The following is a 576,716-nucleotide window of genomic DNA, read 5'->3' on the forward strand; positions in this document are numbered from 1 at the left end:
TTCATTATATGTGGAAAAGTGGAGGTGATCTTGGCAGCTATGAGCAAGCAAATGGAAGAAAATCTGAAGATGTATTAACCCAGTTAATATAAAGCTTAAATAATCTATCTATATTTGATAAACACAAACTTTTGCATACTGTTTTTACTCTTACATGCTTTTAAACAAATGATATAAGGCACTGTACACATCAGTAAGTAAAAAGAGAGAAAACAGATTAAACCATTCTGGGATCATTATGCAAATGCTGCTATTTTAGAAAATACTGACTGAATTCCTAAGATTTACATAGTACATTTTATGTGTGTATATACTATAAAACACTGAGGCATACACCTATCTCACATGTCTGGTCATGGCAGCATGACAAGTGCAGGAGGCTGGAGCCTTCAATGACCTCACTCCACACCTCCTCTCCGACCATAGTCTGTCCTCAGGGTCTGTCTGTCTTGAAATCACAGGGTGCGGTTGCAGCACATGTAGACCTACGTGAGCTGGCTTTAATCTAGCTAGCTCGAGTACCCAAGCAGTGACACTATGGCAGTGCATGCTTCAACACAGGCTAGCCCGGCAAGTAATTACCCAGGGTTTGTGGTGGGCTTCTCCAGTCTGTACTGAAGCGCATGCTGCTGCTGCTGCTTTACTACTACCAGGACTCGAGCTAGCTCCATCTAAGCTAGCTTGGGTGTGTCTACTTAAGCTGCAATCAGACCCTGTGATTGCAATATAGAGATACCCTCAGTCTGCTTCTCTAGCACTATCTGTGTACTGTTATTCTAAAAGGTGTTTATGGCTGCACAGACCTTGTGCTAGCCACCCTTCATTCAAGTTAAATGGAAGAAATAATTGAGCACCTTGATGGAGTGAGACGGCTAAAACAGAAGAAACCACCATCCAAAGTACTAGATCTCATGGGAAGGGAGAATAAGAGGGATTTCCCTGGGACTGATTGCAAATGCTGGGGCATTGATCTGGAGTCCTATGCAGAAAGTCAGAGTAGCATTTGTGAGCATGGCCCTGAGAAAGAGCTCCTTGGGGCACAGGACACGGTTGCCAACTTTCACATGGCAAATAAGCACCCCGACTTTGACAATAAGCCAAAAATCAAGCTAATCCCATTTCAAAACAAGCCAATCCCTAAGAACCCCAACACTCTATGTGACTAGATCCCTCCGAAGTGCAGTCTGGGACTGTGGTGGGCCCGCTGTGCACCCCGACACACTCTCCCTCTTCCCCTGGCTTGCCCCTTGACCCTGCTCGCCAGGAGCCAATAAAAAAAAAAAAGCGGCAGCAACAAGCTGCAAGAAGCTACAAGCCAAAAACTATCCAACAAGCAACTCACAAGCCAATTAAGCCAAAAACAAGGCCAATTTCTGCATTTTTCCCCGCGGGTTTGGCATGTCTGGCACAGGACTGTCTGCGAAGCCTGCCTTGGAAATCATGAGCAAGGAAACTGCCTGCTGTTTGTTCATTCAGTGTTCAGGGAAACAGGGCTTTGTGTACATTCTTTTGAAGTAAACAGGATCGCATTGAGGAAACAGCTGATTCACATAATCAATTTCTCTTCCTAATGGGAACAGCCCAGTAAGGCTCTGAATATTGGCCAACTGCTCGGCTGTCTTCTCCTTAGTATTGGTGAGAGAGTCTTTGCCGTGGGTCCTGTCATTTGGAGTGAACTACCTCTTATCCTCACTGCTTTCACCTCTTTTCAAATCCCCGCTGAAGAAAGAATCTTTTTGGTCAGTTTAACTTTATTTCTTTGGGGAAAAGGATTTTGTTTTGCTCAACCATCTCATTGCATGTGACCCCAGAAAGCTGTTTTCTCGTGCATTATGTCAGAAAGATGATGTACAAAATGAAGTTGTATGGACAAAATGGATAACAGTTACTATAGTGTTCACACTAGAAGAACATCTTTACCCATCTTCGCTGAACCCCCTTAGGTGTTTTAGTTTACTTGGCATCTGCTTTTGCTATCATTTTGGTTGCCACAGTAACTCATAGCAAGAGCGCCATAAAATTTCACCGCTGATAGCATTGTGAAGTCTCAGCTATGGCTCAGTACAACAATTTTCCGCAATGGAAAATCGTTGCAATTAGACCATATATATCTGTCTCATACTGTCAATGCCTAGGTCAGAGATGCTTCTTGCTGAGAAGCTGTGACTGCTACAATTTGCCCAGTGATCTTAAAAAAAACCATGTAGTCTGTAAGGATGCACACGTCGTGCTGCAGCGGTCACAAAATGAAAGTTGTCTGGTGGCTTTTAATGGCTGATGTGTTTCAGTGGTTGCACATCCACTTAGTTACATAAAGAAACTAGGGAGGTAAATTTTAAACAGTTAACAGGTAAGCATTAGTCTTATCGGTTAACCCACCCTAACTGTTAACCTTCAACCCCAGGCCAGCAAATCCCAGCCCCAGCCGCGCCAACTGGCTGACCCCTGCTGTGCTGGGTGGAGCAGCCCCAGCTGCCCACCAGCTGGAGCAGCCCCGGGCCGGCCGGCCAACTCTAGCCGCATCGGCTGGCTGACCCCAGCCCTGGGCTGGCTAGAGCAACGCCAGCTGGAGCGGCCCCAGCCCCTCTCCCTTTAATCGGTTAACCGATTAAACGGTTAACTTTTTAAACAATATTTACATCCCTAAAAGAAACACACTGAGGTCCCATCTTAAAGAAGGGTTTTATAAGTTCAACACTTGAGGTTTGAGCCTAAAAGACATGGTGAGACCCATTGACTTCAAATGGGAGTTACAGTACTCAGCCATCCTAAAGATCAGATTAAATTGAACACAGGCAAAATATACCTGAATACCAGGCATATTGCATTTCATAACCTACACACCTCTTCAAGAGAGAAACATTTGTGCTATAAATAAGTAAAATACACCAATCATCCTACTAAGGAACATTTTCTTTGGCCTTCCATGCACTTGCTCCATAATATTTGAGTCCAAAACAAGACAATTATGCAAGGCTTTCAAGCTGTGCCAACTGGAATGAGGGATTTTTAATTTTTTTTTAAAGGTTAAATTTTAAGTGCCTCATTCAAACACAGAGCAAAATCCTTCATCAGAGGAAAGAGTTAATTTTAAGGAAGTTTAACAAACTGAGGGAGCTTCCAACACAGAGAAGTGAGGCTTCGAAGGTCTGTGTGTTGTCTTCCAAGTGAAGAAAAATATGCTTTTTCCCCATTGGCACAAATTCATGACTGCCAGACTCACACAGCCTCTGCATTTGGTTCATAGATCTGTTTAATGATCTGGTAGGTGGGTTGCCTGAAGGCACCAAGGATGATGCTTGGGCTCACAAAGAATTGTTGAAATGTACTTTGCATAGCTTGCCTTGTCTAATTTTCTCTGGCCTGTACTGCCAAGGTACTTGCAAAAATAAAGCCTGGTATTTCTTCCTTCTTCCTCGCCCTCTCCCTCCCCAATTTCTTAGCCACTTGTTTTGCATAAGTCTGTGATGATTAATTTTTTTGGAATCTGAAGACTCCTGAGCATAAAATAGTATCTGTAGTCCTCAGAATATTGGATTTGTCCACATTGTTTTCTTTCACTGCCCTTTAAATAACAGCAATAATCAACCCCATGTCCTGGATGTTAAGTATCCATATTGTTTAGACAAGATATAGTCAAATAAAATACTGTAGAGTTTATACCTGTGACAGTCTGTATCACTATGTTTACCCCTTTTACAAGACTAAGATAAATTTTGTTCAAAATATACCTTGTGAGGTATCATTTGAAAACTCATAATTTGCTGATCATTACTGTCCTGGTAAACTATTGTGGCAACATTGTATGTAAAGTTATAAGATTCTACGGTATGATACTACTCAGACAGGTTCCAAACCAGTTTCTCAGAGACAAAAGGCAAAGTGAAGCCTCAGCAGGTGTCAACAAAATCAAATGGACTATCACCAGGTTAAGTAGCCATTCTTTGACAGGAAAAAGGGTTTGAGCGAGAAATTTACATCTTGTCAAACAAACAGCTGGAGGTTCCCATCCCCACTGACTTTGTCTCCTGAACCCCAGCTGGGGATGATTTTCAGAAGGAAAAGACAACTTTAAGAAAGGGGAACAGATGCCTCAAAATACCCCTTTTCTCTCTGCTCACAGCATCAACAACACCTGAAAGACAAGGAAAGTAACACTGAACTAGGGGAGGCATCTTGGCTGGATGGAAACCAGCCAGTAAGATTGCTGAAGCATGTGGTGAGAGAGACATTTGCTTTGAATTCATTTAGCTTGTTAAGTTATATATTAGTTGTGTTTTATCTTTTATTTTCTTGTAACTAATTCTGACTTTTATGCCTCACTACTTGTAATCACTTAAAATCTATCTTTCTGTAGTTAATACATTTGTTTTATTTAAACCAGTGTGTTTGGATTCAGAGTAACAGCCATGTTAGTCTGTATTCGCAAAAAGAAAAGGAGTACTTGTGGCACCTGAAGTGTTTGGGAAACTCCATTTGAGATAACAGGATTTGTGCATATCATTTTCTATTAATAAAATGCTAGTCTGTATATGAGCTTGTGTTGTCCAGGAGAGGGCTGGGCGGTACAAGATGCACATTTCTGGGGGAAAGTCTGGGACTGGGAATTTGCTGGTGTTGCTCTGCAGTGTAATTCAAGAGTGGTTTGACAGAGCTCTCATACAGTATAGCTGGGAGTAATTTACATGCTGGAGGCAGTGTGAGAGCAGATCGGGAGTGGTTGTTCTCACAGCAAAGCAGTGTGAAAGGCACCCCAGGCTGGAAAACTGAGGGGACATAGCTGTTCAACTGTGCAATTTGTACCCTGGGGTAATGTCACAATGCCTTTTAATACAAGGATTTTTAAGCCCTCTTAATTTTCTTTCCTAACTGGCATGGGAGTTCAAATGAGAAGGCTCTTTTGTGGAATAACATTTGACTGAGAAGTTTATGTCATCATCTTGTATCAGTGAATTAGCAATGCAATTTTTAATTAAGATACTCATCTCCATTAGGTGAAGAAAAGTGACTCTCCACTGCCTATGTCGTTTGGGTTGCTAAGGGCACCTACTCGTGTTCTCCTAGTATTATACGTAAAGGATAAACTTGGTTCTGTGCATTTAAATACTGTCTTAACATTACATGTTGTGTCTAACTAAAATAGACCATTCCTAGATTGGGTTTCTGAAAATCTATCCGTTCTTAAAGGATTCTGGATGATAGGTCCATCAATGGCTATTAGCCAGGATGAGCAGGGATGGTGTCCCTCGCCACTGTTTGCCAGAAGCTGGGAATGGGCGACAGGGGATGGATCACTTGATTACCTGTTCTGTTCAATCCCTCTCGGGTACCTGGCATTGTCCACTCTTGGAAGACAGGATACTGGGCTAGATGGACGTTTGGTCTGACCTAGTATGGCTGTTCTTATGTTCTGCTGCAATAGTTACTCACTGAGGCACTCCAACAAGCCATATGCTCCTTCCCTGCACACTCGTGATTTCTTTTGCATTTCTGTTTACTGATTAGAAAAATAAGTAACTACTGGGTAAATCTTACCTTCCCCTTTTTGTTGCTGCAAGAATGAGTAGTGCAACATGACAGAGATGTACGTTCAACTTACAGGGCTGTAAGTTGTTTCAAAGAAGTGGCTGCTCTGGTGTTGGCCAATGTTGGCATTTCAATAGCCTTTAACAGTGTGCTTGGGCTTGGACAGCTTGGTTAACTAGTTTGGGATGTGTTCTTATTACTAGATGGCAGAAGCAGAGTGGTTATTTAAGTGAAATGTCTGGATTTGCCAGTTAAGGGTGTTGTGGGCTGCGTAACTCTTATCAGCCCACTGGCTGGGGATGGATTCAGAGCATTGTGACAGCAGATTCTGACATGACGTTTCTTGTTTAATCTTTTTTCCAGTGTGAAATGTGTCCCAAATCCAGTCTCCATGAGCATGCCCCTTCCTGTGCATGTGGATTATAGCACCATAGTAGCATGTCCTAAAAGGAGCAGGAAATGTGACCCCTTATGAGGTGGCTCAACAACGCACATTCTGTTTGCTAGTCAGAGCTATTTCACATTAGGCCATATAATCTCCATGTTGTGAAATACACTTCATGAAAAATGTTTGAAACTTTTCTGATGAAATATAATGGATGGCAAAAAAATTCCTGTTTTACCTCTCCTATCTATAGTATTTCCAAGGCACTGGGCTCAATTCTGGCCTCAAGCGATTAGACTGAGAGCAACAGAACCTTATTTTACCTACCTGTGACATCCTCTTGCCACAGAAATAAAAAAACAAAGGGGTGTTGTGTAGTAATACCTGCCATTCTGTGGTTTTTGCTGGTGTATGTATGTATATGAAAGTGATAATCAATTTCAGAGGTAGCTGCACTTTGTTTCTCCCACTTCAGCTCAGTTGTACACTGCTGGTAAAGTGTTTAGAGATCCCAGGATGAAATAAATGAAGACCAAGCACAGCAGCGTTGCTGCTCTATATTGGCGCAAACCCTGCTACAGAAGCACTGACTTGACACATGTTCATTCCTAGTGTGCCAGGTACCAACATTGTGCTTGGCAGTCTACCAAGGAGTAAAACGGATACGTGAAATGATGGAAAATGTAGGACAATGAACTGGACTGGTAGAAATTTAGTGAAGCAGGCTAATCAGCTTCCTGCCTGCCTACTGCAAAACCACACCAGGAACATTATTTTTAACTTAAGAGTGACTTTTCAAAAGCGCTTAGCATTTGCTTTGGTAAATGCCAATGGTAAAACTCCTGATTTAAATTAAAATAGATGAATGACAAGTGCTTTTGAAAATCCCATCTTAAAGGTTTTGCAAGTACCCATACAATTGCTGCACATCCTGGCATCATATTTGTCCAGTACAAATGAATCTCTCTCTCTCTCTCTCTCTGTAGGTATTTACTAATAATGTTCTTGATTATTTAAAAGACCCTGGCTTGTTAACAATACATAGGGGCAGATCCTGAGCTGATAGAAGCAGAAGACGTGGCTCATGATTTTGAAAATGTTCCTTTAATGAAGTCCCTGGACCGTTTTATATCACTCCACATTTTCTCATGTTGGCCTAATCCAGGCCAAAGGGCCAGGCAAGGACAAGACAGGTCTTGCATTTCACTGCACTTCATACAAGGGAGACTAAGGCTCTCAAGGAAACACATACAGCAAAATCATCCCCTCAACCTGACAACTTAAGAGATGTGAGAAAACTACAGGAATGAAAGAAGGAAGTGTGTATCCCACAAAGTAAAGGTCTCCAAATTTTTTGCTGCATTCTACATTATGCAAAATACTAAACTTTCATTTAAAAAAATTAATATCTTTTTCCACTGGAAGAATAAACTGCCATTCTGTAAAACGATAGGCTACTACCTTGTTAACACAGTTTTGCAGAAAACTAACAGCAGTAGCAAAGAGGAGAATCTTATGCTCCCTCATTCACCAAAGCCACGCAAAACTAATATCCACCAAGGTTGTGAAATGAGCCACTTGATGTGAGATTCAATTGGACATGAATGACAGAGGAAATTCAAAAGAATCGTTCCAAGATGTGTGTTGCCTGGAAACTGTGTCCAGTGTACAAATCACATTATTGATCCCAGGATGATAATGCCACAAAGTAAACGAGTAGAGAGATGCAGGGACACAACTACTAAATTAGTTTCCTTTAATCAAAGGCTTGATCTTGTTTTAGATGAAGGTTTATAGAAGACTGCTGCTTTTAAGGGAAGAGCAGTTATAATCTTTGGTGTAAATAGAGTTGCCTTATTATATTTGTTTTCAGATTACAATTTTTATACCTTGTAATCAGCTGGAAATGTTTATAACACCAGACGGTTTAATTTTAATGTATTTTATATTTGTTGTTTGTTTATATAGCAGAAGATCTGTGTGGGGAAATAGGTAAGACGGAAGCTATGCCTCTATAGCTTCACCCCCAATCCTTCCACCATCCCCACAGCAGCTCCTTTGTGGAGAGGTTCTCATGTGTTCATTATGATAAGTATTTACCAGGACCCCATTGTGCTAGGTGCTTTTCAAACACAGGACAAAGAGATGGTCCCTGCTCCAAAGCTCTGTGGTATGGTTTGGAGCATATGGGGCTGAGCAAAATTGCTCTTTGCAGCATCATTTTCTCCTCTAACACCAGAGGACTTTTGCAGGTAAGTTAATGGAGAGGGTGCATTATAGGAAAACTGTGAGTGGAAACTTGCAGTGTTTCCTGTCCCCTAGGGAGAAGAAGGCCACATAGGGGTATGGTGCCTTAAATACTCATCTATTTTGTTTTTTTATTCTAGATGCTGGAATTCTACTACATTTAACTCAATGTTTCTTTAAACTGACAGATCCAGATCCAAATGACTGATGAATCATAGCACTGAGAGAAATGTTCCGTGTGTATTTAATAGTCTATAGGAAATAAGTAAGTACTTTGTGACATCGTCACTGATTATTGCTGTATTCAACGTGTACACCTGTGTATATCGTTATTCACCTTACACATTCCAGTTAAATTCTGCTTAAATGCTATTAGCAGCATTTATTTGAACCATCCTATTCTCCTCTGAGCTGTTAATGGTATATTATGGCAATAGAGACTACAGCGGACAGTTAGAGAGTCTCTTTATTAGCAAACATTGCACAATTTGGTTCTTTTAAGAGCGTGAATCCTGAAAGGTGTTGAGACCTCTCAGCTCCCCAGGACTTTAATCAGAATTCGGGGTGCTCCTTACCTCACAAGATTGAGCCCCAAGAGCCCCAAAGCCCACTGAAGTAAACGGAAAGACTCTTATTGACATCAGTGGCTTAGGATCAAGTCCTAAATGAGCAATAATGCTTTTGGCAGATTTGCCTCGCTTCTCCAAAAATGAACATCTCCTCTCATTTGCATTCTATACTCTCCGAAGACAGAGGTGCATCTTTTCAGCACCTTATCAGCCAAAAACTTGGAATGCTGTAGGTCTCATTTTGTTTTGTGCTGTTCAAAATGGTCTGCGCTCGCAAGTCACTGCGTTGTCTTTGCCACTGTGATGCCTCTTCTCTCTGCTTTGTGTAATCCACCAAGTTTGGCAACTTTTGGGGGCATATATCTTAAGGAGGTACCTGTTGCAGGGCCGAATGATGGATGAAGCCGGGTGGAGTGGTAAGAAGCGATTTATTCGGTTACAGCATCCAGACTGCTCATTCCCCTCAGTCTCACGACCAACGAAGTGAACCCCGAGTTATGGTTACAGCATCTTTTACCCTTACCCTTCTCTTGGTACCCACCCTAGCCCTTACTCTCCGAATCATCCTTTTGTTTCCTAATATGGTGAGGATTACTCCTTCCCAGATCCGACCTGTTTGCTTCCTAATATGGAGAGGTTACCTTTCCCTGGACCCTACCTATTCGATTCCTTATATGGTGCATTTTGAAGCCCTATTTTACTGGCAGATTGGGTAATTGAATAGCCTAGTTTACGGTAAGGCCCCAAATTAGGGAACTTTGTGGTTTAATTTATGAGAGAACACTACTCCTGAGGCAATACTTGTATTGCCCTCTTTCCTGTTAGACGGGGCCCCCCATGCAGCTGAGAGTCGTCTTGCTTCCAAGCTGGAGTTTCTGTGGAGAATTATGAAGGCAGGCTCTTATGCCTGGATCCCGTAGGCCAGATCCAGTGCTGAGACCCCCTTTATTCCCACACCCACAGTACCTTCTAGCCACTCCTTAAAAACTTAACAAATCAGCAAGGACTATGTCTAGCCAATGTGACATTGAGCATGTCTTGTCCTTTTGTGCTACAAAGTTGTAGTTGGCATTCTGTCAGCTGACTCTGCTCTTCATACTGGTGTTTGATTATAAACTTATTGTTGTGCCAGATAAGGCTAATTGCTCCAGCCATTCCTCTTGATTATCCTTTCAAAACAGGCAGTGGCACAGCATGCAACAGCAGGGTGACTACAAACTGATGTAGCTGTGAAAGCAACCACTTACTGCTGCTGTAATTATTAACGTTGCGGCAAAAAGCCAATGCTTCTCCTCTTCCAGGAGAGGAGGAGAGCCAAAAAAATGACAGGGGTGGGAATGTGAGGATGAGAGGAGGGAGTGCTGGCTCCAGAGCATGCTACGGTGTTCTCCGTGACCCCGTCAGACCCAAATGCTAAGGAGACTGGACTTTACAGATGGACAGGGAAAGGCAGATGGAAAGAGGTGAGGCTGGGAGGATGGCTGCACTCACCTTCCCTACTATGCAGAATACCCAAGTGAGTGAACGTTGAAGTGGCCTGTATCAATGTATGGCAGGGGTGGGCAAACTTTTTGGCCCAAGGGCCACACCTGGGGGGGGAAGTTGAATGCAGGGCTAGAGCTGGGGCTGGGAGTTGGGGTGTGGGAGGGAGTGTGGGAGAGGGTGCGGTGTGCAGGAAGGAGCTCAGGGCCAGGGGTTGGGGTGCAGCAGGGGATTGGGGTGCGGCAGGGGGTTAGGGAGCTCAGGGCAGGGGGTTGGGGTTCAGGGTACAGGAGGGGATTGGGGTGCTGGCTCCGGCCCGGCCTGGCTTACCTTGAGCGGCCCCAGGGTGGCAGAGGCACACAGTGGGGCTAAAGCAATCCAGTGGTAGTACTGCCCTGCAGAGTGGCTGGTTTCTTGAGGCACTGAGGGGTGGGCAGGTAAAGTTTTCTATACAGTAGGTCATCTTATGACACTACATATCACTACGGGCAGCGCGTGGCTTACACCCAGATCACTATAAATACACTTAACACTAAAACTTTGATGATTCAGAAGGCAGTGCAAGATCCTGCTCAGACTTCTGCAGATGCAACTCAAACACCAATAGAAATGGGTTCTTCTAGGAATTCACAAGGCACTTGCAGTAACTTTGAAAAAGGAACAATCACCATGAGTAAAAATGGAAACCAGACCCTAGAATTCCTAAGCATATAATAGTGTGACTCAGGCACAACTTTGTTCTCATGTTTTCTAAGAAATAAATGAAAAAGATTAGGCATGTCACAGTGGGTACACGATGATGGTTTAATAAACTCTTCTTCATTCCTATCCCCATTTACTCGCATCTTTTGTTTGATTAAAATAGTCTTTCAAATGCTTATCGTATAGTTATGTATCTTGGAGGAAATAAAGCAGGGCCTACCGAGCAAATCTTTAACCTGTGAAATAGGCACTGTGATCAGTGGTACTCTTGTCATTGACTTCAATGAGTTTTGGCTTAGGCCCTTAATCTGCACATCTGGACTAAGGGCACTGGCACAGCCTACATAGACAGATGTTCTAGAATTTGAATCAGTTCAATTCAATGAGATATTGGTATGACAAGCTACGAAAATGTTGCCAAATGTAAAACCAAGATAGACCCCCGTCAAGTATCTGCAGAGGTATGTATCTTCCCCCAAGATTGGGTTATACACCCGTGTTCGGGTTTTGATTCCCTGTGTCAATTAGTCAGCAGTGTCTATTCCTGATCCGGCGTCATGAGCAATAAAAACAGAAGCTCTGATTTTTGCTCCCATATTGCCTCTATGTCAGTGTAACTCCACTTACTTCACCTGAACCACTCTGGGTTTACACTGGAGCAAACTGAGGTCAAAATCAGAGCCACGATATTTGGGTGTTTCTGTTTCCAACCTTGTTTTTAGTGAACGTAGCATTGGTACTAGCAGGGAGATGAGGGTAAATGAGTCATGTTCTATGACACATTTCCCTACCCTGTACTTGTCTCTTTGACCCTTTTACCATTTCCTAGGTGCCACGTGGCAACTACAGTACTTGATACTGAGAATGTAGGCAGACAGACCCCATGTGAGAAAGGACAAAAGAAGCTAATAGCATGAGTATAAAGCCGGGGAAAGGTCAAAACTTACCTGGACTGCTTCAAAGGACTTCATAGTGAGGCACAGGCTGGCCATTGCTTGCAGAAATAGAGAGAGACAGGAGAGGTTACAGCTAAACAATAGCCACCTGGAATTTAGAAATGGGCCTGAAGCAAATTCTCAGCAGCTCCAACTACCCCCAAACTTAGGGTGGAGAGTGTGTATGTACGTTATCTATTCTAATCTTTTCATCTAATACAAAAAAAAGAAAAGGAGTACTTGTGGCACCTTAGAGACTAACAAATTTATTTGAGCATAAGCTTTCGTGAGCTACAGCTCACTTCATCAGATGCATTCAGTGGATGAAGTGAGCTGTAGCTCACGAAAGCTTATGCTCAAATAAATTTGTTAGTCTCTAAGGTGCCACAAGTCCTCCTTTTCTTTTTGTGGATACAGACTAACAGGGCTGCTACTCTGAAACTCATCTAATACAGGGGTTCTCAAACTGTGGGTCAGGAACCATAAGGCTGATGTTAGACTTGCTGGGGACAAGGGCCAAAGCCCAAGCCCCCCTGCCCAGGGCTAAGATTACATGCCCCCCGCCTAGAGTAGAAGCCCTTGGGCTTCAGCTTTGCCCCTCCCACCCGCACCCGCCTGGGGCAACGGAGCTTGGGTGCTCTTGGTCTTTGGTCCCCCCCTCCTGGGGTCGTTTAGTAATTTTTGTTGTCAGAAGGGGGTCACGGTGCAATGAAGTTTGAGAACTGCTGATCTAATATATCTATGACTTGTATAAAAAAAATTAATAGTTTTTTAACTATTTAACTATTTAACCTTTTCCCCTGATCTGCCTACCCTTCCATCTGTCCTTAGCCTTTGAGCTCCTTGGGGAAGAACCATCCTTTCTTGAATATCTAGAAGGCTCCTACCACATCACGGGTACTAGCACACTGATTTGTTTATTATGGTTATGGTATCTAAGCCGTGATATAGGTCTGAATTTTGGGACTGACCTTAAGTTTTATATATATATATGATGGTGCTGAACCAAATCTATAGATGCAAACATTGGAGTGCTCAGAATCTGGTTTGGCATTTTACAGCTTAGCCCCATCTCCACTAAGCTCCCAGGGAAGGGATCATGTGTTCCTATGTGGTGTATTTGTACAGCACAATTATTAGTTATTTGTATTTCAGTAGTGCCTAGGGCCCTGGATCTGGGCCCTGGTGTGCTAAATCCTGCACAAACATGTGATCAGAGAAGGGCCCCTGCTCTGAAAAGCGTTCAGTCTAAATAAATAAGACAGATACAGTATTACCAGATGTTCAAAAATCGTGAGTCAGGACCTCAAATGTCATGAAATTACTTTAAAAACCATGAGATTTTATAACACATTGGGGTGCTCTTTTTTTTTTTTTATTGAACCTTTAGGATACACATGAGCAATGTTTTCAGGCTTTTTTCCATAAGCATGAGGGCTAGAAACTTACTTTTAAAAAAAAATGAAAACTGATATTATCATGTAATCCCCTGACTCCAAGATCTGGGGCTTTAAGGAAAAGACCGAGTATCAGGAGAGCTGGAAACACTGCAGCAGGGATGGGAAACAGAAGTGAAGCGGCTTGCCCATAGTCAGTCGGTGGTAGAGCTGGGAATCTAACCCAGGTCTCCTGAGATATAGCCTAGCGTCTAATCTACTAGACCATTGGTTTTCAACCTTTTTTTCATTTGTGGACCCCTAAAAAATTTTGAATGGAAGTGCGGACCCCTTTGTAAACCTTAGACATAGTCTGCAGACCACAGGTTGAAAACCATTATTCTATGCTAATGACAACCTTTTGTGCACCCCTTAGACATAGTCTGCGGTCCCCCAGGTTGAAAACCACAGCCCTAGAGTTTGGGTGCTGGGGGGGTTTGGGTGATGTCACAAAACAAATAAATAATCAATGAATGGTTATGATAATATATGATGGAGTGCACACTCTGTGTACTTTACCATCCCGTAAGAGCACATTTTCATTTCACTGCACACTGCAGATCCCTGTTCCACGTTTTACTCTGTGCTTACAAAAACCAGGTTCAGTAAATGGTCCCTTTTCTTATTTGCACAATGGAGTTGTCCCCCACTCCCATAGGGCCAGGGCAGGAAGGGGTTAATGAGATGGCTAGCAGACTCCACCCCAGCAACATCAGCCATAAAAGTCAAGTTGAGAGGATAGAACCTTCAGCTGGAGGAAATAAGCAGGAGAACAGGAAATTAAAGGGAGGAAGCAGAGTTTGGAGAGGGGTTAACTTTCTGGTGCTAAGATTTGTCTTCCATGCTCAGACAGACCAGAGAGCCACAGTCCGATGAAGTGAGCTGTAGCTCAAGAAAGCTTATGCTCAAATAAATTTGTTAGTCTCTAAGGTGCCACAAGTCCTCCTTTTCTTTTTGCGAATACAGACTAACACAGCTGCTACTCTGAAGTCTGCCTCAGTGAGGCAGTCTGGGCACAAGCTACATATGGGCTTTTTCTTCAACTACAGACTTAGACTTACAGACTTTTCTTCAACTACAGACTAGAGTCTTCAACTACAGACTCTACACCAACATTCCACACAAAGATGGACTACAAGCCGTCAGGAACACTATCCCCGATAATGTCACAGCTAACCTGGTGGCTGAACTTTGTGACTTTGTCCTTACCCATAACTATTTCACATTTGGGGACAATGTATACCTTCAGATCAGCGGCACTGCTATGGGAACCCGCAGGGCCCCACAGTATGCCAACATTTTTATGGCTGATTTAGAACAACGCTTCCTCAGCTCTCGTCCCCTAAAGCCCCTACTCTACTTGCGCTATATTGATGACATCTTCATCATCTGGACCCATAGAAAAGAAGCCCTTGAGGAATTCCACCATGATTTCAACAATTTCCATCCCACCACCAACCTCAGCCTGGTCCAGTCCACACAAGAGATCCACTTCCTGGACACTACAGTGCTAATAAACAATGGTCACATAAATACCACCCTATACCGGAAACCTACTGACCGCTATTCCTACCTGCATGCCTCCAGCTTTCACCCTGACCACACCACACGATCCATCGTCTACAGCCAAGCTCTGCGATACAACCGCATTTGCTCCAACCCCTCAGACAGAGACAAACACCTACAAGATCTCTGTCAAGCTTTCTTACAACTACAATACCCACCTGCAGAAGTAAAGAAACAGATTGATAGAGCCAGAAGAGTTCCCAGAAGTTACCTACTACAGGACAGGCCTAACAAAGAAAATAACAGAACGCCACTAGCGGTCACCTTCAGCCCCCAACTAAAACCCCTCCAACGCATTATTAAGAATCTACAACCTATCCTGAAGGATGACCCAACACTCTCACAAGTCTTGGGAGACAGGCCAGTCCTTGCCTACAGACAGCCCCGCAACCTGAAGCAAATACTCACCAACAATCACATACCACACAACAGAACCACTAACCCAGGAACTTATCCTTGCAACAAAGCCCGTTGCCAATTGTGCCCACATATCTATTCAGGGGACACCATCACAGGGCCTAATAACATCAGCCACACTATCAGAGGCTCGTTCACCTGCACATCCACCAATGTGATATATGCCATCATGTGCCAGCAATGCCCCTCTGCCATGTACATTGGTCAAACTGGACAGTCTCTACGTAAAAGAATAAATGGACACAAATCAGATGTCAAGAATTATAACATTCATAAACCAGTCGGAGAACACTTCAATCTCTCTGGTCACGCAATCACAGACATGAAGGTCGCTATCTTAAAACAAAAAAACTTCAAATCCAGACTCCAGCGAGAAACTGCTGAATTGGAATTCATTTGCAAATTGGATACTATTAATTTAGGCTTAAATAGAGACTGGGAGTGGCTAAGTCATTATGCAAGGTAACCTATTTCCCCTTGTTTTTTCCTACCCCCCCCCCCCCGATGTTCTGGTTTAACTTGGATTTAAACTTGGAGAGTGGTCAGTTTGGATGAGCTATTACCAGCAGGAGAGTGAGTTTGTGTGTGTATGGGGGTGGGGGGTGTGTGTGAGAAAACCTGGATTTGTGCTGGAAATGGCCCACCTTGATTATCATGCACATTGTAGGGAGAGTGGTCACTTTGGATGAGCTATTACCAGCAGGATAGTGAGTTTGTGTGTGTGGTTTTTGGGAGGGGGGTGAGGGGGTGAGAGAACCTGGATTTGTGCAGAAAATGGCCCAACTTGATTATCATGCACATTGTGTAAAGAGTTGTCACTTTGGATGGGCTATCACCAGCAGGAGAGTGAATTTGTGTGGTGGGGTGGAGGGTGAGAAAACCTGGATTTGTGCTGGAAATGGCCCAACCTGATGATCACTTTAGATAAGCTATTACCAGCAGGACAGTGGGGTGGGAGGAGGTATTGTTTCATATTCTCTGTGTGTATATAAAGTCTGCTGCAGTTTCCACGGTACGCATCCGATGAAGTGAGCTGTAGCTCACGAAAGCTCATGCTCAAATAAATTGGTTAGTCTCTAAGGTGCCACAAGTACTCCTTTTCTTTTTGCAAATACAGACTAACACGGCTGTTACTCTGAAACCTACAGACTTAATGACCATGCTGGGAGTAGGGGGGTTGTCCTGGTCTCCCTGGGGAAAGTGAGGCTCTAGAGATTAAGTGAGTTTGCCGCCATCTCCCCTCCCCAGACCTAATTCTATCCTGTACCCAATTTGAGCAATGGTATCCTGCTGACTGTCTTGTTTACCTCTTAAGTAAGAAGGGAGTTGTTTTTCCAGCACCACCCAGCTGTATCCCCCTTGATACCTCTGATGTGGCCAAATGATGTTTTAACATGGTAACTGTACATCCATGAGAAATGGAAGATTAAATCAGTGCACTGTGGTGAGATTAACTAGCAGAGCTTCCCTTCCCAGAGACCAGCTTAAATCATAGTTTAGATCAGGGGTCTCAAACGTCATTGCACCGTGACCCCTTTTGGATAATAAAAATTACTATAAAAAGAAAAGGAGTACTTGTGGCACCTTAGAGACTAACAAATTTATTTGAGCGTAAGCTTTCATGAGCTACAGCTCACTTCATCGGATGCATGCTCAAATAAATTTGTTAGTCTCTAAGGTGCCACAAGTACTCCTTTTCTTTTTGCGAATACAGACTAACACGGCTGCTACTCTGAAACCAAAAATTATTATGTGACCCCAGGAGGGGGGACTGAAGTCTGAGCCAGCCTGAGCCCCCGGTGGGAGCATGGGGGAGACGCAAAGCCGAAGTTCAAAGGCTTCAGCCCCAGGCAGGGGGCCTGTAACCTGAGTCCCTATGCCCAGGGATGAAGCCCTCAGGCTTTGGCCTCAGGCATCAGCAAGTCTAAGCTAGCCCTGGCGACCCCATTAAAATGGGGTCATGACCAACTTTGGGGTCCCAACCCACAGTTTGAGAACTGCTGGTTTAGATTAAAAAAAACCCCACATTATACTCTTGGAGATCCCTCTTAGCCCTAAGGGAGGTTTGGTGGAAATCTGCACAACGGGCAGGCCCCCCAGTAAACTCTGAGCTGCAGCAGTGGAATTACAAAGGATTGACTTTACTGGCTGAGCAGTGTGAGCAAATTTACACAGCAGCTGGCACTGTTAGTTCTTCATGCTGAAGTGCATAAAAACTAGCCATGATTATAGAGGAGGAAAATCTGTGTCCAGGACCTTTCTGGTGAATGTTATATATCACACTATCACTGCCTTGGTGCGATTCAAAACTATAATTATGCAGTTGCAGTAACATTGTAAATAGAATCTAGTATTGCATATACGAATAAGGAGAACTTTAAATATTCTCCTCCTCCTCTCCTGCCAGTTCCCTCCCAATCACTCACTCATACACACCCCCAAACTCCGAAACTAAGTTAGGGTTAAATTTCCACATAGTTTTGTTAAGTTTGCAGTTGCACAACAGCATCATCTCTTCCCTGTACCTCTTGAATATTAACCTTTTTAAATCTCCAAATTTACATGTAAACCAGGAAGTGCCAACTTAGCTTACACACGTGCTTCCCTTAAAAGAAAGTTAATTTAACAAATATCCCCCTTGTCCTGAACCTGAGAACCAGGACATGCAGAGTGAAGGTGATACTTTCCACACAATATATTTGGATAACCTTAACTCTGCCCTTTTAGGGATGACAGTAACAGACTTGGTAAGTCTGTATCTAATAATACATGGAAAATTGCCTGCTGAAGTGTATCAGTGGGTTTGTTCCTCCAGTATGTTGAGCCGCAGCAGTAAGTGACTGTTTCCGCCACCTGGCAGTTATACTTTGTGTGATATTTTTCTTCAGTGTGACGTAGCTAATTATATAGAAATGGTGACTAAGGATTGAAAGCACTGTCCCATTTCTCATTTAGTATTAGACAGCCATAGGACTCATTCCCAGCTTCTTACAATCCCCCTCCTGTTCTTAATTGGATAATTTCCTTATGGAAGCTCCAGGAAAGGCAACTTTAGTGCCTTGTTTAAACATAGAAGCTATACTGCTTAATGTGAACAGTTCATCTAGTATGTGTGTGCTTATACAGGTATAGCTTATTCCCATACAGGAAGGAGATTGATATCCAATATAAGAATGCTTCTTTTGGTTTAACTGTTCGTGGTTTTTTAAAAATATCACACTACTGGCATAGTTATACTGGTACAAAACTTGTGTGTATACCAAGCCCATGAACTCCCAAGCTCTGTTAGTCTTTCATTGTACAGAACACAAGTAATAAAGTCAGCTCAGTGCATCCATTTAGGTCTCTACGGGAACAGTAATAAGTATCTAGTGGGCCTTATGGAGGGACTTTTTGGATTATGTGAAATCAGAGTCCTGTCTGTTTGTGCTGGACACTGATATAATGGTAGTGTCTATTATGGAAGCATAAAGTATTGATACTCAAGTTTCTCATGGCATCCCAAAGAGGACAGAGTTATGGTTGTCCGGAAGTAGTGGAGATGTTACCTTAACATTACATTTTCTGGCTTTGTCAAGTTTCTGGAGTTAAAGTGTAACATTCTTCTACGGGATATTGTACATCAGTTTCGGGCCCCTGGTCTGATGAAGTAGATCAGTGGTTTTCAACCTGTGGTCTGAGGGGTCCTCAGACTATGTCTAAGGGGTCTGCGACAGGTTGTCATTACCATAGAACAGTGATTCTTCTTCAAGTGATGGATTCCAAACATGGCTACACATGTGTGCCATGCTCTGGAGTCAGAGCGATTCGTAGCAGGGTCGGTTGATGTGCATGAGTGTCGTTCATCATCCTCATGTCTGCAGCTGAGGCTATAAGAGGCCATGCAGGATAACGTTGCTCCAGTTCCCTCTTACTGTCACATGGCCTGAGTCAGAACCCCTGTTCCCCCACACTCTTAGCCTAGCTAAGAGAGTGCTTTGTCCATTCTTCTTCCTTGTAAATCGTTCTCAATAGTGCTTTTCTTGTTTTTTGTAGTGTAGTTAGTTGGGTTCGCTCTCTACCAGAGTTCATCTCCTGTTGGAGAGGTCTCCCATCCCAGGGATTATGCCCCATCAAGTTGGCTTCAAAAACTGTGCATTGTGCCCGCACTTCTTCTCAGTGAGTGGTGAGCACCAGTGGTTTCTGTACAGCCTTAGCGAAGCTCACGTGGTCACTAGCTGCACCATCTGCCATTCGTTCCTGTCCCAGGTATGGGAAGCTGGGGAACTTCATCTCCGCAAGTTCCTCATGGAAGAGGCTATGCGCCCACTTGCGCAATTGGATCCATAACTGGCGTAACTACCAGAGAGGAGTGGAGCAGCCCTCCATCTACCTCCCGGGCACTGGGTCTGTCGGTACCGCCAAGGTGCAACAAGCCCCACTGTAGCGAGGCGGTCTGGTTCCCCGCTGCCCCAGAGAGGGATGAGCCCCTCCTGACACCAAAATGGGCGGAGCCAGCAAGTCCTGCGCCCGCCCCCCAGAGGTGAAGGCACAGGACTTAGGAAGTATAAAAGCCCAACCCCAGAGCTTACTTGAGGGCAGCCGCCAGAAAGGCCAGATGCCTCTGGCCTAGCTCCCGGTTGGGAGACCCTGGCGATATACGGCAGACCCGAGGACTGGCCTGACCTGCCAACGTCTGATGCCGACCAGAGCGCAGAGGAGCTGCCCAGCCTGCCCCTCGCCAGTTACTCAGAGGACCTCATGGTGCTTGACCCCCCAGAGGAGCTGCCTGGCTTGCCCCTCACCAGTTACCCAGAGAACCCCATAGTGCTGGATCCCCCGGAGGACACCATCCAGACCCAGGTACCTCCCGAGGGGGAGTTCAGAAGTAGACCGGGGGCAGCCGACCTGAGTCTGGCTGCAGCACTGCCAGAGCCTATGTCAGTGTATTGCAGCCAGGATCCCCACTGACTCGGCAGCAGGCCTTCTGCTGCTGCTAGGGCCCCGGGCTGGGACGCAGTGGAGTGGGCGGGCCTGCATCCCTCCTGCCACCCCAGCTTGTGGTTGACAGTCTCCCCATCGCCCAGGCCCTTCGGAGCCAAGAGCCTGGGTTTGTTGTTTACCTGCCTTGCTCAGCCACCTAAGGGCCTGAGCCATTGACTCTCTGCTGTCCTGCCGTGACCCAGGGCCTGGGCCTGCTAATGGCATGAACTGCTGCTCAGCTCCCGCCTGAGGACCTGAGCCCTTGCCTCACTATTGCCTGTCAGCCATGGGCCGGGCACAAATGACTGTCTGTGTTTGCCTCTATTGCTCCCGCTGCGAGAGACTCCTGCAGACAGGCTAATTCCCCGTCAGCGACTGGAAGGAAGTAGCGAGGTGGTGTGGTTCCCCACTGTCCTGGAGAAGGATGAGCCCCGGCCAAACCTCTCTACACATGACGGAGAACATGGGCAGCAGTCCCCCGATCCCTGTGAGAAGGGGTCTGAGGAGGAACATGCCCAGGATGACCATGGACAAGCTTTATTAAGTTCTTGGCCCAGAGCAAGCAGCAGGCAGCCCCGCTCCAACAGCAGCAGCAGCTAGTCCAGCAGTTAGGGGCACAGCAGCAACAGCTGATTTTGGAGCTGGGATGCCAGAACCGGACCACTAGCAACAATGTCTGCAGCAGTTGGCGACTCTGCTACCCCGTCCTGCGGAACACCAGCTGGGAGACACTGCTGGGCCATCCAGCGTAGCCCCACCAATCCAGTTGACCAAGATGGGCCCCAACAATGACCCCGAGGCCTTCCTCGTGACCTTTGAAAGGGTGTCATTAGTTGCAGGGTGGGTCTGAAACCAATGGGCCACCCTCCTGGCCCCGTTTCTGATTGGGACTGCCCAAACCGTGTACTGAGGGCTATCTACAGAGGAAGCACGGGACTACACCCGGGTAAAGGCAGCAATCCTAGATGCCTTGGATGATAGCCCGGAAACCTTCCAGCAGCAGTTCTGGAGTCTGACCTATCCTATGGGCACCTGACCTATCCCACGAGCACCCCAGTTGGTGGCCCAGGAGCTGAGGGAGGCATGCAAGCGGTGGCTACAGCCTGAGAGTTCCCCCAGATGAGCTCATTGAGCAAGTTATCCTGGAACAATTTGTCCACATCCTCCTGCCGCAAGGAAGGGCCTGGGTCCTCTGCCATCGGTCTGCAACTCTAGCCACCGCCGTCACTCTGATGGAGGATTTCCTTGCGGCTGAGACCCCGGTGGGACTGGCTATTCGAGCTCACCCACCAGGGCCCAAACGCCCTAACCTAGAGAAGAAGGGGAGAGCCCAGACCGAACTGCGAAACTCTTCGCGGAGCCAGGAGCCCCGGTGTAGATGTCCTGAGGTGCCGGTTCGACAAGCCCCAGCGCCCCTGAACCAGAGGTCAGGGGGACCAATTGAAGCCCCGCAAGGGGCCCAGTGGGAGTGTCCGCCTGGCCTGGGCACCCAGAGCTCAGACCTGTTTCTCCTATGGGAAATATGGACACCTGCAACGTGACTGCACCGAAATGGACTGCAGCTTCAGTCACGTTTGCGTGGGAGAAACCTGTGCCCCATGGCTGCAGGCCACCAAGATTATGGTGCCAGTAGTTGTCAGGGATTGCCCGACCCTGGCCCTGATTAGCATCTGGCCACAGCCTCAATCAATCTGCTAAAACTTAGGCCTCCCAGCTGATCCGCACCTGGGGACGATCCGGCTGCAGTACAGCCCTACCCCAGTGCCCGAGTCCAGCTAACCATGGATGGGGTCATGTGGCTGATGGTGGTTGGCCTGGCTCCTCGACTAGCCTACCCAGTGATCCTGGGACATGATTGGACAGACTTCCCAGGGGTCCTTCGTTCGAATGCTGAGGAAGGCCCTGAGGTCACCCTAGCGCTGGAAGGGGACTGCCCCAAGATCCGCTCAGAGGAGGGGAGGAACCAGACTCCAACGGACAGGGAGGAGAGCCTGAGGACCCCCCGCTGGGGCCTGCCGTTGAATCCATGCTTAGCACCCACTTTTGCCAGGACCAAAGGGAGGACCCCACCCTCAGTCGAGCGTATGAGCAGCTAGCAGCCGTTGATGGGACCCTGATCTATCCGTGCCAGGCAAAGCTATGGCCCCATTTTGAGTTGCGCCATGACCATCTCTTTCGGGTGGAACAAGACCCCCACACCGGACAGCTCCGGACCCAACTGCTCGTGCCTCGATGTCACCAGTGAGCTGTAATGAAACTTGCCCACGACATCCTGGCTGCAGGGCACTTGGGCCATGAAAAGACCCTCACCCGAATTCTGACACAGTTCTTCTGGGCCAGTGTGCACCAGGAGGTGAAGAACTATTGTAGTTCCTGTCCAGAATGTCAGCTAGCTGCTCCCCCATGGATGCCCAAGGCCCCACTGATTTTCATGCCTGTTGTAGAAACGCCGTTCGAGTGAGCGGCCATGGACTTGGTGGGCCCCCTTCCAAAAAGCATTGCTGGATTTCAGTATGTGCTGGTCATTGACTATGCCACCCATTTCCCCAAAGCAGTACCGCTACAGAGCCTCACCGCCCGAACCATCGCTGATGAACTCATTAAGCTCTTCACCCGCGTGGGCCTGCCCCAGGAAATCCTTACTGACCAAGGCACCAACTTCACCTCCCAGCTGCAGTGTAAGCTGCAACCTCCCAGCTGCAGTGTAAGCTGCAACTTCACCTCCCAGCTGCAGTGTAAGCAGACCCAGTGCCTCCTGCAGGTGTTCCTGCGAACCTTCACAGTCCAACCGGACAACATGACCCTAGTTCATCATACCATTCAGACGGAGCCCGGAGCGGTGATCCGGAAGCTGACCAGGCCCTTGCCGCACCTCATGCAGCAAGTCGTTGAGGAGGAAGTACAGGCTATGCTCGACCTGGGAGTCATTGAACCATCGCAGAGCGAATGGCGCAGCCCGCTAGTGCTGGTACCCAAACCTGATGGAACACGGCACTTTTGTATTGACTTCTGATACATCAATACCATTTCAAAATTCGCTGCATATCCGATGCCCCGTGTAGATGAACTACTGGGCTGTTTAGGGGAGGCCTACTTCCTCACCACACTCAGTCTGAGCAAAGGGATCCCCCTCGACCCTGCCTCCAGGGAAAAGACCGCATTTGCCACCCCAAAGGGTCTGTATCAATTTACTCAGATGCCCTTCAGCCTCCATGGGACACCAGCAACGTTTCAACGGCTGATGGACTGCATCCTCCAACCCCACCAAGATTACACTGCTGCATACCTGGATGATGTGGTTGTCTATAGCTGCCATTGGGAAGACCACCTAGAGCGGGTAGCCGGGTTGATGGCCAATCCAAAAAATGCTGCATTGGATGGCAAGAGACCACATATCTCGGGTACACCAAAGGGAGAGGACAAGTGAAGCCCCTTGTGGGAAAGGTTCAGGCCCTGGCAGCCTGCCCACTACCCATCACGAAGCATCAAGTGCACCAGTTCCTGGGACTCGTTGGCTACTATTGGCACATTATTCCCTGATTCACGTTGATCGCAGCCCCCTTGACTGGACTTTTGACCAAAGACAGCCCCCAGCATGTGGTTTGGACCCTGGAGCGCGAAGGCGCCTTTCAGCCTGCTCCACCTCACGGCTTGGTGTTTGGATGGAGCTTCCATGTAGACAGGGTGTGTTCCACCCCAACATGCAATGTCCTCACGCACAGCAGGAGGTCATTCGCCAGGGCTTGCTGTCAGGCGAAATGGAAACAATTCACTGCCTGGCCTCACTGCCACCATTACTCACTGGACTCCATATCCATTCCTATCCTACTAGACTACCTTCTGCAACTCAGAATGTCGGGCCTTGCCCACAACTCCATCTGGGTCCACCTGACGGTGCTCATGCATTCCTCCCCTGATGGACAGTATCTCTGTTGTCACACTCCTGACTACCATTTGCTTCCTCAAAGTTCTGCTCAACACCTTTCCTTTAGTGCTCATACCTACCCCTTCTTGGGACCTTTATATTGCTCTCTCTGCCCCCACCAGACCATTCTTTGAACCCCTCGCCATGCGTGCTCTCTCCCATTTTTCAGTGAACACGATCTTCTTGGTGGCCATCACATCGGCATGATGAATTAGCAAACTGGTGGCCATGATGGCTGACCCCTCCACTCCATCTTCCACAAGGACAAGGTCTCCTTACACCTGCACCCCAAATTCATTCCTAAGGTGGTGTCTGCATTCCACCTCATCCAGTGCATCCGCCTCCCAGTCTTCTATCCCAAACCCCAGACCTCCCACAGGGACAGAACACTGCACTCTCTCCACATCTAACATGCACTGGCTTTCTACCTCCAACGCACCCATGCCTTCTGGGTTTCGCCCAAACTCTTCATTGCCATTGCCTAATGTTGCAAGGGACAAGCCCTTTCCTCGCAGCACATCTCCAAATGGATATCCCATTTCATTCACAAATGCTACACTCTCTCTAATGTCATTCCACCTCCTAGAGTCACTGCTAACTCCACGCGGGTGCAGATGGAGGACATTTGCCGGGCAGCCATGCGGAGCTCTGTCCAATCTTTCCCTTCTCAGTACACCATTGCCCCAGCAGCAGCTGCAGATGCAGCCATAGGCAGTGCCGTACTACAGACTGACTTCTTGCAAGTCTTTGCACTCCACACTGATCACTGCTTCCTACTCACCCACATTTTGAATGCATATAGGGACCATCACTTGAAGAAGAGAAGGAGGTTACTTACCTGTAACTGGAGTTCTTTGAGATGTGTGATTCCCTATTTGGATTCCAATACCTCCCTCCATCCCCTTTGCTATAGACTACACTGCTTAGCGGTAAAGAGGGATACTGGAGCGGTGTCACCCTGCATGGCCTCTTATAGCCTCGCCTGGAGACACGAGGAGAACACACATGCATGTCAATGGACACTGCTATGAATCATTCCGGCGCATGGCATGCATGCCCAAGTTTGGAATCTAAATAGGGACCACAGATCTTAAAGAACCTCCAGTTACAGGTAAGTAACCTTCTCTTTTCAGCCTGTGGTCCATGGATCTCGGGGAGTGGGGGTCCGCAAACTATGTCTCCAATTTCCAAAGGGGTCCGCACCTCCATTTGAAATTTTTTAGGGGTGGGCAACTGAAAAAAGGTTGAAAACCACTGAACTAGTCATTCAGCCCACATTTTCACTTTGAACAACCAACCCACAGCCTTAATCCTGCCCCTAAATATGACCTTGCCCACACATGCAGACTTCAGTACAAACGTCTTCCTAAAACCGCCAAATGTGAACAATCACTACTACAGAGCATCCATTCACACAACTCTCCTTCAACATGGCAGAGAAACCTATTGTCGACTACTTGCAATCTGATCTCCCCCAACTTCACTTACATGTGTAAGCAGAGTCAGGATGAGCTCTACCCTGACATCTGGTGGCAAGTTGTGGCGGGTTTTGGAAATGAACTTTAGGGGCTGATCTCATTTGCATAGGCACACCCACCCCACCTAGATGGTCACTTTGGCTGCTGTAGGAGCCCCAGTTTCTCTGTTATTGGAGCAGGAAGAATAAACTGTTATCCTGATTATGTGAATCAAGGACAGTGGAACTGTACTTGGCATTTTGTTATGATGGAGGGACTCGCCATCAACTAAGAAGCACTCGCTAGGCCAGGGTCATGGGTTCCAAAACCCAGTGAATTGAGAGAGGTTGGGGACAGGTATAATTTAGATAATTTTTTCATTTCAAGGTCTAAGAGACACAGACAAGGTTTTCATCTCGAGGCTAAAAGACCAAAAACATGAAGACACTTGATCACAGCCCTTGATAGGCCAACTTACACTTGATGGTGTGGGCCCCTGGTGAGGGCCCTAAATGCCAATTGCACCTTCTCCTCCCTCCACTGTGGAATATCAGAGCTAGTTTTGATTCCATTAGGAGTCTAGTTACAGGCTGCTGAGCTGAATTCACTTTGGGTCAATGGTGCACCAGCACTGAGGCTTCCCTACTACAAGCTGAAATCACTAAAGAGCTAAAATCACTGAGTGCTGTGTTAAAGGGGCGGGGGGCTGAAGATATATTGCAGAGAGGCTCATGGGATGGCTGGTGGACCAGTTTGTGGGATGGCTGGCGGAACAGAGCAGTTCGCGGAACAGCTGGTAGAGCAGAGCAGAGCAGCTGGCAGAGTAGTTTGCAGGACGGCTGCAGCAGTTCACGGATAGCTGGTGGAGCGGAGCAATTCGTGGGGACAGCTGGTGGAGCAGAGCGGAGCCCCATGGAGGGGTGGGGCAGTTGGCTTTGGACAATGTAAGGTGCCCCTTAACTCCCCCCCCCCCGATTTCCACAGAGGCTGGGAGATAAAACTCTGCAGATAAACTTTCAAACTTTGGGGCTGCACTGACCAGGGACAGATACTTTTGGGACTTTGGGTGACTTTTGGGTTGCTGGACTCAAGAACCAAAGGGAAAGGACATGGCCCAATTTGCTTGGGATGGATTTTTGCTCATGGGTTGTGTTATGAATCCTGTTGGTAGTATTTCTGCAACATAAAGCCACGTTGTTTCTCTCTGTTATTAAAAGGCTTTTGCTACACTCCGCCTCTGTGCTTGCAAGAGGGGAAGTATTGCCTCTTAGAGGCACCCAGCGGGGGTGGTATATATTTGTCCCAGGTCACTGGGTGGGGGCTTGAGCCGGTTTTGCATTGTGGTGTTGGAATGGAACCCCTTGATACTGAACCTGGCCCTTGTTGCTGTCAACTCTGATGGGCAGAAGGGTTACACACACAATACCAAACCACCCTCAGAGCTATGTCCAATGTAACTCATGAAAGCCATGCCAGCTCCCTAGTACAGTAAGTGCACACACTGGATCAGTTAAGGCTGAAGGGAGCTAGGTAGGAGAATTGATGAGTGGAGCGTCCCTAGGGATGTTGAATGGTTTGCTGCCTAGATCTTTGCTCTTTAGTGTCTGTGGGGGTGGGCTCTGTAGTCAAGGAAGCAACTCTAATATAAAGCCAAGTCCTCATAGTGTGCATATGTTTGTTCTTACCAGGGATGGTGCAACAAACGGAAATGCTTTATTGTATATTTGCATAGTATTCTGAGCAATTTGCAGGGAAGGGTGAGATCGTTCCTGGAGCTCAGCATTAACGGTACAGGTTTCAGAGCGGTACCTGTGTTAGTCTGTATCAGCAAAAAAGAAGAGTCGTCCTTGTGGCACCTTAGAGACTAACACATTTATTTGGGCACAGGTACTCCTCCTTCCATTAACTGAACCCTGGCCTTCGTCGCACGCTGCTGACCATGGGCTTCAGCAGTTTCCCCGAATCGATTGCCAAGGGCCCAGCCCCTGCAGCTGAAATGAGCAGCAGGATCCAGAGCCAGCCTGGACGGACAAGGCCCCTGGCTTGGGGCGCACTAGGGCTTCGGCTTCTGAGGCATGAGGCGCCCCCCGCAGAGCTACACCCCCCCCACGGGCGGGGAGCCCGGTGACAGCGGGACCCGACCCGGCCACTCCCTTCCCCCAGCGCCTGGGGCGGGGCAGGGAACCTGTTGGGCAGCCGCTGCTTCCGTCTCCTTTACCCCGCGGGCCGTGATCCTCTTATAGGCGGCCGGGCTGCGTGACGCACGGCCCCGGGCGCCCAATGGGAGCGGCGCGGGCCCCGCGACGGGAGCCCGACGCGCTATAAAGAGGGGGACAGCGCCGGGAAGTGCGAGCCGAGAGCCCTGGACGCGGAGCTCGCAGGTCGTCCCGGCCCCGCGCGGAGCGCACGGGCCCCTCTCCCCGGGCCGGGCGCACGGAGATCCGGCACTCCTGGGCGCAGACGCTCCCCTGTCCCGGGGCACCCCTTCCCCGCCGGGGCGCACGGACTCCCCCAGCGCCGGGCACTGCCTGGGCCCCCTCCCCCGAGGGTAGCGTGATTCTCTCCTTCCCAGCCCGACCCGCCCCCCAAGTCCCGGGCGCACGGACCGAGTCCTTGGGCCGATGGAGAAGGGGAAGCTGGGGGCGCTGCTGGAGCAGCCGCCGCGGACGGTGAGCTGCAATGGGTACGCGCTGCCGGAGGAGAAGCCGCCGCCGGAGAAGCCCCGCTACGCGCAGGGCACCAGCGCGCAGTGCCTGGACAGCTGGAAGGAGGAGAGGACCCGCAGCGAGGAGGACAATGAGATGAACCTGCCCAATCTGGCCGCCGCCTACACCACCATCCTGCGCTCGCTGGGCGAGGACCCCGAGCGGCAGGGGCTGCTCAGGACCCCTTGGAGGGCAGCCACTGCCATGCAGTTCTTCACCAAGGGCTACCAGGAGACCATCTCAGGTATGGGGTGCATAGGGGACCCCCCATCCCATCTCAGGAATAGGAGGCGTGTACGGTGCAGGGGTGCCCCTGTCATCACTGTGGGAGAAGGGCACAGGTAGCCCCCAAACCAGGACATCTGTCATTTGTGAGGACCCTATGGGTGTAAGATGTCTCCACTATCAGGAGGCCTGCTGAGATATTGAAGTTTGAGGGTGCAGGGCTCTACTCCAGCAACAGGAGAGCAGCAGGAGGGCTAGAGATGAAGTGGATGATACAGGGCTATTCCTAGAGGCTAGGGCAAAATAGTGCCCCTGAAAAAAGCAGAAAGAGTAAAACTTCTGTGTTAAATCCAGAAAACTTTCCTTATTGTAAACATTACACACCGCCTAAAGCAATCCAGCTACCAGAGTAACGCATTCAGGACTCCTGACCCTGTGTAGAGATGAGGAAATACAGGAAAGTTGCCCTCAGTGTGTCATCCATGATGGAATCAAATAGGATGGTTCCGCCTCCTCCCCGCCACCCAACTCCAAGGTTTACTTTTGATTAAAGTTGGGTGAAATATCAGCTCCTTGCAGTAGTGGAGCAGACCTGTGCTCAATAAATCACTGAGGGAAAATTCTTGAAACACATCACTGCAGTAGCCTTCAAACAAAAACTCTACTTCCTGCTGACTCAAACAGCTGCCAGCTTAACTAGACAGAGTGGGGAAACTCCTAGGGGAAAAAAGTGTGTCATTGATCCTCTGATTTCCTGCATGTTCCTGCTTTTAAAATGCTTTTAAAAATGTCTACTTCCTCTTATCAGGTGTGCCTCAATTGGAGGGGGGGGGGGGGAAATGTCATAAGGATCTCCTGATGCCAGGAGACTTCAGGGTAGGTAGAGAAGGCAGTGCCTACCCTGATTTGACTGGAGTATATTGACCAGAGTTGCAAGCATGCACTGAACACATGTGACAGTGTTGTCTACTTACTCCCAGATATTGCCAGTTTCCACTGCATCATGCAGTGTGGGGTTTTTTCTTTTTGAAAGCTTGTGCACTTTTTTAACCCCGTTGGCCTAGTTGTCTGAGACTTGTGTAGATTTTGAGGCTTGCTCATCAGATTTGAGGTGATAAGCAAGCCAGAGTAAGCAAATTTAATATAAGCCTCCATGATCTTGTTTTCCTTAAACAGTTTATAAACTGAAATCTCTGATGTAATTTAACTGTTGTCTCATGACTGCTCCACTATAATATTGTCAGTTTAGTGCTACTTTATATTGACTTATCCAGGGTGTAGGTGAGAAACAGTGTAGCCCACGAAAGCTTATGCTCTAATAAATTTGTTAGTCTCTAAGGTGCCACAAGTACTCCTGTTCTTTTTGCAGATACAGACTAACAAGGCTGCGACTCTGAAACCTGCTTTCTCAATGTTTCTCCTTTTCTTAGTCCCTAACCTTGCAAACTACTTGCAGCTAAATTTTCCAGGTGTCAACTTTAAACTCGAATAGTGCTGACTGGGCAAAGCAAGAAGGATATTGAGCCCTTGCCCTGCCGTCTAAACTCTCTGGTTAGAGACAAATTTTACAATGCCTGTCCAGTGTCTAGCACAGGGGTCCCCAACGCGGTGCCTGCGGGCACAATGATGCTTGCCGGGGCAGTTGTATGCGCCCGCAGGACACCGCCTGCCGAAATGCCACCGCGGAGCACGGCCACTGGAGAACCGCCCGCCAAAATGCCACCAAGAAGCTTTGCTGTTTTTTGGCGGCATTTCGGTGGTGACGCTTCCCCACAGAAAGGTTGGGGACCACTGGTCTAGCACAATAGGGTCTTAACCTGAATGGGGACTCTAAATGCTACTTTAACACAAATCATAGTACCAGGGTTTGAAAATCTCACTGCTGCTCACCAGTCTCAAGTGAGTACATGGTAGATTAGCAATTTCTATAGGATTCAAGCATCAACTTTTTAAAAAGCCTTGTGATTGCAAAAGACCAAATATAAGCCAATGCAGTTGTCTTCTATGATCTACAGCTCCACTGTCTACTTTTGTTCATAGCATTGTCAAGCAGCAGTATTGTGAAACTAACAAGATCATGGTCAGTTTCATGGCTGCTATCCAAACCCTTATGGTGTCAGTGACACAGTCAGGAGCTGTGCCAATGGCATGCTGTTGCTGAATGGAAAAGCTGAGCCACAGCAGAGGCAGCAGGCACTGGTATTCTTCGCAAGGGAGGAGAAACCAAAAAAAGAGACTGGAGGAGAAAGAGGAAGGTTTGCGCCAATGTTCTTCTCTGGTACCAACTCCATTGCTGCTTTGATGGGGAGAAGGGACAAAAGCCATCTCCTCCCTTCCTGTAGCTAGAGGCACATGAATCTTACAGTAATTGCACCCAGATAATTATGTGAAAATGGAGGCACCCCAAAGGTTCAGTAACAGCACCCTCCCCTTGCCGACAGCCATGTGTGGCATATGGGACTGCACATCTCATTAGGCTATTGCCGTTGGACTTCACTAGTAGAACATTTCACCCTTGCCTTTCACTAGTGCATTTAGTCCTTCTGCTTGTAGGTATCTGCTACACTTTTCAAACCTGGCTTTACACACACAGACTTGCACATTGTTCCCCCACTCCTCCTTGATGAGGAGGTCAAAGAGTTAGCTGAGCAAATATATAGATTGTAACTATATGTGTGTAACTTTCCTGGCAGTCTTGGTTTATTTCTTATTCTGTAAGAACACTGCTTAGGCAGAAAATCTTGAGATTTTATAAATGGAAAGTGTGAAAGTCCCACATCAATAATTAAAAAAGGAGGGGGAAAAAAAAGAGTATAACTCTGTTGCAAATGAAAACTTATCTGCATGCTGGTGCTGAATGCTGGGTCCCCGAGAGAGGTGTATAGATGTGGGTACTCACCTGGCTGTAACTCAAAGGCAGCTCAAAAAGAGCTAGTTTATTACAAGCAGCAAGGTGTGGAAAGATAAACCTGGAGGTGTCTGCAGTCCACTTCAGAGCTCCCAGTCAACTCCTAATTTTCCTCTTATCACCCTGCTTGCTGCCTGGTAGATGGTTCTCATTTGTCTGACTACAGGGCATCAGCCTGGGACCACCATGTAAAGTCAACTGAGATGTCCCATGATAGCCAGCTGTCTCTTCTCTGTGCCAGTGTCTAAACCCCACTCCTTGGGCAACATCCCTGGGAACTGACCTAATTTCTAGCTCATTCAGTAGCACTTCATCCCTGCTATGCCATCTGCTCCCTGGTGGATTCTGAATGGGCTGTCCCCAGCCCCCATCTCACTAGGGAGCACCGCATTAGGCAGTTAGGTCACAACACTCCTCTCCCCAGTGTGGTGTCAGAGAGGGACCGGGGGAAGCTGCGTTGCAGCAAGGCATGTCAACTATTTAGTTGCTTGCCACTGACAATTTTTAAAAAACCAAAATACGACTTATTCTGATGTGGAAACTTTCTCATGTGTGACCCAACCATCTCCCTTTGGAGATCAGTCATAGAGCGGGTGGCACAGAGCTTTGGAGGATGGCAGGAAAAAAAAAACTTCATGGAAGACCCAGTTGGGACAATTTTCTGGCAGCCTCTCACATAAGGAGTGTCCTCCATGCTCTGAAGATGTGTTCATGGACAGGAGGGCAGAACTAGGTCAAAATATCTTGCAGAAGCTTCTGCACAATAACCAGACTTAGTGATGTGGCTTTATTTTTGGACTATTTTTCAAAGGCGAAATGAGGCTGCAGTGCGAATATGGTGCTCATTTTCCCCCTCCCCCCATCATAAGCGGAAGCATCATCATTTTCCAGTCGCTCCACTCCTCTTCCCCTCCCCCATCCTCTCCCCCCCAAAGAACAACCCCTCTCATTCTCCAGTTGAAAGCAGACAGTCCTTCTCTCCCCCTGCCCCCCATTGGCTAGGTTGGAGAGGAAACTGTTGTGGCTGGGGGGTGAAACCTGTGGTTACCTGGCAAAATGTGCAGGTGCTGAGAAGACTAGACTTAGGAGCTGACGCTGCTTTAACCTCCATAATGTAAATCCTTAAATGCAGTTATAAGAAGACAGGTGCTATATTTAAAAAAAAACACAAAACTATTTATATCTAAACACTTCAGGGCAGGGACTGTTTCTTACTATTTTTGTACAGCTCCTAGCACAATGGAGCTTTGATCTTGTTGGGGCATCTAGTCCCAGCTGTAAGACACAGAGTGCGGATACCATCTTGTCACACTTCTGTGGCTGCAGAGAGCCAAATCCGAGGAAGGAATTCAAATAGCTACAAATAGTCCAAGTGTATGCAATATGACAACAGGGTTTTAAAATCCTAGATCTGAGTATCTGTATTTCTAGTTATACAATGGGATGTGTGATAGCTTATTTCTAAAGAAATTAGTCTTTAGTTTGCTGTAAAGATCCCAGAGAAAATTCTGATGTTCAATAAACTCAGATATCAAACTTAGTGAAGACCATATAGAGACTGTAAGGTCAGGAGACGTACGTAGTATAAAACATGTGCCAATGTATAAAATGTTCAGCTTAACTCTGTCTAGAAATGAAAATGGGGCGTCATGTTGTTTTGTCTCTTTGATTCTGAATGCTATATATTAATCTTGAATTCTGAATTGGCTGAAAGAGGTGGGCAAAATCCAGAGTTTTCTGGCTAGCTATTGGCTATACCTCTGAATCTCCTTACCTACCCTGCAGCCACCTCCATCTCGCCTGGTGAAATCAGAAAGGAGAAAGCAGGAGAGCTGTGAATGCAAGGTCATACGACTTTGTGTATGACTGGCGTTTTCCAAAGCTCATGTTTTAATGTATTTGGATTGTACAGTGTCATCTACCATTAGTATTTTCAAAGATTGGCCCACAAAGAAGAAAAAAGTACTGTGGTTTTGCCCTATTCTGTTTCTTTAGGGTGTGTAAGAAAGACCTGAAAGGCTTTAAGTATTTTTCTGCCTGGAAACTTATTCACCTTCTTGAAAGAGCAGAAACATTTAATCTTCTTGTCTTTGTTGTCAGACTTTTGTGATTCAAGACTCGATTGGGAGATTTTTAACCTTAACTGAAAAGCTTTTTTTAGCAAAGAGCTTTCTTTCAATTTTTTTGGTTTTAGCAACTATTAAAAATAATTAAAAAAAAAAAAATTTGGAACCACCTGGATAAAACTGTCATGCTGTCTGGAGTGGTTCATGACCTTGAGTGTAAACCTCAGGGCAAACTGTCAAGACGCAGGGCAGAGACCCCAAACTTACTGTGTGTTCTAGAATTAGATTTCACCGACCCAGTAACAAATGTGAACTCCTGTCAGTCTCACCGTGGAGTCACAGACAGTCCCTTTGGGCACTCCAGTCTATCTTGCCAACAAGGCAAGCTGGACTTAGTGATAGTTGGTTGCCATACACCAATGGTAATCAATTCCTTTTTTTGTCAAGGTCCAAATTTCTTGGTCAAGTCCAGACTCCAGAGAAAATAATACAAAAATAATAACAATGATGATAATAAGTAAATAAAAAGATTTCATGGTCCATTCAAAAGCATCTGGTGGTCCTGATTTGGCCTGCAGTCTGCCTATTGACTACCCTGTCATACACCAAAGATCGCAAAAGATTCAGGGTGCTTCCAGTCCCAAGAGAACAGTCACATACTCCAGTTCAATTTGTACCTCATACCTCACACCAAAGACGAAGCTTGTATCCAATCCTATAGTAAACTGACTGAAGATTTATTAACTAGGAAAAAGAAATGAGTTATTGACAGGTTAAAGCAGGTAAGCATATATCCACAAATGAGTTACTGTCTATGGTTTTAAAAAGTGACAGAGCTGTAGTAACCTGTCCGCACGAAATGTCTTTTAGGGCTAACCCAGGCTGAGCCTGGGGATCTCTGCTGCTGTTTCCTAGCTCCAGCCCTATGAGATTTCAAATAGCAAAGACAGAGAAAATTTTCCTGTGTCCTTGTGTTATCCCCTTCTTCCAGCATTCAAGCCAACAGGACGGGGTTTCTTGCAGGTACCACCTTCATGGATGTCAGAGGGCCATTAACCGAGCCTTTGTACTGTGATGTTCCACAATGGCCCATTTAGTTTTGATAGCCCTCAATGGGTGGTGGACCATTCCTCCTGAGTGGGGCCAGGTCTACGCTACAGACTTATATCGGTATAACTACGTTACTGGGGGGCGGGGGTGAAAAATCCACATCCCTGAGTGACATAGTTATACCAACCTAACCCGCTGCGTAGACAGAGCTTTGTCAATGGGAGAACTTCTCCTGTCAACATAGCCACTGCCTCTCGGGGAGGTGGATTAACCACGCTGACGAGAGACGCTCTCCTGTTGGCATAGGAGCATCTTCTCAAAAGCGCTACAGCGACGCAGCTGCATCGGTGCAGCATTTTAAGTGCAGACCTGCCCTACGTTCACAGATGCAGAGCAAGCATTTTTACAGTTATCAAGCTTCCATGTCACCTTATAGCTGGGATACAGACATTACAAGTAACGTTTATGCATGTAACAATTTTACAAGCATTCCATGCAGTCTAAACGCTAAACACGTTCTTATAACTCTAATACCTACTGTGGACAATGCTACCATACAGGTGAGCTGGTCTGGTTTTGGCTGATGCCGACAGCCTTGGCAAGAGCTGGCCCCTGGTCTGTCAGCGTCACAATTACCTCCCCTCAAGTAACCAAGTTTCACTTCCTTGATATCAGTGATACGTTAAACCTAACTATTTTTTTCATAGTCTGCCTGTGCTGGGGAGACAAGACATGGATTTGTGACAATGTAGGGAGGAGAAAAAAGTGTGTAAACACAGTTTGCCAAATACAAGCCTCTGTAAATCGTAAAAGAGAAAAATAGGGTAGAGGTCAACTTGTTTGCCTCGTTATAGGTTACCTTTGAGACTACCACTGTATGCTTCCATGGCTACTTTGGTGGTAATGACTCCAGTGGTTTGTCCTGGCCTACTTCACTTATGCTTGTATTTAGTATTGATGTTCTGCAGTTATATATTATTGTACTTTAGTTAGCACAACAAGAAGAACAATTATAACAAGCATCTAATATTGATTCTAGTTTATGCATTGGCCCTTGCTTTGGAGTAAATGATTCTATACAGCTGATCTGTATTAGCTTGTTCTAGAATTATAGAAATGAGCTCCTATCTTATCTCTGACTTCTTCCCAATGATATGAAATCAATGAAAAGCAAATATAAAAATATCAGCACTCTGATCTGAAGTAAAATGGCCATCTGTAGAAAAACATTTTTTAAACTTCCTGTAGCAGTCAAAGTCAGATAGAAACTGGATTTTTAAAATCCTGTCTTAAATTTAATTCATTAAATAACATTTCTCACAAGACCTAATCAGAGGGAGGGTCTGTTTGTCTACTAAATGGTTCTTGGAGTAAACTTAATCTAGAAAATTGTACATTTAATTAGATTTTCCATAAATAAAAGTAAAGGTGGGTAGTCTGTCAGTAGCTGGTTGTCTTTAATTCAGTGTTTGTAGATCTGCTTCAGACTAGCTGTCAAAAGTTCCCTTTTGTGTTGTGGGAGAAAAGGGGGACTCCTTTTATTACTTAAACTTTCTAGGAGGCTGATGTCTGTAAGGCTGTTAAACTATCAAACATTAACAAGTATATAACAGTGCAAACTTAAGAAAAAGCACACAATAAATGAACAAGAATAATTGGAAATATCCTGTGGCAAGCTAACATTAAATTCTAACTAGAATTCTAAGTCTTCAGATTTGCTGAAATAACTTTTTCTAATTTAAACGGAAGGATGAGTATTCTGAAATGGTGAACTTCAACAAAGCTGATTTAAAAAGATGAGGTGTAACTAGTTGGTTCTTGCCCAGCAATCCCACAGCAAAAACCAAGCATTGGCATGAATAAATACCAGGCATTTGCAGAAGGAAAATAACTTGTTTACATTTGAATACTGAAGCACTTTAAATAAAACAACATGTTCATTAAGGGCTGCAACTACTGTAAAATGGTGCTAGTCACGCACAGCAAAAGCCTTGCACACCTTTTGTTGAACAGAACAGCTCTAAAATATGGTGGTGCATTCAGTTTGTCTTTCTGCTAAAGACAATGTGTTAACTTACTCTGTGCTGCCTCAAAGGTATTAATTGAAGAATCTTTATTTGAATTTTAAAAAAACAACCTCATGAGGTACAGTTGCACATATTTTTAGATGCAATTGTTCAGTAGCCCTACTTTCCTCGACGTTTGTTTTTGTTCAGATTGTTACACCTGTGACTTTTGTTTTCATTTAACCCTAATTACTCAGTGACCCTGTACTATAGATCTCTCATTTTAAGGCAAAACCAATAACCTCTGACATTATGCCCAGTACCAATAGACTAACTTCTGTCAAATTGTGTACGGCTTGGATTTCTTGGGCTTTCGGATGGAGAGTACTGAATAAATACCACCTTACTGCTATTTTCCTTATCTTTTGTCTGTGGATTTGGTATTTTAACTGGTGACAGTGGTGGGGATAAATTCATAAGTTCCTGAAGCTCAGTTGGTTTGCTGAGGAGTGTCCTTGCTAAACATCACAATGTAAAAATAGAGAATCTGAAGCTTAAACAAACAGACTGTTTGATCAGCCAAACCACCCTTTTCTAAAAGATGGTCGGTTACTCCATTCTGTTTCTGTTATTGGAGACAAAAGGTGTATCGCTAGATCTTAGTCCACAAACAATCTGTTCAGAATTAAACATCATTTGTAATGTACTGGCTAGATGGATCAAATAACACAACTTTTCAAAGGCTGGTTTTTACACAGACCTACACTGTTGTTTTCAAGAACAGTAAATTTCCAGCGGTGCATGTGGTTTGTTATGAAAGCCAGTAATATCAATTAACTTTTCTTGCTGGGACGCTTTCTTTGTTGAGCATGGTTACATAATAGGATCAACTTTCCTCCCCCCTGGACTATTGCACTAAGTCTCCAGGCTTTTTAACCACTTTTTTCTCACTATTAATGCCCTCAAATTACACTTGTTTGGCAAAACTTCTTTGGGTTTTAGATATTAACTTAATTTTTTTAACCTCTTTATCTGTTTGAGGATCCTCCTTATTAAAGACTTGTTTGCTCTTATGCTGCCTTTCTAGTCCATTGTTTCAAACTTCTCTACCTTCCATCTCTAGTTCGCTGTTTAATGGTTCCCATGATATTATGGTAACGTTATGAAAACCTTTATTGAAATCTTGATACATTTTAATGAGGCTCTACATAATCCTGCTTTCCCTCATATTAATAAATGTATCAGTAAAAAACCAATTTAAGAATTTTGAAATCTTAGTTACATCTGAGAATCTGTAATAACTGTGATCTTTCATATGAATAGACTCCAATCTCATGGTGTATGCAGAATACATTGATAGGAAACCAAATGAATCTGTTCCAATGACACGCAGTAATGTTATTTAACTGATTTTGACTTTTCTCTTCTCTTTTTTTGCCTTTTTAATATATCAAATTATTCTTCAAGCTTTGCTTTTGCTAACTGAGGGGTTAGCCTTTGTTTCTGAAACAATTAATTCCATCTGGGGTTGAGCACACAATTCTAGTCCTTATGAGAGATGGAGATGACAGACAAACTTTTATAAGAACCTGTAGGTAAGATTTCTTCCTTTAGTTTCAACTCGGCAGGAATATATGTGAGGGGAACTACGTGGATTTGATGCCTATTTAATCCTTGTATTGCTTCCTTTTTAGTTCTGTTGTCTATTTAAGCAGCAGTGTTTTCAGCCCATGCTTCCTTTAATTTGGAGCCTCTTTCTTTATTAAAGGTTTCTTGAAACTCTGCATCCTCCAGAATCCCTTCCTTCTGAAAACTTAAGCCAGTAAAATGCCACGACACAATAAACTCTCCGTATATGGCTGAGAATTATTACTGTTCACTCTGATTCAGTAAAAAATATATCAGAATTCTGACACGGTGTATCTTTCTCTTTTTTATATTAAAGGCCACCATAATTTTCATGCCTTGCCCATCAATAATATTTTCCTTAACTGCAATCATTTCCTAACACTAATACCTGGATAGAATGAAGATTTCAACCTTGGATTTATTTTTTGCTTTCCAATAGCAATTTAGGGTTTTAGAAGCATTCTGAAATTACATTAGTTTCAAATCAATACGGCTGGTGTTTCCACCCATGCCCAGTGCAGCTGTAGCGTGTGGCCATATCTTGTGCATTCTTTTGGGTTTTTTTTTTTTTTTTTTAAGTCTATCATTCCTCATCATTGAACACAATCAAATCTTACCCCCCACAGTTCTGCCAAGGTGCCTTAATCTTGACCTGTACAGACCACACCTCTTTGGATGAAGGTAGTTCACATGCGCTCCTTGGCCTCTGAGATTGCTTGAACAGTGTCAGTTGGATGTGGACACCCTCCTCAGTCCAGTTCCTATGACTGAAGGTGAAGCCTCAGCTGTCTTTGAACCAGTCACCCACAGGAGAGATTGATTGTCCTGTTCTATCCTACTTGCCCTGGAACATGTTAGACTGACTAGATTAAAGATGCTTGTCTGAATCTGAGGACACCTGTTACAGACTACTGGACTTTTCTGTGTGTGGTTCTTGCCTTCTCAGTCTGTTTTAGAACAAACCTACTTCTCTTTTCGCTTAACTGTTAACATGTTACTCACTTGGCACTGATCCCTTGTGAAAGGAAACAACTATACAGTCTTGAACAGAGTAAAAATTATACCTCTGTTGCAGAGCGGCAAGTTGAATGTGCTGCAGCCAGAGGCTAACTGTTGCTTAACATTTATTGGTAATCTGCCCATTCAAAATGCAATTCTTCGAATATCCTAAAAGCTCCATGGCTTAGCAAATAATTCCCCCCCCATACTAAAAACGCTCGTTAAAATGAAAGGATCTCTTTGAAACTTGAATATCAGCTGCTTTTAAAGTGGCTTAAATCAGAGTGAAAGCAGCCTATGAACTTTTCATGTTTCCACTATTGCGATGCATTGTCAAAGGAAGCAAATGTAAGTGTCAAAAGTGTTTGTGAAACTGACAGGATGTATCAAGATGCTGTTCTGTATAGTGCTGTCATCTTTCATTCTCTTGACCTATCCAGCTGGCTGGCAGGAGATGTAGAGTCTGCCCCTTGGTTGCCAGAGGTGATTTTTGCTTTCCTGTGTCACATGAAAGCCATGCAAATAGTTTCTATAGCAACAGGTCCTCTCTTTCCTCTGACGCAAAATCCCGAAAAGGTCTCTTGTTCCTTGTTTTCATCTGATTCTCATTTTGCTTTCATCTGCTGCTATACTGTAGATAAAGGTTTTATTTCAATTCTGCTGAGAGCTGCTTCTTAATGGATGCCAGCTGTTAGTTTTACGACACATCAAAGTCTCCACAGCAGTATCTTAATTCTGGGTCAGAGGAGAAATTGTTGCTGGGATACTTAAAAGATTACCTCTAACTTTACTTCTCTCGTTTACTTAGCCGCCCGCTTCCCCCGCCCCCCAGGAAGGCATCTGTGTTTGATCTGAACTGTAGCTGCCATATTAATACAATATGTTTGGAAAGGGCTTGTGCGTTCAACTCAATTAGCTTTTCTCTGAGTTATCCTTAGGAGCATGCAGTTTCCCTTTCATTTGTGGATCTCTCTGCCTTGTAGGACATGCTGTTTTGAAGTAGCATGCAAACATACCCATTTTGCAGCTGAGCCCAAATGTGCAAAAATGTAGAGGACAAGTAGCGTTCTTTAGATCTTCACAGACCATGAGGAATACCTCTCTTCTCCCATCTGCTGCTAGAAAAGATGCATAATACAGGGGGCATGTACTAATGGTGGGGGGTGAGTAGCTAAAGTGATGTTGCAGGAGTGGCGAACTCCAGTTGAGGCGGAGAAGAGCTTTCCTTTCAATTACAAAGAAATGCATGCTGCAGAGAACAAGGAGCTGTAATCTGTGTGCCTGTTGGACACAGTGCACTAGAGAAACTGTTATACAACAACAGTAGCGCTTGTGTGAAATTAACCCCATGTTCTGGGCCATTGAGGGCTCTAGTATGCCGAATGCTTCAAATGCAACTCATGTACTTATGTGAAATGTGTGTGGCTTTTTGTTCACTAGTAAACATGGAGAATAAATGTAGTTTAGTAGTTGGGGCTAATTTGTCTAGCCCTACTTTTTTTTTTTTTTTTTTTTTGATTTAGAGGGCTAATCTATCTTCCCTTCCCCTCCCTTTTCCTTTCCCCCACCCCCATTAGAACAGTCAGGATAAAACTACAATAGCTCTTCTAGTAGTACAGAAAGATGCAACTGACTAAAACAGCTATGATGGTCTTCCAAGAACAAGTCGGAACAATGGGTGAGTCTTTACTGCATAAGCTAAAAGCCCCATGGCTCTTCGCCAGGGCTGTAGAGCAGACTCATTAATCTCTAAGTGATCTCGGTGCCACTAGAGGGGACAGAACACCACACCCAGAAGATGTGTGGGTTACACGTGCATCTGTCCTGTCTCTTTAGAGTGTAGGTACATTGAGACAGGGACTGTCTGTACAGTGCCTGCTGCCAGTTGGTGCTGCTGTAAATCAAGTAACTACTCAAAAGGCTTGGCTGGTTTTGGCAGTGGGGTCAAGTCACTTTATGTAGCCCAATTCAGTCATCCTTGACTGAGCAATTCACCTGGGCAGAGTCACTGTAGCTTGGTGCGGGAGTGAGGCATGCAACACTGCTTCTTGCCAGAAGTCAGTTTTACAAATCTGGATTGTTCTCAGTAGAAGTCAACCTTCAGAGGAAAGCCAGACTTTTTACTGTTCATTGAAGAAGAAGTTATTTTCAAAGGATGAGTAGGAAGGACTCATCTCAGCAGGGTAGGGCTGCCTCGGAGAGACTCTCTCTTTCAGTTAGGTGCCTTTTGGATGTGCACTACCCCACATCTCATTCGCGCTGCCTGTTCTGCTTGTGGCACTTGCTCGGCAATGCTGATGGGCTTGCTGGAAAGGCTAAATTGATACATCCCTTTTGGAATTCACATGGGCTACAAAGGGGTGACCTGCAGTGATCAAAGTAGTAGAAATTGCCCTGGGTGAGTTGTTCTGGGCCTCCGTCTTGCTACTAATATTCAACAATTTTTTTTTTTAGGTGCAGGATCAGCAATAAGACAAGATCCACATGAGTGAAAAGCAAAGGGGCAAAGTCTTGTGGAGCACCCCCAACTCTGCTTTTGTCTGGATATTGTCTACTTTGGAGTGTAAACTCTTACAGTATGTCTACACTGCAGTTAAAAACTCACTGCTAGCCTGTGCCAACTGACTCTGGCTCACAGGTCTCAGGCTAAGGGGCTGTGTAAGTGCCTTGCGCTAGCTCTGCGACCCTCCTGCTATGCAGGGTCCTAGAGCCTGGGCTGCAGCCAGAGCTGGACTTCTGCACCACAATTAACCAGCCTCTTAGCCCGAGCCCCAAGAGCCTGAGTCAGCTAGCACGGGCCAGCCACAATATCTACTGGTAATGTAGATGTACCATTTGAGGCCTGGAACTGTTGGCTTCCAACTGCACACTTCAGGGCACTGAATACATACAGGCTGCATGGCACTAGCCTTTAGTCCCTGAAAGCTTTTGAGGGAGGAAGGTCTCATGGCCAAGACACTGGACTGGGTTCAAGAGACCTGTGTTCCATTCCTGTCTCTGCAACACCCGCTCTGTGTGACCATGGGCAAGTCACTTAACCTTCTCTCTTTTTCCCCCTGTAAAATCAGGATAACACTAGTCTCCTTCACAGTGTAACTTAGCCTTACAATCTCCCTGGTAAATGCATTGAGCTGCTTCGATGGAAGCCTGTAAAGGTCCATTCTGTAAATGTCAATTTCTTCTGACCATGGGGACTTTTTATCTAGCCTATCATCTTAGGGCTGTGCGTGGGGCCTGACACCAGATGCATTCAGAGCAAGAACGTACCGAATTCTCAACCATTCCAAGCCTTTCGCTTGACTGTGCAACAGCTTTGTTTGTAAACCTGTCTCTAACATCACTGCCCACTTATTGTGAACAGCAGCTGCCAGGTTCTTCACTAATAGCCATCGGGCAGGGTGTCGTAATGCTTGGTGCAATCACAGACCTGCTCTGGGATCTTTTTGCTGAGCCCTCTCTGTTACTCTCAGCAACACTCTTAGGAGGGAAGCGTGAGTTCCACTGAAGGCAGCGTTGGCTCTAGTGACGCAAGTCACCTATCACGTTTAGGTTTTATATACCACGTCCCGTGCAGTGATGAGCTCTGTAAATTTTGCTGTTTGTTGAAAGTTGTGTCCTTCATAGAACCTCCGGACCCATGATGCTCTAGAGACCTTGTTGCCATTCCATCGTCTCCTCCCCGTTAACCTGCTTTGACACTGGATATTGTCCACTTGGAGCTTACAGTACTCCAGCACCTTTCCCTTTAGCCCTCTGATGCTTGGTATACCCCGAGCAAGGGCAGGAGTAAGAGTGCATGGCGCTTTACCTGTCAGCAAAACCACACCGGCTCTCCCATGAGGTGCTTAGTGTAAATTAGACACATGCAACAAAGGACAGACAGAGGTGGGGGGTGGATTCATTCTGTGTTTTGCTTTGGTGCAGCAGGAGGCCTCATGGGGTGGAGGCGCTTCTTCCCAGTAGCCTTGCACAGCATCTGAAGGCAGACGATGGGTATACAGGAGGGGAGGTCAGATGCTTGACTTGCTAGCGGAGGGAGGCTGTCAGAAACAGGGAGCAAAGCAAGGAAGGCATGAAGGCTTTGGTAGGCGAAGACAAAGGTGGGGATGGAGCCATTTGAGGGCCATTGACATGAATAGGAGCCATGCTGCTCAATCCCCTAGTTGGCTCGAGCACAGGACTCATCAAAGCATAAACAGAGCCTAGGGCATTTAGAAGGAGAGCCGCCAAGGGCTGCAGTGGAGCTGTGTAGCACCTTGAAGGGGTGGACAAGGAATATGATCTTGGTGCAGAAAGAAATGGGGAAAGTAAACGGGTCGATGGGCCCCTCCTCTTCCACACGCCTCCTCCCCCCTCCCCATCTCCATAGGTGTGGAGAGCTTCCCTCACTCCTCGTGGATGCTGTATCCTATCTTCTGTCCTATCACTCACTCTGTTCCCTAGACTAGCCAGGTATTCATGTTGTGGTATCTGCAGTGGGACCAAACCTGTTCAGTTGACCTCTAGAGAGAGCACTGCTGGGATTAGGGTCACTGGGTGTTTGTTGAGTAGGCCAGTCTCGGGAATGTGCCAGATAGCATACTTCTCCAGCTGGCAAGTAGAGTGGGCCTGCCGGTACTTCACGGAGCAGTGTCCTAAATTACATTTCCTGGCACATGCTGCATGGACACTTCTCTGAGCACAGGAGTGCACACCTGAGCAATGTCACCCCGACCGCCCCTGCTGCTGGGATCTGAGCACTGTCCCCTCTCAGCTTTGCTGTCTTTCCATCACCTGCTCCTGCTGCTGTCACCTCTAGTGGGGAAACCCCTATCCTTAGGAAGTGTGCCCCCCCCCCCCCACTCCCTACCATCCTTCCTCCCTCTCCGCTGCCAGAGTGACTATGGGAAGGGGACATGGCTTAGAAAGATTGTAGAGAAACAGACGTGCCACTGTAAAAATGGTCCCCAGCTTTTTCTGTGCCCCCCCAACCCTCCCCCGCCGCTCCGTTTATACCCTGCCCTGGATATGTGACTTTCCAAAGTTCCAGCTCACTGCTTTCCAGGTCACTAGCCATTCTTGGTAATGAACACAGAGAAACAGCAGAATATCGCAAATGCTGGTTTCCAGGGTTACCTGTGTACCGCTGATAGCATGCAGGAAATTAAAACAATCTGTGATGGCAATATGTTATTGGCAACAGATGGCAGCTGTTGGGATATGAGTGTCCAAGGAAGGCATAAAAGCAAATGCAGCAGGCGCAATTGTTGAATTTGTACATTAACCACTGAGTCACTTGAATACGAAAGCAAAGCTTTTAATGAAGTACAACGGTCACTGGACACCTTTTGTTCTTCTATTAGACTTGCTCTTTTTATGGTATGGTCTAGAAGTTACATGGGGCCCTACTAAATGCTTAGTGTTAACCTGCATGGAGGCCCACAAATGGTGTGCATGTTAGCAATTAGATGAGTTATTGCCATTGAACTGGCCATATATCCCATTTAATTGTTAGCTTAGCCCTCTTCTTATTTAGAAGCTGGAGGTTGCTGCTGGAGTGTCTGGCAAAGTTCTCCCTGGCATGAGCAGAACAAATTACTGCCTCTGAAATTCACTTCACTGAACTCCGCTTCGCTCCTGATTGAAAGGCGCTGTCTACTCTTACCTCGGGGCCTTTTCTTAGCATCCCTTTAACGTCTCCAAACAATCTGGCTTTTCAGAACACTCCTAGAAACAGCAGCGCCCTGCATGACCCTATGTAGCAGGGCATGCTCCTGGGAACAACTTGGGGAGTTGGCATGAGATTACTTAAACCAGAAGTAGACTGAGACTCAGGGCACCACTCTCCACTGCAAACAGCAAAGTCACCAGGCATAGCATTCAAACGGTGCCCATTTGGAACTAGAAGAGCCAAGTATTTGTCTTCCCGCCACCTGCTTGGATTTCCCCATTAAAAAAAAAAAGGTAACACCCCTTATCTTTGGGGATGGGATGCGCAGCTAAGTTGGGGTATCCATCTGTAAGCCTGTTGGCTCTGCCCCATGCAATACATCTTCTGGGAGAGCATAAGAAGCCAGATAGGCAAGACTGTCAGTTTCTCATAGAACTATAAACCCAGTACTGATCTTGCTAAGGCACTGAGAACGAGCTCGGGACATTCTAAGCAGCTGCTGCCTTTATAGAGGCCTAACTCTGTTGCAGGGCACATGATGAAACTTGGGAAGGAGGAAGTATCTTGTCAGACTGTGAAAACTGACCTAGAAGATGCCTTGGTGTGTTTAATTGCCTTTCTCCTCACCTTGCCCTTTTGGTGATGCTTTTCAAACATATGGAGACCCTTTGCCTCTCCTCTGAACCCTAGACCAGTTTGACCTCACAAAGTGGTGCATGCAGGAGCCTATACAACATGAGAGGATCCTTAGAACTGTGCCTTCTTCAGTATTGATTGCAATAGACATACAATATGTCAACACACCCATCGGAGGTATGACTGCAACGTATGTAGACATACCCAAGCTAGCTTTGATCTAGCTCAAATAACAATAGCAGTGAAGCCATGGCAGCGCAGGCTTGGATACCTACCTAGCGTCCGGAGTGGGCTTGTACAGCCTGCATTGCCACAGCTTCCATGCTGTTATTGGAGTTCGCTAGATCAAAGCTAGCTTGTGACGTCTACACATGCTACAGTCACACCTCCAGTTGCCATGTACACATACCCTAGTCTTTACATTCTAGGTTTCTTTTCTCATTCCCACCAACCAGTGGATGTGTTTTGTCCTCTGAACAAATTAGTTTATCATTAATGACTCTTATTAAAGACAAATTGTGTCTGTGAAGTCTGGCACTGCACTGTTGCAGTTATAGGACAAGTGACCCTGTACCAATCAAACTGGATCCTTAGTCTATGCTTAATGGATGCAATTCAGGGCCTACATTCCATAGTCTTAAGAATTGCCAAGAGCTTGTTTGGCTAAGGTGTTCCTGGTGAAAGGGGTCAGAAAACCTAGAATTCCCCATATTTTGCATGTTGTGAATAATTTATATATAATCTCCTGCAAACATTTAATTCCAGATGTCCTGAATGATGCCATATTTGATGAAGATCATGATGAGATGGTAATTGTAAAGGACATAGACATGTTCTCATTGTGTGAACATCACCTGGTTCCATTCGTTGGAAAGGTAACTACCTCACAAAACAGATACTGCAGTGTAAACTATAATTTAAATCTCTCATTCATGTGTGTTTCTAGTTACTGTCTTTTTTTTTAAGCTGTAACTATATGCAGCCACTTACTATCTAGAATCATAGCAATCTTCAAAATACAAATTCTGAAGATCACCTTTATGCAAGTTTTATATGATTTAAGACCCTAGCATATAGTGCTCAACCTTTATCAGTCTAATAGTTTCCGACGTTTTATATCGAAGCTCTTCATGAAGCAGCAGCAAGCCTTCAGGGCAGACATCTTGATATTAAACCAATGCACCTCAGACATCGGCTTTGATGCGTAACAGATTACAGTAACGATTTGAAAAGCCAGCTGGTGCATTTTCGTCAGTTACCGCTGCAGACTCTGCAAACCTTGGATTAGTGTGCTCTTTTAAATGAATAGTCGGGCCTAGATTTCCAAGAGTGACTAGTGATTTTAGATGCCCAAACTGTGACAGCCTAACGGGGCCTCAATTCCAGACAGTGCTGAGCACCCACCCTTTGAAAATCAGGACTCTTTTAAAAGGTCTCAAGTTGGACACTTCAAAACTGAGGCCTTCTGTCTAAAGATCTTGGTCTCTGTGCTGCTACATTTGATGCCCATGTCAGCTCCAGAAGTACCGGAGGATGGAGCATCTGCACTGCAGTGTCTCCCCATGAAGCACACTTGAGCTGTAGAGATGCAGGTGTTCCCATAGCCTGTAAAATTCTATCCATGCCATTTGTGTTCCCAAATATATTTTCTTGGAAAATAAAATACCTGCAGAGAAGCCCAGTTATGTATGTCTCCTAGAGGGTGCCATCTCATTCTTGTCTCCTCCCCCCACTCTGCTATATTGCTGGTATTTAATTCTGGAAAGTAAGAGTCTCCTTTCTGTTCTGGCTTTCTATTTGCCTATACTTTGGTTACTGTGTAGGATGTATGTGCTTCTTTCTCATTATTCTCGGGCATTCTGTAAATTATTTGTACATCTAGAAGTTTAGCCTGTGTGGGTTGGAGAAATCCCAAACACCGAACCAGTCCTTTTGCTATGTTCTCTCCCCTTGGGGTGTCTGGACCTTGATTGTCACAGAAGATTAGCTAAATGACTTGGTGTGCTTCTAAGGATTGTTAGACTAGCCATTCTCCTGTTGGGTACATCAAACATGCTGCAAATGCTCTTCAACAAATGATGTATTTGTAGCTCTGTCTGAAAATTCACAGTTAAGCTGTTCTCTCCAGGCAACAAAAGTCATTGCTTGTTTTCAATTAACTACTGCAAAACCATGTCTCTTACTTTGATCTGAAATGTTTCGTGTCTTTCAGGTATCAGTTGGTTGATTACCCAACAGAAAAGTGATAGGACTGATCAAATTAGCCAGGTAATTAGGTGGTATTATGATACCTATAGCCACAGGTACAGCAAAATAGGATTCTGAAAGACCAGACTTCCAGGCAAAATTATACAAAATTTTGACCCTACACTGACCCTTTCCGACTGCTCTATCTTGGCAAATGCATCCTTTGCTACAGATGACCCATTGGTGTGCCATTGTAATCTGCTCTAACTATAAATCCACTTTAATACGTTAGCTTCTTTCACAACTCTGAACACATGTTTTCTCAGCACAAATCTGAAAAATTTGTCACTGCTTTTAGGACAGTCTTTAATAATGAGAACTCTACTGTTTCAATATTGTCTATTTACCTATTAAACATGAATGCTCAGACAATAAATGCATATTTGAACAGGATGGAGGATGGCTTTAATTTCATTGGTCTTCTGCAGTATCAGTGTCCCAAGAGTTGTCCCTTAATTCTTTTTTTCAAGTGCATTTCAGTTTGCACACTAAGCGCTTCTTCCCATATGAGCTTTCCAGCTAAAGGAAAAAGGATAGTTTTTTCTTCAAAAGATATATATATTTTTTTAATTCATTGAAAGAAGGCTGCATTTATTTTAGCTTAACTTTTCTGTGCTGAGTAATGCTAAAACAATCTCTCTGTTGCACCTGACTTAAATTCTGCATGTTAGTGTGTAAGCCATCCTGATACTTGGTGTATAAGTTGTGATTTCTTCCAAAGTACTTACCTACTTTAAAAAAAGATACTGAACTCACCAGCACTCTCAGTCTCTGCTTGCTCTTTAATCTTTCAGACTTGCATGGTCGCATGTCCTCACCCTATGCTAAAGATTCTGGATTTGAAACAGGAGTGGGTCTAAAAGTTTGAGATGAGGCAAATGAATATTTCAGAAAGTATGCGTGAGTGTTAAAGCTGTCTTGAAGAGTATTTTGATCCAGTTAATGGTTTGTTCCCCTTTCTCTAGGTACATATAGGTTATCTTCCTAACAAACAAGTCCTTGGTCTCAGCAAGCTTGCTAGGTAAGTGCTAATTTAATGAAAGCGATGCTAATTTGTAAAAAGGATTCCAGACTGTGTTAAGTGTGCTGATCTGTAATCTGGTCCCCTTCTAAAGTACAGCAGACGGTAGCAATATCTCGTGTTCTGGATTTGGGTTTACAGCAGTCCTTCTCGTTAAGACTACTGGAAAACAAAAGCTAAATTGCAACTCCTTATTACTTTAAACCACACCTTGAGAGTGTGCAGATTGGGGACAGATTCATAATTTTGCTGAAGACTATTCAAAAACACTGGTGTATAGGATATACGAAGAACCTCAGAGTTACGAACGGACCAGTGAACCACACACCTCACTTAGAACCGTTAAGTACACAATCAGGCAGTAGCAGAGACCAAAAAAAAAAACCCCAAAAACCCCCAACCAAAAAGGGGCAAGTACAGTACTGTGTTAACCATAAACTACTTTAAAAAAAAAAAAGGGAAAAAAGGAGGAAAGCAGCATTTTTCTTCTGCATAGTAAAATTTCCAAGCTGTATTACGTCAGTGTTCATTGGCTGTAAACCTTTGAAAGAACAACCATAATGTTTTGTTCAGAGTTACGAACAACCTCCATTCTCAATATGTTAATACCTCTTGAGGTTCTACTGTGCAAAAGTGATGGCAAGTGATTATTTTAGGGAGCACCAGTCTTTGGAAGGCAGGCAAATAAGCCCACTAAAGTTGATTATCTGTTTGCTTGGACACTGCATTATACGGTCAAACTCCAGAACTTGTGAATGGTAAACAAACGTGATTTAAAACTAACTCTTTCTGGATTATGTTCATGATTTGAATCTAAGACTTTCATATCTACATCAGTTGACTCTTCAATTAAATCTGACATTTTTGTTTCACTATAACCTGCAGTGAACAAGCCTAGAGATGGATTTTATGGATGAATTTCAGATTAGGGACCAAAGTAATTATGATGCATTTCAGAAACCTATTTGTTGTCGCATAAAAAGCTTTCCCCCAGCATGTGGCCTTATGTCAAGTGCTGTGCTGAATCAGTTGTAGCAAAAGTGGCATTTATGGAGTGATAATGTAGCAAATATGCCCTTTAGTGGAGACAATAATAGAAGGTTCTCTTCTGAAAAAAAACTCTGAAGAAGTTGGCTGTTGTTTGGAAAGACTATGTAGGAGTTCATTTATTCTCCTTCTGATACATGTGTAAATCCTCTGTAGCTCCCAATAGCAATAATGAGAGTTAAACTTGTAAATCAGCAGGCATGCTGGGTTTTCTTAGCAGGGAGGGAGTGGGTCAAATATGCCACTAAAGCACTTTAAATGCAGCTGATCCCATTTTGCACTTTGTTTGCGTAAGAATGAATCTGATTCAGAGCTGGAGAGAGACCCTTATACCATGAACAAGCAATCTTTGTTAAAATAACCTCAGATTGCAGGGTGCTCATCAGTCCACACGTTCTATCTCACATGGTCTGGCAGCTAGAAAAGCTGAACTTTGCCCTAAGTAACCGGCTCAGGCAGACTGTTCAAAAGACTCTGGAAATTGTGTTGTATTTCATTGGCACAAAACTCTGCGTGTCTGTATGTAGCATGCATTGTAGAAATGCAGGATGAGAATTTGTTGAGCTATTTTCAGCATCTCCACCCTGTATCTTTCTGTTTACCTGGACAAAAGCTTGTGGCATACAATTTTGTTTTTCTTTCATTGCCACTTAGTACTAGAAACCTTTCTGATGAGTGGCATTTCATGATTCATCTCTTCTGTTGATCAGCACTCTTGTGGCTGGAACTTCAAGAATAACTTGTTTGTTGTTGTTTTTGATTAGGGTTTCTGAAGGTGACTGTTCTTACTAAAAGTATTCTCTAACATTTTACAGACCTTTATTTATCGAAGGGCTTTAATTTTTGACATTTTCAAACTGCTCAGGATCACAACTGAAATATAAATCAATTGGATTGAGTTTACATTTGTCTGCAATTGTCTCTGAATTGCAGTGGTACAAAGGAAAAGGGGGACTTGTGGCACCTTAGAGACTAACAATTTATTTGAGCATAAGCTACAGCTCATGAAAGCTTATGCTGAAATAAATTTGTTAGTCTCTAAGGTGCCATAAGTACTCCTTTTCTTTTTGCAAATACAGACTAACACAGCTGCTACTCTGAAACCAGTGGTACAAAGGAACTATCAATTTAAGAATCACTTGTCTTGCATGGCTCTTAATAGAGATGGCAATACAGTGCTAAAAGTGTATAATTTTCTTCCCATCTCTCTTAGCAATTGGTATAGAATCACACTGTGGGGTTTGTAATATTGACCTGTTGTATGATTTCAGGCTCTGATCCTGTCCTTAGGAAGTCAGTGTGAAATCCCCATCATTTTCAATGGCAAAAGATCAGGCTCTTAGATTGCAAAATATTATTCAGAGTCCTAATTTGTTTTCAAAACCTGTGGTAAAAAACAGACTGGATGACCAAACAGTATATCCCTTCCTTGCCCTATTTAATGCAACCTAGGGCTCAAATGAAGATTTGTGAGGCTGCTGGTGCTGTGGGTCTAATCTATACTAATAGGATTAGTCTAATGAGTTTGTATAGTCAAGGATGACCTGTGTTCAGTAAACAAACACCTTTCTCTGGATTTTAAAAACATGGCTTGCAAATAATCCTGTTACAAATATAAATGTACTTTCAGATCCTCTTCTAGTCGAAGGCTAAGAATATTTGTCAATATCAATTTTTTTTACATTTGTTTTTCAATATTTCCTATCGGTGTTGGTGCTACTTTCTGTAAACTGACTGGTAACACACCCCTTGCTCTTCAGTAAAGGGGCTTATTTTGTGAAAACCCTTCCTCTGAAAATGATGCTCTCTTGCTTTTTCACAAGTGTCTAATTAATGGCCTAGGCAGGGCAATGTGTGTCTGGTTTCTGTCTAGACTGACAAGACCAATATAAAAGCCTTGTACAGAAGCTTCTTGACATAGCCAATGGGCTATCTTATTAAGCATTCAGGATTTGCATACATAACTACTCCTTCACCATGTTGAAGTTTTGTCTCTCTAAATGTATAGATTACAGTATTCTATTGATGCACCACCCCACTGCCTGCATGATAACACTGTACCAGAAGTGGGTTAAATCTGCAGTCCAATTGAAAAGCAGTATTAAGATCCCTGTATTTATTTTTTTAATTAAATAGTGGTGGTTATCAGCATGGCCCTTGGAGCATATCTCTTGGGTTAAAAGTACCAAAACCAATCCCAATATCAAACACCTGTTGCCTTGAAGTTCAGATGGGCCCAGTCTATAGCCTTGAAGGTACAAAAAGAAAAGGAGTACTTGTGGCACCTTAGAGACTAACCAATTTATTTGAGCGTAAGCTTTCGTGAGCTACAGCTCACTCATGAAAGCTTTTGCTCAAATAAATTGGTTAGTCTCTAAGGTGCCACAAGTACTCCTTTTCTTTTTGTGAATGCAGACTAACACGGCTGTTACTCTGAAACTTTAAGGTACAGTGTGTTGTAGCTTCCAGGAACAGCCTTGGGGAGCCTTCGTTTGATGCCTGACTCCATTGCAAAATCCCCAAATAAAGCTATTGTAAAGGATGCTACAGAACTAATGGGTCACAGACCAGGCCCTTCAAAAGCAACAGCCAAACGAAAAGCCACGGGGAGCTGGAAGAGACCACAGTTTGTTACACCAGGAAGGATGATACATCTGCTGCTGTATCCTGTTGCAGGCTGGGAGAGTGATCAGCTGCTGTAAACAACCTTGTCATTTAAGAAATGCAGGCCAGATGCTAAGCTGCCATGAGGATTTGCTTTCCCAGCAGACACTGGGGCAGATCATTAGCATGGCTTTTTACACGCTTAAATGTTCACTGTGTGACCACTGTTAAATCCTCACGTAGGAGGTGCAATTGTAACCTTTGGATGGGCTAGAGTTCACTTCATTTCTGGTCTCCAGTGCCTTTAAAAAAAACTCCAACTCCCATAGAAAGTAGCTGGAGACCCAGAGTTCAGTCTGTAAGGATTTTCAGCAAGGATTGCACAGGGTCAACCAGACCACATTCAAGTCCCAAAAGGAACTAAAGAAATTAATTTAATTAAATAACTTTATAAAATCTTATGATAAAGAAACAAATAATATAATTTTTACAGCATGACATGGCTATTTTATAACCCACAGACTTTACCTTCACAGTTATACATAAACATAAATAAAGAAAACAAATTAAAATTTGAACAGGTCAGGCCCCACAGAAATACAGGGAGAAGAAACTGAGAGTTCCCAAAAGCTTAGGTTTTGTTCACCTAAGTCTGAGTCTTTGATCACCAAATCTATACAGTCTTCTGAGTCTAAAACAACATCTTCCCTCCACTTGCTTGTAGTCAGAATTAGGGTGACCAGACAGCAAATGTGAAAAATCGGGACAGGAAGTGGGGGGTAATAGGAGCCTATATAAGAAAAAGACCCAAAAATCGGGACTGTCCCTATAAAATCGGGACATCTGGTCACCCTAGTTGGAATCCACGCAGACTCTTCCTCTGCCGAAATCACTGCTAGCCAGTCCGCTAACTCATTAACCAACCACTCAGTTAAGTGTATAGATTTAAAGAAAACCCTGTTACAAGAAAGTACAAAACCGAGACCAGCAAAATAGAAATGACTCTTTCCCCATGGCTACACTTAAAGCAAAGTTGGTGACTCAGACGAGTGGAGACAATTTAACTAGAACAGTTTGGCTAAAATCAAAACATTCAAAGCATACACTTAAAATAGAAGTTATTTTTCCCTTCCAATTTCCCCTGGCTATCATTAGCATTACCAGGCTTCCCTGTCAGAGGGTTCACAATATACTAACCTGCTGCAAAATGTTTCAGAGTTCAGGACAACAGCCTGCTTCCTGCTCCTGGGCTCAGCTTCTCCCAACTCACACAGGGCACATGGCCTTTTGCAAAGCAGCTAAGCCGACCACTTGCCCACAGGGAGTCTGACCCTGGCAACAGGGAACACATTGGAGCAGACCCAAAACTGCCACACCCAATTCCAGAAGCTTCTAGATGTGGAGTGCTTAATCTGCCTAGCAACAATGACCCACACACAACTCATGGCAACCTCCGCCCAATGGGTCTCTTAAAGAGAGATCTCCCTATTAGGCACATGGCTTACACAATAACCAAGATTTTGTTTCTTTCTAGGATTGTGGAGATATACAGTAGAAGACTACAGGGTAAATAGACTCTTTTATTCTTACAGAGAACACTACCACATACGTCATCACTTTCGGGGGGGAAGCAGGCCAGGGTATGTCCCATAGGCAGATCACTACAGCAGGGCTGTATCTGGGCAGATTTTCAATGGGAGTCATGATCCAGGCATTTCAAGTCCTGTCCTGTGTTTTCTAACTTGCCGTTATCCTGAAAAGCAGAGTCTCCCCATGAAAACTGACTCCGGCTATGAGACCAACTCAAGGGAAAGGTGCTGGTTAAAGTAGAGCTGCCGGGACCAAGTGAGGTCACTGGCAGTTTGGGGGCTGTCCTGCTGTCCAGAGGGGTGGCTCCAGGAGGTGGAATTCAAGAGCCGTTGTGGTACTGAAGATACTGTATGTTGAATCCTAAAAGAAATACCCAAGCCAGGATGAAACATGGGCAAAGGACAATAGCCATCCTCAGAGATGAGCCACATTCCCAGGCACTTCTAAGAACCACACAGCTACTAAAGAAACTGAGGTTGCTCACAAGGGCTGTATTTTCAGCCTTCGTAATTCTCATTAGATGTTTCTATCTTTCCTGTTCCCCTTCTTGTCTCATGATGGTCTTTTTATCCCAATTGCCCCACTATGTTTTGGTCCTAAAACCACTACAGGAGGAGGAGGAGAACTGCTCTTGGCTGTGGATGCAGGTCGGGTTGGGTTCAGCCTGAGCTCTCCTGACTCACTGTTCTGTGACTAGACTTGACCTATTCTTGGTGGCAAAGTTCTCAAGATGGTTTTATAGGCAGCAGGGGCCAGCATGGCAGCACCAGGTGAATATAGGACACAAGAACTCTAGACTGCAGGAGATTGTGGCACGTCACTATTCTGCAAAGCTTTAACTTGCACGCTTAAAAAATTCCTTAACACACAAAAGGAAAACCACAGATATCTTGCCCTATGTCAAAGAAATGAACATGTGAAAACCACTGTGCAAGAAAACCAAACTTAATGGAGTGTGCAGATTTTGCATAAGTCATGGCGCTACATACAGACTCCTGCATGCACGTATGAAAGTAAAAAATAAGGCTTCCCATACCCAACTATGTGAGAGAAGCCTGCACTAACATTCCCCCAAGCTACATATCCAGGAAGTACAGAGTTTGAGGGCAGTTCCTCTTGGAAACAGGAATATGCTGTTGAATAGTGTCACTTTTCCTCTCCATGAGATACAGCCACACACGGCTATTGTTTCTGTGTCTGCCTCTGAACTCCCTGTTGTCTCTACAGTTCAGGAGCGCCTTACAAAACAAATTGCAGTCGCCATCACAGAAGCCTTGCAGCCTACTGGAGTTGGAGTGGTTATTGAAGCGACGTAAGTGACCATATACACTGCTGTTCTCTGTAGTAACATAATGGTGCTGGGTATTGCCCCGGCAAGGAGGATACACGGCAACCTGCCAAAATGTATTCCTCGTGCGTTGCCTCTCTCACTCCTACAGCTAGCATATCATGCCCCACGCGTACAATGGAGCCATATAACAGTTTGGCCAATGTGCTATAATGCAGGAGTACCTCCCGGCCAGTCAGCATGCCATGGTAGTGGATTGGAGCCTTTGAACTGGGGGGGGGGTCCTTGTTACCTTACCTCATGGTGGCAGCTGATCGCTTAGCCAGCAATTCAAAATAGATCCTTAAACATGGATCCATTGTGATGACTAATTTTCTGTCATCATTACATGCTGAAGACTTCCAGTAGCAGATCTTGGCTCCAATCTAGAAACAAACATTTTGGTGTGATCGGCCTAGCATGAACACACAGCACTTTAGGTGAGGTTTTCAGAAGGCTCCTAAGAATTAGGAACGCCAGTGCCACTGACAGGGATCAGGAGCTCCTTTGAAAATTCCAGCCTTGGGCCTTTTCCCAGACTCTGCCTTAAGTGGATTATCTGAAATGCTTGCAATTTAAACCTAGCACTGGGAAATGATTGTCCCCTGCTTCTCATAGCAATGCTCAAGCCTGCCTGATTTCCCCTCTTCCCCTTTTCTTTCTTCTAGACACATGTGCATGGTAATGCGTGGGGTGCAGAAGATGAACAGTAAAACGGTCACGAGCACAATGTTGGGTGTATTCCGGGAGGATGCAAAGACTCGGGAAGAGTTCTTAACCCTCATCCGAAGCTGAAGCAGTGCCACTCGCCGAATGCTCTCTGCAGGTCGCACTGTCCGTGCCGCTGTCTGTTCTTAACTCTTTGTGCAGCTCGTTTTTAACTAAGTCGTGCGTTCTAATATGTGCAGTGAAAGAATTTTGACGGTAAGTCAAAAATGTAACCGTGAGGTAGGCCCTATGGATATCTATGCTGTCTCTTGTGTCACAGGATAACCCAGCTACCGATAGTTTTTAAATATACTTGCTCAATCTAGACTACAATTTATTGCCATTGAGAAAAACAGCAGATAGGGGGAAGTGAAAAGAGGTTCTTTATCAATACTAGAACTTTGTTCGGCAGGTTATGTACAACACAGCATAGGAAATATTGAAAGGCTACAGATCTTTGCAAGGTAATCTACGTGCCACGTATACTGCCTCATATCCCTAAGAGGGAGCTCTTGAATGATCTCTACTGACATGTCAGGATTCATACTGTACCATTAATTGCAAATCTTCTGATATGTCGGTTTCAGTCTTTGAACATGCATGTCCTACCTTTTTATGTGACAATCTGGTGACAGTTGTATTTTGTTAGTATTCACCTTCTCTCCTTTGTGGCTTTAGTCTGTTACAAAGGCATATTTTTATCTTGCTAGTCTCAACATGCAGGGAATTAATTTCAACAATTCAGGGGGGGCAGTCTTATCTCTGTCTGCAAGGGTTTGTGCACCTTCCCCTCTGTGCCTCAAAATGAGAATATTATGCCATTGTAACTGTAGCAGTCACTTTATATAAATTACTGTTTGAGTTTTCAAAGAGCTAACGAATCCAAACAGAGTTTTAACCGTTTTATATCATTTTGAGTTTGCTTTCCTGGATTTTCCAGGTCTTAACTGGGCTAGATGACTAAATTACAAACGCACACAATATTTGAGTAAAAATTTCCCTTAGGAAAACTACACATGGGGAAATTAATCCAGAATAAAATAGGTTGTGAATTTAAAAGTGAATTAACTGTTCCTGATTAACTCCACGTGTGGACGCTCTTATTCCACAATAAGAGTGCCTTTTTCCAAATTATTTTAATCCACTTCCATGATGCTCTTATTGTGGAATTAATCAGGACTAGACAAGCTCTTCCAATATTTCAAACTTGTAATCTTTTCCAACTCAGTGGATCAAAGCCTGGGAACTGAAGTGACTGCTGAACTCTGCATACCAGACACGTCTCTTCTGATGGAACATAATTCCATGTCAGTATAGCCCTGTAAATACATTAGTATGAACTGTTCAGTTGTTGTTGTTCCTCTTTCATGAGGGCAACTGAGCAAAGAACTTCCCAGGAGAGCAAAATGAGTTAAACATATTTTCTGAAACCTCGGCATGTGAAGCAGGCAGTTAATGGGACTTGATTTAATGTATCAAATTATTAGGAAAATGTAATGAGTGTGTTGTAACTCTTAATTGGGACAATACGGTGCACAAATCAAAAACACTCACTTGCTTCTAAAACCAACGGCAAGACCCACAAAATGCCATGCAGACTTTCAAAGAGCGAGAGTCCAAATTCATATAGCACGCTGTCTCTGTTGGTGTGAATGTAAAATCTCTACTACAGGCTAAACTAAAAGGTGAGCTTTGAGCTTGAGTCAGCAAATTATTGCTCATTTATGCACAGGTCGTTAATGCCCCTTTTCATCCTGTGCCGAAAGGAAACTAAAAGTATTTTATCATCAGGCCTGTAGCTCTGCAACAGGGTGAATGTGATAATCAAACACTGCCCTTCCCTAACTGTCACACTTCGATTGCCAGCAGTCCCCCAAAATGTGTGGATAAAGTTAGTGTCTTTACTCAATCACACTAAGACATTCGAAGTATTAATAAAAAAACTGTACAATATTCTGAAAACACTAACCTCACTACTCTAGTGTGGGGCACTCTAGAAGTGCCTTTCTATTACAGCAGGCAAACTATTCTGAATCAATCAGTGTTGCACAGAATAAATCCAGAGTTACTCATCGAATTCCCTCCCTCCCCCCAATAATATTGCCTCAGATCTACAGCAGTAGTTCTGGGAGCAGCATTGGGTCCTTGAGTTCAATATATTTTTTAAATATGCTAATTAAGAAGCCTTAAATCACTCTAGTCTGGAATGCAGAGTCAGATTTGTTCTCTCTCCTAGTGCAGCAGCTCTAGAAAAAACTTGAGCACCAAAGTGTTTTACACAGAGATACATTTTCCTGTGATCACATGCTTGCTTTGAAACTGTCAAGTCTCTAAAGCACAGTCTTAGGCCAGGTCTACGCTACAAAGTTGTTGATACAGCCATGTTGGTCAGAGGAGTGAAAAAATCACACCCCCTCGCTGATGTAACTATGCTGGCAAAACCGCCAGTGTAGACACAGCTATACTGACAAATGCAGGATGGTCTTCAAATTATTGGGATGCCACAACAGAGTGGTTCTCTCGGTGGTGTTGATGTCCTTGGGGGAGGGATAGCTCAGTGGTTTGAGCGTTGGCCTGCTAAATCCAGCGTTGTCACTTCAATCCTTGAGGGGGCCATTTAGGGATCTGGGGCAAAAATAAGGGACAGTACTTGGTCCTGCTGTGAAGGCAGGGGACTAGGCTTGATGAGGTCCCTTCTAGTTCTATGAGATAGGTATATCTCCATATATATATATTTTTTAAATGTCCTTTAGGGAGGGGTATTGCTAAATGACCAGGAAAACTCTCTGTCCGTATATACTGTGTCTACACTAAGGGGATATATCAGTATAGCTGTAGTGGGAGAGCCTATGTAGGGTAGACTAGCCCTTACTCTTCTAGAGGTAACGGAAGGGGTTGTGTTTTTTAACCACTTATCTCTATTAAGGATAAAGTCCACGTTACACCACCACGCTTCATTATTTACGTCATCATGATCTGTAGTCCTTGAAACATACCTCTATGTACATGTGGCCTTGGATTTTGTTCAGATGTTTGTAGGATTTGGTGCATTTTGGGACACTTTGTGACTCCAGTGAGTTTTAACTACATCCAGTGTATATATGTACACTACACAGTCTGCTATTGTACCCCATAAAAGGCTATTGAGTTTAAAACATTACAGCATTATCCTTTGGAATGTATTAGCGTGGCTTGCAACTGTATGAGATTACACCATCCAGCCTGTACACAGAGCAGCAGCATAAATATAAACCAGGGACAGAGGGGTGGAGTGTGCAAAACTTTTTAGGAGGGGGAGAGAAGCTGCAGCTGCTGTTTCCATCCAGCTTAGGTTTTGCTTTCTTTTCCCATCACTTCCTCTCTTGGGCCTACCTCTGCAGCCTGTTCAGGCCTAGTACCTGCCGTGCTGTGCTGCTAGAGACCACATCTCTGGCCTCCTACCCCCTCACGACACAGGTCGCAATTCCTTTAGAGTCCTACTTCCCCACGTCTCTGAGGCAATGGCTGAAAGCCACACCATGGTCTCTCCCCTGCTGAGTGTTCTGCCTTTTCCCTTCCTCACAATCCAGAAGTCTGAGCCTCGGTTTGTCTTAACTTTCATCACTTTAATTCAAACAGCCTGACAAAACCAAAATAGCGCCTGCCACACCAGCTAGCCGTGGGAACTACTTTTCCTGAGGCGGCAGAGGATACAGAGCGAGAAAGGAGCCCTAGCACTCCTTTAGTGTGTCAATAATGGAACAAAGGCTCTGTGTGCTTCAATGTAGCAGAAGCACCAACTGATCTTGGATTTGCAGCTTCCCCTTTTTAGCTGAGTTGGGACAAATCCCACAGCAAGACTGAAATTTTGACCTTTAGGCCACATGTTAAGTCCCAGAACACTGCCCTGGACCGCCCCTGCTGCCTCTCCCAGGTTGGCTTCTGCTCTTCTGGCATAATTTCTAGCACAAAAGCAGGGGTGGCCTCAAGAGAACTGCAGCAAAGTAGGCCAGAGGCTGGTACTGCCTCCACATCAGGTTTCCTTCTCCCAGCAGAGAACCGGTTCTACTGGAAGGCCAGTGCTGGGACAGCCAGAGCTTAGGGGCCTGAATGTGGATAGCAGCTAGGGTGACCAGACAGCAAGTGTGAAAAATCGGGACAGGGGGTGGGGGGTTATAGGAGCCCATATAAGAAAAAGACCCAAAAATCAGGCCTGTCCCTATAAAATCAGGACATCTGGTCACCCTAATAGCAACAGGGAGGCTATCATGGTATATTAGACCCAGACCTTCCCAGGATCGAAGGTGGACACTGGTGCATCCCCAGAGTACAAGACATCCCTGCTCCCACCTGCATGGGGCCTGCTCCCATCGGCCGGCCCCTGCCTCTGTCACTCCACACTGAGTCGCCTTCCCCGTTGCATCCTGCTGCATCAAAGCCACGTCTGGTGCTAAGTCCCTCCTGGACAGGGCCAGTGCTCCACAAAACCAGTCCAGTCTGGCTTAAGCCAGACAAAAGGCCTCCCTACCATGGTCAGTGAGCATCAGAGCCAAGCCCAACCCATAGACTCGGGTGGCAGTAAGAGGAGAGGAGGATGCAGCTAATAGCTCAGGGCTGACTGGGAGCATATAGGAACGTGCTTCCTTTGTTTGTTGCCCGACTCTAGGCTGGGTATGACGAGAAGGAAATCAGACAGGGGTGTGGTTACAAGAAAGCAGTCCAGCTTCCTGGGCCTGGTTCTCCTTTACTTACACTGAGCTCCCTTTGCAGTGTTTCACATTTACACTTGCTTTAAGGCTGCTTGCTACTGCCAGAGTGGTGCAAAGGAGCCTTAGTGTAAATAAGAATCTCTTTAGTGTCCGAATGTGCTGCAGAAGGTGAGATGTGGTGGGGGGAGGGAAAGAAATTGGGGGTGGGACCCGTGGGGAGGGATAAAGGGTGAGAAAATGAGAGGCAAATACTAAAAGCATGAAGGGAAGAAAGAACAGGAAGGAAAAATACCCGCCCAGTAGTTAATAAACCTTTACTTCACCTCTGTGCCTACATTTTTATTGCACTTCCTGGTCATATAGCAGCTAGGTGCAGGGGAAGAGAGCTAGTCCTGCCCTGGGGGGTCAGGGAGATAAAACTTCAGTCTGAGTGCACCTATGGGGAACATCCCAGTGTGTCTCATTTTCTGATTTGAGCTGTGCTGTGGAGCCTGCGGGGGGAAGCAGGGGGAGGAAATGTACTGACCAGTCCAGCCCACTGTTCTTTTTAAATGGTCTGGTCCATCTGGAAATGATTGTCACGCCAACCTTCCAAAGCGTTTTCCAAACATTGCTCTTGTTCGCAATGAAGCTCTATTTAATACACAACCATATTAAATACATGCGTGGAGTCAGAAGAGCTTTGCTGTCAAACCATTTTTTAAAAGGCAAATGGTTTTTAATGTCAAAACAGAAAATTCCATGGGAAATGTCCATTTTCAACAACTTGACAAGGAGTCATGTGAGACCCTGCTGTGCTTTCATTGGAAAACAAGGTTTCAGCTCTCATGGGTGGAGTACAGCTTGAAACGCCGCATCCTGCAGGCTCAAAAGCCAGAAGGCAAATGAAAAAGAGCCTAGAACTTTTTTTAAATCTCAGGATTTTTAAGCCAATTTCGTGATTTGAGGGGGGGGGTGTAACTCATGTTTTGAATGGTTAGGGTTGGCAATATTATGATATTTCCTCCCTCCATATCATGAGGACACTGAGGGAAGAACCAGTCCTGTTTAATAAACTCATCATCTGGTGCTGAACTTGCTGCATCTATCTCCGGTACTCTCTCTTCAAATTCTTAAGCTTTTTCCACATGGTTTTTTCGGCTGACTGTTCCCGCTGACTTTCATCTGCAAGACACTTATTTCTAAGCTGTTCAGAGCCACCTGTCCCAACAGCTCAACACTGACTTTAGTATACTGCTCACTGGTTCTCGTATCACTTCCGCTGACATATTCTTTCTAGCCCCTGTTTTTGTTAATGACACCCATGCCAGCTGCTGCCCCTTCATGTTCTCCCCACTTTTTTATTTTTTATTTTTATTTTGTGGAGTTTTCAGTTGCAATTTCTGCAGTTGTCCACTGCCTTAGTGAGTGTTTGAAAGCACCATTGAACCAGGATTAATCATACCACACACAAGCTGCTCTCTAGCACAGGATTTTAGTTCTTATACTCACATTGTACTTTCAGGCAATGTAGAGGTCTTAACTAACCAAGAGCAGGGGCCCACTGGGCTAGGTCTTGCACAGACACATAGTGTAGGACAGTCCTTTGCCCTGAAGTGCTTACAGTCTAAAAAGACATGACTGAAGTGGTCTCAAAGCTTCCATGTACTAGTCCAGTTTGTGCACAGGAATGTATCTGTGAAAAGACGTAAGTGCACAGACCTGACGGTGTAAAAAAGTATGAACATGAGTGTGCAGGCCCCTTCTTTCAGCGTAGCTCATCGCATGGTGTGGAAGATTGTTTGGAAGTGAGGAATTCACTGAGCTGTGTACCCACAGACAAATCCTACACAGCTGAAATTAACTATGTCAGGCCCAGAATTAAATGTACCATTTTCTTTATGCTTGCCAGGCAACCATAGTTCTTTGCATTTCCTGCTCCTAACTAAATGCTTCATGTGGTCTTTCTTGGCTTTCCATAGTGTATACAGCCCTGGGAGAACAAGCAAGCATGTGTGCACACAGCAGATAAATAATGAATGCATTCTAACACACAGGATAGTTTCACACTTAACCACATCCTGCGCCGATAGAAATCAACGGGACGGTTGTCATCAACTTTCAGTTTGGGGCCTTGCATGCCAAGATGATAGGGGCTTTAGAAATACTTAAATTAGATGCAAAAAGAAAAGGAGGACTTGTGACACCTTAGAGACGAACAAATTTATCTGAGCATAAGCTTTCGTGAGCTACAGCTCACTTCATCGGATGCATTCAGTGGAAATTCAGTTTTTTTCCACTGAATGCATCCGATGAAGTGAGCTGTAGCTCACGAAAGCTTATGCTCAAATAAATTTGTTAGTCGCTAAGGTGCCACAAGTCCTCCTTTTCTTTTTGCGGATACAGACTAACACAGCTGCTACTGTGAAACCTAAATTAGATGGAAACCCTGATAAATAAGCAGATGTCAACTTCATATATTATTAAAACTTGAGTGAAAAATATCTTGACCATATCTTTTGAAGGATATTTACACTAGGAAATGCTTGCATGGACTCAGTTTGCTTTCTGTACCTCTAAACTTGGTCACTTCCTGCAGAATCTTGCCTAGGAGTCTGGCATTTCTTAAATGGGGCAGGTGGCTCTTTCACAATGGTCTATTGGGGTCTGAGCCTGTCCTTCGTCTCCATAGATCATCCCAGGGGTATACTGAACAGGGCCTTAAAAGGAGGGGAGCTCTGGCATTTTATGGGTGGAGAACAATTCTTTCCTTTCATGTGCTTTTTACACCGCGAATGGTGGGTAGGGATTCTTTCTGTCAAAGTTTTACTATCAGTGTTTTGAGTTTTTGTATGCACAGTTCAAGACGAAGGCCCATGGTTCTGAGGACTCTCAAACTCCTGTAGGGGTTGTGAAATCATCACAGTTTTAGCTGGTCCTTGTTTTGTAATTAGCTGTCACTGTTCATTAACCAGCTCAGATTCTCCTGAACCAAATGCATTTTATCAAATGATCAGCATTGGGAAAGACTCTAATCAGCTGCACCCTTTGAGCCTTGACTAAGCCATTCTGCTATCCTCCTGGAGTTAACCTTTACAAAAGGGTTGGCTTCCACTCCTTTTTAAAGGTACAGTCATGGTTTTGTAGTCAAATCATTCACAACTGTAAATCGCTCTATAATATGTTTTAGGTTGGAATATTTAAAGGAGCATCAAGATTACGATCCTGGTCAGTATTACAAAAAGTTGTAGCCGGACTACTAAAAACCTTAGCATATTATTAACTCTGAAACCTAATGACAACACTCTTTCATTGCTTATCATTTTAGACAGGCAATAGGAATAGTGGTCGGAGTGAAATTCCAGAGCTTGGGAACTGGAAATTACTGTGTAACAAGTTAGAGGCAAGCAGTGTGCTAATGTTAAGTATATTTGTTTCCCCCTATCCTGTACCTTAGGTTCTTCTTCAAGTGCTGTCCCTGTGGGTGCTCCACTCTAGGTGTCGGTGCGTCCCGGCACCGTTGACAGGAGATTTTTGGTAGCCGTGCCTGGTCGGGATGCAGGCACTCAGTTGGTATCTCCCTTCTCGTTGGAATCTTCCTGACCGCCTGCGTCCCGCACCCCCCTCAGTTCCTTCTCCACCGTCCCCGGCTGAAGACGGGACTCGGCAGTGCTGCTTCTCTTCCCTGGTCTCTGTAGGAAAAAAAAAGTAACAAAGAATATAGAAATAGTTATTAGTTACATCCCAGTTGTTTCCCTTCCTTTAGTGTAGTTACACAGTTAGTTACTTAGTTAAAAAAAAAAAAAACACCAAAAAACCCTTTTCGCTTCAGGCTTGTCTCCCACTGAGACACTCTCCCCTGCCATTTCTAATTCACAATGCCAGGGGCTTCAGGATTCAAAAAGTGTGTTTCCTGTCAGGACTCCATGCCACGGTCGGGTGGGTGCTCTCATTGCGTGAAGTGCCTCGGGGAAACCCACATCCTCAGTGCCTCCGCTGTACGAGCCTCAAGGCAAGGGCCTGGCGCGACAGGGACCTGCGGCTTAGAATGCTTCCGATGGAAAAATCCCTGCAGCCGCTTTCGGAGACGGGGAGGGTTAAACCCGCTCCTACGCGCTCCCCGGCCAGATCCGAGCCAGTGGGGAGCGCTGCTTCCCCCTCTCTGGAGCAGAGGCAAGAAGCACAGCAGTCTCACAGAAGAGACTCCGACAAGAGCGAAGGGTCTCCCACGAGATCCTTACCCTCTGTGCCGACCACGCCACAGGCAGGCATCTCAGCTCTTTCTAAAGCCTCAGCCACGGCTCCCGCAGAGGCAGGAACCCGACCTCCCCTACCAGGAAGGTTTCCGCAGCACCAAGCGCCTCAGTGGTAAAAATAGCCGCGGTGCTGACTGTGCGCTCTGCCCCGGTGCTGGGAAGAACGTCGGCACCAAGCCTGCCTCCCGCCCTGGCACCAGCAACGGACCCCCTGCAGGGGACCTCCAACAGACCCGTGGCACCGCTCACCCTTTCGCTTTCACTTGCTAATGCGCGAGAGCACAGTCCAGGCTCAGCACAGCCCAGGGAGCAGGAGCAACAGTTCCTCACTCAGTGTGACCTGAGCCTAACTCTCTGCTCCTGGATACACAGGGCTCATTCTTCAAAAAGCCGCTCTCACCACCTGAAGTGGCTACCTTCACTGACAGCAAACCCAATACACAGCAGCAGACGGAGTTCTCCCCACCTGCCTCTCCTCCTCCACCAGACCCTCTTCCACCTCAGGCTACTGTCCACAGCCAACAGCCTCAGTTTTCCTACTTCGCCCCCCCCCCCCCGTGGACGGCACCTGGGGTCTCCTACCCTATGCCTTGGCCTCAGTGGTACCCTTGGCCACATCCTCCTACCACTCCTCCTCAGACCTCTTCCACGAAACCACTACCTGCTTCTGTGCCTCGATCTCCAGCTCCATCCACTCCTAGAGTACCTGAACCCCCTCCTGAGAACATGAGCTACGAATCATATCCTGACTCACCAAACCCTAATTCTCCATCTGCTCCAGACGGAGCCCTCTCCCCACCCCCGCCTCTACAGAATGTGGATGACTGTAAACAATTTCAAGAGCTTTTCAAGAGGGTGGCACTCAATCAAGACATCCCCCTAGAAGAGGTTCAGGAGACACAGCACAAACTCCTCAGAATCCTTCAACTCTCTGCGCCCTCAAAGATTGCGCTCCCTATAAATGAAGCACTCCTGGAACCAGCTGACACTCTCGGGCAAACTCCACGTTCTTTATTACCAACCTGCAGAAAGGCCGAACGTAAATATTATGTTCCTGCTAAAGACGCTGACTTCCTATTTTCTCACCCACAACTGAACTCTCTCATCATGGATGCAGTCGCACAAAGGATGAAACAGCCACAATATTGGCCCATCCCACAAGACAAGGACCTTAAACGCCTTGACAACTTGGGTCGCAAGGTTTACATGTCCTCTACTCTACAATTCAGGTTTGCAAACTACTCTGCACTCCTCGCCAGCTACGACTTTGATAACTACAATAAACTTTTTGAATTTGCCTCCTACATTCCAGAGGCTAGGAGAGTGGACTTTAAATCAATTCTGAGCGAGGGCCAATTGATTTCCAGAACGGCCCTACAAGCCTCTTTAGACACGGCAGACACAGCAGCCCGTACTCTCCAACTGCTGTGGTTATCCACAGATCTTCATGGCTTTCTGCATCTGGCATCCCTAAAGATCCGCCGACCAAAGTGGAGGACCTCCCCTTTGATAAAGACAAACAGTTTTCCAAAAAAACCAATGAACTACTTCACACCATGAAAAATTCTAGAGCGACACTGCGCACCCTGGGCATTCACCCATCTCTTCCCAGGAGACAACGAGACCAACCCTACCAAAGACCGATTGCACAACAGTATTATCGGCCTCAACCCAAACCATATGACATAAATAGGAATCGCGCTAGACCCCCTAAGCGCAGACGAAATCAAGCTCAAGCAACCGCCTCCCACCCATACGGGGATAAACAACAATTTTGAAACGTTGGTCGAGGGTCTGCACGACCACCCCTTGATTCCACAGCCTACTTGCCCATTTGGCCACCGCCTCCAGACTTTCCAACATGCGTGGCAGCGTATTACACAGGACTGCTCGGTCCTCAAAATATTTCAGTCCGGTTACTCTATCCCATTCATATCCTATCCTCCTACCCTTCCCCATCCCTCTTCAGGGACCCCTCTCACGAGCACCTACTTCGCATAGAAGTGGCTCACCTCCTCCAGCTAGGCGCAGCGGAACCTTTGCCAACGGAACATCGAGGGAAAGGGTTCTACTCCCGTTACTTCCTGACCCAGAAAAAGACTGGGGGATGGAGGCCTATACTAGATCTACACAGAGGTGAAAGTAAGCCGGTATGCCCCGGTATGGCGTACCGGTAAGAGCCGGTGCGCCGTACCAGGACTGGCTATCCCAGAGAGCAATTTAAAGCCCTGGGGTAGCGGCGGCAGGGCTCCAGAGGGGATTTAAAGAGCCCCAGAACTCCAGCCACCGCTAACCCCCGGGGCCCTTTAAATCCCTGCCTGAGCCCTGCTGCCTGAGCCCTGGGGTAGGGGTGGGGGGGCCCCAGTGCTCCAGCCCCCACTACCCCCCCGGGGCCCTTTAAATCCCTGCCTGAGCCCTGCTGCCTGAGCCCTGGGGTAGGGGTGGGGGGGCTCTGGCGGGGATTTAAAGGGCCCTGGAGCTCCAGCCACTGCTACTATTCGACATTGGTGAGGCCTCATCTGGAGTACTGTGTCCAGTTTTGGGCCCCACACTTCAAGAAGGATGTGGATAAATTGGAGAGAGTCCAGCGAAGGGCAACAAAAATGATTAGGGGACTGGAACACATGAGTTATGAGGAGAGGCTGAGGGAGCTGGGATTGTTTAGCCTGCAGAAGAGAAGAATGAGGGGGGATTTGATAGCTGCTTTCAACTACCTGAAAGGGGGTTCCAAAGAGGATGGCTCTAGACTGTTCTCAATGGTAGCAGATGACAGAACGAGGAGTAATGGTCTCAAGTTGCAGTGGGGGAGGTTTAGATTGGATATTAGGAAAAACTTTTTCACTAAGAGGGTGGTGAAACACTGGAATGCGTTACCTAGGGAGGTGGTAGAATCTCCTTCCTTAGAGGTTTTTAAGGTCAGGCTTGACAAAGTCCTGGCTGGGATGATTTAACTGGGAATTGGTCCTGCTTTGAGCAGGGGGTTGGACTAGATGACCTTCTGGGGTCCCTTCCAACCCTGATATTCTATGATTCTATGATTCTACTGCCCCGGGCCTTTAAATCCCCACCTGAGCCCTGCTGCCGAAGCCCTGGGGTAGCGGCGGTGGGGCTCTGGAGAGGATTTAAAGGGCCAGGGCGGTAACGGCGGCTGGAGCCCTGGGGCCCTTTAAATCCCTGATGGAGCCCGGCTGCCACTACCCCAGGGCTCGGGCAGCAGGCCTCATGCGGGGTTTTAAAGGGCTCGGGGCTCCAGCAGCTGCTACCACAACAGAGCCCCAGGCCCTTTAAAGCTCTGCCAGAGCCCAGAGCCCCGGGGTAGCGGTGACAGGCAGGAGCCCCCAGGGCTCCTCAGTGATTTAAAGGGCCCGGGGCTCCACTGCGGTAGCGGCAGCTGGAGCCCTGGGCCCTTTAAATCGCCCCTGAGCCCCGGGGATCCCAGTCGTCTCTGCAGCTGGTAGCTCGGGGGTGATTTAAAGGGCCCCAGGCTCCAGCCGCCACTACCTCAGCTGGAGCCCTAGCCCTTTAAATCAAGATTTAAAGGGCCCGGGGATTTAAGGCCCTGCCTCTTCCGATTGAGGCCACGTCCACTGCTCAGGACTCCGGCGGTACTGGTAAGTCGTCTAACTTACTTTCACCCCTGGATCTACACTGACTGAACAAATTCGTGAGGATACAAACATTCAAGATGGTCACACTGGGCACAATAATTCCTGCACTGGATCAAGGGGACTGGTTCACAGCCCTCAACCTACAGGACACTTATTTTCATATATCAATTCATCCAGCTCACAGACACTTCCTACAATTCACCATTGGTCACAATCATTTTCAATACAGAGTTTTTCCTTTTGGCCTCTCCACAGCACCGAGAGTCTTTTCCAAAACTCTAGTCGGCTCACCTCCACAGTGGCTCACCTCCACAGACATGGGATCACACTTTTCCCCTGCCTGGACAATTGCCTCATCAAGGGCAACTCCTATGGCGAGACACTTCAAGCTACCCATTTCGCCATCTCCCTCTTTCACAGCCTAGGCCTCCAAATAAATATCCAAAAATCCACCCTGACACCTACACAACAGATCGAGTTCATCGGAGCTCATCTCAACTCAATACAGAGCAGAGCCTCGCTCCCATATCACAGATTCCTCGCTATCATGCAGTTCATACGCACACTCTCTATTCATCCCAGGACACAGGCAAGAATCTGTCTACAGCTCCTTGGTCACATGGCAGCCACCACCATTGTGGTCCAGTACGCCAGGCTACACATGAGATGTCTTCAGGGCTGGCTCAATTCCAATTTCAAACCCAACAGACACACCTTAGGGACGCTGCTCACTCCTCCTCCCAATGTTCTAGCTTGCTTACAGTGGTGGGCAAGACCAGAAAACCTCTGCACCGGGGTTTCCTTCCAGCAATGATCCCCAACGCTCATGCTCACCACAAACTCTTCCCTAATTAGTTGGGAAGCACATCTTGGGGGACACAGGGCACAATACTGATGGTCCGCATCAGAGACGCACCTACACATAAATCTCTTAGAGTTCAAAGCAGTGAGGCAAGCATGCCTTCACTTTCTTCCCCTCATAAAGAACAAATCTATTCGAGTCTTAACAGACAACATAGCATGTATGTACTACATCAACAGACAAGGGGAAGCCCGATCACATTCCCTTTGCATGGAAGCCATCCAAGTATGGAATTGGTGCATACATCATCAAATACAAATCATTGCTTCCTACTTACCAGGCTGCCACAACACGACTGCTGACGCACTCAGCAGGTACTTCTCGACAGAACACGAATGGGAACTGCATCCTGCAGTACTTCAACAGCTCTTCTCCCTCTGGGGCACCCTGTCAATAGACCTCTTTGCCACACCCCAGAATCGGAAATGTCATCTGTTTTGCTCCAGAGAGGGACTCGGGACTGCATCCCTAGGAGACGTGTTCCTCATCCCATGGAACAACTCTCTCCTCTACGCCTTCCCACCAATCCCTCTGCTACACAGGGTTCTTCGGAAGTTCGTAGACAACGAGGCCCAGGTCATCCTTATTGCCCCGGCTTGGGCGAGACAGACGTGGTATCCTTACCTGCTCCGCATGTCCTCCCGTCATCCACGGGCTCTCCCCAACAGGCCAGATCTCCTTTCCCAGGACAATGGACGGGTTCTTCACCCCCAGCTCCAAAAGCTCCACCCAACAGCCTGGTTCCTTCGTGGTTCCAAACCCATGAACTGGCCTGTTCCGAGCAAGTCCAATTCGTCCTCCTTCCCAGTAGAAAAGACTCCACTCGTAAAACTTACCTGCAGAAGTGGAAGCGTTTCGTCCTCTGGTGCTCACGTAATCACTTAATGCCCAATACGGTGACCATCCCTAACATTCTAGACTACCTCCTGAAACTAAAACAGGACGGACTTTCGCTCAGCTCCATCAAAGTACACCTGGTGGCGCTTACCACCTTCCATGACCTGTTAGAAAGTTATTCACTCTTTACCCACCCCACCATAAAACGATTTCTCACGGGCCTGAAAAATCTCTACCCTGAAATTTACCCAATGGCAGCTACATGGAATCTTAACCTTGTTCTTCACGCTCTCATGAAACCTCCATTTGAGCCCTTGGCTACCTCCTCTCATCTCCATATGTCCATGAAGGTAGCTCTTAGTTGCAATAACATCAGCAAGGAGAGTAGGTGAAATAAGCGCCCTGATGGCCCATCATCCCTACACAATTTTCTCCAAAGACAAAGTCACTCTGAGACCACATCCTAAATTTCTCCCAAAGGTGGTATCCACCTTCCACCTTAACTAATCTATATACTTACCTACTTTCTATCCCAAACCTCACAAGACCCCACACAAGGCAACCCTGCATATTCTCGATGTCAGGCAAGCAATCGCTTTTTACTTAGACAGGACTAAGCCATTTGGTAAATCTCCACGACTCTTTGTCTCCATCAGTGAAAGATTGAAAGGTGCGGCTATCTCTAAACAACGTCTGTCCACGTGGATCTCTGACTGCATTAGATCCTCTTACCATATTCAAAATATTCAACCGCCCGAAGGCTTTAGAACTCATTCCACTCGAGCTATGTCGACATCCTTTGCCTTCCGACATAACGTACCCATTTCTGACATCTGTAGAGCGGCTACATGGTCATCTGAACACACGTTTGCCAAGCACTATGCTATCACGCAAGGTACCATGGCAGACACCATAGTAGGCCATACAGTACTCTCTACAGTACTCACTGCCGCATCTAAGTCCCACCGACCATAGTGGGAACACATTCACCTAAGGTGGAGCACCCACAGGGACAGCACTGGAAGAAGAAGAGTTACTCACCTTGCAGTAACTGAAGTTCTTTGAGATGTGTGTCCCTGTGGGTGCTCCACTCCCCTCTACTTTGGAGTACTAGCATAATCGCTCCACGGTAAAGAAGGAACTGGGCGGGGTGCGGGACGCAGGCACTCAGAAAGATTCCAACAAAACGGGAGATACCAACTGAGCGCCTGCGTCCCGACCAGGCATTGCTACTGAAAATCTCCGCTCAACGGCGCCAGGATGCACTGACACCTAGAGTGTCACACAGGGACACACATCTCAAAGAACTTCAGTTACTGCAAGGTGAGTAACTTCCCCTTACCGCTCTGCTGGGGTACAGACCAAAGCTTAGTGCTTTCAGGACTTTTGTTATATTTATTTATGTATTATCAGAGACAAATCTCTGACCTTTGCCATGTCCCCTCCCCTCGGGGCGGGGGGGCAATACATCCTGCTGTTCCCCACCCTTCTCAGGAGAGGGGAGGGAAGCGCCCCATGAACGGGTCTCCTCCCCTGGCCTTCTAGGGAGCGGAAGATAAGGGTCCTGTCTGAGTGGGTCCTTTAGCACAGCCAGAGGGCTCAGCAGGGAGCAGTCTGAGCCAAACCGCGGCTCCCTGGATGTTGGGCCCCCCCTTCAATGAGCTGTGGTGGAGTCTGACTGGTGCCTTTTCCTGCCAAAGCAGCCAGCCTGCAACTCCTTCCCTGCGGGGAAGGGGAGCAGCCCAGGAGGAGGTGGGGCTTCCAGGAAAGGCTGATGGGGCCGCCCAGCCGGCTCCTTTGCACTGCGACTTCCAGGCTGCCTGACTGGGCTGAGCACTCCCCCAGCAGGCCCGGAGATCCACCAGTCTGTGGGGCCCTCTGCTGTGCCCAGCAGGAATCTGCGGCTAGGCAGGGATCAAGAGAAGGGTTTCTTTCATGTGCATTTAATTTTGTTTCCCTGGATGTGTAACTGCTAGTCTGAACAGTGTTAGGGGCCATCTCTGTGCGGCCCACCCCGCCAGGCCGGGGGCAGCCGTCCGGGCCTTTCGGACAGGCTGGCATCTTTTTGGGTTAACAGAACTGAACAGATTTAGCACGGTGGCAGCGGTATTTAGTGTTCAGCCGCAGAGCGAGGCAGAAGATGGGTCCCCCCCACCCATAAAATTTTTATTTTTTTTTTTGGTTGAAAAAAACTGAAAAACCACCAAAACTGCCCCCAAAATGAAATATATTCAGCTGGAACTGCCAAAACAGAGACATTTTTTCGGTTTTTTAGGGTTTTCAATTTGCCAACAAACCATCACATGGCTGGGAGAAAAGCAGACCCTGCAAAGAAGTTTGTTTAAGTCAAAAATCCAAACTTCCATAAAAAAAAAAAAAATCGATCGAAAATTTTTGGCCAGCCCCACCCAGCAGGTCATCACTTGGCAGCTTCCAGGGACAGACCGAGTCAAGGGTCAAATACCCAAGTAGCACCAGCTGACTGTATTTTTACTTCCCAGCCAGCCAGTTAAAGTGGCTGAGAAATTTTCTCCCTGGTTTCTATCAGACTTCATTCCTAAAGGATCATTGAGAGCCATTTCCATTCGCCGGTCCCTTCACAAGAGACTTCTAATGAGTTAACAAGGGAGAACAAAACAGCCTGTTTGCTACAGCTGAGATCTGCGATCTGTCTAAGTAAGAAATTGGCTTTCTTGGCAAGGCGTTGAAAGGAACACAGTGCCATTAGTACCAGTGTATAGTCAATGTGTTGATTATAAGAGCTGGCGTTTCCAGCAGTGTTAGTTGAACAGCATCAAAAGCATTTGGCCCCCCACGTATTATTGACTGACTGACGTGGTGGGAAAGAGGAGAGTGGAAAACGTGGAACCAGGACCCAAGATGCAGCAGGTAGCGAAGACGTTCAAGCTCCAGGAGGCTATCTGAGCAATATTTGTTATCAGGAGCCTGGCGCAGATGGTTCCCAGGGATATGGATACCTCTTTTCCAATGCTTTCAATGTTCCAGCCGTACCTGCCTGATCTGTAACATCTGTATTGTAGATAGTGTAGCTAGAGATATCAGGGAGAAAGCTAGAGCAAGCTAGGAACACTGAGTGTGCGCGAGAGATTTTAATAAAGATGCGACATGCTCCAGGACGGCGGCTAGTGCTGCTCTGTGCCTGGTGCTTTGAGAGTGATTCAGGAAGGGGCAGCCCCAGAGGTAAGGCACAGACAAACTCAGGAGGGGCTGGAGTGTGCCAGGCAGAGAGCGAGATCTTAGCGGAAAATTAGAGAGAAGCAAAATGTGGGTGCCCCCCTCTCTCTGGCATGCTCTGTTCGGGAGCAGCGCTGATCTCTCTAAGAAGGGAGATGGAAGTTGTAGTCACCGCCAGCAGGCAGATCTGAGGCAGATTCACTGAACACGGGAGGCCAAGACTCAGTGGGTAGCAAGGTGCACTCGGCTGCAGGAAGGCCAGGAACAACCTCACATCGTAGGGCTACCAGTTCTGCAGCGATGATGCAGTTTTCCTGCTCAGGGGTGTATGCCTGCCACATTCCCACCAAGCAGGAGGGATGGACACATAGCCCTGTCTTGTTTCCAAGGGGAAGGTGAGAATCCCCTCCCCCTAGCTGGGCGTGACCCTGTGTCTCAAGCCCAGTTTTACAGAGGCACTGGGTGGTCCCTAAGCCAGGGTCCTGGTTGGGTGGGGCCTGCGGCCGGAGTGAGGGAGCTCCCTTGCTCAGAAGCTAAGCAGGGTTCTTTAGCCCTGCACTGGCAGAAAGGCTGGCTCATGAACTGCCTGGTTTGCATCACTGGTTGTGCCAATCTGTGGCTAGTAAATGCTTTACAAAACATTCAGTATTTACTATGGGCCAGGAGCGCCCAGCAGAGCCCAGCCAGAGACCCTCTTTGCACTGCAGCACAAGCTCATTCAGCCCACAAAAAGGTCTTTTTGCCTCTGACTCCACAACTGCTCAGCTGCCTGCTGGCATCTCTGTGACCAGACAGCACCTGGTCCCAAGAACTGTCCACTGGAGCGACCAGGTTGCAAAACAGCAACAGGATGTGCAAACACTTTTGGGCTGCTCCTAACAAAAGGCCAGTTGTAGCTCTGTAGACAAGGCCCTGGGGAATCCCTCAGTGAACCAGATCCCCGAGGGACTCAGCCTGTGAAACTGCAGAATGGAGACCAGTGATTGCTAGGCACACGGGCCATGCCTCCTGGAGGGGCCAGAATCAGCATAAATCCTGTACAACATACCCAGGCACGGGTGCACTGCTGGACAGATGGGAGCACTCCCTGCCACCCCCCCCCCCACCCCAGTCACTAATCCTTGTGCACCGGTGAGGGGCTATTCACGCTGGCTTTGTAAGGGAGAGGGCTCCTTTGCAGGAACGCATTTGCTTAGAGAGCCAGCAATTGACTGCAGCGCATCTCAGCTAAGTGTGAAACCCGGTCAGGGCATCAGGCCTGCAGAGTGTGTGTTTGTGTGAGACAGAGAGATCTGCATAGTCCCATCTGCATGCAGCCCCACTCCCACATGTTCAAGGCTGCCCCACTCGGGACTAACAAGGGGTTGCAGAAGAGCCCTTTAGAATTAAGCCGCTAGAAAAGCAATGGGTCAAGTTCACCCCTGTTGTAAACTCCTTCGCTCTTAGGGGCATTACCCTGGGATGAATTTGACCCCATGGTTTAGTGTAAATATGGGCACCTCGCACAATGCAAAGCAGCCCTCAGAAAAGGGGCCGGAGCCACTGCACACTTTAACTAACGGGCTCGGGGGTCAAGTATGGAGTAATCGGGGAGAGCAGATTAATAACTGACTTATGCAGTGTGAGTGATTCCTCCAGCCACTTTGCGAAGGCGCCCAGTTAAATTTACAGCATGGGCCTTTAGTTAAATGGCAAACCACCTCATTGCCAGGAGCCCCGTGGCGTGCCTGACTGACCCACCCGCCGCCAGCAAAGCGCTCCTTGGAGATTTTCAACCCTGCTCTGCGCCAGCTCCCCATGGGGACGGCCGTCCCCCCCACCCCCTTTCATTTTCCATTCGTGCAGCAAACACTTGCTCTGCAAGCCAAATGGCAGCTGCACGTCCATGGGCAGGCGAATTGTTTATGGAAGGAAAAGCCCTTGCTCATGGCTCTGAGAGGGTGAAAACTAACACGTCCTTCGCTGCTGGCTAAGGTGGGGACTGCCGCTGTGCTGCTTACTCTGGCAGACGGCCTATGGAGTTTAATGAGGGTGTGATCACACATTTCCCCCCCCCCCACCCCGATACACGTACCAGGACGAAGCTTACCTCCCTGCTGCTGCATCTGCGGTGTAGGGGCTAGGAACCACAGAACTGCAGTAGCACCATTCAGACTGGGAGGAAAGTGGGGTTCTGCAGCCCCAGCACCTTGCAGAGCTGTTAGCTATTCAGGGGGGGGGCCCATCCACCATCCCTGGGCCATCAGGGTAGGAGGGTGGGGGACGTGGCCAGGGCTTATGATGGTTACACTGGCCATTTCCACCTCCCTGCAGGTGTGTCCAAGAGCCTGCTAAAATTTTGCCCATCCCACCTTAGCTCCCCTCAGGCTGCCCCCTGGCCAGCCCATGAGCCCCCGACACCCTCTTCCTCCACTGCGACCTGGCACATGGGGTTGCAGCACCACTCAGATTTTGCCGGGCCAAACAGTTGTCCTGGGTGCCTCCCTCCCCCCAGCCAAGGCGGCTCTGCGGCCGCTGCCCTGGGCCCAGGCTGTTGGACACCCAGGGGAGGCTGACACCACGTCCCAGCTCAGAGCCACGTCACACCATCGCCGTGCTGGGGGTGCGGCCCAAAGGGCATCACTAGCTCGGAGAGTCTAACTCGCTTGTGTTTCCAGGCTGCCAAGCCTGTGGCCAGGAATGGGCGGTTGGCAGCCTTGCCCCAGAAAGAACAGCGCTATGCACAGGAGCTGCTCTTTATGCAGCACGGCTCCCCTGGGGCACCCTCCTGTCAGGCAGCTGTGTCCCCCCCACATCCTGGGGGGGGGGTTCGCTTCCCCCGCCCCCCTGAGGATCAGTCTTTGCTGCTGCAGCTTGGCCTTGCCCCACTGACAACTGGAGAACAGACCCAGCTCATTGCCGAGCTGGGCGCCTACTTCTGCCAAACACGCCCTGGGTGTTACAGGGCACGTCCCAGCTCCTCTCTGAGCCTCTGCTCCATCACCTGTAAAAGGAGGATACTGCTGCATGGAGGTGTGGTGAGGGTTAATTCATTGGGGGGGGGAGGATCATGCCCCCCCCCCCCCCAGCTGTGTGGAGCAAATCCTTGGTGCACAATCTCCCCCCCCACCCATGGATGGGGAACGCAGTTACCAGCCCCTGGACCCTGTAGCAATCCCTCCACTGGTCCCAGGAGCTGTGAGGGGCAGGATTGAGGGGGGGCTACATGTTGTTCATCCTCCCGCCTCCCCCCCAGCCAGTGGAGGTTACAGCCTCTGGGCTGCAGTGTCTTTTCTGGGGAGGGGGAGCTGTGGCTAGCAGGAGTCGGCAGCAGCTGTCCCCATTAGGGTGGTCCTGCTGAGGCACGGAGCGGTTGGTGGTGCTAGGGGTACACGGCGTCATCTCTGGCGTCCCCCTGGGAGCTGCTGGGTTTGGGGCTATCCCCTGCAGCCTTTTCTGCAGGAGGCAGAGCCCCCGGCCCCATGGAACGGACAGGGAGGAATGAGGTGATCAGTTCTTCATGGCAGCGTCTCCTCCTGGGCTCCTTCCCATGAGTTTGCCAGCAGAATGGGGATCTCCTGCTTGTAATAATCAACCACCTGGAGCTCACTGCATGGAAGGCACAGAAGAAAAATACAAGGTATTACTCGAATAAATCACTTCCACGCTCCCTCTGAGTCACTTCTCTGGACTCTCTCCCAAGCCCGCAGCCCTTTGTGGGTAGGTGACGATCAGCCTCATCCTCCTTCTGATGGTCAAACTGAGACAATGAGAGATTAGCCCATGAGCTCCCAAGCTCTACTGACGTTTCTCAACACTTGTTCCGTGGCTAGCGGCGTTGCCAACTCTCACCCTTGAACTATCATCAGGCTCATGCTGTGATGTTCTACTGAGCGCCCCAGCTCCTGGAGCAAAAGGGGTATGAAATAATCTCCATAGCGTGTGTGTGTGTGTGTACACATGTGCTAAAGCACGTTTCACACCCTTGGGGTTGCAGAGAAGAGCTTGAAAATGTGAAGAATGCAAGCTGCCGGTGCTAGTCAGGCAAGCAAGAAGCAGCATCCTCCTTGTTTATAAAAACCCTGCATGATTTTAAAGGCAAGTTGACAGTTTTTGGAGGCCTGGCTCCTGATTTTTGAACCCTTGGGGCTGGTAATACTGAGACTGGGCCTCCAGGGGAGTAAATCCAGTGCTTCTGGGGAGTGCTACATGCACACAAAAAAGAGGCTTGTCTAGGAGAAGTTAATCTGCCTCTTCTTGTAATTTATGCAGTTTATCTGTTCGATGGATCACAGCCCGTAGGCCTCTGCAAACCCGCTGCCCTCTAACACCATGACAAAGGCATCACCTTACACCTTGGATCTGGACCTCTGCTTCTGCAGCCCTTACTTATGGGAACAGTCCCCCTGACTTTAGCAGGAGTCTAAACCAAATTTACACTGGAGCAATTCTTAGATTCCGAAGTCAGAAGGGACCACTGTGATCATCTAGTCAGACCTCCTCTACAGCCCAGGCTAGAGAACTTCCCAAAATAATCCCTAGAGCAAAGCTTTTAGAAAAACCTCCAAGCTTGATTTAACAATTGCCTGTGATGGAGAATCCAGCATGATCTTTGGCTAATTCGTCCCAATGGTTAATTATTCTCACCATTAAAAATGTACCCTTGATTTCCAGATTAGATTCAGCATTTTCAAAATATACATAGAAGAGAAGCTCTCTGTTTATCTTCAAAGCTGAGTGTCAGGCCAAGCTTTGCAATTATTTTAACTGCTTGGAAGTTGGAAAAAATACAGAAAAACCAACAGCTAGAGATCTTTCTTGTGGAGGGTGGGGATGCAGAAGACAGGGTTTATAGAAGGGCAGGATGGCCTAGTGGACTCAGATTAACAGACCAGAGGTTCCTGAGTTCTAATCCTGGCTCTGCTATTCACTTCTTTTGTCTCCTTGGAAAAGTGGATACTGATTTGTGCCTCAGTTTCCCCATTTGCATATGGGATTTCTGCTAACTTTCTGCACCTACCTCACAAGGGATAGTTAGTTAAACATTGGTGCAATGTTTTGGCATTCATAAGCCCTAAAGCCCAGATTCTCAAAGGTATTTAGGCACCTAAATAATGAAATCAATGAGAGCTAGGTACCTCAATACCTTCATCTGGGCCTCAATTGCAACCACAGGATTTTTACATAAATATAATAAAACTTTTCTACAAAACTAAATAGCTGTTTTTCTTCATTCCTTTGAGCCACAATGCTGGCCTTAAAAAAAAAAAAAAAAAAAAAAAAGGAAAACTGGATGTCACCCCCCCAATCCAAACAAAGAAACCAATAAAAAGACTACACACCCCAGTGTTACAAAACCTTGTATTAATCATCTCCCTTCACTTTCAATATAATGTTGATATGAAATATAGCCATGATTCCTAGTTACATGGGAGGAAATGAGTAATAAATACATTGTAGCAAGTTTAAATCACAAGGGTGTTTCACTGGTAACAACATTTGAAAACTGTACACTTGCAAAGAACAGCATCTTCAAACATTAGTATTTCTTTATATCGGGAAGCTTTTACATGTAACAAACATGCTATTTCCATATATGACAAATTTAAAAAATATGCATTTGCTTGGCAACATTAACTAGGCAAAAATATTTCTTTGTGCACTAACTTTATACAGAAAAAACAGGTCTAAATGCATGCATGTACAATACGGAGCTGCCAGAAGATGGCATGCAACAAAAGAAAGTTCAAAGCTTTTTAAAGTAAGCTTACATTATGCATAAATACATAAGGGTTATATATTAATAAGGGAGGAAGTATTCTGTTTAACATTATTAACATTCCTGTTTTCTTCCTATTCCTCCCAGAGGAATACACATTCACCTTTAGGTAAAGATAAAGGAATACAAAAAATAAAACTCACTTTGCAAACTCTGATGACTTGTATAAAATCAACTTTAGTGTTATCATAACTGTGTGCAAATTATACTTCTGCAGGATCTACTTTTCATCAGGCACATTCAGAAAGCCTAAAATGGGTCATGTTTCTGCACCCCAAGAGAGAGAAAGTTGACAATAGAAATATTTTTAAGTGCTGACTAAAATCTGAGCTCTGGTTCTCAGTCCTATGTTCTTACATGTGTGGAACAGGGTCTGCATGATACTCGTTCTGCACCGTGTGCATGTCACAGATCTAGCTGAACAAAGCAACAGTTCTGTGAAGGCTTGTTGGTGACAGGGGAAAAAATCCCGCACTTCCACCATCTGAGAAAAACAGGCTGATCCCCAGCTCAGGTACCTGCATTACTACTTAGACAAAGATCTTGTCCATGAAAGGGTTAGCTCATGGCACCTCAAAGGAAAAGCAGGGTTTCCTCAGTGTCATGAATACTTACTTGTCCCTTACCAGGAAGGTGGGAGGAAAGGGGCAGCTTAGCCCTAATTTGGGACAATTAAAAGGCTGTGTCCACTGCAAAAATGAGCCGTGTTTGACAACAGGGTGACACTCTCAACAGGCAAATGCTTGTGTCTGGCTGCAGAGGTCAAAGTGAGCCCCGTTGAGCACTCGTGCAACACATCTTATTCCAGCTCCTATTCAGCGAAGCATGTGCTTAACTTTAAACCAATGCGTAAGTCCGTGGAACTTAAGCACTTAACAGATGTGCTTTCCGAGGAGGGGTGCCCTGTGGTGAAACTGCCAGGGGCCTGGCACACTTCGCTACCAGCGCCGGACTCTGCTGATCCTGTCCAGCTCAGCAGGGCAATCTGATGGGTGGGGCAGCCAAGCTTGACCCGGGGGCAAAGGAGGTTCATTTCTGCAGTGTGAACACAGCCAAGGACACTTGGATATAGGGAATTGGTTAGCTACTCATTGCAGACAGCATCACCAAGCAGACAAAAGCTATTTTGTTTTTCTTGTCGGCCGTCATTCAGAAGTGAAACCCGAAGCAGCGAAAACCCATCAGCAGCGTTTCATTCCTTGTATGTCTCAGCCCCTTGTGTGTGTCTGCCCCCTACTGTTAATAACTGTAAGAAACCGCTACGGATAAAAGCACCAATAAAACCTCATACATGATAATAGTGTAGCAAACTACTGTCACTGGCAGAGATGCTTGCAGAGATACCACGAACACACTGCTTTAGTTAGAAAACAGAAAAAAAAACATTTATATGTAGTGAAATATTTGTTACTCTGAGATTTGAAATAATTTGATACGTGCTTATTATAAAACAGTTGCATTTGGGGTAAATACAAAAACGAAAGGCACTGCCGCTTTATTACTAAATATTTGACTTCACAGCCTTATGCATGCAACTGGTTTTTATAAATAAATTTATTTTACTTTAGAATTTGATTTTTAAATTGAGCTCTACACCTGCACTCAACACAGGCCTCAAAACGGAGCTGGGAGGGAATTCCAAAATTTAACCAAAGCTACTTTTTAATTAAAACAAAAAACAGCCAAACACAACAAAGTCTATCATTAACCTATACACTCCCAATGGAAAATAAGCTTTTTTTAAAAAAAGAAAAGAAAAATTGAATTATGTGGTTGTTAATAACAGACATTATCATGGTTACCAGCCATAGCAAGTTAATAAGTAATATATCCAAAATAATATATCTAATAATCAGATAACCTCTGTTTCTATATTCAGCAAAGGAATAAATAGAATTTCAGATTTGTAAATACTTTGTCTTCCTTTCAAAAGATTCATGCTAAGGTGATTGTGTTCACAATTCATTTTCTGAAGCTGCACATTGTATATAGCTAAGAATGCTCAAGATGCAACTCAGATTTGAATACCTTCTCATTTCCTATCCAAGTTGTGTAATCCTGCAGTTCATTATCCTCTTCATTAACTTTGTTTTAAGCTCCTTCTAACACATTCCAAAGTCTCCTCGTATTGTCTTCCCTCATTACTCCACCGAATCATGCTCAGTTACATTGTATCATGCATTCTGGTAAACAGGAAACCAAGAAATATCAACTTTATGTCAATCAGCATGAAAAATCACATTTTGGCACTTTTTGTTTTTATAAAGTTAAGTAAAAATGCTGCATCTAAATTGGATTTACAAACCTTATTGTACATGTAAGAACACCTCTTTGAAGCTGCGGTTTAGCCCTTAGTCCCCCCTTTTAAAATAGTCACGTTGAATGTTTGGCACTGAAAATATTTGCTTCTTTGAGCAATTCCATAACTACTTTCAGATAATGTCAACCACCCAAACGACAGACCTGATTTCTAAAGTCTTGTACAGAGTCCCATAGCCACGGTATGCATCAATGTTACTTTTCTTTATATAAAAAAAGAAAAACTGTACGCACCAAATAATTTCTTACTTACACCAGGGTGAATCTGGAGTAACACCACTAAAGCTAATGGAGCTGCACGGGGGTAAAACTGGTGTAAGAAAAAAAAGAAAGGACCAGGCCCTCTGTGTGTCAAGCAAGCAACGGGAATTCAATAACCATGTGTTACTGAAATGTTAGGTGAAGATTCTGCTCTCATTTGGGTGTAAAACTGGACTTAACCCACTATATTCAATGGAACAACTATGGATGTAGGCTGGTATGAATGAGACTTGATTCTGGCTCAGATCTCAGTTTAAACACTTGCTGGTTCAAAGGTATATCAGATTCACGTATGAAATGAACCAGGGCCCCCTTAACTCAGTTATAAAAAGCAATGTGTTATAGCTACAGTTCTGGGATGACAGCAGCACAGATAGATGTGCATCCAAACGACTGGCTCTTAAATCTTTAATCCACCCCCATGTTGACCTTCCTTCCCTTACACGTAATGTCCAGTTTAGCCTGTGCTATTACTCTACAGCCACATGCATGTTCATTATCTGTCAGGACCAAGAAAAAGGCAGCAGTGTTTGTGAGCCAGTATAAACACTGAACAGAGAGTACTCACTATTCAGACTGAGAGCTGCAGTCCAGCACTGCTTCCATTTTGCTGCTCTCCCGCATGGTCCCTTAGCACAGGAAGCTCATGCTTTCCCCTTTAATCCTTCTCTACCTCCTCACATCCTCTTGTTACCTCCCAGGGCAAGAAAAGGCCCAGCCCCCCCACCCCCTGTAATTTAGCTGGCAAACTGTAGCTAGTTCTGAAAATGATCCTGTCAGTCTGGGATGTAGTGGCAGGTCTGTAAACGCCACGATGCAGCATCTTTTAGGTATTCACATACACAAGACAAGAAACAAGAAACTGATCCCACTTGCTCTCCACGCCCAATCACGTATAGTCCTGCCTACTGCACAACATCCCTCGTTCCCTTCTCTGATGCCCTCCATCCCAGCTGAGAAGATGAAAACCCAAGGCCTGCCCCTAGACCGCATAGCTCGGTTGCTATGTAAAATGCAAACCTGCTGCTATTAACAGAAGTAAAACAAAAAAATCCTTTACAACAGGAATATGAGACAAAAGCCTATCTGACATTTTTACACATTTATGTACCCTTTATATCTGCCCTTACGTAAACAATACACAAATTGAAATTTAGTTGTTTTAAATTTGGTTGAAAGGACATTTGGTTGTTGTTGGTTTTTATTTTTCTTTTTGACTGCACTGCCGCTCCAGTAGATGTTTGAGCTCCAGTGAAATACAAGAGTTGTAAACTCTGAACAATAAGTTACCCCCTTGCTTTTTGGTCACACGTGTGATATTTGTTAATTTCCTCCTTCAGAAACAGGGTTTGCCTCTGGTACTCTCCGTCCTCCCCAGCTGGAGATTAACACCTCATTTACCAGCACTTTTCCTTTCCCCCACACTTTTCCTCTAGAGAGGGTGTAATAAATGACAAAACAAAGTCCAATTCTAATGATATGTTCACAAAGACAATCTACACATTCACAAAATTAAAATATGAGAGAGAGAGAGAGAGAGAGAGAGAGAGAGAGAGAATGCAAAATCTCTTTGAGAATCCTGTGCAAGTCTGGAGACTGTTGCCACTGGACCCGCAGCAGTCATTCTCACGGCCAGCGCTGTCACCGTTACACATTCATCTTCTATATCGTAGAGGTTCGGTCAACGCCATCTGAAAGATTTAAGTCATAATCAGAAGTAGCCACATGTCACTTTAAATTGCATTGCCTCAACACTACCATCATGGGCATGTTACACATACCCAATTTAAATAAACACAGCAGATTGGCCTGAATCCAGTGGGGAGATCCGAATGTGGGTGAAATTCAGATCTGGATCCAAACTTGGTGGCTCAGGTCCACCTACCTACCTTCCATATCTGTGTGCCAGTCAGCAGGCACTGCCATGCCCTCACTAGTTGTGAGTATCATTTCTATGCTGGCATGCAGGAGGGGCTCAAATGTATCTTTACAATCTGCTCTGAGTAAGGGTCGTGTGCAGTTCTGCTGCTCCACGGGCAGCCAAGGGAATGCAGCATGGCTCAGAGTCACCATGCATGCCCTGGTTCCTCCTGTGCTCCAGGAAGGAAGTAATCTGCTTCCGGTCTATTGCCCCTTTCTTGTCCCTGTTTGCCCACTTCCCCACCCCCATCCTGTGTGGGTCAGGGAACAGTGGCCATGCAGACCTGTGCAGTGACCTACAATGCAGAGGGCCCATGCAAATACTTTATAGCCCCTGGCTCCATCTACCAGAATACAGCAAAAGAGACGGTCTTGCCCTAAATTAATAGGCAAGAGTAGGAGGTGCACATCTCTGTTATCCTCTCAGATTTTGCCCTGTGCACTCTGAACAGGCCAAACTCCCCTTTATGTCAGCGTGAGTGGGACTGCAGGATCGGACCCTGTTCCAGGAAGCGTTTGGAAATGCAGTCCTGCCCCGAGGAATGGCAGCTGCTGGGTGGATTTCTTCCCATGGCCTGGGGTTTATTTTGCTTTTAAAATGAAACAAAATAGGACAAGCAAGTGAAAGGAACAATTAGAAACAGAGGCCAGTAATGTCACAGAGGAAGCTTTCATGCCGTGCCCGAGGCACTGAGTGCTCTCAACTCCATCTCATTTCAATGGAAGCCAAGGGTGCTCCCCGAACAAGTCACAGGGGCCAGGACTGAGGCGTCTGGTGCTAAATTCCCCTCAGATCATTTCTGGCCTCCTCTATTTCTATAGATTCCTGACAGCCTCCTGGTAATGTACTGTTCCCAATTCTTTTCACACGGGGCCCTGTCCCATGACAGCCCAGGAGTCAGGATATCTGGGGACACAGTGGTTGGGGATGAGGGGTTGGAGCAGAAAACTCCTCAGACAGGTGTGATGTCTCAGCAAGGCCTTAATGAGCCAACTGACCAGTCAGAAAGCGCTGAGAGGTGTGCGTGGGCTTATCATGCCTGCTCCCGCCAATGAAATCCACAGTGCCTATGACGCTCCATGCACAGCTCTCTACAAGGGGATGAAGTACGGAGAGAGAGAACAACAGTGAAAAGCCTGGGTGAGGATTAACGCTGCAGAAGGGTTTTAAACCAGACACAAGTTATGACAAATGCATTCGGGGTGCAAGCTTTTTACACAGATTCACTGTCTTTGAACACGTATTCGTTGATGCGGCTCCCCTGTGCTCAGTTGTTGCTTGTGAACGCATTAGGGTGGCTTTTAGAAACACAACAGCAGGCTTCGGGCTCCGGAGAGTCTTTCTCGGAGATAAAAATATTGCATTTCCAACCCTACCTGGAATTATGGATGTAGGCCAAAGATGGGCATGATCTGAAACATCAGATCTACCTGCCACCGCACCCCCCAAACTTGGGGGCAGTGTGGATCCAAAGCCAGTGGCTGGCTCATCTCTAGGATGGGCTGAACCAAAACCTGGATCCAAACACCTGCCAGGCTCTGGGAAGTTCAGATGCAGATTACAGCACTGTTCCTGGCCCCTTCCTAGAGTAGGCACAGTAAGAGATGGATAGTCCAGCTCGGAGGTGCCCCTGTTCTGGGAGAAAGGCGTGAGCGGTACGCTGTGGGGTGGTTCCTGCCGCAGCACTTTACCCAGTGCTGCCCAGAGTGTCAGAGATGATGCCCAGGGATGCAAGGCGACCGAGAACGATGGCACTGGGAGAGCTCCCCGGGAGACCCCGTTGAACACGGAGAAGGGAATCAGGTGCTGCGAATGGCAGAGGTGATCATCCCAGAAAAGCGGCAGCTCCCCTCTTCCCACCTCGCCCCGTCTTCCCACATAATGCAGCCCATTTAGTGCGTGAGCGAGACTGAGGAAATACCTAGGAGGGCTGCCGTAATGATCCGACTTCTAAGAGACACAGCAGCAGCGGGTGTCAAGACACTGGTTGTTTTGTTACAAAGCTAGAGCTATGCAGAAGGGCAGCAGCCCTTCATACCACAGCCCACCACATTACGGACTCTGGCAATTGCCAAGTGAGCTATTCCTCACGCAGGGCCCGGCACACGGTGCTCCCTGTTCCCCTGCTCAGCTCACCATGGAAATCGCTTCACACACACGCTTCAGTTCCTCCCGCTGGAACGTTAAGGCTAAAAACAAGCAGGTTTGTTAAGCTCTGATTTGTTTGTTGATCGAAAGCTATTTCTAGCACTGTTCGTGTAGAGAGGTCTGGGCCAAGGCAATGCGGGTCCAAGCCCCAACTGGCCTGGCCCCTCCCAGTCTGAGCATCTGCCTCTCTCCCCACAACATGCTGCCAGGCAGGGGCTGCCAACAGGATGTTCTCTCCCCTCAAGACTCTGGGATTGGATCCCTGCTCCCCCCTGCCATCGGCCACAGATTTCTAGGCATGCTGCACAAACTCTTTGTTTGACAGGGTTGGGGGAGTGGTTTGAAGGATTACTTTGCTGCAGTGATCGATTGGCTGACTTGGTTCATTCTGATGGTTTTTTTGTAGCTGGGTGGCTGTGGTTTGGGAGAGTCACGGCCAGTTCATTGCTAAGGGCACCTGGAGTGTTGCGCGGGGACGTTTCAGCTTGTTATCTAAATCGAAATAAAACAACTCACAAACCCTGTGTGTGCTGTGATGCAGTCAGATCTTCCTCTGGTTTCCACCAGGCCCTGGCCCAGCTGAGACGTCCATCTTTCTTCTAAGCCATTGGTTCTGGTATCTGCTCCACCCATCCACCTCCACCCCATTTGTCTGTTTGGTCCATCGACTGTGTCCTGTCTGTCATTTACACTGTGAGCTCGGTGGGACAGTGCCTCTTGTCTTTGCTATTTATGGTGTCTAGCACAACAGGGCCCTGATCCCTGAATGGGGTTCGTAGGCGTTACCGTGATACACAGTAACAACAGTAATGGTCAGGGTTTTCTCAGTGGAGATCATGGGCCTTGCTTTCTCCAGAGCTCAGCCTGAGCCAGAATCCTTAAGGGCCTGTGGAAGATGCATCTATTTAGGGTTAAATTGCCACAGTCGACCACATCAGACAGCTAATGCAGCTCTCCTGGCAATCAGCTCCTGGCAGCCGATCCCTGAGGAGAATTCTCCCTTCTACTGGAAAACTGACAGCTATTAGTCTGTAGGGCACCCAGACACGACGGTGATGGGCATTTTTAGAAAGGCACAGGCTAAAAGAACCATAACTGTATTCAGATTTACACTGGATTTAGCGGCACTAGGATGGAAAGGCCTTTTGGGAAGCCCAAGTTTCACTTACCTGCTTCTCCCCGCCATGTTGGCAGGCTCTTGCAGTGATACAGAAACAGCGTGCTCAGGCCAGATGCCCAAATCCATACACAGGGCCGGCTCCTCAGCTGTGTAAATCAGCCTGCATCTATTGACTTCCATGCCAGTTTACACCAGCTGAGGGTCTGGCCCTTAGAGTCTAATCCTGCTGTCATTTTAGTCCATATACCAAAGCTCCCACCACATATCCTTAACAATAGTCTCCTGAATTTCAGGGGCGCTCAGCACTGACAGTTCCCATTAGCTTCAAGAGGGAGCTGCCGGCACTCAGAATTGTTGAAAGGTTCTCTCATCTTGGTGCCTACAAAGGTCACCGTTTTGGCCGGGGCAGTGTAACCCTCCTTTGCTCCTCACCTGCTTGTTAGCAGTGAGCATGTTCCAGAGCGTGGCTTGGCTGCTGGCTATTTTCCTTTCATTCTATTCGCTCCTTTTTCAGCCTGGGGTGTTGCCCAGGTGCCCTGATGGCAGAAGTGCGCCTACCTGCTGCTCAGCAACTTAATGGGTAGCACTGATTAATTCCCACCACCGTCTTGTCCTGTCTCCTTCAGTCAAGAGGATGGTGGCTGTGACAGGCGGCCTCGAGGAGATGAGGAAAGAATTAAAATGGGGATCCTCCTGGCTGTGCCAGAGGCACTGTGGCCGACAGCAGAATGGAGGGAAGGGAAAAGGGGGCACTCACCCCCCAGGGCATGTTCAGTCATACTCAGGCACAAGGACTCCAGCCTGTTGTTGATGTCAGGTTCTGTCACTGGTACCTGGAACTCTGCAAAGGAAATGGAACAGACTGTTACTCGGGAGACCCACAATGGCAGAAGCAAAGTCACAACAAATCTAAAGGGTAAATACAATAGTTGGGCAGGTAGGAATCCGTTCTGCACTGACATTCGCCCTGTGCAAACGTGATGACTGGAGCATTACTTTGCTTGTGTCCCTCTGACAACTCCCTCTAAAGACTGCAATTGAGCTTTCATTCCCAAGTAGATATTGGATGTTTTTAAGCTCATTTATATGTGCAAACATATTGACTGTCTTACATACACACACACACACTCACGTAAAACTGTTTAATATCCGTTTTTTATTTGCAAACACCATCCCAGCCGCTAACGAATATCACTGATGGAGAGTCACACATTTGCAGTGATGTAGTACAGAATCATGAAACCCAAACCTTAGATTTCTCTACAGGCTTATATTTAGATTGTGAGTTCTTCAGGACAGGGACTGTCTCTTTGTTATGTGTTCATACAGGCGCCAAGCCCAATGACCTCTACGTGCTACCATAATAATGAATGATGATTAGAGGCTTGGTTTCAGACTGGCCATTGCAGGGCAAGGCGATGAAAGCTGTAGGTTAGGCAGCAAGAGTTTAGAAGGAAATAACCCCAGCACACTTAGGGGGAAAACCCTCAAATCCTTTCATAATCCAATAACTTTGTTTTACTCATATGAACTGAAACAACAAGGCTAACTTCATCCTTTGCTTGAAGGTTTAGGCCTAGGCAGAAAGGTAGAAGCCTAAATACTTTTGAGGCTCTGAGTCTAACTTCCATTAATTCCTCAAATACCTGTGAGGATCTGGGCCTTGGCCTACATACCATGGGCCTATAAACTGTTTTATTGGACTGCTAAACCAGGACGGAGATTTCAACCCTACTAACTTTCTAGCAAGGACTGTTTTTTTAAAATGGGCACACTTTTCTATTGCAGCACTTTCCATATTAGAAACTAAGGATCCGAACCTCTGTTAGTGTAAACCAGGAGGAGTTCAATGGAGCTCCACCAGAGACGAACCGATGTAAGTGAAAGGTTTAAATGTTTCAACAAGGTTTGTATTAGAGAGATGCTCACGTGGTTTGAAAATACCACAAAGAAAGGGCTTTGCAAGGCCAATGAAGAAAGACAGTAAAATGTCTCTGTTATGAAGGTACCGCTCCACAGTGACTGTAAAGGTCGTTAGAGTCGCTAAAGGAATTGTGAAATCCCATAGCTGGGCATTACTGAAGGAGCCCCAGCGTCCTCAAAGCTGTTGGTCTGCCAATAGCTGAACAGAATGGTACATGTGCATTGTAAGGCCTCAGAGCTGCATAAATCTAAACTGCCTCATCAGATCATCTGGAAACACAGCGCTCAGGAGTAAAAAGGCAGCACTGAGGCACAGCTGACTGAGGATGTGGTCTATCTGATCCTCTTATCCCAAGGTCCCTAGAGTTTTGTGGACTGGGTCAGCAGTGACAGTGCAGCTCTCAAAGGAAACTCTCTCCAGGCAACTGCTGAGCTGATTTCCCCGGGGGGGAATGCATGGCATGGGGTTTGCACAAACATAACTATTGCTATCAGATGAGGATGGATGGTCTTGAGGTCAAGGCCCTGGAGCAGGACGTAGGAGAGCTGGGTTCATTTCCACAGATTCCCTGCGTGACGCTGAGGAAATCACACAGCTCCACATCCACAAAGGTCGTTAGGCTCCTAACTTCTGCTGAAATCAATGGGAATTGGAAGCCTACATACCTCTGGGGATCTGAGTCCCAGCTTCTCTGTGCTCCATCTGCACAATGAAGACAAGAGCACTTCCTTTGTCTACCTTGTCTAGTTAGACTGTAAATGCTTTGCGGCAGGGACTCTCTCTTAGCACGCACTTCAACAGCCCCTAACACAATGGGGCCCTGATTTTGACTGCAACATTCACACACTACAATGCAAATAGTACAATCCCAGTTATCCAAATAGCCTAGGCGAGAAGGATTTTATCTGGACAGTGGAGAGGAGCCATTCAGCAGCGGGGTGGCCTCCCCTGCAGCTGTGGGCTTCTCCTCCTCCTTGCAGTCCTGGCTGGGGGTCTCTGCACTGCTGCAGGGCCAGTGACACCCAGACCCTGCAGGTGCAGGGTGTTGGGCAAAGCAGAGACCCCCCCAGCCAGGACTGTGCTCTGTCCTGCCAACACTGCAGCCATCCCTGCACCTTGCGCCTGCAGGGAGCGGATATCACTGGCCCTATGCAACTCCATTGTCATGGCCCCGCTCCCTCGCTCCTGTAACAGTGGGGCTGCAGAGGGCTCCCTGCACTGTCGTAGGAGCCGTACAGCAGCGGGCTGGCCTCCCTGAAGCCGGGGGCTTGTCCCCCTCCTTGAAGTCCTGGCTGGGGCACTCTGCTCTATTATCTGAACCTCTCCATTCTCCAAATCCCTTCCTGGTCCCCCAGCATGAGACACAAGGGGGGCAAGGAAGGGGTTGGGATAGCGTGGAGGTTTGGATAATGGGGTGTGATGGAGGCTGCGCAGGAGGCAGCCAATTGGAGAGGGGCTGCGGAGAGCAGCCAACCAGGGCCGGGCTGGCCCATATAAGAAAGGCTGCAGAGCAGAGTAGCGTCAGTCACTTCCTGGAGCTTGAGGAGGGAGAACTGGGTGCCTTGCAGGTGGAGGGCAGCAAGCACCCTAGACAGACCAGTGCTGCAGGCTGAGGCCCTGAGGCCAGGGCAAAGAGGGTGCTGGTGCTGGGGGGAAGTGGCCCAGGGAGATCTACAGAGGAGTCGGAGGGGATGCAGTAGGTGGCGGCCATCTTCAGGGTCCCTGGGCCAGGACTCAGGGTAGTGGGTGGGCCCGGGTCTCCCCCTGCCCCCACTGAGGAAGTGGCTGGACTGAGGGACTGCGATACTATCCCCCGGAAGGTGGGAGCACAGAATGCAGCATAGCTGGAGGGCTGTGTCATGCACAGGACGTCGCGGTCCTGGGAGTGACATGGGCCCCTGGAGCAGAAGTGACAGCGGCAGACCACCACCAGAAGAGGGCGCGCTGGCGTACAGAGCTAATCCCCAGGATCGCCAGCAGGAGGCGCCGCAGTGGTGGACTGAACCCCATCACACGGGGTTTCGGATAAAGAGGAGTATACTGTAATTGATAATGTTATGATTATGCTCTAGAACAAAAGTATTTTACGCCTAAAACAAATGTGAGGCATAATATTGGCTATTCCCTGTTTAGACATAGTTTGTGTCAGGTTGATTACATTTGCTATAGTGTCTGTAGAGACGGGGACTTGATTTTTTTTTATCAACTTGTAAGTTTCATGTAGGGCAAAATCAGAAACTCCTCTGTGCCAGGGACACGAGGGCTGTAAAACTTGTCTGTACAAATGACAGAAGTGAAACTAAAAATAAGCTCCATTGCTGGGGTCATTTGAAACCAGGCTGGACAAAGCCCTGGAGAACAGACTGTGTAGGTGCCTTATGCGGGATCTTTTTCCCTTCCTCTGACGCATCCTGGGTTACCGTGGAGATCTGGGCTGGTCCCCAAGGGATGACCGAGGTGTGACCTAAGAGGTCTTCTCCAACTTTAACTTCCCTGATTCATATGGAGATAAATATAACCAGCAGGAGAGAAGCCCACAGCACAGCTTAAAATAAATGTGATTTTACCCCAGACACCTAAAGAAACATCCCTTGACTTCAATGGATTGAGGATATCTGGCATTTTACGGGAGCAATATCAAGATTATTATTTTTTTCACCCGCTCCACTCCAAGCAGGTGGAAGGAAAGAGCTTGTTTATCTGAAACCATCATCTGTGGCTTAAAAACTTGGCATGCTGCAGTTGCGAACCCAGTAAGGTTGTGAGCTACCTGGGAAGGCTTGTGTTTTAGGGTTCCAAATCAGCCGTCAGATGACTGGAAATTAAGGGCAGGTGGTGACCCCAACAGCTCTGAAGATGAATTAGTGGAATAGCCCACTAATTTATACGACCTGCTTCCCCTCTTTCTTCCAGATCACCTTTTAATCCGGGCTTAATGCACACAAGATGAAGACGCTGGCAGTATTTCCTTAAATCCCTCCTGGACAGTCATCTATGTGCATTCCTAGTTCAGGTGATATTTTAATCCCCGGTAGAAACAAATTTTGGTGCTAGTTTTAAATAGCACATAAATTTAGAGCCAACATTCTGCCCTCAGATGTTTGTGCCCGGCTTGCAGGAGCTGGGGGAGTGTGCTAGGCAAGACATTGGCACCACATTCTAAGAGCTAAGTATTATTATTATTAAATGTAGCATTTGTAGGGATGGTTTTGGCTCGTTCTTATGGCTTTATTCTGAATTTAAACAATCCCTTTGGATTCCTCTCCTTTGTCCTGTCACCCAGGTGAGGTCCCCTCTGCTGGATTCTCTGCAGGAGGGGGCTAGGGCAGCAGAAAAGCTCCCTGAAACTCCACTCTTTGAGTTCTCTGCAAATAGTCCTCCTCAAGGGAGAGAGGTGTGACACCCTGTGGAGTTTGCAGGGATCCCACAGATCCATGGGTAAGGGAACTGAGGCTGAATGCTACAAAGCCAGCAGAGTTAGATCCGCCATGTTTTTACCCCAGGCAGTATTCTGCTTGAACAAACAGACCAGCTTTGTTCTGACTGAACAGATATTCACACTAAATGCATCTCAAGTTTACATTAATGAGATGTAAGAAATAAGGCTGACTAGATGTTACTGTATGTCTAATATTCAGAGCAGGGACAGAGTCAGGACTCCTGGGTTGCAATTCTAACTTCACGACCAACTTGCTGTAAGACTTTAGGCAACTCAGTTAATCTCTCTGTTCAGTTTACCTCACAAGTATAATACTTTCCTACTTCACAGGATTGTTGTGGGGATTAATTCATTAGTGTTTACAATGTGTTTTGAGCTCCTCCAAAGAAAAGTGTTGTATAAATGCAAACTATTCATGATACTACTAAATAAACACATCATTTTCTTGGCTACTCTACACATATTTTTTCAACAATGCCACTTTCCAGTCCTCTTGAGTCCTCATCACCTGAAGGCTAACATGCAAGAACCACCTATTTCTTATTCTGTAATATTTACCGCACTTTGCCATTACACTGGGCTCTGGATGATACATAGAGGCAGACGCAGTCCCTGCAACAAGAGGCTTGCAATCTAGGACAGACAGTCAAAACAACGCGGACTCTTAATACACAAGAAGGCGAGATGGAGGCCCAGGCTGAAACAAGGGTATAAGTTTCCGGTGTGGTAAACATCTTTTGAATGAGATTTGTTTCTATGGTGAATGATCGCTGGAACAATGCAGATTATTAATACTACTGGACATTAGCAGAAAGGCTGCATTAAAGGGATAGGAGAGCAACATACATAGTTAAGATATACTAGACAAAAATGCACTAAAATCTCCGAGCTTTTTCCTCTGGATTCAGATGGACACTCAGCAAACCAAAAAGAATGACACGATGTTCTTACACATGGAAGGGTATTTAAAGCGTGCAAGGAAACAATTAAAATCCCCAAATGTGTTGAAATTCTGCCTCAGAATGTCTCTCTCAAAAGAATTTCCCTAAAACGCATGAAGTCATTTCTCTTCTGCACTGGATTTTCCAGTCCATGTAAAAGCAAAAAGGTGATCCAGGAGTTACAACATTCCCCATGTAACACAAAGCCGCACCGAAGGAAGCTATGCTGAGTACTAGAACAGTCAGTCTGTTATATATAGGGTCAAAATCCCTCCAGTGATGTCTCTAGTTTAATCAATCCAGTAATCTGACTAGTGTCAAAAAATATCTTGGTCAGATTGCAACAGACTCTGAGCTTGCAGCGTCTGGCTTGCTGCCAGCCCACCACTGTTCATCTTGCAATGCACAGTTTAAAAAAAGAAAGCTTTCGGTAAGCACCCAAGAATGTATTGTGAGAGTTGAGGCTAAGCACTTGCAGGCAGGGTTCACTAGTGCAGCTATTTTAATATACTGTACTCCCAGATGACAAGGGGATGAATAAGCAAAAGACAAATGACTTCTTCCTACCTGGTTGCTGAAACATCAGCATGGTCTGTGGGGATGTGTGGACAGGCAGGGAACGCGTCCTCTGCACTGAGCTATGGGTCCGGCTTGGCATGCTGTTACTACCCCCGGGGTTTGCGAACCAGAGATTCTGTGGAAAACAAACACAGCAACAATACTGTAAAACGAATACCAGTGCCACGCGAATGTAGGACACAGTCTGTGTGTGTTAAAAACCTCAGCACGCTCTGTATGCTAATGCTTTCCTGATCTCCCCAGCCTTACATCTTCTAGTCGCTGGCTCACCCTCTCCCTGCGAAGGGCTTTTTCTGTGAGTGACACTTACCCACCGAGTGATGGATTTGTAAAAAACCCTTGGCTCATTTCTCTTCCTCCATCCCTCTCTGAAGCCTGATTTGTCCCTCTCCCCCTGCTCTCCTTGTCCCTTTCAGTACCCTGCTCCACTAAAAAGAGCAAAAACAGGAAATGCCTGCAGACGGTTCTCACTGGGTTCGTGTGTAAAAAAGAAGTATCCAGACACATTAGTCAGATGAGGAAAATCAGAAAAGTCATTGCACGCTAACCTTAGCAAAGAGCTGATGAACTTGTTTTCTCTAGTAGCAGTTTTCTATTCAGTCATTGGGGAGTAAATAGCTACATTTGGACCAATCCCTTGTCATGTATATGGGCCTGATCCTGCCAAGTCCTGTGAGCCCCCCACACCTGACTAAATGGCAATCAGGGATGCTCCCTGCCATGCAGCTGGTGCTCAGCATCTTGTCAGATCAGACCTAAAGCATTTCTCATCAGGCACAAAAAATATGGACCCTCCCTTGCAGCTTTGCAGCTAATAACCATCCTGCAGCACTGGTGGCCTGATGTGCAACAACACAGACAGACTGACACACACCTGTCTTCCTTGTTTCAAGATTGTTGGATTGGTAGCTGTGCTGCGTTGTGCAGCCCCTAGGAGTCCACTGGGGCCCAGCAGACCCAGCCGGGTGGGGGGGAGATTCCGGGAGGGAATCTGGAACTGGCGTGGGTTCCGTCTACCCATTCCTGCACCTACAGATCCAGCTGTTGGTAAGGAGTTCGACTGGCCAAAGCCTCGACTGGAAAGAGGAAAAAATAACAGATCTGAAAATTCAGAATCTTAACCTTTCAAAATGCAAGCAGGAGCAGACTTCTAAATACTTTAAGAGTATATTCAAATGGCATGTGGTTTGTACTGATTAAAGATGGGTTTGGAAAATCAGCACAGCCTAACAAGCTTTAGCCTTGACCCGTCTCCCACTAAAATCAATGGAAAAACTCACCCTCACTTCAGTGTAGTAGGGCAGGGCTCCTTAATGCCAAATTAGCCGAAGTGTCTTACCGAGGATCACCACAAGAGGGAACATAATTGCTTTCCCTGGATTTAGAGGACAGCTGAACATGTAAGCCCTGAGGCTAGCATTAAACTTTGGTTTAGCCCCCTGAGGCCCTATCCTGCTTACCATACTCCTGTGAGTGAGTCAAAGCAGTCAGTGGGAGAGAGGCAGGAGGGATTTGCTTTCGATGATGGCTGGTGAGATGTAAATGACCTTTTAAGTGCTAAACAGGGAGAAATCCAGTCATTTAGCCTGGAGAAGTATATGGATTCTGGCAGTGCCCTGGGGGTTTTGGTATATTCTCCAGAATCTCAGCTTGCACTGGAAATAAAAAGCTGATATACCGGCACTCGGCAATTCACGGCTTGCAAGCCCCATGCAGCCTTCTCAAGATGCCTGTGATGCTCTGCATTTCCCACAGTGATAAGGAAGGGTCCTAAACTGATTCTTGGTTCCTCTCTGAGCTATATTTGCGTCCCAGTTTTCTCTTTCCTCGTGGCTCTTTACCTACTGAGGACCTGATGCTGTGAGTTGCTGAGCGCCTTTGCCTCCCATGAAATGAGAGTTGACAGTGTGGAGTGTGGTATATGGAAAATAAGCCATCACTTTAACTTTTAAGGGGTTTCCTGGTCTGGTTTGCAGGCTAGGGGGCTCTAAAGGGAAGCACCAAGCATTCAGATCTGTCAGTCAGTTTGCAAGAAGGCAGCCGAGCAAGTGAGGTGAATTCATAGAATCATAGAATATCAGGGTTGGAAGGGACCCCTGGAGGTCATCTAGTCCAACCCCCTGCTCGAAGCAGGACCAATTCCCAGTTAAATCATCCCAGCCAGGGCTTTGTTATTGTTCCTCTGTGTTAAGGAGCAGCCTGCTTTCTCTCTCTCTGTTTTTGGTTCTTGTGTGTTACCACTCCAAATTCTAAGAAATAAAGTAGTGTTACGTTGCAAGCATCCAGCACAAGTATTTTATGTTTTTACTCTAACTTCTCTGTGTGCATGGTGTGAACATAAAACTCAGCATCTCAAGATTTGGGTCCTCAGGGCCAGATCCAAGCCTCTTTGAAGTCACTTGCATTCCTGCTGGTTTCTGGTGTGTACGTGTTTTTCCTTTCTTTTGGGTTAATTAAGGCTTTAATTTATCTGATTTCTATATTTAGTTGTGTTTGGAGTTTGAGGTTTATGTTTTTGGTTTATTTGGCTGGTTTAAAATGCGCTCATTTTAAATGAAAACTTTAAAAAAAAGAGAGAGAGAGAGAGAAAAGAAATGATGAACAAAGACAACTTCTGCACAGAATGAGACACAGGCATTGCACCCGATATCAAATCTTCCTGTTTGTGCTTATGTGAGTGACAATTGTTAGAAAAGGGCTTGTCAGTCTCAAAGGCTCCATCAACACTAAGATGTCAAACTGCATCAACACCTCCCTAGCAAGAGCCAGGTTTAAACACAGTTCTTTAGGATAGCGCTAACAGTTTGAAAACCCAGAGTAAACGGGGCCAGAAAGTTTACAGATCTTTTAGCCCATTTGGTTGTGAAAAGCACTTTCTCTGTAAACCAGTACGATGCGGTCCTGCTTGGGTTGGCATCCTGACACTAATGGAGATGGGGAGCAAGCGGATAACAAATGTTACCTGCTTAGAACTGGATTCTGATCTCAGTTACAGCAGTTTGAACCAGAGTAACTTCCCTGAAGTCAGTAGAACATAGTCTGGTCCTTAGACTACGTGTAACTACATAGAGTCAAGATGGGATGTTTTTCTAAAAGATCAGCTCTAGTTCAAACAGGAATTATTTTGGGGCAGTTCTCTGGCCTCTGTTATGCAGGAGGTCAGACTAGATGATCACAGTGGTCCCTTCTGGCCTTAGAGTCCATGAATAAAAGCTCCCATGCAAGCTGGGTTCATGATTCTGACTCTCAGGGCCTGCTTCTCATCTCCCTGCTTCTGATGACGTACCAGTGTTAGTTACTTCACTGATTTTAGTAGAGTTATTCTTGATTTGCACCAGCGGACGGGAGTGAACAATCAGGCCCTTAAATCTCATTAACTCACCTCCCCAACATGTATGGCGGGAGCAACAGCCCAATAAACTACATTCTTTGATTTAGGGGTAACGGGACATGATGATGAAAACGAGGGGCAGTCTGAACTATAGATGAACAAGGAGTAGAATTTGTTTTCATTTGCCATGTGAAAAACAAGTGTTTGCAGATCCAGTTTCTCCCAGTTTGATGGCTCTAGTATGGAGGCATTTTGCAGTAGTGAAGTTGAGGGAATTTTGGTTAATGTGTGTCTTTTAAACACACATCTCTAGTGGTAGACCATTCTTGGTTCGTAATTAGGACATTTAACCCATTTCTATGTAACACTGGGCAGGTCTATACTACAGCGGGGATCCACGCTCTGAGATTGATCCACCAGCGGTCGATTTAGCGGGTCTAGCAAAGACCCGCCAAATCAACTGCAGATTGCTCTCCAGTCAACCACTGTACTCTACCCCCAACGAGAAGAGTAAGGTAAGTCGACAGGAGATTTTCTCCTGTCGACTTCCCTCAGTGTAGACCCGTGGTAACTCAGCCTAAGGTACGTCAACTCCAGCTACGTTATTCACATAGCTGGAGTTGCGTAGCATAGGTCGACTTACTGTGGTAGTGTAGACATAGCCACCGTTAGTTACTGGGATGCCAAATTGAAACAACACACAAAGCAACAGCACCAAAAAAATAAAAGAACCAGTTGATCCCACAGAACAAATAGATCACGCAGATTTCACTGCGGTGTAAAGTCTTCCTAGTGTTCTTGCCCAACTGTTTAAAATGATTACACAAAGAGATGGGTAGGATTGCTGTGATACTTATTATTTACCTGCTGACGTTTGAAACATGACAAATGAGAGTAGCTATTTGGAGATTAACAACTCTTATCACTTGTGCAGTTCCTGTATCGCCCTGCCCCTTCTCCAACACTTGACGTTTCAACTCACCTTCCTCTTAGCCCTAATCTCTCCTGCTTGTGCATGCTATAGTGAACAAGACTTCCAAAATAATACGATTATGGAATCCAAACCAGTATAAATCTACCCATCATGACACACAACAAAGTTTCTTTAAACCTCATGCAGGAAGCGATTTTGCCATTATACCTACGGAACTATGTGAAAGGCAGAGCTGCACCATTGTATTCTTAGCCTACAGCTTCACCCAGACTGGAAGAGCAAAGAAAGTACAAGAAAATGACACACCTGATCTAGATCAGCAAGGGTGAATTTCACGCCTTGCAGGGTGCAGAGAAGCCAGTCTCAGTTGATGCCCTACTTATGCCCTATTCTGAGCATTAAGGCATGACGTTAAGTGGCACACCTGCTGTATGCTGGTGTCGGCACAGGGGTGAATTTCACCCTAATGGAGTATCTTCTGATAAGTGCTTCTCTAGCCAAGGCCCTGGTCTTTGGTGTAGTGCTTCTCCAGTCACAGTGGAGAAGCAAGTCTCAGTGTTTAAGCTGTGATGATTCCAGTCATTTGTAGCCCATTACAGGGCCCTCTTGAGGTTTTTCTGATTAACTAATCTGAACAAGCCCAAGAGCCTCGCTGCACCCTTGCTGATTGCTTTTTCTGGTGTCTATCCAACAGTGATTTAATTTGCAGATGACACCAAAACTGGAGGGGCAGCAAACACAGGAGAGAAAACTAACCTGCAGAGAGGGACAGTGCTGTTATTACTTTTTAATAAGGCTGTCGATTAATCGCAGTTAACTCATGCGATTAACCAATAAAGAATTAGTTGCGATCAAAAAAATTAATCGCGATTAATCGCAGTTTTAATCGCACTGTTAAACAATCGAATATCAATTGAAATGTATTAAATATTTTGGATGTTTTTCTATATTTTCAAATATTTGATTTCAATTTACAACACAGAATACAAACTGTACACTGCTCACTTCAGATTATTTTTTATTACAAATATTTGCACTGTAAAATGATAAGCAAAAGAAATAGTATTTTTCTTAGTATTTAGTATTTTTTATAGTATTTAGTATTTTTCAGTACTCATACAAGTACTGTAGTGCAATCTCTTTATTGTGAAAGAGCAACTTACAAATGTAGATATTTTTTGTTACATAACTGCACTCAAAAACAAAACGATGTAAAACTTTAGAGCCTACAAGTCCACTCAGTCCTACTTCTTGTTCAGCCAATTGCTAAGACATTTGTTTACATTTGCAGGAGATAATGCTGCCTTCTTCTTATTTACAATGTCACTTGAAAGTGAGAACAGGCGTTCGCCTGGCACTTTTGTAGCTGGCATTGCAAGGTATTTATGTGCCAGATATACTAAACATTCGTATGCCCCTTATGGTTTGGCCACCACTCCAGAAGACAAGCTTCCATGCCATTGATGCTCGTTAAAGAAATTAATTAAATTTTTGACTAAATTCCTTGGGGGAGAATTGTATGTCTCCTGCTCTGTTTACCTGCATTCTGCTATATATTTTGTGTTATTGCCGTCTTGGATGACAACCCAGTACATGTTGTTCAAGTTAAGAACACTTTCACTGCAGATTTGACAAAATGCAAAGAAGCGTATCAATGTGAGCTTTCTAAAGATAGCTACAGCACTCGATCCAAGGTTTAAGAATCAGAAGTGCCTTCCAAAATCTGAGAGAGACGAGGTGTGGAGCATGTTTTCATAAGTCTTAAAAAAGCACCAGTCAGATGTGGAAACTGAACCATCAAAAAAAGAAAGTCAACCTTCTGCTGGTGGCATCTGACTCAGATGATGAAAATGAACATGTGTCAGTCTGCTCTGTTTTGGACTGCTATCGAGCAGAATCAGTATGGACGCATGTCCTCTGGAATGGTGGGCAAAGCATGAAGGGACATATGAATCTTTACTGGATCTGGCACATAAGTATCTTGTGACGCCAGCTACAACAGTGCCAGGTGAACACCTGTTCTCACTTTCAGATGACACTGTAAACAAGAAGTGGGCAGGATTATCTCCTGCAAATGTAAAAAAATTTGTTTGTCTGAGTGATTGGCTGAACAAATAGGACTGAGTGGACTTGTAGGCTCTAAAATTTTACATTATTTTATTTAGGGTGACCAGACAGCAAGTGTGAAAAATCGGGACAGGGGTGAGGCGTAATAGGAGCCCATATAAGAAAAAGACCCAAAAATTGGGACTGTTCTTATAAAATCGGGACATCCGGTCACCCTGATTTTATTTTTGAGTGCAGTTATTTTTTTGTACGTAATTCTACATTTGTAAGTTCAACTTCCATGATAAAGAAATTGAATGACAGTAGTTGTATTAGGTGAATTGAAAAATACTACTTATTTTCTTTTTTCTTTTTTACAGTGATAAAAATAAATATAAAGTGAGCACTTTGTATTCTATGTTGTAACTAAAATCAATATATTTGAAAATGTAGAAAATATCAAAAAATATTTAAATAAATGGTATTCTAATATTGTTTAACAGAGTGAGTAATCGCACAATTGTGATTCATTTTTTTAATCACTTGACAGCCCTACTTTTTAATCTTTTCAAGTGCTCTAATTACCATGGGGAAAGTGTAGGTTGGGAGATGGGCCGGTCAATCAGAATCCCCAATTTAAGGAGGGCGCCACATAGAGGAAGAACTGCGTTGTTGGTAAGCCACCAAAGTGGGACTCAGGAAATCTGGGTTCAAATCCCAGCACCACCACAGGCAGCTTTTGTCACCTGAGGCAAGTCACTGAATCTTTCTATGACTTAAATCACCATCTGTAAAATGGGGACAATGGTACTTTTTACCCACCGTTTGGTTTTGTCTATTTATACTGTAAACTCTTTGAGGCAGGGACTGTCTCTCAGTTTAACATCTAGTACAATGGAGCCCTGATCTAAGCTGGAACCTCAAGGTGCCAGTATAATGCAAATCAGAGCTAATAACAGGAACCACTGCTCTACAGTGACATTTGAGAGGTGGCTGGGATATACAGCATTAAAACAGAACAAGGTGAAATATTCCAGCCCTGCCGGCACTCGAGGTAACTGGCCTCATGAATCAGACCCAGCCGACGGTTCCAGTTAGCACAGTGTGAACGTTAATATAATTATCCCCTTTGGCGTAGTCTTGGCCAAGATACCAACCCACAAAGTACAATCATTGCATCAGAGAGATGAAATCCCAACGTACTTTCTTTGCTGCCGATATCCTGATATGTCTAGAAGGGATTTCCGAGGGAAAGACCTGAAGAGCTTTTGCACCTGCTGTTTCCATGACAACAATCTTTTCTTCTGTGTCTCTGTAAATGCCTGCCCCCCAAAAAAAAGGAATTAAAAAAAAAAGGTAAACATCTTATGGATGATGCAGTTGGGTATAAAAGTAAAGAAAACAACAGGCAGTTAACATGCACCCAAAGTAGAGAGCTGAGCGATCCAAGCTTCAGGATGCAAACACACAGAAGCCCTGACGTGCAGGTTTAACTCCTGGCAGAGCTGGCTCAGCCCATTACACTTTTGAGAAAGACAAACTGAGCACCAAGCCGTTTTCTATGCGTAGCTCTTTCTGATGAAATCTTAAGAGCAAAGCTCCTGCTGTGCCTGGGTGTTAAAGATCCCATGACACTTCCTGTAGGAGAAAGGGTTTCCCTGGAGTCCTGGACCCTAATTTCTGCTCTCCCCATCACTGTGAGGCATGCTTTACCATCGCCTGGCTGCCCACCACGCCTACAGTTCAGTGGTACTGTGTATGTGTGAAGTGCTGTGGGTCCACCAGGATGACAGATACATAAAGGTCGGAGACAATTATTATTACTGCTACATCATTACGAATGCAGAAATGTACAACACTTCGGTGATGCTACAAAAAACATCCTACTGATACAACAAGCAAAATCAATTCTTTTTACTTCTTTTAGTAACTTTTAACCAAAATTCACGTTTATTTAAAAAACAGAGTAATTAGCAACATACTGCATGTTGCCTATGAAAAGAAATTCAGTTATACTGGGGCTTAGGGACAGAAAATGGTCATAATTATTTCCATGAGGGTTCCGTCTGACCTTCAAGTCTATGACTCAGATCATAGTATGTACATAAAATTCCCTGAGTGCTCAGTTTATTAATGCTAAATGAATGCTCCTGATTGTTTAATAGCTACGCTCTAGTAAGCAACTCGTATTTTCATCCCCCAGTGCACACCCTAAAATTTTCAAGACATCTCTAAAAATAAACAAACTTCTGAGTTCTTTAAAAAAAACCTTTTAAAGTAAGTATAGTGTTCATGAAAGGCGCTGGCTTGACAGCCCTGGGAACTGGTGGCTTCCGGCTCAGCTATTCAACAGGTACAGTGCTAGCATTTTGCAATGCAACAGTCCACACACTGCCCTGCCAGCGTGTCTTGGTTGGACCTGGAGGGACTTTCATAGAATCATAGAATATAAGGGTTGGAAGGGACCCCAGAAGGTCATCTAGTCCAACCCCCTGCTCGAAGCAGGACCAATTCCCAGTTAAATCATCCCAGCCAGGGCTTTGTCAAGCCTGACCTTAAAAACCTCTAAGGAAGGAGATTCTACCACCTCCCTAGGTAACGCATTCCAGTGTTTCACCACCCTCTTAGTGAAAAAGTTTTTCCTAATATCCAATCTAAACCTCCCCCACTGCAGCTTGAGACCATTACTCCTCGTTCTGTCATCTGATACCATTGAGAACAGTCTAGAGCCATCCTCTTTGGAACCCCCTTTCAGGTAGTTGAAAGCAGCTATCAAATCCCCCCTCATTCTTCTCTTCTGCAGGCTAAACAATCCCAGCTCCCTCAGCCTCTCCTCATAACTCATGTGTTCCAGACCCCTAATCATTTTTGTTGCCCTTCGCTGGACTCTCTCCAATTTCGCTGGACTTTCTCCCATGATAACAAGAGAGCAAAATCCTCAATCTCCTTACTGATGGGAGCTGCCAGCCAGAACCAATTGCAGTGATTTCTGTGAGGTGGACACTTGTTTCCCCAGGAAATGGATTAAGACCTTCCATTTATTTTCTATTCTATTCGAGGTTTTTATACCACAGTCTATTACACTGAGACCAAAGAGCCTTGAGATTGTAATGGCATTTGGTTGCTATTGTCCTAGGTTAGAGTTAACCTGAGCTTGGCACTGGAAGTCCCCTTACTCCACTACCGATCTCCTGAGCCATCTGGACTCCCTGTGCTCCTAACACATTATTATGTGAATGGTTTCCTGTTCATGCCCCACGATAGCAGAGGCCTACAGACAATTATTAACTATAATACATATATTTATGGGCAGTTTAACCAATATCACATGAGCCATCTTAATATTATCCTTTTGACTGTCACATTTAACGCTCAATCTACTTACCTTGCATCCCAGTAATATTAACATATTTATGTATAACGCAAATGAAAACCACTGTAGACATGTTACTGTGGAGCAACTCACTTTAGCTCTGGTTGGAGACCAATGAAAAACTATTGGTTTTAGGAATACAGGACTCAATCAGTGTTTTCTCTCCAGCATCTCAGATTCTGACCTCTCTTCAATTCTATCTAGAGAGAACTGGACTAGGCCACAAGATACCTGGTTTCCATTCCTGGCTCTGCCACTGACCTTGCTGGGGACCTCTGCCAAGTCAGTTTGGGGATAAAGATACCTCCTTTGTAAAGGTGCTTTGAAATCTATGGCTGAAAAGCATTAGCTACACAAGAGCTAAGTGGTGTTGTTACTACCTGTCACACACCCATCACCATGGGATCTGAGCAAGACGCCTATCCAAGATTCAGCTGCAAAAATCACCTCCCCCTCTCGCAGCTCAGACTATGCCCCTCCCTTCCCAATCCCTTCCCTGGCTTCCTCTCACATTGCACATCAAGCTCAAGCATCCGATCCTCACCTTCCAGGCTCCCTTTTTATATCTTTGCTCTCATGACTTCCTGCTCTCTCAGCAGTACTCCACGCTGCCTTGCTGAAGTACTGGGCACAATTTCCAACCCTGGTCCCACCCCATACCTCAGAGACCAGGATGTATTATGGAACCAATGTTCTCATCCCTCCAACCTGGGGAGGAGCCGAATGTCACAAGCCATTCCACAGCTCCCACTCTAGCTGTTACAGGGATGGCTCTGGAGCGCCCGGTCACTTGCCCGGGCTACCGAGATGGTGACTTGCCACACGGAACCTCAGAAAAAATGGTTACTAACCTTTCTGTAACTGTTGTTCTTCGAGATGTGTCACACACGTCCATTCCAATGTAGGTGTGTGCACGCCCCGAGTGCAGCTGCCGGAATTTTTTCCCTTAGTGGTATCCGTTGGCTTGGCTCCAGCGCTCTCTGGTGTATGCTCTCATAGCGCCGGCATAAAGAGCCCTGCCGACCCTGCTCCCCTTCAGTTTCTTCTTGCCGACCACCTCTGACAGAGGATGTGCAATGCCTCTCGAACAACAACAGCTACAGAAAGGTTAGTAACCGTTTCTTCTTCGAGTGCTCGCACACGTCCATTCCAATGTAAGTGACCCACAAGCAACTGCCCCGGAGGTGGGTTTGGAGATCAAGAGCAGGCTGATTGCAATGCTGCCCGGCCGAAGCCAGCATGGTCTCTAGCCTGCTGTGTAACGACATAGTGTGTCGTGAACCGACAACCAGGTTGCCCCCTGCCCATGTCCTGAATTGGAACTTGCGCTAAAAAAGCAGCGGCGGAGGCCTGAGACCCTGTAAAGTGAGCTGTTAAGTGAGCAGCGGCGAGATGTTCGCGAGGTCGTAACATGCCCTGATGCACGAAGTGATGCACATTGAGATTCTCCGCACAGAAATGGGGAGAAACTTTCATTCTTTCCGCTATCAACACCTGAGTGGATCTGTGGAATGCTTTGGTCCTTTGGATGTAGAAGGCCAGCGCCCGGCATACACGAAGTGATCCAACTGGAAAGCCACTGAATGGAAATCGGCTGGCCCCTCGTGTGCTCAGCTGAGGCGACGAACAGTTGTGCGGACTTCCTGAACGGCTTGGTCCGCTCGGAGTAGAAAGCCAGAGCCCACCACACATGGAGCAGGTGGAGACAGCGCTCCTCACTGGACATGTGAGGCTTGGGGCAGAGGACCAGCAGAAAAAAGTCCTGACCCATATGGTAGGAGGAGACCACCTTTGGCAGGAACGCGGGGTGTGGGCAGAGCTGGACCGTGTCCTTATGAAAGACCATGTACAGTGGCTCGGAGGTCAGGACCCTAAGCTCCAAGACTCACCTGGCTGATGTGATTGCAACCAGGAAGGCCACCTTCCACGAGAGGCGAGACCAGGAGCACATGGCTAGTGGTTCAAACGGGGGCCCTGTGAGACGAGCCAACACCAGGTTTAGGTCCCACTGCGGGACCGGGGGTCTAGAATACGGAAAAAGACGGTCCAAACCTGCTGCTTCTTATGAGCGGCCTCATACTTTGGGACGGCAGTCTGGGCGGGAGTCTGCTGAGGCCTGAACTTAGGTTTTGCCAGAGCCGGGACATAGAGGCCCCGAGTCTAGAAGGTCGTGCGGGATTCCTTCATGCCATGCAGCCTTGTATCTGTTTTCGCCGCAAACAGAGCTTTCCCGTCAAACGGGAGATCCTGCATGGAAGACTGCACCTTGCTGGACAGCCCAGAGAGCAGGAGCCATGACGCCTATTTCATGGACACCGCGGAGGCCATGGATCATGTGGCCATGTCTGCAGCATCTGAGGCTTCCTGCAGGGACACCCTAGCGGCCGCTGCCCCTTCCTCCACTAGCGCCTGGAACTCCTTCCTATCACGATCCTGGAGGGAGTCCTCAAACTTGGGCAGGGAGCCCCACAGATTGAATTCGTACGGGCCCAGGAGAGCCTGATGGTTTGCCACTCGTAACTGGAAGCTCGAAGACAAATAAATTTTCCTTCTGAAAGAATCCAGTCTCCGAGAATCTTTGTTCTTTGGGGTCAGGGCTGGCTGACCCTGCCGTTCCCTGTGGTTGACTGGCTCAACCACCAGGGAGTTGGGCGCCAGGTGGGTATACAAGTACTTGCATTCTGCCTTCTTAGAGATGGGGGCCAACGAGGCCGGTGTTTCCCACAGGGCTTTGAAATCTTAGCCACCCCTTCATGGAGGGGCAAGGCCACCTTACCCAGTGCCAACGGGGACAGCACGTTAAACAGGGAGTCTGAGGACTCCTCCATCTCCTCTGCCCGGAGGTGGAGGCTTGCTGCCACCCTCTTTAAGAGTTCTTGATGGGCCCTGAAGTCCTCCTGCGGGGTGGAGGGGGCAGGGCTGCAATCGCCTCCTCTGGGTGGGGCGAGGAGGCCGGTGAAGTGCTCTGGGTATCGGCCGGCACCGGAGGGTCCACTACCTGGTCAGACTCCGGGCACGGTGCTAAGGACATACGTCCCACCGACTCCTTTCTTGGAGAGGGAGGCCGACGGTGCTTCCGAAGCTTTGGCCACCGAGTGAGCTCCCACCAGGGGCTGCGCCGGAGGCCACGGTGCCCACTGGTACCATTGGGCCGGCCACAACGCTAGGTGCCGGCTGTTTGGCTTGGCTGGCCTGGCCCATCGAAGGACGGCTACGAATGGAGACAAGGCTGGTGTAAGATCTGCTGCTGTCTCTGGACCAGCAGGAGTGGCGGTGCCGGGATCTACATCAGCCACGGGACCACGATCTTGACGTGGAGGACTGGTACCGACGGTAAGAGCTACTCCGGGAACGGCCTCGACAGGCGGACCCGCGACAGCGAGATGCCAGTGATCGACGCCCGGGGCTGCAATGTCTTGGCGGAGATTTGGAGTGGGAGTCCGAGCAGGAATGGCGTCGACAACCGTGCCACGACCGACTGCGGTACCCTTTCCGAGATGAGGACCGTTAGCGATGCCTGCTGCGGTCCCGTCGACATTTGCTCCTTGAGGACGAGCGTTGCCGAGAGTCCCGGCCGGCTGGAACCCAGCCAGACAGTCTGGTCGGCGTCGAGGGCGAACCACATGGACTCTTCCCTGAACGGTCACTGGGAGGTGAATGGCGTCGGGAATGTTCCCTCAACTGAGACTGGTACCGGGCCGGAGGCGACTGGGGAGATCCCAATGGTGGCTTGCCTCTGGAGCATGGGGCCAACATTGGCGGCGCTCCGGGCACCAGCATGGACATAACATCCTGGGCTGCCTGGAGGGCTTCAAGTGTGGACGGCATCCGGAGAAGTCTGTTCTGATGGGGCCAGGCTACTCCTCTCAACGTGAGTCAGAGGCCTGGGGCCTGGTGGCAATTGAGGACTGCCCGACATGGGCCTAGCCTCTGTCCCAGACTCTGTCCCAGACTTCCCTCGATGCCGCTGCAAAGAGGGAGTCTTTCTGGCCCCCTTGGCGTGCCCCATGGATGGGGACCGGTGCCGACTGGTTGATGGCACCGGAGGGTCACCACGTACCAGCGCTGAGGTGCCGGGTACTGGTTCGGAGCGGCGTGCCAGGGTCAGGGTCAGTGCCGACTCCATCAGGATGGTCCGGAGCCGAATGTCCCTTTCTCTTTTGGTCCGAGGCGAGGCTTAAACAACTTGCAAATCTTGCACCTTTCGCTGACATGGGTTTCTCCCAAACAGCGCAAACAGTCTGCTTGGGGGTCACTTCTTGGCACAGAATGCCTACAAGAGCCGCACGACCTAAACCCCGGGGCATGCCCCCGCCCGGGCTCACTGACTAACTAAACTAACGACAGGTACTAACACTGAACGAACAAACAGTTCTGGGGACGAGCTACGGCAAAGCTGGAGCAGAGCAGTTATGATGCACCTTCACTGGCGGCAAGAAGGAACTGAGGGTGGGGGGAGCGTGCATCTCCCCTTATACCGCACCAGGCAGGCGCCACTCCGGGGGTTGCAGGGGGTGCTCCCCCCCATTGGGTACTGCTAGGGGAAAAACTTCTGGCACCGGTGCACGTGGCGAGCACGCACACCTATTGTGGAATACACATGAGAAATCACTCGAAGAAGAACCACTAAGAGAACGATCGCCGAAGCGATGAGGCGTTCCAGCCGCTGTAACGGGCGGTAAGAAGGAAATGAAGGAGAGCAGGCTCGACAGGGCCTTTTATACCAGAGCTATGAGTGTGCAGTACCAGAGGGCATTGGAGTTGACCTAACAGATACCGCTAGGGGAAAATATTCCAGCGGCTGTGCTTGGAGCATGCACCTACATTGGAATAGACATGTGCAAGCACTCGAAGAAGAAGGTATGTGTCTGAAGTATGGGGGGGAAGGGAACTGTCCCTTTCCTCTCAAGGTCTCCAGCTGGAATCAAGCTTTGTGACTGAAAACTGTCCCCCATCTGATGGCTGTGAAGTAGCAAACGTGCCATGAGTTTGGTGCTCTCTCCCTAGCTCCCAGGGGACCAGTGTCCACCAAAAAACCCACCGCTGTGACAGCTGGCAGTCATCGGCACCTCGTGGGCAGTCTCAACCCCCCAAGAGCTGAATGGAGATGGAGAATGAACTATCCTCTCCCCCATAAAAGGTGGTCTTTCCAGGGGAAGGTTTAGCCACACTGGCTGGGTGGTGTGGGGAATTGTGCACAGCACTGCCTCTGCTGGGTGTGGTCAGAGGGTAAAGAGAGGTCTGTGGTTTCTCTGCCACTCAATCCTGCACCTTTCACAAACTCTACATTTACATTTTATGTATAATATGCAAGGAAAAATCTGGGGCTTCATAGAGCATGGAGAATCTATTCCCTCCTTCCCCTGCTTTGCCAGGGAGGAAATGTTGTTCCACTTAAGGCATTTCTTGAGAATACCAACAAGCACTTCCCTTATACCATTGCAGCCAGAGCAGTGCATCTGGTTACACCACCCAGAAAATGAGTTTGGAGTTGCACCCTGTACAGTTGTCCTATACAGCTGGGATGTGCCAAGCCAGAATCACATTTCATTAACATGGGTTAATGTCAGAAATATAAAGAAGACAGGGGGAGAGACTAGGCTAGGATGGATGCAGTTCGTAATGCTGCATTGACTTCAAGACTCATCATGGAGCAATCAAGGGGAAAAAAATCTTGCTATGTCTGGAAATACATGAAGAATTAGAGTGAAAGGAGCTTTTCATGGGATCTCTGTGAACTTGGACTCAGGTGGAAGAGTTCTTTGTACACACATATTAGAAGCTTTGGTTATATTTAAACTATGTGCCTGGCTCAGACAGAACCATTGCTGAGGTGGGAAAGCAAACTAACCACTCACTTCATAGTAAAATGAAATTTCCTAGCGTAGCTGCTGTATATTTCAAGTGGCAAACTGTACGTTGACAATGTATGCTGACAGTTCACTACCATTCACTGAAAAACTCTTGGCAAACTTGTTACTATTGTGGACAGAAGCATTCTGGGAGGACAGTGTTTGTTTTTTTAAACCCTGAATGTCAATGACTTCCCTTCAGGGCTGGAAATCTCTGTCTTTGTCCCAGATTCAGGAAAACCCTTCAGAGATTCCAGGCCACAACAGACCATTGTGATCATCTTGTCTGACCTCTAGTATATCACAGGTCACAGAACTTCTTCAGAATAATTCCTTTTGAACTAGAGAATATCTTTTTAGAAAAACCAATCTTAATCTAAAATTTACCAGTGATGGAGACTCCACCATGGCCCTTGATAAATTGTTCCAATGGTTAATTACCCTAGCACATACTTAGTGCTTTCCTGAATCAGAGCTTTTGTGAGGATGGGAAATGCCCAAGAACCAGATGAGAGCTCTATTAGTTAGGCAATAGCATCTCACATGGAGGATTCAGAACTCTGTAATTTAACCCTTTTTTCCACTTAGCACACTGTATATACCTGTGTTTACAGCAGTCAACGTACTTTTGCCAAAATGCCGCCACTCCTTTTCCTGTAGGATAGTACAGATTTCTGAGTGATTCTAGACTCCACTTTTATACACAAGTGACCATGTAAAGACAGTGTAAACTGTAGATCTTTTGACACTGGAAAATATTCAGAGATCCATCCAGATTTCAGATGCATGGCCGTGTAATGCCATGCATCTTGTAAGATCAGGTGCAGCACATGTGTACACAAGTTACTCCTGGGGGAATTGCACACTACTGCACGCATGAAGAATTAATGTCCCTCGCAGATTTTTTTTCTCCACAGAATATAAATTCTGCTGGAGAGGCATTACAGTTACATCTTTCGCCCACCAGAGGCTGCTATGGCCCCAGAAGAGAGGGCAGTCAGCCAGAGAGGCTGCTGTCCTCACAGTGGGGTCAGGTGAGGAGGCACGGGACAGACAGAGTGGTGCTGCTGGGGGGTTCACAGATTGGGGTTCAGAAGAGCTAGTGGGGGACAGACTTGGATGCAGGATCAGTGGGGTGACAGCACTGAGCCAGAGGCTGAATGGGAGGTGGGCTGAAGGGTCACATGGGGACAGAGGGTAGGGGGTGCAGGGCCACAAGTAGATGGGGGAGGAGGGCTGCAAGGACACACGGGGATAAGAGCAGATGTGCTTGACTGAATGGGAGAGGTTAGGGGTCAGCCAGGGTCTGAATGGGGGAGGCTCCCCAACTCCCTAAAAATCCCTCTCCCTCCCCAAACCTGTCCCATACTTCACCCACCCACACCCAATAACCCTCCAGGTTCACTCCAGGCTCCTTCCCTCTCCCTCAGATCCTCTGTTACCCCTGAATCCCCCAAAGCCTTTTCACTGCTTCTGAGGTGCGCAGGAAACACAGTTCTGTACTGTAGTTTAGATGAATTACTCAGCGTTCTGTATTCATATGCCTAGTAAGGAATCTATTTGTCAAAAAAACATTTCCTGAATCTTTTTTTTCCCCAGTCTGTATTGTTACAGACATATTTGGTGACAGGTATTTGAAATAAATTACCAAAATAACTGAAACTGGTGTGATTATATTGTGTTATTTTGACATACAAAATATGCAGAATTTTAAAATATTGTGTGCAGAATTTTTAATTTTTTGGCACTGAATTTCCCCAGGAGTAACAAGTGCAACAGGAACTTGGTACGCATAGGGGATAAATATACACAGCAGGGTGGCTTGTGCCTGAGATCTATGGCATATGGAGCTCAAAATATGTTTCAGTCACTCTGAAGGACACGTGGTAATGTACCTTTTAGAGAAAGCTACAGTTCAAAATAAAAATCCATGCACAAGCAGCTCTCATGAAGAGGCACACAGAATGGTAGGTGCCAAATCACAAAATGTTTGCTACAAAACAGAAACTGGAAATGCTGAATGATAGTTTAGTCTCTCTGCTTGAAACCCCATGCACATTCATCCTGGGTTTTTCTGTCATCCAGCTGTTGATCATAATGTCACAAGCATGATGAATTTGTCAATTCCAGTTCTTTGATGTTGTACAGGGACATAGTGACCTACACTTCTGTGCACCACATTGCATTTACAGTCTGCCACAGTCAGAATTACTATTAATACTCCCAAAAATATTTGTGTTAGAAACCAAAACGTTTACATAAACAGAAACTTTGGAAACAGTTTCTAAGCAATGAGAAGAACAGTTTTATAAGATCTGACACAACTCACCTCATGAATTAGACATTTGTCTATGAGCTGTAAATAGGAACTTATATTCTCCTCATCAGGTCTGGAAACTAAAAGTTGTGTACATACTGCAAACAAACAAACAAAAAAAGGATAGCTAGCAAAACACATGGTGACCAGGAAACGGGACTGACATCAATGTGTTGTTTTTAAGAATGGTCTTAGACTTCCATTGCAATTGTCTGAAATGAGTTATCAATGGAGCACTTGTGTAGAAAGACTCCCTTTTACAATTCCAGCCATGCCAGTCTATATTTAGGGCCAGATTTTGCTCTCAGTTACATTGCTGTAAATCCAGAGTAACTCCATTAGAGTTATACATGTGCAAATCAGCAGTAACAGAGTAGAATCTGGTTCCCCCATCTTATCCTATTCTCACATGTGAAAGACACTGTCACACAAAGAGTGTGCTGTTAAAATCTATTGCTTCCAGGGTCAAAATCTGGTCTCACTGAAGTCAATGGCAAAATTCCCACTGATTTGACTGACAGCAAGCTTTTGAAATAATGCCACAAAAGTGTGTGCAAATTAACTTACAGAATAAGACAGTGTCTGCATTGGGGGAATTTACCCAAACACTCCCACCCATTCTCACCCTGACTCAACTGAACTGGAGTTAAAGTCCGGAAGAGCTGCAGAATTCTACAGCCAGAACTGCCATCTTAGTTAAACCCGCTGGAAAGCAAACATCATCAAAACAACTGGTCACAGGAGCCTTCTCTACATTATGGCTTCCATCAATTTTAACCCTCATGGTGACCAGTAAATATCCCCAGTTTTCAGAGAAGGCCTGGGAGTGTGCCTGCTAACAATGCCATTTCCCCAACTTCGACTGATAAATCTCCATACCACTCAACTTCACGCATGACGGAGGTGCTGGTCATGACACCAGAGTTAGCAGTGAGGTCTGATATGGGCTTAAAATGCGGCACAAAAAAACATTTTTCTCAAAGTAAGTGGCCAATCAGTGTGAAATTACACACCGGGCTCAATGTTCTGCCCTTTGAAGTTTCTAGGTAATTTGTATTTCATGTCTATTCATACATTTTAAACAGAAAGTGCTGGAACTGGACCGGGGCTGACATTTCTCCATGGAAGTCTGACCGTTTTTTTTTTTTTTTTGAATAGCCTCCCTCCCCCCCGTTACCAAACCGCTCCATTCTCCACACAGCAAGCTGCTGCACGGAACAGTCCCCGCTCGCAGTGTTGGGAGTGGGCAGTCTGAATTACCCAGGAGGGTTAAAGCTCTGAGTAAGTTATGCAGGTCCTCCCAAATGTGTGTGAAGGGCACCCCGTCATGTGCTCTGTATCCACCACTTTTATTACAGAAAAGCTAGTTTAGGAACGATTTAGAGAGGTTTGCATGATTCAAAAATGAGGCTGAATGGACTCCCCCATTCCTCGTAGATATTCTTTTAAATCATTCCTCAGTTCAAGAAACTTGTTTTGTTTTGTACTGACCACAGCAGGACAAATTCCTTGCTGGTATAAATGGGCAAAATGCTATTGAAGTCAATGAAGCCATTTACACCAGCATCGAAGGGTTTTGCTGGGTATGACTGTTTCCCCTGTATTTCACAGTGCAGCGACAGCGGTGAGGCAGGGACACGCAGAGACCATGGGCAGCACCCTTACAGGAGTGCAGACTGCTTGGGCAATCTGCTCTAAGGCCCCAGTTCAGCAAAGCACTTAAGCATGTACAGTCAGGGCCCAAGCCACCAAAGAAAGTGTTTTAAAAAGCCCAACCCTCCCCCAACTTTCACATTACACAAATGCCAGTCCCAGGCACGCTCTCTCTATCCGTGTCACATGATCACGGATCGAAAGGAAGCAACTGCTCTGTACGTGCACTCCCTCGTACTGCAAGTCAGGGCTATAAAAAACTCCACTGGAGGACATGGGACCAGTGAGCAGCAGGGGACCGGCGCTGGCAATGAAAGCAAGTAGCCAGACCGAAGGTAACCCCAGAGCAGCCACTCGATTCCAGGATCATGCACCACAAAGGGGAAGATCTTTCCACAGGCTTTAAAAAATAATGGTGCATAGTCAAACACTAAAGGCTCATTCTGATTCAAGCTTCCAACATGCCTATTTGTATAGGGCTCAGCTGTACTTGCTAGGGCCTGCCTAGTTATGTCTACACTGCACAGTGAGCCTGGGTCTATGGGATCTGCGCTTGTGGACTCAGTGGTTCCAAGCTCATGCTTGAACATCCACGCTGTCTTGTAAACCAGGATTTGCACTTGCTGGACCTGGTCTCAGAGCCTTGGTAACATGTCTATACTGCACCACTCTGACTCATGTCTGCAGCTTGACCTGCATCCGCATTGCAAAATGTGAGTTGCAGTGGGACTTGGACTCTGACCCACCCCACTCGCAGGGTCCTGAGGGCTTGCTGACCCGAGTCAGACTGATCTGTGCGGCCAGAAAGGGGACTTGGGCTCGGGCTCAAACCGGAGTCAGAGCCCAGGCTTAGTGTGCAGTGTAGATGTACCCTCTAACATTGGAAGCGGTGCAGAAGACCAAGGAGGCTTTGTGACTCAGACAGGCATGATGCCTTCTGGAGCTCCTCAGCACACAGGAGAAGGAAGAAGGGCCTCCCTGCTACAATGGGGGGCAGTGAGCTCACCTGCCTCTATAGCCAGACAGCTCTACTGGCTGGAGGAGAGAGTAAGGCTACGTCCCCATCTCCTCCTAACCTTCCCTTTTCGCCAGCGCTAGCCATAAACAGCGCTTGAGCACATGTGAATGATGGCAGCATGGTACAATGGGACTCCGGAGAGCTGGGTGCAGTCCTGTCTCTGCTGTGTCACCTTGAGTACATCATTTCACCTCTGTCCATCTTCCCTAATTAGACTGCACGCCCTTTGGGTCAGGGACTGTTTCTTACTAAGTGTTGATACAGCACCTAGCACAATGGGGCCCTGAGAATATTATGATGAACAGGACACAAGGAGGGTGGATGGGGACCAGAGCGGCTATGAAATAAACGCTGTTCTTAACCATTTACTCCTAATAGAAGGAATAAAGACAATTGGAGCAGCTGACCTTTCCCCATGACTCTCGTGAACTGCCCAGGGAGATCCCCTTCGGGCAAAGGTGCCCCTCCAGACTCGCCCTCGCAGCCAGGCAAGTGGTGCTGCTGTATGCACCCAGAGGCAGAGTCCTTGCAGTCAGACCCTTGGCTGTCCGAGCCGATCAGAGAAGGCAGGTGGTGGGAATCCAGGTCCCGGCTCTGCTCGTCTGTGTTTGAATTCTGGGAGCAGTAGGCTTTGATTGGGGTGAGGATCATTTGGTGTAGCTCCTGCAGTGGGATGCGCAGGTTGCCACCTTCCAGGATGTCCTGCAGATTCCAGACAACAAAAATGGTTAGCAGCTGGTATGTCTGCAATCTCAATATGCCACTAGCTGCACTGAGCTCAGCCATGCTGCCTCAGCAAAGCTGACAACACTAGGACATTGCTTCCAGAAAAACAACCCCCGCAGAAGCCTCTTCTGTTGTTCCTACTCCAGGACTTACTTGTACTGTGTGATCCACGTTCAGTAAGTTGGTCCATTTAATTAACTGAGTCTTTCACAGAACCGTTTTAACAGAAACAGGCAAGAACTAGAACTTCAAGTCTGAAGCCCCCTGCAAACCCCCTTCCCCATTTTCAGGTGTGTGGGTTCAGATTTGAACTCCTGAATCTGAACCCACCCCATGAATCAGGTGGGATCCAAAATCAGTGCGAGTATGGCGTCCAGATCCAGTGCAGATGCAGCCCAAGAGGGATGAAATCCCATGAGAGCAGCTGATCTGGCGAGATTCCCACCCTTCAAGAAAGCAGAGACCTTGCAATTTCCACGGGAATCACATGAGAACAGCACATGAGATTTCAGTGCTGTCTACCGTCACAAAATTCAGTCTCTAACCTAAGCCTATCCTGGCTCTGGCTCTCAGTACTGCCTTCTTGGCCCATGTCTGGCCCAGCTATCCACCCACATACCTAAAACCTTTGTCCAGGCTCTTACCAACTTGTGTCTCAAATGCTGCAACATGATTCTCTCTGGACTTGACAAACGCAATCTTGCCGTGCTCATCTCCATTCAAAATGCTGCTAAGATCATTTTCCTACCCAGCTGTTTTGACCATGTCGCCCCTCCACTGGCTCCCCCTTCTCTATCACATCAAACATAAACTACTTGTCCTCACTTGCAAGGCCATGCATGGCCTAACCCTAGCTGATCTTGTCTCTCATTCACTGTTGAAAGGCTGATTCCTGCATTCCCATGATGCCAGCCTCCATCACCCACTTGTTACATTTTCAAGCAAGCGCCCTCCTGTTTTCTCCCATGCTGCCCCACCCCCTGGCAGGAGCTCCCTGTAAACATCCACAAAGTCACGTCTTCATTCTCCTTCAAACCCCTGCTTGCTTGACAGTGGTTAGGCTGCTGGTGCCCTGTGATCACTTCTTGTGATGCTGACCCATATTGTCTCCTTGTCCTCCCCGTCTGTTTCTATCACTAGGTGTCTCTCATCTTACATGTAGACTGTAAGCTCCGTGGGGCAGGGACTGCCTTTCTGTGTTTGTACAGCACCTAGCACAATGGGGTCCTGGTCCATGACTAGGGCTCCTGGGAGTCATGGTAAGAATACTACCACCACCACATATGGTTTCTCAGCTTTGAAGTGGCCGGGGCAGTTTATTACTGTAGTCTGGAACCCGCCTATAGAATCACAGGGCTTTGAAGACACAGCTGGTCTTTGGGTCATTTCTGTGAATGAGGAGTGATTGGAGAGGGAGATATTTCACTGGAATCCTCCATGGGTGTAATCCTGGCCATGCTAAAGTGAATGGGAATTTTGCCAGTGGGGCTAGAATTTCACCCCATATTTCAAACGTGATCTTAAAACCCTCCAAACGTTTGTATTCCTTCCAGTGGTTCAGAATGAAAAATGTTGGCTTCTTAATCCCGGCAGACTGCATATTTGTGTGCGTCACAGCCGTTCTCCTTCCGCAGTTCGGGTTTAATCCTCCCTCCCTCCCGCCGGGAAATGCCAGTGAGGAAGGCGGGAAGGACTGCATCTTGTTCTTAATATGGGCCAGACTCGTCTCCCGTTTCTCAGGCTACTGGGTCTCACTCAAACTACTCTTGAGGCATCACTTCCGACACAAAACCAGAGCAGACAAGCTCCTGGGGAAAGCGCGATGGATGAACATATGAAAGATACATTAAGAGAAAGCACATGCGGTGTCACAAGCCAGCCTGACCTGTGGGGTGATTGTTTATTTTCCCCATCACTCTTCACCACCTGCACTCCCGGCTCCATCGCTCTGAATTACATGGAGTCGGTGTGCAGCTAGGCGGGGACCCATTGTGTTAACCGGGTGCAGCTCCTTTACGGGAAGAAAGAAAGGTTCGCAGGAGGGGCTTGCCCAGAAGATCAAGTCACACACATGCTCCTGGTTAGTTAAAATAAAGGAAGGAAAACTAGAAAAACAGAGACACATGCTCCTAAGTAATACAGCCCACAGCCAGCTTTTACTCATGGGCCCCACTCAAACCATCCACAGAACCACAGCCCCAGAGTCCAGGCAAATCCCACTATATCGCTAGCAGTCAAGAGCAAACACTACTATTTATCCCATCTTATTGGATAGACTGTGTAGATCATTGTGTCAGCCAAACTTGGGTTACGTTCCTGTAGTAACAACAGTCAATCAATACTGTATTTCAAACTTCATGAAGAGGAGGGGGAAGAAAGGCTGTGAAATTGCCTAGAAAACACATCCGAAAAGCAAACTCAATCCAGTCGTCTGTCTCTTGGATGTAATGATTGTTATTAATGTACAGAGGGAAATACAGCTTTACTAACTCCTACAGTTCCATAAATAAAATCCCATAGTTTAAACATGCAAAATAAAGTGGTGAGCTAACCAAAACACCAATAAATCGCAATGCGCAGCATAATTATTGAACAGCTCCCAGTCAGAAGCTGTGCATAGAATGATTGATGCAATATAACACAACAGAGGAACAACAAACAGCGAGGTGTTGGACTGAGTTGATACTGGTAGGTGTGCTATTGCTGGTTCTTTTCTGATGGCTCCACCAGTTTCAGCAGAATTTAAACTTTCATCACAAAGAACAAAAAGACGTTTGACCTCTCTGGCTGCCTCGAGAACCTGCTGAATGTGAACGGATGCAATGCTGCTTTCCAGAGTCGTCAGCCAGCCAGCCTAGAAAGCGCACTGGGATAGGCAAGTCGTGCTCCTCCCCTGCAGTGAGGGACTGCAGACAGCCCGGAACCACACCAGTTCTGCTGAGAAAGAGGGGGAGGGCAGGGCTGTGGGATCCCACCCGGGCGGGTTTGTATCCCGTGCATGCCAAAGCGCTGCTCACGGGGGCTCTCTCCTCTACGGTGTGTGCGAGGGAACAGAGCAGCAGCGGGACCTGCAGGCGACCATGTGGTTTCACCTCCACGTGTCCCACAGGGTCAGGGGCGCAAGTACCGGTGACACTGGGGACGTGGAGTGGCACTCCCTGTCTCACACAGGGTGCGTCTACCCAGGAGCGGGAAGGGGGTGTCCCAGCTTGGGCAGACATACACACGCGAGCTCTGCTCGACGCAGCACACTACAAATGACAGTGTAGCTGTGGCTCAGGCTAGCTGTCCGAGTGTATAACTTGGGGGCTGGTACTTGGGTCGCTTGCCTGAGCCACCGCCTTGGCCACACGACTGTTTTCAAGCAGCCCTAGGACGGGTACGTCCACCCAAGTTAGGAACCATCTTCCCCGCTGCTGTGTGGACGTACCCACCGAGAGTGGGCAGGCAGGCTCAAGGAACGGGCGGAGCACTGGCTACTACTCCAACTGGCCAGGCAGTGCCAGGGCACGCACGCTGTGCTAGGTACAGGACTGGTGCAGGTTACAACCTCCCGGAGCTGGGGGAGAACCAGGAGGCAGCTTACGCCTCGGTACAAAAGCCAGTGGGGCAGCCTGCTGATAAAATGCAGTGGTTGGTACAGCAGTGCGTTTGTGATACAATTACCCGAATGTGGCAAACCCAACGAAGAAAACGCTCAATGAAAAAGATGCACTCTGGGGGAAATACCCAGCAATAACCAAAAAGGACTTTATCTGAGAATTAATTCCTGGCTATTATTTTAATTGAAAAAGAAGCAGAAATAACTTACCCTTTCTAAAGACTTGAGAAGATTCTGCCTCTCTTTCAGCTTTTGGATACTGATGACTATTTTGTGCCTTGCACCTTTGGTAACATTCTGTGAAGATACAGTACAATGTGACATTCACATCTCCACCAGCCAGCAGGATGCACAAAAATCCTTTCTTTCGTAAGTGAAAAGGGCTGCTGTTAATTCAAGAAACCTCTGAATTCAGGGATAATCAGAGAGGCACAGGGTCTAAGGAAACAGGTTAGAAACCCATTGAAGCTATAGATTTCTCACTGGCTTGTGAACCCTCCTTTGGAGTGGCAATATTTATAAGTGCTCACAAGGGACGAAAGGTCTTCTCAGAGACTTAAGAAAGATGTTTTTAAATCCAATGTCAGGTCTGGGAGCAGAACTACAGCTCTCGGTGCCAGAACACAGTTTTCTGTGATTCAAATCAAACAAACACTTGGCCGAAACTGAAAAAATTGCCCTCTGCCACCTGCTGCCTTTGATCACAGTTTGTTTGCAGTTGTTCACAGTTCTCTAGGGAGCTGACTCCGCGAGCCTTACTCTGGCAGAGTAGAATGTACTGTACACTGACACGAAGAGAAGGCCCACTGATTCCAATGGGACCACTTGTGTCATTAAATGTAGAGATCTCACTACAGTTTTAAACTATTTTGCACAAGGCGTGGCAACGCTGAGAAAAGCAATCCTCAAAACAAAAAAAAACAACCCTCAGAGTTAGGAACCGAAATAGCAGCACCCAGCCTGATTCACTACCGTGGTAGTCCAGTTTATGCTGGGGTAACTCAACAGTGTTATCCCAGCTCCACATTGGTGTATCTCCACTTGTACCCTGACATAAAACTGGAGTAAGAGTGTGGTGAATCAGGCCCCCTGGCTCTAAGAGAGGTGTGAGAAGCTTAGGCCTGGTCTACACTTCAAAATTAGTCTACACTTAAAAAAATTTCATGGCCCAAGCACTATAGTTGGGCAGCCCTAAGTCCAGTGTAGACATACCTAGGATAGCGGAAGAATTCCTCCATTGACCTAGTTACCGCCTCTCGGAGGGGTGGATTAACTCCATTGACATGCCCTTAGAAAGCTGCGGGGCCCCTTTCATTTTAAGGAAAGCTTGGCTCGGACATTGCCAGTTTCCTTCCTCCAGTGCAAGTCAGTGTTTAGGCCATGTCTACACTAGCACTTATGTCGGCAAAACTTGTCACTCAGGAGTGTGAAAAAAATCCACACCCCCTGAGCAACATAAATTTTGCAGGCATAAGCACTTGTGTGCAGAACGCTGCGTCCGCAGGAGACGCTCTCTGCTGACATAGCTACCACAGCTCATTGAGCTGGTTTTATTCTGTCGATGGGAGAACTCTCTCCCATCAGCATAACGCGGCTAAACAAGCGCTCTTACAGCGGCACAGCTTGTAAGTGTAGACACGGCCTTAGTGAAGGCTCTGGAAAGTTTAGAAGGGGCTGAAGAAATTGGAAGTTAAAAAAAAGACCCTGTCAAAAAATCAGCTGAGCACCTATATAGGCCTTGAACCCAAAAAGACTAGAGTATCCTTCTCCGGCAATGAAAGTGTTACCAGATCATTCATTCCATCAAACTTTTGGAATCATAGCTCAGAGGAAAAACGAATCTATTTGCAACACGGCAGCAGCATTTGATTTATAAAGATGCTAATCAGATCTATTTATCCCAGGGATAACATGGAAAGCAATCTATTAAGGAGACTTTAAAAGGAACAAATAAGTCAGTCACCAAATTCCCGTTGATTTTCAATGGGTGTTGGATGTCTGAATGCCATTTGTGCCTCTGAAAGGGTCCTCCTTAAAGTTCAGTGGTGAAAGCCAGTGCACATCTCCCATTGACTTTGATGGGATGAGGATTTCACCCCATGACTTCACTGACAAGCTTTTGGCCAAGTCATTTTTGGATACAAGGTGTTGTTTGCCCCTCCCCCCCTCCCCCAGTTTTTGGCATTTTTTTGCAATGTTCACAAATGATGCAAAGTTTTCAGGGAAACCTATCAACAAACTGAACAAACAGAGCGTTTTTAATCGTGACAACACTAGAAAAAATATGTGACTAACTGTTTTATAGCTAATTTGAGACATACTTGTGCCTCGAGCTGGCATTCAGTAAGTGCCATCATTTCTTCATATGTCATCTGGGAGAAAAGAGCTGCATACTTGTGCAGACGTAGACTCTTCAGCCAGGCAGGAACATCTGCAGCACAAAGGCAAGTCGACAAAACGCCCTGTTATTTGATGACACTATTTAACAACATAACATAAAATCAACAACAACATGAGGAGTTTATTAGGCAACGGATTCCTTTTGTTTTCCACAGTACTCTTGTACTGATAGCTCCAAAACTTTTATTGCACTTTGATGTTAGCAACGAAGGCTGGAACGTGCCTAAGGATATACGTCCCAAGTTCCCACTGATTTCAATGGTGTTTCAGATGCATATTCATTGGCAGGATCAGTCCCTTGATGTGGGGCATTTCCTATTAGATCTGATTGCCCTTTATGAGCCACGGTGAAGTAGTTTACTGTCTTTTGAAGATTCTTCTTAATTCCCTGTTCACATTATTGTTTTTAAATACTAGTGTTTCATCTTACACAGAAATGTATTCACAGCACTGAGACAAGACAGAGGAGATGGCGTGGCCTTTTGATCAAGAGTCAGGTCTTACAGAGTTGCAAACCTGGCAAATAAATAATTAGACTCAGCGCCGGCCTTAGGGAGAATGGTGCCCTGGACGAACTTGTATTTTGGCTCCTGCCTTAATGCTTCCCTCAACGCCCCAGTGCCCGCCAGGCCTGGGCAGCCAACTTGATCCCCTCCATGCCCCCATCACAGCTTGACCCTGGCTGAAGAGCTGCGTGGAGATGGAGAGCACTGATAGCATGATACCCCAACCCCATAATGGCCCCATAGACACACTGAATGGGGAAGGGGCTCCCGCAGTGCAGCACATCCCACTGCAGAGCTTTGTGGGGCCACAGTCCCCTTCCCTACACCCTGGAGGCTGGGGAGCCCAGACTCTGATGGCGCTGGCGGGAGCAGAGAGCCAGCCCCGCGGGAAAGCAAAGGGCGGTACCCCGGGGGAACTGAGCTCCATGGCCGCATGCGCCCATCCGCTGGGCGCTGCTCTGCACCGCTGCTGCCCGCAACTCTCACGCCCCCTTTATCTTACTGCTGCTGCCACCTTGGGCCTCTTCTGGGCTCACTGTGTAAAGATGCAGCGGGTCTGCCCCCAGCCCACGCTTCCCTCCTCTTCCTCTGCTCCTTCCCTCGCCTGCATGGCACAGGGTGGCCCTTCTCCGCTCTTCTTCCTCACCCCCCAACTCCAGTTTCTTTGCTTCTCTCTCCTGCTCGAGGAATCGCTAGCTCCTGAACAAAATCCTTTTCCTTGACTTGCCTGTCCAAAAGGTCTGTATCCCAGGGTCCCATTGGGCCCACTGCACAGCCCTGCCCCCAGACTCTCCATGCCCCAGCCCTGTCCCCCAGACTCACCAGTCCCCAGTCCTGCTTCGCCACAGCACCCTCTTGGGTGGTCACCCACCCGTCAGGCCGGCCCTTAGAGTCAGGAGGTCGATTGGAGCTTGATCCGATACTCCCTGAACTCAATGGAGAGGCTTCCATTAACTTCAGCGGACCAGACCCCTTTGGTCACTGGGGATGGGCATTATCTACATATTTAAATAGCTGTCCAAGCCCTAAATGAGACCTAATAACTCATAAAACTCCACTGTTGCGCAATGAGAGATCAGTGCCTGGATGGAAACCCTACTTAATGTGAGTGCAGGGTGCCTCTCCATGGGGCTTGTGCGGTGCAGTTACATCAGAGTAGCTACCATAGTGCAAATGCCCCCCAGGAAAGGGAAGACCTTTGTTTCCATATTTTCTGGACTCTGAGAAATTAGTGAGTGGGTTTTAATGAAAATGAGCAAAACACTATTTTCACCACCACTCATGCTCACACACACACACACACACTGATTGATGAAAAGGGGGAAAAATTCAAAATTCAGAAGTGTAGCTTAGTATAAAATCCAAACTCCATCATATTACCTGAAACTTGCTTTCTTCCCAGTTCTATTCTGCTGTACAATATCCTACAGCCCTGGTTCAGCAAAGCACTTAAGCACATGCTGTTGTCAGGTATACACCTAAGTACTTTGCTAAGCAGGGATGAATTTAAGCACGTGCTTATGGCTACGCATACTCTTAAATGCGTTGCTTAATTGGGGCCTAATATCAGAACCTGAATCTACCTGAATTTTTGTTTTAGCATCACGTTTCCATTTAGACTATGGACATTTCCAACACACACCCTCTTTACAGAATTTCTGACAACATAAAAAGTTGTGGTGATTTCTTATTTTGCTGTATTTTTTTTCCAGTCACGTAGAAATGGCATGGTTATTATGGGTGACTGACTAGCTCCCAGATCAAGCAATTAATGCATATAGAAATGGTAGGTAAAAAGCCACTGGGTGAGGAGGCTACTTAGACCTTTGGGGCTTGTTTGCAGTCTATTCCTGTCAAGGGTCAGGGTGAGCTCATCTTCCAAGATTCCCCACCCCTGACACATATCCAAATGGCTCCATGTCACTATGACCTTCCTTTCAGAAGGGAAGGCTGGACAAATCTCCCTCTGCAGAGGTGTTCAGTATATTCCTGAATTGAGACACTAAGCGCTCCCCCTACAAAGAACCCAGCACACGCTCAGCTCACTGCAGCCTGGAAGCCGGATGGACGTCTGCTTTGATCCTTCGCTTACTGAAACCAATGGCAAAACTCCCATTGGGCTGAACTGGAGCAGAGAGGGCATTCTGATTGCTGCAGTGTCACTAGACCGTCAAGTCTTCTATGCTGGTCGGGGCAAGCCCTCTCCTTGCTGGAACTACTCGGGGTGGGTTCGGCTGCTGGGGCAGGATGGTGGTAGCCTGCTCCGGATGGGAGAACTCTCTGTGCTGCAGAGACCCATTCTATGGGCGTGCCTTCTGTGATGCCACATACAGAGAGCTTGGTGATGGGCTGGGAGAGGATTAGGGTCAGGACTGGTGGGTCTGCAACCGAGTGGGGACATCAGCCTGTTTCCCCCTTGGCAAAGGAAAGGGGGTGAGACTCCCACTGCCCTGAGGCTTCAGTAACAGTTGTGCAGTGACTGCAGCATGTTGGGAAGCACTCCTCCTTACCCTGGTTGCTTGGGCTATTCGCTAGAGTGCACTAGGCCCTTCAGGAAATATTTCTCAGGGGGTTGTAAATTACAAAGGCATGTTGCAGCTGCAGACAGTTCAACTTTAACCAGTTCCATCAGCGTCAGAAGGGCATGTTCCCACAATCTCAGACTCTGAGTCGTGATTCCCAGGGCTGAAAGTTACCTAGTGCCAGCTGTCACTCGGTTGGAAAGCCTTGAAGTATGTTTCCTACCAAAATGGTTCTGAGACGCTCAGTTAACCTAACAGTCCAGAAAGAGTCAGTGGGGTGAAGTGTCAAATGCAGTTACCTAAATGAGGCCCACACCCTGGATAACTTTGTGCATAAAGACATGACAAAGCCCATACAAATACGGTATTTAGGTGCACAATGGACAGAAGAGCAACCTAAGCTCCTTCACTGGACAGTTTAGCCCAATATGTCTAACCCGCCCCCTGCCACCATTGAAACAACCATCTCACAGCACCTTCCTCAGCAAGTCATACCAGTGCAATTATTTCTCCAGGTCTGGGTACGTGGAGACGTTTACCCTGTGTTCTGCGCGTTAGTACGTCTTAGTGAGAGCGTCCCAGCATCTTCCTGCTCGACCTTGGCTCTTGCACACAGAGGAGCTGTTTGCCGAACGTCTCACCCCAAACTCAATTCGAAAGTAAACAGAGGAAATGCCAAGTAGCCCAGTCAGCAGTATTTAGCTCAAGTTCCTTGGCCTCAGTCACCATCCCAGGTCATTTAAATTAAATGACTTAAATGTTAGATTTTGAGAGGGAAGGAAGAAAATGATAATTGCAAAGCAAACATGGGAGCCAGGTACACACCAAGCCTGGAAGGTCTAAAGTAAGCACTATTCCCAAAACCCCTGACATGCAACTGTTTTACAAACGCTCCAGTTAGACCCCTTACACTAACGGCAAGCTGAAGAGTACAGCAACAGCAAGCCTCTGGTTTCTAGTGTAAATGGATGTAACCCAACCCAGCATGAGCACCTGTTTTAGATGGAGGAGTCACATCTGTCCCCATGTCCCCAGTGGGCATCTGTCCTCAGCATATGCATACGCTGCCAGTAAAGCACGTTGGAACGAGTCAGGACGAGGGTGCCAGCTCGATGTACACGATTATTCTCCATAAAAGATGGCACTGAACCTCAGGTCCGAACCACCCTCATGGTCGGCAGAACTTCAGCTCACCCAGCTGGGGCCCACCTCTGCCTGTGATGGGGCCCTTCTCACTGGTGATGCTTCCACAGGAAGTCCGATGTGTAGCCTTGAGGAAACTGGAGCAGGAAGGGCCAGACGGTGCTCACAGCACTGAGCCCATCGTAAGGGGCTGCAGTGCAGAGCCGCACGACCCCAAGGGGAGCACCAGAGGTCTTCAGCGCCCCTGTGCGCATAGAGTGTGTGCAAACCGTGACATCCCTGTCGCAGACTCAGCATACGCCCCCACCCTGCACCTGGCCAGCCAGCTCCAATGGGGGGCACATAGTGGTGGCGGTATGATTATACCTTAGGTGGTATGATTACGCCTTCCACTCTGCTTTCTTGAACTAGGCAGGGGAATCCTTAAGCTCCCCTCAGTGCAGAGTCCGTAATTCTACGAGCTGGGCTGGGGGCAGAGGAAAGCTCCTTACTCCCCCCCCTGATTGTGCACTGGCAAAAGGGCTAGATAGACTCTAGCCCCATGAAAGGAAAATAGGGTGCAAAGGGGGGGAAATTACAAGGTGTTGAGCTCTTTTAGACCATTTAATGGCAGTACCTGGAAAATCACCATGCAGGATACAGTTATTACTCCCTAATGACCTGCCGCACGGCCGAGTGCTGAGCTATTCTGCACACATGCAGGGTTACTCTTGACTCACCCGTTACTAATAGTTCATTACTCAGTCACCGTGTGATAGTTCTGAAACACTGCGCCCAGCGTTAACAGAGTGTTTTTTCATGCCAGGTGTTTCTAATCAGTTATTCAGAAAACTTGTCAGCTACATTTCGAACAGAAGTCTGGAGCTAACGGGGCAAATTCTGCTCTCAGGCCTTGTCTTCACTCTGTGGGTGTACTATACTGGCAATATGCTATATAGCTATACCGGTATAATCATACCGGAAAACCCTTCTAATGTAGGTGCACTTACACTGGCAAAAAAGTGCTTCTGACAGCAGAGTTTATTCTGGTTTGGTGAGCGTACCCAAGTCTAGTCGTAAGTTCTCTTATGCCAGGAGAGCTGCATCTACACTAGGGGTTTGGCCACCACAGTTATGCCACCAAAATAATCACACCCCTAACAGACCTAGCGAACCACGCTGTGAACAGCTCACAACTATTCTCAAACCCTTGCCAGCCTCTCCCTTCAACCACCCCCCAAATCCAACCCCAAGCAGAGTTTAGAGCCTGTAAAGGGAGAAGTGCCAGAGACTCCATAAAATCCACGAGAGGCTTCACTTTTGCTATTGATTTTATGTAGAAGGTACTCAAATGGGCATCAGTATAAAACCCTAAAATAGACAGATAGGGTATGTCTACATTGCCATTAAACACCCATGCCATTAATCATGGGCTATGAGGCTGTTTAATTGTAGTGTAGATGCTCAGGAGGGTCCCAGAGCCTGTACTCCAGTCTGAGCCCGAATATCTACACCACTATCGTTCAGCCCTGCAGCTTGAGACCCGTGAGCCCAAGTCAGCCACGGGTGTTTAATTGCAGTGTAGACAAACCCATAAATATGCTGGCAGAGATTGTAAGGGTAGACCTACCCTCAGATACATCAGTATAAACTCCACTGACCGCTACAGCAAAGGTGAGATAATGCTACGATATAAACTAAAGTAATTCAGGAGAGACCCTGGATTTGCACCAATATATCTAAAAGCAAAGTTTGGCCCACAGCATGTAGTTACGGAAGAGGCCACGCCTTCCTTTAGCTGCAAGACAATGTCTTCTGCAAAGGTAAGGGAACTGGGTGGAAGATATTAAATTATGGGGCTAAATCAGTGACTCTCACCTGCACTTCTGCGGCAGCTGAATCAACGGTTTGCAGCTGCATCTTAGAACTCTGTCTTGTCACAATTTCAAAGCCACTCACTATGCATCATTTTTATCATACTTGAATACGAAATGGACATCTCTGCAATGTGCTGGGATCCACTCCTGACACTGTATGCACACAAGCAACCCTTACTCACATGGACAGTTCCACCGGCTTCACTGCTACTTATGTGAACAAAGCTCGCTCATGTGAGTTTGGGTTCCAGGATTGGGCTGGTAATGGAATGCCAGACATAGAAAATTCACAAGTTGCATTTCTGAATGAATAATGCATCTCGTTGTATGTTGCTGATGCTAATCCACTTAATCTTTCTCATTCTTAGGGTGTAGACTTCATGCTGCCAGCCCAGCTACACATTGTAGCAGTGCATAATCTGATAGTTTAGATGAGAGGACAATGGGCTATGGAGAACACTGGTTTGCATCAGCTGAGGATCCAGCCCAATATTTAGTTCCACCAAAAATATGGTCAAAATGCTAGCATTGTAACTCAGAATTTTGACTTCTCTTTTTGATGTCCATTTCAGAACATGTCTAGAGTGCACAGGAGAACTGGCAATCATACCCTCCTGCACTGAGACGACCTGCACACAAAACTCAGAGACTACGGAACTTGGGAGATAATGCAAAATATCCAGTTCCTTGTGACAACCACTGTAGCCACTGCCTGGCACTAACATGATGAAAGATAAGGAGGACTTGTGGCACCTTAGGGACTAACAAACTGATTTGAGCATAAGCTTTCATGAGCTACAGCTCACTTCTACTCTGAAATCTGTCATGATGAAAGATGGAACCCCCAACATCAGGACAGGTAGATCTGGAAGTCCAGAAAGTTACAAAACTTTTGAACAGCAGCTCTCAAACCATTGCAGTATTTTTGGCAGCTCCCACTGTATGGTTGGTGAGATTCTGGATAAAATATCGAGACACAGAGCTTCCGGTCCTGCTTGCCTGTCCTCCATCTTATTCTTTTTATTGGTATATGTTTCGCTGCAGCCTGATGATGTGCTCTAGTGTCACATAACAGCTCAAGAGCATAGCAGAACCAGAAGCCTATGTTTAAAACACCATCTCCCTGCTGTTGTAGATGAGGAAGCTGGGAGGCAACACGCTGAAGAAAGGAAAGAGCTAACGGGTACATTTACTCTGTTGAGCAATCGCCATGAAACAAAGGAATCTGAACATCCTGGCTGAATGCAAGAACAACTTTGCTCATAGACCGTTCTAGGAGAGGACCTTGGAAGAACTAGGCAAAGAAGCAAGGAGTTGAAAGTGCACATATTTATTCTTGGTCAGTGCGGAATCCAGTGGTTGTACTTGCTGACAAACAGTCTCGTAAATAATGTTTGCTCTGAAAAAAGGAGAGGGGAAATGAGTTTCCTTTCCCTAAGCCTGTTTCTCTTTGGAGCAGGGAATTTCTTTATTTTTGTGTACCAGACAATGCTGTGCACATTGTTGGTGTAAAACAATGATGATGATGATGATGGGTGGAGAAAGATTAAGCAATTTCTGCCCCTTTGTCTTTATACTACATACATATATAAATAACTAAAATAGGAAAAGAACAAGTTAAGAATTATTTAGACAAGTTAGATGTCTTCAAGTTGGCAGGGGCTGACACAATACATCCTAGAATACTTAAGGAACTGGCAGAAGAGATCTCTGAGCTATCAGTGATTATCTTTGAGAGGAGGATGGGAGAGATCCCAGAGGCCAGGAAAAGGGCAAATATAGTACCTATCTATAAAAGGGTGAATAAGAACAACCCAGGGAATTGTAGACCAGTAACTTAACTTTGGTACCTGGAAATATTATGGAGCAAATAATCAAACAATTGATTTGTAAACACCCAAAGATAATAAGGTGAGAAGGAAAAGTCAACATGGATTTATCAAGAACAAATCATGTCAAACCAATCTAATATCCCTTTTTAACAGGGTAACAAGCCTTGTGGATAGGACGGAAGCAGTAGATGTGAGCTATCTTGACTTAAGTAAGACTCTTGATACTGTCTCACATGACTGTCTCATAAACAAACTAGGGAAATATAGCCTACACAAACCTACTATAAAGTGGTTGCACAACTGGTTGGAAAACCATACTCAGAGAGTTATCAATGGTTCACACTCAAGTTGGAAGGGTATAACGAGTGGGGTCCCACCAGGCTCTGTCATGGGTCTGGTTCTATTCAATATCTTCATAAATTATTTGGATAATGGCATAGAGAGCACACTTATAAAGTTTGCAAATGATACCAAGCTGTAAGAGGTTGCAAGCGCTTTGGAGGACAGGTTTAGAATTCAAAATGATCTCGACAAACTGAAGGAAATGGTCTGAAATAAACAGGATGAAATTCAATACAGACAAATGAAAAGTACTACACCACTGTGTTTTCCTCAAGTGTCCTTGGCTAATGGCAGCACAGCTCCTAGAGGAATTAGTGAAGGGACACTCCTCTGCTGATTCTGATTAGCTGCTCTGCACTGATCTCTCTAGGCTCTTTAGTACATGCTGTATTTGATTATTACTTAGTGTTTATATTACAAGAACTGGTAGTCCTAACTGAGATTAGGATCCCATTTTGCTGGACGCTGTGTGCATTGCACCGGGCTTGTCTACATGGGGAAATTTACTGACATAGCCATATGGGTAATTCTTATTCCAGAATATGAGTGTCCACATGGGGAGTTGCACTGGTGTAATTATACCAGTAAATCTCCCTGTGCAAAGAAGCCCTAACACACAGTCCCTGCCTCAAAAAGCTTATAACGTAAATAGACAAGACAGATAAAGGGTGGGGGGGAAACAGAGGCAGGAAGTGACTTGCCCCTGTTCACAGCACAGGGAATGGAACTCACTAATCCAAAGCAACACTAGTGTGTGGAGGCCAGTGACAGAGAAAGGTGCATGTCAGAACTAATGTGAAACTGAAATGGGGCCAGTAGGTGATATCTTTGCTGAGTCCATGAGACATTTCCAAGCATCTGGTTTGCAGCATTCGGTCAACCTCAGTACAGTATTGCCATTCTCAAACACAGTATCATTTTAAAATACATTCTAAATAATAATAATAATAAAAAAAAAACCCTTGACATTTGAGGCCCAGATCCCGCAGTTAGGCCCACCCTGAAGATCTGATTGCTGGGTATGGGCCTTAATGGGTTACTTAGAATTCTGCATCCTTTCTCAAAGGATAGTTAGTTTTATTGCTAAAAAGCAGTTAAAAATGCAGGCGTAGTGGAAAATTCAACCAAACCGCACAGAAGAAATTCAATTCAAATAAATATTCTCTCTCAACTACAACTTTTCCAAATACCTGGTGGTATTCTTGTTCCACCAAACTCCACAATGGTAAATCACACATGGCATGCTAAGCTTATACTATGCTACTTTAGACAATAATAAAAAACAAAACAATACAACCCTCCACCCTGCCCAAGAGGATCAATTCTGAACTTAAGGCTGCACATTATAGAGATACAACCTAGCTTTTCAAATAGCTGATGACGTGAAGTGAATTGTGGTCAGATGGCATATTGACACATCAGAGCATCTTGTAATACACCATGAAGGCGGCACAGATCGAAGAACATACTTTGTGTAGAGAAATGCCCACTTGCTCCACTAACCCTATGGTACTGGGTAGCACTCATTTGCTTAGCCTGAAACTAATGCTGAAATGAAAATAATCTTTTGCAAGGCAATGTTTATTTCTTCACTCAAATTAAGCTTTGTGCAAAGATACTGGTATTAAAACATTAATATTCACTAGTACAAAGAGCACATAAATGTATCTTAAATATACACTGGCTGAATTCTCAATGAAAATGAAGAAAAGCTGTCATCTTACAGAAAGTTAGGGGAATATCTTTTCCTTCTATCTATCCCTGTCTTGCCATCTTTTCTTTTCAAATTGTGAACCATATATAATTGGAGCAGAGCCTGTTTCTGGGGGGCGGGGGCAGCAGGGTGTCTCATTTTCACTCACCTTTCATACCACTCCCTTCTTCCTGGAATGTGTTACGAGCAGAAGGCTGATCTTCTAAATGTTCACTCCCACCACTTCCCGAAGAGGCTACACTGCTCTGTGGAGACAGGGGGGCGTGATCGGAGGGGATGCACTGGGGTCCTCTAGCTCGTAAATCCTCATGAGACATCCATCCATGTCCTAGAGGCTGGTTTGGCACATTCATGGGTGGGGTAAGGGACACAGATCGTTTCAAAGGGCTGTGGTGTGTCTGGCCTGAGAGAACTGAAAAAAAATAAAATTAAACAGGTTATTCCCCCCCTCACGTTCTGGGATGCAGCAGAATCCCCAGTGAAGCTAATTAGTTAATCATGGTGTGTACTGCTTGCTTCCAGAACAATTTCATGACTGGCTGCTAGTACCTGAATCATAGCCTGATCTTTCTTTTACCTTCTCAGAAAAAGGAAAGACACAACACCTCAAGCAGGATGGGATCACACGATCCAGATCTAATCGCTTAGGAAAAAATGTTGCACGGATTTGATTTCTAATTTTTAAAAAATTGTTAAGTTTTTCACTCTAAAATTATTTTTCCTGGCATCAAGGGCATAGTTACATGCAGGACAGAAAACACAGGTAGTATGAGGCTACATATATTCTGTTGCTACCATTTGTCTTCATTTCTGCACAGACTATTATCTGTCTTGCATAAAAGATGCAGTGGTAAAGTTTTAGATGGAGCAGGAATTTTCAGACAGCTACACTTAGGACCACAGAACTTGCCACAATGGATCAGACCCATACTCCCCCTAGTCCTGCATCCTCTCTGGTGGCCTGCACCAGATGTTTCTGAAAAAGGTGAAATAAAATCCCCATAATGCAATTATGCAACACCTTGGCCATGGGGGAAGTTTCTTCTTACTTCCCTTAGGCAAGTGGTCAGCTTATGCACCAAAGCATCAGCATTTACATCCCTTATAGTTGTTATCCTATCTAATGTAACTGGATGGCTCATCTTCCATATAAACGTCTACTCCTTTTTGAATCCTACTAATCTCTTGGACTCAAAGAGTATGTCTACACTGCAAAGAACGGTACCAAATCTTTGAGCCCAGGTCAATTCACCTGGATTAGTGGGGTTTTAGCTGCAGGGCTAAAAACAGCAGTGTAGACATTTCAACTTGGGTTGGAGCCCAGGCTCTGAGGCCTTCCCCCTTGCCGAGTTTCAGAGCTTGGGCTCCAGCCCAAGCCTGAATATCTACAATGCTATTCTTAGCCTGTCAGCCGGAGACAAATAACCCAGGTTCTAGAGTAGCAGCCGTGTTAGTCTGTATCCGCAAAAAGAAAAGGAGGACTTGTGGCACCTCAGAGACTAACAAATTTATTTGAGCATAAGCTTTTGTGAGCTACATCAGAATGCATCCGATGAAGTGAGCTGTAGCTCACGAAAGCTTATGCTCAAATAAATTTGTTAGTCTCTGAGGTGCCACAAGTCCTCCTTTTCTTTTAACCCAGGTTCTGACACTCTGTGCTGTGGGTCTTTCTTTGCAGTGTAGTCATACCCAATCAATCTATGATTAATAATGAGAGCATCACAACAGAGAGGAGCCTAGCAGGTGGGTTATGAAGTGCACGTCTTTCAACCTTCCAGAAAAAACAGACAACAGAAATTATGCTATAAATATGCCTATGTGACAAACAGATTAATCAGATTCCCAAGAATCTCTCTCTTAGAACCGTTTGAGGTTTTTCTCTCTGGCTATATATGTATTTACATTTTCCCTGACTGATATATTAACATAACCCTGTTCAATTTTTTTTGGCAACTAACATTTACAATACTAGGGAAAAGAAGAACAATGCAAACTCCTGTGATTTGGGATTATTTTTGGAGAGTTTTAGCAACATCTGAGAGATTTCAAAGCTGGGTGTGTATTTACCTGGCTTTGAGTTTAAATAGCAATGCAGATGCTCTTGCTTGAGAAGTTAAAAAAAGAAGTTTTAGGACTTCTGAGACTTTTCTGGAAGAGTGTTTAATTCTGAATATAATTTAAATGCAATTATTGTTATCGAAGGATCTGAGTTTCAGGCTACTACTCAAATACATTTCAACATTTTTTCAGTGTCCTTTCAAGGTACCATCTAATTAATTTTTAGGCGCCTGTCAATGAGCCTCTCTCGTCAGTTCATTTTGGTTGTAAATAGGGGCAATTTGAAGTGTGTGGGGGAGAGGAGGGAAACTGAGGACTTATCTCTGTTTTCTATGGGTGAAATGTATTTGAAAAGATTGCTCTGTTTTGCTTCAGAAAATTCAAATTCAATTATTTGTAGAGTCATTAATTTGACACAGACTGACTGAACTACAGATGCATTTAGGGTATTTGTTTTAATCTAGATAAGTAAGGTTTAAACGTCCATTTAAACACGTTTTATTATAGTGCATTGAATGGAAGTGGTCAGTTTTTGGGGGGGCTGTTTGCTCCAAGTCAAAATACTTCTGGATCCACTTGTTTGCAGGTTCTAGTAAACTGCTCTAACTGGTGATATTGAGTTTTAATAGTGGTCTCTCGGTGGCACATCTGTTAAAACAAACAGAACATCAGAAAATTCCAGCTGTGCTGGGGAAGTCTGTTTGATGGGCCTACTGACAGACTGGCCAGGGGAAATATAGTTAACTTTCTTAATATTTAAGTGTTGGCAATTAGTCTTCTGTGTTCAGAACCTCAGGCACAAGTTCCTAAATCGGTCTGGATGTAAACTCAAGACAGGATGCGTTATGTTGTGATGGCTACCAGAAATGACTCTGATTTATATATTTCCAGAGAAAGGCTTAATTTCTGCAGAAAAGAGCAAATTCTGCCAGAAGAAGCTCATTACACAACACAGGCAGATTCCTTCACACCCCTGATTTCCAACTGCTTTAACTGTAAGTTTCATCATCAGGCTCAGAAGAGGAGATATGCAGTAAAAATACCCCAGGTTTCAATTTCAGCTATTTCTCTGGTGAAAGCATGTCACCAAGACATTCTTGACTGACCAGAAGCACAGAGACAAGACGAACAAATAGTGTAAAAAGGGGGAAAAGTGAGTGAGAAACTCAGTAACTTTATTTATTTCACGGCTGGTATTATTTATTCGACACTCATTTAAAAGTGGCCTGCTACTGTGCATAATCTAATAGATGACAACACGAGCACGTAGACTCCTCCAGCTTCTAAAGAATTCCTTGGTCTTCAGGTTCTTGCTGTAAGAGAATCTGGTGCCTCTTGAGAACGTAGCAGAACATTGTGCAGGTAGACTAATTGGTTCTCTCTCAATTAAACAATTTGAAGAAAGTGACTCCCTCCAAACTTTTCATGACACAATAAAAGATGCGTCAATGGGTACTTGGTATTACTTTAAGAGCAATGCTAAATATTAAATGGTTACTTACTGTTACCGTGGTTCTTTGAGGAATGCTGCAGATGTGTATTCCATTTAAGTATGTACGTGCCCAGCACGCTGGAGCTGGAGATTTTGTCTAGACGTACCCACAGAGGGGTGGTGCTTGCACCTTGTGGCTGCAGCCCCCCTCCCCTGACTATATATGGCAGCGCTGCTCTGACCCCCTCCTTAGCTCATTTGAACTGAACACCTATAAGAGGGGACTCTGATGCAGAGGAGACAGAGGGTGGGTCATGGAATACATGTCTGCATTACATCTCAAAGAATCACAGTTAAAATAAGTAACCATTCCTTCTTCTTCGAGGACATGCAGATGTGTATTCCACTTAGGTCACCTCCAAGCAGCGGTGCTCGGAGTCTATTGAAATAAGGATCACAGGAGCGCCCTTCTGAAGTTTGCATCCACTCTGGAAGATGCAGTAATGGCATAATGGCCTGTAACTGTATGATGGAGGACCATGTGGCAGCCTTGCAAATATCCAATATGGAAATGTCACTGAAGACCACTAGTGAAGTTGCTTGAGCTCTTGTCGAAGGAGCTCGCATTCACTGAGGAGACATAGCCGAAGCTATTTCATACGCAGTCTTTCATTATGCAGCTTTCAAGCTATTTCATATGCAGTCATAGGATGTTATCCATCTAGAAATGGCCTGTGAAGAGACGACTGGGCCCTTCATGTGGTTTGCATATGACATGAACAGGCGAGGTGAAGCATGAAATGGTTCCGTCCTATCCAGATAAGAAGCTACACATCACCTGACATCCCAGGTACGTAGAGGCTGCTCCTCTGGAGATGAATACAGCTTAGGAAACAACACAGGTAAATATACTGCATGGTGCAAATGAAACTGAGAAACCACTTAAATCAAAAATTTAGGGTGTGGTTACAAAGTCACCTGGTCTTCAGAGAACTGTGTGTAAGGAGATCTTGCCATCAGAGCCTGCAACTCTTACACCCTTGTTGCAGATAATAATTGCTACCAGGAACTCAGTTTTCTGACATCAAACTGGCAGTAGACCAGATGCTAGGGGCTCGAATGGGGGACCCATTAGAACCATCAGAGCAGTGTTTAGGACTGGTTCTCATAGCACAAGATATAGATGTAGATGGAGAAGCCCTTTCAGAAATCTCATCACCATGACATTGGGGAAGACTGATTTTTCCCTGGACATGTGGGTGAAATGCAGATACTGCTGCCAGATGTACTCTCAATGAACTAAGCACAAGCCCCAACTTCTGACGGTGTAGCAGGTACCCCAAGATATCCTGGACTGAAGTCTGCATTGGTTGGATCATGTGGGCCAAAGACCACACTGAAAACCTCTTCCACTTTGCTAAGTAGGCCATCCTGGTAGGGACTTCCTAAAGGTGAGGACTTGTTGGACAGCCACTGAGCACAGCTCTTCTTCGTTCAACCATGCACCATGAGATGCAGGGAGCAGAGATCGGGATGGAGAGGAAGCAACATGGGAGGCTGAATCGACAGCGTGAGAAAGTCGAAGAACCAGCACTGGCTTGGCCATGCCCGTGCAAGGAGACTGAGCTTGGCCTCATCTGCCCTGAGCTCGAGGGTTACCTAAGAAATTATCGGGATGGGGGAAAGGCGTATAGGATAGTCGACTACAAACTGCAGTGGAAAGCATCGGAGGGGGAGCTTGGACTGAAGCCCCTGCCCAGAGAGTAGAACAGGTGACATTTCCTGTTCTCCCTTATAGCAAACAGGTTGATTGTAGGAATACCCCATGATGCAAAGATGACCTGCAGGACACCACCTATCTTCAGGGACCACTTGTGATGGTCCACGAGATGATTCTGTACCCCAGGCAAGTGGACAGCTGTTGGAGTAATGTTCTCCTCAATGCAAAACTGCCACAGATTCATTGCTTCTAGGCAGAGTGCCCTGGAGTATGCTCCTCTTTTTTTATTCACACAGTACATCATGGTGGTATTGTCAGTAAGTATGTGAACCACTGAGTGTCTGATATGGTCATGGAAGGCACGACATGCCTTGTGGATAGCCTGAAGTTCCAGCACATTGATGTGGAGTGAGGCCTCCTGCTCAGACCACAGTCTCTGTACCTTCAGCGACCCCAGGTATGCCCCCAACCCAGCAGGGAGGCGTTGCTAAGAAGTGACTTGGCTGGCGATGGCTGGACAAAGAAAATGCCTTGGCAAACATTCTGTGGATAGGTCCACCACTGCAAGGAGTCTAGGACTGGTGGAGGAAGACAAACAAGTCAGTCCAGAGAATGAAGAGTAGGACAGTAGATTGTTCTGAGCCACATTTGAAGGGGGCGAGGGCACAACCTTGCAAACTGGACCACCTGCATGCAAGTGGACATCTGCTCCAGCAGTCTCAGACACATTTGAATGGTCATGGAAGGCTGAAATTGCAGACTGAGGCAAAGATTTCAAATTGTCTGAAAACTGTCAGTCGGCAAGAATACTCTTGATGTCATGGAATATAATAGCATCCCAGTTAACTCCATTTTTTGAGTGGGAGCCAAAGATGATTTTCTGGTATTTAGAATGAGACCCAAACACAGTCAAGCACATGCAGAGTGGGACTGATGTGAGCAAGAACTTCCTCTCTGGATCTGCCCCTCGGTGACCAGTCGTTGAGGTACAGGAAGATGTGGATTCCCTTTTTTCTGAGATATGCCGTAATCACGATAACATATTTGGTGAAAACTCAGGGATGGAAGAGAGGCTGAACGGGAGGATGTTGTATTGAAAGTGGTGTTCTCCCGTATACAGTCAGTACCGGCATCTCCCTCGTCCTTACCAGACTCGAAGGATGCCAGGAGGTCAGAACTGGAGTCAACAGTACAAGGAAGGGTCAGAAGTACCCACACTGTCCTGCACGCTGGCACCAGCTCTGTGCCAGTCCGTGCTTTTCCTGGGGGAGGCAGAACAGTCGGCCCAAGACCTGGCGAGATCTTGATCAGTCTTATGTGACCTCTTCCTGGGCGCAGTCAACGGGGAAAGGCTCCTCCGTTTCTTCAGAGAGGCACCTGCTCCAGAACGTGAAGAGGCAGTGCTCTCGGGGCCCGAGGGTCATCGTCCACCAGATGAGGGACTCAGTACCAGATCAGGCCACATGGCCTGTCCGAGCAGGTGGTGCGTAAGGCGAAGGTCCCAAGCTACCCAAGTTCTTTTCTTGAACAATCTACAGATCATGCAATGGCCCTGGAGGTGAGCTGTGCTGAGACAGAGCAAGTACCACGGGTGGGGATTGCTCCTCCACAGTAAGGACAATGTTTAACCCCCAGTGAGTGCATCACCGCGGGAACAGACTACTAACTAACACTAACTACTAGTTTATATACAATAAGAAGCGAGACTAAGTCTATTTGCAAGGTTGTGAGGCTAAAACTCACACAGAGCTCTGACTCCAACCACAGGCAGTAAGAAGGAACTGAGGGGGGTCGAGGCAGTGCCGCCTCATAAAGCTAGGGGAGGAGTCACAGCCCCGAGGTGTGAGTGCCACCCCCTATACGTACTGCTAGACAAAATCTCCAGCTGTGGCGCCCTGGGCGTGTACCTATCTAAGTGGAATACACGTCTGCATCTACCTCAAAGAAGAATTAAACATTCCTAAGCGTTGTGGGTTTCTTGCTGGGAAGCTAGATACATTTAAGAATCTCTGGTTGGACAAGACGGGTCAGTGAGCCCTGATAAAAGTGCAGGGAAGATGAATGAGGCATCCTTGCCTTTGCAATCATACTCTGAAAGTTAGTGACACACTTCAACTCTGCACTTGTCCTTGTTGAACCTCATCAGATTTCTTTTGGCCCAATCCTCCAATTTGTCTAGGTCACTCTGGACCCTATCCCTCCAGCATATCTACCTCTTCCCACAGCTTAGTGTCATCCACGAACTTCTTGAGGGTGCAATCCATTTCACCATCCAGATCATTAATGAAGATGTTGAACAAAACCGGCCCCAGGACCGACCCCTGGTGCACTCCGCTTGGTACCAGCTGCCAACTAGACATCGAGCCATTGATCACTATATGTTGAGCCCAACGATCTAGCCAGCTTTCTATCCACCTTATAGTCCATTCATCCAGCCCATACTTCTTTAACTTGCTGACAAGAATACCGTGGGAAACCATATCAAAAGCTTTGCTAAAGTCAAGTTATATCACATCCATTGCTTTCCCCATATCCACAGAGCCAGTTATCTCATCAGAGAAGGCAATCAGGTTGGTCAGGCATGACTTGCCCTTCGTGAATCCATGTTGACTGTTCCTAATCACCATCCTCTCCTCCAAGTGCTTCAAAATGGATTCCTTGAGGACCTGCTCCATGATTTTTCCAGGGACTGAGGTGAGGCTGACCGGTCTGTAGTTCCCTGGATTCTCCTTCTTCCCTTTTTAAAAGATGGGCACTATATTTGCCATTTTCCAATCGTCCAGAACCTCCCCCAATCACCACATGTTTTCAAAGATAACGGCCAATGGCTCTGCAATCACATCAGCCAACTCTCTCAGCATCCTTGGATGTATTAGATCTGGACCCATGGACTTGTACATGTCTAGCTTTTTAAAATAATCCTTAACCTGTTCTCTTCACCACTGAGGGCTGCTCATCTTCTCCCTATACTGTGCTGCGCAGTGCAGCAGTCTGGGAGCTGACCTTGTCTGTGAAGACCGAGGCAAAAAAGCATTGAGTACTTCAGCTTTTTCCACATCATCGGTCACTAGGTTGCCGCCCCCATTCAGTAAGGGTCCAACACTTTCCCTGACCTTCTTCATGTGATACTCATGTATCCTGCAGCAGTACATCCTATCACTCTGAATGCTAGCCAAGATGGTGGACTAGGTTATTGCTCCTCCTGAATCATTCTGGGGAGACCTTCCTCAGATACTCTTTATTTGGAGCACTGGGGTTTAATGGGGCAGGGCCCAGAGCACGCAGATCGTTGTCTGTGGGGAGGTAAGCCATTCGTTTGTCAGTCCTAATTTAGATCATTAATTCGTTTCTCTGTTGCTGCTCTGATCCTGCAATCCACACTCATGCCAAGATCTCATTGCCTTCAGGGGGAGCTTAGCTGTGTGTTGCAGACACACCTAGCCCTTATGAGGGTGTAGTGTAGCTTCCCTCGACAGCATGGTGAAGGGATTGGTCCATAAGTCAGTGTTCCCTCTGCTGTGCTTTGTTCCCCAAGGGGTGCTGGCAGGCAGCCATGAGGAAAGCACATGCACTGCAAATGGGTCTGTCCCCCGCACTTGGAAGAAGCAAGAAAGGTCAGTTCATCCCCTCAAACACACCCTGAGGCACCTGAGTGAAGGCCAGCCACGCTCTGGGAGTTAATTATTAATTGTGAGGGCCTAGATAGGCTCATTAAATGGTTTGTGTCCCAGGGAAAGTTGCACTAAATGATCTGGAGCCAATTTTCCCCAATGGTGTCTGGAATTGCCAGAGACTGCAGTCTATCTCTCAGTTTTCAAACCAATTTAGACTTAAAATTAATAGAAAAAAACCTCATGACAATGCCCTGGCCTACTCCAGACACTGCTGGGATGCAGAACTCTTCCTAGCAGAGCCAGGATTTTGAACGTACTGTAGCAAAGAGAGGCTAATAACTTCTTCTCCAGATGACTGAGGCTATGGTTTACAACAGAGAAGACATTTTCATCTGGTCTGCAAAAACAGCTACTGGAGAAAGACTTGAAATTTGCAATCCTTTATTCAGGAACCCTGGTGTGTGGTCTGTGGTAGCCAGTCAAGGCCAGCTCCTCAGCCGGCGTCAATCTGCATAGCTCCTTTGGCACATTAGATAACACTAACTGCATTACAGTTAAAAGACTGACGTGCAGGAAGATCCTGAAACTTATTTAGGGCAATTCTGAGGTGGGATGGTTTATCTCTTTGATCGCTTTCTCTGTGAAACAGACTCTGTTCGCTCCCAAACTGACTGTGGCTCTTTATCCCATACTGTTGATCCATGTAGGATGTGAGCCATGCAGACTGGGGTTTGTTTATTCTCTCTCCCTTTTTGAAGTGGGGTTGCCTTTTTATACACAAGGGCTAATTTCAGGAGCATTTTTCACTAATGACCATGAGGAACAGCAAACGATGTTTATGCTGCGGCTTCTTGGGAGGGCAGACCAAATGTTCAGAAGGCAAAAAGCAGCCCCTCCCGTAATTCGAGCATGGGGCTTGGGTTCCATAATCAGCTCTGCCATCGATGCAATGTGCAGCCTGGGACAAGTGGCTTAACTTTTCTCTGCCTCCGTTCGCCCATCTCAAAATGTGGAGAAGAGTATTTTAAAGTGCGGTGAGACTCTCTGCACAGCACAATGGTGGAGATATTAGTGACTCCATCACTAAGATTTACCTCTAAAACCGAACTAGAAATTCCTCGATGTCATGCTGCAGTGGCTGAATTTGACACAAATGGCCTGATTTATGGTCCTCCCAGGCCCCATTGTGTCACTCCAGCCCTGGCCCCTGGGGGAAATCCCATGGTGCAAGGTGGTTTGCTGGGTGGTGCGGAGTTGTTGGAATGGCTCTTTGCTTCCCCCATCCTCAGAACTTCCAGGGCAAGGGGCCTGCCAGGGATATTGCTGGGGTAGGGAAACCTGGCCAGAACACCCTGGGGAGTGACTATTTTCAATTGCTGGATAAAGGGTGACCAGATGTCCCGATTTTAGAGGGACAGTCCCGATATTTGGGACTTATTCTTATATAGGCTCCTATTACCCCACACCCCCGTCCCTATGGGTCACCCTAGCTGGATGGCTCCTAAGGGCCACTGCAGCCATGCATAATTTAGAGTGGTCCTGCAGTGGCTCTAAACTATGTGGATACAATGTGGAAAACAGTTCTCTAATTGATGGAGTAAGAAAACATGGTCCAAAGCACATCTCTAACCCTACTGGCACTTGGGTGGGGTTTTTTGTTTTTAATTTAAGAAGCAGTGTGCCCTCTGGGGGCATGTGTGTAAACCATGTTTCCTTAGGATATGTCACCAATGATGTTGCCCTGTCACCTACTGTATTTTTTTACTCTGCAACTCTGTGGTTATAAGCTAAAGCCCAAGAAAATAGACACATAACACAGCAGTTTGATCCCAACTAGTTTCCCATTTGAAATCACTGTGTTCTCAGCCCGTCCTGGCTCCTTGCACCTCTATGCACTGTTCAGTTCGTGGATCAGACTGGGACAATACTGAACAGCTTCTTTTGTTCATTTGCAAGGAAACAGCAAGTTCAGAACAGAACAGGCCCTTTCCCCCCGACTGCTATTCAAATCATTAGGAAGAGTCTGTTCCAGGAAAAGCACCCTGTTAAGGAAAACAAATTGCTTGCCTCTTTCACAGTTTCTCCTGCTTTCTCTAGTGAAGAACCCAGAAACAAAAGCCAGTATGAATCATACAGGCTGTCCTGCTATTGGTCCCTTTTCCTGCAGTAGTTCACTCACATAGCCAGTGACATACAGACGAATGCAAAAGCTCAGGCTTGTATGAAGCAGATCTTGATGAAACTACTGTGTTGAAAAATGTATCCCCTAACCCTTGAGGCCTTCTCTTTACACTCCATGTTCCGGCTTTTGTTGTTGTGATTGTAACTTCAGTTTTGAAGCATCAAAGAAGCAAACTATAAGGTGCACTATAAGGTGGGTAGAAAGCTGGCTAGATTGTTGGGCTCAACGGGTAGTTATCAATGGCTCCATGTCTAGCTGGCAGCCGGTATCAAGTGGAGTGCCCTAAGGGTCGGTCCTGGGGCCGGTTTTGTTCAATATCTTCATAAATGATCTGGAGGATGGTGTGGATTGCACTCTCAGCAAATTTGCGGATGATACTAAACTGGGAGGAGTGGTAGATACGCTGGAGGGGAGGGATAGGATACAGAAGGACCTAGACAAATTGGAGGATTGGGCCAAAAGAAATCTGATGAGGTTCAATAAGGATAAGTGCAGGGTCCTGCACTTAGGACGGAAGAACCCAATGCACAGCTACAGACTAGGGACCGAATGGCTAGGCAGCAGTTCTGCGGAAAAGGACCTAGGGGTGACAGTGGACGAGAAGCTGGATATGAGTCAGCAGTGTGCCCTTGTTGCCAAGAAGGCCAATGGCATTTTGGGATGTATAAGTAGGGGCATAGCGAGCAGATCGAGGGACGTGATCGTTCCCCTCTATTCGACATTGGTGAGGCCTCATCTGGAGTACTGTGTCCAGTTTTGGGCCCCACACTTCAGGAAGGATGTGGATAAATTGGAGAGAGTCCAGCGAAGGGCAACAAAAATGATTAGGGGTCTGGAACACATGAGTTATGAGGAGAGGCTGAGGGAGCTGGGATTGTTTAGCCTGCAGAAGAGAAGAATGAGGGGGGATTTGATAGCTGCTTTCAACTACCTGAAAGGGGGTTCCAAAGAGGATGGCTCTAGACTATTCTCAATGGTAGCAGATGACAGAACGAGGAGTAATGGTCTCAAGTTGCAGTGGGGGAGGTTTAGATTGGATATTAGGAAAAACTTTTTCACTAAGAGGGTGGTGAAACACTGGAATGCGTTACCTAGGGAGGTGGCAGAATCTCCTTCCTTAGAGGTTTTTAAGGTCAGGCTTGACAAAGCCCTGGCTGGGATGATTTAACTGGGAATTGGACCTGCTTCGAGCAGGGGGTTGGACTAGATGACCTTCTGGGGTCCCTTCCAACCCTTATATTCTATGAAACTCTGGTCTCTGAACTGTATACCAACAGCTGAGGGGAATAAAATCACAACCCAAAACCCGTTATCGTTCTGCAGCTCAGCTTTTTCAAGCAAACTAAAACCTGACTCTTTTAAATGATGGCACGGTTGCCCATAAAAGATAAAGATTAGATACAGTAGCAATAATGCATTCGTTACAAGTACTGCTGATCTTTTAAAGTAGCTCCTGTAGGGCCTAATCCAGCGTCCACTGAAGTCAGTAGGAATCTTTCGAAATACGATAAGCAGTGATCTCTTACCTGGTAGTTTGGTTTCAGTTGCAACTCACTGCACAGCTAGTATTATTATTATTATTTGCTCATTCATAGGACGGCAGCATGCACATGCCCCAGTAAGGACTGGGACCCTTTTGAGCTAAGCATGGGACAAACACAGATGCTGACACTACACTGTCATTGCCCTGACACATGGAGCAAATACACAACCACGGCTAAGTCTTCGTGTCCTGGTTGCTTCCAAAGGCATGGACACAGCTATCCCACAGCTGCAGTAAACAAAAAGTAGCGATCTCTGGAGAGGGACCCTGCAAATTCTACTGAACAGCAGAGGCCTTGTAATATTCTATTCTACAGATTCTTATACCCACACTTATCACTATAATATATCTGAAAGCCTTCCAGTTGCGGATTAATGTGACTAATATCTGTCAGTTTTAAATTCAGGTGATCATTTAAAATGTGGGATAAAAGAAAACCGAAAGTCTCAGGATGAACTCCTGGCTGTACTGAAGTCAATAACAAAACTCCCATTGACTTCAGTGGGGCCAGGATTTCACCCACCGCCTTCTCGGTTGGTATTCAGTGACAAGGTTATGGACATTATGGGAGTTTTGCAAGAAAGCTCTACCCCTGTCCATGCTGTATCTGTTCTGTGGATGAAAAGAATCTTAGTTCCCAGGGCTGTTCATGAATAGCAACATTTCATTGTTAACCCAAGTCTCAATAATTGCTCCACAATTTGCTGATTTTGCTGTTGGTTCCTAGGGAGGGTTCCTACCAGCTTGCTGACCAAGCTCTCCTAAATAAACTCTCTGGTGACTCAGCAAATTTCCTCTCCTCTTCTCTTTCCCCTTAACAGGTGGAGACCTCAAGGGACAGTAAATTCTGTTTCACTCCCCAGAATAGAATCAGAAACACAAAGAGTTGAAAACTCCTGTAAACTTCCATATAGAAGTGCTACCAAACTACCTGTTCTCACTTGAACTTCTTCATATTATCTTCCCTTCACACATGATCTTCCCTCACAGCTGTCACTTAGAAATACTGGTACGCAACTTGGGGTTTCTCTCTGAGAAAGCTGCACCGATATAACTTAAAGTGTGAATTTAAACTGATACCTAAACTGGTGCAAAGAGCACCTTTGTGGATGCTCTTATTTCAGTATGAGGGGCTTATTTTGGTTTAGCTGAAGCTGATTAGGAACAGGTTTAACTAAATAGGAATAAGCCACTCATATCCTGAAATAAGAGTGTCCACCAGCCTTTTACATCAGTTTAACTATACTGGTTTATAATTATAATAATATTAGATAATACTAATAATAATGATCCCTGGCTCTTACATAGCACTTTTCATCAGTAAATCTCAAAAGACTTCACAATCCTTTATATTCAAGTTATACCACAATTTTCTCACCAAGTCCTTAGTTCCCTGTTCACCAGGGGCCATATTTCCAAAGGTATCTAGGTGCCTAAAGATGCAGATAGGTGCCCAGTGGGATTTTCAAACGCTCCAAGGCAGGTCAGGCACCTAACTCCTACTGAAATCAATAGGAATTAGGCACCTAACCTGCTTAGATGCTTTTGAAAATTCCACTGGGCACCTATCTGCATCTTTAGACACCTAAATACCTGTGGAAATTTGGTCCCATGTGCTCTGTGCTGACTTGTTCCACACTCGAGCTTCCCAGCCCCCAAGGTTCTGCTGAGGATGCTACACAGCAGGCTGGAGGACTCAAATCACAAAAGAAAGCTGAGGGAGGTCTAGTTTCTTCTTCTTCCTCCCAGGGGGAAACTTCTAAATCAAACTGCCTTTTCCTGCAACACTGCATCAACATTTAAAAAGCTCTAACCAGCGATGAAGAGACTCTGGGACAAATCTGTGGCTTGTTTACATCAGTGTAGTTTCACTGAAAGTCAATGGAGCTGTGTCCATTTATATCTGCTGAAAATCTCGCCTCTAGGTTATTAAAGATACTTGGCAGGTTACTGGTGATGAGGTATTAAGTACCAGTCCCCGCCACAGTGGCAAGCGAAGGCAAAGGTGCTGATATTTATTTGTGGATTTATTAGCTGCATCATGCATCAATCACTTGCTGGGGACTGCTCAACAAAAACTCCATCTTTGAGAAAATGTTTTCCTTCAGAAGAAGAGGTAGATTTGATAGCATTAGCTTCTATACCGGAATACACTTTAGATGGATAGCCCTGCACCGTGCCTCCGCCTCCCCCTGGCAAGCTACACGATCATCCTGGAAAGCACGCAGTAGGGTGGATTTCAGAAATCTGCCTGTACACAGCATTGGGCAACCTTTGGTCCATTCCCATAGTGCCTGAGAACCATAAACAGTCATTAACATTCACATAGAAACTGCTAAAGTGGACGTACTACTTGGAAAATGCATGTTTTTGACAGTAATGAACCACTGAAAAAAAAATGATGTATGTATAAGTCACATCATATACAACTGTCTAGGAAATACCACACAGGAAGTTACATGAATGTAAAAGAATTACTTACTGCCTTTGTCATTTGTCATTAAATCATTCTGTCCTCCTCCCATCCGGTCTACTTGTTAGTTTTTCTTCTTCTATTATTTTTCTTTTCTTTTCACCCTCTCTCATGCTCTCACTCTGTCCTGTTCTCTTGTATACACTAGATCAATGGTTCTCAAACTGTGGGTCCGGCCCCCAAAGCGGACCACAATCCCGTTTTGACGGGGTCGCCAGGGCTGATGTCAAACTTGGTGGGGCCAGGGGCTGAAGCCAATGCCCGAGGGTGGCAGGACCTGGGCTCAGGCTTTGGCCCCCCCCTGCCTGGGACAGCGGGGCTTGGGCGGGCTCAGGCTTTGGTCCCCTCTCCTCAGGTTGTGTCATAATTTTTGTTGTCATAAGGGGGTTGCAGTGCAGTGAAGTTTGAGAACTGCTGCACTAGATGTACTGCCCCAACTGTGTGTGCTCTGTCCCCAGAAGGGTTGTGATCTGTCCTTCCTGACCTGCTCAGGCTTGTTAGATTCCCTTGCATGCATCTCTTGCTTCAAAGGGGGCTCTGAACAGACCATCACATTATGTAAGTTAGTGGTGGGAAAGACCTGAGCCCTTTCCCTGGCAAATGCAGGATACAGTCCCCCCACTAGAGGATGTGAAAGATACTTAACTGATACTACACATCACACGTTACCCAGAAAGCTAGTCTGACTCCATCACAAACAGCACTGGTTGCTAATGCTTCTTGATAATCCCCAACTCAATATTTAACAAGGATATTTCGTACTTCCACTGGTAACGCCAGCCCTGCTGTCCAACCTACCACAACACACGTATCAGTCCTACTCAGTAGAACCCCAGCCAAACTCGCTAACCATCCTGCTACCTTCTCCAAAAGATGAGAGTTTACAGGTGTAAAAAGTCTGCCCCAATCTCTATCAGTATTGCAGATTTCCTCCCGCTAGACGCTGACGCAAACATATATCTGCTATGTAACAAAACAAATTCTCAAACTATATTGATCGGCCAATTGGAAAGTCAGAAGTCACAAGAGAACACTGAACATCAACCAGCGTCTAATAGAATTACATAACAAATGAGAGCAACACACTTAATGCAAATAGTTCAACTTCAGGACTGCCAATAACGAGCCATTAATTGCCGTGCATTTTATCCATTTGCGTTTGGATAGCTCTGCTTTGAATCTGAGACAGACACAAAGTCTTAATATAGCTGGAAAGGAAACATCCTTGCTGCAGTCTCCCCACTGCACTTTCATAGGAAGCAGTCATGAAGCAGATGTTGCTTACACAAAGTATGGAAACATCAAATCACTGGACCTATTATCCAACCCTCCTTTAGCAATTTAAAGGATGTGATATCAGTAAGCATAACAGCAAACATTTCCCCCCCAAAAAAAATCTGAAAAGGGGAAGGAAGCTATAATTATGGGAGCTGTTCAAAGTCTTAGTAAATGAAGCAAAATAACTATTTTGTACACTGCTTCTTTAAACCATAAGTCAGAGGTTAGTTCAGTGTGTGTTACTGAATCAATGTAATGCAGCCATTCCAAATGTTACTGACAGGCAACATTTGACGGCCAAGATCCAGTTCGACCAAAATCCAGACCTGATCCAATTCAGATAAAATAAGAGCCAGTCCGCTCCATTTTTTCCCCGATGTTCAGAAAAGCAGTTTGTATATAATATTATCTATAGCAATTTCTATATAGTTTTTAGAGCTAAATAGTCAAATAGGAACATTTTTTGTGAAAATTTTCATGGAAAAAATTGACCCTTTTGGTCAAAACATTTTGAAATTAGAATTTTTTTCAACCATCTCTAGTATCTGTACATTTTTCATGCCTTTTGCTTGCCTCGCAGTTCAGCAAAACACGACATGGGGCGGGGGAGGAGGGGTAGTTCCTGTGGACTTCCGACCAGACAAACTAGGAAGTGCTGGAAATGTCACAGGAAAGCCAGTTCTCATGACACTGCCAGCAGGTTGCTGTTGGAGGGAATGCTAGGGGGATGAGAAAGGTAGCTCTCTGAGGACCAGATTATGCCCAGCTGCTGCACAGGTGTGCAGAGAGCGGGTGTGTGTTCACAAGCCCTAGCACCCCATATGCACCAGCCAGGGATAATCATAGTCTCTGTACTCTGAAATCAAAGAGGCTACTCCCTCTTAATGCCCTGAGCATGTCAGCCATTCCGTGGGTGTCTCACAAGCTAAACTGGTCAATCTGAGCCAGGCCATGAAAGGCAAAACCAGAATCAGACCTACCTCCTACTACAGTAGGAGGGGGAGACAAAGATGTTTTATTTATTTGTAGGTTTATTGGTCTCATCCATCCAGCATTCTCTGGGTACGTCTAAAGAGCTTAAAATAAAACATAACATGCTGACCAATGTCTGTTCTAAGCAGCCTCCCAGGATAAACGGAGCATATTCCTCACCCACACCAAAGCCTAGAAAGGAACAGATGAGCTTTGTAGCAAGCCTTCTGGCTCCACTGAACCAACAAGGGAAGTGAACGTCCACAGCCGAGGGCCCTCCATTGAGAATGCCCAGCCACCATTCCCCAGATATTCAAATCTGAGGCTATGTCTACACTATAGCCTATGTCAGAAAAACGTATGTTGCTCAGAGATGTGACTTTTCCACCCCCCCGAATGACATAAGTTATGCTGACATAAGTGCTTGTGTGTACAGCGCTATGTCAGCAGGAGAGCTTCTCCCGCCAACATAGCTTATGCTGCTCGTGGAGGTGGTATTTTTATACCAACGGGAGAACTCTCTCCCATTAGCATAGAGCATCTTCACCACACGTGCTGCCACAGGGCTGCACATATAGACGTGGCCTAAGGCTTAGCAAAACCAGGCCAACAAAACCAACCCATCTGATCTCAACGGTCATGTAACAAAGAGGGAATGAGGCAGTACTTAGATAGCCAGGACTCAAACAACATCAGGCTTTACAGATCAACATTGCCATTTTATATTGCCCAGCAAGCAAACTGGAAGCCAAGGAGGGATATCTTTAATATGCTCCTTGTGGCTAGCTGCACTAATTAAGTAGACCCTGAACTCTGCACTAAATTTAGCTTCTGAGTAGAAGTCAAGGGTAGCTCATGCAGAATACATTGCAATAATCCAATCTACAGCTCAAAGGTTTAAGACTGGTGGGGAGAACATCAGCAATAATTGCAATTTCCTAACCTAGTGCAGATGGATAAAGGCACTTTTGGAGCAAAGGGGGACCTAGAAATTCCCCCAGGATGCAGAGAAAAGCCAGGAAGACATCTCCCTTCATTTGCATTGGCAACAGTCTTTTCTGGAGTGAGTCCCACTGCAGCTTACTGTCACCCATGCCACAATTTCTGCTAGTTCCTGGAGCGGCTGGGAAAGTGCACCAGAGTTCTGAGAAATCCATCATCTCGGTGCATCTCAACTATTCCCTCCTCCTTTCCCAGTAGCCTCAGGTATGCACTGAGGAGCGACAGAAGAGAAACCTATGGAACCTTGTAAACAGCAGGCTGTTGGGGCAGGTGTGAGCATGGGGATGTCTATGCTTTTTGGGGACTGCAGAAAAGTCGTCAAAACCTCCTGGTCAAAGGTACCGAAGGCTGCTGAGCGGGGGAGGGATAGCTCAATGGTTTGAGCATTGGCCTGCTAAACCAAGGGTTGTGAGTTCAATCCTTGAGGGGGCCACTTGGGATCTGGGGCAAAAATTGGGGATTGGTCCTGCTTTGAGCAGGGGGTTGGACTAGATGACCTCCTGAGGTCTCTTCCAACCCTGATATTCTATGATTCTATGACCTATAAAGAATTATCGTGGATGGCTGATGTCTTTCCATTGCTAGCAGGTCATCCATCAACAAAACTAACCATATCTGTACCATACCCAGATCAAAAGCCAGCTTGACAGGACTCAGAAGCAACACAGTTACCCCACTATTCCCTTCTTAGTAACCTTCCCCTGAAAAAGGGAAGTTAAAAACTGGGCTATTGAGTGGCAAAGCTAAGAGACAGTTTCTTAAGCATGAGCTTAACAACCTCTCATTTGAGGGAAAATGGCACTTTGTCCCACTTTGACAGGGTCAATGTGCAATGGGCTGACCCATTGTTGTTATTATTAATTCTTATTGTTATTTCTGTATTGTGAAGCCCACTGGGCTACGCTGTACAAACATAAGTCAAAGAGACAGGACTTGCCCTGAAGAGCTGACAGCCTAAGGTGCTATGAAATTATGTGGGAGTTGGGCACTTACCATGTTCAGGCACTTCTGAAAATACCACTAGGCCTCTCTGCATCTTCAGGAGCCTAAATATCTTAGTACTTCTGACTTAGTGAAACTGATAATAAATGCCTACCTAGCACTTTGTCTATCCTGTGCTTCTCCAGTCTATTCTCCCCATGCCAGTTGGGAAAGTGACTGAAATAATAACAATCCCTCTCTTCTGAAGTAATCTGTCCAAACCCCTGGCAATTACCTTGCCACTTCTTCTGCCACCTGTCACCGGTCATCAAAGGGTTGCAGTCACCAAAGCTGGAGGTTCGAGTTGTAGATCCCCAGAGGCAATAGTACTAGAACCAGTCTGTTACAGCCAAACAGAAACGTAAACCACTGCAGCATCCCTCTAGGGAATGTTTTGTTTACTCCATAATCCCTTCTTTCCTCCTAGCAAACACATACCCCACTCTCACTTGACCTCTTGCCCTGCCCAGAATGATATTTTCATACAACTCAACCCATGGAACCCCAGTTTACCCTAACTTTTAAAGAAAACGGTGGAAGTCACTGGCTAAGCAGTTGGAACCTGAGTTTGCTGAAGTGCTAAACCAGCTTTTGACAGCAGTAGCTTTCGCTGGAGGTGCAGATAGAGTATTTTCTTTACTACAGTTTATTCAACTAGATCAGTTCAGTGACTAGTTCATTCAAAGTTATGAAACCAACTGGCAGTTTAAAAACCTGGAAAGCTTGTTTTCCTCTTCCAACCTGTGAATGAAAACTAGGTGTGAGGGGATGAGATCTACTAGCCCTAAAATCTTGAAGGACGCAGTGACTAGAAACAATCAGTTCAATTCACTAATTACAGATAATGCTGCCTTTGTTTAATAAATCACTTAGTTTTAAAAGCAAAGCATGTTTTGATAACTTTTTTCTTATGTATCCAGCACATTTAAAATAGTTTTATCAAATAATTTTTTAAACATGCTGGTTATGTGCATTTTAATTGAATTTAAAATTTCCATTCAAATAGAACTTGACACAAATCACAAGCAGAAAATTAATCATAATCTAGTAAAAAGTTAAAATACATAATTGATTAAATAAATGTATATAGGACATAGTGTATGTTCCTGGATTAGCAAAAAGAAGCATGAAATTTAGTGTTAAGGCTATGTTTAGTTGCAATTCAACACATTTTAATGGTTAACAACCAATCAGACCAACTTTTCTTTAGGAAAATAACTTAAAAAGTACAACAAATGCAAAACATGATTAGAATTGATGATTTAAATGGAGGTTTCTGGCTTGCTGGTTTTAATCGGTGATTTAAATCACTTTGTTTTAAGTCAATCCACCCTAAACAGAACTGATCTGAGGGCTGGGGCAGAGGGGATGCAGTGGACTCCCCTGAGCCCCTCTGGTGATGCCAATATAAACTTGGATGTATTATTGTTTATATTATGAATGTTGCTCATTTAATATTATAGGATGTGTGGTGTGCCAAGTTAACGCTGTAGGAGTGGCTTACAACCCACTGGGATTTACTGAGTTCAGTGTTTGATTTCTCAGCCTTGTTGCATGGAAGAATCTTTTTTTGCATTTATCCTCATATTTATGGCCTCCTTAATAAACCAAGGGGACTTCTTCCACGGCCAGGTACTACTCATTGTGGGTGAGGCTTGCAGACCCTAAGTTTAACTAGAGCATTTGGGAGTAAATTATTATTCTCATTACAGTAACATCTAGGGGCTAGGGGGCGTACATATATAAAGTATATGATGAAATAACTGGCTCTGTGGATGAGGCCTCATCTGGAGTACTGCGTCCAGTTTTGGTCCCCACAGTACAAGAAGGATGAGGAAAAATTGGAAAGAGTTCAGTGGAGAGCAACAAAAATGATTACAGGGCTAGAGCACATGACTTATGAGGAGAGGCTGAGGTAACTGGGGTTATTTAATCTGCAGAAGAGAAGAGTGAGGGGGGGATTTGATAGCAGCCTTCAACTACCTGAAGTGGGGGTTCCAAAGAGGATGGATCTAGACAGTTCTAGTGGTACCAGATGACAGAGCAAGGAGTAATGGTCTCAAGTTGCAGTGTGGGAGGTTTAGGTTGGATTTTAGGAAAAACATTTTCACTAGGAGGGTGGTGAAGCACTGGACTGGGTTACCTAGGGAGGTGGTGGAATCTCCTTCCTTAGAGGGTTTTAAGGTCAGGCTTGACAAAGCCCTGGCTGGGATGATTTAGTTGGGGATTGGTCCTGCTTTGAGCAGGGGGTTGGACTAGATGACCTCCTGAGGTCCCTTCCAACCCTGATATTCTATGCTTCTATGAAAGTGAGACAGTCCCTCCGAGCTTACAACCCACTGGGATTTTAACACTGACCTCAGTGGGAGCAAAGTGAGGCCAGCAATAAGCACTTGTGAAAAACCCACCCTAAAAAGACAAAGAAGGCGATATTATTCCTATGTTATATATTGGGAGTAGGGCACTGAGTGACAGGAAGTGTCTGGCAGAGATGGGAACAGAACTCCTATCTCTTCAGTGTCAGTCTAGGGTGTTAATCATCCTTTCTCGTGAAGGCAAAGGGTGTAGAGTAATTTTGCTTCTTAACAGTGAATATGGAGTTAAACTGTACTGTATTTCCAGTTGACAAATGAAAACTCATATGCAGCAAGCTCATTTTCAGGTGGAACCAATTACACAGGCAAAAAAAGTGAGTGCCTGAATGTAATAAACTATGGGTCTGGAACTTTCATTTCTTACCTCTCTGTCATACATCTTGAGAGGGGAGCCAAAGATTTGTACTGGTTTTATTAAATTGAGTTTTTAAAAGACTTTGCTCATTCCAGTGCCAGCTGCACAGCAGAATATTTAACGATGCATTAATAACTTTAAAAGGAATTGTGTTTGTGTACGTACAAAAACAGAGAGGGCAAATTACAGACAGTTTGTCTCTGTGAAGGCTGGCACAGTAAGAATCCCATTGAGAAAAGGCAGTTCTTCACAACTGCCCCTTTGCTTTATGCAAAAAGGATCTTTAGTTTTCATTGTTTCACGTTGGGATTTTTTTTAAAACTCCATTTACACTGCAAATGCAGCCGTGATTTTGTAACCAGGTCATTTTGTAATTATCCTCTGACTCAGCTGCAACAACCATGGCTGGGTCTATACTGTCATTTTTTTCCATAGTGCAACCATGTGTCAAATGAGTTTGCAACCCACATCAATCATCCTGCCGGCGTATGAACCTGTGCATTCTGGGAAAAACCGGGCATCTACCCCATAATGCCTCAGTGTGGGTTAGGGAGGACATGCACACAGAATGTCATCAGCCACACATGGGGCAATGTGCTCTGGGGTATTTTATCACACAGAGAGCTAGGAGGAAGGAGAATTAATCAAACCAGTTACAGAGACATTGTAAGGGGAAAGGGTACGCTCCTGTCTACACTGCAAAATAACAGCATTGTGATCTGGGTACAGGAAGTCAACCATGTACTAGCCCTGTAGGAATGACACATGGCAAGGTGCCATGTTTACTAACCAAGAATTAACATGTTGTGTGAAGACAGAAAGCATGCTTAGAGTCAAACATATCATTAATTGGTTAACTTGCAAGCTCAGGTAAGAACTGAAGTATAAGACAAGGCCTAAATGTCTTCCATGGTCTGGCATTCGACATGCAGTAACTGAAATTTTAAAAACAACAGACTCTTTATAGTCTTGTAAGGAAACTGGGGCACTGTGAGAAAACACAGAGCCAGATTCTGCTCTCAGCTACGCTGGGGTCAATCTGGAGTAACTCCATTGAAGTTAATGAGCCAGATTCTGCTCCTATTTACACCAGCATGAGATCACAATCAGACCTGGTGGGTGTGCACTGGTGTAGCTGAGAAGAGTCCAGCTCATGCTCTTCATTCTTGGACTGCTGAGCAGAATAATCAGACATCATCACTGTCCTATTGTGTTAGGACACAAAATTGATGACGTCAATGATCCTGAGAACACAGCAGTGCCTTGAAAAACTGTACCTTTAAGAGCCCCATATGGACTGCCCTTCCTTATCCTTTGCTCTCTCTTCCTCTGAGTCTTCAATCTCTCTCTTGAGCATCACTCTTCCCTAAAATTGCTATTCAATCCCCAGGCCAGATCTTAAAGTTCTTCATTAAATTTTATTCAGTCTTTACCCAGAAGACCCTCTCACCAAAGTCAATGGGAATTTTTCCTGATTAAATATGGACTTCATAATTTTTCAGTTGCTTTTTAAAAGGGGTGGGTTTTCTGCTCGGAATCCTGTCGCACTCTGAGGACAGTAGGGAATCTGAACAGTCTGGGAGCCTGAAACAACAGTGACTAGAGCAAATCTATAAAGAGCTCCCAACGTTCTATCCGCAGTCAAGGGCCCTTTGTTTCTTCCTTCCCTGGGGCCTACTGGAAGTTTTGTCTAATGTCCACTTGTATTCTCCAGCCATAGAAACAGATACATCTATTAATGGGACACTGTAAATTAAGTACAGAGGAAAAACTATGTCACTTACTTACTACCCTTCCCACAAACAGTAGGGATTGACCACTGTCAGATGGTTGTGACCGACCGGCTGTTAACATTGGGTTGGACTCTCATATCATTTACATTAGTGCAAACCTAGAGTAACTCCATTAAATAGAGTTAATCTAGATTTACACTTGTTGGAATGGAGAACAGAATTTGGCCCATAGTTATTGTACCTATAAATAATATATGTAATACCCTTTGCTGGCCATTTTCTCAACTCTGTGATCATATAAGACAGCAACAGAAGTGCAAACTAGCAATAGAGGAAGATGTTCAAAGCCATTGATACGCCTGCTGAGCCACTCGACAGGGCAGAATCTGATCTCAGGGGTGTCACTCTGGGTCCAGATTGAATCATGGGGAAGTAAACAATATTGGAACATCTCACAAAGGGGATTCTTTAATGGACATCAATTTATCGTATTTAAAACCTGAAACATAATAGTGTATAATAACAATATGCCCAGGCACCAGACAAAGTGTCCCTAGAGCAAGATCACCACTCCTCTGAGAAAGACTTTGACCAGATTTGACGTCAGAAACAAGCAGTACCTTTGCAGAGACAGCATGCTGAAATCTGTGCCCTGGAACACACTCTTTAGACCACCGGCTGGACAGAAGCTATTATGGATAAAACAGGAACTTTTTTTAAAAACTAAACAAACACTAAGTATTTGAGGGATTTGCTTTGGAATAGAAGATTAATGGGCATATTGATTGTATCGAGGGGCTGGGACAAAGGCTGACTAGCCGTGTTTATTTTTTAGCATCTGTTTGTGGACTTACTGTGCTTCATGTCCAAGCAAATATTGTGTTAAGGAAGGTTATGGACGAGAGTATGAAGTACAACTGGGTTGTCTCCAGCTGTGCCTGCAGATTGTCAGAACATGTTGCCATCAAAAAACGTCAGCAGGCTTTGCCACCTCATATCGGCTTGAATGTCAGCACCTTATAACGCTGTGATTCTCATGAGTGATCCAATGCAATGTGCTAGGGGAAAGTGACTGGCTGCCGCTGCCCCTCCAGTGGTTCTCTCCACAGAATTCGATGTGCTTCCCTCAATGGAACATGTAGTTATATAAATACATTGGAAACAAACACAGGGCCACAGCTAGAGCTCAGTGTTCACAGGATATTAGTGAACCACTGCAGCCATTACTGCAAATGTTTATCAAAGTTACAGCGTAACATTAAAGATTGGGGCTGGGCTGAGGGAACATTTAGATACATTGCAAACCCACTCGGCTTCATAAACGTGTACACTTGCCCCTGGCATTAAACTTGGTGGAAAGGTTCCATGAATACAGGCTCTATAAATCTTTCAGTGGAATCAGAGCCGTTTGATGGCAGGCATGAGGGCTCTGGCGATGCAAAAAGAGGTCATTGTAATGTGCCAGGAAGTCGCTCGCCTGGGAGAGGGGTGTTTGTGCAGGGAAGTTATGTGAGGGAGCGTTGATGTAAAGGAGAGGTAAAGTACAGCAAGCCACAGCAGTGGTGAGGTGAACTAGGAAGAGGGAGCAAAGACAAATGGAATAGGAAGGGGTAGCGAGGAGAGAGAGACAAGTACGGGGGATTCCCAACAAAATCCCAGGACAAAGAACAATTCTGAGGAATCCAACCATGTCAGATCCATCCAGCAAAACGGGCTGCTACTCTTGGATGCTTCTGCTGAATCACCTGGGGTGGCCTGCTGAGTTAGATGCTTTTTTGCATTCTCTGTGACTTCAAAAAAGTCTCAGCATTTCAGAAAATGGAGTAATTATTTATAATTCTCTCCTTGTTTATTTCTATGCATTGTGGCAACACTTAAAGGTCCCGATCAGGATCTGAGCTAGGCTCTGTGCAAACATAACAGAAGGGATGAGTCTTTGCATCAAAGCGTTTAATGGTTTCTTTTGAAAAGAGGGCCAAGTACTTTAGAAAAGACAGTCACCTTTTCTGTAACTGGTGTTCTTCGAGATGCGTTGCTCATGTCCATTTCACTGTGGTGTGCTTGCTCCCCACATGCACTGGTGCCAGAAGTTTTCCCCTCAGCAGTATCCAAAGGGGACTGACTCTGGCGCCCCCCTGAATATGCCCCTGAAATCACTGCCAGGTCGTAATAGGTTCTTATGCACGAAGTGATCCAATTGGAAATCCTCTGCGAGGACCCTTCATCCTATCTGCTGTAGTGATGAAGAGTTGAGTCGATTTACAGAAAGGGTTGGTAAGTTCTAAGTAAAAAGCCAAGGCCCTCCAGAAGTCCAGGGCGTGAAGATGCCTCTTCTCACTGGTCTTGTGCAGTCTGGGACAGAACACTGGGAGGAAGATGTCCTGGTTCATATGGAAGGTGAAGACCACCTTTGGCAGGAAGGCTGGGTGGGGCCACAACTGAGCCTTATCTTTGTAGAAGACAGCATACGGCGGTTCTGAGATCAAGGCTTTAATTTCTGAGACCTGTCTCACAATGTCACTGCCACCAGGAACGTGACCTTCCATGACAGAAGGGAAAGGGAGCAGGACCCCAGTGGTTCAGAGGGCAGGCCAGTGAGCCTAGAGAGGAGCAAGTAGTCCAGGACAGCCTGTATGGAGGAACGCGAGGGAGAGATGCTCCATTCGGATGCCCAGAGGGAAAACCTCATCCACTTGGCCAGATAAGTCAGTCTAGTTGAGTACTTTCTACTTTCCAGGAAGGCCTGTTGGACTCCTTGCATCCGCTTCTCTGGGTTCAGCCCTGCAGCATCCATGCCGAGAAATGGAGGGACCCGAGGTTGGGGTGTAAGAGCCAACTGTGGTCCTGCAACAGCAGGTCTGGTCGGTTGGGCAGGGGTCAGGGAGGGGCCACTGACAGGCTCATGAGTGTGCTGACCCAATGCTGACGAGCCCACGCCAGGGCAATCATGATAACCTGCACCTGGTCTTTCTTGATCTATGCCAGGGCCCTGCTGATGAGAGGAATCGGAGGGAACTCACACTTCAGGCTCCATGACCACGACAGGAGGAAGTCATCGGGGAGGAAATCCTTGCTCAGACCCTGTCGAGAACAAAACCAGTGGCATTTCCTGCTCTGTCTGGTAGGGAACAGGTCCACTTGGGGAGTTCCCCACCTTTAGAAGATCATGCAGGCTACCTCTGGATGGAGTGACCACTCATGGTGAGAGGAGAAGTCCCTGCTGAGCTGGTCTGCCAGCATATTCCTGACGCTGAGAAGGTGACAAGCTTCCAGGTGGATTTCATGGCTGATGCAGAAGTCCCACAGCCTTGACAGAGAGCCGACGAGCGGGCTCCCCCTTGCCTATTGATGTAGAACATTGAGGCTGTGTTGTCCGTCAGGACTCATACCACCTTGCCCGACAGGTGGGGAAAGAAGACTCCACACGCCAACCGGACCGCTCGGAGCTCTTTGACATTCATGTGTAACTGTGCCTCCTCCAGGGGACCACATCCCCTGTATCTGGAGGTTTGCTGAGATGTGCCCCCAAGCTGAGGTCCAAGACGTCTGACACCAGATCAATGGAGTGAGGAGGGTTGTCGAATGGAACCCCTTCTAGGACTGTCCTGCGGTCGGTCCACTATCTCAGCAAGGTTTGTATTTCCTGGGGAATGGTAACGAACTTCCCCAGGAGGTCTCGGGACTGGAAATAGATAGTCACCAGCCATTGTTGCAGGGGCCGCATCTGGAGTCTGGCATGGTGGATCACGTAAATGCACGCTGCCATGTGGCCTAGCAGGCGCAGGCAGACCCTGGCTGCAGTCAGAGAGAACGCAGAGACTTCTGCGATGAGGTTTGCCATCGTGTGGAACCTTTTCAGCGGCAGGAACGCTCTGGCGCAGGTAGAGTCAAGGACCACTCCGAAAAACTCTATCCTCTGCACTGGGACGAACGTCGACTTTTTGTCATTCACCAGTAGGCCCAGAGAGCGGCACGTGGCTTGAAGCACCACAACATCCCTTCAGACTTGAGACTTGGAGCCCCCCTTAACAAGCCAGTCATCGAGGTATGGGTAGATCTGGATACCCTGGCGCCTGAGGTAAGCCGCCGCCACCAACATGCACTTGGTAAACACCCTCGGTGCTGTCACCAGGCTGAACGGGAGGACTGTAAACTGGCAGTGGTGGGGCCCCACCATAAACCGGAGGAAGCGTCTGTGTCCTCCAAAGATTGCTATGTGGAAGTATGCGTCCTTCAAGTCAAGGGCGGCATAGTAGGCTCCTGGATCCAGGAAGGGGATAACAGAAGCCAGAGAGACCACGCGGGACTTTAGCTTTTGAAGGTACTTATTGAAGTCTGGCTGGTCCAGGAAGGGCCACAGACTACCCATGGCCTTTGGGATTAAAAAGTACCAGGAATAGAACCCCTTTTTCCTGTACTTGAGAGGAACTTCCTCCACCACACCCAGCTGTAGTAACCCATTTACCTCCTCTGTGAGGAGACTCTCGTGAAAGGGGTCCCTGAAGAGGGATGGGGAAGGCAGGTGGGAGAGGGGATAGAAAGGAACTGGAGGGTATAACCTGCTCCACTGTACTGAGAACCCAGAGGTCCGAAGTTATAGTGGCCCACAACAGGAGGAAAGGGAAAAGGCAGTCGGAGAACACTAGGAAAGAGGGATCTGGAGAATAGTCTGGTAGGTTGGCCTCGGTCGCACCCTCAAAACGTCCGTTTGGCCCCCTGCTTATTACGGCTCAAGCCCGACTGGGCCGAGGGTGGAGGCGGATGGCTCGGGCAGCGCTTGTAACCTTTGGCTCGTTTATGGGGCTGGTCCTGCCGAGGCTGGCTCCACGGCCCTGTGTCTGCTGCCTTTGGCGGTCTCTGGTGTCCAATTGGTCCTGTGATTGGCACCAGGCCCTTGGAGATGGTCGGGGCCAGCCCCAGAGTTCTTGCAGGTGGCGTGTGCCTCAGAGGGTCTGCGCCAATCTACGGGCGAGGTACACCTTGAGTTCCTCGATCGGTGCCCCAGGTGTGGGGACCGAAGAGGGCTCCACTGAGTCTACCCTCTAGTCCTGAAGCAATGGCTTCAGGCGGGCAATTGCTGGTGGGACATCCCTCTTGATGGAGATCAGTACCACTGAGGTGGGGACACACGCATAGGTGCCAGCACGGGTTTTCCCCAAGACTGGGGTACCGCGGGAGCCGGTGAGGGCGGAACCAGGATCATCAGGATGTCTTGAGCCACTTGAAGAGCTTCTGGCGTCAATGGCACCTGAAGCTGCCTAGGGCCTGCACCGCTATCCAAGCTTGTAGGCAAAGCATGGGATGGGCTGCACTGCTTGACTTAAGATGAGGACTGACTTCCCAAAGGGGGTGTTGAACTTCCCGGCACGGGTCGTGGCTCACCCCCAGCCCTCTCCTGTCCCTTACGGGGGGTAGGAGATCTTCCCCTCCCAGTCTTTAGTGGCTTCTTCCCTGGAGCTGTGGAGGGGGAGGGGTGCCAGCTCGTGGATGGCGCTGGCGGAGCATCAGTGCGGAGTCGTACTGCTGCTCCGGACCTGGAGTGAGTGCCGACTCCATCAGGAGCGCTTTCAGATGGATAATGCGCTCCTTCTTGATCCTAGGTTTAAAGGACTTGCAGATATGGCACTTGTCACTTATGGGACTAATGAAAAGTTGAGAACTACTACTATGGGTAACTAAGAAACTGCTAACTATATACAACTACATTACAGATTTTCAAAGTTCACAAGAACAGAAAACGAAACACTGCTAGTCGAAGCAGCAGATGTTCCAGCACCGTCACTGGCAGCAAGAAGGAACTGAGAGTGGGGGGAGCCGGTGGCGCTCCTTATACTGTGCCATACGGGTGCCACTCCACAGGGTGCCAGAGCCTGTCCCCTACGGATACTGCTGAGGGAAAAGTTTCCAGCACTGGTGCATGTGGCGAGTGCCCAGACCTAGTACGGAATGGACATGAGCAAGCATTCGAAGAACTTAAAATTTCTTGCTGGGTATCTCCACCTGCAATGACTCACCTGCTGCAGCCAGAATGTCGTAGCCATCTTCTCAGAAGCTATTTCCCTCCAACCTGGTTTCGCCTTATTCATGTCTGTTTTCCCTTAGGTAAATGTCCTGATCATCACTCTGGTCTCAGGTCTCTTCTTCCTTAGGAGAGTTTGATGCAGCTGCCTTTCAAACCCAATTATCAGTGCCCCTAGTCTTTCTGTTCCTCTTCAGCTACTCAGAAAGGGCATCTAGAGCAAGCTCTTCTCCCTCGTCTCCCGAGACTAAACTCTGTGTTGTACCCGCCCCATTTTCAGCCCATAACATAAGGGACCAAAGCACTGTGTGAACATACCTCTTGTAATTTCAGCATTGCCACACAAAACGTTCAAGAATCACAAATCGCCCCCCCCCCCAAAATCACAAGATTTTTAAAAATAATAATAAATTTAGGGATCTTTTTATTTGCCTTCTTGTTCTGAGCCTTTACAGCACACATCTGCCAGCTGGACTTGTCACAGTCTGCAAGCTTTCCAGCACAACCAGGAAGGCTAGGAATTTGCTTTTATTTAACGAAAGCTGAGATTCTCCCATGATCACCAGATTCCGGGAGCTGGGGCTTTAAGAAGAATGCCAAATATTGCAAGATTCACGATCAAATAGCGAGCGCTGGCAATGCTGCAACTTACAGATCAGTCTCATCTAGCATCATTCCAAACCTGCAGACACTGGGCCAGACTGTGCATGCACCACCTGGGCAGGGGTCTTATCCTTCATGGAGCTTGCCCATGCAGGGAAGCATGCCCACTGTGCCACACCTAAGGAGGGTGCAGAAGGCACTCCCTGCAGGTCAGTCAGGGGGAGGGATGACCCTATCGTCTCCCTCCCGCTTTGGGGTGGCTTGCACCCTGGTGGGAGCTAGGAGGGTGAGGTTTCTGGGATCAGAAAACTGCAGCGACTGAAGCTGTGCCTAGCTCCTGGGATGTGCCTACTGGAGAAAGGCTCCCCCCCTACACCATTTTGGGCACCTCCGCAGGGGGCAGGCACAATATGCCCCACTCTTTTGCTAAAGAGAGAATAAAATGCACATCTGCCTGTCAACATGGACACTTCCTATCCACGCACTGCAGACACTCACCCTCTCCCTTAAAACTCCCATGCATTTAAAAACCTACAGGGTCATCTTCATCACCAGAGACTGGTCAGGTGCCTTGGTGTAACGCCCTGGATACCGCGGGTGTGTGACCAGTGCTTGCTAGTTCAGTGCAGAGGTGTAATGAACGTATATTTTGTAGTGGCTGGTTAAATCCTTCATGCAATATAGGCCCCAGTGCAAAAGACAGTACCTGAGAGAAGGACTGCAGTAACATTCAGGACCATTAGGAAGCGTGTGTGGCAAAAGTGAAACAGGCTGTGGTCATTATTAACTTAGGAAGCACTGGCCATGCAACTGGATCCTTCGCACAGCTATTTTCACAATCAGCCTCTCATGCACCCTCCCACCAGGGCCTAGTGAAAACGATCCCCTCGAGTGACTCGTCTGTGAAACAACCTAATAGAATTTTCTGCACAGCAGGTGCTTGCAGCAAGAGCCATTTAATTTCTGCACTAGCTGAAGATGAGGCAAATGGGGCAAGTCAGACAGGAATCTCAACATACATCATGCCTGGAGCACTTGGGGTCTGACCCGTCAGCAAAGAATCTGTGCAGCAGGACAGAGCAATGTTCCTGCCACATGGCATTCTATGCACCAGCCAAATATACATAGGAGCACTTACACACCATGGGGATGGGGACTTTAACAATGCATGTCATAACGGTAATTCATAACCATCATTGGGGATTTGAAATTCCACCTTAAAGAGGGCCCTAGTTACAAGAGCTAAGGAGAGAAACAATAGCCTTTCTTTCACCCAGTTACTGATCCATGAGATGATCTTCCCTCTTATCCCATGACTGCTTAGTTTGCTTAAGGACCATTGGTGAGGGACCTTGTCAAAGGCTTTCTGAAAGTCCAATTACACTATATCCAATGGATCACCCTTTCCCACATGCTCGTTGGCCCCCTCAAATAAGTCTAATAGATTGGTGAGGCATGATTTCCTTTTACAAAAGCCACATTGACTCTTCCCCAACGTATTTTGTTTATCTACGTGTCTGATAATTCTGTACTTTAATATTGGTTTCAACCAATCTGCCTGGTTCTGAAGTTAGTGGGATCGCCTTTGGAGCAGTTTTTAAAAAATAGGTGTTATATTAGCCACCCTCCAGTCATCTGGTTCAGAGGCTGATTTAAGCGACAGGTTACATATCACAGTTAGTAGTTCTGTCATTTCATATCTGAGTTTGTTCAGAACTCTCGGGTGATACCCTCTGGTCCTGGTGACTTATTACTGTTTAATTGATCCGTTAGTTCCAACACTTCCTCTATTGACACCTCAATCTGGGACAGTTCCTCAGATTTGTCACCTAAAAAGGATGGCTTGGGTGCAAGGATCTCCCGCATAGCCTCTGCAGCGAAGACCAATGAAAATTATTAATTTAGCTTCTCCAAAACAGCCTCATCTTCCTTCAGCACCTTGATCATTCAAAGGCCCCAGTCTGGCAGGTTTCCTGCTTTTGATGTACTTTAAAAAAAAAGTGCTATTCGCTATTGTGTCTTTTGTTAGTTGCTCTGCAAATTCTTTCTTGGCCTGCCTTGTTATACTTTTACACTTAACTTGCCAGAATTTATTCTCATTTCTCCTCACTAGGATTTGATTTCCAATTTTGAAAGGATGCCTTTTTGCCTCTAACCGCCTCTTTAACTCTGCTGTTTAGCCACGGTGGCATTTTTTTGGTCCTCTTACTGTTTTTTTTTTAATTGGGGTATACATTTAGTTTGAGCCTCTTTTATGGTGTTTTTAAATTTTCTCCATGCAGTTTGCAGGCATTTCACCCTTGAGACTGTTCCTTTTAATTTCTCTTTAACTAGCTTCTTCATTTGTATATAGTTCCCATTTCTGAAGTTAAATGCTACTGTGGTGGATTTCTTTGACAATTTTCCCCCCTACAAGGATGATAAATTTAATTACACCGTGGTTGCTATTACCAACCTATTCAGCTATATGCACCTCTTGGATCAGATCCTGTGTTCCACTTAGAAATATATCAAGAATTGCCTCTCCCCTTGTGGATTTCCAGGACAAGTTGCTCCAAGAAGCATTTACTTAACGTGTCTAGAAATTTTTTCTCTGTGTCCCTTCCTGATGTGACACACAGACAGACAATATGAAGATAAGTTGAAATCCCGCAATATTATTGAGTTTTCTGCCTTTGTAGCCTCCTTAATCTCCCATAGCATTTCACAATCACCATCATCATCCTGGTCAGGTGCTCGGTGGCCTATACCTACTGCTATACTCTTATTGTTCAAGCATGGATTTTCTATCCACAGAGACCACGAAGTCTTTAATAACCATTCCAATGCTCTCAGAACTTTTCATTGTGAATTTCCACAGGTTGACAGACAAGTTAAGTTTCTTTACTGCAAGCAGCTTTCCCTCCAGAAAGCGATCTCTACATTCTGTACAATTAGTGTGTTCAGAATCATCAAAAGGAATGACCAGGAGCACTTTCTAAATCTGCTCCCCAGCGAAGGCCTGGAGATCTGTGTGTGAGATATTTGTGCAACTAGAGGGTGAGAGAGGGTGGACTTGTCCAAGGGCATGTGTAGACGGATGGGCTAAAGGGGTCTGCCATGAGGGGACAAGGATGAGGGAGGGGGAAGATGAGTTGAAACTTCCTGTTATGGGGAAGGATGTCAGCTTCTCCATTGACGTACAAGCACTTGTGCTCAGGCAGCAATAGAAAACAGGGTCCTGAATATGAAGAACAGCACCCAGTTGGACCCTGGGATCATTCTGAGGCATGGGAGGTGGAGATGTCTGTCAGTGCTAGAAAGCAAGAGCACCGTAAGCGGGAGATTGTGACGGCTGAAGTCAGGCAGGGGAGCAAGGAAAAGGTATAGCAGAGGCAGGGAGGGGAGGGCAAGTGTCTGATTTGCTGATCCCATTAAAACTGAGATAGTTTTTTTCATAACCAGGTTTCTATCTGGACTGTCTTTGTAAAACCCTGGTACCCACTATATGAAGACACAACAATTCCTCGTAATGTATCTTAAGGAAGGTCTCTGGGTATAGATTGCCCTTCATCAGGGTAAAAGGCATGCCAGCCCTCGTCACATCTTTCAACACAAAGACCAAGCGTCAGTCAATAGAACAGGCCCCAATCGTACTGTGAAGATGCTACATTTTTTCTCCACCCAAGATATAAGCAGGCACAAAAGCTTGGGGGAAGGGGGGGCGAGAGCCATAATGAGTCTTTACACAAAAGCTACATAAATCTTTGTTTAAAAATGCCAGTCACAATGCCCCGGCTTATCTGCATTATCCAGTTCTGGGGCCCAGACCTGCAGTACCGCAGCCTGTGTAGGTCCCACTGAAGTCTGTCAGAGCTTTGCATGGGGAAAGACTCCAGAATTTTGCATCATTAGAAATAAAGAACACTGAAATAAAGAACACTGAAGACTGCACGGCTAAGATCCACTGTTACCAGTAAGAGTCACGTCTCTGCCTAATAGAGATAAAAGCTAATGTTTTATAAAGTGCTCATCTGAATTAGGAGCCATGTACCATTTTCAAAAATGACTTAGGTACTTGGGAGTCTTGTTCCATTACTTCCAATGAGACTTAGGCGTCTAAGTGCCTCAATCACTTTTGAAAATGGAACTTAGGCTTCTAAATCACTTAGGCACTTCTGAAAATGTTACCCAAAATTGGGGTTAATAGCATGAAAGGAAAGTGGCGGCCTTCAACGACGGATGTTTTTGCTCTTATAACCTCTTAGCTGTTCAATCTTTGTTCCAAGCAGCTTCATGTTTAAAATCCTACACTATGCAAAACAGCAAAATGACTATTCTGGGCAATCAAGCATAAAGAAGGGTTTTCCCAGGGCCAAGCTAAAACTGGCCCCTCCTCTAATACGATAAGTGCTGCAAGGAAACAGTTGTAGGGCGGATATGCCACAGAAACCAGCCAGAAACGGCTCTCGGCAGTGGTTTACGTATATAGTACTTACTTGTGCTTGCATTAGTTCCGATAGTATTGATCGTAGTGGGAACAGAAGAGGACGAGTAGAGGGGCAAATGGCCATTCTCACACCCCAGGTTTTTGTCCTGCCAGCTGGATGCACTGACACATATCCCAGAATCTCGAGAGTTCTGCCACCCATTCAGCTTGTCGTCGGAGTTCTGTCTTTGGTGATAGTAATGTGTCTGTCCGTAATCCACAGAATCGGACCGACCTCTGTTTTGGTTGCCAAAACTACCCGATGTGCGATCCTCTAAGTGATTGAGCCACATGGCCAGAGCGCTCCTGTCTTCCAGAGAAGTGGCAGGATGGATCAAAGCATAGGACAAAAGCTGCCTGCTCTCTTCTATGTGTTGGTTGTGTTCAATCGAATGAGCCAGGATTTTAGGCAACAGTTTCATGTATTCCACTTTTGCTTCAATGTTTCCCGGTTTCAGTAAAGGCAGATGGGTTAACAACAGGGAGATCACTTTATCCTTGGATTCCTGTTGCCATTGGTTAATGATTCCTGTTGGAGGGGTAAAAAAAAAAAAAAAAAAAAAAAAAAGAGTTGTGAAATCAGCAAATAAATAAATAGATTCCTACAAGGTACATATAACATTACAAAGAGATTCCTGTGTGTGATGCCCTGAGCTATGTGGAATTCTCTTTTATGGCACATATTTAAGTAACTGTGATTTTGGGTGCCCAATTTGAAACTCCTTAAAGAGGTCTGATTTTGAGGGGGGCTCAGCACTTTTTGAAAATTAGGCTCCTTTTAAGATATCTCAAGATGGACACCCAAAATTACCAGTCATTTCTGAAAATCTTAATATAAAAACATAACGTAATATAAGAATGTCCACAGAAGGTCAGACCAACGGTCTATCTAGTCCTGTATCCTGTCTTCTGACAGAGGTCAGTGCCAGATGCTTCAGAGAGAATGAACAAAACAGGGCAATTATCAAATTATCCGTCCCCCGTCATCCAGTTCCAGCTTCCAGCAGTCGGAGATTTAGGGACACCTAGAACATGGGGTTGCATCCCTGACCATCTTGGCTAGTAGCCACTGATGGACCTATCCTCCATGAACTTATCGAATTCTTTTTTGAACCCAGTTCAAAACCCAGTTTTGGCCTTCACAATATCCCCTGGCAACAAGTTCCACAGGTTGACTGTGCGTTGTGTGAAGAAGTACTTCCTTATGTTTGTTTTAAACCTGCTGCCTATTAATGTCATTGGTGACCCCTGGGTCTTGTGTTACATCAAGGGGTAAATATCGCTTCACTTTCTCCACACCAGTCACGATTTTATAGACCTCTATCATATCCCCCCTTCGTCTCTTTTCTAAGATGAACAGTCCTAGTCGTTTTAATCTCTGCTCATGTGGAGACTTTGGCTAGCAGCCCAAATTCTGCCCTCTGTTACTCTACTGACTTTAATGAGGTTGCACTGATGTAACCAATGGCAGAATTTGGCCCAACATTTGTTAACATTATATGTTATACAGAAAAGAGTTTCATGTACTAACGCACTTCAAAGACACCTTCAAAGACACAGATTAAAAATTACATTCAGTACAAGGGAAAATGAATACTATTAATGCATGAAGTCATAGAGTCCTAGAGTTTAAGGCCAGAATGGATCACCAGATCATCTGGTCTGACCTTCTGTATACCACAGGCCACCAAAACCACCCAGCACCTACACACTAGTAGCAAAATTTGTCTCCTCTGAAAGTTATTTATAATTGCAACTGAAAACCATGGAATGATTTCACTACAGAAGCACAATTTTTAAACACCAGCTGATTACTTCTTTGTGAAAGCAGTGGACAGTTTTGATACAGAGAGAACCTACAACATATAAAACAATGACTACTACACATGCCCAATACCTAGCCTGTGTAAACTGTCAGTGGACCTCCGCCGATCTATGTCAGCTGAAGATTTGGCCCTGTGTTTGTAAGAATGTTCACACAGCGTCGAACAAATTCTTCAGAAAAGACAGGTGTTGGTACTTTCAGTAATTTAAATATTTTTGATTGGCATAATACAATTATCGACCTGAAGAAGAGCTCTGTGTAGTTTGAAAGATTCTCTCCTTCACCAACAGAAGTTGGTCCAATAAAAGATATTACCTCACCCACCCTGTCTCTCAAATTCAGAAAGAGTCATTCCAAAACATACTATTAAAGGCTCGGATTCTGCTACAGAATCTATGCAAAACTGAGCCAAAATTTGTGCTCTAAACTTGTATTTCCTTGTATGAATGTTGACAGTTTCTCAGAACATAATACACACTCTTACCAGTTTCAGATTCCTGTTTAAAAGCAAACAACTGTTTTAGCACAAAACCACTAGATGGCTTTCTGGAAACATTGATCATTCCAATTCAAACTTTGTGCAGAGATATTTCCTCCCCTCACCCCAGTGTAACTCTACACTTTTTATTTCTTCGAAATCACTTCCAAATTGTCTGATTTCTCTTTGTATATCAAACTGACAAACGTGTGAACTGGATTTAGTGACAAAGCTATACTAACTCGACCAAAAAGGAAAAATGTTTAATTGGGTAACAGAACCGTGATTTGAGTACACTGCATGTGTGTATAGGCCAGAAAGGCCAGCAATTTCACTTTTGCACATCATTCCGATTGTCCCAATGGGGCTCCCATCACTCAGAGGTAGTGACTATAAGCATACAAGATAGTACCAGTACAAAAATCTGAGGATGAGGGGTGGGGAAAGGTCCATGGGGCAGGGTTGTTGATGGAGAGGGAGAAGAACAATTTCCTTTGCTTTTCCCTGTGGGAAATGATGGGAAATCTATGATGACCCACTCCTTTTCCATAATCTCTAACTGATGTGGCTTAGGAACAAACTACCCCCGAGAGCTATTTATTCCAGAATTGACGATACAGGGTTTCTTGCACCTTCCTCTGACGCAAATGGCGCTGACTATTTTCAGGGACAGGATCCTGGACTAGGCAGGCCCCTGGTCTGATGCAGTGTGGCAATTTTTATGTCCTTATTGTCATGCAATACTTTATATCCTCAAGCTGAGAGAGAGTGAATGTCACACGTAGAGCCTGGCGTGGATACAAAAATGTGTATCCGCATCCGACCCATGAGCTGCAGAAATGGTCTGCGGATTTGCGGGGCCCTCCCCAGCCAGACCAGCGTGCAGCCCAGCTGGCGAGCTCGGGCAGCCATGGGGAGCTGCCGTGGACCCTTCACCTGCCCACGGTGCAGGGTGAGGCTGAGAGCAGCCCCTGGCTGTGTTCCTGCCCCCCAGGCAGAGAGACTAGCTGTCTATCTGGTGGGGCATTCCCAGTGGCCCACCAACTAGATACTTCCAATCGCAATAGATCATTGGCATGCTGTCTGACTGTTGCCACTCTGGTTGCTTTCCACCTACTACCCTCTTCCCAACTCAAGTCCAACTGCCGGCCTAGCTGCGCTGCCTGCCTGTCAGCTGCCCACCTCCACGCTGAATTCTGAGTATGCTCACACGAGATATCCTGGATTATGTTCCACACTCCTCTGTGGTAGTGTGCTCATAATGCAGCGGAAAGGCAGCTGCATCTAGGGCCAGGGCTAAGGTGGGCAGGGGCACCGGAGGTAAGCGACAACAGAAGGAAGGAAGCTGGAAGGCGTGTGTGGAGGAGGAGAATCCTGAGCACCTCATCTCAATTACATGTGTCTTCCTTCCGGCTCTCCCCCATTTGACATGTGCCTCCAACCTATCTGCTCCCACAACACATGCACCAACTTACAGAGCATACATCTTCCACACTCTCTCCCTAAAACACTCAGCCCCCCGCTGCACTCCACCCTCTCTCTAGAGACTGTCTGAAGCAGGACAGTGTGGTTTTCTGACCCAGGAAACAGTGCACCATGCATGCTCAAATAAACTGGGATTTCAAAGAAACGACAAAATGCCCGGCACCACTGACCAATAAAACGTACACACTGATAAGCATAAAGAAAACAAATAAGACCTTGACCAGACACAGCCCAGGGACTAGGGAAAGTACCTAGAATGTTGTCAGAAAGCCTCCCTGGTCCCATAGCACATGTACAATTCAGTGGGGAGCAGTGTAGGCCAAAGGAAACACAGTGGCACCTGCGCCCTGAGAGCCTCTCTGAGGTATGGAGAAAGGACTGATGCTGGAAAGCTCAGGCAGGAGTGGGACTGGTCTCCAAGAGATCCAGAGGTTCAATGCAACGTTCCAAAATGACTAGATGTGGCTCTGAACCTCTCTAGTCTGCAAAACAGGATTAAAAAAAAAAAAAAAAAAAAAAAAGGCTCCCTGCTCTGCAAAGGCCCAGTGAACTGCAAAATCCTTTCTGCTTCTTGGCCAGAACTAGGAAGTGCCAAATTTAGCTGAAATGGCAAACAATTAGCTCTGAAAAGGATTTGGTTCCCTCTGCGTTCAGGGCAAGAGTCAGGCCTGTTCTGTTGCCCATTACTAGCAGGGCACTGGGAACGTGATAGGCACTGGGAAGGAGGGAAGACTAGATGGGCAGGGCAGTGACTGACCAGGGAGACAGGAGAAGCTCACCAGCATGTTCATCTCCCAAGCAATGCTCCTGGTGACAAGCTCCCAGTTCCACCCAGTCCCAGCAGCAACACCAACTGGTACCAACTCCCCACAACCAGACTCACTCTCACCTCCCACAGGAGCCCCCAATTCGACTCCCTACCAGTTATCAATCATTCCCAAGTACCCATGTCCTGATCCTTCCTTCCCCTCAGCTCCTAAACCCCTCTTCCCAGTCTGTCCAAACTCCCTCCCAGAGTTCCCCATCTCCAGCCTGATAAAACAATGTTAAGAAAAGTACCTCCATTTCCTGTTTCAGAGATCTAGTCACTCTACCCAAGCAGTGTCTTACAGTCGTTTGTCTCCAAACAGACACTATTCATATTACAGTATCTCTCTTTCCCTCATTATAGGGGGTATTGGTAGCCACTTGGCTATCTAACTTCCATTACAAGATTCTTACAAGATTCTTGCTACCTATTTCGCTTTAATGGCTCAGGAACATCAGTAACCAAACATGAACGTTCTAAAGAGCCGGGCTCAGCCCACAGCCAGGGCTGCAGCACACGTTGTTCTGGGTATGCCTGGGAGCTCTCAAGAGCAGATGCAGCCGGGAAGGCAGAGTATGTATGTAAAAAGCTGCCACTTTAGTTTGCAAAGTCAAGCGCTCAGACGTTAGGAAATGCCACATTTATGGCTGCCTGTGCAACCTTAATTCAATCGCCGTGTATATATGCGTTATGATACATGTTAATTACATGTTCACATAGTATGATTTCCACATGACCCCTGCCATGTTCAGTGCCCAGGATGGATGTACAAGGAGGCAGAATTAAGGTTACTTGGGCAGCCATTTTGTAACTTTTGAGTGCTTTTGCATCTTTAGGTAACTTTGCAACCTAAATACAATTCTTTTAACATATTTTTGTATGTAATATACCTGTATAGTAGGAGAACAACAAGGGTAGGAGAGTTGAACTGCTAAATTTTCACTGCTCAATTCCAGTACCTACCCTGCCACCATCTTCTCTCCCCAGTGGCTAGCCATCAAATACAACAGTGTCCCTCTTCCAAGATTTTATGAAAAGCAATATCATCCATGTCTGGAGACTATGAGAACATAAACCTTTGCTGACCATAAGGAATCAATTCCAAAAGGTCATCCCAAAGTGGACTGCCATGTAGTCACTCCAGCCACGTGCCAGATATGTGGATTTTCTAATGCCCCCAATGAAAAAGACCAATCACAGCAGGGCTCTATACTTTTCAAAAGGTAAATGCCCACCTGGATGCATGAAAAATATCAATATACACATGGACACGCAACTGTTTGCACAGTTACTGCAAATGTGCATGAAAATCAGGCCAATGTACGTGCAAGTTTGGCGCTACGTAGTGATTTGTGCTTGCAGTCCAGCAATTTGAAGATGGAGATGCAGCAACTGTGAGTGCATGGGGGCACAAGCATTCTTTTTTTCTTTTGCCTGGGAGTCTCAGGCTTCCATTTTTAAAATATCAGCCCCGTACGGAAGAAGGGAAAGAGTAGTTGATAAGCATGCACACGAAGAGATTCATCTCATTAGATGAGTCACCTGAAAGGGACCATTTCAAAACATGAGACCACCGTGAAGTGTTTTTAAAGAACCACTCAACACAAATCCTGTCATTTTCAAAACAGAATGGAAAGTTTTGCAGCAGAAAGGAGGCTATCCTCAAACTGCCATGTATGGTTTATCAGATTTCACAAAGAGGGCACACAAATATGTCATCTGGGGCATCGACAGAGAGGTAAAAACTAATGATTTGCAATTTATAAACTAGATGACATCTTATAATAAGTAACAAGGACTATAATTAAAGACGACGATGATTTTAAAAACTGCTCAAGGACTCTCGGAGTGGCAGAGAGCATGTTTAAATACAAAGTCTGGTATTATTACTGCACAATGGCAAGTCAGCGCATTTAAGGGCTCCAATCATTAGTAAATTACACTTAAATTGCTGTTTTAATTATACTCTTGCTTTCAGTTTAACAACATTTAGTATAAAAGAAGGCTCACAAGTGCATTCAGATTCATAGATTCATAGATATTTAGGCCAGAAGGAACCATTATGATCATCTAGTCTGACCTCCTGCACAATGCAGGCCACAGAATTTCACCCACCACTCCTAAAAAAGACCTCACACCTATATCTGTGCTATTGAAGTCCTCAAATTGTAGTTTGAAGACCTCAAGGAGCAGAGAATCCGCCAGCAAGTGACCCGTGCCCCATGCTACAGAGGAAGGCGAAAAACCTCCAGGGCCTTCCAATCTGCCCTGGAGGAAAATTCCTTCCCGACCCCAAATATGGCGATCAGCTGAACCCTGAGCATATGGGCAAGATTCATCAGCCAGATACTACAGAAAATTCTTTCCCGGGTAACTTGGATCTTACCCCATCTAAAAATAAAGATAATTTGTTCAGGGAAGAAATGGCTAAGAATTAGATGCGCACATCCCAAAGTTATTGGCTAAATGGAATAATGGAACAATATTGCAAAATGGCAACAATATTCCAAGTGGGATGCAATCTAAGAGAAAAATTAGAAATTATGTAATTTTTTTCATTGAATTTTTAATAAACTCTAAAAAATATCCATCTTGGTAAGTAGTCCAAAACCCCTCAGGAGTGATTCCAGAACAGCCACAGCTGGTCTTTCCCTCTATTTGCATAACCCCTTCAGGCTGTGATCACTTCGTATCTTGTAAGCTAAGCAGTGCCAAGCCTGACTAGTAGCTAGATGGAAGTCCTATAAGGAAAGCGCAAGTGTACCAAAGGGAGTGGAACTGGTGATATAGCAGTTAGCACGACTAAGCCTGATCTACACTGGGATACTAGCCAATGGTGTAGCTGCAATGGTGCAAACTACTAGTATAGACACTATTTATGCTGGTGCAGTTTACCCTAATTTCAGTCTGGTGCAGCACTGGTGTAAATTGTATCTACACTAAGGGTTTGCACTGGTGGTGAAAGTCCCAGTGTGGACATAGCTTTACTCAGTAGGGCCTGATCCTGGGAGGTTCTGAGTGTTTTCTACAAGGAGCTGGGTGCTCCCAGATCCCACAATTTTCAGTTCCTTGCAGGATTGGTATGGCTTTAGGAAGGACTGTGCTATTGTACACACCACCTTTCAGCTGAGGCATAACAAATAATGTCCAGACCACTTGTGGTCATAAAGATCCTATGGCATCGCACAAGGAGTTTGATTAACCTCCATGGGCCAAATCCTCAACTTGTGTAAGCTGTCATAGTGACATTGAAATCAATGAAACTATAACAATTTACACCAAAGAGGATCCTGGCCCAGCCTGTCTAAATTTCTATTACAGTAGGTAACTAGCCACCTTCTCCCGACCTAATTCGCGCTGCACTATCAGTTAGATACAGCATTCTTCGCTGCTTGTCCTAAATTCCTGTGTACTATTGCTGTGCACCGTTAAACAGTTGCCATATTCCACCCCAGGAGTGGCTGAATTTTGATGATGTGTGAAGAGATCCTTATATAGCATTTGTTAGGAAAAAACTGGCATCCAGATAAAACTATTTAAATTATTAGTTATTATTAATTGTTACCACCTGCACCTTGAACTTTTAAAATGTTATACTTAGTATGGGTGAAATGGTGCCTTATCTTTTCTTCCTGAGTTAACTTGCTATCAGAAGAGCAATGTTAACAAAATGGGAATAAAACGAATCAGCTAAATCTTTTAGAATCACTCAGTATATCCATCCAGAACATCCCTTCTTTCTGATGTTGAAATCTATCAATCCTCCAGCTCCATAGAACAAGAACTTCAATTAGTGCCTTTTCCATATGGTAACTGATGCCATTTAAAACAATATTGAGAGATAGCAGAATTAGATGCACTTAATGAAACTGACTTCTAAATGTCTCTGCCAGGAACACTGGGGACTGCTCCTGCTCCATCGAAATCCACGCAAAATTGCCACTGAGGGCAAAGCGAGTAACATCCGGACCCAGTGCGCCGACGGCATTTCTAAAGAAGTCTATTTATGGGGCCAGACAATGCAGCAGTGATGCAGAAGGTGGTGTGAATCAGACCCCACGACACTCCTTAGGGCTGCTCATCCTTGCACTGGAGCTGAGCTGAGCACAGGGTCTGGGGACCTGGATCCTTCACCCCTGAAGTTTTGCCATTAATTTCAATAGATACAAGTTGAAGCATTGGAGAGAGGGTGGCTTTGTGCCACCTTTTGGACTACTGTTTTCCTGGGGGCCAAGTCAATCCCCACCACAGGTTAGCACACCGACTCAGGGGCTGCTCTAATCTGTGCCAAAAACAGCCAGGGGCCATTCCTATCCCAGACCAATGACATGTCCAGTCCCAGCACATGTCAGAGGATCTGCCAGAGGCCAGGGACATCTGTTAGAGGCCTGTTTCCCTGCAGCCCCTCCCCTGCAGATCTCTCACCTGCCCGCAGGCACATGGAAATATTTGGGCCTATATGGGAAGAGTAGGCCAAGATCCCCTACCAGAACAAGTCTCAAGCCTCACTAAAAGCTAGTAGAGGCCAGCAGAACTCAGTAAAGAGTATCAAAGAGCAGAACTGTTCACGGAATGTTAAAAAAGGTAAATAGGGCTCTATTCTGTACCTCCCAAAGCTCCCATATCTAGATTTATGAACCCATCAAGAAATTCACATTGGCCCCAGCTGGCCATTTATGTGACTGTCTTTCTGTATCTCATTACAGGAGTGACTTCATTCTTTTTCTAACTGGTCTGTTTTTGGACATGTTAAGCATTTAAAGAGTAGGTGCCATCTTTGAAAAATAAGTGAGAATTGAGCTATCAATACCACAATGAGAGGCAATATAGATAAATAATACTGCACAAACTGAAACATGAAAACACACCCACACAGGCTTGGAATCTGCATTCTGCAACAGCAATTTCAGCAACCTCACACTGTAGGCCAGTGACTCTTAAAACTGCATCCAAGGGCCACCAGTGATCCATGGAAAACTTGCCAGTGATCCACTGAAAGCTATCTGGTCACACGGTGCTGGCCCTCCTCATTTCCAGCTGCTACATCACATTAAAGGAAGCTAAAAATACATTAAATACTTTCCTAATGTTCCTTTTCCACAGAAGCAATTGCTACAGTAGCTGCAGAGAAGTTATGTGACTGCTAATGGGAGGAGAGGTGAATACGCTATGGAGAATAGCAGGGCAAGTGGTCTAGTGGTAGGAAGATGGACCATTAGATGTAGTCCATGCTAAGAAGGAGTTTGAGAGCTCCCTACTTTAGGCTACACCAGGGGTAGGCAAACTGTTTGGCCTGAGGGCCACATCAGCGTTGTGAAACTCTATGGAGGCCGGGTAGGGAAGGCTGTGCCTCCCCAAATGGACTGCCCCCCTCAGAACTCCTGACCCATCCAAACCCCTGCCTGCTCCTTGACCCCTGACCGCCCCCTCCCAAGACCCCCCCGACCATAACCACCCCCTCCCCCGGGACCTCACCCCCTATCCAGCCTCCCCACTGCCTGTTCCCTGACTGCCCCAACCCCTATCCACACCCCCGACAGGCCCCCCGGGACTCCCACGCCTATCCAACCACCGCCTGCCTCCTGTCCCCTGACTGTCCCCCGGAACCCCCTGCTTCTTATCCAAACCTTCCCCCCCACGCCCTCTTACCATGCCGCTCAGAGCAGCAGGAGCTCGCAGCCCCACTGCCTGGCCAGAGCCAGCCACACCACCCACGCTGCTTGGCTGAGGCTGCGGGGAAGGGGGAACAGTGGGAGAGGGGCCCAGGACTAGCCTCCCCAGCCAGGAGCTCAGGGGCCATAGTTTGCCCACCTCTGGTCTACACAGATAAGAAAACAAAGACAAGAGTCGAAAGCAAACAAAGACAAAGCGCTAGAAAATCTATAGTAGGGAACACTCCTGAACTGACAGGCGCACAGATTAGATCATTTACTAAAGTAGGTCATTTCTGGCTTTAACGTCCATGATGGTTCTATGATTAAGAAGTTTCATATGTGTTAACCACCAGAATAAGCCCTGATGTCCCTCTGATTGTTAAACATATTGGCCCTAATTCGTTCATTGAAATCAATGGAGTTATGATAGGGATTAATTTAGCTTGTAGGCATTGTCAAAAAGATACCACATGGACATCAGCAAAACCATTAACAATTTCATAGTTGCCTGATGTAGTAGTTATACGTGTACGAAACATATGTGGTATGCATTCACTGAATGTCCATGTAAACATAGACATACAAAGAGAACAGGATTCAACAACAAATGAGTACAGGGTCATAAACAGGTATGTTCCCTAGGTCGCATCAGCCTCCACATATACTATGTATTATATGGAACATATATAGGGTGTCTCATGGTGATTTGTTTGTGAAAATGGAGTTATGGGAGATAGGAGATAGGAGCAGTGTCTGAGGCTAGCATCACATAAGCAAGCTTGTTGGAGCAGCTCTTTCAATGCATCCCACTTTTACCCTACAACAACCCTACTATTCCACTCCTGAAACTGTGTGTCATGCTGGGCGGTGTTTTCATGGTGTGTACAAATGTCCACTGGGGACTAGAATAAGAGCAGCAAATTCATTTTTGCTTTTGAAGCCAGGTTTCGGGAGATGAAAAACTTGGTTCTGTGCTGCTGGGAACTCATCTTTCCACTCAGTTCTCTAGGGCAATGACAGTTCAGGCCCAGGCCTGTATCCCTGATGCATGGGGGGTATTTCTTACTCCCGTGAGGAGACTTACTGATTTTGTGTGAGGAAAGCCTGGAGGAGCAGCCCTTTAACTTACTGTGTTCAGCTTGAACAAAAGTTCTTGGGATATTTCAGCCAGACAACAGCAAGTCTGGGGATGATAAAGACAAAGGGTAAGTCGCCGAGGTCAGACGGAGAAAAAAGCCATGAGGACTCTTCATGAAATTATGTCCCAAACAGCCTAATAAACAAATACTTAACCAGCCCAGTGAATGCACAGATGCAGGCCTCTGCTGGTGCTGAATTAGCCAATGGAGGGAGCTCATTGCTCTTCATCAAGAAAAAAAGTATTATGAAGAAAAAAACTAACTATTTTGGTTACATATCGTATTAAAGGGAAGAACCTTCACAATGTGTCCCACACTTCACATAGACATCTGCAACCACAAAGTAATCTGGTTCTACTGAACTATAATGCATGCAGAAGAACAAGGATTTTCCTACTTTTGGCTATATTTCCCCCCATAATTAGCAAACTTAGCAGTGCTCATGTTATTGTAAGGTGGTCTGTGTAAGACCAGAAGGAATAGATTTCCAGTGCTTGTTAATGGCAAGCTACAATCAGCTTCCCCACTGAGTGTGCTTCTGGAGAGAGAGTACCAGTAACAGGGTTTTTTCTTTTCTAAATTGAATACAGACGCTATAATTTTCACTCCAAAAGCAGAAATCAGGAGGGGGGGGGGGAAGATAAATATTTCTTGGAAAAAAAGACTTTAATATCAAACCAAAATATACGGAGACTTTGAATTTTCTTGCCATGCATCTGGTAGGAAGTTTTATTTCTAGGCCAGAGCTGTTGCACACTTTTGCTTCAGATACCATGAAAACGGGAGAGTTACTTAGAAATATTACTCTAAGCTTGGCACTAGAATGCTTGGATGTGACGTTTGTCAGTGGAGAGCACCTCAGGGCATCTGGCTTACTTAGAAGAGGGAAAAGACATGCTGGTAAAATTTTCTAACGCACCCAAGTCACAACCTTTGAAACAGGAGTAGGTCAAAGTGGACTGGGGAACAATTGGTACATGGCACCAAAGTGCAAACAGACACTTAAGGAGTGGTATGTTAGTGCGATGCAGATTTACACTTTAGCTTGCTGCAGACTAAGTGTCCATGTAGCAAACCCTCAGTTGCTTTTCAACATTTTGCCTGTTCTCTCTCCACTGGCTCCGAGCACATCACGGGAGAGATAATCCTCTGCACTCATTTCACAAGCTGTGGCCCAGCAGACAGGGTCCCAATGAGCAGCGGATGTGACAGTCAAAGTGTTGCTAATATCTGGAGAGGAGAGAGGACACAAACCTGAGCAACAGATGGAGAGACTGAGAATCCTGCCCAACTGATTAGCGCACTTACCACTGCGAGCTGCAGCAAGGTGCACGGCCGAGCCAGGGGCTCTGAAGAACATCGCCGTTGCCAAGAGGCTAGAGGGATTGGCTGGAAAAAGCTCACTGTCAGAAATGAATGTTCTAAACTCGACAGGCCAGGCATCGCGGGGTTGATCCAAAGGTCACAACTCGCCTCTCTCAAACTCATACGCTACCATCTGGATGCAGAGTGGGTCAGACACAGGCAAAAAGAAACCTGGCAAACCTGGGACAGCAGCAATTGTGAGCTTGAGAGCGAGATGGGCTGGGGGTCCCTCTGAAGGTTCCTAGGTACTCCCAAAGCACAGGTACAAAACAGCATAGAAGGTAAATTAGACAGAAACATGCTTGGACTCCAGGACCATTCTGAGGGACAGATGACTAGGAAAAGCTCCCCACAGGATTTAAGACAGCTTGATATCAGGCACTGACAAACAACGAGAAGACCCACTTTCTAAGCGAAAGCAGAATTAAGCCAACCTTGCTAGTCTCGCAACCAACATCGTCTTTTTGAGGGCAGAAACATTTCCAGCCAGTGACAAACAAGCAGCCTCACTCACAGGCCCTTGCCATCCTCAAGAGAGTTGGTCTCCAACAGCAGCAAGAGACCTACAGCAACCTGTTGGGCATAGGAGCCAGCATGGGTGTCTTTGCCTTGCTGGACTGGCAGCCTAAGGAATAAACCCACAAAGGCCAGTTGATATTTCCTCAACACTTCCTTGGGCAGGTGACCTCCTGTGCACCAGGGCCATCCTGTTTCTGGCCTCAATTAGGTGAGGAGAACTCCTTTCAAACTATAAGATGCTTAGCTTGATCCTTCTCACTCAAGGCAAATGGAAGCTCAAGAACGACAAGTGTGGTTCAGCTGCATTCTGGGCAGCGGCTGTGGAATCACTCAGGATGGATACGTTCTTCTGCTTCAGGTCATCTGCTCAGGAAAGAGGCCTTGGAACACAGAAAACAAGAGCACCAGTGCCTCAAGTGTCCTTCCCTGGAGAGGGGGAAGGAAGGACGTCACAGCACATGCAGAGAGGAATCTAGAAATGGCACCAAACTTTACTTTGGGTGGGCTGCTGCCCTCCGACCATTAGAGGAGTACAAGTCATTTATCAGTTTCCAATGAATATAGTGAGGAAGTGGAATCATCAAACATGGGATGTCAGGCCCGGTGGACTGGCTGCCATTGGCCCAATAGACGACAGACATCCATTCTGGCTCCTGTGTCAAACAGCTTTCGTTGGCTGGTGTGCAAAGTGCCACAAAGTTATCTTAGATTGAACAGCATTCAGCTTCAAACCACACACGACTCTGCCAAGCCCAGAAGGCACGGCAATAGACCGGGTCAAAGAGGATTAAAGGCATAACTGAACAGCCATTTTTACAGAAAGCTTCCGTAAGTCTCCACGACCTCTTGGAGACTGCGCACCTAAGCAATGCTCCAGACATTGTTTGCTTTGCCGCTTTAAGAGGCACCAGAAGAACCAGATGTCTATGAATTCCCTCTCCACTTTTCCTCACATCAGAACTCTACTTTCCTATATGCCCTTGCACTAATTTAACTTCAGATTTTTAGAGGAACTTCGTAGGATATAAAAGAGCCTGAACTGTAATTTTAAAAAATCTGGAGTTTCTAGATCCCTCGTTTATAGCTAATCCACAAGAATGATAAAAACCTTCATAGTTTTCAGTGAAATATGATGCACATAAACACATCGCACACAGGAAATCTTCCTTTGGCATTTTTATATTTCATGCAAACTTCTTAGTAAAAGCTCCAGTGAAATGCAGACACGTTTAATCAAAGGCTAAAAAAATTATCTGAATGTCAGTAGTGCATTGCCTAACATGGATAAAGGATTTAGAAGGGGAAAAAATAATACTAAAAATAAGATATGAAGGGTATGTGAGGTATTGATATACAGCACATGGTTTAAACTGTTAATCATTGAACAGATTCCAGTACAAAAATAAAGAGACTGAAGTTGCACATAATACAGGAGCTGGTCTATTTATAAACCCTTCTGTGTAAAGGGCAGGCAAATGTTGGAGACTGTGGGGGATGACCAATATATAGATGTAAAATTAATAAACTTTTTAGTGTTGTAAACAAAATAAAAGTGAGTTGTAAAAGAGACTCTGTACTACAGTCATGTGATCAGCATTTACAGCTCCTGCATGTGACTGTCCTCTCAATTTAGCTAGTAACTGACTTCATTTGACCTGTAATAACACCACTCCCAAATTAGAGTCCTCAATTTGACTTGGCCTCAGTCCCTCCCTCAAAGCAAAATACAGCATCCGTTTTTGTTGTTGGTTTTTGTTTTTTGCACATTCATAATACTCTCCTTGTCAGTTGCCAATTCAAAGCCCTGCTGGAGTCAGATTTAGCTTTTCCTATACCTTTTTTTCCTCTGGGTAGTGAAAGAGCACAGTGGAAAACCACCAAGAGATGAAAACACAAACAAAATCGGACAAAAATTCCAAGTAAGTGACATTCAGCTGGAAAAACTCAGTGACTCACATACAAATAAAATCTGCCTAAATTCACTGAGTATGACGCAAACCATTGGCTACAACATACACAAGGGCAGAATGAAATCATTCACAATTAAATTCATCTTGGAAGACTGGAAAAGCAACGACATCTACCAGACTCCCCCAGTTAACAGGAAACACAAAAGAGGGAAGATAATTGTAGTGAGAACATCCCCAGCCCTCCCATGGCTTTCTCCCACCCATTCCTCATGCTATCACTCATCATTCTTAATAATCTGCATGATTCGCTCTGTCACATACCAATCTCTCAAGCTGTTCTAAAGGACAGGGACCCAGGGGGAACATTGGGCTGCCAGATCTAAATGGGCTTTCCTAGCAAAATATTTCACTAAAAAAACCCCCCAAAACCCCCTATGTATATGTAAAAAGGGAGGGGGTTAAGGGGAGACAGTTCAGCTTAACCTCAAACCCACAGCGCAAAATCCTGGCCCCATTCAAGTCAACGGCAAAACTCTATTTGCCGTCAGGGGAGCCACTGACTTTAGATTGTGGATTCTTTTGTAATACTACCGAGCAATCCCATAATACTTCAAAGTCTCAAACATTGGACCAAATCCTACTCATCATGGACTTCAGTGGGACCATGTAAATGAGCAAGGCAAGCTGGATTTCACCTAGTAATTGAATCCATAGCTATTCCACAGAAGTGTTTTCAATAGAAGCTGTGTAAAATTCTTCTTCTTCTACAGACGGACCAAGGGCCAAATCCTGCTCATCTTGCACGTCGTTAGTCCCACTGGCTTCAGTGCAACTGCTCATGAGAGTAAGAAGCAGAATTTGAGGCACAGAAAAATTGAATGAATTAGCCATGGCTGCAAAGCAAGTCAGTTCAGCAAGGGTATATTTATACTACACATATAAAATGATGGCGTCTAATTTAGCTGTTACCACTCGAGAAAGAGATCTTAGGGTCGTTGTGGATAGTTCTCTGAAAACATCCACTCAATGTGCAATGGCAGTCAAAAAAAGAGAACAGAATGTTGGGAATCATTAAGAAAGGGATAGATAATGAGACAGAAACTATCATATTGCGTCTTTATAAATCCACGGTACGCCCACATCTTGAATACTGCATGCAGATGTGGTCGCCACGTCTCAAAGAAGATATATTGGAATTGGAAAAGGTACAGAAAAGGGCAACAAAAATGATTAGGGATATGGAATGGCTTCCATATGAGGAGAGATTAATAAGATTGGGACTTTTCAGCTTGGAACAGAGACGAAGGGGAGATATGATAGAGATCTATAAAGTCATGACTGGTGTAGAGAAAGTAAATAAGGAAGTGTTATTTACTCCTTCTCATAACACAAGAACTAGGGGGTCACCAAATGAAATTAAGAGGCAGCAGGCTTAAAACAAACAAAAGGAAGTATTTCTTCACACAATGCACACTGTGGAACTCTTTGCCAGAGGATGTTGTGAAGGCCAAGACTATAATAGGGTTCAAAAAAGAACTAGATAAATTCATGGAGGATAGGTCCATCAATGGCTATTAACCAGGATGGGGGGATGGTGTCCCTAGCCTCTGTTTGCCAGAAGCTGGGAATGGGCGACAGGGGATGGATCACTTGATGATTACCTGTTCTGTTCATTCCCTCTGGGGCACCTGGCATTGGCCACTGTCAGAAGACAGGATACTGGGCTAGATGGACCTTTTGGTCTGACCCAGTATGGTTGTTCTTATGTACTACATGTGAAGGTATGGTTGTAGAATGGGTAGATTTACCCGTGTTAGCTTTAACATAGCTATCTTGAGTTAACATTAGAAGTGTAGATGGGCTTCAGCACAGGGCTAGCTGCCAGAGTACAAGCCTGCCACGCCAGGGCCCCTGGATATGAATTCTGGTTTGCTAGCCCACACTGAATCCTGTGCCATCACATCTATACTATTGTTACCCACGCTAACCAGATTAAAACCAGCCTGGGTATGGCTATCCATGCTACACTCGCACCTTCACTCGCAGTGTAGACCTACCCTAGGTGTGTGGCAGACCTGGAAGTAGAACCAAGAGGTTCCAATATCCGCTACTAGGCCATGCTGCCTTTAGAAAACCAATCTAGATAGCCTTGTATGGAACAGACCAGGGCGGTCCTCACCATTTTTCATAGTGTGATTCCAGGTCTGTTTACCAATCTGCAAGGCAGTTCTCCTCAGATGTATCACCCAATTTTTTCAATAGTACTTGGGAATGATGCAAATTAGATGTTGACATTTAGGGGCATTCCTGGTTTCTAAGAAAGCCAGGTTGCAGCAACATGGCAAACCCACTTCAGCAGGGAATCCAGAGACAGGAAATGAGAACAGTCTGAGCCTTCCAGGGAATCTTGAGTGACCTGCTTTAGAGGTTATGACTTAGGAGATAGAAACTGCTGAAAAAGACAATCTCATCCAAGGTTCAGTTTCCACACAGACCTTTAGTGGATGAAATGACATTCAGAATACATCAGTGAGTGCTCATCCGGGCATGGGGGAATGATAGTTCCCAAGGCATGCACAATTGTCTGCAGTCAGCAACACACTGAGAAGGGTCTTACATTACATAACTTAGACTGGGATTTTAAAGCAGCTGCCAAACTCAGGTGCCCAACTGCAGCTGGAATTCAGTGAGAGTTGGGTGCTCAAATCCTGTAGGTCTTTGAAAATCCTTGGTGTCTTCAACCACTGAAGCTAATCCAACCACATCAGATTTACCCTATCCAGGTAGCCAACTAATCTGAATCAAGTTTGAATAATACCACATTAGCAATTACCTCACCCCATTCCTCCTTGAATTACTATTATACAACAATATACATCAGGCAATAGGAGTCAAAATCAAACAGACCTTAGAATTTAGAACTTCTGCACTTCGAAGGATGCATGGAGTTTTGAGCCTCTGGAAGTCCTCTCCTATTGTGCCGGTTGCTACATTTAATGGCTCCATGTTGGTACAGTATATATGCAAATATGGCTGCATTATCAGTCTCTAGTTTCTGGGTGTGAATCAGCACCCAAACCACCCTGTTTCAGCTTCAATTAATTACTCTAAATATTTGTGACGATCTCTGATTTCTCAACATTCAAGGATATGAAAACCATCATTAAAACCACAGTTTCTTTCCTTCATGATTCAGCTTAAATTTTCTACCCCACTGCCGGCAAACTGCTCCCAGCAGATCCCTTACCAGTTTTCTAGTGTCTCTTCCTTGATCAGGAAGCAGAATACTCTGTGTGTTAAGAGTATTCCCTCAGGCTACCAAATCTGGGGCAGAAAGTGAGGCAGAGGTAGGTAAATAAACAGAGAACAATCCAGGTAACTAATTATCTTGGGAAGGCCGTGGCCCAGGAGTAGCTTTATTTGGGTTTTATATCAGCCATATATGGGCAGTTACTAGATCCTTTGTTAAAAGTAACACTCCCCATTTAAACTTCCAGTGGGTGGATTCACTCCACAGGGTCTACTCCACAGTTATTACTGATTGTAGTTATGGTAGTGTCAAGAGGCACCCAACCAAGATCAGGGCCCCATTGTGCTTGGTGCTGTACAAACCCATAGTAAGAGACGGGCCCTGCCCCGAAGAGCTTGCTGTCTATATGGACAAGAGCTGGGAAGGGAAACAGAGGAAGAGAGAGATGAAGTGACGTGTCCATGGTCACACATCACGTCAGTGGCAGAGCTGGGGAAAGGAGTCTGGTTGTCTCAGTCCCAGCCCAGTTCCCTGCCCACTGGACTGCACCACCACTGAGAGGAAGCGAACACAGGCTCTGGTGCAGGGTTCCCGGCAGTAGAAAATCCACCTGGAGGTGGGCCATGGTAGCACAGCATTCTCTTCCCTTCTACCAAAGAACCCCACAGGAAGCTGATGTAGCCCAGAAAGGGATGGGATTGGGCTGGTCGCTTCAGTGCTCCTCCCCCGTGCCTGCCTTCCCCTGGGATGGATCCCCCAGGCGCGTGGCACTCCCCACTGGTTCAGGCAGGTGCTATATGCACCTTCCTGGGTCCGCAGGCCTGACTCTGGCCCCAGGTGCCCAAATGGTTCTTCTTAGATGTGTGCAAGTAAAGCCCCGCAAGCCTCAGCTTAGTGCCACTGGCAGGTGGGAGGCGAGGTTAGCCCTGGTGTAGGTCTTTGTTTAATCCACTACAGCATCCAGTAAAACCAGACTAACTGGGCCTCCTCACAGAGAAGCAATGTGGCGCTCACTCTCCGACCAGGTGCTAATTCCTTTCACCCTACCTGGCCCTCACCTCATGTAATCTTAGGTCTGTGTATCTGTATTTCCCATTTTTTACTTCTACCATCCCCCGTCACCTCCACCTTATTAAAGGAACCCCAGCCGTAGCTCTTGTCCTGTCCTCCAATCATGGATCATTTCCTGGCTCTCTAGCCCTTCACAGCGCTTTGCAAACATTCATTAGCTTCTCCCCGTAGCACCACTGCACAGCAGGTATTGTTAAAGGCCTAATAACTTGTTCAAAGTCCCATAGGAGGTCAGAGACAAGACTGGAACTCAGGACTTCCAGGCACTAATGTCATTCTCTGTCCATTAGATTGCACTGCAGCTCTCAAGACAGGGGTCCATCTGTGATGGGCATAGCACAGAAGATTCAGTTAAGTATTCACCCCCTTTTGCTGAAATTTCAAGTAGTGTCTGGACTGGGCGGAAAAAAATACTGCAAAAAAATAGCCCTTCCTATGCTTGTTTTACTTCTTGCCCAAACCAGGGAGGGCAAAAATTAAAGAGCTCTCCAAACTTTTTTAAACACTGGAAAAGGTTGTGGTTCAATCTGAGGTTTGGCCTGGTTCTTAATTCAACTGAACCCATTTGTCTATCCCTGCAAACCACAGGGTCATGGAGTCTATTGCTACACAACATTGCCACAGTGCTATAATCTATTTACTCTGTGTGCGTCTTTCTCTAGCGCACACGCACCCCTGACGTATACTGAACATAGAAGAACTTTGACATGCAGAAACAGACCTCTACAACCTGATTCTGCACATACTAAACAGCACAAGTTACCACTACAGCACAGATATTTCACTGCCAGGCTATATGGCACCTGCACACCTCAGTGAAAATGTCCCTGCCAATTAGCAAGCATTTCTGTAGACTAGTGACTGAGGTGTAAACTCAAACCTCAGACCATCGGCCTGCCGTGACAATTCTGCTTTCTGGGGCAGCATTGCCAACTCTCATGATTTTATTGCGAATCTTGCAATATTTTGTGTTTTTCTTAAAGTCCCAGTTCCCAGAGTCAGGTGATTACAGGAGACTCTGAGCTTTTAATTTTTTTTTTTTTAAAAGGAAGTTTCAACCCTCATGGTTGAAAAGAAAAGCTTGAAAACGTGCAGCTGAAAGCTCAAAACCCAGAAGGCAAATAAAATGAACCAAAATGTATTCTTTAGAAATCTAATAATTTTTAAGATTTTGGGAGAGGCTGATTCCTGATTTTTGAATGTTTGGGGTTGAAGATAGAGTTCTAGTAAGGATGGATTAGCAGTGATAAGGTGAGTCTATAGTGTCACATCCACTCACGTAGGTGATCAGTTTGCTTTTTCTACCGAGGTTCACACAGTCCCTTCCAAGTACCATTAGCCCAATATTCTCATTTGGCGAATGAAATGGAAGACTTTCACACAACTACCTCAGCCTGTCGCAGGGAAGTGTCAGAAATAAAATATCAAAGCTGCTTACAAAATGTGCCAGGGTCTTTTCTGCAGTGTACTGTGTATGAAAGATTTAAGAACAGAGGGACAGCCTCAAAACAGAAAGTGACATTATTACTGGGCATCTCACAGCATCAATACAAGATCAGATTGGTACAAAGAACTCCCAGGATCGGGAATTTGGGCTAAATCATACATGTCCTATTTATAAGTGGCCCACTAACTTTAATGGAATTATTTAGGTGTGTAAGGTGAGCAAGATTTGATCTAATGATAGTAGAATTCAGTTTCTTTCTTTCTTTGTTTCTTTTCTTATACATAGGGCCACTTGCCAGTAGGTTGGGAGCAAACTGTAATTTAAAGAAAAGTTTCATAAGCCTAACATGAATAGAAATATTTAAATATTCTACCCCTTGGGGAATTCTGCACCAAAAAATTAAAAATTCTGCACCAAAAAATTAAAATTCTGCTCATAATATTTTAAAATTCTGCATATTTTATTTGTCAAAATAACACTATATAATCGTGCCAGTTTCAATTATTTTGGTAATTTATTTCAAAATAACTGTCAGCAACTATGTCTGTAACAAAACAGACAACAACATAAATTCAACAGGGACACTGTCATATTAAAATAATATATTAAAAAAGTAAATTATCTATAACATGGATCACTTGATAATGATCTGTTCTGTTCATTCCCTCTGGGGCACCTGCACTGGCCACTGTTGGAAGACAGGATACTGGGGCTAGATGGACCTTTGGTTTGACCAGTATGACCATTACTATGTAACATCGTCAGACCTCAGTCCTTCAACCAGTGTCCCTTTAAATGATTAGTAAGTACTTCTTCATTAAAACTAAAAAATGGATCTAAAACTTAAAATTACACATTACAATTGCATCTTTTCCCATCTCTGCTTCCTATTAAAATGGCAGAGATGGTTCAGCATTGTGTTGGAAGATAGGAAAAAGATATTTTTCATTACGGTACTACAAAATATCTCTAGATGTGGATACATTGTTAAAAGGCTTTTCATTGTCAACAATATTAGCACTGTAGACCAAGTTTTTCAAACACTGGGAAATGAAATTAGATTCCTAAATTCACATTTAGGCACATGAACAAACGGACTGATTTTTAAGAGTGCCAAACACCCTGCAATTTGTAGGAAAATCAATGGGAGATGGAGAGAAATACCTCACGGTACGAGTTTAGCAACTCACAAGATCGGGCCCCAAACTGGCTATTTTTAAAAGTGTTCTTCTCATAGAAAAGGGTTTCTAATATAATTCAATTACCATCTTAGAACAGTTCAAAGAGCACCAACAGTCTATTGCCGTGAATACACACCTAAGCAACTTGATACACCCCGAGTATCACACTGAAATCAATGGCACTGCTCCAGTGAGTAAAGTTACACAGAGATGCAAGCATTTGCAGCATAAAGCCCTTGGTAAGAAACCACGGCTCCCATATAAGAGATGAGAGGAGTCATGCTGCCTTTTTTTTTTAAATGCACATTCTGCCACTGTAGCTATTAAAATCCCGGCAAAGCCACTGCAATGCCTCACTGAGGGCCTTGTCTCCACTACAGAGTTTTGTCGACAAAAGTCAGCTTTCGTTGACAAAACAGTGGAGGCATAACACAGTACAATAACATAACACAGCTTCCGCTAACAAAACTCTCCTCCTTTGCAGACAAAATAAAACCACCTCAACAAGAGGCGGAGAGCTTTTTGCAGCAAAGTTACATCGACAAAGAGGCAGTGTAGATGCTACGCTTGGTTACGTTGCTGTAAATGGCCTCCAGGAAGTGTCCCACAATGCCCATCCTGATCGCTCTGGTCTGCAATTCGAACTCTGCTGCCCTGCACCCAAGTACACAGGAATCCGCTCCCTCTCCGTTTAAAGGCCCAGGAATTTTTGAAATTCGACTTCCTGTTTGCTCGGCATGGAGAGCTCGCATCACATCTTCCCAGCTGACCATGGCAGCTCCACACAGCAAATGCTCTCCTGCTTGGAGCACACCTGAGTTGTTAGATCTGCTGGCTCTGTGGGGAGAGGAGGCTGTACATTCCCAGCTCTGCTCCAGCCATAGGAACTTTGATACCTACAAGCAGATTTCTTGTGGCATGTTGGATAAGAGCTATGAACGGGACACGCATCAGTGCTGTACAAAGATAAAGGAGCTGAGGTAGGCATACCAGAAGGCAAGGGAGGCAAACTGTTGCTCTGGAGCTGCGCTGAAGACCTTCCACTCCACTGCCAAGAGCCCCTTCGGAGAGCTGGAAACAGCGAACTCAACCCCACGGATGAAGTGGTGGACGAGGAAGTGGAGTTGGAGGACGAGATGGGAAAGGTGACAGGGTTGTCCAGTACCATGGTGAACCAGGACCTCTTCTTGACACAGGGGGGTCTGAGCTAGCACTCCATCTCTGATGCGCATGATGCAGGACAGCAAAGCTCTGGTAAGTGATCTTTTTGAGTTGATGCTGCTCAGTTATGAGGTAGAGCTGTCCTCTGCTTTGTTACATGCTGGATGTGGGTTAAGGAATAGAAATGTATAAGACTAGCTGTGTTTGCGTCTGCTTCACATTCCCCTGTGCAGCTACGCAGTGGGGTGGAACAGTGTGTTAATACACAAAGATTTCACAGGAATCTTCCAGAGAGATCTCAATGAAACTTTCCTGGAGATACTTGCCAATCCTCTGCTGAAGATTCCTTGGCAGAGCTGCTTTGCTACTTCCCCCGTTGTAGGAAACTTTCCCATTCCAATCGGCAATCACTTGTGCAGGGACCAAAGCAGCACACAGGTGAGCAGCCTAGGAACCTGGTCTGAAGCTGCATGCATGCAGGAGATGCACCCGTACATCCTTGCTTACCCAAGATATCGGCTTTAATGAGCACTGCCTGTGAAAAATGGTGGCAGAATTTACAACTTGGTCCCTAATTTCTTGCAGCAATCTCCTTAGAAAACTGCCAAGACCTTTTTCCCCATCTTGAGAGCCGTCCCCCCTCCCCCGCGGGGCCAAACTCACCACAGTTAGGGCGCTCGCCAAGCTGTGTGCTTGCCAAGGGACAGTGAGACAAAGATGTATTTTACTATAATGATTCGCTGCTGTGAGTGCACTAACAATCATGCTTCTGCTTATTGTTTCTTGTGATTCTCCAGATGTGGCCTTCATGGGAACCTCCTACACACTGGCAGAGTCTCTCTGCCAGGTAAGGATGCGAGCAAGAAGGAGCAAGGAGGAAATGTTTTGAGAGGTGCTCCAATCCTTTGATGCTGCAAAACTAGAACACAGGGTGTGGAGAGAGACTGTTAATGAAAATTATAAAATAGACAGACAGTAGAGGAAGGAGAGCCAGGAGCAAATTTTAGTGGGCCAGGAGCAGATAACAAAAGTGATGGAGGAGCAAATGGAGATGCTGAAGTCCCTAATCACGCTCCAAGCAGAATACATCAGTGCTCACCCCCACTACAGCTGATACAGAACTACTTCTATGCCCTCCCCAAATTCCTCCAACACATTCCTTGCATCTTGCTGGCCCGTTGCAGTACCCTGTTCACTCCACCCCAGCTTCCAAAATGATAGCTGGAGTTACACATAGCTATGGGAGCCTACATCAGGAGACTGCCCTTCACTGTACTCTCCCTTTCCACCAAGTTTCTTCTGAGTGTTGTTACTTGGTATTTAATAAAAACATTCTCTCTGAAAGATAATCAATCTTCATGCGTCTCCCACACACGGTGATTGCTGCTGGAATTAACACACAGTGGCAATGGGAACATTTGCAGACTACAAATCATGGTCAGGAAGCAATCATCAAAATTTTCATGCAAGGAGGAAAGTTAACAAAGCATGGCAGAGTGCTTTATAGGAAGATGCATTACTGGTGCTCATTGTCAAAATGGTGCCTCAAAGCCTCCTTGATTCAAACAGCCCCCTATTGTGCCCCTCCATTAGCCCTTATACCTGGCTGTTCAAAATCAGCTGCCGGGCGATCTGCCTCCATACTCCACTTTTCACCCTGCCTCACAAACATTATATAGCACAACAGGCTGCTATGACCATGAGAATATTTTCCTCATTTAGGTCTAACCTGTCATAAAGGCAGTGCCAGCAAGCTTTTAATCTGCCAAACACACATTCAACAGTCATTCTACACCTGCTTGGCCTATTGTTGAAGTGTTCCTTGCTGCTGTCCAGGTTTCCCATGTAAGCCTTCATGAGCCACAGGAGTAAGGGGTACGCTGAATCTCCCTGGATCACTATGGGCATTTCAACATCTCCCACTGGAATCTTCTGGTCTGGAAAGAAAGTCCCTGCTTGGAGTTTTCTGTACAGGCCAGCGTTCCTGAAGATGCCTGCATCGTGCACCTTCCCTGACCACCCTGCATGGATGTCACTGAAACGCCCACGGTGATCCACAAGTGTCTGCAATCCCAAATAGAAGTACCCCTTCTATTGATGTACTCTGTCGCAAGATGGTCCAGGGCCAAAATTGGGATATACATGCCGTCTATCACCCTGCTGCAGTTAGGGAATCCCATTGCCGCAAGGCCACCCATTATTTCATGCACATTTCCAAGAGTCACAGTCCTTCGTAGCAAGATGTGATTAATGCCCCTGCATGCTTGCATTAATGCAACCCCAATGGTGGACTTCCTGACTCCAAATGGATTCGCGACTGACCAGTAGCAGTCTGGAGTTGCCAGCTTCCACACAGTGGTCGCCACACACATCTCCACCAACAGGGCAGCTCTCATTTTGGTGCCCTTGTGCAGCAGGGCGGAGATGAGCGCCGCACACAGTTCCAGAAAGATGGCTTTCCTCATCCAAAAGTTCTGCAGCCACTGCTCAGCCTCCCAGACCTGCACAGTGACGCGATCCCACCATTCAGTGCTTGTTTCCCAAGCCCAAAAGCAACGGTCCACTGTGTGCAATTGCTCCATGAATGCCAGAAGTAATCTGGTGTTATTTCTTTCCATGGCACACAGTGGGTCAGGCAACCCCTATGCCTGTTCAGATGGGGAGCGCATGATGTACTGCCTGACCATCTGCGATGTCTTCATAACAGTGACCACAACAATACAGAGAGGTGCAGGACCCATCCTTTCAGGCAGAGATGGTGGGTGCACAGTAAACAGGGGCCACTGAAAAACAGTGTAAAACCTAATCGGAAGCCCATGGAACGATGGGGCAGAAAAAACTGCATTGTGGGACGTTGACTCCGCACCCATGACGTGCTTTGATCCACTCCTCCTTCCCACAACTCTTAGCTGCAGAAGGTGGCGCGTTGCACAGTGGGATAACTACCCACAGTGCACTGCTCTCACTGTTGACGCTAGAGCACTAACCGTGGACACGCTCCGCCGACAGAAGGAGCGTTGTGTGAACATGCAAAAGCAATGTAATTATAGCGGTTTTTGATCGTTGGTGGAACTTGCACCTTAAAACTCTATAGTGTAGACAAGGTTCTTGAGTAAAGTTCACGTTGCATGTCACCGCTGCTCTTATAGGCTACTCAGAAGGGACCAGACTAGCAAGGTGTTCTCTACCCCCCGAGGGCTGTGGTTAAAATAACATCATGACAGAGGACTGCCTCCAAATTCCTAGAGCCTGCCAACTGGAACCCAGGAACTAAAGCTGGCTCTGCAACATGAAACTACAGACAGCTACTAGGTCTGTTCATCATCACTTAAAAAACTCTATAATAGTAACGGAACAAATGCTAAAGACAAAATGTCCTTTAACTGATCTGATCTAAGATTCAACAGGATTTCCTCTCTGGATACGAAGCCAAACACTTTGCTGTAGCTGTAAAGCATGATTAAATCAATATTGTGGTACTCCAGCACGCATAACTCAGAGAAATGGACAATCCACCACACAAGACTTTACATTTTCTACCCCAGATGCAAAAAATCCAGCCTATACAACTTTCTTTTTACATCATTGTTTATTGACATATCCACTCTGCCAGTGCCATGTATGAATACATTTCCCATAACAAAACACTCTACAAAGCCAGTAATGAGTCATCATAATGTGCAACGTGGAGAGAGTACTAATTTCCCCATTTTTATCCTACTTGAAAATGACAACTTCCAGGGGGGAAAATAGCTGCGTCAGCTATTAAAGGGAACATGCTTTATTAAAATATGACATCTATGTGTGGTGGGAAAGGAGGACTTAATAGATGCATTTGTAAAAGAAACGTTTTAATTTTTTTTCCTTAGGACAGCAAAAACATCGATTGCTCTAAAACTGCATTGAAGCATGCAAAGAGCAGGCTAAAACCAGCTAACAGTTTGTAGCAGAGCAACTTGTTAAAGCAACTTAACTTGTTTTAACTCTTCCACCTGTCGCGTCTTGCTACTTTTGGGCCCCTGATCCTAAAGTGCAGCAGATGCCGGCGTTCACACAGAGACAGCTGCAGGATTGGCCGCAGACTGTAAGCTCTCTGAGGCAGTGACTGTCTTTTTAGGGGTATGTCTACACTGCAGCTGGGACCATGTGTCCCAGCCCGAACAGACAGACTCGAGCTAGCACACTAAAAATAGCAGTCTGGTCATTGCGGCCTGGACAATGGCTTGGGTTAGTCACCCGAGCTTGGACCAGAGGGTCGCGTGGGCTTGGACTCGGGTGGGTAACCACTGCTGCTACTGCAATATCTACACGGCAATTTTTAGCATGCTACTTTGAGTGGCGTTAGCGTGAATCTGCATATCCAGGCTGGAGGGCTCACTCCCAGCTGCAGTGTCGACATACCTGACTTCTACAGTGCTTGGCAAATTGGGAATTTGATCCTTGATTGTTGCTGCTAGGTGTTACTGTAGTGATAATTCTAAAGGCAAATATGTGAGGTTAAAACTCATCTTTCACTGCTCATCCTATTGCCTTTCAGCAATGCATGCAAATTAGAGCATGACAGGCCGGGTCAGTTTCACTTCTGTTTACAGTCGGTTTCACTGCTTGGGTTGCAAATCAAAGAGGAATGTGATTCCTTCAGAACTAAAAAGTTTGTAATTGACTTTTTAAAAATGTTATGTTTCATAACTATTTACTGATGCTGAGCTGTGATTCAGGTTTTGGGGCTAAACGGACCTGGCAGTGTCCTCTTAACAGCAATAACAACTGTTTCATTAGGAACATTTCCTAATGATTATATAATTTGGAACATTCAATTACATGAGGTCAGTGGGGAGACCTGATTAAAAAACACAAAGGAAGATACTACCCCAATGTAATTATATGTTCCTGATGTTTTGCTGTTTGTTTTTGCACTGAAAGTTCATTTCCTCTTGTACTCATGCCATCATCAAAACTTTGCAAGAATAAAACACGCACCATCCAGGTGTAAATCCAGAATTAAGACAGAACACAAACACACAACATACACAAACTTGATTTAAACCCGCCTGGCCTGATTTTGCCCTCATTCACACTGGTGTAAATCAGGAGTAACTCCACCAAAAGTAGATGGAGTAATACTGGTGTGAACCCTGTGTGGGAAGAGTCAGGCCCATCACATCTAACAGAATTAATCCAGCTAATAAAACGTTTGATTTTTGGGGTAGAGGGGAAAGAAGGAATCAAAACAGAGCTGATCTAGTCTGATCTAGTCTAGTCTCAAAAGCCTCATTAATGGAGCTGAAGAAAATTTTTCATTCAAAATGTTTTTACAATTAAAATGGCTTCTTCATAAAAAAATGAAGATTTCCATGGGAAATGTCTGCTTATGACTACATTTGCCATCTAAAACCCCGCAAAACATGTTGTTTTTTACTAGCAAAACCCAAGCATTTTCATAAATATGTTGGTGGGTGGTACCTGAAAGCTGAAAAGACTTGGCCAGTTGGGTGATAATTTTCAATCAGATCCATTTTTTTCCTCCCAACTGACAGAAACTTTCCAGTTTTCAGGCACTGAAAAGATGTTGAAAATTGCGTGGATTTGCATGTTCCATTTTTGGATGAAATCCCCCCCACAACTGTAGAAAATTTTCAACAAAAAATGAGTACTTTTCATTTTCATTGAATTTTTTGGTGGGGAAAACATACTTCCCTGAAGACCTCTAGTCATCGGTTTCCCATAGGCAATGGACACTGTCGGAAGACAGGATACTGGGCTAGATGGACCATTGGTCTGACTCAGTATGGCCACTCTTATGTTTTTATGTACCATCTATCTCCTCAGCCCTGGACCAGCCTCTCCCGCCATCCTCAGAAAAGGATGTGATGATTTTTTTGTATTACATGCTCTCCAAAGGAAGGACTGTACTCACTGCCCCGGGGCCTTTGCACTAAACACAATCAAGAGTATTTCTCCTTTCGGTTCTAGTCATCCTGGGCACACTAGCAGAGATAAGCCTCCAATAAACTGGCGCTTGATCCTGCAATCCTTACTCATATCAGTATTCCCATTAAGAGGTTTACTCACATGAGTAAGGCTTCCAAGGATTGGGCCCCATTTTGTGCTACTTTTATAACCAGCACTTCATATGAGAGCACACTGAAAGAGCAGAAAATTTGACATGAAAAGCAACTAAGAGCAAGTGCCCTCACATCCAACTTTCTCCTCCTCCTTGCTCCTCCAGAGACATCATAATCCTGTGTTTACAACTGCCCAGTCTCGGCCTGGTGGTGTACACAATGCCACAAACAGAGTATAATAGGTTTAACTGAAAGGATCAAGTAGAATGGGGAAAGTACGCTAGAAAGGAGAAAAGAATAAAGCCATAAAAATACATATACATACGTATAACAGACACCTATATGTAAACAAACACACACACACAGTGTCGTGACAGAAAATCAGTAAGTGGTCAGGAAAAACTATGAAAAACAAACAATGAGGTGGCTTTTTTTCTAAACCTGACATGCTGGAAATGTTTGTCCACAGTGTGAATCCCCCTTGGTAATATACTGCGGGTCAGTTCCTGGGCTGGTGTCAAATGGTGAAGTTGCATTAACTTCAATGGAGCCATGCCAATTTACAGCAACAGAGGATTCAGACCTGGAAGACAGCAGGATGCTGAATGACTCTAGTCTCTGACCCAGTATTATGAAGTTTGGGGGTGAGGGGGCTGTTTTTTTGAAAGGTGGAAATAGTATTTTGGAGAAAGAAAGAAAGAAAGAAAGAAAGAAAGAAAGAAAGAAAGAAAGGGTTGTCAACCAATCCCTGACTTGATAAAATAACCAATCTAGAGCCAAACTTAGGTTTCAAACCTTGCAACTGCCACATTTTACATGCACAGAAGAAAGTTATTTAAGGGTGAAACCTGATCTGCTTTCAGCCCAGCCAGCGGGAAGATCTGGAAGAAGAGTCTCGGATGCAGCTGCCAAAGACCTACGTAAACCACAAGTCAGCGCTACCTGTGCCAGCCCGGCTGCTCTCCTCCCCGACAGCCTCATCTTCCTCCACTTGGCAGCAGCACACAGTGCCCGTCTGAACACCTTGATGCAACAATGCACCCTGCATTGCGAGGTGAGGTATTAACTTGATGTTAACCTGAATTCTACTTCTGTTTAAAGGCTTGACTCTCCACCCTCTTAGGGTATGTCTACTCTGAAATTACACCTGCAGCTGGCCCATGTCAGCCAGCGTGGGTTCATGGGGCTCGGGCTGTTCAACTGCAGTGTAGACATTTGGGCTTAGGCTGGCATACAGGAGCTGGGACCCTCCCCCTTGTGGGGTCCCAGAGCCTAGACTCTAGCCCAAGCCTGAACATCTACACTACAATTAGACAGCCCCGCAAACCCAGGTCAGCTGACATGGGCCAGCCACAGGTGTTTGATTGTAGTGTAGGCATACTTACATAAATGCTCGCTCTATGGGACTAGCTCTGTTAGTGCCTGAACCAAAGCCGAGAAAGTCCATAACAAGACTCGCATTGATTTTGGCAGGCTTTGGCTCAGGCCCTTAATCAGTAAAGGCCTACAGGATTGGGCCCCAGAGCATAAGCAAGGCTGCTGCTAAGTACACTGAAAACTAGCCCAGCTCCAGGCATAAAGGACCGCATCTGAATTGCTTTGCTGACACCTCCACAAACAAGGACAGACTACTGCGTACAAGACGGCCTCTATTTTCTCCATGCATCCCAAAGGGACTTCCAATCGCTTGTATTATTTTCTAATTGTACCAGCACCTGTCACAAAGAGGGCCTCTTCTGTGTTTTGGTTAGGAGCTGTAACAGTTCATGGCATGTTAAAAACATTAGACTTGTGGACTTGGGCACAGTCTGCCCCGGGATGCACATGCACACAGCTCCCACTGAAGTCCCTCTGAGCTATGCACACCTGCATCCAAACAGAGGCTTTCTAATTGTACGTACATGAAGGATATACAAATAACTATTCTGTTTTCAGTGCTCTAATAAAAACCAACAAAAGTACAGATTTAAGACAAAGGGCTTTTTTTATGTAACAAAAAAAATCCAGTCTTCAAATACACATGCCTACCCACCTTCCAAAGAACATAAGAACGACCACACTGCGTCAGACCAAAGATCCATCTAGCCCAGTATCCTGTTGTCTGATAGTGGCCAATGCCAGGTGCCTCAGAGAGAATGAACAGAACAGGGAATCATCAAGCGATCCATCCCCTGTCACCCATTCCCAACTTCTGGCAAACAGAGGCGAGGGACACCATCCCTGCCCATCCTGGCTAATAGCCATTGATGGACCTTACTCACTCAGGGCCTGAAAATTCTTCCCATTCAAATAATTCGCACAAGGAAACAGATTTCCCCCTCTGATCTTCCCCCCGCCCTGGTGTTATATAGAAACTTAAAGGACACACACAAGGTTGCAGAAACTGTACCCTTTAGTGTTCCAGTTTCACCAGAGCAGCCCGGGTTCCAAGCAGACACTGGGCTCTTAGGCAGTTGCACTAGTGTATTTCTCAGCTCTCCTATCAAACATCAGGACTTGTCACCACAGCAGCAACTCAGGCCAATTTCTGAGACAGACATACTCACAGTCTGTGGTAATATCTGCCTCTCTTCAGTAACAGCAGAATCCACAGCACCTGCACATTCCAAAGAGCACGTCCCTGGCTATAGAAGACCACGTGCCAGAGGATACGAATTGTAAGTGTGGCAAGTGGATGTGGGAGGTTTGGGTTTTGAAATAGGGAAAAAAAATGTTAAAATGCATTATTTTTTTCATGAGCATCATCAGCATGGAAGCATGCTGTCTGGAATGGTGGCCGAAGAATGAAGGGGCATACGAATGTTTAGCACATCTGGCATATAAATACCTTACAATGCCAGCTATAAAAGTCCCATGCAAACGCCTGTTCTCAGTTTCTGGTGACATTGTAAATAAGAAGTGGGCAACATTATCTCCAGTAAATGTAAACAAACTTGTTTGTCTGAGCGTTTGGCTGAACAAGAAGTAGGACTGAGTGGACTTGTAGTCGCTAAAGTTTTGCATTGTTTTGTTTTTGAGTGCAGTTATGTAACAAAAAAAAATCTCCATTTGTAAGTTGCATTTTCTCCATAAAGAGATTGCACTACGGTACTCGTATGAGGTGAATTGAAAAATACTGTTTCTTTTGTTTATCACATTTACAGTGCAAATATTTGAAATAAAAATAATAACATAAATTGAACAGTGTACACTCTGTATTCTGTGTTGTAACTGAAATCTATATATTTGAAAATGTAGAAAAACATCTAAAAATATTTAATACATTTCAATTGGTATTCTATTGTTTAACAGTGTGATTAAACCCGCAATTAATCACAATTAATTTTTTGAGTTAATCGCGTGAGCTAACTGCGATTAATCGACAGCCCTAATTGGAACGTTTGGTACACACTTATGGAGGATGATCAGGCTGCCTGAGGATACAGTTGCTTCTAATTCATGTAATGCCCAAGTTAAGCTACCTCTCATTATGTAAATACACCTATTATGTAAATATAATTTATGGGCTAGCATTGTTTAAAGAGATTAATGAAGCATCAATACTTCTAAAGATAGAACTCCTTTCCAAAACACTTCTTATGCAAATATTGCTTGTTCAAACTTTATGCATTACTCAACCATATAGCATTTCAGTGCTCTCAATGACTTTCCATTAACACCACCTTCCATGAACTGTGGGCCCCTGCCAACGCTGCCTGGGGCAGGGAGCAGGGCAGAGAGGCAGTCCCTTCTGCCTCTGGAAACTTGATGGCTTCTTTCCTCTAGGATTCCCAGGATCTACAGAGTTGTGAATTCCACACTCTCCTGACCCCCACCATCCAGAAAAACCATCTTATCTTGTGGGAAAATGATCAGGAAGCCTGCTGAATTGGGTAGCCCCAGTGCCACCTCCCTGAAGGATTTTCTGTAGGAGGGGATGATCCAGCCCTTTTCTGAGCATGGAGAGCAAGACTGAGGCCTCATAAAGGTCTCACTGTTACCTTGTGCTGCCTCTGTCTGGTTGTTGTGTCCACCTGTTGTCTCTCCTCTTAGACGCAGACCGTAAGTGAACGTCTTTTTTTCTGTGTTTGTATAGCAGCTAGCACAACGGGGCCCTGATACGTGCTGCCATCATACAAACAAACAAACAAACAAACAAACAAACAAACAAACAAAAATGAAATAAAATAAAATAAAATAATAATAATAAAGCAAAGCTAATTTGGTCCCCTTTATTGACAGCATGCCAACCTGTGTAGCAAACAGAACGCAACCTAGAGGTCTTGTTCAACCCTTATCTGCTTCAGGCTCAGGCTAGAAAGCTGCAGCTTCTACTTCTGGATGTGGAACTTCCTACAGCTACCCAGGCCTTTGTCACCTTGAGAGTGGGTTAGGAGCAATGCACTGAGGCAGTTTTGGTGCAGAATGCAGTGGCCTGTGTGGTCAGCCATCCTTAACATAGGTACTTTGAGCTCTGCACCGGCGTCCAGGTCCTCTATGGGCACAGTTCAAGGTGAGCAACAAAGCCCTAAATGGCTGGAGCCCTGCCTCCGACTCTCTTCCTGGGGTCCAGTAGCAGCAGAGATCAGCAGAGGTGTTCAGGCAACCAATCCCTTAGATCAGTGGCTCTCAATCAGGGGTCCGGGCCTTCTGGGGGGCCGTGAGTAGGTTCCAGGGGGGCCGCCATGCAGGGCTGGCATGAGACTTGCTGGGGCCCAGGGCAGAAAGCCAAAGCCCCGCCGCACGGAGCTGAAGCCCAGGGCCCCAAGTCCTGCCACCTGGGGCTGAAGACAAAGCCTGAGCCATGTAGCTTCACGGGGCCCCAGGCCATTGCCTGGTTTGCTACCCCTTAACGCCGGCCCTGGCTTTTACATGCAAAAAAAGTTTGTTGTGGCTCCTGTGAGCCGTGGGGGTTTCATAGCATGTCAGAGGGTGGCGAGGGGGGAGGCTCAGAAAGAAAAAGGCCGAGAACCCTGGCCTCAGTTTACATGGGTCACCGAGTTTTGTCAGTGGCAGCCCCTGACGCGGCAACATGCGTCCCGCCTTGGTCTGATAGAGCCCAAGTCTCCTGAGCCTCAGGGCATTCTGCAGGGCCAACCTTCCTCCTCAAGCTGTTGAGGAAGAGGTGGATTTGGAGGGCATGTGTGGTTTGAAGGAGCATGTCCTGATGAGATGTGTTTGTTATTTCTTACTGGCTGATTTCATAAGATCTGAGGCTGTTGTTCTGGCACGGGCACCGATGGCACGTTTAAAAAAAAAAAAAAAAAAAAGCAATGCAGTGCAACTGTCTGCAGTTAGAGAGATCAAACGTTTCAGTTACCGATTCCTTCTCTACCTAAGTGTCCGTAGGAGAAAAGACACACTCAAGAGCCACCCCTGAAGCCAACACATTACAGCTGTCCCTCTGCAGCCATTAAATCGACAGCACCAGGCACGGCAGCCTCCCAGTAAATATTGCTTTTCCGTAGGGACTGGGATGTGGGAAGACTGGGAGGGTGCGGACTGGTCCCGTCTCGCAGAAAATTATTTGGAGGGATGCTCAGACAATCCACACTGCAGCGGATCCAGTGCAGTAGAGAAAGGCCTTCCAAAACAGTGTATGATTTAGTCCTGCCTTGAGCGCAGGAGACTGGACGAGATGACCTACTGAAGTCCCTTCCAGTCCTACACTTCTATGATTCCATGACAGCTGTACGCAGACGAGCTGTCTTCAGAGAAGGAACTGGTGCTGTTGTTCTCTTGGGCACTGGAGACCTAACTTAACGAAGTTGATGTGCTGTTCTGTCTAGCAGGATGGGCAGAGCAAATTTGTTCCCACTCTTCACTCAAGAGAAATCTGCCAGTGGACTCAGTGTCTGTCTTAGACAATCATGCTCTTTCATGTCCCCTCAGAGCTGAACAAAAGCTGCCATGCCAGACAAACAGGCATTAGGAGGGAGAGAATAACAGTTCTATGTCTACATGAACTCACACCTAACATCCACTACAAGAACTTGCTACTGATACCAGTTTATGCCTTCAGCAACCCGAGTGAAATCGGTCTGACATCAACAAAATCTAGCCCAAGGGAAAAGAAGAAGAGAATAATCAAAAATCTCACTTTTGTTACTGAATTTCTTTAAAAGTTTCAGAGTGGTAGCCATCTTAGTCTGTATCAGCAAAAACAATGAGGAGTCCTTGTGGCACCTTAGCAACTAACAAATTTATTTGGGCATAAGCTTTTGTGGGCTAGAACCCACTTCATCAGATGCATGGAGTGAAAATACAGGAGCAGGTATAAATACATGAAAGGATGGGGGATGCTTTACCAAGTGTGAGGTCACTCTAACGAGATAAATCAATTAACAGCAGAATACCAAGGGAGGAAAAATAACTTTTGAAGTGGTAAGAGAGTGTCCCATTACAGACAGTTGACAAGAAGGTGTGAGTAACAGTAGGAAGAAATTAGTATTGGGGAAAGTAAGTTTAGGTTTTGTAATGACCCACTTCAAAAGTTATTTTTCCTCCCTTGATATCCTGCTGTTAATTGATTTCTCTCATTAGACTGACCTCTCACTTGGTAAAGCAACCCCCATCCTTTCATGTATTTATACCTGCTCCTGTATTTTCACTCCATGCATCTGATGAAGTGGTTCTAGCCCACGAAAGCTTATGCCCACATAAATTTGTTAGTCTCTAAGGTGCCACAAGGACTCCTCGTTATTTTTTTTAATACACAGCACCTTTACATTACCGGTACCCTATGAACGCACCCTAGTCGGCTACCAGTAAGTAGAATACTGGCATTTTCCAGACTGCCGGCAAAATGGGACGAAGAATGAGAACTTTTTCATTGACCCTGTCTCTAGATAGAATGCACGATGGTGTGGTTTAATAGTTTTATCAGCATGAATTTGGGATGAACACATTCCTCACAAGCAGTACAGCAAATTATGCAGGTCCACAAGTGCAGATGAGTACAGAAAACCAATACAGGATTTGTGGTCCTATATCACTTAGGTGGTTTTGAAAATCCCGCCTTGAATATTTGTTCCACACCATCCCATCATCATCATTATTAATTATTATTATTATTATTATTTATTTGGTGAGAGCGGTTTCAGTGGAGTGCCAGGAGTGGAAGCTGGAATAGAGAGGGTTTAGGATGGAATTAGAGGAGAGGAATTCCAGGCACAGACTGTAGAGTAGGTGTTAAATGAGTTTAGAGGTGAAAAGGGAAAGGGGATATGGGGTGATGGTTGGAGAGACAAGTGGGGTCAAGGTGGGGGGGATTTAAGATGGAAGATTCTAAAGCATGCTTGTATTGTGAGGGAACGGAGCCAGATGAGAGTGAAGGTTTAAGGAGAAGAGTAAGGGAGGAGATGAGAATGAGCTCCAGGGAAATCAGATGTGATGGGATATACCAAAGACATTACAGAAAATCTTATTTTAAAAAAATCTGGGGATTATATTTACAGCCTTCCTCTATAAATGGGCTGGTGCTTAGTTACTGCTAACCTAGCACCGCAGGACTCATAAGTGATGAAAATCAGAGGTGGTTGAGAAATTTTTTTTTTTGCTCGCACCTAAAATGTCAGCATTGTAACTATTGGGTTTCTATGTTAGCCTCCAATGGATGAATGGGGAAGTTCACATCTCTCAGAGGACTGTCTCTGATTCTGAAAACAGACAAAAGTCACTGCATCCATTACACATACCTTACACATCTTCCAGGCTCCCAGCAATCATAACTGCTAGAGACTTATTTTTTCTTTTTAAATGAAAGCTTAGATTCTGGAGAACAAAATGGCAGTTTGAAAGAGGTGCCAGGACACTGTACTGTCTGACTCTGAGCCCTGACATTAGTGTTTACGATGGTGAAGGATTAACAGTGCTTTGGCTTCAACCAACCATAGTATGACCAAACAACGTGGTAAATGCTTTCCAGTTTTATATTGCAACCCTCCTGCTGTTCCAGTCCTGGAACTGTCATTGAGAAAACATCATTAATTGTCGTCCTGAAGAGAGGAGAAAGAACATGAGGTACAGACAAATATGAGGTAAAAATTATATAGACAGAGTCAATTCAAGATTTCATCTCAGTGGGATTAGTCAATTCATCTCTGCCAGATTTGAACCCCCGTTCTCTAGAGATGAAAGGGATAGCACATCCCTCTTATATGTCCATGCTTTGGAAAGATCTTAGCTTACAGAAACGTCCATAATTCGGAATCAAAATTTCCCCCTCTTCCTCTTTAGAACAGTTTACAGAAATGCAATCATTTAAATTGATTAAATTAAATTGATGCAAAGGGGCTTCATGTTTTTATAATTTGATTGCAATGAAAGCATCACAGTAATGCATTAAACGGCTTACGCATGACAAAGAAGAACAAGAAAAATAGATTCTTCCCAGAGTGTCTTCTGGTGCTAGAAGCAGGTCATGTTTTTCCACAAGTCTGTGGGTATGTCTACACTACAAAATTATGTCGACCTAAATTACGTTGACATACAGCCACCACGGTAATTAAATCACTTCTGCATGTCCAACTACGCTCCTGGTGTCGACGGTGCACATCTGCACCAGGCGCACTTGCACAAATTGAACTGTCAGTGTGGGGGATTGTGGGATGGCTTCTGAAAGGTAGTAACAGTCAATACAAGCAATGCAATGTCTACACTGATATTGCATTGACCCAAGCGCTACACCTCTCGCAAAGGTGGAGTTATTAAGTTGGTGTCATGAGCGAGTTACATTGGTGGGAGCTGCATTTTAGTGTAGATGCTTACAGAGTTAGGTCAACGTAAACTGCCTTACACTGACCTAACTCTGTAGTGTAGACCAGGCCATACTGATCCCAATCCTGAGATGGGAACAACCAGTTTGAGCCCTAATGACCACAGAAAGTCATGGAATCATAGAATATCAAGGTTGGAAGGGACCTCAGGAGGTCATCTAGTCCAACCCCCTGCTCAAAGCAGGGCCAATCCCCAACTAAGTCATCCCAGCCAGGGCTTTGTCAAGCCTGACCTTAAAAATATCTAAGGAAGGAGATTCCACCACTTCCCTAGGTAACCTATTCCAGCGCTTCACTACCCTCCTAGTGAAAAAGTTTTTCCTAATATACAACCTAAACCTTCCCCACTGCAACTTGAGACCATTACTCCGTGTTCTGTCATCTGCTACCACTGAGAACAGCCTAGATCCAGCCTCTTTGGAACCCCCTTTCAGGTAGTTGAAAGCAGCTATCAAATCTCCCCTCATTCTTCTCTTCCGCAGACTAAATAATCCCAGTTCCCTCAGCCTCACCTCATAAATCATGTGCTCCAGCCACCTAATAATTTTTGTTCCCATTATCTTCAACGGTATTATCTTCAGCAGTACTCCACGCAGGTGTAATATGCATGCTGGTGGATACCTTCACAGGATCAGGGTCACACGATTCCAAGCTTCAAAATATTTTTGTGTTGTTGTGCTGGTCTTGTCCCACAATAGTCTTAATCAAGCCTTGAAAGTTGAGAATGAATTTGGTGACTCTTACAGGGCCCTTTGTAAAGGCGTCAAATACAAAGAGCATAACTTTCCTTTCAATGTTACATTCAAAAGTGTGGGCAGGTGTTAAAGCCCCTCCCAACATAACTTGCAGAGTGGATACATCTTGGCCCCATCTCTGCTGATTTTCATTCCTGCTGTGTGTCCTACCCACAATCTCATGATTATGGATAGCATTTTCCGAGATGCTTTGATACCAATTAGAGGGATCTGTTACCTTTTTTTGCGTTATGCATATATGTTATTCTTTGTCATCTTCATAAGATAAAAATACCAATCCAGCTAATAGTAATTGTTAACCGACTTCCAAAGATGCATGTGCCAAACTTGCTTTTCCCGAGGATCCTGTAATGCAGCAGTTGATCCGCTCCAAGTGCAACAGGAACATGTAAGTTTTCCTATATATTTCTGAAAAAACTGATCTGACGTGGATCTCCATTCTAAAAACAGAATTCGTATGCAGGTAGAGCCTCTCAAATGCATTGGAATTTAGGGCTACACCCTCAACTGCTTTAAACTGGTATAGCTCTATAGACTCCAGTAGAGCAATGATGATATATGTCATCTGAGGATCTAGCCTAAGATGGCTTAAATCAGGAGTCTCAAACACGCGGCCTGCGAGTTATTTCCTGCGGCCCGCCATAGGCCCTGACTCCACCGGCAGCCAAGCTCCCCTCACCCCCCACTTTCCCGCAGCGCCCCCACCTCCGCTCCTCCACCTACCTCTCAGTGCTTCCTGCCGCCAAACAGCTGTTTGACGGCGCTTAGGACTTTCCAGGAGGGAGGAGCGGGGATGCGGCGTGCTCAGGGGAGGAGGTGGAGAAGAGGCAGGGCCGGGGTGGGGATTTGGGAAAGGGGTTGGAATAGATGCAGGGAGGGGGCGGAGTTGGGGTGGGGACTTTGGGGAAGGGGTTGGAATGGGGGCGGGGCAGCGGTGGGGCCTCATGGAAGGGGTGGAGTGGGGGCGGGGCAGAGGGGACGGCTTTTGGATCTTTGTATGAAAAGGTTTCAGTGATGTGGCCCTCGGGCCAACGTACTAGTCCTCATGTGGTCTTCACAGTGATTTGAGCTTGAGATCCCTGGCTTAAATCATATGCATGTTCGGACCCTTAGAATCAGTGAGGTTCCGCATCTACTCCATTGCTCAGAATACACACTTGTAACCCCAAACAGAATATTTACAAGTTCTTTTGTTTAGAATTAGAGCTACAATTATTTAAAAAAACAAACACCATTTTGTCTAAACTTCCTGAGACATGTAGGTTTAATTAAAATGCATACATACGGTGACAAAGGAAAGCCTATTGATCAAGTACAGGAGGTGATAAGGTGACATCATAAGGGCTGGAAAAATAGGTTTACAAAGCACTGGCTTTAATGTGACCAGATACAATGACTAGCCAAAGAAATTCTGCATTTGACAGGCAATCCAAGTTTTACTTGGCTGACAGACTAGAATGGCTTTCTGTTTTTAACTGCAACATAAGTCACTCTGGAGAAACAGATTTTGCCTGCATCGTATTTTAAATGAGTCAATAAAAATGTACTTGAGAGGAGTTAGTATTAAAAGGTTTCTCCATTTCCTATTTTTGAGTAAATCTTATACTCCCATCCATCTGTCTGGAGTTGTGCAAAGACTGTCTTGAGCAGCTCTTTGGAATACGAGTGATCCCATATTGATTAAAGTTTGATTACCACCATTCAGTGTGCAGCTACATTCTGTTTTATAGCTATACCACTGGCATATTCTTTGTATTATGTTGACTATTTCTTTGAGATCTTCTTGGGGGGAGGGATAGCTCAGTGGTTTGAGCATTGGCCTGCTAAACCCAGGGTTGTGAGTTCAATCCTTGAGGGGGCCATTTAGGGATCTGGGCCAAAAATTGGGGATTGGTCCTGCTTTGAGCAGGGGGTTGGACTAGATGACCTCCTGAGGTCCCTTCCAACCCTGATATTCTATGATTCTATGTCTGTACAGGTAATATGGCAGCCTGCAGATTAAAATCTGCATGGGGCTTGCATTCAGTTAGCTTTCATTTGTTTAACAGGAAAAAATAGCTCTTGCACAATTAAGCTTCATTCCATGAAACTACGTTTCCTGTCCACAAGGGTTAAAGGAACACCAGGAAAATTATATTTCTGTCTGAAAATTTTGTAGCTGCCATAGCTACAATTAACACCTAAGATCGCCATCACTGAAAGATGTTGGTGAAAAAGTTGTTTACTTTGTACACCTAATTAATTTCACCGTTTCCCATTGTATTGTCAATCAATAAACCAGTTTCTCCACAGAGGAAAATAACTTCATAAAGGGGAGCAGAAAAAGCTCTTACAGAAAAAACTGAAGGGCTTTGTTTGTTTTACAATGCACTATTTCAAGTGTGCATTATCAGAAACTGAATTATTTTAAATAAGTCAATTAAAAACATTCAAGTTGACTCTATCCCGTTAAGATTTTGTTTTGTTTTTTAAATAAAGCCCACATGTAAAGAAAAGATCCATCAGAATGGCAATCTGAAGGAAAGACCACTTCCATTTGACTGGAAGGGGAAAAAGGCAGCACAGCACACTAGATATAGCAAACACATGACTGCAGTTCTAAAAATATGCTCTTGGTATCAGTACATGGCTAAGAATAGACCCAGGAGGGGCTGGGTCCTTTGTAACTCTGCTTCTCTGTTTTATCTTTACAGGCCTACCAGGGCCTGTAACTTCAGGAAACTAGTCTTGGAAGACAAATCTAAACAATTTAGCTCCAACTCCACATGCAGGTGAAAGGAAAGGTTCATCACCTATGACTGGGCAAATCCAAGCAAAGGGTGATCTGGCAATGTCAACAGCATCAGATGCACCTACTGCTTCACAGACCAGTAACATTTCACCTGTAATTAGGGGACTACAGGTAACCTGGGACAGAGACCTTGTGCAGTTAGGTCATCTGCCCCTCTTGTGCTCACACTGGTACCTTTCTGTGTCACTGCGGCTGAGGAAGATCACAGCTTTTTCCTTGCCCAGGGCCAGTACACAGGTTATCCCATTCACAGTTCTCTGCCTCCCTTGAGCACAGAGTGCAGTGTCCTACAACAACACCAGCCAATGCCTTCCCCAGATGAAGCAGTCAAAATCCTCTTTCAAGCAAAGAAGTATTGATTTGCTTTTCGGAGCAGAAAGAAAAACCGAAAATATAAGCTGGTGGGAGCACACACACTTGGGCATAGAATATGCAGTAAGACCCAGATGCAGTAAAAAACAAACTTTGTAGGAAAAAGTTAAAAGAGATAAAAGTTACCCAACTTCCAGGCCAGCTTATGATCTCTCCGCTATGATTCAGCTCCTCTGCCCTGCTTTCAAAGGAACATGTGCCTAGAAAACCCCCACACTTACAGGACCCTCTGCCCTTGATATGAAGCTGCCAGTGTTTACAAATACATTTATTGCCAAGGCCCCGGTGCGGTGTCAAAATACACGTTGGCTGTGGAGCGAGGCATTCCTTTCACGGAGGTTAGGGAGAATATTCATAGGCCCCTAGATATTAAGGCCAAAAGTGGCCCCTATGATCATCAAGTCTGACCTCCTGCATAACACAGGGCAGAGGATTCCACCCCCTGATTCCTGCACCTAGTGTGTAACTTCTATTAGAATTCCAGTGAATCAGTAAGACCGACATCCTATCTCCAAACACTGCATCTTGTCATGTCTTTTTCTACAAGATCAAAGCCATCTACTGTCAGAAATCACTTCCCCGTGTAGGTTCCTAGACCATGATCAAGTCACCTCTTAACCTTGCCTGGGATAAACATTAGATTGAGCTTCTTTAGTCTCTCACCCTAAGGCACACAAATTTCCCTCCTTCAGGTGCAGAACCATAGAGTGACACATGACTATATTACGTCCTCCACAGTGATTTATTCTCCAACTGACAGTTATCTTTTGTTCGTTTCACCTAAACCTTCTGGCCTCTTATATCGTCGAAGATTGCACTGAACACCTTTTCTGAAGGCCGCTTTCTCTAACATGCAAAATGGAAAAGTCAACTTTTCTTAGGACTTCCTTAGCCCTTCAATGAGGTCAGGTCACCTGCACACAGCCCAGCTCCATTCTGCAAGTATCAGGACCGGCGTTCCCTCTAATTTTTCCCGCGCATGGGCGGAATGGATTTTGTTATGTGCACCTCCATATTGGTGCACATAACAAAATTCATGTGGCGGGGTGGGGCCAAGAGGTTTGGAGTGTGGGACGGGGCTCAGGGCTGGGGCAGAGGGTTGGGGTGCGGGGGGGGGGGGAAGGCTCCGGCTGTGGGTGCAGGCTGTGGATGATGGGTTTGGGGTGAAAAATGCCCTGGGGCTATGGCGGGGAGAGAGGACTCCCCTTAGCAGCACCTGGGCTGTGAGGGAGAGGCACCTCTCCCTGCCACGGCAGCTCTGGGGCTGGGCTGGGTTGGGGCTGGGGGAGGGGGCCTCTCCCCCAGCCACAGCAGGTCCAGGCCAGGGCTGGGGCCGGCGGAAAGAGGCATCTCTCCCTGCCGCAGCCCTGAGCGCCTGCATGGCATTCAATAGGCTGCTGAGTGGCAACTGAGAGGGTACTTAGGTCAGGACCTAGGAAGATTTATAAATATACACACCAAACTCTGTACAAATTGGACAGTCACACCAGAGACAGCCACCTGCTTGAGCATCAGTGTTTCAGATAGTTTATTCTCTCCAGGCTAGAAGGCAACACACCGTTACTTTAAGTTGAGCCCCTTTCACAAAGCCTGGTTTGGTGCAGGAGAATATATTGTGGGGATCAGAAAGAGAAGAAATCCACCCCGTCCCCCAACTGAAAGCAAAGCATGGAGCAACTGTGCATCCCCAGAACCTTAAGTGCCGACGCAGGAGCAGGTTTCTGTGGCTCCTATACTGCCGAGTGAGCCCCACCTGGACCAAATATTCCAAATGCTACCTACCTGCCTCCGTGGGGCTGGCGGTGAAGGGAGATCCTCTCCCACTGCTGGGACTGGGACACCAGTTAGCTCCTCTCCCTCCCCTTGGGAGTCTCTGGCACCTACTGGCCAGCTGGGGTGGAGGGGCATTGATTGGCCAGCATTCCCCAGCTCCCAGGATTTAACCTGGAATGGGGACCATGTGGCTCTTTCAGCTACGCTAAGGAGAGGCTACCCTGAGTTATGGGTTATATGGTAAGAGCCCTGTAACCCCTGCACTGGAACCAATTAAATGCCTGGTTAGGAGAGACTGGCTGATAAGCAGGTAGTGCCCCTCTCGTGTTAAAGTTTAATACAAGCTGCGGCCTGCCACTTAAATCCATCCATGTGTCCACCCCCATTTCACCGCTGAGTCCATAGCCGTTGTCTGTAGAGCTTCCTGGCTCCAAAGAAACTGATTCCCGACCCAGAGAGAGCATGAACCTGGCCCTGGGAATTGTCATACCAGGGAAAGGCCCAAAACTTGATCTTGGGACTCTGTGTGCCCCAAGCATGGCCACAGCTCCGTGGCCCAGCTAGGCTCTCCCCCTGCAGAGTACTAGGTGGATGCAGAGAGGGAGAAAAACCACATCCCTGCCATGAGAAGGGGAGTTGCTTTGAAGCTACTCAACCTCAGTCCCTCCCTCTAGTCTAGAGGCTAAGTGCCCCCCGCCTCTCCCCCAGCACACACCTCACCCCAGAGCGCCAACAGTGCACATAACGAAAATTCAGGAATGGATAAAAAACCCCTGCTGCTGCTTCAGGGCTTAAGCCAACCTCTGGCAAGAGACTTTACTGGGGGCAAATTACCCCACATCTACCTACTCTGGGGTAGCTGCACCTGCCCGTGACGCAGCTGGGACCTGCCCACCGCCAGACAGGAGGGTGGGTGAGATGGACGTTGGTTCTGGTCCACTATGACAACTCCTATGCTCCTGTGCAAAAAAATGGGGGGGGGGGGGGAGGAGGTGCTTTGTCTGACAAGCAACCTTTTGTCAGCCAGTGAGAGCTCTGAGCAGCCCCTCTGCTTCATGAAGCAGGGCCAGCTGACAGCAGCAGAGTTGTCAGGGAACCCCTCCCCACAGGCATTCATGGGACAGGATGGCAACACAACCCATCCATCCACACTCTCCCCCTCTACCTGACTACTCCTCACCCGACAGCTAACCTCCCTGGGGGAGTTTGAGTCTCCTGGTCTCTATTCCCTCTCCCGCCCCGCTCCATGGAGCGGAGCTCCAGCAGCCCCAAGCTGGCAATAGTCTGTGTGGTCTGTGCAGGAAAGGATCAGCACAGGCTCAGTGGAAGGGGCAGAGAACTCACTGAAACAAGCTGCCAGGTTTCAGAGTAACAGCCGTATTAGTCTGTATTCGCAAAAAGAAAAGGAGTACTTGTGGCACCTTAGAGACTAACCAATTTATTTGAGCATGAGCTTTCGTGAGCTACAGCTCACTTCATCGGATGCATCCGATGAAGTGAGCTGTAGCTCACGAAAGCTCATGCTCAAATAAATTGGTTAGTCTCCAAGGTGCCACAAGTACTCCTTTTCTTTTTGTGAAACAAGCTGCCCTCTCTCCCTCCGGGGCCCCTCCAGCAGCACCCGCTACCATCTCAGACTGACAACCCTGGGCATCAGGCAGGGTAGTGCAGAGCTTCCTCGCCCACCATGGAAGCAGGGGCCCTCTGTGCTCCTTAAGCTCTGACTGAAGGCCTCACGGCTATGGGTGCATGAAGAGGCCGGCTTGCAGCATAACCACTTGGCTAGGTGCCGGGGGAAGACCGATGGAACAGAGCGACAGAAGGTTAGTGGCAAGTGCTGCTTAGAGCTTTGTGGCCGGAGAAAATTAGGGGACTGGTTCAATTACACAAAAACAGGATGACTCTTCACAGCAACTTGTGCTGCATCTGTGCTCCCATACTCAGAGCTAAGCCCTGCGATCGGCAGACGAGCAAGGAGCTGAATGTGAAACAGGCTATAAAGTGTCTGAAAATAGAACATTTCAACGGCAAAAAATAAAAACGAGGTCAATAAGATAATGAGCTCCCTTTAAGCAAAAATCATAGCATCTGTAATGGGCTAAAAATGGCATCAGTGCATTGCCGAGAAAGAATATAATTAAGAGTATTTTTAAAACAGTGTTTCCCCACCCCACTCATACAAATCACAGCACACACTACCAGTATTCCTTCCACCTCACAGTATTGGAATGTGCTGGCATACCACAAGTTGGCCTTAAGAATGTGGAGTTTCCGTAGTACTTGAGAAGATCCCAAATGACAGTGGTTAGCCACATTCTTTCACTTTGAGATCACTGTTATCCATTTATAACACCAGGCAACGGAAATAGGTTGGGGATCTGACATTTTAATTCGTTTAGCATTCAGCAAAGTGGTACAAAAACCAGGTGTAATCAATTGGCTAAAATCACATGACCAAAGGAGACATCACTTATCCAGCACTCTCCGAAAGCTTCCCAGAGAGGGCCTGGGTGTACAGAATAAATTCACCTTTCAACAGTGTTCATTCAACAATAAGCTTCTTGGACTAAAACTCTGGCATAACTAGGTGCACAGTACAATTATATACACCAGGGACATGATTCAGCGATTACTAAGTGAAATTCTATGGCCTGTGTTAGGCAAGAGGTCAGACTGGTCCCTTCTGGCCTTAAAACTACAATTTCTCAGTTCATTTATTAAAAATATACAAATTCTATGATGCAGAGACAGGCCAAGGGAGTAACAGTAGCCTTGCCAACCCCATACTCTGGGGTTGGAAAAGGATCCACACAGTTACCAGTGTAAATCAGATCAACCTCAGGGCTGTTCTAACTTATCCTCTAGCCTGAGTTCAAACCCTGGGCTTACACTGAAGTGCAGACATACCCAAAGAGGCCTTTGCTCAGGGAGTATTTTATGGGGGCCATTTCCACTTACTTTACAGCCTGTTAAATCTACCAGGGACAGGTATAAAGGGGCCTTAGTGTGAGAATCAGGCCCAGAAAGTTTATTCTTTTGACTGCTTTCTCTATTATTCACCTGGACATTGCAGGGTTAGTGGTTTTCAGGTTAAATAGATTTGACCCTGCAGATGCTAGTGCACAGCCCCATGCATTTATACTTGTAGGGCTAGATTTTGCCTAGCTTACCACCGATGCCTAAATCTCCTGCGGTGACCCTGCCCAAAGGCCTAGCATGATACCTGTTCCTGTGCCCATGGCCCATAAGAACCAGGAGACACTAACAGTGGCAGTAAAAACCCACACCGGGGATGTGAAGGGGCTATCAGTGAGGCAGTATATGCTGTAGCAAGATACAGGGCACAGCTGCTGTGAGAGCCACTCCAGTGTTTGTGCATGTCTCCAGGAGCTGTCATCCAATGGGGTTTTCCTCTGCACCCTCCACCCCGGCAGTGGCTCCCTGCCAGAGCTCAGACCTGAACAGACTTTGCTTTATAATAGGCACTTGCAAACTACATAAAAGCAACTCCCTGAAACGAGTTCATCTCTAGCCAGGCAGGCCCTTTAACTAAATCACATGGTAAGTTAAAAAGAAACACAGCTGGGTGGGGAGTGTAGCCTTGAGTGCGTTACATAGCGCATTCCAACTGCATATGCCGCATATAATATGGATAATCTATTTTAGAGATTTTTTAATTTTATTGGGACACCTACATACACACAATCTGACCCTCACTCTCCCTCTATCAGTGATACTTTATACGATCCACCAAAACAACTCCGGACCTTTAACCCCCGGTAAGGTTACCAATTAAAAAAATAAAGCTAACCCAGCTGCGGGTTTGTGCTCTGACCAGTCTCCGACATTCACAAAACCGTAATGGGATTGGGAACCCTGTTTAGTATACAAATAAAGGTACAGCATAGAGAAGGAAATACATTCCTACTAAATTCCAGGTGCTCATGAACAAATTTCCTGGAGGAAAACAGGCAATATAGTAACCAGCTGCTTCTTATTTGACATCAGGCCAATTCTTCTCCCAGTGCTGATGTAAATAAGGAATAAATTCCATTGAAGTCAATGGGATTATTCCTATGTAAGTGAAATAAGCATCAGGGCCAACAGGTTTCTAAAGGTATTTTCATTTGCACTGGGCTGGGTAAGTAAAGTGCTATTTTAAAACTTTCAGCATCAGCATGGATTGTGCCAGCCAGCTTAAAGAACAGTCAGGATACACTATGAATGCTCTAGAAAAAGCCTACAACATAACCACAGTCTCTGTAATTAGACAGGACTTCCTTCCTTTTATCTTGCGCTGAGTGAATTGTAGATGCTCCCATTCATCTTGAAGAAAAGGGCTTTACTACACTAGGAAAGTGCCACTAGTTTAACTTAAAGTGAGATTTTCAACTAATTTAGTTAAACTGGTGCAAAAAGCTGTGTGGACACTTATTACGGTTTAAACCAGGTTTATTTCACTTTTGCTTTGATTGGGAACAGGTGTGAGCTCAACTGATATAAGTCATTCACAGGGTATGGCTACACTGTGAGAGGGAGGTGTAAATTCCAGCTCAAGGAGACATACCTGTGCTAGCTCTGATCAAGCTAGTGTGCTAAAAACAGAAAGTAGCTGCAGCAACACGAGCAGCAGGAGGGGCTAGCTGCCCTGAGCACATACCCATCTGAGACACTTTGCCTCTCCCGCCACTTGCACCACCACAGCGACGCTCTATTTTTAGTCTGCTAGCTCAATCAGAGATAGGGCAGGTATGTCTCCCTGAGCTGGAACTTACACCTTCCAGCGCAAAGTGTCGACGCACCCTTACACTGAAAAAAAGAGCATCCACACAGGGGCTTGTACTGGTATAACTAAATCAATTTGAAAATCGATTTAAATTAAACTGGTGTAATTTCTGCATGTACATAAGGCTTTAGATAAACAAACTTCTAAGGCATAGCATGAAAAGACTCATTCAAAAACCATCATCATGGTTATTTGCTACCTTTGCTGGGAGTCTCAGCAGTGAAGCAAGGACTGAATGGCAACGGGGACTGCGTTCTCTTCCCCACTCCGTGAGGTGGCACCTCCAGATCAAAGCTGGGGCACAGGAGTAGTGTGGGAAACCTTGCATGCCTGTGCTGGGTATGATTTGTGGTGAGAGGACTTTTTGGCACTGAGAATCTGGTAACTTGATGGACAGAGTGTGCAAACTTGGGTGTCTTAAGGTAGGCAATTTAATTTCTACTTAGGCACCTTAAAAAGTAGCCTGATTTTCAGAGGTGTTGAGCACGGGCAGTTCCGTGCTACAACATTTTGGCCTGCAATTCTTTGTTACTTTTTTCTCTCTCTCTCTCACACACACACACACACACACACAGTGAGAGAGAGAGAGAGAGGTAAAACCACAAGCAAATGTTTTGATGCATTATTTTGATGCATTATTTGATGCATTATTTTTCCTTTTTAAAAAAAAAGACTTTTTTACTTGAGACTCAAACTGCATTTCAAAAACTTTTTTCCCTTTAGATTGTTGTTGCTGTCACTGTACCCGTCCCACATGAGACAGTCGGTAGCGCCATGAAGTTCTGTGCAAGTGTAAATACTTCACCGCTAGAATTTAAATGAATTGGAAAAAAATTAATTTAAACATTATTGGCAAATATAACTATTTTTATATGGAAAAACCATGGTATGTGATACACATTGGGACACCTCCAAGTCTCTGACCTTTAAATAAGCAGTCAGGACAGTCAAACAACTATGCTTGCCGATTACATATACATGTAGTGAAAAGGAACTTCAGATGTTTTCCAATCCTTCTACAAACAAACCACACACATTTTTTTTGAGTCTCCTGTTTTTCTTGATTCTCACATTTGGGGAAACAGCAGCTAAAGTCAACAGTGAACATTGCATTACTCAACCATACTTCATATTTAAGATGAAAACGATGAGAAATGCTATTTCACTTCATATGGACTTTGACTTGGATAAAGTGAAAAATCTTACTTTCACACTTCATTTATAAAAAAGGGTGGGCCTGATTCCCATTTATGCTAAGACCTCTTTACACCACTCTGACAGTGCAAAAGGGTCTTAGAGTGGGTGCAAATGGAATTCACTCACACTTTAAGACCAGTTTACATTGGCAGAATAGTGTGAAGAGGTCTGAGGGCTTGTCTATACTGAGGGGTACTGCGCTCTATGGGGGGAATTATTTCAAAAGCACACTAATGTGTTGCCATTAATCGGCCCATGTAGACTCTGTTGGTGAGCACTAAGAAGATTTCCTAGTGCACCTGAATGTTAAAAGCACACCAGCTGGATCTATATAGATCAATTAATGCGCAACATGTTAGTGCGCTCACGTAATCAACCCCCAGAGTGCATTATCCCATCACGTAGACAAGCAAAAAGTGTAAATGAGAATCAAGCCCTCTGCTGTTATCCCAAAAAAAAAAAAAACATGTATTTAGTTGCAACATGGTACATGGGACTTAAATGGTTCTCTCTGGAAAATATCTATCAGAGGTAACAAATTCAAACATTTCCATTCTGCTTCATGTATAGTAGCTGCATAGTGTTTCCAGTCCTTTGGAAAAATAGCTGCAATGGCAGGAGAACCTCGCTTGGCAACTAAAACAAGTTTCCATTAGTTAAATGCTGAGGGATGATTTCATTTTAAAAGTGAAATGTGGAAACCAGTGAAATGAGTAAGATATGGCCAAACACACGCATACTAGTGTCTATTTTTAAGTCAGAATTTTTTTCAAAAAAAAAAAAAAAAAGGGTTTCTAATAGCTACTGGAACAAGTTTATCTGCTGTGTATGGGGAGAGTCTGCTAAAGAGAATTCTTGAAATATCTTCCATTAAGTGAACACTTATCAAGGTATTTTTCCAGAGTCTTTCAAATGTTACTCACTGCTCTTTTTAATACACCACCGTGAGGCTCCCCACTGCAATCTCTCTCATGAGTTGTGCAATTTACGGGACCCACCTGCAGCCTGCCGAAGTGCAGAACAGGCAGCTGAGCTGGGTAGTGACATCTCCCTGCCCCCTCCTCGGGACCTTGAAAAAGACCCTGGGTGTGAGCGCTGCTTCCTTGAGGGAGAGTGGCTAGGAAAGACAGGAGCAAAGCAAGGTGGAACATCAATCCCTTGCAGTGCCAGAGGAAGGGCTTATCCCGAGCAGAGAACCAATGGGAGCACGGTTGTAGGTGTTTTGCCAGCCAGAGCAGAAAACGTTTTTGGTGCCCTCTAGAGTGGCTGAGAAAAAAAGACAGCCAAGCGGCACAGTGGTGTGGAACTCCTGTTCGGCCATGCCTAGAGCCAGCTCCACCTACTACCAAGGGGGAGTGGGCCCAGGGAATAATGCTGAGGCAACAGGGCCCTACACAAGTGAGCCAGCCCTCTGTGAGTGCCATGAGAGGCAGGGATTACTGAAGGGCGATGTTAGACCTGCCAGCATTCCCCAAAAGCAGTATGGGATCTGACACGCTCCTTCTCCTTCACCCGCTGATAAATGAAGCATGTTATTTCTTAACTGGTCATCCAAACACGCGAGCAAACGCTACAGCTGTCACTGGGAGCTCTGCCTGAATTAGAGTTGAGTGCGAACGGCAGGACATAAAGAGTACGGGCCAGACACTGTGCAGCAAGGAGTGGAGAAAAGAGCTCAGGAGGCTTCTGTACCTCGGACACCCATCTGGGCACAAAGAACTGCCCCCTGGGCTAGCTACCCAAAAGGAAGCAGACAAAGGTGAGGTAAGCTGGCCTGAGGCCCCTTTCTGCACTGGCTGCTGGAGTTGGCTGGGGGGACACACCACCCACACTGCAAGGCTATTTGCACAGCACGCACTTCCCAGGAACAGTCCTAGGATTTTCCCAGGACTGGAGACAGAATCCCTCCCATGCTGCACCATGGCCTCTGTCCATGGGGTACAGTCTACCCCTGCAGCTGCCAGAGGCAAGTGTAGAGCAGCCTTTGTTGCTATGAAGCACAGCTGAAGCCTATCTAAAACCCCTGAGCTAAAAAGCCATGTCAGTGAGATGCCCAAAGAGACTGCAATGCAGAGCCATGAAGCCAAGCAATGGGCAGCTGTGGAGAACCAGATACAGTAGAACCCTGTTTAACCGAGCCGCCACTATCCAGCTCTCCATATTTATGGAACCACCAGCTGTCCGGGGCTGACAGCGGCAGGGCTTGGGCTGTCAGGCCCGGGCAACGAGGGCTCAGGCTCCCACTGTCAGCCCCGGGTGGGTGGGGCTGATAGCGGGAGCCCCAGACGCCTATTCTCCAGTTTATCCAGATTTTTGGTTACCCGACCTGGCCCCAGTTAGATCAGATAATTGTGGTTCCACTGTATACACTGATCCCTCCCGGCTAACACAAATCTGATGGACCAGAAAAGTGGGTTCAAGAGGTAACAGAGTCTCCCCAGCTTTCTCTAGCTGGTGGAGATGCAGCAATAAGGCCCACACAGCACTGATCTATAGGTGCGCTGGAGACAAATGCCAAAGCTATTCCCTTCCAAAGAAAAATATTCGCCTATAAATAACACAGCTGTTCAGACTTCCTGACCAAAACGCATCCTTTCTCGCAGAGACAGGAGGATATGATGCTGACACCAAGAGCTGGGCAGCACCAGCTGAACCCTGAAACCTTTGTGCTGTACAATATAAGCGGAAGCAAAGACCTACTTAGAAAAGTGAACTGGGTAAAATGACTTTCATGCCATTGGTGGTACGTGTGCACGCGTCCTTGAATCAAATGTGCACTGCAGATGTGTGGCCAAGGTGAGAAAAATTAGACACCATTTTCTTTATTCCTGCAGTAGAAATAAAATTCTTTGGAGGTCATGTCATCAAGGGAGAGGTTCTCATTTCCACTACGGCCCTTTTAAGGTCCCTCTCTGCTTCCAGAGCAGTATAAAGGGGCCTGACTGGAAATGATAGTGAAGCCCCACATCCTGAACAAGGGACCAGATTTCACCACCTGCTTCCATGGGCACAGGGGACTCAGACCTGGCAGACATGGGAAGGTCGGGGAAAAATGGGGTAGTAGTTTCCATGGAATGGTTCCCTCTTTCCAGGGTTTAAATTCTCACAGAGTATTTCGGGGAGCCCCGGGGGTTCAGCCCCATGGGAGGTGCTGGGGCTCGGGTCTTCTGCCCCGCAGGTTTGAAAACATTTACTGGAGCTGCACTTTGGACATCTCCAGCTGAATTTAAGCCCTGCTTCTTCCCATGGAAACACTCCCCGTCCCTGCCCCCACCTCGTGCGTGCACTGTGTGGATCAGGATCCACAGCAGGGGTTCTCAAACTGGGGGTTGTGACCCCTCAGGGAATTGATTGGCAAGGTAATTACGTAGGAGTTGTGAGCTGTCGGTCTCCACCCCCAAACCCTGCTTTGCCTCCAACATTTATAATAGTGTTAATAATATTATTTAATAATAGTTAACAATATTTTAAACGTGCTTTTAATTTATGGCAGGAGGGTGGCACTCAGAGCCCTCTGTGTGAAAGGGGTCACCAGTACAAAAGTTTGAGGACCACTGCTCTATAGGAATGGAAGGTTGGGGACAGGAGCCACTATCTCCAAATCCTGGTGGACACCTGCAACTGCAAGCACTGCTAACTCCGTCTCTGCACCTGCACCCCTCTTCGGTTTCTTCGCCCGAGTGTAAGGTACCAGGCTGATGGCGGCATGGTTCCTCCAGGGCTGGTGCTGCCACGGGGGGCATGGGCTGACTAGTGAAGCAGAGACCAGTAGAGTTGGGAGGCTGCACCACATGCCTCCCCTGACTCCTTTCCCATGAGAAGGAAACCGCACCAAGTTTCACCGGATTGTGTCTCCTTGACCCCATTCATACATACAGGGGTGTGCACAAGAATAAAAATGTGGCTGCTTTTGGAGGGGCACTTTCTGCGCCGCCCTACCCTGCACAACCAGAGGAGCTGGCTTCCCCCTCTCCCCCCGCCCCATGGCCACAGGACCTGGCTCTTCCTGTCACAGTCCTGGGGCCAGTGGAGCTGATTCTACCCGTGCTGCCCATGGAGCTGGTTCTCCCCTGGCAGCTGGAGGAGCTGGATCTCCCCCTGTGGCCCCAGGGCCGGAGGAACTGTCATCTCTCATCCGGGGCGGAGGAGCTCACTCTCCCTGCCTGGGAGGAGTTCTGTGTCCCAGCTGACTGGGGTGGGGAGGGGCATGCCCCAGCTTGAGAAGCCGGAGAGATGGTAATCCTCCCTAAAAACCCAGTGCTCTCTCTGATAGATCCATGATCTAGACTGAGCATTTCTCACTCCACCCTCTATATCCTCACGCTTCTTGTGCAGAATCCTTGTCCAGCGCTTTTGAGACGGAGAGAAGCTGAAGCATATCCTTCCCAGAAAAGTCAAGCACTAGAAACAAAGAGCATGAAGAAACTGAAGCCAGAGCCTTTCGCTAGACAGGGGCTCTGAGTCACAAAGGTAGAACATTGGCTCGGCTTTTCCTCAGCTCCACCTATCCTGAATGAGAGGTTATGACAATCTTTATGGAAACTCATGTGAAGGGCGGGCCGGGATAGGAAAATGACTCAGGGATCTGCTACGGCAGAGATCTCACCACAGAAATGCAGCAAATGACAAGATAGCTTATACGTGAGACTTCAGTAAAACCTGTTTAAACCAGTGTTTTCAAAACCTGTGGGTCGTGGAATGGAAGGCACTGGGTCGCGGCGGCTCTGGTCAGCACCACTGACTGGGCCATTAAAAGTACCGTTGGCGGTGCTGCCTAGCTAAGGCAGGCTAGTCCCTACCTGTTCCGACACCGCACTGTGTCCTGGAACCGGCCAGCAGCAGTTCCAGCTCCTAGGTGGGGGGGCCACTGGGCTCCGCGCGCTGCCCCCGCCCCAAGCACCAGCTCCGCACTCCCAGTGGTCGGTTCCTGGCCAACAGGAGCTGGGGCGGGAGGAGGAGGGGAGGGCAGTGCCTACGTGCAAGAGCCAAGCGGAGCCATTTGTGCGCCTCCGCCTAGGAGCCGGACCTGCTGCTGGCCGCTTCCAGGCACAGCACGGTCCACGGTGCCAAGAGAGGCAGGAAGCCTGCCTTAGCACCCCTGCTGCGCTGCTGACCAGGAGCCGCCCAAGGTAAGCCCGCGCCCCAATCCCCTCCTCCAGCTCTGAGCCCCCACTCAAACCCAGAGCCCCTTCATGCACCCCAAACCCTCATCCCCAGCTCCGCCCCAGAGTCTGCATTCCCAGCCCAGAGGCCTGACCCCCTCCCACACTACAACCCCCTGCCCCGGCCCAGAGCCCCCTCCTACACCCTGAACCCCTCATTCCCAGCCCCACCCCACAGCCCTCACTCCCACACCCCAACTCTCTGCCCAGCCCTGAGCCCCTCCCACATCCCAAACCCCTCATGCCCAGCTCCGTTGGGTCACGGGCAACAATGATTTTCTTCAACTGGGTCGCCAGAAAAAAAAGTTTGAAAACCACTGGTCTAGACTACCAAGAGGCTCAGACAGCTCTTGTTGGGTGCAACTCAAGTCCACAAAGGCAAAGGACACATTCTGCATCATTACACAGGCTTCAACTACTAGTGCGGCCAGACACCTTGTGCTGCTTATTCCCTACTCTCTGAGAGCAAAACGGAAATCATCTTTGTGGAATATCTATGCTGCCTTGGGAAAACACTTAAGACTTTTCTTAACATAGGTCTGGGCTAGGCCTTCTTTTTTTAAGCCAGGGTTACAAACAAAACTGGCAGGGGTGAAATCCAGCACAAAGCTAAGGGATCTGTTGTCTTTATGGAAAACTAGATGATGTGGATGGGTGGACTACAAGCCAAAATGCCAAATCTTCCACCACCGGTGTGCCACAACCCAGAATGCTGGGTACTGTGTTCACAAGTGCCTACATTGCATAGCAGCCTAAGTCCTATTGATTTCACAGGAACTCAGGCTGCTAAGTCACACAGGAGCTTCTGAAAATTTTACCCGCTACTTCTCTGGCAAAGGGAAGAGCAACAAACAGGACAGAGATACTACCTCAAGGGATTTGGACCTTCCAGGATTGTTTCAGACACTATTCTCTCCTCCCACAAAAGCCCTTTGCCCTAGTGTCCCTAGTAATTTGTTACACGCCTTGAAAACACCTTTTTCTACACTGCTTCAGTTCAAATCATTTCAGTCCAGGGTGGCAGGAGTCCCACGCATTGTAACTGCACCGATTAAACTGTCCCTCCCAGCCCCATCTTATCATGCTGGGGGTCACCGGAGAGCTTTTGAGCCTAAATGATGTCTAAAGATGCAACCAAGCACTTTGTTGGATTTACAACAGCACCAGTGCAACTTAGGCACCTAACTCCCATCGGCTTCAATGGGTGTTAGGTACTTAACTTGCTTAGGAGCTTTTGAAAATCCTACATGGTACCTATCTTCATCTTTAGCTGCCTATCTACTCTTGAGAATGCAGCCCTCTGTCTCCGGGGCCATGAGAATGGCACCTTTCATGAGTGCTCAATTCACTAAAGGGCCAAATCGTGGTCAATATTAATATTCTGACAAATTAACAAGAGCCAGTAAATTCAGCCAAATATTATAGGGATAACAGAAACATGGTGGAATAGGAGTCATGCCTGGAGTATAGGTATTGAAGGGTATGTGCTGTTCAGGAAAGACAAAAATAAAGGCAAAGATGGTGGATTAGTATCGTATATTAATGATGAGGTAGATGGTAAAGAAATTAAAAGTGATGGAATGGATAAGAGAGTCTGTTTGGTCCAAAATCACTTTGAGGAAAGAAGCTACTAGAGCAGGGGTGGGCAAACTTTTTGGCCTGAGGGCCACGTCGGGTTTCTGAAATTGTATGGAGGGCCGGTTAGGGGAGGCTGTGCCTCCCCAAACAGCAAGACATAGCCCGGCCCCCGCACACATCTGACACCCCGCCCCCCCGCTTCTCACCCCCTGACGGCCCCCCCGGGACTCCTGTCCCATCCAAACCCCCCTGTTCCCTGATGGCCCCCCGGGGACCCCTGCCCCATCCATACACCCCCTGCTCTCGGTCCCCTGACCGCCCCCAACTACCCCCCACCGCCCCATCCAACCCCCCCCCCTTCCTGACTGCCCCAGCCAACCACCCCTTCTCCCTGACCGCCCCCAGATCCCTCGCCCCTAACTGCCCCCTACCCCTAACTGCCCTCCACCACCCCATTCAACCCCCCCTTCCTGACTGCCCCCAGAACCCCTGCCCCATCCACCCTCCCTGCTCCCTGACCGCCCCCCGCCACCCCATCCAACCCCTCCTTTCCTTCCCGACTGCCCCCCCTGGGACCCTTGCCCCCATTCAACCCCCATTCCCTGCCCTCTGACTGCCCCGACCCCTACCCACACCCCGACCACCCCCCCAAACCCCCCACACACACTTCCTGCCCCCTTACCTCGCTGCCTGGCGCACCGGTGGCTGACAGCGTGGCTGCACCAGGTCAGGCAGCCACGCCGTGCAACACAGAGCACCGGGTCAGGCCAGGCTCTGCAGCCCCACTGCCCAGAGCACTGCACTGCGTGGCGGCAGGGGAAGGGGGACAGCCTCCCGGGCCAGGAGCTCAGGGGCCAGGCAGAACGGTCCTGCAGGCCAGATGTGGCCCGGGGGCCATATAGTTTTGCCACCTCTGTACTAGAGGTTCCCCTGATAGGGTATGCTACAGACTCGCAGGATCCAATTTCAATATGGATAGAGACCTCTTTAATGTTTTTAATTAAATAAATACTACTGGGAATTGTGTGATTATGGGAGACTTTAACTTCCCACATATGGACTGGAGGACAAGTGCTTCTAATAATAGTAGGGCCCAGCTTTTCCTGGATGTGATAGCTGACAGATTTCTTCAACAAATAGTTGCTGAACCAACAAGAGGTTTTAGATTTGTTATTGGTGAGTAGCGAGGACCTCACAGAAGATTCCTACCACCACAGATCAAGAGACTAGTCTTGCCATCAATGGAGTGCAAAGACAGACACCTCTTTGCGTATGCCTTCTTATAATAGGCTATACTGGTCCTTTACTAGTAGGGGGGGGAGAAAACCCCATTCCAGGGATTTGGAATGAACAAAGGCCCACGAAATTGCCTGGCAGCAGAAGCGAGGAAGCAGTCCTGGGGAATTAGGAGCTGGATGGAGGGCAACCCCAGGACACTGTTCCTTTAAAGGCCCAGGATCAGGAGCCCTGTAATGTAGGGTGGGGCAGGGCTCCCCTCTCTTCCAGCCAATCAGGAGGAGTTCTCTGGAGGAGGTCAGTATATAGACCACCTTCTCTCTCAGATCATGGAAGACACTGGTAAGAGAAGGAAGCCAGGTCAGAAGGCTAAACTCCAGCGGGAGACTGCTATGAGAACTGACCCTGTAAAGAGCCGGCTGTGACAGGGAAGAGTTGTGCTTTGATAGCAGAAGAGCCAGAAAGCGTGAACCTTTGAATTTCAGTGATGGACTTTACTGGTGGGACTGTTTGGAACTGTTTGCAGTCATTTAACCATCCCCAAGCGGAGGGTGGCAGGACCCAAAAGAGGCTGGAGGGCGCAAGTCTGTAAGGGGCCCTGACAAGGGAGGACAGAGGGAGGCTGCTGCAGAGGAAGCTCTGTCATTGTCACTAATCAGCAGTCCTGTTTCACTCCCCTTAATAGCAACAGCTGCAGAAGGACTGGCACCGTCTCCTCTGCAGACACAGTGAGAAGCCTGCCTCGACAAGCGGCATCAATAATCGGGGATGGGACTGAACGGATATTCTTTTCATGTTTGGTTATGGCACGAACGTACCATAAAAGTGGGCGCTCTGATGACGTGATAAATTCTGTGTTTACGCCCAAGCAACCCCAAGGAGTTTAGTGGCGTCGCATAAGTGTAAATGAGCGCGGAATTCAGCCCAGTATACAAAGCTCTCTTTACACCTGCTACTGTGAATCAAGGTTAGGTGATATTAAGGCAAACGTCTGGAGGGAAGCCATCACAATAGATATGACAGAAGGAGAAATCATTCCTCCAATGGCTGAAATCACACTGATAATCTGAAAGGGATTAATATGCCTTTGGAGTCACAATTACAAAAATGCAGTCAGGACCAGCCAAATGCTAACACTAGTTGTTTTCTTGAGTTGCATAACCTCTTGAAAGACTGATTAAACTGCGTATGCTATAAACGTATCTTTTTGCAGAGAAGGTGAATTTCTGAAAGAAGCGACTCAGTATTATGTAAAAGCAGAATTATAACACAGCGATGAAATACAGCTCACAGGGCTCTAGTCAGTAAATTAAAACAAAGGATGCCCCAATAGCGAGAGAGCAATCTGCTGCATGCACAAGATGTTTCACAAAAAGTACCGTAGCAGACAGATTCCTTGCATTTTGCGATCTGGAATAATTTTTTTTTTGGCTGAAGGCATCACTGATACACTGTGCATTTTTTCTCTGCTCTTTTTTTTTTTTTAAAAACTACAGAGCTCTCTTGTTTAGATCAGGGCTGTGCTGGTTTATCATGAATGATCATTTCTTGGTCACTTTTCAAAAGAGCTCTCCTCTCTTCATCCCCAAAGAGGCTGATGTTTATCATTAAACTTGTCATTTGAATTTAGACACTAGCGTAGTGATGGGCACAGTACAAGATTAGCTAGCCAGACAGAATTAACTGAGGAAACATGTTGAGCAATAGAGCAAAATGACTTTTCTCCTGGGCCAAAATCTGATCTCAGTTACAGTGGGCGTCAATTTGGCAAATCTCGACTGACTTTGATGGAGTTAAGCCAGATTTATGTTGGTGTAACAGAGCAGAATTTGAGCCAGTGGTTGTTAAATGTCTTCAGTTAGTTACTTATCAGGGAGCATTCAGAAGTGCATACAGCTGAAAACACAGAAAATGAGTGCCTGTCTTTAATGCAAGATGGGCATGTCAGGTGTACTCACTTAAATTAGTGCTGGGAAATAATGTTAGTGTTGGGGAAAAAACAAGTGAAAAAACAAGACCAGTTGATCTCAAGACGTCTTCAGATGTCACACTATGGTTCCATTCCTGCTAGCTCTTTTCACACGCCAAACCTTTCTGCAGCAGAATGGCACGATGGCTAAAGGGCCTTCACAAGAGGAAGGGCCAGTATCTACAGTTAGCAGAGAAGCCCTCAGCAGCTGTGAATCTCTCAACTCAGCAGGGAAAATCTTCACCAAGGCTGCTGTGTGTGACTGTCCATCATATCCGACGATGGCATCACAGCATCTAGTGTGTTCTCTTGTAGCAGCACAGTCCCATCTGAGAAGAGCAAAGTCATAAACAAATGTCACTTGGTACTTGTGGGCTCTCGCTGAAGACTTAGCATGATGCTTGGCACCTTTTTCAAACAGTTTTTCACATTTATCCTTCTTAGAAGTGTTTACAACCTTTATTGATAGTTGCTTTCCATTCAGGTGTGTCCTTGGCTGTGTCTTTGAAGTGATCAATATTTATGCTGCATGAGTTGATATTCTACTTAAGGGTGTGACTGAAGCATTTTGGTGGATTGCCCTTCCTGTGCTTTCCAAGTTTCAGCTCTCCATAGCGGACTTTCTTCAGGAGTCCGGGATCGCCCATTCTGATGGCATGACCTGTTCATCTAAGATGAGCCTGGATAATCATTCCCTCAATACTGTTTGTTTCTGCTCTCTCAGGGATGTTAATGTGTGACACTTTGTCTTGCCAGGTTTCAGAGTAGCAGCCGTGTTAGTCTGTATTCGCAAAAAGAAAAGGAGGATTTGTGGCACCTTAGAGACTAACAAATATATCTGAGCATAAGCTTTTGTGAGCTGCATCTGATGAAGTGAGCTGTAGCTCATGAAAGCTTATGCTCAAATAAATTGGTTAGTCTCTAAGGTGCCACAAGTACTCCTTTTCTTTTTGTCTTGCCAGTGGACCTTCAGAACAGACCAAAGACAGCGCATGCAAAATGTTTCAAGTTGCTTGATGTATCTACAGTAAAAACTGTCCATGTTTCACACCTGCATGAAAGGGATGCTATCCCTGTCGTGCTGCAAATCATCAGTTTTACTGACGGTTTGGTGGTATGATGGTTAATAATCTGATGACCAAGTCTTCCACAAAAGCCTGGCTTGCTTTCCATATTTTGTTTGATATTTCCTGATCCAGGGAACCCTCACTGGAGATGGCCCTGTCCAGGTATGTAAAATGATCTCTGTTCTTTAGTTTTGCACCATCAATGGTGACGATTGGCTTGGCGGAAGTGGTTGATGGGGCTGATTGGAAGAAGACTTAAGTTTTTCCCAGGCTGTTAATGTAGCCAAAAGCCCTGACACAGCAAAAATGATGCTTGGGTCCTCTGAGCAAGCTCTCCTGGTCGCCAGCAGTTTTAGTAGGATATAAAGCAGAAATTTTGGAGCAAGTTTTAAAAAAGCATTTGCCATTGGCGTAACTCTGCCCCCACTGAAGTCAGAGTGAAGCCCACACTGACTGATTTGTGGGTGAACACAGATGAGAGCTACCGATACTTAGGCCATGTCTGCACTACAGGGATTACACCAGCATAATTACAGCACCGTTACTTTTTCAGCATAACCCGGTAGTGTAGACACAGCCGTACAGGGACAGAGGGGGTTTTCCCATTGCTGTAAGAACATTGCCTCCCCAAGCTATAGCAGCTAGGTCAACAGAGACATTTTTCTGTTCACTTAGCTGCATCTACTCCTGGAGTTAGGTCAGCAGAGCACGGTGCTCAGGGTCTGGGTTTTTCATACCCCTAAGCGCTGCAGCTATGTCAACCTAAATTTTAAGTGCAGACCAGACCATACTCACCAAAATCTATGTGCCCAATCATCCTCTCTGCAGAAAGAGCCCAAGATAGGAGGGCCAGGAAAATCTGAGTTTCAACTCACAGAGTTTCCTGTAAATCAACCAGTCTTGGGACAGGATTACTCCCCCACAGAGCAGGTATAAGGTATGACCCATCCACAAGAAGGGTTACACACCCCTTAACTTTCACAGCACCGTGGCTCTCTCACGCCAACGGAGCCCCAGTCCTGCCTGCAGCCCAAAAGGTGTGGGGTGTGACTGTGTATTGGAAAATGCAGCATCACCTTCTGCAGGGAAATCCTCAGTGTGCTTAGAGGGCTCATGATGCTGAGGGATGGTGGCTCTCTCCCAATCTCATCGCATCCCTGCCCTGCCACACATCTCATGATGCATAATGCAAACAAACCCATTGCAATTGCACAATTTCCGTAACGCGAGAGGGAAAAGAAAGTGCTGTCTCACTTTGTCCTACCCCAGACACACCTGGGAGCAGTTCATCAGGTTTCCCCCGTTTCCCTGCTCTCGATGCTTTTGAGGAAATGGGCTGATTTGGCCCTAAATCATTCATATACATATGTATGGTTGGCTTGTGTGTCTGGTGCTTAGAAATTCGAGGAGCTAATGGCCCGGGCAGACTTCGAGGAGCACTCTGCGTGTGTCCCTCTGCAAATGCACCTCACTCCTAACTTCCAGTGGCCCCCCAGCAATCCTGTTCTGGAATTTTAACATCCAGACTCACCTTTCACTCCCTGATCCAGGACATCTATTATCCTATATTCACTGTATCCGGAAAATTTGGTGCAGTAACATCCCATCGCTGAAAGACCTTTCAAGTGGCCATGATTACAGCCCCAGGAGATTCTTTTTATTTATTTATTTATGAATAATTTTGGGGTATGTTTAAATTTTTTTATTTCATTTAATCTATGGGGAAGTGGGGTGGTCCTGTCCCTGAGGTGGGAGGTCCAGTGGGGCTGGGGGTGGGGAGTTGGAGAGTGAGCCCACTCTGCACTCACCCCACAGCAGCAGCTTCTACAGTTCCTGTCCCATGGGGCTGAGCTGGGCTCCCTGCTCATAGATTCATAGATTCATAGATATTTAGGCCAGAAGGGACCATTATGATCATCTAGTCTGACCTCCTGCACAATGCAGGCCACAGAATTTCACCCACCACTCCTAAAAAAGACCTCACATCTATATCTGTGCTATTGAAGTCCCCAAATTGTAGTTTGAAGACCTCAAGGAGCAGAGAATCCTCCAGCAAGTGACCCGTGCCCCATGCTACAGAGGAAGGCGAAAAACCTCCAGGGCCTTCCAATCTGCCCTGGAGGAAAATTCCTTCCCGACCCCAAATATGGCGATCAGCTAAACCCTGAGCATATGGGCAAGATTCATCAGCCAGATACTACAGAAAATTCCTTCCCGGGTAACTTGGATCTTACCCCATCTAAAAACCCATCACAGGCCATTGGGCCTATTTACCATGAATATTTAATTACCAAAACCATGTTATCCCATCATACCATCTCCTCCATAAACTTATCGAGTTTAATCTTAAAGCAAGATAGATCTTTTGTCCCCACTACTTCCCTCGGAAGGCTATTCCAAAACTTCACTCCTCTGATGGTTAGAAACCTTCGTCTAATTTCTAATCTAAATTTCCTAGTGGCCAGTTTATATCCATTTGTTCTTGTGTCCACATTGGTACTGAGTTTAAATAATTCCTCTCCCTCTCTGGTATTTATCCCTCTGATATATTTATAGAGAGCAATCATATCTCCCCTCAACCTTCTTTTAGTTAGGCTAAACAAGCCAAGCTCCCTGAGTCTCCTTTCATAAGACAAGTTTTCCATTCCTCGGATCATCCTAGTAGCCCTTCTCTGTACCTGTTCCAGTTTGAATTCATCCTTCTTAAACATGGGAGACCAGAACTGCACACAGTATTCCAGGTGAGGTCTCACCAGTGCCTTATATAATGGTACTAAAACCTCCTTATCCCTACTGGAAATACCTCTCCTGATGCATCCCAAGATGACATTAGCATTGCTCCAGGCGCTGTGACCTGGTGGGGGGCTTCAAAGTAAACCCACCCCACAGCAGCAGCCCCCGGCCTGTCAGGCCCAGTTCCCTGCTCCAGGCGCTGCGACCTGGCATCCAGGGTTACAGCGCCACTCAGGTTTGGCCCAGGCACCCCCATGTCATGACAGAGGGGAGGTTGGGCCAAACCTGAGCAAGTGGTGCTGCAACCCCATGCACCAGGCAACAATGCTTGAAGTAGGGAGCTGGGCACAGCCACACATGGAACAGGAGCCCTACAAGCTGCCGCTATGGGGTGAGTTTTTCATTTTATTTCACATTTGCAAAAAACAGGGGACTCTAGCCCAGAACCTCCCACAGGCAAAGTAAATGCAGTGCCCTTAAAGAGCTGCAGGACACTTGAATAGAAACAGAGCTCCATGTCCCTCTATTAAATAATCTACAGCCAGATTCTCATCTCATGCCAGTGTAAATCAGGAGAGACTCCAGTTAAACCAATGGAGTTTTACTCTGGTGTCAATTGGTGAGAGGGAAAAAGAGACTTGGCCCCTGGGGTTGAAGTGTATTTCTGACAGCAGTTTGGAGATAAGAACAACAATTTTCCACTCTCCGCGGCTGCTCCTTCATTCTGAACTACATTTAAAAAAAGACAAAAGTACTGAAACAAATGAACACATACCTCTGCTCACTACTATGGAAACTGACAATACCAGAATCTAAGGAAATATTTAGGAATTACATTGGTTTTGCATCATTAAGTCACAGCCTGATCAATTATGCCGCTAAATCATAAAAACCGCAAAACAAATGTTACTTTTTAAAAAGTTACTTGAAGACAAAAGAAAATTGTGCAAACAGAGCAAGAATTTGTTGCTGAAAAATCCAGCCCTTCACTTGTTCTGTTTTCACTTTGAAAGCTGTAACAGTTTGAACCATTTCTCCCACCAAGGAAAAGATTTGTGATATTCCTTCCCTAAAACAAAAACTTTGCTCATCATGACTTCACAGCAGCAGCAAACAAAGAAAATAATCTCTGTTATCTCACTCTGTCCCCAAAGAGATCTATTTCATTCTTGATGCTCTGGCACATTAAAAGCTCTTGGAATCTGTTTCTATCTTCCTCCAAACTTCAAGGATATTTTTGCTGCCAAAATTATGCAGTAAAAAGCAACACAAACCCTGCAGCTTTGGGGAGGAGGGCTAGGCCTATAACCTTTATTATCTTTGGATGGAAAGTGAAGAAGAGAAAAGACACAGCTAACGCCTTGGGTATTTCTAGACCCTAGCTCTGTCCTTTCATTGCAAAGTCAAGTTTGAAACAAAATTGCCACTTGAAACACCATACGGAGCATTTTTTAAAAATACAGAAGTCTAATAGACTTTATTATCTGCACTCACAGCCTCTCCGTGGTAGTCAGCATAAGGACTATCCTGTGATTATGCAGCTCAAGTGTTACTATTTAAAAATTCAAACAGGAAATCTGGGAGTTGAAAAGCACCAAACCGTCGCCTGGAGGTCATGTCTTCAAAACAACTCTCAAATGTCAAACATTTTATGGACTCGAACAGTTCCTTCCTTTTGTGATCTGACATTCTATTCCGCCTCAGCTGCACACATCAGGCAGAAGGAAAAGGCTAATCTGAGATCCGATGGAGGAGATCTGAGGTCTTTGCAAATTGCTGTACTTAAACTTTGATGTGTATGCAAACCTCAATGTGTTTACCTCAGAAACTACTAAGAAGCATCTGTAGTAAACTAAAGCACAGTATCTCCCAGCTCAGTCTCTTCTGCCTTGTTAAATAAAGGCAAGCAGAACTATTGTAGGGCCAGAGTGTGAATCTCCCAAGGACTTGTCTACACACAGGGTACGTCTACACGGCAATGCGAAGATATGACTGCAGCACCTGTAGACTTACCTGAGCGAACTCAAGTAATAAAAGCAATGAAGCTGCAGCAGCAGAAGCAGCTGTATTGGCTAGCACGACCTCCCCCCCTCTTTCTCCCTCCCCCCAGAAACCTGGGTACATAGTTGAGCACCCACCCCCTGAACTGTCACAAGCATCATTGCTATTGTTACGCTAGCTAGATCAAAGCTAGTCTGGATATTTCTACACATGTTGCAGTCACACCTCTGAGTGCAACGTAGACATACCGTGGAGCTGTTCCTGATCAACTCCATGTGTGGACACACTTATTCCAGAAGAACGGTACCTTGTTCCTGCTTAGCTTAACCCACTTTAAGTTAACCTGCGTTAACTTTCAAGTGTAGACAGTCCTTACACAGGTAAGCCATTACTCATACAAGAAACCCCCTTGAAGTCAGCAGGGCTCCTCATGTGATTAACTTGCTCGTCAATCTGATTAAAGCCTATAAGATTTGAAACAAAGCTGACCAAAGAGAAGAATGAACTGCAGGGCTCAAAGATTTGTTGGATTAATTACTTAAAGTTGTACGGTGTTTTGAAGATGCAAAGTGCTAAATAAGTACTAAGCACTGCCAGTATTATGCCTAGCCCCCAGACTGGCAAACACAGAATCTGTCAAATACAGGCTCTCTTGACACATCAGCAGCAGAAACTGCTGCTTGATACAAAAGCTGGTAAAAGAAAACATACTTTTAATGTGCTGGACTAAAAAGTAAAGACCAACAAAAAACAAAACAAATAAAACTCAGATTTGTTTTCTTCAGGATGAAGTAGGATACTCTTAAAAATATTTTACTTAAAAATAAAGGAAAAGTTTCTCAAAGAGCTTCTTACTGATTTTTGTTTTGCGCTCTTGGTCTCCCAAACATACATAATTACCACATCTAGGTCCTGTAATCTTAACACAAAAGGAAGTGCAGAGCAAGTGAGAGTAACATGCAATTGGTCAGAACAAAAAGAAAATTCAGTAGTTGTACTGGACCACACTTTTCATGGTTCAGCTATTCGTCTGTGTGTAGTGCTCAAATTGCGGGGAGGATGGTATGTGCCAACATGCAGCAATGAACAATGTGGGTATATCATAATCACTTATACTCCTGCTATCCCCCAAGCACATTTCAAGCGCTGTTTGTGTGGAAGAAATACCTCAGTAATTATACTGCTTTATCAACCACAGAACCTCCTTTACTGTTGAAAGCTCTTCCTGGAACAGTTATATCTATCCCTTTTCTATTTGGAAAGAAGCAGGATGATGTACTTGTATCATAAGAGGACGATGAAGTACTTTACAGTCCATTATTAACTAAGAAGAATATTAAACAACTTCTACTAAGAATAAATATTTTTAAATTAGCAGGCACAGATAACTTACACCGAAAAGAGTCCTAAAAGACCTGGCTGAGGAGATCTCTCGCCTGCTGTTGTAGATCTTGGAATACTGGGGAAATTCCAGAAGACTAGAAGAATGTTAATGTCATGCCTGCATTCAAAAAGGGCAAGCGAGATGACCTGGGTTACTATGAGGTGGTTAACCTAACATCAATCCCAAGAAAAATAATGGAAAAGTTAATACAGGATTAAACTGATAAAGAAATAAAGGATAGGAATATAACTAATGCCAGCTAACATAATTTTATGGCAAATGGATCTTGTTAAAAACCTGAATTCATTCTCTGAAGAGATAAGTTTGGTCATTAAAGGTATCTGTATAGATGTAAAAGCCTTAGACTTTGTAAAGTGTTTGATTTAGCACTGCACTACATTCTGACTAGAAAATTAGCACTACACAATATTAATAAAGCACATGTTAAATGGATTAACAAGTTACTGACAAATCTCAAAGTGGTCAACACTGAGGAATCATTGAATGGGGCTGTTTCTAATGCAGTTCCACGGTAATCAGTAGGAGCTCTGACACTAATCAATATTTTCATCAATGATCTGGAAGTAAATGTAAAATTGCTGGGGATCAAATCTGTGGATGACAAAAAGTTTGGCGGAGTGGTAAACAATGATGACAGGGAAGTCATACTAAGCAGTCTGGCTAGCTTGATAAGATGGTCCTATTCGAACAAAATGCATTTTAGTACAGACAGATGCAATGTTATGCATCTAGGAATAAGGAATGAAGGCCAAACCTACAAAATGGTGGACAATCCTGGAAAGCAGCTCCTCTGAAAAAGATTTAGGGGGTCACACTGAACAGGCAAATCAACATGAACTCCCAGGACAATGTTGTGGCAAAAAGGGCTAATGCAATCGTTCAATGTATAAACAGGGGGTAAATGAATAGAAGTAGGGAGGTAATTTTATCTCTGTGTATGGCATTGGCGATACCAATACTAAATTACTGTGTGAAGTTCTGGTGTCCACATTTTTAAAATGATGTTGAAAAATGGAGAAAGTGCAAAAAAGAGCCCAGAAATTATTTGAGGATTACAGAAAATGCCTTACAGTGAGAGACTTAAAGAGCTCGATCTGTTTAGCTTACCAAAAAGACGACTGAGAAGTGACTTGATTACTGTTTGTAAGTACCGTCACGGGAGCAGATTCTAGCTACTAAAGAGTTCTTTAATCTAGCAGAGAAAGACTGAACAAGAACCAATGTCTGGAAGCTGAAGCCAGACAAATTCAAATCAGAAATTAGACACATAGGTTTAACAGCGAGGATGATTAACCACTGGAACAAACTACCAAGGGAAGTGGCGGATTCTCCATCTCTTGCTGTCTTCAAATCAAGATTGTCTGACTTTCTGGAAGTTTGCTGTAGCTAAATACAAGTTACCGGGCTCTCTACTGATGTTCTCATAGACCCTTCTGGTCTTAATTTTGATGGCTTCCATCACCTTCATAGAAGAGTGCCTCAAATACATTAATGAAACGAGATTCCTTCAGCACCACTTTATAGGGGGAACTGGGGTTCAGAGAGGTTATATGACTTGCCAAAGGTCACATAGGACATCTATGGCAGAGCCAGTGTGAAGGGGTAAATTAGGCCTATTAACCTATAGGCTGCACCTGAAGGAAAGCCAGGAAGTGCTAAGACCTAGTTGTTGATGAAGTCCTGCTGGGGGAGGAACTGGGCAGGATTTATAAAGAAAGGAAGCTGGCAGTAGATGGGTGGGAGACCACAACGAGGAACTTTGCAATCACACTCCCTGATACAAGGGAGAAGAAACCTGAGGAAGGCAGGGCAGGAAGCAGTCCAAGGAAGGAGTGGTCAGGTCTGAGAGGGCTAGACCTGAACTGCCAGTTCAAAGGTCCCTGAATTGGAACCTGGTGCAGAGGGCGGGCCCGGGTTCCTGTACCAGCCACTATGGGAGTGGCAAAGTGGAGATGAGGTATTCTGATAATACCCCATAAGGGGAGGATGATGGTGACTTGGCTGGAGGACTAAGCCATGAAGGCAAGGCACTGCAGCTCCTGGCCATCGAGAGAGGGACCGCAAGGCGAGTGATGGAGACAACGGGCTGAGCGACTACAGGATGGCACAGACAGTGGCGAGCGAATTTCCCAGATGCGCCATGAGGCGGCACTGGCAGGCAGTGAGTAGAGCATGCCCCCGTGACAGCCAGGAATTGAACCCAGACCTAATGAAGCTCAGTCCACTGCCTTAACCTAAGACCTTCCTTTCTTTTCACTTGGCAGGCCTGACAGAATTCAATTTTTATTTGTTTCTAATTTTGATGGATAATATTGATGTTTATTTTAAAGCCTTTTTCCTATTTTTATCCATTTAAATTTTTACCGGTGTGGGAAATTACAAGGAGGAGTCAGACAATAATTATTTAATGACAGTAGATTCCAAAAGCTAAAGGTTTATAACCATTCAAACACAAATTGTCATCATCACATGTCAAAATATATAGAGTAGTTATCCTTAAATCAAACTAATAAGTTCTCACGCAGCATTTTTCTTGCTTTTCCTAGCTGTACTTTGGGAACGGAGGGGGAGATACAGGAAGGATGGGCTCCACCTAAACCAAAACAGAACTAGATTGCTGGCACATAAAATTAAAAAAAGGTCTTAAACTAAGGCTGGAGGAGACCCAATGGGTGTAGAGGTGAACATGGTTCAGACAGAGACATCCCTTAGGGGAGGATTTATTAAAGGGAATCCTCTATATCCTAGTAAAGAGCAGAATGAAGGCAGGAAATGAAGAGAAACAGGCAAGTGAAAAAGAGTCCTAGTCAATTACATCACATGAAGGCACGTAATTAAGTATTGATACATTTTGTAAGTGCTGGTATACAAATGCTAAAAGTCTAAATACTAAGATGAGTAAACTTGCATGCCTGGTATTAAATGAGGATATTGATGTAAAAGGTATCACAGAAACTTGGTGGAACAATGATGATCAATGGGACACTGTAATACCAGAGTACAAAATATATAGGAATGATAGAATAGGTCGCACTGGTGAGGGAGTAGCACTATCTGTGAAAGAAAACAAAATCAAACATAGTAAAAATCTTAAATGAATCAAACTGTACCATAGAATCTCTATGGATAGAAATCCCATGCTTGAATAATGAGGGTGTAGCAGTAGGAATGTACTACCAACCACCTGACCAGGATGGTGACAATGACTGTGAAATGATCAGGGAGATTAGAAAGGCTACCAAAAAAACCCAACCCAATAAGAATGAGGAATTTCAACTATCCCCATATTGACTGGATACATATCGCTTCAGGATGGAATGCAGAAATAAAATTTCTTCTTGGAGCAGCTGGTCCTGGAACCCACCAGAGGAGAGGCAATTCTTGATTTAGTCCTAAGCGGTGCACAGGATCTGGTCCAAGAGAGGAATATAGCTGAACTGCTCAGTAACATCAACCATAATTAAGGCTCCGTGTCTGTCACGGACCTCCGTGACTTCTGCAGTGGCACGTGCAGCTGGCTCTGGGGCGGTCCGAGCAGCTCACTGGGCTGCTGCTGGGGCAGTTTGGGTGTGGAAGGGGGTTCAGGGCTGGGGCACGGATGTGGGGCTCCCCAGAAGCAGATGACATGTCTCTGCAGATACTAGGGGCCAGAGGGCTCCGCGCACTGCCCGCGCTCGCAGGTGCTGCCCCTGCAGCTCCCACTGGCTGCAGTTCCCAGCCAATGGGAGCTGTGGAGCCGGAGCTCATGGTGGGGGCAGCGCGGGGAGCCCCCCTGGCCTTCTCTCCCCCTAGGAGCTGCAAGGACACGCAGGGCCAGAGTGGGAGCGTGCCAGCCCAGCCAACCCTCCCCCAGCACCAGCAGGGGTCCTGGGCCGTGCACCGCCACCTGGCCCAACTCCCCCGGCACCAATGGGGGTCCCGAGCCACGTGCCGCTACCCAGCCCCCCTCGCCCAGCACCAGCGGGGGTCCCAGGCTGTACCCTGACACCCAGCCCCCACTCTCCCAGCGCCAGCAGGGGTCCCAAGCCATGCACTGCCCACCCGGCCCCCCTCCCCCACAGCAACGGAGATCCCAGGCCGCATGCCACTGCACACTCCCTCCCCCCCCAGCACCCACGGCATCCCCAGACCACCCTCCCAGAGCACGCACGGCTCAAGTTTTAGTCAGGGGTATATAATACAAGTCATGGACACGTCATGCGCCATGAATTTTGTTTACTGCCCGTGACCTGTCCATGACTTTTACTAAAAAAAAAAATCAGTGACTAAAACATAGCCTTAACCATAATTAAATGTAACATCTTTGCATGTCGGGAGGTGGAATACCAAAAAAACCCACAGTAGCAATAATTTCAAAAAGGGGAACTACACAAAAAAGAAGAAGCTAGTTAAAAGGAAATTAAAAGGAACAGTCACAAGAGTGAAATGCCTGCAAGCAACACGGAAACTTTAAGAACACCTAACAGAATGGTAGGCACCATTAGGAATGGGATAGAAAATAAGATATAAAATATCATAATGCCATTATATAAATCCATCGGATGCCTACACCTTGAATGTTGCATACAGTTCTAGTCGCCACATCTCAAAAAAGATATTAGAACTGAAAAAAGTACAGACAGGGGCAATAAAAATGATGAGGTGGATGGAGCAGCTTCCAGATGAGGAGAGATTAATAAGACTGGGACTGTTCATCTTAGAAAAGAGACAACTAAGGGGGATACGACCGAGGTCTATAAAACCATGGACAGTTGGGAGAAAGTGAATAGGGACGGGTTATTTATCTCTTCACATAACCCAAGAACCAGGGGTCACCCAATGAACTTAACAGGCAGAAGGGTTAAAACACGCATAAGAAAGTACTTCTTCACACAACACACAGTCAACCTGCGGAACTCGATCACCACATTGCAATGGGCCAGATCAATTAAAAAAATAATAAAGAATCAGGGACTCATCCTGTTGCTCTTACATATGCAGTCTCTTTAAAATCAATGGGACTACATAAATGAGTAAGGGTTGTGGGATTATAAACCACATTTCTTTACAAGTCACTGTCTCATTCCTCACCAGTTCTGTGATTCAGCTTGGGCGTTTGGATTTTGAGCATGTCTCTGATGTTGTGAATGGAAGAGGCCCTTTGGGTCAAGTACTAATGGCACCAGTGGTCTGGATGTCCCCACGTCATAATCCTTCGTCTGTGTGAATCTAAGCAGGTCCACCACAAAGCTCATGGCCACTAACACCAAGATTGCAAACTGAATCTTCTGGAGAGAGGTGGAAGCACTTGGGTTAATGTTCAAGTCTGAGGCCTGATATTGCTAGATTTTTGCTAGTAAATATTGTTGTAAGAGAAAAAGAAATTTAAAATGTAATCACATTCAGCATTTATATGCTCTCCATACATTTGCATTGTTCTCTTAGCTGTTATAAAGCCCTGTATAAAGAGGAAGCTTAGGGCTTGATCCAAAGTTCATTAAGTCAATGGGAGTCTTTTCACTGACTTCGAGGGGCTTTTGCTTAGGACTTTATTGAGCTCACCTAATACCCACTTTCCAACTTCACCCAAGACAGTAGTGGACCTAGGCTTCTCTGGTTAAAATGATGGAACACATTATATTCATACTTTGTTTGCTGAACTGGCTTTCTGCATTTGCTGACAAGTAGAATTCAAAATTTTAATTCTCTGGGCTAATGCCCTTCACATGCTGGCACCACTGTTTTTTCTCACATCATACAGATGTCTTGGTCCTGAAGATCAAACTTGAGTGTGTTAGGAATCAGAATTAGAGCTCTCATGGTTTGGGGAACTCTCCTCCACCCATGCTCTGATGCTTTTGAGTATTCTTATTAACGAAGTTGAGAAGTCTCTGTTTAATTAAGCATATAGCTGGGTTTGTACTAATGTTACTGACTTTCAATGCAAGTGATTCCAGCAAGTTCTCCAGTGGCTTTGTAAGACATCATCGGAGATCTCTTGCAAAAAGCATTAACGCTTTTCATGGGCAGCATGACATTCTTTAAGGGCTCAATTCTACTGAGTGCTGTAGTCCCAATGCAGTCTGTAAGCATATGCCTCGCTCTAAGCATGAGTGGCCTCACTGACTTTAGCAACACGACGTATAATTTGTATATGTTTACATGAACCAGGGTCAGACTGCTCAGCAGCTCGCACCATCAAGCCTTGAGACAGCTATTCATTAAATTTACGGAATTAATAGGATCTCCCTCTCTCGCATACTTACCTAGATGCCAAAGATTAAGGAGGGCACCTGTGCTGTACTGAATGCAGATTAATTCTGAATCCTCACCCCAGCTATTACTTATGTCATTTATACAAAGCTTTCCCTGGATTCTGCAACCAATCTTTTCTTTCCACTGGTGTTTGAGGCTAGCCCTACTTCAAGGGTAAATGGCAGAAGTGAAAAACAGATGTGTTAAAGAGAGGTGATGGGAGCAAAAGCAAAACTCACAGTGGAACAGCTTCATCCTGGCGCACCATGTGGTGGGTCTATGAAAAACCATTCTGAATGCACCTATATCAGATGCCTAAATATGCCTACTCTTTTTCTAAAGGGCCTCTGGGTGTATTATACATGCACTTGGCTCATGATGCTTTAAACAGAGTTTAAATCTGCCATAATCTAATTGACACTCAATGGGGTCTAACCCCAACTATTATTCATTAACGTATTACCACAGCAGAGGAGTCCCAGTCATGGGCCATGACCCCTCTAGGCATGGTACAAACCCAGAGCAAGAAGACAGTCCCTTCCCAAAAGAGCTTACAATCTAGGTACAAAACAAGAGATAATGCTGAAGTCCTTGCTTAGTTTAAATTTTGCCTGAGTAAGGACTGAGTAAAAACTCAATAAAGACCTCAGGATTTGGTGCAAAGAATGTTTTAGTTATTTACTCACAAAAGAAACCCTGTTTTCATACTGTCCTCCAACCTATCCTTCTACTGGTTTTACTGCCTAACCTGATAAACACAGAGAAATGTAACAATTTCAAGCTGCTAGGAGTGTAACATCTCAAGTCAGGCTTACACTACGATAAATCCTGATGGAACTTAACATACACACAGTTTCTGAAGCAGAATGTAACTGGATCAATAGAACTGGTGTGGGGGAAAAGACATTTTAATGGGTGAAAAAATGGCAGCGGGCACTGGGGAAGGAATGGCCATTGAGGGATAAAATAAACAAAAAAGCCTGAAATACTGAAATCAGAATATTCCACATCCAATATGCTGCTGAAAGGGCGCACACGCACACACAGTTAATGGACTGTGGGAGAGCACCAGGGTCACAGAGATAGGAATGACAGTGGTTTAAAAAAAAAAAAGGAAATGAGAGCATGACAAGGAAAAAGCATTTAATGGGGAGAACCCCATTAAAACAGACTCAGAGCTGGTTTTTAATGTTCTGGACCCAGCGTTTCTTGGCCTGAGCAATGGAACACAAATAATCCAGCCTTCTCAGTAACAAGCCAAAGCCTGTGGAATTATGTGTTTGAATATTCTCTGTAAATAAACCGAAAGCTGGGGAAATGTAGCTTAAGCAATAAACTGAAACAAGGTGGCCATTCTCATCCAACCGGGCTCCCCTTGGCAAAAGCGAGAGCAGTCACAATGTTTAACAAGAAACTATTTTACTTCGTATTCTGTCTGTTCTAAACTGGATAGGGATTTGGCACTAAAACTTCATATGACATTTGCTCCTTATGGTGGTAACCAACATCTCCGTGTGGCTGGGAACATTGAGCCATCAGATTTGTGTGGCAAAGGGGAAAGCACTGGCTTGAGTAACATTCACTTTCCCCTTCCTTGGGTGAAACACAGAGAAAGAGAGAGGAAAGCTCTTATCAGTGGTTGGAGGAAAACAGCATTCCCAGCCTGTCGTGCTTTAGAAGCTACTAACATCTCATGCTAAAAGCAACTACCTGCACCTGACATCTATCATCAGCAATACTAACCACACTACAGGTTTTTTCCCCTGCTGGGACAGTACATCAGCCATGCCCCGGGAAAGAAAAAACAAGCAAAAATTGACCCATTTTGCAGATTCTATGGAAAACACTGAAATAAGATTTAGCTCTACCAGAAAGCATGGACTTGATGCAGGAATTACTTACTGTGTGAAATTCTCTGGCAAGTGTTATGCAGGTCAGACCAGATGATCCTACTGGTCCCTTCTGGCTTTCAGAACTATGAATTTAAGTGTTTTCTGTGCAGAAAAATTAAAAATTAAATGAAATTTTTAAAAGGTCAGATATTAAGTTGGGCCTGACTCACCCAGGGTGAAATTCACCATTGTTCAAAGTACCAGAAACGGGTTTATGCATCAGGGAAGTCTCAAAATAGGATTTCAGAGGGACTTCAGTTACATGTTGGCTTCATGCAGGCCCACTGCACAGGGAGAATTTGACCCATTCTGTATTAGGCTGTCAAAATTCTGCGACGAAAGCACATCTGTTCTCCCCTTAGTCTACGGAACTATCACATTAAGAACAGCCAAAGTCTCGACAAATCTGTTGTATCCTCCCTACTTCCACAGTGTGCCCAAAATAATTGTTAAACTGCATCCAGACACCTCCGCACTTATTTGTTTACAGCCAGGACCATTTCAAGCCATTCTGACATAAAAACAGGAAATTTGTTTTTTCTACCCAGAGAAACTTTTAATCCTGATCGCCCAATGACAGAAGGCCAAGCTCACTGAGAAGTTGTAAATTTTTGGAACAGTCAAATAGGAAAAAATAAACAATCTTTCCAATCTATGCTGCGATCAAAGAAACATAAAATTAGGAAGTCAGAATGAAAGGTGAAAAAAATCTCACCCCAGAAGGTAGAGGTCAACAGAGCAGCACTTGATGGATTATCCTTCCCACTTACAACTTTACAGGTAGTTTTTAGCAATTATGTTAAAAGACAAATTAAGATGTCAGCACATTTTATGTAAACATATGCACACTATATATAAGTATTATATAGTATTTTGCATATACCCAAACTTTGTACTTATGATTGCACTTTGTCTGAGAAGCCCAGCACGCTTTAATAAACTTTTATTTAATTTATTAATTAAGCCTCACAACAACCCTGTCAAGCAAATTATCCCCATTTCACAGAGACAGAAACTGAGGCAGAGAGAGAGAGAGAGAAAGAGTGTGTTCTGACTCACATAACATACTGGGCAGAGCCAACAATACAACCCTGGCCCCCTCACACACAGTCTCATCTAAAGCACAAGACCATCATTTTCTCCACTGGGACACAGTGACCAAAATGATATTTGAGATCTCTATTCTATAATGAACTCAGTAGAGCTCCATGCAGGTATAAAGTTGATGTTATCAAATCCCATACCAGAGCCTTGGTTAATATAAGAGAGGATAATAACTGGCATTTCTACCATGCTTATTTAACTTAATTCTGCTATTGGCAATACATGAGATTAAAAGGTCACTTAATAAGCTTTTATGTAGCGAACTGTGGAGACTATTGGTAGCTTTCTTTAAAGTGGGAAAGCCCCATTTGTCTTTGGCGTGCAACTTTATGTATTTATTTTTTAAAAGCTCAACTTCCAATATGAAGGCCGCACATAGAGGGCCAGGATCAACAATTACCTATATCCTCAAAACACAGCAACATTTTGATATTCTGACTTAAACTCATGAATCTGGATGTAAAAGTTCTAACAAACTACACCAATGTACATAACATGAGTTAGTCCAGTCTCACCTGACAACATTTTAGATCTGGAAGGAATTCATTTTATAGTGCAAGGTGATTGTGTGGCAACAGTTCGAAGAACTAAACTCAGGGACTTAGGTGCACAGCTCCTGCTGACACTAAAGGCATCAGATCCCTAAAAGCCCCCATGAACCACTTTTAAAATTTTCCTGTTTGTGTCTTCATATGCTCTAAACACAGGCAAAAAAAAATTCCTTGTGACCTCCCTTAATGTAGAAGTGAGTGTTTAATAGGTAAAATGAAAATAAATATTTGAGTCATAATTTGGATTTACATTTTAATGGATTCAAAATTATTAACAAACATAGCACCTATTATTACCAAAAACCATGTTCTGATCCTATTCCCTGGCAGGCATTTACAATAGAATGCTGTGTGAGCTGCCTACTAAATTTAAAACAGCTAACAGACAGACGCTTTGAAACAACAGCCAAATCTCAAAGTTATTCACATGTTGGGGAAGGGAATGAATATATCCCTACGCTTTCCTTCGGTTTCTCTTAATATCTTGAAAGAAAAGTGGGGTAACACAGGGGGAAAAGACCTTTTCCTCTGTCTTGGCAATTGTCACTATTCCTACAATGCTCCTCCCAGTAATGTGCTCGGACAGAAAACCAATCTACAATGCTTAACACATGAAAATCGTTCATATTTGTAACCGCATTCACAATGAGGCTATACTTACTGCACATTTTAAAATCAAGCTTCAACTTACAAATCACACTTCTGAAACTTATTTTCCTGCTATTTTTGTAAATACATTAAGTGACGATAATGTAACAAAAAGAAATCAAAGAAAAGAATTCCTTGTTTATTTTATGAATCTGACAGCCCTTTTTGTGTAATCAGGGTCACTTTTCCCCCTGGTCTGTCAGTTAGGTTCCCCTGTTATTTGTGTGGGTCTTTCACACAACAGGGGTGAGAAAAACGCTTCCATAACAGGAATGTGTGTTTGTAAAAATTGGCAGATGATGTTTCATTAGCAATAAGTTATGCAGCTGGCAGCCAGAGTTGTAGGAAATAGATCTTTATGGAGCTTGCATGAACGCCAAGGCTACACACTGAGGCCTGTATCTGTCCGGTAGCAGCTTGGCCCCAGCTTGTATGCTTTGGCCCCTGGTGTCTCACCAAGCTCGGTTCCTCCTGAAACCTCTTTCTCCAGTCCCACTCATAATACTATAGGGGACTCAAGGACAAGTGCTGTATTTGTAACAACTTTTTGCTCTCTTTTCAAAAAGATTTCAAGTCAACGGTATCCCGACAAAAAAGATAATAAGATATTCTTTTTGATGTACATTTATCTGCTCATAGCAATGCCGAAGTAACCAGGGTATGAAGCCAAATCATACACATGAATTTCAATTGAGTGAGAAATCCAGTGTCCATGTGCTCACAGAGCACCTCTTCCTGCCAGTAGAAAATGAGGGGAAGCATATATTGTTTGACTCTCAGGTTTTCTCCTCCAATGCCTGGAACAGTACCTCTGAACCTACTGCTCCTGGAAGTGAATAGGTCTGTTTGAGGTACATACCACATCTCTGTCACTTGATGGCAGGTCCCCTGATCTAAGCACTTCCCATTTGCCTGATGGAAAAAGCTCACAAAGCTAGCTTATGGGTTTAGCTCTTCCTAAACATAAGACACTCTCTCATGGTCATCTTTCTGCACAAGACAGATCCTCTTGCTGGAGCTGAGAGCTCTTGGTGATTTATACACACTCCCAAAAGGTATTTACTTGTCACTCTTAAGCCTAGGCAATTTACCAAGTCAAGTTGCAGAAGGTGACTATCTTCTCATTGTGACAAGTGCGAATTCCCATCTGCCCACCCCTCAGGCCTGGCGGCTGGCTTCTCATATTATCTGTATCGGCTGTGGATTTGCAGGAGGTTTCCCTAGCAATGTTTTCCTTGGAAAGGCTCCAAAGCTATGAGTGAAGAGCTGGAGGGGACGCTATCAATGAGGTTGTCCTCTTGACAATTCTAACTGCCCAGATCAGAGGGGGATGGAATGAACGATGCCCTTAACTCCAGGAGCTGCAAACACTGACAAGCGGATCTTTCCTCGTCTAACAAATCAACGGCTAGCTTCAGAAAACTGTTCTTCAATAGCAGAGTGAATCCTTTTCAGGTCAGAAATCAGATCCTGGCGAAAAAAACCCTAACCCAATGGAGAATGCAAGGTCTAAAAGCAGCAGATTAGGCCAGACCTTGTTTTTTGAATAATCTAGCTATAACTACTATAGCCAATGATTTTGGTTTATGGTTCACTGATTGTGTGGTTATAATTAACATGTTATGTTATATATAGCCATTGTATGCTACATAGAGTTAAATTGTAGGATTATAGAAGTAGAAGACTGATCAGCATGTAGAGGGAATGATCATGTATTAGCTATCTAAGCAAGTAGGGCTGAAATGCAAGGCCTGTAGGCTGAGGCCTGCAAGATTTTAAGCTTAGCTATTTTAGGCCTTGGAGCTAAGAAATGCTGACATAAGTTAAGTGACCGAAGAATAATCCAATGGCCTATGGTTATGGAAGAAGAGATACCAAGTGGTAATATTGCAAAATATTAGCTGCAAGCTTAATTTTAAAATCTTAATCTTAAAAATGCTGGAAAGGAGCATCTGTTTCCAACATGTATCCTTAACCACAGGATACAGGTTGTGGGTGAATGCTAATCAGAATACAGAGGGCCTACACAACCAATAGAAATTGGGGTCCCTTAAGTTTCTAGGGGATATCAGACCAGTAAGGAAAAAGAGGGTTGACACTTTTATGGACATGCACAGAACGTAGGTATAGACAGAATCACATTACAAAAAGAGGGTACCCAGAGCAGGAAAATTCAGCTCTCTATAGGAAACTCCAGCAGGAGCTATCCTTCTATTGATGGTCAATCCATGAGAGATCCATCAGACCCTAACACCATTGTTAAGGATGTGAGTATAACTATATTATACTGTGCATAGGTCCGTATAGAATTTCTATATGCTTGGGTAACCATAATTTTAATAAAACTGGTAAAACAGACTAGACCTTGTACTTGTGAATGTATGTGAGGTCACCACCCTTGGGAAGAATCACCCACTATCTTCATCTCCGAAGTTGACACTGTCTTAATAGGATAAGTTTTTACTCCCAGAGGTCACCTGGGCCCACGCGAGTCTTCATGATGTTACCAAGCAGGACAATGCCATGTTCTGTTTAGGACCCCTGAATAAAATGGGCAAGGTTCTTGGGAGAATAGGGAGTCACTCTTCTAGACTCAAGGTGGAAGGAAGAGACCACATTAGGGAGAAAATGGGGAACAGCCATGACCATGCCTTGTCTTGGTAGAAAACCAAGCAGGAGAGAGACTACAACTCCTCTTCTCTTCTCAATGAGCCACCAAGAACATGGTCTTTAGAACCATTAGACTGTAAGCTCTTCAAGACATGGACTACCTCACACGTTGAGTCTAGCACATTGGCACCACAGTCTTGGTTGGGGTCTCTAGGTGCTACAATAATATATAATAATTGTAACCTCCTTGAGGCTCAAACAAATCAATCAGGATCAAGTTGAGATCACAAGGGCTGATCCCACAATGGGAGTATTTGCATTCATTGTAAAAGAAATTGGAACAGGCCCTCAATGTAGAATAGGAGGTTTTGTCTTTTTCTCCCGGTAACATGGGAACTCACCTCTTGAGAGCCCCTTTCATATCCAGAGTTCCCTTTGCTATGGCCTGCATCCATTCCCCTTCTTCAGTGCCCTTTCAAAACTCTACAATCCCCTAATAATTCAAACAGTCCCCACCAGGGGTCCTGTTAATTAAGTCATCTGGCTACACACCAACCCTGCAGGTCTCTCCCTTGCAGTAGCTCAAAAATAACACAATCTTTGAAAACAGAACACAAACTTTTTGTCTTCATCCCACTTTCAGTTGGGCACAGCCCCTCCTCCCTGGGGGTCCGTCTGCCTACATCCCAATGTAACCCTTCTGCCCGTCAGAGTTGGCAGCAACAAGGGCCGGGTTCAATATCTAGGGGATCCATTCCAATAACACAATGCAAACCGGCTCGAGCCCCCACCCAGTGACCTGGGACAAATATATACCACCCCCGCTGGGCGCCTCCAAGAGGCAATACTTCCCCTCTCACAAGCACATAGTCTGAGTGTAGCAAAAGCCTTTTAATAACAGAGAGAAACAATGTGGCATTATGTTTGGGAAACACCACCAACAGGATTCATAACAAAACCCATGAGCAAAAACCCACCCCAAGCAAATTGGGGCATGCCCTTTTCCCTTTGGTTCTTGTGTCCAGCAACCCCAAATCACCCAAAGTCCCATGCCCCAAAAGTCTCTGTCCCTGGTCAGGGCAGCCCCAGAGTTCGAAAGTTTATCTGCGGAGCTTTACCTCCCAACCTGGGTGGAAATGGGACAGGGGTAAGAGGCACCTTACATGATCTGAAGCTGACCGCCCCACGAACTCCTTCGCTCAGCTGCGCTCCGCTCCGCTCCGCCAGCCGCCCCACGAACTCCTTCGCTCAGCTCCACGGCCCACAAGCAGCTCCTGCCATCCACAAACTGCTCCACCAGCCGGCCCGCCAACTGCTCCACAATATATCTTCCGGCTCCCCCACTACTTAACACAACACTCAGTGATTTCAGCTCTTAGGTGAATTCAGCTTGTAGTAGGGGAGCCCCAGTGCTGGTGCACTGTCAGCCCAAAATGAGCTCAGCAGCCTATAACTAGACTTCTAATGAAATCAAAATTAACTCTGATATTCCACAGTGGAGAGAGGAGGAAGTGCAATTAGCATGTAAAGCCCTCACCAAGGGGCCCATGCCACCAAGTATTAGTACTTGTCCCCAGCCTCTCTCCATTCACACAGTTTTGGAACCCATGACCCTTGCCTAGCGAGTGCTACTTAGTTGATGGTGAATCCCTCCATCATAACAAAAGGCCACGTACAGTTCCAAGCACAGTTCCCATAATCAGGGTAATAACAATTTATTCTTCCTGCCCCAATAACAGAGACACTGGGGATCCCACAGCAGCCAAAGTGACCATTTGGGCAGCTACGGGCTCATGCTAGGCAGGGTGGGTGTGCCTATGCAAATGAGATCGGCCCCTGAAGTTCTTTTCCACAACTTGCCACACCTCACCACCAGATGTCAGGGTGGAGCTCATCCTGACACTGCTTACACCAATACCTGCTGCCTGGAGTTTGTCCTTCTCCACAGGCATTCTCAGCTGGTGCACTCCCACTGCTGACTCACGGCCTGCAGGACCCTCCTTACTACTCCCTACAGTGTCTACAGGCATAGCTGTGGTTTTCTAAACTTCCCCCCTTCACTACAACTTCCTGCTCCTTTTATACGGCAGCCACCTGACCCCTCTCAGGTGGGGCTTATTCTGTAGTCAGGGTTGGCTTAACCCCAGGCTCTCCTCCCCAGTCACCCTGTTACACTCTCTTTTATTTTATTAACTTTACATGCTATTACATCAGATTAATAAGCTTAAAACACGCGCACACGCACACATAAATGAGGGTAGGGGGAAAGCAAAGGCTACAAAACAGACATGGCAATACATTGTATAGGGAGCAAAGGTTCCCCAAACTACCAAGGGGGAAAGAAAAAGCAAGCAGAGCTTGAACATCTTGAGTATGATCCAAATACCCGATAAAGCACTAAACATTATTCTTAGTGACATAAGAATCTGTAAGAAACAAACATTAAAGTATACAAGGAGCCATTACAGATTCAACTCAGGTCAGATGATCCAATATCAGAACCATCTTCATATTACCCAAGGAATTATATTGTTTGTTATTTCAGACAAAAGGAAAGTTTCCCCTATCATGATGATAATAAAAAATATTTTGTTTCTGAGCTTTGTGTGGCCTTCAGCAGTGAGGGAAAAAGGACTGAAACTGAGAAACATAAAGCTATAAATTGAACCCTGAACAAGTACTCTTTACGGCTGACTGTGTGGCCCTAGAAACATCTGGGATAATAAGAGTTTTCTTATTATTAAGCAGAATTTTCCCTTCCATCTTTCCTCCCACACAGCCTACATTACACCTTCCCAGTCCAAGGCGGATATAAAAGCCACAACAGTAAAGCAGAAGGAAACTGATTTGTCAGAAAATGTACACACAGTACTTCTCCTTTACCTGATATTTGATATATGAGGGAAGAGTTGAAATCCTCTGAAGAATGTAACAATAAAGTGGCAGTATCAGCTAACTCCACCATTCCATATCTGAACACTCAATGCTTTACCAAAGTCTTACACTTTCCTGGCAGTCATGAATTATCTTTCAATGGGATTCCTGTTGAAGTTTCCATATTCTGCTCTTTCATTTCGAAAGCTGAAAATTTCCTATTTCTGAAGTTCTTTCTAAGGCCTATTCAGCTACCTTATTGGCAGCTATGTCTGATTTGGACTCAAAAGAGTCAAATCCATCTCCCAGGCTTTGGACTGTGGAACATACCGTTTTTAAAGAAACACCGGATGAGACAGTTGGTACCATAGCTTCTGAGACCTTATCTGCTAGCTGGACCACCTTTAGTGCCACGACAGAGATCCCTACCCAGGAAAGCACTTAGGCACCAGCTTACTTTTAAGCATGTGCTAAAGTCCTTTTGGAGACAATACGATTTGATTCACAATCTCACTTCCAGACTGATTTAAATGGGATTTAAACACAATCTGGAAGTCAGACAGTGAATCAAACCTGATTGACTCAAATGGGACCACTCATGCAAGTCACTGCGCATTGATGTGAGTATGGATTCCATGATCTAGCAGAAATTAAAAAGAACCTGACATCTGCTGCCCAACAGGACCCGCTGGACCCGGGTCCTGTTTGGCATTCCTGTTCTTCCACATTCAACCATGCAGCAGCCAAGCTGTCAGGTGCAACGCAGCCAGGTTCGGGTGCAGCAATCTGCCGTGGTTCTGGGACAGCAGAGCAGCCACCGAGAGGTTGAGCAGCGTGCCAAACCAGTGTTGGCAAGGCCAAGAGAGACCTAACAGGATTACTTTCACCTTGCCCTGCTTGGTCTTCATGAGGACTCTGGACTAAAAGCACTGGCAGAAAGGCGTACATTAGGCCCCCGACCATGGGAGCAAGAAGGCGTCGCACAGGGAGCCTCTATCGATCCCCCAAAACATGGCATTTCCTGTTCAGTCTGGACACGAAGAGGTCCAGCCAGGGAGTCCCCCGCCTCTGAGGGATCACACTGTCAACCAACTGTCATGGGCGCTAAGGAGGAACAGAGGGCGTAGGGCTGGCAGCACCTCATATACCAACGCAGGAGCATGCCACCGCAGAGGGAGCCACAGCCAGCTCTACAGATACTGCTAAGGCAAAAAATTCCGACAACTGTGCACATGGACGCACGCACACCTAGAATGAAATCGACATGAGCAAGCACTCGAACAAGAACCTGAGGTCTTAGGGCAGCCCTTTCACGGACTAGGAGCTCTCCCCCACAGAGAGAACATTGGTGGGAATGGATTTCTGCTCCCCTAGGGTCTCTGCTAGAGCTCCCACTGCAGCGGGAGAGAAGAAACTGGCTTGAAGGAAAGCCCGTGAAAGGATCAAGAGGACCTAAACCTAGGTCTGCAGGCCTCCGCGTGACCAGCACTTCAACGTCCCAACCTGGCAGCAATGGCAATGCCGCAGTCAATGCACTATAAACCCAGGGAGACGAAGGACCACAGGAAGTGCTGCTTACAGAAGACCCGATTGGCAGCACCTCCACCTGCCCCCCAGATTGGTCCAGGCACACTATTTAAGCCTGCAGGAAGTTCCAGGAAGCTGACTGTGCAACCGAGCAATACTTGATCTGCTGCTGCAACAGACCCTGCTCTTGTTCCCTGCTTCAGACCCTGGCTCTGTTCTTTGGCTGTGGCCCTTAGCTTGACTCCCGATCTCTGATCTCCAACTAGACTCCTGATTCCTGACTCTGGTTCCAAGCTTTGGCTTGACTCCTGATCTCCAACTCCGGCTACAACCTCTGACCAGACTCCTGATTCCAGTTCTGATCTTTGGCTTGACTCCTGGTTTCTGACTCCGAGACCTGCTCCAACAATGAAGCCTGACTCCTGGTCCTACCCACTATGCCAGGCCATCCACGGCCAAGTTGTGACAGCCTGGAACTGGAATTCAAGGTGACCTATGGTTCTGAGGAAGACCAGGTCAGCTTTTTTTTCCTTGCTCCTTGGTGGTGGAGTGTCTCCTTGTGAGATAAGAAGTGTCTGTTCTTTCGCTCAACAACAGATGTTTTCACAACTAAGGACCCTGATTTGCTCAGATCCCTGCGGACCATGATCTGCCCAGGGAGATCAAAATCAGGACTTAGTATCTTGCATCCAAGCTACTATCCCCAGCCAAAGAGTTCTCTGACAAACAGGGGGAAAGAAAATCTGAAAGTTATCAAATCTCAATATAAAACTGGGGAAAAACTCATCAACATAAACTAAAAATACTCCAGCAACTTAGGACTAAAAACAAAAATAGCTAAGGCAGCCACCAGACCAGCTCCCACCAGCAGGAGACAAGAACAAACAGAGCCTCAGCCAGCAAGCTCCATATATGGGGCAGTGGCCTTATCACAGCTCTCATCCTTTCTCCATCAGAGTTCTCATCTTGTCTCCTCCTGCTGGGTGGGAGGTATAAATTCAGTATTGAGGCTACTCATATAAGTATGATCACAAACATCTGAGGTAGATTGTTCTGGATGATCAAATGGATGGTACCAGTGAAGCCAACTTCATGGCAATACAAAGAAGTCAGCAAACGTAGGCCTTCTAAAATTAGCACAGTGCAACTGGGCGGGGGGGGGGGGGGGGGGAGAAAGAGATAGCATTACCTGCATTCCAGAGGTTGGTTAACTTTTCTGACTGCAAAAAAGATGGTCTCAGCAATTTGCCCTTAGCAAATACAACCAAATGTAACACCATTATTTTGTGCAATAATCCAGTCACGTATTCTCCTTGGTAAGAGAGAACTCCTTTTTGGAACCTCCTCCTGTAAAATCATTAGTGTTGATGAAACTTTTGTTTTTATTTCTAACTATAAAGTACCCACTTATGTGCATCCTGAAGATTATGGAAATTAAAAAAAGCACTCTTTTTAGACTGAGTGAGCACAGAATGGTAAGAGTCTGCGTCATCCTGCGTCTGCGTACCAGTACAAGTTAAATGTCAAATTCTCTGTTAAAGAAAACCATCTGCCAGGATCACTACACCAGAGATTATGCTATGATAAAGGGGGTCTTATGCAAAAGTACTTGTTAGTTGTACTGCATTAAAAATTACTTTTAATATTAAGTATATGATAAAAGACAAAAACACCATATTGCCTGTAGGTGAACAATTTTCACAAAGTGATCATTTTATATCTGACTTCTCAGTCCTCATCCTCAAAGGAAACCTGCACAACACCTGCAAAAGACGAGCCTGGGAGCTTAAATTCATAACTTTGCCAGATACTAAAAATCATGGACTGAACAGAAACACTGGATTTATGGTTTATTACAACAATTGTAACCCACTTAACCTCCCCTCCCGCTTTCCCCTCCTCCTCCCTCCCTTTCCCCCTCACCCCATGACTGGAGAAGTAACAACAGGCCACTTTACCTTGAATGGTCCCTTGAAATATGTGTTAACTACCTATGAAAAACAATCTGTTCCACCTTATATTTCACTGTGGCCTGGTCTACACTACAGACCGATCTCAATATAACTCCATTGTTCAAGGATGTGAAAATTCACACTCCGGAGCAACATAGTTACACTGACCTAACCTTCCCCCTCCACCCCTGTGTAGAGAACACTCTATCAACAGGACAGCTTCTCCCATCGACATAGCTACCACCTCTCAGGAAGGTGGATTAACAACGCTGATGGGAGAAGCTCTCCCGTCACTGTCGGAGCGTCTTCACTTAAGCGCTGCAGCAGTACAACTGTGCGGATGGCGCATTTTAAGTGTAGACCTGCCCTGTGACACCAGGAGTACGTTTCCCAGACCCGAAGAAGAGCTCTGTGTAAGCTCAAAAGCCCGTCTCTCTAACCAACAGAAGCTGGTCCAGTAAAAAACAAAATGTTCACATGTTCAATTAGGATGAGACTCCAGAGCTTAGTGGAGGAAGCTTCCGTAGAGCCTAAATAACTACAAAAGAAGGCAAGAAACACGGAGCCACTTTCAAACCTTAGGGGAGGAGCTGGCAGGTGATACAACAAGGACAAAATTTTTCAATAGCTAAGACTTGCACACATGCAGATCCATGGAGGAGAGCCACAAAGACATGGCCAGCAGAGTCAGACAAATCCTTCTTCACAACATGCAGGGCACGTCAAATGATCAAATAAGAAGTAATAGTTTCAATCGTACTTATTCAAATGGTAACACGTTAAGAAGAAGGAGAGATGATATGCTACTTTGTTTCTTTACAGCTTATACCAAAAATTAATTCTAATGAATGAGAATGCAATGAATGCAAAAACAAGTTAAGAGACAGAGAACACACCCTACATAACAACACATTTGCTGAAAATGTACAGGACCAAAGTACGTGTGGGAAATGGCCACCTAAATACGTACGTTTCCAGTTCTTCAGGACAGACTTTGAGTGAAATCTGGTCTCCACTGAAGTCCACAGCAAAAAGTCCACTGATTTTCAATGGGCCAAGATGTCACCCTTTGTCTTCTTGCTGTTTGTAAAAGTACCTGGCATACATTTTTGGCACTCTAAATATATAATTTTCTCACTAAGAAGTGTGGTTTCTCTTCCATCTACTGAACTCTGCCAAACCCCTTTCTGTATGAAACAGTGTGCTCGAATATAAGCAGCACACAAATGCTTCCTTGCAAGTATTTCTCTTCCTTATTCTCCATTGTGGTAGACTGCATGATGACTGTACCAGTGACACTGCCTGAACAAAATGTGACAGTTCTCTTTAGGCGTTCCTAATTCAGATTAAGTTTAAAGTTGCAGCTGTTGCTAAACCATTGTTGTTATTTGATTTTTCCTCAAAACTCAACGTCTCACATATGGTTGGTCACATATGAATACAATAGGATACATGCTGATTAAAAAAGAAATTAATACAAACATTTTCTTGCAATTAATCTTTCTCCTCCATCTTTAATCTTCCAGCAGTATACAACTAAAGGACTCAAATATAAATATATTGGAATTACTTACATTTAAATGTGTGTGCGTGTACAGAGAGAGACTATGACATACAAGCAAACAGCTGTGAACATTGTAAAGCATCCCCATGTTATCTGCTTGTTAGAAACCTTTATAATATAATAATAGGAAGAAACTAATAATATCCTTGACCTTTACTTCCAAATAGAAAATTAAAATATAAATTAAGGCAAACCAAATGAATTCTAGATGTTTTTAGGGCAGGAGTGCTTGAAACAAAATGAAGCTGAGAACTTAACTACCAAATATGAGTTATTTTGCATGTATTCAAAATAAAGTAGTTTAAAAAGAGCAGTCAATCACATACTGGTAATGAATCAACAGTATGAAGGAAAATGCAGAAGATTAAGCACTAAGCAACATTTCCTAACAGCTGAAAACATTAATACCATCTGAACCTATGGTGGTAAATTAGAAAGAAGGATGACCTGGACAACAAGGTTACCCTTGCAAACTGCAACACTGAATCTTTCATTTCTACCTGTTACTAGTAATGGTTACTAGAACATACTGAAGAAACAGTGAGTTATTTATTCACTAGAGGTAGTACAATTAAATGTGATCAGATAATGGTGAGCCCCTGAAAGATCTATCTTCAGAAAACCAGAATATTTGCAAAAAATAAATGTAGAATCAGATATATTTATCTTTAAAGTCATGCTGCTATCTGGTCTCAATACATAATTCCTTGATGTGATAAACTGTGGGTCCACATGACAAACTGCATAGCCATCCTATCAACTGTAAATATATCACACATGTAAAATACACATATTATAGGATGAAAAAAATGATAACTGTTGTGTGCTATACAGTGTTATCAGCATGACACTCATTATTCACAAGTGGAGAAGACAGGTATGCACATGCAAGTCACCTGCAATGAGTAACAATAAATGATCATAAAGTCATGTATTCTGTGTGTGCCACATAATTTACAAAAAAATCTATTTTAGGAACGTATTAGATTTTGAAATTGTTTTTCAAAAACGTTTCCTTAGTACCAGACCTCCCTGGAAACAGAATTAAAGCTGACTTTGGAAACCTCCAAAAATACCTTTTCTACACACAATAATATCATGATCTTAAGCTCTGATCTTGACACCTCCAAGAGCTACAATAAAGCAATGTGTGACCCACTGAGAAGTTATGATTATTTGTATTACTGGAGCACCAAGGCACAAAAAGAATCTTGACAATGGTATTGGTCCCTTACTAGATAGGAATAGCAGAATACTACAGAAAAGGCAGAAGTGTTCAATAAATATTTCTGTTCTGTATTTGGAGGAAAAAACAGATGATATAGTCTCATCATATGCTGATGATAACACTCTTTTTGTTCCAGTAGATCTCTGGAGGATGTTAAACAGAGGATACTAAAATCCGACGTTTTTAAAACAGTGAGTGTATACAACTTCCACCCAAGAGTTTTAAAGGAACTGACTGATAAGCTTTCTGAATGGACTGTTAATGTTCCTTTTCAACAAGTCTTGGAGCACTGGGAAGTTCCAGAAGATTGGAAGAAAGCGAACCTTGTGCTGGTTTTTAGAAAGGGTAAACAGGATGAACCAGGTAATTATAGGCCTGTCAGCCTGATATTGATCCCTGTCAAGATAATGGAGCAGCTGACATGAGACTCAATTTAATAAAGAATTAAAGGAGGATAATGTACTTAATGAAAATCAACAGGGGTTTACGGAAAACAGATCTTATCAACCTAACTCGATATCCTTTTTGGATGCGATTATAAGTTTGGTTGATAAATGTAATAGTGGCGACGTAATATACTTAGACTTCTCTCAGGTGTTCGATTTGGTACCACATTACGTTTTGATTTAAAAAACTAGAACCATATAAAATTAGCATGGCACACATTAAATGGATTAAAAACTGGCTAACTGATAGGTCTCAAAATTTATTATAAATGGGGAATTACCACTGAGCAGCTGTGTTTCCTGCCGGGTCATAGAGGGATCAGTTTTTGGTCCTATGCTTTTTAATATCTTTATCAATGACCAGGAAGAAGACATCAAATCATCACTGATAAAGTTTGCAGAGGACACAAAAATTGGAGTAGCAGCAAATAATGAAGAGACCAGGTCACTGATTTAGAGTGGTCTGGAAGCAAGCAAACAGTATGCATTTTAATATGGCTAAATGTAAAGGTATAGATTTAGGAACTGAGAATGTAAGCCATATTTACAGGATGGAGGACTCTATCCTGGGAAACAGTGACTCTGAAACAGATTTAGGTGTCGTGATGGATAATCAGCTGAATAAGAGCTCCCAGTGTGACACTGTGACCAAAGGAGCTAATGTGATCCTGGGATGCATGAACAGGGGAAATTCAAGTAGGAGAGGTTATTTTACCTCTATATTTGGCACTGGTGCACCAATTGCTGGAATCCTGTGTCCAGTTCTTGATCCCACAATTCAAGAAGGGTGTTCAAAAATTGGAGAGGGTTCAGAGAAAAGCCACAGAAATGTTTAAAGGATTAAAAAACCTGCCTTACAGTGACAGACTCAAAGAGCTCAATCTATTTATCTTAAAAAAGAGAATGCCAAGGATGACTTGATTAGTCTAAAAATATCTATATGGAGAACAAATATTGAATAATGACCTCTTCAATCTACAGAGAAAGGTATAACACGATCCAATGGCTGGAAGTCGAAACTAGACAAATTCAGATTGGAAATAAGGTGTAAGTTCTTAAAAGTGAGGGATGGCTAATTAACATGTGGAACAATTTGCCAAAGGTAGATTCTCTGTCACTGACAATGTTTAAATCAAAATTGGATGTTTTTCTAAAAGCTCTGCTCTAGGGATTATTTTGGTGAAGTTCTATGGCCTGTGCTATGCGGGAGGTCAGATTAGATGATCACAATGCTCCCTTCTGGCTTTGGAATCTATGACTCTAGGAATCTTTGCAAAAGACATTATCCAAAGTAAGCAGAGTGACCCCAGCAGTGGGAGATCCATTCAGCAAGGCACACTCCATAACAGACAAATTACCTTGATGCAGATGTACCCCTTTTCTGGTAGCCAATAACCACCAAGAGTGAAATCCTAGTTCCACTGACATCAATGAGATTTTTGACACTGTCTTCAATGAGGCCAAGATATCACTGCACTTCACCCACTCTGTGGAAATCACTTTACTGGCATTACACGGTAAGACTACAAATTTTGGGGGGGAGGGACTGTTTTTTTTTGTTCTGTTTTTTTAACAGCACCTAGCTAAATGGCATCCTGGTCCATGACTGGGACTTCTCCGGTCTATGGTGGTAATACAAAGAAATAATAATAATAAAAAGGAAGGAAAACTCGGCCATGAGTTCTTGTTCTGAGCAAGTTTATTTAGGCACTATAATAAAACAGGAAGAGGCCAGTTAGTTACTCTGATAGGTATTTCTGAACTAGGGACACTGAAATTCTGTTTAAGAGGGACGTTCTGATAGGCTCGGAACTGCTTTTTTTTTTTTTTTTTTTTTATTAAAGGGTGAGACGCCTCCTTCCCCAAATCCTCTCTCAGGCCCCCTTGCTTCTGATAGCCCCAGAAACCATTTGATCCCTCCCTAATACTTACTCATCCTAAAGCAACATTCTCTGTTGAGCTCTCCCTCAGACTCACTGGGCTTTGGTGAACTTCCCTATGTCCCCTTCCCACCTTAAGCTTTTACTCAATGAGATGTAGTTTGAATGAATTCCTCTCCTGCATTGTTAACCAATTGTCTCGCCTGTAAACAAGGACCAATATCCCCACCATTGGGTGGAATCTGTAGTTTGCTAGAACGTTTCATCTGCCGGAACACATCTCCAGCTGCACATCCCTAAGATAGCAAGGTACAAAATGAGTCAAACTGTCAAAAGCTGATACCAGGGATGAGCCTCTGCATTTGTTCATGCAATCAGCCAACTGCATGCTAGTCAGACGGGTTGTTGCCGACATACCTGATCTGCTGCATAAACTTGGGGGTTGTGGGCAGTTGTGTTGGCACGGATTGCAACAGGCGCACCTACAGCTGAAAACTAGGGCACATAAGCACCACAGGCTGAGTTAACAGTCTCAGGGATAGCTGCAAGGAACTAATCCTGCAAGTGCTTACTCACCTGCACAGCCCCATTAGCTGCAAGCAGACTACTCACATGAGTAATGGTCTGCAGGATGGAGCCTAAAGCCTATGTGCATTTTTTAGCACAATTTAAAAAATAAAGCCACAACAGTAACATTTTCCTAGTTTTTTGGCATTTTAAATTTTTGGAAAAATCTAAAATTCCAACCAGCTCTACCCTTGGTTGAACACCCCCCATCCATACACACACAAAATCACAAACGCCACGGTAAAAAAATTTCCCCCTTCTTTCTTCCTTTCTGTTTGAAAATTAAACTTCTAATGAAGAATTTCATGAAAAAGTCAAAATTTGGAACATTTTAACCAATTCTAAGTATTTTGTTTAAATTACAACCAGTGTTTTAATATAGTTTTTACTGTTTGAGAGATTATACTGTGTGTAGCAGTTGCCTTGGTCAACTGCACCTTTAGGAGGGGTCTTTTTATCATACTAAATGCTAGCTGTCAGGATGGCGTTACAAACTCTAGTTTCTTCTCCTGGAATCTATTTAGTATTTTTTAAAATTACTGAAACTCTGTCATCTGTAAAGTAGTGATTCGGAACAGATTTAATTGTAGCAATTGAACCACTCTCCAGTTTTATATCAGATTATTAAATTAATCTACAGTGCTACTGACACAACCAGTAAAGTCAGTTCCTAAAGCAGCAAATCTCAGCCACTTTCTCACTATTCAAATGGAGCAATGCAGCTCAAAAGTTACCATCATCATCCATCCTAGGAACTGGAACTGCATCGTCAACCAGACCTGAAGAAGAGCTCTGTGAAGCTTGAAAGCTTGTCTCTCCCCACAACAGAAGTCAGTCCAACAAAAAAAGTATTACCTCACCCACCTTGTCTCTCATAAACCAAAGGGAGATCTGTATTCCCCTAGAATGGCTGCAGCACCATTTATTATACTAGCCCCACATCCACAAACAAGTGGTACGTAGGGTATTAACTATCTAACTCATGGAATGGAGCTGGGGAAGTACTCCCTGTGTCATTTCAAAATATTGTACAGGGTCATTTTAACGTGATGGAGATTAAAGCTTATTGAGACAGACTGTGACTCATCCTGCGAACCCACATGGGGTGGGTAAAACGCCACCTCACCCCACTGGCTAACTACATAGCAGGTAGAAGAACAGACAGAGCAGCGTCCTTCACAGAGCAGCTACTTCTCTTCCCGTGCAGGTGGATGGGGATGTGGAACGGGTGGAGCCTGGTTCTGCCCCGCAGCACACTAAGTGACACACAAAAGGGGTGGATGTTGTGCCAGGAATAAGAGCTGTCAGAGTGTCCCCCCACCAGAGCACAGGGGAAGCGGGAGTCAGAGTGCGACTCTCTGGCTCATAACCTGCCTCCAGGGCCGTTCCTGAGACAGTGCAACAAAACACTGCCCCATACGCTGGGCTTGTGCCAGAGCCACAATTTAGCCCGCTATCACCAGGTGTGGGTGCACAACTCCCCCAGGGCATTCCCCTCCTTATCTGAAAGGCACTCAAGAGTTTTCTTTAACGCATGGCATTGTTTACACTTCCAGAAGCATTTGCGATGGTTATTATCAACTTAAGTTATGATTAAAACTCCATATTCACAGTCTAAATTTTACATAAGCTGCAACTAAACCAAAATATATCTGCAGGAAAACGAAGTGAATTAAATAGAGTGCAAAAAAAATAAAGTGCAGTCAACAGGAGTTTTATTTTTTCTGGTTAGTCACATAGGTCACTAGGCTCTCTATTAAGAAGACTTGGTCTTCGCTTCCAGTGGCTTTGACTGCGCATGACTGTCTCCAACTCTTCAGTCATTACGCCATTTGGAAAGGAAAGTAATATGATCATGTCAACTCATGCTAACTTTTTGGACAGAAGTCACACACGCAATAAAGAACGTATTGGAAATTGTTCCTAAATTACCACAATTATGTATTCTAGGGATTCCTGAAATGTTAAGATGATACACAACAGATATAAATGCTCTGTTACTACTGTTAACATTGGCCAAAACAGCAATCTTGTTGGCACAGGCAAACCCAGCAGGACCACACAGGACTGTATAGTTCAACCAAGTTACTGGGCTCAAGGCAGGGGTAAATGGGTGGAAATCTCTGGCCTGTGCTATGCAGCAGGTCAGACCTAACGATCCTAATGGTGTTGTCTGGCCTTAAAATCGAGGAATCAACCTGATCAGTGTAAACTTTATAATGGAGCAATGAAAACACTTTGAAAAATAATAAAGAAATCCAGCACTTAATGTATGACTGGGGTTTCGAGGCACTACAAACCATAACACAAATAATAACCACAGCACAAGGCAGGGCTTATAACCCAAGGGCCTGATAATACAGTCACAGCCATATGGGCCCAGGATAAGGGCAGACAGTGTCATTGGGCAGTGTGAAGGACGAGACGCAACAAATACAGCAAAATGAAACAAACCTTACCCCTCATGGCTGGGCACTGGAGACAGCCCAGGTCTGCTTACGCTACAGCTGTCAGAACAGTTTGGAACTGACCGAAGTTATTATAAGAGCGATTCGGTATTTATCCAATTCCCACACAAATAAACATCCTGCTCTCACTTACCCTGGTGCAAATCAGGACTAAGATAGCAGAGTGAGAAGAGAATCAGCCCTGACAATTTGGTCCCAATCACAGAATGAGAAGGGCTCTGCGGGCGAGCTCCCTGCTTCACAACCCTCATTGGGCCTTCTCATTCCCCACCTACCTCTCCAGGTTGGAGCTCCCTTTGCCTCTGCTACTGGACCCATTTCTGTGATGGGTCTCTCCACCCTATCACTACTGCCACGTGCTCTTCTTCCCTATCCCGCATCCCACCCCCATCTCTTCCTCTCTCGCCTGTCACACCACAACTACGCCGCACTTCCAACCACCACACCCACACCCCCACTACCAGTGGGGTTCCAGCAGCAGTAATTCATTGACTGGGTTCCCAAATGCCTGAGAAACAAAAAAACACCTCCAGTGGCGGACTAGTTCAAACCCTGCCTAGTGCAGGTTATCTTAGAGCAGCAATACTCAGACAGAGGCTTGGGAGCCACAAGTGGCTCTTTAACATGCCTCCTGCGGCTCTTTCCAGCACAGGATATTAAAACACTGTGTGACTGAATTATTAACCCATCTAAACTATTAACCAATCAGGATGCTTTTACTGTTATTAACCAATTGCAGTTGATAAAATAATAATACTTCATCAGTCATTTTGCTGTGATAATTATATATATAAACTAAATATTTTCCATGATACTCTTTAAATCAGAATATACCATACTATAGTAAACAAAACCATGAATTCACACTATTGTGCCTCCCATGGGTAATGCTGACCACTAATTTGGCCCCTGAACCACTGAGGTCTTAGAAAGAAAAGGAGTACTTGTGGCACCTTAGAGACTAAGTACTCCTTTTCTTTTTGCGAATACAGACTAACACGGCTGCTACTCGGAAACCCGAGGTCTTAGAGCAATCTCTGAATTGTTTTATCTCTGGGAGACCTTCACCAGCAGTGCGTCAGCTGTCTCCTTTGACCACATATCTAGAGTATTCAACCTTACTGCTAGAAATTCATTCCTAACTTAAGGGCAGACTGTCCACCCATGGGAAAACCCCACACTGGGGACAGGGAATGCCACAATTCCCCACCCAAAGTTTCTATGGCATCACGATGTCAGGAAGCAAGGTACACGTGCAGAGCTGCCCCCTAGACTCACAGACCTCTGGGCACCACAGAGGCCAGGGACATCAGCACAGTGATTGAGTGACACTGCAGTATTTCCAGGCCCCCTACCCTCCATGCTGCTGAGCTCCCATGGACTTCCTCTTAGGCTAGTGCCCCCAGAACTCCTTTTCAGGAGAGAAAAGGGCAGGTGAGTGAGGTAATGCTAACAATGTCAGAATTAGGTTACTTGTGTATTTCCCAGGAGCTTCTGGAAGTACAAAGCCACCAAGTGGCTTTCCTCTCTCTTATACTGCCACCCATCACCATAGGTTCTGAGCACCTACCAGCCTCAACCCATCCTGCTCCTGTGTCAGAGCTGAGGATGAGAGCGTGTGGTCAGGATGTCCTTACCTTCTCCCACTATTCCCTGACTTCTCTACTGGCCCCTTAGGCAGCTTTCAAGTAATCTAGGGAACCAGGCTGGCACATGGGTGCCCAGGGTCAGTGGAGTACAAAGGCTACCTTTGTGTGTGTCTCACACACATAGAATGAGCAGTGCGTTGGACTCAAATCATAGCTGAGGACCTTTGTGTCTAGTCATGTTCACTCGTTTCTCCTGTATAGTTAAGCAGTCTGTTCCCCAGCCCATGTGGGTCTTTCATGCAGCAAAGGGGGAGAAAAAAATATTTAAAGACAGGAAAATATGATGACTGTGAAACCATAAAAAGTGGCAGGTGGTGGAAAGGGCAGGTGTACCGCATGAAACTTAACTTATTTGTTGAAGCTAACAAGATTTCAAATTGGGAGTCTCCCTTTAAGTGCTTTTGGGCGAGAGCCATGTGGGAAACTATGCACACTGAAATGAAAACTAGACCATTAAACGGCTCTCTCTCCCCTTACAAACAAAACAAGTGTGTATTTTATCTGTAAAGATTCTAGTGGTCCCATTTCCTGTAAAGTTCTTCTTGAAAACAGAAGTATTGTTTCACTAATTGCAAGTCTATTGAGAAATGGAAAATACCGTGTATTTAAACAACAATTAACTGCTCTTAGTGTGACCCTGTATTATTTTAAAGTGCTGCAATGTTAAAAGAAAATTAAAGAGTGACTTCTTAAATCCTACAAAAGATAACGCAAACCTATTACTCTGACTCCACATGCAAAAATTAAACTCTTACAAATAACCACTAGCACTTAATGCTGTTGGATTTAGTTTCATATTTGAAATTCATTCACTTCCATTTTATTTGTGCTATCAACATGCTAACTTAATAGTTAGCACCGGCCCTTAATATGCTCTCCCGGTGAAAACTGCAACACCACACGCAATCAGATTTTCTTACCCTACAGAACTCTCAACGCCAATGAAATCCCAAACATAAATTGATGTTTCTTAGCATACAGATTACTAGCTTTTAATCCTCACTGCCCGAGAGAGATCTTTAAACTCTTCACATACGATATTAATAAAACAAAGTGGCGTATGTTATAATGGTAAATTAAACCAAAAATCGCATATTAGATCAATACATCTCAATTATATTTTGTAGAACTCATAGTTAAATAAATTTAGAGTAAAACACTGCCCCTAGTTACTCCCAATTTACTACACTGTGACAGATTCAATTCAAATAGGTTTCAGAGTAACAGCCGTGTTAGTCTGTATTCACAAAAAGAAAAGGAGTACTTCATCGGATGAAGTGAGCTGTAGCTCATGAAAGCTTATGCTCAAATAAATTGGTTAGTCTCTAAGGTGCCACAAGTACTCCTTTTCTTTCAATTCAAATACTTATCTGGGCCTCATCACCCAGTATTTGGGCACAATCAATCATTAATGGATTTTATCCTCCCAACACCCCATTGAGATAGGGAAGTATTATCTCATAATGGGGCTGTGAGGCAGAGTAGTTTAAGAGTAGCAGCCGTGTTAGTCTGTATTTGCAAAAAGAAAAGGAGGACTTGTGGCACCTTAGAGACTAACAAATTTATTTGAGCATAAGCTTTTGTGAGCTACAGCTCACTTCATCGGATGCATTTTAAGTGACTTGCCAAAAGTCCCACAGGAAATCTGTGGCCGAGTCAGAAATTGGACTGAATCTTGTCCAGCACCCTATCCACTAGACCATTCTTCCTCCATTAAAGTCAGTGGAGCTACACTGATTTACATCCACTGAGAATCTGGTCAACTGACTTCACATTACATCAGTGTAAATGTGAGTGGAATTTATCCCAAACAGAGGTTCTACTCTGGACAAACGCAAAAAATGTCACCTTCCTAATATAACTGCTCTCTGATTGTGTCTAGAGAAAGATCTGCTTCCTTTAACGCCAGAAATAACTTACTATCTTTCACTCCTGTTAGCACTTCAGAGACAACAAAGCGAAGGGATGATAGTTTGGGTTTTCTGCGGTACTGTAATATTGTTTTGTCTGGGGGGGGCAGTTTCCAGTACCGCAGTTTTCAGGCTAAGCCACAATGGTGTTAGCCACTTTTTGCATTGATGTAGTGTGTCTGCACTAGGCGTTTGCACTGATGCAGCTACAATCGGGTCCTGGTGTATGACTGCAGTTCCTCATGCTCCTCACTTAGTACCAGATTTTGATGCCCTTGCTCACACTGTGTAGTATCTTACCCCATGAGTGATCCCTCTGAAATCAACAGCTACACATGGAGTGAACCGCTACTCAGCATGAACAAAAGCAGTAAGTCTGGCCCCTAATGAGGCTGCCTACTGCCAGAACAGTAAATTGCAGGATGCAATAACATCCGCGGGGGCAAAGACGATACGACACCTGATGGCACCTATGACCCACAAGAGACAAAACTAAGGACATTTTTGGTGACAGGGGCAGGGAAGAGGAAATGGAAATCAAGTGCAGGAAAAAAGACAGGGCACAGCAATTGCTTAAAAACCAGTTTCCTGTCCAGGCTAGATGCGAGAACAAGACAACAGCCCTTGTGTTCTGCAGAGAATGAAGAAGGATGGATAAGAATGGTCAGGGTCAGACGTGATCTCAAGAGGGAAATGCCTTACAAGCAACTCCGTGCTGTGGTGGGCTTTGATTCTCCCATGATGCCCCTGGCCTGGAAAAGGCCTTCCAAGCTATTGTTCTCCCATCACGGAGCTACAGAGGGGACTCCTCCCTATCCCAGTGCACCCTCACTGCCAGCCGTGGGAGGGAGCTCTAAGCTGGCCCCAAACACGCCTGGGCATAGAACAGGTTTGATAGCAAGCAATGGGAGGTGCCCTGCCCCCTAGGATTTGAGACTTCACAGATTCATTGACACTAACACCCCATGTAGGGGGTGCAGAATGATAACTGCCAGGGATGAACAGGGGCTTTTAGGGGCCTGGGGCAAAATCTGAAACTGAGGTCTGAGTGGGGTGGGCTGGTAGGATGGGGACTGGAGAGTGAGCCTGCCCCACACTCACCCTCACAATGGTGGCTCCTGTCTTACAGAGCTGGGCCCAGCTTCCTGCACATGGTGTTGCCACACCACATCGCAATGTCACTCATGCATACTGATAGGGTTTGAGGGCCCTCTCAAATGGGGAGCCTGGGGCAAACTGCACTGGGCAGCCCTGACAGCTACCCCCAGAAAGCTGGACGAGCAGCTATGATGTTACCACAGAGCGCACCCCTTACTGTAGCCCACTAGGCCATGGGTGCTCAACCTAGGGTTTGAAACGAAAGTTTGTCCTACTGGTTAAAGCTGGGTTCCAGGGGAATGGTCCAGGAACGAGCCAAGGCTCAGTACCAGAGGGACAGTAGCCGAACGCCAGAGCTGGAGGATCAACCAAAGTCGTAAGTCGGAGGGAAGCCAAGGACCGAAGCCAGGAGTCAGAGGGGAACAGGGGCTGGAGCCGGAGCAGACCATAGGAGGACCAGAAGCAGGTTTGGAAACAAGGCCGAAGCAGGACAGGAACCAGGCAGGAGCAGGGACCGGAAGCAGGAACAGGGCAAGCGCAACTGTGGGCATGGTACATGTTGAGCAGCCACTGATCTGCTGTGGGGGCCACACTTATCAAGGCAGTGCAGCTGGGCTCACTGATTGCCTAGCAGCAAAGTTAGGCAGGGAGCAGGCCAGCAGCTGGCCTCACCCCTGACACTTACCAGGGGAAGGGGCAAGGGGTGTGTGGGTAAGAGAGAGAAAATTCCCCCATCCCCACGCCCTACTTTGTGCACACAACCCAAGGAGTTTCAGAGACATCACTGGAGGCTTCTAGGAATGGGGAAAGAGCTAGTATTCTTATAGAATCATAGAATATAAGGGTTGGAAGGGACCCCAGAAGGTCATCTAGTCCAACCCCCTGCTCGAAGCAGGACCAAATCCTAGTTAAATCATCCCAGCCAGGGCTTTGTCAAGCCTGACCTTAAAAACCTCTAAGGAAGGAGATTCTACCACCTCCCTAGGTAACGCATTCCAGTGTTTCACCACCCTCTTAGTGAAAAAGTTTTTCCTAATATCCAATCTAAACCTCCCCCACTGCAGCTTGAGACCATTACTCCTCGTTCTGTCATCTGCTACCATTGAGAACAGTCTAGAGCCATCCTCTTTGGAACCCCCTTTCAGGTAGTTGAAAGCAGCTATCAAATCCCCCCTCATTCTTCTCTTCTGCAGGCTAAACAATCCCAGCTCCCTCAGCCTCTCCTCATAACTCATGTGTTCCAGTCCCCTAATCATTTTTGTTGCCCTTCGCTGGACTCTCTCCAATTTATCCACATCCTTCTTGAAGTGTGGGGCCCAAAACTGGACACAGTACTCCAGATGAGGCCTCACCAATGTCGAATAGAGGGGAACGATCACGTCCCTCGATCTGCTCGCTATGCCCCTACTTATACATCCCAAAATGCCATTGACCTTCTTGGCAACAAGGGCACACTGCTGACTCATATCCAGCTTCTCGTCCACTGTCACCCCTAGGTCCTTTTCCGCAGAACTGCTGCCTAGCCATTCGGTCCCTAGTCTGTAGCGGTGCATTGGGTTCTTCCGTCCTAAGTGCAGGACCCTGCACTGATCCTTATTGAACCTCATCAGATTTCTTTTGGCCCAATCCTCCAATTTGTCTAGGTCCTTCTGTATCCTATCCCTTCCCTCCAGCGTATCTACCACTCCTCCCAGTTTAGTATCATCCGCAATGTTAGTCATTTTAAAAACAGAAATGCTAATTTTCTCGAGCGACGCACTTTCCCGGCTTTTTTAATATGCAGGAGGAGACAGTCCTAGGAAAAGATTTGCTGAAGTGTTTATTGGAGGAGATGCAAACGCTGAAATGAGATTTGCATCTCTTTAATGGGTACAGCGATATAAACAGTTCTGTCAGATTCAAACTAGAGGATGGAGGGGAAAAAAGAACCTGCACGTATCTGCTTTACTGCATAAATATTTCAAACCTGACTGACAGCCATCAAAGTCTCTCTCCTTTCTGCACAGTCCAGGCAGCCTTTTTGATGACTGCTCTCACACTGAAACCTTTATTCCTAATGCAGTAGACACTGCACCTAGTAAAATGGATTAACTAGCAAGTGGTCTTCTATGTGGGTTTCTGTGTTATTTCATTCAGCCGGAATCTGCCCACTGATAATACCCTCTCTGCTGTAACTCCCTGCAGTCCCCTGTGTGTAACGGGACAGGCTGGGCAAGCCATTGATCAGGTCTTACACCCCCCCTGACATTGGGGAGAGGGGCTCTGCAGTGGTTCTGAACATATTCATAGAGTCCAAGGCTAGTAGGGGCCATTGTGATCATCTAGTCTGACCTCATGCATAGCACAGACCATAGGACTTCAGTGAATTAACTGCTGTTTGGCTATTTTTCTAAAAGATCTGGTGTAGTTCAATCTTGATTTAAAAATCAAAAGTAATGGAGAATCCACCACGACCCTTGGTAATTTTTTCCAACACCTTATTTCCAATCTGAATTTGACAAGCTTCATCTTCCAACCATTGACTCTTGTTATACCTTTGTCTGCTAGACTGACGAGCCCATTATCAAACGGTTTGTTCCCCATCTAGGTACTTATAAACTGTGATCCAGTCACCCCTTAACCTTCTCTTTGTTGAGCTAAAGATGTTGAACTCCTTGAGACTATCGCTATTAAGCACATTTTCTAATCCTTTAATCATTCTCACAGGTCTTCTCAGAACCCCCACCACACTATCAACATCCTTCCTGAACTGGGGACACCAGAACAGGGCACAGCATTCTAGCAGTGGTCACACCAGTATTACCTCAAAGGGGTGAACAGTAACGGCTGTGAACAGAGATGTGTTTCACTTTATGGGTCTAAATGAAGTTGCATGTTCAGTCCCAAGGTCTTGGATACTCTGACTTGAAGGGTGACACTATTCAGTACTCCATGGGCCACACTTCAGGGCCCCTAAATTGGTATCTCTCTTTGGTATTGTGTTTGCTCAGGAAAATCAGAGAAACGGTTTTATTTTAAAATCAGAAAATAACCGAACATTAGTGGTGACAATGAATATGGCTGTAGGAGGGATTTAAAGCAGTGACCTCACACTCTTTAACCTCTATTCCACACTCAGACATGGCCAAAGTATATTTACTTCTAACAATGTAAAAGCATCCGATTATATTTTTGAAACTCTTTGTGCAGAGCAAAGGGTTAATCTGAAGAACAGTTGCCAAAATGCTGAGAACACAGTTGAATAATAGCTTCTCTGAAGAAATTCCTTCACTCCACAGAGAAACCCGTACCCTCCAGCTGCTGTGACTTGTCCAGAAAGACTTCTTAGTGTTTACCCACTCCCACAAAAAAAGACAGGACAAACTGAAGCTGCAAGTGCAATTTGCAGAAAACTAATACAGAGCCTTGCACTTTAACCACAACACAAAAGTCCTATTAATACAACATTTGCTTTGCGTGAAATATAAAACCAGGACCTCAACTGAAACGTGTGAATACAGGCCACCTGTTACTTACTAGTATAGAGACCGCTTTTAGCAGCTCCGCCATGCTAAATATTCATTCTTTGTGGAATCTCTTGTAGGTCATTTAAAAGACTGGGAAGTTTGGCTGGACAGCTGGTATTATAATAGCTATTACCATTATATATTTGAATGTACCACACACCTTTATTTATAGAGATACTCTTAACAATGGAGGTTTAACATGTACTATACAAAGCATTCAGTGCCAAGTTGATTGTTTCAGAATCCTTTTATGATGAAAGGTTACTAAATGTGCCATCCAAAATGTGTTCTTCACACAATACTGACAGCCAAAAAGTTGTGCACTGCTAAGGGGACACTGTAAACTTGAATTTATTTTAGCTGACGAATTGCAAATAATTAATTTCCTGAGAAGATACCATTTAAATAGCATGACCTGAATTTAAAAAATAATCCTTAAAAAATTGTTATAAGGATATTTCTCCCCTCCTCCGCCCCCAGATATGTTTAGAAGACTCCTTTGGGAAGGCCTGAGAAGAACAACAAACATAATTAGGACTTCCCCTTCTCTTCCCATCTTCATTCTCTTTGCTCACACCCTTGCTGCTTGGTGCCCGTTCACTTTCCACTTCCAATTCTGCCGCTGGTCTTATTGCTAAACGCCCAAACACATAGAGCCCTGGCAAGAGTGTGCACCATCCATCAGCAATGAAACTGACTATACGCCAGCTGTTGTCAAAAATCTGAAGTAAACAAACTGAAAAACAGAGGCTAAAAAAAAAAAAAAAAAATCCACTCGCTCACAGAGGCGTTGGAACCATTTGTATAGTGGAGGTGCTGAAAGCCATTGAACTGTAAACCCAGTGTATGATGGAAACCACTTCAAACCAGGGAGTGCTACTGTGCCCTCAGCATCCCTAGTTCCAGCCCCCTTGCTTGCTCACTCAATCTCTTTTAGCTCCAGTACTTAACTTCAGCAGCTACCTGTAACACGAGCTACAGTTTGCGGATGAAAGTGTGATTTTTTTTTAAGTTGGCAGTGGCCCCTGGATTGAAATGCAAAAACTTTGCAAAACACCATTCAGTTGGGGGATGTGTGGGGCTTTAAGTGCACACAGATATCAGAGATGTAAAAGACTTTGAAACTGCCCATAATAGCAACCAACACCTCCTCCAGTTGATGTGCACAGAAGGGATCCAAATATCCATCCTAACACCAGCAGCTAACTTGTGCTTCCAGCCCAATAGCCACTCTAAGAGATAGGAGCTAAGCAGCTGCAGAGGCCCATTTATCTGCAGGGGATGCAGATGATCATAGTGGTCCCTTCTGACCTAAATATCTAGGAATCTGCAGGGGATGCAATCCTTAGTGTTCACCATACCAACCTTGCCTGCATGCACGCGTTCGAGCACACGCATACACACACACACACATAGTGTACTATGTACCTATGTACCCTCGCGGCCTGGCTGGACATGCCCCTTTGGGGCACCAAGTGCCATCAGCCATGCTAGCCAGCCCACCTTTGTGCTCGGGGAGCTCCAGCACTCAGCTGCTGCCAGGCCCTGTGCTGACACTCATGGTCCTGGTGGGGGAAGAGGTGAACATGGCTCCCTTCACACTTTTCTCACCCACAGCCCAATCCAACACCCACTGAAGTCAATGGAAAGACTCTCATGGACCTCAGTGGGCATTGAATCACCACCCATATCTGATCCCATAATACTGAAGTCACTGGACTCATTACCATGGGTGCAGGATCAAACCCCCCAAAAGCCACAATTTGGACTGTAGGGGTGAAATCTTAACCTTGCTGAAGTCAATGGGAATTTTGTCATTGACATCAATGGAGCCAGGATTTCACTCTAGGCATTTCAGGCAGCGCTCTAGCATTTCTCAAGGTATTCAGATTTAGCTATAATGAAATTCTTAAGGGTCCAATCCTGAGCTGGGCATTTCCCACCGAAAGCTAAGGGCCCACAGCACCTGGCTGGGTCAGACGCTTCGAGATCAAGCATCGTAACCTCAAAGAATGTGTGAGAGGAGGAAGACTGGGCTACTGGCTATGAGCTGAGCAGATTGTTATACAAAGAATTTTTTCTAGGTTTTTTTAAAGAATTCTTATCAGTTTAACATAATAGTGCAAGTCAATAACAATTCTTATCTGAAAGGGTCATGCAGGTAGTTAAAACTCAACATCTCACTGCCATTCACGTTATCTGGAGGGAAACAGCCTAAGGTTTCTATTTTTAAAATCCATTTCTCTGGCACTGTAAGGTGTGGTGTTTTTTAAGTTAACAAACCCTCTTTTCAGAGCTGTGCTGACGCAACTGGCCATCCCAATGCACAACTAGACAGCAGGCAAAAAATTCATGCTGACTTGTGCTCCATGATTACCGTGTGGGGATATCCCAATGGCAGGCAAAGACAAAATCTGTAAGGGAAACATTTAGCCGCACACGAATACTGTTTGAGAAATGGGAAGTATGTTTCAAAAACAAAACAAAAAAAATTTTCAACCAAGAAATGAAAACCTGGCTTTTTTGGCTTCCCCAACTTCTCCCCCCACCCTTTCCTTTTTCCCATTTTGCCAGTGGGGGGAAAAAAAGACAAAGGGGGAAAAAGCAAGAGAAAGAACAAAAAATAAATAAAAACTGAAAAAAACCCCAAACACAGTGGTTTTTCAATTTCATTAAAATCAGAAATCGAAAGAAAATTTCTGTGAAAATCTTCATTTTCACAAAAAGACTGTTTTTCACTGGAAAAAAGTTTCAAGGGAGAAATTTTCACCAACTGTACTTTACACATGGTGTTACTTTTTATAACAATAAAACATTTATTAACACAACACAGAAGTGCAGAGCAAGTCATACAACATGGCAAACAGCAGGAAAACTAACACGCCACAAGCAAGGCCAGGTTAATTATCTGACTGAACTAAAGTTTAGAGGAAAATCTGGAACCAATTATGTACGAAGAGTAATAACAAGACAGAGCTAGAGTTCTGTAAAGTGACCTATATTTGCTTCCACCCTACCCTAGGATGATCTATTGCTTTGGAGCACAGAGTCGAGCAAATCAGGGATCGATCCTGCAGATGATACTTGAAGTATTAAAAAATTATTTTAATTTTAAAAAAATAAAACACACTTTATCAAGCATGGCAGCTCAGCACACGAGAGTGGATCCAGCTGCGATTAAAGTCAAGGAGACCCTTTCCACTCAGTGAAAGTTGGCTCAGCCCTGCAGTGCAACAGCACTGTCAGAAAAAAACAACCACATCCTACAGAGATTCCTGTATCCAGATCACTAAATGGCCATGTGTCTGCTGATGCTTGTCATTAGCCATCAAGCTGCAAAGGAGAAAGGGCCTCATACTTCCCGGGTGCATTATTGTAGACAGTAAGAGAAACATCTCATGCTTCCAGTTCCAGAATTGCATAAACATCACAAACTGGTTCAAAGGGAGAAGAGCCATAAGAACTCAGCTCATCCATTCTGCCAGGGCACTGTGTACAGACCACAGTAATAAACAATTCCTCCTCCAACAGAAATTGCTCCTGAGAGCCTATACACCTTAAAGTAACCATATCTGGCTTGCCCAATCTATCTTAATCAGACTGTGTGAGAATATTCAAAGGTCTCAAAAGTCCTGTGGCCTAATCTTAAGAAATGTTGAGCACCCACAACTCCCACTGACTTCAGCAGGAGGTGAGGTCACTCAGCACCTTGCAGGATCAGAGATAAAATTAACAACAGGACAGTAGTAAATCACCATCTAGGGCCTGACCCAAAGCTCAGTGAAGTCCACTAACTCTGACTCGGGCCCATAGAGAGGGCACAGACTTGTTACAGATTAGGGCCCTGAACCTGCATCAAATTATGCAAGTTGCTTAACTTTAAGCACATGAATCCTTCCCCTTATATGCATGTAAAAAAGTCTTTTCAAGTTAAGGGCCTAGAACAGAAAAATGCTGGTATTTAAAAAGCCCCTGCCAAAATCTTTGATACAACTGTATCATGAAAAGAAGCGTCTACCTGTAAAATAAATTAATAGATTACAAGCCTTTAGCCAGGCATCTGATGTGTGAATTTCTGCACAGACAAACTCTGCACCTGCATCTGCTCTCTTACTTGAGACAAACACAACTGCCTTCTATATGGAAAGGCCAATAAATGACTCCGAACTCCATTCAAATTTTAACTCCAGCCAGGTAAAACAGAAGAAATTGTATCCCTTAATCCCACAGCCATTTCTTCACACCCTCCCTCCTCCACTCTGAAGGGTCTCCTCACTCCCCACTTTGAAAAGGGCAGGGTGTGTTAGGTACCAAACAATAATCATAACACGCGGGCTGTACTGTACTGTTTTGTCTACAAAACTCCTTTTTAAAAATCCAACTTCATATTCTGTCTCCAAAAGAGAAATAATTTAAATCATATTTTGGTGACTCTGCTTAAAGCCCACCTTAAAGGGAGCCAACACAGAGACTAGGAGGGGATGGAATTGTCCACAATAACCCAGAGCCAGGACAAACGCACTGCCAGGTTGGAAGCCTGCACATGGGATTTGTGGCTCCAGGTCATGATCCATTGGCCATCAAACCTCCAACCACTTTGGCACTCCTGCTGAGTGCTGATCTCTGCTGTTTACACAGGGAGTGTGCAAGTTTCTCCTATCTCAGGCTCTCAGTACAAAAGCAACCACTGTGATTCCACTGATTTTCTGGACCTTCCACAGATGCAAAAAACCCAGGTGGATTTGGCCCCAAGTGTCCCTTGTTTCTAAGCCACTCCGATTCTCTCAAAACTACTACAGCAATCCTACAACGACGGTGATCCTGCCTCCTCCAAACCATTAGGAAAACATGGTTGAGCAGGGGTTCAGAATGGGACTTTGTACCTAAGTAGCACTTAGTCACCGTAAGTAACAAATGTCTCTGTTCTAGCTTTCCATGCTACAGCCTGTGGGAGGGTCTTCAGGGTGGCCACCATGGCCAGTCCTAAAGGCATTTTGACACCTCTCTGCCCCAAGGTAGCCAGAACACCATGGAATGGTCATGGCTACATCCATCACTGATGCAAGTCAACCCCTGCTCCACTCCCCTCCGGTGGCTGGTACCCGCATTGTCTTGCGCTTTGGATAGCTGTCCTTGTGCTCCCAATGTCCCCTTTTGCACCTGTACCTCACTATCAGTAGTATCACAGTAACATACAGGTGCCCCAACGGAGTTTGGGACCGCAGTGTGCTAGGCACCATATATATACATGGCAAGAGTCCATCCCTGTACAAAGACCTTACAGCTGAGAGGTAGAGAGGGGAAACAATTCACACAAGGTCACACAGCAGGTCACTGGGAGAGCTGGGAACAGAGCCCAGGTTTTCTAGCTCCCAGTCGAGTTCTCTATCCACTAGACAATGTCTCCTTCCTCCTGCCATTGTCTGTGCAGATACACAACCACAGTCTGGCCCAGAGCTGGGAAGGTAAAGATGGGGCAAACAATTAATTCCCCTAAACACTGAGGTGTACAAAAGAACCACAGCTGAATAGTGACTTCTAGATGGTCTGGATAACATTTAGTCCTGCCTTAGCCCTGCAGGGGACTGGACTAGATGACTTCTCAAGGTCCCTTCCAGTCCTACAATTCTATGATTCTCTCTATGTGCAAAATATAATTCTGAAAACTGTCATGAATATTAAAGTCCTCTCAGCTTTGGCCACGTTGCTCGTGGAAACCTCCATGCCATGCGGCCTGCTTTAACCGAGCAGTTGTGCAAAAACTCAGACCTGAGCATTTAGGCTGAAATCTCAGCAGTTTACATAACTGCCCAATTAACACCTCTCTGACTGACACCGGAGGCCTTAGGTCTGTCCCTCTAACCTAATCAATTACTATATAAAGGAAGCACGCAAGTTTAAAACTTCTAAAGCTCCCAAGAGGAGGCAAAGACCAACAGCCTAATGGCAGGTCTGTGCACTGCCATGTAGAAATAGTACACCCGGTATAGACAGAGGCTGGGGGAGACATGGCAGGACTTTGGGGGCTCCGACATGGAGGCAGGTGTTTTCTAGGAAACCCAGAGTTACAAAGGAACCATGTTCTTTGTATTTATTCACTCAATCATACAAAAGAGAAAGTGGGCAACAGGCATGCAAGGTTCATGTCAGGCTTAGCCTTGAAAGTCGCATTCAGTGCCAAACTCTCCCATCCATTTCTTGAAAACAGAGGGGCTAAAAGCATGGTGAATCCGGCAGGGGGAGAACATGCTCCATGACCTGCTCCTCCCTTTTCCCAACCCTACTGTCACAATTTCAAGGTAACTGCACCCCTCCCGCCCTCCAAACCCCTTGGTGCCAGCCTGGAGCACCCTCCTACACTCCCAACTCCTCATCCCCAACCCCACCCCAGAGTCTGTACCCCCAGCCAGAGCCCTCACCCCCCCCCCCGCACCCCAGCCCTCTGCTCCAGCCCGGTGCCCCCTCCCACACCCTGAACTCCTCATTTCTGGCCTCATCCCGGAGCCCGCACCCCCAGCCGTAGCCCTTCCCCCCCACACACACCCAATTTCATGAGCATTCATGGCCCGCCATACAATTGCCATACCCAGATGTGGCCCTTGGACCAAAAAGTTTGCCCACCCCTGAGGTAGACAATCCATGGCCCAGATCCTCAGCTCTGTCAATCAATATAAGTTCTTTGATATTGATGGAGCTATGCTGGGAGCTATGCTGATTTACACACCTGAGGATCTGGGTTATGCTTGAATCCAACTCACAAAGTTTTCAGCCCCTGCAGAAGAATAAACTATATATGGGGAGATCTGGCCTGTAAGGCTTTAACCTGCCAGTAGGGTAAGAGGTTAACATTAGATACAAGCGTGAAGCATGGAAGCTAAAGTACTGACTAATGCATCTTAAAATAAAGCAAGCATTCAAACTAATTACTATTTCAGTTACTCACTCTGATTGCAAACAGAACTCCCGGCTTGGAACAATTCATGTTCATGGACCACAAAAACATCTAAGATTACAGGAGAAAAGAAGGCCAGGCTTGAAAGCTAGTAGGAACACAGGAATAACCATAGTGGATCAGACCAATAGTTCATCTGATCCAGTACCCTGTTTCCAGCAGAAGCTAGTACCAGCTGCTTCAGAGGAATGTGCATAAAACCCTGAAGTAGGCAGTTCTGGGATTACTTACACACCGGAAAAGGTTTTTCCTAACCCCCAGCAGTTAGTGTGTGGCATCAGGTAGGTTTTACATCACTTCCAAAGCTAGTAAGCTTTTTTTCCCCCCTGTCCTTCCTAGTGGGAGAGATGAAGGCCCACCTAGGTGTCTCAGATTGGGCACCCAAAAAATTGAAAGATCCAAAATGAGTGGATTTTTTCAATAATTTGGGCCTGAATGTTCTTCCCAATGCACTTCTGCTAGGATTGTTTGGAATACTGAAAGCCGTTTACCTAAAAACAAATGTATCAAATACAGGGACCAACTTGGTGGACAATTTTGTTCAACTGTTAGCCTCTAACATGCCCAGTACGCTAGCTATGCTGTGCGGCACACGTACAAACTGTCATCCACTAGCAAGAATGTTGACTGCACTCATGGACAAGCTACCCCACTCTCCCATTTAATCTCATTTTAAGAGAACTCAATTTACAAATAGACTGTGAGCACTTATTCTAATTTAAAGCACTGAGGTTTGCCCTTTTTAAACTACCAATCTAAAACAATTCCTGACCTAGCCCATCAATCTGTAGCTTATCAAATTCAAGACTGCCATAAGCTACTGAGCTCCTGTTGTCGCTTCCTCTTCTTTACATTTAATTTCCTCAGATATTCTTCACCCATTTATGCAGAGAAGCGAGTAGATTTAGTTCTTTCCATTTTACAAAAGAAAAAAGCATCACAGAAATATATCTGAATAAAAATATTTCACTTGGAAAGAAGCCAAGTTAGAAGAAACTAGGTCATATATAGAATAATACTTTGCACTTTTCTTCTAAGGATCCCAAAGCACTTTACAAACATTTCAGGTGGGATTTCAAAAGCATTCAACATTAGCCTAACTCTGCTCCCATCGAAGTTTGTGGGAGTTTTAACATTGCCTTCAATCCCACTCTTATTTCACAGGTGTGTGTGGAAACTAGCTCACTATTTTATCCATTCTCTAGATAGGGAAACTGAGGCAAGAAAGGGTGAGAGTGACTCGACCAGCATCATCTTGTGAGCTAGTAGCAAAGTAGGGGATAGAACACCACTTTCTAGATTCACCGGCTTGTACTACCATAACCACATACCGGTTCCCATTTTGCTAGGGACGAACAATTATTTTTCTAATGCAACTTTTATTACACGTGAAATATTTCAGATCAGATACTAAATATGCATTGAATGCAATGCACCCACCAGATAATAATCTATTTTTGTGCTGCTAATGGGAAAAAGTTAAAGGATTTTTTTTTAAAAGTACCACACACTAACTCTGAAATATGAAGCAAACATATTCTCTACTATGGCCCCGATCCTGGAGCTTTTTCTGCCGGCATGGCTCTCAATGCAGCCTTAGGACTTAGGACTATGTTTGCATTTCCCACCTCTGGGAACTCTTGATTGTTAATTAGCCAATGAGGGTCTCCTCCGGTGTTCCTGAATGCAACAGAAACACACAGAGAATGACAAGGAATAATTTTTTTTAAAAAAAGACAATACAGAGTTGAATCATGAGCCACAGAGTTCAAAGAAAATATTTCCTCTAGTTCATATTGAAACCTATAAGTATTGCAAACTGATTCTCCTCTTTAAAATTAAAAGTGGGAGGAGGAGGAAGAGAAAACCTTTTCCTACACTCTAGCTATAAACTTATGCAGAAAGAAGGGCACCTGTTAAATAGCAGGGCTGTTCAAAAATATAAGACGTTTCACTGCTTTGTGCTATCATTCCAAAACCCCACGCAGTGTTGCCAACTCCTGCAATTTCACTATAAGTCTCATGTTATTTGGTCTCTCTCTTAAAGCCCACCTCCTAGAGTCATGTTACTGTGTGCAAATCTCTGCTTCCGTGAAATTTTAACCATGAAATTTAACCAGTGAAATTTTAACCGTCAGAGTTGTGGGCCAAAAATTTGAAAATAAGAACTCTAAAGGCTCTAAAACCAGTTGGTAAATTAAAAGATCCCAATGTTCATGATTTTTAAGCACATCTCATGATTTAGCATGACTCATGATTTTTAACATTTGGGATTGGCCATTCTGCTCATTCTGCTCTGGAGACCCCTTTAAGTCCAGTCCTGTGCACCTATGCAGTGTTGCCAGCTGTTGTAATTTGATGGCTTGTGATATTTGGTGGTGTGCTTAAAATCCCAGCTCCAGGAGTCAAGCGACTAGATGAAAATCTTCGCTTTCAATTTTAAAAGGGGCAACTTTTAGCCCTCATCGTTTCAGAGAAAGGAAGGGAAGAAGCAGAGGCCCGACTAGCCCCACCAAAGAGCAGATGACGAATGCAGCAGGTGAAGAATGGAGATCATGCTGCACCCCCTTAGGTGAGGTGGAAGCACCAGTACGCCTAGGACCTCAGGGAAGCACTGGGGTTCACTAAGGTGCTCCATACCACCCACAATGCAGGCCAATGCCTTCATGGCGTACAAGGGCTTTTTGGAATGCGAGTGCTGTTGTTCTACCTTGGCTTGAGTCAACACAATGGCTCAGTATAAAGGATGCGCCTGACACAGTACATCATAACTCCAAGCTAAAAAAAATAAGCCTCTTTAAAATAAACGCTCAAGCGACTTTCACTGATGGCGGGACCCATGTAGCAGTACCCACAGTTCACGTTAAGCCGGGCCTTGCCAGGAGACTTCCTCCAGTCAATCTGCCCCAGAACAAGACACCCAGGCAATGATGACGCTCTTAGCGCTTGACATAGATGGCTTGCGTGAGATAAGGATGAGTCTTCATACACCCAGTAGTCAGTGAACTGGGCAAACGGCAAAGAAAGGTTCTTGTCCCTAGGCGCCAAGCGCTTAAAGTCATTACACTGCATGATGGGGTAATGCGAACCCCACACTAGACAAGGGGTTAAGGAGCTGCTCTGGGCACAGCTGACCCCACTCTGCCACACCAGTAAGGCACAAGCTGGAGGGGGAGTTTAAAAGGGGAGCAGAGCTGTTCACATATGGGCAGAGCAGGGAAGTCAACAGATCTTCAGCCCTCAGCTCCTGAGGAAAGGGCTGACTGAAGGGCAGGAGCTTCCCAGTCAACCACTGCCTGGAGGGCCTGATCCTGGGACACCCTGAGAGGGAGGCATTCCCGCTCTCTCTTGTACTGACTCAATTTGTTTGTTCACACAAACAAATTGTTCACACAAACGTTGCTTTTTGTTCCCAGACTACCCTGCAAGGGGAGAGACTTGGAAGTGATCTGGCCAGAGGGCCTGCCTCTGCAGAGACAGAGCTGCCACCAGACACTAAGAAAGTCACACCCAGCCATGAGGAGGTGCTAGCAGTGAGTCTCCTCCCTTCCCGTTCTGTTAGTAATGAGGACTGGGTTCTTGGCTAGTGGAAGGTTTGAGGACTCACAGGGGAGTTGGGGCAGCGCAGGCCTAGCTAGGGACTCTCTCTGCTCTATCAGAGCCTCGTTTATGGCCATGGCCAGTAGGAACTTTCTTTTATTAGGTGTTGCACCTGATGGGAGCAAGAGTTAGATGGAAGGAATAGCCTTTTGGGATCTTTCTTAGTGTCTGGTCAGCACACGACTCAAATCAAAGGTAACAAATTTGATGGACTGATCGAGCATAGGGTGCTCAGCACTTCAGAGAAACAGGTTTTTCAATTGTTCCATGGGGACTGGCCCAATAGCCTAGAGCGAACTCAGCACGATGCAGGCATCTGGCCACCAGACAGGGAATTTAGGTGCAGTCAGGAGGTGGGGGCACTTGGAAGGAAAAGCTCTAAACTCCAGAAGGACGTAAATTCCCTCGGTGGCCCCTACTGGCCAGCCTGCAGAAGAAGGAAGCCTGGTTACGTCCTGCAGATTCCACCACAGGCCAGACCAGATGCACAAAGAGACATGGCTTTTTTACTACATGTTCTAAATCCTAGCGCCCTATTTAGCCTAGCATGGCTCTGATGTAGGGGAATCAACAGGAGGAAGTCAGGCGGAAGCAGCCCATGGGTACATCTATCCTACAATCATGAAGAGTGACTGCAGCTCATGCAGACATACCTGAGCTAGCTTTAACCTCGCTAGCTCAGATACCCAAGCAGAAGCATCAGCAGCACGGGCTTCAGCATGAGCTAGCTACCCAATTACCCAAGGCTCCCACTGGGTTTGTACCACCTGTGCTGAAGTCCGTACTGCCATGGTATCACAGTACATGAGCTATCTCACTATAAAGCTACTTTAGGCAAGTCTATGCGAGCTGCAATCACACCCCGTGACGGCCGCACAGACATACCCTGAGTTACAGGGACGTCCCTGTGTCCAAACCAAGACACATGCTACTCCAGTCTCCATCCGCTATCTCCTCCCAGAGCCCTCTTTTCCCAGTTCTCAGAGTAGAGCATTTTCAGCTATTAATTGAGCGTGACAGTCACTTTTAGGGTGAAATGCTCCTCTGCAGAGAGCCAGCATAAGATCTACAAACCCCTTAATCCCACTTAAACCCTATTCTGAGGTCACAAACGAAGCAGAGCCCTTGTGCCACCTTGCTACATGGGCTGAATTTCATTCTTGTCTAACCCTTTTATTTGTAAAAAGAAAAGGAGGACTTGTTGCACCTTAAATTGGTTAGTCTCTAAGGTGCCACAAGTCCTCCTTTTCTTTTTGCGAATACAGCCTAACACGGCTGCTACTCTGAAACCTTTTCTTTGTGACTCCAAGACATTTGTTATGTCCGGACAGCTCTTTCCAGCTGGATTTGAAGCTACCCATGTAGCCTTGTAACAGGGTGTAACCTTCTGGCTCAGCAATCACTGGTGCAGTTTATTTACAGCATGGAATCCCACCACCATCTTACTATCTACAGCTTGAGGGTTTCAGCCTTAAGGGCTTCTCGATCTCTGCAGCCAGGAGGGAAGAGCTACCCCTCTCCTTCCACTGCATGGCTTCCCCCGTTCTGTCTGCCCCCCTGGCTTCCTTCCTCTGAGGCTTTTATGCAGCCCCAGGCTAATTAAGCAGGCAGCTCTTTCTCCTTTGCCAATCAGGCACAGGTTTCTCTAGGCAGCTCCAATCTACCTTACTTGGAGCTGGCATGACAAAGGGCTGGCTCAGCAGTTCCTACTCAGCGCCCTGTCACAAGCCCCCACAGCAAAACCACGTTTGAAAACAAATAAAAAAATAAATGTAAATGATAATACTGAAAAACAGTAACTCGCAGTGGGAGAAACTTCTGGTGTCTAACCTGGTTTCCAACACCCCCCCACCCACACACTAAACCATTCTCATTCATTAAGTCATGGTGGAAGTATCTTGAATTCCTCACTGGTGCTATCTGCACACCCGATCCTGTTCCCAGTGAAGTCAATGGGATTTTCCCTATTATTACTTATATTACCATAGCACCTAGGAGCCCTAGTCATGGACCACGACTTCACAGCGGTAGGCACTGATCTCAATGGAAGCAGGAACAGGCCTTGTACACATTTAAACTCACAGGGGACTCAGACGGTTTTCTTCGATGCTATGGTTCCCATTGCCCACATCAGCCTGGATTTATTTACTCGTTGTTTGGTTGTTGTTTTTTTCCTTACCAGCCCCCCAGCAGTTTGAGTGTTGAAGAGCCAAAAGCTCGTTTGGGGTTCTCTTTTCTTTGTTTGTTTGATCTTTGCGGATTTCTAAATTGCATTTTACTGTGTGCTACAACCATTAAAGATCTCCGACATGGATTGTGCATCTTATCCAAAAGTGACCTGTAGAGATTTTTTGCTTTGATTTGTTTCTGATCAACCACCAGTAATTTTAAACAAGACGACATTTTCGTGTGGTTTTAGAATGACATATACGTTCACTGTGACACCTGCATCACTTCTAGTCAAAACGTGCCTCAGTTACATCAGAGACAACAGAGTAGCTTTCAGCCCAGCAAAGCCTATGGAGACCCATTCTAAGGATTCTGTACACAGCTATTTTGTCTGTTAAGCGCCACTGGTAACAAAATGGCTGCAGGATCAGTAGATTTCTTAGAAAAATCCCTTTTTGAGAGTTACGCTGCAGCTGTGCATTCCAATCAGATTTACATTTTACGTGTCAGGTGCTATAAATGAGAGCTAAATTTTCATTAATAGGCAAAGGAAAAACATATGAAAGAAAACCACATGAAGAAAACAGAGAGATGAAACTCTACCAAACGTGCTGGCTTCACTATTAAAACCAATCCGTTTTAAAAAATTAATTTTCTTTTTCAATGTTTTTCGTTTCATTTTCAATACTTGCGAGAAGAGGCAGGAAGGCAGCACTGAAGACTGGGGTCCGCACAACAGGGCAACAACAACAAAAACAAAACCCATCTGTGAAAGATCAAGTTCTCTCCGAATGCCCAGTCAACATGCCTCAAGCCCCGTCTTGTGGGATCTGCTGGAGAGAAGGTACTTTGCCTTCCATGTCTATTCAGCCATTGGCCTCTGTGCTAACTTCAGTTACCTCTGGTGATATTTGTGAGGTGGACATCGATCCAATAAGAAATGTGAGGAGTCGACACACTCATTTCAACAGCGGTCAGATAGAGTCACTGTCCATTTCAGTCAGATTTTCACAAGCAGCATAGGCTCTGTGTCCACAGAATGACTCTTTTCCCATGAGAGACCAACTTTAAAGTCATTTCAAACATTCACTTTGGCATCTTAGACTCTCATGTTGCTTTCACACTAGCTTCACTAGAGAAAATAGGACCATGTTTGTGCCTTTATCACTATTTTTGTCTTTTTACTGCACTGAGGAAGCTAGAGATAGCATGGAATTTAACCGACAGTAAGATCAATACACCACATGTAAAAATTTATGGCCCAATACTGTTCCCAAGTTACAGCTCTGATCCCAAAACCTCTTGTATTTGGGCAGATTGCTGCATCCAAGTGCAGACCCATTAATTCAAACACAGAGGCACAGCGGTCAGCTTCCATGCAAGAAGTTGCAGGGTCAGGCCTGTGTCATTGGCACAACTCTCACCAAGGGGGAAAAATGAGGCCAAAAAGTAGGGCACACATTGATATCTTTAGGTATCACTGTCATCATCACCAGCCCCGGAAGAAACAAGCCCAGGTTAATTGTGTACACTGTGGAATTCAAGTAGTAAGAGCAATAAAGAGTTAATTGTTGTTAGACACAAGGTAGGTGAGATAACTTTTATCTGACCAAATTCTGTTGGTGGCAGGTATAAGCGTTCGAACTACACAGAGTTCTCCAGGTCTGGGGAACAAAACTGGAGTGTCCAAGCTAAATACAAGTTGGGACCAAGAGTTAAACGTAAGGGGTGACGCATGTCATAGGAGTTCATTTGAGATGGAGTGGGCAGTAAGGGTTGCTATGCAAAAGGGGTTTGAAGTGGGCCACAAAGGGTTAGCAGGCAGGTGTGTATTACAGATCGTTGTAATGAGCCATGAAATCAGTGTCCCTGTTGAGTCCACGATTTTTGGCATCTAGCAGTATTAAGTTGCGGTTGTTAAGAGAACCTGGTGTGATTTCATGTCTAGTCAAGTGACAAATGCCACGGTATGAAATGTGTGGTGAATAAGGGCTATTTAATATTATTTCAAAAGGAGATCTCAAAGCACTTTAAAAGATGGGTGTCTTTACAAAGTATGTAATGTTAATACCAAACTAAAAGTCACTTCCTATCATTTCCTCATTGCCAAACACAGAGTCCAGGCATTCCTTTGTAACAATAGGATCACCCTGATCAGAAAGTAAACATCTTGACTCTCTGATACAAAGTGATGTTTGCCTTATGTTTACCAAGCATCAAAGTTACAAGAAGAAGAAATGGTTAGTGGTATCAGAAATTTAACAAAGGTTCTCAAGTCTTGCTAGGATGACCAGATAGCAAGTGTGAAAAATCGGGACAGGAGGGGGAGGGGGAGAAATAGGTACCTATATAAGAAAAAGCCCCCAAAATTGGGACATCTGGTCACCCTAAGTCTTGCTATTGAGCCTATAAGAGCCCTAAAGAACAGCTGATTATTAGAACAAACATTTGAGCAAGTGCTATCAGCATCACAAATGTAATCAATAAGAGGCAAACCAAGGGCCCAATTCCACAAGCTTTATTCCCAGGAGTAATCCTTATACCCACTGGGGTCAATGGGATTAGTCACATGTGTAAATACTGGAATGATCAGGACCTTGGTTTCTACTACTGTTTTGGCAAGAGACTGATCATCATGCAGAAATCCCTTTCATTCATACATAATATTTGGATGGGCTTTAGAGGAAATTTTTCTACCATAATTTAAACAGGTATGCAACTGCTACTGCAGTCTGCACATAAATCATTCATGTGTAATCTTCTGACAAATAAATGTGATGTAACTATTACAGAAAATCCAGGTAAAACGAAAAACCAGACGTTTATACAATGGTACACAGCCACATACACTGGGAACCAAAGATAACCCGTGCTAATGCAGGTAAGAGGAATGGCAATTCTATGCTGTGGAAGATCAGTTTAAAAGAGTGTGCTCTCCTTCCCAATTTATTCTTAGTTAGGCCTCCACCCCCAAATGTATGAGGTTAGACTGTTCAGCTGTTTATAAAATGCAGTATTGCACTGAAATGCACACTGCAGCATTCTTCCCCGGCACTCATACGAACTATATAAGGAAATATCCAATTCCAGGGTGCTCACCATTGTGAGGACAGAGCTCTGTACACTGGAGCAGCCCCTGAGTTGGTTTCCTAAAGGCGTACTTAAATATATCCTAGGCCTAACAACATTGTACTGGACGTTGTCATCAAATGGCAGCATAGACAGCTGCCAAATCTTGCAGGCTCAGTGCTCTAATATGGAACAGCTGGAAGAGGACCCTGCATTCTTTTCTCTCAGTAAACACTGGGGGCTCTGTTCAGTATCCTACTGCAATAAAGCCTAAAGAATTTCACCTATCAACCGACAGACTTTCCCCCCTCCACAGACTATGCTTTTTGTGTTATTTTAACAGTGTGCAGAAGTCCAAGGTGTACATATTTAATCCTACAAGCTATATTAAAATATCTGAGACAAGAATAGGAGGGATTTTTTTCAAATGGAATAGAACTAGGTAATTTAGCTACGCGTTTAACCTCATCTCTGCAAAGAGTAGTTTGTGGTTTTATTTTGGAAGGTGTCTTTTAAAAAGTGTGTGCACACACTGGTGTTCACACACAAAGCATGAGTTTAATTTTACTTACACAGTTTTAGTTCTCCTAACTTTCACTGGTGTATAAATGAGATCAAAATCATGCCCATATATATTAAATGTACATCCCTGGGAAAGTACTTGCACAGTATACACTAACTGAATTGTGTATAGCAGCCTAAATGGTCTACTAATATCTTCCCAGAGCTTCTGTGGACTATATAGAGCATTCAGAGCTGCAAGGAAAAAAAGTGTTCAAACAGGACCTGAATGATGAAACAAATCACCATTTAACAAAAGATTAAGATATCTCAGCTAGCCACATCTCAACAAAATACTCGTTTGTATAAGATAATGAGGAGATTCTTCTGCATGTTGCTTAAAGCAAAGCAAGCCACGTTGTCCAAAAGAAGCCTAGAAAATCCAGACTCTACGTGACCTGACTTACTTATTTCATAGGAAACTGCATGAGAGAAAATCAATCATTCATGCTACCGTAGTTACACCACTGAATAGACTGTAGTAGTTTGCTGTGAAAAATCAAACTGAAATAAGTCATCACTAGTCTGAAACATAAAATGTGAAAAGGGAAGCTGTTAACAATGAGGCTGGTTCATTTGGAGCCCTAGCTCCCTGACCTCCCCTTTTTTGCCATCATTAGGGTATCAATCAGAGAACAATGTAGCATTCAAAATGGATTGGTTGCACCAAAACTTACCAGGGTTGTTGGCTTCCCCTTCAAGAATGTGCAGCTCAGTGCAATCTGCCAATGAATGCTCCAGGCAGAGCTGGAGGAAACGGGCTTGGGTTCGACTCACCCGCTTCAACAAGGAGAGCAAAGCAACAGTCTGCTCGCATTCATTCCAGCCTTTAAACCAACCAGCCAGCACTCCAACCTGATCTCGAAACATCATGATTAGATTGGGGTAGGGAGTGGAGGGGGGAAAAAAAAAGAAAAAAAACCCTCTGCAGGGAAAAAAAAAATTCCCTCCAAAGTTTTTCCCCCCGTGTCTGTCTCACAATTTTATTTATTAATCAAATGGATTTTTGGACACAGCCGTCAGCTCAGATGTGGGTCTGGTTTCTCTTCTCCTCTTTCTATCTTCAGTTCAGTGTCCTAGTGGCTTCTTGTTAAATTCCCCAAAGATGATGACACAAAGTGGCACAGGGAAACAGGGAGGGGAAATTGTATATTATATATACACACACATCTATATATATAAATCTCAACAAGGCACAGGAGTGGGTGTATAGCTTCTTCTTCTTTCCCCTCGGGTTATTTTAGCCTAGCGTCTCCAGCTCTCTCCTCCCCTGGGTGGCAATCTGGACCTTCCACACCCGCATTCCTCCCAAAGCAAATGTTCACAACTGGAAAGAGAAAAGAATTGCTGATGATGATGACACACTTTGCAAGGAAACGCTATGATTCAGCATGACAGCAGCAGAGCCAGCTTCCTAACCTACCGAAGGAGATTTCAGGTCAACAACATAGGGAAGGATAACGGGGGGACGAGGAAGAAAGGGGGAGGGAGGAAGACACCGAACCTCTAAAAATTTAGCCCCCATACACAGCAACTGAGAGATGCAGGCTTTGCAGCTAACGGTTTAAAGAAACCTCCCTCCTCCACAGAAAGTGGAGGAGGGAGCTCCCTGTTGCTGCCGGAAAAGGGCTCCTAGTACTGGGCAGGTTCTTTAGGGACCTACCTGCTTCAAACTGGAATTGCTGCAACAGACCATTGGCGCACAGGAAAACTTACACTGCGGCTACAAAGCTCTAATGCAAAGCAGGAGCAGCCCTGGTGCCTTCCTCTCCACCTCCTCCTCCCCGGGAAGCAGCCGAGTTACTGCAGCTCCATCTACAGCAATCAAGCATCTCTAGCCAGCCCCTTTGGATTGAGGCCCTAAGCAGCAGCAGCGTGAGACAAAAATAAACTCTACCCACCCCCGACTTCATCACACAGCCCGGCAGGCACAGGCCAGCCCAGGGCGTCTTCGGGTCCCCCTTTCCCTTTTTAGGCTGCTAAAAAAAATGACCCCCCCCCCAAGCTATTTTCCAAATATCTTCACCGATCCACTGCTCGACGGGGGGGAAGGGGGATGTCTGTCTCTGTCTCTCTGTCCTGCTCAAGCGCTCATGAAATCAGCCCGGTTTTACATACGCATTTTCCACAGTCAAGGCATCGCCTTGTGACCTAAGGAGCGACCAGGTCCATTCGCCCCGAGGGAGCTTTGCAAACTGCAGATGAGCGCTGAGCAACGAGCCCCGTCCCTCCACATAACTGCAACCCCCCCCCCCCAAAGTTGGGCTCCTGCGGCTTTTCTGCTTCACCTAGGATGGCTCTCAGCAACACCCCCCCGCAGCTGCTTCTTCCACTCCCCCCCCCGCTTTTGCCCCCAGCCCATGGGGGTGGCATAGACGTGGGCAGGGCAGTGCCAGCCCACTGGGGGCTCTAAGCACTGCAGGGATGTTTTGGGGAGCCCCCCCCCCCCATGCAACACGTAATAAGTAATAAGGGGGCCCCCCGGAGTTGCCGGGGACCCCCAGCTATTGCCGAGCGCGGAGCAGGGCACAGACAAGGGCCAGGGCAGGGAGAAGAGCTTGGTGCAGCCCCAGGGAAAGCACGAGCCCTCCCGCCCCACCGCTGCACCATCGCGCCCTGCGCCGGGCTCACCCCCATGCTGCCCCCCGGCTCTCTCGGGAGGCCGAGGCAGGTGCCTCGCTGCTGTCACGCGGGCTGCGGCTGGCGGCGCCTCGGCCGTGCCATGGCGGGGGAGCGGGCGATCCCGCCGGGCGGTGCAGCAGCGCCGGGCGCCTGGCTGGGCGAGACTGAGCCGCGCCGAGCCCCGCGCCCCAGCTCCCCACATGCGAGTCATTAGCATAACCCATTACGTCATGGGCTCGCCGCGCGAGGCCCCCGCCCCCCGGGCCGGGGCAGCGCCAGGGGAGCCCGGAGCGGGCCGGGCTCGCGGCCGCGGGGCGGCTCATTCCCGCCTCGGCTGGCCCCTGCTGCGGGGCCTCAGCACCCCGGGCACGGGGCCCGCCACGCTCCCTGCCCTGCCCTGCCCTGCGCCGCGGGGTGTGGGAGACCGGGCCGGGGGCCCGCCGCGTCCCGGGGTGGGTGAGTGCTGCAAATGCACCCCAGCGGGCTTCACACTCTGTGTGTGTGTGTGTGGTGCAAATACACCCCGGCGGGGTTCACACTCTGTGTGTGTGTGTGTGGTGCAAACACCCCAGCAGGCTTCACACTCTGTGTGTGTGTGTGTGTGGTGCAAATACACTCCAGCGGGGTTTCACACTGTGTGTGTGTGGTGCAAATACACTCCAGCGGGGTTTCACACTGTGTGTGTGTGTGTGTGTGGTGCAAATGCATTCCAGCAGGGTTTCACACTGTGTGTGTGTGTGTGTGAGTGCTGCAAATACACCACAGGGGGGTTCACATTCAGAGTGTGTGTGTGCGTGTGCTGCAAATATACCCCAGCGGGGTTTCACACTGTGTGTGTGTGTGGTGCAAATACACTCCCGCAGGCTTCACACTGTGTGTGTGTTGCAAATGCACCCCAGTGGGCTTCACACTCTGTGTGTGTGCTGCAAATACACTCCAGCAGGGTTTCACACTGTGTGTGTGTGTGTGTCTGTGTGTGCGTGTGCTGCAAATACACCGCAGCGGGGTTTCACATTCGGAGTGTGTGTGTGCGTGTGCTGCAAATACACCACCAGCTGTGCTTCACACCCACTGTGTGTGTGTGTTGTAAATACTGTACTCCCAATCACCTGAGCTTTTCCTTGCACAATATATTGACATTTTCCAAATACTGCAATTGGCAAAGCTTTCCTTTCCACTGTTCTGCAGGTGTGTTTGTATGTGTTTGTAAAATGGGGCAAACACCACCACTGGATGCATGTTGCTGCAAATGTCACAGTCTAAGAACTTTTCCCTTTGCACCACAATCTTTCTGTGAATCAAATTGTGTGTACACATGTGCAGAACATTGGTGGCATTCATCAGCAATCCTTCAGAACCCTGCAGTGGGAAGATAGGAAGCCCATGTTCGGACCATGATTGTAGATACTCTAGGACTCTCTTAATAAGGGTTTATTGCAAATATCAACTGTGAATGAGCTCTCCTTTCATGCCAGTGTGTGTTACACATTGCAGCACTTGTCAATGGGCCACTGACCAGGTAGTGGAGGAGAAACGTTCTTTTCTCCTCTTAAGTAACAAAGCCGGTCTGTAAAGACCTTTGATTGCCCTTTAAAGTGACTCAGGGAAGCTTTCTGGGTGGCTGGGAGAGCAAGCCTCACCTCTCTTGCTAAAGGGAGAGGGATAAAAATCCACCCTCCTTTACACCAGTGCATCTCCACTGGGTTCGGAAAGCAGGCCTGCGTGGCTGTGGATGGGGCAGGTGGGGTTCCACACTGTTGCTGCTGCAGAGCCTATTTGGATGGCTAGTCAGACGGTACACTGAGCCATTGGATACTCATTCAAAAAAAAAAAAAAATCAACCAAGCAATGCCTAGAGCTTGCAGCTTGAGAAACAATGTACCAAGTGTAAGCAGGAGCTTTGCATGAGAGTCACACAGAGTGTATTCTCTGCAAGACTGTAACAGCAATCCACAAGGGAAAACGAAAAAGGGAATATCACCGCCACCTACCATTATCAGCAAATACAAGAGGACAGGGGGTCGAATGTGGAAAATGCTCATATAAGGATGTCCCAAAGCATTGCAACGCAAGCACATTGGCTTGGAGCATCTCTGTGGATTAAGCCACTTGAATGAAGCAGGGAGAACTTGCCACAATCTGGGTGGAAACCATTCTGCAAAGTACACATTCCCTGTGGCCTGGGCTGACTCCTCGGTGCAGTGAAATGATGCTTTCCAGGGTGTGCAATGAGTTGCTGATGGTGATACAAATCAACAATTTGTGTAGCACATATAGGAAAAAAAAAAGTGAATGAGATCAAAATGGTATGGTGTAGGAGACCAGAGTGTCTGTGGAAATTAACCAGTCCCATGCTGCATTGTTGTTTTCAGATGGGTAATAAAATCACTTTGAAATTTCACAAATGTGAATGGGTCAGGCTACACTAGTGTAAATTCAAAGTAATTCCAATGACTGCAGTGGTTCTACTCCAGATGTACCCCCGTGTAACCGAGAGCTAGGCACTATGATAAGACCAATAAATAATAATAATGACCCGCTATATTACAATCATATGCAAATATTTTTTTAAAAAATGAAACATGAACTTAATATTTTGTATGCATAAATGATTTATACAATCATTAATTATTTATAGCATAATAGAACTGAGAAGCTCCAATCACAATGCAGGGCCCCATTGTGCTGGGCACTGTATAAACATGTAGCAAAGAGACTGTCTCTGACCCAGACAGCTCACGATCCTGGTTAATGACAAGACATCCCAGGTGAATAAAACAAACAGATGGGTAGGGGTGGGAGAGAGGGCAGACAAGACGTGACCATCAAATGAGCATATTTTCACAGAGACTAGCTGTACACACATTGTAACATGTCACCTGAATTCAGCCAAGCAGGCAGAAATCACAACTATGTAAGCAATTTCAGTCTCACTTGGCTGTGATTTAGGTGTCAAAATATCAGCAGAGTGTTTGTGACTGGTGCATGTTTCATCGATACCAATTGTAAAACTGACTCCACTACGTTTTAAATGAAAATCAACATTGTGAAAGGATTGTGCAAATTTTCCCTAGCTGGCGTTATGATAATGACATAAAATAAAGTAGTGGGCAAAGCCAAGAGGATGGGGTAGTTTACAGCATTGGTAATTGGTTCTGCCGCTTTTATCTGTAGGGGTTAGTTTGAATCCAGCTTGTAACAATAATGACCAACAGTTGCCTCCAGATGAAGGCCATTTGATAGCCTAGGTACATTGAGTTCAGTGATTTCAGCCTTTTCCCCCACGCACGAGTGTCTGCATCAAAAAAAAAAACAAATTGACACTTGTTGCAAACCGGGCTGGCTGACCCAGCAGAAAGACTGAGGAATGAATGGGAACCATTCTGAATTTAAAAGGGCCAAAAGTCAAAATCAGAAGTGGAATAGTCATTTTGTAGGGAATGTCATTCTTCCCATTGGACTTTCTAACCATTCTACAAAATTCTTCCTCAGGGATTTAATTTTCTGTTAAATTCTACAGGATGAGCCAAACAAAAACCCAACCCTATAAAAAAACTTAAATGCCGTAGGATTTTCCTATAAGGCAAGGAGACTACATTTAGCCTTAGCCTCCACTTACAAATGTTGTCATTATACCTATAACAACAAAACCTTTCTAGCATAGGTGCAGCTTATACCAGCAAAAAAGTGCTTGTCCTGGTAGAGCTTACTCTGGTTTGGCAAGTGAAAAGCACTTTTATGCCAGCTGTGTCGATACTAGGGCTTTTGGCAGCATAGAAATGTCACAAAGCTCCCATCCCTAGCTGACATTGCTTTCCTGCCGAAAGTTTCTAGTGTGGACTTGGGCTGAGTCTGGTCCCTAGCACCGGTTCCCCCATCAGGCACAGGCTGGTGGGGGAATTTGAATTGGTATGCCGGTAGCTGTTCTGTGGATAAATGGAGGACTTCCATCTCCACCAGTGTCAGTCCAGCACCTTTGATGAGCAGCAAACTCACACGCAAAATTAACGGTATTCTAAAAAAACGCCAAAATTTAATCTCCAAATCAACTCCCTGGATGCTGTTAGAGGAAAACACCATCTAGTGGACAGCAGTAGTAAACACACCACTGATTGGTAAGACAACAGAGTGTTCCCAAGTCCTACACACTGGGCGGGAATAATGCAGGCCCACCTGATCTATATTGGTAATAACCAGACACCCCTAAACAGGGAAGCTCATGCATTTGGTGTGAGCTTCTGGTCTCCGCTCTCTACCTTCACATATCAGTTTCTGGGCAAGATTTACAAAGCAGATATATTGGGAACTGTCTGGCTAATGTATTCCCTTTCCAGAAGCACGGCAGCACAAATCCCCACATGCTCTGTGCCCTTGGCCCCTGATGATGTTGGGCTTTCTGGAGTACCAGGCAGGTCCAGGAGGTGAAGAAGTTTGGAGCCGTTAGAAAAAATGATGGCTACTGGGAAGATCAAATAAGGGGTTTGATGTAGGACAACCCAGGGCTTGGTCCCATACATCATAGCATCGTATACAGAGGGGATCTTTTACTATCCCCCATGGCTTGTGTTTTCTTATCATGCCACACAGAGAGGGGCTCTGGAATGACAACTGGGCCGCAGATGGGGTGGTGGGCAATGGTGGGTGGTGAAGGAACAGCCTGTGAGCCAAAGGAGTGGGTGTAATTGTGCAAAGCTGCAGTTGGAAGGTGGAGGAGGTGGGAAGTGGAAGGAGAGAGGTTAGATCAAGTGGAAAATAAAGCTGACAGCTGAGACAGCATGGCAACTGCAAATGGAGAGGAGAGACAGATGAGGAAGGATGTTTGAGAGGCCACTGGACATAGAAGGAGCTGGAGGGAAGGCCATAGGGAGCTAGAAGTCAGTAGGTGTTCCCAGGGGGCGGGGGGAATAGGCATCTGGACAATGAGGGGATCTGGAAGGTGGGCCAGGGAGAGGAGCAGTAGAAATGAGTGGGGCCAGGAAGAAGTAGGCTACATCAAAGGGGGGTGCAGGACCACTGCTGAAATGGTGGCCTTCAGAGAGGAAGGGACGCACTTAATGGGTGACACCACAGCTTCCATCTGGCCCATTTTTAACAGGTGAGGCAGCACATTACGGGCCATGGCCTGATTCCACAGGATAGTCGGCGCAAGGCACAGTTGACCCAGAGGGTGGGGCTGGCTGGCCCTTAGACCCAGATACACATAGGTATTTTGGCTCCTAACTTCCATTGAAACCAGTGGAAGTTAGGAGCCTAAACAGCTTTAGGGATCTGGGCCTATGACCATGTCTCCACTACAAACTTTTGTTAATGCAAGTAATGTCTGCGTAAAGCTGCTGCAGTTAGCATATTGCTCATGCATGTGCATACTTGACTCCTTCTGTCGGCGCTGATAGTCCTCAGCAGGAGTGCTCGTGTCGATGCCCACTACAGTGCACCATGGGTAGGTATCGCAGTGTGCAACTCACCATCATCCAGCACAATGCCTCCTGGGAAATTCTGGCAATGCATAGTGGGGCAGAAATGAGTAATGCAGACGCGAGTAGGAGCCAGTGATCAAGCTATCATCATGCAACTTTCTCCCTCCCATAATGCCATCCATATCCCATAATTTTTGAGCTTTTTTTAAAAATCCCACACACCTGTGTGGCACATTTTGCTGTCTGCCATCTCTGACGGAAGGTTGGACCCTGCACAGCTCTGCCCTATTGTGGTAAGCATTGCAAACACAGGACACACGATACAACGGTATTTGAAGAGCCACAAGAAGAAATGCAGCAGCAGGAGATATGATGATTTCATGGAGGACAGATTGCTGTGGGCTACAGCAAAAACCAAGTCAAGGTGGTGTTCATGGAGCAGCTGCAGATGGTGGGGTGCTGCTTCTGGGCTTGAGAACCAAGCCCTGACTGGTGGGATCTCATCATAATGCAGGTTTGGGAGGATGCAGAAGTTTTCAGTGCAAAAGGCCACGTTCCTTGATCTGTGCGCTTAGCTCACCCCACCCCTCCAGCACAGCAACACCAAAATCAGAGCTGTCCTAGCGGCGGAGAAGTGAGTGGCAATCGCACTGTGGAAGCTTGCAACACTGGATGCTTCTGGTCAGTAGGAAATGACTTTGGAGCTAGAAAGTCCACTGTGGGGGCTGTTGTCATGCAAGAGTGCAGGGCCATTAATCTATTCCTGCTATGGAGGACTGTGACTCTCAGTACTGTGCAGGGCATGGTGGATAGATTTGCAGCAGTGGGGTTCCCGGACTTTGGTGGGGGTGATAGATGGCATGAATATCCCTGTGTGATGGGGTGTACAAACCCCACACGGGGCCAGAAAGGATTAAAGGACAGTACTGGGCCCAGGTAGCTCCACCCTGCCAGCCCTGCAGAGCATGCTCCAATTGGAGGAAGGGTTGAAAAGGGAGCAACCCAGCTCAGAAGTGGGGAGGAGGACATATCGACCCTGAAGTTTGCTGACAAGGGCTCCAGAAAAGCCTCCCCAAGGAAATATGACTCTGCTGAGCCCGGTTGGGGCAGGCAGTTTGGTTCCCCTTTCTTTTTCTCTTTATGTTGAACTGGAAGCTGGGAGAGGAAAGCAGCAGGAAGAAGTGACCCAGGGAGGGTAACTCACAGGGCAACTTCGGGGCCCAGGCACTGTTGACCCTCCTAGGGCCCTGGGTCAGAGCCTGGTGGAGCGGGTAGGCCTGGGCTCCCCTACCACTGCCCTGTGACCAGAGGGACCCAAGCCTCTTGCCCTCCTCTGATTAAAAGAGGGCCTGGACCGCAAGACCTACCCACTGGGAGGTGGCACTACGTGTGCTAACCACTCGGCCCCCTAACCCACTGAGGACTCTATTACACCCTATTTTGGCACCAGGCCACCCTTGTCACAGAGTACAGCAACTGAAAGGACAACTTTTCTATGGTTATGCAAACATTGGATTACTGGGGACACTCCACCAAAATCAACGTTGGCTGGTTAGGGGAAGTGCGTGACACTCGCATCTTTAGAGAAATGAGGTGGGTGAGGTAACAGCATTTATTGGACTGACTTCTGTTGGTGAGAGAGACGAGCTTTCGAGCTCACACAGAGCTCTTCTGCAGGTGTGGGAAAGGAACACCAAGCGTCACAGCTAAATGCAAGATGGGAACAGATTGTTTAGCATATTCTATGTGCTAACTACTTATGCTAAACAATCTGTTCCCACCTTGCATTTAGCTGCGGTGCTCAGAGTATCTTTCCCAGACCTGAAGAAGAGCTCTGTGTGGCTTGAAAGCTTGTGCATCCGATGAAGTGAGCTGTAGCTCACGAAAGCTTCTGCTCAAATAAATTGGTTAGTCTCTAAGGTGCCACGAGTCCTCCTGTTCTTTTCACAAACCAAAGTTAGTCCAATAAAAGAGATTACGTCACCCACCGTGATTCTCTAATATCCTAGGGTCAACATGGCTACAATTACACTGCATGTTCCCATCTTTAAGAGCACTGGACTGTTCAGAAAGCTACAAGCAGGAACTTTCTTTCCTGACCGCTGAATTACCATTGGCAATGTTGAAATACCCATAGTGATCCTGGAGGACCCAGTCTACCCCTTGCTCCCCGGCCTCATGAAACTGTACACCAGCCACCTCGACAGCACCAAGGAAAGAGTCAACTACTGGCTCAGCAGGTGCAGAATGACAGCTAAATGGGCTTTTGGCAGAATGAAGGGACACTGGCGTTGATTACTCAGAAGATTAGACCTCAGTGAAAAAACATTCCAGTGGTTATAGCCGCCCCTCAAGGCTACAACGGCAGCAGCTACAGATAAAACACACAGAGGTGTCATTGTATTTGCAGTCACAATGGCAAGCAAAAGTTAGGTTTCAGAACTCCCTTCCCTTGTTTCCCTAGAGTTTTAAACAAGACGCTTCAGAGCACCTCTGCACAGCACCACTCTGCAGTCTTAGCTATGGGGAGTATGGCCCACCAGGAGCGAGGGGCCAGGAAAATTAGAAGGGAATCGTGCGGCTGCACAAAACAGTAAAATTTCACCCACTATTTCCATGGGTATGAGTACAGGGCAATGGCAGTTTTGCACAGGCGGTGGTGATTCAGCTGATATCTCATTCCTGAGTGTGACAAAGGCACAGAGAGCTCAGTGGTTGCTGGCATTTAGAAGCTGGCTGGGCTTGGATGCCGCTAGCTTGTTTACTGCAATGGTGCCTGGGATGGGAAAGTGTCCTGCTGCAGAGAAAGAAAGAAAGCTGTGTGATGGAGTGCCCACCCCACACAAAGCCTGGAGAGGGTAAAGTGGCTAGGCAGGCCGATTAACTGCCCAGGCTGCACCTAAAGAGAGAGACAGGGAGCAACCCAGCTCAGAAGTGGGGAAAATGGGCTCAGCTGGGCAGGGGCAGGATGGGCCTGTATAAAGCCCAGGAGTTGTGAGCAGCGAGGACTATAAGGAAGTATCTGTAACCACTCCCCGAGAGGAGGGACCTTAGGCTGGCAAACCGAGAAAGAAGGGGAAGCCAGAGAAGTAGAAAGAAGCCCAGGGAAACAGCAGCTAGCTTGGCTGCCTGTCACAGGGTCCCTGGGCTGGAACCCAGTCTAAAGGGCAGGCCTGCATTCCCTTACCACCCACTGGGTAGTGGCACAGGGCATTGGAGACACCAGCCAGACAGCTAGTCTGGAAGGACTTTGATTTTCCTGGAAGGGGAAGGCCAAGCCACGAACAGGAAGCTGCAGCTCTGGGAGTGACAGGGACCGAAGGGTGAAAGAGATGACGGGAAGAGACACCACCAGAGGAGGGCAGCACCTGGCAAGACCTAATCCCCAGAGCCGCCAGGAGGAGGTGCCTTATGCAGCGAGTGGACCCAATGACAGGCTGACATCCTTAGAAACCTTCAGGAGAGGATTGCAGAGTACCTGAATGTTTCATCGAGATCTCTCAGGAGGATTCAAGGGACATCCCTGTGCACATAAACAAATTGCTCTGCATCACCTCCCCGACACCCCTACACACCCTGGCCCACCTAACTCTAGAGGGAAATGAAAAGCAGAGAACAGTGCTACCTCTCATTGCGGTACCAGGACCTCTTCTAGCACGAATAAAATTGATAGCTGGGTTCTGCTAAGTTGGGGTCAGGTGCCATCTGTACATTTAAACATTGTAATGGAAAATGATTTCACACACTTAGCCGAGGCTCCTGCTCCAGCATCGGGCCCATCCGTGCTCAGCCGCTAGGACTGATGGGATTGCAGTGGTGTCCTGAACAGGACTTGGCTCACGGCATAGCTGGCTCCCCTGTCACTTTCCCCCGTTCACTTCCTCCTCCTTACCCTTCATGGCAGGGGTCTATGTCTCAGGATCCTTGGTATTCACAGTGGCCTGCAGAGGGGTGGTGGGGTCCCCGCTAAGTATGATATGCAGCTCATGGTGAAAGCGGCAGGTCTGTGGCTCAGCACCGGGTCAATTGTTGGCTTCCCTGGCCTTCTGGTACACCTGCTGCGGTTCCTTGGCTTTCACATGGGTCTGCTGTTGGTCCTTGTGGTATCCGTTCTCCTGCATCCTGTGCAATCTGCTCATAGTTGCCAACTTTCTAATCACAGAAAACTGAACACTCTTGCCCCACCCCCTGCCCTGTCCCTTCCCCAAGGCCCCGCCCCCCCTCTGAGGCCCTGTCCCTGCACACTCCATTCCCCCTTCCTTCCTCGCTCGCTCTCCCAAACCCTCACTCACTCGCTCATTTTCACTGGGCTGGCTCAGGGGGTGTGGGTGTGGGATGGAGTGAGAGCTCCGGCTGTGGGGTGGGACCAGAAATGAGGGGTTCACGGTGTGGGAGGGGGTTCCGGTCTGGGGCAGGGGGTTTGGGTGTGGGAGGGGGTGAGGGCTCAAGCTGGGGGTGTAGGCTCTGGAGTGGGGTCAGGGATGAGGGGCTTGGGGTGTAAGAGGGGTCTCTGGACTGAGGCAGAAGGGTTTGGAGTGCGGGAGGGCTGAGGCAGGGGGTTGGGGTGTAGGCGGGGATGAGGGGTGCGGGCTCTGGGTGTTACTTACTTCAGGCGGCTCCTGGGAAGTTGCTGGCATGTCCCTCCAGCTCCTAGAGGGAGGGGCGGCCACGGGGCTCTGCATGCTGCCCCCGCCCAAAGGCACCCCCCCCACCCGGCAGCTCCTATTGGCCACAGTTCCGGGCCAATGGATGCTGTGGAGCCAGTGCTTAGGGCAGGGGCAGCACGCAGAGCCCCCATGGCTGCCCCTACACCCAGCAACTTCCCGGGAGCTGCGCAGAGCTGGGTAGGGAGCCTGCCAGGCCCACGCCAACCGGACTTTTAATAGCCCAGTCAACAGTGCTGACCTGAGCTGCCAGCATCCCTTTTCTACCAGGTCAAACCTTTCCGGTCAAAAACTGGACACCTGGCAACCCTAAGGTGTGCGTGCTTCTGACAACTCCGCAGTTGTGCCTACACCGCCTCGTCGCCCCACAGCCCTGGAGATCCAATACCTCCTGTCTACTCCAAGCAGCAGCTCCCAGGGACAGCACAGTGGTTTGAGCTTTGGCCTGCTAAACCCAGGGTTGTGAGTTCAATCCTTGAGGGGGCCATTTAGGGATATGGGACAAAAATTGGGGATTGGCCCTGCTTTGAGCAGGGGGTTGGACTAGATGACCTCCTCAGGTCCCTTCCAACCCTGATATTCTATGATTCCTCTGCAGTGTATAGCCACTATGGTAGGCTGGGCAGTTGCACACAACAAGGGAGAACTCCTAACTGAGGTCACCAGGCTGGGCAATCAGGAAGAAGCATGCAAAATCATGGGGTGGTTTTAAAGGAGTGGGGGTGGCTGTTGGTCTCTGTGACCCCTGGGCAACGGAGTTCACAATTGTGACCAGAGTGGACAGTGTGGGGCATTGTGGGACAGATGCTGGAGGACTGTTAGAGTTAACATAGGTCACACAGTGTCTACACTCGCACTGCATCCATCACAGTATGTGGATCATGGCTCAGCACCATTCAGGAGATGGTTTTAATGCTCTGCTGTAATGGAGCACTTCAGCAAGAGACAAACTGGAGTGTAGACATAGGCAGATATAGGTTGACACAAAGTGACTTACATTGACCTAACTTTGCAGTGTAGACCAGTGTAGTACACGCAGAGCCCATGGAGGGGTCTGGGGACAGAGTGCTATCTGTGCCATCCCAGCAGCTGTATTAGAAGGGTTGATGGCATTAACTCAGTAAGGACTATTTATCTCCCTGGTGTTTGAGGCCTAGTCTACACTAGAAAAGCTTTGGCAGTGTAGCGAGGCGGTGTGACAATACCAGTCTATACCTCGTGTAGACGCAGCTTATAGCGGTTCCCTGAACAAAATAAGCTATATTGGCAAAAGCATTGCCAGGAAAGCTGAGTTGACAGTAAGCCTTTTGCCAGTATAAAAATGTCATAAAACATCACCCCCAACGGACATAGCTATACCGGCAAAAGTCTCTAGTATAGATCTAGCTTTTGTCATTCTCAGTTCAGGGTTAATACATTCACGCCCACCGTCTTACTGCAACCACATCTCCATCCCACACTGCCGTCTGTCTGTCTGTCTGTCTGTCTGCAAATGACTGAGCCTGGGAGAGGAGCATGCGCAAATGCCAATGACACTGATGCATGCAGTATTGTTGTAGCTGTGTTGGTCCCAGGATATTAGGGAGACCAGGTGGGGGAGGTAGTATCTTGTATCCTGCAGAAGAGCTCTGTGTAAGCTCGAAAGCTTGTTTCTCTCACCAACAGAAGTTCGTCCAGTAAAAGATATCACCTCACCCACCTTGTCTCTCTAATGACCCCGGTGATGGGAAGAATTCCTCTGCATCCTGTTCTGTGGAACACAAGCACCTAGTCTCCCAAAAGGAGTCCTGCAAAGAAGATGAGGAGATCAGGGTTTGCCATAGTGGCCAATTGCTTTTCCCTGGAGCCATTCTGGAGTGTTAGAAAGCGGAACAACCCATGATAATAATGCTTTGCCCTTACATAGCATTTTCATGTAAAGCTCTCAGAGCACTTTACAGACATGCACAATTTCTTTGCCTTGTATTGCAGATGGGGGAAACTGAGGCAGGAGGTGAAGCAGCTTGCCCAGGATCACACAGTGAACCAGGAACAGAATCCAGGTTGCTTGATTCTCAGCTCTAACCCCAAGTCACTAGATCAGCACTGCCTCCTGACAATGCGGTGCATTGATTCTACTCAGTACAGAATCAATAACAGTTTACCCGGTAGGTGTTTGAGGCACGAACACTGGGGGAAGTAGTTCTGATTCTGATGTTTATGTTCCAAACTCTCTAAGTCAACTTCTGCTCTCCGTTATGCCACTGCAACACTATTGAATCAATAGGGATAGAGGGCTTAACTAAGCACTGAGTACAGTGGGGCTGCAGGGGTGTAACAGAGGGCAAGATTTGGCTTTCAGGATATTGATTTTACTCCACAGATTTTAGTGTACCTAGTACTTGTCTGCTGGACAAAATAAATAAACCCAAGCAGAAGGAGCCTGAGCACTGCACTGCATGTACATTAAAGAATTCAACAAATATTTCAAACGCAGAAGTGGAAATCTGACAAGAACTCTGTACAAATACACGAAAGTTTTAATTATTTGTCTCCCAAGGGAGCACAGCGGAAAAATATGAAACATGGACTCCATGCACTGCTTGTGCTTCATCGTCGTAATACCATGGGCACCTCAACGGCCTCTTCCATCTCAGGGTCTTACAGTGCTTTTCAAACAGGGAACCTAAGCAGCAGGAGTCACTATCCTCCCCTCCGCGTGGCAGGGAAGGAGCTAGAAAAAGTGAGGCACAGATAAGTTAAGTGACTTACGCAAAAACACATAGTCTGTGGCTGAACTGGGAATTGAACCTAGCACAGTGCTTTCTCCATGTCTATCTTCGCCATTAGTTAGGACTTCTAGTCAACCAATGAATGCACTAGCCTCCATTTTTCAGGAGGTTTATATTTGAGGATACGAAATCCAGTCAGGAACTCTGTTGTATGAAATGCACTTTCCAACAACTCCCTATACATCCCACACGAAAGATCCATCTCACAGACACGCTTATGTATCCGCATGTAACATGCTATAGTTTTCAATATGACTTGCAGCTAATTAAACAAACATGAAATGTTCCCTGCCAACAAAATGGAGCCATCTGTTAAACCTATAACTCAGTCATAATAAATGGTCAATCAAAGAATCTCCCATTTCCTTATGTTGGTGCTGACAGAACTCATACAGTTATAACGTGTTGACGAATGGCAACTGGAGCTGAGAGGATACACCATCTGCTGGGTTTGTGTGCACATCTTGCATAGGAACATATTACAAGGGATAATAAACTATATTCATCCATAGTACAATGAGCTCAAGACAGAACACCTAACATCAAGAGTTCGCTCATAGTTACATAGCACAGTTTTACCAATGGCTGATCTTGGGTTCGGGGCTACTCCGATGAAGTTTTACATTTTGCCACATTTGTGGAAATACTAATCTATTGCCCTTCTGCAACACAAGTAAATAAAGTAATAATTATCACCATTATTCATAAACCATTGTACCTATCATCTGAAGGAGCTCAGGACATTTGATAAACACTAATTAATTAACCCTCACAACGCCCTGGTGAGATACATACCCTTATAAAAAGAAATATGGGGCTGACCCACAGTAGGAAGCCAAACCACTGCTGTGCTATTGTTATACCTATATGCTTTTTTAATCATGACTGTAGGTGTTTATGGCAATTTTTAAAACAGAAGTGTTATTGTTACATTCAAAAGAAATACCCTGGTGCATAATTGGCTGGAAACAATCAGCTCAAATGATGCATCACTATGGCCCATTTTTCAGAGGAACAGCCGTGTTAGTCTGTATTCGCAAAAAGAAAAGGAGTACTTGTGGCACCTTAGAGACTAACCAATTTATTTGAGCATGAGCTTTCGTGAGCTACAGCTCACTTCATCAGATGTTTACCGTGGAAACTGCAGCAGACTTTATATACACACAGAGAATATGAAACAATACCTCCTCCCACCCCACTGTCCTGCTGGTAATAGCTTATCTAAAGTGATCAACAGGTGGGCCATTTCCAGCACAAATCCAGGTTTTCTCACCCTCCACCCCCCACACAAATTCACTCTCCTGCTGGTGCTAGCCCATCCAAAGTGACAACTCTTTACATAGTCAAGTCGGGCTATTTCCTGCATAGATCCAGGTTTTCTCACATCCCCCCCACCCCCATACACACACAAACTCACTCTCCTGCTGGTAATAGCTCATCTAAACTGACCACTCTCCAAGTTTAAATCCAAGTTAAACCAGAACATCTGGGGGGGGGGGTAGGAAAAAACAAGAGGAAACAGGCTACCTTGCATAATGACTTAGCCACTCCCAGTCTCTATTTAAGCCTAAATTAATAGTATCCAATTTGCAAATGAATTCCAATTCAGCAGTTTCTCGCTGGAGTCTGGATTTGAAGTTTTTTTGTTTTAAGATAGCGACCTTCATGTCTGTGATTGCGTGACCAGAGAGATTGAAGTGTTCTCCGACTGGTTTATGAATGTTATAATTCTTGACATCTGATTTGTGTCCATTTATTCTTTTACGTAGAGACTGTCCAGTTTGACCAATGTACATGGCAGAGGGGCATTGCTGGCACATGATGGCATATATCACATTGGTGGATGTGCAGGTGAACGAGCCTCTGATAGTGTGGCTGATGTTATTAGGCCCTGTGATGGTGTCCCCTGAATAGATATGTGGGCACAATTGGCAACGGGCTTTGTTGCAAGGATAAGTTCCTGGGTTAGTGGTTCTGTTGTGTGGTATGTGGTTGTTGGTGAGTATTTGCTTCAGATTTTCAGATTTGGCCCAGATTTTCAAAGGTATTTATGTGCCTAATATGCCCAGATAGTAGGAAAAAATTTCTAATATGAGTTAAATGGAAACCATTGCTCACCTCAGATAACACTATGTGACAGCATATCTATGTACGTAGACGTGTACCATGGTGTCCATCACATCAGAACCCAGGTCTGATCTCACTAAAACCCAACATTAATAACAACATTAGTATCTGCATAATAAAATAATGAACTACAGAACCTCCTGCCTTCACTACTGGAATGGTGGACAGGGAACAGTCAACCAAATGCCAGGGCTTTCTGTTTAAACCACTTTGTATTCTGAAATTAAAATATATACTCCATACAAAAATCTATACCAAAGAACTACAGTAAAAGAATCATAAACTTGCAAAGTCAAGCCCACAAAGTCAGAAAAAACAACCTTAACGCCTCCCCATTGTGCATTATGACACAGTCCTTAACATGATCACAAGCTATTTTTTCCTGAAGGATTCCTGTCTCATTACGGGTGAAATTCAACCCTATGGAGAGAGTCGACAAAAGGTCTGGGCCCTACTTAAGTCCTCTGGAAGCCTTATTTTTTGATGATTTAAGTTTCAGAGGTGGATGAGCCTTATTCTTATTCTCTGAACAGGGCTAAATTTCACTCTCAGTGCACAAGTTGGATGAGATAGCCGTTCATGATTTATTTTTATCCTCATCGTTCAATGTGCGGCCCATATTCATAGCCTGCAATCCCTCCAAATCCACAGTGAATGAGGCAGTGAATTATTTTTCTATTATTAATGATTATTATTATTTCTGTTCTGGCAGTACCTACACGCCTCAACCGTGCATCAAGGCCTCCTGGTGCTGGGCGCTGTACAAACACAGAACAAAAAAACAGTCCCTGCTCTGACACGCTTGCAATCTAATATCAGACAAGAGATGACAAGCAAATGCACCAAAGAGAGGGAGCACATGGAGATGGTGAGGCAGTAGTTGTCAGCAGGATAGGCTGTGGTCATAATTCACCTATTCCCAAATCATTGTCAAGTGGTTGTTTTGTTAACCCCTGCCTCATGGACCATCACACATCTATAGTGAATGAATGAGAGTTCCAGCCTTTCACGGAATGTTTGTCTCTGCCATAAGCCCATGGTAATTCATTGGTATAAGGTTGCTCATGAGAACTGGGCTACTGATGCTTAAACAAAATGAATAGACCTACCGGTCATACAAAACACCCCTCACAAAAATGTTCTGGACAGCTGTCTAACATGGTGATCTGCGCAATCCCTGATTAAGAGGAGCTAAGGAAAAATGGGCTCTGATACATTTATTTAAAGAGGGCGGGTGTCATATTTTGAGCTTCCAACTTCAACTGTCCCCCTACATTTAAACACAAGTGTGGGCCCCAAGTGTGCCAACACTTTTGCACGCGCTTAACTGTACCCAGCTGAGGAGACCCATTAAAGTCAAGCACATGCATGAGTGTTTGCAGAATTGGGGCCTTCGTGCATAGGCCTGCACCGTATGTGCCTGGTGGCAAGATGGCTTCTCCCATATCCTCTCATCATGTTTACACATAGTAGTCTGATTTTTCAAAACATCTCCAGTCAGCTCTGCTGGTAGTGACAGCAGTTTGTCTGAGGAGTCGGAGCTGAATGTGGGTATGCTGCAGGCAGATGGGCTTGGTGAAACAAGACGCTGATCTCTCCTGAGGCACTGTTCAACTGAATGCTTGAGGCTTTGGGCCCAGCTGTTCCCAAAGGGCTGAGAAATCTGCACAGGCTGGGAAATCACTCATGTAACAGCCCCTTTGTGCCAGCAATTCTCTTGGGAAGCTTGGCCCACTAGATCTTGGTAAACAAATGAGGGTGGCACCAAGCACAATCAGTGCTTTCTTAATTAATTATTAGTTAAATGCTGGTAACGTGCTTGGCACTGTACGAGACAGAGAACGAAGGCCATCCCTGCTGCAAAGTGGTTATAATCTAAGGGGGAAATTCCATAGGAGCTCCCAGACTGGATCACTCACATAACCTATCCAGTTGCTGGTCTCTGATGGCAGTCAACAGCAGATGCATCAGAAGCTGTGAGATAACCTGTCCTCCACTCAGGTTCTTCAGCTCTTTAATAGATATTGTCTTAAGTCCTGAAGCAGGAGGCTTAATACACCTTCCAAAATCTGTGTTATCATGAATTATTATAACTGGATATTCTTGATATTCATATAATTATCCAGTCTTTTTGAATCCTGTTAAGTTCTTGGCCTCAATGGGATATTGTGGAAGTGAGTTCCACAGTCTAATTATGTGTTGCGTTCCCCTTTTTTTCAAAAAAGGATTTTTTTTCATGATAAATTGTTAACATTGTCCAAAATTTTCATTTTGTGTGAAAATGTTTGTATATTTTATTCAAAAATATTCTTCAACTGGTTATTGGGGAGTTTGTTTGTTTGATTGTTTAATAAAAACTGGGCTCAGGTCCTGAAAAAATGCCAAACACCATTTTGATAAAAAAATGTGGAAAAAAGTTTGATTAAAAGAAATCCCTGCAAAATTTCAAATATGTGAATAATTTGTCTATTCTGAATCCTTTCAAATTAAATCATTGTTGAAATTTGAAACTTTTGTTGTAAAACTAGTTTTTAGTTTTCAACCAGTTCTACTTATGGTTTGCGTAGGTCTGCACAGAGGAGCAGGCTAAGTGTCCGAATGTGACCCAATGGAAATAAGAAGACAAGACTCACTGAGGAGCCCAGAGGAACAAATAATTTTGAGTGACATTTTTCTGTTTCATGAATGTCTGGTAGAAGTGAGGGTTAAAGAGGGTCTTGGCTGTGAACAGATTAACTAGATTAGCAACTGGGATAAGAAGGCCACTTTATGCTTAGGAAGCAGCATGCAGATGGGAGATAGAGTCAAGATTGTTAAATCCTGTTCTGCAGGGACCTCTCACAGAGTCTGTAGCGAAGCTGGATATATTAAATTAGGACTCACTCCTGTTTCAAGAATATTGCCAAGAATAAAGTCTCTTTGCACTCTTTGCTGTTTTTCTGTTACTCCTCAACAGAGCTGCATAAGTGGTGGCTGGCACTTCTGCTTGACAACAGGCCCAGAAGCTCAGTACAAACAGCAAACTGGGCAATGCCCTGCTGGATTGCCTCACAAATAAGACCTGATGCTCACATGTGTAAGCCTCCGAGGGCTGCCTACATTGGTACCCATGCGTTCAGCTCAAATCGTGCATCACATGTTGTTCGCCCTACGGATAGGTCATAAACAGTAACGTATTTATACACCCCCATTCATGGTAAATGCTGCCTCTCCAATACCCAAACTCAGCTGTCCCTCAGCTACTCTCCATGGCACATTCCTTGCACCAGATGGAAATACACAGAAACAAGCCCATGGAACCAAAGCCTGGGTTATCCACTCACTGTGGCTGACAGATGATGGGGTAGGATGCCGGCCAATGATAGGATGTCTGATGGCCTTCCACATGTATTCAAAATAAATGGGGACATTTCTCCTCCCTGGGCAGCACAGGGGTTGTTGTTATATATCCATTAAGTTGTTTGTTTTTTTCCCCCTAACTATATTCTTGACCATCTTCTCGAGGAAAGTAAAAGGCTGAAGGCATTATAAACAGGACACGTTTGATCAATCTAATTGGAAAAGCCATGGCTGGCGATTACTTCATTTTAAATTCTCAGCCTGAGTTGTAAGGCATCAGCCAGTCTTAGGACTTGTTAATAGACAGCTTTATCTGTATCTGTTTAGAAACTGACCTAATTAAAGTACTACAATCCCCTCCTTAGTGTGGATGCAGTTATGTCGCTGTAAAGGTGCCTACAGTAGCATAGATTATTCCCATAAATGTTCAGGAACAAACGGTTACCTACTTTTGTAACATGTTCTTTGAGATGTGTTGCACGTGTCCATTCTGATTTAGGTGTGCGAGCGCCCTGAGCACAGCTGTCGGAGATGTTTCCCTTAGTGGTATCCGTTGGACATGTGCAAGCACTTGAAGAAGAATAAGCTATAAGGGTATAAGCACTTGTACACTGGTATAACTGCATTCTCTAGAGGGGGTTATAGTTTTAACTATACTGATTTGTAAAGTGACAAAGTTAAAGTAATACAAAAACACTGTGTAAACCAGCCCTTATACTGCAGGGAGGAATCGCTCATGTGTGGTCTGATGTACAGGGCACTAGAGTGGGACTCAGGATGCCTGGGTTCTCCTCCAAGAGCTGGTACTGACCATGGGCGGCACATAGCATAGGTAGGTGAAGGCCGTGCCTCCCCAAAGAGCCTGGTGTGGCCCGGCCCATGCTCTGCCCGGAAGGCCCCCTCCTGCTTGCCCTAATGCCCTTCCCTTTTGGCCCCAGCCCAGGCAGGCTGGTCACTCGTCTTCAGGGAAGCGTGCTGGGGCTGGGGCCACGTTAGGGAGGCCGTGGCTGGCCTGTGGCTGGGACTTGGGGTTGCTGGGGCCTCCAAATGCTGAGGGGCCCCCGGACGCTGGGGCTGCCCACTCTGCGCTAGGGGTGGGGGCTGTGCACCACCCACCCAGCGCTTGGGGGGCCGTGTGCTGCCCGCCTGGTGTTTGGGGACTGGGGGGGCTGTGTGCTGCTTCTCTGGCACTCTGGGGCCAGGGGCCGGACATCACTCAGCCTGGCGAGCCGGGGGGAGAGGCTTGCAGCCAAAGGGAGGGGAGGGGGCTAGCCTCCCTGAGCCAGCAGGTCACCCGCCGCCCATGGTACTGACCTACTATGCGTCCTTAAGCAAATCAGCTCACCTCTCTACACCTGTATTTGTATTTGTCTATGTAGATTGCTAGCTGTTCCGAGCTGGTTATGTGTATTCACAGCACGCAGCACAATGGGGCCAGATCTCAGCTGGTGTCTCTAGATGCGCCTGTAAAATAAATAAATAAATAGCCCCTGAATCAAGGAAGAAAAACTACCGGTATAATCAGGCGGTAAGGGGCTGAGGAGAAACACTTCTTGTGAAAAAAAACAAGGAGTCCGGTGGCACCTTAAAAACTAACAGATTTATTTGGACATAAGCTTTTGTGGGTAAAAAAACCCACTTCTTCAGATGCATGTCCAAAAAGCTTATGCCCAAATAAATCTGTTAGTCTTTAAGGTGCCACGGGACTCCTTGTTGTTTTTGAGGATACAGACTAACATGGCTACCCCCTAAAACTTCTTGTGAAGATATTCAATTTGGTAGACCAAGATCCTTGTCACAATGATGAGACTTGAACAGAGTGGGAGGTAACTGGGAAATATCCCTGTGTGTTATTCTTGTCTGAGGTAGACACAGATGTTCCTTCACCAGTCAGAGGAAGTCCAGTCAAAATACTTAATAGGGAGAAACCCCAGCTGCAAACCCAGTGGCATTTCAGAGCTCTGACCTCATCCCGAGGCTGAAAGGAACAGCTCTCAAATCAGGAAAGTGGGTTTCAGAAACTTCTTTCTGTTCAGAAACAAGTGGGACTTGTAGAAGGACATGAAATGTCATCATGGATAGAGGAAGAGTTTGGTTCAAACTGTTTCTGTAACTGCTTTGAAACGCGCCACTTCGGCTCATGCCAGAAATAGGTATCTGGGATGGGATTTCCTCAAGTGCTCAGTGGTAGCCGAACTCTGCTCTCATTGAAGTCACAGAGAGATTTATCATTAGCTTCAATGGGAGCAGTTAGTCCACATTGCTGAGGACTTTGGGAGATCCAGCCCCTAATGTTATATGGCCTGGTACTACATGCCCATGAAAAAAGCCAGTGGACACGGGAAAATGAAGTTAAACTGTCTGAAGGGGCAGGTGTCTAGGGGCCTCTTGAGCAAAATGGTTTCCTGGAACAGGCTGGAGGGGAAAATCCCCAAATTGCACTGAGTTCCAGGAAAATCAGGGGCTAGTCCTGGGAATCTTGGGACTTCCGCATAAAGAGTCCACCCAGCTATGTTGTTCTGCAGGCCCCCAGACTCCTGACCACAAAACAGCATCAGGAACCAGGATGACATTGGGTAGTGGCAGCTGCAAAGTAGAGTGATGCTGGGGGAATCCCTCATTAACTGTGCTGTGAAATTCCACTCAAGAATCTGTGGGGTCTAGAGGGGAACATGCTGGGGACAGCCACTGCTCCATGCCTGAAAACTGCACAGTCCCAGCTTCGTGAAGCAGATTCAGGCGGCCACCTGCAGACTCAGTGAAGTGGGGGAACATGCCGCGTAGTTCTACTCCTTCCTTTCCATGAGGTTAATGCCATCATTCCATCCCTTTTACTCCCCCGTAGGCTGTATAATAGAAAGGAACATGGGGCCCATAGGATTTATGATGTCCATTACTTTAGAGCTTGGGGCGCTTTCTCATTATGTATTACCATATCAGCCATCTGTGATTATCTGTAAATGCTGAACTATTACCACTTTAAAATATGCTCTGGTCTGATCGATGTAAAACCCTGGTGGGTGGCCATCATCTGGCCAGAGACTGCATAAGATCACGTCATCACTGCTTCTGAGAGCATCTGTAATGCAGGGCACAGGAGACTCAATGTTCAAAGGGGCTAACCCTGCTCAGGGAATCGCAGACAAGTGGCTCTGAGACACTGCAACTTTGTCTCTGGGAGTGCACCTGTGTGGTGAGGGATGTTCTCATACTCAATACACAGTTAAATTAGAAATAATAATACTTAGCATCCAGACAGCACTTTCTACTTTCAAAAGCTCTTTGCAAACATTATTCAATCCTCACAACACCCATGGCTGTTATCTCTGTTTGATACATGGTGCAAGTGATGCTCCCTTAAAGTTACCAAGGGAGTGAGGGGGGAGCTGAGATTAGAATTCTAGAGGCAATCCCAATACTCACTTTAATAAACCATGCCACTTCCTAATAAATCACTGGTGGCCTAGTGCATTGTCTCTCAAACACCCCCCTTCCTCCCGAAGACCACCCATGGCTTCTTGGCATGACTTTCCAGCACCCATAATCCATTCCGATCATGAAGGTTTTTGCATTTGGAGTCATGGCAAGAAACTGCAGATAATTTAGGGCTCTGGATTGGGGATTCCTTCTGCGCACAGTGCTCAGCTCCAGGGCAGCACCGGTAGAAGAGGCTGTGGGAGATGCCTCTTGAAGCCATGCTTTCTCTCCACAGAGTGAGTGCTGTGTGGAGGGAAGGGGGAGGCCTGAGAAACTGCTCTGAGAATGGAGCGGCTGGTGGAGCAGTGGCAGAACAAGGAGGAGGGAGCAAATGGCTCCTTCTCTCCAAGCCCCTGTCTCCCTTGTGAGGGTGGGAGTTTGCTATTTTTACTTTGGTGTCTCATCCCACCAGATGAGAAGTCTTGGCCTAGAAGTTACATCACCCTGAATTACATTAGCCCCTTCCTGTATTAAGAAGTGAACAGAATCATTTCTCTTCTCAACACACATTTTTATTTTTATTTTATTTTACTTTTTGAAAGAAGACAACTGTGTTTTCTGCTGTCTTTCAGCTCTTTTTCTTACTAGTGATATGAGGGAAGTGATATGATTAGCCTGTTCTCATCCACGCAGAGGTAATGAAAGATATGGGAGAGATGGCAACCCCACACACTAGGCTGTCCATGTTATGGAACATGACATGCTGCCAAACTAATGTCATCTGCAAAATAATTAGTCTCTTCTCCTTGCAAAAGTTAGCCCTTCATCATCCATAGCTGTCACACTAGCAAGAATTAAAGTCCTATAAGTGCAGTATGAAACTCTATACACAGTGGGCACACTTAGATGTTCTATTTGCTTAATAGTCAGTAGGGGCCTGAACTAAAACTCACTAACATCAATGGGAATATTTCCAATCACTTCAAGGGGCTTTGGATCAGGCCCCGTACACACAGAAAATCTCTTCCAAAGCAGTAGAAACAAAATACAATTACAAGAGGTCCAGACCCACTAATGACTTGAATATCCTTAACTCCCAGTAACTTGAACAGGAGTTGAGCAGCCCAGCACTTTCCATGGCCAAGTCCATCAGATACAAAATAAATACATACTGATTTATACCCAAACTAAGAACAGATTCTTAAATATTTGGTTTCCTTCATTTTTCATTCTTTAAAGTGCTAAATATCTAAAGTATACAGGATTAAAATTATATTTTCTTCTAACTTCACATTTAAAAGCCTATATATATATATATTCATATATATATATATATATGAAAAGTATTTTTCAGTTTCAGTTATATGTAAGCCTTTGTTCTTTTCTTTTTAATGTTTAGCTCACCTAAATCTATGTGTCAAAATAATCTCTAATACTTCATGAACATCCAGTAAGCAGTTATCAAAAAACTCATTCTTCATACATCTCCTACAGACTTCTTCTGTCCATATTACCAGTGTATATGCAGTGTTCTAGCAATTGTATGCAGTATGGATGTGAAAAGGATGCTTAAATTGGTCTAGTAACTACCAGCAAAACCATAAAGTTACACTGCAGATCTTTCCATGGACAGAAAATGCTTTAGGCTCTACATCATGCATTTGAGAGTACAACTTGATCATTCTTGGTTTTCCACTATAAGTCTGCTCCGTGGGGAGCATCCTGGAAACTGTGTTCGGGTTCATTTTTATCTTGCTCCTTTTTACTGCAAAGTGGAAAAGATTCTTGAACAAACTGCCTACACATTGGACACTGTTGAAAATATTTCACACACCCATCGCACAGACACGTATGCCTGCAAGGCAGGAGGACCCAGTTCACTGTTCCATTCTGGCAGACGACACAGTCTTTACTGTTTTCCTCATGTAATTCTGATTCAACTTCGGCCAGTCCAACCTTTTCCAGCAAGCTTTTGTCAGTGCTGCTGTCTCCAGAGGCATTGCTCGAGGGCGGGGCACTGCTGCTTGCAGACATAAAGAGTTGCTATGGACAAAACACACACAAACAAGTTTCAGCAGAATTCAGTAACTGCACATTGTCTTTATATTCTAATGTGATCTACAATAGATCAAAGGCGAACTAATGAGGCCTTTCTTCTCTCTACACACATGCTTCCTATTAAGTTCAACACAAGTTCAAATTCAGCCTTGGAGTGACGGGACACAACTCCCTTGACTTCAGTTATGGATATTTGGGGAAGATAAAGAGGTGCAGAAACACTAAGGGGAAAATTAGAGATAAGGGACCAGATCCCCAGCTGCCACAAATCAGCATACTTCATTGACTTCAGTGGAGCTATACAGGTTTACAATGGATGAGGTTCTGGTCAAGGCTTTGTACTTTCTAGCATGCTGTTCCATAGGCCTGGAGTTATGTCCCTAACCTCTTCTACCAAGCACATACTCTCTCTGCCTTCAAATCCACCATATTTTATCATCTCTTGTGCTTTCCTGTCTTATTTTATCTAGACTGCAAGTTCTTCAGGGCAGGGGAATGAGTCTTTCATGTTTGCAAAGGATCTGTGTTTACGAAGAACTACCTAACACTTATGATGCTATATAAACATTGTGTGTAAAACAACAGCATTACTGACATATGTCAAAGATATAATTCCTAGGCACTGGAAAAGGAACACCTGACTCATTAAGAGAATGAGTAACACTGAAGTCTACATTAAACTTCCTGAAGTGTTCAATTGCAAGGGGAAATAGAACTTTTTGAAGATATCTGGCTATTGACTTATCTGCATGGAAACCTGCTCTTATATTCTATTTAAAAAAGCTGTTGGGATACCATATACACCAGATTTCAGAGTAGCAGCCATGTTAGTCTGTATTCACAAAAAGAAAAGGAGTACTAGTGGCACCTTAGAGACCCCCGCTCTCCTGCTGGTAATAGCTCATCTTAAGTGATCACTCTCCTTACAGTGTGTACGATAACACCCATTTTTTCATGTTCTGTGTGTATATAAATCTCCTCATTGTATTTTCCACTGAATGCATCCGATGAAGTGAGCTGTAGCTCATGAAAGCTTATGCTCAAATACATTTGTTAGTCTCTACGGTGCCACTAGTACTCCTTTTCTTTTTGCATATACACAGAGAGTGTATATCTGTGTATATAAACACACATTTGTACATACAATTCAAAATTGTAGCAATTATGCAGATCCATTATTGTTTATTGCCAACAGTATGTTTGATGCGGTAACAATTCCCCCACATAAAGCATATGGGAATTTTTTAGGGTGGGTTATGTGAAGCAAATATCTACCACACAAATTGCTGGACTTATTGAGACAAATCTATTCGTGGCTTAAACTTCAAGTCAACTGAGTTCCATCAAGGAATGAATTTGGCCCATTCTTTATAATTCATGGATACTGTATAGACATTATCTGTGTATTAAGTATATTATATTTTACTGTTATACTACAAAAACAAAGGCTTTAGAAGTGATCATAACAACTTATGTTTGCTTTCAGCATACTGAATTTATGCTGCTCACTGGGCCTGATCCAAAGTCATGGAAGTCAACAGAAGCACTTTCATTGACTTCAATGGGCTTTGCATCAGGCCCATTCTGAATACTCTATAATATTTGCAGCTATTATTCCTATCTATCTGTTACTGCCACTTTGATAAATCAGGAGGGCCTGGGGTTGCCTGGAATATAAATATATAACAATAAGGGATTTCTGTAGGAGAGTTCAGATATTTCCAGATACGAACGTAGGTTGCATTGTAAGTCTGCATGGAACTAATTTAGTGACAAGATAAATTTAACCATCATCCAGTTCCTTGCATAATAACAGACTGAAAAAGCCAGATACTGTACCAATTTAGGGTAACTGTAGTCTACACAAACGAAATGAATATTGCAGTCAGAGTGAAGTAAGACTCAGAACACAGCTTACCTTAAGGTCATGGAATTGACCTTGGGCCAGAAGTAGATACTGATATAATATTCTGCAGGAAAGTCTGTAACTCTCATCGGGAATATGAATTACGGACACCATTGAAATCTAAAAACAGAAGTTTTCTTTAGCACTCTCCCCTTTCATGTGTATGGCTTGTTGATTTATATACATGCAGTGACATGCACATCACATACAAATAACAGGGAGTCTATTAAGAGATTAGACAAGGTAAAACAAGTATATGGTTCAGTTTATTTCTCTTCATAGCCTGTTTGTCTTGTTTCTAAGGGCTGCTTACGGTACTGTCCCATATAGCTGTTGAACATGTGATCAAACAGACCAATCCAAGCATCAGATTCTACAGCCACTCTGTACTGCGTAACTTCTTCTGTGGCTAATCCACAGAGATTATCCTACTACTGCTCCCAGCTAATGGACTTGGGCCCCAACCAGAAAAACACTTAAGCACACGTAGTCAAAGGTAGGCAAATGCTTAAATACCTTTCAGAGTAACAGCTGTGTTAGTCTGTATTCGCAAAAAGAGAAGGAGTACTTGTGGCACCTTAGAGACTAATCAATTTATTTGAGCATGAGCTTTTGTGTGAGCTGTAGCTCACGAAGGCTTATGCTCAAATAAATTGGTTAGTCTCTAAAGTGCCACAAGTACTCCTTTTCTTAAATACCTTGCTTAACTCGGGACTTAAGTGATGATTATAACCCCTTTGGGACAGAGGCTGTCTTTAAGTTCTGTGTCTGTACAGCACCTAGCACAATGGGGTCTTGGTCCATGACTAGAGCTCCTAGATGCTAGGATAATACATTACTATTTACTATTGTATGTGCCTCATGCTGGACCTCTGCACAGCAATGAATTTCATCCAGAGAGAGCATGACTGAAATTGTGACTGGCTCTTGCACAGTGGCACACAAAGAGGGGGAGAGGGAGGGAAACTCCTTGAGTATCCAGTAAAAGCCAATCACAATCTGGCCTTAAAGAACCGTATATAGTACAAGTCCAATACGACTTTCTCTTCTGTGGCTGGATTCTATCCTGCCCTGGACAATAGCAGCAACCTTTCAGCTAAGTTCTGATTGCAGAATGTCTGTTACTGATGATGTACAGGGAGAACACCTCCACTGACACTTTCCTATTTGTGTTCTCCCTGCTACCACAAAACACTTAGATGTTGGTTTTCAGTTCCAGATGGCACTTAGAGGTATCATCATTCAGCCTGTAAACAGAGCAAATACTGGACATAAAAGTCACTGAGAAGGACAAGATATGGAACCACAGAATGATTTTTACAGTCACTTTGCTGACAATAATAGTATTTTATGCTTATGTATTGTTTTCGAGCCAAGAAAACAACCAGCCAACCAACCAACCATAACTGATTGTAAAGAAGAGAGAGAAGCCCAATATAATTGCAAATTCCAAGGCTCTCGGAAGAAAAAGGAATCTATAAGATGTTTTTTGTTTGAAGTTATTTAACAAGCTTGGGGATCAGACATGCACTTAGGATACCTCTAGTTAGCTAATGCAAATATAAAGCATGCAGAGATTAAATGAATTAAACATATGTATTTATACTAATTACATTTACTATCCCCCAGGGCCAACTAGAGCCTCATTTTTTAATCACAGTACATTTTACATCTTAATAGTGATCCATTTGTTTAGTTTTGGCATCAAGATGCCCCTAATTCTCAGAATGACAGATTTGGTATTAGATAACAATAATTTAAGAGCCAACAGTCCCAGTTCTATTCGTGCAATTACACTGTGTCGATTTGCAATAAGCAATGATTATTACATAGATCCCCGCTTAATAAATGGGACCTGGTCTACAGCTGCATTATCAAAACTCCCAAAGCTATGTTTTAGTTCACAAGAAAAAAATATATAATAGAACAATAGAATATATTGGGTAGTATCCCTTAAAACAGTTTGCAACCCCTCTATGGGTATCTATACACTGCAATTAAAAATCTATAGCTGGCCCACGTCAGCTGACTCAGGCTCGAGGGACTTGGGCTGTAGGGCTGTTTCACTGCAGTGTAGACTTCCGGGCTCTGACTGCAGCCTCACCTCTGGGACCCTCCCACCTTGCAGGGTCCTAAAGCCTGGCCTCCAGCCTGAGTCCAAGGACCCTGTGAGGTGGCAGGGTCCCAGAGCTGAGGCTGCAGTCTGAGCCCAGAAGTCTACACTGCAATGAAACAGCTCCACAGCCCAAGTCCCGCGAGCCTGAGTCAGCTGGCACGGGCCAGCAGTGGGTGTCTAACTGCAGTGTAGACGTACTGTTAGGGTTCTCACTATCCTCCATGTTCCAGAAGCTGCTAAAAAACCCAGGAGAAGCAGCAATGTATATAGATTCACAGAGTTTAAGACCAGAAGGGACCATTAGATCTGACTTCCTGGATACTACAGGCTGTTAAATTTCACCTAGTTATTGAGCCCAATAATTTGTTTGACTAAAGCATAATGTGCATTTGGCTTAATCATATTTTCCAGAAAGGCAACCAGTCTTGATGATGTTAAGGTATAGAAAATCCACCACTCCCCTTAGTGGATTTAACAATCACCTTAACTTTTGTACTTAATTTCTAATTTAAATTTCTCTGGCTTCAGTTTTCTAGACATTGGTTCTTGTTCTGCTTTCTCCACTACATTAAGAGCATTTTAACCCTTGGTATTTTTCTCCCCACTCAGTACTCACACACTGTAATCAAACCAACTCTCAGTCAGTTTCATTTTATCAGAAAGATTGAGCTTTTTAAGCCTCTCTCAAATGCATTTTCTCCAGATCTCAAATCATTCCTGTGGCTCTTTTCTGCACCCTCTCCAATTTTTCAACTTCCTTTTTAAAACGTGGACACAGTTATTGGTCTCACCAATGCAGTATACAGAGGTAAAAATCATCAACTTACGCGTAATTCACTACTCCCGTGTTTATACATCCAAGGATCGCATTAGTCTGTCTTGTCATGGCATGGCTCTGGGAGCTCATGTTAAGTTGCTTACCCACTGTAAACCCTAAATCCTTTTCAGAGTCACTGCTTTCCACTAGGCATGAGCTGCACTCCTTATCTGTTGATGTAAGACTTTGCATGTGGCTGTATTTAAACACATTTTGTTTGAATGGGCTGAGCTTACCAAACAATCCAGACTGCTCTGTATGATTCCCCTGCCCTCATTGTTATTTATCGTTTATTTATTGTGTGATATTCTGATTAACTAACATGTCACGTCATTTCTAGTCATTGTATGTTGAATAGATTTAAGTGTAGAATTATCGAAGTATAAAGTTGACCAGTAGTCAGAAGGGATAAGTATGTATTAGGTACCTAAGTAAGTAGGATTGAAATGCAAAGCCTACAGGCTGAGGCCTATAAAATGTCAGCTTAGCCATACTAGGCCAGAGGCTTAAGAAATGCTTGACATAGGATAGTGACCAAAGAATAACACCATGCCACAAGATTACGGGAAAAGATGTGCCAAGAGTGGTATAACACTGTTGCCAAAAAAAAAAAAAAAGCGAACATCATTCTGGGATGTATTAGCTGGAGTGTTGTAAGCAAGACACGAGAAGTAATTCTTCCGCTCTACTCTGCGCCTCAACTGGAGTTATTGTGTCCAGTTCTGGACACCACATTTCAGGAAAGATGTGAACAAATTGGAGAAAGTCCACAGAAGAGTAACAGAAATGATTAGAGGTCTAAAAAACATGACCTATGAGGGAAGACTGAAAAAACTGGGTTTGTTAATCTGGAGAAGACACGATAACAGTTTTCAAGTACATAAAAGATTGTTACAAGGAGGAGGGAGAAAAATTGTTCTCCTTAAACACTGAGGATAGGACAAGAAGCAACGGGCTTAAATTACAGTAAGGGCGATTTAGACTGGACATCAGAAAAAACTTCCTATCAGGGTAGTTAGACACTGGAATAAATTGCCTAGGGAGGTTATGGAATCTCCACCATTGGAGATTTTTAAGAGTATATTAGACAACCACCTGTCAGAGATGGTCTAGATAATACTTAGTACTACCATGAGTGCAGGGGACTAGGCTAGATGCCCCTCAAGGTCCCCACCCTGCCTATGATTCTATGAATTTCAGGCCATTGCTACACACCAGGACTTGGTAAGTAATAAAGTGTAACAGCACAGGAATTACAAGCTGTATCATCGTTATATAGGATTCTCCCTCCTGGATCTTGTCTACACTGAGAACATATTAACTAATGTGTTTAAATTAACACTACCTATTATAAATTAAACTATTGTAGACAATATCAGTGGCATTCAAAATTGGGTCAGGTCATGGTCAACCCACTGTGGTCTTTGGTGGTCTTTTAAACATTTGGTGGTGTTTTAAATAATAAACATATTTTAAATGTATTAGCTGACATTTCTGATAAATACATTTAATTTTCTCCACATAGATGAGACCTTTGAGGCATGAAAACTCATGATTCCTACAATCCCATGCTCAATTAAAAAAAACACACATTATTTATGTACCAACAAATGCCAGTTGTGTGACAGCTATTAAAAAAAAACAAGCATGTGTTTGCAGGGGAATATACCAGAGGTTTACCTTGGATCTATTGTAAGACTTAAATATATAATTGTTTCCTTAAGATTTTTACATATCAAAAATGTTTTTGATTAAGAATATTTCAGCATTTACCATTTTCATTTAGTGGTTATATTTTTGAAGTTTTGCAACAAAGTTAGAGTTAATCCTTCCATTTGGACCATGAAAAAGTCTAGAATCTGTTTCTGCTTTTAATGTACAAGTGGATTCTGCTTCTGCTGCTTTGGCCAGTTGAAGGGTGTTTGACAATGACAAGAATCAGGAAGAAAAACTTCTACAAAAGGGAAAAAAAAAAGAAAGAAAAGAAAAGAAAAGAAAGTGGGTTTCCCCCCATGGTAAGTGATGCAAAAAATGTCATGTTAAACAATCCATCTTTCTCATGTTCATTTAAGAAACCTTCTTGCAAGTTTGTTAAATCTACATTTTATCTTTATTAAACTAAACTGAATTATAAGCATACTCGGCTGTACTGATTGGGGGAGGAGCTGGATACATTGTTCTTTTGAGGCCTTTATGGTGGGGTGGCAGGAAGCTGAGGCATAGAAAGAGTTGGAAAAGGTAATATGTAAGTTCTCCTGGGTATTATTTTGCCCATGACTGATTTCTATATTAGTATGTGGAGAAGGTCAAGCGGATTGGGGAGTTTGCCTTCAAATGTGTATGCCTCAATATACATTAGTATTCATGCACCTAAAGCTATTGGAACAAAGTATAACATTTAAACTCAGAAAGACACTGAATAAATATACATATTGCACATTGGACACTCAGAAACTAGAATCAATTCCTCTGTGGAAAAAAAAAGTTTTGGAAGGGATATTAAACCTCTTGCTTCAACATTTAAGCTAATCTCTAACTATTAGGGATTAGGAGAAGATCTTCATGGGGAGTAGATTACTGAGTATCCATGTACTGTGGGATTTTCACAACTTTCTCTGAAACATCCAATGTTGCAATTGTCAGGGACATAATACTGGACAAGATGAACAACGGGTCTGATCTGGTATGGCAATTCTTACAGTCTTAATCCTCTCCCCACAGATCAGTCCAAATAGTTCTGCCAGGTACTGGGGTGAATCCCTCTTCTTGACCCACAGAAGTTACAAAGGCTAAACCAAATCAAAGGCTCCACAGCACCTTCATGCGGCAGGGAAAAGAAAGATTTCCACAGTTTTTGATACCCTGACCTGACACTTCCTTAGCCCTCATGCCCTGCTTCAATGTGCTAGCACACAAAGACCTTCACAAATATGAGCTCTGTGTTGTGCAGAGGGTGAGCACTTCCTGAATGGCCCACACATACATTCATCCCTACCCCAGGCACAGCAGGACCACCCAGGTTCCCCTGTTTAGGGAGCCACCATTGGTGCAGAGGTGAGGGCTAGATTCTCTTTTCAGCCAACATGCGAAGAGCAAGCCAGTCTTTCTTCTCAGTCCTAACATACATTCTGAAGCATCCAAAAGCATCAGTACAGTGCCCTGCTATACATTCTAAAATTACTCACAATGTCGTATAGTTCTCTGTCTTCTTCATCAGCTAAAGTCAACAAAGCTACCAGTGGGTAACGAGATCTAGGCACTGGGCCAAAGCCTGCAATTTGAGCATCTTCTGGCAACTGACAGTATTTTTCTTCCTTGTTGGTTTTTTTAATGCTTTATTTGTGTAAAGGAAAACAATCGATGTCACTGCAATTGAAGACAAATGTGGCACTTGCACTAAGAGTATTCTCAATCTTATTCATTCATAAATACACGGTGCCAAAAGCTGCAGACTGCTCATGAGGCTCAATTCTCACCGTGCCAGAAAATTACCATAGTTTGTCAAAATATTGTTTTTAAATAAAAGGATACAAATACTGCTGTCGATAGATATATTCGCTGTAGAGAGCATCTTCTAGTGCCTGTGGAGTCTTTATTCTGAAGCAATAGACGTGTTTCTGCAAAGCTTCATGTAGTTTTTGAACACTGCATCCCCAGTAGCATGTAAGGATACAGTCTTCCAGACAATCAGGGGTCAGTGTTATACCCCCTTAGAGAACAACATATAAGTACATGGACAGAAAATGCATCCTACACAATGCAAGCTTCATCAGCTCACTAGTATACAGGAATCCTGAATTTACCAGCTGTAATTCCTTAAATGCAGCAGAGGGAAAGCAATGCCAGTACCCAGATTTTTTTTTTAAATTAGGGTGGGTTTCGTGCACTTGAAAGGGGAAGGCCATGAGGTACCTTTTGTTGTTCCATGTGCACCTCGTGCCGGGTAAGGTTTACAGCTAACAGCATTATATGTACTAGCTCTCCTAGGGGGCTGAGTATGACTCTTACCCCAAAGACTATGCCGTTTGGAAAATGATATTTAACTAGACCAGCATCCTAGCACGTTCCTGTGCTCTATGGAAGAATCAGGCTCTATTGCGTGTGTACAGTGGGGATAAAACTATGTGTCATGTTTCTTTCCCCACTAGTTATCAGTGCAGTAGACAGCAATAATTAGCCATTAGGGACAGATTTTAAAAAGAGGTGTAGGCCAGACTTTCAAGAACTCAGCACCCACAGCTTGGGACAGATTTTCAGAGGTGCTCAGCTCCCATTAAGCAGCAAATAATGGTCAGATTTACAGAAGCACCCAACACCCAATATGCTGAGCTGTTTTGAAACTCTGATCAATTATTTTGGTGCCTGAGCGGGAGTTGTCAGTGCTTCTGGAAATTCTGGCCCTGTAACGCCAAGACTTGTTGTGGGAAAAGGGATGAAGAGACTTGAGCTCATTACTGCAGTGCGTTTTATTTGCTTACAGGAAGGTTTTACAGGTTTGCTACCTGACTTTGACACAGGCTGGGAGAGGATCTCCTGAATTCTGCGGAGGCTCAGGAATGTACTGGATGTTTGAACAAAGCAGCACTTTAAAAAAACACCCAGACAAACTGCAAGCCACCACTTAGGTTTACATCACAAGCACATACAAATATCTTTCTTCGTTGGCTGGTGTGGACAACCATACGGAAGGCCACTCTGGGAGGAAATTGGGAGTAAGGGGGCTGGGCCGGGACCTGGCATTGCATTTACATAGATCCAGCTGCCCCAACACTTTGTGCCAAGGGCATGAAGGGGCTCCTATAGCAGCCCATAAGCTGCAATAGCAGCAGTGGAAAGCTGCTTATCAGCTGAGCTCCCTGTTCCCAACTGGTGCAGAAGGGCACAGATCCCCTGCCTCTCTGCAATTCACCCACATGGGGCCCAATCTAATTTGTGAGCCCCACAACATTGACAGTGGCACTTTGAAACACACAACGTTTCGGTAAGCTGCACCAATAGAGCTATATCTATGGCGACTGTGTAAGGGAACACGTTATGGCCATGAAAGTAAGAGCTGGGAGCTATAGGTGGGGAAAGGGCACTCAATAAAACCTAACCAAAAAATACACTGACTTGTTATGGAAACTGCAGCAGGATGCGGAATTTCTAGGCCAAAAGGATTCTTCACTTGTCTCATCTGCTTTTTGGATATTCTTACGCTGGATTCTATTTCTTCTGAATTTCTCAGTATCACAGGAACATCCCAACCAAACCTAAGCAACATGGAACAACCAGATGCATAAGTGGGCATGCGTTAGAGCTAGTGTATTCGAACTGCCTTTCAGATGTCAATACCAAGCAACACAACAAACAGAACTACATCTTGGAATTACAGAATATTTGCTAGGATGCATGCATAGTATACGCTGTCAATCAAAGCTGGATCCATACAATACAGTACTTTACAGTGATAAAAGTGGGAATCTTTAATTCTAGTCAGAATATACGAACAGCCATACTGGGTCAGACCAAAGGTCCATCAAGCCCAGTCTCCTGTCTTCTGACAGTCGCCAATGGCAGGTGCTTCAGAGGGAATGAACAGAACAGGTAATCATCAAGTGATCTCTCCCCTTGTTATTACTCAGGAACCACAGAATATCAGGGTTGGATGGGACCTCAGGAGGTCATCTAGTCCAACCCCCTGCTCAAAGCAGGACCAATCCCCAATTTTTGCGCCAGATCCCTAAATGGCCCCCTCAAGGATTGAACTCACAACCCTGGGTTTAGCAGGCCAATGCTCAAACCACTGTGCTATCCCTCCCCCCTGTTGCCCAATCCCAGTTGTTTGAAAAAGAGAGGCTAGTGACACCACCTCAGCCGATCCTGGCTAATAGTCATTGATGGACCTGTCCTCCATGAATTTATCTAGATCTTTTTGAATCCTGTTACAGACAAACTTTTGAAGGGAGAATATTTTCCCTCTTTTTCAAAGTTTTGCAGAGCTAAAGTAATGAAGATAATTAGTGCCCTCTAGTGGTAAAGTTTTAGCTACACTTCCCCAAAACCAGATCTATGGGAGCGGCTGCTCAGTGGCAAGTGAAGTTACTGATGCACTGTGTACTTTCAGCAGTACTAAGAAATTAGAGCCTGATCCTGCAGCCCTTGAATTCATATAGCTTTTGTGATAGCCACTGGGATTTGCATTCATGAGGACCACAAGATCCAGGTTTAACATTTTAATCTTGATTATAAAGATGTTTCTTTGAGTCAGGGACTTCAGTTTCTGCTTCAGGCCCAGAATCAAAGCCCAAAGAAGTCAACGGGGAGGCTCCAATTGATTTCAACAGGGTTTGGATCAGACCCTCAAGGCTGAGGTTGGCATGCCAGGCCAAGTGAGGTCATTTGTATCAGTCAGGATCCTTGGCCACCATTTTTTAAAATCACAACTCCCTACCTATCTTTACTCACAGGCACAGTTAAGCATGATATTCAACCTGAAGGAAACAAGAGGGAATACTGCAGGAGGATCCTATCTATCAAATACAAAAGGCAGGATTTTCATATTCTTTGACTGCAGCTTTTAAAATGCACCAGCCACAGAAAGCCGTGATGTACATAATATTAGATCAAGATACACACTCATTCCTGTTTTCAGATAAGAGATAAATTCACCTTTAGAAGTGATTGGGGATGCAGTCCTGTAAACGTTATGCTAATTCAGAAGACAATTTTAGGGACTGAACAGGAGAAGTTTTGTTTCTATATTCATCTATCCCAGATTTTATACAAAGGAGGCAGCAGACATAGCTTGAAGGGGGTTTTTTTTTGTCACCTCATTTTATATATTGTCATTTATTAGCTCCGGCTGCACCATTAACATTTATGACCTAGTACATACGCCACTGCTATCTGTAAAGCTGAAGTGATGGCCCTTTTAAAGGGTTTACAATGTTGGTTCCCTCAGTCATCAGCATATTACATCCTGGGGAATTCTTTGGGGTGCTCTACCGGCTCCTTCATAACAAAACTCCCTGATAAGGATGGCACGAAATGTATGAACTTCCCCAGATTTATTGTTTCCATTAAATATGCTAGAATAGTTTGCTGTCACAATGAGATGGGTCTCATACAAGCAACTCAAGCTTAAAGGGACACTGTCAGTTTAAATCTAGTCAGTTTTAAAAAGTGATAAAAAAAGTTTCAGCTACAAGGTCTGTCTTTGAGCCTGTCTGAATTTTTGTGGCTTCGCAACCAGTTTGTCCCGTTTTTAAAAACATTGCCCTCCTCTGCTGCTGTGTGGAAGGACCACGAAAAACAACAGGGGAAGCAGAACTATACACAAAGTGCTGGCAAATGGACAACTAAAATGAGATTTGTTTCTCCTCTAGTCTGTTAGCGTTTTATAAAACGTAAGGTGTCATTTGGAACAATAGCAAGTAAAACATCAGACAGAAGTGTGATTTTCAGGTTGACAGTGTCTCTTTAAGAAGAAAAAACCCCTCAAGATGGTTCTTGGTAGCAGCGATAGGTTCCCAGTAGCTTAACAACCATTAGCTTCCTTAGCCTGCATACCAGGATTGTGCATATTCACAGAAGGGAGGACTAATAGGCTGGAAAAATCGATACCCATTCATCTTTTAAATAAAAATGCTCTCTCATGACCATACTCATAGAAGGAGACAACAATATTTGGCAACCAAGCTTACATTTAACTGCACTACGTTAGCAACGTTCACACTTTTTCTACAGTAAACTGAGTAACCTGGTAATTCAGCAGTGTTCAACTTGTGCACAAAGGGCCAAATCCTCAATCAGCATAGCTGTACTGACTTCATTGGTATTATACTGATTTACATTAGTTGCAGTCCTGACCCTGAGTGGGGTGGATTTAGTATTTTGCAGGTAATCTCCCCAATGATTGTTTTTTTAATATACCTGCTGTTTTATGCCACCTGGTTGATTCCAAAGGCAAAAACCTTTTTGCCTTTGGAAGCATTTTTCATTGGTCAGTAGCAATAAGATATTCACCAGGACAAGTAGACATGGAAAAACAAGCCTCTGGTACAGAGTTTTTTCAGAAGCTAAAAGCAAAAAATGTGTTGATCAACAACTAGATGTAATGAATATGCAAGGCCCTTCATTTTCAGCTTTTATCTTGTTTAAAGTTTCCCAGGAATTTATCAGTGTTGATTGCAAAAATATTTTAAAAAATGCAAAAAATTAACTTTGCAGTTTTTTAGGTAAATAACACTTTTCTTTTCCTTTTTTTTTTAATCTTAAAAACATTCTGAAACATAGTTGTAAACAGTTTTTCATTTTTGACCCATTTTAGCATAAAAAGTAGTTCACTAACTTATTTGCTTTGAATGCTGATTACCACTTTTACATATAGGATGGATGAATATGGGGTGGGGGGGGGGGGATTTGACAACAGTATATACACTAGTGCTCAAGTCATTCCAGTACTTCTGACCAAGCTTCCCACTCTGGTCCTGGTTACTGCGCCACCATCTCTCCTTCTGGAGTGGGCACAGAAGTGGAAGAGGTAGAGGAGACAGTGTGAGAAGATGGTGTCTTCCCTTCCTCCACCTTTTCCACAGCTTCTTCTTGGCGCAGTCCTCGGAGTTCTGGCATTCCAAAATTCAGGTAGTAGTAAAAACCTAATAATGGCTTCCATAAAACCAGGGAATCTTTCAGTTAAAAAGAAAGTAAAAACTGAAAATGAATGAATACTAAATTTGAAGTTACAATAGCACTACAAAGAGAGCGTAATCAAGTTTAGAATATGACATTCTAGTTATCAGAGGCCAGATCCTTAACATGTGGAAACTCATGTAGCTCCATTCAAATCAATGGAGCCACATCAATTTATACAGGCTAAGGATCTGTCCCCTGTTTTCAAAAGTATAAGCCTTATAATACTGCTCGTGTGAACTAGACTGAAGCCACGTGAAAATTCAGGAGTCAAAAATCTGCATAACAAGTAAGGCCAACATTTTCAAAGACTGTCCACTACTTTTGAATGCCCAACTTGAAATCCCTTGGGACGTTTTTTTCAGAGTGCTACGCCCACAGTTCCTGTTGGCAGTATTTTGGGAAGCAGGTACTCAGCTCCACTGAAAATCAGACCCTAGGTGTCTCAGGCATGCCACGAAAATGGAGGCATGGAAAGATAGTGGATGCTTTTGCAAACGTAAGCCTTAGCGTTCATACTTTGTTGGTGTATCTCAGGTTGACTTGCTTAGTCAGGAACTCCTCCATAAAATGAGACTGCTGATTGCTTGCTGAAAATGACTGGAAAACAAGAGACAAACAACATTATAGAAAAGGAAGGAGATTGTACCAAATAATTATTTATTGTTTAGATTGCACCATAGGCATGCACAGCACTCTACAGAACGAACAAAGCGGCAATTCCCTGCCCTGAGTTTACAATTTTAAATCCTGTTTCTGCAATGAAACACATGCAGGGAGCTCCCAAACTCACTTGTAGCCCTGCTGAGGCCAACGGAAACCTGTGTGAGTACAGAAGTCTGCCTATATGCACCTAATTACAGGATCAGGGCCTAAATCACACATAACAGAGCAAGGGATGACCATGAACAAAAGGTGAGAGGGCAAGTAATCGTTAAAACATCAAAGGATCACAAGATATTGCTTAAGTTTCATGCACATCTTGTTCATTCCAAGTCTAATTTTTCATTTTATTTATATATATATGTAACCTGGGTTAATGGGTCTGATGCAAAAGGGAACCAAGCTTGTTGGTGGGTAGATGAGAGACGGGGAAGACTACAGTGTGTTCACCTCACTAATGGACATGACAGACAAGGCTGACTGAGCCAATCAGAGGGAGGATGAAAGGAGGAGAGCTCTGCCTAAGGGGGATGGGCAATCTCCTGCCTCTCTTCCTTTGTCTGGGGGAGTTGCCTATGTTACCCTTAAAGGGGTTTGTTGAACTATTCTGGGAGCAACCAACTGGATTTAAACACTAAGGAGGCCTCCTATGTTGTGGAGACTTTCTCCACAATGAGTAATGCCTATTGTTGCCGAAGAGAGGCCAGCTCCCTAAGCAAATCGGCACCCTCATCGCCTCCCCGCACTCAAGCGCCTTCAGGCCTAGAATGACTCATCAAGATATGTGGTTCCTCCACATTACAGAGCCCACTAGTATGGAGCAAAGTGGACTTGTGAATCTATGGAAATCCACCCTGGGGATAGTGTTACTTGGCAGTTGTATGGTATTACAGATGTACCCAGTCCAAATCAGTCTTCCTCTTCCCTTTATGTTTCCTCTATATTTCCCCTTGTAGGTAAAGTGTACTTTGATTGTTGATTCATCCATTAGAGAGGTGTCAGAAGAATATATGTATGAGACATCAGAGTAGGCACAAGAGTAAGTACTGGGTGATGAATAATCGAAATGACATAGGGAGGTAAGGTACGGTTCCTGATTACTGTAAACAGTCAGGTGGAAGCACCACAAGTTAGTGGCTAAGAACCCAGGCCATTGAAACCCACTGCAGCCAAAGCAGAGGGACACTGTTGATGATTAGCTGCCCTTAGGAGCACAGCGACTCAAAATCCCCTTACATAGATATGCAGACATGTTTCCACACACGCACACACATACACACTGAGGAATTTTTAAGTAGTGATTTGCTATTGTGAGTTCTTCTGTTTTTATAAAAATATTAAAAACAGAGAGCAAGAATGTGCAAGAGGTGAGAAGCAGACAACAGTGTTCTACGGTTAACATGTCAGGGGGGAGAGAAGGAGAACGTTAAAAAGGAAACACCACCTTAATTGTGTTCTACCTCCCGTGCACACACAATGCCTGGCTTCTGTCATAAATATAAAGGGAAGGGTAAACCCCTTTGAAATCCCTCCTGGCCAGGGGAAAGCTCCTCTCACCTGTAAAGGGTTAAGAAGCTAAAGGTAACCTCGCTGGCACCTGACCAAAATGACCAATGAGGAGACAAGATACTTTCAAAAAGCTGGGAGGAGGGAGACAAACAAAGGGTCTGGGTCTGTCTGTGTGCTGCTCTTGCCAGAGACAGAACAGGAATGGAGTCTTAGAACTTTTAGTAAGTAATCTAGCTAGGTATGTGTTAGATTATGATTCCTTTAAATGGCTGAGAAAAGCATTGTGCTGAATAGAATAACTATTTCTGTCTGTGTACTTTTTTTGTAACTTAAGGTTTTGCCTAGAGGGGTTCTCTATGTTTTGAATCTAATTACCCTGTAAGATATCTACCATCCTGATTTTACAGGGGGGATTTCCTTATTTCTATTTACTGCTATTTTTTATTAAAAGTCTTCTTTTAAAAAACTGAATGCTTTTTCATTGTTCTCAGATCCAAGGGTTTGGGTCTGTGGTCACCTATGCAAATTGGTGAGGCTTTTTATCCAACATTTCCCAGGAGAGGGGGGGGTGCAAGTGTTGGGAGGATTGTTCATTGTTCTTAAGATCCAAGGGTCTGGGTCTGTAGTCACCTAGGCAAATTGGTGAGGCTTTTTACCAAACCTTGTCCAGGAAGTGGGGTGCAAGGTTTTGGGGAAGTATTTTGGGGGGAAAGACGCGTCCAAACAGCTCTTCCCCAGTAACCAGTATTAGTTTGGTGGTGGTAGCGGCCATTCCAAGGATAACGGGTGTAATATTTTGTACCTTGGGGAAGTTTTGACCTAAGCTGGTAAAGATAAGCTTAGGGGGTTTTTTCATGCAGGTCCCCACATCTGTACCCTAGAGTTCAGAGTGGGGGAGGAACCTTGACATGGTGGCACAGTGGTGGGATTAACCTGAAATCATCTGAGATCCAGTTGAGATTTTTTGAACTAGAAATACAGATTTTAAAAAGGAAATTTTTTTTTCTTTGGAAAGAAAGTCCAGAAAGCAGCTTTGAAACTGAAAGCAGCTTGGTTTCTCTCTGCTTTGTGGCCAAGCAGAGACAAAAGGGGATTATCTTGTGAATTGCAGGTTTTTTTGCCTGGAGGCAGGGTACTTAACTCCTGCAGGGAAATTCACAGTCTTCCAACCCATTGTTTTTTTTTTTCTTTTCTTCCTAAAAGTAAATAGGGGGTGTGTGTTCTACCCATTTGCTTTTTCTTTGGGCTGGGTAAGCAGGTTTCCAAGCAGTTGGAGGTTTTTTGCTTTAATTTGGGCCCAGAGCAGAGACAAGGGAATTGTCTTTTTCTGTAGGCTGACAATCACTATCAGAGAATAGGTATTCTATTCCAGCACAGCAAAATTTTACAGCCAAGTTTTGTTTGTTTATTTCTAAACCTCGGGTGTAAAGTTAGTTAAAAACAGAGAGGTTAGAATGACCAAATCCTCAGCTCGACTACAGCTGGAATTAGCCAAATTTCAGGCTGAGGAAAGACAAAGGGAACATGAAAGACAGATAGAACTCATGCAGCTGAAGAAGGAACAAGAAATGGAGGCAAGGAAGCATGTGGAGGAGGAGAGGGAAAAAGAGAGGAAGCATGTGGAGGAGATGGAGAGGATAAAGGCCCAGCAGAATATACCAACAAACCCTAGCAATCCTTCTCCAGGTACCACTTCCCATCCCAGAAAGTTCCCCACCTACAAGGCAGGTGATGATACTGAGGCCTTCTTAGAAAACTTTGAAAGGGCCTGCCTTGGGTACAACATCTCTACTGACCAATACATGGTAGAGCTGAGGCCGCAGCTCAGTGGACCCTTAGCTGAGGTGGCAGCTGAAATGCCTAAAGAACACATGAACAAGTATGAACTGTTTAAATCCAAGGCGAGAGTCAGAATGGGGATAACACCCGAGCAGTCTCGTCGGAGGTTCAGAGCCCTAAGGTGGAAACCAGACATGTCATTTACCCGACATGCCTACCACATTGTGAAACATTGGGATGCCTGGATATCAGGAGCAAGTGTTGAATCTCCAGTAAATTTGCCCTTCCTAATGCAAATGGAACAATTCTTAGAGGGTGTTCCTGAGGAAATAGAAAGATACATCCTAGATGGGAAACCCAAAACTGTAATTGAGGCAGGAGAGATTGGAGCCAGATGGGTGGAGGTGGCAGAGAAGAAGAAAACTGGTCGCAGTTGGAGCGGAGACCAGAAGGGACCACCCCAGACCACACCCTATTACCGGGGGCCGCCCAAAGCCCCACCTACCTCCCAAAGAACCCTCCAGACCCCTTATCGTCCCACCACCCCGTTCTCCAGCAACCCTCCTCGCCCCAGTGACCCGTCAGCTGGACGATGTTTTAAGTGTAACGAGCTGGGGCATGTAAAGGCCAACTGCCCCAAGAACCCCAACAGATTACAGTTCATTGCACCGGAATCACACCAGAGGTCCACAGGCCCAGATACCTCCCAGATACCCTTGGAGCGGAGGGAAACTGTGAGTGTGGGCGGGAAGAAGGTCACCGCGTGGAGGGACACCAGAGCACAAGTGTCAGCTATCCATGCTTCCTTAGTGGACCCCAATTTAATCAACCCAGAGATCCACGTGACGATTCAACCCTTCAAGTCCAACTCTTTCAATTTGCCTACAGCCAAGTTGCCTGTCCAGTACAAGGGCTGGTCAGGAATGTGGACTTTTGCAGTCTATGATGATTATCCCATCCCCATGCTGTTGGGGGAAGACTTGGCCAATCATGTGAAGCAGGCCAAGAGGGTGGGAATGGTCACCCACAGCCAGGCTAAACAAGCCGTGAGGCCTAGCTCTGTTCCGGAAACTTCTATCAGGACCCAGTCAGAGGTGATGGACCTGGACCCCAGGCCAATGTCTGCAACAGCAGTAGTGGATCCAGTCCCAGAGACCCAGACGGAACCAGTCCCAGAACCGGAACCAGCCGAACAACCAACACCAGACCCCGTGTCAGCACTGAATCCAGTACTTGCAACCTCAACAACAGAGGGCCCCACCGAACCTGAACTGGCAGCAGCCGATAACCCGACCCAAGAGGCTCAGCCGGAGCCTGAATCCCAACATAGTGCACCAGCGGAGAGCGGTTCACAGTCAACAGAAACAGCTCCATCCCCTATATCGCTTCCAGAGGGACCAAGCCTAAGTCCACAATCCTATGAGGAACTGATGTCTCCAGCATCAAGGGAACAGTTCCAGACCGAACAGGAAGCAGATGAAAGCCTCCAGAGAGCTTGGACGGCGGCACGGAGCAACCCACCGCCTCTCAGCTCTTCTAATCAATCCAGGTTTGTTGTAGAAAGAGGACTTTTATACAAGGAAACTCTTTCTGGTGGACACCAGGAAGACTGGCATCCTCAGAGACAGTTGGTAGTTCCAACTAAATACCGGGCCAAGCTCTTGAGCTTAGCCCATGATCACCCTAGTGGCCATGCTGGGGTGAACAGGACCAAAGACCGTTTGGGGGGGTCATTCCACTAGGAGGGAATGGGCAAGGATGTTTCTACCTATGTCCAGTCTTGTGAGGTGTGCCAAAGAGTGGGAAAACCCCAAGACCAGGTCAAAGCCCCTCTCCAGCCACTCCCCATCATTGAAGTTCCATTTCAGCGAGTAGCTGTGGATATTCTGGGTCCTTTTCCGAAAAAGACACCCAGAGGAAAGCAGTACATACTGACTTTCATGGATTTTGCCACCCGATGGCCGGAAGCAGTAGCTCTGAGCAACACCAGGGCTATAAGTGTGTGCCAGGCACTAGCAGACATTTTTGCCAGGGTAGGTTGGCCCTCCGACATCCTCACAGATGCAGGGACTAATTTCCTGGCAAGAACTATGAAAAACCTTTGGGAAGCTCATGGGGTAAATCACTTGGTTGCCACTCCTTACCACCATCAAACAAATGGCATGGTGGAGAAGTTTAATGGAACTTTGGGGGCCATGATACGTAAATTTGTAAATGAGCACTCCAATGATTGGGACCTAGTGTTGCAGCAGTTGCTCTTTGCCTACAGAGCTGTACCACACCCCAGTTTAGGGTTTTCCCCATTTGAACTTGTATATGGCCGTGAGGTTAAGGGGCCATTGCAGTTGGTGAAGCAGCAATGGGAGGGATTTACACCTTCTCCAGGAACTAACATTCTGGACTTCGTAACCAACCTACAAAACACCCTCCGAACCTCTTTAGCCCTTGCTAGAGAAAACTTACAGGATGCTCAAAAAGAGCAAAAAGCCTGGTATGATAAGCATGCCAGAGAGCGTTCCTTCAAAGTAGGAGACCAGGTCATGGTCTTAAAGGCGCTCCAGGCCCATAAAATGGAAGCATCGTGGGAAGGGCCATTCATGGTCCAGGAGCGCCTGGGAGCTGATAATTATCTCATAGCATTCCCCACCTCCAACCGAAAGCCTAAGGTGTACCATATTAATTCTCTAAAGCCCTTTTATTCCAGAGAATTAAAGGTTTGTCAGTTTACAGCCCAGGGAGGAGACGACGCTGAGTGGCCTGAAGGTGTTTACTACGAAGGGAAATGTGCTGGTGGTGTGGAAGAGGTGAACCTCTCCATGACCCTTGGGCGTATGCAGCGACAGCAGATCCAGGAGCTGTGCACTAGCTACGCGCCAACGTTCTCAGCCACCCCAGGACTGACTGAACGGGCATACCACTCCATTGACACAGGTAATGCTCACCCAATTAGGGTCCAACCTTACCGGGTGTCTCCTCAAGCTAAAACTGCTATAGAACGGGAGATCCAGGATATGTTACAGATGGGGGTAATCCGCCCCTCTGAAAGTGCATGGGCATCTCCAGTGGTTCTAGTTCCCAAACCAGATGGGGAAATACGTTTTTGCGTGGACTACCGTAAGCTAAATGCTGTAACTCGCCCAGACAACTATCCAATGCCACGCACAGATGAACTATTAGAGAAACTGGGACGGGCCCAGTTCATCTCTACCTTGGACTTAACCAAGGGGTACTGGCAGGTACCGCTAGATGAATCTGCCAAGGAAAGGTCAGCCTTCATCACACATCTCGGGCTGTATGAATTTAATGTACTCCCTTTCGGGCTGCGAAATGCACCCGCCACTTTCCAAAGACTTGTAGATGGTCTCCTAGCGGGATTAGGAGAATATGCAGTCGCCTACCTTGACGATGTGGCCATATTTTCGGATTCCTGGGCAGACCACCTGGAACATCTACAAAAAGTCCTTGAGCGCATAAGGGAGGCAGGACTAACTGTTAAGGCTAAGAAGTGTCAAATAGGCCTAAACAGAGTGACTTACCTTGGACACCAGGTGGGTCAAGGAACTATCAGCCCCCTACAGGCCAAAGTGGATGCTATCCAAAAGTGGCCTGTCCCAAAGTCAAAGAAACAGGTTCAATCCTTCTTAGGCTTGGCCGGTTATTACAGACGATTTGTACCGCACTACAGCCAAATCGCTGCCCCACTGACAGACCTAACCAAAAAGAAACAGCCAAATGCTGTTCAGTGGACCGGAAAGTGTCAGAAGGCCTTTAACAAGCTTAAAGCGACACTCATGTCTGACCCTGTACTAAGGGCCCCAGACTTTGACAAACCGTTCCTAGTAACCACAGATGCGTCCGAGCGTGGTGTGGGAGCAGTTTTAATGCAGAAAGGACCTGATCAAGAATTCCACCCTGTAGTGTTTCTCAGCAAAAAACTGTCTGAGAGGGAAAGCAACTGGTCAGTCACTGAAAAAGAATGTTACGCCATTGTCTACGCTCTGGAAAAGCTTCGCCCATATGTTTGGGGACGGCGTTTCCACCTGCAAACCGACCATGCTGCACTGAAGTGGCTTCACACCGTCAAGGAAACTAACAAAAAACTTCTTCGGTGGAGTTTAGCTCTCCAAGATTTTGATTTCGACGTCCAACACATCTCAGGAGCCTCTAACAAAGTGGCTGATGCACTCTCCCGTGAAAGTTTCCCAGAATCAACTGGTTAAAATCATCCTTGAGATGTGGAAAATATTGTTAGTCTTTATGTACTTGGTAGTATATTTAGAGATGCATGTGTCTTATTAACTCTGTTTTTCCTAGAGCTCCAGGAAGAAATCCCAGCCAGTGTTTCACCCTAGCTGAGATTTGGGGGGCGTGTCATAAATATAAAGGGAAGGGTAAACCCCTTTGAAATCCCTCCTGGCCAGGGGAAAGCTCCTCTCACCTGTAAAGGGTTAAGAAGCTAAAGGTAACCTCGCTGGCACCTGACCAAAATGACCAATGAGGAGACAAGATACTTTCAAAAAGCTGGGAGGAGGGAGACAAACAAAGGGTCTGGGTCTGTCTGTGTGCTGCTCTTGCCAGAGACAGAACAGGAATGGAGTCTTAGAACTTTTAGTAAGTAATCTAGCTAGGTATGTGTTAGATTATGATTCCTTTAAATGGCTGAGAAAAGCATTGTGCTGAATAGAATAACTATTTCTGTCTGTGTACTTTTTTTGTAACTTAAGGTTTTGCCTAGAGGGGTTCTCTATGTTTTGAATCTAATTACCCTGTAAGATATCTACCATCCTGATTTTACAGGGGGGATTTCCTTATTTCTATTTACTGCTATTTTTTATTAAAAGTCTTCTTTTAAAAAACTGAATGCTTTTTCATTGTTCTCAGATCCAAGGGTTTGGGTCTGTGGTCACCTATGCAAATTGGTGAGGCTTTTTATCCAACATTTCCCAGGAGAGGGGGGGGTGCAAGTGTTGGGAGGATTGTTCATTGTTCTTAAGATCCAAGGGTCTGGGTCTGTAGTCACCTAGGCAAATTGGTGAGGCTTTTTACCAAACCTTGTCCAGGAAGTGGGGTGCAAGGTTTTGGGGAAGTATTTTCGGGGGAAAGACGCGTCCAAACAGCTCTTCCCCAGTAACCAGTATTAGTTTGGTGGTGGTAGCGGCCATTCCAAGGATAGCGGGTGTAATATTTTGTACCTTGGGGAAGTTTTGACCTAAGCTGGTAAAGATAAGCTTAGGGGGTTTTTTCATGCAGGTCCCCACATCTGTACCCTAGAGTTCAGAGTGGGGGAGGAACCTTGACAGCTTCCATCAGGTATTTCTTCAGATGATGCAATGCCCCAAGAGAAGAACCACCACAGATTTATACTCAGAGTTGATTCTGTGATGTTTAATAAGGTGACAGAAATGTTATAATCTATACAATTTAAGATAAGACTTTCCTAAAATTAGGCCCCATTATTCGTGTACTTAAATAAGAAGCCTGATTTTCAGAAGTGCTGAGCACCCGGCATCTTCCATTAAGGGAGATCTGAACAACAACTGATGGGAACCAGAGTGGTGTTTGCAGGATAGAACTCAACTATAGAAATGCTGTCCCTGTAATCAATCTCTTATTCTCTCCCAATACAGGTTACATTTAGAACATTGGTATCATCCATGAGGCAGGGATTCCACAAGGAAGAAAAAGGAGAGTTCCCATGACAGCTTTTCCCACACTCAATACATTTATGGAGCATCTCTGCTGTGCAGATTCTCTGATGCACAATAAGGTTGGAGTGTTGACTAGCAAGCAAGGAAGGATCTAATTCTGCTCTCATTTACACCAGTATAATACGAGGGGAGTTAATCAAAAATGAGAACATTATTTGTTCTGAAAACATACTTGAGAACCCCAGTTATACAAAAAGCTTATGCTTCTAATCACTGGGAAAGAAATCAAGAGGTAACTTTACATACTACTCAAAGGAATTAATGCTACAAGTTTATTTAAACTAGCAACTACTAAATAAGAGGTGATAACATAGAAAGGGAGTACTTGTGGCACCTTAGAGTGTAAGGTGAGTAAGGAGAGTGGTCAGTTTGGATGAGCTATTGCCAGCAGGAGAGTGAGTTTGTGTGTGTGTGTGTGGGGGGGGTGAGAAAACCTGGATTTGAGCTGGAAATGGCCCACCTTGATTATCATGCACATTGTAGGGAGAGTGGTCACTTTGGATGAGCTATTACCAGCAGGAGAGTGAGTTTGTGTGTGTATGGGGGTGGGGGTGGGGGTGAGAAAACCTGGATTTGTGCTGGAAATGGCCCACTTTGATTATCATGCACATTGTAAGGAGAGTGGTCGCTTTGGATAAGCTATTACCAGCAGGAGAGTGAGTTTTTGTGTGTGTGTGTTTTTTTGAAAAAAAAAAAAGAGGGTGGGGGGGTGAGAAAACCTGTATTTGTGCTGGAAATGGCCCACCTTGATTTTCACACACGTTGTGAGGAGAGTGGTCACTTTGGATAAGCTATTACCAGCAGGAGAGTGAGTTTGTGTGTGTGATTTTTGGAGGGGGATGGGGGGGTGAGAAAACCTGGATCTGTGCTGGAAATGGCCCACCTTGATTATCATACACATTTTAAAGAGAGTGGTCACTTTGGATGGGCTATTACCAGCAGGAGAGTGAGTTGGGGGGGGGGGGGGGGGCGGAGGGTGAGAAAACCTGGATTTGTGCTGGAAATGGCCCAACTTGATGATCACTTTAGATAAGCTATTACCAGCAGGAGAGTGGGGTGGGAGGAAGTATTGTTTTATGGTCTCTGTGTATATAATGTCTTCTGCAGTTTCCACAGTATGCATTCGATGAAGTGAGCTGTAGCTCACGAAAGCTCATGCTCAAATAAATTGGTTAGTCTCTAAGGTGCCGCAAGTACTCCTTTTCTTTTTGCGAATACAGACTAACACGGCTGTTACTCTGAAACATAGAAAGGATATTACACTAAAGAAAAAGTCAAGCAGCATATTTATAAGCTACCAAAAGTACCAATACCAGTAACCAGAGCAACTGGTTTCAAAGGATGAGGAAAATATTGAGACTCAGTACTACAGGTATCAATGTTAATTCAATAAAGAGGCAGGATCCATCAATGGCTATTGGCCAGGATAGGCAGGGATGGTGTCCCGAGCCTCTGTTTGCCAGAAGCTGGGAATGGGTGACGGGGCATGGATCTGTGATGATAACCTGTCTGTTCATTCCCACTGTCAGAGGACAGGATACTGGGCTTGGTCTGACCCAGTACGGCCATTCTTATGTTCTTATGATCTATGCTGAGTCAGTTTCCGAACCTGAAATTTCCTATGCAAACAAGGCTTTCCAGACAACAGCCACCTAGACGCTTTTGATCATTTATCAGTTGACTAACCGACTGAGCATCAGGGACTAGGCTCTGCTGGAATGGCCACATTCCTCATTAGCTGCAACTGCATCGCATCCCAGCCTACCACTTGATTAAGATCTGCATTTATTGCTATGAACTGTAGGAAGCAATCCTGTCTTGTCAGATGTGGACAGAGGGGTCTAGCAGGCGTTGCCCATCTCTGTGGGAACAGGGGTAACTGTTTCTGAAAGTAGCTCACAGTAGTGAGACTGCTGCTGAACCCTTTCCAAGGCAGGCAGGGTAAGGGGACCTTCCCTGCCCTCTCCACATTCAGCAGGCCTCAGGCGGCCTCTAAGCCTAAGCCAGCCCCGGCCCCTCCTCCGCCTCCCACTGCCCCCGGGCTCCCCTCCCCAGCCCCGATACCGGGCAACACGCTCACCAGCCCCGCCCCCCCGGCCCGATCCCAGCCCCTGCGCTCACCAGCCCCGCCCCCCCGGCCCCTGCGCTCACCAGCCCCGCCCCTCCGGCCCCTGCGCTCACCAGCCCCGCCCCCCCGGCCCGATCCCGGCCCCCGCGCTCACCAGCCCCGCCCCCCCGGCCCCTGCGCTCACCAGCCCCGCCCCCCCGGCCCGATCCCAGCCCCCGCGCTCACCAGCCCCGCCCCCCCGGCCCCTGCGCTCACCAGCCCCGCCCCCCCGGCCCGATCCCAGCCCCCGCGCTCACCAGCCCCGGCCCCCCGGCCCGATCCCGGCCCCCCGCGCTCACCAGCCCCGCCCCCCCGGCCCGATCCCGGCCCCCGCGCTCACCAGCCCCGCCCCCCCGGCCCGATCCCGGCCCCCGCGCTCACCAGCCCCGCCCCCCCGGCCCGATCCCGGCCCCCCGCGCTCACCAGCCCCGCCCCCCCGGCCCGATCCCGGCCCCCGCGCTCACCAGCCCCGCCCCCCCGGCCCGATCCCGGCCCCCGCGCTCACCAGCCCCGCCCCCCCGGCCCCTGCGCTCACCAGCCCCGCCCCCCCGGCCCGATCCCGGCCCCCGCGCTCACCAGCCCCGCCTCCCCCGACCGCCGCGCTCACCAGCCCCGCCCCCCCGGCCCCCGCGCTCACCAGCCCCGCCCCCCTGGCCCCCGCGCTCACCAGCCCCGCCTCCCCCGACCGCCGCGCTCACCAGCCCCGCCCCCCCGGCCCGATCCCGGCCCCCGCGCTCACCAGCCCCGCCTCCCCCGGCCCCCGCGCTCACTAGCCCCGCCCCCGCGCTCACCAGCCCCGCCTCCCCCGGCCCCCGCGCTCACCAGCCCAGCACCAGGCCGCTGGTGACCAGGAAGCAGACAAACACCACAGCGATGTAGAAGAGCGGGGAGTATTCGTAGAGCGTCACCAGGAACACGGCAGCCATGGGGCCCCGCGACCTCCCCACCTTGGGTGGGGGGCGGGCTGCCAGCGGAACCAGCCGCCCGACCTCCCAACCGGCCGCGCTCGTTCCAACTCTGACGGCTGCAGCACTACTGCGCATGTGCATGGCGTTTGCGCATGCCCACTAGGAACGTGAGGCCCCACTGAAGCTGCTGCCCTTAGTCTGCCCTGAGTTTGGTGCGGGAGCGGGAGCGGGGCAGGGGATGGCAGGTGGAACGCAGGGGTAGGGCAAGGGGATGATCGGGAGGGGTGGGGGAAGGGGAGCATGTGCAATCGTTGCTAGCTCTCCTGCTTGGATTGGGAGTCTCCCTTGAGGGGATGTTTTCTTAAAGACCCAGCTGCTGGAGTACAGTGACCAGGTGAGAATCTCAGCTTCCATTTTTTAAAAAAAGCCACTGCCTAGTGCTCAGGGTCCCGGAGCACACGTGAAAACACGACCACCTCGATGCACTCCGAGGACTAATCGGAAACTGAATGAAATGACTGTTGCGGACTTATCTTTAAAAAAAAAAATCATATATTTTTAAACCAGTTTCATGGTTTGTAGGAGCCTGGCTTGTGATTTTTGAATGCTTGGAGTTGGACTGGAATAGGAGGGCAAAGAAATAACTCTGGTGGAGGGGGTGGGCAGATGGAGCAGCTCAGAGGCTGTGAATGGATAAAGTAGGAGATGAGAGAGCATGATGTGGGAATGGAGGCCAGGAGACGTAGATATGCAGGGGATGTGGGATGATGGAGAAGAGATGGAGAAGAATATAAATATATAGATAAGCTTTAGAATTCTGATCTGAGTTTCCAATAGGGAACAAGAAAAATCTAGTGGATCTGGGAACTGAAGAGAAGTAGTCAAACGAAAGAGAGTCCCGTTGAATTACATCACATGAAGGCAGATAACTAAATATTGGTAAATTGTATAAGTGCCTGTATACAAATGCTAGAAGTCTAAATACTAAGATGGGTGGACTTGCGTGCCTGGAATTAAATGAGGATATTGATATAATAGACATTACAGAAACATGGTGGCATGATGATAATCAATGGGACATGGTAATACTAGAGTACAAAATATACTGGAATGTGAGACTAGGTCTTGCTGGTGGGGAAATGGCAGTATGTGTGAAAGAAAGCATAAAGTCAACTATAACAATAATCTTAAAGGTTTCAGAGTAGCAGCCGTGTTAGTCTGAATTCGCAAAAAGAAAAGGAGTACTTGTGGCACCTTCGAGACTAACCAATTTATTTCAGCATAAGCTTTCGTGAGCTACAGCTCACTTCATCGAATGTCCGATGAAGTGAGCTGTAGCTCACGAAAGCTTATGCTCAAATAAATTGGTTAGTCTCTAAGGTGCCACAAGTACTCCTTTTTGCGAATAATCTTAAATGAATTAAACTGCACTCTAGAGAATCTCTATGGATAGAAATGTCATGCTTGAATAATGAGTGTAGCAACAGGAATCTACTACCAACTATCTGACCTGGATGGTGACAAGCATTATGAAATGCTCAGATAGATTAGAGAGACAAAAAAAAAAAAAACCAGAAAACCCAGTAATGGGGATTTCAGCTATCACCATATGGACTGGGTACATGTCACTTCAGGAAGGGATGCAAAGATAAAATTTCTAGACACCATTAATGACTGCTTCTTGGAGCAGCTAGTCCTGGAACCCACAAGGGGAGAGGCAATGTTTGGTTTAATCCTAGGTGGAGATAGGATCTAGTCCAAGAGGTGAATATAGCTGAACTGCTCAGTAATAGTGACCATAAAGTTATTAAATTTAACATCCTTGTAGGGGCAAAAATGTCAGAGAAACCCACCACAGTAGTATTCAACTTCCAAAAGAGGAATTACACAAAAATGAGGAAGCTAGTTAAATAGAAATTAAAAGGAACCGTCACAAGTGTGAAATCCCTGCAAGCTGCATGGAAATTTTTTTAAATATAATAGAGGCTCAAATTAAATGTATATCCCAAACAAAAAACTACAGTAAGAGGACCAAAAAAATGCCACCATGGCTAAACAAAAGAGTAAAAGAAGTGGTTAGAGACAAAAAGACATCGTTTAAAAATTGGAAGTCAAATCCTACTGAGGAAAACAGAATGGAGCATGAAACTCTGGCAGGTCAAGTGTAAAAATATACTTAGACAGGCCAAAAAAGAATTTGAAGAGCAACTACCAAAAGACGTAAAAACTAATTGCAACATTTTTTTAAGTACATCACAAGCAGGAAGCCTGCCAAACAGTCAATGAGGCCACTGGATGATTGAATTGTTAAAGGAGCACTCGAAGAAGACAAGGTGTCATGGTGCCTTCATGGATCACAACTGAGAATACCAAATTCAGGACAAACTGCTGAGAAATAGGGCAGATACACCCCAAAACTGGTGGTTATTTTCCCATATACCAAATCAGCAACACTAGTAAACTTCTGTTTCACCACACTGACTAACAAGAAGTCAGAAAAGCAGTTTTCTTAGGCATTCCAGTCCTTGTACCACCACAAAAAACACTAGACTTAATAATAAGTGGCAGTTTACAACCAATTTAATCAAACAAAAGGGTTCTCAGGGACTCGGGGCGGGACGGGATGTCACGGGGCTGTGATGCGCTGCCATCGCACAGGGACTCGGGGCGGGAGGTGATGTCACGGGGCTGTGATGGGCTGCCGTCGCACAGGGACTCGGGGCGGGACAGGATGTCACGGGGCTGTGATGGGCTGCCGTCGCACAGGGACTCGGGGCGGGACGGGATGTCACGGGGCTGTGATGGGCTGCCGTCGCACAGGGACTCGGGGCGGGACGGGATGTCACGAGGCTGTGATGCGCTGCCGTCGCACAGGGACTCGGGGCGGGACGGGATGTCACGGGGCTGTGATGGGCTGCCGTCGCACAGGGACTCGGGGCGGGACGGAATGTACGGGGCTGTGATGCGCTGCCGTCGCACAGGGACTCGGGGCGGGACGGAATGTACGGGCTGTGATGGGCTGCCGTCGCACGGGGACTCGGGGCGGGATGTCACAGGGCTGTGATGGGCTGCCGTCGCACAGGGACTCGGGGCGGGACAGGATGTCACGGGGCTGTGATGGGCTGCCGTCGCACAGGGACTCGGGGCGGGACGGGATGTCACGGGGCTGTGATGGGCTGCCGTCGCACAGGGACTCGGGGCGGGACAGGATGTCACGGGGCTGTGATGGGCTGCCGTCGCACAGGGACTCGGGGCGGGACGGGATGTCACGGGGCTGTGATGCGCTGCCGTCGCACAGGGACTCGGGGCGGGATGGGATGTCACGGGGCGGTGATGCGCTGCCGTCGCACAAGGACTCAGGGCGGGATGTCCCGGGGCTGTGATGGGCTGCCGTCGCACAGGGACTCGGGGCGGGATGGGATGTCACGGGGCTGTGATGTGCTGCCATCGCACAGGGACTCAGGGCGGGATGTCACGGGACTGTGATGCACTGCCGTCGCACGGGGACTCGGGGCGGGACGGGATGTCACGAGGCTGTGATGCGCTGCCGTCGCACGGGGACTCGGGACGGGACGGGATGTCACGGGGCTGTGATGGGCTGCCGTCGCACAGGGACTCGGGGCGGGAGGTGATGTCACGGGGCTGTGATGGGCTGCCGTCGCACAGGGACTTGGGGCGGGATGGGATGTCATGGGGCTGTGATGCGCTGCCGTCGCACGGGGACTCGTGGCGGGACGGGATGTCACGGGGCTGTGATGGGCTGCCGTCGCACAGGGACTCGAGGCGGGACGGGATGTCACGGGGCTGTGATGGGCTGCCGTCGCACAGGGACTCGGGGCGGGACAGGATGCCATGGGGCTGTGATGGGCTGCTGTCGCACAGGGACTCGGGGTGGGACGGGATGTCACGGGGCTGTGATGGGCTGCCGTCGCACAGGGACTCGGGGTGGGACGGGATGTCACGGGGCTGTGATGGGCTGCCGTCGCACAGGGACTCGGGGCGGGATGGGATGTCACGGGGCTGTGATGCGCTGCCGTCGCACGGGGACTCGGGGCGGGACGGGATGTCACGGGGCTGTGATGCGCTGCCGTCGCACTGGGACTCGGGGCGGGATGTCCCGGGGCTGTGATGGGCTGCCGTCGAACGGGGACTTGGGGCACGATGGGATGTCACGGGGCTGTGATGGGCTGCCGTCGCACAGGGACTCGGGGAGGGACGGGATGTCACGGGGCTCTGATGGGCTGCCGTCGTATGGGGACTCGGATTGGGACGGGACGGGATGTCACGGGGCTGTGATGGGCTGCTGTCGCACAGGGACTCGGGGCGGGATGTCACGGGGCTGTGATGGGCTGCCGTCGAATGGGGACTTGGGGCACGATGGGATGTCACGGGGCTGTGATGGGCTGCCGTCGCACAGGGACTCGGGGAGGGACGGGATGTCACGGGGCTCTGATGTGCTGCCGTCGCACAGGGACTCGGGGCGGGAGGTGATGTCACGGGGCTGTGATGGGCTGCCGTCGCACGGGGACTCGGGGCGGGATGGGATGTCACGGGGCTGTGATGGGCTGCCGTCGCACAGGGACTCGGGGCGGGACGGGATGTCACGGGGCTGTGATGGGCTGCCGTCGCACAGGGACTCGGGGCGGGAGGTGATGTCACGGGGCTGTGATGGGCTGCCGTCGCACGCGGACTCGGGTCGGGACGGGATGTCATGGGGCTGTGATGCGCTGCCGTCGCACAGGGACTCAGGGCGAGATGTCCCGGGGCTGTGATGGGCTGCCGTCGCACAGGGACTCGGGGCGGGATGTCCCGGGGCTGTGATGGGCTGCCGTCGCACAGGGACTCGGGGCGGGATGTCACGGGGCTGTGATGGGCTGCCGTCGCACGGGGACTTGGGGCGGGATGGGATGTCACGGGGCGGTGATGCGCTGCCGTCGCACAAGGACTCAGGGCGGGATGTCCCGGGGCTGTGATGGGCTGCCGTCGCACAGGGACTCGGGGCGGGATGGGATGTCACGGGGCTGTGATGTGCTGCCATCGCACAGGGACTCAGGGCGGGATGTCACGGGACTGTGATGCACTGCCGTCGCACGGGGACTCGGGGCGGGACGGGATGTCACGAGGCTGTGATGCGCTGCCGTCGCACGGGGACTCGGGACGGGACGGGATGTCACGGGGCTGTGATGGGCTGCCGTCGCACAGGGACTCGGGGCGGGAGGTGATGTCACGGGGCTGTGATGGGCTGCCATCGCACAGGGACTTGGGGCGGGATGGGATGTCACGGGGCTGTGATGCGCTGCCGTCGCACGGGGACTCGGGGCGGGACGGGATGTCACGGGGCTGTGATGGGCTGCCGTCACACAGGGACTCGGGGCGGGACAAGATGCCATGGGGCTGTGATGGGCTGCCGTCGCACAGGGACTCGGGGTGGGACGGGATGTCACGGGGCTGTGATGGGCTGCCGTCGCACAGGGACTCGGGGCGGGATGGGATGTCACGGGGCTGTGATGCGCTGCCGTCGCACGGGGACTCGGGGCGGGACGGGATGTCACGGGGCTGTGATGCGCTGCCGTCGCACAGGGACTCGGGGCGGGATGTCCCGGGGCTGTGATGGGCTGCCATCGCACAGGGACTCGGGGCGGGATGTCCCGGGGCTGTGATGGGCTGCCGTCGAACGGGGACTTGGGACGGGACGGGATGTCACGGGGCTGTGATGGGCTGCCGTCGTATGGGGACTCGGATTGGGACGGGACGGGATGTCACGGGGCTGTGATGGGCTGCTGTCGCACAGGGACTCGGGGCGGGATGTCACGGGGCTGTGATGGGCTGCCGTCGAATGGGGACTTGGGGCGCGATGGGATGTCACGGGGCTGTGATGGGCTGCCGTCGCACAGGGACTCGGGGAGGGACGGGATGTCACGGGGCTCTGATGTGCTGCCGTCGCACAGGGACTCGGGGCGGGATGGGATGTCACGGGGCGGTGATGCGCTGCCGTCGCACAAGGAGTCAGGGCGGGATGTCCCGGGGCTGTGATGGGCTGCCGTCGCAAGGGGACTCGGGGCGGGATGGGATGTCACGGGGCTGTGATGTGCTGCCGTCGCACGGGGACTCGGGGCGGGATGTCCCGGGGCTGTGATGGGCTGCCGTCGCACAGGGACTCGGGGCGGGATGGGATGTCACGGGGCTGTGATGTGCTGCCGTCGCACAGGGACTTAGGGCGGGATGTCACGGGACTGTGATGCACTGCCGTCGCACGGGGATTCGGGGCGGGACGGGATGTCACGAGGCTGTGATGCGCTGCCGTCGCACGGGGACTCGGGACGGGACGGGATGTCACGGGGCTGTGATGGGCTGCCGTCGCACAGGGACTCGGGGCGGGACAGGATGCCATGGGGCTGTGATGGGCTGCTGTCGCACAGGGACTCGGGGTGGGACGGGATGTCACGGGGCTGTGATGGGCTGCCGTCGCACAGGGACTCGGGGTGGGACGGGATGTCACGGGGCTGTGATGGGCTGCCGTCGCACAGGGACTCGGGGCGGGATGGGATGTCACGGGGCTGTGATGCGCTGCCGTCGCACGGGGACTCGGGGCGGGACGGGATGTCACGGGGCTGTGATGCGCTGCCGTCGCACTGGGACTCGGGGCGGGATGTCCCGGGGCTGTGATGGGCTGCCGTCGAACGGGGACTTGGGGCACGATGGGATGTCACGGGGCTGTGATGGGCTGCCGTCGCACAGGGACTCGGGGAGGGACGGGATGTCACGGGGCTCTGATGGGCTGCCGTCGTATGGGGACTCGGATTGGGACGGGACGGGATGTCACGGGGCTGTGATGGGCTGCTGTCGCACAGGGACTCGGGGCGGGATGTCACGGGGCTGTGATGGGCTGCCGTCGAATGGGGACTTGGGGCACGATGGGATGTCACGGGGCTGTGATGGGCTGCCGTCGCACAGGGACTCGGGGAGGGACGGGATGTCACGGGGCTCTGATGTGCTGCCGTCGCACAGGGACTCGGGGCGGGATGGGATGTCACGGGGCGGTTATGCGCTGCCGTCGCACAAGGACTCAGGGCGGGATGTCCCGGGGCTGTGATGGGCTGCCGTCGCAAGGGGACTCGGGGCGGGATGGGATGTCACGGGGCTGTGATGTGCTGCCGTCGCACGGGGACTCGGGGCGGGATGTCCCGGGGCTGTGATGGGCTGCCGTCGCACAGGGACTCGGGGCGGGATGGGATGTCACGGGGCTGTGATGTGCTGCCGTCGCACAGGGACTCAGGGCGGGATGTCACGGGACTGTGATGCACTGCCGTCGCACGGGGATTCGGGGCGGGATGTCCCGGGGCTGTGATGGGCTGCCGTCGAACGGGGACTTGGGGCGGGATGGGATGTCACGGGGCTGTGATGGGCTGCCGTCGCACAGGGACTTGGGGCGGGACGGGACGGGATGTCACGGGGCTGTGATGGGCTGCCGTCGTATGGGGACTCGGATTGGGACGGGACGGGATGTCACGGGGCTGTGATGGGCTGCTGTCGCACAGGGACTCGGGGCGGGATGTCACGGGGCTGTGATGGGCTGCCGTCGAATGGGGACTTGGGGCGCGATGGGATGTCACGGGCTGTGATGGGCTGCCGTCGCACAGGGACTCGGGGAGGGACGGGATGTCACGGGGCTCTGATGTGCTGCCGTCGCACAGGGACTCGGGGCGGGATGGGATGTCACGGGGCGGTGATGCGCTGCCGTCGCACAAGGAGTCAGGGCGGGATGTCCCGGGGCTGTGATGGGCTGCCGTCGCAAGGGGACTCGGGGCGGGATGGGATGTCACGGGGCTGTGATGTGCTGCCGTCGCACGGGGACTCGGGGCGGGATGTCCCGGGGCTGTGATGGGCTGCCGTCGCACAGGGACTCGGGGCGGGATGGGATGTCACGGGGCTGTGATGTGCTGCCGTCGCACAGGGACTTAGGGCGGGATGTCACGGGACTGTGATGCACTGCCGTCGCACGGGGATTCGGGGCGGGACGGGATGTCACGAGGCTGTGATGCGCTGCCGTCGCACGGGGACTCGGGACGGGACGGGATGTCACGGGGCTGTGATGCGCTGCCGTCGCACGGGGATTCGGGGCGGGACGGGATGTCACGAGGCTGTGATGCGCTGCCGTCGCACGGGGACTCGGGGCGGGACGGGATGTCACGGGGCTGTGATGCGCTGCCGTCGCACTGGGACTCGGGGCGGGATGTCCCGGGGCTGTGATGGGCTGCCATCGCACAGGGACTCGGGGCGGGATGTCCCGGGGCTGTGATGGGCTGCCGTCGAACGGGGACTTGGGGCACGATGGGATGTCACGGGGCTGTGATGGGCTGCCGTCGCACAGGGACTCGGGGAGGGACGGGATGTCACGGGGCTCTGATGGGCTGCCGTCGTATGGGGACTCGGATTGGGACGGGACGGGATGTCACGGGGCTGTGATGGGCTGCTGTCGCACAGGGACTCGGGGCGGGATGTCACGGGGCTGTGATGGGCTGCCGTCGAATGGGGACTTGGGGCACGATGGGATGTCACGGGGCTGTGATGGGCTGCCGTCGCACAGGGACTCGGGGAGGGACGGGATGTCACGGGGCTCTGATGTGCTGCCGTCGCACAGGGACTCGGGGCGGGATGGGATGTCACGGGGCGGTTATGCGCTGCCGTCGCACAAGGACTCAGGGCGGGATGTCCCGGGGCTGTGATGGGCTGCCGTCGCAAGGGGACTCGGGGCGGGATGGGATGTCACGGGGCTGTGATGTGCTGCCGTCGCACGGGGACTCGGGGCGGGATGTCCCGGGGCTGTGATGGGCTGCCGTCGCACAGGGACTCGGGGCGGGATGGGATGTCACGGGGCTGTGATGTGCTGCCGTCGCACAGGGACTCAGGGCGGGATGTCACGGGACTGTGATGCACTGCCGTCGCACGGGGATTCGGGGCGGGATGTCCCGGGGCTGTGATGGGCTGCCGTCGAACGGGGACTTGGGGCGGGATGGGATGTCACGGGGCTGTGATGGGCTGCCGTCGCACAGGGACTTGGGGCGGGACGGGACGGGATGTCACGGGGCTGTGATGGGCTGCCGTCGTATGGGGACTCGGATTGGGACGGGACGGGATGTCACGGGGCTGTGATGGGCTGCTGTCGCACAGGGACTCAGGGCGGGACGGGATGTCACGGGGCTGTGATGCGCTACCGTCGCACAGGGACTCGGGGCGGGAGGTGATGTCACGGGGATGTGATGGGCTGCCGTCGCGCGGGGACTCGGGGCGGGACGGGATGTCATGGGGCTGTGATGGGCTGCTGTCGCACAGGGACTCAGGGCGGGATGTCCCGGGGCTGTGATGCGCTGCCGTCGCACAGGGATTCGGGGCGGGACGGGATGTCACGGGGCTGTGATGGGCTGCCGTCGTACGGGGACTCGGGTTGGGACGGGATGCCATGGGGCTGTGATGGGCTGCTGTCGCACAGGGACTCAGGGCAGGATGTCCCGGGGCTGTGATGCGCTGCCGTCGAACGGGGACTCGGGTCGGGACGGGATGTCCCGGGGCTGTGATGGGCTGCTGTCGCACAGGGACTCGGGGCGGGACGGGATGTCCCGGGGCTGTGATGGGCTGCCGTCGCACAGGGACTCGGGGTCGGGCGGGATGTCACGGGGCTGTGATGGGCTGCCGTCGCACAGGGACTCGGGATGGGACAGGATGCCATGGGGCTGTGATGGGCTGCCGTCGCACGGGGACTCGGGGCGGGATGTCCCGGGGCTGTGATGGGCTGCCGTCGCACGGGGAGTCGGGGTGGGACAGGATGCCATGGGGCTGTGATGGGCTGCCATCGCACGGGGACTCGGGGCGGGACGGGATGTCCCGGGGCTGTGATGCGCTGCCGTCGCACGGGGACTCGGGGTGGGACAGGATGCCATGGGGCTGTGATGGGCTGCCATCGCATGGGGACTCGGGGCGGGATGTCCCGGGGCTGTGATGGGCTGCCGTCGCACAGGGACTCGGGGCGGGATGTCCCGGGGCTGTGATGGGCTGCCGTCGAACGGGGACTTGGGGCACGATGGGATGTCACGGGGCTGTGATGGGCTGCCGTCGCACAGGGACTCGGGGAGGGACGGGATGTCACGGGGCTCTGATGGGCTGCCGTCGTATGGGGACTCGGATTGGGACGGGACGGGATGTCACGGGGCTGTGATGGGCTGCTGTCGCACAGGGACTCGGGGCGGGATGTCACGGGGCTGTGATGGGCTGCCGTCGAATGGGGACTTGGGGCACGATGGGATGTCACGGGGCTGTGATGGGCTGCCGTCGCACAGGGACTCGGGGAGGGACGGGATGTCACGGGGCTCTGATGTGCTGCCGTCGCACAGGGACTCGGGGCGGGATGGGATGTCACGGGGCGGTTATGCGCTGCCGTCGCACAAGGACTCAGGGCGGGATGTCCCGGGGCTGTGATGGGCTGCCGTCGCAAGGGGACTCGGGGCGGGATGGGATGTCACGGGGCTGTGATGTGCTGCCGTCGCACGGGGACTCGGGGCGGGATGTCCCGGGGCTGTGATGGGCTGCCGTCGCACAGGGACTCGGGGCGGGATGGGATGTCACGGGGCTGTGATGTGCTGCCGTCGCACAGGGACTCAGGGCGGGATGTCACGGGACTGTGATGCACTGCCGTCGCACGGGGATTCGGGGCGGGATGTCCCGGGGCTGTGATGGGCTGCCGTCGAACGGGGACTTGGGGCGGGATGGGATGTCACGGGGCTGTGATGGGCTGCCGTCGCACAGGGACTTGGGGCGGGACGGGACGGGATGTCACGGGGCTGTGATGGGCTGCCGTCGTATGGGGACTCGGATTGGGACGGGACGGGATGTCAGGGGGTGTGATGGGCTGCTGTCGCACAGGGACTCGGGGCGGGATGTCACGGGGCTGTGATGGGCTGCCGTCGAATGGGGACTTGGGGCGCGATGGGATGTCACGGGCTGTGATGGGCTGCCGTCGCACAGGGACTCGGGGAGGGACGGGATGTCACGGGGCTCTGATGTGCTGCCGTCGCACAGGGACTCGGGGCGGGATGGGATGTCACGGGGCGGTGATGCGCTGCCGTCGCACAAGGAGTCAGGGCGGGATGTCCCGGGGCTGTGATGGGCTGCCGTCGCAAGGGGACTCGGGGCGGGATGGGATGTCACGGGGCTGTGATGTGCTGCCGTCGCACAGGGACTCGGGGCGGGATGTCCCGGGGCTGTGATGGGCTGCCGTCGCACAGGGACTCGGGGCGGGATGGGATGTCACGGGGCTGTGATGTGCTGCCGTCGCACAGGGACTTAGGGCGGGATGTCACGGGACTGTGATGCACTGCCGTCGCACGGGGATTCGGGGCGGGACGGGATGTCACGAGGCTGTGATGCGCTGCCGTCGCACGGGGACTCGGGACGGGACGGGATGTCACGGGGCTGTGATGGGCTGCCGTCGCACAGGGACTCGGGGCGGGACAGGATGCCATGGGGCTGTGATGGGCTGCTGTCGCACAGGGACTCGGGGTGGGACGGGATGTCACGGGGCTGTGATGGGCTGCCGTCGCACAGGGACTCGGGGTGGGACGGGATGTCACGGGGCTGTGATGGGCTGCCGTCGCACAGGGACTCGGGGTGGGACGGGATGTCACGGGGCTGTGATGCGCTGCCGTCGCACGGGGACTCGGGGCGGGACGGGATGTCACGGGGCTGTGATGCGCTGCCGTCGCACTGGGACTCGGGGCGGGATGTCCCGGGGCTGTGATGGGCTGCCATCGCACAGGGACTCGGGGCGGGATGTCCCGGGGCTGTGATGGGCTGCCGTCGAACGGGGACTTGGGGCACGATGGGATGTCACGGGGCTGTGATGGGCTGCCGTCGCACAGGGACTCGGGGAGGGACGGGATGTCACGGGGCTCTGATGGGCTGCCGTCGTATGGGGACTCGGATTGGGACGGGACGGGATGTCACGGGGCTGTGATGGGCTGCTGTCGCACAGGGACTCGGGGCGGGATGTCACGGGGCTGTGATGGGCTGCCGTCGAATGGGGACTTGGGGCACGATGGGATGTCACGGGGCTGTGATGGGCTGCCGTCGCACAGGGACTCGGGGAGGGACGGGATGTCACGGGGCTCTGATGTGCTGCCGTCGCACAGGGACTCGGGGCGGGATGGGATGTCACGGGGCGGTTATGCGCTGCCGTCGCACAAGGACTCAGGGCGGGATGTCCCGGGGCTGTGATGGGCTGCCGTCGCAAGGGGACTCGGGGCGGGATGGGATGTCACGGGGCTGTGATGTGCTGCCGTCGCACGGGGACTCGGGGCGGGATGTCCCGGGGCTGTGATGGGCTGCCGTCGCACAGGGACTCGGGGCGGGATGGGATGTCACGGGGCTGTGATGTGCTGCCGTCGCACAGGGACTCAGGGCGGGATGTCACGGGACTGTGATGCACTGCCGTCGCACGGGGATTCGGGGCGGGATGTCCCGGGGCTGTGATGGGCTGCCGTCGAACGGGGACTTGGGGCGGGATGGGATGTCACGGGGCTGTGATGGGCTGCCGTCGCACAGGGACTTGGGGCGGGACGGGACGGGATGTCACGGGGCTGTGATGGGCTGCCGTCGTATGGGGACTCGGATTGGGACGGGACGGGATGTCACGGGGCTGTGATGGGCTGCTGTCGCACAGGGACTCAGGGCGGGACGGGATGTCACGGGGCTGTGATGCGCTACCGTCGCACAGGGACTCGGGGCGGGAGGTGATGTCACGGGGATGTGATGGGCTGCCGTCGCGCGGGGACTCGGGGCGGGACGGGATGTCATGGGGCTGTGATGGGCTGCTGTCGCACAGGGACTCAGGGCGGGATGTCCCGGGGCTGTGATGCGCTGCCGTCGCACAGGGATTCGGGGCGGGACGGGATGTCACGGGGCTGTGATGGGCTGCCGTCGTACGGGGACTCGGGTTGGGACGGGATGCCATGGGGCTGTGATGGGCTGCTGTCGCACAGGGACTCAGGGCAGGATGTCCCGGGGCTGTGATGCGCTGCCGTCGAACGGGGACTCGGGTCGGGACGGGATGTCCCGGGGCTGTGATGGGCTGCTGTCGCACAGGGACTCGGGGCGGGACGGGATGTCCCGGGGCTGTGATGGGCTGCCGTCGCACAGGGACTCGGGGTCGGGCGGGATGTCACGGGGCTGTGATGGGCTGCCGTCGCACAGGGACTCGGGATGGGACAGGATGCCATGGGGCTGTGATGGGCTGCCGTCGCACGGGGACTCGGGGCGGGATGTCCCGGGGCTGTGATGGGCTGCCGTCGCACGGGGAGTCGGGGTGGGACAGGATGCCATGGGGCTGTGATGGGCTGCCATCGCACAGGGACTCGGGGCGGGACGGGATGTCCCGGGGCTGTGATGCGCTGCCGTCGCACGGGGACTCGGGGTGGGACAGGATGCCATGGGGCTGTGATGGGCTGCCATCGCATGGGGACTCGGGGCGGGATGTCCCGGGGCTGTGATGGGCTGCCGTCGCACAGGGACTCGGGGCGGGACGGGATGTCCCGGGGCTGTGATGCGCTGCCGTCGCACAGGGACTCGGGGCGGGACGGGATGCCATGGGGCTGTGATGGGCTGCTGTCGCACGGGGACTCAGGGCGGGATGTCCCGGGGCTGTGATGCGCTGCCGTCGCACAGGGATTCGGGGCGGGACGGGATGTCACGGGGCTGTGATGGGCTGCCGTCGTACGGGGACTCGGGTTGGGACGGGATGCCATGGGGCTGTGATGGGCTGCTGTCGCACAGGGACTCAGGGCGGGATGTCCCGGGGCTGTGATGCGCTGCCGTCGAACGGGGACTCGGGTCGGGACGGGATGTCCCGGGGCTGTGATGGGCTGCTGTCGCACAGGGACTCGGGGCGGGACGGGATGTCCCGGGGCTGTGATGGGCTGCTGTCGCACAGGGACTCGGGGTCGGGCGGGATGTCACGGGGCTGTGATGGGCTGCCGTCGCACAGGGACTCGGGATGGGACAGGATGCCATGGGGCTGTGATGGGCTGCCGTCGCACGGGGACTCGGGGCGGGATGTCCCGGGGCTGTGATGGGCTGCCGTCGCACGGGGAGTCGGGGTGGGACAGGATGCCATGGGGCTGTGATGGGCTGCCATCGCACGGGGACTCGGGGCGGGACGGGATGTCCCGGGGCTGTGATGCGCTGCCGTCGCACGGGGACTCGGGGTGGGACAGGATGCCATGGGGCTGTGATGGGCTGCCATCGCACGGGGACTCGGGGCGGGATGTCCCGGGGCTGTGATGGGCTGCCGTCGCACAGGGACTCGGGGCGGGACGGGATGTCCCGGGGCTGTGATGCGCTGCCGTCGCACGGGGACTCGGGGTGGGACAGGATGCCATGGGGCTGTGATGGGCTGCCATCGCATGGGGACTCGGGGCGGGATGTCCCGGGGCTGTGATGGGCTGCCGTCGCACAGGGACTCGGGGCGGGACGGGATGTCCCGGGGCTGTGATGCGCTGCCGTCGCACAGGGACTCGGGGCGGGACGGGATGCCATGGGGCTGTGATGGGCTGCTGTCGCACGGGGACTCAGGGCGGGATGTCCCGGGGCTGTGATGCGCTGCCGTCGCACAGGGATTCGGGGCGGGACGGGATGTCACGGGGCTGTGATGGGCTGCCGTCGTACGGGGACTCGGGTTGGGACGGGATGCCATGGGGCTGTGATGGGCTGCTGTCGCACAGGGACTCAGGGCGGGATGTCCCGGGGCTGTGATGCGCTGCCGTCGAACGGGGACTCGGGTCGGGACGGGATGTCCCGGGGCTGTGATGGGCTGCTGTCGCACAGGGACTCGGGGCGGGACGGGATGTCCCGGGGCTGTGATGGGCTGCTGTCGCACAGGGACTCGGGGTCGGGCGGGATGTCACGGGGCTGTGATGGGCTGCCGTCGCACAGGGACTCGGGATGGGACAGGATGCCATGGGGCTGTGATGGGCTGCCGTCGCACGGGGACTCGGGGCGGGATGTCCCGGGGCTGTGATGGGCTGCCGTCGCACGGGGAGTCGGGGTGGGACAGGATGCCATGGGGCTGTGATGGGCTGCCATCGCACGGGGACTCGGGGCGGGACGGGATGTCCCGGGGCTGTGATGCGCTGCCGTCGCACGGGGACTCGGGGTGGGACAGGATGCCATGGGGCTGTGATGGGCTGCCATCGCACGGGGACTCGGGGCGGGATGTCCCGGGGCTGTGATGGGCTGCCGTCGCACAGGGACTCGGGGCGGGACGGGATGTCCCGGGGCTGTGATGCGCTGCCGTCGCACAGGGACTCGGGGCGGGACGGGATGCCATGGGGCTGTGATGGGCTGCTGTCGCACGGGGACTCAGGGCGGGATGTCCCGGGGCTGTGATGGGCTGCCCTCGCACGGGGACTCGGGGCGGGACGGGATGCCATGGTGCTGTCACAAGATGCTGTGCTTTCACAACTCTCCTCTGTCCACAGCTATGGGGCCTAGACGGCCTCTCGAGGGCTCAGCGTGGGACCAACCCCACCCTGCACGTGCCCCCACCCCCTGGGCCGCGCCCCCTGCCCTCTCAGCGCATGGGGCCCCGCCCCCTGAGCCCGGGAGCACCAGCTCAACGCTCCGCCAGGGGGGGCATGAACTTCCCCGCGTCCCGTAGCCGGGTGAAGCCCGCAGTCCGCTCCGGCCGGCCTCGCGGATTGGCTCGCGAGCCGCCCGGCGCAGGCGCAGTGGAGCCAGCCGCCGGGAGCTGGACGGCGGCGCTCTCGTTCTTAAAGGGCGAGCGGACGGGGCTGCTGCAGGCGCACAATGGTGAGTGGAGCCGCCTGAGGGAGCGGTGCCCGCCCGGCCCCGGCGAAGTCCGCCCGCGGAGGGGCTGCCGGGCAGGGCAGTTGCTGGCGACCCCCGCCCCGCCCGCGGAGGGAGCGGATGAGGGAGGCCTGGCCGCTCGCAGCTGCCCTGCCCTGGGGGCCCTTCGCCTGGCAGCCCCGGGGCGCCCGGCCCAGCCCCAAGCGGCCGCCCCCAGGGCCCGTCGGCGAGCCGGCGTGTCGCTCGGGGGCCCACCCGCACCCTGCGGCCGGGGGGCGTCGGAAGCGGGCCGCAGGGGCCCCTGGGTCGCAGCGGCGGCTGACGCCGGGGCCCCGCGGGACAGAGCGAGCGCTCAGCCCGGCCCGCCGCTGCGTCCATGGCGACTCCGCCGCCCGGGCAGGCCGGGCGCTGATGCGGGGAGCGTTGCGTGGCTCTGTGCTGGGGCTGCGCTGCGTGACGGCGATCTGCGCAAGTGAGGGGAGGGGGCGCGCTGCCCTTAGGGGCTGGGTGTGCCTGGGGCTGTGATGTGTGCCGGTTGTGCTGACTTGTGTCTGGATTGGGGGGCGGGGGGGGGGTTGAAAATTCATGCGCACAGGTGGCAAGTGAAGGGGGGCGCTGCTGCAGTGAGGGGCTAGGTGTGTTTCGCGTTATTGTGTGTGTGGGTTGTGTTGGTGCTGAGAGAGTTGTGTGGGCGCCGAATGGGGCGGGGGTGCGTGTGTGTGTGTGTGTGTGGAGTTATTGTGTGGGTGCCAGTCTTGGAAGAACTGGCAGCTGGGCCAAGTAATCCACCATCTGCGCAGTCTCCTTCATAGAATCCATGGAATTATTTTATGGAAATTAGTTGTAGAGTCCATGGCGGCGGTTGTCTGAGTTGTCTGATATCACAATGGTCTTGGAGTCTTGGTATGGGATGGATAGATACCTTGCCGTGAGTGTAATTTATAACCTCAAAATGGCAAAGCTTAAAAATTTACTGCAAATCCTAGTAATGGTTGAACCTAATGATATTTGGAACAAAAAACTCTCAGCCATGCTTGTAGCTATTTCCATTGCTTCATGCTGACTCAACAAACATTCTGGGCTTCAGAGTGACAACCTTGTATAGATGGAGCAAAAATTGTACCTGAAGCCAAATGGGCAGGGTCTAAAGGGGACAGAAAAGGTGGAATCCTGGAAGTATGGTCTCTAGAGTCGCTGCTAGTGCATCGCCGTTTTTCACTCCCTTTTGAATTTGCTACTTTGTCGTAACTTTTGTTAGGTGGAGGCGTGAAAGGGGAGAAACTGTTCTAAAATGATACTGTGTATGTAAACTAAAGTAGTCATGATCTTACATGACTCCTGAGAAAGCTGTATCCCTTTTTTCTTGAGGTAGAGTTCAGAAAGGTCACACAATGAGAAGTTCTTCTAGTTCCACTGTAACTGAAGACAAAGGCTTCAGTTGAAACATGCATGTCTCAGCTTCTTGCTTACCCTTGGTGTGTTGCTAAAAAGTGACCATTTGTGGCTCTATGTGTGTCTATGGGGAGGAGGGATATGAAAACAGTGTGACTAAGTCTTAACAGGTTTCCATCCTGTCTTCCTACAGACATTGCAATATGAAAACATTTCTGTGTAAACACTTCGAAAAGTCACTCTTCTGTGATCAGTTGGGAGGAGGGCAGCTGGCTGAGCTATCGGTTTCTGAAGAATTTAAGGTGTGGCTCTAGCCAGAAAAGGGACATAGTTTTTTTTTTTTTAAAAAAAAGGCACCCCCTCACTCAGCAGATTTGCTCTCTGCGTAGTCAGTCATAGCTCTGCTGGCTTTAGTGAAAGCATAATATTTAGGTTTACCTCTAGTGCTGGAGAGCCAGCATAGCCAACAGGGAGTAGTGAACTGGATTATGTTCCTCATGTATTGCAAACAGAATTGTTTAATTCTATTTACAGGGCTAATTTGAGCCACCTGTGGAACCCCAGGGGATTGCACAAGTGGTTTGGCCTGCAGTACTTGGTTTACTATTTATGTTGGAAAGAAAAGAACCTAGATAGCCTCTCATCCCAAATTGAGTTTGTGGTGTTGGAAAAACTGTCTTACTGCACATCAAATGTTTCCATTTTGAAAGTATCATTTAGAAACAATGAACATGGATCACAATGCCGTGTTTAATGACTTTCAGAATAGAACTATACTACTATGACAGCAGGCCGAAGTAGATGCTAATACTAGCCTGTGAGTGAGGATGATCCAAAATGGTCTGGGGAAACAAGCACACAGCCATCATCCTCATCCTTGCAGCAGCCAGGAGCCTGAGAAAGAGTAAAGTAGTAGAGTGCCATCACAACAGACGCATAAGTGGAGGAAGAAGTCTCCATTCCAGCAGTCATAGGGAACAAACTCAAGACACCTTTCCAGAGGCTGCATCTTGGACTCCATCTTCATCAGAGACTAGAGACAGCAGAAGAATGCTTGGATGACGTTTGCCCTTGCTACTTTTTTAGTGAGGAGACCCTCCTATCTTCAGTATTGGCCTCTGGTAAGGTGTCTGATAAACTGCTCGAGGCCTGAGTTTAAAGATAAAATTTCTTCTGATCACTAAACTCGTGATGATTTCTTTTACTGAATGATTCATTTAGTGTGTCTGCCTTCAATAATTTTAGAATTGTTGACTCTTATTTAAAGATAAGGTTTAATTAAACCACCCCAGCAAAAAAGTTCTGGCACGTCTGAGTAGTTGCAAAGAAACATTCATGGGACTTCCCCTCCGTAACTAATTCCTGACAAAGTCGTCTTTATGGACAGAGGAAGCTATATGTAAACTAAGATAAGTGGACTAGTACTTTCGTGTAGTTGCATATGGGTTCAGAACCTTACTTCAGTATCTTTCTAAACTCTAATTTATTCCTTTAAGACTTGCTCTTCATAATGTGATCATTTAGCTTTATATATGGATTTTGTTAGCCCTGATTTCTCAGGAGTGAGTGTATAAAGGAAACTCCTATGTATGGTGGCTACAGTAGTAAAATTTAGCTAAAGATGGTGAACTACTTCTTATTCCTTCTGCTTGGCAACGGTGTTCTGATATGCTTGGCATTCAGTCAAAGCTACCTGTGGTGACAGAACATTTGCTGAGCGGTGGATCTGACTGTTACAACAAGACCCACGAGGGAGTGTGTATAAAGAGTGGTGCAGGAAATGGGCAGTGGTTGGTGTGGTGCAATTACAAATTATATGTAAAATGGTTTAGAACTCAGAGGGCTATCTGTGAAGGAACTGATTACTTTCTTTCTCACCTTCAGTAGGATAATTTTTCTAATACTTCATTTTAGACTTCACTAAGTCTAAGTTTTCAAAAAAAGTGACTTGTAAATATAATAGGGAAAATGCACACTTTTTTTCATTTAATATAGTTTGTTAAACACTTTGCATGTAGGCCAAATTTGAAGGTTTGGAATTCTGCTTTCATACCTAGCACAAGAGGCCCCTGATTGGGGCCTCTAGATGCTACTGAAATATTAACAACTCTTATTATTTTAAATATTCACAGTGCTGTACTGGCATTAGTGTATTACATGTGTATTTAATAGGGTGTCTTATTTCAGGACTAAACTTGCAAAATCAGTTGCATATCTGATTCATGATTTTAACTTGTAAGTTGCAGAAACAGGATTGCTAGATACGGTAAAAGTATAGAAATTATTTTCTGACTTCAGGAATAAATATGTAAAGACATTTGGTCCACATTTTTCTGATATTTAACTTTCCTTTTTTGGCCCAGTATGAAAAGATAAGACAAGATTTGTTTCTTGTGTATTGCAAGTCCATTTTTCACTGTGTTTAATCCTTTATATTGTCTCTTTCTGCATGTTCTGAATCTTCAACTAATTTCATGTAGTTATATAATTTTGGGAGGATGGGGGTAGTTCCTTTTTGTTAACTGAAATATATATATATTTTTTTTTAGAGTGAATCTCTGGTGGTTTGTGATGTTGCTGAAGATCTGGTGGAAAAGTTGAGAAAATTCCGGTTTCGCAAAGAAACCAACAATGCTGCCATTATAAGTAAGCTAAAATCATTGCCAACAAAAGCTACAAGGTCTTACAGAAAATCTCTTTGATAATTTTTAGCTGCTGCAGCAAAATGGTGTGGACTATGCTTCTACTATACCACTAACTTTGATATTTTCCCATTCCCTCTTAACAATAGAACATTATTTTATAGTATGGAACTAAAGCTTTCAGAATAAAAGCTGTTACACTTGCTGATAATAGAAATACTTATGTGCTTAAACACTACTTAAAGTGGGGAAAAAGTCTACCACTGGCTGCAAGAAGGTGGAGAAAAAGCCAAGACTTGATCCTCTTAAGTTTATTTGACATGCTTAAAGTAGACTAGTTTTGTAACAAAGTTTTGGGGGAGAAGTCTTGACTGCACTGAAGTTAAAACTCCCATTGACTTCTGTGGGGCCAGAATTCCACTCACTGATCGTTGTCAGAGGGGGCGGGGGAGAAGAGGAGGGAGTGAAAATACAAGATAATGCAGTAGGTGGGTTAAATAAAAAGCTGATTATTATATGCATGTAATTCTAGAAAAGTTGCAATTTTAACCTTTAATAAAAAAAAGGGGGGGGTGGAGACAGAGCCCCCTATAGATGCACAGTTCACCTATGTTATGTTTTTATTATAGTGAAGATTGACAAGGATAAGCAGCTGGTGGTACTGGATGAGGAGCATGAGGTTTGTTAAATGAACTGTAAATAAGAATATCTTCAGCTTGCCATGTATTGTTGCCACTGAGGTACTGTCTTAGTGTCAAATTGTTTTCAAACTGTTAATCTTATTTGGGTCATGAACCTCCTTCAAATGCATGGTTACTCTGCAGGTGAAGCATGATACGCTATTAATTGAGCTGTATGGTAGCAATTGTACTGCTAATTATCTAAACAAAACAGTTTAAGCTTTAAAATGTTAATTAAATTATATTTGAATCAAAATTAGGCAAAAAGCATCTCTCTCTCCATTTGCTGGCTCTCTGGAAGAATTCTTGCTGAGCCTTTTGCTGACTTGCACTCTGGACTCTACATTGACCTGCCATTAGTTAGAAGTTAGGATTGTGTTAATCCCTGTAGACAGGTGGCGTAATAACTTTATCTCAGTGTGTAGTGTCAGCCCACACAACACAAAATCTTATGCAATGATTTGAGAAATAACTTTTACCTCTTTCCCAGAATGTTAAATATAATATTTGAAGAGGAATATTGGCCACTGTGAATTGTTTGGCTTGTTCACTAGTCCAGGAACTGGTCCCAAGGGCTAGATTTCAAGATCCGTTTGTATTGCTGGTTGTAGCAAATCTTGCACACTCGTGTTCAGTAGCTGGGATTGAAATATGTGGTGAGTGTCAGTATATCTAAGACTAGAATGGAGCCACAAAACGTCAGTTTCCTAAACAGATTTTTTTTTTATTAACATTAAATCTCTTATACAAAATTACTAAATCAGTTTAGCAATCATTTAACGGTGGAATCTTCCTATGACTGTTCCCATAGGATTGTTCTCAGTTAAATTGTAGATATATAACTGTAAATGTAGCAGTGTCTCTTACTCCCATGACCTTTGTACTCTAGCCTGTATAGTGTGTAGGTCTGAGTTCACCTATTTAAAGACTGCTTGTGTTTTAATATTACTAGGGCATTTCCCCTGATGAACTAAAAGATGAGCTGCCTGAGAGACAACCTCGATATCCTTTTTTCTAATGTTGCTAGCATTGTTTTGTTTACTGGAAAAAAATTAAATCTAAAATACATTGGAAATTGAATTTTTTTTTTTCCCAAACGGGTATTTGCCTACAGTGGAAATTCTCCCTACGTTAATTCAAAAATTGATTAATTTTCATGATCTATTCTGTAGTCCTATGCCATTTCTTAGCAAAGACTTGTACAATGGTATAGTGAAGTCTCTACTTCTAAGATTTGGTTACTTTCACCATGTTTTGAATGGCTTTCAGTCTGCTCTTTTGCAGGGACATTCAGCACATTAATACAACAGAAAGATTTAAATCTAACACTTTAGCTATAGATTCTGCATTTAACGGTTAGCAAAACACACCACCATCCAATGTTTGATGTGCAAAGAGCTACCAACAAATAGTTTGCAAAGATAGCATTCAAAGAGCAGCAAAAATTCTCTTTAGAAAAAGAAATCTATTTAGCTGATACTTCATAAGCAGATATTTAAAACATTGTAGAGAGAAATCCTTGGGAAAGGACTTTATAGTGAAAAGGACAATATTGAGAACTAACATTTATTTTACAAAATATTCACACAAACACCTGTCTCAGATGGGGGTTATGTTACTGAAAAGCAGGGTAAATCCTCCAATGGCTCAAACTCAAATCAGAAGAGAAACCAAGATGAAACAGTACAGAAATTGATAAATGTAAGCATCTTTTAGAACAGACAGCAAAGAGATTTATTTTGCCTATATCAAGCTCAGCTAATGAATGTAAGGATTATGTTCTAAGAGATCAAAGAGTTGTATTTTTTTTAGTTTCTTTAACCTCAGGAAAACATTCATTGTGTATAGTTACAAGTATCAGCATGATGATGGAAGAGTTTCTTATCCATTGTGCTTTATCTTCTCCAGTCCAGTTGGTGAGTGAACATTGTGAATAGCCGTTCCTATATCCTATAAATGTGGAAGTTCTTGTATCTAAGAAACAAAAAAGGCCTAATGCTTAAGATCAGTGTTTTTCACACTTAAGGCCAAATTTGTCAGTATGTACCCTCTGGCCCAACTCTGACACAAAGGGGTTGCAAATTCACAGTAATGGCTTCCTGACAAAATTCTTTGGAGGGGAGTTCCTGGCAGGCACAGAGCCAGTTGTATGCTACCTCCTACAGGATGTCAAATATTCCTGTGTCCCAGCTGCCAGAACAGCTCTTGCAGCTGAGACCCACATTAGAGCAACTCTCAGGCTGCCTTAGTCTGTACCAGGGACCGAGTGGCCCTGAAGAAACCTAGGAATGCGGAGGAAAAAAGCCAGCTCAGCACCTCCACTTTGTTACAAGCTCTGGTTATACACAGGGAATGAATTGGGCCTCTTGAGATCAGTCTGCACGTTCTGAATTATAATAGGGTGGCTTTCTGCAGCTATTAAATTACATTGTGATCCTCGAGAGAGTGCATTATTTTACCCTTCACTACTCTGCCTGCTAGAATAACCAGGTGGGTGTTAAAGTTTAGCAATAAAAGTCCACATCTTTTCTGTATCTTCAGTAGTTCATTTCTGTAACAAGTTCTAAACTACGCCTGCGGTATTAGGTTCTGCTCTGTGAGAGCTCGACCAATGGTGAGATGCTTCATGGGAGACCTTACCTAAAATTCATTTCTGTAATTATTGTATCTCTAGATTTTGTTTCTAGAAGTTCCTCTCTATTTTCAGTGTTTGGCTAAAACTATACAAAGAGTCAGGACATAGATGGCTTGCTAAATGAAATAAAGCTGGTTATTTTTTTTTTTTGTCCAATCAGTTTATTTTTTTGTTTTGCCCTGAAAGATATTGTGCAAGATTTGTGGCTGCACTCAGATAAAACTGCATCTGTAGTTCAGGAGGAAATGGGAATCTATTAGAAACAGCAGCAAAGGTAACTTGCTTTCATGCTCTTGCAGAATATAAGATAGCAGGAAGAGGTAATGGGTTTAGCCTCTGCTTTGCTGGCGCTGAAGTTTGAATTGTGATACCATTAAGCTTAATAGTTATCTTGCTCTCTCGAGTACAGTTGTAAGCAGAACTACAGACACCGCTAGATATGACGACCAATCCAACCCACTTTCATATCACTTTAATATAGTCTTGACAAGTACTAAATATTCAAAACAACATTAAAAGATGATACTGTGTACAAAGAAACAATTGGGTCATTCTGTTGATTGGAAACTTCTGGTATACAAGCTGGATTTTAAAAAAAATCTTGTTAATGGATTTCAGTCAAACTGTCCAACACAGCTTTGCTTTCCTTCTCCACAACTACAGGATGCAAGCCTGAACAACAGATGATGTACGCTGGGAGCAAGAATAAGCTTGTACAGACAGCTGAACTCACTAAGGTATAATTTAATATCTAGCTGACCAGTTGCAAGAATCTTTCATAAAAAGCAGAATGTGAGTGTACATAAGATAGAACAGTATCTTGCTAGTCTCTCACATGTACACAATACAACAGAATCATTATGTTCTTGCATGTTTTAAATTGCATTCAGCAGGTGTCTATCTTGCAGGAAGCCTAAAGAAAGAGGGGAGTAAGCATGGAGATTTTATGGATGTGGGGTGTTTTTGTTTTTGTTTTTAATTAGGGGACAGGGAGAACGAATGCTTGTGGAGCATTATCTAAAGTGTCTCTAACTGTTAGAGGGTATTTTAATAATAGTTAACACAATTTGTCAGGTCAGGAGGATAAAAAGGCCATCCTATTTACAAAATAGAATATTCTAGGATAAGATGAAGTCTACAGTGTGATTGCAGGCTAGGGCTAATGCACATTGGCTGGGCTTTAGCTCTTCTGTAGTTATAGTATTGTAGCTCTCGGTATTATATAACTGGAACAGATGAGAAGGCAAGAGTGGGAGACCCACTGATCAACTGGACACAAGTGTTACCTATATTATAATAGGTGAGAAAATGTAAATAATGCCTGTTTTAATAGCAGTCTTGATCAGTAGATTTCAAAGTGCTTCATGCTATTTATTCTTTATAATATTCTTGAGAGGTAGAAAAGCATTATTTTCCCCAAAAAGATTAATTGACTTGCCAAAGGTCACACATGATGGAGCAGGTAATCGAATTGGGTTTCCTGTATCAGTGCCCTAACCGCTCTTTCCTCTCCTAGATTCTGGGGGTATGACGCTATTGATTTGCATATGCCTCAGACTTCAAAACACAATCTAAACAAGGCAGAAGCTTGTTTTCGGTTAATAACATGGTAATAGCTAACCCTAGAACGTAGACTAGCTGATCTCATAAGGCTTTTCCATCTCCCTGCCAGTATGTAGGTGCCACATGTTTGCTAAAAAAAATTCCTCCCTTTTTAGGCTTTATACCTTTGACATTCTTAGATTAAGACTAGAAGGGACCATTGCAGTCCTCTAATCTGATTTGTTATATAGCACAGGACATTGACCTTCACCTAGTAATTCTGGCAGTGTAATTCATGTAATTCACTGTAATTCATGGTTGAACTAGGATGTTTTTAATAGAAGTACATTATCTTGATTTAAAGCTTTCAAATGATGTGGTAGAACCTCCATCTCTTGATAAGCTGTTGCAGTGGCTAATTACCCTCACTTAATGTGCCTTATTGTGGTGAACCCTTCATAACCATCACTGAAGCATGAAACACCTTAGGCGTCTTTTCTAACAATGGTAGAATGGGTCTTGCCAACTTTATTGCCAACTCAGTGTTTCTAGGCCAATTGCAGAAGCATCATCCGGTTGGATGGTTGGTTCTGACACTGTTGGGTCAGAAATAGGAGGTTATAAAATCTGCCCCGGACACCTGCAGTACAGCTGGAAGTTAATGCTGAAACTCACAGGAGCTATTCTGCTGTTCTCTTCCCCTTCCTATCTTGGTTGCTACCTTTGTAAATCTTATACAGTTGAAGGGGATAAGTGGGAGGAAGCAGGCTTTAGAGAGCTGGCTGTTTGTTTTGGCAGAAGGAGACTGTTTCATAGGCTTGGAAGGAACTGAGGCATGAGAACAGAAAAGAGGGGGGACAAGGGATGGGATCCCCTGAGGAGAAAGGTGAACTTGGGCTATGCACAGCTCATCTACTTGGTGAATGGGGAAGACGGTCAGGTTTCCAGAGGCAAGGGAAGCTAGAGACCAGCTGCATGTGGGGTTTACCCTTTTTTTGGCAAGAACCACAAACCATTTGAAAACTGCCTGAAAGAGGGCCAAGGAATAGAGTCAGATTTGTTCTTCTAGAACTGACCCCACTCCATACCCAGGTCGGGGTGTTAACTTTCTGCTTCAGATTTAGATTTTAAATATGCTTTATTCATACCTCTTACAGAAGCTTCATTTAATTCTGGCTCATGCTAAGGCCTCTCCTGATCTGACTCTTGTACATGACTTAATCGACTTACCCCACTTCTTGGTAGATTAGCCTAGTGTCTGTTATGCTAGTCTGTGCTATCATATTGATCTTTTTTCCCATCCTTTACTTAACAAATCAATATGCCAGTAGACAGCAGTGAATAACAGATTGAACATGAGAATCTGTGTCTGTAGATTGGGCTTGGGAGGATAGAAAGCAAGAAAAAGATGGTGCAAAAGTGGAAATAAACAAAGGGACAAAAAAATTTAAAAAAACAAGACCTAAATAAAAAAAACAAACTTGGGGATTACTAAGAAGGTAGAATGGATGGGGAGCAGTAAACAGGTGATTCGTGCCCAGCAATAGGTAAATTCACTGGGGATTTTATGTATTTTGTTGTCCCTTTTACTGTCAGCTGAATACTGTAGTGTCAACATAGCGCTCCGCGCGTGCACGTGTACACAAGTACGTGTATAGTGCTGAAAATGTGACTTACAATTTCACATTGGTCTTAATAGTATGGTCAAAATATCGTGCGGTCTTCTCTTGGTATATAGTATGTCTTTTCTTGCTAATAATTCTAACTTGATTCTCCACAACTTCAATTTTTTTATCTTGCTTGCATTAGATAACAGAATGTTCTCCAGGCTCTGTGGACATGTTATTGATGAAACATTGTTTTATATTGACTTGGCAATTGACTGTCCTAAAAAGATTGTACCTCTTTTGAGTGATGCCCAAGGATTCCAACTGGAGTGGAGTAGTGTAAAATTAATCTATTCTGTGCCAGTATCAAAATCCAGAGATCCTTTCCTGCTGGGTGTGTACTGAGCAGGGAATGGTGTACTTGTTTCTGTTTCATTTGCTGTATCAAGGCCTTACTAAAAACTCTCCAAGTCTTTGTATGTATTTAATACTTAAATCAACAATGCGTACTGACAAGGTACCTTTAAGTAACAGATGAGCAAAATATTATGGTGATATTTTGAGGATTCTGCCAGTTTACAAGTTGTTCTTAATCATGGGCTGAAAAAACTTAAAAGGCTTCAGTTAATTCAGCCCAGAATATAGTAATTGTATTGCAAACAGGAAGAACCTTCACATATTGTAGTAAATATATTAGCATCCCTGAGCTGTGGCTGACCATACCACTTCAGAGTCACTTAAAAGATTGTTTGCTTATGTTATATCCTTATCCTATATATAATGTAGAATCTTAAGAGAGCTACAAATGAAGTAGCAAGTCCCAGAAACAGGAATTATGGCTCTCCCTAACTTGATCAAACTGTAACATGTATTTCCATTAGTCTCGCATTTTATTCAAGGTTCTTAACCTGTCCTTGCAAAAATGTGCATGAAGCAAAATGTTAACATGATGATTCCTAGTGTATCGTGACTATTTTTTAAAAGTACACTAATGCATTTTATCAATAGAAGTGTGGTGTAATGTGTTCTGTTCTTCCAAGTACTGGAATGTAAATATTTAACCTAATGCCATTTTGTTTTAGGTATTTGAAATAAGAAATACAGAAGACCTAACTGAAGAGTGGCTGCGTGAGAAACTGGGCTACTTCCATTAAGAGAACCTCTATATTAAGTATTTATATACCATCCTGACAATACTGGAACCAGACATGAATACTAATGCCTAAAAATGCACTGTATTTACAGCAGTTTCCTGCAGTATATTTCTAGTACAAAGTTTGGGCAAGGGGAGGAAGATTAGTCTCCTTGAAGTAAAACTTTGCGAAGTGTTTCCTTGTGTATAACTCTAAAGGGGAATACTTCTCTGCAGGGATTCTCTTTTTGCACTCTTGTGACTAATATTTCTATAATTACTCCAGTTCAGTTCAGAAACTGTTAACGATTTTACAAACATTTGGAAGCTGACACTAACTTCCTGAGCTGCAAATGCACCCTTTGACAGATACTGTATACTAGCAGCTTATATGTTAAAATAGCATAGTGCCACTTGTTAAAATGGAGAATTTTTTTTGAATTTCCCAAATTAAAGTCTATGGAAGTGTTTAATATTAAACTGAAACCAAGTATTTATATGACCAATAACGTGAAAAAAATTCTTTTTAGGACTTTTCAGGAGTGATTCTCTTTCATTTTAATGAGTATCTCAGTTGATTGTGAGTCAATCCAACTAAATTTCAGGGCAAAGGTCTATGACAACTAGTCAGTCATAAACTAGTTTCTATAAGACTATTTTATAACTCTTAAGGGCTTAATTACAATATCGGTTACATGCATTCTGGATTTTTACATGCAAGACTTAGTATTACACTATTTATAAATTAACCTCTTCACTCACATTACCTGTTATATGAACACCTGTTAATACTGTGTGCCTTTAATTTGTTAGCTTTAAAAAGGACTAAATTTTACACTATTTACTCCAAATTTGATAAAAACTAACCTTTGTTAAATGGTTTAAGTAACATGTTTTCTAATGCCTAGTGGTGCAACTAAACATTTATAAAATAAAACACACTTCGACTTAAAATGCCAGCTATCTGCTCCCCTCAGTAAAGACCTGGGAGTGCAGGAGTTCAAAGCTCTTAAGGTCTTGTGAGTGATTTAGAATAGTCTGATTTTGTTGTTGAGAAACCTTGGCCGTATATAGACCTTGTATCTTTTTTTTTTTTTTTTTAAATGAAAGGAGGTCTCCTAGCTTAATTGCTTGTTAGTCAAAACTACATTCCAGCTAGGACTTCTGTGCGTAAGTAACCTCATTCAATCTTTAAGTTTCATCTCTTTTTGGTAAAACAGCAAAAATTCTAATATGAAAATAGTACTTTTTATAATATTGCTAAAAACTAACCTTTTAAAGGGTCTGTTTTTATATTAAAGTAGAATAGTAGTTTGAGTTGGGATATCCTATTTAGCCCATGCAGTGGCAAACAGGTACTCCTGTGACAATATCTCAGTTATGACTCGCGTGAGTGTTTGTCATGCTACTGAATAAGTGGTTTCTCATGAGCAGCTTCCAATCATGAACAGTTGTAGCTTAAAGTATAGTTGCCCTAATAATGTGTGTGTTTTGGTGGGGAGGAGTGAATTAATCAGTTGTTAAATTGGGAGGCCAGTATTACATTCTGTAAAACCTTTGCTGGGAGAATGCATGTTTGCTTGCAAGCACATGTTGTGTAAGAGTATTAAACATGACTCTGTTTAAGAAGACCACATGGACCCATGCAGTGCTCTTCAGTAGCAGCAGTTCATGTTTAGCTTGACTTATTGATTTATTCCTCCTTCATACACACATCTCTCAGACATAAGAGGGCTTTTCAAGGTGCAGAAGTGATGATGTGATTGAGAAAGACCATTAGTTCAGTGTAGGAAAAATGACTTTAACTGGAGGAAATAAGATCCTTATGTTGATATATTAAACTGGAACAACATTATTTCCTCATTTCCCCGGACAGAACATGTATTGATTGTAAAAATGTTCCTTTGTCTTTCTCATGTGCTACAGATCAAGAGAAGCAGTTTCTTTAGTGGCAGACTTGTATAAATAAGGCTTTGGTCTTTAAATTGGTATTACTTTCAAAAGCCATTAAAAAAATAAGACTAGAAGGTTTTGCTTCACTTGTCTTGCATGAACTCTAAGGCATTGTGATGTCAAAGTCCAGTAGGGCAGAAAGAAACTGCCCTTTGCGCTGTGAGCCCATGACATTCTCTAATATTCAGCCTAGCTTGTGGTGGGAAACCGGGATTTGTAAACCCCTGACCAGACCAGTGTGCTTTGTACGCTATGTTGGACTGGCAGTAGCCACTTTCACAGGAAGAATGCTCATAAAGGGGGGAAATGTGCCCCGCCAAGAAAACTGTTCTTAGTTTGTCTCTTTAGATGAAAATATGGGGTTTTCCGCACTAAACTTATAATTGTACTTAATTTGTAAGTGATTCTGTGAGAGTCACCAGTTCTCTGCACATGGTCTCCTCCTGCCTTGATTCCAAATACCAAGAGCACTTCCTCCTGTTCAGTTCTTCCCATTCCTTTCTTCAGCATTTCACCATTCCACCCACCCCATTCAGATCTCAGATGTTCCTGCTGCCCTATCTTCTGTCTTCCCTCCACTGCACCCCATACCCCACAGTCTTCCCTTTATGCTGCTCCTCAGGAACCTCCTTTGCCTAACTCCCAGTCATATGGGGGCTGTTCTGAAGACTATTGTGATGGGTAGGGCCTACACAGGCAATGAATTCCTAAAAGCCTTGGTGGACCAGGCAGCATGTTCTGTAAGTTGTGGGAGTAGGGTGCTGTCTTTGTCCCCTGTCTTCTCAGCTCTGCAGCAAAAGGGAAGGAAGTAACTGCAGCTACTGTGTGGGGAGTCCTTGTGCAGAACAGCTGCTGTTTTAGGGCTAATCTAGACTTCATATATGTCAAGATACTGTACTGTCTCCTGCTGCTCACTGTCCAGTTCTCAAGGTCCCAGGACTGGCTCTGAGATATGGTAGTGTGCAGAACTATAGTACTTTTAAAGTAAAGGCATAACTAACCACATTCAAATCTATACTGTGGATGTGAGATTTGTAATGCTGTCATATCGCTAACTGCCCAGTCTTGTTCAAACTGCCTTTCTTTACAGCTACCCATGAAGATTAGCAGGAGGCAGATGCATGGTGTTCAGAAAGCCAGTATATTCTAACTTTGCTTATCATTGTTAGTTTAATTTATGCCAGTCTGATGTAACCAAACTCCTCTCTTCTCTGCCAGTGTTTCGGAGATCTCTAAAGAGTACTCAAAACATGGGGCAGAAGAGTGCTTTAATTATCATGAGACTTGCTAACCTTTGTAGCTAAAGATCACTCAGCATTTTCTATTAGAAACTCTGGCTTTTTTTCAGGAGTCAGTAACTCCACCATAAAAACGTTTCCTGACCAGAAACTTTAGAGGTCTCCAACAGGTGGAGTTTTTCTGCCACACTTAATTTGGCTGTTTTAAATTTCAAATAGGTGTATGTGGCAGGGAGGAGGGGGAGGAATCTCTTGTAATCCCATGTGTGAGAAAAAGCCAAACTGACTAAAGCATGAGAGTTTTTGCATGTTTTCACTTCATAAGATGGACTGGTTCTACTGCATATGTTTGTGGAAAAAATTTGGTGGTTTAAAAATATTTCTCGTACTATGTATGCCTCCCTTGATAAACCAGAATATCAATAATGCTGGGACCTACACCTTTCCAATGTATTGTGTAAATGTGCCTTGTACATTCCCACTGATGATATTTTTGTGTCTTAAATGGCTTTTAGTCCAGAAGTTACATTAATGCTAAGGATCAAAGTTAAATGTGCAAAAGCAAGGGAATTCCGATTTTAAAAAAAAAGCTCCATGATTTCTCAGTTGTGCGTTGGAATGTAAGCATGTCTCAAAACATTCTGCTCAAACTGCAATAGTGAGTTGTAATGGGATGGGAGTGGAAGCTCTCCACTTCTTCCTTTGCATTTATTACGTTGGGTCAGGCGTACAATGTTACCTTTGGGTGCTGATTATGTATGCCAAGGCAAGCTGCCAGTGCTATGGATGTTAAAAGATGATCAGGAGGTTTGAAATATTGATGGTCAAACTTATTAATCTAACAATTCCATGTAACTGTTAATGTCAATAACTGGCACAACTTCCATCTGGTATTTAGTCTCTGCTAGTTCATACTGCATGTTTATTTTTAAACCAAATGTTTTGCTCAGCATGGTGCTTGTACTGGTTTAAATAAAATGTGAATACTCAAATCACTTTGTTTCTTGTTTTAGCTACCTACAGAACGCTAGGCAAGGTCTAAAGACATGGTCCACGTGCAAACTAGCCACAATAGGCCTTTATTCCACTCTCTCTTGTAAGCAGCTGGGACTGTGAGTAGGCCCATCTGGGGAGAGAAGGAGCTAGTGGACCTGGTGGGTGGGAAGAGTACAGGTGCCATGCCATGATTCTTTCCTCCTCCACCTGTGGGATCAAGGTTGACTGTGGCAATTGGGGAGGACTCTACCTCTTAACCCTGTGAGGCTTCATCTTCCATAAAATAGGGCTAACTGTTGCCCTTAACTAACATCATCGCAGCTGGAGGAAGCAAATGGAATCATGATTCTCCATTGCCTTGGGTTGCTGTAAAAATAAGATCAAATCAGAATGGTAACACCTGTGCAAAGGGAGTAAAAGATGACCCAGTCAAGAATGGGCCTTAGCACAAATAATACTCGTAGGTGTGGGGTTTCAGGGCAGCAGTCCTTAGACCCCCTTCTAAAGGAACCATGGACAGGGTTGATCAGGTTCATTGCTTTGATTCCATAAACCTGCCTGCTGCTCCCAGCTAAATTATTCTGGGGAAGCTATGCTGTTGAACTTAGCTTATGTGTACACACAGCTTAAGTTGGTATAAGTTAGAAGTGTGAATAAGCTAACACCCCCACACACCCCCGAAGTGATGTAAGTTACACTGACCTAAGCATCAGTGTGGACAGCACTATGTCTGCAGGAGAGCTTCTCCCCCTGACCTAGCTACCGCTGCTTACAGGGGCTGGAGTTAAGTTGATGGGAGAGCACTCTCCCATCGACTTAAAGTGCCTACCCTAGGAGCGCTATAGTGGTGCAGAAGTGCCACTGTAAACTCAGTAACATAGCCATAGCCAAACTTCCCCCTTCCTTGCCTGCCTCTTCCTTTTGATCTAGCTCTGCTATTGATTGATCCTGCTTCCTAGTTAGGGAATAAGCCCCCTAACATCTTGGTGCCGGTGACTCGGATGCATGGTATTGGATAGGTGAGTGGCAGCCTGTAAGTCCCCCTCCCCGACAGTCCGCGCAGCTGCTTGGAGGGAGTATAGTGAACTCTCGTGATGGTAGTTGCGGGTTCTGGCAAGCCAGGGTAGAGGACTTTTTGGATAAATGGATAAGGAAGAACCAGGGTCCATACGAGGTGCAGGGGTCAACCTGGGATGAGATTAAAAAGGAAATGGAGGAAGTGTTAGGGGACCCAGAGGGATGGGGGGTGGCTGAGGAGCCCACCCTCCTTGGTATATGGGTAGTTGAAGAAGGTCCCTCCCCATGGGGACTGAATGCCTTCCAGGGAAAGGAGACACTTCAGTCTGCTTGTGAGAGGTTTGAAGTAAGGGCAGCATTATGGGAAGCTGCCAGTAATCTTTCAAGTTTGGTGCTGCTTCAGCAAGGGCTGCTGAAGGGTTGTAAATTAGTTAGGGGTAGTTAAAAGATGATTTGGCACAACAGGGTTTAAAGTCAAAAGCAGAGTTAACAGACTACCTTTAGAGACTGGAGCTGGGACTTGGTTCTGGGGGAATGGAGAGAAAGAAGGGGGAGGGGAAAGTTTCAAAGTGCAAAATGGCAGGGTTTGCAGGAGCAGGTAACAACCCCCACTCTTCTCCCAGAGCCAGAATGAGAACCTGGGGATAAGGGTTCCCAACTGTTTCAACCCAGGGAGCCTACTCTTGGCTCAGAGCTAACTATGTCCTTTTCTTCTTTTCGTTCTTTTTCTCAGTTTACTTAATTTGCTGCTGGTAGCCTAGACTCTAAACTGACGTAACAGGTTTAATTGGTTTCTTTCCACCTCTTCCTGCTGCCTTTCCACACTTTTTTGTTTTTCTGAAGTTTTAATGGAGGGTACTTTGGATACTTATGTGAGATGTTTTTGGTTATTTTGGACAAAGTATGAGGGAGGGCTGCTGTATTCCACTGGAATTTTTGGAGTAAAAGATTCATGGGCATCCATGGAGACAAATATTTTACTGCCTCTTTGAACAGTCTCAAGGTAAAGACAGTACAGGTTAAGGCAGCTGTGTGGCAATAATTGTACTTGATGGCTAAGTTGTTACAGACAAATTGCACTACCTTAAAAGGAGGACTTGTGGCACCTTAGAGACTAACCAATTTATTTGAGCATAAGCTTTCGTGAGCTACAGCTCATTTCATCGGATGCATACTGTATTTTCCACAGAAGATGTTTGTTTTTTATACACACAAATCATGAAAAAATGGGTGTTTATCACTACAAAAGGTTTTCTCTCCCCCGACCCCACTCTCCTGCTGGTAATTTGTGCTGGAAATGGCCCACCTTGATTATCATACACATTGTAAGGGGAGTGATCACTTTACATAAGCTATTACCAGCAGAACAGTGGGGTGGGGGGAGAGAACCTTTTGTAGTGATAAACACCCATTTTTTCATGATGTGTGTATAAAAACAAACATCTTCTGTATTTTCCACAGTATGCATCCGATGAAGTGAGCTGTAGCTCACGAAAGCGTATGCTCAAATAAATTGGTTAGTCTCTAAGGTGCCACAAGTATTCCTTTTCTTTTTGCGAATACAGACTAACACGGCTGTTACTCTGATACCTTAAAGAACTAAATGTAGGAGTAAGTGATTTAAAGAAGTGAGTGAAAAGTTACAAAGAGCTTTTGTAAAAATTGACGATACAGGGTTTGGAGGAAAGTAAACATTTGGGAGTTGTGGAAATGGTAAAAGATAACAGTTGTGGTGTTACAAGAAGGAAGTTTTTGTTTAATGATCAAACGCAGTTATATAAATGTAACTCTATGTGCAACTCTGTGCAGTCGCATTGGATGGAAGCTTGGTAATTAAATTATCCAAGGGGGTCAGGTAGAGTGGCTACTACCACCACTAGGCTTCTGTCCCCAGAAGCCTTTACAGCTATTCTGAGGGAAAATGGGCCCTTTTCCCACAGAAATGGTCTAAAAGGGACTGCTGCAGGCAGCAGGCGGGGAGAGAATCTGATCAAAATTATTTGACTATTGGGTAATGTAATCAAAATCACTAAAGGATGGAAGGGGTTTCTATTGGAACTTAACTTGGCTGCCCCTGGTTGTGCCTAACTGTACAAGATGGAAGTGTAATCAAGGTACAGTTGTGTGTGTTAAAAAAAAAAAAAAAAAAAAAAGTAATCACAGTGCAAGGGATGTTAGGCAAAAGAGAATTTTGTGTGTGTACACAGCAAAAGGAAATGGGGAGGAATGATGGGAACACTGAGCCTTGGTGGCTCTGGGGGATCAGATTGTTGTTTTGGTGGGTGTGCATGAAAACTCTGTGGGCATGGGGGAGGCAATTACACCTTGTGTAAAATTAATATGGCTAACGTTATGGAAGTTGAACTATATGGAAGGAATGTGCATTTTCCCAGGACATGTGCAGTGTATATTGGAGAAGGGGTAAAAGAAATGCAAATAAAACATGGTACTTCATTAAAATCCTATTAGGGTTCCAAAAGGAACCACAATAGGTTGTGCTTTCTTTTTCAGATCTCTGTGTTTTGGAGTAGGGGATGAAAGTGGAAAGTAATCAGAACTCTAGTGGAAGTGGAATGTTTCCCTTTTAAGACGGTCTCTGAGCTGCTAATAGCTTTGGATCCAAAAGCAAGCTAGTAAGCCACTGTGTAAATGCAAATTACCTAGCTGATGGGCACAAAGGAGCTGCAAATAATGAATACATCTGGTCAGCAAACAAGCTACCAGAAGACTTAGATTATGGCCCTCCAGGAAAGGGAGGTGAAAAAACAAGTCAAGCCTAAAAATAAGGGGGACAGGTTAACCTTAAGGGGTGGGTGTGTGTTTGTACAGTGCTAAAATCTGAAGCTGTCTCTCAGCTATTACCTGAGAATAAACTTAAAGCTTGGTACAGCAGAGAAACTATTGCAAACTTGGTCTGTTATACAAGAGGGGAAACTGAGGTACACCACCTCATGAATTTCATAAATGACCAGTGAGTGGGGTAATTCACTAGCCTGACTATAGAACAAAATAAGGACAGCCTGGAGGTAATTCTTCTGTTTTTCCTGCAATTAGCAAGGAAATTTGTAAAAGAAAGTGGTATTATTATTATTATTATTATTTATTATTAAGCAATAATCTGTCCCCACGGGGGGGGTGTGGAAATTGTTTTTTGTTTTTCAGACACTCTACAAGCAAGCTGGTGCCATTGGAAAAATAACCAACAATACCATGGATCTGTGTTTTGTGTTTTGTCTGTGGTGTTTGTCTTGTTGCTAGCATTGTTCTGTTTTAATGAACAGAAAATCTCATTATGTGGGTGGGGGATGGCTTCAAAAGGCTGACCTTGGGGGGGAGATGTGTATGGGAATACAAAATGCTCAGCTAGGAGGCCAGCACCCATGTAATAGCTACCGTGGTACCTGGAAATGGAATGGCAACTAAGGTGGTCCCCACAAGCCCTATGGAAATAATGAGCAGGGGAGGAGCTCACTGGGAATCAATGGAGGGGTGTGTAAAATAGTGTAAATCAACAGAAGATGTTTGGATGTGCCCCTCTTCTATGACTATGGAGGAGCAGGATCAATGGCCTATGCAAGGGGTGGACAATTGGGTGTACTGTGTATAAGGTGTTTTGCTGGGAATGTACATATTACTGGGGGCACAATTACACCAGCCCATAACCAAACTACACCCATCTACATGCTGCTATCTGGACTTTGATGCACAAATGGATCTGTGAATCTTATTGCTGTGAATAATCAAACCAGGGCATACTGCCTGATTCCATACCAAGTAGTTAAGCTGGTTTGGACAATAACCCATTTCTCTGTGAACATTCAGTGGACTTATGATATGGACTAAACCATGCAAAACTTGCAGGAGCAGCTTGTTGCAACTGCTAGCAACTGGACACACATGATCTTGACCCTGTCAAAGAAGGAGGGGCAGTGTTTGGGGGGTGTCTTGGATGTTGGACCATACTGCAGTGGTCAGGACTCGGTGTTGCTGTGGATTTTGTATTGTTAACTGTACTTGTGTTACATTGCATATGGAGATAACCTATAAGTAATGTAATAACCTCTCCAAACCCTACAGTGTACTAGACAACCCAGGCCCACTCTAATGGGAAGTCTGGAACACTCATTGGAATAGGTGTGGTATGCCCGTACGAGAGAAGGTGCAGGGCACTATACTACACAAGGGGCAGTGGGACAAATGGAATATCGACACCTTCCACCTTGATGCCTGGCCCTATCAGGAAATGTCACCATATGTCTTATGCTTTTCCAGGGATACCTGGGCAGGAGGATTCCAAAAGAAAAAAAAGGGGTGGAGTGTTAGGATATAGATATTCAGGCCTGTCTGTAAATGCCTATACTCTAAGAATTTTGGTGTATTCTTATCACTTAGCTAGTTATAGAGGTATAAAAGAAAGAAAGAGAGAGAATCAAAATCACTGTCTGCCGGTGTAAGGGCCTTCTCTTACTGTGACAGTCTGAGGCCCTGTGCTTAGGCTAAGATCTTTGGCTAAGCAGCAGAGGCAGCCATAAACTGGGAAGCGAATGGTCAGATCCTCCCATTCCAAACTAGTCGCATTGAAATAAGGTGCTATTGGGCTGTTAGGAATACAATCCTGTTCTGATAATGCCTATCGCCTCCAGAGAAAGGGAAGTGCCTAGAAGATGTAAAAGGAAATTTAATTTGATAGCATCCTGTCTGGCAAGAACTCACTTATCAATAGCTAGGATGTGAAATCCTCATTTCTTTTTTGTTCGATCACTGTAGTCCCCATTTCCCTATTGTTTGTCTGTACAATCTGTCTGGTTCTGTGATTGTTTCTGTCTGCTGTATAATTAATTTTGCTGGGTGTAAACTAATTCAGGTGGTGGGATATAATTGGTTAAATCATGTTACAATATGTTAGGATTGGTTAGTTAAATTTCAGTAAAATGATTGGTTAAGGTATAGCTAAGCAGAACTCAAGTTTTACTATATAGTCTGCAGTCAATCAGGAAGTGTGTGGGTGGGGAGGAAATGGGAACAGGGAATGGGGGTGGGGAAATTGGAATCATGTTTAGCTAAGGGCAGGAATGGGAACAGGGACACAGGTAAGGCTCTGTGGTGTCAGAGCTGGGAAGGGGGACACTAAGAAAGGAAACTGGAATCATGCTTGCTGGAAGTTCACCCCAATAAACATTGAATTGTTTGCACCTTTGGACTTCGGGTATTGTTGCTCTCTGTTCATGCGAGAAGGACCAGGGAAGTAAGTGGGTGAAGGAATAAGCCCCCTAACACCCTCTCTGCCAGAGAAGGTTTAGAGGACTTTTTTTGTACATCCTTCCTCACTCCCCTGGGACAGATCATCCCCGTCCCATCTAGGGAGTCTGAAAAACAATAAAACCTGCTGATATTCAAGAAAGGCTGCAAAGAAATGCCGTGAATAAGCAGAAGTGCTTGTCAAAGCAGAAAACCTGTGGTGGGAGCTGTTTGTAGCTCTAAAAATGGAAACACTTTGGATTTAGCCTCTAGACCTGAGATTGGCAGAGCCGTCCTGCAGCTACTACTTGAAAGAGATTCCTCCCAGTACCCTCCTTGGGTGCTGGAAGCCTGCCTGTCACTACTCTACAGTGGAGATCCACGTAGGCAGTGAGACAACTGCCTTTGTGTGGATCCACGCTATCACTTCTTCCTTCCCCACTCTATCTAGAATTGCAGAATATTTAGAGGAACAAAGCGAGTGGTCATTAGGGCTGTTCATATTGTATTGGGGTCTGAGGTCCTAGCAGCCATGACGGATGCTGCTATTAATGGCTCACGTCATTAACACAGAGTTAAAATTGTCTTGTGATAGCTTGTGCCATTCCAGAACTCTGAGTTCACCACTCAAACTTCTGAAAACCAGGAAGTACAGAGTTCAAGTAAATGCCTACTGTGATAGTCTGTAGCCCTATATTCATCCCTTTTGCAAGACTGTTAAATATTGTACAAAGCATACTGTGTAAGGTATCCTTAGAAAACTCATGATTTGCTGATCATTATTGTCTTGGTAAAATGTGTGGCAACACTGTATATAAAGATATAAAATTCCGCTGTATGATATTACCCAGGACGTGTTCTGGAGGGCAGTCATAGACACGTTCACCAGAGACAAAAGGCTAGCCCGTGCCTCAGCTAGGTGTCCATGAGATCAAATGGACCACAGTTTGATTGAGTGGCCACTCTTGGGCAAGAGAGAGCTACATTTTGACAAAGCAGCAAGTTAAAGTTCCTGGCCACACCAACTTTCTGTCTCCTGAACATCAGCTGGAGGAGATTACTACACAAGAGAAAGGGCTATAACTGGAGAGGGTAGACTCCCCCCAATCTCTTCCCCTTGCTCTCCACCAACAGCATCATCAACACTTGAACAAAGAAGCAGCATTGGGGTGGGGGTGGTGGAGATCTTGACTGGAAAATGTTCAGCCAGTAAGATGGCAGGAACATGTGGTGAGAGAGACCTTTGCTCTGAATTCACTTAGCTTGTTAAGTTAGGTGTTTGTGTTTTGCCTTTTTATGTCCTTGTAACCACTTCTGACTTATATGCCTCATTACTTGTAGTCACTTATTAACTACAGAAAGAATAGATTTTAAATTTTTGTTGTTTTATCTAAATCAGTGGGTTTGGACTGAAGCAGTTGGGGAAACTCCATTTGGGATAAGATTTGTGCATATCATTTTCTATCAATAAAATGACAGACTTTATATGAGCTTGTGTTGTCCAGGAGAAGGCTGGGTAGTATAAGACACATTTATGAGGGAGAGTTTGGGACTGGGAATTTGCTGGTGTTGCCCTGCAGTGTAGTTCAAGAGTGGCTGGCTATAGTGCTCCGACAATATAGCTGGGAGTGATTTACATGCTGGGGGCTCTGAGAGGTGACAAGGAGTGGTTGCTCTCACAGCAAAGCTGTGTAAAAGGCATCCCAGGTTGGAGAATTGAGGGGACACAGCTGTTCATCAGTCCAGATTGCACCCTAGGGAATGTCACAGTAAGTAACCACTCTTGGTAATTGGATGAGGGGTGGCTTTTGGGTCCCTAGAGGGCATAGGAAGGAGTTTGGGATTGTGGGATCTTTCTGCCAAAATGATCAGCAGTGAAGTAGCTACAGATATGAATGTTTAATTTAACATTAGGTTTCAGAATTGACATGACTGAGATGAATGCGCAGTTCACACCTCTGGTCTGTTGCTTATGTTAGACAACACTGGACTGGCTTATTCTCCATTTGTGGTTTTCAGGGTTTCCTTTACAACTACAACTCTTCATGAATACCTAAATTCTTAAGTGCAGTTTGGTGGCAAATTTCACAGCTGTGTAATACATGGGGCTCTGACTTTTGCTTTTTACTTGTTTGATACACATTTTTTTTTATTGATCATGACACTTTGTATTGAATAGGGTAATGGCTCAGTTAAACTTTTCAAGTTTTCTATCAATTGCTAATCTTTATCACTTGTGAGGTAGCAAACTGAGACTACTGCAGTGGTTCTCAAACTTTTGTACTGATGACCCCTTTCACATAGCAAGCCTCTGAATGTGAACACCCCTTTATAAATTAAACACTTTTTTTTAATATGTTTAACACCATTATAAATGCTGGAGGCAAAGCAGGGTTTGGGGTGGAGGCTGACAGCTTGCAACCCCCATGTAATAACCTTGTGACGCCCTAAGAGTCCCAACCCCCAGTTTGAGAACCCCTGGAATACTGGTTCTGGTCCACTTATTGATCTTGATTAGCAGGAGATGAAAAGGCCACTGCTATTCTATGCAGAAATATGCTCTTATCACTGGTTTCAGAGGAACAGCCGTGTTAGTCTGTATTCGCAAAAAGAAAAGGAGTACTTGTGGCACCTTAGAGACTAACCAATTTATTTGAGCATGAGCTTTCGTGAGCTACAGCTCACTTCATCAGACCTGATGAAGTGAGCTGTAGCTCACGAAAGCTCATGCTCAAATAAATTGGTTAGTCTCTAAGGTGCCATAAGTACTCCTTTTCTTTTTGCTCTTATCACTGTAATCCTTTCCTCTATTCCCTCCCATCACTCTCCAGTTATTTCACACACTATTACTACTTGTCTCAAATTAAGATTATATAAATGCTTTGGAACAAGGGTTGTTTGTTATGATACAGTACATCTATACAGTACCTAGCCCAATGTAGTCCTTGGTCAGCTACCTCATACACCAGGAATTGAAGCAAACATTATTTTAGAATAGATTTACAAAATAGGTGAGGTTTATCAGCCTCTTTCACCTCTTGAAATCATAGTGGGATTGTTTCCCTACAACCATTTTGTAACATCACTCTTTTGGGACCCTCAGATATACTTTCAGTGAGGTAATTTCACCGTTGGTGTTGCAGAGATGTCTCCTACCTCAATTAACTAATCCTCATTGAGATTGTACTCTGCCTAATCTGACAACTCTAATCATTTAGATGTATTAAACCAGTGTTCCCCAGGGGGAAGCTAGAATAGTAGAGATGGTGAGGGCAGAAGAGATGTGGATGTCGGAATAGGTACATGATAGTCGGTCCCACTCTCACTGCAAATGTAGTTCTGCTCCTGTGGCTAAAAGCAGCATGGGGGTTTTGTGGAAGGAATGTACTATCCATCCCTGCTGCTATGGTGGCCTATAAGGCAGCTAGCTCCAGGAGTATAGCTTCTCCGTTCTCATGGTACTTGGCTAAGCTACACTGAAACCCCTATGCGGAGCAACAAGTGCTGTAGCATTCTCATTGGTGAAGAAATAGGAAGGGGGGGGATAGAAAAGACAAGAGGGTGAAAAACTAAAAGGGGATGGGGAGAGTGTGTTTGTGCAAGGGGGTCAGGAGATAAAGGGGACCCAGCTGCCCACCTGTCTGAAGGGAGCTCCAATACAATCAATCTGAGTAGGGCAGGAGTCATACTTATGCATCCTCCTTATAAGGATTTATTATTTAATACAGAGCAAGTTGGGAAATCCTAATGGATCAGTGGAAGGAAAACATGCCTGCCCTACACCCCCATGCTGTGCCATCTGCTCTGATCTCCACAAATCCTGCCTTGATTTGTGAACGTGATTAATTCATTAGGAGGACTGGCTAGCTCAAGGGATCCCCTAAAGATAATATTTACATGTACTCTACCCCCAACTGTGAACATGCAATTGTTTACCTCAGAAATGCAAAGCAAACTGCCAGCTAGGTTTGTGGAGGAATGGTCAAATATATGCAGCACATTCTATCAATTTTTAGATCCCCCCTCACCACAGTGTCTTACAATCTATAATGTATTTAACCTCACAACACCTCTGTGAGGTACAGAAGTGCTCTTACCCCCATTTTACAGGTGGGGAACTGAACCACAGAAACCAAGGGCCAGATTTTTTAAGGTATTTAAGAACCCAGTAGGATTTTCATTTTGAAATAACAGGAATTGGATGCGTAAGTGCCGCTAGGTATCTGCCTCTTTAGGCATCTAAACACCTTTAAAAATGTGACCCCAAGTGACTTGCCCAAGGTCATGCAGGAAGGCAGAGTAGGGAATCAAACCCAGGCCTCCTGAATCCCAACTTAGTACACTAACCATTGGGCTATTCTCCCTACAGCTAGCCTGTCCCTTAAACCTAACATATAAGGCAGAGGTTCTAGCACTATGCTGCAGTCCTCTTACCTCCACCTTCTCCTCCCTCATTTTTCTACCCACAATCCAGCTCCGCCCAATCAGTACAGTATCCCTCATGTTACTTATTTTGATGTTAAATTCAATGGTTGAGATTTTCAAAGCAGTGTAAGGGACTTAGACGCATTTTCTCTTTGTTTAAAATGTCAACCCAAGGTCCTTTACTCCGCCCACAAGCTTTGTTTTCAATGTGCTGCTGATTTTGGTATAGAGGGTACATAATTGCCCTCTAAGAGTTGCTGGGGGCTGAAGGCTGTTACAGTTGGGTTGGGATTTTTAGTTTGTGGGATGGCAGGGGAAGTGGTTGGAGTATTGGTTCCCCAGGTCAGCTGAGGATTTTGGCACTAGGAAGGGGCCGCAACTCCCCTTTCATCCCTCCTTTTGGGCAGAGGCAGTGGTGACCTATTTTGAGGAGGAGGATTGAATTTTTAATTCTCCATCCCGGCAACTAGCAGTCCATAGTGCCCTGCCCCAACATCTTCAACTGCATCCAGTAGTCATGGGTAAGTGTATGTTTCTGCTGAAACAGTCACCAGTGGAATAGTGAAGCGTTGAGTTAAACGTTTTAGTTAAAACAAGGGTATTTAAATTACATTTAAAATGGAATTAGGGATCAGAGTTACCACCACCTTGAGAAGAATGGGAGCGGTTCATACCTCGCTAGAACCAACGGCGCTGATATCTGTAGATGCATGCTGATGTCGATGCATCAATTTAAATTTGGTTCACAATTTGAGATCTTTCTCTAATCTAACAAGTTAGAATTAGTGGAATTTTCAAAATGGTCGTTGACTTTAAATAGCAATTATTGGGCCCTTTGCACAGCCACATTATACACAGAGCCTTAAATTTACAGGTATCGACGAAAAAGAGCTCTATATAGCAAGACAACAAGCCCTCTTATTAGAGTGCTAGATAGGGTATATAGCTATCCCAGTCTATTAAAAGAAAATGGATTGTCTGTAATAGTAAGTATTGGAGGGATTGAGGCCATCACTAGATCCCCTATCCAAAGACTGCCGCCTGTTGCGATCCTTTTAGAAATGATTCTTGGGTTTTTTGGGGAATTTTTTTTTCTTCACATAAAGAATTTATACCGTTAACTGGCTTATGTGGCCAGACCCACCGTGGCATATTATAAATAGGAACTCATCAAGTTTGGTCAAATAGCTCAACTAGAAAGGATCCTAGCAAATTTGAAGAAAAAAAATTATATGCGATTATATGTCTAGGAAACTTTCCATCCAGTCAGTCTACCCAGCATGACCATATTAATGTCCTTAAATAGTAAATATAAATAGAGTAATTCCGATCAAAGATTTTTCCTATTGTTCCTGCTGTGGATTTTTCAGACTCATAAGGTATGTGGAAGAATGTTCTCTACTAAACTGTATAGACATTTTTAGACTCAGTGGGTGAAATCCAAACCCTATTGAAGTCCATGGGAATTTTACTATATATTTCAATAGAATCAGGTTTTCATTCAATATCTTTAGCTGGGCTCTTCATTATTTCGGGCATATTGGATTGACGCTCAAGGAAAGTGGTTAATTTGTGCATTTCTACAAGCTAGTAAACAGTTACATCAAATGGAACTGTTCTTCTATTCCTCGTATCACCAGAAACTGGAACATGGAATTGACTGAAGTGACTGTTAGGTGGAATAACTTCCAAGGTACTTGATAAATGGGACATTTTTGTCAATGTTTGACATAATGAACATGTGTAGAACATCATATCCACTTAATTGTCTCCTTTTTTCTGTATATTTGTTTTACTATTGGACTTCTCTCTTCTTTTTCTTTTTGATTATAGCTTGCTATTAAAATCTCTTGTGCTTTTAAAACCAATTAAATGAAGAATTGTAGTGGTTTGTCTCCTATGAATAGGTACAAGAATTCAAAACACGCTGTGTTTGACAGATCCATGGTACAGCAGCAAATGGGTGAAACTTCTGTAATGCTTGAGAGAAAATACTTGGTGTAATTTGAAAACTCAGGGGCCATTTATTGTCTTCAAAATATAGAATTGGAAAATGTTATGCTATGTTTTTGGATATATTTGGTGCTTATGAAAGTGAGTATTGCCTAGGTATAATTCAGAGGAAGTGCTGTGTGATCTCACCCCCCTCTCTGCCAATACACCTACAGTCATCACCTGCAACAGGCTTGCCATTACCAGCGCTGGGCTAAACCTCCCTTAAGATCAGACTATGAAACATGCTGACTGATGCCTAATTATATTATTATTTTATGATGTGGACAAATACTTTCTAGGGATTTACAATGAAATCAACTAACAGTTTTCAGAGTAACAGCCGTGTTAGTCTGTATTCGCAAAAAGAAAAGGAGTACTTGTGGCACCTTAGAGACTAACCAATTTATGTGAGCATAAGCTTTCGTGAGCTACAGCTCACTTCATCGGATGCATACTGTGGAAAGTGTAGATCTTTTTATACACACAAAGCATGGAAAAAATACCTCCCCCCCCACCCCACTCTCCTGCTGGTAATAGCTTATCTAAAGTGATCACTCTCCTTACAATGTGTATGATAATCAAGGTGGGCCATTTCCAGCACAAATCCAGGGTTTAACAAGAACGTCTGTGGGGGGGGGGGGGGGGAGAGGAAAAAATAAGGGGAAATAGGTTACCTTGCAAAATGACTTAGCCACTCCCAGTCTCTATTCAAGCCTAAGTTAATTGTATCCCATTTGCAAATGAATTCCAATTCAACAGTCTCTCGCTGGAGTCTGGTTTTGAAGTTTTTTTTGTTGTAATATCGCAACTTTCATGTCTGTAATCGCGTGACCAGAGAGATTGAAGTGTTCTCTGACTGGTTTATGAATGTTATAATTCTTGACATCTGATTTGTGTCTACTATCTACTACCCAAGATCCCTAAACCTGGAAATCCTGGGCGCCCCATCATCTCAAGCATTGGCACCCTGACAGCAGGATTGTCTGGCTATGTAGACTCCCTCCTCAGGCCCTACGCTACCAGCACTCCCAGCTACCTTCGAGACATCACTGACTTCCTGAGGAAACTACAATCCATCGGTGATCTTCCTGATAACACCATCCTGGCCACTATGGATGTAGAAGCCCTCTACACCAACATTCCACACAAAGATGGACTACAAGCCGTCAAGAACACTATCCCCGATAATGTCACGGCTAACCTGGTGGCTGAACTTTGTGACTTTGTCCTTACCCATAACTATTTTACATTTGGGGACAATGTATACCTTCAAATCAGCGGCACTGCTATGGATACCCGCATGGCCCCACAGTATGCCAAACCCCTCCAACGCATTATTAAGGATCTACAACCTATCCTGAAGGATGACCCAACACTCTCACAAATCCTGGGAGACAGGCCAGTTCTTGCCTACAGACAGCCCCCCAACCTGAAGCAAATACTCACCAGCAACCACATACCACACAACAGAACCACTAACCCAGGAACCTGTCCTTGCAACAAAGCCCATTATCAACTGTGCCCACATATCTATTCAGGGGACACCATCACAGGGCCTAATAACATCAGCCACACTATCAGAGGCTCGTTCACCTGCACATCCACCAATGTGATATATGCCATCATGTGCCAGCAATGCCCCTCTGCCATGTACATTGGTCAAACTGGACAGTCTCTACGTAAAAGAATAAATGGACACAAATCAGATGTCAAGAATTATAACATTCATAAACCAGTTGGAGAACACTTTAATCTCTCTGGTCACGCGATTACAGACATGAAAGTTGCGATATTACAACAAAAAAAACTTCAAAACCAGACTCCAGCGAGAGACTGTTGAATTGGAATTCATTTGCAAATGGGATACAATTAACTTAGGCTTGAATAGAGACTGGGAGTGGCTAAGTCATTATGCAAGGTAACCTATTTCCCCTTGTTTTTCCTCCCCCCCCCCCCCCCCCCCCCCACACACACAGACGTTCTTGTTAAACCCTGGATTTGTGCTGGAAATGGCCCACCTTGATTATCATACACATTGTAAGGAGAGTGATCACTTTAGATAAGCTATTACCAATAGGAGAGTGGGTTTGTGTTTTGGGGGGAGAGAAAACCTGGATTTGTGCTGGAAATGGCCCAACTTGATTATCATACACATTGTAAGGAGAGTGATCACTTTAGATAAGCTATTACCAGCAGGAGAGTGGGGTGGCAGGAGGTATTTTTTCATGCTTTGTGTGTATAAAAAGATCTTCTACACTTTCCATTGTATGCATCTGATGAAGTGAGCTGTAGCTCACGAAAGCTTATGCTCAAATAAATTGGTTAGTCTCTAAGGTGTCACAAGTACTCCTTTTCTTTTTGCTACTACAGAGGGTAGATGGGAGGTTGAGACACTCTGTACCTCAAAATAGCACCCTGGAACCCCCATATTCACTACTGTAATATGATTATGATATGCTTTGTACAATGCATGCCTTGTGAGGTATAATTTAAAAAGTCTTGATCTGTTGAACACTAATATCCTGTTGAATTGTCTGTACTATCATTGTATGTGAAGTTATGAAGTATTGCTATATGTTTGTTACTGAAATATGTGGTAAATGGGAAAAGCCCACAGCTAGCTTTTCAGCAGCAACAAAGAAACAACTGAAAATACAGATTTACATCTAGATTGGCCAAACAGGTGTTGATGTCCCATTAAGGGAACTCCAAGCTCCCAATGGCCATCCCAGAGATTCCTCAGAGGGCACGAACATGATGGAGGCAGCCTAACTCATGTGACCCAGCAAGGATCTTTCTAACAGCTGGAGGAAAGTAGAAAAGAGGGACAGTGACATCACCACCTGGCCTCTCTCCTCCCACATCTCAACACCTGGAAGATAATCTGGAAGACAGAGATTTGGAATTGGGGAGATTGGACCCAGGCTGAGAGGGAATTCAGCCTGTGTAATAAGAAGTGTACATTGCCTGGAACATCCAGTGGGGTGAGAAAAGCTGTTGATTCAAATCTTGCTTAGTCTGTTAAAGTTAGAATTTAGACTGCGATTCTATTTTTATTTCTTATGTAACCAACTTTGACCTCTTTGCCTAACCATTATAATCACTTAAAATCTATCTTTCTGTACTTAATAAACGTATTTCAGTGTTTTATCCTTACTAGTGAATGTGTCTAACGTGCTCTTGGAATCTGCTCAGATTACAAAGGCTGGTGCATGTCCACTTTCCTTAGACAGGTTTCAGAGTAACAGCCGTGTTAGTCTGTATTCGCAAAAAGAAAAGGAGTACTTGTGGCACCTTAGAGACTAACCAATTTATTTGAGCATGAGCTTTCGTGAGCTACAGCTCACTTCATCGGATGTATACCGTGGAAACTGCAGCAGACATTATATACACACAGAGATCATGAAACAATACCTCCTCCCACCCCACTCTCCTGCTGGTAATAGCTTATCTAAAGTGATCATCAAGTTGGGCCATTTCCAGCACAAATCCAGGTTTTCTCACCCTCCACTCGCCAGCAGGAGAGTGAGTTTGTGTGTGTGTGTGGATGAGCTATTGCCAGCAGGAGAGTGAGTTTGTGTGTGTGTGTGTGTGTGTGTCCCCGGGGAAAAAGGGGGGGGGGGTGAGAAAGCCTGGATTTGTGCTGGACATGGCCCACCTTGATTACCATGCACATTGTAGGGAGAGTGGTCACTTTGGATGAGCTATTACCAGCAGGATAGTGAGTTTGTGTGTGTGGTTTTTGGAGGGGGGTGAGGGGGTGAGAGAACCTGGATTTGTGCAGGAAATGGCCCACCTTGATTATCATGCACATTGTGAAGAGAGAGTTGTCACTTTGGATGGGCTATTACCAGCAGGAGAGTGAGTTTGTGTGTGTGTGTGTGGGGGGGGTGGGGGGTGGAGGGTGAGAAAACCTGGATTTGTGCTGGAAATGGCCCAACTTGATGATCACTTTAGATAAGCTATTACCAGCAGGACAGTGGGGTGGGAGGAGGTATTGTTTCATGATCTCTGTGTGTATATAATGTCTGCTGCAGTTTCCACGGTATGCATCCGATGAAGTGAGCTGTAGCTCACGAAAGCTCATGCTCAAATAAATTGGTTAGTCTCTAAGGTGCCACAAGTACTCCTTTTCTTTTTCCTTAGACAAAGTGGCTAATAGACTGCAGGAAGCGGAAAAAGGGAGAGACTATTAGAGTCAGTTGAAAATGAAGGAACTAGAGATAAAGGACAATGAGAGAGATACTGTGGCCCAGAAATAGCACATCAACAGGTCCTAGAGCTGAAAGCCAAAGAAGCTGAGGCCCAGAAACTAGCCAGGAGGAGAACTGAAGGGGGGCAGTGGTCCCACAGCTCCAGATTGTACCCTGGGGGTGTGTCCCAGAGGTGCAGAGGGGTGGTGTGCCTGGGCTTAGGGCACTCTCCCCATGTTATAGAGGGGGAGCTAAGGCACAGATGGGCAACATGGGGAAGTGTCCCTCCATATATCTGAGATGGCTTGGTGAGGATGTCCTTGAGCAGGGGGCTGTGCCCCCCATACTCCTGCAGAGGGCTGGGTGCTGATGTTCCTGGGTGGAGTGGGGGGACTGTGCCTCCCCTATCCCTGTGGAGGCCGTCGCAGATGCCCCAGGGCAGGTATCTGTGCCCCCCCCATCCCTGCGGGGGCTGTCGAGGATGCCCCAGGGGAGGGCAGGTATCTGTGCCCCCCATAGCCCTGTGGGGGCTGTCGGGGATGCCCCAGGAGAGGGCAGGTATCTGTGCCCCCCATAGCCCTGTGGGGGCTGTCAGGGATGCCCCAGGGGAGGTATTTATGCCCCCCCATCCCTGTGGGGGCTGTCAAGGATGCCCCAGGGGAGGGCAGGTATCTGTGCCCCCCTATCCCTGCGAGGGCTGTCGGGGATGCCCCAGGGGAGGGCAGGTATCTGTGCCCCCCCTATCCCTGCGGGGGCTGTCGGGGATGCCCCAGGGGAGGGCAGGTATCTGTGCCCCCCCATCCCTGCGGGGGCCGTCGCAGATGCCCCAGGGCAGGTATCTGTGCCCCCCCATCCCTGCGGGGGCTGTCGAGGATGCCCCAGGGGAGGTATCTGCCCCCCCCATCCCTGCGGGAGCTGTCGGGGATGCCCCAGGGGAGGGCAGGTATCTGTGCCCCCCCATCCCTGCGAGGGCCGTCGCAGATGCCCCAGGGAAGGTACCTATGCCCCCCTATCCCTGCGGGGGCTGTCGGGGATGCCCCAGGGCAGCTATCTGTGCCCCCCACACCCGTGCTGCAGGGGGGCTGTCGGGGCTGCCCGCGCAGGCGCAGCGCCGGCGGGCTCCGACAGGGGTCGCTGTGGCGCGCTCTTCGCTCAGAACGGCGGGACCGGGCAGCAGGGGCGGTGCCGGCGGTTCCTCAGGGCGCCTGCGCTGCTGCATCCCCGGGCCCGGCCTCGGCCGCGCTCCGGCCCGGCATCCCCCGCGCTCCTGCTGCCCCGCTGGCCGCGCGGCCCGCTCTCGCCGCCATGGCCTTCACCTTCGCCGCCTTCTGCTACATGCTGGCGCTGCTGCTCACCGCCGCCCTCATCTTCTTCGCCATCTGGCATGTGAGTGCCGGGCCGGGGCGCCCGGAGCGGAGCGGGCCGGGCCGGGGCGCCCGGAGCGGAGCGGGCCGGGGCGGGGCTCGTCCCCTGCCCGCGGGGCGGGCGGCGGCGGCGGCACCGTTGGGTGGCCTCCCGTTGTGGCCGGGACGCTTCCTGGCCCCGGGGTGTGTGTGTGAGCGCGTGCGCGCTGCTCCGTGCCTCCTCCCCCACCGCCGTCTCCAGACCCGCGCTCACAGGGGTGGGAGGTAAGAGATCTAACCGCCCCCCTATTGCTGCCCCCCCCGCGCTCACAGGGGTGGGAGGTAAGAGATCTGACCGCCCCCCATTGCTGCCCCCCCCGCGCTCACAGGGGTGGGAGGTAAGAGATCTAACCGCCCCCCTATTGCTGCCCCCCCCGCGCTCACAGGGGTGGGAGGTAAGAGATCTAACCGCCCCCCTATTGCTGCCCCCCCCCGCGCTCACAGGGGTGGGAGGTAAGAGATCTAACCGCCCCCCTATTGCTGCCCCCCCCGCGCTCACAGGGGTGGGAGGTAAGAGATCTAACCGCCCCCCTATTGCTGCCCCCCCCCGCGCTCACAGGGGTGTGGGTAAGAGATCTGACCACCCCCCTCCCGCTGCCCCCTCCCCTTTCGCACTCACAGGGGTGGGGGGGGAAAGAGATCTAACCGCCCCCCTGTTGCTGTCCCCCCTCGAGCCATCCCCTCCTGCGCTCACAGGATTGGGGGGGGAAGAGATCTAACTGCCCCCCCATTGCTGCCCCCCCCCCCGAGCCATCCCCTCCCCTGCGCTCACAGGGGTGGGGGGGTAAGAGATCTAACGGCCTCCCTATTGCTGCGCCATCCCCCTTGTGCTCACGGGTGGGGGGGGGTAGAGATCTAACTGCCCCCCTGCGCCATCTCCCCCCATGCTCACAGAGGTGGGGGGGTAGATATCTAACCACCCCCCCTTTGCTGCCCCCCCGTGCTCACAGGGGTGGAGAGTAGAGCTCTAGCTGTCCCCCCATTGTTGCCCCCCCAAGCCATCGCCCCCCTCACACTCACAGGAGTGGGGGCAGAGATCAACTGCCCCCACATTGCAGGCCCCCCCCAAGCCATCTCACCTCTCCCCCTGCACTCAGGGATGGGGACAGAGTTTTAAACATCCTTTCATTGGTGCCCCCCCAGCCATCTCCACCCCCCTTCACTGGCAGGGGTGGGGGCAGAGATTGACCTGCCCCCATTTCTGACCTCCCAGAGCCATCTCTACATCCCCATGTGCTCACAGGGTTGGGAGCAGAAATCCAACTTCCCTCCCCAGCCATCTCTACCACTGCTACTCCCACAGAGAGCCAGCTCCATCCCACCTGTGTGCACACGGGGTGAGGGCAGAGATTTGACCACTCCACTATTGCTAGCCCCCCCCCCCCCCCCGCCCAACTCAGCACCATGCAGAATTGCACCCAGTTGCATGTGACCTTAGGCCATGGCTGGATGTGTTTAGGGATTATTGGTTTGAGGAATAGTGCCCTATTTTGTGTATATTTGAAATGGTATGTGTAAAATAATTGATCAGATATGTTTAGTAACTTCCTGTTGGTGTAAACCAACTTTGCAAAATTGTCCTGAAAACTCACCTGCTTGCTCATCATTACCTTAATGATGCAAAACTCACAGTATTCACCTGTAGATGAGTAGAATTTTCAGAGGCTAATGCAAAAAATGGGTTTGTTTTATTAAACATTTTTGTTGAAAATGTGGGCATCTTATATTTTTAAATATTGGTGTTTTACTTGAAGGAATATGTGTTTAAAATATTTTAGTCTCAAGTCAAATAAGTTTTGTATTTAATGGAAAAAGTGAGCTTTTCCAAGTTTCCCCGTGGTACGCTACTTTTGAAAATTTAAATCCTGAGTAAATGTTACTTATTATTTGAGGTCTTAGTCTTTTCCCCTCTGTGGCAGTAGAAAATCCACTGGTGGAACCTTAGGAAACCTAGTTTCAAGTAGCTATGAGATGCCTGGTCTTGGAGAGAAGCACTGATAGGAGATCATCTTTAGGAATGAACTTTATAAGTGAATGAATGGATTTTTTGAGGGTGATATTTTCCTTGATGAGCATGGAGGACTAAGCCATTAATCTCAGCAGAATTTTAAGCTTTTTTTTTTAATGGAAAAAGTTTTGGTCCCTGCAGTTGCTAAGATACCTATTTAGATGTGTACCAGATAAACTGATGATTTTTTCCTGAGTGTGTTAACGAATATTTTATAATTTTCTTCTCCATTAATCCTCTGCAACTTCTTGGTTTGCTGAATCTGCCCCATGATGCATCGTTGTGGGACATCCCTGTTACCAGAAGACTCATATTATCCAAGTGATGCTACAAAGATATATCCTCGGGCAGCTTTACACAAACCAGGAAGTATCATTGGATCTGAGGGAGGAAATAAATTAAAATGTGTTTTAAGTGCTTCTCCCCAACATGAATAGTGTGTGTGCACATATCATATATTCAGATTTATTCAGTTTCAATTTTTGCTTTGTAGTTATTAAATAAGCTTTTCATTGTAACATAAAGGATGCTCTGTAAACATGTTCTAGTTTACATTGAATATAAAGGATACTGATAGTACTGATTACTTGATGTTTTGGTTCTCATACTTATTTTTCTATGGTTCTTGCTTTTTTATTTATAAATGACCTGTTTGGTCTTGTTTGATGCCATGGTATCCATTTTACAAAAAAAACGGCTTTGACTCTTTTTCATCCTGGCAGGTTCACCTTTTCCTAAGCATCAGTGTATGGGTAAAAGTTCTGTCATTAAAAGATGTTCTTGACGTTTTCCTGAATATATCTCCCTTGCCTGCTATCTCACACTCTGACCGTGAAGATAACATCCATTCAGCCTCTTCAAAGACTGCAATCGCTTCCTTTTAATTAAGTGACAAGCACTCGGCACAGAGGAAGTGTGTCATGTGTGCAGCCTCCTGTTTTTTTTTTTTTTAATGCACCCTGGATATATTCTGTGGGACTAAATGCTATTTGCAATGTCACTATATAACTCCTCTGCATGGTAGTGGGGGAAAGGGAATGAAGGAATGAAATGCAAAGATTTAGTGCCAGAGCACTGTGAGTATAGAAAATGTCTAGAATAATCTGAAGCTAATTTAAATGTGCTTGAATGTTTTTTAAACCAAAGCAGACCTGTTTCAAATACTTTCTTGCTCTAGGTGATTTAGTTTATGGAATTATTTCTCTTACATGAGTAAAACGACCTTACTGAGATTGTGTTCGTAGCACTTACGGCTCTGTACCAATAAATTATATTTTGTGGTGAGATGTTTTTTACTGCTTTTGAACCGAAGAGTCCTAACTGTTCCAATTTTATTCTAGATTATAGCATTTGATGAACTGAAGACTGATTACAAGAATCCCATAGACCAATGTAATACACTCAATCCTGTAAGTTACATGATAAAGAATTCCTCTTTGCATAAATTTATAAATAATTTTTGTTGCTATTATCTTGATTTAATCAAAAAGGTCATTAAAAATTCTGTTCTGCTGGTAATGTCTAGTATATTTGATAGAATTTCTAGACAGAATTCTTTATCTGATTCTTCTTTACTTTCAATCTTGAATATTCTGACTATTATTAATCTGCTGATGATCTTGTCAGCTGTCCTACTAACATTCTTTCAATCTGCTTTTTACATTTTCGGCACAAAGACAGTTGAAAAGGTCAAAAAGATTAAAAGAGTCAAAATTGCATTAAAGGTGTGTACTGCTTTTTAGTTTAATGTTTTAATCCCACCTTTACTTTCATTTTGTTAGGAACATTTGTATTACTATTAAGATGTTTTGTTCAGTGTGCTTGCTCATCTGCCTGTTTTGTCTGTTCAGGTTTATAATAACTTCATGAACTTTCACATTTTGTGCAAAATAATTTTGCTTGCTTACCCAGTGAAGTGGGGAAAACTGTTATATGCCTAAAATGTATTGAATAGCCACAGCAACTGAAGATGTACAATAAATGGTATCCTCTCTCAAGCCAGGTTCACTGAACTTTCTGATGTTCAGAATCTAGGAGACTAGTTTGTTTAAAAAAAGAAAAGAAAAAAAGGGGTTAATTCTGATCTGGCCTTATGATTTCCGGGGTGGAGGTTGGCTTTCCAAGGATATCCCCGGCGTTCTTTCAGAATACTGTGTACTCTCTTGGATACAACTCTAATTACACTCCTTTACTCATTAATGCTGTGCCTCAAGCACTTTCAGCTTGCTTGTGTCTTTGACAGACAAATAATATTAAGGAAGTTTATTAGACAGTATGTATTTTCAGTAACGCAGTATGTCTTTTCCCGTTCACCATCCCTTTCATTTTGACTTGGAGTGGCCAGACTGAGATAAAAACATAGGGCAGCACAGTAGTGAAGTGTACCTCTGGAAGGCTGCACTGTAAATCATGGTGTTCTGCAGAATTAAGTAGAATCACACCAATGGAGACTGAAAAAGAATGTGTCCTAGACAGCCAGAGAGCTTTGCAGCATGAGGGTGGGTGAGCGGAGAGAAAGATGATGTTATGGAGAAGATTGTATCTTGGAAAGTGGTGCCTGAATAGCTGTGCATCTAACAGTTTCCCCAACTCTGTCTGTCTTACAGTTATTTCTGCAACAGTATGGGGGAAGGCAAATACTCACTACATTTATGCATTATGATCTTATCACAAATTTAAATAAAAGGCTGTTATAATGTGCATGTTCAAAGCAAATATTTTATTAACCTAATGTTAATATCCATGCATGAGGTGTTATATGATAGCTTTTTGTAAACTGAAAATCTTGAACGTGGTATTTACAATGCTAGTGGAGTTAGATTAGTCATGAAGAGGTGAATTTGCGATCGTTACTCTTTAAAGAGTATGATAAATGCACATGATGCTTTACAAGTACATGAAGGGACATGATCCATTGTCTTGAAGTTTAAATTCTAGGGGAGAACATTTTTAGTCATGAGAATTAAACACTTCTCTAGAGTACCATTTTTGGTTCACATAATGCTCAGCATCTCCCTCTCTGTATGCAGCCCCCATCACAGTGGTATCCAAGCTTCTCTTGAGTATTTAGAAATAATAATTCTTCCTTCCTAGCCTTTAGGGAAAAATGCATGGTAACCTATAAACTAATCAACCTAGTTCTCGTGTAGGCTGGAAATGAAGAAGGATAACATTGTTTGAAATACTTAAAAGGCAGTCTGATACTCTGGTGTGGGGGCAGAACACACAAACCTAGATGGAAGGGAAGTGAATGCTTTGAGACACATGGTTAGTCTTAATTTTTGTAGATTTCAGGTCTAGCAAACAGGTCTTGCTTGGTGGTCAGACTTTTTTTAGTTTAAATAATTGGAATAACATCTAAAAGTTACATATGGTGAGTATACAAGAGTGATCTGGACAAGAAGAGTAATTGTTTTACACATGTAAAGAAAGGTGATGACTTGGGTTTGTGCTGATGTCAGTTGGTGGTGTTTGACAATTGTTTCTTTAAGTGACTATTAGAACGTGCATTAGGAACGAAACTCTGTTTGCTTCTGATTTATAGTTAGACCTTTTTAGGTGTTTAAAACAAATATCTGCTTTTAGACAGTATTAAAAAAACCTGCAAAATACATTCTGAGGCAGTCATCCTAGGTGCACAAATTGGGTAAAGTCAAGAAGCAGAATTGTCTTGTGTGTGCTTCACTTAGAGAGTAGACTCCTTAGTAATTTAACTTAAATCTTTAGTTTATCATAAACTCTTGATTGAAATATGTAGTAGCAATTGAATATTTTTACATGAAACAGCTTGTAGTAGTTTATCCTGTGAGCATTTCAGATGTATAGATGAACTTTTTTGGGGAGAACTGTATAATTCAAAAAAGTAGGTGATACAATTCTTTCTGGTATATTTGCCTTTGAAGGATTTTACTCTTGTGATGAGCATGGGGTTTTCTTGGTTTTAGGGTATTTCACCTACATTTAATCTACATATGTTTCTATATTGCTTATCTCTTAATAGCGCTAGCAGGGTTACCTGGTATTTTATGCTCTTGGTAATCTGAGAGTAATCAGCATTACCTCTGTACACTTCTGCTGGAAAGCACAATGTTAAAAAGAAGGCAGGTGTTAGGTATTTGAAAGGTCTTGTACAAAGGAAAATGGAACTGGCTAATATGTCACAAATTGTATGTGCATTTTACTGTTGTTCCCTCCTACCTTGCAGAAAGCATATTGCTTGTATTTGTGCATATTGGTGCGCTTAACAATGTTGTTGCTCCTTTTGTCTAATAAAGCTTTGGACCGGAAATAAGGTTTTGGTAATAGTCTGTTTTAATAAATATTGTACATATACTGTTTAAGTTCAAAACTTCAAAAATAGTAAAATAGAAAACAAACTCTTGCATATAAACCAGGGTTCTCAAACTCAAATCACCACGACGGTCTTATGAGGACTAGTACATTGGCCCAAGGGCCGCATCACTGACACCTTTTCATACAAAGATACAAAAGCCCCCAGCTCTGCCCCCACTCCAGCCCTTCCATGAGGCCCTGCCCCTGTTCTGCCTCTTCCCCGCCCCCCCATTCCAACCCCTTCCCCAAAGTCCCCACCCCAACTCTGCTCCCTTCCTGCCCCTAGTCCAACTCCTTCCCCAAATCCCCGCCCCTGCTCTGCCTCTCCTCCGCCTCCTCCCCATAGCGTGGCTCCTCCCCCCCCCCTCCTGGAAAGCGTTAAGCTCTGTCAAACAGCTGGTTGGTGGCGGGAAGCGCCTGGAGGTAGGCAGAGGAGCGAGGACTCGGCGCGCTGGGGGATGGGAGAGGGAACGGGGGCGAGGGGAGCTGGGTGGGCCACAGCAAATAACTCAGCAGATCGTGTGTTTGAGACCCCTGATATAAACTGTTATAGGGATTACTTTTCCCATAGATATTTCTATGTGGAGCATGTGCAGAAATATCTCGATGCTCTACTTTTATGTTACAGAGGTATGTTGTATAAAATGTGGGAGCTGTTCTCAGTGCACATAGCCAATTAATACGTAATAAAAGCTTCCATAATCTGAGCATTCCAACTTGTACATTTTCTTGGGTATTCATGAATATACATAAACTTTTCTGTAAATATCAGGGTGTATTCTGCCAGTTCCTGTTTTCACTTTCTGCAGTTTACTTGCCCATTTGAGTGTTTTTCTCTATATAGTAGTATGGAATTTTTCACCAATAATTTACCTTTTAAATAGAAATTCAAACCAAACTGTATGTTGTGTAATCACATGTTCTGATGCATATTTTTCTTTTTCAGCTTGTACTTCCAGAGTACCTCATCCATGCATTCTTCTGTGTTATGTTTCTCTGTGCAGCAGAGTGGCTTACACTGGGTCTCAATATGCCTTTGTTGGCTTACCATATTTGGAGGTAATATTGATGAGTTTGATCTCTCTACTCATGTTAATTATAACTAAGGCTAAGATTTTGTCATGAATAGTTTTACTAAAAGTCAGGGACAGGTCACGGGCTTCCGTGAATTTTTCTTTATTGCCCGTGATCTGTCCATGACTTTTAGTAAAAGTATCCATGATAAAATAGGAAGGGAATGGGCAGCTGCCAGGTGGCTTGGAGCTCCAGGGTCCCCTTCTCCAGTGGTAAGGAGCTGTGGGGTGGTCCCCCTGCCCTGCAGCGGTGGCCAGGAGCTTGGGGGCCCGTGACTTAGGCAGCGGGGGTACCTCACAGCTCCCTCCCGCTGCGGGACCCTGCAGCTCCCAGCCACCAGGGCTGAAGTCACAGAGGTCTTTGGAAGTCACAGATTCCACGACCTCTGTCGGATTCCGTGACTTCTGCGACCTCCGTGACAAAATCGTAGCCTTAATTATAACTTACTGTCCTTTTGCAATGTTTCTGTTAATTGTCCCATTTCTTCAGCAATAAAGCGTAAAGGCCCATTGTGATAGATGGTGAAAATCTTATGCTGCAGTTGTAAAAAAGGCTATTTTCCTTTTATTTTTTAAAAGGAATATTTTTCCAACTTGATAAGCAAGAATGGGAGTACTGCAGGACATGTTTTAAATGGTGCTGAAGTTACCAAAGCCATACTAAGTATTTTACCATACGAATTACGGTTGGTTCTATCCCATGTTGCTCTCTTCTTCTGCACCTTTTCCAGTTCTTTAATAAGCCTGTAATATGGTGCCTTAGATCAGACATCCTATTTTCAAGGGTTGTCATGCCCATCCTGTAGCACCCTGTATAATGTAGTATGATTTGAAGTTGAGATAAACTATGCTAGTGCAGTGCAGCTACAGAGCAAAAAACCACCATAAGAGCATAAGAACGGCCATATTGGGTCAGACCAGTGGTCCATGTAGCCCACTCTCCTGTTTTCCAGCAGTGCCCAATGCCAGGTGGTTCAGAAGGAATGAACAGAACAGCCAGTCATCAAGTGATCCATCCCCAGACAGGCAAGGTCTTAGGTTGCGGTCTCAGACTTTACTCTCATGGTTTAATTGCTGGATGGAGTAAATGTTTAGTACAGTTAAAGATGTGTGGTTCCTTATACAAATTTCTATTTTGTTTTTTGGGGGTGGGGGAACCTCCTTTTCCCATAGCTTTCTTTTCCAAACTTACTGCTAACCTAATTTGTCTTTTCCAGGTATATGAGCAGACCTGTGATGAGTGGACCAGGTCTCTATGATCCTACAACCATTATGAATGCAGATATTTTAGCATATTGTCAGAAGGAAGGATGGTGCAAACTAGCATTTTACCTCCTATCGTTTTTTTATTACCTATATGGGTAAGTTTCTTAGCCTGAAACTTTTTGTTTGAGCTCAACCCAGAGGCAAAATTCAAATTTATATGAAACTTCCTTTAAAAAAAAAAAGACAAAATGCCCCCACATTTTTATCTTAATTTGTAAAAATATTTCGGACACTTAGCCTGGGATGTAATGTCTATGTATATTTTAAAAAACAACCAGCCCCCCTCCCCCAGCCCCCCCAAGTTTGTATCATAACTTAGCAATAAAGCTGAACCAAAGAACCAAAAAATCCCAAACTTTTAATTTTTATTATAAAAGTATTGGGATTTTAATATGGGTGGGATTTTAATATTTTCAAAGAAGTGACTTATTTGTCTTAAAATTTGGGTTTCATTGAAGTTTGCTGGTAGAATGGTCATACGTCACGGGTGAGAAGATACAGAAGCTGTAAATGCAAAGTTAAACTCTAAAAAGGGGGGATGTGGGAAGCAATAGCTGGTGATAATGTACTGACGTAGTACTATTACCAATACATTGCATAGACTGACTTTGACAGTCAGGTTACAACTGATGGCTCAGCATTTCTTCATGTGATCATACAAGATGATTAGGAAAAACATGATTAAAAAAACTTCCAATATATATATATATCAGTGTGTTTGAGCCTATGTAAGCTCCCTGTTGTTACTGCAACTTAATCCCAGTGTCAGAGTGTGTGATATACATAACACTTCTGTTCATGGGTTCATTTTTAATGCCTTAACCTGGCTTTTAAATAGTCATGGTGAACTATCAGTACTTTATTGTAATGACAAGCTGTGTGTGTCTGCTCTTTTTCAGTGGGGAATGAATCTGTGCATAATACTGTTAACTTACCTAATCAAACTATTGCATCTAAATTTAGTACATTTTAAATTTTTCTTTTCTTTTCTAGCATGATTTATGTTTTGGTGAGCTCTTAAGAAGACATTCTGCAAACTTGGTTCCAATTAAGTGCATGCAAAAGCCACAAAACAAAAGGATTCTTTCCAACAAGGAACTGTTACCAAGATTAAACTATGGAATCTGATGATCACAGTTGCATTAGAAAAAAAAAATGACTCCCCTATTTTTAAAATGTTTCCACACTTTATACTTGTGGAAAGACTGTTTTCGTATATTTTACTGGGATGTTGAAATTAAAAAGAATTAAGTGTAAATTGATATTAAATGATTCTCTGGTTTTGAACAGTTTTGACTCTGCACTCCATAAGGAACAGCCATAACTCTTCAAGTAGTGATTAATTACTGACTGTCCTTAGTATCCTAGAATTTTTTGTTTACAGGACCGTATAGTGGCTCACTTTGAACTTTTGAAACTCCATTTATCTATAAATCAGCTGTAGCTATAAAGTGCTCCTGAAGGACTGAAAGCTTTATGTATTTTCTCTGCAGATATCTTCACGGATACACGTGTAGGAAGAGTAGTTCTGTTTTTTATATTTGGGTATCTTCCCCTGTGTATGCATGGTTCTGAAACTTCCCATATTTCCACCAAACACTAAATATCCTTGCTTCAATTTTCAAGCATAAGTTATTGTGATAGGAAACATTGAGTTGTCTGTGAAGGAATGAATTTAAAAGATTTTATTTTTAAATGTTTGTGCAACAGTCTTATTAACCAATTGGCTAATAATGCAAGATTGATCAAATCCAATGGTAAAAATACAGCTCCTATGGATTTACAAGTCACACTAAAGACATTTCCAAGACACAGTGAGATTGAGAAACTGCCCTGCTGTTCCTTAGTGGAATAAATAAAAATCTCAAATTCAGAAATGTTCAGTTTTTTGCAGTGCCTTGTTTTTTAAAAAAAGTAAGTTTACTTGCTGTACTTAACTAATTAATTAATAATAGACAGTAGCATTGCTATTAAAATTCATATTGAGATGGGCTATATCTGGAAAAGAGATACTTACACAGAACTGTTAGACACTAACAGTTTCCTGTACTTTCAGTTGGTCTGTATGTTAATAGTTTTTAGTGGAGGGAGAAGAGTGGAAATAGATGTGCAGTGTAATTCCTCTTGGGATGAGCTACTGGTTAGTTTAGCTTCAGAAGTTTAGAAATCTTTCCCACTTAAACTAGTTTAAAGAATGGTGAAGTGCCTTGAGGAAGGTATGTTGGTGCAGATAATGTCTCCGGTTTTAGTAAAATGTGTTTACATAGATTAGTATTTGACCCTTCTGATATGGACCAGATTTTTGGATTCAGTGCAGCCACTTCATGATGCAGATGGGCCTTTGGTTCTGGAATAAAGGAATCTGAGCACTCATAAAATTTTCTATGGGGATAATGATTTTTGCCTTAGCCAATCAAAGGAGACAACTGACAGAATAGATACAAACTCCATGAAATTAAAACCCAATAGCTTCTTAGTTTGAAGTGTCTTTATCATATGGCATGCTTTTGTTGCAAATGTTTTCCTCCATGGGGTAGAAATAGCTGCAGAGTTAAAAAAAAATTTTATTTTCATAAGGAATAATGTCCCCCAAACTATACATTAATTGAGAATTCCATTGAGCCGTTCTAATGATGAAGTATGACTAATTTGTATAGTCCTTTCCCCAGAACCACAATTTGAAACTGGAGCTTTAAATTATGTACAGTTTCAGGATCATAGTAAGCACTCTTCAAAAAGGATTAAAGCTGACTTCCCTATTTCTTTCTCCACCCCTTGACTATTTAAAAAATGAATTTGACAAGCTGCTGAGCTGCAAGGAAAGTGTTGCATCCCACACCAATAGATGAAAGTTAACATCTTTGCTTTTATGGCGTACAAGCTGTCAAGGGCTTTCAAAAGTTCTTCCCCCTATGGCTTGACAACTTCTGTTTTCAAACTGTTTCTTAAAGTATCTAATGAAATTGTTGAGACACTTTTGCACTGTACCCTGAAGATTAACGAACTATCAAACCATGAAATCTAGTATTAAGATGCCTTCACTAAGTGTTCTGCTGCCAGCCCCGTCATCCAAAAGTTGGACCACTGCATTTCTCTGCTCTTAAGTGCTGTGGTGTGCTCAGTGGGAGTCTGTCTCTCAGGTAGCTACAGCCTAAACCATGTAAGTCTTTAAAGATATAAATTAAAGGTAGGGGCTCAAATCATCTTGAATCAGAATATTCCTGAATAGGAGGGCTTGCAACCAGATCCAACTCTGAACTTTCCAAGAGTGAACTTGCAGCCAAAATTCTGGTTTGAATTCATCATTCAGTATGTTTCATTGTGGACAAATACATGAAATGGAAGTGTCTAGGTTAATTTAACTTGGAGAATGTTCTCAAACTTTAGAAGACCTCAAAAAAGAAATAGAGGCAGACTTCTGTGGCATGAGAAGTTGTGGATTGGATTTGGCTAGTTAAAACTTTAACAGAAAATAGCATTTATTTTTCTTGTTAAAAATCAAGTTACATCTAACAAACTGCTTGTTTCTCATGAAAGCAAGTATGGTCAGACAAACCTTTGCACATACAAAAGACTACTGAACAGAATTTGAGTTTTTTCTCAACAAAATTACTGACCCTGTATTCATAACTGACAGGTATTTAGAGCCCTAATTGTACAGCCTCTCCTTCCTGGGCTGTGCCTTTAGGCATGTGAGTAGTCCCCTCAATCAAATCATGCACATGGAAAAATGTTTAGTATTGCAGTCTAGAGTATTAAGTTGAATTTCATTTTAAGCACCTGTTAAACTTAAGTGCAGTTTTACCTTAAAAAGTGACTGTAAAAACATGGGGGGGAAGGTGGTGTCTCTCCATTTCTTCACTGACTGCTATATTAGAAGACACTATGGGCAAATTGTGTAATTTTCTGTCACCTCTCCTGCCTGCCAGTTAAAGCTTCTGCAGGATAAATTATGTCCACATCAACACTTGTTACTTCCATCAGCTGTCAGTGGGGTTTCATAGGCACAGCTAGGGCTATAATTTGGCTTGCAGAATTGTAGTGCTAATATTAGGCAAGACAGAAGAACCCATCTTGACGCTCAGATCTCAGCCTTAGTTTATAGTGCTGGTACAAATTCAAGTTTGGTATGGAAGTCATTGAGAAATGGGGAACTCTCAACTCATTTTTCAGGATAAGACCATCTATGCACCTTCTCTTGTAAACTTTAGACAGTGAGGTGATCTACAGTCTACTTTTCTTTCATTTCTATATTTTATGCTACCTATAAAGGCCCAGGTGCAGCAAGCTACAATTATTAACCATCTCCAGGGTGGTCTAGAAGAGCTTGCACTAACCACTTCACAAGTGGAGAAAAGAATACATGGTGCAGTCTAAAGCCTAACTACTTTACAATTTGTTGGGTAAGAATTAGCCTTTACACTTCCATTCAGTGACAGGGAACAAAACGAACTGGTAGTAAATTTAGAACATGAGTTGTTGATTAAACCTATATTGAAAGGAATAACAGATGCAAGGTGGTCTACTGTAATCTTCCCTTGTCCCAAAAAGGGTAGTGTAGTTCAGAAAATATTATAATTTATACCTTTCAAAATTAAGGTCTCAATGAAATTGTACAACTATATTTACACAACTCAGTGTCAAGTGCCTGTAGTCTGCTACATTCAAAGCATACGTTCATTTAGGACCATGTTACTCACAATTTTAGAAGTCCTAATAAGCCTAACAAATTCCAACCTTTAGTCACTTTCCTCCACAAACTGCAAATATTTAGGAGTTGGATATGAGCTCATTTCTTGTGTAAAAGATCAATGATTGAGTCAGCAGATAAAATGGAAAGTTGTCACTTAAACTAAAATGAGTTTGGTTTATTATAACATACTAAGTGAAACCTGTCTGAGCTTGGCTGAGACAATTCCTTCAAAAACTGTACTCTTCTGCAAAGCAAAGGTGATCCAGTTCTAGCATTAAGGCTCTTACAATATACAACAGTTAACTATGTAAACAACATGATAGGTTAAGTTTCAGAGAACTACACAGTTGGGAGGAGAGGAAGATTCTTCCATGAGACTCGTATCAGATTAGGTGTAAGGACAAAAGCATGAGGTGGTTACAACAGGAGAGTAGTGGAGAGATCTTGTCATCTTAGCTCCATGATACCGAAAACAAGAGACTGCTACTGCTGGAAAAGGCAGCAATAGCATTATAGCTCAAGTGGAGGGAGATTATTAGTGTTTTACCCTAGCTAGAAGCACCAGAGTGACTTTGGATTTGAATAAGTTAATTTTATTCAAGTGCAAGATCACTGGTGGTGAGAAGCCTTGAATGTCATTAAGAACTCCCATTTTGAATTACCAGATGTGGAGCATAAAGAGCAAATAAGTTCACTTGGGAACCCTCAGCATGCTGGCAAAGGTCTGAAGAGTATTTCTTTACTCCAAGTCTGTTAGATCACTTTTCACTGATTTCACTACAATAGTTGAGTACAGAACCAGATTACCCCCCACAAGCATATGCCATCAAATTACATTAGTCATGGGCTTGTGGAAAGAACTAGACTACAGCTCTGGAGCACTTTCAAAATCCTTCACAACAGAAGAGTTAAAAGGAGGCCCTTTCTGGCTCTCAATAGCCCTGGCTCTTAAAGCTCAGCTGGCTACTGTTAACAAGTTACCAGATCTTTTTATTCCCATTTCAAGCTTCTCTCTCCTTCCATCCCCAATTGTTCCCACTGACTACTTACAAGAAAAAAAAAGTACAAATAGATAATGCATTAGCTTTATTTCTTATTTGAGATCCCCGGTAATACCCTCCATTGCGTAAATACCTAAAATGCAACATACAGAAAACGACAAAATTTAAAAACCAAAATACTAGTTCAGCATGTTGAAACTTGTATACTGGTAAGGACATACTTGATGAAGGGAATTAATGCATCAGCAGTGAACTGCTGAAGTTACTGTACTAAAACAAGTCCATTAGAAATGGCGGGGACACCAGCATAGCATTTCTTCATGTGTGGAAATACTTGTAGAGTATGAACTTAGAAATTATTCCTTGGAAGTTTGTAATGCAGGATTTACTATAGCTCACAAGACCCTTTCTAGCATCAGTCTTGTATCTATTTACAGTAGACAGACTGGGTGTTAGGATAATACTTTGCTAGAAGGAGTGACTAATAAAGTGGTATTAAAAGGTCATGTAGGTGAGCAATGTCTTTTTACGTAGAACTTGTACTCAGCCGAAGTACCATATGTACACAAAATAGATATACCATAATGCTAATATTAGTTTTATCGTGATACTGATCTTAATATTGCATCTTTTGTTGACAGATGTGCAGCCAGGTTCTCTCGAAAGTCATGGAGATAGTTGTATTGCTGAAAAATGTACAATCATATTTAGCAAAAGTGCTGAATGTGACGGACATGTTAATAAAGTTTTAAAAGAGAGATTAAATACTTTGTGGTTTAGGCAAGTCTCTAGCTATTAGGTTAGGATAAGACCTAATTAGGGCAGGAAGAGGCAGATTACCCCAAATCTGGCTACTGCATGATTCCTACACCTTACTCTGAAGCATTTGGTGCTGGCTACTGTTAGGACAGAGACAGGATATTGGACTAGATGGACCTTAAGTCTGATCCAATCTGGCAACTCCTGTGTTCCTGTTATAGTGAGGTTGGAGATATTACAATTCTGTTTGTGGCTGGCCTGAGTTTCTAAAATATTAAAAATAGGAAACTGCTTCATTTGTGAATAAGTAGCTCCACTTCCTCTGCATATAGTCCAAGAAGTAGAACACTGCTTCCAGCTAGCTGAATGCAGAGCACAACAATCTACATAGAGGGCTGGTAGGCCAATTCACTCTTGAGTAAAGACTCCAAATGGTGTAAACTGCATAACAAGTGTTCAAAAAAATATAGGCAATCAGGGAAATTTAAACACAGATCCCCCATATCTAATAAAAGCAGGGTGGGACTCCCCATCCTCTCCCTAGCTTCAATAAACAGTGCTTACTCTGCTCTCCACTCCGACTGAGCAGAAGTGTGCCTGCTTCCCAAATCCTATTTGGCTACTTCAACTAGCAATAGGTAGCATTCTCTGGCACTCTGCCTTCTTTAGAAGGCATTTAAAATAACATTGGATCTCGAAGTTAAATGGTGAGATCTTGACTGGTGTACATTTTCTGGCTTTATAAACTATTGTCTTTCTATTGTTTTATGACTTATGTATTCTGAGAAGGTTTAATACTAGCATTGGGATCTGGGCAGAGGACGATGATGGATGATAAATGGAAAATGACAGCTAGAATAGGAACTAATGTGTGTGAGGTGGGGAAGTTTAAGAATCATGGCAGATGATCAAGGTGCAGTGAGAATTAAAGGAAAGGGCAGCAACAACCCCTATTATAAGCAATAGGTGGGAATGTGGTGGAGGGCAACAGGGGAGAGAGGTAAGAACAGAGCAAACTGGGGGGGTGGGGGAAAGAGAAGAGATAGAGTGGCTATTGGCAATAAAGGAGGAAAGATGTGAAGTTCTGGTGTGGACAGACCGAGGCTGTGTTGGCGTGATAGTATGTGACTAAAAGCAGCTCAAACCCAACATTCAAAGGCAGTAAGGACATGAATTACTAGAGGCCTTCTTTAACTCTCAGAAAGACAAAGCCATTCCCTTCATGAAGAGATCCTAGTACAGAGGCACAGTCCTCTACCCACCAGAGGTCTTCTCCATTTTATTATTCCCTCCCCCCAGAGCTTCCTTACCTTTATTGTCTGTATTGCCCCAGATCCTCTTAAGTCTCGGAGGCTCTCTATTGCCTCTTGGGGTTCCATTGCATCAGATAATTGAAGCAGAAGACATGCAGCTACTGTAAGGAAAAGAGATGCATAAATATGCATTCTAACAATCATCTCTGTATGTAATAAAACTTCTGCTCATTGATGTTTGTGCTTAGACAACCACTGGAGTCTCACGACCACTTCAGAACTGGAATTTCTTCATCATACAAAGGTCCACAGATCTGTTACAATGGATACTTCAACCTGGTTGCAGTTGGGGGTAGAACCAGGCCTGCCAGTCATTAGCAGCAGTGAAGTTTGCTCAAGTTTTCTCTGCATCCCCAGCAGTGTTCCAGAGGGAAAGTCCAAACTTTAATTCAAAACTTTAACAGTTTGGTCCCATAACATCTTGAGGGCTGCGTTTGCCTTTTGGGAGATTGTTATCTCAGCTCCGCTCCCCTTCTGCGGTGTTTGCACCTTTTGGCACCCCTCAGGCTTTGGGGAAAGAACTAAGCTGAGAAAAAACAGACAAAACGAGAGGTGTGTGTCTCCTGCTTCCTCCTCATTGAGGGTCATGCAGGGAGTTCTGCCAGCTCTGAGGGCAGAGTTCAGTCCCCGCCCTGGCAGGAATGGAGGCAAGTGACAGCAAAGATGTGGAAAAGGAGATAGAAGCAAGATCTAGTTTGTTCCCTTTACAAATCAGACATGAAGTCTCTCCACACTTCCACGTATTTGATAGCACAGAGCGATGGTTCATTGTTCACCGGCTTTTTTTATTCTTTAACAAGTCTGACTAGATAACAGTTTCTTAGTTGATCAGTACCATAAAATACTAAATAAACTGGCTTGATCCTGCTTCATTTACTACAGTGGATGCCTGACCTGTTCTCACCCATATTTCTGCCAACAACTGTAGTAACTGAGACCTATCAAAGCATAACCAATCTTATTATAGGATGCTATTAAACTTCTCCCATTTTCCATGCGTCTCCATAAGGCCTCCACTGTGCAAGGGCACCAAGTTCCATTTCCAACTCAGAAACCTCTGGTTCATAATGCATTTGGTCCTTTAGGCACCAGACTAATTTATATTTTAGTTCTATTACCAGAAGAGGACGTGGCTAAATTGTATTAAGTAATGACAATATTAAGCAATGACATGGGGGAAGGAAGGAAAAAATGCTTACTGAGACATGAACGTCCAAGTCCTCCGTAACAGCTGAAAGAAAAGAATGTCTTGTTTTAATAGTGCAGTAGCAACCAAAGTCCCAAATCAGCACTGGGGCCTCATTGTGTTTGGTAATCCTTGCAAGATCACACAGAGATCAAGATGGCTGGAAGCTTTACCTCCCTCTTTTGTGAACTCTGTGGAAAAAGAATTCATTCAAAAATACCTTGACCACAGTTCCACTCGTCTCCTATAATCTAAGGAAACAAGCCTCACAATACAGGTGTGGGACACTAGAGTTGTGTGAAAATTCAGTCCTTTGGTAAAACCTGTGGGAATCCGCCCCTGCCAAAGAGTTGTGTTCTAGAGTCACAGAAAGCAAGATCAGATCATTTTGGTAGATTTTATGCCCACAGCTTCTCTGGTGCCTAATGGGAAAGAAGAAACACTGCATCCAATGGAAATACCTCATCCTACCTCTAGGTCAAAATTCCTCCTACCCACCCAAAGTCCATTTCTTAGTGGATTAGTAGAATGCACCATGATATCCTCATGTAAAGTGGATGGCCTGAAGCAATGTAGACTTATTTTTTAGTATCCATTAGTGTTTCCTAAAGGCTCAGGAAGTATGTCCCTGTCAAGGCTGAATCCCCACTCTGTCACTTTGAGTGTAGAAGATGGGGGCCCACAAGGATTTTCAAAATTAATACTGGCCATTCCAGGCTTGTATTATACTCCCAAGGTTACAGCTTCTCTCTGACCTTGGCTTGGTAAACGCTCCCACCACCCAAATGCAAAAAAAAAAACCCCAACCAAACCCTTTGAACCAGGAAGGAGCACTTGGGAATTCCTCCCTCTGGGGTACCCTCAAGCCCCCCCGGGGAAGAGCCGAGAAAGAAAAAGGAAATTAGCTGTTGCCACCAGCTAATCAAACAGCATATGCACAAACCTCTTAGGACACCAAAAATCCAATCCTGTTCTTTAAAAAAAAGTAAATTTTATTAAAAATAAAAAGGAAGAAAATATACCTGGAACTTAGGCTTTTGCTGGATTTTAAAAGAGCAATTCCAAAAATTAAGCATCCAAACTAGCTTTCTTGGGGATTCAGCTTAAACGTTACAAACAAACAAAAGCATCAGGGGTTAGCACAGAGGAGTCCACAAGCCAATAAGAAAAAAGAAATAACCCTAATTGTGTCTTTTTAGATATTCCCTAATTTTACTCACTATCTGACGCTTCAGATAGTAGGTTCAAGGTATGAATTGATAATCTATGATCATACCTGGCTTAAAGCTGCTTACAGCACTGCTGCTCCGTGTCCCTGCAGCCCAGAGAGAGCAACAGACAAAGGGAAAGTTTCCCCCCCACCCCAATTTTAAAAAGTTCTACCTTCCCATTGGCTCTTTTAGTCAGGTGCCCACTTCCTTTTCTTTACCTGGGGGGCTTTTATCCCTTTACAGGTGAAGCAAGCACAGAACAGCTACCAAGAGGGATTTTACAGTTAACTGGCTCGTTGGGTGTTCATAAAAGGGAGCTACCCCCAGCTTCATTTATCACAGTCACCCTGGCAGCTGCTGTGAATTTTAGTCAGTTTGTCTCAGGTGGTACGCCATGCGTCACCCCACTAGACCAGCTGGGAAAAGGGGGGGAGGCTCCATGTGTCCATCCCTACAAGGCCTAGCATTATTTCTCATTGAATGGGGCAAGGAAATGGAAGTAGTTGTAAGTGTGTGGCAGAAGACGACACGGTGAAAGAGAGGGAATGTCACAGTTTGAATTAACCCTAAAGGAAGCCAGCCAACTGTCATTTGACATTTGTTTATTGTACATTAAAGTTTTGATTGTTCATTCATCTGGAGGGAAGTTGATAGATGTCTTGTGGAGATAGGAAGGAAATAGGAACTTACTGTATTAATGTTTTCCGGTTGCTTTCCAGACAGCCCCTTAGTTCTTCCAGAATGGTACAGCAGTTGGTGATGTCAGGAGTGTCTCCATCAGGAATAGGATGATGGTGCACAATAATCCCGTGCTGCTGGTAGGAGTCTAGTAGGTTTGGCACCCGATATTTTGAGAGTTCTCCTCTGGTACAGAGCACAAATATATCCTGTGTCCCATACCTCTTTAATTCTTCTGCCAACAAACCAAGACACTTGCAAATAAAAAAAGCCTATCAAGTTTAAGATCTACTTAGACGAAAATGCTAATCAACTCAATTTCGGGGATTAATGTGAGAATCAGCAATGACCAGCTGACAAACACTAGAAGAACTGTAGGGTTAACCATGAACACTGTGTTTATGCTCATTGGTAGGATCCTGAAGTTGGCAAGTTATTGAAATAAAGATTAGAAGTGTTTGTGCTTAGGCTTTGAACTAACTCTTCTTGGGAAGCTTGCTATCCTACATTGGGATTATCAGAGCTTCCTGTTATGGTAGAGAAAAAAAACTAAAGACAACCGCCTCTGGTTATGGGTTGTACATAGGCAGCAGTGAGTACTCTCAATTGGCAGTGAACCCATGTAAGAGGTGATGTTTTTCTCTTGCAAAAGCGTCTCAGTACATTAAACAGTGCCCACAGCTTCACATTTCCCCAAGCACATTGAGCACTAGAGAAGACCGGATAAACACAACTGTCAAATCAATACTCCCTCAGGAACTTTTCACCCAGTAAAAGGAAACACTGCATGTATTTTTAAAAGGGAATTGCGAAACACGAATGCAGATGGCACATCTTAATTGCTTGCATAATGAGTGATGATTGTTTCATTTCTGAGAAAATACACGTGGTATCTGGAAACAGATTTGCTGGTTACAGAGATTATGCGATACAATTTTCAGTCTAAGAGAGCAGGCAAGATTCTAGTGACTAAAATAGTAAATGTATTTACTTTTAATTCACCATGTGCATTTGAAAGTGCTTACTTACAATATGAAAAAAAAGACCTAAATTAGTATAGTGGTCCATATATATTATATATAAATCGAAAGAGCAAGAGCATGTGTTCATGGGTGTGTCTATGTAGCATATGTGTGTATATATTTTTAATATAAACTTACCTATATCTTTCTGAAGATTTCTTTTAACATCCTTGAACCTACAGCCTAAAATAAAATATGAAGAAGTGAGTTGTATGGAATAGAAACATTTGAAAAAACAATTCACTTTTGCAAATAGAGTAGTTGTGTAGAGGAGAGCAGACAGAACCATCATGTTTAATAAAGTAACAGGGCAGCTTTTCTAAGCCCGTAACTAAAATTTAGTTTTTAAGCCTTCCCAAAAGAGAGAGCGCTTCTGACATGATTAACTGGGCTACACTTAAAGAGATTGGCAAGAGGTCAGCAAGACGTGAGATGGCTGTAGGGTTACTAGTAGGAAGATTCCCTCCCTCTCCACAAGTTCTGGCATATAACAGATATTAAACTCTCCTCCCTATTTGGGTTCTCAGCGTGTCATTATCATTACCTTATTTTCTCCCAGTTTATTCCATAAAGAAGAGCTACAAAAGTGCTTTTAACATGATGCATATACCCAACAATGAGAGTTATCAGGACAGAAAATGGGCACAGCAATGCCTGAAACCCAGGGGCAATTGCATGGGTTGCGCTATAGTGTATAAGGCAAATGTGTGTGGCTAGATTGCATGCTCCAATTACTGCTCAAACTATTCCTTTCCTCTAGGTCTGCTAACTTTAAAACTGCCCTTACCACCTTTACTGCCCTTACTACCTCTGGGAGACATTTGTTCCCTTCTGAAGATGAAGTGTTGAGATCCTGCAAGTAGGAAGTTATATCTGCTGGCTTCCAACAGGTGGAATTTTGTGAGGCAGCAGCAGGCAGGCAGTGTTTAAAGAACAGACATGAGTTAAGAAGGGACACAGGTAGTTTGAAGACCAACATTTCAAACAGGTTTTGTATTGAATCTATTTCCAAAGCCTAAATATTTAACACTTTATCTATAAACACATGTGTTTATAGTGTCAATGAAATTCCGTTTGGAATTAAACAATCCCCATTTTGGCATTTGCAACCCAAACATTACAACAGAATGTAGTGCATGAGAACGAGACAATGATAATTGATTCCAAGCTGGGAGAAAAATAAGCAGTAAAAAACACAAGTGATTAAAACAGGTGAAATACTTCACTAACATCTTACATTTTTATAACGTAAGAGTGTAGGATTTTTTAGATGTGATTTTTAGTTTGACATTCCTTATAGTGGAAAAATTTGGCTTTGCCAGAATTGTCCCATTTCATGGCCTTGCATTGACATTTACTATTATAAAAGGTACTCCAATTTGAAAAGCACACTAGTTGATCAGCAGTTACCTTTCATCACTTCTTCTGGATTAGGCAAAAGAGCCTCAGGCATCAAACCAAGAGATCTGATACCTCCACTCTTTCCAGTATTGTGTGCTCAGAAGACATGGATATCACTCCACTAAGCGAGTACGGCTTTGAAGAGATCTTTGGAGACAGCATAATTTCTTGGTAGAAAGCATGTTTTAAAGCTAACTTCTAAAACCAGCGCTACCTACCTGGCAGAGAACATACTCCCAGAAACTGAGAACAATAGAGAGACGACAGGGCTAACCTACCAAAAGAAAATGCAGAATATAAACTTAAATTCCAACTCAAGTTTTCAATATTAGACAGCCACTTTTTCTGTGGGGTTGTGGAAAAGTAATTCAGCAGTATTCCAGTTTGAATAGCAAGAATTACAGCCAGAAAGCTTTGTAGTGCTTACTGATAAAAGAGAATCACATGTCCATACTACAACATTTTATTTCTGATCACGTATCATACGCTTAAGTGAGAAGAGGTATCAACTATACACACGCACAGTGAAGAGGTTTTAACACTTCTGAGGTGTATATTAAAAGTATCAGTACTTCATTCTGAACCATTTTACTACTTGATTAAATTCCACGTTGCCTCCACTGTAAGAGCTATGGATCAAACCATCTTAACCTACAACATCTTCACAGTGTGTCAGAAATTAAGAAGTTACTTGGGAAGTAAAGTAAATGGATTTTAGTCACTCACACGTTATGTTTTAAACAGAGTCTGGACCAATATCTTCAAGTTGCAGAGAACCATGGTAGTTACATGACAACGAAACTTGCTAGTATACGTCTAGTGTTTGATTTCATTACTATTTCTATGACTTCTCTGAAATATCACTGAACACGACTGGCCTGCTGCAGGTTTCTTTAGGACAGGTACTATCTATTGTCCAGCTGTGTGGTTTTATAAACATTCAGGCCCACATTTACTGCAGATATTTAGTTGCAAGCAGCATACAAGTTTTCTATAAACCCTATGTTACTTGGGATATTTCTGCAAGGCCAGAAATTGCTGAGTGAAACATCTATGAGGGTATTTGATTACAAAGGATTTTCTGCTCAAAAAAATATTTGTCTTACCATGATATCTGAAATGGTGTCTGATCATCTTGAATAGGCTCTTCATCAGATGAGTCAAACTCATTTGCTTGCATCGCGCCAGGCTTCAATAGAAGAGTAATTGCTGTAAGGAATTGTTCGTCAACATTTGCTGTGTTGCAAGCACACTGCAGCAGATGAGTTTTTTTTCTTTAGTAAAAGATTACCATTGTTCATGTAGGATGTATTACTTCTAAGACCACTTTGATGTAACTCAAAGGTTTAGTTTAAGATGATAGACCGCAACATTACTGAACGTTAGCCACTATCTACAGGTTCAATCTTATATAAGATTTTGAATCCTTATCTGTAGCTCTCTGCTACGTAAATAGTTCATTAGGGTTGTGAAAAACCCAGGTTTCAAATAGCAAAAAAAATTACTTCAGGTTCTCTTTTTTAAACACCTGTAACTCTGAAGTATTCACATGAACATAACATACTTGAATATAAGATATGGGTATTAGAAACAGGATCTAATTTTAATATGTGAATGAAAACTTTTCCTCCTCAAGGTTATGAGTACATCAAGGTTCTTGTTATTCCTATTTTGAAAGTTTTGGAACTGTCTATGTAGCGAGAGAGGAATCAATGGCGATTCAGAGAAGTGCATTCCTAATAAGTGGATCAACTGTTATTAAATGTTGACAAGAGGGGAGCAGGTGGAGCAGTGAACGTGAGGAGGCCTTGGCTCGAAGGTTGGCATGGCACCTGATACACAGCTCTGAATAAAACTGGCTAGTTCATTTTATTTTATGATCTTCACCATATTGATCTCATTAGATGGTGGTTCTGCATTCTAGCTAGTGAATGGAAGAGCTGCAAACAAGAAATTTGTTAGATGTTATCTGACTTAGCATGCCTAATTTTGAAGGAAGTGGTAGGAAACAAGCCACTGAATGGACTAAAGTAATGAAAAAAAGTCATCTAAAGCAACAGGTACACAAGACAGGATATGTGCTCAGCTCAAAGTGCAGAAAGCAGTTTCTTGGATTCTTTAAGATCAGATGATCCATCAAATGAAACTGTCTATTGAATAACAAACATTGATTAGTTTGATGATCCTACAAACAAGACATTTTCAATGCTATTGTCATCATCACTCCAGTCACAATGATTGCTAACAGAGACTTCAGTTGTGTCTGTTCATCTTTGTCATCCAGAGATTAGCAATTATGACACTAACAACTGAAAGGCAAAGACTTGAGCCTAAAGTGTTCTTTAACACTAACCTCATCCCCCTCAGTGTAGCACAAAATGAGAAACAAAGAGACTGAAGCACTTCACCCTGGATATATCTCCACACACATTTTTAACTTACAAGTCCACTAATACATGCTGCTAGAATCAGCAGTAACATTAGTATAGCAGAACCTCAGCGTTACGAATACCAGAGTTCCAACCTGACCGGTCAGCCACACACCTCATTTGGAGCTGAAAGTACACAAAACAGGAAGCAGAAGGTAAAAAAAGGAAAAGAAAAAAAAACAATACAGAATGGTGTTAAATGTAAACTACTAAAAAAGGGAAAAGGAAAGTTTAAAAAAAGATTTGACAAAGTAAGGAAACTGTTTTTGTGCTTGTTTCATTTGAAATTAAGATGGTAAAAAGCAGCATTTTTCTTGTGTATAGTAAAGTTTCAAAGCTGTATTAAGTCAGTGTTCAGTTGTAAACTTTTGAAAGAACAACTATAACGCTTTCTTTAGCGTTATGAGCAACCTCCATTCCCAAGTGTTTAACTCTGAGGTTCTACTGTACAAGACTGAACACTAGCCATGACCTAATAACAGCTACAAGCATTTATGCAGGGGGGAAAAAAAGGCATCTCTACTTAAAGCTAAGGAGTCTATATCTGAAAAGAAAACTGTGCAAGTAGCTGCAAATGTCACCCAAAGAGGGAAAAAAATGAAAAAGTTGTCTTGTTTCGATAAACTGAAAATATGTTGAGAGAACTCAAGTGTTTTCATCTTAAACATTGGACGTATAGGTGTTTAGCACACTAGTTAAACCTTGTTGAGAAAGTACTGACAGTCCTAAAGCACACTGTGGAAGTTTAGAAGTTTTCCTGCAACCGCTAGCAGCTTCTTGGGTTTGTTGGTTGAAAAAGGAGAGCAGATCACTCCCACTTCCCAACTACACTTGGTGGAACACAGGAAAGTTATGGCGGTTAGATGCATAAATATGCTGAAATTTGCATTTAGCGCAAGGAGAACTTTCATCAAAATATAGCATGTTTTACATAACAAGGGAACAGATAAAGACACTAAGCTTACAAAAAGAAAAGGAGTACTTGTGGCACCTTAGAGACTAACCAATTTATTTGAGCATAAGCTTTCGTGAGTTACAGCTCACTTCATCGGATGCATACTGTGGAAACTGCAGAAGACATTACATATACAGAGACCATGAAACAATACCTCCTCCCACCCCACTCTCCTGCTGGTAATAGCTTATCTAAAGTGATCACTCTCCTTACAATGTGTATGATAATCAAGTTGGGCCATTTCCAGCACAAATCCAGGTTCTCACCACCCCCTCCCCTTCCAAAAACCACACACACAAACTCACTCTCCTGCTGGTAATAGCATTGTAAGGAGAGTGATCACTTTAGATAAGCTATTACCAGCAGGAGAGTGGGGTGGGAGGAGGTATTGTTTCATGGTCTCTGTATATATAATGTCTTCTGCAGTTTCCACAGTATGCATCCGATGAAGTGAGCTGTAGGTCACGAAAGCTTATGCTCAAATAAATTGGTTAGTCTCTAAGGTGTCACAAGTACTCCTTTTCTTTTTGTGAATACAGACTAACACGGCTGTTACTCTGAAACCTAAGCTTACAAAAGCAATTAAAATAGGGTTTGAAGGGATTTCACAGATTATAGGCTACCACCCAGACTGCAACAGTAATCTAAATCTGTCCTGAATTAATTAAAAGAACTGCAGCCACAAAAATCAAACTCAAAAAACAATTCAGAAATGCTGTAGAACCTTTCCAATACTTAACCAATGTGACAGATCCCAAATATGGATGTCACAGGTTTAGATTCCTCTGCCACCGTCAAAAAGTCTAAAACATGGTTGCTACCATGCAACCCCAATATCCTTCCTGCTATTCTAAAACTTAAAACTGAAGACCCAGATCTGTTTGTGAAGGAGCTTGCATCAAAAATGAGCAAGTAAAAGCACATTCAGACTGGTTTGGTCAAACCCTTGTAAAACATAGTAGGTGATGAAAAAGGTGGTACACTGATTACATTATCAGCTTCTGGAGGCAGGTACAAGAGTGATAGCCCTAACTAATTAGACTGGAGACACTTCTTGCACTTTACTTAGACAAGTGCAAGATCTCCATTAGAGACAAGGTGTATGCTTTTTAAAAAAAAATAGTTGAGGAATAAATAAGTTTACTACAGCCATATCTACACTTTACAAGCTTACAGTGGCACAGCTGTATCGCTGTAAGAGTGCTTGAGTGGCTGTGTTATGCCGACAGGAGAGAGTTCTCTCGTCGACGTAATAAAACCAGTTCAACAATCAGCAGTAGCTATGTCGATGGGAGAGCGTCTCCCATCGACATAGCACTGTGCACACAAGCGTTTATGCCAGCAAAACTCATGTCACTCGAGGGATGTTTTTTCACACCCCCGAGCAATAAAAGTTTTGCTGACCTAAGTGCTAGTGTAGACATGGCCTAAATGAATCATAGTATGAATTTCATTTCTAAAACCTCTGTAGGTTTTTGTCCTCCCTCCCAGGAAAAAGTGGGGTATTTTGTATGATTGGAAAAAAGTCGCACTTCTGTACTATTGTCAAACAAAAGTTTCCATGAGCAACCTTGAAGTAACCAGAAAAGTAAAATCAGTCAAATAAAACATAGCATTCAAACAATGTCTTTAGCGCAGTCATACATGTATGTTGAGGATGGGAGCAAGTATCAAAATATCAATCATATAACAAGTATTAATATTTATCCAGGAACGCAGTCAGGGGCTGCTCTGAAGAATTCCCCAGGTCTTTAAATGATTGGCGTTTACCCCAAGCACACAGAGATGTGTAACTGTGCCTTAGAACAAGTGTAATAATTCATTTCTACAGGGTTCCTCAAACATATTTGAGAAACAAATCATCTGGATGGAAGATACATAAATTCAGTCTACACAGGTCAGGGCACCTCCAATAGCAGAGTGATGCCTGTTTGTGTTTGAGTTGCATGCATGAAAGTAATGCTTCTGAAAATCTGTGACATGAAAGCCCTGAAGACTGAAATCCTCTATTCACAGAACAAGTACAACACCGGCACCTGCTGTGCATCCTTTCTTACCTTTTCATGCCTTTGTCTCAACCTTATCCTAGAGAGATTACCTTTAGGGATGAGAGGAGCATTTAGTTCCCAGGCCTACTCAACATTAAGAGAACAGTTATTGCTAATTGGGATGATGATGGTTTGTGACATGAACTGAACTGACACCACTGTACCCATTTCAAACGATAGACCACAAACTGCCATTAGATAAAAAGAAAAGGAGTACTTGTGGCACCTTAGAGACTAACCAATTTATTTGAGCATAAGCTTTCGTGAGCTACAGCTCACTTCATCGGATGCATACTGTGGAAACTGCAGAAGACATCATATACACAGAGACCATGAAACAATACCTCCTCCCACCCCACTCTCCTGCTGGTAATAGCTCATCTAAAGTGATCACTCTCCTTACAATGTGTATGATAATCAAGTTGGGCCATTTCCAGCACAAATCCAGGTTTTCTCACCCTCCGCCCACACACAAACTCACTCTCCAGCCATTACCAACCAGGGAAGAATTCAAGTGGTTACCCTAGCTGTCAAAGGCTACATACTCATTACTTGTCTGAGCCATTCAGTTACGCAGCCAGGCAACTGCCAGCTCGCCCATGTCAGAAACAAGAAGGGTCCTTAAATGGAGATAGGCAACAGTGTGGTGGGCCTCAGGCTACTTAGCTAATAAGACATTTCAATGCCTGTGATATGCTTAGAGTGGAGATGGAAACTTCACAACTGAAGGCTAGTGAAAGCAGCACCAGCCTGGCACAGGGTCAGGGTTGTGGCAACCCCATGAAAAGCTCAGACCTGTAGCAAGAGGTAAGTGGTGTTACAACATGCTTCACCAGCAATATTACAATCACAGAAAGTATACATCATACAGATACATTCATGTTCAGTAATTGTGGGGGAAGGGTTAGCAGACAGCAGGGCAGAAATGCAGTCCGGAAAGCGGACGCCTTACAGCTTGTTAGCGGCCAGAGTATTTCCCCAGGGTAGGGGCAGGGGCCAGTGTCACATTTCCTGGGTTCCCAAATCCCTGACCCACAGATTCAGGAAGCAACTAAATGTTCAGAAGAGCTATCACAGAACAGAGGGATGTTTTTTTGGGGGGGGAGGGGAACCCTGCCCTCCCCCCACAGCTCAGGAAGGAGCGGGGGGAGGGAGGGAGGGAGGGAAGAAGGGTAACCCTGCCCCTCCTCCCCCCGGGGCTCAGGTTGAGGGGGAAGGTAATCCTGCCCCCTCCCCCCCGGGATAACCGGGGCTCAGGGTGTGGGGGAGGGGTAACCCTGTCCCCCCGGGATAACCGGGGCTCAGGGTGTGGGGGAGGGGTAACCCTGTCCCCTCCCAGGGCTCAGAGGGGGAGGGGTAACCCTCCCCGGGGCCCAGGAACGGGTGGGGGTAACCCGGTTCCGTCCGCCCTCCATCCCGGCCCGGCTGAGGTAGCCGTGGGAGGAGGCCGAGCGGCGCTCCCCAGCACACCGGCCCCTCAGGCCCCAGCACACCGGGCGCCCCTCACCAGGTTCACCATCCCGGCGCGCTCCCCGGCGCTCGGGCCGGGCCGCAGCCGCCGGTTTGAACAGGCCTCCGTCCCGCCCCTTAGGGTTCGGCCCGGCCCAGGGCGCTCATTGGTCAGTGCCTTCCCGCTCTCACCCAATCCCCTGCAGGCAGGCGGCTGGCGCCGGATACAAATAAACCCCGCCCCCCGACAACGGACGAGCCCTATTCCCCATCTGCTCCCCAAGCAACATGAAAAGCACCTTCTGATTGGCCGAAGTAGGCGGGCTTTGGAAACGCCCCCAAGCTCTAACGGGATTGGTTAGCTGGGAGGAAGGGGCGGGGATTATGGCTGGTCAATGCTGAGTGGTTAAAAGGGCAGCTGTGGGCGGATGCACTGTTGCCAGGGTGCAGTAGGATGGTTGCTAAGGAGCAGCCCCTGGTGGTGTTTGGCCAAGGGAGGCTGGGGCTGAAGATGGTTGCTAAGGGGTGGGGCAGCAGCAGGGTATTCACCGGCAGGGGTATAGGACAGCTGCCAAGGGGTGAAGGAGACAGTAGGGTCCTTGCTAGCCAAGGCAGCCCCTGCGAGCCCCCAGGGCTTGAGCATCCTACAGCTCCTTTCACAGCTGGATGGGTGGAATTTGAATAGTTTGGTCAACACCATTGGTAAAAGGGGAACAAAATACAGTCTCCCTCCACAGGGTGTATTGATCCTTAGCTAGCTCTGTCGTAACTGTCTAACAGGCTCCTCTGGAGAGAGTGGCACAGAGTGGCCATAACCAACCTGTAGGGATCAAAGTTCTTTGCATGCTCTGTGTGTGCTGCACCTGTCTTGCCTCTGTGGTTGTCTTTGGCATAGCAATAGCCTGATGCTCTGCTTAGCACAATGGAAAGGAAGAGGGAGGGAACTGTTGGTTAAGTGCAAGGGTGAACTCCCTACCACTTACGAAAGGTGCTATGATGGTAGATTCTTCATGCACGAGATCAGAGGCTGAGTTTGAAAAGATGATCCTGAGTTCATACAGAGAGAGTACATGGGAGAGGAAGGATGCTTTTGTGGTTAGAGTACTGGATGGGGACTTAGGTAATCCCTCTGGCTCTCCTGCAGACTTGCAGTGTGACCTTGGGTCTGCCACACACATGGTAATGTTCAAAGGGCCTTTGACTGTTCTGCAGGGTATTTGGCTAGCCAGTTTTGGGTACACAGAAAATAAGGATTTTTCAAAGAATGCAGGCAGTGCTTGTTATTTCAAATTATGCACTTAGTATTGGATGCCCAGTCCTCAGCTGGACACCCAGTCACTGGGATGTCAGAACCTCACTACTATATGATGCTGTGCTCTCCAGGCACTGCTGTTCTCCTAGGGGCAGACTCACCATTGCATCAGCAGGGAAAGAGAGAAGGCAGCTTGCACCATCTCTGTTCAGGCATTGCTGGGGACTAATTTAGCCCTTTCATAGGATAGGGTAGTCCTGAAGGTTGCCATAACTTGTCTTTGTTGTGATGACTCCTGTTAGAAATTTCTGGGACATAGAAACAGCAAGATGCTGGTCTGCCCCAGTCACATCCGTGGTCTAGAATGCCCTCTGCAGCCAGGGTTCTTGTGAGGTGGCGCACAGATGGGCAAATTGTCTCTACGCATGGTTTAGGGGCTCTAGGTACTAGAGTAATTGCACCTGTCCTATGGCCTGTTTGCCCTAGCCTAGCTGGCAGAAAGGGAAGACCACAGGCCAGTAATGAATCTCATCTGGCCCCATTTTAAAAAGTCACAGCCTCCCCCTGGTTCAGAGTGTTTCAGCCAACCTCTTATCGGGGCATCTATGGCTTATTGGGACAGTACAATGACATAGGAACATGAATTAAAAGCCTCAGAAATAGTGAGGAATTAATAGTTTGTTTGAAAAAGTGATATTAGAACAGCATTTCACATTCTGTTTTTGAGCATTGTAGAACTAGATTGTGAAGCGGCTAATTGGTAGTTTCTATACAATCTAATAAAACTTTTCAAAACCTTGGGTAGGCACAAATAGCTATTGGGGCCTGATCTAGGGGTTGAAGTGGGATCCCAGGAATTTTCACAGCAGATGTTTGGCTGTAGCAAAGCTGCTGGAATGCACTGAGGTTGGTGGGATTTTCAAAAGGGCCTGTGCAAACTTTCTCGGTATAAAGAAAAGCTATATTAGGTTCATATTAGCATACATAAATTATACCCTTGTGTATGCTAATAAAATCTGAATGAGGAGCATTATAAAAGCAGGCTATTTTCAGATATCTCTGGAAAATGGCCAAAAATCACAGGATTTAGGGTAGGTGCAGGTGATGGCATCATCAAGAAAACCCAGAAATTGACACCATAGTTACAGAAATGACCTTGTGGCATCTTAGAGACTAACCAATTTATTTGAGCATAAGCTTTCGTGAGCTACAGCTCACTTCATCGGATGCATACTGTGGAAAGTGTAGAAGATCTTTTTATACACACAAAGCATGAAACAATACCTCCTCCCACCCCACTCTCCTGCTGGTAATAGCTTATCTAAAGTGATCACTCTCCTTACAATGTGTATGATAATCAAGTTGGGCCATTTCCAGCACAAATCCAGGGTTTAACAAGAACGTCGGGGGGGGGGGAGGTAGGAAAAAACAAGGGGAAATAGTTTACCTTGCATAATGACTTAGCCACTCCCAGTCTCTATTACCAGCAGGAGAGTGGGTTTGTGTGGCGGGGGGTGAGAAAGCCTGGATTTGTGCTGGAAATGGCCCAACTTGATTATCATACACATTGTAAGGAGAGTGATCACTTTAGGTAAGCTAATACCAGCAGGAGAGTGGGGTGGGGGGAGTATTTTTTCATGCTTTGTGTGTATAAAAAGATCTTCTACAGTTTCCACAGTATGCATCCGATGAAGTGAGCTGTAGGTCACGAAAGCTTATGCTCAAATAAATTGGTTAGTCTCTAAAGTGCCACAAGTCCTCCTTTTCTTTTTGTGAATACAGACTAACACGGCTGTTACTCTGAAACCTGTCAGAAATGACCTTGTTGAGGGAGAGCTGATGGGGGAGTACATGAGTACCCTTTTTGCCAGCACAGAGCAGAGGCTGTAAATGAGACAAACAACATCAGAAGAGATGGCAAGATACACAATTTGTGGCAGGAGAGTGAACCCCATCTTTACATCTTCTGTGGCTGATATGGAACAGGTATGTTTTCTATTTCTATAAACTGCCTTATCTAACCCTGGTCCCTTCAGAGTTATATGTGCAACACTGACAATGTTCAGTACAGATGGGAAATTCACCATGGTATAGTATGCTTGCAGTTTTTTCCGCCCATTCATGGGGAAGATAACATAGTCTTTATACTTGTGGATTGTATTTAGGCACACAACAGCAATGGACTTGCTGATAACAGTAGTGTTCCCAATGGTCCTTTGAAAAGACCAAGTGACAAGTATGCCAAGTGCATTGTTGATCAGGACTTGTGTAGAGATGGGATTTTGTAAAGACATCATGTCCATACTGCCCATCATGAGGTCAAAAATGGTAAGAACAATCCATAGTGCTGTCTGGGTATTGAGAAATGTAAGAATAGAGCCACCGATCTATTGTCAAAGATAAGATAGCTATCTAAATGTCAAATCTGCAGTGAATGCAGAAAACAGGATATGAAAGAATCACTGGGAACCACATGAGATTCCTGATCACCCTTGGCCCAAGATTGGTGTAGATATATTCAAATTAAATGGCAAATATTAGTAGACTACTACTCAGGTTTGTGGTGTTTTTTAAAAATTAAACTTGCCCAACACATCATATTGAGATATTACAACATTTAAATTGCAGTTTGCTCCCCAGGGTACATTAGATGAGTTAATAACAGGTAATGGTCCACAGTTCATGAATGGCTTATTTGTGCAGTTCTCTTGATATATCAGTTCAAACTCACCAACATGAAGCCCTTACCTTTCTGAATTTCTACTCTGTCTAAGGAATGGAGTCTTGTTCAAAGTATTAATAAATTGTATAGTCAGTTGCTTGACCACACTTTGGTTTGTTATGAAATATACTCAAAAGACCAAATAAGCAATGTCAGTCAGGTTTATTAATATGGCACAGGAAAGGGTTCTATATGATACCAGTCTCTAAAGCTGATGACAGAACAAGGAGTAATGGTCTCAAGTTGCAGTGGGAGAGGTTTAGGTTGGTTATTAGGAAAATCTTTTTCACTAGGAGGGTGGTGAAACACTGGAATGCGTTACCTAGGGACGTGGTGGAATCTCCTTCTTTAGATATTTTTAAAGTCAGGCTTGACAAAGCCCTGGCTGGGATGATTTAGTTGGGGATTGGTCCTGCTTTGAGCAGGGGGTTGGACTAGATGACCTCCTGAGGTCCCTTCCAACCCTGATATTCTATGATTCTAAAGAACAGCCCCGTGCAGCGATGTTACATTTGCCTCATGCAGAAGGTGTGCTCGCCAAGTTATATATTACAACTGGTATTCTTAATATGATGATTTTACAAGTTACATCTCTGTACATGACACTAAAACCCAACTCATCAGTTTGTCCCAGTTTCCTAATAGTCCCTACTTTCCTAGCTTGTATTAAGACATGGAACAAGTGTATCTTGATTTTGACAAGTTTCATATCTGCTTATGCCAAATGCTTATTTCAGCTAATGCAAGGAGTTATGGGATAATTAGCCTAAATGAATAGGATTAAGTTATAGGCCAGTTTAGGCTATCACTGTTACAAGTATTTGTGCTTAATGTTATGGGTTTTAAATGCATACTAATCTATGTATGGTGCTGATAATGCATATTATTAATATGATATATTTATATGCTAGCCAGCATATAGTCATCAACAAAAGAGAGGGTGGGGAAGAATCTTGGAAGTATGGTGTAGGAGGACAGAGTGAGAGATTTGGTTCGCTTTTGAGGGAAGTTGTGAGGAAGGGGTCCTGAGTAAGGGGACGGTTTACGTAGAAAATTGTAACATGTTTGAAAAAATATTAAAGTAATTTGGCTTTCTAGACAAAGATTGGTCAGGAACTAATAACGGCTTGGTAGAGGAGGAATTGGGGATAATTTTATATTAAATAAATCATTGTGGGACTAAGAAGAGGTGCATATCTTTACTTCGATTGCTTTGCTTTGTGTGTTGTATCCCCTTCCTTCATACATCTTTTAGTCTTCGCTCCTGCATTTTGCTCTGCACAGATGAACCCCTATACTGGTGCAGGGCCTGTGTCTTCCCTCTGCGCTAGGCAAATGCCTAACACGTGGGTGCTATCATAATCTAAATAAAGAATAGTGCAATATTTCCTATGTAAGCATGGGAAAAAACCCTGCTATCTCAGATACCACTGTATGGTGACTGTTGATGTTAAGGGTTCCATCTACTGTCTAATTTATCCATGCACCAAGCGCCGAAGTATCTGCACTGTATCCATAAATAAGATTAACACTGTATGTTTCTGGAAAAAAGACAAACTTTTTCACCCCTCCTTTTATTTATATGCTCTCAAGACTCCATATTAAAAGTTTCCTAATGCTGGAATTGATGTTTACATCTCCTGTTCCTGATAACTGTTCTATTTTCAAAATACTCTACAGCAATAAAAAATGAAAAGAACAGCTTGGCTCATGTTAAAGTTTCTGTTTACGTTGTGGCTGCTCAGGAATAGATATCATTTAGATTTTTCAGAGAATAATGCTTGTATCATGTACAATATGTCACCAAGCGCTTATGCCTCCAAAGCAATAAATAAATTTTAAAAAATCTCCCATACACATCTAAAAATAATTTACAACATGAAGGATCAAACAGCAAGATTTTTCCAAGGAGTCCTATATCCAAAGCTCTAAACACAAGGGTAGGAAGGGTCTGTGGTCTGGCACCAAAGCATCTATGTGACTTTTGTAACATAAAGAAACTGTGTGAGAGAATCCAAATGGTTATGCTGAGTTAGTGGAGAATTTCCATGCAGACACAGTCATGACTGCTATGAAAGCAATCCTGTTTGAAACCTTTTGGGTTTTGGACCCTTTCTGTTTCTCATTTGATAGCAAGCACGCTCCTGATGGCTGGCTTGGAGACCTAGGCATGTGCTTCTTGTATTGAGGCCTAAGTGCTTTGTTGAGTCAGTAGTGAAGGCATTTGTACCCTGAATATAGGGTATGTACAGGCAAAGGGTTAAATTTATGACTGTCAAACAAACAAGCACCCCACTCCAAGATAGAGGTTTGAGGGGCAAATTATACTCAGCTTTTGCAAGGAGTTGAAAGGGGATCTGGAGCGTAAAAAGCATCATTGTTGCATATTTCCTTTGACTGGAAAAATCATGGGTAATCCAAGCTACCATCATGCTTGTTAGTCACCTACCACTGCATAGCTCCATTTCTTGAAGGTCTTTTTGGAAGAAGTTTGTCTCGTTTTTCTAAGAGCTCCATAGGAATGGGGTTAGAGAGCTCCAGTGGCGATATCATCAGAAATCCCAAGGTGGCATCATGTCAGTTTTTCATATTGTTTTGAAAAAAATATAGGTGGAACTGAAAGTTTCAAAAGCTCTCTCTTCCCTCTCCCGTTATAGTTATCTTCCCTTATCTCCTTTTATTTCCTCTTAACCCACCACCCCCTTTCTTATCCCATTACAGAAGAGGTCCCCAATCTGTGGGGCAGGGAGAAATGTTTGGGAGGGTGCGGTGTGGCCCGGTCCAGCCCCCATGGGGGACGGGGAGGGAGCACTACCCAGCCCTGCTCCCAGCTCTGCTCCGGCCTGCCCCAGCTGTGGTTCCGATCCCAGCCTTCGCTCCCGACCGCGGCCTGGCCACGGTTCCGCACCCAGCCCCTGTCCCTCACCCAGCCTTGGCCCCTGGCTGCGGCTTTGTTACTGGCCCTGGCCCTGGCCCCAGACCCAACCCCAGCTACAGCCCGCTTACTCCTGTGCGTGTTTCCCCCTCCCCCCTGGAGACAGATCCCCACTCCTGGTCCTGGCTCCAGGAGGAGGGGCAGATGGGGTAAGCGGGGGGAGCGACCCTGAAAAGTTTGGGGACCACAGCATTAGAGTGATGTTATGTGTAACCCTGTTTCTCATGTATTGTTGCACAATTACAGCTCCCAAGAAGGTACGTTTTTAAGGTGCAAAAGCTAATCAAAAAGACTTGTCTTTAATTCTCTGTTTGCTATGGAAAATTCATATTGTATGTGATAAAAATTGTTTGTGCCATGTTTGGAGAATGTTACTTTCTTGATACACAAAAACTCAGAAGTTCCTGGTGGAATTTATAGGAGAGTCTATATGTTTTCCACACTATTACCTAAGCATAGTTTAACAATTGATTATGTTTTGGTAGGGTTTAGTTACAAAGTTCTGCCAACAACACTCTGATGGTTAAAAATACATTTGAATAGTGAATATACACTGAAAGCCTAAATGTTTGCTGCAGGCAGACTTTGCAAGATGTCATTTCAAAAAAGATCAAGCAGCTGAAACTGCAAAATATGAGGAAGCTTCATTGTTTTTTTTTGTTTTTTTCTTTACATGTATGTGGTTTTACATTGCTTTCAGCCACCACCGAAGCACATTCGTGGTAGACATTTGTCTGGAATTATAAAACTCATTGATTGGATGTCTTGTCCATCAATACAGTTTCAAATGAACATGATTTCTCTGCAGTGCAGAATGACAACATACAACCCCTTGAGAAACGTTGCTGGCTAAGTGACTTCCTTGTGAATACCATGTTGCATGATGCTGCTGGCACAGTAGTGGACTCAAGAAAGCCATGGATTATTTTGTATTAGTAGTTTAGTGTTAAACATTCAGGGTAAAACAGAGGGGGCCACAGTCAAACTGGAGCTGCACCTCCTGTAATGCCATTTAATCAAAATCAAGTCAGAGATTTGGTCCCATATCTAGTGGTCAGCAACAAATTTGTAGATTAACTGCTGAGAACCATGGTAAATTAGAACAGTAGCCTATGACATTTTAATGTAATTAATATTCATTATTCATACAAAGAACAACGTACTCTTGATTCTACAAAAAGGGTCCAATCCTGCTCGTATTGAAACCCATGTCATAAATCCCATTGGGAACGGGTCCAAAGAAAAGTAATTATTCTATTTGACATCTTCACTGCAGAGCTCCATTGCATATTTTGGAATCATCATTCGTGTGTGGAATGAGTGCAGAATTTCAATAACGATTTGGTGAGGTTTGGAGGGGGGAATTTTGCTTCTGGCTGTAATTCCATCAATGAAATCTAACAGCCCAGCAGGACTGAAATGATGCATGTGTCTTATGCAGGAGTGAATTTCATCCTATTATCACAGTATATGCACTGTTTTTTCTATTTATACTAAACACAGAAAATTAATACTTTTGGGAAACAAGACAATTTCTGTAACTTCTAGCTTTTACAGTTTGCATGACTTTTGTTCCTTTCACAGTGGCTTCCCTGTGACTTTTCCATAAAATTGCTTGGATGAAACCATAGTCCCATAAATGACCATTTAAAATCAAGGTCTTCCTTAGTGTGTGACCCGATCATTTTCATTGTTTCACAGTTAAATTATCTGGCAAGAGGAATCATAAGGGGCAAACTTTTTCCCCCGTTTCTTGCACAATGGGACTCATATTCTGATCTGGGCTTGGATTTGCCTGGAGTCTCCAGGAATTAAAGATTAATCTTTAATTAAAGATTATGTCATGTGATGAAATCTCAAGGAATACATCCAACCAAAATTGGCAACCCTACTTTTGGGTACTACTGTAATATAAATAATAAGTAACTAATGTTTCAGGTCAAAGATGCAACGGGTAAGGCTGCAGAAATGCAGCAAAACCAGCTTTAGAAATTTGGCCCTCAACAGCATATTCTAAATTACTAGTCAATTTTTATTGTTTGCTCCTTGTTCTATATGAAAAGAGATTTTATTTTGCTTTTTTATCAGAAGGGACTACTCGTGCTTTGTTAACATATTAAAACATGCTTTATTACAACTCATTATTGTAAAGCCTCTGGACTACATTGAATATGAAAAGTTCTACATGCAAACAAAACGGTTTATATTCTGTTTAGTATTGTTTATGTAGCTGTGCCTTTGAAGGAGAATCATAGAATCGTAGAATATCAGGGTTGGAAGGGACCTCAGGAGGTCATCTAGTCCAACCCCCTGCTCAAAGCAGGACCAATCCCCAATTAAATCATCCCAGCCAGGGCTTTGTCAAGCCTGACCTTAAAAACCTCTAAGGAAGGAGATTCCACCACCTCCCTAGGTAACGCATTCCAGTGCTTCACCACCCTCCTAGTGAAAAAGTTTTTCCTAATATCCAACCTAAACCTCCCCCACTGCAACTTGAGACCATTACTCCGTGTTCTGTCATCTTCTACCACTGAGAACAGCCTAGATCCATCTTCTTTGAAACCCTCTTTCAGGTAGTTGAAAGCAGCTATCAAATCTCCCCTCATTCTTCTCTTCTGCAGACAAAATAATCCCAGTTCCCTCAGCCTCTCCTCATAAATCATGTGCTCCAGCCCCCTAATCATTTTTGTTGCCCTCCGCTGGACCCTTTCCAATTTTTCCACATCCTTCTTGTAGTGTGGGGCCCAAAACTGGACACACTACTCCAGATGAGGCCTCACCAGTGCCAAATAGAGGGGAATGATCACGTCCCTCGATCTGCTGGCAATGCCCCTACTTATAAAGCCCAAAATGCTGTTAGCCTTCTTGGCAACAAGGGTACACTGTTGACTCATATCCAGCTTCTCGTCCACTGTAACCACTAGGTCCTTTTCTGCAGAACTGCTGCCTAGTCATTCGGTCCCTAGTCTGTAGCAGTGCATGGGATTCTTCCATCCTAAGTGCAGGACTCTGCATTTGTCTTTGTTGAACGTTATCAGATTTCTTTTGGCCCAGTCCTCTGATTTGTCTAATTTGTCTCTGTATCCTATCCCTACCCTCCAGCGTATCTACCTCTCCTCCCAGTTTAGTGTCATCTGCAAACTTGCTGAGGGTGCAATCCATGCCATCCTTCAGATCATTAATGAAGAAGTAGTAATCAAATCTCCAAGTAGTAATCAAAACAGCAGGTGGCAGTGAGACTAAGAAAGAGGGAAGGAAACAGAAATAAAGGGGAGAGATTTTAGGACCATATCTTCAGCTACTGTAAATTGCCATAACTCCACTGACTACACTGCATGCCCCAAGTAAAGGGGCGGGGGGAAATGGGTACACTTTACCAGGTTCTGATCCAAGGGGGAACCCTGCCAGAGGCCTACAAGCCCATCAGTATGAGAAGAAAATTCAGACTTTGACTGAATATTATTTATAAAATCTTAGTGAATAGATTTGTACCTGTGTATCTATGTGTGGGATGGGGGCCCATGTTATGAGTTTGTCCTGGGCCCAGCAAAAGTTTGCTTGGGGCTTGCTACACTAATTTACTCCAGCTGAGGATTTGGTTTTCGGTGTCTAACTAAGAGAGTTCATACTGAGCGTTTTCTTTTTGGGGAATCCCACTGGTGTTATGTTTTCCCTATTTCAGGCATAATAAACATTGTTATAACCTCCAGCTGATAGAGAATTACACAATTTAAATACAAACATTTCTTCATACTCAAGAATGTCAAGGAGAAAACATTACACAATGTATAAATGAATTTGCTTTTCAACTGTTCTCTCAATGCACTTCCCAAATTGTTAGTAACCAAGCCAAGAAACATGCTTGAAACTAGAACTCTTGTGCATTGCTGGCTTGCTCTTCCATGCACTGTCTGTTCAATGATATTTGAATACTTGGTCTATGACAACATAGTCTTCTGCAGAGGGAATGATATGAAATCCCAAACAGACAGCTGAGTTATTACTTCATTCTTTGTGAAAACAGCAGGAGGTGAGGTTATGAGTGAATCTCTGTGAAATAGCTTCACAAACTGTAATGGAGGTGAAGGATCCAATCCAAATATTTAAAAGATGGACTTGCATTTAAATAATGTTTAAAGTTTGACAATCCAAGAAAATTTCTGAAGGTTCTGGTGAAGCATTCACTTTTTGTTGAATGTATTAGCCAGTGGGAGTCCTATCAGAGCATGGAGTTGAGTGGATTTACTTGCTTCCGCCTTCTTCTTCAGTCTTTTCCTTTGTGCATTTTATGTGGTTTTGGTGAAAATGGGCCACATTCTTGTCAGTTAAAGTGAGGGTGTCTGGTAGGTGACAGGAGAGAAGAAGGTTACAATAGTCTGTGCAGGACATTACTAAGGGTAAGTGTTTTAGTTGTGGGGTTCGAGAAGAAGGGATGTAATTTGAAGATACGGAAGAAAAAGCAACAAGATTTAACAGCTGGGATGTGAGGGGAGAGGGAAAGAAAGGAATCAAAGTCCTGAGATACAGGGATAGTGGCTGAACGATCACTGTGATGGGGAATATTTTTGATTGGGGAGATGGGTGGTGTTTTGTGTGTGTGTGCGCGCCATGTTGTGTTTTGCTTGTTGGCAGGAAAAGATGTTTAGAATTAAAGGAATTAAACTACAGCTAAACTACCAATTAAACAAAAGGCAAATAAACAATGGAAGAGTTATTGAATGTTTCCTTTCTGAAGGCTGTAATCTCAATTTGTACCCATAATTCCTGTTAACAGGAGAGCCACCATATGAGGAATCAGAAGTGTCCTCCCAATTTTTTTTATTTGTATTGGAATAACACATAAGAGCCTCAGTCATTGACCAGGACCCCATTGTGCTAGACGCTGTACAAACACAGAACAAAAAGACAGTCCCTGCCACAAAGAGCTTGCTTACTCTGCCTTTTTGTGCTACAGTTCTTGTCTGCTTGTCTTCACTGATACCAGTTGAGATACAACAGGGGAAAAGGGTTGCATGGGGACAGGGGGAGGGGTTGCAGGGACACATGGGACAGGAGAGGAGTGGTGGCTGAGTGGGGGTGCAGAGATACATGAGAATGGCGGGAAGGGGTGCAGGTGGAGTTGATAGCAAAAAGGTCTGGGTTCAATATCCAGGAGTTCCTCTTAACAATAAACACAGAACCAGCTTCAGTCCCGACCCAATAATCTGGAAAAATTAAACACCACTCCTGGGCACCTCTCACAAGTGCTGAGACTGTATACAGAAAAGAAAACTTTTTAATAAAAAGGGGAAGGGAACCTGGCATTAATTTGGGAAAATGCCACAAGTATGATTCTGAAGCCCAGGAGCATGAGCAAAACACCCTCCCCGCCCCCCAGAGTATGTTGGGCATTGTCCTTTGCCTTAGTTTCTCACCCTGTGATGAAGTGAGCTGTAGCTCACGAAAGCTCATGCTCAAATAAATTGGTTAGTCTCTAAGGTGCCACAAGTACTCCTTTTCTTTTTGCGAATACAGACTAACACGGCTGTTCCTCTGAAACCTGTCACCCTGTGTGAAAATCTGTCAAGCAAATGTTCCTTTAACATGCCACTCCCCTTTTCCCTTCACTGCACCTCACTCACAGATGCTCTCCGTAGTCAGTGAAGACCTAGAGTTCAGAGGAGTTCATGTAAATTCCCTTCCCGTCGGGGTCTGGGGGGGAGGCATCAAGCAGTGCCTCAGCTGCTGCACCATTCACGCTGCATTGCTGCCCACTGCCGTTGCTGCTTCATTGTTTGCTCGGCCACTGCACCACTGGCTGCTCTGTCATTGTTCACTGCGCTGCCATTGGCCACTGCACTTTTGCTTTCTCTGCTGCAACCTCTGTGATGTCTTGAAGTGGCACCACTTAACACAGCTCTCCATGATTTCAGCAGTTAGTGTGGGAAGGACCTCATTGCTAGTGCAGGCTGTATAGTCTCTTTCACCGAAAATGCTGTCCCCCAGCAGATCTAAAGTTTAGCACTTAGAACTGGTTATCAGTGATTTCAGCTCTAGTGATCACTGAACAAAACAAAAGATTCTTAATTGAATCTAATCAGCTCTGACCTTAAACAGTGGAGCAGTGTTTAGGACTCTCTGGGCAGAGCCCACACCACAAACACCTGTCCCCACCCTCTCTCCTCATTCACTGGGATTTGGCATCCCTAGCCCCGGCTTAGTGAGTGCAGTTCAGTTGAGGGAGACCACTTCATCTAGGGCAGGACAAGCACAGCTCTGCTGCCTCTCACTTACACAACAAGGACACAACCCTTTCATCACACCTGCACCCAACACTAAAGTGATTTGCAATCCAACACCAGCCAAAAGTGATCATTTGGGCAAAGCAGCTCCATCATGCTGCACACCTAGGCAGAGAAGGTGTGTCTATGCAAACAAGGTTGGTTCCTGAAATCTTTTCCCCCCAGCTCATCAATACATGTCAGGGAAGAGCTCATTCAGACTCTGCTTACAACAGCCATTGATGAACCTATCCTCTGTGAACTTACCCAGTTCTTTTTTGAACCTATTTATACTTTTGGCCATCACAACTTCCCATGGTAATGAATTCCCCAGGTTAGTTGTATGTTGTGTGGAAAAAGTGCTTCCTCTTATTTGTATTACGCCTGCTGTCTACTAATTTAATCAAGAGACCCCTGGTTTCTGTGTTCTGTGAAAGGCTAAATAACACTTCTCTATTCATGTTTTCCACACCATTCATGGTTTTATAGACCTTTGTCATATCGCCCTTTAGGTGTCTCTTTTCTACACTGAACAGCCCTAATCTTTTTAGTCTCTTCTCATATGGAAGCTGTTCCATACCTTTGATCATCTTTGTTGTCTTCCTCTGAATATTTTCCAGTTCCTATATCCTTTTTGAGATGGGGCGATAAGAACTGGACACAGTATTCAAGATGTGGGCACACAATGGATTTATATAGTGGCATTGTGAAATTTTCTGTCTTATTTTCTATCCCTTTCCGAATAGTTCCTACAGTTAGTATTTTTGACTCCTGCTTCACAGTGAGCAGAAGTTTTCAGACAACTATCCATGGTGACTCCAAGATCTCTTTCTTGTGGTAACAGCGGATTTAGAACCCATCGTTGTATGTATATAGTTGGGATTATTTTTCCCATTGTGATTACCCAGTTTTGTGAGATCCCTCTGTAACTCCTCCTACTCAGCTTTGGACTTAACTATCTTGAATGTATGTTGTACTGTCTGCAAATTTTCCCACTTCGGTGTTTGTCCCCTTTTCCAGATCATTTATGAATATATTGAACAGACAGATCCCAGTGCAGATCCTTGGGGGACCCTGTTGTACACCCCTTTCTATTGTGAAAACTGGCCATGTAGTCCTACCCTTTGTTTCCTGTCTTTTAGTTGGTTATTGATCCATGAGAGGACCCCCCCCCCCATCCTGTGGCAGCTTAATTTCCTTTCTGAAAATCCAAGTACACTATATCGACTGGATCACCCTTATCCACTTGCTTGTTGATTCCCTCAAATAATTTTAATAGATTGGTCAGGTTGACTTCTCTTTACAGAAGCAGTGTTGACTTTTCCCCCAGCAAATTGTGTTTATCTATGTGTTTGATAATTCTGTTCTTTACTATAGTTTCAACCAGTTTGCCTGGTACTGAAGTTGGGCTCACCAGTTAGTGCAGGAGGTCAGACTAGATGATCATAATGGTCCCTTCTGACCTAAATATCTATGAATCTACCAGCCTGTAATTGCCAGGATTGCCCCTGGAGCCTTTTTAAAAAATCAGTGTTACGTTTACTGCCTTCCAGTCATTAAGAAGCTGTCCTAAGACTTTGTATAAAATCTGTACTAAAGTCTATAGATGATGCTTCTTTCTAATTGAGGAGAAATTGAAACATATGTATCTATACAGCCTCATAACAGTAGAGGGCATCCTTGTCTTAAAAACATTGGTACAAAATTCTTTAAAAACGTATCAGTGCCTTTCTTTTATACAGGTTTCAGAGTAACAGCCGTGTTAGTCTGTATTCGCAAAAAGAAAAGGAGTACTTGTGGCACCTTAGAGACTAACCAATTTAGAAAGCTCATGCTCAAATAAATTGGTTAGTCTCTAAGGTGCCACAAGTACTCCTTTTCTTTTATACGTTGTAGCAGATAGATTTGAGGGTTTTATCTCTGGAAATACATAGGATCAAGTGTCCGTATTATTGTCTGTAAATGTTATCTTTGTTAAAAATACTTGCAATAACTCTCAGGTTTTAAACCACACTACAACATTTCTATATATGTAGTAAGAGGTAAGAAAGTATTACTGAGTGATGAAGCAAATAATAAAATCTACTGCTTTGGGAATGCTATGTAGATTCACTGCATTAGGGTCATATTTGGGAGGCAATATGAAATAAGCTTTTCAGGACTTCGAGAAAAAGTTGAACATGGAAATATTTTAATATTCTTCTTATTATTTGCCATCTAAGGCTTAAAATAGTGACTTTATCCTAAATTTATTTTGCAAAAAATTGAATATAAAATACATGTCTGTTTTTGATGCTTGTGAATGGAGACAACTGATTGCAAATTAAGGCACTGAGCCAGCAACCGTTACTCACGTAAGTAGTTTATTGATGACAGTGGGACTGCTCTTGTGAACAAGGACTATCCACATGAGTTAAGATTACAAGATTGGGCCCTAAATTACCAAAATACAAATATGAAGTGCAGATAATTTATCATATAGTTATATTTTGAAGTATTTTCCCTAATGGCATTAGTGAATTCTTTTAAAAACAAAAAATATTTCAAATAAATGACTTATGTTGCATTACATTTCATGTTCCTAACATGTCAACTGGTGACAAGTGTCCTAAAACATTTGGTCCCTGTGATGGGGGAATGACTGAGCTATTGTAGATGGCCCATCTTGATAAACATCATTGTGAATCTGCTTGCAAATGCCCTTAGTCTTCCAATTGTGTTTTCCTCTCACAGTCCTGTGATAGTTACCTATGGCTCCAGGATGGAGCAATCCAGGGCCGTAAAGAGATTGAGATAATGACAGTTCATGGTGACAGCAGGACTGGCAGAGCCAGCCTGGGGGAAGAAAGTCACATACTTGTCAATAGAAATATCTCCATCCTTTGGGAATTGTGGCTTGGGAATCAAAGCTGACCTCATAGGCAAGAATGATGGGGAACAAGCTTTTGATTTATGACTAGATGAAGCTCTGAGTCTGCCCTTCTGATCCTGCCTCACAACACACCTTTTGTATTTTATTTCAGCTTTTTCACTTTATTCTCAGAATCTTATCTTCTGAGGTATCATCTTTGGGTCTTTCAGTTTCATAATAGTTCAGTCATCTGTTTCCTAAGAGGATTCTCTCTTTTTCTTTTTTAAATGAAACAGAAATCCCTTTTTTAGCATCACAAATACCCCAGCCATTTATATTTTACATGGTTGATTGCTTTTCATTAGTGTGGCAAAGTCTTATAAAAGCTGAAACCATTTTTGCCTTCAAGATCCTTGATTCACAAAGAGATCCCAGTTTGCAAATGTGGATGCCTTTCTTGGGCACTGCTTATTTGCACCAAAGTGTAAAAAACGGGCCTTTATGTGACTAAGTAACAACCTTGGCATCCACACGCATAATTTTATGGGCCAGATCCTTTGCTAGTGTACAGACCTCAGTGGAGCTATACTGATTTACACCAGCTGGTGGTGTGGGCTCATAATTCCTAATTAAGGCACCTACTGCTGTAATGGGCTCAGTATGTCCCACTGTTAGGTGACTCCTACTGTTTGTGTCCTATGGTTTGTGACTCTGTCTAATTGAATCTTAACCAAAACCCTCAACTTCCCCAAACTTGAGGGTGTTCAAAATCTAGATCTGGCTCTGAATTTTGTAGTGAGTGCCTTTCTCTAGTTTATGCACCAGACTTTTTGTATCTTTGCTTTAGGAAGGTTAATGTTTGTGGCCTGAATGACAAGCTGCAAGGCATAAAAAAGGCATTTGCAATAATGGCTATTATAAAGAGGGGTAAAATTATTATGGCTTAACATCAAACATTGCTTTATAAAAGGGAACTGTACTATATATCAGCACTGTTATATCTGTGTTTAGGGTGCCTGTATTCTATGTCTGTCAGTCTGTCTGTCATCTGCCTGCCTGTCTTCCCAACTTACATATATATACTATAGATAAATATGCTCCGTTGGTGATTAAAAGGAAGTGACCTCATAAGTTTGTCTTTTCAACCACAAAGGTTTGGTTGTAATGTGACATTCCATCCGATTACTCTGGTTTACACCAAATTCAACAACTTGTGGCCTGCAGATACTCAGAATAAAGAGCAGAAAGCGACTGACCTTGACAACCTCATTTCTCATTCCTTTCTTGTTATAGGTAATATAGCTGAAAATGTGGTTTTAATTATAGCACTAATGAAAACTGAAAATCCAGACAGACACTTGACAAACTCTGGTACGCTTTATATTACATTTGTGCTAACTACAAAGTATCCAGCTGGGTGTAACATTATCTCTCTTTTCCTTGAGCATCCGCCTGACTTAAGCTGTATAATTAATGTGTACTTTGGCTGGAGGTCAGTTTACAGTTGTTTTTTTAGAATTTTTACATTTTTAAAGATGTTGTAATGAAACGAATATGTTTATTACCTCTGTGCCTGCATTCTCCAGGGGGAGTTAATACCTGTGGAGGAGCACTGGCTAGAAGAACTCTAACAAAGTGCCTAAGCCAGCTGAATCTGAAGCATCAGGCAAAAATATTTTCAAAACTTTGTGAAGAAACAGGACCAAAATCTGTAATTTCCATAGATGCATTTTGCTTAGATTCAACACCCTTATATGGTCTGACTCCAATATGGGACAAGATTATGTAGGTCCAAACACAAGGGTTATTTATTTGTTTGTTTGTTTTTGGAAAGGGCTTTGATTGCAGTGCTCATGAAAGGTCCCTGGTTAGAGCTAAATATACTAAATGTGGGTTCCCTGCAAAGCTCCACCAGTATACCTTCATCCTGACCTGTTTCAATTCTGCTGTTGTAATCTTGGGTCTTTTCTCAGCATATGTGTGCAATCATGTTAAATTAAGCAGTGGTTCTCATGATATGGACAAATGCCCACTAGGGACTAGATTGAGTTTAGTTTGGAACTAATTTCACTGTGATCTCAGGTATATTTAAATTTGGGTTGCCTATGATAAAAAAGGCCAGTGCTTTACATGGCAGCACCACTCACACAACATACCACTATGTTGCTTATGTCAACCTTCCAAAAATTCTCTCTTACGTAAAAGGAAATGATTGCAATATAACTATAGTCACAACTGGGGGGGCCTCAAGAGGCTACTATAATAGAAATGAATGAATAAAGTTTTTCAAATGATCTTTTCTGTCATGTTCATATGGCTATCTGCGGACTTTGGATCGTCTGTGAGCACGAATGATGAACTTATCTCCCACATACCACTGCACTTGAAACCTGTTTGTTGATACAGGTTTCTATAAAGAGTTTAATTTTCTTCAAAGAGCCTCAAACTGTCTCTTTAGTCTTCCACTGAGTTCTGTGTGATCACAAAGCCAAATATGAAAACAGAAGAGTAGTTTCTTACACAGAATTACTCACAAGCCATTTTATTAATATCTAGTTATCTGTGAAATGGCCTAATGTTACCATCTCCTCAAAAAGCTCTCCAGAAATAATGGATGGATAGTCCTTGGTGTTGCTTCCCAGAATTGGCTAATGGGTCCAGTTCGCTAAAGATATCTACATAGTTTTCAAAATACTGTCATAAACAATGTCCCCAAGATCATGAGACTTCCCCCTTGCCCAAAAGACTCCATTCTATAGGTTCTGAAAATTAAGGGTGAGATTTCAAAAGCACCAATGTGACTTAGGGGCACAAGGCCCATTGAAAATCAAAGGTATGTATGCTTCAGTCACTTAGGTACTTTTGAATATTCCACCCATTATTGTTATTATTTATTTGTATTACAGTAGCACTAGAAGCCCTGACTGAGATCAAGGTCCCATGGTGCTAGGTGCTGTACAAACACAAACTGTGTGACAGTCCCTGCCCCAAAGAGTTTAAAAACCAAGTAGACAAGACAGACAAATCCCAGCCTTCTTTCTGCCTGCACTGCTTAACTTGCTTCTGTATTGCCTCATGAGTGCCCGTTTGGCATGAGGGTTATGCACTGGCATTAATAAAGGGATTTTCCATCTCAAAGAGGAAATAACACCTTGTCTCCAGTTAGTTAAAAGTTCCAAAAATGAATTAAACCAGACGTTGCTGGGCTCTTGATAGTGACACACTTGAGAGTGCAACCTTAAGTGTCCCTGCTGTGGCCCCTGTAGATGTATTAAGATTTTATTTCCATCCTATAAACATCTAGTAGAATAAGTAAGCAACAGTATTCCAGGTAGAAAAGGAGTACTTGTGGCACCTTAGAGACTAACCAATTTATTTGAGCATGAGCTTTCGTGAGCTACAGCTCACTTCATCGGATGCATACCGTGGAAACTGCAGCAGACTTTATATACACACAGAGATCATAAAACAATACCTCCTCCCACCCCACTGTCCTGTTGGTAATAGCTTATCTAAAGTGATCATCAAGTTGGGCCATTACCAGCAGGAGAGTGAGTTTGTGTGTGTATGGGGGTGGGGGGGGGGGTGAGAAAACCTGGATTTGTGCTGGAAATGGCCCACCTTGATTATCATGCACATTGTAGGGAGAGTGGTCACTTTGGATGAGCTATTACCAGCAGGATAGTGAGTTTGTGTGTGTGTTTTTTTGGAGGGGGGTGAGGGGGTGAGAGAACTTGGATTTGTGCAGGAAATGGCCCACCTTGATTATCATGCACATTGTGTAGAGAGTTGTCACTTTGGATGGGCTATTACCAGCAGGAGAGTGAGTTTGTGTGTGAGGGGGTGGAGGGTGAGAAAACCTGGATTTGTGCTGGAAATGGCCCAACTCGATGATCACTTTAGATAAGCTATTACCAGCAGGACAGTGGGGTGGGAGGAGGTATTGTTTTATGATCTCTGTGTGTATATAAAGTCTGCTGCAGTTTCCACGGTATGCATCCGATGAAGTGAGCTGTAGCTCACGAAAGCTCATGCTCAAATAAATTGGTTAGTCTCTAAGGTGCCACAAGTACTCCTTTTCTTTTTGCGAATAAAACTAACACGGCTGTTACTCTGAAACCTGTCAGTATTCCAGGTGTATCCCATGTTATACCAAAATAGTTTGTGGCTATATTGTTCCTGGAGGAAAAGTGTGCTGGCTGGGTAAAGGGATGTCATTTATTTGTTGGTTCATTAATAATTAATTAACAAACGTACAGGACAAAAAGACCTGAAAATGAATAAGAGATCTTTTGGGCTAACGTTTGAGCATTGTATTTGTTTACTGTTCCACTAAGTGGAATTTTGTTGGGGCAAATCCTCCTTGCTTTACCGATGCAGGTGAATAGCCCCATTAACCTCAATGGAGCTACTTGTGTGAGTAACGTGAGGAGGATCTGGTATTTTCATTTCCTGATTTGGAATAATGCTCAGACACTAATTCTACAGTTGGCACCTCTTACCAAGGATGTGCATTAGAGTGAGTACTTTCATGGGATGGCTCATTATTCCTCTATCAGTCCTTCACAAATAACCACGAGTGCCCTTCAAGACAATAAAATGGATGCTTTATTGTCAAAAGGTTCTCTCCGATGCCCAAGTAAAGAAGGCTATTTTGTTTTCCTTTGGTGTATCTTGTGTTCTTACTATTGTTGAGAGAAAGCTAAGGCAGAGAGACGGGTCTTGCGCCTGTAATTGAAGGCAATATCTGATTGATCTAACTGATATATCTCAAAATGTAATTCTTAATGGGAAATAATCAATGAATGCGTGTGTTTCTAGTGGGGTCCTGTAGGGATCAGTTCTTGGCTGAACAGTATTCAATATTGTTATCAGTGATCTAGAAAAAATAACTTTGCTGATAAAGTTGGAGTTGGAATTGATGGAGTGGTAAATGATAAGAGCAATCTTGATTGTAAAATGCCCATAAGCAAGCCACATGTAAGACAGCCTTGCATTTGCTGTATCAAAACACATCTAGATAAAGAATGTTGGCCACATGTGTAGGTTGGAAGACTATATCCTGGAAAGTAGTGACTGAAAAGGATTTAGGAGTCAAGGCAGATAACGTGATTTTCAAGGCAATGCTGTGACTCAGAAGACTAATGCGGTCCTTGGATGTATAAACGGGGAATATAATTAGGGGTAGAGAGATATTACTTCTGTATATTTATGATACTTTTGCACTCTTTAATCTAGTGGACAAATGCCTAACAAGATCCAACAGCAGAAAGTTGAAGCTAGACAAATGCAAACTGGAAATAAGGTCCACATTTTTAAGTCCAAATAATTAACCACTGGAACATCTCAGTAAGGGATGCAGTAGATTCTTTAACTAAAGATTGGATATCTTAAGGTATGCTCTAGTCAACCACAGGCTGCTGGGCTTGATGCAGGAATTACTGGGTGAAATTCTCTGGCTTTTGTTATACAGGAGGTCAGACTAGGTTTGGTCTCTTCCGGTCTTAAAATCTGAGTGTGTGAGATCTGAGGACATTCCACTCTCCTCAGGAAGGAGCTGAGGACATTCCACTCTCCTCAGGAAGGAGCAGCTGTAGTTGTGGGCTTGTGTCATGGGGTTCTCTACTCATCATTGAGGCACCTCTCGTGGCTATGTCTGGGGAATAGCTCCACCCGGTCTTATGCCCTCTTTTATCTCTTGCTTGTGCTGAGTGCCCGTCCATGCTCCAAGAGTTGCATTGCTTCCTCTTTGTGATTCAGGATGCTCTCTCTTTGTAGCTTGGTCCTCAGTCCATGTCACTATAGTGTTCCCCTTCCAGGATATCAGACTCTGACTGGACTGCCTGTCTGGGTACCATTTGTGGCAATCCTCTAAGTCAAAGCTCTGCCATTTCCCCCACTCATTGGCTGGTAGGGGAACCTGGGTCCATCCACTACTCTGGTTTCCAGCTGGGAAACCCTCAAATCAGCGGTCAAGGTCCACACCATCCCAAACCTTGCTGCCATGTCCTGAGCCTTTTCCTACTCTACTTCTATTAGGCTTCCATTAACTTTCTGGATACTTCCTTCCCTCATGGCCAGGATCCCAGGGATCCTGCTCTACCCCTGGATTTTCTCCTTTTCTCTCTCTAAGCCCAGAGAGTGACTGCAGGCTTCATCACTGTAGCCCCTTGCTGCTGCAAACTTCCCAGCTTTATACTAGGCCTGTGTGTTCCTACTCAGGTGGGCTCCATCCTTAACCAGTGCTTACTCATCAAGCATAACTCTTATCATAGAATCATAGAATCATAGAATATAAGGGTTGGTTCCTCAGGTGTGACCTACTTAACCTCTCCTGGGGCACATTAACCCTGTCCAGGCTAGTGTGGGGTGAACACCTCAGCAAAGTTTGGCACTGAGAAAGCTTTGCCTTCAGCTCTCCTGTTTCTTAGTCTGGTTATGGAAAGCTCCATTGTTCCTGAAAAGGAGGCCTGGTCATGCAATGAGAGATGATGCTTTAGGTCAGTGGTGGACAACCTGTGGCCCGTGGGCCGCACATGGCCCATCAGGGTAATCTGCTGGTGGGCCGCGAGACAGTTTGTGTACATTGACCGTCCACAGGCACGGCTACCCACAGCTCCTAATGGCCGCGATTCACTGTTCCTGGCCAATGGGAGCTGTGGGAAGCGGCGGCCAGCATGTCCCTGTGGCCCACGCCACTTCCTGCAGCTTCCATTGACTGGGAATGGTGAACCATGGCCACTGGGAGCTATGGGTGGCCATGCCTGCAGATGGTCAATGTAAACAAGCTGTCCCATGGCCCGCCAGCGGATTACCCTGATGGGTTGCGTATAGCCTGCGGGCTGCAGGTTGCCCACCACTGCTTTAGGCACTTTGCACTCAACTCATGGAGGGATTTGGAAATTAGGCCCATAACCTTGAACTGGATCCGGTGGGTAATGGAGATCCAATTAAGTAGTAGAGACTGAAGTACTGGGGTGATGTGCTTTCACCACCTGCTGTTGCTGAGCAGGCGAGCAGCCACATTCTGGACCAGCAGGAGTTTTTCCAAGGTTGCATACACATTCCCATGTATAAGACATTACACTAACTGAGCCTGGAGGGCATGACATTCTGGATTACCATGGCCATGTGTGTTTGGTGGACTTGGGGGCAGTTTCCTGCCAGTCACAAGTGGAAGATAACCTTTCTGGTGGCCACTGCTATGTGGGTTTCTGGTGCTGATGAGGAGTCAGAAGGATCCAAAGGCTGTGTAGTGTTGTGGCAATCTGTGGACTGACTCTCTGCGTTAGGTGACATGTAGCTAGAGAACTCTGTGAAATGCCTGTCTCTTCTGCCAGTACCATTTCCATTTTGCATAGGTTCAGCTTCTAGCAGAAGATGGGCACATGCTTCCATTGACTTTAATCACACTTGCCTAGGAATAATTAATTCTCTTGTCAGGATTTATTTAATACCCATGTGAACAACCATATTACCTTTTCTGTTCTGCATACATTATATATAATTACACTGCAATATTATAGTTTTATTGTAATATACTATTTGTGTTTTGCTTTAATTATGTACTTATAAAACCTACAAAAGTACATAGAAAATGGATACGGAGGGTCTCCATGTCACCACCTTGTATAGTAACATTAATTTAAAATTTAGTTTTATACACTTGACAAGCTGTTCATGATCTTGACTTAAAGTACACAGAACACAGTATTCACTGGGGTGAATTTTTACTCATGGAGAGGTACTCCTTATTTGAAAATTCAGAATGCTCGTTTGAGGAAAATGGAGACAGTTTTCCTTTACATAATATGAGCAGTGTAGGAGAAAGATTAGATTTGTCCCAAATAAAAAAAAAAGAAGTGGTATTTGTGTCTCACTGGAACCAGTTCAATGGTTTGTGGGGCCAGAATCTTCCAGGAAGTAGCACAAATCCATGTGTGTGCCTGAGTGGTTTTGCATTTAGACCTTTGATTTACCTGACCTGGCTGATTTGTATGGCTAGATTTTTTTTTAAGCTTGGCTTCCTTTTTTGTGGTTCCAGCTGATGTCCTTTGGATATTTGGTTCCTGACTTGCAGAAGCAATCAGTTTCACTTGCAAACGACTGTGTGTGCAAAGAGGCACAGGGAAATATTTTTACTCAAACAACAGTGGGCTCAAAAAGGAAGGCCGGGCTGCAGTCCCATTTTAAAATCAACCCATAAAATATCATGTAGCTGAACAGTTCCCTGTTGAATCTGCAACTGAGAAGGATCAAAAATGTAAATTATTTTAGCTCTTATTGTTTGCTGAGCATTGTCAGGATGCTCAATGCTGTATAGCACAAAGAAGGGCTGGGGGAAAGCTGACAGGTGCAGAGGAGCACATGATTCAGACAGAGACATCCCTTTGGGGAGGATCTATTAATAGAGATTCTCTATGTCCTAGTAAGGAGGAGAGGATGGAAGATAATAAAATACAGGTCGGATCTGATGAGAAACAGTCAAATGAAAAAAAAGTCCCATTCAAATCCATCATGTAATGGCAGACAGCTAAAAAGTGACAAGTTTTTAAAGTGCTTATATACCAATGCTAGAAGTCTAAATAATAAGATGGATGAACTAGAGTGCCTCGTATTACATGAGGATATTGATATAATAGGCATCACAGAAACTTGGTGCAATGAGGATAATCAATGGGATACAGGTTTCAGAGTAACAGCCGTGTTAGTCTGTATTCACAAAAAGAAAAGGAGTACTTGTGGCATCTTAGAGACTAACCAATTTATTTGAACATAGAATCATAGAATCATAGAATATCAGGGTTGGAAGGGACCTCAGGAGGTCATCTAGTCCAACCTCCTGCTCAAAAGCAGGACCCATACCCAATTAAATCATCCCAGCCAGGGCTTTGTCAAGCCTGACCTTAAAAACTTCTAAGGAAGGAGATTCCACCACCTCCCTAGGCAACGCATTCCAGTGTTTCACCACCCTCCTAGTGAAAAAGTTTTTCCTAATATCCAACCTAAACCTCCCCCACTACAACTTGAGACCATTACTCCTTGTCCTGTCCTCTTCCACCACTGAGAATAGTCTAGAACCATCCTCTCTGGAACTACCTCTCAGGTAGTTGAAAGCAGCTATCAAATCCCCCCTCATTCTTCTCTTCTGCAGACTAAACAATCCCAGTTCTCTCAGCCTCTCCTCATAACTCATGTGTTCCAGACCCCTAATCATTTTTGTTGCCCTTCGCTGGACTCTCTCGAATTTATCCACATCCTTCTTGTAGTGTGGGGCCCATATCCAGCTTCTCGTCCACTGTCACCCCTAGGTCCTTTTCCGCAGAACTGCTGCCTAGCCATTCGGTCCCTAGTCTGTAGCTGTGCATTGGGTTCTTCCGTCCTAAGTGCAGGACCCTGCACTTATCCTTATTGAACCTCATCAGATTTCTTTTGGCCCAATCCTCCAATTTGTCTAGGTCCCTCTGTATCCTATCCCTGCCCTCTAGCGTATCTACCACTCCTCCCAGTTTAGTATCATCTGCAAATTTGCTGAGAGTGCAATCCACACCATCCTCTAGATCATTTATGAAGATATTGAACAAAACCTGCCCCAGGACCGACCCCTGGGGCACTCCACTTGACACCGGCTGCCAACTAGACATGGAGCCATTGATCACTACCCGTTGAGCCCGACAATCTAGCCAACTTTCTACCCACCTTATAGTGCATTCATCCAGCCCATACTTCCTTAACTTGCTGACAAGAATACTGTGGGAGACCGTGTCAAAAGCTTTGCTAAAGTCAAGATACAATACATCCACTGCTTTCCCTTCATCCACAGAACCAGTAATCTCATCATAGAAGGCGACTAGATTAGTCAGGCATGACCTTCCCTTGGTGAATCCATGCTGACTGTTCCTGATCACTTTCCTCTCATGTAAGTGCTTCAGGATTGATTCTTTGAGGACCTGCTCCATGATTTTTCCGGGGACTGAAGTGAGGCTTACTGGCCTGTAGTTCCCAGGATCCTCCTTCTTCCCTTTTTTAAAGATTGGCACTACATTAGCCTTTTTCCAGTCATCCGGGACTTCCCCTGTTCGCCACAAGTTTTCAACATAAGCTTTCGTGAGCTACAGCTCACTTCTGAAGTGAGCTGTAGCTCACAAAAGCTTATGCTCAAATAAATTGGTTAGTCTCTAAGGTGCCACAAGCATTCCTTTTCTCAATGGGATACAGTAATACCAGGGTACAAAATATATCGGAAGGACAGAACAGGTCGTGCTGGTGGGGGAGTGGCACTATATGTGAAAGAAAGCGTAGAATCAAATGAAGTAAAAATCTTAAATGAACCAACCTGTACCACAGAATCTCTATGGATAGTAATTCTATGCTCTAATAATAAGAATATAGCAGAAGGGATATATTACAGACCACCTGCCCAGGATGGTGATAGTGAAATGCTTGGGAAAATTAGAGCGGCTATTAAAATAAGAAACTCAATAATAATGGGGATTTCAACTATCTCCATATTGACTGGGTAAATGTCACCTCAGGACGGGATGCAAAGATAAAGTTTCCTGACACCTTAAATGACTGCTTCTTGGAGCAGCTAGTCCTGGAACCCACAAAAGGAGAGGCAATTCTTGATTTAGTCCCAAGTGGAGCACAGGATCTGGTCCAAGGGTGAATATAGCTGGAGTGCTTGGTAATAGTGACCATAATATAATTAAATTTAACATTCCTGTGGTGGGGAAAACACCACAGCAGCCCAACACTGTAGCATTTAATTTCAGAAAGGGGGACTGCACAAAAATGAGGAAGTTAGTTAAACAGAAATTAAATGTACAGCACAAAAAGTGAAATCCCTGCAAGCTGCATGGAAACTTTTTGAAGACACCAAAATACAGGCTCAACTTAAATGTAAACCCCAAATTAAAAAACATAGCAAGAGAATGAAAAAAGTGCCACCGTGGTTAAAAACAAAGTAAAAGAAGCAGTGAGAGGCAAAAAGGCATCCTTTAAAAGGTGGAAGTTAAATCCTAATGTGGAAACTAGAAAAGAACATAAACTCTTTCAAATGAAGTGTAAAAATATAATTAGGAAAGCCAAAAAAGAATTTGGAGAATAGCTAGCTAAAAGTAATAGCAAATCCATCAGAAGCATGAAGCCTGCTAAACAACCAGTGAGGCCACTGGACAATCAAGATGCTAAAAGAGCACTAATGGACGATAAGTTCGTTGTGGAGAAACTAAATGAATTCTTTGTGTCTGTCTTCACGGCTGAGGATGTGAGGGAGATTCCCAAACCTGAGCCATTCTTTTTAGGTGACAGATCTGAGGAACTCTCCCAGATTGAGATGTCGTTAGAGAAGGTATTGGAAAAATTGATAAACTAAAGAGTAATAAGTCACTATGACCAGATGGTATTCACCCAAGAGTTCTGAAGGAACTCAAATGTAAAATTGCAGAACTACTACCTGTAGTTTGTAACCTATCATTTAAATCAGCTTCTGTACCAAATGACTGGAGGATAGCTAATGTGACGCCAATTTTTCAACAGGGCTCCAGAGGGGATCCCAGCAATTACAGGCCGGTAAGCCTGACTTCAGTACCTACCAAACTGGTTGAAATTATAGTAAAGAACAAAATTGTCAGACACATAGATGAACATAATTTGTTGGGGAAGTGACAACATGATTTTTGTAAAGGGAAATCTTGCCTTACCAATCTACTAGAATTCTTTGAATGGGTCAACAAGCATGTGGACAAGGGGGATCCAGTGGATATAGTGTACTTAGATTTTCAAAAAGCCTTTGACAAGGTCCATCACCAAAGGCTCTTAAGCAGAGTAAGCTGTCATGAGATAAGAGGGAAGGTCCTTTCATGGATTGGTAACTGGTTAAAAGATAGGAAACAAAAGGTAGGAATAAATGGTCAGTTTTCAGAATGGAGAGAGGTAAATAGTGGTGTCCCCCAGGGTCTGTACTGGGCCCAGTCCTATGCAACATATTCATAAATGATCTGGTAAACAGTGAGGTGGCAAAATTTGCAGATGATACAAAACTACTCAAGATAGTTAAGTCCCAGGCAGACTGCGAAGAGCTACAAAAGGATCTCTCAAAACTGGGTGACTGGGCAACAAAATGGAAGATTAAATTCAATGTTGATAATTGCAAAGTAATGCACATTGGAAAACATAATCCCAACCATACATATAAAATCATGGGGTCTAAATTAGCTGTTACCACTCAAATAGATCTTGGGGTCATTGTGGATAGTTATCTGAAAACAGCCACTCAACGTGCAGCAGCAGTCAAAAAAGCGAACAGAATGTTGGGCATCATTAAGAAAGGGATAGATAATAAGACAGAAAATATCATATTGCCTCTCTATAAATCCATGGGACGCCCACATTTTGAGCACTGTGTGCAGATGTGGTCACCCCATCTCAAAAAAGATGTATTGTAACTGGAAAAGGTTCAGAAAAGGGCAAAAAAATTATTAGGGGTATGGAACAGCTTTGGTATGAGGCGAGATTAATAAGACTGGGATTTTTTTAGCTTGGAAAAGAGACGACTAAGGGGGGATATGATTGAGGTCTATAAAATCATGATTGATATGGAGAAAGTAAATAAGGAAGTGTTAGTTACTCCTTCTTATAACACAAGAACTAGGGGTCACCAAATGAATTAATAGACAGCAGGTGTAAAACAAACAAAAGGAAGTATTTCTTCACACAGCACACAGTCAACCTGTGGAACTCTTTGCCAGAGGATGTTGTGAAGGCCAAGACTATAACAGGGTTCAAAAAAGAACTAGATAAGTTTATGGAGGATAGGTCCATCAATGGCTATTAGCCAGGATGGGCAGGGATGGTGTCCCTAGCCTCTGTTTGCCAGAAGCTGGGAATGGGCGACAAGGGATGGATCACTTGATGATTACCTGTTCTGTTCATTCCCTCTGGGGCACCTGGCATTGGCCACTGTCAGATGACAGGATACTGGGCTAGATGAGCCTTTGATCTGACCCAGTATGGCCGTTCTTATGCTCTTATGAAGAAGAGAGACAATGCCTGCACCGAAGAGCTTACAAACTAAATTACATAAACAATCTAGAGCAGGGGTGGGTGAACTATGGCCTGGGGGCCACATCTGACCCTTCAGACGTTTAAATCCAGCCCTCGAGCTTCTGCCAGGGAGCAGGGTCTGGGGCTTGCCTCACTACTGCACTCCAGCCGCGGGCTTGCCACATTCCGTGTGTGCTGTGGCTCTGTTTGATTCCCGGAAGCAGGAGCATGTCCCCCCTCCGGCTCTTATGCATAGGGTCTGCCAAGGGGCTCTGCAGCTCTCATTGGCCGGGAACCATGGCCAATGGGATCTGCAGGGGAAACACACAGATCTGGAGATCTATCTGTGTGGAGGACAGGGCCATAGCGGGGCCTAAGCATGCACTTAAGTATATTTCTATTCAGAAAAGCATGTAATCATGTGCTTAGGTACTTTCCTGAATTGGTCCTTTGTTAGGGGTGGACTCTGAGGAGACTTCTCTCCACAGCCCCTTAGTTATGTCTACACTTAAAACACTACAGCAGCACCACTGTAGGGCTTCCATGTCGACACTCACTACAGTGAGGGTAGGGGTTCTCTGTTGAGCTAGTGCTGTCTACATGGGGTCTTAGGTTGGCTTAACTATGTCGTTCAGGGGTGTGGATTTGTCACACCTCTGAGTGAGGTATCTGGGTCGATCTAATTTTCTAATGTAGACCAGCCCTGAGCCTTGTAACTAAAGCCACATCTCTAAAGCTATGGAGAGCAGATTTGACAATACCATTTGGCACTTAAGACTAAAACATTATGGACAAGAAAAATGTGCAGCAATTTGATAGTATGCTATAGTTGTGTTTCGACTTTTTACGACAGTAGGAAAAAGGAAGGATGGTCTTGTGGGTACAGCAGCCGAGCGAGACTCAGGAGACCTGCATTCAGCTCCTAGGGTCTGTCACAAGACCTCCTCTGTGACTTTGGGCAAATCACTCTTTGATTCACGTTCCCAGCTATAAGATGGGGCAATACTTCTTTTGTGTGACTTTTTTATTTAGATTGTATGCACCTTGGGGCAAAGATTATCTCTTACTCTGTTTCCACAGCACCTAGCACAGTGGTGCTCCAGTCCCAGTTGGGGGCCTGCAAACACTATCATAATACAAATAATTGATAAAGTAAACACCTTGCTATCCCAGTATTTCTCAGTTGCATTCTGCTACAACATTGCAGTAGGCTATTTGCTTTTAAAAGAGCAACAATTTATGGTTTCACAGAGCAAGTTCTAGTAGTAATGACAGACATAGTTCATCACTAATCAATGGAGGTATATATTCAGCATGGCAAACAATCTACTTTCGGATACCTGTTTGAATTATGATGCAGATGGTGGCCTCTGAATTACGTGTGGAATAATTGTAGTGTTACTCAGTGTGGCATTTTGTACATGGGATGCAGAACTTTTATGATGGCCAATAGTCTGAAACTCATTCAAGCAATAAATTTACTTGCCTTTGAGTTTACAAGGCAATAAACAGTTAAGGCCTTTGACCTCAACATTTACCAAATACATTTGCAGCAGTTGTGTTTATTGACAACTATTTATAGGGACGTATTTTATACTGAATTTCACATGTGAAATAAATAGTGATTTAATTTTGCAGATCTTTTTTTCTTCCTTTTGGTTTCCATTTCTACTTCCTGGCTATTTGATTTGTTTCAGTTTATTGGAGTTTCAGGCTAATGCAGCAGAAAAATCTGCTTTTGACTGGGACAGTTAATTTAAAACTTTGTTAGAAAATTCCTCTAGCTTTATTTAGCTGGCTAGGTTAAAAGTACGTTTATGCAACATTTTCAAAGCACTGTGTGAGGTTTTATCTAAGGGACTCTCATTAGGCTCAATGGGATTTACTGGTTTGGAAATGGTCCCTTTATTTGAACAGGAAGTCCAAAGAGTAAAACAATAACAATTAAAGCCCCTTTCCCATGAGTTGTGGGAGTAGAGAGTACTCAGCATCTTCCACAGGGTGCTCGGGAACATCGCAGGACCAGGCTCTGAGACACATCCAGAATGTCTGTCATACAGACCAGGGGCTCTGAGGTTGGTGTCAATAGTGCTGTCATACAGACCAGGGGCTCAGTCCTGCCCTATGAAAAGTCCCCTTTGCTCCTGAGGATTCCCCCCCAATGGAGCATGTTGGAGGTAGGAAAGGGTGGGTTGCTGGAATTTTAGCCAACACCAGAGCCGTCCTGAGACTGTTCTGATTTATACCAAGGGCTAAACTAGACCTTGGCTGGCCACAGGGTTGCTAGGAGTAGAAAGGTAGCACTCCTTCTCCCCCATCCCTCAAATGAGTGCATATCAGGGCACTTGAGGATTTAGTCCTGAGTTACTATTCCCAAAACAAGCCCTGCTTTTGGAGTTGACACTTTTAAAATGGCATTGGCCTTAATGCAGCCGAACACTTGAGCAGGTGTTTAACTTAAAGGATTTAACTTTAAGGATGAAACATTGACTTCAGTGGGACAGTGCACAAGTTTAAAGGTAAGCACATGCTTGAGCACTTTGCTGGATCAGGGCCAACGGGCTCATTACCTTTCAGCATTGAGCCCATAAGATGCTGGTTTGAATCTGTTGAGCTGTTTTTACTTGACGGCTTTTTTAAAAAAAAAAAGATCTTGTTTCAGATGGAATGAAAATAATTAAATTTTGAAAATAATGGGTTAGCTCCTCCGCTGGTGTAAATGAGTGTACCTTCAATGACTTCAGTGGAACGACTCCTGTTTACACCAGTTGAGAATATGGGCCAAAATTTTGAGGGTAATGTATCCTTCTCTTTTTGTAACTTTTTTTTTTTAAAGAACAAGATGTTTATATATAAATATCTACGGAGCATGTGCAGTAATTTGCATAAGGCCTTAGCATTACAAAACCTTTTAGAAAATCATATGCACTCGAGAGCCAGAGCCTCAGCTGAAGTCAGAGGAATTCTTGTCAGTGGTTAGGCTGATGGTGTGCGGAGACTACAGCCTATTATGCTGACCGATATGGTCTCATTGTTTCCTTGTATTCCTCCGTCTGTCTGTATCCATCTTTTGTCTCTTGTCTTACTCTTAGATTGTAAGCTATTTGGGGAAGGGACTGTCTTCTTGTTCTGGGTTTGTATAGTGCCTAGCACAATGAGGTCTGGGTTCATGACCAGGACTCCTAGGTGCTATAACACTACTATGATTAATAATAATAGCGTCATGTCTTATTGTATAATGGTGAGTTTCAATCACAAGACATAAGAAAATAGTCCTCAAATGTTTAAATTAGTAAGTAAAGAAGAGGCTTTATTAATGCAGCTTCCCAGCTTGCTTTGTGAACTACACTTCCAGTCCGTATCCTGATTTCCCAACAGATGCGTTAGAAATCTGTGGAAATAACCTGAAGTGGAGCTGACTCATGTTGAAGTGGTGACACACCAGAGTTTTGGGGTGGGCTACATTATTTTCTTGGCACCTCTGTCCTCTGGTTAATGAGGTGGCAGTGATGGCTGGCTCAGAGTAAGGCACTGTGAGATGAAGGTTTGTGGAGAAAAGCCCATTGCCTTGTTGGGCTGGGTTTATAGTTGGCACAAGATCCCAATTAAGGAAATCCCTTATGGGGGGCCCCCAATAAAGAAATTAGGCCACTATTGTTGCATAGTATTAAGAGGGGACAGGCATGTCAATTTGAAGGGATGAATGCATGCAGATTCATTAGAACCAAATAGGAGTCCAATTTTAAAAAATGACATGAAGGAGGACCATCTGGGCAGCCTGACCACATGACAAAGTAAAAGGCAACTCTGGAGCTGTCAGCACAACTGTGCGTGGAGCATGCCAAGAAGCCAGACGCTGTTCCTGCTGCAGAAAGATTATTTTCCACAGCTCAGTGCTGGGGCCTTCTGATGTAAATCCCTGCCCCATGTGTGGCCATGGGCACTGGACCCTATTGCTGGATAAAATAATGAAGGCGGAAGAAAGGGCGAAATCATGTACTCACTGGGGATGATTTATAAACTAAAAACAAATTCATTGGAGCCATGGAGTCCGCTTAAGTGGAAAAAAAAGTTAATCTGTGTTATAATATTTAGTGATTTATGTGTGTGGTTAACAGCATCTGCCTTTATCTCCAGGCCTCTGAACTCTAGTCCTCCCCACAAAGAACGATAATGTATGTATTTTTTTTTATTTTGTGTGTTTAGTTAATTTAAAAATGCATGTTACAGAATCAGGGAACTAGATGCATGCTTAAAATCACTGCTCAGCTATCAGCCTTTGTCACTTTCCATCCCTTTCTGTCTTCTGTGCATCCATCTATCGAGAAATGTAAAGTGCTCGGGACAAGAACTTGTCTTCATGTTTCTTCAAGACTCATCTATCACACTATTGGCACAATAATGATAATTAATAATTTTGCAATTATGTGGCATCCTTCATCTCAAAGATTACAAAGGGCTTTTTAACTAGACTTTGCACTTACATTGCCACTGAAAGGAAGGCACCTCTGAAGTGGAGGGTGGTACTTAGATGGCCATTCAGGGTGAAATTCACCCCATGCAGAAGGCCAGCACAAAGATCCATGTTATAGCGAAGTGCCTAAGCCAAAAAATGTGAAGTTCCCCAGATTGAGAGCTTTGTACCTGGAATTCTGGTTTGGATGGTTTATTCTCCTCTTGGCATTTGAAGGTTTTGAATATATCCTCCCATATGAACCCATTCTCCCAAGATTGTGCGTTGACACAGACAGGATATGAAGACATCAGAAGGAGAATCAGCATGAAAAGTCTTTTCCCTATCTCCCATTTCCTATGGGAAAAATCCTCAACGTGGTGCATACACTGGGTACATGGGCTGTGCTCATAGATATCCCACTGAGGCCTAGGGGCAGAAATCCTCCCCGACCTCCCAAACTGCACAGTAGCAAAAAGAAAAGGAGTACGTGTGGCACCTTAGAGACTAACAAATTGCAGTGGCTTCCACATGTGATCTTTTGTCCACTGACTAGCCCCCACCTCCCCACCACCATTTAAACTTTCTTTTGCAGTGGTGAGAGCAGCCACTGTGGAACTGTGCAAAATGACTGAGGATCTTCTCTGCAGGCTAATGGAACTGCTTTGGTTCTTCGGCAATAAGGCATTTTTGATCCTAGGAATACAATCAGTTCCTGTGAATCACCTAGGGAAAGTCACCTCCAGGGCCGGCAGGTGCTTGGAGCGGCACATTTGCATGGGCAGCATTCGGGTCATCCTTTTTTTTTTGCTTGGGGGCCGGCCCTGCGCTGTAGAAGCTGTCCCGGCCCACAAGGAGGGGAACCCAGAGCTGGGGCGGCAGGGGGTGCGGGTGGTGGGGGAGAGCCCAGGGCTGGGGCAGCAGGGGGACGCGGGAGGGAGCCTAGGGCTGGGGTGGGGGGCAGCCAACATTTTTTTGCTTGGGGCGGCAAAAAACCTAGAGCTGGCCCTGGTCACCTCTTTGTTGCAGAATACATACAGTATAACATATACCTTACAAAGCACATTTGGATCTGTGCTGTTTTTTTACCAGCTAAAGAAAGAACAACCCCCAATCCACCATAATCATCTTTGATATTCACAATCAAAATACACTCCACCAGGAGACCAACAAATAGGGGGTAGGGCTGGTCTAAAATATTCCATTGGAACTTTTTGATCAAATATAATTTTTTAAAGTACATCAGAAGCAGGAAGCCTGCTAAACAACCAGTGGGGTCATTGGACGATTGAAATGCTCAAGGAGCACTCAAAGAAGATAAGGCCATTGTGGAGAAACTAAATGAATCTTTGCATAAGTCTTCATGGCTGAGGATGTGAGGGAGATTCCGACACCTGAGTCATTCTTTTTAGGTGACAAATCCGAGGAACTGTCCTAGATTGAGGTGCCATTATAGGTGGTTTTGGAACAAATTGATCAATTAAACAGTAGTAAGTCACCAGGACCAGATGGTATTCACCCAAGAGTTCTGATGGAACTCAAATAGGAAATTTCAGAACTGCTAACTGTACTATGTAACTTATCATTTAAATCAGCTTCTGTACCAGATGACTGGAGTATAGCTAATGTGTCGCCAATTTTTTAAAAAGGCTCCAGAGGCAATCCCGGCACTTACAGTTTGGTAATCCTAACATCAGTACCAGAAAAATTGGTTGAAACGATAGTAAAGAACAGAATTATCAGATGCATAGATGAATATGATTTGTTGGGGAAGAGTCAACATGGTTTTTGTAAAGGGAAATCATGCCTTACCAATCTACTAGAATACTTTGAGGGGGGTCAACAAGCATGTGGACAAGGGTGATCCAGTGGATATAGTGTACTTAGATTTTTAGAAAGCCTTCGTCAAGTTCCCTCATCAAAGGCTCTTAAGCAAAGTAAGCTGTCATGCGATAAAAGGGAAGGTTGTCTCATGGATCAGTAACTGGTTAAAAGATAGGAAACAAAGGGCAGGAATAAATGGTCAGTTTTCAAAATGGAGAGAGGCAAATAGTGGACCCCAGGGGCAGGGCCGTCCCTAGGGATTGTGGTGACCTATGCAGCCCCTCTGTGGCTGGCCCTGGGACTCCGCGGTGGGTGGCATCCCAGGCCTCCTTGGGGGGAGAGGTGGCTGCACCCAAGGGGTTTGGGAGGCATCAGAAGCAGGAAGCCTGCCAAACAATCAGTGGAGTCACTGGACAATCGAAGTGCTAAAGGAACACTCAAGGAAGATAAGGCCATTGTGAAGAAGCTTAATGAATTTTTTGATTGGTCTTCACTGCATAGGATTTGAGGGATACTCCCAGGCCTGTGTCACTTTTTAAGTGATACATCTGAGGAAGTATCCCAAACTGTGGTACAAATAGAGGAGGTTTTAGAACAAATTGATAAATTAAACAATAATAAGTCACCAGGACTAGATGGTATTCACCCAAGATTTCTGAAGGAACTCAGATATGAAATTGCAGAACTATTAACTCTGATATGTAACCTATTGCTTAAATCAGACTTTTTACGGGATGACTGGAGAATAGCTAATGTAACACTGATTTTTTTAAAACAGCTCCAGGGGTGATCCTGGCAATTATGGACCAGTATACCTAACTTCAGAACCAGGCAAATTGGTTGAAATGATCAGAAACATAGATGAACACGGTGTGTTTGGGAAGAATAGACATGGGCTTTTGTAAAGGAAAATCATGCCTCGCCAATCTATTAGAAATCTTTGGGGGTATCAACAAGCCTGTGGACATGCGTGTTCCAGTGGATATAGTATACTTGGAATTTCAGAAAGCTTTTGACAAGGTCTCTGACTAAAGGCTCTGAAACAAAGCAAGCAGTCATGGGATAAGAGGGAAGGTCTTCTCATGGATCAGTAACTGGTTAAAAGACAGGAAACAAAGAGAAGGAATAAATGATCAGTTTTCACAGTAGAGTGAAGTAAATAGTATGGGAAGGACTCCCACAAGGATCTGTACTGGGACCACTGGGACCATATTTATAAATGATCTGGAAAAAGCGTAAACAGTGAGGTGGAAAAGTTTGCATACCATACAAAATTACTCAAGATAGTTAAGTCCAAAGCTGACTGTGAAGAGTTACAAGAGGATCTCCGAAAACGGTGTGGCTGGGCAACAAAAAGGCAGATGACGTTCAATGTTGACAAGTGCAAAGTAATGCACATTGGAAAACATCATCCCAGCTATATGTACAAAATGATGGGGTCTAAGGTAGCTGTAACCACTCAAGAAAGAGTTCTTGGAATCATCGTGGATAGCTATATGAAAACATCTGCTCAATGTGTAGCAGCACTCAAAATAACTAACAGAATGTTAGGGATCTTTAGGAAAGGGCTAGAAAATAAGACAAAAAATATCATAATGCCACTATACATGTCGATGGTACGCTCACACCTTGAATACTGTGTGCAGCTCAGGTCACCCCATGACAAAGATGATATATTAGAACTGGAAAAAGTACACAGAATGGCAACAAAAATGATAGAACACCTCTCAGATGAGGAGAGATTAAAAAGACGAGGACTGTTCTTTTGAGGAAAGAGACAATTAAAGGGGGATTCCATAGAGGTCTGTAAAACCATAACAGGTATGGAGAAAGTGAATATGGAAGTGGAGTTTCCCCCTTCACATAATACAAGAACCAGGGGTCACCCAATGAAATTAATAGGCAGCAGGTTTAAAACAAGCATAAGGAAGTACTTTACACAATGCACAGTCAACCTGTGGAATTCGTTGCCAGGGGATGTTTTGAAGGCCAAAAGTGTAATTGGATTAAAAAAAGAATGAGATACATTCATGGAGGATAGATCCATCTATGGTTATTAGCCAAGATGGTCAGAGATGCAACCCTATGATCTGGGTGTCCCTAAACATCTTACCGGCAGAAGCTGGTACTGGACAATAGGATGGATCACTTGCCAATTGCCCTGTTCTGTTCATTCCCTCTGAAGCATCTGGCACAGGTTACTGTCAGGAGGCAGGATACTGAGCTAGATGGACCATCTGTCTGACCAGCTGTGGATGTTCTTATGTTCTGAAGTTTCCTTTGTGGTGCATGCCAGTAAAAAGGAAGTTAATACCAGTTGTTTGGAGATGCAGTTGTCAAATTTGATTGGTGCTCTACAGAAACTCCACAAATGAAGACTGCCCAGATGGATGCACTGAATTAGTCCACTGGCCACTGGCTTTGCCCTTGCTTCCCCACTCTGAGCTGCTCCTGCTATTTATGGGACTGTGTGAGCCTGCTCAGCATCTCCTGGTGATAAAGGGGTTGTGGATGGTTTGCATTGATGCTCCCCACACTTCTCCTGCCAAATTGCTGCTACTGCGGACCTGCAGCCTCCAAGGAGCAAGTGGAGCCCATTTTTTTGAACTGTACACTTTAATCTCACATTAAACCAGAGATTTAACAATCCAAACTATGTAATATTTGTGTCATTTTATTGCACGGTATCCATTTCCCAAGTGCATAAATGAATCCTGCCAAAGTGATCAGATACGAGTTCATCTCTAGCGACATTTTAATTAATTTAGGATGATAAAATGGGAGAAGAAATACATATGTACCAAAAAATTAAACATGGAAGGAAACTAAGAAACTAGAGCTCTGAGGTCTTTGAAAAACCCACTCTGTGATCAGATTCTTTTGCCGCCTTTATCTTTTATTAAAAGCTCTGCAAAGGCAAAAGGCTACAGAAGCTATAGTGAAAACCAAAGGAGGTGTTACCAACTCTACTGACTATATCACAAGTCTTGACTATATCACAAGCCACCAGGCAGCCCCATGCCTGCAGCTCTTCCAGCGTGGCTGTACCGCCCCCTGCCCCGCCCACAGCCCTGTCTTCTGGCGGGGCGGCTATATAGACAGAGAAGACCCTGTGTGGAATGGCTGGGGACAGTACAGCTATGCCAGAGAAGCTGCAGGCATGGGGCCGCCTTGGCCCCATGTTCTGCTGCTCCTTTTTCCGGTACGCCATACCAGCTATAAGTATCTTGCTGGTATGGCGTATCATACCGCCCTCCTTACGCTGCTGCTTAAGACTGTCAGCACATACCACTGGTAACTATTCTCTGGGAACGGTTTTCCAACCAGTTATGCACCTACCTTATAGTACAGGGGTGGGCAATAATTTCACAGGGGGGCCACTCCATTAATTTTGGTAAGTTGTCACGGGCCGCACATTTCTTGTTAATGAAATTACCTCACCATCTATTGTAAAAAGACCCCATTACGTTCTCTACAAAACAAAGTAGTTACATGTAATAACAATTAACTGAATACACGATTATCCAAAGCTTATCTTACAAGGCAATTTATATTGCAAACTGTTTTGTGAACACTTATAAAATTTGTAATAATAACACTAACTCTAAACTTTTACTTACAACTTACGTTCATTATTAAAATTAAGTGTAAAAGAAGAAATGAAACTCACTCAGTGTGAAGAAGCAAGTTGCTGATGGGCATTAACAAGGGAGGTGAAGTCAGGTGTCATTTCTGTTGTTGCAATGCCGAGCACTGCTGCAAGGTGGTCATCATTGATAGAAGGTCTGTTCTTTGATATATTGAATTTCATCACAGAAAATGTCTGTTCGCAGACATAAGTTGATCTGAACAGTACAAGGATCTTTTGGGCATGAGCCTTGATCTTCAGAAATTTCTCTTCATTGAGAGATGCATAAAACCTCGGAAGTGGTGCTGATTTGAATTGCTCCGCAAGCAATGCATCACACTGAAGTCAATAAGCTCAAGTTGGAGGTCACTTGGAGTGTTGTCCACATCACATGTGAAAGGGAGGAGATCAAAGCCATGTCATTTTCTATCATTCTAAAATCCTTGAAGCGGCGAGAAAATTCAGTATGCAAAGTGAGCAGAAACAACATGTACCTTTCCAGGTTCTGGTCAGATACTGTAATCTGTTGCAAAGTGGGGAAGTGTATGAACTGCTTGTTTCCAGTCTGATGGGAGAAAAGGAGCAACTTTGTCATGAAAGACTTGACAAGGGAATACATGTCATGAGCAAAAAGCCCCCTACCTTGCAGTTTCGAATTCAGTTTGTTCATGATATCTGTAACATCAATGGCAAATGTGAAATCAGAGAGCCAGTTCGCATCGTTCAATTGAGGGAAGTCCACATCTTTTCCTTTCATTTTCAAAAACAAATTCATCTCTGCTCTCAGACACTACACTCTTTTCAGAACTTTTCCCAAACTAAGCCATCTAACATTTGTACGGTACTGAACATCCCTGAGCTCTGACTCGGACTCCTCCAGCAGAGAGACAAATTGCCTGTAGTTTAATCCTCTTGCTCTAATAAAGTTGACTAGCTTTGTAATTGTATTCATGACATTGCTTAATTTCAGAATACTTTTGCAGTGGATCTCTTGGTGAATAATGCAATGTAGAAAAATTATTTTCTGCTCTGGGTTTGTTTCTGTCACTTGGTCTTGTATTCTTTTCAACAATCCAGCATTTTTACCTGTCAGATTAGGGCTTCCATCAGTGGTCACACTCGTCAGTTTCTTCCACCCAATACCAATTTTGAGATGCTGTTGTTTACTGCCTCCAGTAGATCTTTTCAGTAGTCGTATTTTTAATTGATTGCATAGATGCCAGTTCTTCTGCGAGCTCAAAATTTGTGTGCTGCCGACGGGGGAGAGAGGGGCAAAAGGGGCAGCGGCCCCAGCAGTTTAAAAGGGCCTGGGGCTCCCAGCCACCGCCGTGGCTACTGCAGTAGTGGCAGCTCTGGTGGCCGGAGCCCCGGGCCCTTTAATTTGCCACCGGAGCCCCAGGCGGTGCAGGTTGGGCAGCGCTGAAAGGCTGGCTGGGGGAGGCTAGCCCCAGCCTCTGCTCTTTCCACCTGAGGCCCCACCCCTTCCGGGGGCCTGGAGCCAGCCCCCCCTACTTTGCCCAGGGGCCCAGAAATTCTGTCGGCAGCCCTACAGCTGCCTCAGTTGCTTCAGTTGCCAGGGGTCATGACGGGCTGGACAGAAATATTAGATGTCCCCATCTGCCCATCCCTGTTATAGTAGCTCTATCTAAGTTGTATTACCCTGATTTGTTCATGAGAAGTCATTCGAGACAGTATCAAAAGTCTTACTAAAGTCGAGATATACCACATCTACCTTTTCCCCCTGATCCACAAGGTTGGGGTCCTATGGAAAGAATAGCATGTGATTATGTCATTAAAGACGTATGATAAAGCGTATGTAGAAGGTGGCCAAATTAAGGTTGCATAGGCAGCCTGAATTTTGGCATTTCCTCACTTTTAGATGCTTGATTTTGCAATCTTAATCTGTTAACAATATTTTTGTTAACAGATTATTACAGTATTTTTGGATGTAATAAATAATAAAGAATGATGCCTTTGAAGCCTGCGTTTCATCCTCAGCTCAGTGAAGCATTTCTAATCTTTTTCCCAATGAGCCTAGAGGAGCTTTTTTGCAGAGTTCAGATCCTTGATGAATAGTTAACAGCAGCATTTTAGAAAACAGACTTAGTGCCAGCTTCCAAAAATGTGCATTTGCATTTCGCCTCTGCAGCCATTTGAGCAGCCAGGCATCTCATGTGCACACTCAAAAGGGATTTGCACACATAAGTCAGGAAGTTGGAAGTACAAGTATTTGACTAATGTGCCCAAATGGGTTTACCTGCAGTTTAGAGTGTTTACTTGTATAGGTTGTGTTTAAAATGAATTCTTTAAATATTATTTAGTATTTAAGGAGCTGATCCAACTCCCATTACAATAAATGTAACAAGTCCCATTGTCAATTCAATGGGAGCTGGATTAGGCCTAAATATTAGACTAGGGCCCTGTTTCAGCAGAGCACTCCTGTCCATCTAAATACTTATGCACATGCTTAAATTTTAAGCACATATTTAATCCCACTGAAGTCAATGAGATTTAAGTACATGCTTAAAGTTAGCCACATGTTTAAATGGATTTAAGCATATGCCTAACTACAAAAACATGAGTAATCCCATTGATTTCATGAGAACTACTCATACAATTAAACTTAAATATGTGCTCAAGTTCCTTAGTGAATCAGCCTGTGGGCTCAATTGTACTTTTAAGGCGCTGATCTGAGTAGGGGCAATGTGGTATTCTGCTTTTGTGGACTTATATAAAATCTTGAATGTGGTTTTAACACAGTTGCTTTGCATTCACTTGCTTTTGTTTTTTAATTGTAAAATGTAAAAGTTATGGACCAAAGTTATGAAATCAACTTCCAGCCTACAAATTGTCCTGTTACACTGTGGCAATGGCAGAAAATGGAATAATCCTGGGTATGATCTATGCCTCACAGTGCACGGACCTAGTCGGCCAACAGACTACAAAGCCTCATGGGCAATGGCTCAAGACTCCAAACCTCAGGGTTAAATACTCAGAATAATTGTCAAAAATGAAATAGTCCCCTGAATGGACTAGTGGCACGTCAAGTTTCACATTTCTATGGAAGTCATTTTTTAATTAAAGAAAGATTCTGAACTGTCATGATCCAGATTTGGTTTTAAAAAAATACTGGCTCAGGGGATGTGTGTTTTTTAATCCAACTCTTCTCCTGAGGCAAAGTCCTGCTTGTTTACTGATATGAGTAGCCCAAGTGAGTTAGGTGAGCAAGCTTTGGGCCCAGGAGTGAATTGTATGTACTTTTCCAGTAGAAACATAGTCAGACCTTTAGCTATAGTGGTGCTGGTGCTAGAGGTTGGCTGCTCTAATGCAGATGTTGCATGACTAAACTGGATCAATCCAGAACAGTATTTCATTGGCAAGATTTAACATTCTTAATGCAAAGTGAGCCCTCTACCAGGGCCTCTTGTGCTGCAGGTTTGAGACTTTAATGAGGTAGATATTTAATCAATTTTAGAGTACATTGGCATCTGCATTTTGCATATGTTTCAAATAACTATGAAATTTATACGCAGATGAAGTAATTGAAGTATAGCCTGATTTCTGAAGGGCACAGAGTCTTTATTGGAGTGTAATTTGAAGAGATTGGGGATCAATCAAAGCATCTTAAAATTAAGAGTTTTCTGCAGCTGGGACACTCCCAAGTTGAGATTCGTTGCTTTCAGGTTTATAGCTCAACTTTTCCCCCCAAATCAAATAGTTCATTAGAGAGTTGTAACCAGGATTTTTTAACTGTCACATCTGAAAATTAAAGGTCTCTTTGAAAACCTGCTATTCTGTAGAAGTGCCCCCAAAGTAAAAGCCCTCAAATCCAAGCACATGCCTGAACTCTGGTGAGAAGGGGGCTTGGATTCTAAACCCAGATCCACATTTCATAGTTTATATCTCAGAATTTGAATTTAATATTCAGCTTTTGAGTTTAACTGTTCCTACAGCAGTTTCAGTGCTGGCAATGAGTTACTGCTCTTAGGGAAAATAATAGTTTTTATCCCCCAAACAACTTTCTATCCTTAGCAAACGACTTGTACTCTATCATACCAAAGTATTGGGTCCAAGAACATCTGAGCTGTAAAATATAAATCTGAGTTGTGTTGTATAGGCCCATTGCAGCCTTTGATGATGATGCTTTATAAATTCTCTTGCCTTCACAGAGAGTAGATTTTCAAGCTTTTCTTCTCAGAGTATAATTGCTTAATTATTCACTTAGGGCCAGACTCTGATACACTTATGTTAAATAGTACCTTACAGTATGAGGCGTTCCACTGAAGTCAAGGAGCTCTGTGAATAAGGGTATCAGCACCTGGACCTGATCCAGAGCCCACTGAAGTCAATAGAAAGACTCCCATTGACTTCAGGGGGCTTTGTATCTGGCCCTTACCAATTTAACTTCCACTGAAGTCAGAGACTTAACATTGACTTTAATGACAGCGGAGTTGGGCCTTTTAGAAGTTCTCATAGATATTTGACCCATTTAGGTACCTCCTGCTACCTCTAAATTTCAGCGTCACCATTATTTGGATGGATCAGGAATGCCCATAAATTATTACAGTAGAACCTCAGAGTTACACACACCTCAGGAATGGAGGTTGTAACTCTGAAACAGGGGCAATGGATTCTTCCTAAAAGTGCTGCTCCTGCCCCTCCTTGTCCCCCCGAGTCCTTGCCCCCGGCCAAGCCATAAGCCAGAACCTGGCTGGGGAGCCTGAGCCCCTCCACCTCCACAGGGTGGGGTAGGGCCAAGAGCAGCTCCTGGCCCACGTTCCTGCCCCCATGTCCCTTGGCTACCCCCACAGCTACCTGGGCTTCCCGGGGCTGCGTTCAAGCTGCTGGCCTGGCTGGGGGGCAGGGCCTTGGGGGGAAGAGGAGAGGCTGGGGGCCAGGCCCCGGTGGAAAAGTGGACAGGCCAGGACCCGTCCACTTTCAAAAAGTGGGAGGGCCATAGGCCTTTGTCCCCTCTGTACCTGTCCATTAAAACTGACTTTTGCATGCTTTACATGGATTTCTATTGTAATTTTCCTTACCCTTTTTATGTAAATGATCCAGTGTTTTCCATGTTATTTCAGCCCCTTCAAATGACAGAATATTTCATTTAGAAAACTTTAAAGTAGATGTGCAGTGGGCATAACCTTCAAACTTCAATGCTGAATTGAGTCGTGCTTGATAACGGATGCATACTCTCCTGATTAATGTGAAACATAAGTGTATGGTAAGGTAGTGTAATGCACTTCAGAAATAAAGTCTGATGTATTTAGATCTGATTAGAAGACTGAAATATCAAGCCTTGTATTGGAGACATAAACTGCATGCACTTAACAGTGCTTCTCTGTGCTATTGTCATTTATTTTTCCCTCCTAGATATATTGCTTGTATTGTGTTTTCTCCTTCTCCTGCTTCCTATACACTTTGACATTGAACTGCAGACCTTAGGCCCGATTTGCTTTTTTTCACTACACCTTGCAGGTTGCGCAGCACACCAGGTACAACCCAGGGCAGGGGTAGGCAAATGCAGTTTTATAGCATCTTTGTTCTCTCCAACTTCTGTCTGGCCTGCCTGGCCGTGGTGCAATTTAGAGCAGTCCCAAGTGACTACTGTAAGTTTTGGCAGACTTGCATGGCTGCTTATATGCTGCTCCATCCCAAAATAGCCAGAGCACAGTCCTGCCACCCTGCCTCTGCTCTTCACTCTTGTGTGACTGTCCCCTGCAGGCCACTCTGCTGGAGTCTGAACAGGAAAGGGATGTAGGGTGACTCGCATCAATTCTATGCTTGTTGGGAAACCTCCTATGCCAGAAAAATTCCATAGGGGCTGTTCTGCCCCTTTAGGACCTCTCTATGCAACCAGAATGGCATAAAGGGTCCACAGTAGGGCACATAATCAGGGCCATTATGCTTTAGGTGCATGCACTAACCTCCCCAGATTCCTCATATTCCAGGTACTGCAATGAGAAATATTTGCCAATGGCAAGACTCATTTTCTTTTGGAATGCAATGTAGTGGTTAGATAAATTGCAGTTAGGTAGGGGAAAACCCAAACAAAGCCACAACGAATTATTCAGCAAAATAAATATTTTGAAAAGTATTTTAAATGGCCCCTTTTTTAGGCAGCATAATTACACGGAGAACATAAAACCAAGCTGCAAAGTGCATTCAACCTAAAAAAAAAAAAAAGCTTCAGTGATTTGAAATATATGACAGCAACTACCTATCTATCACACACATCTGAGGGAGACTAATGATAGGGATCCAGTGTGCTTCAGAACAGAAGATTCTCTGTATTTTAGCCTTTGTATCAATAAATGAAAATAAAATCCCTAGAATTTTGTGGTTTGAATATGCCTTTAAGTGCATAGATAAGAGCCCAAGTAAATATAAGCACTCCTCCATTCCTGAGGGAAGTTGGTGGACTGCCCACATAATTTGCTGATAAAGTCCCATCTGTTAAAACAAAGTACTGCAGCACTGGTAATAAATTTCAGGCAAAGACCACAAGAGGTTATTTTTGCTTGACAGTCTTTGGTGAGTTTTTTTGTTTTTTTTTTAAACAGAAAACTATTTGAAAGTGAAATATAGATGATAATATTGGCTTTAAGTTAGCTTTACACTTTTATGGGGCGAATGAGAAATCCTGCTGCACTTTATTTCCCTGGTAAACAGTGTTGCATGATAAACTGTTATGAGAATAAAGTCATAAGGAAAACTCTGCTTCACAAATGACATACGTAGAAAAACAGCAGATGTCTGATGAAGTAAAGAACAGACTTATTGCCAAGTCCTTGGAAAACAAAATTAATTTCCTTTCGTCTTTGATAATGATGATGTAATGTAGTTAATAGGAAGAGCCTGCCATGCTCTTGGAGTTATTAAAGAAGAAATGTTAGACATGCAGCAGGTCAGAATTATTGGTTTACTTACCAGTGCCTTAGCCACAGGAGTATTTATTGGCATGAAAGGAAAAGATAGAGAATTCTGAGTTGATAGTAGACTTAAATTTTGCACTGTATCTTATTTGAACCAAAAAAAATTATAGTTAACAAAATTGTGAATGTCAGTTTAAGTAGCTGAGAACTGTGGTTGTTAAATATTAGAGAGAAAAGTCTTCTCTGGAGGTAACTTTTTTTTTTTTCAGGCTAGGATCTCGTTTCCAGGATAATAAAATCTCTCTTCAGAGTAGAATTCAAAAATAAATAAGTTGCTGCTTATTTTTTCACAACTGGGGTAAGTGAAGTGAAAATACTGGAAAGGAACATAAGATATTGGTTGTATTTAATGTACAGAAAATGTCAGGAAAAGTAACAGGAGTGTTTCTCTTAACTGTTAAACATTTTAATTTTGTGTGTTCTGTGAGTCAAAGAAAATGGAGCAGCTTAGTGGTGTAATGATATGTTTATTTGCAGAATGTTATTGAGCCACTAGATGTCTCTGTGTGCTGTTTAGAGTTGCAGAAAGGGTGTGGTGACTGGTAAACTAGAAAGGCAAACTAGAAAGGCAAAGCGAAAACTCAAGCTGTGTACAACTTTGTGTCTGTAACTGTTTTCATTAATAGATGCCTTTTGTTTAAGGAGGGACTGTGGTTTTGTCTATCATGACCAGCTGCACCTGAGAATTGGAGCCAATGTTAGACCTTGATGTACCGTCCTGGTACTCCTTTTACCATATTTTCCTGCCACAGAAAGAAAATGAGATTTGGCCCGGGAAGTTGCAGAGGAGAGAGTTAACAGAATTTTCAGAGGAATTGGGTGTGTTCTGACAATCTACTGGAGACTCAATACAATCTCTGGGTGATGAATATTATAAGTGGTAGGGGGTGGCATTTAAAACTGAAGATTCATTGCCCAAGGCATAACTGCAATAAATATAATACATATACCACAGTCTGGCAATCACTGTGGCAAGTGTTAATTTTAATGATGCCCACTCTAACAAGCTTTGCCAACAATGCCAGTAAGATTGTATATAGGGCTGTAGATTAATTGCAGTTAACTCACGCGATTAACTCAAAAAATTAATTGTGATTGAAAAAATTAATCATAGTTTTAATTGCACTGTGAAACAATAGAATACCATTTGAAATTTATTAATTATTTTGGATGTTTTCTACCTTTTCAATTCTATTGATTTCAATTACAACACAGAGTACAAAATGTACAGTGCTCACTTTATATTATTTTTTATTACAAATATTTGCACTGTAAAAATGATAAACAAGAAATTGTATTTTTCAATTCACCTCATACAAGTACTGTAGCGCAATCTCTTTATCGTGAAAGCGCAACTTACAAATGTATATTTTTATTACAGAACTGCACTCGCACTCAAAAACAAAACAGTGTAAAACTTTTAGAGCATACAAGTCTACTCAGTCCTACTTCTCGTTCAGCCAATTGCTAAGACAAACAAGTTTGTTTACATTTACGGGAGATAATGCTCCTCACTTTTTATTTATAATGTCACCAGAAAGTGAGAACAGGCGTTCGCATGGTACTTTTGTAGTCGGCATGGCAAGGTATCTACGTGCTAGATATGCTAAACATTTGTATGCCCCTTCATGCTTCGACCACCATTCCAGAGGACGTGCTTCCATGCTGATGATGCTTGTTTAAAAAAAAAAAAGCGTTAATTAAATTTGTGACTGAACTCCTTGGGTGAGAATTGTATGTCTCTGGCTCTATTTTCCCACATTCTGCCATATATTTCATGTTATACTAGTCTTGGATGATGACTCATCACATGTTGTTCATTTTAAGAACATGTTCACTGCAGATGTGACAAAACACAAAGAAGGTACCAATGTGAGATTTCTAAAGATGGCTACAGCACTCAACCCAAGGTTTAAGAATCTAAAGTGCGATCCAAAATCTGAGAGGGATGCGGTGTGGAGCATGCTTTCCGAAGTCTTAAAAGAGCAACACTCAGATGCAGAAACTACAGAACCTGAACCACCAAAAAAGAAAATCATTCTTCTGCTGGTGGCATTTGACTCAGATGATAAAAATGAACATGTGTCCGTTTGCACTGCTTTGGATTGTTATCAAGCAGAACCCATCATCAGCATGGACGCATGTCCTCTGGAATGGTGGTTGAAGCATGAAGGTATGTATGAATCTTTAGCGCATCTGGCATGTAAATATCTTGCGACGCCAGCTACAACTGTGCCATGTGAACACCTGTTCTCACTTTCAGGTGACATTGTGAACAAGAAGCGGGCAGCATTATCTTCTGCAAATGTAAACTAAACTTGTTTGTTTGAACCATTGGCTGAACAAGAAATAGGACTGAGTGGACTTGTAGGCGCTAAAGTTTTACATTGTTCTATTTTTGAATGCACTTATTTTTATTCATAATTCTACATTTGTAAGTTCAACTTTCATAATAAAGAGATTGCACTACAGTAGTTGTATTAAGTGAACTGAAAAATACTATTTTTTACAGTGCAAATATCTGTAATAAAAAATAAATATAAAGTGAGCACTGTACACTTTGAATTCTGTGTTATAAGTGAAATCAGTATATTTGAAAATGTGGAAAACATCCAAAAATATTTAAATTGTGTTCTATTATTGTTTAACAGTGCGATTAATTGTGATTAATTTTTTTAATCGCTTGACAGCCCTAATTTTATATTATGTAGCAAGTTAATTGTCATACCTATTTTCCCTGAAATCTGATGTATACTTTTTATTTAACAGATTTAGGTCTTTTTTTTTAAATGCCTTCTTCCTGTGAGTGGGAATACATTTAGATTACCCTGTGGCCCAGATTCAAACATGGTGCAAGTGGGCACAATAGAAATGGAGTTGTGCTTGCTGACAGTCAGGTTGAATTTGGTCCTCTCTTTCTAATAAACGTTTGTTTGCTGCTAGTGGTATGCAGACATTCTCTTCCAGGAGGTTAACCTCTAGAAGTGCAGGGGTATAAGATACACTATTATCCCCTTAGCTTGCGAAGACTGTTATTGTGCTCTTTGAATAGGATCTTGGCCATTTACCTTTGTGGCTTCTCCATATCAATCATCTGACAGTTAGTTGTCTCTCCAGCAAAATTAATATGTGCTGGCGCAAATCAGAAATCTAGAAAGCTGAGCAATGCACAACATATGTGATCGTTGTTTCTAATTAGTTATGTAGAATAATGCCATAGGTTAGTGTAAAATACCATACATACCTCTCAAGAGAAGAAGACTGCACAAGAGAATTGTTACAGAAACTGTTCCATTAGGCTAAAATGAATGCATAAGGTTTACTAACTTGCTTTTATTGTTACTGTTATATTTTTGCATATATGACTGGGGAGTTTATGAAGGAAAAATGCACCATACACATTTACTTTAGTGCTAGGCTGACCTATTCCCCTACTGACTTCTTCCAAGTTATTACGAAAATAATATGAGTTTGGTCCACTCCTATTTGTTGTATAAATAAAAAATTATTACAGTGATTAAAATAGATCCAAGCCAAGAGACTGTGTCTTTGTTGACCCTGGATAGTTGAACCTCTAAAGCCCATTTCTCCAGTGCATATATTTGATTCCAAAAGAACCATGTACAGTTCAATAAATGCAGAGGTTAAGACCAAATGAGACTATAAAGTGGGTTGTTCCTGAGCCAATGGATTCTACTTGTATGTCATCAAAATGTTGAGAGGCTCTCTATATTCAGCTGTACTTTAGGGTGGATTTGCAGTGATGTTGCAGAAGTGAGTAACTTGCACTGGAAAGCTAGTTTTCCACCCCCAGAATTCCTGACTTCAGTATGAAGTGAAAACTGGAGGGTTCTCTTTCATGAGTGAAAGTTAAAAAAAGTTAAAGCATTGAAAGCAATCATTTTAATGTTGCAAGATTCGCTTGAGTTTAGGGAAAGCGTGACTGTTACCACTGAACACACCACAAGTACTTACAAGGGAAAGTGATCTTTTTAAATCTTGTATTCAATACATGTTCATTCTAATTTTGTCTGTATAGCTAATGAATTCTTTATTGTGCTAACAGGCAGCTATGCGTATGTGGAAGCCGTTTGGGGCATGCACAAAAATGGAACCAGACTCATATTTCACATCTGAATATTTAACACTAGATAAGGTAGCCACCTGTTTTTGAAAGTTACTACAGCATATTCAAATGCTCTTTACTGCTCATCAGAGAATAAGGGGATTATTTTTGATCTCCTCTAATGAAAAATTGGTCAAACCTATTTAATCACTTTAAAAAAAATTCTAGCCCTGAGTATTCTTTGGAATTTGAAGTGAACCTATTATTATTAAGTTACACATCACTTAGAAAGGGGTTTGCAATTTTAAAAGCCATGTCTTAATATGAAAATTTTAGTACTTTTAAAAGAGAGTCAGCATGTAACCATGTAATCATAACCATGTAATGAGCACTCGGCATTTTGTATGCCAGTGCTCAGCTGACATCTCCATGGAGCTCTGTCAGTTGTCTTCAGCCCTGACCAGAGCTGTCTGGAAAATTTGCAATGAAATCTAAAACCAGATGAGTTGGTTCTGTGCGTTGTTACGCATCTTATATTCTGTCCTAGTTTGCCAAAAGATTTGCCATGGCTCTTGAACACAGTGCAAGCCAGAAGTTGGTGGGGTGGGATTGCAAAGGTGGCTTGAAGTCACTTCCAATCTCTCTGGTTTTGGACTAGCTGCGCAAGCATTGGATCAGCCAGGAAAATGTTTGTTTGGCATCCCTGCAGCGACCGAGTTAAGGCAGCATGGTTTTCTTGTGTGGAAAGTGTTGCCCTAACTCGGCATTTCCTCTTTTTCTAACATTTGCTATTTGATTTTGGAATGCACTCAGATACCACGGTGATGGATATGCAGTATAAGAACCTGAAGAGAATAATGCCACATTATGGTCTTCCAATCTGCCGGTCTCCTTCAGTGCAATGCCAGAGTAGATGGGAATTGCTGACATAATAGCTCCAACAGTGTAAATAATCCTTCTGTCACCGTCCCACAGTGCAGGTGTCACAGTTGCTGGAAGCTGCTTACCTGCAAAAATAGTGCTCCATTCCTTCCCACAGCCTCAGAAGAAAATGGTGTGTTTTTTGTGTGTGTATGTTTCCGGGATGGGAGGGAAGGAGGAGATTCCTTAGTTTTGCATTGTTTTTTGAGTAAGCTAATATGACATGCCTTGTTCTTAGGGAAGGCAAGGTCTAAGATATGTGCTTTGCATTTGGACTGGAATATAGTAAGGTAGTTCTTAGGGCTGCCAGACTGTGGAACACACTTTTGCAGGAACTATCTCCTGAACAGATAAGACTCATCTTTGTGGTAGCCAGTTGTATTGTTCCTGAGCAGAACTGTTGAAAATAGTCATGGTCCTGGCGGGTTAGGTGGTCTTTTAGGTAACATAGGCCCAGGCCGTTTAGCGCTTTAAAAATAAGAACCAAGGCCTTAAACTTAAGAAGTGTTTTGTGGAGCCAGGGGAGGAGAACATATGTAAGCGGGGGAATAGTCCCGCGATTGTGGGGAACTTTCCTGGCTTCTGCATTACCCCAGTGAAGTGGGCTAGCAAAAGGATCTGAGTCCTCGCTCCCCCTTCCTTTACCCAGTGGCTTCCCTGCCCTTGAGGACTCCCCTTCCGCTCTCCTGTCTGGCAGAGTCCTCGTAACCCCAACAAGGCTGGGCCCAGGATTCCTGGGGGGCTCGACCCCCAACCCTGCTGTGGTCACCTAGGACAGGGGCTAGGGTGTCCCCACTCCGGGGTACTCTCTCTGCACTGGGCACTTCTCTGACCCACTGACCATTACATACAATTTAAAGCAAATGCAAGTTATTTAATCAACAATTAATTTTAAAAAGAATAAGGAAAAATGGGAAAGATTAAAGGAAACACATCACCCCGCTCTGTGGCAGGGAACATCACAAACAGTGTCTCTGGAATGTCAGGGCAGGTCACAGTCTGTTCCTTGTAAGTCCCAGGCCTTCTTCTCAGGCCTGGCTGTGCTGCAGGGATGCTGTGGGTTGGACACTTGCTCTGGTGGTGGCCATACGCCCTCAGGTTCCAGGTGGCAGGTCCCTTCTTCCCAGTGTCATCCCCACCCTGTCGGGGTTACGATCCAAGCCTGGCCTGCAGAGCCTCTTGGCTGAGGTGTCTCCCTGTGCTGGGCCCGCTGCTCAGGGTCCCCCTCGGTCTCCCAAGCTGCTCACCGCACCAAGCTCCAGACTGCTCCAGCCCCAGCTGCACCTCTCTGTCTCTGCGATGCTGCTGCTGCTCTGCCTCCAGCTCCCTGGGCTGCTTCTTTGGCCCCTCTGGCTCTGGTTGCTGCAGCTCTGCTCCCAGGACAGGTCTGCTCTGCAGGCTGCTTCTGTGACTCTGCTCCCAGCACTGACTTGCTTCCTGGGCTGTTTTTCTAGCCCCTCTGGCTCTGGTTGCTGCAGCTCTCCTCCCAGGGCAAGTCTGCTCTCGCTGGGCTGTGCCTCTGGCTTTGGGGCTGCAGCTCTGCTCCCAGGACGGGGTCTGCTCTCTCTGGGTTGCTTTTCTGGTTCCTCTGGATCTGGCCCAGCTCTGCTCCCCAGCTTAGCTTGTGCCCCTGCTTTCTCCTTAGCTCAGCCCCACTCTGTCTGACCCAGGCAAATCCAGCTCACACGGAGGACGGGACCTTCCTGGCCTCCTGACTCCCTGATTAGCCTGCCTGCCCTGTCATTCAGGCTGACCTGGAGCATTGGCTTCTCCCCATTGTTCCTGGGGACTATTAGTCTCAGGGTCCTGATTTCCCATAGACCCTTCCCCTTTTACTACTGGGAGCTAGCCAACCAAAACACCCCCACTGAATGTTAGTAAGGGGGCAACAGTCCCCTTACACATAGCACCAGGGATGTGTGCTCTCAGTAACTACTGTGGCTGGTAAGGTGAGCTGTTGCATTCTCCATCAGCTGCAATTCTCATGGGGCCGACATTCAAAGCTCAAATGGATTGTATTGCCAAAATCCAGATGGGAAGTAAAGAAAGCATTTATTGCTAAGGCCAGGTTATCATCACCACGGATGCAATGCAGACTCCTGGTCAGTCACAGATGGTAGAAATCATTTCTCACAGATGTTGTGTATGAGAACACAGCATCAGTGAGGAGTCCACAAGAGCTTCCAAACTGCAGACTCTTTTGATAATGTGAGCATGCGTCCACAATCAGAGAGGCCCCGACTGCTCCTTGGAGCATTTCCCTCTGCCCATAAGCATATAACCTCTGTTTTGCTGGGACTCAGCTTCAGCCAGTTCTTCCTCATATCCACGTGCTAATCTTGGCCAGACACTGGGACAACTGAGTGTCTGTTGGGTTATCCTAGGTTATAAACAACAGACAGAGTTGCATGTCATCCATGAGCAAGTCTAATCCAAACAGTGGCCTGAGCACCTGTGTACCATTGGGAGCATTTTTGAATTGTGTTATAGTCGTGCTAGGGGGACAAGTGCTGGTTAGCATGCCAAATTTCTCTAGCTCAGACAAGGCTTACAGTTGAGGACACGTACATTAGACAAAAGCTGAGCATTAACATCCACAGCAGAAGCACTCAGTAAAACAGCTTGAGTGATTTCTGGCCACTAATAGCTTTCTTTCTTTAGAGGCAGATAAGTAAAGGAAATAATGTCTTTTAAGCGAATAGTTCCCCTTTGAGGGAACTGGTGAGTGTCAGAAAAGGCCAGTGGCAGGAAGTACCTATCACAGCTTTTGAAGATGGCAGTGACAAAAGACTTCACTTTTTCTTTTTCTTTTTTTTTTGCATATCCAGACACAGCGCTGGATATGCAGCTTCTGTGGTTCTTTGGCTGCTACAGGTGTAAGCCCAGGCTTGTCTGAAGTAGACAAGTTGCATTGGTTTCACTGATCATTCTTAAGCTCCTTTCTCTCTAAAATTAAAAGGAGTAAAAATCTCTGTTGCCTGATAGACAGGACACTGGACCGGGAATCAGGAGACTTGGGTTTTGTTCCTGGCTCTGCCAGTAACCTGCTGTGTGATATTGAGCAAGTCATTTCACCTCTCTGTGTCCCTGTTTCCCCATCTGTAAAATGAAGAAGTTGATATTGACCTTCCTCTGTCAAGTGCTTTAAGATGTATGGGGGAAAATAGAAAGGGGGCCTGTTCCAAAACCCATTAAAGTCAGAGTGTCTTTCCATTAACTTCAAAGGGCTTTCGATAGAACCTTAACTGAGAAGGGCTAATCTACATGGCAAGTTACTGCATGGCAAGTCAGGGTGTGACTCTACGGTGCAGCAGCCAGCTGTGCAATAACATCTGTTGTGGACACTGCTAGGGCGCAGTGAAAGTCTCAGAGTGCGACGTTACTACACAACAAGCTGGCACACCCTGAGTAGCTACGCCAGGGGTCGGCAACCTATGGCAGGCGTGCCAAAGACGGCACGTGAGCTGATTTTTAATGGCACGCTGCTGCAGGCCGGGTCCCAGCCGCCAGCCCCGCTCAGCCTGCTGCCGAACCCAGGCCGGGACCCTGGCAGGCAGCAGCGTGCCATTAAAAATCCCGCCCGCCCCGGCCCGCTCTTCTCTGTCCCCCCTCCCTCCGGCAGGATGAAGAAGCTTGGTCCTGTTGGCTGCTGCTGCAGAGCAGGCAAGCTCCCCCCTCCCCCACCTCTCCCCCAGCACGCTGCGTTCCTGCCCCTCCTCCTCTCCCTGCTGCCGATCAGCAGCCCCCGCCCCCATGCCCTGACTCCTGCACCCCCCTCATGTGCCCCCAGCCCCCTCACACTCCATGTCCTGACTCTTGCACCCCCCACATTCCCACGCCCACCCCTCGCACCAAACAGGAGCTCCTGCACTCCACCCCCACCCCCCCACATTCCCACCTGCACCCCTCACACCAAATGGGAGCTGCCCAGGTAAGCACTCCACACCCAAACCTCTTGCCCCAACCCTGAGCCCCCTCCCTCATTCTAGCTCCTGGCCAGACCCTGCACCCCAACCCCCAGCCTGCTCCTTCACCCCCAGTCCTGTGCTCAGTGCACTCCCATCCTCAGCTCAGTGCAGAGAGAGAGGAAGAGAATGGGCTAGAACCAGGGAGAAGGTAGGTACCCACTCTATGTGGGCAGGGCCAGGCAGCCAGGACCCTGGCTGGCAGGAGCTGGCGGACTGAACCCCAGATCGGCAGTGGGCTGAGCCGCTCAGCCCACTGCCAGTCTGGGGTCCCGGCCACCGGCCCCGTTCAGCCCACTGCTGGTCTGGGGTTCTGGCTGCCGGCCCCTTGCCAGCCGGGGTCCCGGCCGCAGGCCCCGCTCAGCCTGCTGCCGGCCTAGGGGAACGGAACCCCAGGCTGGCAGTGGGCTGAGTGGGCTGGCGGCGTAAGATCAGCATTTTAATTTAATTTTAAATGAAGCTTCTTAAACATTTTGAAAACCTTGTTTACTGTACATACGACAATAGTTTAGTTATATAACATATAGACTTATACAGAGAGACCGTCTAAAAAACGTTAAAATGTATGACTGGCACACGAAACCTTAAATTAAAGTGAATAAATGAAGACTCGGCACACCACTTCTGAAAGGTTGCCGACCCCTGAGTAGCTACGCAGTAACTTGCTCTGTAGACAAGCCCTAAGTCCTCTGACAAAAGGATCAAATAAGCAGGCTCCTGTTTGCCATTGCCCTTGCATTCAAAGTGAACAGCAACACGGAGAAGATTTAGAGGTCTTGTTTACACTAGGAAAATGCATCATATTTTAAAATGAGATGTGTAACTTGTTTTAACTAACGTGATTTTTCCTGTAGTGCCGGCAAGGACAGTCATGCTGAAAGGCTGTTAGCTGGTCAAAGTAAACCCTACAGGTCTTCTAGGGTTAGCCATGACCAGCCAACAGATTTTTAAATACAGCTTCTTCCTGTCTACAATAGGTACCAAGTCATGTTTAACACCATATTAATTATAACGTTAGTTAACATAATGCATTTCCCCAGTGTATTCATAGCCTTAGCACATGCATGCTGAGCTGCGATTACCCGTGTGTTTTTACACTAACCGTTTTGTTATGCTTATTTGTGCACATGTGCTAAAGTAGTGGTTACCTCCCTCTTTTCCTTCTTGACTCATGCAGAAAGCTCAAAGCAACTCGCATACTGGTCAGCATCCCCTTTGCGTAGGATCGCTTTGGCGATTGCATGTTCTGGAGGAAAGCCATTTGCTGTGTGCGAGTCTGTGGGACACAGCGAAACAGGTGGACTGGACTCTTGTTTTTAGCGTCTGAGTACTGATCACAGATAGGCTTTCTCACTCAACATCGTACATCTAAAAAAACAGTTGTTAAAAAGAGCTGGTCAGGACTACAATACTTCTAGACTTCAAACATTGTGCCCTACTGTTTGATCTGTGCCGCTGTCCTGCCTACTCTGTAGTTTGCGAACCCAGTAGGAGAGAACTATACTGGTGTGTTGCGAATGCTTTGGGTGAGCTGCACAGGCTCTTGCTCTAGGAATGCTGACACAAACAAAAAGGAGATAACTTGGAAATTCTATTGCTCAGTTTATGTTTTTGTTGTAGTTAATGATCTGTCAGCGTTTCCATTATAAATCCCTATTTTCAGGGGTTTATAACTCAGCCGTAAAAATTCTCTCCAGGCTGAACTTGGCATGTGTGTTCCCAGCCTGAGAGCACATGTGTTGTGTTTTGTTTTTTTTTTAACAAGGGTTGAGAAAAAAAATTGTGTTCACAATTTTTAAGATATAGAATTGGAAAAAAAAAGCAACGGCAAGCCAACAAAAAATAGGTGATTGGTTACAGATGCTTTCTTTGCACTCATATAACTCAAAATTGCTGAGTTATTTGAGCTGTAATTGTGGGTATGTGTAAGGTTAAAATGGTGGATTTAGTACTGTTCCTTTCTTTATGGTGTTGGTATTTGACAAGTAAATAGAAAACAGACCATGATACTGTATACACTCATGTATAAGCTGACCCACGTGTAAACTGACCTCCCCAAACCTGCCCTATTCTCTCCTCATCCGGGCCAGGTTGTTTAGCTTTCAGCAATACTGTGGATGCAGCCAGTGGAATGTGGGGGACAGTGTTAGTTTTTGGTGAGTTTATTTTTCTCTTTTTCATTGCCTCTGATTATTTCCTGTTTGGTCTGTTGTCATGATAGATAGAATAGTAATCCATTTTAAACATAAGATGTTTATTAAATAAATCAGCTATAACAGAGAGAAACTGCCACGCAGCTTGAATCCCAGCTTGTCTTTCTTGTTTACCAGGGGACTACACTCTATCTGAAACTCACTACAGCACATAGAGACATCTAGTGGCTTACTGATACAACTACACACGTAAACCACATGTTATATACTGGATAATTTAAAAGGGATAAAAGCAGTGTGGAGGAGAAATTGATTTTGTCTGAATCATCTGTGTCTCTACACATGTGCTGAAAGCAAAGTAGCAGATTCAGCTAGAAGTGCCCAGAATAGTCAGAAGAAGAGTGCTGTAGTTTCTGCACATGTTCAGTAGTTTTTCTTGAAACCAGATAGAAAGTCACCATTACGGGCAAACTTTCCGGTATGTCCTGCATGTCCTCAACTGGAGGCCTGAGCCAATCAGAGCTTGGGGGGAAATTTTATAAATATAAGAGCTGTGGAAAGTCCTAGTGGAGTGCGCTGCTGATACAAGGACAAGATGGTTATTGAACAAGCACTTGTCATTTCATCGGTCACCCACATGTCCTGTCCTGAGCTTTCAGTCTGCCTTCTTTTCCTCTGTATTCTCATTTAGCTTTTTCCTGCCTCTGGTCAGCTGATGACCCATGATTTCTCTGGCTCTCAGTACAGGCTCAGGCCCACCCCTTGCTTTCAGTTCAGCTTCATGGCTTTCCCAAGTCCTGCACTCCACACTTGTCTCTCCCACAGCCTTAGCTGAACTATAAGTGAATAGATATATCTTTAAAAAGGGGAACAAAGAGGATTTAGGCTGATTGGGCTATAATTCCCCAAATTTGATACCTGGTAAGATATTGGAACAAATTATTAAACAATCAATTTGTAAGCACCTAGAGGATAATAGGGTTATAAGGAACAGCTTGCATGGATTTGCTAACAAGAAGTCATGCTGAACCAGCCTCATTTCCTTCTTTGACAGGGTTACTGGCCTCATGGATGGGGAAAAGCTGTAGATGTGATGTACCTTGGTTTTAGTAATGCTTTTAACATAATCACACGTGATATTCTCATAAGCAAAGTAGGGAAATGTGGGCTAGATGAAATTACTATAAGGTGAGTGCACAACTGGTTGAAAAACTGTACTCAGAGTAGTTATCAGTAGTTTGCTGTCAAATTGGGAGGATGTATCTAGTGGAGTCTTGGATCCAGTATTATTCAATACTTTCATTAATCACTTGGATAATGGATTGGAGAGCATGCTCATAAAATTTATGGATGACACCAAGCTGGAAGGGATTGCTAACATTCTAGGGGACAGGATTAGAATTCAGAAGGACTTTGATAACTTAGAGAATTGGCCTGAAATCACCAAGATGAAAGTCAATAAAGACAAGTACAAAGCACTATGCTTAGTGGGAAAAAAAATCAAATGCACAACTACAAAATGGGAAATAACTGGCTAGATGGTAGTACTGTTGAAAAGGGTCTGGGGGTTACAATGGATCACATACTGATTATGAGTCAACAATGTGATGCAGCTGCAAAAAAAACGTAATAGCATTTTGGGGTGTATTAATACGAGTGTCATATGAAAGACCCTGGAGGTAATTGTCCCACTCTATTTGGCACTCGTGGGGCTTCAGCTGCAGTACTATGTCCAGTTGTAGGTACCACACTTTAGGAAAGATGTGGTCAAATGGACAGAGTCCAGAGGAGAGCAACAAAAACTATAAGAGTTTTGGAAAACCTGACCTCTGAAGAAAGATTAAAAAAGCTGGGCATATTTAGTCTTGGGAAAAGAAGACTGAGGGGGGAACCTGATAACAATCTTTAACTATGTTAAAGGCTTTTATAAAGTGGATGATTGTCAGTTGTTCTCCATGTCCTCTGAAGGTAGGACAGGAAGTAATGGGCTTAATCTGCAGCAAGGGAGATTTAAGTTTGATATTGGGAAAAACTTTCTAACTGAAAGGATAGTTAAAATACTGGACTAGGTTACTAAAGGAGGTTGTGGAATCCCTGTCTTTGGAGGTTTTTAAGAACGGGTTAAATAAACACTTATCAGGGATGGTCTAGATATATTTGGGCCTGCCTTGGTGTGGGGGGCTGAACTAGATGACCTCTGGAGATCCCTTCCAGTCCTACATTTCTGTGATTCTGTATAAGTGATTCACATATAAACCTCCAAATACCGAGGCGAAATATGAACACTGACTTTCAATTTTAATTTCTGAGCTATACAGATAATGTGAAACCCACAGATTGTGAATTCGTTTATAATCAGAACTCTAATATGCTCTAATAAATTTGTTAGTCTCTAAGGTGCCACAAGTACTCCTGTTCTTTTAATCAGAACTCACTGTATCATGAAGTGTGACATTTCCAGTGGCTTCAATGCCTTTCGAATGGATTTTCACTCCGCTTTAACTGGGTTCCACTGTGCTGGCCCCTTTGGGATTCAGCAGTCATCACCTTCCAAACAGACATCAAGTGCTGCATTCCAGGGAGAGGGATTGTCACCTCCCTCTTTCTCTGCTCTTTTTTGAGTGGGAGGAGAGGCAAAGTTGCCTCTGGCTTTTTGAGGTACAGGAAATGAGGAAATGTTTACTTTCAGGCTTGCTTCAGCAGCTCTCAGTGAGCTTCTTTTAAGGAGTATTGGGCTAAATAATGTAGTGATCAACCCTCACCAAGATGGTGTCAAGTAGGACACAGAATGATGAGGAAAAGACCCGTGTGGGTGCAGGGAGTGTCAATGTCATACCTCTTGTGTCTATACTGATAACTGATATTTACTGCCTCAGCTTCCTTGTATTTTGGGGATGCTCAGTTCATGGCATATGTGCCACCCTGGAGAGGATTAATTTGTTAAAGTCAGCTAGGCCACTTTGTCCTACTCTGTGTCACTGATCAGCCAGGGAGCACGTGCTCTGACAGTGTGATTCTTCTGTTAGTTGTTTCATTGGATGCCTGGGTTGTCACTCACTTTATAAGTGACACTGGTTGGAATTGTTGACAAAAAGTTTTTGTCTCAAAATGGCCTTGTATTAAAAAAAAACAAAAAACAATTTTTTTTCATGAAAATTTGACATTTTAAAATTTTTTTGGTTTTCTCAATTGTTTCTGCTATTTACTGAGTTTTACTGACATTCTAAAAAATTGTTTTCAAAATGTAGACAAAAATGTGTTTTCTTACTGAAAACGGATTGACTAAAAATTTTTTAAAAACAATTTTAAAAATATTTCAGTATAAAATATGACAGAAACTTTCACATCAAAATTGAGAGCAGGTCAGTTTTTCTTCCTGCGAAATGGAAGCATCTTTGAATTTTTTTTGTAAAATTGTTCTCCTGATTTTCAGCCAGATCTCCTCACTACTCTGCTAGGACAGCTTTGTATGGGAGGAGTTGCATGCCATAGAATTCAGCCTGAGTCAGTGTCATCTGCTTAGAGAACTCTTTCTTCCACAGCTGAGTTTATATCTTAAAAGGGCTTTGCTTACTAATTTGACTCCATTCCAGGCTCTTAGGACATGACTTTCAGAGAAACCGAAAATCTAATTTTAGGCAGCCCCAACTGAATACCTAGTTCAGCGCCTTTGAGAAGCAGACCAAAGGTGTTTCAAGTTGGGCTCTCAAAAATGGAAGCACTTGAAATCAGTGGCCATTTTTAAATATGTGGTCCGTTGGCTGTTGCAAATATAATAGCTTTTAATATTCCCAATAGGAAATATTAGTTCTGAATAAATATAAAGCTATGTCATACATATATAGGTACTTGCCCAGACATATACAAAGTTGTAAACTTGTATTTCTGTGTGCAAGCAAGATGATGCTTGTCCGCTGTATGTATACCTAAGTATGGGGTCAAGAATGGAAATAAAATTACCTTCACAAGAACATGTGAAGAACCCTCATTAACTTGAGAAACGATTGTCAGTATCAGGCTCTAAAACAGCAAAATTTCCTATGTGAATCTTAGTGTTGGGATTGGTTTTCTTAAAGACAACAAACACTGATCTGAAATTGCAATATCAACAGGGAAATCACCCTTCACAATAAACGTATTGTTGCCACTTCTTCCAACACCAGGGTCTAGTTTCTGACATCAGTGCCATCACTCTGCTGAGTGGGAGCAAATTTTGGGGGGATTGCAGGTTAGCTTCCCAGTGGAGGAGATAGTAATGATGTGGAATTTGGGTACGTTTAGGTGTAACTTATTTGATTGATACACATTCACCTGTGCTGGAACAGAGATGGTCAGACAGCATGCAGGCAATTCCTGTTTTCAGACTCTCAGCCCGATACAATGCCTAGTTCCCAGGGAGCAATTTTGCATCAAGAATTGCCTCCAGAGTCTAAAAGAGAGAGAGCAAACTTTTCTGCTCCTCACACAACTCTTTCTCTACATACAACCTTGCATAACTAAAACTAACATCACCACAGCATGTCTTCCGAAGACTGAGCATTTGCTTGCACACTAAGAAAAGGAACTTGGAAGACTATGTGTAACAGCTTTACTTAGTGAGTAAACATTGCCATAACATTGGCATTTACAAGTGTTGGAAGTCTAAAATCTATCTATGGAAAACTGCAAATAATATATATTCTAATATGAAAAAAATTATTTCTTATTTTGCTTTGTGTATCTCTTTTTACTAATAAAATAACTATTTTCAAAATATTTAACACAGTACATTTTCAATGTCTTGACATTTTTCCGTGATGTGTGTAACATTCCTTGATATATAATGTCCTATCATATCCTAAACTTTTCCTTACGTCAGTATGAAGGGTCATGTATTTCGGCTGGTTTTTATTTTACAAACATCTGGTCTTATGTGATTAACAGAACAGTATACTACTGCCCTCTTTTTGGACTCTTTTATTAATACTTGTGAATTATATTTGTCTTCTACCATGTGGATTATACTTCAGTTTTGGGCAATTTCCTCAATATAATAAGGACCTCTGGCTTTTGAAACTATCCAATCTTAACCCTTGTTCATAACTTCCATTGTTATTAGCTCAAATACAATTCTTTACATAGTCAAAAAGAGACATTTTTATGTTTTGGTAGGATATGTCTGTCTCTCTTTCAAAGAAGAGAATGAGCTGGATTTTCTTCAAGAAGCTGTCACTTAAAATTCAAAAATACATATTTAAGGTCAAGTTTGAAACAGAGATATGTATTTAGGCATAAAGTTTAGCATGTGCTTAAGTGCCTCTTTGCCTCATTCACTATACACCTTCCAACTTCTGAAACAAATGAGGGGGTCCTACAGACAACAGTGTCTTTCACTGCACTGCCCTGATTCATCCACATCCTGTACACGAAAGGGACAGGGGTCCTGTGGAAAAAATAGTATGGGATCATGTAATTAAAGACATTCTTATAATGTATATGTCCAATGAGGCTGAATTAAAGTTGCCCCGGCAACCTTAATTCTGGCGTTTCCTAACTTGCAAGCATTTCTGAATGCTTGACTTTGCAACCTTAATAATGTTCTTTTAACTTAGGGTTTTTGTTGGTGGAATCGCCTAGGTATTTAAAAAAGCAAACTGAAAAAAGAAATTCCGTTATATGGCACCATATTGATAGATCCATGATTCATAAGCAGTGTAGTGACCATTAGATCCTTTGCACAGACCTCAGGTGCTTGAGCTAATAGAATAACCAGTGGCAATAGCAGGTGTTCATCCTCTATGTGGACTATTGCTAGAGGGGGATGAGATAGACACACTGTCCGTGGGTTTCACAGATGTTTGCTGACAGCAGAAGAATGGTGAGACTCATGAATCATGGGTTGCATTCCAGACCCTGGAAAGGAGGGTGTTCTTGTGAACACAGTCTTTTTCCTGTTTCCCTCAAGGTTGACCCTCTTCAACCCTGTCCTTGTACCTGTCCTATCTCTTCCCCATTTCTCTTCTCCTCTTTTTGTCCTAGTCCCAGTCTCCACTTCTAAGGTTTCTCATCCCAGTCCCCTTATACAACCACTCTGCATCTCTCCCTATAGGCTTGAATCCCAACCTCCCCCCAACTCCTAATCTCCTTCACCACACCCAGTCCCAGTCTCCTTGTCCAGATAGTCCCAGTCTCCCAGCTCCTTGTCTGATCTCAGTATTGCCCCCACACTCCCAGCCAGTTGGCTCCCAGTCCTCCCTGTGTCCCTTATTGGCTCCCACTCCCAGTCTTCCCTCCCTTGTCTCCTAGACCAGTGGTCTCCAAAGTGGGGTGCACAAGACCATCCATGGGGGTGCGCGGCAGGAGGAGCACCGCCGAAGGAGTGCTGCTGGCACGGCAGCAGCAGTGCTCCTGGACCTTTGATTCTTTGGTGGCACACTGGCGGCGGCTCGGCTCTCCCCGCTCCGTCTTCGGCGGCGGCTCGGCTCTCCCTGCTCCGTCTTCGGCGGCATGCTGGCGGCAGTTCTTTTTTTTTTTTGCTTCCGCAGAGCTGGCCCTAGGGGTGCGCGATTCAAAAAGTTTGGAGACCCCTGTCCTAGAGCCAGTCTCTTTGCCAAACCAATCCCAGACTGCCCTTTACCCCAGGCTCCCAGTCCCAGATTCCCTGCCTAACCAGCCTCTACTTCCCCCAGTTCCCAGTCCCACACAATTTCCCTCCCCTACCCCTTCAGTCCTAGTCTCACCAGACTCCTTGTCCCAATCTACTCCTTTCCCTATGTCCTGCTTTGGCTCTTGTCCCCTCTGCATTCAGATCAGATGTCTTTCTCCTTCACCCTGCCTGGGTGCCTCTGGGGGGTCATTGAAGGTACAGGAGAGACAGGGCTTGTCTACACTTACAATGCTGCACAATTGCTTTGCTGCAGCTGTGCTGCTGTAGTGCTTTAGAGAAGATGCTACCTATGTCGACAGGAGGAGTTCCAGGGAAAGGCTGGTTTGCTCCATAGCCCGGGACTGGAACGTGCTCAGTTGTTCTGCAGGGACAGGACTGTGAGAGGCTCTAGCATGCTCAGTGAGGACGGGATCTTTGGAGATTTTAGCTGTTAAAATTGCAGAAGTCACTGCTAAGCATGTGTGAACTGTGATTTTTTTTTCTAAAGGTTTATAATTTTACCAATTTTAGGTGGAATTTCATGAGGATGGTAAAAGGCACATCTTTGACACAAAGGTGGGTAATTTCATGTCTCTGCTGCAAAGTATACAGGTGCTAGAACTTTTTAAAGACAAGATCTCAAGAATCTGTTAATGCCAAGAAAACAATGCATTTTTTCCCACGCTTCATTTTCGGAAAGAGCTGATTCATTTTGTCTGAAATTTTACAAAAATTTTTAGCCCGAGTTGGGCAACCGGTATGGAAAATTACAGCTAAAATGGGTAAATTTTCCAAAAGTTATGAGCAACTTGAATGTAGGGCCTTATAATAGGAACTGTCAGGCAACCTTAACAATAGGTGGTGCTGCCAGCCATGACAATTATGTATATTTGTGTGTGTGTGTGTGTAAGTTAGAACTATTGCAAAACAGTAACCACATTAGGTTTTCATATTTTGTTATGACATCACAAAAAAAGGTAAAAAAGAAAGAAAAAAACCTTCATAATTTTGACAAGTTTTGAATCTCAGAATTTGAAGTGTAGTTCCAAGACAAAGTTTATGTTTTGACATGAAAGTCCCATTTACAGAAATATTATGGGGACAGAAATTAATTCGCAATTTTTTTGACTATTTCTTCATGTTTTATATTATAATAAAACATGAAGAAATCGTCAAAAAAAATTGTATACACACACACACACACACACACACACACGATGATGCACAACATGGTATAAAGGCTTCATTTTCAGAAGAATGGGAGATCTGTAGCACTCATGAGTGGCCAAACAATGAGTGAGGTATGCAAGTCATCCAGATTGCGTGCCAGTAAAAGCCTTACATGATGATGTGGTGTGGTATATTCTGTATCGGCCACATGTGTAAAAGAAAAGCTGTTGCAAGAATATTGGAGAGAAAAGGCAGGTGCCTTATTACAATCAGTTCAAGCATATGGGGCTTGTAGGGAACCATAAAAACCTCTTTAAAAAAAACCCTAAAATAACGTTTCTATAGCCAAATATGTCATTATTTTAGAGTCCAGTATGGGGTCCTTCCAGGGCTAGCAGCAAGCAGTTGGGAAGCTGGTGTAACCCTTCTGCCCGTCAGAGTTGGCAGCAACAAGGGCCGGGTTCAATATCTAGGGGATCTATTCCAATAACACAATGCAAACTGACTCGAGCCCCCACCCAGTGACCTGGGACAAATATGTACCACGCCCGCTGGGCGCCTCCAAGAGGCAATACTTCCCCTCTCGCAAGCACATAGTCTGAGTGTAGCAAAAAGCCTTTTAATAACAGAGAGAAACAATGTGGCATTATGTTGGGGAAACACCACCAACAGGATTCATAACACAACCCATGAGCAAAAAAACCCACCCCAAGCAAATTGGGGCATGCCCCTTTCCCTTTGGTTCTTGAGTCCATCAACCCCAAATCACCCAAAGTCCCAAAAGTCCAATGACCCAAAAGTCTCTGTCCCTGGTCAGGGCAGCCCCAGAGTTCGAAAGTTTATCTGTGGAGCTTTACCTCCCAACCTGGGTGGAGACGGGACGGGGGTAAGAGGCACCTTACATGATCTGAAGCTGACCATCCCACGGCTCCATAGGCCTTCACTTTGCTCCGCCAGCCGCCCCACGAACTCCTTCGCTCAGCTCCGCGGCCCACAAGCAGCTCCCACCGTCCCACGAACTGCTCTGCATCCCACCAGCAGCTCCCGCCGTCCTATGAACTGCTCCACCAGCCTGTCCACAAGGCACTCCAGCCGTCCCTCAAGCTGCTCCACAATATATCTTCAGGCTCCCCCACTACTTAACACAACGCTCAGTGATTTCAGCTCTTAGTCAGTTCAGCTCTTTGGTGAATTCAGCTTGTAGTAGGGGAGCCTCAGTGTTGGTGCACCATTAGCCCAAAGTGAGTTCAGCAGCCTGTAACTAGACTCCTAATGGAATCAAAATTAGCTCTGATATTCCACAGTGGAGAGAGGAGGAAGTGCAATTAGCATGTAAGGTCCTCACCAAGGGGCCTATGCCACCAAGTATTAATACTCATCCCCAGCCTCTCTCAATTCACAGAGTTTTAAAACCCATGACCCTTGCCTAGCGAGTGCTACTTAGTTGATGGTGAGTCCCTTCATCATAACAAAAGGCCAAGTACAGTTCCAAGCACAGTTCCCATAATCAGGGTAATAACAATTTATTCTTCCTGCCCCAATAACAGAGACACTGGGGATCCCACAGCAGCCAAAGTGACCATTTGGGCAGCTATGGCCTCATTCTAGGCGGGGTGGGTGTGCCTATGCAAATGAGATCGGCCCCTGAAGTTCTTTTCCACAACTTGCCACACCTCACCACCAGATGTCAGGGTGGAGCTCATCCTGACACTGCTTACACTGGGATTCTCCCTAGAAATGGTATAAAGCTCTCATTTCTAGCTCAGTAGAGGTGTGAGATATCAGGCCATAAACCTGTCACCAGACCAGGACTGAAGCTTGCCTCTCCAAGGCTTTGGGGCAGATCCACAATCGAGGGAGGGAGAAAAAGGAAAAATGTTGGGATGGCAAGACAAGTTCCAAATAAGCTTGTGCATTTGAGTAGTGGGGGTAGGGTGAGGCGGGGCAGTATTGCTGTGTCTGTGACTTTGACCCTGGAATGCCATTGTAAAAGGATCTGGAGGGAACCCAGAGTCCACCTTTATGTTAAGGGGTGAATGGATTTCATTACCTCGACTTCCCATGCAGCCAAGCTTACATCGCCTGCTTACACATGTTGCCTTAGTCGCCTTCCTCCCTCTCCTCTTGCTGCACTGCCCCATCTCAGCCATTCTGCCCACACCTCCTGGGTTCAGAATAGTTGACCATTCTAACCCAGAGCCAGTCGGCATGTGATATTCAAAATGCATGTCCACTGGGAAATGGACTGAGACCAGCAACTTATTTCATGCCTGTCACAGAGTAGCCATCAATGAGATGGTAACTTTCAGTTGCCTCTTTAATTTGCAGTTGTGTGCACTACCTCCACCTCTGTTGTCAGTCAGATCACATCCTTGTGGCAAATACAGCAATTGCTCACCTGGAAAACTCATATCAGAGAAACATTCCTGTACTTTTAGCTGTCTTTTAATGTAGTTTAGCAGCTAGAAATGAGGAGCAGCTTGCACCATATCACCAGCCTGCTTTTCATGGATAATGCTTGGAGAACTGCTGACTTAGAGATACAGGACAGGCCCAACAAAGAAAATAACAGAACGCCACTAGCCGTCACCTTCAGCCCCCAACTAAAACCTCTCCAATGCATCATCAAGGATCTACAACCTATCCTGAAGGACGACCCATCACTCTCACAAATCTTGGGAGACAGGCCAATCCTTGCCTACAGACAGCCCCCCAACCTGAAGCAAATACTCACCAGCAACCACACACCACACAACAGAACCACTAACCCAGGAACCTATCCTTGCAACAAAGCCCATTGCTAACTGTGCCCACATATCTATTCAGGGGACACCATCATAGGGCCTAATCACATCAGCCACACTATCAGAGGCTTGTTCACCTGCACATCCACCAATGTGATATATGCCATCATGTGCCAGCAATGCCCCTCTGCCATGTACATTGGTCAAACTGGACAGTCTCTACATAAAAGAATAAATGGACACAAATCAGATGTCAAGAATTATAACATTCATAAACCAGTCGGAGAACACTTCAATCTCTCTGGTCACTCGATTTCTGATCTAAAAATGACTATTCTTCAACAAAAAAACTTCGAAAACAGACTCCAACGAGAGACTGCTGAATTGGAATTAATTTGCAAATTGGATACAATTAACTTAGGCTTGAATAGAGACTGGGAGTGGTTGAGTCATTAAACAAAGTAAAACTATTTCCCCATGTTTATTCCTCCCCCTCCCCCCCCTCCTCCCCCACTGTTCCTCAGACGTTCTTGTTAACTCCTGGAAATGTGCTGGAAATGACCCACCTTGATTATCACTTCAAAAGGTTTTCTCTTCCCCCACCCCACTCTCCTGCTGGTAATAGCTCATCTTAAGGGATCACTCTCCTTACAATGTGTATGATAAACACCCATTTTTTCATGGTCTGTGTGTATATAAATCTCCTCACTGTGTTTTCCACTTTATGCATCCGATGAAGTGAGCTGTAGCTCACGAAAGCTTATGCTCAGATAAATTGGTTAGTCTCTATGACAGGTTTCAGAGGAACAGCCGTGTTAGTCTGTATTCGCAAAAAGAAAAGGAGTACTTGTGGCACCTTAGAGACTAACCAATTTATTTGAGCATGAGCTTTCGTGAGCTACAGCTCACTTCATCAGATGTTTACCGTGGAAACTGCAGCAGACTTTATATACACACAGAGAATATGAAACAATTAGTCTCTATGGTGCCACAAGTACTCCTTTTCTTTTTTCTAGAGATAAAAGGCTCTGTACTATACTACCTCACCAGTCTCCTGAGCTATCAAGTCCTTTCCCCTTCTCCTTTTGTGTGTGTGTTTTATCTACTGCAGTCAGCACTTTCATGGCTTTTGACCACAAGATGGCATCTGGCTTCATGATCTTCCCTTAGAAGCACAGGTTTCAGAGTAGCAGCTGTGTTAGTCTGTTTTCGCAAAAAGAAAAGGAGGACTTGTGGCACCTTAGAGACAGTTTTCTGTCTAGGTTTGACCTAGCAATACACTAGTTCTCTTGCAGCAGGTTATAACTTACTATCTTCTTTCTCTGCCTTAGGGCAAATACTCTGAAACAAACACAGTGTGGCTTTTTATCTGCCTTCCTAGCTCTGAAATATTCTTCTTAGTACTTCATAGTGCCGGGGTGATGACTAGCTCAGTGATACTCCCCATGAAGACTCTACTGTGTGTCCTCCATCACCTTTCCCGATGTGAGCAATTCCCTTTGTTCCAACTGTCACCTTTCTGTTAAGGGAAAATTCCAGCGATTCTAATTAATCACGATACCCAAGGACTGATCCAAAGTCCATTGAAGTCAGTGGAAAGATTCCCATTGACTTCAATAAGACTTGGACTAGGCCCCTAATTACAAAGAGAAGTAATTGTCTGACAGTGTCTTAATTCTACTTGAAGCTTCTTGAATCTTGGCTAGTTCTGTTTCTTCCTCCCTGAGCTCCAGGTGGGCTCCCATGTGACTGAGTTTGGGAAATGGAGAGGATACTCAGGCTTGGGGGAACAATCAGGGAATCTCTAGGAAGCCAATTGCATCCCAGCCATGACTAGGCAGAAGTGAACGTGCTAGGGAATGAGGACAGCACCTTGTTCAGTGGATCCAAGAGAGTTTTTGGGGCCAAAAGCACAAGCAACCCCTCTCCAAATAAAACCAACACCCTGTGGATTTGGCACCCCTTAATATGATGATTTGATGCCCCTGAATGTTGGCACCCAGGTGGCTGCCCCGGGAGCAGGAACCTGGAAGATGTTAAGCCAGAGAAGGGTCACTTCTTGCAATCTGGGGTAGAACAATTGGGAAGTTTATGCAGGAGTGAGAAAGCTGAAGCAGGGTTGGGTTTTAACTCGCAAACAAAAGGCCATGTCATGTGTCCAAGTTTTAGGCGGAACTACATAAATACCAGTGGCATGGTATGGCCCTCTAGTGTGCGAATGTTGTGCCATTTGGAAACCCCTGGCTCCCCCACATGGAGGAGGGGTGATTTGTGTTCTTCTGATTAACTCAAACAAATAAAATCATTGTGAAATTACCCCCAAATGCTTTATAAAATGTAACAGCTCTTACCGTGTTTCACAACAGCTTTGGAAGCCTTTTTCATGCATTCAAATGCCAAACTGCCTATCACTTGTCTTAATATATGTCAATGATCTTCAAACTTTTTTACAGAGTATGGGGACCCTATCTCAACAGGAAAACCCTCAGATCTCCTTCTTCCCATTCCTGTGCTTTAATTGCTAGACCAGCTTTCCTGTTCTACCCTCCACTTGTTCATCTTTATTTACTTGAATGCATCATTTTGATTCAATACAATGTTGTATATTGAAGTCACTGGAAAGTAGCAAGTATTCTGCTAACTGATTGGATTATGTGGCATTGTTAATATTCTGACAGGCTGCTTCCTGGAAAGGAAATCTGATATATAAAACACTATGTTCTGATTTCTAGAGCTGAATTAAATACAGTATTTACATAAGGTGGGGTCAAGCAGACTATAACTTGTTCCTGATGGGCCCCATTCTGCCATGCTTACTCACACTGAGTAGGTTTCAGAGTAATAGCCGTGTTAGTCTGTATTCGCAAAAAGAAAAGGAGTACTTGTGGCACCTTAGAGACTAACCAATTTATTTATTTATAAATAAACCAATAAATAAATTGGTTAGTCTCTAAGGTGCCACAAGTACTCCTTTTCTTTCTTCACACTGAGTAGTACCTTCCTCCATGAGTGGCTGCATTACTCTCAGTGAGACTACTCACATTGTGAAGTTCTGCTCAGCCTGAGCCAAAGTGATAAAATATGGCCTGATGTCCTTATTCAGGCCCTTGGTGCTTCCTTATTGATTCATCTTCATTTGGAGAATTTGGAATTTGTGAATGCAACAAGCAGCCTTTGAGAATGGCTCAGATTGCAGAAATATTTTACAGTGCTCAGCAGTGGCTTGGTGGACTCCTGAGCTTCTTGGCAAAGTTAATATAATCTGCTCTAGGCATGAACGCAAGGCATTCTGAAGACAAGCAGAGAATATGCTATTTTATGGCAGAGGTGTACTCCTCCTGTTTCTCTAACACATTAGCTTGCAGTGCATTCTGATTCTAGTGTGCAGCATGCTTCACTCATGTCATGTCTTTTGCTTGATTAAAAATAACCTCTGAGGCAGGTGGTTGTAGACACCCCCAACCGTGATTATGAATGGTTTGCAGGTATTTTGAAACCTTGCCCTTTATCTGAGATGGTGCTGGCATGTTACTGGATAAAGTACTGCTTCTTAATGGCACTGCTTCTGAGGCTGCTCTGGTGCTGGAAATGCTGGTTGATTGACACCATTCCTAAAGCCACCACCTTCCAATTAGCTAATGTTTGTGCAGTGCTTTGAAGATGTACAAGGCTGTGTAGGTACTATGTTATGTCACACCGAGTGGTGTCTGTGCAAGTGTTGTTGAATAGGTACCATGTAGCAAGGTGCTCATAGGTCCATAGGTTTTAGGGCCAGAAGGTATCATTCGATCATCTAGACTGAGCACAACACACATAACTCCATATAGGAAACAGTTCAGTGATATTTTCTGGTAAACCAGTTAGTATAGGATGGAGGGTCAGGAAGACACTTGCACATTTTTCTGGTTCTGCCTCTAATTCTTACTCTCTATGACCTTCGGCAGGACTATTAACAGTTGCCCTTGCTGTAAAATGGGGCTAATAATATTCATCTATCTTTGAGGGGTTTGTGCAGTTCCATTTAATGTATGCCAAGGTCTCTGAGATTCTTGGAAGAGAGATGCTCAGTAGATGCAAATTATTTTAGTTCTTACTTTATTACTTGTATGTTAGTAAGGATGGGGGACAAGGACAGAGTTTTGAGAAAATAGCATAAATTGGGAAATGTTAGAGAGTATCAAGGAGAAATGTTTTGTGTTTAACTCCTCACACTCCATGAAGCTGGTTGTGAATCTCAAATTTCAGAGGAACAGCCGTGTTAGTCTGTATTCGCAAAAAGAAAAGGAGTACTAGTGGCACCTTAGAGACTAACCAATTTAGTTATGCTCAAATAAATTGGTTAGTCTCTAAGGTGCCACAAGTACTCCTTTTCTTTTTGTGAATCTCAAAGTACATTTGAGGGTGGTGCATTAAAAAAAAAGTGTCTGCACTATTTTTATTATTTAATTTATTCACTTTTTAAAAATACAACTCGGAGATGCTCCTATCCCTTAAATTAAAAACTGCCCATCAATATTTCCAACTCCACTCTCCCCACAGTCTTAACAAAGAGGGAAAGAAGATGGGTGTCACAGTGTGGCTGGAAGGTTAATAAATCTGGGCTCTGGTGCAACCAAAGAGGAAGTTCCAAAATCAAGAACCCCTCACAGAGAACACCCTGTTAGAAGCCTTGTCTAATGTACATGGAGGGAGCTCCATCTTGAGTGCGTCTGTTGATCTCAACTGTGGCAGTATATCATGGGCTAGAATGCATGCTTGGATTTGATGTCCTACTGAGGAAGCAGAAGGGGCAGTAAATGAAAACATTTACAAAGTGGCATTGTCCGGTGTTTAAACATTTGTCGTCTTGTGCTCGTGTAGTCAGTGAATTTCCATTGACTGCACTGTCAGAAGCCCGCTTCCTCCTCTTCTGCAAGTGGGTTGAGGGCTTAGGAAGGAAGGTGGGAGATCGGGTTGACAAAGAGAAGCAGGGTATTATCTTAAGGATAAATGAGTTAACCCATCACTGCAAGTACTGGGTGGCTCTGTGCTGGCGGATTTCAGTGCAATTAGCTCCCCAAATACCAAGACAGGCAGTCTGCAACCAGACTAAAAGGTCTTCTAAACAATTAGGGGACCACGGCCCCATGGACCCCTGTCATGCACATTAATGTCACTGGCCTTAGCAAGGGGTATGTGTGTTCTTTGATGACAGGAGAATCCAGAGTTTGACTCTGTCCCATAAATATCATATCCCTTTTGGTCTAAATCCTATGATTCCATGGTGTTTTATTTACTACACTTAATAGCATTTAGTCAATAAACAAATACAGGGTAGACAGATAGAAGGTTTATCATGATCTTAATTGCCTCAACTCTCTGGCTTGCCTTTTGTTATGTACATCACGGATACTTGACAGCATTAACATTCCTGGAATTGTATCTGGCCATCCTTTGTAAAGGGATTGAATACTACAGCATTAGTTTGGGCTCGTGGGGCATTTGTGTCACCAACAACAGCTTAATTATGGACATTGTTTACTAATCAGTATTAAATGGACAGACTATGAGGGCTAATCTGCAGATTAACACAATAGTTTGTTTTCATTTTGTTCTTCTAGCAGTGTATTGAACGCAGGATTTAAAACAAGACCCCTTTTGTGATCATTACCATCCACATCATGGCGTGTGTGTTTGTGTATGTGTGTGTATGTGTGTACACAAAAGAGATCTGTATATTTCCTTCCTAGAATTTAGTGCTTGAGCGCAATGACTTATGCTTAATAAATAACAACAATCCATTAATGTCAAGTTATATTTCATACCATTCAACATAAGAGCAATAAAACTTCCTTTTTGTAGCATCAGCAATTCCAGAACTCTTTAGGCTGCATGTAAGCTCTCTGAAGGCATGAGTTGAGCCTTCTCTTTGTTCTGTCTTACGGGCACACTTTGAACTCTCAACAATAAATAATAAAAAAAGAAGTAATATTTGTGCAGTGAGTATATTTAATATCTCTTTATGCTGACTGTTCATCCAGCCTCAAACCAGTGCCGACTTTTGGGTGTTCACTGTTGCACATATAAATGATTAGCCCCTACAATGTAGATATGTACCTATTTTGTATGTAAAAGAACCCCAGATTTGCATGTGCAAAACCAGTAGCTGATCGCCAAGCTGTGGGGTCTGCACATGTAACCGGCTGTTTGCCCATGCAAAATAGGAGCATGCTCAGTTCTGTGGCTCAAAATTGTTTGTGTGTGTAAGAGTGAATGCTGAGGCAGAAAATACTGCCCTTGATGTCTTTTGCAGAACAGCCTTTGCACACACGTTGCCCATCCTTCACTTTTTACTGCAGCTGAGAACACTTTGTGTTTTATAGTAATGTCAGTGATTTTGGCAGATCACATCGTCCAGGTCTGCAGGGGATAGACCTAAAGTTGCCCATCCTGCCTGAATTGTATTTTTGTAATGGAGGTTTTCGTATTGCTAGAAGTGTCTTGAATTTTGTATGCAGTGTTGTTGTTGCCATGTCAGTCCCAGGATATTAGAGAGACAAGGTGGATGAGGTGATATCTTTTAATGGACCAACTTCTGTTGGTGAGAGAGACAAGCTTTTGAGCTACACAGAGCTCTTCTTCAGGTCTGGGAAAGGTACTAGGAGTGTCACAGCTAAATAGAAGATCAAACTGACCCCTTAGCATACGTAGTTAACACAAATTCTTGACCGATCTTGACCTGAAGAAGAGCTCTGTGTTCGAAAGCTTGTCTCTCTCACCAACAGAAGTTGGTCAATTAGAGATATTACCTCACCCACCTTGAATTTTGTAGTCAGAAAACCTTGTTTATTTGAGGGATCATGTACCTGATCTTTGTTAGCTAATCAAATCAAAACTCCTTTGATAATAACTGATTATCTTATGTTTTCTCACCCTCCTTGGTTGTGCTTGAATTGTGGGTTTGGGGTACAGGAAGTTACACTATACCCCACTTCTCACCACTGTTGGTGGGAGAGGGAATAAAAGGATGCAGGGATGGGGTGGGAAGAGTGGTTGCCTTTATTACCTCTTTCCCCCCCTATCAGAGCACTACTCCTAGGCAAAAGCCATTGTTACATTTATCTTTTCTTCGCAATATAATTAGATGATATGAGGGTAGATGATGACGTTAGGATATGTCCACCCTACAATGGCTAGAGCAGCACTAGTGCAGCTGGGCCACTGTAGTCCTGTAGTGTAGATGCTTCCTACCTCAACAGAAGGGGCTTTCTGTTGATGTGGGTAATCCATCTCTCTGAGAGATGTTAACGACGTTGATGGAAGGATTCTTTCATGAACTCCGCTGCGTCTACAGAAGGGGTTAGGTAGGCCTAACTATGTTGCACAGGGCACAAAATTTTTCACAGCCCTGAGCAATGTAGGTAGATCAACCTATGCCTTAGGTGCAGACCAGGCCTTAGAGTTACAGCCTGTGCTGGAAGGAGTGTGGGGGGTCCTGCTCTTCTGAGATACCGCAAGAGACATTTTGCTTAACTCAGCCAGAATTCCTCCTGGGTTCAGTTCCCAGCTCTCTCTGACCTTTGAGAAGTCAATTAATCTCATTGTGCCTCAGTTCCCCACCTGTAAAATACTTCCTGACTCCCACCTGTTGTCTATTGAGACAGTAAGCTTTTTGGGGGTGGAGGCTGTTTCTTGCTGTGTGTCTGTATAGCCCCTGGTGCAATGGGTCTCAGCTCTCAATTGGAGATCTTGACATTGTAACCGCAAGAGTGCTAGTGTTCAAACACAATAAGGTGTTGCATCGCAGACAAGCCCTGAGTAACTGTCTTCTTTGCCTGGGCCAAGGAAATGGGGGAGGGTTCCTTTTCACCCCCTTCTTTCTCCTGCATGTGAGTGTGGTCACAACCTAGTCCACAGCATTCAAGTCACTGTGGCAGCAAGTCATTATCTTGCTCATGAAAAGATTGCAAATAGATGACTGGATACATTCCACTGGACATTTTAGTACAAAGTCAACACCCTTCTGGCCTCTGTTCTCCATTTTTGAACTAATTAATATAAAAATCCTAATCTTCTTTTTGCATCCGAGCCATGCGGTATAATCCAGACTTTTGGAAGGATAAATCAATGTTTGTGAGCTCGCTTGGATTTACTGTAAACAATGAAGGGCTAATTCATTAAAATGGCTTAGACCAATCTGGATCTACTTTCATGAGCTGTGGTGCAGGCTGGGAGCCCACAGGGTTAGAGATGCAGATTTTGAATGCCTCAATTTTTGAGTGCCCAGTTTAAGACACCTTATCGGGGCCTGATTTTCAGAAAGTGCTGTATACAGACCCTGTGATAATCCAGACTTCTAAAAATTTCTCAAAGTGGGTGCTTGAAAATCATTTGTCACCTTTGAAACTCTTAGCCATTGTTAACTGGAGTTATGTCATGGTTTCCTTTGAAGCCACTTTTCCTTCCTTTCCTTTCCCACTGTCCACTCTTCTCTTTGTTTATTCATTTACAAAGGAGGAATTGGGTTTTTCAAACACAGAGGTGGTGCAGAGTGTGTTCATAGATATAAAGGTACATGAATAAACAGATATTTTAATTACCATAAACAAAGTTATAAGGACTGGACACCTGACCCAGCCCGTTTAAAATAAATTGTTTAGAGCCTGACCATTTGTGAAATAGGTTCATGGACTGTTGGGGAGGTGGTAACTTTTTCTAGTTGAGCCTGCTATATCAGGCTGCATCAATCAGATCAGTATACACGGTGGCGGTTAAAGAAGCTCTGTGTTTATTTTCTTTAAGAAGTACCTGTGAAATGTTTGTTTCCTTAATCATATTGTAGTGTTAATTAGCTGGTTGGGTTACTCATCAGGAGGAATGGCTAATTTGGGCTTCTTTTGTTCCTCTGGCAGTAGGTGACATCTGGCTATTTGGTGCCAGAAACCGTGTATCCTTAAAAACATCCCAGTACTTAAAACAATGAATGACTAAAAGGTGGATTTTTGGTATGTTTCCAAGGACCTGATCCAACTCCCACTGAAATGAATAGAAATCTTTTCCAGTGACTACAATGGGAGTAGGATCAGAGCCCATAAAAGGGTTACCCTACCACACTGTAGAGAAACAACATTTGTGAAAACCCTCAATAAGAATCCTCTTAGCAGGTTTATGATGTGCACAGGTAGTACCTGCAGGCCCATCTTCATGTCCAAATTTTGCTGTGTGCAGCTCTAAAGGCACAAGGAAGGTGGGGCCAGTGCTGGGGCCAGTTCTATGCTGTCTGAGAGGGAGAGCAAATAAATAACAATTTTGCTGATGCTCACAAATGTACAAAATCTGGAATTGTACAGAAGCTGCATCTGGAATTTTAGTTTCAATGTTAAAAACAACAGCAACAAACCAACCAGTCAAATCCAAATAAGGTCAAATACAAAACTTAAAAGTAGGAAGGGAAAGAATTTTCCATGTAGAGTCTAGTTTAAATTATATTTTCCAGTGGAAAATGCCTCCTACACCCCTTACCTTGCCTGCATCATTCACCATACCCAGTATTTCAGATGCCCCAACCTGGGACCTAATGAACTACATGAATTATGAAGCAACTACTTCTTAGGTCAGCAGCATTTCTGTGTTGGAGACTATAGGGGAAGCAGGATGGATTTATGATTAACACACAAGAATACAAGCTTATAAGACCTGGGTTCTCTTCCAGGGTGATCTTGGGCAAATCGGAGAACTTCCCTATGCCTCAACTACCTTAGCTATAAAATGGGGATACTGTAATAATATTCATCTTCCTCACTAAATTAATCAGTGCATTTAAAATGCTTTGAGATTTCCCCTGATAAGTGCAAAGTAGTCTCTCAAGCTGTCCTTGGTTCTTTAGGTAGAACTCAGTCTCAGCCCAAAGTGCTATAGCAATAGACAACAGTTAACTACAAGACAGAACAGGCCTTTGCTGTAGGTAGGGATCAGACTGGCAAGCAAAGGTGATGCTACTCTTCCCAGCTCTGCCCACAAAATAAGCCCACCTGAGTCACTGTTCATTGTAGATAGTACAGATGTTCAAAATAAGACTGTGTGAGCTCCCTTGAATCATAGAATATCAGGGTTGGAAGGGACCTCAGGAGGTCATCTAGTCCAACCCACTGCTCAAAGCAGGACCAATCCCCAATTTTTGCCCCAGATCCCTAAATGTGAGGATTGAACTCACAACCCTAGGTTTAGCAGGCCAATGCTCAAACCACTGAGTTATCCCTCCCCCCTGAATTACTCCTTGTTCTGTCATCTGGTATCACTGGGAACAGTCTATATCCATCCTCTTTGGAACCCCCTTTCAGGTAGTTGAAAGCAGCTATCAAATCCCTCCTCATTCTTCTCTTCTGCAGACTAAATAATCCCAGTTCCCTCAGCCGCTCCTCATAAATCATAGGTTTCAGAGTAACAGCTGTGTTAGTCTGTATTCACAAAAAGAAAAGGAGTACTTGTGGCACCTTAGAGACTAAGCAATTTATTTGAGCATAAGCTTTCGTGAGCTACAGCTCACTTCATCGAATGCATAAATCATGTGCTCATCCCCCTAATCATTTTTGTTGCCCTCCGCTGGACTCTATCCAATTTTTCCACATCCTTCTTGTAGCGTGGGGACCAGAACTGGACACAGCACTCCAGATGAGGCCTCATCAATGTCGAATAGAGGGGAATGATCACGTCCCTCGATCTTTGGCTTGGCTCTTTGTTGATTAGAGAGTGTGGGAGATGCCGCTCCCGCCTCCCCCGCCAAGGATGCCGTGAGAAGCAACAGGTCTGCTCCTCCTCTCTGAAAATGCTGCTGGAGGTGATGAGGATTACAGAGCATTGGGTCCACCCTGGAAGATAATTTTATCCAAAATTAACAAACCTCTGTGAAATTGAGCAAAAGGAGAACTCCTGTAGCTAGGAGTAGTAAATACTTCTTATCCATTAGGTGCCTCGGCCCATAGAAAGTAACATTGCACACACAAAGCCAACTCAATACATTACACAAGGCTTTAAAGAAAACTGCCTTGAAAAATCTCCACCCAGTTATCAATATTATATTCTCCTTAATTTATTCAATTACAGAAAATGAAGACGTTCTCAAATCAGTTAAAACACTGAAACACTATTCTAGGGAAAACACTATTCTTGATCTTTGTGCACATTCTAAATTAAATGATATAAGGCTAGGCTGGGAACCCCTGAATGGGGTTACTTGTGTGAGTAACTGCTCACCATTGTTCATAATCTAGCCCCTACTGGGCAGAGAAGATGCTCATGGGCTCTTATTTCTTACCTCTCTGTTGGAAGAAATGCTAAATTGCATTTCTAGGCAGGTGTAGACACCATCAAACTCATTTAAATTACTGCTAATAATAGAGATGTTAATATGTCGCTCTGCGTGTGACTGTACTTCCCCCTTACAGCTCCATCTTGTGTGTCAACAAAGGATCTAACAGCTGCATGAGGAAGGGAAAGTGGCCTGTGCTAATTAGAAACTCTTCCTCAGCTTTTCCCAGTTGCAAACTATCAGTTGGTAATTACAACGCACCAGTAACTCCGCATTCTTCTCTGCTAATGCTGAACAGTGAGCTAGCAAGGAGGAGAGGAAAAGCTGGGGGAGGAGGATACACTGTGCAAGAGCATAGCATGGTTTCAAGTTCATACTCTAAGAACAAAGACAAAGCAAAATGATTTGGGGAATGTTTGTATCACTCTTTTAAAAATGAAGCCTTCAGTATAAAGTAGGGATCTTTCCAATTTTTATGCTTTTTGAAAAAAGATTCTTCTGTCAAAGATTGTTTTAAAAGTATGAACAACTCTCACAACGTCTCCGACTCAAGGAATATTTCCAAAATACCTCTGAACAACATACTAATCCACAGAGGCCTCCCTACCAACATTACAAAAAGAAGGATTCAAGGTGGACTCCTCCTGAAGGTCGAAACAGCAGACTGGACTTCTACATAGAGTGCTTCTGCCGACGTGCACGGGCTGAAATTGTGGAAAAGCAGCATCACTTGCCCCATAACCTCAGCTGTGCAGAACACAATACCATCCACAGCCTCAGAAACAACTCTGACATCATAATCAAAAAGGCTGACAAAGGAGGTGCTGTTGTCATCATGAATAGGTCGGAATATGAACAAGAGGCTGCTCGGCAGCTCTCCAACACCACTTTCTACAAGCCATTACCCTATGATCCCACTGAGAGTTACCAAAAGCAACTACAGCATTTGCTCAAGAAACTTCCTGAAAAAGCACAAGATCAAATCCGCACAGACACACCCCTGGAACCCCGACCTGGGATATTCTATCTACTACCTAAGATCCATAAACCTGGAAATCCTGGGCGCCCCATCATCTCAGGCATTGGCACCCTGACAGCAGGATTGTCTGGCTATGTAGATTCCCTCCTCAGGCCCTACGCTACCAGCACTCCCAGCTACCTTCGAGACACCACTGACTTCCTGAGGAAACTACAATCCATCGGTGATCTTCCTGATAACACCATCCTGGCCACTGTGGATGTAGAAGCCCTCTACACCAACATTCCACACAAAGATGGACTACAAGCCGTCAAGAACACTATCCCCGATAATGTCATGGCTAACCTGGTGGCTGAACTTTGTGACTTTGTCCTTACCCAAAACTATTTTACATTTGGGGACAATGTATACCTTCAGATCAGCGGCACTGCTATGGGTACCCGCATGGCCCCACAGTATGCCAACATTTTTATGGCTGATTTAGAACAACGCGTCCTCAGCTCTCTTCCCCTAACACTCCTACTCTACTTGCGCTATATTGATGACATCTTCATCATCTGGACCCATGGAAAAGAAGCCCTTGAGGAATTCCACCATGATTTCAACAATTTCCATCCCACCATCAACCTCAGCCTGGTCCAGTCCACACAAGAGATCCACTTCCTGGACACTACAGTGCTAATAAATGATGGTCACATCAACAGCACCCTATACCGGAAACCTACTGACCGCTATTCCTACCTACATGCCTCCAGCTTTCACCCTGACCACACCACACGATCCATCGTCTACAGCCTAGCTCTGCGATACAACCGCATTTGCTCCAACCCCTCAGACAGAGACAAACACCTACAAGATCTCTATCAAGCATTCTTACAACTACAATACCCACCTGCGGAAGTGAAGAAACAGATAGATAGAGCCAGAAGAGTTCCCAGAAATCACCTACTACAGGACAGGCCTAACAAAGAAAATAACAGAACGCCACTAGCCATCACCTTCAGCCCCCAACTAAAACCCCTCCAACGCATTATTAAGGATCTACAACCTATCCTGAAGGATGACCCAACACTCTCACAAATCTTGGGAGACAAGCCAGTCCTTGCCTACAGACAGCCCCCCAACCTGAAGCAAATACTCACCAACAACCACATACCACACAACAGAACCACTAACCCAGGAACCTATCCTTGCAACAAAGCCCGTTGCCAACTGTGCCCACATATCTATTCAGGGGACACCATCACAGGGCCTAATAACATCAGCCACACCGTCAGAGGCTCCTCTGCTATGTACATTGGTCAACCTGGACAGTCTCTACGTAAAAGAATAAATGGACACAAATCAGATGTCAAGAATTATAACATTCATAAACCAGTCGGAGAACACTTCAATCTCTCTGGTCACACAATTACAGACATGAAGGTCGCTATCTTAAAACAAAAAAACTTCAAATCCAGACTCCAGCGAGAAACTGCTGAATTGGAATTCATTTGCAAATTGGATACTATTAATTTAGGCTGAAATAGAGACTGGGAGTGGCTAAGTCATTATGCAAGGTAGCCTATTTCCCCTTGTTTTTTCCTACCCCCCCCCCCAGACGTTCTGGTTAAACTTGGATTTATGCTGGAAATGGCCCACCTTGATTATCATACACATTGTAAGGAGAGTAGTCAGTTTGGATGAGCTATTACCAGCAGGACAGTGAGTTTGTGTGTGTGTGTGGGGGTGAGAAAACCTGGATTTGTGCTGGAAATGGCCCACCTTGATTATCATACACATTGTAAAGAGAAAAGGAGTACTTGTGGCACCTTAGAGACTAACCAATTTATTTGAGCATGAGCTTTCGTGAGCCACAGCTCACTTCATCAAAAAAAGCTCATGCTCAAATAAATTGGTTAGTCTCTAAGGTGCCACAAGTACTCCTTTTCTTTTTGCGAATACAGACTAACACGGCTGTTCCTCTGAAACCTGTCTTTAGATAAGCTATTACCAGCAGGAGAGTGGGGTGGGGGGAGGTATTGTTTCATGGTCTCTGTGTATATAATGTCTTCTGCTGTTTCCACAGTATGCATCCGATGAAGTGAGCTGTAGCTCACAAAAGCTTATGCTCAAATAAATTGGTTAGTCTCTAAGGTGCCACAAGTACTCCTTTTCTTTTTGCGAATACAGACTAACACGGCTGTTACTCTGAAACTCTCACTTGCGGCTTCATTGTGGATTTGCCACTAACTGAGCAAGTGGCGCACACTGCCCCCGGAGTGCAAATTGGTCCCTTAACTTCCTGCCCTGGAGCAAGAGGACATCTGTGCCAGACCTTTTCCTGGTGCAGATTACCTATTCCTTCACCCCAGGTCAGCTGTTCTGGCTGACACGTTGGAAGGGGTAGAGTCATTTCCACTTCCCTGTGACCTGTGATGTGGGGATCCATGCAGGAAGATAAAGGGAAAGGTGTGTGAGGTAATAGCTCATTCGACACCTCATGGTCTCGGACACCATCCAATGGTCTGGGGACATCTACATCGAACACGTCACCGGCCACTGACAGTACCAGGAGGTGTGAGCCAGAATGACATCGTGCATCAACTATGGGAAAGGGACCAAGAGACTTTTTCCATTGGACCATATGACCTGGAACCATAAACTCACTGAACATTAAATCTTACCGAATGAGGGTAAATCCATCCTCATCATCGTATCCACTCATTATACTCCACACCTGAACATAGCCATTATATGGACAACATACCCCCATATCTCAATGTCTGTACTTTGACCCGTTAACCTTTTACCCCCAATTGGGGATATTGCAGATTATGTACTTCTTACGCCATCCGATCCTAAACCGAACTTTGCACCCCTTGATAATCTGTATGTTATTCCCTGATAAGCAGAAACTTCTATGCTTAAACTCTGAACCATTTTCTTTTTATTTTAACATCATCTTAATACAATTCTTAAATCTGTTATTGGACCAACTTCTGTTGATGAGAGAGACAAGCTAGTTTACTCCCCTCCTCCATGCCCTCCATGGGCACATGGGGTGAGCTGTAAAGAGAACAAATGTTCAAATCTAAGTTTTTAACATATGTATGATCTCAAAATCTGGTCACTAATCAATGGCTCAAGTCCTGGGCTGGATTAAATTTACCCCAGCTGAGCATCTGGCCCAGTGCTCCTATGACCTTTAAAAATGGCAGCTGTTGTGTTGTTTAAGATGTTTTATCAATAACAAGATGGACATCTAGGTCCGAGAGCAGGCCCAAAATGGGGGTGGAGGGGGACTTTTCATTAAATTTTTCCCCTTCTTTTGGTTAAAATTTCAATTTCAATGATAATTTTCATTAAATAAACCCCTTAAAACTTGAAAAGTGTCATCAGCTCTATAGCTGGTTAAAAAAATGAAAAAACAAACAAAAAAACAATATTGCAAACATTTTGTCAAAATTCACCCTATTGCTTCCCCCCCGAAATTTGATATTTAGATTAAAGTTTTCATCAACATTCCAATCATTCCAACCAGTATTATTAGATACTGTGGTTGAAATAACTTATGTATGTACATAGAGGTGTTACTTTTGGACACTCAATTTCACTTGTTTCGGTGAGATGGGGGCACAAGCTCTGTTTTCAATTGTAGATGGTATCTATTTTGTGCAATTCATTTTTAATGCATTTTAAGATTCTGCTGCGTGTCTTGGCTTTGGTCCTAATTTGGCACGTACTTAACTTTAAAAGCACATGCTTCACACCATTCCTCTGCAGCAAAACACTTAAGCATGTGCTTGTATCTCCTTGACTTTAGTGGGACTTAAGTACCATTGGTGCTCAAAGGTAACCACATGCTTAAATGTTTTGCTGAATAGAGATAGAATTAAATACATGCTTACAGTTAAGCTAATGCTTAAATTCTTTACTGAGTCAGGGCGTTTAGGATCAAGGGGGAGAGACAGACAAGCAGAGCAGAGAGTTTGGCTTAAAGGATCTCCAGAGCATCAGTTAAGGCTGCTTTGGGTCAACTTTCCATCATTAGAAGAGAGAGACAGGCACCTGGGATGAGACCTTGAGCATCAAGTTTCTAGCTGAAATGAGTTTTTATGGCCACAAAACAGTTCTGCAGTGTTGGATAGATGGGTTTGTAATGGAAGTACTGTTGGCATAATCATAGCCATCAAACTGAATGGAGACTTGGAAAGAGCAGTGCTTGATAACAGCTGTGTTGGCACTGAACATTTTTAGCATCCAGTTCAGAAAGCAGCTCTGTACCATATATGTAGAATTCTTCTGCAGAATTTGCATACAGAAAGCATGGAATGCTCTTTACTGTGTAAATTCTTTGCTTCTGCTATTTATTACAATCCCTCTTTCCCCTGAGCATAAGTGGCTGCAAAGGATTTGAGTTAGTAGAGAAAACAGGTGTGCCTGTTCAAAGGAATGAAAAGCATGTATTCAAAGTAAAAGTAGGATTGTTGTTTCAAATAAGATGCCTCCCTTTGGGAGTCAGCCTAAACTGACTCCTTGGCAAAGCTGGATTAAGGCGTAGGAACTATAAACCCATGCCTAGAATCCCAGCTCCTGGAGTCAACTGATTGCATCAGACTACATTTTCATGGGGCAGTTCATGCTACTCAGAGCTATTGTTCCAGGCTGTCTGCAGACTCAGGCAGACACCAATGCATTGGTTATGTTCAGGTTATATTTTTAAGCTTTTCTTCACAACTGTGAGGGCTATAAAAGGAATGACAGTTGTGAAAAAAAGTTTTAAAATGTGCCTGGTACTACCAGAATACCCCCGCCAGCTTGGGACTCGTGGGGCTCGCGCGGCAGGGCTGTTTCTTTACTGTATAGACTTCTGGGCTTGGGCTGGAGCCTGAGGCCTCAGACTCTCCCACCCTGCAGGGTCCTAGAGCCTGGGCTCCAACCTGAGCCCAGAAGTCCATACAGAGCAATGAAACAGCCCCTTAGCCCGAGCCCTGCGAGCCTGAGTTGGCTAGCATGAGCCAGCTGCAGATGTCTAGTTGCTGCATAGACATATAGAGAGACTCTTATGGCTGGTCTTTGCCTTAGCCAGGTTATTCCCAAATAGGTTTGGGAAATGCAGAATTTGTTTGCATGGAGTTTCCCTGGAATTCTTCTGTTGGTGGCAGTAGGTCTCTGCCCCCCACCCCTCAAACAAAGTAGCAGGAGGTGTGGCTCACAGAACTATGCATCCCCTAGCTGCCTCCCACCTTCCCTGCCTCCAGGAAAGCCCAGCTCCAGCAGATGGAATTTGGTCAAGACAGCGGGGTTAATACCCTCAGTCTGGCAAAAAGTACTGTCAAATCTTTAATGACCACAAGTGGACAGGACCTCACTTTTACATGTCATGTGAAAGACTGCATCCCCAGCAGCACAGTGCCCCAATATCATTTTGGGTCACTGGTTCTGTAGTGACTCAGAGGGAAGAGATCCATCTAATGAATCGCCATCATCACTTCTTGTAACAACAAGATGTTCCATGGAGGTTTCTGATTCAAATACTGACCTGACCCCACCCGACCCTGCATAGCTTGTGAGATCTGATGGGATCACAGCACAAAGTGATATATGGCTAATTGATTTTACACCATGTTTGGTGATAGCTGAACTATCTTTCCTTCTGGGGAGAGGGACAAAGTGTGTACTGGAAGATATTGTTAATTCTTTTGGTGTTTCTTCTCTGTTTGTCAAATCATTGTTTAATTTTTCATTGAAAATCACTGAGTTCTGAATGGAGGCCTATGTCTCTTTCGTATCCAAAGGAGAACACCTAATGGTGATAGTCTCTCCCTGTCCCTCCACACAGAATCCTGTGAACATACATAGGATCGTCCAGTAGATAGGGTGTGGGTTGGGGAGAGAGAAGGTATGTGCTCTAGTCTGTCTCTGCCACCTACTCATTATATACCAAGTCATTTATACCCACATTTGCAACTGTGGCATCTAATTTTTGAGTCCCTCAGTTTTTGAGTGTCCAGCTTGAGATACCTACATTGTCTCAGGTTGAGACTCAAACACTGAAGCGTCAAAAATCAGTGGCCTTTTGAAAACTCTGGACTAAATCCCTGTGTGTCTCAATTTCCTTGGTAGGCATTTATATACCCATATGGATGAACATGGTGTACAAACTTAGATTTCATGTATAGAACAAAGGTAAACTTACCTTTCATGTGTCTTATTTGGGCTTGAAATGTCGTTTGAACAATGTTCTTTGTATGTAACTTACAAAAGGCTTCACTGTTCTAAAATAACAGTTCAGGGTTGAAGGACAAGTGGACAATTTTGGAAGCATCTCTTTTTCATGGTAAGAACAGCATTAATTTCTTAACGCTCTGTTTTGTGTTCAGGGAGGGAGAGTGTATTCCCATGGTTTCAAAGGAAGAGTCTATTGAATATGGCACCCCCATCTTCTCTCTTTTCATTGTTCCTCCCCAAGTCCTTAGGATTCCTTACAAATTACAGTCTTTTTAGATAAGCAAGCACTATGCTATTTCAGCCACTTTGGAGGGGAGGGGGGTAATATAATATGCTGAGAAGTGTTTTCTTACAATCTTAGTTGGATTGTTTGTTGTGGCCCACAACAGGGTTCAGCGGCATGGACTCTGACAGCCCCAGTGGGACTCTGTCTGGATATAAGAGTTCTGCTGCAGGATCAGGATCTTCAATGTTGCTTCTCACTTAGGACAAAATAGCGTTGTGATTTTTATAGAATGACAGTGTGATTATACTGGGTAGATAGTGTGGCAAAAGAGGAGCTGCTGTGTAAGGAACTAAGAACACTGATATGTAATATGCTTCCTGAGAGAGTTAAAAAGCCTTTTGGAGGGTGTGGGGGGAGAGAGAAAGTTGTCAGAAATTTCCTAGGGTAGATCAGAAAGAGAGACTCTTCAGAGGGAGTCTAAAGAAGTGGGCCTCCCCAGATCCAGGGAATGATGAGCCTTAGGGAAAAGCTAGACGCGAGTACAGTCTTTTATTTTTAAGGTATGGTTTTTCTGAAATGCTCTTGTTCTAAATAAACTGAGACTTTGCTTTAAGGAGGCTTTTGGATGGCAATTACCACTGTCATTGACCTGGAGGGATCAGAATTGCAGGGTCTGGACATAAGTCAAAGTTACTGAGATCATCATGGTTGATATACAGGGGACTGCAACTCAGAATCTGGTCTGAGAATGGGAGAATAGCATGATTCCAAACTGGGGCCTGGTCTACAGACTTCCTCTGCAGCCGATACAGAACTGCCTGCCATCATTGCCCAGTCCTCCTCCCCCAAGGTCCTATAAGGTGTGAGGGTGGGTGGGTGGGTGGGGGGGGAGGCGGGGGCTCAGTATCCCTTGCACTCAACATCAGAGGAGGGTACACGGATCAGAAGGTGCCCATTCCCAGACCTTTAATAGTTATTGCAGTGCATCTGCACGCAAGCTTTCCTTGTTTCTCCCCTCACAATGTTATCAGCCCTTTTGCCCAAGGTTATCTTACTTTCCTTTGGTGTCTGTGCATTTTTGTGCGTAATAAAACAAAACTGATTGAGGAAAAAAGGCTCTTTATTCATTCCATGCATGGTGGTTGTTGGGGGTGGAGTTTTACAGTGGAGAAAATGCAATGGAGGGGACAGTTTGGTAAGGAACAACAAAGATAAGTGTCACATTACTCAGGGTTCAGAGTAGCAGCCATGTTAGTCTGTATTCGCAAAAAGAAAAGGAGGACTTGTGGCATCTTAGAGACTAACAAATTTATTTGAGCATAAGCTTTCGTGAGCTACAGCTCACGTCATCAGATGCTCATTGCTGGTTTTCAAAGGCTCACGGAGCCCCTCGATGGGCTCTTCTTATTGCCTGGATATCTGGCTGCTCAAAATTGGATGCCAAGCGATTAACCGCAACCCTACATCTCGGTGGAAACTTTTCTCCCTTTGCCTCACAGATATTATGGGCTATGGAGCGCACAGCAGGCAGCAATAACAATGCAGTATTGCTTTCACTGAGGTCTAACCTAGTAAGCAAACAGCACCAGTGACCTTTTAAATGTCCAAAGGCACATTCCACCACCATTCTGCACTTGCTCAGCCTATGGTTGAACCGGTCCTTACAGCTGTCCAGGCGGCCGGTGTACGCTTTCATGAGCTATGGAAGCAAGGGGTAGTCTGGGTCTCCCAGGATCATGATTGGCATGTCAACATCATCAATGGTTATTTTGCGGTCTGGAAAGAAAGTCCCTGATTGCAGCTTTCTGAACAGACCTGTGTTCCTGAAGATGTGTGTGTCATACATCTTTCCTGACCATCCCACATTGATGTCAATGAAATGGCCCTTTGATCCACCAGCACTTGCAACACCATTGAGAAGTATCTCTTTTGGTTTATGTACTCTTTGGCAAGGTGGTCTGGTGCCAAAATAGGGATATGCATGCTGTCTATAGCCCCACCGTGGTTAGGGAACTCCACTGCGGCAAAACCATCCACTATGTCCTGCACGTTGCCCAGAGTCACTACCCTTCTTAGCAGAAGTCTGTTGTTTGCCCTGCAAACTTGGATCACAACAGATCCCACGGTAGATTTACCCACTCCAAATTGATTCCCCATTGACCAGTAACAGTCTGGCATTTCAAGCTTCCACAGAGTGATCGCCACTCGCTTCTGCACTGTGAGAGCAGCTCTCACTTAAGTATTGCTGTGCTTCAGGGCTGGGGAAAGCTCTGCACAAAGTTCCTGGAAAGTGGCCTTCCGCATTTTGAAAGTTCTGCAGCCGTGCTCATCATCTCATAGCTGCATAATGATGAGGTCTCATCAGTCAGTGCTTGTTTCCCGGGCCCAGAAACGGCGTTCAACTGTGTTCAGCTGATACGTGACTGTTGCCAGCACCTGCAAATTGTTTTGCTCTATGTCTCACAGCAGGGCTGCTTGTGTGACATCGCAGTGTTCTGTGTAGCGGCTCCTGTCTCGGCTGTGGAAATACTGCAGGTAAGGCATGAAGTATTTGTAATGCCCACAACAAGAGCGTACTGCTGAGCAGGGTCCATGCATATCGTGCTATGGTGTCTGCATGGCTAAACCAGACTTTCGAAAAAAGGCGTGAAAAAGCCTTGGTTTGTTTGCCGTTGATATCAGGGAGGGAGGAAGGAAAGTGCATCATGGAAGGCTAACACCATGTTCCTAATACCACCCGTAACAATGTTTTGGTCCCATGAGGCATTGCAAGCCCTTCCCAAAATTCCATTCGGATATGTGCACTATGGGATAGCTACCAACAGTGCAGTGCTCCATGCATCAATGCAAGTGCTGCTAGTCAGGGTGCAGTCCGCTGACCCAATGAGCGTGGTGTGGACACGCAAGATTGACTTGCTTAATTCAGAGGCTCAATGATGACTTACATAAAGTCGACTTCACTTTGTAGTGTAGAGATGGCCTAAGAGAGTGACGGCACAAGAGCTAAGACATACATGGGTGCTCTTGGAAAGACCAAGGAGGGGTCAAAGATGGAGTTAGCGCAGTACTTGTGACAAGCGGTACGATGAACTTTGTGGAGTGCAGGGATTTATTAGGCTGTTGTCACTTGACAGGTTATACCAAAGTGGTTCTCTGATTCAAACACTGACCTGACCCCTTCCTAGCCTGCATAACTTGTGAGATCTGATGGAATCATAGTAAATGGTGGTATGCCTGATTGATCTTACACTATGTTTGGTGGTTGTAGCTACACCATCTTTCCTTCTGGGGAGAGGGACTTTGTGGGGGTAATGTAATAGGATGAGAAGTGTTTTCATACAATGTTAGCTGGATTGTTTCTTTAGATGGTCCTTATTAAAAACTTAATCCTAGGAAATGCATGGTTATAGTAAATGGAACTTTAACCATTCACTGGTTGGTTGTCAAAGGGCAAGCTGTCTCCAGGTCTATGATAAGAGCACGCTAGAGGTAGAAGCCACTTTATGGAGAAAGGCTAGTCCTCCAAAGGCACTTGCTGGTTTGGGGAATGAAAGAAGAAAGGAATTTGCTAAAGTCTTGTGGGAAACACACTTGATGAGTGGTATCCAGAATAATCCCTGGTTAAGAAGAAAGCATTTTTAAAATGAGGAACTTCATCTAATTCTATCATTCTGCATCCATAAAGCACGTTTCCTAGTATTAATAACCTGGATATGGTTTTTCCTCAAATATGCAATTCTGCTTACACTTTTCACCATTAAATAAGGAAATCTCCTTCCCCCTTTAAGATGCTGAGGAGCACAACCAATTAGGTAACAGGAAATAGTATTTTTAAAGGCCTGCAACTCAACTTCACTTGCATCCCAATGAATGTAATACAATGAAATGGAGGGACTGGATGGAATAGGCAGTGGTTTCCAAACTTTCCCCCCGTCAAAGAACTCTTTGGCATCCTACTAAATTTCCCAGACCCCTTTCATTTTTATGCATATGTTTCATGTTGTTATTATTCTATTAGCTAGGGTTAGTTTATTATTTAAAAAAATATTTTTGTAATTAAAATAAGACTCCTGAAGGGACCAACAGTAAACAGCCTGCAATTATTACAAGTTATTCATTTATTATAACCATTAAACTGTATATCAAAACATAGGTAGGTATTATCTTTAGAACACTATGGAAGATAGTCATAAATCAAACATAGTATTATAATTAAGAAATCATAGGTATTGATATAAAAATGTGAAAAATAATACTGTGGTTAAAACTAATTTAAATTTAAAACTGAAATAAAAGAAGCATATTGTGTTACTCAGTGTGGTGCGTGGGGTTGCTTTTGCGAATGCACTTTTGACACATTTGGCACAATATTCAAAAGTTTCAGCCTAAGATCATGCTCTGTATTCAGCTTGTATCTATATTTTGATTTTAATGAGACAAAAGTGTCGAGAAACCACTTTCACACAAATAGGTAGTGGCGAACAGGATGAAAAATGCCACAGCTCTGTCTGACAGCCTCGGATACTCTGACTTCTGTTGCAGCCAAAACTGGATCAACGAATCCTTTTTAAAGTCCATTTAAAATCTCCATTACACAACAGTTCAATAAGTTCCTCATGTTCTTCTATACTCAGATCCATCGTTGGCTTTGCTTCTTCAGCAAAGGGATCTCGACTCCAATTGTTGGCATCCGTCTTCACAGTAAATATTCTCAGAAATTGTCCTTGAGGTTCACCAAATGCTGAAGAATGCTACATTTTACATTTTCATTGAGAGTCAAGTCATTGTCACATAAAAATGAAATCTAATAAAGGCAAACAGCAAAATTGTCATTTGTCACATGATGACATCTTAATGGAAGCTGTTTTATCATGGCATTGACTTTGTCTTGCACATCAAACATGGTTGCTGTTATTCCCTGGACACCTAAATTCAGTTCATTTAACTGAGAAAATATGTCCATCAAGGATACCAACTGGGATAGCCAAATTTCATCTTTAACACAGTCCGAAAGCTCAAAAGGATAATCCATAGAAAGCAACAATATCTCTGAGTGAAGTTTGAAAAAATGGGTCAATACCCTACCCCAGGATAACCAATGGACTTCCATGTGTAGAAGTAACATCGAGTGTTCACTCCCCATGTCTTTGGAAAGAATGTTTCTATAAAAAAAATTTCAAAAAATATCTTCTGCTGTTGTGCATGTGGGCAAAAGACAACAAATCAAAAAGTCTTCAATCATCTCATCACCAAAAATATAACAAATGTATGCAAGATTAGCCTCGGGTGACCAGACAGCAAGTGTGAAAAATCGGGACAGGAGGTGGAGGGTAATAGGAGCCTATATAAGAAAAAGACCCAAAAAATCGGGACTGTTCCTATAAAATCGGGACATCTGGTCACCCTAGATTAGCCACACTAGCAAAGTCAACAATGTTGATTCATCGATTTCCAAGGCAATTTATGGACTCAGCTGCAAGTGAAACACCAGTTGTTTTTCCATTTTATAAATTGTGTCAGGTATTCTTCTAGATACCATATTGTTCGACAGGGAATAATCTTAATTGCTTTCCTTGCTTCTCTCCTAGCACTCTGTTTGCCATGTTCTTCACTGCTGGAAGAATCAGTTCTTCAGCAATTGTGTGCAGTTTTCCAGCCTTAGCAATTCTGTAGCTAACTTTATATGAAACCTTGAGAGCTTTACTGTTGACATGGGTTGTGTTAATAACACTCAATTTTCCAGTTCAATTAGCATAATTTTCATTTGAAAAATTCTACAGGCTTATCTTTTATAGAGCATGTTTGATAGCTAAATAACAGCTGAGTTTGGCTGGTTTTATACACTCATCAGAAAACACTTTGTAACATAAAACACATTTTGGCAACTGTGTATCTTCTTGTACAACACAGGTGTAAAGCCAAATTTAATATAACGGTCATCATACATCCTCTTCTTCTTTCTGCTTTCAATAAGTTTGTTACCTTCTGTATTTTTATGTTTCTCCCCAGTGATAATAATTGATGAGGCTTCTCTATCACTTCTCTATACTTCTGTTTTCACTTTGATCCTTGCTGATTTCACGTTCTTTTTCAATAGTAGATATATTTTTCTTGTTAATCCTTCCGCTTTTTAACCACTGATCCATTTTTGTCACATAACCCTCATTTCCACTTTAACTAAAATTATTTTATTTATTGGGGGAGAGGGATAGCTCAGTGGTTTGAGCTTGGCCTGCTAAACCCAGGGTTGTGAGTTCAATCCTTGCGGGGGCCATTTAGGGATCTGGGGCAAAAATTGGGGATTGGTCCTGCTTTGAGCAGGAGATTGGACTAGATGACCTCCTTAGGTTCCTTCCAACCCTGATATTCTATTCTATTTTGTGATATAGTCCTGAATGGGCAAGTTCTGGCACTGCCAGAACACCCTTGCCAGCTTGACCTCTCATGCACAATCTGTGATCCCGCTCTGCAGAGAACGCCATTTTGAAAACAAAATGGTGTCCTCCGTGCACAGAAATGCCAGAACACTGTTCTGGTGCATTCCGGCCACAGTGCAGTTCTGGCCCTGCTGCCCCACAGCTCAAGGGACGGACTCCTGAATAACCCACAGTGGACCCCCAAGATCCAGGGACCCCACTTCGGGAACCACTGGATTAGAATATTGGTAATATCTCACAGAGATTTTTGTCTATAGATTTGCTGTAATGCTGGTTCAAGTGCAGCTGGTTTCAATCGCGAGGGAAAGTTGTTACTGTTTGTTTGACCAGTGACTTCTGTGAAATGAGTCTGGTGTTCTCAATCTAGGTGAACAATTGTCTATTTGACAAACATGCCATCAGGACAGTCCCTGAATGAAAGTCTCAGCTGAGAGGCACAGGAATGGATGGGCACAGAATGTGAGCTACCCTCCCTCCTGAAGGTTGTCCCTCCGGCACAGGGCTGAGTGGCAGTGAGGCAGTGTGCGGGAAGCTTGCATTGCTGATGCTTGTGCTGTCTGCCTGCTCTGTGGGCTGTCTCCAAGGGGGTAATTCACTTGGTCCAAAATATTTAGGAATACAAGTAATATTTTTGCCTCCATTTAGATTTGGCTATTTGTAAAGTTAAAAGTAGTATTAAACATCAAGCCTGTAACTTCTGATTAAGCTAGATTGTATCATTTAGAAAGATATTCCATCTTGATTTAAAGACTTTGTGATGGAGAATCCGCTACAACCCTAGATAGGTTGTTCCAATTGTTAATTACCTTGACTGTTAAAAACATGCATCTGATTTCTAGTCTGAAATTTGTCTAGTTTTAGCTTCCAGCCATTGGATCTTGTTATGCCTGTTGCAGCTAGATTAAGAATGTCTCTACTATCAGAAATCTTCTCATGTAGGTGTGAATACATTGTGATCAAGTCACCTCTGAATCTTATTTTGGATAAACTAAATAGATTAAGCTTCTTTAGTCTCTCACTGTAAGGTAGGTTTTTGAGACCTCAAATCATTCTTGTAGTTCTTATCTGAACCCTTTCCAATTTGTCAACATCCTTTTGAAATGTGGACACCAGAACTGGGCACAGTATTCCAGTAGTGGACCCAATAATGCCATATATTGTGTTAATACCACTTTACAACTTTACTCAGTATTCCCCTGCTTAAACATCCAAATGTTGTCTTAGCTTTCTTAGTCACCACATCACATTGAGTGCTTACATTAAACTGATTGTCCACCCGGGTCCCTAAATCCCTTTCAGGATTGCTGCTTTCCAAACTACAGTTCTCCACCCGGTAAGTGTGACCTATGCTCTTTATTCCTAAATGCATGATCTTTAAAATACATAAAAGTAAAAGGAGGACTTGTGGCACCTTAGAGACTAACAAATTTATTTGAGCACCAGCTTTCGTGCGCTACAGCTCACTTCATCGGATGCATGCAGTGGCTCACGAAAGCTGATGCTCAAATAAATTTGTTAGTCTCTAAGGTGCCACACAAAAGGTACTCCTTTTCTTTTTGCGAATACAGACTAACACCGCTGCTACTCTGAAACCTTTAAAATACATGTTATTCAAGTCAGCCCAAGTGATCCAGTGAGCCAGATTACGCTGCAGAACTGACCTGAGTTTATTGTTTTGTTTTTTTTTGACCAATTTTTGTGTCATCTACAAACTTTACCAGTAGTGATTCTACATTTTCTTCTAAATCATTGATAAAGATAATGAATAGCATTGGGCCACAAACAAATCTCTGTGGGACCTAACTGGAAACACCAGATAATAATTTCCCATTTATGACTTTTTAAGATCTATCAGTTAGCCATATATTAATCCATGTAATATATGCTACATTGATTTTTGTATAGTGCTGATTTTTTCATCAGAATGTAGTGCAGTACTAAGTCAAATGCCTTACAGAACTCTAAGCACATTATGCCAGCACAGTTAACTCTATCAACCAAACATGTAATCACATCAAAAATTGATATCAAGTCTGTTTGAAAAGACTTATTATCCATAAAACCATGTTGATTGGCATTAATTGTGCTGCCATCCTTTGATTCTTTACCCATAGCAACCTTTCCATGATTTTGCCTAGGATCCATCAGGCTAACTAGTCTATAATTGTCCAGGTCATTCCATTAACCCTTTCAATATTGGCGCATTTGCTTTTTTTCCACTCCTCTGGAATTTCCCCAGTATTCCACGGTTTATTAAATACTAATATGAATGGCTCAGAGCTCCTCAGCCAATTCTTTTAAAGCTCTTGGGTGCAAGTTACCCGGTCCTGCAGATTTAAAAACGTTCAGCTTTAGTAGTTTCTGTTTAATATTCTACCTAGTTACTGTTGGAGTAAAAAGTAACACACACACTTTCTTAGCTACTACAGTAAGGGGTGCTTCAGAGAGCCCTAGGATAGAGCAGACATGTACACATTCATATGCATATCTGTGGTCATGATAACCACAGAATTCAGTGGTTGACATTTTGTTCTGTCTCTCTTCTAGGTCTGGTGGCATGAGGGCGAAGGTGGCTTTGCCATCTGTGTGGCCACCTGACTCTGGGAGCTGAAACAGCCACTGGAGTAATTTAGGCAGTTCAGGAAATCTCTATATCATGCCTTAGAGACTAACCAATTTATTAGCTCACGAAAGCTCATGCTCAAATAAATTGGTTAGTCTCTAAGGTGCCACACGTACTCCTTTTCTTTTTGCGAATACAGACTAACACGGCTGTTCCTCTGAAACCTGAAATATATCATGCCTATGAAGGCTGATATGAGTGGCTTCACAACAAAGAGCTGCTCAGAACATACCTTACAGTCCTGCCTACCTCCCTTTATTATTATTTATTTGTGCTACCATTGCAACTGGGATCACTAGTCCTGGACCAGGACCCCATTGTGCTAGGGACTGTAAAAACACAGAACAAAAATATGAGGCTTGCAATGGGTCATACATTGTCTTACACATTGCCTCTGCCAGGATGGATTCTTCCCTATCCATCTGTGTGGGGCTTTTAGGCCCCCATTTGCGACAGGGCATGGAGCCATAGTGGGTGGGAGAATGCCTCCCACTGTGTTTATTTTGCACCTTTGTATTGTTTATTTGCATATATTTTATGCATTCAGGACTTAAGAGAGAGCTTCAACTGTTTTGCCGGTTGCTTCTTCCTGCAAGCAGTAACACAAATAGCAGATTAATCCTTAAACAGTTAATACATATTTACAAAAGAGACAGTTAAGAGACTGGCACAATATCTGAAAAATGAAAAGCCCATTCAGCAATTACTTTTCAAGGTCAACTTTCAGGCATTTTGCCAAAAAAACCTAAAAATTATTTTGGTCAGCATCAGCTGCCATTGCATCTTGCTATTACAACTTGTGCTAATGACTGTTTTGAAGACTTTGAGTCAAACTAATATATATGTCTTAAGGAATTACCCTGGGGAGTTTTCATTCATTGTCTGGGTTCAGGGTTTTGGCAATGTACTGTACTGACATTTGTTGTTACTCTTGCAATATTTTGTATTACGTTACTGCATGAATATAGACCAAAACTTTTTGTAGCCAGACAGAAAGCAGTCTGAAGGAGAGAAGAGACATAAATCAAGGTATAAAACTGCCCCAAATAATAAGTTATGCTTCACTATATTGACCTGGTAGTATGGGATAAAGCAGTTTTCCGCTTTTGCACTTTCTTTTCTCACTTTTTCTGTGTGTCTGCTTCAGGCTTGCTGAGGTTCTTCAGTAAAATCCAGAGTTTGTAGCGAATGAGCTGTAGTGTGCTGCAGCACATGAGGGTTTCAAAGCAACAATTACACTATTATTTCAGCAGAGATTATCTGTTTGAAATGAAACCTACACTGAATCCTTTCTGACCTGTTCCTTATTGTGATATTGATAACGAGCCACACTTTCCAGCCCTTATCTTACCTCCTACAGGGCAATCTTTTCTTCTGGATCTTAATTCTACTAATAGCACCTTTGACTAGTTGCCAGACAACAAACACAAGCAGGTGAAAAATGAATGGCTCCAGTCTGACAACCGATAACTACTAAAGACTTTTTATTCTCAAAATTCCCTCCAAAAATACAAGATGACTGGTTGACAGTCAATTATATTCTTTGTATGCTTCTCCCCCTTCAGATTGTTTATGCTTTGAAAGAAAGGGTGATGATTTTTCTACAGTTTCAGATTCTTCTTTTCCCCTGATCAGCAGCAAATGGTATATCCAAATGGTGCAAAATACTTTCAGATCAGATTGGTTAATGCATAGAGTGTATGCTTATCTAATTCCACTGCTTTATGTGGCAATGATACAATGGAAATGGATAAACCCGATGTGCACTGAAGGTATGCAAAATAGTTTGAGACTGTAAAATACCTTTCTTTTCTTTTTCTGATTTATGGTCCATGGAAATGAATTATAGACACGTGAAGAAAATAGAAGTTTTTATTTGCTGAACTCAGTAGGCTGCTTTCTGGGGACTTGAACTCTTCAAAGTACTGAAAAAAAGATTACTGCATTCCACTGACAATTTTTTTGTTTGAACTAAACAGGAGATATACAGTGCCCTACCTGTCTGCTTCCCAAACAAAAACTCAAGGCCATCTATTATTAATCTGCTGTATGTGTAAAAGAGAAGATTAAGGCCTTGACTCAGCCAACCATCTAAGCACATGCTTAATTTTAAGCACATACTTATGTACTTTGCTAAATCAGAATGGTCTTAAGAATGTGGTTATCGTTCATCAACTCTTGTTAAAGCCAATGGAAACAGAAGGCTCTCTGTATCTTTCTGGACTGGACCTTATATGAATCAAAATCTGTATTCCCAAAGGGTCAAGATCCTGAGCTGGTGTAAACTGGCATAACTGCACTGACGCCTGTGAAGCAACACAGATTTACACCAGCTGAGGATCTGGCCCCTAGACCCGTTATGTTTTTAACATTTGAGCATATGATTATAAAGTAACCAGTTAGTGCTAAAGGGAAGTATGGTTGGCTTTGCTGGAAAATATAAAAATATCAACTCTTCCTTCAGGGAAATCATTTTAATAGATAACAGCATGTTGTACAATGTTTCATCAGTGATATTTAGATCTAAATTAAGAGCAGTTGTGAGATGGGTTGCCGATTTTCTTGTGATAAAAGGGAAATAGTTCAAGAAATATAGACCAGATGTTATCTTAATCCAATCCTCATGTACAAAAGCAAAGTACGAGACAGTAATAATAGTCCATTCTACCTGTTTCTAATTTTCCTGTTCTCAAACACCCCCTGTGAAAAATAGATTAAACCAACACATCATTTATGAATCGGCACTAGAAGGGGTTGAGTTTTTATGGAATGTGGTGTGTGCTGCACAGACTGGAGGGTGCAGCCATTGAGTTTTGATGCATGTTTAAAAACGCTCCTTTGACAGTAGCATTTAAGAGAGCAGCTCTTTGTGATTTAAAAGGCAAACGGCCCGTCTGGGTTTGAGTCAGACTTTTGGTTCAGCATATTCCTACGCAGTTTCAAATTTGTCATCAACCTTTCTAGGGTGTATATGTTTTACACTCCAAGACAGGGGTGTGGGGTGTCGGGGAGGAGGAAACGTGTATGGGGGGGAGGGTGGCGGCATGGTGATTCTCAGCTGCTATAAATCAGCGTCGTTCCATTGACTGAAATGGAGCTATGCTGATTTACACACGCTTGAGGATCTGACACAAAGTGTGTTAACCTTAACAACTGAAAGCCCTTCACAACAAAGTGTTCATCCACATCCCAGTGGGTAAACGTTAACGAATATCTCTCCATACCCATTATAATGTTTAATACTTGCATCGTTTCCTATTTGCAGAGGCTTTTGAACCATCACTCTTTGCTTGGACCTAAAAAGTTAAGTACTGTGTGTTTGTAATGTTAGGACAACTCCTTCCATTAAACTTCAGCTGAAATGAAACACTATACTTGGATCTTCACGTCTGGGAGCCTGAATGTGCCAAGGAGGCATTTTTGGGAGTTCTGTGGGCATCCAGGACTCAAGACTTGACTTTCCACCATGGAATACAGTAATATAAAAATGCAGCATTATTATAAATCATCATGCAGCGATTTTCAGAACTGATTCTTTTTGCTTTCTCCTCTCAATGAAAATGGCAACAGCGATGATGATATAATGGTACAAATAAGAGAAATAATAAGGATATTAGTAAGAGTAATTCGACTCCAGAGTAAATGCTTCACAGTGTTTGACTCCTCCAAAGTATTTTTCAATCAGAATTAAGTTCTGTTTTCCATATTGGCTATTTCCATATTTCTATGGTCAGAGAAACAAGAGCAGGCAGTGAGATGATTAATCTTTAGAGACTGCCCACACAGCTGGCTCTGTGCTACAAGGATTCTCCAGAGATGAGGCTGAATGTTTACTTTTTAAAATAAGTTCTTCACTCTTCAGTAATTTTTAAAAAAATTGTACGACTGCAAATGTATTTTGTACCCTTGTAATTTTTGCAAAAGCTTTCAAGATCAGTAGGGAGGATTTTGTTGGAAAGAATCTCCACGAAGGGCCAGAGTGCAAGCCTTTTACTCACACTGGGAAGCAGGAGTCCTGTTGACCTTATAAGGGGTTCATGCTCTGGCCTTACATATATAAATATTACAGTGTGGTGTATCAGTGCTTTGGGAAACTACATTTGGCATTCTTTTATGTAGGGAAATGTTTTTATTACACTTTAATGTATTAAATATAGATTAACAATCCAACAATTATTTGATTTATATTGTGGTTGAGTCTAGAGGCCGCAATAAGGAATCAGAGCCTCACTGTGCTTGGCGCTGTACAAATGTGAGCTCTGAAGAACTCTCAGTCAAGGATTATGAGAAGATGCAACAGATGGATCAACACAAACAGGTGGGAAACCAAGTAATGAAAAAGATGGGTACAAAAATCATGGTACAAGCTCAGTGAAACACACAAGGGAACAGATCAATATGTACAATATATACAAACAGTCATCCCTTTGGGATCCTGATCCAAAACCCATAGAAATCACTGGAAAGATGTTCACCTTTGAGGACATGCATGGCACACTTGATGGATTAAAATGGCTAATATAAGAGAAGAAAATGGGTTGAAAGAGAAGAACAAAGAGATAGGGGAAAGAAGTGATAAGAAGAGTGGCAATGACTTCTGCTGATCTACATCTAGGAAGATTTTGAACACTACAGCAGTAGGGCTGTGTGTGTGTATAAACTTAAAGTTCAATTTGGAGAGCTTAATACTCAAAAGGCACTGATGGTGTTTGTAGTGGGGTATATAGGTTAATATTGAAAACATGTTATTAGTAATGACCAAAGACCTTTAGTCTCATGTCCAAAATTATTTTTTACAGTATAAAATGGGAAAGTAAACTCGATCATGTTGGGCTATTTAGTAACCTATTAGTACATTCATCTTTTCATCATTTGACAGGTGGAAGTAGTAGTCCAGCTTTTAGTTTTAATTATAAGGGATTCCAGATGTAGAATAGGATAGAAATTAAAACCAGATCTACTCATATGTCTTTTCAAAGTAAGCCAACTTCAAGATATCTGCTTTTCATTTCAAAATGTTATTAAAGCTATTACTAAGAAATTCATTGTCTTAGCGTACTCCAATAATTGACACCTTTAAAGTGACTAAACAGATTTAGAGTGTGCAGAAAAGTAAATTTGTCTTAGAAAATGACTCTAATCATCCATTTACATAAAATGGACAAATCAGTGTCCGTGTTCTGAAAGTCTGGGGGAGCAGCCTATGCAGATGCTTTTCATGTCTAGTGGTTGCCTTCTTCCCCTCCCAGCTCTGAATTCTGGATCTTAGTTTGTTGTCATTATTAAGTTTTACTTGCGCTGCTCTGTGATTGGAGGTAAACAATTAGGACCTGATCCAAAGCCCAATAATGTCAATGGGAGTCTTTTGTGAGTTTTGTATCAAGCCTCTGTTTGCCGGAAGCTGGGAATGGGTGATGGGATGGATCACTTGATGATGACCTGTTCTGTTCATTCCCTCTGGGGCACCTGGCACTGGCCACTGTTGGAAGACAGGACACCGGGCTAGATGGACCTTTGGTCTGACCCAGTCTGGCTGTTCTTATGTTCTTAAGCCTCTTTCATGTGTGCTGACTTTAGCTGTATTGCATTATGATTGAAGTTGATGCTTTTTTCAGAAAATTAAATCCAGAAACATTTCTTTGGTGGCGGTGTTAAATCCCTAACTGTGTAAAGAAACCTGCAGGACCTTTTCAAAAAACTTTGCGTTCCCCCTCCCCCAAGTCCTATTTACCTAACAATATATTACAACCATGCAAATAAGGCTGCACATCTGACTTCATAAAAAGTCTGAGGTTTCCAGTAATTAGAATGATAGCTGGCAAGTCTGATAAATTAGAGAAATAACTTGTTTGGTGTAAACTGAGCCTGTTTCTGAGGCAGAAATGTTAGGCTTTTATCCTCTGGAGTGTGATTGAAAGGGTGAGAAGTTAATTTGGCAGCTTCGCTTCTATGGTTTCATAATGCTTCTCTCCCCCCTCCCCTCAGCTTCAGTGAAGGACTGTGATTTCCGTGCTTTGCGCCTGCCCTCATACAAGGCAAGAGCATGACCCGAAACGAAACCCCTCTCCCCAGGGCACATCCTGAGCGGCAACAGCTTGGCTCAAGTGTTTCTTATGAACAGCCGTCCTGAGCACTTGATCTAAATCATGCCATTTCCTTCACAGTATGGCACAGTTAACAAGTCAGTGCATCAACAGAATCTGCAGATGGCAGTTCAAAAGGTGCACGTTCCCCAGCAAGATAAAGGGCAATGAGTTCCATGGGTAAGCTCATTACTTGGATTCAGGCAGGGGCTCGGGAGGGGTGTGAGGGAGGAGAGGGGGCAGGAGAATGCATGTCTGCGCAAGTAAAGTCAGCATTGCGAGATGCATGTTATTGAAGTAAACTGCAAACAGCTTGCAGAGAAAGGCTTCCTTTGGAGGCGGCGACCTTGTCTACTGAAAACAATGGAAAAAAGGAGTGAAACTGGTGACAATGTGCAGCACCTACTCTGCTTCATTTATCTGCCAGGCCTGGCAAATATAATGCAATTTCCTGAGCAAAGCCCTAAAGATCAAAAGAGGTTAGGAAAGCTATCAGCAAATGCAAGAGGCTCTCTATTGCCTTGCGTCTCACTTGGGAAGGGATCTAACTTCTAGAGGGCTCCAGAGGAGATTCTAGAGAGAAGCTTACACTCCTACACAAATTACATTAGATCTAAACGTCCAGTGAAGCATCCGTGAGACATATTGGTCCTTTAGACTTCAAAACAAGTTTAAATTGGAACCATATTGCTGGAATGCGTCTTAGCTAACATTTATATCACTTCAGTTACCAAATCCAGACTGAGTCCCAGGACTCGGCAGGGGAGGACATAATATATTAGGAAGTAAGATGGGGTGGGGGGTGCGCACTTCTGGTCTCCTTTTTTATATAAATGTACAAAAAGTTTCCTCACACTAGCAAGGAAATGACTACAAGGCCTTAAAACGCTGATTTCCAGAGGCAAAAGAGGGAAAGTCCACAGCCCCTCCTCTGCCCGTTCTCCCCCTCCCCCACCGTTCTGTGTGTGCCATGCCTTTGGGGATAGTTTGGATTACTTGCAATAAGGCTGTTGCATTGAAGCTCAGGTATCAGAGCAGATAATTATATACATATAGCTAGATACAGCAAAGGCCTCAGTGAATTGTCAGAGGATGAGATATATCTCGGGAGACCAAACAAGCCTCCCCTATACTGATCTTTGTAAATGAATCTCTTTGGGAATGATCAAGATGGTGCTTTACCACGAATTTCGTTGCTTAGGGAAAAGGAACTCTTCTGAGCTGTTTCTTTCTAGGTTGCATCAAAAGCTGGCAAGTGAAGATTTTTTCTTTCTGCACATATTTTAACATGAAGGCACTGAAAGGGGGTAACGGTCACGCTGCTCCCTGAGTTTCCACAGTGGAACAGTTTGGGATGGGTGAAGAAAGAGAGATTTGTAAAGGAACATTAAAAAAAATCGGCATGACAAAGGCTGCCTTTGCAATGAACCCTTGGGTATTGCTCCCTACTCTACTCCAAGAATTCCTACAGGAAAACAAGCACACAGATGGGGAGAGTAAAGCAAGGCTGACTGGCCAAAGGTATGTTGAGTCAAAGTCATACCCCATTGACTCCAGTGGAGTTACACCAGAGAGAAATTTGGTCTGCAGATTTTAGGGTGAAATGTCATGCTGCTTTCTTTAACTTGTCTAACAGGTGCTGAACAAGACCATCTCCCATTGGGTTAAATCCACAGGTCCTTCCTCAGTTTTTACACAGTCTTTACTCATGCAAACTCCCAATGGGAGTAGACTTAAGTAAGGGCTTTAGGATTGGACCCATTGAGTGCGGTAAGTGCTCAGCACCTTTCACTAGGCTCTATGTCTAGCTATTGCTCAATGTGCTGCATGGTGCTCTGCATAAGTGTTGCTCTCCCTGAGTCCAGTAGGTTAAGGATGGAGTGCTTCATGCCTAACCTCTGAGCTTTTCCTGGCTTTTGTGAGCTCAACGGGACACTGGCAACTGAGGGCGCTCAGTTTGAGTGTCATTTGTAGTTTAATTTCCATTTCACAGGAACCGTTCTACCTTCCATTGAGATCAGTAGGAGGCAGATGGGGCCCGTGGGTCCAAGATCCAAAATGATGAGTTGCATTCTTCAGTGGTACCCTTGGCTACTCACAGCCACCACACAAGCACAAAATATACAGAACAGTTCTCAGAACATGCACTTGTTGGACCATAGCCATCCCAACCACTGCCAGAAGGGTCTTTACATGTGTACGTATGTAGATATTTACTGTTCTCCTGTCATGCAGTGACCCTCCAACTGTGCTGTGGACCACTGGTGGTCACTTAATAACATTCATATCCACAGAAGCTGGGCACTTATTATTAGACACAGACCCACAGTGGGGGCATTGTGGAACCTCACTGCCCTAGTAGAAGCTCAAAGAGGCATTGTGTTCCCATGTGCAAAGGGGCAGCAAGAGTACCTTGATGGGGAAGCTGTATGCACTCCTCTCTGCAGCCATAGCCTGCCTCTTTTGAGGTGGCTAGTCACTGGAGGCACTAGTGAGGAGCAGTCTATGCTCAAGCCGGGTCTTGTGTGAAGGACAAAGCCTTGTGCTTTCCTTCCTTCAACTCTGTGGAAGACTGTTGGTGGTGGTGTGCTCTTCTTCCTTGGCTTCACTGCCTTAATTGTCATTTGGCACAGACTGCATGTTTATGGTCCTGTTCCTCACACCTTCTCTGAGGAATGGGTGGCTATGCAGAACAAGAGAATGCTGGACATGAGAGTTAACCCAATCAAAGGCTTCTCGGCCAAATGGGACTATGACAAGAATGAATGGAAGAAGTAAAATCACTCCTGGGATCACTGGACCTGCTGTCTACTTGAATTTTAAATGATTCCATTACCTACATGTGACCTCACTGCTTATGTACTGGAACAAACTCCATTTAAATGCTAATGAATGTCTGGTTTACTTGAGAAAAAAACAAAAACAAAAACTCTGCACCCACAGAACCTGACCCAATGCGCTATTTCAGTGCAGTGCAAGTTACCTGGTAACTGTCTGTGTGAATTTAGTAAGTGAGCCGCTACCAGGCAATCGGAAAAGCATGGAACATGCTATTTGCTTGGTTCCTCTGCTTTCTTATTGAATGGGTTACCCTTTAAATGGGAAAACAGCATCAGCCTAATAAAATATCCCTACCAAAGGCATGTGATTAGCTTTCTAACGAGTATTGTCCGAGAAGAATAAGCCTTCTGTTACCCGCACACCCTAGGACACCCCACCTTACTCTTCTGTGAGCTCAAGGTGTAACCCTGTTAATTGAGGCACCCCACCCCCACCCTTTCCCACTTCCTAGGTCCTTGGGCAAAAGGCACCTACCCTTACCCCGTTCCTAGGGCTCAGGGCCACCCATACCCACGTCCTAGGGCTTAGGGTATAATCTTCTGCAGGTTTGCAGAGCCTTTTACCAGTGAAAGAGCCTTACACAGTAATATCCTTAACCTCTATTTATCAATACATCTGATGAAGTGAGCTGTAGCTCACGAAAGCTTATGCTCAAATAAATTTGTTAGTCTCTAAGGTGCCACAAGTCCTCCTTTTCTTTTTGCGAATACAGACTAACACGGCTGCTACTCTGAAACCTATTTATTAACAGTTGCCAAAACAGAATACACATAACTAAGCAAATGCTCACCACTCCAAATAAAGCAGATGAACTTTTCCTGGTGGCTAGTCAGAATCAGGTTGTCTGGGGCTTCAGCTTCTGCATGGTGTGGTTGGCAGGGTGTTGAGGAGTGGCAGCTCTGATCTTGGTCTGGGCCCTGTAGTTAGGTTCCAGAGAACTTCCTTTTGGATCCCAGTCCTGCTTAGCTCTACCTTAACCAATCATTTTAAACTAAAATACTACAAAACCGTATTTTTCACCAATCACAGCCCATTTCAAAACAATTCTTTAACCAATTATGCCCCACCACCTTAGTTGATTTAAATCTTGCAAAATTAGTTATGCAACAGACAGAAATAAACAATGAATCAGACGGAGACTATCCAGATAAACAAAAGAGAAGGAGAGACCATAAAGGCAAAACAATAGAAGTGTAGATTTCACAAGCACAACTGTTGATAAGTGGTTCCTTGCCAGACAGAATGCTATCAAACAAGTTTTCTTTAAACATCTTGAGATCTGTTTCTTTACCGGGTGATGGTGGGTATTATTAGGACAGGATCACTTTCTTAACAGCCTGATATTACATTGTTTTAATGTAATTTAGATGGAATGTGAGGGGGTGCCTTTTTGCTTTTTAGCTTAGGGCTGCCGCTGTCCTAACGTAGCTGCAGAAAAAGGCATCAGACCGTACACTTCTGTATTCTCCTTACTAAGTAACATGGTGTTTCTTTGAACTGCAGTGGAAATGACAGTCTCTTCATATTTGAAGTGGTGCAGGATGCCAGATTCTCACATTGCCTTAGTCTCCAAGAAAATCTTAATAATTGTTATTAATTATCAGTGTTCTAATAGTACCTGGAGCCCCCCGCAGAGATAAGGGCCCTGCAGTACTAGGTGCTGTAATATCCATAGTGTGAGGTGTTCCTGTCCGGAAGACCTTACAGTACAAATAGACAAGATGAGACATGCAAATCATGGGAGAATGGAAATGTTGTTGTTCCCATTTCATAGATGGGGAACTGAGACACAGAGAGGTGAAGTGACTTACCCAAGGTTGTACAGGAGGTCTGCAGCAGAACTAGAACCGATCTCCTGAGTCCCAATCCTGTGCCTTAATCACAAGTCCATCCAGTTGATTAAAATGACTAGCTGTAAGTCATTAGACATTGTTCTTAGTACTGCAGTGTGTTCTTTCCTTCAAGTAGACTGAGCTTTGTAGTGTATTTAGGGCAGTGCTCAATTCGTGCCAGGGCTTTCCAGGGCTGAGCCCCGGCACCTCTAGACTTGCTGCATCGGTTATGAATGTAAAAAAATTCCTTGAGCCCCAGCACCCAATTGCTTGAGCCCCAGCATCTCTTTCACTACAAATTAAGCACTGATTTAGGGCCCTGGGTCCTCTGGGTCCATTGCCACTTTGGTGTCAGGTTATGATAGAGGATGATGCTATCTCTGTCGTCACTATTCAATATTTTCATGAATTTTCATTCATAATTTGGATAATGGGGTAGAGAGTAAGCTTATAAAATTTGAGGATGGCACCAAGCTGGGAGGTATTGTGAGCACTTTGGACGACAAGATTAGAATTCAGAAGGACCTTGATAATTTGGAGAATTGGTCTGAAATCAACAAATTGAAATTAAATAAAAACACAAGTACTACAGGAAGGAAAAATCAAATGCGCAAAAGGGATGGTCTAGGTTTATTTCATCCTGCCTCAGTGCAGAGGGCTGGACTTGACCTCTCGAGGTTCCTTGTATTTCTATAAAAAGAAAAGGAGTACTTGTGGCACCTTAGAGACTAACCAATTTATTTGAGCATGAGCTTTCGTGAGCTACAGCTCACTTCATCGGATGCATACTGTTGCATCTGATGAAGTGAGCTGTAGCTCACGAAAGCTCATGCTCAAATAAATTGGTTAGTCTCTAAGGTGTCACAAGTATTCCTTTTCTTTTTGCGAATACAGACTAACACGGCTGTTACTCTGAAACTTGTATTTCTATGATTCTGTGAAAATGGGGAATAACTGTCTAAGCACTAATATTGCAGAAAAGGATCTGGGGGTTATAGTGGATCACAAATTGAATGTGTCAACAATGTGATGCAGCTGCAAAAAAGGCCAATTTCATTCTGGGATCTATTAACAGGATTGTTGTATCTAAGACACTGGAGGTAATTGTTCCGCTCTACCTGCCCTGGTGAGAAATCAACTGCAGAAATGTGTCCTGTTTTGGACAACGCACTTTAAGAAAGATGTGGAGAAACTAGTAGAGTCCAGAGGAGGGAACAAAAATGATGCAAGGCTTAGGAAACTTGACCTCTGAGGAAAGGTTAAAAAATTGGGCATGTTTAGTCTTGGAAAAAGATGACTGAGGGGGGACCTGATAACAGCCTTCAAATATGTTAAAGGGTGTTATAAAGAGGATGGTGATCAATTGTTCTCCATGTCCTCTGAAGATAGGACAAGAAGTAATGAACTTAATCTGCAGTAAGGGAAATTTAAGTTAGCTATTAGGAAAAACTTGAAACTATCAGGATAAGTTGTAGAACTATAAGGGAGGTTGTGGAATCCCTGTCATTGGAGGTTTTCAAAAACATATTAGACAAACACTTGTCAGGGATGGTCTAGATTTACTTGGTCTTCCCTCAGCACAAGGGGCTGGACTAGACGACCTCTTAAGGTCCTTCCAGTCCTACATTTCTACTACTCAAAAAATGAGTCTTCAATAATAGGGATGTGCAAACAGGCACCAAGATCAGACCAATTCTCCAAATTATCAAGGTCCTTCTGAATTCTAATCTTGTCGTCCAAAGTGCTCACAATACCTCCCAGCTTGGTGTCATCCTCAAATTTTATAAGCTTACTCTCTACCCCATTATTCAAATTATGAATGAAAATTCATGAAAATATTGAATAGTAACGACAGAGATAGCATCATCCTCTATAATAACCTGACCTGTTGTCATCTCCACCCTTCTCTATGGGTCTCAGATGACATCTAAAGTGGTTGGAGCACTGCCTCAGGAGGATTCTCAGGATCAGCTGGGAAGACCAACGCACTAACATCAGCGTTCTCTCTGCAGCCAACATCAGCAGTATAAAAGCACAGCTCATGAAACACCAACTCCGCTGGGCTGGCCACTGTCTATGTATGCCTGACACTCGCTTCCTGAAGCAAGTACTCTTCTCTTAGTTAAGTCAGGGAAGAAAGGCTCGCGGAGGGCAGTGGAAGCATTTCAAAGACATACTGAAAGTACATCTTAAAAAGGGAGGCATCAACCCAACAAACTGGAAGGACCACATGTAGAACAGAACACAGCGGAGCCACCCCATACACCAAGCCACAGCTCACTTGGAGGAGAACAGACGTGTTCATGAGACAGAGAAGTGACAAAGGAGGAAAGAAAGCGCACAACAGTCCGGCCAACAACTATGTCTCCTCCAAGATTACACCTGTCACTCCTGTGGGAAAAACTGCAGGGTGCAAATTGGACTCCTCAGCCACTTAAAACCCCACCAATGAACCCTCTTGGCAGACATCATCCTCACCTGGAGGGATAGCCAAAGACATTTCTATGTTTCTGTGATTCTTTCATGACTCCCAGGGAACCTGTTTTTGAAGTTTGCACCCAGTCACAGGATATGGAGTGTGGATGGGGAGCCAGCTGTGTTTGGGTGTTCTGTTATTAGGAAGTACAGGGTTTCCCAACCTGATGAGCAGGTCCCTAAAGGGCACATCATTAGCCTACATGTGTGGAGTGCAGGAGAGGAACGTCAGGGGTTGGGGAAAGCTGTATGATCCCTGGGCTGTATTCCCACCACTACCATCACCCACACTCTTAGCTTGGCCATGAGAGCACATGCATTCTTGCCCCATGAGCCCATAAAGAGATGGCTCCTCCCTCTCTGATCAGCCCCTGGCAAGTGGGGAAAGGGACAGGGAAGCTTATGATACCTTTTTGTAAAAAGAAGTAAATTAATAGTTTGTATCATGCAATAATAGCTGTGTCCTTTGTCCCTAGTTCTCCTCTCCCCTCACACTGCCTCGTTCCTGGCTCTGCCACTGGTTTGCTGGGTGACGTTGGCAAGTCATTTAATGTCCCTGTGCTTCAGCTTGCCTGTCAAATAGATAGTGTACTTACCTAGCTCACATGGCTATTGTGTAACTAAGATCCATGTCATCCAAGGACTACCACAGATCCTGCAATTTGTTTCATGTTCCCTGCTTGTTGAATGGCTTGAGGCAGATCTAAAGCCCGTTGAAGTAATTGGGAAGACTCTTTGACTGCAGTGAACTTTGGATCATGATTTGGATCAGGCTCCTTGTGAATTAAGCCTGGAGGACTGGGATGGTGGGTCAGAAGATGGTGCCTGGAAAGATCTTTCTCCAATGAAGAAATCTATTTGATAAGATTTGGGTAAGGGTTGAGGGTGTGTTTCTCAGAACAATGAAGGTCTGGAAAGGAGCTTTGATGTAGCTGTGGCAGTGTTCCCGTTGGAATAACCATTTTAATGCCAGTGGGGTTCTGTGTTTAATATTAATTACACCCTGGGGAGCCTAGAGCCTTGTATGGGTTTTTTTATTATTAATTAAATAAAAATAAATACAAAATGATCCACAGAATGAAAAAGCTGGAGAACCACTGGGAGAACCTACCTAATAAAAGTTTGTAAAGTGCTTTGAGATCCTCAGGTGAAAGGTGCCTCATAAGTGCTAAGTATTTATTTATTATTATTAATATTTTATTTATTTATTGCCGTCTAGCATCTTGCTTTTCTCTAGGAGGGAGGTGACCAGTTCCAACCCCAACTGGTAGAGAGACTGTCAGTGTTGCTTCTTGCACTGGCCAGTGAGAGCTGCTATGTCTCACAAGCATTAGAGATTCATCCTGCCACAGCAGTGAATGAAAAGTCTTCTCCTGTGTCCAAGCTAACTGTGGACAATAAAAGGTAGCTAGATTGTACCTTTAGCCACCACAGCCCTGAGTAAGGGCTGGTGCGTAGGCTGCACCGACCCAGGACAAGCCCTGGAAAACATGCCTTAGAAACACCTGTCTGAGGTACAATTCCTCCCGTTGCTTCTAGGGAGTAGTTATTCGTACTGGCCTTACCAGCAAGTTACCACAACCCCACACCGACTCAGTGGTGAGAGGGGGAGAAGCTATGGCTCTGTCCATTTCCTGTCCATTCCCACCCAGCTACTCTGTGACGGGAGTGAGTCCATGACTAGTCCCAATTGTTATATGTGCCTGGACTCAAGTCTGGGTAGCCTGCCAAATGAGGTGAAGGTTGATCGTATTCTTTACTCTATGGTGTGGGTGTGCAGTGTGAGTCACAATGTAGCCCTGAGTGTGTATGTATTCCTTGTAGTGTGCCAATTCTGTCGTGTCCATAGTAAGAAAGGACCACAGGATTTAACAGGGTTGATGCCAACTGGATTCTGTAAAAATCCACTCGTGTTCTATAGAAATTACTCAGGCCAGGGCTACGCTACAGATCTATCAGGGCCGGTGCAAGGATATTTTGCACCCTAGGCGAAACGTCCACCTTGCGCCCCCCCATATATCAAAATCTACTACATTGTATTCTACCTTTAGAATATCCAATTATTGTTGTTAATAAAGTTTATAAAATTAGAATAGCGGATACTCCGTCATACAACAACCACTGACAATATCAATATGACAAATTTCAACAACCTACATACTCATATTCGCACATGATAAACATCAAATACTTAACATACACACACAATTGACACAAAGTATTAGCGAAATGATGCAGCAGCAATTGCCAGAGTCTTAGATCTGAAACAACTCAACAAAAATAGTTAGCCTCAGTCAACACCCTCTGAAAACTAGTCAATTTAGCACGACAAACTGCCTGTCAGAGCGGGTGACAGCCACACGTGAGGAGAAAAATGATGTCATTGCCACTTTGTACCGTAGTGAAGCAGTATGCTTGTGCCCGCAACGCAGAGCTGGCATAGGCTATAGCTGTGTTGTATGAGAGAACGATAAGTTAAAATGCAAGTTCAACGACGTTTCTCTTTTCTTTATTCATTCGTTTTCCAGCAAAAAAAATTTTGGGCACTGCTTTTTGGTGCCCCCAAATCTTGGTGCCCTAGGCGGCCACCTAGTTCATTTAGTGGTTACACCGGCCCTGCCTATACCAGTATAACTGTGTTGCTCAGGGGTGTGAAAAATCCAAACCCTGAGCGATGTAGTTATACTGACCTAACCCCCAGTGTAGACAGCGCTAAGTTGGAGGGAAAACTTCTTTCCCCCAACATAGCTCCCACCTCTTGTGGAGGTGGATTAACTACACTGACGGAAGACGCTCTCCCGTCAGCATAAAAGCATCTTCACTTAAATGCTCTAGTGGCACAGTTGCATCAGTGCAGCTCCTCCAGTGCTGCGTTTTAAGTGTAGACCTTTCCCCGGAGAAGGCTGTCCCTTCTATAGGGTAGTTCAGAAAACTGTAGTGGGGATTTCTGAACTATCTAATAGATTTCTATGGAAGGAATATAATTCTCTATTCAATTCTATGGGATGATTAAAAAAGCCCATGGAAAGGTTCTTTTCCATTAAATTCTATAGGACTTTTCCGTAAGGGGTATATATTTTTAATACTTATAGTTTTGAAGGCCCTAAATAGGAGGCTCTGTGAATTTCTTAAAGTAAAGTTCACCCACTAGGGAAACATCCATATTTTACTATCCGCAAAGTGTGTGGGACCGTAAGCTGTAAAACCACATGGAGAACCACAATTCCTTTGTACTTTAAAAATAGATGTGAAAGTCATTTTTTCCAGAAATCCAGGGCAGATTTTTAGTGGTGACTTTTCATTTCTGTAAATGGGGTTACAGAAATTGTTGGTCTGCCCCTGAAAACGGGGCTTAACTAACTTAACTAGTAACTTAACTAACTAACTTTTTAAAAATAAAAGAGAGACTTAGAATACAGACTTATATAGACTTATATAGTATAGACTTAGCCTATATCTCAGCAAATCTCCTCTTCATTATGAGCTAGATTGCGACTGGCCCTAATTCAGCTGCATGAGGAATTAAGATGCTTCCCCTCCAGTAGAGCAGCCTGTGGGCTTCACATATAACTTGGGTGTAGGGGGAGAGCAGAGACTAGGGCATTCATTGTCTCTCCCACTGAGGACAGAGGTGGCAGATAATGGCAGGAAGATCCTTGGCTCCACCTCCTTCCCTCCCAACATGCCAGCCAGTAGAGTTGAGTCTTTGTGAAGGGAGAAGTAAGTAGTTCAGAGCTGCAGTCAATTATTCCCCTCCCCTGTGTCAAAGGCTAATCAGGGAAGGAATTGTGACTTTTGAGTTATAGTTTGTTTCCATGACTCTTCCTGGGGATGTGCAGCTATGCCCATACTCAAGGCTTTGAGCACAAAACTCTGTCTAACCCTGTTAGCTATGCCACCCACACTTGCCTCCTTTCTGTACAAATCTGGTGTTTGCACTAGTCCACAGCCTTCACAATATGGTCTGTGTGATGACACTGGTTCTTGCACACTGGGACCTGGTCAGTGTCTGGATGGGAGAAGCATGCGCTGCAGGAAATATGGTGGTAATTCAGAAGCTGGCATTCTTCTGAGTCAGAACAGGAACAACACCCGAGCATGGTGAAGGGGGCACTATGCTGGTGGAGGTAGTTTCCATAAGTGAGATATAAAAATGAGGCTATGACATTTTCCTAAGAGAATGCCTGTGTCCTGTCCACATTTCAAATGAGATAATAACATCCTGTTTACTAAAGTTTCTCCTGTAATTTCAGTGGGTAGAATTTTCTTTTCCATATCCTGTCCTAAAATGGTTGCACAGAGGAGCATCTGTGTGCATTGTTAATTAGCTGCTGCCTTTCGTCCTGGAGGTGGCTGCATTTCAGTGGTGGGTGACTGATCTTTGTTTGTTGGCCAGATCTCGCTTGCCTTGCTTTTGTGTAATGCCAATGAATTCTTTTTGTTATTATGACCCCCTGTTCCCCAAAGAATAGAACTATCTTTTTCTTGTTACATTAAGTGCAAACAGTAGAATAAGATGGATGTCTATTAATTCTGGAGGTTGATTTCCGCTCTCATAATAGAAACCTGCTTATGGCACACTGTCTAAAATTGAATTTTAGAGGCCCCGGTACATAATGCGAAGTGGAGCATATGACTTTTCATTTTCAAGAGGGATGGAGGAGACAAGGAGATTCCAAATGGGGACAGCATTCCTGTGAGGGGCAGCTAGACAGGCTGGAAAACTGAAAAGTGAAAAACTTTCCCAGTTCTCCTGTGCAGCTGTCGTCATTAGTATGGGCAGGCTGGTGCTGCCCGTGCTACTGTGCTACTCAGGGCTCAGAGTCATTTGAAACAAACTTGCTGCCCCATCTCATGGCATTTAAATGGCTTCAATTGGTGGCCCAGCCAAATGAAAAAAACCTACTTTGGGCCACAATTCCTGACAACAGTTTGTTTGCAGGTTGTGACTGAGGGGGTGTCTAACTGCAAATAAAACCAAACCAAAACAAAAAACACCAGCTACCCCCCAAACAAACAAAAATAAAACAATCCCCTCCCCCGAATACAAAAAACCCTGCATCATTGAGTGTCAGAGCCACAGTCAATGGACATGGGCTCAAAACACCAGTGTAGACGTTCCTGCTCAGGCTCAGACCCCGTGAGGGGGTGAGTCTCACAGCCTGGACTCCAGCCTGAGGTGGAATGTATACACTGCTATTTTTAGCCCTGTAGCACAAGCCCCATGAGCCTGAGTCAGTTGTCCCTGACTCTGAGACTTGCTGCTGTGGTTTTTTGTTTGTTTGTTGTTGTTTTTTTGCAGTATAGACATACCCTGAGTCAGTTCCCATTTGCTAGAGCATATGGAAAGGGCTGAAGAGATCTGATCTGTGCCATGGAACCTTGAATAGCATGGGAAGAGCAGACTATATGGATGAATTATGTGAATTTAGAATAGTGGACTGATACGTATCTTTCTTGTGGTAGAGTAGTACCAGAAAAATTGGTTCCAAAAGGGAGTAACCTCCCAGAGAGGAAGGATGGTCTAGTGATTAGGTCATTAGCCTATGTCTTGGGAGACATGGGTGTAAGTCCCTGCTCCATCACAGACTTTTCCTGTGTGACTTTTGACAAGTCACTTAATCTGTCTGTGCTTCAGTTCTCCAGCTGTGAAATGAGGGTGATACTTCCTTTCTCACTCTTTGTCTGTTTAGGCCTGGTCTGCACCTAAAACTTAGGTTGACCCAGCTACATTGCTTAGGGCTGTGAAAAGTTTCACACCGTGTGTGACATAGTTAGGTTGATCTGACTCCCACTGTAGGTGCAGCTATGTGACAGAAGGATTCTTCTGTTGACCTAGCTACAGCATCTCAAGGCAGTGGGATTGACTACAGTCACCAAAAAAACCCCTTCTGTTGCTGTAGCAAGTGTCTACACGACAACGGCATAGCTGGAGCTGTGTCGCTGTAGTGCTTGTAGTGTAGACATACCCCTGGATTGTGAGCTGTTCAGGGTAGGGATGATCTCTTATTGTGTGTACAGCCCCTTGCACAATGATGTCACCTCTGGTGTCTGCTGGGACCTCTAGGTGCTGCTATAAAACAAATAATAATAATAATGGGCAGGATTTTCAAACGTGACTTAGAATATCCCACCCAATATGTAACTGGACCAGTAGTTTGAGCCTGTGTAAGGCTAGTAGCAATCCAGATTGCTCAGTTACTCAACCCATTTTTGTAAATAAAACTATATTTTTAAAAAAAGTCGTATTTCCAGCTGGCAACAAAGACAGTAATAGTTCCTGCTGGCCCCTCTAATCACTGCCCTATTTAAAGCTGAGTGTTGGGTGAGTAATTGCACTATATTCCAGTTTTGGATGCAACACAGTGTGTGTGTGACTTAAATTGCCAAATGTAGTGACAGTGTGCAAAAAAGTGAATAACAATAATATTGAGAACAGCAAGGGGTCATTCTTAACTCCAGGGTCCAGTCTGAATAGCTTGGCTGTCCTCTGGGAATTTCTGTGGCAGGGGGAGGGAAGAAGGAGTCCTTTCCCCAAGCTGTGGAGACTATTCCAGAGGTGCCAAAGCAGTACAGAGGAAAAGGCATCTGTTGGAGGTATTTGCCTCAGTCTTAAGAAGGAGGGTGACCTTCATCCTGTCATGGTTTTAAGAAAATGGAGCGGTTGCAATAGAATGGTCCAATTCCATATGTTGACTCTGGCTTTTATTATCCCTTCCCTTTCCCTGTGAGATAGGTTCAGGGCTCTTGACCTGTGCTTTTGTGTGGGAGACTGTTGCTACCAGTCCAGGGAGTATATGTGCCTACCTGGACCAGTAGCTGATTCAGACCTGAACTCATTGCGAATTAGTAGAATCCCTGTGAAGAATGTGCAATCTGTTTGAATCCCCAGGTCTGGGGAAAATCTATCCTGATACTCATTCAGAGAATATCCTTCACTGGGGCCATCGTGGGCTCAATACAAACCCAGGCTTTCGTTTTAGGGGGAGAGATTTTGAGCCATTTACCAAACAATGATCATCCTGAATGTGAATCTTCAGAGAGCAGTGGAATTTCTCCTCTTGTCTTATGACTTTTATGATGTCCTGATTGTGGTTGAGATCATTACAATATCGTGTGGTAGCATGTTACATTCAGAAGTAAAATGTAGATGACATATGTAGTAGAAAGAGAGAATCTGAGACATGATGCCTGGTATAAGGGGCCTTGTGTAAGGCCTGAACTAAAGTCAGGCCGTGTTGAGATAAATCAAAGTTAGCAAGAGTCAAGCTATGAGCAAAAGTCAGGCCCTGTTAACTTGGCAAGAATAGGGCTTGCATTGCAAAAACACAAGCACTCCTGGGCACTAAGTATTCACGTAAACACATTGCAGAAGAAAAAACAACGAGGAGTCCTTGTGGCACTTTAGAGACTAACACATTTATTTGGGCCTAAACTTTCGTGGACTATAACCTACTTCATCAGATGGCTGGAGTGAAAATTACAGTAAGCAGGTATAAATATACAGCACGTGAAAAGATGGGAGTTGCCTTATCAAATGGGGGGTCACTGCTAACGAGGCCAATTCAATTAGGATGTATGTGGCCCATTCTCAACAGTTGACAAGAAGGTGTGAGTATTTTGTGGTCTGCAGGGAAAATTATTTTTTGTAGTGACCCAGCCACGCCCAGTCTTTATTCAGGCCTAATTTGATGGTGTCAAGTTTGCAAATTAATTCCAGTTCTGCAGTTTCTCGTTGAAATCTGTTTTTGAAGGTTTTTTTTGAAGAATGACCACTTTTAAGTCTGTTATTGAGTGTCCAGGGAGACTGAAGTGCTCTTCTACTGGTTTTTGAATGTTACAATTCTTGATGTCTGATTTGGGTTCATTTATTCTTTTGTGTAGAGACTGTCCGGTTTGGCCAATGTATGTGGCAGAGGGGCCAGCAGAGGAGCGGAAGGTCCTGCTGTTCACTGAGCTGAGTCCATTGTCAGGGGCATACATGTAGTAGTGACCCCGTAGAGTCAGCCAGGTGCTAGTACTGTGCTTTGTCGGCCGTAAACCTGGCTGAGCGCCTTTGCTGCTGAGCTGAGTCTGTGGTCTTCTTAAGCAGTTCAATCAAGGTCTGCTGCGTCAGCTGTCTGTGCAGAGCTGGTGCAGCACACAGAGAACACACATGCAGCCAACAACTGACAACAGCATAAGTGCAGCTGTGACTGTCCCTCAAAAGCTCTTGAGCCTCTCTCTTGGTGGGAATTAAAAAGCAATGTATGGACACTCCATCTCCACCAACAGAAGTTATCACAGATGCCCCCAATTATGGAAACTGATAGCTCATCGTCATTGGAAGATGTGGGAAGCCACATAAACCCTCTAAAACTGCAGGCCATCAGACGAGCACCAAAGTGCTTTTTGCCTCAACTCAAGGACCACATAGTTCAAGTACTGACAGACAACCCCATGGCAATGTTCTATCTCAATGAACAGAGGGAGCTCATTCCTAGACACTCTGTTGGGGAGCAGTGTCCTTCTGGGACTGGTGTTTAGTTCATTAAATGCATCTTGTGGCCAGTAAAGAAAAGGCTAGTTAAGCTACTTAAGAAGAAAAGGGGAAAAGGCTCGTTAAATTGCAGACCACAAAATAGCACAAGTGGTCTCAGAAGCAGTTATTGTTGGATCTGTTGTCCAGGATGTGTATTTTTCCTTCAGGAGAGTTGTTTTCCAGAAGCAGCAACGCAAAGTGACCTTAGTTTTGCTCCAGAACAGACAGACTAAAACGCAATAACAGATGTGTGTTCATGTTGGATTGCAGCAGGGATCTGCTGTATGCCTCTCCACTGCTTCTGTAAATTCCACTGATGATCATGAAGAGCAAACAGGACTAGGCCGGCAGTCTAGTCACTTTGCTCTAACCTAGGCAATATTGGTTTGCGGATCTCCTGGATCTTTCAAACGATCCTGCATGTAGTCTACTAGCATCTCTAGATCTCCTTACTAAGGGAGACTTTCTTAGGGCTTGTCTACATTACTGCTTAAGTTGATGTAACTTACGTCACTCAGTGTTGTGTGAAAAACCACCCCCCTGAGCGACGTAAATTACATCTACTTAAAGCGGTGTCTACACCATACTATGTTGGCGGGAGACGCTCTTTCACTGCTATAGCTTCTGTCTCTCATTCAAGTGGAGTAATTACATTGGCGGGGAGCACTCTTCCATCGACCTAGCACATCTTCACCAGACGAGGTACATCGGCACAGCTGCATCGATTCAGCTGTGCCAATTTAGTGGATAGTGAAGACAAGCCCTAAGTCACTTAACCTCTCTGGACAGTGACATCTGATTAAGCATGTTCTGCAAAGCATGTTCTTGCTGTAGTCTAAGAAACTTTCCACACTATTTTCATTATTTTCTCATCACAGAGAAGAAGAGGGGTTGGCATCTGATTCTGGATCTTCATCATTTCAACAAATTCATCTGTCATTTCAATTGCAGGATGATTCCCTCATTAAATCCTCAGGACAGGTCTGTGGCTTTCGACCTCCAAGAGGCTTACGTTCACACATCTGTTCATCCAGCCCAAAGGGAATACCTCACATTCCTTTTAGGAACATCTCACCACCACTGCCCCGTGGCCTTTCCACCGCACCAAAGGCATTCCCCAAGTGCCTGGAGGTCATGACAGCACATCTAAGAAGATAAAGAATCCAGGTCTCCATATACCTTGACAATTTTCTGTTGGGATGATCTTCCTTGAAACAGCCAGCCATCAAAGGGGCTGGATCCAAGTAATCTTAAAGCTTTTTGCCTCACTGGGCCTCAAGGTCAACAAAGAAAAATCCCCTTACTCTGACTTAAAGCATAAAGTTCATAGGAGCAATGTTAGATTCCAGGTCAGTAAGAGCCTACCTTCCACAGGAAAGATTCCAGATGATACTAAACCTCACCAAACATAAAGCTGATCCAAAAACATCAGTAAGAGCCTGCCTCGGACTTCTGAGACACATGGCCTTGTGCATCTATGTGATACAGTTTGCCAGACTTCACTTATACTTCATGCAAGGCTGGTTGAAATCAGTATATTTATCCCACAGAAACCACATGGACAAGACCATCACAGTCCTGCACGAAGTCATCTCCTTGTTAAGCTGGTGGAAAGACCCAATTCAAGTGTGCAGGGGAGTACCTCTCTCTGCACCTCTACCTACCAAGACTCTGATTATGGACACTTCCACTCACGAATGGGGAGGGAGATCTCATTTAGATCACCTTCAGACTCAGGGACTCTGCTCTCCTGCAGAAGCTGGACATAAACATAATGGAACTCAGAACCATCAGCCTGGCATGCAAGATATTCCTACCTGTAGCGTGAGCATCCTGAATCCAAGAACTGACAGACAACACCACAGCTGTGCATTATGTCAGTGGACAAGGAGGAGTCTGGTTATCTCTACTTTTTCAGGAGTCCATTCAACTATGAAATTGGTGTACTCTGAACGAAGTCACACCAGTATCTCTGCACCTGTTCTGCTTCAGAACGCATTGGTAGATCAATTTATCAAGCAGTTCTCCAGTTCAACCACAAGTGGTCTGTCAACAATTCAATCCCACAGAATATCTTCTGCCTGTGGGCATTCCTAGAAAAAGACCCATTTGCCATAGAGCAGGACAGAAAGTGACAAATATTTTATTCTAGAGAGGGATTCAGTTTGGGCTTCCTGTCAGGTGCCCCGGGACACTGGGGCTGATATATGCCTTTTCTCCGATCTACTTTCTGAGAAACCTAGACAAGACACAGGACTGATGAGTATGATAGCCCCACCATAGGCCAGGCAGCTCTGGTATTCGGAGGTGATGAACCTCTCAACACAGCCCCCCGATTACTTTACCTTCCCTACCCTACAATCGCTCAACAAAGATCAGATCCTACAACCAGACCCAGCTTTGTTCCATCTGATGTCCATTAAAATAAGCTGTTTAGCAGAAATTGAGGACATTCTGCTCCAAATCAGGAAACCCTCAGCCAGACTGACTTACAAAGCTAAATGAAAGAAATTTTCTATTTGGGCATCTGAGCACCAGCTTTCTCCCATCACCCATTTCAGCAATATTGGACTGTTTGCTACCCTTGAAACATTTGGGGCTTTCCATCGGCTCCATAAGGATTCATCTAGCAACATCATATGCACATCACCCTCCTTTCCAATGCTAGATTCCTTTAGGGCCTTATTAATGTTTTCCCACAGTTGAAGATCCCCCCTCCATTGGGACTTCAATACAGTATTAGAAGAGTTAATGAGTCCCCCTTTAGAGCCCTTAGCAGCCTGTTCCATGTACCACTTACCTGTGAGGACTGACTTTTTAGTGGGAGATTCGGGCCCTCATAGTGGGTGAGCTTTTACAGTGTTACATAAGGACAGTGTCACTCCTGGGCCTTATCCCAAGTTCCCGCTCAAAGTTGTGTCAGAGTTCCACATGAACCAATTTATTCATCTCCCAGTTTTCTTCCCCATGCCTCTCTCCACCCCAGGGGAAGCTAAACTTCATACGTTTGATGTAGTGGGGGCGCTGTCTTTTTTACATTGGCAAGACAAAACCATTCAGGCACACACCTGGACTATTTGTGACCTCCAACAGGGAGGATTAAAGGTCAGGCAGTATCATCTCAGAGGTTATCTAAGTGGGTCCCCAGAACTGTATAAGAATATGTTATGAGTTAGCTAGGTTAGTCACATTAGCGCTCATTCCACGAGAGCTCAGACAACTTCTGTTGTCTGTTTGAGGAATGTCCTATTTCTGAAATTTGTAGAGCATACATGGAGCTCGATCCACTCCTTTAAAAGACACTGTTCTGTGGTAGAGGCTTCCAGTTCTGATGTCTGCTTTCGTAGGGCTTCCCGGCAGTCTCTGTTTAAATAGGACACCTACTACCCACCTCCAAGCAAAGAGATAACTGCTTGTTAATCACCAAGAGTGGAGTCTGTGTGGACAATCACTCAGAAGAAGAGAGAATGGTTACTTACTTTACAATAACTGCTGTTCTTCAACATGTTATCCACATGGATTCCATAGCCTGCCCGCCTTTCCTGCTAGTAGGGAGTCCTGCTCCTCTGGGATTCTGTAGTGGTGAAGAACAGAGGTATGCCTGGGCCCACTCTGCACTTTTTTACCCTTGGGTGAGTGGGGAGAATGTGGGTTTCTAGGGGACAGGTGTGGCGGCTATGCACACAGCAGACCAAAATAATCTGATCTTGGGGCTCATGTGAATCAACAGTGGAATCCATATGGACAACGCATCTTGAGCTACAGTTACTGCAAGGCGAGCAACCATTCTTTGTTGTCTTTCCACCAGTCAGGTAACCTCTCCTGAAATGGGATGTCACGTTAGTGGTGACAGACTTCATGAATGCACCTTCGGGGAGTGCTCTCTGTTCCATCTGTTGCTAAAGACACCATTCTTGATCATAAAGATGTCTGCGAGAAGAGGTGAAAGAACTGTAGGCCTTGATAGCTGATTCTCCCATTTCACAGAAACAAAGCTGTCCTGCACCCTTATCCAGAATTGTCCTGCATCCTCAGCCAAAGTCTTTGCCAAGAGCAATGTCTGAATTCTAAACTAGACCATTAATCTCCAGGTCTTCCTTCTGGAATCCTGTTTTCCTTACAGGGGTGCTGGAACAATTTGTATAGTGGGAGTGCTGAGAGCCATTGAGCCAAACTGTAAACCTTGTATATGATGGAAACCACTTCAAGCCGGGTGGTGCGGCCACGTCCCGAGTTCCAGCTCCTATGTCTCCTTAGAGGGAAGCTAGGCTCCATGACCTGGCTGTAAGAGGGCTTTGAGGGTCGCTTTTTGGGGGTGGGGGTAGGGAGGGTAGGGACAATGTATTTAGGAAGTCACCTAAACCTTTTTTGTACCTTTAGGCATCCATATGAGGAGAATGCCATTTTCGCTCAGTGCCTTTTTATAATGGGCTCGATTGTACCTTGAGATGTATGCTTTGGCTAGGATGTCAGCCCCTGAAGGTTTTGGGGCTTACAGTGGCTTCAGTGGCCTGTCTTCATAATGACAGGTTTCAGAGTAGGAGCCGTGTTAGTTTGTATTCGCAAAAAGAAAAGGAGGACTTGTGGCACCTTAGAGACTAACCAATTTATTTGAGCATGAGCTTTCGTGAGCTGCAGCTCACTTCATCGGATGCAAGCTGTAGCTCATGAAAGCTTATGCTCAAATAAAGTTTGTTAGTCTCTAAGGTGCCACAAGTCCTCCTTTTCTTTTTGTCTTCATAATGGTTTCCATTATGGCAGGGCTGCTACTTCCAGACTCCTATCATTGGGAGGTCAGTTCTGCAAACTTTGTTCAATTAAACTTCTCTGGCCACCATCCTGTAGGGTTGTACTGCTGATTACACGCCCCAAAAGGGGACTATGCAGAGGCCAATTCAAAGAAAGAAAGGAAGTTTATTTACCAGTGACTGTGGTTCTTCAAGACTGTTGCCTCTGCATCTTCATACTACTCACCCACCTTCTCCTCTTCCTTGGAGTTTTATTTTCTTATGGTCTGTGGGATTTAGCAGATGGAGCTGGAGCAACTGGGAACTGTGCAGCCTCTGATACCCTCATCTGAGAACATTCAGTCCTGAGAGAGGGCATTCGTGTGACCCCAATGAACACTGTTTTGTTTTCCAGTATGTTCCCCCGTCTCAGCAGCATTCAAGGTGCATCCTCTGTGTGTGACTATGCAGAGGCAATGCTCTCAGAGAACCACAGTTAGTGGGAAGTAACTTTTTTCTTTATGGGGGACAAAGAAAACATATATTCCTTCAGTAAAATGTGACTCAGTGTATCAATGGATGTACAGGCGTCCTTGACTTTGCTGGTGTGTGTGTGTGTGTGTGTGTGTGTGGGGCTGTTGGGGTGGAAAGTGCTATTTCTGGTTCTTTAACTTGGGAAAAAATGTTAATTTGATTTTTTCTGGAAGACTATGGGCATCCAAACAACTCTGGTAGAGCATATGTTTCATCCAGGGCATATTTCATACTGGGACTGCCCATGGGTATTTATGGAATTAGGTGGTGCTTGATTTGATTTGGTGAGAGGATTATCTTTTAAAAAAGACAGGAAAATGAAAACGGATTGAAATATCTTTATAAAATCAGGGAGCCAAGGTTGCTGGCAGCAGGAAAGGAAGGATAAATGAAATGATGCAGTATCAGGCTATTTTTGGGGGGGGGTGGGGGAAAGGGAACCAAGTTGGGAGGCCAATTTGGAGAATGCTGGGAATGTTCTGCGTGTTTACAAGCTCTGTTTATCCACACCTGTGGGTTAGAAATGCTGTCATCCGAGGAGTGGCCCCATATTACAAGAAGGTCAAGCACCAAGCAGACCTAATTAAAAGCTCATTACAAGAGACAATCTCCATTAGCATGCCAAGCTTCATGCAAATCCATTAGCACCAGGGCTTTCTTCGGAAGCTTTAAATTCCAGTCCTGTGCCCCAGGGACTGGAAACTGTGGCCGGTTAATTTGCCGTTCTCAGTCTGCGAACATTAGGCACAGTCCTCTTACTTTCTGGATTATTTCACATTCCAGCAAATTAGTTTTATCCGTTCTGAGAACATTTTAACAAAGAAAGTTCTTTTGGCATCACATGGATAAAATAACAAGGGATAAAAGAATGAGCACTTCACCCAATCAGGAACAAATAACTTTAAATCTCTCCTGAAAATGCAGCCTTTCCTGTTATTTCCCCCTCACCCCCCAACCCCTTCATTTATCTTTCGGCAGTTGGATTTTTAAATTACGTTTCTGCAGCCAGACCCCTTTCTCTCTCTTTTTTATGATATCCTTCTCAAGATACATGTTTTTTCTTTATTCCATTGTAGCAGAACTTGACTAAAGATCTCCAAACTTGTTAAATATAAAGTTGGTAAGTGATACTATTGTTTGAGTTAAGGAAAAAAAAAGGGTAGTTTATCTGGGGTGGGGGAAGGTTAAAAAAAAGGAAAGGAAAAAAGGCTTAAATGAACTGAAATGGATCAAAGTAAACAGAGACATCTAAAAGCTTTTGTAAGTTAAATGTGGCTATCTGTTGCAAGTCCTGCCTCATTAACTACTGATAGAAGCACTGCCTTGGCCTTCTGGGATATCTAACACCCACTGCCTATAACAAGATGAACTCTGGGTTATTCCCTCTTGCCATTCCCTGTGTTGCTTTGCACGACTGCTTAACCTCAACCTCTTCACAAATGTTTATCCTCTCCACTAGGCGAAGCAATGGGAGATTCATCCTTCCAATCTCGTGGCCAGCCCTAAGCAGGAAACATAAGCTCAGAAGTGAGGAGAAAAAAAAAGGAAAGCAAGTTTCTCCCCTGGGTTTTCGGTTTAGCACTGTTTCTGTACGCCTTTTAGAAAAGTGAATAGAGTGAGAGATGGAGATCAGCCTCCAAGCTCCAGGATACAGTATCCCCATCTCCCCAGTGCCATTCAGTTGGGAAAGCAAGCTGAAACTGAGAGGTCTGTCTAGCAGAAGTAGTGAGATTTGGGGCGGGGGGCGGGGGGCGACGATGGTTCTTTGACTAGGACCAGATAGGTCTCTGTGTAGAGTAATATTACAGCTCTCTTTCTCATAAACAAGCTGCATGCCTGCTTCTAAAGAGCCCATCTGGCATAGCTTTGAGAATGGCAATAATTACAAGCTGATGATGGACATGGAAAAAAAGCCCCACTGAGCTAGCTCATAAGGAAGTACAGGCCAGGACTGTAGGGAAATTACAGGCTAAAACCCCTTTTTAGTTTAGGCCTTTTGGTGTTCTTAATCACAGACTTTAAATGTTGTAATAAACACTGTTGCATTTTATTGACCAACTCCCATGACAGGCAATTTTATTTTATTTTATTTTATTTTATTTTTACCATTTGTTAGTTTTAGAAAGCAGCTTGAGAGCGATTACGAGTCTGTAGATTTACGGCTATTGATGAAAGGGACGCAAACAGAGAGTCTCCTATGTTACTTTGCAATTAAAAAAAGAAATCTTTAGAAGTTCCACTTACACCCATGTGTTGTAAGGTCACTGCTGATGGTGGCCTTGTTTTGAGATTATCATTTGGTTGTGCGCGCAGTGAGAAGCAAAGGATATAAAATGAGGCCTTCCTGGTTTTTAGGCAAAATTCCCATTGATTTCAATAGGGCGGCCAGGATTTCACTCTTGGTATTATACATGGAAAGGGATTGAAAAAATCCAGCATTTTCCTAGCTATGCTGTTTATGGGCCTAATCCTATGGCCACTGAAGTCAATGGCACAACTCCCATTGACTTCCATAGCAGGACAGGCCCTATAACAGCATGGATGGAAGCTTGTTAGCCTAATCTGCCAGTACTGTCAAATATAAATATTTCCATTATGGCTCAAAGAAGCATTTTTAAGTCACGGGGAAGATTTTAGAGATTCACTGAGGTTCTGGAATCAGTGGGGCTCTTGGTATAGAGACTCATCCGTATGTAGAACATTTGCCCTAAATTTTCAAAAGTGACGAGTGATTTGGGGTCTGATTTTTGGAGGGTGGATGCTCAGCATTTAAATGGAAGCATCCAAAATCCCTAATCACTTCTGAAAATGTTGTCTTTTTATATAATTATATAAAAGCAGATTCTCAGCTCTTGTAAATTGTAATAGGTTCCTCATTAGAATTGTGACAATTTACACCAGCTGAGGTTCAGCTCCATAGTTTGCATTTTCCCCCAGACTAATTCCATTCTCTTTTTCATTCTACAGGACCTAGAAGATGAAGAGTTAAACTGTTCTGTGTTTTATTGGACTTGAGTGCAATAAATCTCCCAGGGTGACTGATAGACTGATAACTCTCAAAATCTATTCAGTACTTTGGGTGTCAAATCAACAGTGAATGTGGCACATTGCCAGTTGTTTTAAATAATGCTGTTTTGACAGTATGTGGTTTATTACAATTCAACCCTAGCCTTTTTGGAGGAAATCTAAAAGTATTTTATACTGTTTTTTTAGTTTAAGAATTTCAGTCACAAGTTAGAAATGCTGCATAATGGAGTGGATTGAATTTACTGATCCCGTTGAATCCTGGAAATGAATCCATGTTTTTACAAGACATGTTTTCTTAGAGTATCCCATGGAGCAGAACATTCTCTTCCTTTAAATAAATGTTTGCCTGCAGGTATAGCTTTGTTTTGTAAGTTCCACTCCCATCTCCACCACAATTTCTCATTCAGAATAATTTAAAGGCTTGTATTTGACTCATAGCTATTTGCATCCCAGCACTTAATACCCCAGATGCATTATTTAATTTTACCCATTAGCATTTGATTACTTGTTCAGGCATCTACAATAGTATGTTGTTTTGCAAAGTTAAAGGAATGAAATGGCTGGACAGTGGCTATTTACCAATCCAAATGCAGGACTCTTTCCTTTCTTAAACCTCCTTTGGCTCCCCAATCTGAAGTTCACTTGTTAATGTGAAATGATTTCTTTATATGTAACTGCCTCTTTCTGATACAGACTAGAATTGTTCGTAACAAAAGAAGCATGAATTGGTGGAAACTATATATTAAATGCAAGACTATTTGTCTAGTTTTCATTAGGTTGCTGAGTGAAAAGCCTAAACTCCTTTCTTTTCCCAAGGTACTCGGATATCCACGAAGTGCCTTCATCCTACAGCCTGGTTTCTTCTCCCAGGAAACCAGCTATCTACAAGAATGCTACACTCTCTGCTCTTTATACTGTCAGCAGTGACAGCAACCAGCAATGCTGACATTTCTTATTGTTTACAAGGGATAAGCACCAGCAAGGCATCTCTGCTCATCTGATAAGCTCTTTTAACCCCCTCCCCCCACAATCCTCTGCTTCGCTGACCAAACTAACCTTTTCACGGTACATTGCCTATAATTGCCAGTGAAAGATGCTAACCAGAAAGGATCAAAACTTTATCTAAACACAAACAAACCAGCAAAACATCTATGAAGATAAACTCCTTCTAGCTAACATTGCTCTGCAAGCACTGTACCCCCAGCAGAAACCAAGTAGCTGGGGGGAAAATATCTAACCCTGAATTCCTTGTGTGCGTATATTTTTCATCTGTATTTGAAAATTCCTTTAAAAACATGCTAGAATAGCATTAAAATAGCCTTATTGTTTATTATCATAATCCTGTGTATTGAATATCCTTTTTCGCTTTCAGATTCCCCCATCCCTGCAGAAACTCCAGCCAACACGGTGATCAAAGAGTTCATAGTTTCTTCTAATGAGCCCAGAACTTGTGCCTATCTTGCAATCAGTTACTGTTAAGAAATCACATCAGTTCATGCTGCTTTTTTTAAAAAGAAAATTCAGTTCAGTGAGTCGAAGATGTGTATTTCTTTCTATTTTGTCTTCTGTTAAATGGGAAGCACCAGATTTTAAACACCTCTTCCTCCTCCCTTTCCATGTTACGAAAAGGGAACTGGGAAAGAAGCCAGTATCAGAGTAGCAACCGTGTTAGTCTGTATCCGTAAAAAGAAAAGGAGGACTTGTGGCACCTTAGAGACTAACAAATTTATTTGAGCATAAGCTTTCGTGAGCTACAGCTCACTTCATCGGATGCATTCAGTGGAATATACAGTGGGGAGATGTATATACACAGAGAACATGAAACAATGGGTGTTACCATACACACTATAACGAGAGTGATATAGTTAGATAGATCGAGAGAGAGTAAGGTGATCTATTACCAGCAGGAGAGCGCGGGGGTGGGGGGGGCGGAGGGGAACCTTTCGTAGTGATAATCAAGGTGGACCATTTCCAGCAGTTGACAAGAACGTCTGAGGAATAGTGGGGGGTGGGGGGCGGGGGGCCAGGGGGCAATAAACATGGGGAAATAGTTTTACTTTGTGTAATGACCCATCCACTCCCAGTTTCTATTCAAGCCTAAGTTAATTGTATCCAGTTTGCAAATTAATTCCAATTCATCAGGCTCTCGTTGGAGTCTGTTTTTGAAGTTTTTTGTTGAAGAATTGCCACTTTTAGGTCTGTAATCGAGTGACCAAAGAGACTGAAGTGTTCTCCGACTGGTTTTGAATGTTATAATACTTGACATCTGATTTGTGTCCATTTATTCTTTTACGTAGAGACTGTCCAGTTTGGCCAATGTACATGGCAGAGGGGCGTTGCTGGCACATGATGGCGTATATCACATTGGTAGATGTGCAGGTGAACAAGCCTCTGATAGTGTGGCTGATGTGATTAGGCCCTATGATGGTGTCCCCTGAATAGATATGTGGACACAGTTGGCAACGGGCTTTGTTGCAAGGCTAGGTTCCTGGGTTAGTGGTTCTGTTGTGTGGTGTGTGGTTGCTGGTGAGTATTTGCTTCAGGTTGGGGGGCTGTGTGTAAGCAAGGACTGGCCTGTCTCCCAAGATCTGTGAGAGTGATGGGTCGACCTTCAGGATAGGTTGTAGATCCTTGATGATGCGTTGGAGAGGTTTTAGTTGGGGGCTGAAGGTGATGGCTAGTGGCATTCTGTTATTTTCTTTGTTGGGCCTGTTCTGTAGTAGGTATTCAGGGGACACCATCATAGGGCCTAATCACATCAGCCACACTATCAGAGGCTCGTTCACCTGCACATCTACCAATGTGATATATGCCATCATGTGCCAGCAATGCCCCTCTGCCATGGGAGTGGATGGGTCATTACACAGAGTAAAACTATTTCCCCATGTTTATTGACCCCCCCCCCCCCCCACTGTTCCTCAGACGTTCTTGTCAACTGCTGGAAATGGTCCACCTTGATTATAATTACAAAAGGTTATCCCCGCCCCCCGCGCTCTCCTGCTGGTAATAGCTCACCTTACCTGATCACTCTCATTACAGTGTGTATGGTAACGCCCATTGTTTCATGTTCTCTGTGTATATACATCTCCCCACTGTATTTTCCACTGAATGCATCCGATGAAGTGAGCTGTAGCTCATGAAAGCTTATGCTCAAATAAATTTGTTAGTCTCTAAGGTGCCATAAGTACTCCTTTTCTTCTTAAGGCAGTATCAGTGGATTTTGTTTGCCAGGAATAATGGTGTTGTAGCTAACAATATTATACAAATGGCTTAAATTCTGCCCAAATGGGTTTACACTGGGTGTTCCAGTTTCTGTCCTGATTTAGCTTAATAACGATCTTGTCTCGGAAGTAGGTCTGGGTAGAATTTGTGATGCTAATTTCTTTAATGCTGAGGAGCTAAACATACTTTGTCCAGGAGGGAGTGGTTTTACTCCCTGTGTCATTCTGGGGTCTTTCACCTTTCCATATTCTGTTTGTGTGGAATCCTCCTCCCACTAGAAGTTCCTGTCTCACTTATGATGGCCAAACTGGTGCAGGGAAAAACAGTAAGAACCAGCCCACATCTCAAGCTGAGCCAAACCTGACCCTGTATTGAATAGCATTGGTCAAGTAAAGACTCAGTACCAATAGGTGGTGCTCTGTCTCTGCACCGCACCTTCTCATTCTCTCCTGTAATGTGTTAGAAATACTACCCCCACAAAGTCCCTAGGTGTCCTGTCATCTCAGCAGGGAGTCAATCTTTTCAGCACTGAAAGGACATTTGCCAACGTGCTTCTCTTCTAGAGGTGACAGTGATGGAAGCAGTGTTACAGAAGAATAACTAATGTGGCATTGGAACTCACAAGCAAGTAGTGTCTTTGTGCTGTCTGTGTCAGTACCTGGATGTTGGGAACATCTAAGAGATCGCTCTTGATCTTTTCCTCAACTACCACCAGGTGACACCATCATTTGATATATGAAATGGCTTGTTGTTTAATCCGAGAACTCTGGGACCTTGGTTCGGGCCTTTAGATGCTACTGCAATGCAAATAATCATTGCTAAATCTGAAAGCACCTGAAATCTGTCCTTTTCTGAGTTTGCAGCGCTTCTGTGACTAGGCAATGTGTCCTGCAATCTTTTTCACAGATTTCCCCCCTTATTTTTCTGGATGTTGATGTCAGCTGTCTTGAGTTCTGAGCAGAGCTGAGTGGAGTTCAACAGGTCAAGCGAACGTGGTATTGTTAAAGGGCCGCTGAGTGGCTGAGCTGACCCAATGAATCGTAGAATCATAGAAGATTAGGGTTGGAAGAGACCTCAGGAAGTCATCTACTCCAACCCCTGCTCAAAGCAGGACCAACCCCAACTAAATCATCCCAGTCAGGACTTTGTCAAGCCGGGCCTTAAAAACCTCTGAGGATGGAGATTCCACCACCTCCCTAGGTAACCCCTTCCAGTGCTTCACCACCCTCCTAGTGAAAAAGTTTTTCCTAATATCCAACCTAAACCTCCCGCACTGCTACTTGAGACCATTGCTTCTTGTTCTGTCAGGTGCCACTATCAAGAACAGCCTAGCTCCATCCTCTCTGGAACCACCTCTCAGGTAGTTGAAAGCAGCTATCAAATCCCCCCTCCCTCTTCTCTTCTGCAGACTAAATAAGCCCAGTTCCCTCAGCCTCTCCTCATAAGTCATGTGCCCCAGCCCCCAAATCATTTTCTTTACCCTCCGCTGGACTCTCTTTGATTTGTTCACATCCTTTTTGTAGTGGGGGCCCCCAAACTTGACGCAATACTCCAGATGTGGCCTCACCAGTGCCAAATAGAGAGGAATAATCACTTCCCTCAGTCTGCTGGCAATGCTCCTAATGCAGTCCAATATGCCATTAGCCTTCTTGGCAACAAGGGCACACTGTTGACTCATATCCAGCTTCTTTTCCACTGTAATGCCCAGGTCCTTTTCTGCAGAACTGCCGCTTAACCAGTCGATCCTCAGCCTGTAGCAATGCATGGGATTCTTCCGTCCTAAGTGCAGGACTCTGCACTTGTCCTTGTTGAACCTCATCAGATTTCTTTTGGCCCAATCCTCCAATTTGTCTAGGGTCTTGTGGTCCTAAGTCACTTCAGTACTTTTGAAAATCCCACTCAAGTTGTTTTTTCCACTTTTATGCCTTCCCTCCAAAGGACAATGGCCAAGGTGGCTGCTGTCCAACTTCCATGTCAGCATGAAATTTTGTAACCATAAAGTTCTTCGAGTGCTTGTTTATGTCCATTCCACATTAGGTGTGTGTGTTCACCACATGCACCAGTGCAGGAAGTTTTTCCCTCAGCAGTATCTGTAGGGGACTGGCTCTGACGCCGGCATGGTGCAGTATAAGGGGCATCGCTGGCTCCCCCCACCCTCAGTTCCTTCTTGCTGCCAGTGACGGTGCACGGAACGTTCGCTGCTCTTACTAGCGTTGTTTAGGCTGCGTTCATACGAACTACAGTTCTTGTAAAGTTAGTGTACATAGTTAGTAATTGAGTTAGTTAGCCCTTAGCAGTAGTTAGTTTTGTTAGTCCCGTCGGGGACTTAGCTGGGAGATGGGGCATGCCCTGGTCCACAGGCTTTAAGCCCTGCGATCGCTGCGAACAGCCCATGCCCGTGAGCAATCCACATAGTAGCTGTCTCAGGTGCCTTGGTGAAGTGCACATAAGTGATAAGTGTCGAATCTGCAAGTCCTTTAAACCTAGGACTAAGAAAGACTGCGAGATCAGACTCAAAGCTGGAGTTGGCGCTCAGTCCGGCCCTGGAGCAAAGGTCCGACTTGGCACCCAGCACTGTGGCATCTGTGCGTAGCGCCAAGCTGGCACCAATCCCCGTCCATGGCCCCATCCAAGAAGTTGAAGGAGGCTGGTAGGGGACAGTCTCCTACTCCCCGCAAGGGGAAGGATAGGGCTGGGGGTGAGCTAAGACCTGCACCCAGCGGTTCATCTCCCGCATTGGGAAGTTAGGCCTCAACTCACGTTGAGCGATGCAGCCCATCCCCTTTCTTGCCTGGAAGCCTGGACACCGAGGTGGGCCTTCATCAGCGTCAGGTGCCATCGAGGCCTGAAGCACTCCAGCCTGCGCAGGAGATCCTGACGCTCCCAGTGCCACTCACACCTGCACCAGCGGTGCCCAGACCTTGGGGTAAGGCCGCCTGGGGACCTTTCAATCCACCCTTGCCTGAATGGTACCACTCCCCATCGCGGGGGACATCCCACCGCTGTTCACCCACTCTAAGCCATGATGCCTTGGAATTAGGGAGGCAAACACATTGGAGCCGTCTATGGTCAGTGGACCTTGGGCACCGGCAGCAGGATTTGAGGCGGACCTCGCCGGTTACCTGGCACAGACCCACGGAGGCATGCGCTTCCCGGCAGGAATGTCAAGATGGGCCCTTTGCATTACCAGAACACAGTCAGATCCCAGAAGTGATTGGAGGACTGGAGCTATGGGTGTTGCCAGTGCTCCCCAAGACGGGTGTCACCATATTAGGAGAGATCCCCCTGGCTCCCGGCCTGCGATACCTCCAGGTCCTGCTCCTCATCCCGGTACTGGTCTCGAAGTGTGAGGCATGGATCACCGGTCTCCTGTTGTGGATCTGCCTAGTGCTGCCAGTCACCGAGGTCCCCACGGAGGCGCACATCCCACTTGGACCGGTCTTCCTCTAGACGCGACCGTGATTATCACCAGGCAGAGGTTGCCACTCCATTGGTCTGGGTCATCGGATAGCAATCACTCCAGATATGGCTCCAGCACAGAGCAAGGCTCCACATTGGTGGGGCAGCCTCCCAGACCCTTGGTGCCACTTGCATAGTTGGTACTGAAACCTGCCCCATGACCCCAGGCCCAGTGGCCAGGCCCGTGGTACCTCTGGAACCCGTGGGGGTTCACCCATCCCTCCCAGCCTGCCTGCTTGGTGTCGGGAGCCTCGGACAGGCCTGTGGCCTCAACGACCCAACTCCCTACGGTGCTCGAGGATAAAACCCTGCAAGTCCATGTGGACCAAGGGGAACAGCCTGCTGGACCACCAATGGGTGCCGTGGAACCCGCGGTACCGGCCTCCTCCTTGTTGTCACCGGAGGAGGCCATCACAGAGCCCCCTCACCCGGTTCCTAAGGATGACGCTTCGGCTCACCAGGAGCTGTTGAAGAGGGTCCCATCCAACCTTGACCTGCAGCGGAGGAGTTGGAGGAGCAAGCAGACTCCCTGTTCGACATCCACTCCTCCACAGCCCCTGCTAGCGTGGCTCTTCCCCTTCACAAAGGGGTATTGAAGATATCCTATGCCTTGTGGCAAACTCCCTCCTTTCTGCCCCCCATTTCCAAATGGGCAGAGCGTAAGTACTTTGTCCCGAATAAGGGGCACGAATACCTTTACTCCCACTCTGCCCAAAATTCCCTGGTGGTCGAGGCAGTTAACCCCAGGGAATGCCAGGGGCAGCCCAGAGCTATCCCCAAAAATAAAGACTCCAGGAGACTGGATTTGTTTGGAGAGAAAATTTATTCCTTATCTAGCTTACAGTTAAGGCTGGCCAACCACCAGGCCGTCCTCAGCCGCTACGACTTTAATATGTGGCAAACCGCGGCCAGGTTCAAGAATGCCCTCCGAGAAGGTTCCCGTAAAGAATACCGGGCAATCCTCAACAAGGGCACGGCTGCTGCCAGGGCGGCCCTTCAAGTGGCATCTGATGCGGCAGACTCTGCCACCCGCACCACAGCGTCCGCCATCTCCATGTGGTGACTGTCCTGGCTGCTCCTCTCCAGGTTGTCCTCCGAGGCTCAGCAGTCTATTCAGGACCTCCCCTTTGATGGCCAGGCTCCGTTTGCGGAGCAGACGGACAATAAATTACATGGGGTGAAGGACTCCCGAACAACCCTAAAAACCCTGGGGGTCTACATTCTGGGCCTGGCACATCAGCGATTCAAACCGCAACTTCCCCAGGGGCAAGAGAGCCAGTCCCAGCAGGACCCGCCGCACAAAAAGCCCAGGGGCTACAGACGGCACATGAGCCACCTGCCCCCAGCCTCTGCCCAGTCGGGCTCGACCCGCTCCAAGCAAGGAGCTAAAAAGTCGTTTTGAGGGTACGCCCAAAGGTGTCCTACCAGTCTATTTCCTGGATCCAATTTCCCCAATTTTTTGCAACTGCTGGGACTCACCTAATGTGGAATGGATATGAGCAAGCCCTCGAAGAAGAAAAGACAGTTATCTGGTGTTCTTCGAGATGTGTTGCTCATGTCCAGTCCACGACCTGCCCTCCTTCCTCACTGTCGGAGTTTCTGGCAAGAAGGAACTGAGGGTGGGGGGAGCTGGCGGCGCCCCTTATACCGCGCCATACGGGCGCCACTCCAGAGGGTCCCAGAGCCACCCCTGTATGGATACTGCCGGGAAAAACTTCCAGCACCGGTGCACGTGGCGAGCACACACACCTAATGTGGAATGGACATGAGCAACACGTCTCGAAGAACACCAGTTACGGCAAAGGTAACTGTCTTTTCTGTGCAGAAGTGTCTTTTCATCTGCTCCCACCCCCATTCAAAGTGAAAAGTATCCATTGCCCTGAAATGTCAAGAAAAGCAAAATTTGGCAAACAGAACCAAGAAATGGTGTATGCATGTGCGTGCCCTTATTTCCTGTTGTCACAGTAGGTTTGCTCAAGGAAATCTATTTCCTATTCAATTCTTGCAATAACATACATACGTAACATAGCTGCAAACAGCATAGATGTGCGGAGTGTAACTGCATTGACTTCAGTGAAGCGCAACTGATGTGCACTGAATGAAGATTTGGTCCTTCGATCACTGTAAAAACTTGAGGATAAATTCAGTTTCTATGCCAAACTATTTTTGAGATAGGACAGGACTAACAGGAAAGCATTATAAGAATTTGCAAAATGCCTCTGACACCTAATTTTTAAAAAACTCCCCCAGCTAAGGAATGACTTGTCTGATGTACCTCACATTTGGCCATAAATAGCCCACTGGCTCCAGAACACATGCAAAATGTGAAAGAATTTGTGTGTGTGGGGGTTTCAGAGGAACAGCCGTGTTAGTCTGTATTCGCAAAAAGAAAAGGAGTACTTGTGGCACCTTAGAGACTAACCAATTTATTTGAGCATGAGCTGTAGCTCACGAAAGCTCATGCTCAAATAAATTGGTTAGTCTCTACGGTGCCACAAGTACTCCTTTTCTTTGTGTGTGTGGGGGGATTGTAGTACACGCTGTGAGAGGGAAAGGGGTGAGTGCAAATCTGCCTTACAATATAAAGCCTTAACTAAAGAGAAGCTGTTTCCTCTCCATAAACACTGGAAGGATTTTAAGGCCAGAAGGGACACTCGTGAAGACTGCATTTGTAACGACTGCTGTCTTGGCCAACACTGGGGACCTCCAGAGGTAAAAGCGGGAGTCTCTACAGCATGAGCTAAAGAGCCAGGTTCTGTTGCTGCGGACAATAACAGACTCTCGTCCTCTGTGGATTAGGTGTAATGGGAGACATGTAACACACACTGACCAGTGGGTTACACTGTCACTGCAAGTTACACTGTCAATGTCCTTCTTCTGGCTAAAAACGTAATTAGGGAACAACGTGGAGTACTTGTCTCTGCTCTCCTTTTATCTTCTTTCTCTTTTATGTTTCTGTACTTTCTTATCACCTGCACGCTAACCGAGCAATACTTGATTAAGTAATCACACGTCGTTACTTAGGTACAAGTGTCACCGGGTGATGCTCTGGAACTACTCCATATGAAGCCAGTCAGGACTCTCGGGGAGCCTTCTCTCTGGAACAGACTGTCTCCAGGGCAAGAAGCTTCTCCAGCTTCCACCTTCCTGGGTCTGACCTTGGAGCATTCAGCATCCCCTTCCACACTGTGTGCTTTCCCCAGCGAGTCCACCCGGGCTGGGCTCCAGGGGAAGCCAGAAGGCCCTGCACCCCAATTCCGCAGTCAGACGTGACTCTCAGCCAGCCAATAAAACAGAAGGTTTATTAGATGACAGGAACACGGTCTAAAACAGAGCTTGTAGGTTCAGGAAACAGGACCCTTCAGTCAGGTCCATCTTGGGGGGGCAGGGAGGCCAGAGTCCCATCTGGGCCTCCCTCCATTTCCCCAGCCAGCGCCAAACTGAAACTCTCCTGCCCCTCCTCTGGCCTTTGTCTCTTTCCTGGGCCAGGTGGCCACCTGATCTCTTTGTTCTCCAACACCTTCAGCTGGCACCTTTGTAGAGGAGGGGCCCAGGCCATCAGTTGCCAGGAGACATGGTGTAGGCCATTCTCTGTGCAGACAGCATCACACTGGTCCTCTAGGGCTCTGCAACAATCACACACCCTTATCCCACCACCTAGATACTTAAGAAATGTCTAGGGGAAATTGAGACACCCACACAGTATTCAGAGAAAACATGTAGCATGGGGCACGGGTCACTTGCTGGAGGATTCTCTGCTCCTTGAAGTCTTTAAACCATGATTTGAGGACTTCAATAGCTCAGACATAGGTGAGGTTTTTCACAGGAGTGGTGGGTGAGATTCTGTGCCTGCGTTGTGCAGGAGGTCAGACTAGGTGATCATAATGGTCCCTTCTGACCTTAGTATCTATGTATCTATGAACATTCCCGCTTCGTCACAACAAGTAAATGGGCAGGCTGGGTATTTGAACTTGGCCCATCTTGAATCATTTTCTCACTGGTTTCCATTAGTAACTAAGGCTGCAGTAGCACATGATTTGCAAAGCTGAAGAATCCAACCGAGGTGAAACTAGACAAGGAGAAATACTAAGAACACACAAGTCAGATAAAAGCATTTTTTAATTCCTCCATGCTCGCACATATGCTAGTGTTGTAATAAATCAGAGCAGTCCATAAATTAAGATGATATGGAGATACCACTGATCCTTTGCCCTTGTATTATCTATACTGTAATGAAGTCATGTCTTGGTGTTTCACTTACATAGTACAATTAAGAGTTTCATTTCCGAGTGTGATTCATCGCAGGGAGAATTGCCTCAGAAAATGTTGGGGAGGAAAGGGAAAGCTAGGAAAGAAGGCGACATGGAAATGCATGTATTCTTCTGCACTAATTTGTTCATTCCATCTCATGTTGAAAAGAACTACAAAAGCAAATCTCATAATTCTGAGTAACAAAGTATTTGCTTTCTTCGGTTCTGATTCAAAGCCCACAGAATTCAGTGGGAAAACGTCTATTGACTTCAATGGCCTTGGGATCAAGCGCTTAATGCTGATATGGCTAATGGTTGTTTTTGGCTCATGGCATTCACTCCCTCTGTTTGTAACTGCTGGTAAAAACATGAGCTCAGTGTTTCTGTATTGGTGCATCAAAAGAGCTCTACTTAGAGAGATGGTTAAGTAGAGTAATAGCCCTGTGTCACATAACTGATCTTGGTTTCTCTGCTTCATGTACCTAAGATGAACTGTTGCTTGTTAGACAAGCTCAGTGCTACACTAGGTACTGTGTGAAGCTAACTTCTGTTCTTTTCTCCCTGGCAAATTTTTGTTTTGTTACGTTTGCACGCATCTCGTGGTTAGTCACATACTGCAAATAGCTACAGCTTTATCTGAGCAAAATTTCCACATTTCTGGTGCATGAGTTCTCTCACTTTCTGTGCCTGCCCCCACACACCCATTTAACTCCTTTTCCCTCCATCGCACCATGGCAACATTGCCCTGATCACTGGTGCCCAGGGATTTTGTGCTGTGGTTTCCTTACTCAGAAACTGTATCCGTCTGTCTAGGCTATTTTACCAAGATGTAGAAACACACCTCCGTACTGTATTGATTCTGCCCGTTCTTTCCCAGAAGAACTCTTCAGTGCAGAGCCTTTCATGTACATTGTTAGATTTGTTGAATAAGATATTTCCCCTCCCTGATGACTTGGTCAAAATCTCTTCTGCAATGATTAATTTTTTTTAAAGGTTCACTTTTTTTATTCTTCATCTAGAAGCTCCCAAAGAGGCAGGTTTGCTAATTACTAACGTGATGACTGTCGTCTTGGTCGTGATTGGGGATTGAACTCGCAATCTACACAGATAAGATGATTAGCCGCTAGAGCTAAAGAACTAAATCCTGTCTTTGGTATCTGTAGCCGAGTCATATCCTTTGTGGGTGAGCTGCAGAGGGAGGAACACACTGAATAATGGTTTACGCCAATTCTTCTGAAGATGAACTGTTCAAGATCAGTGTTTAAAGTAAAATTCATAAATAACAAGCCTTTCTGTGTGAGGCGACGCACCCGGAAGGCATAAAAAGTGGTATGGGACTTTGGGCACGTCTGCTACTGGAATTGCTGGCTGCTGCTGGTGCAGACGATGGAAAAAAAATCCTGCTTCTTGCTAAGAGCCCAGATGTTGGAGAGGAAGCTTTGCCTTGCACAAGTGCCGAGTTAGGTCTTAGAGGGAAATTCCTGACCTTTGGGCTCTGCTGCTGCTTTCCAAATGTGCAGTGCAACACTCTCGGTAGGATGCACCTGCTGGGCCAGATCCTCTGGTCTATGCTTTGTGTGCCTGGCGCATCCTAGGGAAAGGGGCTGATGGTTGCTCTAAGTCACAGTGACTGCCTAAGGCCCAGGAATGCCCAGCCAGGACATCTTCCATCAATTGCACCCGCTACCTAGCAATGGAGGTTGGCATATGAGCCACTGTAGTGGCTTTATGCCAACGAAGCATTCCCCTGCTCTGGACGAATCCTCAAGTGACTAGATTCGGTGGTGGACATTGTGGTGGGATCTAAGAAAACTGCAAAGCTGCCTTAGGATGAGCCTATCTATGGCCTCAGTTGTGATTTGCCTTACACTGCACTGCAGGGGGGCAAACCGGAGTAGGGCAGCTCCCTTGCACCAGGCAACTGGCACTGCTGGTCTGTATGTATCAGGGAGAGCATTCCCGGGTGGTGCAGGGGGCGGAGACTTGGCTCTGGCCTCTCCCTCACCACTGTTACAGAGCCAACACACAGAGAGAAGTAAGCTCGGTGCTGGGTTTACAATGGTGCCAGTGGTACCACGGAGCCAGGCCCATGGTCAGAAGGGGGCCCAGCCTGCTCTGCTTGCTCTGTGCCCTGAGACCCCGCCAGCTCACTCGCTCCCCCTGACCCCTCCCACCACTTGCTCCTCTTGGCCTGCCCACCGGCCAGCCAAGGTCTCCTCTTCACCCTCTGGCCCCACCTGCCAGCTTCTCTATGCCTCCTGGCTGGACCCCAGTGCACCTCCGGTTCTGGGCAGTCTCTGCTTCCTACCACTGGTGGGACCCCACCTGTCTCCCTGGAGCTGAGCAGCCAGGGACTGGTGCAGAAGCCTGGCCAGTCTCAGCCAGTTGGGGAAGGAGAGACAGTACGGCGGGCTTGGCTGGGCCCCCCAGGAAAGTCGGGGGGGGGGGTTGTGTGGCGCAGCATGGGCCCACCCCTGAGGGGAAGGGGCAGGCTGGCAGCACAGGGCCAGGCACATTGTGCGTCTGGCAACTGCCGGTTTCTAAATAGTGCCCTTGTACTGCACTGGGCAGAGCGGGCTGCCCCTGCCATGCCGGGCCTCTGGCTGGCCACTCGCTCCGTGCTCCATTGCCCCCATAGGGGCCCACACATACGTTTGGCGCCGGGCCCACAAAAGGTTAATCCATCCCTGAGTAAGCTGCTCCAGATATAGGGCTGTTAGAACCTTTCTCCGGAGCAAGGGGGAGGCAGGGGGCAAACCGTCGTTCTCTCAATCACAATTTGGTCCCTGGGGCAGCTCAGCTTTGTACTGTCCCATACTTAGGGCTTATTGGACCGCAGCCACCTAGCTCTCTGGGAATAACCCCATGGAAACCAGTTGGCCTGTACTAGCCAGGCTTTATATAAACACCATTCATCCAGCTGGGCACAGCTTCCTCCACGAATGTGCTGTGGCCTAAGAATGTTTGATCTTTCAGAACTCCACCATCCGTTTCCTTCTCACTCCTCTCCTTCAGTACAGTAGGGTGAGCATCGCAGCACGGAGAGAGCTCCTTGCTCAAAGCATCAGTGCAAAGAACCAGTTACTTGCGATGTTTGGAACGGCAGTGATTTTTAAAGGCTGATTGAACCAGAGTTTACTGGCGTTGGATAAACCTTTGTTTTAAATCCACTATAAAAATGTTTCAGAATCTGCCAAACATGGATTAAAATATTTGTCTCCAGTTATGCCTATGTCTAACCTTTTGGTTTCTGAAGAGCTTTAATCAGTAATCTTCAAGTAGGAAGTTATTCATCTTTATTGCCAGTCAGTTCTCAGTGGTGGTCACGGCAACAATCTTTTCATTGCTTCTGTGTTTAGTTGTTCTTTGACATGATAGAAGTCAGCTGCAGTTCAATGAGCTCACTATTTGTGCAACTTAATTGCTTGCTTCCTTTAATATGTACTCAATTTTTCCTTTTATGAGTAGGGTTGTTGGAAAAATTAAGCTTAAGGATATAGCTATCCACTGTTAATTAACCTCCTTCCCAAACACATTAGTAAAATAGGTCAAATAACCGTTGAGTGTTAAGTGTACCATTATTGGTTAAGGCTGAATGTTTCAAAGAAGACTAAGGGACTTAGGTGTCTAAATCCCATTGAAATTCACTTGGAATTGAGTGCCTAATTCTCTTGTGCTGGGATTTGCAAAGGCCTCTAAATGAAAGAATGTGCTAAAAAGTTTTGATCCTATGTGTGAAAAAAGAATATTGCTTTAAAAATTGACTCAAAAATGCTTCCTTCAGTAATTTCTCTGTTAAACTAAATAGATTGCCTTCCTTTATATTAAGATGCATGATCTCCCCCCCCACCCCCAAGAATAAGGAAAAAGAGAGACTTGATTTCTTCTAAGGTATTTGTAGTTCACATTAGTAAGGATGCCAAATCTATTTGCTCTTTCAAGAGTGACTAATATTATTATTCAGATTTGAAATTCCTCGAATAGCTCTGATATGTGAGGATGTATAAATGTGTTTGATGAGTATAAAATATGCTCAGTGAGGGAACTGATCTCTCAAAACAGCTTTATACAGTGATAGTGTAATTTCTTTCCATGTCAGGGTTATATTCAGATGGAAAAATCACTTTAATTGCAGTGGTGATAGATTCATTGGACCTTTGCCAATTTAACACAAAAATTGTGTGCGTAAATGTTTTTTTTAATACCTTGAATTCAGCTGAAATGTACAGGTTGCTAGTTTTGGTTTCAATATATTTTTATTGCATGGCGGAATAAAAATGGAAGTTGGAGAAATTCCCATTGGTATAAAGGCTTGGGTTTTGTTATGATTACATCTCCCAGTTGTATTTCCAAGCCAAGCCTTGAGGCTTATCCAGCCAGCCAATGAGACTTTTCATGTGTGTAAACACTACTCATCTAAGCATTATTATCATTATGTATTATTAATATTATAGTAATACTTAAATGCCTGACCAAGATCAGGGCTCATTGTGTTCGCTGCTGGGCGTACACGTAGTAAGAGCCAGTCCTTGCCCCAAAGAGCTTACAATCTAAACAGGCAAAAGGTGGGAGAAAGGAAGTATTATTGTTCCCCCTTTTGTGGGACATGGGGAACTGAGGCCAGAGAGGTAAGTAATTTGCCCAAAGTCATGCAGTGAGATCATGGGAGAGCAGGGTGTTGGAATAGGATCTCTAGGGTCCCACTTCAGTGCCTGAATCACAAAGTCCCTCATTGCTTTGTACAGCATCACCAGCAAGAAGATTGTAGCATCAGAATTTAATTGTAAATGTAGGAATTTATGTGATCAGACCCTATCTGGTAAATACCAAAACATCAACCAACAAGTACCAACGTTAATTACATTTCCAACTTTAAGGTCCCTTCGGACTCCTGGAGTGATGTAAAGAGGCCTTATTGTAAATGAGAAGCAGGCCCTGATTCTTAGTTTGAAGAGATGCATTCAAATTGCTGGAATGCTGCCAGTGTGATACAACCATCAGGAAACTGTATTTTTTCCATGTGGCTGAAACCAACTGAGAACCTCCATGGAGCACTTTCTTTGGTAGTATCACTGTAAAACAGTGGTGGAGAGAATTAATGCTGAACTACCGTGAACATCATAGAGAGACACACTCACACTGATGTATTATCAGTACTAATATCAAATGGGTTACTCCTCCACAGAATTGTGTTGTTATTCATTGGCTTTCATAGGCTACCATAGGCTACCATCTCATCTACATGTTCTTGTTTCTTGTAGCGTTTTTGTGATGCAAATCTGATGTGAAATATTTGAAACGGTCTTGCAGTTACAGAAAAAGCTAGGTGTTTATAGTACTGTAGTTTGCAGAGCTGCTGCTACACCCACAATACAATGGATTGACACTACGGTATGATTCATCCACCACTATTTGTGGCAAAAGAAGTGCTCTATTTCCAGGTCCTCATACACTAGGCCAAGAGAGGAGAGAGGGGAATTGGCAATTACTCCCTAACTTATTTATCTTCCTCTGAGGAGGAAAACTGTCTGCAGATAGCCGAGCTGTAGAATTGGTGTACAGAACGTATGGTGCTTGACAAATGGCTAGAACTTTTCAGGGCTATGCTGCAGGGCAGATTAGGGTCTACTATTCTGTATGGAGTGTCCTCTGTTGTATTGCTTACGTAGAGCATAATAGAAGAATCTGAATAGAGCAGAATATGAAAGTATGCTGGACTAAAGTTCCACACTTGCTCTTCCCTTGGGACCATTGAAAAAGTGAGATATTTTATGGGTTTTATGAAGCTATCCGAGTCAGCCACATTTGAAATGAATAAACAAATTAGCAAACATTTGTATTACGCAAAAAGAAAAGGAGGACTTGTGGCACCTTAGAGACTAGCAAATTTATTTGAGCATAAGCTTTCGTGAGCTACAGCTCACTTCATCGGATGCATTCAGTGGAAAATACAGTGGGGAGATTTATATACACAGAGAACATGAAACAATGGGTGTTACCATACACACTGTAAGGAAAGTGATCAGGTAAGGTGAGCTATTACCAGCAGGAGAGCCGGGGCGGGGGTGGGGGGGACACCTTTAATAAAGACTGGGAGTGGATGGGTCATTACACAAAATAAAACTAGTTCCCCATGTTTATTCCTCCCCCCCACTGTTCCTCAGACGTTCTTGTCAACTGCTGGAACTGGCCCACCTTGATTATCACTACAAAAGGTCCCCCCCCACCTCTCCTGCTGGTAATAGCTCACCTTACCTGATCACTCTTGTTACAGTGTGTCTGGTAACACCCATTGTTTCATGTTCTTTGTGTATATAAATCTCCCCACTGTATTTTCCACTGAATGCATCCGATGAAGTGAGCTGTAGCTCACAAAAGCTTATGCTCAAATAAATTTGTTAGTCTCTAAGGTGCCACAAGTCCTCCTTTTCTTTCTGCGGATACAGACTAACACGGCTGCTACTCTGAAATTTGTATTACGGTTACTCAGCAGGGAGCTGCTATTCATTCATGTAGTAATATATTGGAGCCAGCAGGTGGCACTGTGGATACTGCATTTGAGAAGTCCCTGTCCCGAGCAAAAGATGAAAGTGGGGGAAATATTAGAATACTGAGTTAATGCAAACTAGCCTACTGCTACCATGGAATGTTAACCAGGGATCTGAGAGAGCTCTTAAACAAGAGCATGAATATAGAAGGCAGCAGTTAAACGTGCATTTTTCTGGATCCTGGTAGTGTTCCTGAATATTTAGTGTTCACCTTGCAAGAGTTTTAGTCTGTTGTCTCCAAAATAAACTGTGCAAAACTTTGAAAGTTTGGAGTTTTCTTACTAGCCCCAAGTATGAATGAAATCCACCCGGAGGTTTGTCCTGTGCTAACATGACCCTAGGCTGGTTTGTGGCTTTGGGTGGGGAAATGTGGAACACTCACTGGTTTTGACCTGAAACCAGCCACCAGGTTTGGCACTTCTTCTGCGTCGTGCATTTCAAGCCCCTCCCCAGCTCAGCTGACAGCCCATCTTATCCTTGGGAAAAGAACCTTTATTTGTTTCCCCTCCTTATATCAGTAAATAAGCATCACTGTTGTCAAGGTTAATTCAACAGAGAGGGATGAGCAGGTTGATAAGCCATGGTTAACCAAATTAGGAGAGAAGACAGATTTGTTAAAAACCCTATATCAACTCCCAAAGAAGTGTGCTCTGACACAGCCCATACCTTTGGGGTGGCACTAGAATGAAAAAGACTCCCACCTATCCATCCCCTTACTCTAGAACCTATGTATATTTTGAGGAGGATTCTGTCTGCTATTTAGAGGGAAATTCTTATTAGGTTCTGAAAGACAATTTGGATGGAGAGTCCTCTGGAACTCCAGGAGTTATTCAGAGGGACAGTCCAACTGAAATTCCTCCCCCCAAGTTTTTTTGGCAACATTTGTCTCACCAGGTGGATTATTCACTCTCTTGATTAGCTACCTTGCTTAGGTGTTCTGGGGTACTATAGAAAAAGCTGTTGTAAGCTTCCTGATGCCACTTAGCCTGCTTCTACTCCTGTTTACACTATGGTGAATCTGGAATAACTGTATTAAAGTAAGGTTTCAGAGTAACAGCCGTGTTAGTCTGTATTCGCAAAAAGAAAAGGAGTACTTGTGGCACCTTAGAGACTAACCAATTTATTTGAGCATAAGCTTTTCGTGAGCTGTAGCTCACGAAAGCTTATGCTCAAATAAATTGGTTAGTCTCTAAGGTGCCACAAGTACTCCTTGTATTAAAGTAAATGGAGGTGCATTGGTGTCAGTGAAAGGAAAATCAGGATTTCTGGCTTCCTAAATGTGCTACACTGTATGAATTGTGTCTCTAGGTTTGGACTCAATACTGGGCTGGATTAGCACCTTGCAGCTTATGCTGAGAAAGGGGCAGTGATGTAGCTATGTTGCCCCAGGAGCAGAACAGAGACTGAATTGTGACTCTTGGAGTAATGTCTCTGAGAGCCACAGTTTGGTTCCTGCTGCCCATTTACTCCATGGGGCAAGTAGCTGTGCCAGCCCTTTTCCGGGCAGAGTTTACTTCCCTCTCTCCCCACCCCCACCTGAGCTAGTAAGGAGGGGAAGGGGAAGTAAACCAAGACTCTTCCCACTCCAACCTCTTCCCTCCCACTCCCCATCCACCTCTGTGGGAGGGGAAGAAATGGCCCTGCACTGGTAGCTCTTTCTGCATACACAGACCAGCAATGTGGGTAACCTGCACTTCACTCCACTTTATGCTCCCTTATTTCCCTGTGTGGGCACTTTAGGGGGCTCCCAACTGAGTCAACTGTAAGGACTGTGTGTGGGGGCCAGGGGGTTGCAGGATTACGCCCACTCTTGGCAGCAAATGACTTGGCTCTGAAAAACTATGTGACTTACTGTGTAAAGAAGCCAACCCCTCTTTCTGCTTTTTCTGTTCTTGCAGAATATTGAACCTGGCCAATGGTCGTGCAGCCTCGAAGTGCACACATTTCCTGTCGCTTCCCTCTTGGCAGGTTTTGTCTGCAGACACTGGCTTCAGTACCCCATAATTACTTTTTCATATTTTTTAATATAGTAACACATGGCTGGGCTTGTGGTGAGAGCCAAGTGATGTCTTTGGGCCATGACAACTATAAATAACCAGAGGGATCATTTTATTTGGTTAGGGAAGGAAGAGTCTCTTTCTTAAGTAACAGCATCTACTGTACAAACAAAATTCTGGAGCAAATAAAGATTCTTGTTTCTTTATAGAGGGGGAGATACCGATGAATTCAGCAAACCAAAAACATGCGTGCAATTTATATCTATCTGCAAAGTGCCTAATGCACTCTGAGTACAATACAGATGCTTTACAGTAACTTTGTTTGCATTTTAATTATGGCCATTCTGCCGTTGTTACAATTTTAAAATAGATTCTAACCTCTCTAGGGCTAGGACTGTGTATGTGTGTGTGTGTATATATATAAAATATGTACAGTGCCAAGCACAGAAGATGCAATCAATGACTTGGTTTTCTAGGCTCTGCCACAATTCAAATAATGAATCGCTCCCAGTGGAATGCCTCTGTGTAGCAAGACAGGACTTTCCAGGGCTGTTTCCTGACACAATACACATATGCACACACTTGATCCAATTCTCCATTGCCCTGCATCTTGTGCAGTCATTTACACCAGTGAAAAGTGGTTGTGAAACAATACTGAATCAGAATGGGAACAGTTTGCACTGTGGGATAAATGACTGCACAAGTTGCAGGGTAAAGGAGAATTGAGCTTGCTGTGTATTTAATTAAATCCTGCTTTGAAATGACATACCCATGGCCTATTAACTGGATCTTCCATAGGCAGTGTGTAGACTTGAACATAAACTCCTCCTGAATGAGAAGGAATGAGCATGTGATGATAGCAATATATTTTCAGTGAGATGTTTGTGCATTGATAGCAGCTGGTATCGGCAGGTGTGTTATAAACACAAGATTATGGAATATCTTTCTGTGCCACAAGGGCCAATATGCATAACTGCTGTACCAAGTTGTTTCAAAAGCCTAAGAAACGGTATTAACTATATAGACAAAATAGCTGATTAGCCATAAAGCAAAAGCATGTAGAAAAAATAGCCAATTCTGAGTTAAATTTGCCATCTTTGGGTTACAAAGTGCGGTCAAACTCCAATATGCCGATGACCAAATAGATCAAGAGTATTTGTTCCTGCTGAAAATTGAAACCTTGCCTGATTCTCTTTGGAGAACGTGTTCTTCTGAACATCAAACTATTTATTCAGACAAGCACCTAACCTGAAGCACACCTATTGCAGAGGTAAAGTGCTATTTATTCAATTGCATTGTTACACAGAGGCTATAGCTGCATTATTGTCCTCAATAAATGGTGCTATCAGATAATTTCTTTTTAAAAAAAAATAGACCCTACAGTGCGGTGAATCTGATAGCTCATATGTCTTGATGTGGTGCAGTGACAGCAACAATGTCTGTCAAGAAGAACAATGACAGATTAAATAGCAGGGTGCTCTTCTATCACGATGGGGCAGTTTCTGGGAAAAAGCTTGCATTGTTTTCTAGGCCATATCAACTGAGGCCTACACAAGGCTCTGTTGATTAAATGAACTGGCAGTAGAACAGCAAGTTCTTGTTAACCATTGATGCCAAAAAGCCCCTAACACAAACAATCCCTATTATAAATTAAGCCTTTTACAAACAATATTTAAAAAAAAAATACTTGTCCATTTTCCCTGCCGTTATCCATTTTTGGGATGATTACATGCTTCTGCTGGATAATGGCACTTAGCCAAAGGCAAAAATAGAGTTTCAATAGGGCTCATTATGAAGCGAAAAGTTTTTCTGTTCCTACCCCCTGAAAAGAAAAAGCTACTCCCAGATAAATGTCTGATATAATTACATTGCTTTAGATAATCAGAAGCATTACTTCCGAAATGATAAGGACGTGTTGTTGCCCTTCCTTGATCACATAGGCTGCTCTTAGTCTTTTAATAGGAAGCGGTGGCAGCTGTGAAGGCCGCTTGATTGTTTGGAAGCTCCCGGTGTGCAAGGCCGCCGTGCTGATAAAAATTAGAACACCAGTTATCAGGATCCCTGTTAGAGGGGGAAGTTTTCGCTGCAGGTGCTGGCCAGGCTGGGCAACTTTTCAAAGTACCGATAGGCTGTTATGTTCCATTCTAAAGCTTCCCCCCTTCCTATACAACTCTACAAATGACTTGTCCCTCCCTTGCATTAAAACTCATTACAATTAATCTCTCTAAGATAACACATGAAATGGTGCGCTCTCAGTATTAAGGCTTGATCCTGCAAGGTGCTGAACAACCTCTGGGGTTTCAAGCACTGTTGACTCCCAGTGAATTCAACAGGAGTTGAGTGACTCCCTGGGAGGCTAGGTGTCATTTGATGATACCTAGCTTCCTTGGGGAGACTACCTGAGGGATTAAGAGAAAGGATGACCTTGTGGTCCGGGCACAGGACAGAGACTCGAGAAACATGGTTCAATTCCTGGTTGTGCCGCAGACTTCCTATATGATCTTGGGCCAGTCACTTAATCCCTGTGTATCGCAGTTCCCCATCTGTAAAATGGGGATGAAAACACTTCCTTTTCCCCCTATCTTTATCTATCTTGTCCATTTAAATTGTAAGTGCTGCAAGGCAGGGACTGTCTCTTGCCACATGTCTATATGGCACTTAGCACAATGGGGCCCTGATCTCAACTGGGGCCCCTAGGTACTACCTTAATTTAAATAACAACTTTCCCTTGATATATGGCTCATGTGATCCATTTCATCTCTAGATGTGTGCACCATTTCCCTTTATATTCTTTCCCCCATCGGTACAGTATGAGTTTCACCAGATGGGAGGAGGGGCAAATATTACTAGCTGGCTTGAGAACAAAGGTTCTGATTCATGAAAATACATTTTGAGGCAGCAAAAGCAATTTATTAGACCCATGTAGCAATTATGGTTAAATCACTGATTCTGGGATTTCATTACTACTATTAATAATAATTAATAAACCTTTTCACGTTTAATAATTTCTTTCATCTGAGATCTCAAGCTACTTTATGAACGTTAATTAAAGCTTTGCAGCATCCTTGTGGGGCAAGTAAGTATTATTGTGGAGTGCAAGCTAACATTTAGTGGGAGTGGGCGGGATAAATGGCTTGCCCAGGTGACACAGCAAGTCAGTGGAACAGGTAGGAATGGGCCTACTGGGATAGATCCTAAAGTGCTGCAAAGGGCACAGAAAGCTGCCATAACAGCTAGGGGTTACCTTTGCACATGGGAATCCCCAAGGGCCATAGAGCTGGTGTAATCAGATCTATGCCACCCACTTCCAACACCTCCCACTCCGTTTAAGTAGCACATAATAGCTGAGAGGGGGTGTGGTCCTGGGATAGTGGAACGGGCTCTAGGGGCTGTTACTGCTAATGTAAGAGGTGCTCAGGGATCAATCAGGTCTGTGGAGTGAAGGAGACTGTTGTCTGTAGGACCCCTGCCTCAATTGTTGGAGAAGTGGGAAGGAGTATGGTGAACAAGGCAACGAAGAGCAGAAAGAGAGGGGATGCTTTTCTGTCGTAGGTAGTTAGATGTCACCCTGGATATTTGGATTCTATGCCCGCCTCTGCCATAGAGTTCCTGGGTAATGTTGAGCAAGTAACTTAAACCACAGTCTTGAGAGGGGGTCACTACTTGTTTTCCTCATTTTCTGGTGATAAACTTGAGGCACCTGGGGTCTGATTTGCAGTCTGCAACTAAGGTCAATAGGAGCTGTGATCTGAACATATCATGTGCTATAAAATATTGAGTGTTCTGAAAAATCTGGCTCTAGGTATCTCCCCTTGGACACCCAAAATTAGTAGACACTTGACAGTGCTGGCATCCATTCCCCATGTGTCAAACGGGGATAACAGTACCAGCTTGCCTCACAGAGCTGTTGTGAAGATAAATTCACTTATATTAGTACAACACTAGCATACCATGGTGATGAGGACTTTTCTATGGTGCTTGAGGAAATTAATACTTCTGTATTCAGAACAGAGTTTGGATGGTGTGCAACAAATAAGGCCTGGGGCCACATGTTGAACAAGGGGGATAACAAGAAATATTGAAGTTCTTCCCATTCATTGAGCACTGTCCATTCTGTGCACTGAATGAAGCAGGGGTCCAGCAGAAAAAATAGTAGGTGATTATGTGATTAAAGATTGTCTCAGAATGCATATGCACAAGGGAGCTGGGCAACTTTAATTCTAGTTCCTGCTAACTTTTGAGTCCTTGACTTTGTAACTTTAATGCTCTTTTATATATATTACACACAAATAAATTAATGTAAAAGAGTTGAATACATGTATGTAAATGTAGATAATAGTTCATACAGAATGCTGTCTACTGGCACGTAATATGTGACATTGTTCATAAATTTGTAGTGCTATTAAAGTTGCTGTGTGCACGGCAAATGGTTTATGGATTACACAAGTTTTAAGAGGGAGAATTATTGCAGGCACAGTTTTGTACCTGCTAGTAATTGTACGTACATTTTTGCAGCCATGGTGGATTATAGGCATAAAAATTTAGCGTTAGACATTTAATTATCTATTTGTACCTACAAGTGAGTTAAATTTTTAGTTATTAATGTTTGTGCCCGTGAAAACAGAAATTGGGTTTCAAAATCTGACTAACATCACACAGGATGTCTGTGGCGGATCCAGGAATATACCCTGTTCCTCCTTTGCTATAAACACAAAGCTATCCATTCTCCCTTTACTCATTGGGTTGTCCCTTCATCCCAAGCCTATTAGCTTTACTAATGAAGAGAGAGCAGAAGAAATTATTTCACATTTCTGATAACAACCTGGCAAGAGATGTCTCTGTTCCCAGGGCTGGGAACTGAGGGCTTTGCCTTAAGCCCACCGAAGTGAGTGAAAAGGCTCTTGACTTCAGTGAGCTCAGGATCAGACCCTAAGCAAGATGCTCATTCTGACTGCATTTGGGGAGTTGGGCACAGTTACAGCAGGTGAGCTCAAGGCTAGAATGATGACCGTCTTGGAGAGTGGAGGGAAAACGGATGTAGGTGGAGAGTTTGATTACGTAATGAGAAAGAAGCAAGGCGGAGAAGCATGGGTTCTTGGGCCAAGAACAGCACTTACACAGGCCTTATTCCAAAAAGCATCAGAGTGAGGGACAGGTTGTGGCTGGCCTAACACAGCGGGATGGGGGCTAAGACTCCAACCTTATTAGGGCTCCCTGGACCTCAGGTCTAGGGAGGTGGGAGAGAACAGGGGCTGCATGTACTCTTCAACTCCCAAGTGGTGGGCAGAGGGGTGGCAAAGAGAGCTGGGGATGGGGCAGTACCCAGGATCTCCTCCCCCTACATGCAAATGAGCAGAGAGGGGTAGGGAGTGGGAAGACCCTTGGTTCCAACCCAACATGCCCGTCAAAAATGTTGAGCTGGTTGAAGGTGTGGGGAAGGACGCTACTCCCAGTAAATGTCAAATTACCTTCATGGAAAATAAGGGAGGAATTGTAACTCTGAGTCACTATTCCTCCAAGGGCTCCTCCTGATGTGGCGTAGCTATGTTCTGCCCCTTACCATGGGCGTTGACCCAAAGGCTCAGTCTAGATCGAAAGAGGAAGAGAAGCAAAGGAAAATCCTTAAATGGCAATTTTGTGTTGGAGCCTTATGGAAAAGCCTAATAGGGGTGAAACCAATAGGGTTTAGAAATTAGTCTAAACCCCTATAAAAATTAAAAGGCAGTGATAACCTTCCTGTAGGTCTTTTGAACCATCCTATAGAAGGAAGATGATTTTGTACTAACCTTTATAGGATGGTCCAAAAAAGCCTATAGAAAAGATATCCTTTTAAGACCCTTGAATATTGTGTCCAGTCCTGGTGTCAGCATTTTCAAAAGGACGTTGACAAACTGGAAAGGGGTCAGAAAAAAGCTACAAGCATAATAAATGATGATAATGAGCAAGCTTCTCTTACAAAGCCAGTCCTTCTCTCTAGGAGGTTTTTGGCAAAAGCTACCTAATTTTCAAACCTCCTTTTTTGCCTTGCAGTTCGTAGTGTTAATTTTCTAATATTCTCTTTGAACAAGATCTGCAGCAGCTCATATGGCTGACATTCAGGGCCAGCTGGGGAGATGATGTAGATGAAAGAAATGAGCATGAGGTCAAAACTACCCTGCATTTTTAAATGGTTTGCCTTTTTTAATTTGTACCTCTTCTCCTTTCACCCAATACATGATTGTGGGCAAGTCTCAACCAAGGAATTGCAGGTGCCATGGTTATCTTGCTATTTACTACTTAATGTTGCTGCTACCCACTATTCAATACTAGGAAATGACTAATGATGTGGTGGAAATTATGAACCAGGATTAATAAAACTTGAAAAGGAACAGTCTCGTCTGTTTGATCCTCTGAAGAGGAAGTATGTCTGTGTGCTAGTCTTTTCCCTGAGGTGGTGTTCTTATTAGTCTGTTCTGAGTTGGGAGCAAACGGGATGGAGTTTGGAAACTGTTTAAAAAGAAGACATTAAAAGAGGACATGAAGCATGGCTCAAAATACTATTGACAGGTTCCTTCCTTGTGACGTCTTTCAAGAGAGTGTTGTGAGCGAGGTGTTATTTTATAAACTTCAGTTTGCTTGGTTTGCAAACTCTTAATTTTTCTGTAGTTTAAAAAAGTTTGATATTAATAGAATTTCAGACAGCTCTGTTGCCAAGGGGTGACTCTGACCCTATCAGACTAAGCAAAATTGTTGTTAGTTCCACAGTTCTTTGCCAGTAAAAGCCCTGAATATTTTCAGAAATGCAGAGAGAATGAAAGGGTGAGTGGAAGTATGAGTGAAGAAATAACATGCAGGACATACAGGAGTGTAGTGGAACTTGGACCTTTTGCACCCCTTAACCAGGACCCCAAAGGAGGGGGGAGCCAAAACTGTATCTGAAGGGATCATCTTCTGATCTCATGTTTTTTGTATTCCTGAAAGGCCATCTGTTATTGCTTGGTGAAATATGTTGTCACAGGACTACTAGTAAGAAGCGAGGCTTTCCAGACTGACCAAAGGTTAAGCTCACCCACCATCAGCCCAGATTGAACCATGTTATCTGGGTATGCGACCTGTAACCCCCCGATTTGCTCAGAAAGATCTCTATGGAGATGATGTGGTGGAGAAAACTGGGATTGCAACCTTAAAGGTCCAGGTAAATGCAGAAGAAAGTGTGATCCCGTTGGGTTAGCGCAGCACCACAAAGAGCTGTGGCCCCTCCTTTCCCTAGGAAGAAGGGGACCAAAACTACTACAGGCTCTGGCAGCCTGACCAGCCAGGTGCCCTGAAAAAGCCTCCTAGCCAGGCTACAACACTGCATGGACCAGCAGTGTTATCTTAGTTTACTACTTCCATGTAATTGAGCAAGTCTTTTTAGGATACTATCTCTTGTAGGGTTTTGGGGGGGGGTTTTCTGGACACATTAAATGATTCAAGTGGCCTTTCTGCTCAGATGTTCAAGTAATTCATGTTTCTTGTTTTCCCTTTAAACTAGACAGGTGGAAAATTCTTCTTAATTTCAACAAACTTGAGTTTAAAAGGACGATGAAAATCTTATATGCAGTTCAAATATGAGCTAATATTTCAGATATGAATTAAGATAGGTACCCAACAGACAGACGAAGGCTAGCTGGGCTTTTTGTCTCACATCATAAATTCTCTCCTTTGCTATGAAAATGTAATAAAATATGTAACATGGCAGATTTATAATTACAATGCTGCTGCTTTGTCAAGGGAACTATTTCATTCTTTTGTTTTAAGAGGCAGTTTTTACTGTACTACATGCAATGAGTGCTTCCTCCAAGAAAGCAAAGTCCACAAGCCTCAGATGAAGTTAAATATGATCTCATAGCAACTCTTCATCAACTTGTTACACCATCATCTCCTTGCTGCTAATAAATTTTAGGAGCTAAAAATTTATATGCAAATATTTGACTTAAGCTAGCATTGAATTAAGATTATGTGTAGTTAGTGTTTATAGTAGATTCCCCACCCCAATTACATCATCCTCGTAGAAAACTATGTTCGAGATGCCTTTAACAGCCATGCTACAACACTAGCTAAGTAATCTTACATCTTCAGAACAAGCAAACATGACCCCCTGACCTCACATGTGCAGTATCCATCACGCCTACCTATGGCCCTGATCCTTCAATCTGATCAAGCAGCAGACTCTGTGGACATATGAGGAGCCCTGTTCACTTCAGTGGCACTCCACATGGGAAGGTAATGTAGGCCAGTGGCTAGGGAACTGAACAAAGACATAAGAGGATGTTTTAGTCCTTGCTGTGCCAGACTGGGCATGTCACTTGACCTCTCTTTGCCTTCCCATCTTTCATCTGTCTTGTCTCTTTGGACATTATCAACTTAAATTCTAGGGCCAAATTCTGCCCTCTTTATGGTGAGTAATACTGTACTACGCAAATGGTCCCACTGATTTCAGCAGCCTTACTTCTGGAATAAGGTATTACTCAGTGTGAGGTAGGGTAGTGGAAACTGGTCCTTTGTGAATTTAAAAACATTAATTAGAAGTAGTTTCAGGTATTACACTTACCCCAGAGTCCCGTTGCCAATTTTTGTAGCTTTAGTGTTAGTGGGTTTTTTTTTCACTTGGTGCTCTGAGAAGCAGGAAAGCCTGACTTTCTACAGAGGGAAATAAGCAAAATTGATTAGACATAAAGTGCTGTCAATTGTGCAAAATGAACATACTATAAACTATAGTTCTCTCCTCTCCCCCCCCTCCAAAGCCCCCCCAATCTTTCCCTTTATAGCCATCTGTAGTCTTTGTGGTAACAGTAGTAGATACAAATTTCACGCATGTGTGAGCTTTATGTTGGCACCGTCCCTTTAATATGTATGGCTGTTTCCCCTTCTGGCTGCCAAATTAATTGATGGTTCTGATACTGAAATGGTTGTTACAGACAGCACTGTGTTATTTGTTTGTGTTTTATTGTTTAATTTGGTCACATTAGGAAGTTAACAAGGTATTGTCTACAGTGATTTCCTGTATCTCTGGTTTAACTCAGGAATTGTATTGAATTCTGTACTATGTTTGCTTGCTTCCCTCCTTCCTGCTGTCCTTCCTGAACCCTGAACTGAAAAGCAAAGAGCAAGGAGATAATCTACAATATTTATAAACATTATAGATAAAATCTTACCCCCTCCTCTATTTATTTATTTGGCATATGCAATCCGTTCAAGCCAAACCACAGCATTCTTATCAACGATGTTCAAGGCACGAAGACCTCCAGGAAATTGAGTTATTTTGTAGTCCTCAACAATATGTGTCATGGTTTGTGGCTGCTCCCATTGACACAAAGGACTGTCTCTAAAACACCACTGAAATTCTGCTGCAGCACAAATTCCATGTCCGATATGAAACCAGTTCAGAAGGCTCCATTGCCTTTGCAATAAATCAAACCTGGGTTGATGTTGAATGGGATCCGAGACAAGATGATTATTTGTCACTTTCTTTGCAGACCGTGAAGCTTGTCATTTGTCTTCTACTGTAAATCCCTCACCTGGTAAACTTATCCACACCGGGTGAAATGAGGGCAGTTGACTATGTGGTGCATTAAACAAGTCTTTAATCAGCGGTAGATGTGGCATATCACGCAATTTCATCACAGGCTTTGCTACACTTTCCTCTCTCCGAACACTGGGCAGAGCAATATTGAAGAGAGCCAGTAACTATGGTAGAGGAGTAGATTTAAGTGTGCCTGAAATAATATGCATGGTGGAATTAAGTTGTACCTCAATCATCTTTGTGTGAGACGAGTGAGTCCATACTGGAGCGCAGTACTCCTTTACTGAGTAACAGAGTGCCACGGCTGAAGAGCGTAACGTTTGGGCATTGACTTCCAGTGTCATTCTGGCCAGTTTTCCGAGCAGGTTGTTGTGCATTTTGACCTTAGTCACTGTCTTTGTAAGATGGTCAGAATATATGAGAGTTCTGTCTAACGTGATGCCTAGATAGATTGGGTGTGAATCATGCTTTATTCGTTGTGTGATGTTAACCCCCACTCTGTAGCAGCAGAATGCTCTAAAGCAGTGGTTCTCAAACTGTGGGTTGGGACCCCAAAGTGGGTTGTGACCACATTTTAATGGGGTTACCAGGGCTGACTTAGACTTGCTGGGGCCTGGGCCGAAGTCAACGCCAGAGCGTTTCAGCCCTGGGCGGTGGGGCTCAGGTTACAGGCCCCCTGCCTGGGGCGGAAGCCCTTGGGCTTCAGCTTTGCCCCCACCCCCTGCCCACAGCGGTGGGACTCAGGCTTTGGTCCCACCTCCTGGGGTCTTGTAGTAATTTTTGTTGTTGGAAGGGGGTTGTGGTGCAGTGAAGTTTGAGAACCCCTTCTCTAAAGGTAGCAGAACTGGCATGTTTCTGCTACATGGCCCTGATTCAGCAAAGCACATGCTTAAGTCCATTGCAGATTTGTGGCCATTCACACTGCAGAGTCCGCTCTTTGGGGACTCCCCCATACCCTCACCCAAGTGACAGCATTAGTCCAGGAGAAATAAAGATGGAACATACTATTATGGGAGATCTGTAAGCTTCTGTCTTTTGTTTTTACTTCAGTGCTGCTAAGAGGTTTCTATGTCTACCTATGTTATAAGCATTCTGGGACAGGAACTATCTTCTTTATTAATTGTCTGTACACTGCTTAGCATGATGGTGCCCTGAATCTTGATTGGGATTTCTACATGCTACTGTAATAAATAATTAATAATAATATCACAAGTAAATAGCAGGAAATTTCAAGAGATTAGACCTCGGTAGGGAGATTTAAATGATGATGATCCGGATGATTTTTTACTTCTGGAATGCAAATGAATTTATCTAAGTAATTTTTCCAGTGGACTAAAACAATTTGTGGTTCTAAAAAATGTCTCCTTATTATATACCAGATTGTTATGTTTTGTTCATTTTTCTGTGTCCCTTGTTGCTAAGAAAACATTTTCCATTTTTATTGCATCTACGAGAATGGTGGGATTTGCCTTAGGATTTTCTTCAATTCCTGTAACTACTAATGGGGAAAAGTTCTGTTTACTTTAATTTGTGTTATTGGCTTTTAGTTCATTACGTATTTGTAATTATGTTAATGGTGCAATGTAATGATGATGATAAAAGTTAAAAGACCCATAATGAAAAATACCCAAAGAGAAGTTGAGGGCTACTGTTCTCATGTGTCTTATTTTCAAATGATCACCAGGTATTTCTGGTTCATCCCCCAAACTTTAGTTATAAAGGCATGCTGTTGCCCTCTCTGCTGGTGTTGCTGCTCTGTGAGGTGGCTGTGATGCCACCCATCTAAAGAAGAAATCCCAAAGACCAGAGCATTGTCATTGCTGGCACCAACCCTGAGCAAACTATGTACGCACTGGATTGCTCACCGGTGTAGCCCACAGAGTTGTCATGGGCCAATTAGGCACTAATTCTCCTGAAGCAAGGGTGAGCAAACTTTTTGGTCTGAGGGCCACATCTGGGTATGGAAATTGTATGGCGGGCCATGATTGCTCATGAAATTGGTGGTTGCGGTATGAGAGGGGGTAAGGGCTCCAGCTGGGGCAGGGGGTTGGGATGCGGGGGTGGGGTGTGAGGGCTCTGGGCTGGGCATGCTGGCTCTAGGGTGGGGCTAGGGATGAGGGGTTGGGGGTGAAGGAGGGTGCTCTGAGCTGGGACCGAGGGGTTTGGCGGGTGAGAGGGTGATCAGGGCTGGGGCAGGGGGTTGGGGCACTGGACGGGGTCAGGCGTGCAGGCTCTGAGCAGTGCTTCAAGCAGCTCCCAGAAGCAGTGGCATGTCCCCACTCCGGCTGCTACATGGAGGCGTGGGCCAGGCGGCTCTGCACGCTGCCTCATCCGCGGGTGTAGCCTGTGCAGCTCCCATTAGCCATGGTTCCCAATGATGGGAGCTCCGGGGGCAGTGTGTGGAGCCCCCTGGCTGTTCCTATGCATAGAAGCCAGATGGGGGACATGCTACTGCTTCTCGGAGCGGTGTGGAGCCACAACATGTGCAGAGCAGGGCAAACCCCCGACCCTGCTCCCCGGCTAGAATGCCAGAGCGGGGCAAGCTCTGGACCCTGCTTACTGCAGGAGCTTGAGAGCTGGATTAAAATGTTTGAAAGGCCAGATGTGGACCCCAGGCCGTAGTTTGCCCACCCCTGTCCTGAAGGATCATTTGCCCCAGGACAGCACCTAACTCCCATTGAAGGCTTTTGTGCTCCTAAATCATGTAGGTACTTTTGATAACCCCACCCACATGGACTAATAGGACCATGGAGGAACACATGCTGACTGAAGATCTGAAATTGAAAGCACTGTACCTTCACTGAGGAGAGCTTTCTTTTTATCCAGGGATACATACAAGTTCCCAAATGATGAGAAAGAACATGTCTCATCCCAGAGTGGACTCTAAATGGTCTACAAAGTTAGAATTCAATTATTTTCAGGAAGTGTTATACTGTTTGATGTAAAAGAAGCCTGGTGTTTTCAGTTATTCAGCAAGTGTATGGTACATTGCTGTGCATTTACACCATCTGTTGCACAAATGTCTGGGCTGCTGGACATCAGGGACATTAGTGCTGAAGCACCATTTATAAGACAAATATTGGCTCAACAGGTCAAAGGGCACATAAACAAAGGGCAAGGATAACTAGGCGTCCAGGGCTAGTAGTAAGTACATGGAGCTATCACAGCTAATTTCTAAATTCTAGAAGTTTTCTTCCTCATTTATATGAAACTAGTGAAAAAACAGTTATCACAGTAACTAATACAGGCCTGGGTGAGTATATGAGAATTTTAGACCAAGTCACAAATATCAGCATCAAAGACAGAGAACCAAAATAGCTTCTGCTGCCACTCCTGACTACATGGGATCGGCTCAGCCAATCAAAGAACCTGAACTAACACCGTACGCAATAAACCATGTGGCCAGTTCCAACCATCCCAGCTTGAAATCTGCACTGAATTTTCTGCAGCCATAAGGACAATAAGTAAATGTGTTGTGTTCAAATTCAGACCTTTTCCAGTTAATATGGATTCACCTTTCTTTGTCTTCAGGAACACAGTTCATCTGAGTGAGAGCATATTTGGAGGTGGGTCGCACATAGGGAGCGCTGGGTACTGGCAGCCTACTATTTCTATTTTCCATCAATAGAATGGGGATAGTGATACTGACAATTTCCCCCAGTTTACCAGCTATACTTTAGATCACAGCTCTGCTTAACACACGGCACTCAGATTTGCTTATAGTGAAAACAAGAGGTTTATTTAACAAGGACCAGAGAGTCAAGAAGAGGCAAGTGGAAATAATGGAAACAAATGGTTACATTTAAAATGAAATCATAACGTGCTTTCTAGGCCCTAAACTTAATTAACAAGACATGCCTTTGTCTAATAAAGTTTAGCTCATCCCAGGGTCTTTCCAGTGTTTTTCAGCCACGTCTGTCTGTGATCCTTTTTTCATGAAGCAAACACACTGTCAGTTTACTTCCTAGTTGAAGGATGCAGAATGAGTCCCTGTACCTATGGTTGTAGTCCAAATATCTATTGTCTTCACATGCAAACAGGAGTCCCTCCTGGTGGTTTATTTCTTCCTGTAATTTCCCTCTATTGAGGATTTTACAATCCCTTCCTTAACATTCAGCTCAAACTGTAAATGAGCATCCGTTGTGAACCATACAATTTAAATATAGCCAGCCTGATAGATAAATATCTCTTGCCTAAAAGAAACTTGGGTATCATGTTCTGGTGACCAGCTCCGATTCACAGACCTTAAGAACATAATTTTAGTATATAAGCATAGCTTCTTACAGATAATCATTGTAAGATGTCTGTACGGATAATGATGACCAGTGTTAAACAGGCTTCAGTAGAGATGTAACTTGACATTCTTTGGTGAACTAGTATGAAGATCCCTGTAACCCTTATGTAAGCCAGTGCCCTCTGCCAATTGGCACCAAAAAGGTCCCTGGTCACAATATCTCAGGATTTGATCACTGTTTATTTCATTTTATTTGCAGATATTTCAAACAGCACGATGGTGGTTAGAATGCTGGTGGCCAGCAGCTACAGGATATAAGTTATATATTGCAGTGGTATTTGTAGCAAAACCTGTGCTTGTCTTCTGTTCAAACTAACCCAGTGGATCCACTTTGCTCTTGGCTATTCAGTGTCAAAGAACGAAATGCAACTGTTCTCCCTTTCCTGACTGCTGCATGTCATGGGGATGGCCAAATATATACCTAAAGTGACTCTACTGCGTTCAACAGAGGGTATGGCTGAGACAAGATTGATCCAATATTTCTGGCAACAAAATTAAACGTGGGGAACTTGTTCAGTTTGTATTAGCAGCAGTTGGCTGCTAATTTGGTAGTGATCATTTGCCAGTTAGTTGGTTGCTAGTGATTTGAATGGCTGATGGTTATTGGCAATTCAGCTAATGGATTGCTGACTATCTAAACAGCCACCTAACTGCCTGCTGGTTATTTGATCAACATTTGATCAAAGCTAGTCTTTCTAGTGGCCAACCAAATCAATAACCTTCTGGTTATTCACAAAAGATTTGTATACACTAGGAAAATGTGAGGTCGGTTAACGAACATGCCTTTTTATTAACATGGTTTTAAACACCACTAAGCACCTAGTGCAGACAGGGTCATGTTTCCAAAACATGGAAGCTGGTCATGACTAGGATGCAAAGCAATAATTTTAGGCTATTATGTAACTTTGCTGGGGAACCGTCAAAGGGACTTTGAGAGACTGTTACAGAGTGGAGAGAATCCAGGTCCGGATGCCTCTAATGGAGCTACCTTAAGCTAAATACCTTTCTTGTGGAGTCCCCTGAAGTTGCCAAGGTGGACACTGTGTGTGCCCTCCCCCGAGCCAATGTGTTTCTATTCTACTTGGCTTTGGATTTGCGTCATTCACGGAGCATCTCCTTGTATGTGGATCTGTAGGTCACAATCTGACCCCAAGGCAAACCTCCCATTGAAGTCTATGGGAATTTTGCCTGAGTAAGAAGATCTGAATTTGGCCTAACAGAATCATTAGTATGCGTGCACACACCCAAAACATCCACACACAGATATAGATATGTATAACATATAGTGGTAAAGTTCAGAGTAAATCTTTCTGACTGGACAGAGCATTGCGTTATAACTAGGATGTCTGTAAAACTCAGCTACAAAATTAAGTACAGCTGCACAATAGGCAATTAAACTGGCTTCCTCATGCCTGTAATTAAGTTAGCTCTCTTTAATGCTCATTTAAGAATTCTTTCTTTTTTATAGGACTGTAATATGTATGAACCCATTCTTTTTTCTTTTTTTTTTTTGCTTCTCCTTCCAGTCTCCAGCAATGTTCTGTTTCATACTCTACCTATATTTTATTATTCATTGAAGCCAAACTCCTCTTAGCCTCCATCCCAAGAAACAGGGAACTTCTTGGTGGGACGGGGGGAAGACTCCTCCCTCAGGTCATGGAGTAGGACCAGAGTCATTCTACGTTTGTTAGACCAGCCTAATGACTGGAGTAATGCCTATGCGGACAGAGGATAGGAGCTTGGCAGATTCTTGGCTGCCTCAACACCCCCTTCCGAGGTGAAGCCAGTTGTAGAGTTTAAGGCCAGACAGGACCACAGATCATCTAGTTTGACCTCCAGTATATCAC

At 45.1% G+C, this 576,716-nt stretch overlaps 6 protein-coding genes and 3 long non-coding RNA genes across 33 annotated transcripts; 4 read left to right on the forward strand and 5 right to left on the reverse strand.

Moving 5' to 3' along the window:
* The first annotated feature begins 27,933 nt into the window (after nucleotides 1-27,933).
* Nucleotides 27,934-59,187, forward strand: GCH1 (GTP cyclohydrolase 1). The gene is made up of 6 exons (XM_048854216.2): nucleotides 27,934-28,558; nucleotides 46,249-46,358; nucleotides 48,696-48,751; nucleotides 53,937-53,968; nucleotides 55,220-55,304; nucleotides 55,988-59,187. Exons 1-6 carry the CDS (start codon nucleotides 28,231-28,233, stop codon nucleotides 56,112-56,114), a joined length of 738 nt encoding a protein of 245 aa, XP_048710173.1. The 5' UTR covers nucleotides 27,934-28,230; the 3' UTR covers nucleotides 56,115-59,187.
* Nucleotides 47,764-65,296, reverse strand: LOC125638440 (uncharacterized). Its single transcript, XR_007357226.2, has 3 exons — nucleotides 64,936-65,296; nucleotides 64,147-64,386; nucleotides 47,764-48,249 (listed from the first exon to the last, which is right to left on the reverse strand). It is a non-coding gene; the product is annotated as an uncharacterized LOC125638440 (long non-coding RNA).
* LOC125638439 (uncharacterized) lies at nucleotides 53,963-55,657 on the reverse strand. Its single transcript, XR_007357225.2, has 2 exons — nucleotides 55,578-55,657; nucleotides 53,963-54,352 (listed from the first exon to the last, which is right to left on the reverse strand). It is a non-coding gene; the product is annotated as an uncharacterized LOC125638439 (long non-coding RNA).
* Nucleotides 65,297-78,778: 13,482 nt separating the features above from the next.
* Nucleotides 78,779-287,673, reverse strand: SAMD4A (sterile alpha motif domain containing 4A). Of its 9 annotated transcripts, none has more exons than XM_048854154.2 (14): nucleotides 287,466-287,573; nucleotides 285,512-286,161; nucleotides 165,847-166,365; nucleotides 131,177-131,440; nucleotides 121,035-121,144; nucleotides 118,924-119,010; nucleotides 114,794-115,088; nucleotides 111,728-111,813; nucleotides 101,377-101,495; nucleotides 94,737-94,938; nucleotides 93,851-93,977; nucleotides 87,737-87,820; nucleotides 84,710-84,802; nucleotides 78,779-83,481 (listed from the first exon to the last, which is right to left on the reverse strand). In XM_048854154.2, exons 2-14 carry the CDS (start codon nucleotides 285,705-285,707, stop codon nucleotides 83,453-83,455), a joined length of 2,211 nt encoding a protein of 736 aa, XP_048710111.1. In that variant the 5' UTR covers nucleotides 285,708-286,161; nucleotides 287,466-287,573; the 3' UTR covers nucleotides 78,779-83,452. The 9 variants fall into 9 exon arrangements, with proteins under 9 accessions (XP_048710111.1, XP_048710112.1, XP_048710110.1 ...); XM_048854155.2 differs by lacking the exon at nucleotides 287,466-287,573 and adding an exon at nucleotides 286,551-286,703; XM_048854153.2 differs by lacking the exon at nucleotides 287,466-287,573 and adding an exon at nucleotides 286,498-286,682.
* Nucleotides 287,674-300,038: 12,365 nt separating this feature from the next.
* On the reverse strand, nucleotides 300,039-337,573 carry CGRRF1 (cell growth regulator with ring finger domain 1). 7 transcript variants are annotated; one of them, XM_075129991.1, is made up of 8 exons: nucleotides 337,350-337,573; nucleotides 321,201-321,340; nucleotides 319,620-319,797; nucleotides 319,274-319,421; nucleotides 313,168-313,275; nucleotides 311,026-311,234; nucleotides 307,120-307,238; nucleotides 300,039-300,250 (listed from the first exon to the last, which is right to left on the reverse strand). In XM_075129991.1, the coding sequence occupies exons 1-7, from the start codon at nucleotides 337,568-337,570 to the stop codon at nucleotides 307,229-307,231; spliced, it is 1,014 nt and encodes a 337-aa protein (XP_074986092.1). In that variant the 5' UTR covers nucleotides 337,571-337,573; the 3' UTR covers nucleotides 300,039-300,250; nucleotides 307,120-307,228. The 7 variants fall into 7 exon arrangements, with proteins under 7 accessions (XP_074986092.1, XP_074986091.1, XP_074986086.1 ...); XM_075129990.1 differs by having other exon boundaries at nucleotides 306,224-307,238; XM_075129985.1 differs by having other exon boundaries at nucleotides 302,427-307,238.
* A 233-nt stretch (nucleotides 337,574-337,806) lies between these two features.
* On the forward strand, nucleotides 337,807-369,100 carry GMFB (glia maturation factor beta). 5 transcript variants are annotated; one of them, XM_048852197.2, is made up of 8 exons: nucleotides 353,141-353,290; nucleotides 355,444-355,800; nucleotides 357,229-357,325; nucleotides 357,951-358,000; nucleotides 358,954-359,003; nucleotides 359,835-359,917; nucleotides 361,300-361,373; nucleotides 364,868-369,100. In XM_048852197.2, the coding sequence occupies exons 2-8, from the start codon at nucleotides 355,738-355,740 to the stop codon at nucleotides 364,937-364,939; spliced, it is 489 nt and encodes a 162-aa protein (XP_048708154.1). In that variant the 5' UTR covers nucleotides 353,141-353,290; nucleotides 355,444-355,737; the 3' UTR covers nucleotides 364,940-369,100. The 5 variants fall into 5 exon arrangements, with proteins under 5 accessions (XP_048708159.1, XP_048708156.1, XP_048708154.1 ...); XM_048852198.2 differs by lacking the exon at nucleotides 353,141-353,290 and adding an exon at nucleotides 353,622-353,759; XM_048852202.2 differs by lacking the exons at nucleotides 353,141-353,290; nucleotides 355,444-355,800 and adding an exon at nucleotides 337,807-337,829.
* A 2,529-nt stretch (nucleotides 369,101-371,629) lies between these two features.
* LOC125637574 (uncharacterized) lies at nucleotides 371,630-375,318 on the forward strand. Its single transcript, XR_007357001.2, has 2 exons — nucleotides 371,630-372,235; nucleotides 372,633-375,318. It is a non-coding gene; the product is annotated as an uncharacterized LOC125637574 (long non-coding RNA).
* An 11,853-nt stretch (nucleotides 375,319-387,171) lies between these two features.
* On the forward strand, nucleotides 387,172-397,931 carry CNIH1 (cornichon family member 1). Of its 2 annotated transcripts, XM_048853534.2 has the most exons (6): nucleotides 387,172-387,358; nucleotides 390,724-390,792; nucleotides 391,060-391,107; nucleotides 394,662-394,774; nucleotides 396,006-396,149; nucleotides 397,048-397,931. In XM_048853534.2, exons 1-6 carry the CDS (start codon nucleotides 387,278-387,280, stop codon nucleotides 397,073-397,075), a joined length of 483 nt encoding a protein of 160 aa, XP_048709491.1. In that variant the 5' UTR covers nucleotides 387,172-387,277; the 3' UTR covers nucleotides 397,076-397,931. The 2 variants fall into 2 exon arrangements, with proteins under 2 accessions (XP_048709491.1, XP_048709493.1); XM_048853536.2 differs by lacking the exon at nucleotides 391,060-391,107 and having other exon boundaries at nucleotides 387,175-387,358.
* Nucleotides 397,536-416,378, reverse strand: CDKN3 (cyclin dependent kinase inhibitor 3). Of its 6 annotated transcripts, none has more exons than XM_048853531.2 (9): nucleotides 416,258-416,378; nucleotides 411,761-411,873; nucleotides 410,425-410,507; nucleotides 409,537-409,592; nucleotides 408,056-408,100; nucleotides 406,908-407,130; nucleotides 405,020-405,051; nucleotides 403,818-403,921; nucleotides 397,536-398,597 (listed from the first exon to the last, which is right to left on the reverse strand). In XM_048853531.2, the coding sequence occupies exons 2-9, from the start codon at nucleotides 411,797-411,799 to the stop codon at nucleotides 398,547-398,549; spliced, it is 633 nt and encodes a 210-aa protein (XP_048709488.1). In that variant the 5' UTR covers nucleotides 411,800-411,873; nucleotides 416,258-416,378; the 3' UTR covers nucleotides 397,536-398,546. The 6 variants fall into 6 exon arrangements, with proteins under 6 accessions (XP_048709488.1, XP_048709486.1, XP_048709485.1 ...); XM_048853529.2 differs by lacking the exon at nucleotides 397,536-398,597 and adding an exon at nucleotides 401,817-402,434 and having other exon boundaries at nucleotides 403,818-403,918; nucleotides 416,258-416,377; XM_048853528.2 differs by lacking the exon at nucleotides 397,536-398,597 and adding an exon at nucleotides 401,817-402,434 and having other exon boundaries at nucleotides 406,908-407,127; nucleotides 416,258-416,361.
* Nucleotides 416,379-576,716: the final 160,338 nt, after the last annotated feature.

This window comes from Caretta caretta, chromosome 6 (genome assembly GCF_965140235.1).
Source record: "Caretta caretta isolate rCarCar2 chromosome 6, rCarCar1.hap1, whole genome shotgun sequence".
NCBI lineage: Eukaryota > Metazoa > Chordata > Testudines > Cheloniidae > Caretta > Caretta caretta.

Excerpts from the sequence above, each read along its gene's own strand:
- CDKN3 (XM_048853527.2), bottom strand. The coding sequence starts at position 411,799 with ATGTTACTGCTGATTCTAGCAGCATGTATTAGTGGACTT. Across the intron at positions 407,131-408,055 it reads AAATCTTCAGAAAGATATAG|AAGAATTAAAGAGGTATGGG; the intron begins GTAAGTTTATAT and ends GTTTGTTGGCAG. Across the intron at positions 402,435-403,817 it reads GGGCAATACAGACAATAAAG|CAATACAACTATCTCCATGA; the intron begins GTAAGGAAGCTC and ends TACATTTTTCAG.
- CGRRF1 (XM_048852194.2), bottom strand. The coding sequence starts at position 337,570 with ATGCGCAGTAGTGCTGCAGCCGTCAGAGTTGGAACGAGCGCGGCCGGT. Across the intron at positions 319,422-319,619 it reads ATCTATCGACAGCAGTATTT|CATTAAAAAAACCAACAAGG; the intron begins GTATCCTTTTAT and ends ACACAAATAAAG. Across the intron at positions 313,276-319,273 it reads ACAGAGAACTATACGACATT|ATTTCAATGGTGTCCGTAAT; the intron begins GTGAGTAATTTT and ends TTCTGTTTTTAG.
- SAMD4A (XM_075129980.1), bottom strand. The coding sequence starts at position 287,673 with ATGCTAATGACTCGCATGTGGGGAGCTGGGGCGCGGGGCTCGGCGCGG. Across the intron at positions 101,496-111,727 it reads ACAAATGTCTAATTCATGAG|GCATTTACAGAGACACAGAA; the intron begins GTGAGTTGTGTC and ends TTTGGGGGGCAG. Across the intron at positions 93,978-94,736 it reads TCTTGAAACAAGGAAGACAG|AATCTCTGGTTCGCAAACCC; the intron begins GTGTGTGTCAGT and ends TGTTTTCCACAG.
- GCH1 (XM_048854216.2), top strand. The coding sequence starts at position 28,231 with ATGGAGAAGGGGAAGCTGGGGGCGCTGCTGGAGCAGCCGCCGCGGACG. Across the intron at positions 28,559-46,248 it reads CTACCAGGAGACCATCTCAG|ATGTCCTGAATGATGCCATA; the intron begins GTATGGGGTGCA and ends ATTTAATTCCAG. Across the intron at positions 53,969-55,219 it reads ATACAGTAGAAGACTACAGG|TTCAGGAGCGCCTTACAAAA; the intron begins GTAAATAGACTC and ends TTGTCTCTACAG.
- CNIH1 (XM_048853534.2), top strand. The coding sequence starts at position 387,278 with ATGGCCTTCACCTTCGCCGCCTTCTGCTACATGCTGGCGCTGCTGCTC. Across the intron at positions 391,108-394,661 it reads GAGTCAAAATTGCATTAAAG|CTTGTACTTCCAGAGTACCT; the intron begins GTGTGTACTGCT and ends TTTCTTTTTCAG. Across the intron at positions 396,150-397,047 it reads TTTTTTTATTACCTATATGG|CATGATTTATGTTTTGGTGA; the intron begins GTAAGTTTCTTA and ends TTTCTTTTCTAG.
- GMFB (XM_048852197.2), top strand. The coding sequence starts at position 355,738 with ATGACGTTTGCCCTTGCTACTTTTTTAGTGAGGAGACCCTCCTATCTT. Across the intron at positions 355,801-357,228 it reads ATCTTCAGTATTGGCCTCTG|AGTGAATCTCTGGTGGTTTG; the intron begins GTAAGGTGTCTG and ends ATTTTTTTTTAG. Across the intron at positions 359,004-359,834 it reads CTGCCTGAGAGACAACCTCG|ATTCATTGTGTATAGTTACA; the intron begins ATATCCTTTTTT and ends CCTCAGGAAAAC.